This window comes from Ranitomeya imitator, chromosome 4, assembly GCF_032444005.1.
Source record: "Ranitomeya imitator isolate aRanImi1 chromosome 4, aRanImi1.pri, whole genome shotgun sequence".
NCBI classification, from domain to species: domain Eukaryota; kingdom Metazoa; phylum Chordata; class Amphibia; order Anura; family Dendrobatidae; genus Ranitomeya; species Ranitomeya imitator.
The window spans coordinates 438958000-439534715 of NC_091285.1; the positions used below are offsets into that span (position 1 = coordinate 438958000).

The window sequence follows — 576716 nt, forward strand, 5'->3', positions numbered from 1 at the left end:
TGCAAAATTGGCTGGAATTGAGATCGGACGCCATGTCGCATTTGGAGAGCCCCTGACGTGCCTTAACAGTGGAAACCCCCCACAAGTGACCCCATTTTGGAAAGAAGACCCCCTAAGGAACTTATCTAGATGTGTGGTGAGCACTTTTAACCCCCAATTGTTTCACTAAAGTTTAGAATGTAGCATTGTGAAAATTAAAAAATCATTTTTTCTTTCCACAAAATGATGTTTTAGCCCGCAATTTTTTTTTCCCAAGGGTAACAGGAGAAATTGGACCACAAATGTTATTGTCCAATTTGTCCTGAGTACGCTGATACCCCACATGTGGGGGGGAACCACCGTTTGAGTGCATGGCAGAGCTCGGAAGGGAAGGAGCGCCATTTGAAATGCAGACTTAGATGGATTGGTCTGCAGGCGTCATGTTGCATTTGCAGAGCCCCTGATGTACCTAAACAGTAGAAACCCCCCACAAGTGACCCCATATTGGAAACTAGACCCCCCAAGGAACTTATCTAGATGTGTTGTGAGAGCTTTGAACCAACAAGTGTTTCACTACAGTTTATAACGCAGAGCCGTGAAAATAAAAAATATTTTTTTTTTCCACGAAAATGATATTTTATCCCCTATGTTTTTATTTTCCCAAGGGTAACAGGACAAATTGGACCCCAAAAGTTGTTGTCCAACTTGTCCTGAGAACGCTGATATCCCATATGTTGGGGGGAACCACTGTTTGGGCACACAGGAGAACTCGGAAGGGAAGTAGCACTGTTTGACTTTTTCAAAGCAGAATTGGCTGGAATTGAGATCGGACGCCATGTCACGTTTGGAGAGCCCCTGATGTGCCTAAACAGTGGAAACCCCCAATTATAACTGAAACCCTAATCCAAACACACCCCTAACCCCAACCCTAACCCTAGCCCTAGCCCTAACCCTAGCCCTAACCCTAGCCCTAACCCTAACCCTAGCCCTAACCCTAGCCCTAATGGAAAAATGGAAATAAATACATTTTTTTACATTTTATTATTTTTCCGTAAGTAAGGGGGTGATGAAGGGGGGTTTGATTTTTATAGCGTTTTTTTGGCGGATTTTTATGATTGGCAGCCGTCACACACTAAAAGACGCTTTTTATTGCAAAAAATAGTTTTTGCATCACCACATTTTGAGAGCTATAATTTATCCATATTTTGGCCCACAGAGTCATGTGAGATCTTGTTTTTTGCAGGACGAGTTGACGTTTTTATTGGTAACATTTTCGGGCAGATGACATTTTTTGATCGCTTTTTATTCCGATTTTTGGGAGGCGGAATGAACAAAAACCAGCAATTCCTGAATTTCTTTTAGGGGGGGCGTTTATACCGTTCCACGTGTGGTAAAATGGATAAAGCAGTTTTATTCTTCAGGTCAGTACGATTACAGCGATACCTCATTTATGTAATTTTTTTTATGTTTTGGCGCTTTTACACAATAAAAACTATTTTATATAAAAAAATAATTGTTTTTGCATCGCATTATTCTGAGAGCTATAACTTTTTTATTTTTCTGCTGATGATGCTGTATGGCGGCTTTTTTTTTGCGGGATAAGATGACGTTTTCAGCGGTACCATGGTTATTTATATTCGTCGTTTTGATCGCGTGTTATTCCACTTTTTGTTCGCCTGTATGATAATAAAGCAATGTTTTTTGCTTTGTTTTTTATTTATTTTTTTTGCGGTGTTCACTGAAAAGGTTAACTAGTGGGATAGTTTTATAGAGCGGGTCGTTACGGACGCGGCGATACCAAATATGTGTACATTTATTGTTTTTTTTTAAATTTACATACATAAATGGATTTATTGGGAAATGTTTTTTTTTTTTATTTGGGGATTTTTTTTTTTTACTTTCTAACATTGTCCCAGGGTGGGACATCTCTGTATTAGATCAGATCGTTGATCTGACAGTGTGCATAGCACACTGTCAGATCAACGATCTGACAGGCAGTTTAGCTGGCTTTCCAGCGCCTGCTCTCAGCAGGCGCCGGCTAGCCAGGTCATTTCATGACCCGGAAGGAGTCCGGCGGCCATCTTGGATCCGGGGACTCCTTCCGGGTCACCGGAGCAACGCGATCTCATTGCGTTGCTCCGGTGGGAGAGCGCAGGGAGCCCCCGTCCCTGCGCGATCCCCCTCTATGCCGCTGTCACTACTGACAGCGGCATCAGAGGGGTTAAATGCCCGCGATCGGCGATAGCGCCGATCGTGGGCATTGCTGCGGGGTGTCAGCTGTCATATACAGCTGACACCCGCACCCGATCACCGCGGCGCTCAGCGCGAGACCGCGGTGATCGGTGCGCCGTACTAGTACTGCTGCTGGCACAAATGCAGTGCCGGCAGCGCAGTACTAGTACGGCGCATGGCGCGAAGGGGTTAAACACACAGGCTGATGACCGGATCATGCAGCTTTATATGAAAATCCCTATTTATTATAATTGCCAGACCTGAAATAACAAACACTTTTCACCTATTGTGTCCCCCCATTTCTTTGTAGATTGTAAGCTTGCGAGCAGGGACCTCACCCCTAATGTCACTGTTTAAATTGTCTTAACTTGTACTGAATTTATTGTCTGTACATGTCCCCGCTTATTGTAAAGTGCTGCGGAATTTGTTGGCGCTATATAAATAAAAATTATTATCATTATTATTATTATTATCATTTTTTTGGTTCGATAAACAGTTGTTTCACTTTTCTTTGCAACTTAACTACTCCATGCCTTGGGAGGACACATGGTGTTAATGGAGCACTTTGTCTCCATGAAGACTGCTCTCCAGCTGCAGCTCATTCATTAGCTCCTTTGGGTGCGGTCAGTCTGACAAATGAGATGTACTATTCAGAGTGGAGATTTATCTGACTCTGAGAGATTGCTCTCTTGCTTGCAACTGTGGGCCTGTTTGGCACCTTCAAGCATTGCTGTAGCTCTATGCATTATATTGATTGCCTCTGTGTTTCATATTGCATCATAGTGCCACTATGTGGATCGCCCCCATGGGCCGTGGGGTACTCGGTAGCGGGCCCTTCAGTTCTCATGGGGGATGTCACGGTGGCTGACCCGGTCCGTGGCCCTCGGGAGGTCCATTGTAAAAGGGGGGAAAGGTCTTTAAAGGGGAAATGTTTGTGACGCCACCTGTGATATTCGGTCAGGGTGACCGACTCTGCTTAGGGGTCCGCTGGGGTGATGTTATGGCAGCTAGATGGTATACCTTCCCACAGGTAAAGTGTGTCCCCAGGGCTTCCCAGTGTGTAGATGGTGGATGGTGTGAGGCGCAGTGAAGAACGAGGACACAAGGTCACAGTCTCTTTACCTTTTACTGAAGGCTTCAGCATCCACCGTCCAGAGCACCAGATCACAAGGCAGGCAGAGTCCGGCCGGTTTGGAGGCAAATCCAGAGTCCCCTTATCCAGGTGGAAATCAGTAGCCTTCCTCTAGCGCCTTGGTGTTGTAGTACCTTACTGCTAAGCCTCTCATAAGGTCCTCACAGATGTTGTAGATGTTATTGATGTTATGTCTCTCTCTCTGTCCCCCAGATGGATAGGACAAACCCGTATGACCGGTGGCTTGAGGCTTTTTGCAGGGACTCTATCATGCCCTGGCCTTTTGTGGGTGCCACCTTGCCTCCTGGGTATAGAAGACACAAAAGAGAATAGTAAAACCAAAAACACTCAGTTTGAAAAAATGTTGCAGTAATCCGCAAGTGCTAGTAAAAGATGTAAAAAACAGGGTATTTGGTTGATACGTTTTTTGCAAAAAATGTATACTAAGCTGCTCTACCAATCTTCACGGTATACCCTTATCAGAGCAGTCCTAACTAATGTATGCAATCCCTATCTGATGTATTTAAAAACCTGATCATCTGTATATAACCTGTGTGAACAGGGTTCAGAGAGGAAAAATCCATGTGTGCATACAGGGTAGAACAGCTTTTGTGCAGATAGCCCAAGAGGAGTGGTGGAACTCCCCAGTCTTGTAGACACAAGAGAACAATTATGGAAACAGGAACACATGGGCTACTTGCACAGTGAACAAGTCTGTATGATCATGTTCACACACCACCAAGAAACCTGAAGACACAAAAGAGAATAGTAAAACCAAAAACACTCAGTTTGAAAAAATGTTGCAGTAATCCGCAAGTGCTAGTAAAAGATGTAAAAAACAGGGTATTTGGTTGATACGTTTTTTGCAAAAAATGTATACTAAGCTGCTCTACCAATCTTCACGGTATACCCTTATCAGAGCAGTCCTAACTAATGTATGCAATCCCTATCTGATGTATTTAAAAACCTGATCATCTGTATATAACCTGTGTGAACAGGGTTCAGAGAGGAAAAATCCATGTGTGCATACAGGGTAGAACAGCTTTTGTGCAGATAGCCCAAGAGGAGTGGTGGAACTCCCCAGTCTTGTAGACACAAGAGAACAATTATGGAAACAGGAACACATGGGCTACTTGCACAGTGAACAAGTCTGTATGATCATGTTCACACACCACCAAGAAACCTGAAGACACAAAAGAGAATAGTAAAACCAAAAACACTCAGTTTGAAAAAATGTTGCAGTAATCCGCAAGTGCTAGTAAAAGATGTAAAAAACAGGGTATTTGGTTGATACGTTTTTTGCAAAAAATGTATACTAAGCTGCTCTACCAATCTTCACGGTAGAGCAGCTTAGTATACATTTTTTGCAAAAAAAGGAGTGTTTTTGGTTTTACTATTCTCTTTTGTGTCTTCAGGTTTCTTGGTGGTGTGTGAACATGATCATACAGACTTGGGCTCCTCTTGGGCTATCTGCACAAAAGCTGTTCTACCCTGTATGCACACATGGATTTTTCCTCTCTGAACCCTGTTCACACAGGTTATATACAGATGATCAGGTTTTTAAATACATCAGATAGGGATTGCATACATTAGTTAGGACTGCTCTGATAAGGGTATACCGTGAAGATTGGTAGAGCAGCTTAGTATACATTTTTTGCAAAAAACGTATCAACCAAATACCCTGTTTTTTACATCTTTTACTAGCACTTGCGGATTACTGCAACATTTTTTCAAACTGAGTGTTTTTGGTTTTACTATTCTCTTTTGTGTCTTCAGGTTTCTTGGTGGTGTGTGAACATGATCATACAGACTTGTTCACTGTGCAAGTAGCCCATGTGTTCCTGTTTCCATAATTGTTCTCTTGTGTCTACAAGACTGGGGAGTTCCACCACTCCTCTTGGGCTATCTGCACAAAAGCTGTTCTACCCTGTATGCACACATGGATTTTTCCTCTCTGAACCCTGTTCACACAGGTTATATACAGATGATCAGGTTTTTAAATACATCAGATAGGGATTGCATACATTAGTTAGGACTGCTCTGATAAGGGTATACCGTGAAGATTGGTAGAGCAGCTTAGTATACATTTTTTGCAAAAAACGTATCAACCAAATACCCTGTTTTTTACATCTTTTACTAGCACTTGCGGATTACTGCAACATTTTTTCAAACTGAGTGTTTTTGGTTTTACTATTCTCTTTTGTGTCTTCAGGTTTCTTGGTGGTGTGTGAACATGATCATACAGACTTGTTCACTGTGCAAGTAGCCCATGTGTTCCTGTCTCCTGGGTATAGAGCAGATCAGTAACTTGCAATTAGCTGTCCTGCCAGTCTCTGGAGCAAGGCATAAAGGCATGTTGCTCCCTCGGTGTTCCGGCTACCGGGATCCTGCGCCTCAGAAGGAGGCAGCCTGTGCAGGGCAGAACTCCTTCTGGTTTCCACTCCATTTGCTATGACTTCTTCACCCTCTCCACAATACAGTTCTCTGTTCGTGTCCTTTCTTAGGAACTGCCGCATGTGGGGCAGGCGCAGCTCCAGGACCCTTTGTCTGGGCCTCTGACAGGCTCCCACCCCTGTCAGGGACCAACTAACTGAGCAAAGCTCAGCTAGCATTTGCCTAACTTCCTATCCAGGCCACCAGTTTTACCTAATTGTGAAGCGTGCCCTAATAGGAGCATAGCTCCCCCTGGTGGACTGGAGTGTGAAATGTGTTGTATGTTTGTGGTACCTGGTAAAGAGATCTCTTTTACTGCCTCCAAATGTAACATCACTCCCCCCAGAGGAGAATGATATTACTGCAACGACCAGGACCCTGGGGCACTGCATATGCATTATATTGAGTGCCTTTGTGCATCATATTGCATCATAGTGCCTCTATGCATTATATTGCGTGCCTATGTGCATCATTTTGCATCATAGTGCCTCTATGCATTATATTGAGGGCCTCTGTGCATCATATTGCATCATAGTGCCTCTATGCATTATATTGCGTGCCACTGTGCATAATATTGCATCATAGTGCCTCTATGCATTATATTGCGTGCCTCTGTGCATCATATTGCATCATAATACCTCTATGCATTGCTTTGAGTGCCTCTGTGCATCATATTGAATGTCTCTGTGGGTCGTATTGCATCATAGTGCCTCTACGCATCATACTAAGTGCCTCTGTGCGTCATATTGCATCAAAGTGCCTCTATGCATCATATTGAGCGCCTCTGTGCTTCATATTGCATCATTGTGCCTCTATGCATCATATTGAATGCCTCTGAGCTTCATATTGCATCATTGTGCCTCTATGCATCATATTGAATGCCTCTGTGCATCATGTTGCATCATAGTGCCTCTATGCATCACATTGCATTATAAGTGCCTCTATGCATCATATTGAGTTCCTCTGTGCTTCATATTGTATCATAGTGCCTCTATGCTTCATATTGTATCACTAGATTGTGGCCCGATTCTAACGCATCGGGTATTCTAGAATATGCATGTCCCCGTAGTATATGGACAATGATGATTCCAGAATTCGCGGCAGACTGTGCCCGTCGCTGATTGGTCGAGGCAACCTTTAGGACATCATCGTCGCCATGGCAACCATTATGACATCTACGTCGATACTGTGCCCGTTGCTGATTGGTCGAGGCCTAGCGGCCTCGACCAATCAAACGTGGGATATCTATGTCCTTTATGACATCATCGTCGCTGTGCCCGTTGCTGATTGGTCGAGGCCTGGCGGCCTCGACCAATCAGAGACGCGGGATTTCTACGTCGATGCTGTGCCGGTCTCTGATTGGTCGAGGCCTGGCGGCCTCGACCAATCAGAGAGCCGGGATTTGCAGGACAGACAGACAGACAGACAGACAGACAGACGCAAAAACCCTTAGACAATTATATATATAGACTAGATTGTGGCCCGATTCTAACGCATCGGGTATTCTAGAATATGCATGTCCCCGTAGTATATGGACAATGATGATTCCAGAATTCGCGGCAGACTGTGCCCGTCGCTGATTGGTCGAGGCAACCTTTAGGACATCATCGTCGCCATGGCAACCATTATGACATCTACGTCGATACTGTGCCCGTTGCTGATTGGTCGAGGCCTGGCGGCCTCGACCAATCAAACGTGGGATATCTATGTCCTTTATGACATCATCGTCGCTGTGCCCGTTGCTGATTGATTGGTCGAGGCCGCCAGGCCTCGACCAGAGACGCGGGATTTCTACGTCGATGCTGTGCCGGTCTCTGATTGGTCGAGGCCTGGCGGCCTCGACCAATCAGAGAGCCGGGATTTCCAGGACAGACAGACAGACAGACAGACAGACAGACGCAAAAACCCTTAGACAATTATATATATAGATTATTGTTTAATTCACATAGTTTAGAAATTCCAAATGTCGAGAATAGGAGGGAGGCCAAATACCATCTGTTTATAAGTATGATGCATCGGGAAATGTGTGTACTTTTCAGGCTGCTTTGGTCAAACATGCCACTATTTTATTTGATATCTATTTGATATATTTATTTGATTTCTGATCAATATAGAAGTGTCAGGAGGACTGATCAATATAGAAGTGTCAGGAGGACTGATCAATATAGAAGTGTCAGGAGGACTGATCAATATTGAAGTGTCAGGAGGACTGATCAATATAGAAGTGTCAGGAGGACTGATCAATATAGAAGTGTCAGGAGGACTGATCAATATAGAGGTATCAGGAGGACTGATCAATATAGAATGTCAGGAGGACTGATCAATCTAGAGGTATCAGGAGGACTGATCAATATAGAAGTGTCAGGAGGACTGATCAATATAGAGGTATCAGGAGGACTGATCAATATAGAAGTGTCAGGAGGACTGTCAGGAGGACTGATCAATATAGAAGTGTCAGGAGGACTGATCAATATTGAAGTGTCAGGAGGACAGATCAATATAGAAGTGTCAGGAGGACTGATCAATATAGAAGTGTCAGGAGGACTGATCAATATTGAAGTGTCAGGAGGACTGATCAATATAGAAGTGTCAGGAGGACTGATCAATATTGAAGTGTCAGGAGGACTGATCAATATAGAAGTGTCAGGAGGACTGATCAATATAGAAGTGTCAGGAGGACTGATCAATATAGAAGTGTCAGGAGGACTGATCAATATTGAAGTGTCAGGAGGACTGATCAATATAGAAGTGTCAGGAGGACTGATCAATATAGAAGTGTCAGGAGGACTGATCAATATAGAAGTGTCAGGAGGACTGATCAATATAGAAGTGTCAGGAGGACTGATCAATATTGAAGTGTCAGGAGGACTGATCAATATAGAAGTGTCAGGAGGACTGTCAGGAGGACTGATCAATATAGAGGTATCAGGAGGACTGATCAATATAGAAGTGTCAGGAGGACTGATCAATATAGAAGTGTCAGGAGGACTGATCAATATAGAAGTGTCAGGAGGACTGATCAATATAGAGGTATCAGGAGGACTGATCAATATAGAAGTGTCAGGAGGACTGATCAATATAGAAGTGTCAGGAGGACTGATCAATATAGAGGTATCAGGAGGACTGATCAATATAGAAGTGTCAGGAGGACTGATCAATATAGAATGTCAGGAGGACTGATCAATATAGAGGTATCAGGAGGACTGATCAATATAGAAGTGTCAGGAGGACTGATCAATATAGAGGTATCAGGAGGACTGATCAATATAGAAGTGTCAGGAGGACTGATCAATATAGAAGTGTCAGGAGGACTGATCAATATAGAAGTGTCAGGAGGACTGATCAATATAGAAGTGTCAGGAGGACTGATCAATATTGAAGTGTCAGGAGGACTGATCAATATAGAAGTGTCAGGAGGACTGATCAATATAGAAGTGTCAGGAGGACTGATCAATATAGAGGTATCAGGAGGACTGATCAATATAGAATGTCAGGAGGACTGATCAATCTAGAGGTATCAGGAGGACTGATCAATATAGAAGTGTCAGGAGGACTGATCAATATAGAGGTATCAGGAGGACTGATCAATATAGAAGTGTCAGGAGGACTGTCAGGAGGACTGATCAATATAGAAGTGTCAGGAGGACTGATCAATATTGAAGTGTCAGGAGGACAGATCAATATAGAAGTGTCAGGAGGACTGATCAATATAGAAGTGTCAGGAGGACTGATCAATATTGAAGTGTCAGGAGGACTGATCAATATAGAAGTGTCAGGAGGACTGTCAGGAGGACTGATAAATATAGAGGTATCAGGAGGACTGATCAATATAGAAGTGTCAGGAGGACTGATCAATATAGAAGTGTCAGGAGGACTGATCAATATAGAAGTGTCAGGAGGACTGATCAATATAGAGGTATCAGGAGGACTGATCAATATAGAAGTGTCAGGAGGACTGATCAATATAGAAGTGTCAGGAGGACTGATCAATATAGAAGTGTCAGGAGGACCGATCAATATAGAAGTGTCAGGAGGACTGATCAATATAGGAGTGTCAGGAGGACTGATCAATATAGAAGTGTCAGGAGGACCGATCAATATAGACGTGTCAGGAGGACTGATCAATATAGAAGTGTCAGGAGGACTGATCAATATAGAAGTGTCAGGAGGACCGATCAATATAGAAGTGTCAGGAGGACTGATCAATATTGAAGTGTCAGGAGGACTGATCAATATAGAAGTGTCAGGAGGACTGATCAATATAGAAGTGTCAGGAGGACTGATCAATATAGAAGTGTCAGGAGGACTGATCAATATAGAGGTATCAGGAGGACTGATCAATATAGAAGTGTTAGGAGGACTGATCAATATAGAAGTGTCAGGAGGACTGATCAATATAGAAGTGTCAGGAGGACTGATCAATATAGAAGTGTCAGGAGGACTGATCAATATAGAGGTGTCAGGAGGACTGATCAATATAGAAGTGTCAGGAGGACTGATCAATATAGAAGTGTCAGGAGGACTGATCAATATAGAAGTGTCAGGAGGACTGATCAATATAGAGGTGTCAGGAGGACTGATCAATATAGAAGTGTCAGGAGGACTGATCAATATAGAAGTGTCAGGAGGACTGATCAATATAGAGGTGTCAGGAGGACTGATCAATATAGAAGTGTCAGGAGGACTGATCAATATAGAAGTGTCAGGAGGACTGATCAATATAGAAGTGTCAGGAGGACTGATCAATATAGAGGTATCAGGAGGACTGATCAATATAGAAGTGTCAGGAGGACTGATCAATACAGAAGTGTCAGGAGGACTGATCAATACAGAAGTGGCGGCCTCGACCAATCAGAGACGTGGGATTTCTACGTCGATGCTGTGCCGGTCTCTGATTGGTCGAGGCCCGTCGGCCTCGACCAATCAGAGACGCAGGATGTCTACGTCCTTTATGACATCATTGTCGCTGTGCCCGTCGCTGATTGGTCGAGGCCTGGCGGCCTCGACCAATCAGAGACGCGGGATGTCTGCGTCGATGCTGTGCCGGTCTCTGATTGGTCGAGGCCTGGCGGCCTCGACCAATCAGAGAGCCGGGATTTCCAGGACAGACAGACAGACAGACAGACGGAAAAACCCTTAGACAATTATATATATAGATTATTGTTTAATTCACATAGTTTAGAAATTCCAAATGTCGAGAATAGGAGGGAGGCCAAATACCATCTGTTTATAAGTATGATGCATCGGGAAATGTGTGTACTTTTCAGGCTGCTTTGGTCAAACATGCCACTATTTTATTTGATATCTATTTGATATATTTATTTGATTTCTGATCAATATAGAAGTGTCAGGAGGACTGATCAATATAGAAGTGTCAGGAGGACTGATCAATATAGAAGTGTCAGGAGGACTGATCAATATTGAAGTGTCAGGAGGACTGATCAATATAGAAGTGTCAGGAGGACTGATCAATATAGAAGTGTCAGGAGGACTGATCAATATAGAGGTATCAGGAGGACTGATCAATATAGAATGTCAGGAGGACTGATCAATCTAGAGGTATCAGGAGGACTGATCAATATAGAAGTGTCAGGAGGACTGATCAATATAGAGGTATCAGGAGGACTGATCAATATAGAAGTGTCAGGAGGACTGTCAGGAGGACTGATCAATATAGAAGTGTCAGGAGGACTGATCAATATTGAAGTGTCAGGAGGACAGATCAATATAGAAGTGTCAGGAGGACTGATCAATATAGAAGTGTCAGGAGGACTGATCAATATTGAAGTGTCAGGAGGACTGATCAATATAGAAGTGTCAGGAGGACTGATCAATATTGAAGTGTCAGGAGGACTGATCAATATAGAAGTGTCAGGAGGACTGATCAATATAGAAGTGTCAGGAGGACTGATCAATATAGAAGTGTCAGGAGGACTGATCAATATTGAAGTGTCAGGAGGACTGATCAATATAGAAGTGTCAGGAGGACTGATCAATATAGAAGTGTCAGGAGGACTGATCAATATAGAAGTGTCAGGAGGACTGATCAATATAGAAGTGTCAGGAGGACTGATCAATATTGAAGTGTCAGGAGGACTGATCAATATAGAAGTGTCAGGAGGACTGTCAGGAGGACTGATCAATATAGAGGTATCAGGAGGACTGATCAATATAGAAGTGTCAGGAGGACTGATCAATATAGAAGTGTCAGGAGGACTGATCAATATAGAAGTGTCAGGAGGACTGATCAATATAGAGGTATCAGGAGGACTGATCAATATAGAAGTGTCAGGAGGACTGATCAATATAGAAGTGTCAGGAGGACTGATCAATATAGAGGTATCAGGAGGACTGATCAATATAGAAGTGTCAGGAGGACTGATCAATATAGAATGTCAGGAGGACTGATCAATATAGAGGTATCAGGAGGACTGATCAATATAGAAGTGTCAGGAGGACTGATCAATATAGAGGTATCAGGAGGACTGATCAATATAGAAGTGTCAGGAGGACTGATCAATATAGAAGTGTCAGGAGGACTGATCAATATAGAAGTGTCAGGAGGACTGATCAATATAGAAGTGTCAGGAGGACTGATCAATATTGAAGTGTCAGGAGGACTGATCAATATAGAAGTGTCAGGAGGACTGATCAATATAGAAGTGTCAGGAGGACTGATCAATATAGAGGTATCAGGAGGACTGATCAATATAGAATGTCAGGAGGACTGATCAATCTAGAGGTATCAGGAGGACTGATCAATATAGAAGTGTCAGGAGGACTGATCAATATAGAGGTATCAGGAGGACTGATCAATATAGAAGTGTCAGGAGGACTGTCAGGAGGACTGATCAATATAGAAGTGTCAGGAGGACTGATCAATATTGAAGTGTCAGGAGGACAGATCAATATAGAAGTGTCAGGAGGACTGATCAATATAGAAGTGTCAGGAGGACTGATCAATATTGAAGTGTCAGGAGGACTGATCAATATAGAAGTGTCAGGAGGACTGTCAGGAGGACTGATAAATATAGAGGTATCAGGAGGACTGATCAATATAGAAGTGTCAGGAGGACTGATCAATATAGAAGTGTCAGGAGGACTGATCAATATAGAAGTGTCAGGAGGACTGATCAATATAGAGGTATCAGGAGGACTGATCAATATAGAAGTGTCAGGAGGACTGATCAATATAGAAGTGTCAGGAGGACTGATCAATATAGAAGTGTCAGGAGGACCGATCAATATAGAAGTGTCAGGAGGACTGATCAATATAGGAGTGTCAGGAGGACTGATCAATATAGAAGTGTCAGGAGGACCGATCAATATAGACGTGTCAGGAGGACTGATCAATATAGAAGTGTCAGGAGGACTGATCAATATAGAAGTGTCAGGAGGACCGATCAATATAGAAGTGTCAGGAGGACTGATCAATATTGAAGTGTCAGGAGGACTGATCAATATAGAAGTGTCAGGAGGACTGATCAATATAGAAGTGTCAGGAGGACTGATCAATATAGAAGTGTCAGGAGGACTGATCAATATAGAGGTATCAGGAGGACTGATCAATATAGAAGTGTTAGGAGGACTGATCAATATAGAAGTGTCAGGAGGACTGATCAATATAGAAGTGTCAGGAGGACTGATCAATATAGAAGTGTCAGGAGGACTGATCAATATAGAGGTGTCAGGAGGACTGATCAATATAGAAGTGTCAGGAGGACTGATCAATATAGAAGTGTCAGGAGGACTGATCAATATAGAAGTGTCAGGAGGACTGATCAATATAGAGGTGTCAGGAGGACTGATCAATATAGAAGTGTCAGGAGGACTGATCAATATAGAAGTGTCAGGAGGACTGATCAATATAGAGGTGTCAGGAGGACTGATCAATATAGAAGTGTCAGGAGGACTGATCAATATAGAAGTGTCAGGAGGACTGATCAATATAGAAGTGTCAGGAGGACTGATCAATATAGAGGTATCAGGAGGACTGATCAATATAGAAGTGTCAGGAGGACTGATCAATACAGAAGTGTCAGGAGGACTGATCAATACAGAAGTGGCGGCCTCGACCAATCAGAGACGTGGGATTTCTACGTCGATGCTGTGCCGGTCTCTGATTGGTCGAGGCCCGTCGGCCTCGACCAATCAGAGACGCAGGATGTCTACGTCCTTTATGACATCATTGTCGCTGTGCCCGTCGCTGATTGGTCGAGGCCTGGCGGCCTCGACCAATCAGAGACGCGGGATGTCTGCGTCGATGCTGTGCCGGTCTCTGATTGGTCGAGGCCTGGCGGCCTCGACCAATCAGAGAGCCGGGATTTCCAGGACAGACAGACAGACAGACAGACGGAAAAACCCTTAGACAATTATATATATAGATTATTGTTTAATTCACATAGTTTAGAAATTCCAAATGTCGAGAATAGGAGGGAGGCCAAATACCATCTGTTTATAAGTATGATGCATCGGGAAATGTGTGTACTTTTCAGGCTGCTTTGGTCAAACATGCCACTATTTTATTTGATATCTATTTGATATATTTATTTGATTTCTGATCAATATAGAAGTGTCAGGAGGACTGATCAATATAGAAGTGTCAGGAGGACTGATCAATATAGAAGTGTCAGGAGGACTGATCAATATTGAAGTGTCAGGAGGACTGATCAATATAGAAGTGTCAGGAGGACTGATCAATATAGAAGTGTCAGGAGGACTGATCAATATAGAGGTATCAGGAGGACTGATCAATATAGAATGTCAGGAGGACTGATCAATCTAGAGGTATCAGGAGGACTGATCAATATAGAAGTGTCAGGAGGACTGATCAATATAGAGGTATCAGGAGGACTGATCAATATAGAAGTGTCAGGAGGACTGTCAGGAGGACTGATCAATATAGAAGTGTCAGGAGGACTGATCAATATTGAAGTGTCAGGAGGACAGATCAATATAGAAGTGTCAGGAGGACTGATCAATATAGAAGTGTCAGGAGGACTGATCAATATTGAAGTGTCAGGAGGACTGATCAATATAGAAGTGTCAGGAGGACTGTCAGGAGGACTGATAAATATAGAGGTATCAGGAGGACTGATCAATATAGAAGTGTCAGGAGGACTGATCAATATAGAAGTGTCAGGAGGACTGATCAATATAGAAGTGTCAGGAGGACTGATCAATATAGAGGTGTCAGGAGGACTGATCAATATAGAAGTGTCAGGAGGACTGATCAATATAGAAGTGTCAGGAGGACTGATCAATATAGAGGTGTCAGGAGGACTGATCAATATAGAAGTGTCAGGAGGACTGATCAATATAGAAGTGTCAGGAGGACTGATCAATATAGAAGTGTCAGGAGGACTGATCAATATAGAGGTATCAGGAGGACTGATCAATATAGAAGTGTCAGGAGGACTGATCAATACAGAAGTGTCAGGAGGACTGATCAATACAGAAGTGGCGGCCTCGACCAATCAGAGACGTGGGATTTCTACGTCGATGCTGTGCCGGTCTCTGATTGGTCGAGGCCCGTCGGCCTCGACCAATCAGAGACGCAGGATGTCTACGTCCTTTATGACATCATCGTCGCTGTGCCCGTCGCTGATTGGTCGAGGCCTGGCGGCCTCGACCAATCAGAGACGCGGGATGTCTGCGTCGATGCTGTGCCGGTCTCTGATTGGTCGAGGCCTGGCGGCCTCGACCAATCAGAGAGCCGGGATTTCCAGGACAGACAGACAGACAGACAGACAGACAGACGGAAAAACCCTTAGACAATTATATATATAGATTATTGTTTAATTCACATAGTTTAGAAATTCCAAATGTCGAGAATAGGAGGGAGGCCAAATACCATCTGTTTATAAGTATGATGCATCGGGAAATGTGTGTACTTTTCAGGCTGCTTTGGTCAAACATGCCACTATTTTATTTGATATCTATTTGATATATTTATTTGATTTCTGATCAATATAGAAGTGTCAGGAGGACTGATCAATATAGAAGTGTCAGGAGGACTGATCAATATAGAAGTGTCAGGAGGACTGATCAATATTGAAGTGTCAGGAGGACTGATCAATATAGAAGTGTCAGGAGGACTGATCAATATAGAAGTGTCAGGAGGACTGATCAATATAGAGGTATCAGGAGGACTGATCAATATAGAATGTCAGGAGGACTGATCAATCTAGAGGTATCAGGAGGACTGATCAATATAGAAGTGTCAGGAGGACTGATCAATATAGAGGTATCAGGAGGACTGATCAATATAGAAGTGTCAGGAGGACTGTCAGGAGGACTGATCAATATAGAAGTGTCAGGAGGACTGATCAATATTGAAGTGTCAGGAGGACAGATCAATATAGAAGTGTCAGGAGGACTGATCAATATAGAAGTGTCAGGAGGACTGATCAATATTGAAGTGTCAGGAGGACTGATCAATATAGAAGTGTCAGGAGGACTGTCAGGAGGACTGATAAATATAGAGGTATCAGGAGGACTGATCAATATAGAAGTGTCAGGAGGACTGATCAATATAGAAGTGTCAGGAGGACTGATCAATATTGAAGTGTCAGGAGGACTGATCAATATAGAAGTGTCAGGAGGACTGATCAATATAGAAGTGTCAGGAGGACTGATCAATATTGAAGTGTCAGGAGGACTGATCAATATAGAAGTGTCAGGAGGACTGATCAATATAGAAGTGTCAGGAGGACTGATCAATATAGAAGTGTCAGGAGGACTGATCAATATAGAAGTGTCAGGAGGACTGATCAATATTGAAGTGTCAGGAGGACTGATCAATATAGAAGTGTCAGGAGGACTGTCAGGACGACTGATCAATATAGAGGTATCAAGAGGACTGATCAATATAGAAGTGTCAGGAGGACTGATCAATATAGAAGTGTCAGGAGGACTGATCAATATAGAAGTGTCAGGAGGACTGATCAATATAGAGGTATCAGGAGGACTGATCAATATAGAAGTGTCAGGAGGACTGATCAATATAGAAGTGTCAGGAGGACTGATCAATATAGAGGTATCAGGAGGACTGATCAATATAGAAGTGTCAGGAGGACTGATCAATATAGAATGTCAGGAGGACTGATCAATATAGAGGTATCAGGAGGACTGATCAATATAGAAGTGTCAGGAGGACTGATCAATATAGAGGTATCAGGAGGACTGATCAATATAGAAGTGTCAGGAGGACTGATCAATATAGAAGTGTCAGGAGGACTGATCAATATAGAAGTGTCAGGAGGACTGATCAATATAGAAGTGTCAGGAGGACTGATCAATATTGAAGTGTCAGGAGGACTGATCAATATAGAAGTGTCAGGAGGACTGATCAATATAGAAGTGTCAGGAGGACTGATCAATATAGAGGTATCAGGAGGACTGATCAATATAGAATGTCAGGAGGACTGATCAATCTAGAGGTATCAGGAGGACTGATCAATATAGAAGTGTCAGGAGGACTGATCAATATAGAGGTGTCAGGAGGACTGATCAATATAGAAGTGTCAGGAGGACTGTCAGGAGGACTGATCAATATAGAAGTGTCAGGAGGACTGATCAATATTGAAGTGTCAGGAGGACAGATCAATATAGAAGTGTCAGGAGGACTGATCAATATAGAAGTGTCAGGAGGACTGATCAATATTGAAGTGTCAGGAGGACTGATCAATATAGAAGTGTCAGGAGGACTGTCAGGAGGACTGATAAATATAGAGGTATCAGGAGGACTGATCAATATAGAAGTGTCAGGAGGACTGATCAATATAGAAGTGTCAGGAGGACTGATCAATATAGAAGTGTCAGGAGGACTGATCAATATAGAGGTATCAGGAGGACTGATCAATATAGAAGTGTCAGGAGGACTGATCAATATAGAAGTGTCAGGAGGACTGATCAATATAGAAGTGTCAGGAGGACCGATCAATGTAGAAGTGTCAGGAGGACTGATCAATATAGAAGTGTCAGGAGGACTGATCAATATAGAAGTGTCAGGAGGACCGATCAATATAGAAGTGTCAGGAGGACTGATCAATATTGAAGTGTCAGGAGGACTGATCAATATAGAAGTGTCAGGAGGACCGATCAATATAGAAGTGTCAGGAGGACTGATCAATATTGAAGTGTCAGGAGGACTGATCAATATAGAAGTGTCAGGAGGACTGATCAATATAGAAGTGTCAGGAGGACTGATCAATATAGAAGTGTCAGGAGGACTGATCAATATAGAGGTATCAGGAGGACTGATCAATATAGAAGTGTCAGGAGGACTGATCAATATAGAATATCAGGAGGACTGATCAATATAGAGATATCAGGAGGACTGATCAATATAGAGGTATCAGGAGGACTGATCAATATAGAAGTGTCAGGAGGACTGATCAATATAGAGGTATCAGGAGGACTGATCAATATAGAAGTGTCAGGAGGACTGATCAATATAGAAGTGTCAGGAGGACTGATCAATATAGAAGTGTCAGGAGGACTGATCAATATAGAAGTGTCAGGAGGACTGATCAATATAGAGGTGTCAGGAGGACTGATCAATATAGAAGTGTCAGGAGGACTGATCAATATAGAAGTGTCAGGAGGACTGATCAATATAGAAGTGTCAGGAGGACTGATCAATATAGAGGTATCAGGAGGACTGATCAATATAGAAGTGTCAGGAGGACTGATCAATACAGAAGTGTCAGGAGGACTGATCAATACAGAAGTGGCGGCCTCGACCAATCAGAGACGCGGGATGTCTGCGTCGATGCTGTGCCGGTCTCTGATTGGTCGAGGCCTGGCGGCCTCGACCAATCAGAGAGCCGGGATTTCCAGGACAGACAGACAGACAGACAGACGGAAAAACCCTTAGACAATTATATATATAGATAGTGCCTCTATGCATCATATTGAGTGCCTCTGTGTGTCATATTGCATCTTAGTGCCTCTGTGCATCATGTTGTATCACAGTGCTTCATATTGCATCATGGTGCCTCTGTGCATCATATGGCATCATAGTGCCTCTATGCATCATATTGCATCATAGTGCTTCACAGTGCCTCTATGCATCATATTGCATCATAGTGCTTCATAGTGCATTTATGCATTATGTTGCATCATATTGCATCGTATTGCATTGTATTGCATCATAGTGCTTCATATTGCATCTTAGTGCTTCATTGTGCTTTTTTGCTTCATATTGCATCATAGGGCTTCATAGCGCCTCTATGCATTAAAATGTGTGCTTATGCGCATCTTATTAAATCATATTGCTTCAGTGCTCCTGTGCCTCAGGGGGTATCATTAGTGTGTTGTAGTACCTCAGGCTTTTTTTTGCCTCTGACTGTGGGCCTCTGGGTTAGACTTTCTGACTTGTGTCTTGTTGCGTGGCCGCACATTGTATCATCGGCCTACCACTTCACATTTTGCCTTGGGCCCCAACTCTGGTTATAGAGTCTTCGTGTTTTTGTACCCAGATCCAACTTCTGTTGCTTCATTCTTTATAACAGGGCATAGCCAAACAAACAGCTATGCTTGAATTGGCTTAGTAAATTGGCAGTTCTTACGTTTGGAACAGATCTCTCCGGTGAGCTACTACCTTGGGTGCTAAAGTCAGGACTCTTTCATAATTAGATTTAAAATGAGACATATGTCTTTTTTTTGGTTCATCCTATAAAAGGACAAACTACTGTCCTGGGAGCAGAAAATACCATGAGGTGGAAGGAAAGAATCCGTGCCGACTCCACATATGGCAATCAGTTTAGTTGCCTTGATCAACATCCGGTAGATAGATTCTTGTCCTATAAGTCTGTTGTATTATGGTTACCAGGGACGGCATCTCTGTCTTTGGTACCTTGTGGCGAATCAGCAGCACTGTGCATGTGGCAGAGGTTCACATACTGTCTGCTCTTAAGGCTCCTAAAATAAATGAAACTGTATCCAGGACTGTTAGGCTAAGTGCACACATTGCAGAATTTCCGCATATGGGGTATTGACGTACTCAGGACAAATTGTACAACAACTTTTGGGGTCCAATTTCTCCTGTTACCCTTGGTAAAATAAAACAAATTGGAGCTGAAGTTAATTTTTTGTGAACAAAGGTAGTGTTCATTTTTTTTTAAATGTTCCAAAAATTCCTGTGAAACACATGAAGGGTTAATAAACTTCTTGAATGTGGTTTTGAGCACCTTGAGGGGTGCAGTTTTTAGAATGGTGTCACACTTGGTTATTTCCTATCATATAGACCCCTCAAAATGACTTCAAATGTGATGTGGTCCCTAAAAAAAAAATGGTGTTGTAAAAATGAGAAATTGCTGGTCAACTTTTAACCCTTATAAGTGCCTAACAAAAAAAATTTTGGTTCCAAAATTGTGCTGATGCAAAGTAGACATGTGGGAAATGTTACTTATTAAGTATTTTGTGTGACATATCTCTGTGATTTAAGGGCATAAAAATTCAAATTTGGAAAATTGCGAAATTTTCAAAATTGTCGCCAAATTTCCGTATTTTTCACAAATAAACGCAGGTAATATCAAAGAAATGTTACCACTAACATGAAGTACGATATGTCACAAGAAAACAATGTCAGAATCACTGGGATCCGTTGAAGCGTTCCAGAGTTATAACCTCATAAAGGGACAGTGGTCAGAAATTAAAAAATTGGCCCGGTCATTAACGTGCAAACCACCCTTGGGGGTAAAGGGGTTAAAACATCACTTCTTGTAGCTCTCATAAAAGCTTGTAGGGTGAGAGAAATTCAGGCATTGTTAAGCCAACCCTCGCTTCACACAAAGCTTAAAGGATAGGGTTATTCTTAAGATTGACCCGGCCTAACTTCCAAAAGTGGCATCACGGTTTCTCAGATATCAGGAGATCTCCCTCTCTTCTTTTTGTCCCAATCTCAAACATAGTGAAGAGAAAGTCTTACACACACTAGACGTGGGGAAATGCCTAATCCAGTACCTAGCAGCCACACAGGAGCGTAGGAAGCATAGGTCTCTCTTTGTGTACTTTCAGTGTCCTCAAGAGGGGCGAAAAAGCTTCTAAGGGCATGCTGACCAGATTAATAAGGGATGCCATCACCCTGGCATACTCCTTGCATGAAGCGGCCATCACGGAGAAAATTAAGAGCCCATTCATCAAGAGAGGTGGCAGTCTCCTGGGCAGAAAAAGCTGGTGCCTCAATAGAACAAATATGTAGAGTCACTACGCGATCTTCCCCCTCTACGTTCTTTAACCCCTCTGTGACCTTAGACGTACTATCCCGTCGAGGTGCCCTGGGCTTATCTGACCCTGGACGGGATAGTACGTCATAGCCGATCGGCCGCGCTCACGGGGGGAGCGCGGCCGATCGCGGCCGGGTGTCAGCTGCTTATCGCAGCTGACATCCGGCACTATGTGCCAGGAGCGGTCACGGACCGCCCCCGGCACATTAACCCCTGGCACACCGCGATCAAAGATGATCGCGATGTGCCGGCGGTGCAGGGATGTGATCGCGTTGCTGCGAGGGTCTCCTCACCTCCCTCCCTGCTCGAGCCCCGGATCCAAGATGGCCGCGGATCCGGGTCCTGCAGGGAGGGAGGTGGCTTCACAGAGCCTGCTTAGAGCAGGCACTGTGAAGGCTGCAGCGCTGCATGTCAGATCAGTGATCTGACAGAGTGCTGTGCAAACTGTCAGATCACTGATCTGTGATGTCCCCCCCTGGGACAAAGTAAAAAAGTAAAAAAAAAAATTTCCAAATGTGTAAAAAAAATAAAAAAAAATATTCCAAAATAATGAAAAAAAAAAAAAATATTATTCCCATAAATACATTTCTTCATCTAAATAAAAAAAAAACCAATAAAAGTACACATATTTAGTATCGCCGCGTCCGTAACGACCCGACCTATAAAACTGTCCCACTAGTTAACCCCTTCAGTAAACACCGTAAGAAAAAAAAAAAAAAACGAGGCAAAAAACAACGCTTTATTATCATACCGCCGAACAAAAAGTGGAATAACACGCGATCAAAAGGACAGATATAAATAACCATGGTACCGCTGAAAGCATCATATTGTCCCGCAAAAAAAGAGCCGCCATACAGCATCATCAGCAAAAAAATAAAAAAGTTATAGTCCTGAGAATAAAGCGATGCAAAAATAATTATTTTTTCTGTAAAATAGTTTTTATCGTATAAAAGCACCAAACCATAAAAAAATGATATAAATGAGGTATCGCTGTAATCGTACTGACCCGAAGAATAAAACTGATTTATCAATTTTACCAAACGCGGAACGGTATAAACGCCTCCCCCAATAGAAATTCATGAATAGCTGGCTTTTGGTCATTCTTCCTCACAAAAATCGGAATAAAAAGCGATAAAAAAATGTCACGTGCCCAAAAATGTTTTCAATAAAAACGTCAACTCGTCCCGCAAAAAACAAGACCTCACATGACTCTGTGGACCAAAATATGGAAAAATTATAGCTCTCAAAATGTGGTATTGCAAAAAATATTTTTTGCAATAAAAAGAGTCTTTCAGTGTGTGACGGCTGCCAATCATAAAAATCCGCTAAAAAACTCGCTATAAAAGTAAATCAAACCCCCCTTCATCACACCCTTAGTTAGGGAAAAATAAAAAAAAATGTATTTATTTCCATTTTCCCATTAGGGCTAGGGTTAGGGCTAGGGTTAGGGCTAGGGCTAGGGTTAGGGCTAGGGTTAGGGCTAGGGTTAGGGCTAGGGCTAGGGTTAGGGCTAGGGTTAGGGCTAGGGCTAGGGTTAGGGTTAGGGCTAGGGTTAGGGCTAGGGTTAGGGCTAGGGTTAGGGTTAGGGTTAGGGCTAGGGTTAGGGCTAGGGTTAGGGTTAGGGCTAGGGTTAGGGCTAGGGTTAGGGCTAGGGTTAGGGTTAGGGTTGGGGCTACAGTTAGGGTTGGGGCTAAAGTTAGGGTTAGGGTTTAGATTACATTTACAGTTGGGAATAGGGTTGGGATTAGGGTTAGGGGTGTGTCAGGGTTAGAGGTGTGGTTAGGGTTACCGTTGGAATTAGGGTTAGGGGTGTGTTTAGATTAGGGTTTCAGTTATAATTGGGGGGTTTCCACTGTTTCGGCACATCAGGGGCTCTCCAAACACGACATGGCGTCCGATCTCAATTCCAGCCAATTCTGCGTTGAAAAAGTAAAACAGTGCTCCTTCCCTTCCGAGCTCTCCTGTGTGCCCAAACAGGGGTTTACCCCAACATATGGGGTATCAACGTACTCAGGACAAATTGGACAACAACTTTTGTGGACCAATTTCTCCTGTTACCCTTGGGAAAATACAAAACTGGGGGCTAAAAAATAATTTTTGTGGGAAAACAAAAAGATTTTTTATTTTCACGGCTCTGCGTTATAAACTGTAGTGAAACACTTGGGGGTTCAAAGTTCTCACAACACATCTAGATAAGTTCATTGAGGGGTCTAGTTTCCAATATGGGGTCACTTGTGGGGGGTTTCTACTGTTTAGGTACATTAGGGGCTCTGCAAACGCAATGTGACGCCTGCAGACCAATCCATCTAAGTCTGCATTCCAAATGATGCTCCTTCCCTTCCGAGCCCTCCCATGCGCCCAAACGGTGGTTCCCCCCCACATATCGGGTATCAGCGTACTCAGGACAAATTGGACAACAACATTTAGGGTCCAATTTCTCCTGCTAACCTTGGAAAAATACAAAACTGGGGGCTAAAATATAATTTTTGTGGAAAAAAAAATATTTTTTATTTGCATGGCTCTGCGTTATAAACTGTAGTGAAATACTTGGGGGTTCAAAGCTCTCACAACACATCAAGATGAGTTCCTTAGGGGGTCTACTTTCCAAAATGGTGTCACTTGTGGGGGGTTTCTACTGTTTAGGTACATTAGGGGCTCTGCAAACGCAATGTGACGCCTGCAGACCATTCCATCTAAGTCTGCATTCCAAATGGCGCTCCTTCCCTTCCGAACCCTCCCATGCGCCCAAACGGTGGTTCCCCCCCACATATGGGGTATCAGCGTACTCAGGACAAATTGGACAACAACCTTTGGGGTCCAATTTCTCCTGTTACCCTAGGGAAAATACAAAACTGGGGGCTAAAAAATAATTTTTGTGGGAAAAAAATTTTGTTTTATTTTTATGGCTCTGCATTATAAACTTCTGTGAAGCCCTTGGTGGGTCAAAGTGCTCACCACACATCCAGATAAGTTCCTTAGGGGGTCTACTTTCCAAAATGGTGTCACTTGTGGGGGGTTTCAATGTTTAGGCACATCAGTGGCTCTCCAAACGCAACATGGCGTCCCATCTCAATTCCTGTCAATTTTGCATTGAAAAGTCAAACGGCGCTCCTTCCCTTCCGAGCTCTCCCATGCGCCCAAACAGTGGTTTACTGCCACATATGGGGTATTAGCGTACTCGGGACAAATTGGACAACAACTTTTGAGGTCCAATTTCTTCTCTTACCCTTGGAAAAATAAAAAATTGGGGGCAAAAATATAATTTTTGTGAAAAAATATGATTTTTTATTTTTACGGTTCTGCATTATAAACTTCTGTGAAGCACTTGGTGGGTCAAAGTGCTCACCACACCTCTAGATAAGTTCCTTAGGGGGTCTACTTTCCAAAATGGTGTCACTTGTGGGGGGTTTCAATGTTTAGGCACATCAGTGGCTCTCCAAACGCAACATGGCGTCCCATCTCAATTTCTGTCAATTTTGCATTGAAAAGTCAAACTGCGCTCCTTCCCTTCCGAGCTCTCCCATGCGCCCAAACAGTGGTTTACTGCCACATATGGGGTATCAGCGTACTCAGGACAAATTGGACAACAACTTTTGAGGTCCAATTTCTTCTCTTACCCTTGGAAAAATAAAAAATTGGGGGCAAAAATATAATTTTTGTGAAAAAATATGATTTTTTATTTTTACGGTTCTGCATTATAAACTTCTGTGAAGCACTTGGTGGGTCAAAGTGCTCACCACACATCCAGATAAGTTCCTTAGGGGGTCTACTTTCCAAAATGGTGTCACTTGTGGGGGGTTTCAATGTTTAGGCACATCAGTGGCTCTCCAAACGCAACATGGCGTCCCATCTCAATTCCTGTCAATTTTGCATTGAAAAGTCAAATAGCGCTCCTTCCCTTCCGAGCTCTCCCATGCGCCCAAACAGTGGTTTACTGCCACATATGGGGTATCAGCGTACTCAGGACAAATTGGACAACAACTTTTTGGGTCCAATTTCTCCTGTTACCCTTGGTAAAATAAAACAAATTGGAGCTGAAGTAAATTTTTTGTGTAAAAAAGTTAAATGTTCATTTTTATTTAAACATTCCAAAAATTCCTATTAAACACCTGAAGGGTTAATAAACTTCTTGAATGTGGTTTTGAGCACCTTGAGGGGTGCAGTTTTTAGAATGGTGTCACACTTGGGCATTTTCTATCATATAGACCCCTCAAAATGACTTCAAATGAGACGTGGTCCCTAAAAAAAAATGGTGTTGTAAAAATGAGAAATTGCTGGTCAACTTTTAACCCTTATAACTCCCTAACAAAAAAAAAAATTGGTTCCAAAATTATGCTGATGTAAAGGAGACATGTGGGAAATGTTACTTATTAAGTATTTTGTGTGACATATCTCTGTGATTTAATTGCATAAAAATTCAAAGTTTGAAAATTGCGAAATTTTCAAAATTTTCGCCAAATTTCCGTTTTTTTCACAAATAAACGCAGGTACTATCAAAGAAATTTTACCACTATCATGAAGTACAATATGTCACGAGAAAACAATGTCAGAATCACCAGGATCCGTTGAAGCGTTTCGGAGTTATAACCTCATAAAGGGACAGTGGTCAGAATTGTAAAAATTGGCCTGGTCATTAACGTGCAAACCACCCTTGGGGGTAAAGGGGTTAATCACTATCGGCTGAATCTAGCCTCTTCTTCAGACCTTACCTTTGGGAGTACGGTTCTGGAAGCGATGGTCCCTTTCTAATGTACACTCTCTGCAATCTCTCAGTGGTGTCGTCATGGGGGACAGAGAAAAATATAGTTACTTACCGATAACGGTATTTCTCTGAGCCCATGACGGCACCCATACATTCCCTCCCTTCACGTGTGGGTGTGCACACTTATTTTCGTTAACTTTATTGCTTATATGTAGTCATATAGTGCTTTCTGTTAAGCTTCATAGTAATGCTAAATGTTTATGTTAATAACCTGGAGGTTCTCTCGTGCTCTGCGGGAGAGAGGTATCACCCTTTTTATCTGTTGGTTTCTTGTCCTTGATGAGCGGATCCATGGGCTCAGAGAAATACCGTTTATCGGTAAGTAACTATATTTTTTTCAGTTAAGAATGTAGATTGTCTGAACTTTTGTTATCCATTGACTCTTCACAATGTATCAGTTTAAAAAAAGGTCGAACTCTAAAGTACAAAGTGTGCTTTCCATGTTTGATCCTTTTACATGGATTCTCATAAGCTTAAAAAAAAATCTTCATGGGAAGGCTTTAACCCCTTCACACCACAGTCCTTTTTCGTTTTTGCATTTGGTTTTCGCTCCCCTTCTTCCCAGAGCCATTACTTTTTATTTTTCTGTCAATATGGCAAAGTGAGGGCTTGTTTTTTGCGGGACAAGTTGTACTTTTGAACAACACCATTGGTTGTACCATGTTGTGTACTTCAAAATGGGAAAAAAATTCCAAGTACAGTGATTTTGCAAAAAAAAGTCCAATTCCGCAACTGTTTTTTGGATTTTTTTTTTACCCTTGTTCACCAAATGCTAAAACTGACCTGCCATTATGATTTTCCAGGTCATTATGAGTTCATAGATACCAAACATGTAGAGATTGTTTTTTGTTTAAATGGTGAAAAAATATCCAACATTTGTTGAAAAAAAAAAATTTTTTGTCATTTTCCGAGAACCATAGAGTCTCCATTTTTCGTGATCTGGGGCTTGGTGAGGGCTAACTTTTTGTATGCCAAGCTGACGTTTTTAATTATACCATTTTGGTGTGGATAAGACCTTTTGATCGCCCGTTATTGCATTTTAAAGCAATGTTGAGGCAACCAAAAAAAGTAATTCTGGCGTTTTTACTTTTTTTTCGCTATGCTGTTTACCGATCGGATTCTTTTTTAGCTTAATAGATCGGGCGATTCTGACTGCAGCGATACCAAATATGTGTATTTTATTTTTTTTTAATTGTTTTATTTTGAATGGGGTGATTTGGGGGGTGATTTGAACTTTTATATTTTTTTATTTTTTTTTATATTTTTAAAAACTTTTTTTTACTTTTCACTTGGATCAATAGTCTCCATGGGAGACTAGAAGCTGTGATAACCTGATCACCTATGCTACACACAGGTGATGATCAGATTGCCTGTGTGTAGCAGAAATGCTCACTTGCTATGAGTGCCACCGGGCAGTGCTCATAGCAATCTGGCTATGACAACGATAGAGATCTGCTGGAGACCTTTGGTTGTCATGCTGACCCATCAGTGACCCGCGATCAGGTCAGAGATTGACAGTGGCATTTAATGGGTTAACAGTGCACACCACTACAGGGCAAGTGGGAAGAGCCGAGCAAAGCGCCAGAATTGGCGCATCTAACAGATGATTTTAGGCAGCAGGCTGCTATTTTCAGGCTGGGGGGCCTATATCAATGGCTCCTTACCAGCCTGAGCATATCAGTCATCAGCTTTAGCAAGGCTGGTTGTCAAAAATAGGGGGACCCCACGCCGTTTTTTTAAATTATTTATTTAACTAATAAAAAAATACAGCATGGGAACCCCTCTGTTCTTGATAACCAGCCTTGCTGAAGCTGACAGCTGAGCTTTGCAGCTGTGAGTTTTGCATGTCTGGCTACAGAAAATAGAGGGGAACTCAGGCCGTTTTTTAAATTAATTCATTTTTTTACAGTGCAGGAGTGGCTGATGAATACTCACATCAGCCGCTCCTGCTGTCACTGTTATTAGAGGCAGCAGGTGTAGGCTGATGGGAGTAATAGTCCCATCAACCACTGCCTGCCGTCATTGTTATCACTTGAATATAACGCTCATCATTCTCCCCTGCTCGCGCTGATCGCTGGTAGAGCAGGGGAGAATGATGAGAGCCGTCTTCAGCACCAAGTGCCGGGGAACAGCGCTTACTGTAGCGCTTCTTCCCTGGTGCCCGTCCGTGTGGTACTGATGCGGCACATGGGCAGCACACGGTTGCCACATGTGTGCCGCAAGTATTACACACATGGACAAAGACATCCCCGGTACCAGTTTTACCGGTACTGGAAATATCAGGACATGTGAAATCGGCCTAACATTGTAAAAGAGACTTCCGGGACATGCATAGAGTGAAATGGATAGCCTGAATTGCAGTGAAGTCACTGAGAATTAAATACACATACACATTTATTTAAAAATAAATATTTGTGGGAGGGCTTCTTTAATAGTTGATTCACAAAATGGATAAGAATAGGACATGCTCTGAGACCGGAGACATAGATTTGTTTTTAAAACTGATGTGTGTATAGATCAATGAAACTGCATGGTTCATTGTGCTGTCTGAGAAGAAAGTGAACAGCACTAGGACATGTTACATGGATGTATCAATTTAGCCTAAGGGTTTGTTCATGGACTCCTTATTTTGTAAGTTAGAAATAGTTTTCAAGAAAATTTACAGCAAAAATCTATTTGTTGAGGTTTTTAGTTCTAACACAATTTTTAAGATGATTTTTAAGTGTTTTTTCCCCCACTGTGTTGTTTTTTTTTTTTTTTTGCAGTATTTTGACTTCATTGGCAAGTTTAATGTGGATTCCAAGGGTGTTCCACATCAAAAAGTGAGATATTACTTTTCCTGTGGCACATTTCTTAAAGTCTTGTAAATTAAAGAAACAAACTATATGTGCAGCAACGTAGCTTTTCCACTGAAAACAAATATGATGCTTATTTAAAGAATACGGTAATCGAAGCCATTTTTAGTGTGATTTTTGCAGAAGAATCTGATATAAAATTTATATAAAAAAACTTCTGAATATACTGTATTTGGAATTGCTTCAGCAGAACTTGTATGATTTTCTATCAATAAAATTTGATATGCATTACTGTCACAGAAACAGGTCTCTGTTTGTACTACATTATTTAGTCTGTGATCTTAATGGGAATCTGTCACCAGTAGTGATGGGTGAATCCGAACAGTAAAGTTCGGCCACCGTACCGAACACCTACTGTTCGGGCACGGACACCGAACATGGACTTCACCAGGAAGTCCGTGTTACTATTCGAGTTCAGCACCCCAAACATTGGGTGCTTGTCTACTTTTTGTTGGCAGTGTTGGCAAACACTACTTCGGATCGCCGATAAAATCATTACTGCTGGTCAGACAGCAGTGGTTCCCTTGCTATCAAATGACAGCGTGAGCCCGCAGCTGTGATCGGAGGTATAAAGTTTACCTCTGGTCACTGACATGGGTGGATGGGAGTATTCATTAGCCGGCACCTGTGCTTTAAATAAATAATTAAAAAAAAAAAAAAAACAGCGAGGATTCCCCTGTATTTTTTATAACTAGCCAGGTAGCCAGGCAAAACTGACATATGGGGACTGCAACCCTCAGCTGTCAGCTTCAGCAAGAATAGAGGAGAATATGAATAATAAAGTCATCAGCAAGCAAACGAGTCAGTGACACATTGCTGGAGTCAGGCCCTTATATTATGCTGCTCTTAGATTAGGTGGCAAAAAAACTTTTGACAGTTTTCCTGTGGTGGATATGAGGAAGGAAGAAGAAAAACATGCATAAAATATGCAAAATTTACGCTTCTAATTTTGGATCTATCATATGCTTAAAACGCTATCTGAAGCTCATTTGGAACGGAATTGTGGTTTTGTGAGGCATTAGCTTGAAAGAGTGGGTCTTAAGATGTGTCTATGCATGACAACATTTTACCCAAAACATTAGTCCAAAAGTAAGACAGCCAAGAAGTTGTAAAGTTAGACCAAAGTGTTGTATTCAGTGCATTTTCTAATTGTCTAGTCTAACTTTATACTGTCTATAAATTAGACAAGATTGATGCTTCTGACCCAGTATTTGTGTATTACATGCTCTTTCTAAATTTGAAATTTGTACATTTTTACTTTTCTCAAGAAGTCGTGAAACTAGTACAACCAATGTCTTCTGATGCTTTTAAAGTTATTGTATGAATAAAATCAACCATTTTCCACACATTTTATTTATGAAAATTTATTGAAATCCTGAAATTGTGTGTGTATATATATATATATTAAATATTTTTTTTCTTTAAATACTTTCATTTATTTTCTTTTACTTATAAAAAAAACCAAAGCAGAAACTTCTTTAAAATAAATAGGATGTTGGCAAATACACAAGTGATGTTTACAGAGAATTCTTTTTCTTTGAGAGAGAGCTACCTGCTGCTATAGTAATATTCTAACATAAACTGTTTATTACTCTTTTTTTCTTTATATCCAATACTGTTTTTTATCCCTTTTACTGCCAGAAGAGTGCACAAACTATTAGTCTTCAAGGATTTTACATAATCTAATTACACACTGAAATATGGAGTTAGAGATGCCTTTTCATGTTAATGAAAGAATATTAATATTTTGTTATGAAAACACTTAGGAATATCTCATATTCCTGTCTAAATGGTTTCTTCTATCTACCTGATTTAGCAAAAACAATGTTGCAAAATTGAGTCCAATGGCTAATCAATATCAATAGAGAAGATGCTGGCTTCATTATACTGCAGGATTTTCTTATCTGGAATGTTGAGCAGAGAGGAACCTGGCAGAGAAATACTAGAGGTAAAGAGATTTGGAAAGTAATAGGAGGAAAGTCAAGTTTGACCACAACAGAAGATTGGTATAATACAGTGTAGGGATTAAAAGGTTATTCTCAGATAAGCAGGAAAACGGCAAGGAAGGATAATGGAAATGTATCCTGATTCATGGCAAAAGTAAGGGATTTACATAAGACTGGAGATTAGGGAAAGGAGGGAAAAGAGACTGAAGAAGAACAAAACAATATTTCATCCAGCTCGAAATTCGCTAAATGTTCCACAGTAGTTAGAGAAGATCATGGAATCCAAAAAGGCTCCTTTGCTTTAATCAGAATAAATTAAAATTACAATAATCTCCTTGCTGCAGCTACAGGCTTACATAGCGCGACTTACTTCTGGCAGAGAAATGGTGAATAAAGCTGAAATCTCCCCAATTACATTTCAATGTAACAGAAAGTAATGGCTCGGACAAGTCTCAACCAGTCAGATTGCTCCCTGCATTAGGAGACCACTTGATGACGTATAGAATGTGCACACAGGAATAAAGCAAGATGCTAGCTGGATATCACACCTCTGATCTGAAACTCAGCAGCAATAAGGCACTCTCCAATACGAGTGTCTGCACTGCACAATCCGTGCCGAGGCAGTGCCTTATTGCAACAAGGAAAGCGCATATTTTGAAATTGGCATGAGGCTACAGTTATGGCATGCCCCATATCTCAGACGCGTTTTCTTAGCAGACAGTATGGGGTTCCCCAAGGTTCATTCCTGTTTTATTGACTCCATTGGGGAAGTGAAGGCACAAGGACAAAATGTTACATAATATTGCTTATGCAGGCAAGTATTAGTGTGCTTGCCTTGATGTCCCTCTAGCTAGCCACACAAACACACACACACACACACACACACACACACACACACTAGGTGCAATGAAAGGTGTATCCCAATGAATCATGTGCTTTCAAACCCATGTGACAATACTAGAGAATCATCTCTCATAGATATCTCTAAGAAATGAACTGTCTGTACCACTGGCAATGACTGAATATTACATAGAGTAAGGGACTCGAGTCATATCAGCAGCACAAAACATTTCATCAATGCAGAACACTTGATGAGAATGGTGTCCAGATAAAGCATGTGCCTTATTGCGAGGGGCAGGTAATTACCACCATTAAACGAGGACACTTGACTTTAACATCTGAAGGACTGTTTATGCCAACTAATACCTTTCAGTCACTTTAATCCTTTTTCATTGCTAAAAGATCTGCAAAACTGTTTTGATTTACATTTTTAAACCAAAGTAAAAGATCTAAAACTGGAGGAATCGGTAGATTGGTGACAGGTAGGATAGCATTCAGCAGAATATCATACATACATGTAGCAATTCTTTAGTAATCATAAAAAGGCAATTTCCATTTGCAACCTCATGGTAAATCACTGTTAGCTAATCAGTCCTATAACAGGTTGAGAACACCATATCTTTTGATCATATAGATGTTGTAATAATCTTTTGCATTGTTTGCACTATTGTTGTTATGTGCTGTACAAATGCCAAGTCATTTATAATTGGTGGCATAATTCATATTTAGCCTGCTAACTACCCTTTCACTATAGTATGCAACCTCAAAAATATTCTATGTGTCTTCTCTTGTTGGGCATTAAATGCAGATCTCTAGCAATAGAAAAGGTCATAGGTTACAAGGGAGTTTTGAGTGGAAAGGTAGGTCCTCTACACCAGCAGCACTTGCTCCAAATAAAAATTCTGCAGATCCTTCTTGAGGCAACATGGTGTGGCCTTTTAGATTTTGACTTCCTCCTCTAGGAAATAAAGTAAAGTCTGGAGTGAACTGCTGGGGAAAATGTGGTGACCCAGGTGCTGGCTGAGGCAAAGAAGGTTGAGAAACAGAAATCGGACGACCATCTTGCCTAAGTCTGTTAAGGGGTAGAGCATTGCAGTTGTTTGGATGGGACACAATGGGAACTGTCTGAGGAAGGAGAAGCGACCTGGAAGAACCACAAACCTGAGTGGTTCGGTGTGTGCCTGGACTTAATGCTAAAGGTGAACTCCCAGGAGAGTCTGATCTCTGAAGTGGAGGTGGTAACACCCATAATGGCTCTGAAGCTCCAGTTAAAGGCTGACCCGGTAATTGGGGTTTCAAGCCTAGAGATTGTCTAAAAGTGGGACTTGGGAGTTGCTGATCAGAATTTGATAGTCTTGGTTGACAAGGAGAATCTTCTTGTCCTAGAGACCACTGTGATGTGTCAAAAGCAGCAGGAGTTGAGCTGGTAGGAAGCAGCTTTTGTGTTGGACCCTTGTCAAAATATGGTACATTATATGGTGGTCTGGGACTCACACAGGCTGCTGCAGAAAAACCCGCCAGTTGATGTACATGATAAGAAGACTGCTGTGACAATGGTGCCTCAGCTCCTGATATGTGTAAAGAAATAGGTTGTCTCTGCGACTGTTGGAATTGCCGAGCTGTTACTCCTAATGCAGAATTTGGCGGTCGGAAGATGTTGGCTGGTAGCCGCTGGTGAGTTAAAGGTATAGCAACTGATGTAGTAGCAGCTGCTGCTTGTACCGGTGCCTGAACCAGAGGTGTCCATATTACAGGAGTTGGAGGAGTTGAAGCAGAGTCTGGCTCTGAAAATGTACAGCGGGGTCCCTGGGCCATCTCACGGTCATGTTGCACAATCTGCTGAATAATCTCATTTTCATGGTAGTTCAGCACCCCTGAACGGAGGTCATGCTGCACCTTATGTAGGAGAAGAGAATTCTTTTTACCTGAAATAAAGACAAAATTCTATCAATTACAGTCAACAAAATCAACACCATTGACTGTCACCAACAGCACATGAGTTCTATGTTTAAGTACTGTACAAGAGCATAACAAATGTGCTTTAACTTTGTACAATCTCACTTTTAACTCTGTACTCTGTACCCCTGTTCACAATCTCACATCTCTCAACTCAGTTAATGATTCTACAATATATTTCAATAAAAGAATGACCACTATTTGAATTGGCATTAACCTACAACCCTACAACTCTTTTTCTATAATCACTTGACTCTCTTCTCCGCTTAGTTCCACAATTTAAAAATAAACTGTCAGCTTTGTTATGCTGCCTGAACCACTGGCAGCATAAATCACAGACCAGCTCCATTATTCCAGCCATATACAGTGGGGCAAAAAAGTATTTAGTCAGTCAGCAATAGTGCAAGTTCCACCACTTAAAAAGATGAGAGGTGTCTGTAATTTACATCATAGGTAGACCTCAACTATGGGAGACAAACTGAGAAAAAAAAATCCAGAAAATCACATTGTCTGTTTTTTTATAATTTTTTTTGCATATTATGGTGGAAAATAAGTATTTGGTCAGAAACAAACAATCAAGATTTCTGGCTCTCACAGACCTGTAACTTCTTCTTTAAGAGTCTCCTCTTTCCTCCACTCATTGCCTGTAGTAATGGCACCTGTTTAAACTTGTTATCAGTATAAAAAGACACCTGTGCACACCCTCAAACAGTCTGACTCCAAACTCCACTATGGTGAAGACCAAAGAGCTGTCAAAGGACACCAGAAACAAAATTGTAGCCCTGCACCAGGCTGGGAAGACTGAATCTGCAATAGCCAACCAGCTTGGAGTGAAGAAATCAACAGTGGGAGCAATAATTAGAAAATGGAAGACATACAAGACCACTGATAATCTCCCTCAATCTGGGGCTCCACGCAAAATCCCACCCCGTGGGGTCAGAATGATCACAAGAACGGTGAGCAAAAATCCCAGAACCACGCGGGGGGACCTAGTGAATGAACTGCAGAGAGCTGGGACCAATGTAACAAGGCCTACCATAAGTAACACACTACGCCACCATGGACTCAGATCCTGCAGTGCCAGACGTGTCCCACTGCTTAAGCCAGTACATGTCCGGGCCCGTCTGAAGTTTGCTAGAGAGCATTTGAATGATCCAGAGGAGTTTTGGGAGAATGTCCTATGGTCTGATGAAACCAAACTGGAACTGTTTGGTAGAAACACAACTTGTCGTGTTTGGAGGAAAAAGAATACTGAGTTGCATCCATCAAACACCATACCTACTGTAAAGCATGGTGGTGGAAACATCATGCATTAGGGCTGTTTCTCTGCAAAGGGGCCAGGACGACTGATCCGGGTACATGAAAGAATGAATGGGGCCATGTATCGTGAGATTTTGAGTGCAAACCTCCTTCCATCAGCAAGGGCATTGAAGATGAAACGTGGCTGGGTCTTTCAACATGACAATGATCCAAAGCACACCGCCAGGGCAACGAAGGAGTGGCTTCGTAAGAAGCATTTCAAGGTCCTGGAGTGGCCTAGCCAGTCTCCAGATCTCAACCTTATAGAAAACCTTTGGAGGGAGTTGAAAGTCCGTGTTGCCAAGCGAAAAGCCAAAAACATCACTGCTCTAGAGGAGATCTGCATGGAGGAATGGGCCAACATACCAACAACAGTGTGTGGCAACCTTGTGAAGACTTACAGAAAATGTTTGACCTCTGTCATTGCCAACAAAGGATATATTACAAAGTATTGAGATGAAATTTTGTTTCTGACCAAATACTTATTTTCCACCATAATATGCAAATAAAATGTTAAAAAAACAGACAATGTGATTTTCTGGATTTTTTTTTCTCAGTTTGTCTCCCATAGTTGAGGTCTACCTATGATGTAAATTACAGACGCCTCTCATCTTTTTAAGTGGTGGAACTTGCACTATTGCTGACTGACTAAATACTTTTTTGCCCCACTGTATATTTAACTCTGACACCCTCCTGGGTTTCACAAAAAGCATACTTTAAAACGGGGTCTCATGATGATGAGACAAGCATGACTGTTTCAAGAGGCAGTTCCATGGTGACGCTTCCCTTAACTGACATCCCCTCACTATGTGGGTGTACAGGGAGATACCTTTCTCTCAAGGAGAACAAAGAGCAGAGAAGGGACCTGCCTCTTGGACTAGTCATACTAGTCTCATCATCCCTGGCTGGCATTTTAAAGTATGTTTTCTTTAAAATGCTCTTGTGTTTCAGAGTGAAACATACATGGGTAGAATAACAAAGCAGGTCTCAGATTCATGCTTGTGGAAGTGATCTAGAGAAAAATATATGTACTTTTCTTGAATAATTTAGCAGATCTCTGATTCATGCTCCCATGGTTCTTGTTGCATGAATCCCATTAAAATTATGATAGGCTTTACTTATTACTCTTCAAATCACAGCTCATCATCTTCACTCTCAACCCTATCACATCCCACATTAATTCCCAATCTTACAACTCTGCTAAGCACAGTGCTGACAATCTTACCCTCTACTAGTGCACACTTTTATTGTGAAAAAAACCTCTGAGAAAAAAACCATCAAATAGGCACAAAACTTTGCTCATGTGAAAAATAAAATCATCCATAGTAAAAATAGTAAAAATTACAACTCAAAACATCAAATTAATTCTTCACCTTCTTTACTTAAGTATGCAACCCAACCTTAAGTATTCCTTTGCCAACCTTCTCTTTGAACTTTTTAACTCTCATGTTACTCCCCCATGCAGAATTCAAGTGCCCAACAGAAATCTGCTTTCTAAAATACAACAAAGACAAAATTTATCTTCCAAACATTCACTCTTTCTTAATATTTAAATTACTAAACATGGCAGTGAACTGGTGAAAATGTTGAGCAAGGAGTGATTGATAGCAATGGTAGAGGAGTTGAATGGTTTGGTTAAAATTAGGAAATTTTGTTCATGTTGAGGGTTAGAAACCTTGAGAGGAAAAAAGAGATAGCAGATTTCATATATCCATTTCGTTAAATATGCTCAGGTATATTAATCATATGCTTAATTAATCTTACATGTTACTCATTGAGAAAAGTACTTTTGTAATTTATAATTCTTGGTTAATGCCAAATCAAAATATCAACTCACCAATTCGGTCCAAGCGGTCTAATGCTACACTTTCAAATGCCCGTCTCATCATTGGATACTCCTCCAGAACCTCATTAAAGTGGTCTACACTCAATGAGTACAGTCGGCAATATGTGTCTGCTTTTACACTTGCAGTTCTCCTTCCTCGTGTCAGCAGGCAGATTTCTGAAAAATGAATTTTAAGACATATTAGTCTTATTAAAAACAACTGTCACTAAACTGACAGGACAACATTTTTTCTAAGTTTATACAAGCGATTTTCAGCGAAAGTGGTTCAATTCTTGTTTGCCTGAGTCTACCCCAGCAGGCTCTATTTTTGCACTAGTAGATGGTGAAGCAATACTCACTGATATTTCGCTCTATGCATTTCAAATTTAATATCAGAAAATATATTGATAAAACTGCAAAAATAAAGTAAAGTATCAATTGGCCATATGTACCTTCAGCATGAATAACATTTCTGCTACTGTGATTGAGAAATGTCTGTGCATTTAAAGAAGCACTCCTCCCATCAAAGTTTTTATCCTCTTAATATATTGCAGTCATCATATTTTATGGCACTGTGTACTTGCAATTGCTCATTTTGCCTTTCTACACAGATAATGCTTATCTTTTCTCTGTTCTACAGTTGTGCTCAAACGTTTACATACCCTGGCAGAATTGTTGCTTTCTTGGCCTTTTGTCAGAGAATATGAATGATAACACCAAAACCTTTTCTCCACTGATGGTTAGTGGTTGGGTGAAGCCATTTATTGTCAAACTACTGTGTTTTCTCTGTACATAGAAACAGGATGTCTCTAATCCCGGCATGAGTCATGCCCATTTTCAACTCTTTTCTTTTGGTGATATACTGTATATCTTTGCTATTCATTTTTCCCCATAAGTCTTACAAAAAGGTTAAAAAAAATGTGGTAAATGCAGTGTTCTTCCATTTCACGTGAAATCATTTTTAAATAAGTTTTTTTTTTTAATGAACAGGAAAACATACAGTACATGCAGTATTGTTACCACTCAAATTATTACAATATGCATACATACTTACGGCTTAGAAAGCTGTAAATTGCTTTCTTGTACAAATATTCAAATAATTTTTGCATTTTTTTTAGATATTTTTCATACGCTTATTGATGGGAAAAAAATGTCACTTCTTTTTAAGACTACAAAGGACCACTAAAATTAATTTTTAAATTTGTTCACCTTTTTGTAACAATTATTTTTATATATTGGGATTTTTGACAGGGGTAGTGGGGTTACTAACAGTGATTTAGATTGGCAGCGGCATTTTTTCCCCCTGATGTTTATTATTAATTTATTTCAGACATTGTGCCTCCATAACATCATAAAAGAACTTTGGTGGGCATTAAACATTGAAAAACTTTCTTATATTATCTGATTCACTTGTAACTGGGGGTGCTAACCGTATATTAGCTCCAGTTATAGTGCAATTTTAGCATAGCTGACTCTTTCTACTAAGACTCAGCAGCTGTTGCTCTTTCTCTACATCCTTTGATCACATTATCACTGGGTCCAGAGAAGGAAGCACTGTCAGCACTTCCTATACTGTATACTGTGTATGCAGTGATAGGGAAGGCAGAGACTGTAATAAACCCTCTTCTCTAGGGTAAGTCTGGCTGTGTCTGACAGCCAGTTCCCTGTTTTCGCACAATCTCATGCAGCTTCTATACTATACAGAGCCATGTTAGGACATCACATCAGAGTTTAATGCAAACTGCTTGGATGTTTAAATTCTATAGGTGTCTGAAAGTAGTTAAGTTCTATCATTTGAGTTTAGGAAATTTGGACACTCAGTAGGTGAGTCTAAAGCGCTGACACTAAGCCTGTGAGATCTTGGGTTTAAAAAAACCCTATCAAAAGGCATGATGATACTCTTTGTCTAGGGTGAGAGAATTGACTTGTGATTGGATCTCACAGCTGTAAAACCCTATAAAAGACTGAATGTGGGATATCAAATTGAGTGTGCATATGGTCAAAGGAAGAAATTACTTCATGTGAAAATGTGAGTAAAGTGAACCTGACAGCAGTTTTGGCCGATACGAGTTACGGCCATCACCTTTCAGGGCTTATATACAGTGGGTATGGAAAGTATTCATACCCCTTTACATTTTTCACTCTTTGTTTCATTGCAGCCATTTGATAAATTCAAAAAAAGTTCATTTTTTTTCTCATTAATGCATCCCATCTAAAAAAAAATCAGAAATGTAGTAATTTTTGCAAATTTATTAAAAAAGAAAAACTGAAATATCACATGTTCATAAGTATTCTGACCCTTTACTTAGTATTGAGCAGAAGCATCCTTTTGAGCTAGTACAGCCACAAGACTTCTTGGGAATGATGCATCAAGTTTTTCACACCAGGATTTGGGGATCCTCTGTTATTCTTCCTTGCTGAACCTCTCCAGCTCCGTCAGGTTGGATGGTGAACGTTGGTGGACAGCCATTTTGCGGTCTCTCCAGAGATGCTCAATTGGTTTAGGTCAGGGCTCTCACTGGGCCAGTCAAGAATGGTCATATAGTTGTTCTGAAGCCACTCCTTTGTTATTTTAGCTGTGTGCTTAGGCTCATTGTCTTGTTGGAAGGTGAACCATCGGTTCTGAGCACTCTGGAAGAGGTTTTCATCCAGGATATCTCTGTACTTGGCTGCATTCATGTTTTCTTCAATGACAACCAGTCATCCTGTCCTTGCAGCTGAAAAACACCCCCATAGCATGATGTTGTCACCACCATGTTTCACTGTTGGAATTCTATTGGGTAGGTGATGAGCAGTGCCTGGTTTTCTCCACACATACCGCTTAGAATTATGGCAAAAATGTCTATGTTCATCTCATCAGATCAGAAAATCAAATTTCTCATAGTCGCGGAGTCCTGCATATGTTTTTTTTAGCAAACTCTGAGGGCTTTCATATGTCTTGCACCGAGGAGAGGCTTCCGTCGGGCCATTCTGCCATAAAGGCCTGACTGGTGGAGGGCTGCAGGGATAGTTGACTTTGTAGAACTTTCTCCCATCTCCCTACTGCATCTGTGGAGCTCAGCCACAGTGATCTTGGGATTCTTCTTTACCTCTCTCACCAAGGCTCTTCTCCCACGATTGCTCAGTTTGGCTGGACGGCCAGGTCTAGGAAGACTTCTGGGGGTCCCAAACTTCTCCTATTTAAGGATTATGGAGGCCACTGTGCTCTTAGGAACCTTGAGTGCTGCAGAAATTCTGTTGTCACCTTGGCCAGATCTGTGCCTTGCCAAAATTCTTTCTCTGAGCTCCTTGGCCAGTTCCTTTGACCTCGTGATTCTCATTTGGTCTGACATGCACTTCGAGATGTGAGGTCTTATATAGACAGGTGTGTGTATTTCCAAATCAAGTCCTATCAGTTTTATTAAACACAGCTGGACTCAGGGCCATATTTGGCCTTCATGCTGCCCTAGGCACTTTTCGTGTTTGCGCCCCCTACTGAGTCTGTGCACACAACATCTTTTTAATGAAGATATACTCTGTAAAACGCTTTAAAAAACGCTTATTAAACACTAAAAGAATGAACGTCTGCACTTGCTGCGCACAGATTCAGTCTTTTGAGCGTATTTTTAACACCTTCAGCTTTTCAAAGTCATCTATAGGAATATGCCCCCTAATCCCCATTCTAAAGTGTCAGCCATCCCCAAATCCCCAGCCTCCTGGCAAATTTTAGCCTGGGGGCAAGCACATATCAGTGGCCCATGAGTAGCGGCCCATCGTTAAAAAGGTTGTCCGATCTTAAAGGGAACCTGTCACCTGAATTTGGCGGGACTGGTTTTGGGTCATATGGGCGGAGTTTTTGGGTGTTTGATTCACCCTTTCCTTACCTGCTGGCTGCATGCTGGCTGCAATATTGGATTGAAGTTCATTCTCTGTCCTCCGTAGTACACACCTGCGCAAAGTAATCTTACCTTGCACAGGCGTGTACTATGGAGGACAGAGAATGAACTTCAATACAATATTTCGGCCAGCATGCAGCCAGCAGGTAAGGAAAGGGTGAATCAAACACCCGAAAACTCCGCCCATATGACCCAAAACTAGTCCCGCCAAATTCAGGTGACAGGTTCCCTTTAAGCTACAAGTCTAAAGTTACTATATGTGAATCCATGTGCACTGTGCGCTGTGAGGATTCTCTGGTGCTGGTGGTGGGAGCAGGGCAGCAGGCAGTTATGTGATTAAGTATGTGATGTGTATATTACCAGCCACATTACAACTAAACTGTGTCTGGCCTTGCTCAATACAGGTGTATTAAGTGAGGCTGAGCAAGGCTAGTTGTATGCAAATCACATACCTGCAATTACACGCTCGGCGAATCACGACAGCACTGCGAGCAATGTGGGGATTCACAAGTCTGCAGTCACAGAGTGACTTGTAAATTAAAACTGGGCAACCCCTTTAACATGTTTACCTGCGGCTGCTTCATAGCCTATCTTCCTACTACTGCAATGCTTGTCTGAGAGCTGCTCAATGAAAAACCTGACAGTACTCGGATCAGCTCAGATGAGCATTTCTATTGATCAGACAAATCACATATTATACTCATGTATTATTATTTTTAAACTGGATACACATTTTCAGATATGTAGTAAAGCAAAGTATGTTATGCTTCTCATCATTAGCTAGGATTTTTTTTTTACAATGCTCTATACTGGTCACACCTTGACCTGCCTACAGAACCTCAGATATCACATATGGAACCATATAATTTTCAGTTTTAACATAGGCGTGAAGCACATTATGGTTTGCTACATGTGTACATGATCAGAACCAGTAGTAGAATGAAGTGACAGAGCCATCAGTAGATAAATGCAGCAATAGAACCACCATCAGTAGATAAATTCAGCACCAGAACCACCAACAAGTAGATGAATGCAGCGATAGAACCACCATCAGTAGATGAATGCAGTGATAGAACCACCGACAAGTAGATGAATGCAGCGACAGAACCCCATCAGTAGATGAATGCAGCACCAGAACCACCATCAGTACATAAACTCAGTGCCAGAACAACCGACAAGTAGGTAAATGCAGGGACAGAACTCCCATCAGAAAAATGCAGCGACAGAACCACCATCAGTAGATGAATGCAGTTGCAGAACCACCATCAGTAGATGAATGCAGCTACAGAACCACCATCAGTAGATGAATGCAGCTACAGAACCACCATCAGTAGATGAATGCAATGACAGAACCACCATCAGTAGATAAATGTAGGATCAGAACCACTATCAGTAGATGAATGCAGAGTCAGAACCACCATCAGTAGATGAATGCAGGGTCAGAACCACCATCAGTAGATGAATGCAGGGTCAGAACCACCATCAGTACATGAATACAGCATTAGAACCACAGTCAGTAAATTAATACAACATTAGAACCACCGTCAGTAGATGAATGCAGCACCACGCTTATTACGGTGGTCAATTTCAGGGTTAGATCAGCCCCATGATACACTTGTATGACATGAACATGTACCTCCCAGTATGTCCTTAACAATGGTAAGGAAATACTAGGAGTTGTTGTTAACTTCATCATCAGACTGTGGACTAGAGATGAGCGGTGTTCGAGTCGAACTGTATGGCAAATTCAAATTTGAGCTGTTTTGGGCGGTGTTCGAGTCGTTCGACGAACTCAAACAATTTGCTTAAAATTCGGCTGTTTGAGTTTCTGTTCGATCACTGTTCATTCACCAAAAGCCTAACTTGATTTGCACATTAAAACTGCTTATAATTGTTAATAGACTGTTTCAGTGTATAGTGGGCGGGGGATAGATCTGTGCTGAAATGATGCCAATCTCCATTTTTTTTTCTTTCTCACATTTACAGTGGGGTGGTGCAGTCTCTCAGCCTATCAGCAGTGCACACACACAGCAATGTGCATGTGATACACACAAGAAAGGGCATGTGTCATTGGCTGTATATGTCACATGTCCTTGCCCTATAAGAACCAGCCATTTGCCCCGTCGCCACCATTTCCTCAATGCTGCAGCTTAGTGTTAGACGGCACTGCTGCTGCTGTGGGCACTAAACAGTCTAAGAGTGTTTTTTTGGAGCGAATTTTCAGAGAGATAGGTTTAGGGAGTCGGGAGGAGTCGGGACTAGTTGTAATATCAGCCCTTTTCAGGGTAGGTTACAGCAGTTCATAGCACTGTTTGCCAGGCAGGTCTGTGCCAGTGCTGTGCAAGTGTTTGTCACAGCATTTGGTGTAATCTAGCTCAGTCAATCCTTTTCGGCTAGTAGCATTGTCTGATAGTCATCTGAGTAGCCGCCTGTGAAGCTAGCTACACCGCCTGTGTATCTCAATTTTTACTGCATCTAACCCAGTTAATAGTTTTGGGCCTAGGAGCAGTGTCTGCACGTCAGCAGAGTAGCCCGCCTGTGAAACTAACTATACCGCCTGTGTATCTCTATTTTTACTGCATCTAATCCAGTTAATAGTTTAGGGCCTAGGAGCAGTGTCTGCACGTCAGAAGAGTAGCCCGCCTGTGAAACTATACCACCTGTGTATCTAAATTTTTACTGCATCTAATCCAGTTAATAGTTTTGGGCCTAGGAGCAGTGTCTGCACGTCAGCAGAGTAGCCCACCTGTGAAACTAACTATACCGCCTGTGTATCTCTATTTTTACTGCATCTAATCCAGTTAATAGTTTTGGGCCTAGGAGCAGTGTCTGCACGTCAGAATAGTAGCCCGCCTGTGAAACTATACCGCCTGTGTATCTAAATTTTTACTGCATCTAATCCAGTTAATATTTTTGGGCCTAGGAGCAGTGTCTGCACGTCAGCAGAGTAGCCCAGCCCGCCTGTGAAACTAACTACACCGCCTGTGTATCTCAATTTTTACTGCATCTAATCCAGTTAATAGTTTTGGGCCTAGTACCACAGTTTGGTCACTCAGTTCTGCTCGGTTTTCATCCATCGGTTGTTGTTTACTCCAGCCTTTCTTGATTTTAGAAGGGCATAATATGCCTATATCTGTGTCTCCTCCTCCTTTTACTCCTCCACGTCTTTTCTTTTCGCATGACTATATGTAGTTGTGACTTTTCCATGTGTTTGTTGTGTCTTCTGAGCAGTTTGTCAGCTTTTGAACACCTTTTAAGGTGTTTTCTATGTGTTTTCTATGTGTTTGTATGTGTTTGTGTTTGCCTGCCATTGGTTTCAATGGGGTTCGACGGTGTTCGTCGAACATTCGACGAGCTGAACTGAACCCGAACACTAGGGAGATGGCTCAACACCACTGTGGACCATACAGGAACCTCACTACTTATGAGATGTACTAAGCCCTTTGGAGCTAAACTTTTCGGTTGTTGGCCGGTGTCCTGCAGCCCCTGTTTTGTGTGTTTTTTAAATGTTTTTAATATTTTTGTGTGGTTTACATATAGTGTAATAAAATTAGATATATTTTTTATGGCGATCCCTGCCTAAATTCATGATGGTCTATTCTCTCCTTTTCTCACGGTCAGTGTTAGGCAGCGCTTTGGACGCAGCACATGTCTGCTCCGTCCAAAGTGCTGCCGGCTTTTGAATGTATATGATTCCTAATGGGTTCATTGAACCGTACAGAATCACCGCATCCAATATATTGTACGGGTGATATTTATCTTGCGGAGACGGAGCGTCTCCGCAAATTTAATAGACATGCTGCATTCCATAAAGACGCGCCGCAGGGAAGCCTGAGGCGTCGTTGCATGCATATTGGAGATGGGATTTCATGAAATCCCATCCACTATGCTGTAACATCTGGCCGCTGCGTGTGTACGTAGCATCCAACCCGCAGCGAGTACTGAATGTGGGAACATACCCACATACTCTCATACACACACTCTTAGGGCTCATACTCACATGCAAGAAACTCAGACGGAGTCTCGCACATCAATACCCGGCACTGCCACCGGCACTCGGATTGGAGCGTTCAGCTGCATGTATTTCTAAGAAGCTGAATGCTCCAATCCGAGTGTCGGCAGCAGTGCTGGGTATTGACATGTGAGACTTGTCCGAGTTTTTTGCATGTGAGTATGAGCCCTTACACACTCACAAACACACTCATACACAGTCATATACACACACACACTCATATATACACACACACACACATATACACACACACTCATATACACACACACAATGCCGTGCAGCTGCCCTCGTGGACTACTAACACCATGGCCCATTCCCTATACACAACAAATTATAGATCTCTAATCTTCAGCAGCTCAGCTTCTGCTCCTCATCAGAGCACTGCTCACCATTTTTCACACCGGCCACTGCATCGCCGCCTCTTCTGCCCCACTCTGCGTTGCCAGCAGCAGTGGGATGAGGTCGCAACATGATGACCTCATCACTCTGCTGCACGCTAGGCAGTGGCGCGGGAACAACCGCGATGCTCTGCTCTGTGCCGGATATCATGCATTCAAATGTATTCGCATCTCAAAGAGGTGAATACATGTGGATGCATCATGCAAGATCAGGAAGGAGTCTGACAGCCAGGCCACAAATTAAGTTTTGGTGGCCACAATCAAAAGTACAGTGCCAGTCCTTTGGTGGCCCTGAACAGCTGCCTGGGGACCGGCCCAGGGGGAAAATGCATCCCTGCCACCCGGCCCAGCCCACCACTGCCAGCCTCCCTTGTTCCCCAGTATACAACAGCTCCAGCTTCCCCTATCACCAGTATATAGCAGCACCAACCTCCCCTGTTCCCCAGTATATAACAGCTCCAGCCTCCCCTGTTCACCAGTATACAGCATCAGACTCCCCTGTCACCAGTATATAGCACCAGACTCCCCTGTCACCAGTATATAGCACCAGACTCCCCTGTTCCCCAGTATACAACAGCACCAGCCTCGAAGTGAATATGGAGGGGCGCTCCTGACTCCAACCCTCCCCCCTCCAAAAAGACAACAGATTTCATGGGTTGTCTAATGGAGGGGAGGTTAAAAAAAAGTTCTTCTCTGTCTTGGTGCCGCCCCTGCAGCCTGGCGCCCCTAGGCATGTGCCCTCCAGTGCCTAGTGGCAAATACGGCCCTGGCTGGACTCCAATGAAGGAATAGAACCATCTCAATGAGGATCACAAGGAAATGGACAACATGTGCCTTAAATATGAGTGTCTGACCAAAGGGTCTGAATACTTATGACCATGTGATATTTCAGTTTTGTTTTGTTTTTAATTAAATTTGCAAAAATTACTACATTTCTGATTTTTTTTCAGTCAAGATGGGGAGCAAAATGTACATTAATGAGAAATAAATAAACTTTTTTGTATTTACCAAATAGCAGCAATGAAACAAAGAGTGAAAACTTTAAAGGGGTCTGAATACTTTCCGTACCCACTGTACAGCATTCTGTAATGCTGTATATCTGCCCCCAACCCGACCTGCAAGAGAAGAAAAATAACTTTTATTATACTCACCTGCGGGGCGGTCCGGTCCAAGGGGTGTCACTCTTCTTTGTTCAGTGCCTCCCATCTTCTTGCTATGCCTTCCTCCTGCTTGCTTCGTGTGGATGACACATCCCTGCATCTCCACACAGTCTCCTCGGCACCATGCTCCTGCACAGGTGTACTTCTCTGCCCTGTTGAGGGCAGAGCAAAGTACTGCAGTGCGCAGGTGCCTGGGCTCTTTGACCTTTTCCAGCACCTGCGCACTGCAGTACTTTGCTATGGATGGCTGATGCAAATATTAAAGAAAGGTTAAAAGGTGGATCCAGGCATCTACCATTCAGTAAGTCTGACATCAGTAATGTGCAAAGATTTTGAGATCATTATAAGAGACCTGCAGAAATATATTGCAGAGAATGATATAATAACTAGAGGTGAGCGAACATGCTTGATGATACTTGGATATCACTCGAGTATCTGGGTGCTCAGATGTGCTCTGCCCTCAGTGACCATTAGCCGCTGCTTGAATTTAAAAATCAAATCCTTGCCCCATATGTTTGGCAGCTGTTGGCAGGGATTGCCTGTGAGTCACTGTAATGCCATCGCCCTCTTGATAGTGGCATTACTGTGATTGGCTGGCCGTATGACTTCATCAGGGGTTATAAAAGGACCCGCGCTGCTACTCTCGGCACACTGACACCATTGCACAGCTCATGGATAGTTCGTAATGGTTGGAGAAAGTGCTTCTCCAGGACTGTGTGTGCACAGTTTAATGAATCAGAGTCCTCTAGTGTTCATACTGATGCTGAACCATCATACTAACATTCCTTCTAAGGGCTAATCTTGTGCTTTGCTGATTGTATCAGTAACATTCTGCATTTAGCCTAGGGAGGGACAAAATTGACTATATTGTCATCCATAGAGTATGGCTTTGTCGTACATTTCGGTGTTATGTAACACTTCCAAAAAGCATTGAAAAATGTTTCTGCATTTAATTACTTATCCATAGAGTATTATGTGCTTTGCAGTACATTTCGGTATTATATAACACTTCAAAAAAGTGTTGACATTTTTTTGGGGATTCAGTTACTCACCCATAGAGTATTACGTGCTTTGTGGTACATTTTGGTGTTATATAACACTTCAAAAAAGTGTTGACATTTTTTTGGGGATTCAATTAGTCATCCATAGAGAATAACGTGCTTATTGGATGACAAAGATTGCAGTATCACACGACACTTCTGAAGGAGACACCGGAGGAATATCGGAGCCAGACTAAGCTGGCATGACAGCGGAGGTGGCAGGAGCCTGTGGTCCTGAACCGGCCACTTTTATGGAACCAGCAAGCCCGAACCCAAGCCGCAGCCTTCACTGCTGGGGTTCTTGCCGACTGCAAATAGGAGAGCCAGGGTCCAGAAACTAATGAGCGTACTGCAGAGCTTAGGGTGGTCAGAAGAAATAAGGAGGCAAACCAGGACCAGGGCTGGAGAAATGCTAGCGGGCTCGCTGTACGCAAGGTGCCGAGAGGTGGCCTCCCCTGGGAAGGTCATCACGTATGAACGACAGTGGAGATGGGGTCCATAGAAGAATTTGGGATCCTTCATCACATCCTGTTCAACCAACGGGCAGTAGAGACGGAACACTTGCTTTGAAGACTATTGTGATATATACTGTAGAACTTGTTTTGTGTGATATTTCAATGTTTAGAAATAAAAAACAAAATTGGCCTGCTACAGGTGTACAAATTTGGTTGTTCAAAATTTGACTGCTGTCATACATACCGTATAATCTGCTTTGTGTGAAATTTTGTTGGTTTGAAATAAAAAGCAAAATTGACCTGCTACAGGTGTACAAAGGTGGTTGTCCCAAAATTGAATATTGTCTTACATACTGCATAACTTGCTTTGTGTGAAATTTTGTTGGCTTCAAATAAAAACCAAAAATGGCCTAATCCAGGTGTACAAAATTGGTCCCTCGATTCTCGGTCCCCAGCAGCCACTAATTCTCCCGGTGTGGTGTCCCTGCCTTGTACCAGCACGTGTCCAGGAATATCACCCGTGTCCTTCCAAACATGGATACTGAGATTGTTCACATAACAAGTGATACAGTGACAAGCGCTTGTGGCCGGGGATGCTACATTTCCTTGACGACACACTGGGTGAACATAGTGAAGGCCGAAGCCGAGTTCCACCGTGGCATGGCAAAAGTGCTACAGATGCTGATGATTGTTTGCCCTACTTCTATCAGGGTTTCTACCATTCCCTACACCAGTTCCTGCCCCCCACCTTATCCTCCATCTACTATGTGGTATCTCAGTGAACGTTGTCTAGATCAGCTGGGAGCGAAGCGGCAACAGGCTCTGCTGAAGGTAATGTGTCTGGGAGACAAACCACAATCAGCCACAGAGTTATTGAAAGGAATAACAGAGCAGACAGATCTGTGCCTCCAGTCAGGCATGGTTGTGTGTGGCTATAACCTGGTGGCGGCTGTGGAGCTTGGCAAGCTCACACACCTGCCATGCTTGGCCCATGTGCTCAATTTGGTAGTTCAGCGGTTTCTGAAAATTACCCAGATATGACAGAGCATCTGGTCAAGGTATGCCGTAGTATGCAGTAGCGCATGCAAGTGCCAGATAACTGACTGGTGTGCGATATCACCTAGTGCTGGAACTCCACACTGCACATGCAGGCAAGTCTTTGTGAGCAGCAGAGGCCAGTTGTGGAATACCAGCTCCAACACGCCCGTCGGTATTCTGGTCAGCCTCCACACATAACAACTGAAGAGTGGGCATGGATGCCTGACATTTTTGCAGTTCTCCAACACTTTGAGGGCTCCACAAAGATGGTGAGCGATGATGACACAATATTCCACATAATGATCCCATTTCTGCGCCTACTTAAAAAGTTGCTGCTGACAATTAACATCTTAGTGACAGAGTCAATTTTGTACTTAACCCCTTACCGGCATCGGACGTACTATACCGTCCGATGCCGGCTCCCCTGCTTTGATGCAGGGCTCCGCGGTGAGCCCGCACCAAAGCCGGGACATGTCAGTTGTTTTGAACAGCTGACATGTGCCCGTAATAGGCGCGGGCAGAATCGCGATCTGCCCGCACCTATTAACTAGTTAAATACCGCTGTCAAACGCAGACAGCGGCATTTAACTACCGCTTCTGGCCGGGCGGCCGGAAATGACGTCATCGCCGACCCCCGTCACATGATCGGGGGTCGGCGATGCTTGTATATTGTAACCATAGAGGTCCTTGAGACCAAAAAATAAGCCCTCAACCGACCCCAGATGATGAAAAATGGAGACGCTACGAGTATCGGAAAATGGCGCAATTTTTTTTTTTTTTTTTTTTTTTTAGCAAAGTTTGGAATTTTTTTTCACCACTTAGATAAAAAATAACCTAGTCATGTTTGGTGTCTATGAACTCGTAATGACCTGGAGAATCATAATGGCAGGTCATTTTTAGCATTTAGTGAACCTAGCAAAAAAGCCAAACAAAAAACCAATGTGGGATTGCACTTTTTTTGCAATTTCACCGCACTTGGAATTTTTTTCCCGTTTTCTAGTACACGACATGCTAAAACCAATGATGTCGTTCAAAAGTACAACTCGTCCCGCAAAAAATAAGCCCTCACATGGCCAAATTGACGGAAAAATAAAAAAGTTATGGCTCTGGGAAGGAGGGGAGCGAAAAACGAACACTGAAAAACGAAAAATCCCCCGGTCATGAAGGGGTTAATAACAAAACCAATTTTTTACAATTCTGACCACTGTCATTTTATGACGTTATAACTCTGGAACGCTTCAATGGTTCCCAATGATTCTGAGAATGTTTTTTCATGACATATTGTATTTCATGTTAATGGTAAAATTTCTTCAATATTGTGTTTATTTACGAAAAAAAAAATGAAATTTGGCAAAAAATTTGAAAATTTAGCAATTTTTAAACTTTTAATTTTTGTGCCCTTAAATCAGAGAATCATATCGTACAAAATAGTTAATAAATAACATTTTCCACATGTCTACTTTACATCACAACAATTTTGGAAACATATTTTTTTTGTTAGGACGTTATAAGGGTTAAAAGTTGACCAGCGATTTCTCATTTTTCCAATAAAATTTACTAAACCATTTTTTTAGGGACCACCTCACATTTGAAGTGAGTTTGGGGGGTCAATATGACAGAAAATACCCAAAAGTGACACCATTCTAAAAACTGCACCCCTCGAGGTGCTCAAAATCACATTCAAGAAGTTTATTAACCCTTCAGGTGCTTCACGAGAACTAAAACAATGTGGAAGGAAAAAATGAACATTTTACTTTTTTTCACAAAAAATTTAATTTGGACCCAATCTTTTTTATTTTCTCAAGGGTAGCAAGAGAAAATGGACCACAAAATTTGTTGTGCAGTTTCTCCACTGTTTGGGCGCATGGCAGGGATCAGAAGGGAGGGAGCACCGTTTGACTTTTTGAACGCAAAATTGTCTGGAATCAATGGCCATGTCACGTTTGGAGACCCTCTGATGCACCTAAACAGAGGAAACCCCACAATTCTAACTCCAACCCTAACACATCCCTACCTCTGACCCTAATCCCAAGCCTAACCCTAACCCCAACTCCAACACCACCCTAACCCCAACACCCCAACCATAACCGGAACACAACCGTAACCCCAACACAACCTTATCCCCAACACCACAGCCGTAACCCCCAGACCACAGCCATAACCCCAACATCACAACCGTAACCCCAACACAACACGAACCGTAGCCCCAACCCTAACCCTAGCACCAACCCTAACCCTAGCCCCAACCTTAGCTCTAACACCAACTCTAACCCTAGCCCCAACCCTAGCCCTAATGAAAAATGGAAATAAAGCAAAAAAAAATGTTGTTATTTTTACCTAAGGGGGTGATAAAGGGAGGTTTGATTTACTATTTTTTTTTTTCATTTTAATCACTGTGATAGGGTCTATCACAGTGATCAAAATGAACCAATAGGAAGAATCTCCTATTGTTACTGGGTGCCGGCCGGCAGATCTTGACGCATGCGCCAGCCATTCTCATACCGGAAGAGACTGAGGGCTGGGGGACAATGGAGGTACTGGAGTGGGGCTCGGGGGACCCCATTTCTCTCTCCTCTGGTATGATAGATCGTACCAGAGTAGAGAGAAATAAATGGGAAATCAGACTTTTTTGTGATTGTCGTTATTCACTGTTATTTGCAACACTGGGGGATGGTAAAAACCGACCCAAATCATGTTCACCCCGGTAGCCGAGCCCCCGCAGATTTTCCGACGCTGGGGGACGCTATACCCTTATTTCTCAGCACTGTTGAAAAGCGGCACTGAAGAATAAGTACCCTTAACTGCCGCCATTAAAAGGCATATCGGCGGTAGTTAAGGGGTTAAACAAGAAGTTTTGAATGCAGACTAGGTGTAGATGGAGAAAAACATGACACGGAGATACTACCCAGCCCAGCCTCATCTCATCTACTGAAGTGGATTGGGTTACGATGAGGAGTTGAAGGCCTAGGAGGAGAAACAGGAGCAGGCAGACTAGCGCAACAGAGGCTTGTACCCACACAATCTTCATCCCGTCTTTCCTTTGTGAATGGGCTGAGGAGAGGAGGGGAATGAGGGGGAAGAGGTAGAGGATGAGAAGGAGATGGAGAATACTTTTCAAAAGAGATGGAGAATAGTCATCATGGTGTAAACAGGGAAGTGTTGACTGTAGGGACCTTGGCATATAAGGCAGATTTTATGTACTGCTGCTTTTCCTATGACTATCACGTTGCATTCATCTTGGCCAAAAAAGAGTACTGGTTGTTCCCCCTGCTAGATCCACGCTACAAGGAGAACCTTGCATCTCTCCTTCCTGATGCGGAGAGGTCTACTAAAATGGTGCTATAGTAGAAGGCCATTGTGAAAAATATGTTGAAAATAATCCCATCAGACAATGCTAGCGGAAAGGGGCAAGCTTCCTTGCCCAACCAAGGAGGGGCGAGGGAGACACACACTAAATACAGCAGAGGCAGGGGTACACTGTCAAAGGCCTGTGCTAATTTCATGACATCATCTCAACATCCAGGCCCCAATAACTGGGTATTTTTGACAAGAAGGGAAAAGTTTTTAAAGATGGTCAAGCAATACCTGGCTGATAAAACCAGTATACTCCCTAATTCCTCTGTAGCCTTCAGCTATTGGGTCTTAAAGATGGACACCTGACATGAGTTGTCCCTCTGTGCCTTGGAGGTGTTGTGCTACCCTACCGCTAGCATCTTGTCTGAGTGGGTTTTTAGTGTCGCCGGGGGTGTGTGGGTTTGGAGTGGTCATATCGGACAAGTGTTTTCACCTGTCAACAGAAAGTGTTGACAGGCTCACTCTGATAAAAATGAACAAAGCTTGGATTAGACCCAACTTTTCCACACCCTAAGATGACAGCAGCACATAAAGTGTTTTTAATCTTCAGAATTTGAATGAGGCCTACCAGTTATTGTTTTCAAGGGTCTTCAGATGATTGAATAACCCTAGTTATATTTTTTTTCCTGGCATTGCACTTTGTGCAAAGCCTTTATGAGTGTAGGAGTACATCAACTACACTTTCAAAATATTTTAATGAGGCCCACAAGTTGTTGCCATCAAGGGTCTATGGATGTCTGTATTACCCTCCTTATTTTTCATGGCTTTGCACTGTGTGCAGAGCCTTTATGAGTGTAGACGTGCCACAACTACACTTTCTTATTTCTTTTGAGGTACTATATGATGTACTACAGTGGGTGCTTTTGAGGGTCTATGGGTCTACCCTGCTTGTAATTTTTGTCAGGCTTTGACAGGCTAAGAGTGTAGAAGCACCACAACTACACTTTGTTCACAATATTTGAATAACGTACTACAGTTAGTGCCTTCAAGGGTGTATGGTTGACCCTGCTTATAATTATTGAAAGGCTTTCCACTTGTGCATAGCTTTTATTATTATTATTATTATTTATTATAGCACCATTTATTCCATTTCACTTTACATGTGAAAAGGGGTATACATAATCAAAAACAAGTACAATAATCTTAAGCAATACAACTAACAACTGGTACAGGAGGAGAGAGGACCCTGCCTGTGAGGGCTCATAATCTACAAGGGATGGGTGAGGATACAATAGGCGAGGGCAGAGCTGCTTGTGCAGCAATTTGGTGGATCAGTGGCTACTGCAGGTTGTAGGCTTGTCGGAAGAGGTAGGTCTTCAGGTTCCTTTTGAAGGTTTCCATGGTAGGCGAGAGTGATATGTTGGGGTAGAGAGTTCCAGAGTAAGGGGGATGCGTGGGAGAAAGCGTGTATGTGATTGTGGGAAGAGGAGATAAGAGGGGAGTAGTCAGGGCTGGCGTCAGCACCCGGCGCACCCGGGCAATTGCCGGCGGCCCTGAGCAGGAGGGGGGCCCATGTCCATTTTGACAAGTGTGTGACCAACTTTTTACTATTGATGCTGCTTATGCAGCATCAATATTAAAAAGATATGTTAAAAATAATAAAAAATAAAAAATCGTGCTATACTCACCTTCCGGTGGCCCCCGCAGCCTTCCCGATGCTCGTGATGCAGCCAGTGTTCCCAGTAATGCCTTGTGAAATGACCCAATGACGTAGCAGTCTCGTGAGACCGCTAAGTCATCACAGGTCATTGTCTCGCAAGGCCTTACTGGGAACGGGAGCTGCCGGGAGCATCGCTAAGGCCTGGGATGGATCCGGGGGCCGCCAGAAGGTGTGTATATAACTATTTTTTAGTTTCATTCTTTTTTTAACAGAGTTATGGTGCCCACACTGCTATATACTACGTGGCTGTGTTATATACTATGTGGGCTGTGCTATATACTAGATGGGCTCAGCTGTGCTATATAGTATGTGGGCTGTGTTTTATACTACGTGTGCTCTGTTATATACTAAGTGGCTGTGCTATATGCTATGTGGCTGTGCTATATGCTAAGTGGCTGTGCTATTTACTATGTGGGCTGTGTTATATACTATGTGGCTGTGTTATATACTACGTGGCTGTGCTATATACTACATGGGCTGTGTTATATACTATGTGGGCAGTGTTATATGCTATTTGGCTGTGCTATATACTACATGGGCTGTGTTATATGCTACGTGGCTGTGCTATATACTACGTGGCTGTGCTATACACTACGTGGCTGTGCTATATACTACGTGGGCTGTGTTATATACCATGTGGGCTGTGTTATATGCTATGAGGCTGTGCTATGTTCTACATGGTTGTGTTATATACTATGTGGCTGTGTTATATACTATGTGGGCTGTGTTATATGCTACACATTTTCCACTTTTACAAATATTCTATGTTAATTCTTTTTAATATTTACTTTAAAACGTTTTCCATAAAAAAATTGTCATATTCAATGTATGCAGTTTTTATTTGCAGCTAGTTTAGCTAACAATAAAATGCCTACTGGTAACTGAGGAAGAGGGAGTAGGTCACAAAAATTGACATATAAGGGGTTGACTTATATAAAGCCCCTCTGCTGTATGGTGTTGTAGAATCTACAATAGCTGTCACTCATGTAAGAAGTGAAATCTGGCATTGTACTATACCTATATTTCTCTGCTGTATCTGTGCATCATGAATCGTGATATGTGTTAAAGGAGGGGTCCCACTGAGACTCTTTCACCTGGGGCCCTCAAAAACCTGGAGCTGGCCCTGGGAGTAGTGAAGGAGATCTTGTGAGGATCGGAGGTTGCATGCAGGTAAGTACCGGGAGACAAGGTCACAGATGTATGGAGGAGACAGGTTGTGGATGGCTTTGTATGCCACGGTTAGGGTTTTGAACTGGAGTCTCTGAGTAAGGGGGAGCCAGTGAAGAGATTGACAGAGAGGAGAAGCCAGGGAATAGCAGGGGGACAGGTGGATTAGCCGGGCAGCAGAGTTTCGGATATATTGGAGGGCCGTGAGAGTGTTAGAAGGGAGGTCACAGAGCAGGAGGTTGCAGTAGTCAAGGCAGGAAATAATGTGGGCATGCACTAGAGTTTTTGCAGATTCTAGGTTGAAGAATGTAAGGATCCAGGAAATATTTTTGAGTTGAAGACGGCAGGAAGTGGAAAGGGCTTGGATATGTGATTTGAAGGAGAGATCAGAGTCAATGATTACCCAGAGGCAGCGAGCTTGTTGGACTGGGGAGAGTGAGCAGCCATTTGCTTTAATGGATACGTCTGTTGGGGGAGTCGAGTGAGATGGGGGAAAGATGATGAATTCTGTTTTGTCCAAGTTTTAGAAATCTAGAGGAGAAGGATGAAATAGGGGTCAGACATTCTGAGATTTTGGTTAGTAGGGATGTGATATCTGGTCCAGAGTGGTAGATCTGTGCATCATCAGCGTAGATGTGATACTCCAAGCCGTGAAATTCTACAGTATGAGCTGTCCCAAGCTGAAGGTGTAAATGGAAAAGAGCGGGGGCTCAAGACTGAACCTTGCGGGACTTCGACAGATAGGGGGTGAGGTGAGGAGATGGTGTGTGAGTGGGAGACACTGAATGTCCGGACTGTTAGGTATGATGTGATCCAAGATAGGTCCAAAGTCTGTGATGCCAAGAGATGAGAGTGTCTGTAGTAATAGGGAGAGGTCCACTGTGTCAAAGGCAGAGGACAGGTCCAGGAGGAGGTGGACAGAGTAGTTCCACTTGGCTTTGGTAGTCAGTAGGTCATTGGTGACTTTTGTTAGGGCAGTTTCAGTGGAGTGCCAAGGTTGGAAGCCAGATTGTAAGCGGTCGAAGAGGGAGCAAGAAGAGAGGTTGGAAGACAGTTCGAGGTGGACATGTTCCAGTAGTTTTGATATGGGGCAATAGCTAGATACAGAGGATGGGTCAAGCGGGTGCTTTTTGAGGATGGGTGTGATTGGGGCATGTTTGAAGCATGAGTGGAAAACACCAGTTGTAAGTGATAGGTTGAAGAGGTGGGTTAGGGTTGGGATGAAGACTGTGGTGAGGTTTGCAATGAATTGGGATGGGATCGGGTCAAGTGCACAGGTGATGAGATATGATCTCGAGAGTAGGGCGGAAAGTTGGTCTGCTGTAATGGTGGAGAAGCTGTTTTTGGAGGAGGGCTGAGTAATTAAGAGGAGGGACTCTGGAGGTCATAGGCCAAAGCTTTCTCTGATGTTATCAATCTTCTGTTTGAAGAATGAGGCAAAGTCTTCAGCTGAGATAAGTGGAAAGGGAGGAGGTACTGGGGCATGGAGGAGAGAATTGAAGGTGTTGAATAGCTGTTTAGGGTTGTGAGACAGGGAGGATATGAGAGATGAGAGGTAGGTTTGTTTTGCGGTGGTGAGTGTGGCCTTGAAAGTAGTGAGGGACTGTTTGAAGGCGATGATGTCCTCGTTGGAGTGTGATCTTTTCTATCTCCGCTCAGCAACCCTGGAAGCCCGCCTCAGTTCTTTGGTCAGACTGGTGTGCCAGGGTTGTCTGTTGATTTTGCGAGCTTTGTTATATGTGAAAGGGGCGACCGATTCAAGAGCTGCAGCTCTTGTGGTGTTATATAAAGCGACAGCGGCATCCACATTGTGTAGGGAATTTATGTCTGTAAGAGGGAGAAGGAATTCAAAGAGTGAGTGTAGATCGAGGTGTTTGAGATTTCTGTCAGGGTGTGCAAGTTTGTGGGGTGGGGATTGTGGATCTGAACAGGAAAGGGAAGACAATGTGAGTAGGTTGTGGTCTGAAAGAGGTAGTTAGAGAGGTTAGAGAGGTAGCAGTGGTGGGTAAAGATGAGGTCCATCTTTGTGAGTTGCTGCAGAAGACCATTGAGCGAGGCCGAAGGAGGAAGTGAGAGATAGCAGTTTAGTGACAGCTGAGTGGGATGTGTCAATGGGTATGTTGAAGTCATCCATGATGATAGTTGGGATGTCAGTAGAGAGGAAATGAAGCAGCCAGGTGGCAAACTGGTCAAAGAAGGTGGTGGCTGTCCCTGGGGGGTGGTAAAAATGACATCCAGTTGGAGGTTGGTGGGGGAGTCGATGCGCACAGATTGCACCTCAAAGGAAGGGAGTGTAACAGAGGGTGAAAGTGGGATGTGGGTAAAGGAGCAGTTATCTGACAGGAGAAAATCAACTCCACCGCCATGCTTGCTGCTGGGGCAGGGTGTGTGGAAAAAGTGGAATCCATCATACGAAAGTGCAACTCGAGAGGCTGTGTCAGAAGGGGTGAGCCAGGTTTCGTTTATAGCAAGGAAGGAAAGTTTGTTAGTAATGAAAAGATTATGGATGTAGGAAAATTTGTTGCAGACAGAGTGAGCGCTCCATAGAGCTCCTTTTAGTGGGACTGATGAAGCGGGGGCTGGGCGAATGGGTTTAAGGTTAGAGAGGGTACGGAAATTTGTGATAGGTTGTGGATGGGAGGTAGAAATGATTGTGGGAATGTGGTGAGGATGGCCAGGATTTGGAGAGGAGCAGAGAAAGTGATAGCAGGTGGGAGCAGGAGAGGGCATGAGAGGGCTGTCTGTGTTTGGAGACTGAGGATTGTATGTTGAGGAAAAGTTATGAGGAAGAGGTGAGATGGATCGGGAGGATGGAGGGAGAGATAACCAGTTCCTTACTTGGTGTAGGAATTAGAGGGGTTAGTAGAAAGTGAGTGATTATACGGGTGAGAGTGAAAACAAACAGAAACATTGTTTACAGTGACTATCCAGTTACCTTCAGTTCCCTTATGGTTCAATTCTGGATTAATTTCTGGAATTTATGAGTCTAATAGTACCACTACAAAACAATTTGAGCAGAATGTGCATGAGACCCTCCTTTATCTCTTATACAGGGTGTATCTGAATCCCTCTTCCATCATATTTTAGCAATTCTTGCTTCCTTCTTAAATTACATTGAAATTTCCAATGTTTTAATAAAATTTCCAATTTTGGTTTACTTAAATTATTGTTTTTTTATATGCTTTTAAAAGTTTGCCTTATATTCAAGTTATTATACAAGAAAGAATGTTTCTTAAATTTTTTTTCCTGTAAACTCCAATTTCTCGTCAATTTTAAATGTTTTATTGTCAGTCCTTAAAGTGGAGTAAAAGTGTGACATCATTGCTCTCAGCAGCGATCTGGGAGTCAGAGATACTTCCAGGGGGTTTCTCCATGCTCTTCTCCTTCCATTAAGCACTTTTTTTCATCGATTTCAACATTCTCACTGCCCCCAAGACTTCCTTGTAGGGTCTGCTAGAAAAATGCTTGGATTTTCCATTGACTCCCATTATACAAGCATCCAATCATTAGGAAATGCTCGGTTCGCGTAACGAGCATTTTAGTGCTCACGCATGTCTAATAATAACAACCAGCACGGATTCATGAAGAATAAGCCGTGTCTCACCAACATGTTGGGTTTCTATGTATGGCAATACAGGAAAGATATATATCTTGGTACCGTGTTAGCCAGTGGATAGGAAAATATTTAGAATTAAAATATTTCCTCAGGCGCAGTCTCCTGAAAAAATGTTCCATATCACTGCAGAGTTCAGTTTTATCCTGGGCCTTAGTAGGACAAAATGAGAGTCCTTTAGAAAGCAGGGTCAGCTCCACTTTGTTGGGTTTATAATCTGAGAGGTTAATGACACAGATTCTTTTGTGTCTGGAATGGAGTGGTTGTCGAGGTTGTCAGGTTTTGGCTTTGTTTTGTATCTCTTTGTATAGAGTCCTGAATTGAGGCGCAATCTGTGTAGTTTCTTTTCCTTGTTATCAATCAGAAAGGTCCGTAGTTTGTTGTAGTATTGTTGTAATTTTTGCTCTGTGCCTTCTGCAAGTGTTTTCCTCAGAGTTTCAAATTGCCCTTGGACTTTACTCTTTATGCTGTAGCAGACATGCAAAAGGTGATCCTTAATCTCTCAGAAGTCCCGTGACAAAGTTTTTGTGCATAATGGGTATTGTAGGTATGAAGATCTGGATTTGTAATCCAGAGTCCTTTGGCAATTAGATTCTGCTTTTTGCATGTAGATAGGGAAAAAATGTCGCTGTCCATTTGTGCACGTTTCTTCAGAAGTGGTTTTAGTTCCATAAATATGCGATACATTCTGGTATCCTCCATTTTGATACAGGAAAGATATATATCTTGGTACCGTGTTAGCCAGTGGATAATGGCATTTCTGCTTCACGTCACCTGTCTTATCTATGGCATTTTTGTGTGCTGTGTTGTGCATAAATATGTGATTCTTCAGAATTTCTTTTAGTCTATGCCTGATGAAGGGACCTGAGTAGTCTCGAAAGCTTGCAATTTGTTACCATCTTTTCAGGTAGCCATTAAAAGGTATAAACCACTGAGGACTCTCAATTCTAAATATTTTTATGTATGGCAAAACGATCTGGATAAGATGTCTGAGTGGGCAAACACTTGGAAAATGAGGTTCAATGTTAATAAATGTAGAGTAATGCACCAAGGACGTGGTAATCCTATAGCTGCACATACATTAAATGGGAGTATATTAGGGACTATCGAACAGGAGAAGGACTTGGGTCAGGGGCGGACATACCGCAGGTGCAGCCGATGCAACCGCATCGGGGTGTACTGCCCATAGCGGCTGCTGATCCCACTTGGAGAACAGGAACACTAGAACAGGTGCAGGCATCAGGCAGGACTGGCAGAAGAGCACGGCTGAAACTCAGATGAGTAGGCTGGCACAGCTGAGACACAGGACTGGCAGAGACACGGCAGAGAACACAGGGCTGGCAGGCATGGCAGAGAATACAGGGCTGGCAGGCACACAGGTCTGGCAGAAACAGCAAGAACACAGGACTGGTTGGTGTGGTGTATGAAAGAACAGGTAGGGACCTGTTCACACAGGAGGTGCAGGTATGGATATGTAGTATGAAGAAACAGGTAGGGACCTGTTCACACAGGAGATGCAGGTACTGAAACAAGCCAGAAGGAAAGGAGAATGAAGGAATAGGTTGGGACCTGTTCACACAGGAAGAGAAGTGCAAGGCTGCAGATAGGAGCGGAAGAGCAGCAAGAGATAGCGTAGCGAGAAAAGCTAAGCAGAGCAGAACCACAAGGAATATGGAGAGGAGCTGCAGCAAGAGATTTCTGCAGCAGCAAAGCAGAGCAGAACCGCAAGGAATGCGGAGAGGAGCTGCAGCAAGAGATTACTGCAGCAGCAAAGCAGAGCAGAGTAGAACAGAGCAGAACCGCAGATGTGCGGAGCAGAGGCAAAGCTACAAAGGTACAGATCAGGCAGAGCCGAAAGAGTGTGGAGCATAAGCAGACTGAGAACACAAGGAAAGACACAGCAAGGAAGGAAGCCACAGACAAGGAGACAGAGATAGGAATAAGTTAAGACAAGGTAATGGAACAAGACAAGGGACAAGAACAAAGACACAGGGACCTGGATATTCTGCCTACTGGAGGGTGGACAACAAGATCAAGGCAAGATCCCAGCAAAAGACCACTAGAGAGGGAGTAACACAGAGCAAGGCCTGGCAAACTCAGAAGCTAAACACAAACTGAGCTAACACATTGCACAGGCCCAGTCCACTGGGTGGAGCTGCACTAAATACTGGAGGCCTCTTGGTAATTGGTCAGGAACAGATTAGACAGGTGCATCTGATTCCTATAAGAACCAGAGAGTTCATGCGCCGCCCCCCTATACACACAGCCAGGAAGCATGCAGAGGGCAGAGGCACAGAATATGGAGTTGGCAAGAAACAGAAACCACATCATGGCTTGGAGCAGTGGGTAAGATAGTGTGAGAGATTAGAGGCCATGCCGTGATGCCAGCAGAGTTGTTACAGTACCCCCTCCTTTACGGCCTCTCTTCTTCAAGCCAACCAGAATAACTTGTATAAGAAGGATAGGAGCACACATAATCAGAGCCATCACAACATTCCTCTGGTAGAATGAGGTAGATGAGACATTAGAGAACTCAGGTTGCCCAGTCTCTTTGAGTCCAGTAAGATCAGCTTCCCACACAGAAGATACAAGGGACAGGACGTCTTTCACCTGGTTGACTGAAAGCAGGGACTTGGAAGCTTCTGATTTGACCTCAACATAAACTGATTCTTTGGAAACTGAAGACACCTTCACTGGATCCAACTTAAGCCCATCATCACAAGAAAATTGAACCTCCTCCTTTAGAGTGGTGGAAAGCAGAGATGAGAACACTTCTGTCTTGGCATCTTCACCCAATAGCCAGATGGAAACTGGGGGCATACATAGTACCCTGAAAAAACTGGACCTCCTCTTCTAGATTAGAGGATGAGTAAGTCTCTGTCTTAGTATTATCAGCAAGTAGCCACTTAGAAGCAGAAGACATACATTTAGGAAGTCCCATCAGCCAGTTACTCTGCCAAACTGGACCATTTCTTCCTCCGGATTGGTGAAGAACAGAGATGCAAGAGCTTCTGCTTCAACTTCTTCATCCACCTGCCACATGGAGTCTGAAGGCGTCTTTACAGGAAGCATCTTCTGCCCATAGTTCAGAAATTTTTTTTTAAGCGACAGGGATGTTCCTGGGAACTGGTCACTGGTATTGTCACTGGAGGTGTGCGGAGAGGGCGCCACTGCTTCCTTTTCTTCAGTGGCGTCAGCACACCATAACTTAACCAGCAGAACAGGTGGAGAAGTTGACAACACTGTAGACTGACCTTGCATTATAGGAACTAGAGACCTCAGGAGACTAGGTAGTTCAAAAGGCAGCACCATGCTGGGTCTTCGGACCGCACTGGGCAGTAGAGTAATCGGCTCAGAACGACCAATGGGCAAACTGGTCAGCAAGTGAAAAACAAATTTCTTTGAATATAATGCTCTGATTTGCAGCTGTAGTAGTCTTTTCGACACTGGACTGTTCATAAGTAGGACTCGGCATTCACCAAACACCTTCACAGGATTCTGGAGCTGTGGAACAGGAACCACACATAGGCTCCGTCTGGTTTGCAGCTTGAACACATCTGCAGGACCGAAGCTCCCATAATGTACTGGAACAGACACAGACTTTAGCAGAAAGGAGTTATTCTCACCAAGGGCAGTCTCTCCTACTGGCCCGAGGTTTTGGAGCTTTAGATCCCCTGGACAGAGGCCATCCAGATGTTCCTCACAACAGAAGCAACATTGTATGCCCTTCTTATGGCTGATTTCAGGCTGCTGCTTTGCTAGCCCACTCTCATCAACCTTCTTAGGCTTCACACGGGTAGCTGCTTTAACGAGTAGAGGAACTGGAGGATCACAGACGATCGTGGCTTGACGTGGAGGTTTCGTCACGGGTTTTGCCCGTCTGGAGCGCCTCTCAGATCTAGATGGGGAAGACTTCAGAGGAGCAGCAGGACGAGGTATGTCAAAGACTCTACGGAAGGCCACCAGGAAGGCCCCTAGGTTCATGATGATAGGATCCCCTGCTTCCCATAGGGGAGTTATCCATATTAGAGCATCTTCGGTCAGGTAGGACATGATGTAACCCACCTTGACCCGGTCAGAGGGGAAACAAAATGCATTCTGCAGGATGTAGCACAAGCACTGTTTCAGGAACCCCTGGCATTCTTCAGGATTCCCATAGAACATAGGTGGGTCAGCTGGGTCATGCTCCTCCTCATAGGCCTGAAGTTGCTTGAATAGAGCATTAGAAACTATAATTGGGTCAGAAGTCTCTTCAATCTGAACCACCCTTGGTGGAACAAATTTTTCAGGTTGCTCATACGGGCAGAGAGAAAGTTCATCATGCTCTGCGAGCGGTAGGACATGGGATACAGCTGAAGCCATGGCCTGTGAAAACTGTCACGCTCACGCTCTGACTGGTGGGCGTGAGCTTGGGAGGTTTGTGGCCCCATTGAGCCACAAACCAGACTACCCTGGAAGGGGCGTGACTATGATAGCCGCCTGGGTTTTCACTGGAGCCTCTGATGGTGAGGTCAGGCTTGTGCAGCAAGCAGCTGCCAGGTGCTACTCCAGGGTGGTGTCTGGCTGTGGCTGCTGAACCCACTTGGAGAACAGGAACACTGGGAAAGGTGCGGGCATCAGGCAGGACGGGCAGAAGAGCACGGCTGAAACTCAGATGAGTAGGCTGTCATGGCTGAGACACAGGACTGGCAGAGACACGGCAGAGAACACAAGGCTGGCAGGCATGGCAGAGAACACAGGGCTGGCAGGCACGGCAGAGAACACAGGGCTGGCAGGTACACAGGTCTGGCAGGGACAGCAAGAACACAGGACCGGATGGTGTGCTGTATGAAGGAACAGGTAGGGACCTGTTCACACAGGAGATGCAGGTATGGATATGTAGTATGAAGAACCAGGTAGGGACCTGTTCACACAGGAGATGCAGGTACGGAAACAAGCCAGAAGGAAAGGAGAATGAAGGAACAGTTTGGGACCTGTTCACACAGGAGATGCAGGTACAGAAACAAGCCAGAAGGAAAGGAGAATGAAGGAATAGGTTGGGACCTGTTCACACAGGGAGAGAAGTGCAAGGCTGCAGATAGGAGCGGAAGAGCAGCAAGAGATAGCGTAGCAAGAAAAGCTAAGCAGAGCAGAACCACAAGGAGTATGGAGAGGAGCTGCAGCAAGAGATTTCTGCAGCGGCAAAGCAGAGCAGAACCGCAAGGAATGCGGAGAGGAGCTGCAGCAAGAGATTACTTCAGCAGCAAAGCAGAGCAGAGTAGAACGGAGCCGAACCGCAGATGTGCGGAGCAGAGGCAAAGCTACAAAGGTACAGATCAGGCAGAGCCGAAAGAGTGTGGAGCATAAGCAGACTGAGAACACAAGGAAAGACACAGCAGGGAAGGAAGCCACAGACAAGGAGACAGAGATAGGAATAAGTTAAGACAAGGTAATGGAACAAGACAAGGGACAAGAACAAAGACACAGGTACCAGGATATTCTGCCTCCTGGAGGGCGGACAAAAAGATCAAGGCAAGAACACAGCGAAAGACCACTAGAGAGGGAGTAACACAGAGCAACGCCTGGCAAACTCAGAAGCTAAACACAAACTGAGCTAACACATTGCACAGGCCCAGTCCACTGGGTGGAGCTGCACTAAATACTGGAGGCCTCTTGGTAATTGGTCAGGAACAGATTAGACAGGTGCACCTGATTCCTATAAGAACCAGAGAGTTCAGGCACCGCCCCCCTATACACACAGCCAGGAAGCATGCAGAGGGCAGAGGCACAGAATATGGAGCTGGCAAGAAACAGAAACCACATCATGGCTTGGAGCAGTGGGTAAGATAGTGTGAGAGATGAGAGGCCATGCCGTGATGCCAGCAGAGTTGTTAGAGGACCCCTCTCACTCCCTCCTGTAATCATGCGAATACCCAGAGCCGTGGAAAGAAAGAGCAGCGCACAGAGTGCAGGAGTTCAAAAAGGAGGCATGTCATGCAGGGCCAATGAACGCTTTCCCCACCAGACTGAAGAGAGTGCTCACTGGCAGCCGTCTCTGTCCTCCTGCATGGCGTGTCCCAATGGTGAGTATTTACCTGTAGTCAGGGTTCCTGGGCACAGCATGCAGGGGACAACAGTGGAGGAAGAGGAGGACTTACATTGTGTCTTCTGCTCCCTCCACTTTTCTATTCCCAGCAGTATCTCCTCACAGAGAAGAGATCGGGGGAGAAGGGCTTCCTGCACAGCATAGCAGCAGCAGAGGGCTGATATAAGTCCCCATCCCCCACAGTGGGTTCTGAAGTCCTCACCAGCTGATCTGTGAACTATGAGGTCGACCTCCTCCATGGCTTAGCTGAACACCTGATATCATAGACTAGTATGTGTGTGTTTGTATATGTACATATGTGTGGGTGTGTGTACAGTATATGTGTGTATGTATATGTATGTGTATGTGCATCTGTGTAACTATGTGTGTTATGTGTAACTATGTGTGTGTATGTATGTACGTACGGTATATGTACGATGTATGTGTGATCCATTGGATTGTGGATAACTTGCTGATCACTGGGGATTCAACCACTGGACACCCCAGAGATTCTGAGAACAGGGGTCTGAAGTCTCGTCCTAGATGGAGCAGAGCTTAGCCTCTGCTCTATTCATTATCTATAGAGCTGCTCATCGCTGTGCTTCGCTATTTCCATCAGTTTCACAGATAATGAATAGAGATGATACCAAATGATACAGATACCAGACATATAATGTAGTATAATATATACATGGTCGGTCTCTACCGGTTCTAGCAGTTATCACATAGCCACGGGGATACATTTTGCACACTTGCTGTCATGTGCCAACTAGAGTGTCAGCCATGTCTGCAGTGCTCTATTCACTAACATAGCCAACACTAGTTGTCACCTAACTGCCAGTATGACTGCGCTGAAACCAGCAGAACCGAATGCTAACGGATATAAATATAATTATATTTCTGTATTACACACACATACAGTATATATCTGCATCTCAGTGAAAAAATATATATACAGTACAGACCAAAAGTTTGGACACACCTCAGGTTAAAGATTTTTCTGTATTTTCATGACTATGAAAATTGTACATTCACACTGAACGCATCAAAACTATGAATTAACACATGTGGAATTATATACTTAACAAAAAAGTGTGAAACAACTCAAAATATGTCTTACATTCTAGGTTCTTCAAAGTAGCCACCTTTTGCTTTGATGACTGCTTTGCACACTCTTGGCATTCTCTTGAGACAGCCAGCGAAGTGTGGTTCAAATCTCGCGCCAATTCGCGGCCGGACTGCGCCTGTCACTGATTGAATCAGTGAAGCCAGGGCCAGCTCCAGGTTTTTGAGGGCCCCGGGTGAAAGAGTCTCAGTGGGCCCCCCCCCTTTAACACATACCACGATTCATAATGCACAGATAGAGCAGAGAAATATAGCACAGCCACGTAGCATATAGCACAGCCCATGTAGTATATAACACAGCCCACGTAGCATATAGCACAGTCACGTAGCATATAACACAGCCCACGTATTATATAACACAGCCCACGTAGCATATAGCACAGCCACATGGCATATAACACAGCCCATGCAGTATATAACACAACCCTCATAGCATATAGCACAGCCACGTAGCATATAACACAGCCACGTAGCATATAACACAGCCACATAGTATATTGCACAGCCCATGTAGCATATAATAAAGCCCAAGTAGTATACCATTACTCCACCATTACTCCAAAGCAACATGCCCGCTGCCTTGGGGTCATCCTTGATTCTGACCTTTCATTCACCCCCTACATCCGATCATTGGCTCGCTCTTCTTACCTGCATCTCAAAAACATTTCTAGAATTCGCCCTTTTCTTACTTTCGACTCTGCAAAAACTCTTACTGTTTCACTTATTCATTCTCGTCTGGACTATTGTAACTCTCTACTAATCGGCCTCCCTCTTGCAAAACTCTCCCCGCTCCAATCTGTCCTGAATGCTGCAGCCAGGATCATATTCCTCACCAACCGTTACACCGATGCCTCTACCCTGTGCCAGTCATTACACTGGCTACCCATCCACTCCAGAATCCAGTACAAAACTACTACCCTTATCCACAAAGCACTCCATGGCTCAGCACCACCCTACATCTCCTCCCTGGTATCAGTCTACCACCCTACCCGTGCCCTCCGCTCCGCTAATGACCTCAGGTTAGCATCCTCAATAATCAGAACCTCCCACTCCCGTCTCCAAGACTTTACACGTGCTGCGCCGATTCTTTGGAATTCACTACCTAGGTTAATACGTTTAATCCCCAATCCCCACAGTTTTAAGCGTACCCTAAAAACTCATTTGTTCAGACTGGCCTACCGCCTCAATGCATTAACCTAACGATCCCTGTGTGGCCTATTTAAAAAAAAAAAAAAAGGTTCCTCGCATCATGTTCTCATACACTTTATGCAGTATTAGCCCTCTGTGTCTGTACTGCTACATACTTAGGCAGATAACTGGTTCATGCAGCTTTACATGAACACCTGAGCCTTACACTATGGCTGGTCCGAATAACTAAAGCAATTGTTATCATCCACCTCTCGTGTCTCCCCTTTTCCTCATAGTTTGTAAGCTTGCGAGCAGGGCCCTCACTCCTCCTGGTATCTGTATTGAACTATATTTCTGTTATGCTGTAATGTCTATTGTCTGTACAATTCCCGTCTATAATTTGTAAAGCGCTGCGGAATATGTTGGCGCTATATAAATAAAAATTATTATTATTATATTATTATATAGCACAGCCATGTAGCATATAGCACAGCCACGTAGTATAAGCACAGCCACGTTGTATATAACAGCCCACGTAGTATATAGCACAGCCAAGTAGTATATAGCACAGCCACATAGTATATAACACAGCCATGTAGTATATAACATAGCCACGTAGTATATAGCACAGCCACGTAGTATATTGCACAGCCACGTAGTATATAGCACAGCCCACGTAGTATATAGCACAGGCCACGCAGTATATAACACAGCCTACATAGTATATAGCACAGCCCACATAGTATATAGCACACCCCACATAGTATATAGCACAGCCCACGTAGTATATAGCACAGCCATGTAGTATATAGCACAGCCACGTAGTATATTGCACAGCCACGTAGTTTAGTATTATTTGTACTTTGAGGTTTGACTCGTACAATTTATTATAGGTATATAGCACAGCCATGTAGCATATAGCACAGCCACGTAGTATATAACAGCCCAAGTAGTACATAGCACAGCCCACATATTATATAGCACAGCCACGTAGTATATAGCACAGCCACGTAGTATATTGCACAGCCACGTAGTTTATAGCACAGCCCACGTAGTATATAACACAGCACACGTAGGGCTGTGCATAGGCAGCATCAATAGTAAAAAGTGAAGCGGTGTTTAAATCCCGCGCCAAACAAACACACTGAAGTAGACTTTAGACAATTATATATATAGATATGTGTCTGCAGCCCATTAATCTGATATGATAATATTGGCTGCATTCACTAGAAACTGTAAAATGCTGACAGTTGCTATCAAAATAATCTGTATAAGTTTCTTCAGCTTAAAAAAAATCACAGATGTCTAAAAAAAAAAAAAAATTATGGACATGGGAAAAAAAGTGCCCTATTTTTACGGACTGTCCTAGAATTTCTGGATGGCTGACCTGTTTTTGGCTCAAGAGACGCTTGTCTAATAGGAATAGTTAGGGTCCCTCCAAAAGAAAGGTATGCCTTATGATGGTTGGTGGCACACATGAAATATCAAATGTGTGTGCTAAGTTCCTTCATTTCATAGGTACAGTATATTTTATATAGCAGTAATGCAGTCCAAATTTCATAGATTTAATGTTTGTATACATCTTAGTGCCTACAGATGCTGCTGTATTCTTTTGTTTATTTCTATCTATCTTTGTAACAAATATCATATATTGCACATATGTGAGAGAAATATACACACATATGTAAATGTACTTACCACCAAAGTAGGATCCGTCAGCAAGTTTGGTCTCTTTACTGCCTTTGCTCAAGATACTGACCACACCATGCTGTATAAAGAACATCTTCTTACCAACTGTACCCTCTCGGATAAGATAATCTCCTGGCTGAAACACCTCAAAGCGTAGTTTTGTAAGCATTGAAGTCACAAAATTAGGATCAGCATTGGCAAAAAGAGGCATAGAGGCTACAAGCTTGCGGCAGTTAAAATTGATGATCTCCTATTGAAAGAGAATATAGTATGAGTCAATGAAAATATGGCAATAAATATAACAAAAAGAAACCAGCGCACTACCAATAATACTCCATCAGACCGTATTTCACTTATTCATGTATTTATTTAGTTAGTTAGTCAGTTGTTGTACTCCCCCCTGTCCCCTCATCCTATTTTGCTCCTCATTCTATGCGCATCGCTGTATATACAACTTTTTATTTCTCTACATTATGTGCAGCGCTGGATACCTCGTTCTCTCATCTTTGTCTCATGCTCCTCACTAAATCTGTAGCGCTGTATAGTCTCCACACTATGCGCGGCGCCGGATATTTCCGGCGCATGCGCATTGTGTAGTACTGGCAGAGACGTCTGCCAGTACGGGCGCTTCCGCCCTACCTATGTCACTTCCGGCCTCCTGGCGGGCCCTGCTTATCAACTGGCCGCCGGATAAGGTATTTAAACTTGCCTTGATCGCCTCCCTGCACCTTCCCCTGACGAAGCCGTCCTGTGTGACGGCGACACGCGTTGGGTTCGTTCCCTACGCTGTGCCCTGCCTCTGGCGCTTGGTCCCCTCTGTTGGACTCTCTGGCACCTTCTGGCGTATGCCTGTAGGACTTCTATCTGGCTGGACCTTGGATCTGTTTGCGCTCTCTGTTCTGGGGTAATTATACCACTATTAGGGCTACTCTGTGGTATGTCTTTACTACCACTTTACCCAGCCAATCTATACCCCCTTGACATGTTGGCAGCCAGATCTGGTACCTAACACACTTTGTCTTTTATGCCCTATTTGGATCACTATATATGGGGGCATATTTTGTTCTCGCATCAGGTGCTATTGATTGTTGTTTTTGCTCCTCCGAGGGGATCTTTATGTACTGTCTGCGCCGCTCTATCTATTAGATTGCGGGCGCGCGGCATTGTATTGTACTGTATTATCCATTTGGCTATGTAATTTGTTCACTATATGTGCCTGTACGTATTTGTATTTGTGGCGGGCCAGTGTGGGGATCATGGCATTATGCCATTTTAACTGTTTTTAATTGTGTATCAATAAAAGTTTTCCTTTTTCATTATTTATTAGTGGTGTGCGATTCATATAGAGTGGTGCTTTTTTCTTTTGTTGTTTGAATGAAAATATGGCATACTCCATGAGTAGTTCTGAAACAAAAATGAACAGGACACATTTTTGCTGGTCCTGAAAGTTAAGCTAAGGCATGTTAACATCAGAGATGAATCTAAAACTGTTGTACATACTTGAAAATGAGCTACCGCAGCATCTTAGTTGTGTACTATTAGGAACAATTTAACCCAACTATTCATGATAATACGCATTATCGCTATGATTTATTACATTGAGAAATTTTTGTTTTATAAGTAAGCAATATATTGTTATACTATATTTTTACTTGCAAAAAAAGAATTCTAGCAATATTTTTGAAGTAGGTAGAAGTATAATATCATCTCAGTAGAAGTTTTATTACATCTTTACTGCCTGACGGGTTTCTATCAGAAGTTTCCCGCTATAGGAGCACTGCACCTTTCACTTATAGGAGCACATATGGTGTCTCACATGGGGAACTGTACATGTCTCGCCTAATCTCTAATTAGGACAAGGTTAAAGGGAATCTGTCACCCCAAAATTTGCCTATAAGCTAAGGCCACCGGCATCAGGGGCTTATCTACAGCATTCTGGAATGCTGTAGATAAGCCCCAGATGTAACCTGAAAGATAAGAAAAACAAGTTATATTATACTTACCCTGCGCAGGCGTACTTTATCTACCCTGTTGAGGGCAGAGCAAAGTACCGCAGTGCGCAGGCACCGGGAAAGGTCAGAGAGGCCCAGCGCCTGCACACTGCAGTACTTTGCTCTGTTGAGGGCAGACAAACTACGCCTGCGCTGGAGCCGCGACAGGAAGCAAAGAAGAGGACATCATCGTATGAAGATGGGAGGCGCTGGATCGGATGGTGACGCCCATCGGACTTGACCGCACTAGGACCGCCCCTGGGTGAGTATAATCTAACTTGTTTTTCAAGAAGGCAAGCATGGTTGTTGGCCTCCATCTGGACTCTTTTGAGGAGGTATTGGAGGATAGGATTCAGAAGAAGTGTAGGGCTATAATGATCAATAATACACACCCACTATACGAGCTGTTCTTGCAGCAGAAGAGCACATTCAGCAGCTGTCTAATCCTACTAAGCAGCAAGAAGGAGAAATTCAGGAAATCATTTGTACCTAAAGCTATGGGGATGTATAATAATTTCCTAAGGGTGGTAGACAACAATGACTGATTGCTGGTGTATTAATGTCAATTAACAGTGACTTATATACCTGAACTACCCACATTTATTTGTTATGTAATGTTGTCATACTTGTGCAAGATTTGTGTCCTAATATTTTATGTACTGCTGTTTGTATTGCTGCTGTAATACCATAATTTCCCCCGGGATCAATAAAGTGTATCGTATTGTATTGTATGATCGTATCGTAAATAGAACTATTTGACATAAACTCCACTTGCTGTGTTTGGAGGAAGAACGATGAGTACAGCCCCTAGAACACTGTCCCACCATGAAGTATGGTGGGGAAACATTGTTTGGGGATGTTTTTCTGCAAAGGGGACTGGACGACTGCACCCCATTGAAGGGAGCATGCATATTGTCATGTATCGCAAGATATTGGCCAACAACATTCTTACCTCAGTAAGAGCATTGAAGCTAAGTCATGGCTGGGTCTTCCAGCATCAGAGTGACCCAAAACACACAGCCAGGGCACCTAAGGAGTGGCTCCATAAGAAACATTTCAAGGTCCTGGAATTGCCTAGCCAGTCTCCAGACCTGAACGCATTAGAAAATCCTTGTAGGGAGATGAAACTCAATGTTGCCCAGCGACAGACCCAAAACATGAAAGATCTTGAGAAGATCTGTATGGAGGAGTGGGCCAAAAACCCTGCTGCAGTATGTGCAACTTGGTCAAGAACTACAGGAAAGACCTGACCTCTGTAATTGCAACAAAGGTTTCTCTACCAAACATTAAGTTCTGTTTTTGTATCAAATACTCATTTCTCGCAATAAAATGCAATTTGATTATGTAAAAATCATACAATGTGATTTTCTGTTTTTTTTTAAGATTCTGTCTCTCACAGTTGAAGTTTTCCTACGAAAAAAACTACAGACCTCTCCATTCTTTCTACGTGGGAAAACTTGCAAAATCGGCATTGTATCACATACTTATTTTCCCCACTGTACAGCAGATGAAATAAGTATTGAACACATCACCAATTTTCAAAGTAAATATATCTCTAAAGGTGTCATTGACATTAAATTCTCAGCAGATATTGGTAACCACCCATCCGACCCACACAGGCAAATACATCAAACAATAGATGTCCATAAATTAAATTCTGTCTAATAATGAGAAATGGCACAGGAAAAATATTGAACATGCTTACTGAAATGTATTTAATACTTCTACAAAAGTCTTTGTTGGTGGTGACAGCTTCAAGACATCTACTGTATGGAGAAACTAGTAGATCAGGGATCATAAACATTGGGCCACTTGGGTCAAACAATTTCTTATAGCTGGTAGCCAGGTGTAGCAGAGGTGTACAAGACTCCCGACTTGGGTCAAGGGACAGAGGGGCATATTTTCCCCCAGCAGTTGCTCAATGTCTCACAAGTGGCTACTATTTTAGCGCCCGGGCCAGCAATGTGTCTTTAAAAGTGTCTCGTGCTGGCCAGGCTGTGTCACAGAAGGCTGATACACATGAGCAGCAAGTTATGCATGTGTGCTAAATGATATAAGGCAGCTTGCCTAGATATGTCTGGTTATACCCACCAGAGAGGATCTGTAAGCAACAGAGCCAGATAAAAGACAAACCATATGAAGAAATTAAACACTATTTGGCTGGCAGTGGAGCTATCATACTGCACTACTGCCCATAGAGGGATGTAGGGCCATCATATAATATATAGGAGAGCTGTGGGGGCCAAAATACATTGTACAGGGAAACTAGGGGGCTGTCATACTGTATATAAGGATGCTGATGGGCATCATACATACAGTACAGACCAAAAGTTTGGACACACCTTCTCATTTAAAGATTTTTCATGACTATGAAAATTGTACATTCACACTGAAGGCATCAAAACTATGAATTAGCACATGTAGGATTATATAATTAGCAAAAAAGTGTGAAACACCTGTAATTATGTCTTATATTCTAGGTTCTTCAAAGTAGCCACCTCTTGCTTTGATGACTGCTTTTCACGCTCTTGTCATTCTCTTGATGAGCTTCAAGAGGTAGTCACCGGGAATGGTCTTCCAACAATCTTGAAGGAGTTTTCAGAGATGCTTAGCACTTGTTGGCCCTTTTGCCTTCACTCTGCTGTCCAGCTCACCCCAAACCATCTTGATTGGGTCTGTCTGGTGACTGTGGAGGCCAGGTCATCTGGTGTAGCACCCCATCACTCTCCTTCTTGATCAAATAGCCCTTACACAGCCTGGAGGTGTGTTTGGGGTCATTGTCCTGTTGAAAAATACATGATGGTCCAACTAAACGCAAACCGGATGGAATAACATGCCGCTGCAAGATGCTGTGGTAGCCATGCTGGTTCAATATGCCTTCAATTTTGAATAAATCCCCAACAGTGTCACCAGCAAAGCACCCCCACATCATAACACCTCCCCCTCCATGCTTCACGGTGGGAACCAGGCATGTAGAGTCCATCCGTTCACCTTTTCTGCGTCGCACAAAGACACGGTGGCTGGAACCAAAGATCTCAAATTTGGACTCATTAGACCTAAGCACAGATTTCCACTGGTCTAATGTCCATTCCTTGTGTTCTTTAACCCAAACAAGTCTCTTCTGCTTGTTGCCTGTCCTTAGCAGTGGTTTCCTAGTAGCAATTTTACCATGAAGGCCTGCTGCACAAAGTCTCCTCTTAACAGTTGTTGTAGAAATGTGTCTGCTGCTAGAACTCAGCGTGGCATTGACCTGGTCTCTAATCTGAGCTGCTGTTAACCTGCGATTTCTGAGGCTGGTGACTCAGATAAACTTATCCTCAGAAGCAGAGGTGACTCATGTGAGCCAGTTTTTTTGTAGCTCTTGATGGTTTTTGCCACTGCACTTGGCGACACTTGCAAAGTTTGCCCAATTTTTCGGACTGACTGACCTTCATTTTTTAAAGTAATGATGGCCACTCATTTTTCTTTACTTAACTGCTTTTTTCTTGCCATAATACAAATTCTAACAGTTTATTCAGTAGGACTATCAGCTGTGTATCCACCAGACTTCTGCACAACACAACTGATGGTCCCAACCCCATTTATAAGGCAAGAAATCCCACTTAGTAAACCTGACAGGGTACACCTGTGAAGTGAAAACCATTCCTGGTGACTACCTCTTGAAGCTCATCAAGAGAATGCCAAGAGTTTGCAAAGCAGTCATCAAAGCAAAAGGTGGCTACTTTGAAGAACCTAGAACATAAGACATTTTCAGTTGTTTCACACTTTTTTGTTAAGAATATAATTCCACATGTGTTAATTCATAGTTTTGATGCCTTCAGTGTGAATGTACAATTTTCATAGTCATGAAAATACAGAAAAATCTTTAAATGAGAAGGTGTGTCCAAACTTTTGGTCTGTACTGTATATAGGAGCTGTGGGGACATCTTACTACAGGGTGGTATCAGATGATCCCAAAGATAAAAGTCTAAGGGGGTCAGATCGGGAGATCTTGGTGGCCATTTAACTGGCCCACAATGACCAATCCACTTTCCAGGAAACTGTTCATGCAGTAATGCTCGGACCTAACTCCCATAATGTCGTGGTGCATCATCTTGCTGGAAAAACTCAGGGATTGTGCCATCTTCAGTGCATAAAGAGGGCAGCACATCATCATGATGGTCGTCGTGGGCCAGTTGAATGGCCACCAAAGTCTCCTGATCTGACCCCCTTAGACTTTTATCTTTGGGGTCAGCTGAAAGCAATTGTCTATTCTGTGAAGATACAAGATGTGCAGCATCTGAAACAACGGATACTGGAAGCCTGTGCTTGCATTTCTTCTGTGGTGTTGCTATCAGTGTGTCAAGAGTGGGAGAAGAGGGTTGCATTGACAATCCAACACAATGGGCAGCACTTTGAACACATTTTATAAGTCATCATAAATTTGTAAATAACTCCTGAAACAATAAAGTTACATTAAAACCAAGCAGACCATTGTTTTTCTTGTGAAATTCTCAATAAGTTTGATGTGTCACATGACCCTCTTCCCATTGAAAAAAATAAAGTTGGATCCAAAATGGCCAACTTCAAAATGGCCACCATGGTCACCACCCAACTTGAAAAGTTTTCCCCCTCCCATATACTAATGTGCCACACACAGGAAGTTGATATCACCAACCATTCCCATTTTATTTAGGTGTATCGATATAAATGGCCCACCCTGTATATTGGCGGATGTGGGACCATCATGTAGTATATCAGCTGAGCAGTCAGAATGACAGACATTAAGATTGCAAACCTCACATTGATCATATGAAAGTGACCAGTAAAAAAACACATAATGTTTTTGAATTAACAAAATAATTTGTCAGATGCATGATGTTTTATAATATTGTTTCTAAATGATGTAGGCATTCTGACGCCTAAAAATGTATGTTTTTTTTTTCTTGCTGCTTGTGATCACAGTACAGTAGACATTGCAATGCAATGCCATTTACTTTTATAAGAGGTACATAAAGGGGACTTTAGCTATGTGAACACTGTCAAGGCTAAATTCGCCATGTAGCCCCAGCCTAAATTTAATAATGTGTCCAGCTCTCTAATGGGATTTTTCAAAGTGTCCCTGGATCCCATGTTAGTATTTTAGTTTGATACCGCTAATATAAATCATAACATTAGGAAGGACTAGAGAAAGCTCAAAAATTGTGAAGGAAGTGAGATTTGGACAATAGTATAGGGAAGAATTCTTTACAATTAGAGTAGTCAACCCTGTTCCTAAAAAAAGGCAGAAGTGTTCGTAGAAACTATGTTAACATTTAAGAAAGGGCTATATGTTCATCTAATAACAAATGACATTGAGGGTTATAATAAAATCTAACAACTACTGGTGCATAATTGATCAAGAAAGGTTAAACTTGATGAACCCGTATCTTTTTTCAACCAATGTGACTCTCTAACGAGTAGTGTTGAGCATTCCGATACCGCAAGTATCGGGTATCGGCCGATACTTGCGGTATCGGAATTCCGATACCGAGATCCGATATTTTTGTGATATCGGGTATCGGTATCGGAAGTGTAAAATAAAGAATTAAAATAAAAAATATTGTTATATTCACCTCTCCGGCGGCCCCTGGACATCAGCGGGAGGATCCGGCGTCCGGCACGGCTTCTTTCTTCAAAATGCGCGCCTTTAGGACCTGTGGAATGACGTCCCGGCTTCTGATTGGTCGCGTGCCGCCCATGTGACCGCCACGCGACCAATCAGAAGCCGCGACGTCATTCCTCAGCTAAAGTCCTAGAATGAGCGCCTTCTAGGACCTGAGGAATGACGTCGCGGCTTCTGATTGGTCGCGTGGCGGTCACATGGGCGGCACGCGACCAATCAGAAGCCGGGACGTCATTCCACAGGTCCTAAAGGCGCGCATTTTGAAGAAAGAAGCCGTGCCGGACGCCGGATCCTCCCGCTGATGTCCAGGGGCCGCCGGAGAGGTGAATATAACAATATTTTTTATTTTAATTCTTTATTTTACACTTTAATATGGATCCCAGGGCCTGAAGGAGAGTTTCCTCTCCTTCAGACCCTGGGATCCATGAGGATACATTCCGATACTTGATGTCCCATTGACTTGTATTGGTATCGGATATCGGTATCGGCGATATCCGATATTTTTCGGGTATCGGCCGATACTATCCGATACCGATACTTTCAAGTATCGGACGGTATCGCTCAACACTACTAACGAGCCTTTGCCACATGACTTAGGATAAAAGCAAAAAACAAAATCCTAAGACATGTGGCAAGGCTATTAGAGAGTCGATATTGACTTTTAGGATTGCTACTGCCAAAAGGTGGCACTAAAGTTCTAGTCCTCCTCCTCTCTGAAGAGAATTTTCAAACAAAATAAAAAAATTGAATTTGCCAGTTCTGACACAATCATCTGGATTTGTTCTAATAGGTCTAATAATATAAAATAATGGAGATGAACGTTAGTCATAGCTCACTGCTGTAGTATTTTTCAGGTCCAGCAGAAGGATGACAAAGTCTAAGAATATGGTAATAAGTCTCTTAAGTTCACAACTCTTTTATTTACACCACATTCGTCACTGAAAACTTTTGTGTAAATGTTCCATCATACAGAATTCTAATACGTCATATGTATTAACATATCTTACCTCTCTCAGAGGTTCACTCAACTCGCCAAGAATACTTTCTTCGTCAAACATTTTTCCTTGATAGCGATGTTCGTAGTAGTCGTGGATCCGCTGACGCATATCTGCAGGGAGCTTGTGAAACGACATGTACTGTTCTACTTGTTTGTACTGAAAATAAAGGGAGAATTCATATATTGAGCAGACAAGATCGGAGATGCCATGTTTAACAAATTTCATCAGTAATATCTGAATATATGCAAAGGCACAGCATGATGGTGTTATTCCAATGAGTGGCTCTTACTTATTGTAGGTAGCTGCTCATGAAAACAAGAAGAGAAGAAAACACCATTTTCAGAAATATGTTAAGAAGATATTAGGTTACAGGTTGAACTTTGTGGACTTGTGTCTTCTTTCAACCTTAAAACGATAAGATATCATCAACATTATCCATTCATTGCCTTTAAAACATATCTAGGTAAGAATAGGTAGTTGTTTCCAGCTTCTGGTAAAAAACCTGACTTTATTTGAAAACTTCATTAAAACATTTGGATGTGACCACAAAAATAACCACAAAAGTAACTACGCATTTCAGACACACATGTCTTTTGCTCAAGCTCAAATGACAAAGAAAAAAGGACTCTGGTCAGAGTCGATTTCCATGCTTCGGATGCATTACAGCCATGTCGGTTGAGATGATTACATTTCTTTTATGTTTTCTGCTGCTTTAAAACATCATGTGTACTGTTCCCTTGCAAAATAACGAACCAATCAAGATATATATATATATATATATATATATATAATTACATGTCCACGTAGTATATTGCCCAGCCCACGTAGTATATTGCCCAGCCACGTACTATATTGCCCAGCTACGTAGTATATTGCCCAGTGACGTAGTATATTGCCCAGCCACGTAGTATATTGCCCAGTCACGTACTATATTGCCCAGTCACGTAGTATATTGCCCAGTCACGTAGTATATTGCCCAGTCACGTAGTATATTGCCCAGTCACGTAGTATATTGCCCAGCCACGTAGTATATTGCCCAGTCACGTAGTATATTGCCCAGTCGTAGTATATTGCCCAGTCACGTATTATACTGCCCAGCCACGTAGTATATTGCCCAGTCACGTAGTATATTGCCCAGTCACGTAGTATATTGCCCAGTCACGTAGTATATTGCCCAGTCACGTAGTATATTGGCCAGTCACGTAGTATATTGCCCAGCCACGTGGTATATTGCCCAGCCACGTATGTAACAGGTTAAAAAAGACTTAAAATAAAAAATAAACATATACTCGCTTTCCGAGGGCCCCTTGTAGTCCTTGCACCTGTGTGCAGTGCACGCAGCAGCTTCCGGTCCCAAGGTTGGTCGTTCTCGCATAGCATCCTTGGCACCAGAACCTGCCGCTTGCACTGCCGAGAAAAGGGCGCGACGTCGGAGGGTGAGAATAAAGTTTTTTTTTATTATTATTATTTGTATCAATAGATATTTTTACTATTGATGCTGCATACGCAGCATCAATAGTAAAAAGTTGGTCACACAGGGTTAATAGCTGCGTTAATGGAGTGCGTTACACCGTGGTCCATTAACGCTGGCATTAACCCTGTGTGAGGGCTGACTGGAGGGGAGTATGGAGCGGGCACTGACTGCGGGGAGGAAGGAGCCACGACCAATCAGCGACTTGGATTTCCATGACAGACAGAGGCCGCGACCAATGAATATCTGTGACAGACAGAAGGACAGACAGAAAGATGGATGTGATCCTTAGACAATTATATAGTAGATATATACAGTATATACATTATATATATATATACTGTATATACACACAGTAAATATATATACTGTATATGCACACAGATTTGGACAAAATTGTTTCTTACTGTTAAAGTAAGAAAAATTGTAAAGTAATGTGAATTGTGGTCAAACAGAAAAATAATTTAAATAAACCTAGTGAAAATGGCCTGGATGAAAACGATGGAGCCCTTAAATTGATATTTTGAAGCACAACCTTTTGAGGCAATAACTGCAAACAAACAATTTCTGTAATTCTCAATGAGACTTTTGCACCTGTTCACAGGTATTTAGGCCGGCTCCTCGTGAGTAAACTGCTCCAGCTGTCTCAAATTTGAAGGATGCCTTCTCCAGAATACAGGTTTCAGCTCCTTCCTTAGATGCTGACTAGGCTTTAGATCAGGGCTCATAGAAAGCCACTTAAGAATAGTTTAATGCTTTGATCTTAGCCATTATTGAATGTGTGATACTCCAGGGTCCTGGTTGTCACATTGGCATTGCTTTCCTCACGGGGAGAGTGATGTCACGCTTGGAAGCAATGAAAGATTCCTTTTGACGGGTAATCAGCACATACAACACCATTCTGACTCCGGGCCAGAAGGGGGAGCTCTACACCCAACTTCAGGGGAGCTGCTCTCTCTGATCGGGAGGAGGAGTTAGTTACTAGACAGTTGCTAGGCAGTTAGGAAGATTTAGATAGTTGGTGCCAGACAGCAGACTGGAGCAGTCTGATGCAGAAGGACGGGTGAGAGGACGTACAGCCTAAGGTGCTGTAGCTCCTATATAGCGAGATACAGAAGGAAGAACATACTTTAGAGAATGTGCCGGAGAGTGAAGCACAGGAGTGTGATAACAAGGGAGAATAGCTGGGACTGGAATACATCCCTGATTGACCGAGGTTGTGTCATACTCTAGGTGGCACAGCAGAAAGCGGTAGGACAGCTAATCTACACGTAACCTGTCCGCCCTAACACCCTGGACACACAGTGACACATAGAGCCCGGGTCATGATACGGATCCTGTAAAAAGGCTTGAGTCACTTATCATACGGGTTTTTGTCCCACTTCAACAAAGGACAGCGAGAACTGAGAGGTCCGTGCTACAAAGCCATAGGCAGTAACATAGTAACATAGTAACATAGTTAGTAAGGCCGAAAAAAGACATTTGTCCATCCAGTCCAGCCTATATTCCATCATAATAAATCCCCAGATCTACGTCCTTCTACAGAACCTAATAATTGTATGATACAATATTGTTCTGCTCCAGGAAGACATCCAGGCCTCTCTTGAACCCCTCGACTGAGTTCGCCATCACCACCTCCTCAGGCAAGCAATTCCAGATTCTCACTGCCCTAACAGTAAAGAATCCTCTTCTATGTTGGTGGAAAAACCTTCTCTCCTCCAGACGCAAAGAATGCCCCCTTGTGCCCGTCACCTTCCTTGGTATAAACAGATCCTCAGCGAGATATTTGTATTGTCCCCTTATATACTTATACATGGTTATTAGATCGCCCCTCAGTCGTCTTTTTTCTAGACTAAATAATCCTAATTTCGCTAATCTATCTGGGTATTGTAGTTCTCCCATCCCCTTTATTAATTTTGTTGCCCTCCTTTGTACTCTCTCTAGTTCCATTATATCCTTCCTGAGCACCGGTGCCCAAAACTGGACACAGTACTCCATGTGCGGTCTAACTAGGGATTTGTACAGAGGCAGTATAATGCTCTCATCATGTGTATCCAGACCTCTTTTAATGCACCCCATGATCCTGTTTGCCTTGGCAGCTGCTGCCTGGCACTGGCTGCTCCAGGTAAGTTTATCATTAACTAGGATCCCCAAGTCCTTCTCCCTGTCAGATTTACCCAGTGGTTTCCCATTCAGTGTGTAATGGTGATATTGATTCCTTCTTCCCATGTGTATAACCTTACATTTATCATTGTTAAACCTCATCTGCCACCTTTCAGCCCAAGTTTCCAACTTATCCAGATCCATCTGTAGCAGAATACTATCTTCTCTTGTATTAACTGCTTTACATAGTTTTGTATCATCTGCAAATATCGATATTTTACTGTGTAAACCTTCTACCAGATCATTAATGAATATGTTGAAGAGAACAGGTCCCAATACTGACCCCTGCGGTACCCCACTGGTCACAGCAACCCAGAGACTATACCATTTATAACCACCCTTTGCTTTCTATCACTAAGCCAGTTACTAACCCATTTACACACAATTTCCCCCAGACCAAGCATTCTCATTTTGTGTACCAACCTCTTGTGCGGCACGGTATCAAACGCTTTGGAAAAATCGAGATATACCACGTCCAATGACTCACCGTGGTCCAGCCTATAGCTTACCTCTTCATAAAAACTGATTAGATTGGTTTGACAGGAGCGATTTCTCATAAACCCATGCTGATATGGAGTTAAACAGTTATTCTCATTGAGATAATCCAGAATAACATCCCTCAGAAACCCTTCAAATATTTTACCAACAATAGAGGTTAGACTTACTGGCCTATAATTTCCAGGTTGACTTTTAGAGCCCTTTTTGAATATTGGCACCACATTTGCTATGCGCCAGTCCTTCGGAACAGACCCTGTCGCTATAGAGTCCCTAAAAATAAGAAATAATGGTTTATCTATTACATTACTTAGTTCTCTTAGTACTCGTGGGTGTATGCCATCCGGACCCGGAGATTTATCTATTTTAATCTTATTTAGCCGGTTCCGCACCTCTTCTTGGGTTAGATTGGTGACCCTTAATATAGGGGTGTTATAGTCCAGTAAGGGACTATAACAACTCAGCGCTAAAAGGATGGCTTTTAACTCCACCTGATAAAGCTGGACTCTGAACTCGCTTCCAAGCTGGCCAGACCCTGCCTGTACCTGTGATCTGGTGCCCCAGACTGTGGCTGCCTGCTACCATCAGTAAACCAGGTAAAAAGACTGCACAACTGTGTCCTTCGTTCTTTACTGCACCACTCACCATCCTCCATCTATTCATTGGGAGCCCTGGGGACCAACTTCACCCATGAGAAGTTACACCATCCGGCTGCCATAACATCACCCCAGAGGACCCCTTTAAGCAGCGTCGGTCACCACTAACCGAATACCACAGGTGGCTTCACAAACTTTCTTTTTTCAAAAACCCCTTTAAAGACCTTTCCTTTAACATGGGCGCCCAGGGCCACGGACCACCGTGACACATCCCTTTAAGTAACACATCCCTTTAAGTACCAGACCCGGTACCGAGTACCCCACGGCCCTGGCGGGCGACACAAATGTGTTTAGCTGTGTGTTTTAGGCCATTATCCTGTTAGTGGACCCATGATCTGTGGCTCTGATCAAGTCTTCTCACACTGGGCAGCACATTTTGCTCCAGAATGCCTTGATAGTTTTGATATTTCAATGCACTCTGCAAAGATTCAAGACACTGTGCCAGATGCAGCAAAGCGGCCCCAAAACACAACCAAGCCTCCTCCATGTTTCACAGTAGGTACAAAGTTATTTTTCTTGTATGCTTCATTTTTGTGTCTGTGAACATAGAGCTGTTGTGACTTGCGAAGAAGCTCCAGTTTTGTCTCATCTGTCCAAAGGACATTCTTCAGAAGCTTTGTGGCTGATCAATATGCAATTTGGCAAATTCCAGTTTCACTTTTTTATGATTTGCTTTCAACAATGGTTTCCTCCTTGGTTGTCTTCCATGAAGCCTACTTTGGCGAAAACACTGAAGGATAGTGCGATCTGAAATTGATGTACCTTAACCTTGGAGTTCACCTTTAATCTCTTTGAAAGTTGTTCTGGGTTCTTTGGTTACCATTTGTATTTCATTAATTTTCCTCTTGCACCACATCCAGGGAGGTTGGCTACAGTCCCATAGACCTTAAAGGGAGCCTGTCATAGGGTTTGTCCCATATGAGATATGATCATCACCTTTCAGCCCTGATATACAACATTCTAATATGCTGTATACATGCCCGCAATCCGGGCTGCAACAAAAGAAAAATACCTTTTATTATAATCACCTGTGGGGCAGTCCGGTCCGATGAGTGTCGTTGGTCTTGGTCCGGGGCCTCTTTTCTTCTTTTGATGTCGTCCTCCTTCTGTACTTTATATGGATGATACATCCTACATCATCGACACAGTGTTCTCTGGCATCGTGCTCCTGCACAGGCATACTTCACTGCTCTGATAAGGGCAGAGCAAAATACTGCAGTGCGCATGCGCTGTGAAGGGTCAAAGAGTCCCGACACATGCGCACTGGATCACTTTATTCTGCCCTAATCAGAGCAGAGAAGTACACTTGTGTAGGAATGTGACGTCAGGAGGCAGTGTGTGGATGACGTAGGAAGCGTCATCCACACGAAGCACAGAAGGATGACGGCATCAAAAAAATAAGGGAGGCGACTAAGACAAGTGTTTTTCTTTTGCTGCAGGCCTTATCAGGGCATACATACAGCATATTAGAATTCTGTATATGAGGGCTGAAAGGTGGTGGCTGTATCTCATATGTGACAAATATGGCGACAGGTTCACTTTAAACTTCTGAATAATATGTGCAACTGTAGTAACAAGAACATCAAACTGTTTGGAGATGAGCTTATAGCCTTTACCTTTAGAGAATGTGCCCACGATCAGGAATAGTGTGTTGGACTCAGCATATTTTCTATGCATCCAAAAAAAAAGCTGCGTTCTACATACGCACTTGTCTTTAACCTCATCTAATGACGGTCTATTCAGAGAAAGTATGCAGAGGGGACTAGCGTGACCAGTACAGAAATTAACATGCTGCGGCTCAGAAACCCACACCGCAGGTCAGTTTACGCAGCTTTAAAAAAAGAAAGAAGCACAGTGGACATGGGATTTCTAGAAACCCTATCCACTGTGCTTGTATTTTAGAAGACAGCGTTTTGGATGCAGTGAAAATAGGCTGTGTCCAAAATGCTACTATTCCTGAATGTGGGCATGCAGCCTTAAATTGTTTGTCTATAATTTTCGTTCTCGTTTCCTGAGACAACTCTCTACTTAACTTTTTTTGGTCCATGTTTAGTGTGGTACACACCATGATACCAAAGAGCACAATGACTACTTTTCACCGTTTAAAGAGTCAGACTGATTATAAGTTTGTAGACACATGTGATACTAATTTTAGGACACACCTTAGTTTTAACATGATCCCACAATCAAATTATTTTAAAACTCTTCTAGGGGCACCCTCATTTTTCGTCCAGGCGACTTTCTTTATTACTTATTTTTCATTTTTCTATTGAACCACAATTCAAAAGCAATGTCTGATTTCCATGTCTGATATATATATATATATATATATATATATATATATATATATATATATTGATCAAAACACAAGTTAAATGTGCAGGAATATCAGATTTACACACCATCTACCCTTCACTATGAAGCACTATCAAGTCACATGACATGTTAAATAATAGCTAAAATAAAGCAAAGAAAGCTAGAAATTAGCGACTGGTTAGTAGAATATGCCGCAATGTCAATTTGAAAGCGGTGCATAAAACTGTAAACTGTGTCATGTTTTCCAGTAGACACAAAATAATTATGGTGTGTGCGGTCTGCATGCATGTATGCCTTGACAGGTATGTAGCTGAGAGGGTTGTCCAGAGGTGCTGGAAAGTGTATAAGATGCTAAAGAAAATAAGTCAGAACGAAATATCTCCACAGGGTAAAAGAATTACTAGCTATGCCACTGGTGTAGAGAGGTTGTAGAATACTAGACTAGGCAGAACTGGTGAGTGGGGACAATATGTTATGTGGAGCTACATACATCGCTATGCTGTGTCACACTATGATGCGGGGAATGTGCTTGCTATTCAGATATGCAATGGAGCTTCTGCTAGATAAGTAGATTCCAGAAATTTTACAGAACATGTTGCCCTATTTTTCCCACAAAATGACTGACCACATTACAAGTCAATGTTTTACCCATTTGATGGCAGTTGATGGATCTGTCTCTGGTAAGAACTCCATTTATTTGATCCCAATGCGGAACAGAGCTCATAATCCTAATATGCGGCCAGCCTAACATAGATATTATTTTATGTGACATTTCTCTGTGGTATATATATATATATATATGTTCTGTTTTAATGGCTATCTGCATAATCACAGGCTATATAGTAATGTGGGAGGTTATATACTCACAGAGAAATCATGAGAGTGCAGTTCTTACAAGCCTTCTCTAGGTGGTAGTATGTGATTTTTTTTAAATTTCCTTACAGCTGACTCTAACTAGTGCATCAATTCCCAGATCCTGTGCATTTATGTATTTCTGAATCTGCCTAGGTGGATTTGCCTCTATTTCATGCCATCTTTATTAGCACCTCTCCCAGCCATGTTTGGGGAAGAACTCAGTAGTCAGTCGGGTGCCACACATTCCTGCCACTTTTTTTGGTGCTGTATTCATGAATTGATGGTGGACCTGGTGTATTCATGTGGTGATAATAGTTCTGGTGATGGATTCATGCACTGATGATGGTCCTGGTGGTGTAATCATGTACTCATGAACAGGTACGGACTGGGGCTGAAATTCAGCCCTGGCATTTGAAATTACACAGGGCCATGTTGTCCCCTTCCCGATGAACCAGATGGGATATATTACTAACTAGCTGTACTAGCCGGCTTCGCCCAGGTTAATAACTGCTCCGCTGAGCCTCTGCTTCTGCATTTCCCATGAAGAAGAGTTGAAGAAATTGAGGTTCTTCTCCTTGTAATGGAAGCAGTGAGCCATTGAGTGGTAAACCTGTCCTTGAACTTTAAATGTCGGCATAAATCCTGTTGTAAATATTTATTTTGTTGCACCAAATGATGTCATTTGGAAGCAGGAGTTGTACTTCCTGATGTTGTCCAAGAAATGCTTTGATATTGTACTGGTACCTGTCATCAGAGACTTTAGGGGATCTGGTGGTGACAGGAGAGATGGAAGTTTTATCTTGCCATTTGCACAGCATAAACCTGGCGGTTCATCTTTCCATTTCAGGGCACTGCAGTACATGCAGACCACATCAATTTTTCCTATCTGAACTTTAGGATTATCCTGATAGTTTATGTCTGACTGGTAACAAAAGGCAGCATGTTTCAAATCTCCAACCATTTCCTGTGACCTGGTGGAAGAAATAGCCATTCTCTTAGTGGCAAGTCGGCCTTCTCTCTGCTGAGATGACTTATTGGCCCTTGAGGAAGCAGCTCTTCTCTTATCTGCAAGCCTCGCTTCCCTCTCCTCAGAAAGTTCATTGGCCCTTGAGGAAGCAGCTCTTGTTCTCTTGTCTGCAAGTCTCGCTTCCCTCTGCTCAGAAAGTTCATTGGCTCTTGAGGAAGCAGCTGCTGTTCTCATGTGTGTCAGTCTTTTTTCTCGGTCTTCACATTTTTCATTGGCCCGTAATGCAGCTTTTCTTTTTGCATTAGCTGACATTCGTGCATTGGAATTCCTTTTCTTATGAGGCATTATTGTGATAAAAATAGTCTGTAACTGGCAGTTTCTATATCCTCTCACATAGAGGTAGTGTGACTGACATCAGCCTTTCCACCAACACACCCTAACTGACATGCTATTACCTCACACAAGCTTTGTTATACTGAGAATGTCCTTTGTTGCCTATATTAACCAATCAGAACTCAGATTAATTAGCTGTAGCAAAATAGAAGCTGAGTTGTTATTGGTTGCTATTGGCAGCCTGATAAATCCCCAGCCAACAGGAAGCCCTCCCCCTGGCAGTATATACAGTCATGGCCAAAAGTATTGACACCCCTGCAATTCTGTCAGATAATACTCATTTTCTTCCTGAACATGATTGCAAACACAAATTATTTGGTATTATTATCTTCATTTAATTTGTCTTAAATGAAAAAAACACAAAAAGAATTGTCCTAAAGCCAAATTGGATATAATTCCACACCAAACATAAAAAAAGGGGGTGGGCAAAAGTATTAGCACTGTTCGTAAAATCATGTGATGCTTCTCTAATTTGTGTAATTAACAGCACCTGTTACTTACCTGTGGCACCTAACAGGTGTTGGCAATAACTAAATCACACTTGCAGCCAGTTGACATGGATTAAAGTTGACTCAACCTCTGTCCTGTGTCCTTGTGTGTACCACATTGAGCATGGAGAAAAGAAAGAAGACCAAAGAACTGTCTGAGGACTTGAGAAACCAAATTGTGAGGAAGCATGAGCAATCTCAAGGCTACAAGTCCATCTCCAAAGACCTGAATGTTCCTGTGTCTACCGTGCAAAGTGTCATCAAGAAGTTTAAAGCCCATGGCACTGTGGCTAACCTCCCTAGATGTGGAGGGAAAAGAAAAATTGACAAGAGATTTCAACGCAAGATTGTGTGGATGTTGGATAAAGAACCTCGACTAACATCCAAACAAGTTCAAGCTGCCCTGCAGTCTGAGGGTACAACAGTGTCAACCCGTATTATCTGTCGGTGTCTGAATGAAAAGGGACTGTATAGTAGGAGACCCAGGAAGACCCCACTTCTTACCCCGAGACATAAAAAAGCCAGGCTGGAGTTTGCCAAAACTTACCTGAAAAAGCCTAAAACGTTTTGGAAGAATGTTCTATGGTCAAATGAGACAAAAGTAGAGCTTTTTGGGCAAAGGCATCAATATAGAGTTTACAGGAGAAAAAAAGAGACATTCAAAGAAAAGAACACGGTCCCTACAGGTAAACATGGCGGAGGTTCTCTGATGTTTTGGGGTTGCTTTGCTGCCTGTGGCACTGGACTGCTGGACCGTGTGAATGGCATTATGAAGTCTGAAGACTGCCAACAAATTTTGCAGCATAATGTAGGGCCCAGTGTGAGAAAGCTGGGTCTCCCTCAGAGGTCATGGGTCTTCCAGCAGGACAATGACTCAAAACACACTTCAAAAAGCACTAGAAAATAGTTTGAGAGAAAGCACTGGAGACTTTTAAGGTGGCCAGCAATGAGTCCAGACCTGAATCCCATAGAACACCTCTGGAGAGATCTAAAAATGGCAGTTTGGAGAAGGTACCCTTCAAATATCAGGGACCTGGAGCAGTTTGCCAAAGAAGAATGGTCTAAAATTCCAGCAGAGCATTGTAAGAAACTCATTTATGGTTACCTGAAGTGGTTGGTCGCAGTTATTTTGGCTAAAGGTTGTGCAACCAAGTATTAGGCTGAGAGTGCCAATACTTTTGTCTGGCCCATTTTTGGAGTTTTGTGTGAAATTATCAATGGTTTGCTTTTTGCTTCATTCTCTTTTGTGTTTTTTCATTTAATTAAGACAAATTAAATGAAGATAATAATACCAAATAATTTGTGTTTGCAATCATTTTCAGGAAGAAAATGAGTATTATCTGACAGAATTGCAGGGGTGTCAATACTTTTGACCATGACTGTATTAGCTCACACATACACATAATAGACAGATCATGTGACTGACAGCTGCCATATTTCCTATAAGGTACATTTGTTGCTCTTGTAGTTTGTCTGCTTATTAATCAGATTTTTATTTTTGAAGGATAATACCAGACTTGTGTGTGTTTTGGGGCGAGTTTCATGTGTCAAGTTGTGTGTGTTGAGTTGCGTGTGGTGACTTTTGTGAGATGAGTTTTGGGTGGCGACATGCGCGTAGCAACTTTTTGTGTGTGGAGTTGCATGTGACAGGTTAGTGTAGCAAGTTGTGTACAGCAAGTTTTGCGCATGGCAAGTTTTGCGCGTGGCGAGTTTTATGTGTGGTGCGTTTTGAGTATGTGCAAGTTTTGTGTGAGGCAACTTTTGCGTGTGTTGAACTGTTGTACATGTGGCAATTTTTAGCGTGTGCAAGTTTTGCGTGTGGCGAGTTTTCTATGAGGTGAGTTTTTACACGTGTGGTGAGTTTTGCGTGAGCCTAGTTTTTCATGTGGCGAATTTTGCGCGTGGTGAGTTATGAGTGGTGACTTTTGTATTTCAACTTTTATGTTGCGAGGTTGGTGTATGCGTGGTGAAATGTGTGCTTAGGGTGGTATATGTGTTCAAGCACATGTAGTGTGTGGCACATTTTGTGTGTGTGTTCATATCCCTGTGTGTGGTGAGTATCCCATGTCAGAGCCCCACCTTAGCAACTGTACGGTATATACTCTTTGGCGCCATCGCTCTCATTCTTTAAGTCCCCCTTGTTGACATCTGGCAGCTGTCAATTTGCCTCCAACACTTTTCACACGGGGTTAAAATTTCGCCTCACAACATAGCCTATGACGTTCTCGGGGTCCATACGTGTGACTGTGCAAAATATTGTGGTTGTAGCTGCGACGGTGCAGATGCCAATCCTGGACATACATACATACATACACACATTCAGCTTTATATATTAGATACTAGCTGAAGAGCCCGGCGTTGCCTGGGCATAGTAAATATCTGTGGTTAGTTATAGCACGTCACTTCTCTTATTTTCCCATCACGCCTCTCATTTTCCCCCTCACATCTCTCATTTTCTCCCTCACACCTCTCATTTTCTCCCTCACACCTCTCATTCCCCCCCTAACACTTGTCATTTCGACCTCACATCTGTCATTTTCCGATCACTACACTATTTTCCCTCACTCCTCTCATTTTGCACTCACACCTTTTCATTTTCACCTCACACCTCTCATTTTCACCTCAGTATATACATGTTTGTCATCTCCCTTATATATAGCATACACCTGTATGTCATCTCCTGTATATAGTATATACCTGTATGTCATCTCCCCTGTATATAGTATATACCTGCTGTGTGTCATCTCCCCTGTATATAGTATATACCTGTATGTCATCTCCTCCTATATATAGTATATACCTGTATGTCATCTCCTCCTATATATAGTATATACCTGTATGTCATCTCCTCCTATATAAAGTATATACCTGTATGTCATCTCCTTCTATATATAGTATATACCTGTATGTCATCTCCTCCTGTATATAGTATATACCTGTGTGTCATCTCCCCTGTATATAGTATATATCTGTGTGTCATCTCCTCCTGTATATAGTATATACCTGTATGTCATCTTCTATATATAGCATATACCTGTATGTCATCTCCTCCTGTATATAGTATATACCTGTAGGTAATCTGCTCCTGTATATAGTATATACCTGTGTGTCATCTCCTCCTGTATTTAGTATATACCTGTATGTCATCTCCTCCTGTATATAGTATGTACCTGTATGTCATCTCCTCCTCTATATAGTATATACCTGTGTGTTATCTCTCCTGTATATAGTATATATCTGTGTGTCATCTCCCCTGTATATAGTATATACCTGTGTGATCTCCTGTATTAGACCTCGTTAACACGTTATTTGCTTAGTATTTTTACCTCAGTATTTGTAAGATAAATTGGCAGCCTGATAAATCCCCAGCCAACAGGAAGCCCTCCCCCTGGCAGTATATATTAGCTCACACATACACAGGTCATGTGACTGACAGCTGCTGTATTTCCTATATGGTACATTTGTTGCTCTTGTAGTTTGTCTGCTTATTAATCAGATTTTTATTTTTGAAGGCTAATACCAGACTTGTGTGTGTTTTAGGGCGAGTTTCGTTTGTCAAGTTGTGTGTGTTGAGTTGTGTGTGGCGACATGCATGTAGTGACTTTTGTGAGATGAGTTTTGTGTGGCAACATGCGTGTAGCAACTTTTTGTGTGTCGAGTTGCATGTAACAGGTTAGTGTAGCAAGTTGTGTGCAGCAAGTTTTGCGCATGGCGAGTTTTGCGCGTGGTGAGTTTTATGTCTGGTGCCTTTTGAGTATGTGCAAGTTTTGTGTGAGGCAACTTTTGCATGTGTTGCAAATTTTGTGCATGTGGCAATTTTTCCGCGTGTGCAAGTTTTGCGTGTGGCGAGTTTTCCATGAGGTGAGTTTTGCACTTGTGGCGAGTTTTGCGTGAGCCTAGTTTTTGCATGTGGCGAGTTTTGCGCGTGGCGAGTTTTGAGCGGCGACTTTTGTGTTTCGACTTTTATGTGGCGAGGTTGGTGTATGTGTGGTGAAATGTGTGCTGAGAGTGGTATATGTGTTCAAGCACGTGGTAGTGTGTGGCGCATTTTGTGTGTGTGTTCATATCCCCATATGTGGTGAGTATCTCATGTCGGGGCCCCACCTTAGCAACTGATCGGTATATACTCTTTTGCGCCATCGCTCTCATTCTTTAAGTCCCCCTTGTTCACTTCTGGCAGCTGTCAATTTGCCTCCAACACTTTTCCTTTCACTTTTCCCCATTATGTAGATAGGGGAAAAATAGTTTGGTGAATTGGAAAGCGCGGAGTTAAAATTTCACCTCACAACATAGCCTATGACGCTCTCAGGGTCCAGATGTGTGACTGTGCAAAATTTTGTGGCTGTAGCTGCGATGCCTCCAACACTTTTCATTTCACTTTTTCCCCATTATGTAGATAGGGGCAAAATTGTTTGGTGAATTGGAAAGCTCGGGGTTAAAATTTCACCTCACAACGTAGCCTGTGACGCTCTCAGGGTCCAGACGTGTGACTGTGCAAAATTTTGTTTCTGTAGCTGCGACGCCTCCAACACTTTTCCTTTCACTTTTTTTCCCATTATGTAGATAGGGGCAAAATTGTTTGGTGAATTGGAAAGCGCAGGGTTAAAATTTCACCTCACAACGTATCCTATGACGCTCTCAGGGTCCAGACGTGTGACTGTGCAATATTTTGTTGCTGTAGCTGCGACGCTTCCAACACTTTTCCTATTCACTTTTTTCCCCATTATGTAGATAGGGGCAATATTGTTTGGTGAATTGGAACGCGCGGGGTTAAAATTTCACCTCACAACGTAGCCTATGACGCTCTCAGGGTCCAGACGTGTGACTGTGCAAAATTTTGTGGCTGTAGCTGCGACGGTGCAGATGCCAATCCCGGACATACACACACACATACACACACACACACACACACACACATTCAGCTTTATATAGTAGATTACCCTGGATGGAGGAAAGGAAGATTTACTACAAGACCAATATTTCTAATGATACCCGTGGCCTGCTGGGGTAAGTGACGGAGTCAACGACCTGGTGGTCCGTCACAACTCTTAACAGTTTGGGTGTCTTGAGAACACTGATTGTGTTAGTAACATAGCAGACAAGGCAGCCCACAACCAGACAGGCCCTTCTGGCATTTGCCAGATTTGCCAGATGGCCAGTCCGGCCCTGCTCATGAAGGTTCTTGTGTTGTAATCATGCACTGATGGTTCTGGTCATTTATTCATGTGATGATGTGGTTTTGGTGCTGTATCCATGGTGGTTCTGGTGCTTTGCTCATGCACTAATGGTAGTTCTGTACTCATCTACTGATGATGGTTATGGTGATGTACTAATAGACTGATGGTGGTTCTGGTGACGTATTTCTGTACCAATGACAGTTCTAATGATATATTCCTGTACTGTTATTGCTTGTGATAGCAATAAGTAGTAGCAATCCATAACTTGTAAGATAACGTACTACAGTGCCTTGCGAAAGTATTCAGCCCCCTGGAACTTTTCAACCTTTTCCCACATATCATGCTTCAAACAAAAAGATACCAAATGTACATTTTTGGTGAAGAATCAACAACAAGTGGAACACAATTGTGAAGTTGAACCAAATTTATTGGTTATTTTACATTTTTGTGGAAATTCAAAAACTGAAAAGTGGGGCATGCAATATTATTCGGTCCCTTTACTTTCAATGCAGCAAACTCACTCCAGAAGTTCATTGTGGATCTCTGAATGATCCAATGTTGTCCTAAATGCCTAATGATGATAAATATAATCCACCTGTGTGTAATTAAGTCTCCGTATAAATGCACCTGCTCTGTGATAGTCTCAGGGTTCTGTTTGAAGCACAGAGAGCATCATGTAGACCAAGGAACACAACAGGCAGGTCCATGATACTGTTGTGGAGAAGTTTAAAGCTGGACTTGGATACAAAATGATTTCCAAAACTTTAAACATCCCAAGGAGCACTGTGCAAGCGATCATACTGAAAAGGAAAGCGTATCATACCACTGCTAATTTACCAAGACCCGGCCGTCCCTCTAAACTTTCATCTCAAACAAGGAGAAGACTGATCTGAGATGCAGCCAAGAGGCCCATGATCACTCTGGATGAACTTCAGAGATCTACAGCTGAGGTGGGGCAGTCTGTCCATAGGACAACAATCAGTCGTACAGTGCACAAATCTGGCCTTTATGGAAGTGTGGCAAGAAGAAAGCCATTTCCATCCATAAAAAGTGTTGTTTAAAGTTTGCAGCAAGCCACCTGGGAGACACACCAAACATGTGGAAGAAGGTGCTCTGGTCAGATGAAACCAAAATTGAACTTTTTGGCAACAATGCCAAACGATATGTTTGGCGTAAAGGCAACACAGCTCATCACCCTGAACACACCATCCCCACTGTCAAACATGGTGGTGGCAGCATCATGGTTTGGGCCTGCTTTTCTTCAGCAGGGACAGGGAAGATGGTTAAAATTGATGGGAAGATGGATGGAGCCAAATACAGGACCATTCTTGAAGAAAACCTGTTGGAGTCTGCAAAAGACCTGAGACTGGGATGGAGATTTGTCTTCCAACAAGACAATGATCCCAAACATAAAGCAAAATATACAATGGAATGGATCACAAATAAAGGTATCCAGGTGGCCAAGTCATAGTCCAGACCTCAATCCAATTGAGAATCTGTTTGCCAAGGAAGAATGGGCAAGAATTTCAGTCTCTCGATGTACAAAACTGATAGAGACATACCCCAAGCGACTTGCAGCTGTAATCACAGCTAAAGGTGGCGCAACAAAGTATTAAGTTAAAGGGGCCGAATAATATTGCACACCCCACTTTTCAGTTTTTGAATTTCCACAAAAATGTAAAATAACCAATAGATTTCATTCAACTTCACAATTGTGTTCCACTTGTTGTTGATTCTTCACCAAAAATTTACATTTGGTATCTTTATGTTTGAAGCATGATATGTGGGAAAAGGTTGAAAAGTTCCAGGGGGCCGAATACTTTTGCAAGGCACTGTATGTAACTAAGTTAATAAAGTATTGTGCCACCTTACAATTAAGGATTACTACATCCATATTTATGTTAGAAGCATTAAATCTTTTTATCTGAAGGTTCCGTCACTGCCGTTTTGGCTTTCCTGTGCCACAGGCTAGGCTTCATAAGAGACCATGATATCTCCTACATACTGCAAAACTGTAGTATTGCACTATATAGCATAAACAATCAGAAGATTGCAGTTTTAAGTAAACTAAAGAATAAACGTTTTTAAGAATATAAAAAATTGATCCTCCATCCGCCCTTGACCCCTGTTAAAAATAAAGAAATAAAATATGATGATATCACCATATCCAGTTAATCCTATCAAGACTATCAAAATATAAAATTAACCCCTACTGTAAAGAGAAAACTAAATGAAAACACCGCAATTGTATTTTTTTGTCATCTCACCTCCCTTAAAAAGTGATCAAAGCATAATGTACTCCAGATTAGTGTTAACAAAAAGTTCAGCTCACCATGTGAAAAAAGGCTGTTGCTGGCGAGATGGCCACACATGTTAAGTTCTCTACATTCATTTGTATGGAAGTTTTGAAAATTGCCATGTAAGTTTGCTTAGCAATTTTTTGGAACTCAAGAGAGAAACTAATAGACAGACACATGTGCAGCCATCTCTACAGTCATGAGCAACATGAGGAGGGTACATCATACATTCATGACATATTCTGTGGATATACAATAAATATACAATATCGGAATACCTGTTGAAATAATGTCAACTTTTATACATCATTCAGTCATGATTTTCATGGAACAAAAGTGGTCCAATGTTTTAAATTGTTTTGGATCCCTTTTGCATTGGTGTTTTTTGGGTGTTTCAATTTTTAATCAGTGATATTTTTGCATGCAAGAAAAAAAAATGCAAAATTTCTCCTGCCCATTGCAAAGTTAAAAATGGACAACACATGGATGGCATCCGTGTGCTGTCCATAATTTTCATGGATTCATAGACTTGCATTGTGGGTCTAATCTGCAACTTAGATGAAAAAAGAAATGTTTTATTTTTGTGGACCGCGGTGACCACAAAAAAATAGGACATGTGAACAACACTAAAATGGCTACATGTTCTATTTACGAAAAATACAAATAGAATATGTAAGTGAAAAACAGACATTCATTTGTGTACAACTTTTGACTTAAAAGAAGAAATGGAAGGGAATGTAAAAGTCCTTCTATTATTGTGTCTCTTCCTTTTGAATTATTTCTGCCTTTGAGTCCAAAAACTTTATAAAACAACTGCAGTGTAATTCTAACCTTAAGCTTAGTTCACAACTGAGTTGGTGCCTCTTTTACAGCCTCTGTTGGAAATGCAGGGCAAATCACTGCAGAATGCTAAAATATTCTGTTTGTTGGAAGGACAGACACCATAACAGTAGCTTGATTATTTTAGTTAATTAGGTATGATGTGCTATGTTGGTGCCCATAATGCAATGGATCAAGTATTGCCTTAACTATTATTGTTTCGTTGCTATGATGGAGAAGAACAGAGGAAATAACCATCACATCTTTAGGCTGTTCGCACACTAACTCCCTAAGTACAAGAGGCATTTTTAAAGAGGTTGTCCACTACTTTAGCACTGATGACTTATCTTTAATATAGGTCATCAATGTCAGGTTAGTCAGGATCCGACACCCCCCCCCCCCCCCCGCCGATAAGCTGTTTTCAGTGATGGCTGGAAATACTTGTGGAGCTGCTCTATCTTCTGTTAGAAACCGCTGAAGGGTGCTACACATCCACCTCCTGTTGATTTGAATAGGAGGAGGATGTGCAGTACCCTGCCTCGGCTACTGTCAGAAGACTGCCAGCTCCGCAAGTGAGTACTTCCGGCCGGCCGCTGCTGCTATCAATGACAGCTGTTCGATGGTGGGTTTTGGGTGTGGGTAACTGACAGGGCCTACAGGGATAGAAGGGACAGCTGTCGCGGAGTGGGGGCGCCGTGTCGAACTTAGGGTGCCAACCTCCACTGTCAGGAAGGTACAGCGTGTGCAGGATTTTACTAGGGTCATATTAGGTCTGTGTACCATTATCTTTAATCTGGCATTTTCTGGATTAGTAGCCTTGCACCAATACCCGTTTTCAGTTTGGTGATGGTAATTTACGTATTTGTCTAGTGTTGATCATTTGGTCTTTTTAAATATTTATGAATAAAAAATATTGTTAGGGTTTTTTGTTTTCTTGTGGTTTAGTTTATGTGTTATTAGCACCGTGTGATTATTATAATTGCATTTGAAATATATACTGTGGTGCACCCTGCCCTTTGTTGTTTAGCCATACCTCTTGAACTTATAGGCACCATGTGACTGTGCTGTATTTTAAAGGAAACCTGTCACCATGTTTCCTGGATCTTTTCTGCTACCACCACTTTCAGTATTACTTAATTACGATCCTAACAATCTGTTCCTCACAGACCTGCAAGTTGGCATACCTGCAGAAATTAACTTTACATATTGATCTCTCACTAGTAATTAATGCCAAGCAATCCAATGGGCAACTACAGACCAACACTGGCATTCACTGTGAGCCTGCTAACACAGCCTCTATGTCTTTGATTGGTGGGATGACTTCTTTAGTAATCAAAGGCATGGAGGTTGTATTAGCAGGCTTACGACGGTTTCTAAAATTAGTCTGAACTTGCTCATCAGACTTTTTGGCGCTTATTACCAGAGACAGATTTATGTCATAAAGTTCATTTCTGCAGGTATGCCATGTTATACGGCTTTAAGGAATGGATCATTTGTATCCTGATTAAGTGACTCAGAAGGTGGTGGCAGAAGTTTAGATCTGGAAAAACTGGTGACAGGCTCCATTTAAATCAGTACCACCACACTGCGAGCCTAAAAAAGCTTTAGGTGGTCAACAAAATGACATTATTATGATAAAGCAAATCTAGGCTGCTAGCTTAAGTGATAATTGCTGTATGTCTTAAATAATTTCTATACAAATGTTTTATAAGTTATACCTATTACTCATACACAACATTTCAGTTTCCACATAGGAAAGTTTTATTTTATAAGTTATACCTATTACTCATACACAACATTTCAGTTTCCACATAGGGTAGCAGACATGTTGAGTACATTAATGTGCAGTATTTAAAGTACATATTGTTTCAGATTGCTTCAGTGTTATTCAGCCATTTTTAACTTAAAAGTTGTAAAATAATATGATACATACTATACAAAAGTTCATTTTAATGCATTAAGTAATCATCATCAATGAGACTATTAAGGTAAATGCAGCTCATATTAAACCATAATTCAGAACCACTTTAATGTAGGAATTAAGAACTACCGAATTTAAAAAGTGTAATAATTTAAAGAGTCTACGTACCTTTTCCTGATATTGGCGACGTGACGAATCTAGGGATTGGATAAGTGCTGTAGCATGACCAATGAACATGGCATAGCAAGTGGCACCAACAATCATGCTCAGCATAGTAAGCCAGACATCGGACATGCCCACTGGTGCTTGTTGCCCATACCCGATGCACAACATGTGACTCATGGCTTTGAAAAGAGCATAAGAATATTGCTTTCCCCAAGAGGCATTCTGTAACAGAGAGAAAAGCGAAATATTTTCCACTTGTAACATCACAAACTAAACAGAATTGGTGGCTCAAACATCCATTATTTTAAGATAAAAGAAGTAATTTATCATATTGCTATTGTCAAGTAGTGCAAGACCTCACACATAGACATTATTTCAGTGTCTTATAGCAAATGGAGTAATGTAACCTATCAAAAAAATGGGAAGCATACAGGTCCTTCTCAAAAAATTAGCATATAGTGTTAAATTTCATTATTTACCATAATGTAATGATTACAATTAAACTTTCATATATTATAGATTCATTATCCACCAACTGAAATTTGTCAGGTCTTTTATTGTTTTAATACTGATGATTTTGGCATACAACTCCTGATAACCCAAAAAACCTGTCTCAATAAATTAGCATATCAAGAAAAGGTTCTCTAAATGACCTATTACCCTAATCTTCTGAATCAACTAATTAACTCTAAACACATGCAAAAGATACCTGAGGCTTTTATAAACTCCCTGCCTGGTTCATTACTCAAAACCCCCATCATGGGTAAGACTAGCGACCTGACAGATGTCAAGAAGGCCATCATTGACACCCTCAAGCAAGAGGGTAAGACCCAGAAAGAAATTTCTCAACAAATAGGCTGTTCCCAGAGTGCTGTATCAAGGCACCTCAATGGTAAGTCTGTTGGAAGGAAACAATGTGGCAGAAAACGCTGTACAACGAGAAGAGGAGACCGGACCCTGAGGAAGATTGTGGAGAAGGACCGATTCCAGACCTTGGGGAACCTGAGGAAGCAGTGGACTGAGTCTGGTGTGGAAACATCCAGAGCCACCGTGCACAGGCGTGTGCAGGAAATGGGCTACAGGTGCTGCATTCCCCAGGTAAAGCCACTTTTGAACCATAAACAGCGGCAGAGGCGCCTGACCTGGGCTACAGAGAAGCAGCACTGGACTGTTGCTAAGTGGTCCCAAGTACTTTTTTCTGATGAAAGCAAATTTTGCATGTCATTCGGAAATCAAGGTGCCAGAGTCTGGAGGAAGACTGGGGAGAAGGAAATGCCAAAATGCCTGAAGTCCAGTGTCAAGTACCCACAGTCAGTGATGGTGTGGGGTGCCATGTCAGCTGCTGGTGTTGGTCCACTGTGTTTCATCAAGGGCAGGGTCAATGCAGCTAGCTATCAGGAGATTTTGGAGCACTTCATGCTTCCATCGGCTGAAATGCTTTATGGAGATGAAGATTTCATTTTTCAGCACGACCTGGCACCTGCTCACAGTGCCAAAACCACTGGTAAATGGTTTACTGACCATGGTATTACTGTGCTCAATTGGCCTGCCAACTCTCCTGACCTGAACCCCATAGAGAATCTGTGGGATATTGTGAAGAGAAAGTTGAGAGACGCAAGACCCAACACTCTGGATGAGCTTAAGGCCGCTATTGAAGCATCCTGGGCCTCCATAACATCTCAGCAGTGTCACAGGCTGATTGCCTCCATGCCACGCCGCATTGAAGCAGTCATTTCTGCCAAAGGATTCCCGACCAAGTATTGAGTGCATAACTGAACATTATTATTTGATGGTTTTTTTGTTTGTTATTAACCCCTTAATCCCATATGACGTACTATCCCGTCCAGGTGACCTGGGACTTAATTCCCATGGACGGGATAGTACGTCATATGCGATCGGCCGCGCTCACGGGGGGAGCGCGGCCGATCGCGGCCGGGTGTCAGCTGCCTATCGCAGCTGACATCCGGCACTATGTGCCAGGAGCGGTCACGGACCGCTCCCGGCACATTAACCCCCGGCACACCGCGATCAAAGATGATCGCGGTGTGCCGGCGGTGCAGGGAAGCATCGCGCAGGGAGGGGGCTCCCTGCGGGCTTCCCTGAGACGATCGGTACACGGTGATGTGCTCACCGTGTACCGAGCGTCTTCTCCCTGCAGTCCCCGGATCCAAAATGGCCGCCGGGCTGCATCCGGGTCCTGCAGGGAGCACTTCCGGGTCAGGATCAGGCTGCAGCTGCAGCTCTAATCCTGCCCGGCTGTATGTTAGATCACCGATCTAACAGAGTGCTGTGCACACTGTCAGATCGGTGATCTGTGATGTCCCCCCCTGGGACAAAGTGAAAAAGTAAAAAAAAAAATTTCCACACTTGTAAAAAAAAAAATAAAAAAAAAATTCCTAAATAAAGCAGAAAAAAAAAAATATTATTCCCATAAATACATTTCTTTACATAAAAAAAAACAAAAAAACAATAAAAGTACACATATTTAGTATCGCCGCGTCCGTAACGACCCGACCTATAAAACTGGCCCACTAGTTAACCCCTTCAGTGAACACCGTAAGAAAAAAAAAAAAAAAACGAGCCAAAAAACAACGCTTTATTATCATAACGCTGAACAAAGAGTGGAATAACACGCGATCAAAAAGACGGATATAAATAACCATGTTACCTCTGAAAACGTCATCTTGTCCCGCAAAAAACGAGCCGCCATATAGCATCATAACCAAAAAAATAAAAAAGTTATAGTCCTCTGAATAAAGCGATGCCAAAATAATTATTTTTTCTATAAAATAGCTTTTATCGTATAAAAGCGCCAAAACATAAAAAAAATGATATAAATGAGGTGTCGCTGTAATCGTACTGACCCGAAGAATAAAACTGCTTCATCAATTTTACCAAACGCGGAACGGTATAAACGCCTCCCCCAAAAGAAATTCATGAATAGCTGGTTTTTGGTCATTCTGCCTCACAAAAAAATCGGAATAAAAAGCGATCAAAAACTGTCACGTGTCCGAAAATGTAACCGATAAAAACGTCAACTCGTCCCGCAAAAAACAAGACCTCACATGACTCTGTGGACCAAAATATGGAAAAATTATAGGTCTCAAAATGTGGAGACGCAAAAACTTTTTTGCTATAAAAAGCATCTTTTAGTGTGTGACGGCTGCCAATCATAAAAATCCGCTAAAAAACTCGCTATAAAAGTAAATCAAACCCCCCTTCATCACCCCCTTAGTTAGGCTAGGTTCACATTGCGTTAATGGGTTAACGCTAACGGACAGCGTTGCACGGCGAAAATGTCACAATTAACGCCGTGCAACGGGTCCGTTAGCACAACCATTGACAGCAATGTGATTTTCGGGTGTAGCGCATCGCTAGAGCGTGCCATTTTCGGCTCGCGCTAGCAAGGTGCCATTCTTTTGTGGCGCGCCTCAGACGCTGCTTGCAGCGTCCGCGGCGCGCCCGAGGTCCGATCCCCGATCTTCCAGAGCGGGGACGTTAACGCGACCACTAAACACGACACCTAAAAAGACATTGTGTTAGCGCAATCCGCTAGTGCTAAACGGATTTCCCTAACGCAATGTGAACCTAGCCTTAGGGAAAAATAATAAAATTAAAAAAAATGTATTTATTTCCATTTTCCGGTTAGGGTTAGGGTTAGGGTTAGGGCTAGGGTTGGGGCTAGGGTTAGGGTTTGGATTACATTTACGGTTGGGATTAGGGTTGGGATTAGAATTAGGGGTGTGTCTGGGTTAGGTGTGTGGTTAGGGTTACAGTTGGGATTAGGGTTAGTGGTGCGTTTGGATTAGGGTTTCATTTATAATTGGGGGGTTTCCACTGTTTAGACACATCAGGGGCTCTCCAAACGCGACATGGCGTCCGATCTCAATTCCAGCCAATTCTGCATTGAAAAAGTAAAACAGTGCTCCTTCACTTCCGAGCTCTCCCGTGCGCCCAAACAGGGGTTTACCCCAACATATGGGGTATCAGCGTACTCGAGACAAATTGGACAACAACTTTTTGGGTCCAAGTTCTCTTGTTATCCTTGGGAAAATAAAAATTTGGGGGGCTAAAAATCATTTTTGTGGGAAAAAAAAGGATTTTTATTTTCACGGCTCTGCGTTGTAAACTGTAGTGAAACACTTGGGGGTTCAAAGTTTTCACAACACATCTAGATAAGTTCCATGGGAGGTCTAGTTTCCAATATGGGGTCACTTGTGGGTGGTTTCTACTGTTTGGGTACATCAGGGGCTCTGCAAATGCAACGTGACGCCTGCAGACCAATCCATCTAAGTCTGCATTCCAAATGGCGCTCCTTCCCTTCCGAGCTCTGCCATGAGCCCAAACAGTGGTTCCCCCCCACATATGGGGTATCAGCGTACTCAGGACAAATTGAACAACAACTTTTGGGGTCCAATTTATTCTGTTACCCTTGTAAAAATACAAAGCTGGGGGCTAAAAAATCATTTTTGTGAAAAAAAAAAGAATTTTTATTTTCACGGGTCTGCGTTATAAACTGTAGTGAAACACTTAGGGGTTCAAAGTTCTCACAACACATCTAGATAAGTTCCATGGGAGGTCTAGTTTCTAATATGGGGTCACTTGTGGGGGGTTTGTACTGTTTGGGTACATCAGGGGCTCTGCAAATGCAACGTGACTCCTGCAGACCAATCCATCTAAGTCTGCATTCCAAATGGCGCTCCTTCCCTTCCGAGCTCTGCCATGCGCCCAAACAGTGGTTCCCCCCCACATATGGGGTATCAGCGTACTCAGGACAAATTGGACAACAACTTTTGGGGTCCAATTTATTATGTTACCCTTGTGAAAATACAAAACTGGGGGCTAAAAAATTTTTGCGAAAAAAAAATAAATTTATTTTAACAGCTCTGCGTTATAAACTGTAGTGAAACACTTGGGGGTTCAAAGCTCTCAAAACACATCTAGATAAGTTCCTTAGAGGGTCTAGTTTCCAAAATGGTGTCACTTGTGGGGGTTTTTAATGTTTAGGCACATCAGGGGCTCTCCAAACCAACATGGCGTCCCATCTTAATTCCAGTCAATTTTGCATTGAAAAGTCAAATGGCGCTCCTTCCCTTCCGAGCTCTGCTATGCACCCAAAAAGTGGTTTACCCCCACATATGGGGTATCGTCGCACTCAGGACAAATTGCACAACAATTTTTGTGGTCTAATTTCTTCTCTTACCCTTGGGAAAATAAAAAATTGGTGGCGAAAAGATTATTTTTGTGAAAAAATATGATTTTTTATTTTTACGGCTCTGCATTATAAACTTCTGTGAAGCACTTGTTGGGTCAAAGTGCTCACCACACCTCTAGATAAGTTCCTTAAGGGGTCTACTTTCCAAAATGGTGTCACTTGTGGGGATTTCAATGTTTAGGCACATCAGGGGCTCTCCAAACGCAACATGGCATCCCATCTCAATTCCAGTCAATTTTGCATTGAAAAGTAAAATGGCGCTCCTTCCCTTCCGAGCTCTGCCATACGCCCAAACAATGGTTTACACCCATATACGGGGTATCAGCGTACTCAGGACAAATTGGCCAACAATTTTTGAGGTTCAATTTCTTCTCTTACTCTTGGGAAAATAAAAAATTGGGGGCGAAAAGATCATTTTTGTGAAAAAATATGATTTTTTATTTTTACGGCTCTGCATTATAAACTTCTGTGAAGCAATTGGTGGGTCAAAGTGGTCACCACACATCTAGATAAGTTCCTTAGGGTGTCTACTTTCCAAAATGGTGTCACTTGTGGGGGGTTTCAATGTTTAGGCACATCAGTGGCTCTCCAAACGCAACATGGTGTCCCATCTCAATTCCTGTCAATTTTGCATTTAAAAGTCAAATGGCGCTCCTTCCCTTCCGAGCTCTGCCATGCGCCCAAACAGTGGTTTACCCCCACATATGGGGTATCAGCGTACTCAGTACAGATTGTACAACAATGTTTGGCATCCATTTTATCCTGTTACCCTTGGTAAAATAAAACAAATTGGAGCTGAAATAAATTTTGTGTGAAAAAAAGTTAAATATTCATTTTTATTTAAACATTCCAAAAATTCCTGTGAAACCCCTGAAGGGTTAATAAACTTCTTGAATGTGGTTTTGAGCACCTTGAGGGGTGCAGTTTTTAGAATGGTGTCACACTTGGGTATTTTCTATCATATAGACCCCTCAAAATGACATCAAATGAGATGTGGTCCCTAAAAAAAAATGGTGTTGTAAAAATGAGAAATTGCTGGTCAACTTTGAACCCTTATAACTCCCTAACAAAAAAAAATTTTGGTTCCAAAATTGTGCTGATGTAAAGGAGACATGTGGGAAATGTTACTTATTAAGTATTTTGCGTGACATATCTCTGTGATTTAAGGGCATAAAAATTTAAAGTTGGAAAATTGCGAAATTTTCAAAATTTTCGCCAAATTTCCGTTTTTTTCACAAATAAACGCAAGTTATATCGAATAAATGTTACTACTAAAATGAAGTACAATATGTCACGAGAAAACAATGTCAGAATCGCCAAGATCCGTTGAAGCGTTCCAGAGTTATAACCTCATAAAGGGACAGTGGTCAGAATTGTAAAAATTGGCCCGGTCATTAACGTGCAAACCACCCTCGGGGCTTAAGGGGTTAAAAAACACTTTTATTTGATTGGATGGGTGAAATATGCTAATTTATTGAGACAGGTTTTTTGGGTTATCAGGAGTTGTATGCCAAAATCATCAGTATTAAAACAATAAAAGACCTGACAAATTTCAGTTGGTGGATAATGAATCTATAATATATGAAAGTTTAATTGTAATCATTACATTATGGTAAATAATGAAATTTAACACTATATGCTAATTTTTTGAGAAGGACCTGTATACCAAAATAAAAGGATAAATTTTATTATTAAAGTACGGTACATAGATACAATACATAACAATAGAAATAGGTAGTGACATAGTTGCAAAACTAACCACCTACAAATGAATGCTCAGAAAATATTGGCTAGTGCTAAATAGTCCACCACAATTTAACAAAAATAACTGACACAGTGTCTGACCAAATAAATCATTTACAAAGAGTACCACTAACAAGTATGAATAACCCTTATAAATAAGGGTAGGCAGTAAGCCTTACTCACAGTACCACTTTAAGTATAAGGCAAATACAAATATGTTGTGCAACAAGGAGATTTTATTGTTTGCTGATCAATATAGCAGCAAAATTTTACAAAGTGTATACAATGAAAAAATGCACAAAATATGGGCTAAAAAGTGTCATGTATGATTTGTGGTAGGCAAACTGCCTTACCATATAGAGAGTAAATATATAGCAGCCAAGAAATCAATAAAGTGCAAAGTGCTGTTAATTGCTAACAAATGCAGCAGCCAAGATAAATATCTAACTGTGCAAAAGATGTACAACAGCAAGTGCTGAGATGGTGGAACTAACCTTATGAGCAGACTGTAGGCGGCACAGTTGGACCCCAACGCACGTTTCGTGTTAGCTTTATCTCAGGGGAAGTCTGTCCTAACACTGACAAGTGGCCCTTATATACCTCATGGTTTAATCAGTCTGCTCATAAGGTTAGTGCCATCATCTTAGCACTTGCTGTTGTACATCCTTTGCACAGTTAGATATTTATCTTGGCTGCTGCATTTGTTAGAAATTACCAGCACTTTGCACTTTATTGATTTCTTGGCTGCTATATATATACTCTCTATATCAGGGGTGTCAAACTGCAATCCTCGAGGGCCGCAAACCATGCGTGTTTTAAAGATTTCCTTAGCTTTGCACAAGGTGCTGTAATCATTATGTGTGTAGGTGATTAAATTATCACCTGTGCAGTACAAGGAAATCCTGAAAACATGACCTGTTTGCAGCCCTTGAGGATTGCAGTTTGACACCTCTGCTCTATATGGTAAGGCAGTTTGCCTACCACAAATCATACATGACACTTTTTGCCCATATTTTGTGCATTTTTTTTTTATTGTATACACTTTGTAAAATTTTGCTGCTATATGTTAGGGGTCGAGTTACCGCCTCTGCACAGGTGGAATCTCGAGCCATCTCAGCTGCGGTTTCCCATTCTTCTCCTGCCGCAGTGGAGCCTGCTCAGTGGAGGCATCGGTCCCAGCGTCTTGCTCAGTCTGACACTGTGCAAAGGGTTATTGCTGCCTTTCCAGGCTCAGCCATTGTAGCCAGTACTGGTCAGCGGCGAGCAGACGTCTTTGGGACTAAGTCCTACTTTGGAGGGTAAGATCTCTCATTGGAGATCAAGGGTCACATGCTCAGGTACTGCAGCAACTCCCATTGGTCATCTAGGAAGGTCCTGAAGTTGCTCAAGTTCTGTGGCAGCCTCCCATTGGTTCTTCTGGGAAGGTCCTGTAATTGCTGCAGCTATAAAAGGTTCGCATGACTGCACGGCCATGCGCTAGTATCAATCTAAGTTATGTGCTTTGCGCCAGTGTGGTTATGTGAGAATGTATTCAGGGACCCGGCTGAAATAAGCCCCTAGAATACCGACACCTTTGGTGAGGAGATTGTGTGTTTGCATGACCACTGACTGCTATCAGTTCGGCAGTTAGCTTGTGCTCCTGTGAGTCTAACAGGGCGCAGTGCTTTCCTTTCACGGCGACTCTGTGAAGTAACAGAGCTAGCTTATACCGCCAAATAGTGCCACCATTCACTAGCAGCAGGTTCCTTCTGCACGGTGGACCCCGGGCTGCGAACGCACAAATAATAAACATCTATATTTACTTGGTGTGTTCCGGTAGCCCTAACACTATATTGATCAGCAAACCATAAAATCTCCTTGTTGCACAACATATTTGTATTTGCCTTATACTTAAATTGGTACTGTGAGTAAGGCTTACTGCCTACCCTTATTTATGCAAATACTTGTTAGTGATACTCTTTGTAAATGATTTATTTGGTCAGACACTGTCAGTTATTTTTGTTAAATTGTGGTGGACTATTTAGCACTAGCCAATATTTTCTGAGCATTCATTTGTAGGTGGTTAGTTTTGCAACTATGTCCCTACCTAGTTCTATTTTTATGTATTTTATCTATGTACTTTAATAATAAAAATTATCCTTTTATTTTGGTATATGGTTCCCATTTTTTGATAGGTTATATTAAGGTTGGAAGTGCCAATACATCTAGGCCATTTTCTTCTTTTTGGTTTATTCAAATGGAGTAATGGCCTAAACAAAAAAAATTACAATTTTGTGCACAATATGCATTGATCCCATTTTGATCATATTTGCTATAAATATCTTATTTTGGTGTATAGACTTTTTAAAGTTGATGTATAGTACAATATGTATTTTACCCCAAAAGGTAGACAAAGAAAAGTGGAGGTTCAAGGTGCAAGGTGTACCTATATATTACATATGTTATTGAATAGGTGATAAAACCAAACTACTTTTTAGTCCAAATATATATTTAAACCAAGAAGGGCAGGTGAAGATTATAGACAGAGGGGGACATTTATCACTGTATTTATGCAGCTTTCTGGTGTAAAAACATAGCAAATTATTGCACACACCACACTTATGGCATAATTTGCAACTTTTTAAATTTTCACCCACTGCTCATAGCAATTTTCTAAAGAGTGGTCAGCACTTTCTAAAAGAGGGTGGCATCTCACACACGGCCCAAAACATGTACTTTAATTTACTACACAAAGTGCACGTCGGTCCGTGGTTGATGTACACTTGCTTTTTAAGTGCACATACAGCTAGTTAAACATCAGACTTATTAAAGGGCATGTGTATCTTAATAAATCTTGCCTACTTTGAACTAGCAAGCTTATTATTAAAACGAGCTTAAAGCATGTTAGTCTTAATAAACATCCCATAGAGTTCCTGTATTTGCACTTACTGTTCAGAAGCATAATACTCATGCAGAATCTCACAGCCTGACTGTTTTAGTGAGTGCACAACATGGAGAAGGCTGAATACAACACCACCCTTTTTTCTTGAAAGTTCCTCATAGATGGTACAATTTAGCTTTGCTTAGATCTGCTCATGCTGTTCTTGTTTGTTTGCCTGTCTCAGGTTATACATGTGGGCATTATGTGCTTTATTATCCCACCTTTCTCTTTTTCCCCTCACTTTCCCTTATTTTTCCCTACAGTCCATCCTTTTTTTTTATTTTTTGCCATTCCCATACTTGCCAAAATTTACAAAATAAAACTCTAGATTAAGACCCGCCAACCCCAAACTCCTATGATCGCTCAGCTATACTCTTAAAATGCCCAGGTGTGCCTCCAAAAATGACCACGTTTGGATGTACTTTCTTGCTTTCCGAAAACCCCAAACCCCTTGTGGTCCAGTTTTCAGGACTGGTCTCGGAAGGCGCATGACAGTGAGGTCAGCTGCTGGCCTCTGCACTGGCAATAGAAGGGAACACCACACGTCTTAGGGACAGAGAAAGGTAAGGTAAATCACATTTTTTTAAATGTGTTGGAAAAGAGCAGCAGGAAGAGACCATTACTACTGGATGGGGTTCAGGATGTGGGTCATTGTTGCAGGAAGGGGCCCAGGATATGGGACATTATTAATGGAAGGGGCTCGTGATGGGGGACATTATTAATGGAAGCGGCCCAGAATGTGGGACATTATTACTGGAAAAGACACATGATGGGGTACATTGTTACAGGAAGGGGCCCAGGATGGGGGACATTATTAAAGGATGGGGGATAATATTACATGGGGTAAACACATATGTCTTTATAGGATCTAGAACACTACAAGGGCCCATCTGTTCAACATGCAGGTGGAGGTGCAGGTCCAAATTTTGCATCGGGGCCTATCAAACTCTAGTTATGCCATTGCTTACGATTGAAAATGTACCTTCTTATACTGAGGTTTCATATATGTTCATTATATAGAGATGCCTCTTTGACAAGGTACCTGTGAAAAAGTGGATACTCATGCACTCTTTTCTTTGTGTTTGCGTTACAAAAATCATATTACATACAGTTGTACTCAAAAGTTTACATACCCCGGCAGAATTTTTGCTTTCTTGGCCTTTTTTCAGAGAATATGAATGATAACACCAAAACTCATGGATAGTGGTTGGGTGAAGCCATTTATTGTCAAACTACTGTGGTTCTCTTTTTAAATCATAATGACAACCCAAAACATCCAAATGACCCTGATCAAAAGTTCACATACCCCATTTCTTAATAACGTGTATTGCCTCCTCTAACATCAATGACAGCTTGAAGTCCTTTGTGGTAGTTGTGGATGAGGTTCTTTATTTTTTCAGATGGTAAAGCTGCTCACTCTTCTTGGCAAAAAAGTCTCCAGTTCCTGTAAATTCCTGGGTTGTCTAGCATGAACTGCACACTTGAGATCTCCCCAGAGTGGCCGAATGATATTGAGGTCAGGAGACTGAGATGGCCACTCCAGAACCTTCACTTTGTTCTGCTGAAGCCAATGACAGGTCGACTTGGCCTTGTGTTTTGGATCATTGTCATGTTAAAATATCCAAGTACGTCCCATGCGCAGCTTTTGGGCTGATGAGTGCAAATTTGCCTCCAGTATTTACTGATAACATGCTGCATTCATCTTTCCTTCAACTTTGACCAAGTTTCCAGTGCCTTTGTAGCTCACACATCCCCAAAACATCAATGATCTACCTCTGTGCTTTACAGTAGGAATGCTGTGCCTTTCATCATAGGCCTTGTTGACCTCTCTCCAAATGTAACGTTTAGGGTATGTGCACAACGTAGGAAAAGAGATGCAGAATTTTCTGCACAAAATCCGCATCTCCTGGCAGAATCTGCAGGCGCGGATTTGCCGCGGTTTTTATGCGGATTTTGTGCGGTTTGTATGCGGAATTGATGCAGATTTTCTGCGGATTTTCAGCGGTTTTTGGCCACTGTGGAATTTTAACATGGAGGAGTGCAGAAACACTGCAGATCCGTACAAAAAAAGTGACATGCACTTCTTTGAAATCCGCAGCAATTCCGCACTGATTTTTCTGCACCATCTGCACAGCTTTTTTTTTTCCATAGAATAACATTATACTGTACATCACAGTGCAGATCTGCAGCGTTTCTGCGCGGTAAAATCCGCTGCGGATCCACAGCAAATCTGCATCGTGTGCACATAGCCTTATGGTTGTGGCCAAAAAGTTACATTTTGGTTTCATCACACCAAATGACCTTGTTTCAGAAGTTTTGATGCTTTTCTCTGTGCTGTTTTGTGTAATGTAGGCAAGATACTTTGTGGAATTTGCACAGTAATGGCTTTCTTCTGGCGACTCTACCATGCAGCCCATTTTTCTTCAAGAGCCTTCTTATTGTGCATCTTGAAACAGCCACACTGCTAGTTTTCAAAGAGTTCTGTATTTCAGCTGATGCTATTTGTAGGTTTTTCTTTGCATCCCAAACAATTTTCCTGGCAGTTGTGGATGACATTTTGTTGGTCTATCTGACTGTGGTTTTGATTTTACAGAGCCCCTGATTTTCCATTTGTTAATCACAGTTTGAATGCTGCTGACTGGCATTATCAATTCCTTGGATATCTTTTTGTATCCCTTTCCTGTTTTATACAGTTCAACACTTCAACTATATTTTCCTGTAGATTCGCTGGCAATTCTCTTGCTCTGCCCATGACTCACAATCCAGAAATGTCAGTGGCTGGATTAAAGATGCAAGCATCTGTCTGGATCCCAGAAACTCACTCAGCTTTTATGCACAAACACTGATTACAAGCAAACAGGTCACAGGTGAGGATGTTACCTTTAGTAGCCATTCAAACCGATTTGTGTCAACTTCTGTGCATGTTATCAGGCCAAAATCACCAGGGTGTGTGAACCTTTGATCAGGGTCATTTGGATGTTTTGGGTAGTCATTATGATTTAAAAAGAGAAAACAGAGTAGTTTGACAATAAATGGCTTCACCAAACTTTTGAGCACAACTGTATATATACTGTATATATACAGAGTATATACATATATATACACACACGTATATATGTATGCACACATACATATATATATGTATACACTGCTCAAAAAAATAAAGGGAACACTAAAATCCTAGATATCACTGAATAAAATATTCCAGTTGTAAATCTTTATTCATTATATAGTGGAATGTGTTGAGAAAAATAAAATCTAAAAATGATCAACGTAAATCTCAACTAATATCACAAAGAGGTCTGGAGTTGGAATGATGCTCAAAATCAAAGTAGATAATGAAGCTACAGGCTGATCCAGCTTCAGTGGAAATGCCTCAAGACAAGGAAATGATGCTCAGTAGTGTGTGTGGCCTCCACATGCCTGTACGATCTCCCTACAATGTTTGGGCATGCTCCTGATTAGGCGGCGGATGGTCTCCTCAGGGATCTCCTCCCAGTCCTGGACTAAAGCATCGCCAACTCCAGGACAGTCTGTGGTGCTTCGTGACATTGGTGGATGGTGCAAAACATGATGTCCCAGATGTGTTCAATCGGATTCAGGTCTGGGGAATAGGCGGGCCAGTCCATAGCTTCAATGCCTTCATCTTGCAGGAACTGCTGACACACTCCAGCCACATGAGGTCTGGCATTGTCCTGCATTAGGAGGAACCCAGGGCCAATTGCACCGGCATATTGTCTCACAAGGGGTCTGAGGATCTCATCTCGGTACCTAATGGCAGTCAGGCTACCTCTGGCGAGCACATTGAGGGCTGTGCGGTCCTCCAAAGAAATGCCACCACACACCATTAGTGACCCACTGCCAAACCGGTCATGCTGAAGGATGTTGCAGGCAGCAGATCGCTCTCTACGGCATCTCCAGACTCTGTCATGTCTGTCACATGTGCTCAGTGTGAACCTGCTTTCATCTGTGAAGAGCACAGGGCACCAGTGGCAAATTTGCCAATCCTGGTGTTCTGTGGCAAATGCCAAGCGTCCTGCACGGTGCTGGGCTGTGAGCACAACCCCCATCTGTGGACGTCGGGCACTCAGATTATCCTCATGGAGTCGGTTTCTAACCATTTGTGCAGACACATGCACATTTGTGGCCTGCTGGAGGTCATTTTGCAGGGATCTAGCTGTGCTCCTCTTTTTCCTCCTTGAACAAAGGCTGACGTAGCGGTCCTGCAGCTACGTTGTTGCCCTCCTATGGCCCCCTCCATGTCTTCTGGTGTACTGGCCTGTCTCCTAGTAGTGCCTCCAGCCTCTGGACACTACGCTGACAGACACAGCAAACCTTCTTGCCAGAGCTCGCATAGATGAGCTGCACTACCTGAGCCACTTGTGTGGGTTGTAGAGTCCGTCTCATGCTACCACGAGTGTGAAAGCACAACCAACATTCAAAAGTGACCAAAACATCAGCCAGAAGCATTGGCACTGAGATGTGGTCTGTGGTCCCCAACTGCAGAACCGCTCCTTTATTGAGTGTGTCTTGATAATTGCCAATAATTTCCATCTGCTGTTGGAGCGCCCCCAGACGCAGGGCCGCGGGGTACGGTCCAGGGTTGTCACGGTGGCTAGACCCGGTCCGTGACCCTGCTAAAAAAGTGATAGTGCGTGGTGCAGAACGAGAGGAATAACAAGGAAACAGGGTTGCAGTCTCTTTACCTTTTACTGAAGGCTTCGGGATCCACAATCCAGAGCACTGCTAACAGGGCTGGCTGAAACCGGCCGGTCCGAAGGCACATCCAGAGTTCCCTTTGCAGGTGGAAATCAGTGTCTACCTTCTAGCGCCTGTGTGTTGTAGTCCTTCCCTGCTGAGCACCACGGGATAGTCCTTACAACTGTCGTATCCGTTCTTTCTCTTCTCTCCGTCCCCCAGTATGATATGACTAGGACGCACCCGTATGAGAGGTAGGCCTGGAGTTATTCTGGGACCCTAAAGATGCCCCTCTCCCACGATTGCCTCCTATGTCTGTTCAGGTGATTTAGGTCAGACAGCCAACCTATAATTAACTGTCCTGCCGCTGTTTGAAGTAATGCGTAGAGTCTGTCACTTCCTCGGAAGGATGTTGCCACGGTCTTGAGGGCACGACTCCTTCTGGTTCTATCTCCTTCGTACTCTGATCCCGTTTCTCACTGCTCCACAATATACTTTGCTTCGTGCCCTTTCTTAAGATGCCGCCGCAAGGTAGTGCAGGTGTGGCTCTGTAACAATCGGTCCTTTCTGCTAGGCCCCTGTCAGGAACCCACTTCTGACAGGTCCTCCCTGGAGCTCTCCCAGGCTACTTTCTGACCTAACTTCCTATCCAACCCCCAGTTTTACCAGAGTGTGAGGAGTGGCCTAATACATAGTGCCTTTTGCTCCCCCTGGTGGCCGGAGTGTGAAGTGTAATGTGTGACTGTGATACCTGGTCAGGTGAACTCCTTTAGTGCAATTAGACATAACATCACTCCCCTTAGTGGCAGAGCGACATTACTGCAACAACCAGGACTCTGGGGTGCTGCACTGTCTCTTCCATTTGCACAACAGCATGTGAATTTGATTGTCAAACAGTGTTGCTTCCTAAGTGGACAGTTTGATTTCACAATAGTTTGATTTACTTGGAGTTATATTCTGTTGTTCCCTTTATTTTTTTGAGCAGTGTATATATACAATAAAAAATAAATAGTGAAAAGAATTGTTCTTATTAGATGGAACAGATAAACTCAATAAAACATTATTAAGTATTAATATTTATTACTACTGCTATTCACAAATACCATATTACTTAGTATAACCAAGTTGGAGCAAATTACTGATGTTAATCATATCTTTTCATTTCAGGTCACAGATTTACAATTATAGGATATGCATAGTATATGTTTATGGATACATTTAATTAGCCTCTAATTGGAGGTCTGCTTCATTGAGTTGATGGTACCACTATTATATAGTGAATTATATGAAAAGGTAGGGCATGGCACACTAGACATAAACCACTGTATTAACTGTATTATGTTCATTGTGACATTTCAATGTTAAAAGGCTGGATAACGCATTTAAAGGGACTCTGTCAGCACAGAATGAGTGTTCAAACCAAGAACAGGCGCTTGGTGCATCCACCTTCCCATCTGCTTGTTTTCCCGCTATCTACACCCTTCTCTGGCTCTATGAAGCTAAAGCTGTCCATCAAAGAAGAGGGGTGGAGATAAAGGAAAACATGCAAGTGGGAAGGAATTTTTTTCCCCAATGTGGAGCGTACTCTTTGCCGAATGGGTTTTTTTTTACCTTCCTCTGGATCAACATGTTAGGGCATGTTAGGTTAGGCTATGGGTTGAACTAGATGGACTTTAAGTCTTCCTTCAACCTTAATAACTATGTTACTATGTTACAATGTTACTATGATTGGCCCCGTCATGAAGCACCAAGAGGCAGAACTTTTGTTTGAACAGTCATTCTGTGCTACAGAATCCCTTTAATGAACCATACACAGTGTAAAGGGTTCCCAAACTGTGACTGACTTCCTGAAATCTAAGGGTATGTTCACTAGTGAATTTTTTGCAGGATTATTTCAGTGTTTTTTATTGTGTGGGGGGAAAAAAGCACAGCATTTTATAGCACCAGAAAAGTAAATTAGATTTCTAAAATCTCATTGACATGCTGTCTTTTTTCCTTGCATTTTTTGAGCTGGGTTAGACTTTTTTCAAATCCGCCACGTGTCAATTTTTTCAGTATTTTTGCAGCATATCACCCAGTTAAATAAATGGAAAAAAAAGCAAAAAAACCCTGCAAAAAACGCATGTGAAAGTGCTTAAAAAAGTATAAAAATGTGCATTTTTTACTCTCTCCACTGTGGTTTTTGGTGGAAAAAAAAATCCACAGCAAAACTGCTGCATGTGAACATACCCTAAATGAGCTACTTCCAGTTTTAGAAACAGAAGACAGGAGAAGTGTGAAGGTAAGCCATTCAGGCTTGCCTAACAAAGTCATTGATAAATTACTACACATAAAGATTACTTTACAGAAAGGAGAACATCACCTTTACATGACATTGGTATTGTCGACTACCCCCCTTATTAAGTGCCTTCCCAAGGGATCACCGACCCCTTTTCCTCCCAACCTCCGAATAACGACATGAGTCTCAAGTTGGATATAATTGGCCACAGCGGCCTTTATTATTACAAACAAAACATATAACCATAAACAGCTGGGAAGGGGTCCTTGAAGCTAAAATCTGGTGTCACCCATAGTATGAACAAGTGGACAAGAGACCAACCGTAGATTACTCTCAGCCGTTACCCCACAGGCTCGAGAGCACCAAAATACCCCGAAGGGTTACCATTGTCCACTTCCAACTTAGGAATCTGGCCAACCATTACCACGATTCCCCCAGATCACCAGAACCGCAACCAAAACTTAAACCAACTGGAGAGTCCGTATCCCGACGGACCCCCCAGGCCAATTTAGCACCAACTCCAAGGACCCCTCCTCCCGCCTACAGCCACTATGACCCGAAAGATAAAGACAAACCACCCGTGAACACAACAAAAAGGGGAGGGCGGGCGGGACTGCTCCAGATTCTGTAGAGCGGGAAGTGAACCGCTCCACCCCCCGCTCCCATCATCCCCTTCTCCACCACTACCCCTCCCCCTGGAACGAACGACACGCCCCCACCACTTGTCGCCTGCTCCAAACCCCCTGTCATGGCGGCTTCCACCTACGCCGCCCGGGGGGGGAGGGGCGGGCGGCTCGCTCCAGCCTGTCTTGACATTGGTATTGTCGACTACCCCCCTTATTAAGTGCCTTCCCAAGGGATCACCGACCCCTTTTCCTCCCAACCTCCGAATAACGACATGAGTCTCAAGTTGGATATAATTGGCCACAGCGGCCTTTATTATTACAAACAAAACATATAACCATAAACAGCTGGGAAGGGGTCCTTGAAGCTAAAATCTGGTGTCACCCATAGTATGAACAAGTGGACAAGAGACCAACCGTAGATTACTCTCAGCCGTTACCCCACAGGCTCGAGAGCACCAAAATACCCCGAAGGGTTACCATTGTCCACTTCCAACTTAGGAATCTGGCCCACCATTACCACGATTCCCCCAGATCACCAGACCCGCAACCAAAACTTAAACCAACTGGAGAGTCCGTATCCCGACGGACCCCCCAGGCCAATTTAGCACCAACTCCAAGGACCCCTCCCCCCGCCACCATGAGGATACTTGACCCCCTCAAGTAACCGAAACCCCACCAACCTTAACCGCTATGGCCCGCTCAATTCCCGACTGCAACCCCAAAGCCCACAAATCTATGCCTACCGCGTTTAGATGGACCCCGTCTCCCAAAAGAAATTGGTCACCACCGCGCTCCAACTCAAAATGGCGCACGGCCATTCCTCCGTTTCGCACAACAAAACCCGACACGGCCCGGTTCACCTTAATCCGGGCTCTATTTATCTTCTCCACCGACCTGGCGTGCCTCCAAGATGTACGAGGAACAATCTCGGACCACACGATCGACATCTCCCGAAACGAAACCCATAGCCGGAGCATGTCGTGTTTTATGTCCCGTATCAACTCTCGACAAGGACGAATTCCAAGGTCGTTTCCCCCAACGTGCAGAACCAAAATGTCAGGAGGCCTATCCAGACGAATGCCATTGTGTACCTCCTCCAGGACTCTGTTCCAACTTAAACCCCGAAACCCCAACCACCTGATGACGGCCACGTCCCTGGAAAACCCGAGCTGTCTTCCATCCTGCCTGACGTCGGCCCGTCTCGCGCCCCAGTACACATATGAGTGGCCGACGATCCACACCAACAACGAGGATGGACCTGAAAAACATAAACAACTTAGACAAAAGCCCACACACGCAAAATATCAACCGTTCTCAGATGTTCAAGGCCTCACATAACTCCGATAGCGGCCGGATTCCCACCGCCCAATTCTTTGCACCACCTCCGGAGCCAACCCGTTTCGTGCCGCCTCGGTGGCAGCCCCAATCCTGAAAGAATGGGAGGCGAACCTGGCCGCATCTACCCCGATGGCCTTTAAACACTGCCGAAAAACCGCTACAAACTGATATTTGGACAGGAAAGACCCATCCTCGTGACACAACAAAGGCCCATCACCCCGCGGATGCAACCTAACAAAAACCTGCCAGCAACGAATAGGACACATAACAGAACCAGGAACTGCGCCCAAAACAACCTTTTTACCCCGCCCCATCTGATCTGTCTTAGACTTCCGAATCCAGAACTGCATTGACCCATCGGAAACAAAAACGTCCACCGCCCACAGGCCCCCTTGACGAACCGTAGTGGGCGACACCAGTTCCCCAATCCTCAACTCTCCGTAAAAGGCCAAGGAAAAAGCTAAGCGAAATAGCGCAACCTCGAAACTGGAAACGCATACGTCACTCAAACGTGCCCCCAACCGCTCCAACATTTCAAAGGACACCGGGCGCCTACAATCTCCTCGGCTGCCTGATCTTCTCAGCCCCTTCGCAGCCTGCTTCACCAGAAAGGACTTTGTCATGTCCTGAAAACCCCGAAGCCTGAAACCAAAGGCTAAAGCCGCAATCGTCCTATCCACCTTCGCTGCCGACCATCCCTGATCCGCCCCATGTCTCAACCACAGCAACAATGCCCCCACCTGATCAAAACCCGTACTCCCGACACCACAAGTCGCCAGCCAACTCTCCCAACTGTTCCATACCGCCTGATAAACCGACCACGTACTCGGGGCTAAAGACGCTTGGATTAAAGGCTCTGCAGCCCGGACACCACGTTCCAAAGTTCCGCCGGGCATTCCAGGCCTGTCTCCTCGGCATCCGGCGCCAGCGACCGGAAACGCTCCCACTGGAAACGAGACAAAGAATCGGCAACACAATTATTAACACCAGGCACATGCGAAGCTGTGAAATAAGCATTCAGGTGTAAACAAGACAAAACCAACTGCCGAAGCACTCTGATCACCGGGGGAGACGCCGTCGTCAAACTGTTAATGGCGCACACCACAGCCATATTATCACAGTTAAAGCGCACCCTTTTGTTCCGAAATTCGTCGCCCCAGATCCGCACCGCCACCAAAATCGGAAAAGTTTCCAACAACGTGATGTTCCGCACCAAACCTGTTTCAACCCAGGCTTCTGGCCACCTGGCCGCACACCAACGGCCCCCAAAAAAAGGCCCCAAAACCAATACCGCCTGAAGCGTCAGTGAACAAGTCTAAATCAGCATTGCCCACTGCCTCCTCCATCATCAATGAACGCCCGTTGTAACAGGACAAAAAACGGTCCCAAACCTCCAAGTCAGCCTTGTGCTCAGCTGACAAATGCACAAAATGATGCGGGGCGGTGACCCCGGCCGTAGCACTGGCCAATCTACGTGAAAAAATTCTCCCCATGGGAATAATTCGACACGCAAAATTCAACTTCCCCAAGAGCGACTGCACCTCACGCAGTGGCAATTTTTTCACACGCCTAGCTCGCGCCACCTCGTCCCTCAAACCCAAAACCTTGTCCACCGGCAACCTAAACTCCCACTTCTCAGAATCGATGACAATGCCCAAAAAAGACAAGCTCGTACACGGGCCCTCCGTCTTGCCCGGTGCCAACGGGACCCCGAAGCGCTCCGCCACCCAAACAACTGTCCTTAACAGGACCTCACAACATTGAGACTGCCCAGGGCCTATACACAAGAAGTCATCCAAATAATGAATTACTGAGTCTAAACCGGACACATCCCGCACCGCCCACTCCAGAAAGGAACTGAAAGCCTCGAAATAAGCACACGACAGTGAACAGCCCATCGGCAAACATCGATCAACGTAGAACGCACCGTCCCAATAACAGCCTAACAACCTCACGCTATCGGGATGAACGGGCAACAAACGAAAGGCCGACTCAATATCAGTCTTGGCCAACAACGCTCCCTTGCCGCAAATGCGCACCCACCTGGCTGCTTCATCAAATGAAGTATAAACCACCGAACAAAGCTCCGGATCAATCCCATCGTTAACCGACCTCCCCTTCGGGTATGACAAATGCTGAATGAGCCGGAACTTATTCGGCTCTTTCTTGGGCACAACGCCCAGGGGTGACACAACCAAATCCTCCAAAGGGGGGGTAAGAAAAGGACCAGACATCCTCCCCAACGCCACCTCTTTGCCCAACTTTACAGACACCACCGAAGCGTGCAACCCGGCCGATTTCAGGTTCTTCAGCATCGGTGGTATCGCAAAACCCGGAGCCGGTATAGAAAAACCAACATCAAACCCAGCCCGGAGCAACTCTGCCCCCTCCCTATCGGGATACCTATTTAGATAGGGGGCCATCGCGTCCAACCTCACCGGAGTCGCCCCCTTTGGGATTACCCTCAGGCTTCCCTTTCTTCTTAAAACATTTGGAGGCTCCGTGGGAGGCACCATTGCAGTGCGAGCACAAATGCTTGAACTTGCAAGTCGCCCCGAACTTACATTGGCCCTCGTTGAACTGCCAACACACGCCATGCTTCTGACTTCCGGATTGACCCGCCTGACCCCCGGCTCCCGCAGAGGAACCCTGTTCAAAGCCTTGGCCGGAAGTTCCGGCCCCCCCTTGAAAGGATTGACCAAACTTCGTCGGCGCCATTACGCGTAACCACAAACCGATGTCCTTCTGATCCCATCTGATCGCTGGACGAACCGCCTTCCGCTGCCGGAACTGCTCATCATACCTTGACCATGCTTGACCACCATAAACCCTATGCGCCTCCCCTATGGAATCCATATAACAAAACAAGGCTGAGCAATTCTCGGGAGCCTTTTCGCCAATAACACTTGCCAAAATCACAAATGCCTGAAGCCAGTTCACAAACGTCTGAGGAATAAGTCGCCAACGCCGCTTCTCCTCATCCTCCTTCTTACTATCCTCTTTTTTATTCTTGTCCAAGTTAAATTTCTCCAGTGGTAACAGTGAAAATATCTCCACGTACTCATCTTTCCAAATCTTCTCGCGCACTTCCTTCTTCAAATGCGCCCCCAACGGCCCTTCAAAGCACACATACACCTCACCACGTGCCTTATCATCCAGCCGAATACCCCCTTCCTTCTCCTTCTCTGTCTGTACTGACACCGAGACCGGCTCGGCCGACCTACCCTGGTCACCTGAACCGCTGCCCAACAACGTTAACCCTGAATCGGACGATCCGACCCAAGCTGACAAAGGGGACGGCCCTGCCCTACCACTGTTCAACCGTGACAACAACTCCCGCACCCCCGACAACAACTCACCCATTCCTTCCCGACTCGTATCCCCACGCACTGCGACTCCCTCGCCGCGCTCCACACACCCCCCAACCCGATCAACCGCAGTCATAATCGGCGTCGACAACGCCGGGGACAAACAAAACATAGAATGGTTCTCACCAGGCTGCAGGGGAGCTGCAGTCCCCCCAGCCGCAGACGTCGTCGCCGTCCCGCCGTCTCTTGCCTGCGAAGCCGTCTGTGCGTCCACCCGGACGTGGACCTCGCTCCTCACCGATCCAGCTGCTCCGCCCCCAGCAGAGGGGACCGAGCCGACTCCGTCACTCCAGGAGGCCGCCAGGAATCCGTCGGGCCCAGACCCGGACCCGCTGACCACAGCGCTGCCACCTGCCGCCATCCCATAGAGTGGTGCGGGCCCGATCGCAGGTGCATGGGGGGAATGGCGTGCCCCGGCTGAGTCTGGCAGCCCCGCCGAGTCTGGGGCGCCGCTTGCAACTAGGATGCTCCCCCGCTGTCTCGTGGCGCCGCCGGAACCAGGCCGCCCGGGGCAGGCGTAACCGCCGCGGCCCGCCGTGCCCATACCACGTCCAGCAGCCGCTCTGGCGCGCGTGGGACCAGACCCCCCAGTGGATGAGGGAGAGGGCCCAACTGCCGCCGCAGGCCCCAGCGCAGCAGGTGGATTCCTCCCGGACCGCGGCCTGCTGGGGCGCTTACACGCAGGCGCGCGGCCCGGAGGGTCCCGAGAGGGGCTCCTGCGCCATCGCTGGGGAGTCGGGGCAGCATCGGGGGATAGCCGCTGAGGAGGGCGCACGCGCCTGGACCGCCGCTCGCCAGGCCCAGCCGCTGAGGGATCAGCGCCGCTGCCGCCGCCACCGCTGGAACCGCTCAATACCCCTGCTACCTGTGCCTCCAGCCAGCCGGGCGGCTGCGACGCCCGCAACTGCGAAAGCACTCTTTCTATGGCCGCCATTGCAGGAGGAACGGATGCTCCCTCCTGCTCCAGATTCTGTAGAGCGGGAAGTGAACCGCTCCACCCCCCGCTCCCATCATCCCCTTCTCCACCACTACCCCTCCCCCTGGAACGAACGACACGCCCCCACCACTTGTCGCCTGCTCCAAACCCCCTGCCATGGCGGCTTCCACCTACGCCGCCCGGGGGGGGGAGGGGCGGGCGGCTCGCTCCAGCCTGTCTGACTAATACTATGCAACTTCGTAATGCCTTTTGGTTCCTACCTTGAAAGATCAAGAGAAAGTAAAAATTGACCACAGTATCCTAAGGACAAACCTGCCTCTGGATATATCACATCAGCAGATGTTATTGCAGGTCATTGTGGATACTTATGATTTTTAGGTCCAGATGAATATACCAAAGATACTAACAAGTGTCTATGTAACACACTTTGGTCTCCATGAGCTTTTTAAGAAGAAGATAAGATAATTTTAACGTTTCGTGCAGAATATATTAACATTTTCACGCATTTATGGTACTTTCCTGGCTCAACAAAACACATCCACTTTTGTGCATAAATTTGTGATTCCAATCACATCTGTTCATGTAGAGATATAGTCCAATGTATTGCTATTTGACACCACTTTTGTTTTATTATTACAGTTTTCTAATTTTGGTTATAGACATTACCACAATGAATTTTAAACAAAACAATTCAGATGCAGTTGAAGTTCAGACTTTCAGCTTTCATTTGAGGGTATCCACATTAAAATTGGATGAAGGGTTTAGGAGTTTCAGCTCCTTAACATGTGCCACCCTGTTTTTAAAGGGACCAAAAGGAATTGGACAGATTAAATAATTTTAAATAAAATGTTCATTTCTAGTACTTGGTTGAAAACCCTTTAATGGCAATGACTGCCATGGACATGGACATCACCAGACGCTGTGTTTCCTCCTTTTTGATGCTCTGCCAGGCCTTTACTGTGGTGGTTTTCAGTTGCTGTTTGTGGGCCTTTCTGTCTGAAGTTTAGTCGTTAACAAGTGAAATGCATGCTCAATTGGGTTGAGATCAGGTGACTGACTTGGCCATTCAAGAATATTCCACTTCTTTGCTTTAATAAACTCCTGGGTTGCTTTGGCTTTATGTTTTGGGTCATTGTCCATCTGTAGTATGAAATGATGACCAATCAGTTTGGCTGGATCTGAGCACACAGTATGGCTCTGAATACCTCAGAATTCATTCGGCTGCTTCAGTCCTGTGTCACATCATCAATAAACACTAGTGACCCAGTGCCACTGGCATCCATGCCCATGCCATCACACTGCCTCCGCCGTGTTTTACAGATGAGGTGGTATGCGTCGTATCATGAGCTGTACCACTCCTTCGCCATACTTTTCTCTTTCCATCATTCTGGTAGAGGTTGATCTTGGTTTCATCTGTCCAAAGAATGTTCTTCCAGAACTGTGCTGGCTTTTTTAGATATTTTTCTCTAGTCACCTTCCACGACGGCATATGGAGGTTGTCTCTTTGCCCTAATGGGGAACAGGAAACACAGAGAGGTTTAAAAGGACCTCCCACCTCCCACCTGCCAGTGTCTTTCCTGTTCCCCATGGGACAGGGAGAGGTCTCCATGTGCTGTAGTGGCCGGCGACTGCAGTACCTTGTACAGGCTTTGCCTGTTTAAGCTGGGCAGCTGATGGTCGCGTTCTGCCTCCTCCTTTGCTGCTCCCGTCGTCCTGCTTGCAGGTGCCTCGGGACCCCCTCCCGGCCTTCCCGCACCCCCACGAGGGCAAAGCAGGCCTGGGATCCCTCGCCGGGTTCCTCCTTGAGCTTCCCGGCGTTCTCCCCCCTCCATTAGGTCGGTTTTTCATATCATCTGGAAGCCGGTACTTCTGGGTTCGCCGGCCGGCGTGTCGGGCTGATGGCGTCCCCGCACATGGATCCTGGAGGGGGAGGGGAAACTTTTTGATTGCTGGAGGCAGGTGCGGACGGCGTTCTTAAACCCTGCTGAACCACCACTGAGGTAAGGCTATTTCCCCAGTATGGATGGTTCTTTGTGCCCTGCGTCTGCGGAGCCCAGCGCTACCCCTGCTACAGTGAGTGTTTGCAGGGATAGGATCCGGGAGGTAGTACCTTTAGGGGTTTAGTTGTCCTCACTCCTCTCTCCCTTTCTGTTTCAGGGAGAAAAGTCTGCCCCTAGAGCCGCTAATAAAAAGAAGTGCCCAGTCTGTTCTGCTAAATTCCCTCTTAACTGGGATAAAAAGCTCTGCCAGCCATGTACTGACAGGATTGTTAAAACCAAGCAACCATCTCTGTTGGATGAAATTCGCTCCCTTGTGAAACAGGAGGTGCAATCTTCATTAGCAGCTTTTACTCCTCCACCTCCGCCACCGCCACCACATTCTCCAGCTAAAAAGAGAAAAATTCAGGTCGTTGAATCTGATTCTGATTCAGACCTCTCTCATACTTCATCTGTGGGCTGGGAAGATCCAGTATCGCCTAAAGCTGAGGTCAGGAAATACCTCTTTTCCTCAGATTACATTGAGTATCTAGTATCTGCTGTCCGTAATACTATGGGCCTAGAAGAGGAACCTGAACCTCAGTCCATACAGGATCAGATGTTTGGTGGGCTCAGATCGGAGAAGAGAGGGGGGTTCCCAGTGCATGCTAACATTGTTAGTATGATTGATCAGGAATGGGAACAGCCTGAGAAACGCCTCAGTACCCCTTCAGAAATGAAGCAAGATTTTCCCTAGAAGGTGAAATTATCAAATTGGACATTCCAAAGGTAGATGTGCAGGTGGCTAGAGTCGCCAAAAGAACAGCACTCCCTTTTGAGGATTCTTCGCAATTAAAGGATCCTATGGACAGGAAGATTGAAAGTCTCCTAAAAAATTTTTGGGAAGCTTCTACATCTGTCCTTAAGGCTAACGTCGCTTCTACTTGTGTTGCCAGGGCCCTCTCCTGCTGGCTAGAAAAATTAGAGTCTCACATATCTCAAGGTACCTCAAGAGGCAAGATATTAGATTCACTTCCTATTCTGCATAAAGCTACTGGGTTTCTGGCTGACGCTTCTCTAGAATCTGTTCCAGAGTGGCCGCCAGATCTCTGGTGCTTTCCAACTCTGCCAGAAGAGCCCTCTGGCTTAAAGTATGGAGCGGTGATATCACCTCTAAAGCCAAGTTGTGTGCCATACCCTTTAAGGGAGATTATGTGTTCGGTCCGGCCTTAGATGACATCCTTGACAAGGCTACCGACAAGAAAAAGGCACTCCCGGAGCAAAAACAACCTAGGAAATGTTTTTTTCGTGCCCCACAGTCTCAGCCCTCTCAAGCGAGAGGTAAAGGCAAAACCGGCAGGTGGAGTTACGCAAAGGGTAGAGGGAAAAATATTTTTGTCCCACAGCAGCAGCAGCAGTTCCAACAGGACAAACAATGACTCCAACCCGGTGGGGGGAAGACTCTCAAAATATGTGGGTCAGTGGGAAAATATCACCAGTTCCCACTGGGTCCTCAATGTTATCAAGGAGGGCCTATTGATAGAGTTAATTTCTCCCCCCCCTCAGGGTCTAAAAATTACTACCCTTCCGACATCAAGAGATCACAGTTTGTTGACATTGGGTCTCAGAGATCTTGTGAAATCAAATGTGATCTCCCCAGTTCCACAATCGGAACAGGGAAAAGGACATTATTCACGGCTGTTTTTGGTACCCAAACCCTCAGGGGACGTCCGAATTCTTATAAACCTAAAAGGTCTAAATCAACATGTGAAATATCGCAAGTTCAAGATGGAGTCTGTAAAATTTGCAATTCCTCTGATAGCACATCACTCCTTTATGGCAACCATCGACCTAAAGGACGCATATTTTCACATTCCTATCCACCCGAGACACAGAAAATATCTCAGGTTTGCGATACAGGGGAGTCATCGTGTGAAGCACTATCAGTTTGGAATCCTTCCATTCGGCATTTCCTCAGCACCGAGGGTGTTCTCAAAAATCATGGCAGAGGCGGTGTCATTTATCCAGAAACAAGGTGTCTGTATAGTGCCCTATCTGGACGATCTCCTGATAGTAGCTCCCACCGAGAAGACCCTGATGTCCCATGTGTCAACCACTTTGGAGATATTGAAGTCTCTGGGTTGGGTTCCAAATATGAAAAAATCTCAGCTTCAACCCTCAAAAACCAGGAGGTTCTTGGGTGTGGTTCTGGACTCCTTTCTCCCAGACGATCACAGGCTACCATTAGTAGCAAAAATCAGAAGATTCAAAGAGATGAGATTTCCTACTCTTCGAGAAGGAATGTCTCTCTTAGGCTCCATGACAGCCTGCATACAATCGGTGGCTTTGGCTCAAGCTCACTCAAGAATTCTCCAAACCCACATTCTGGACAAGTGGGATGGTCGACCTGGCACTCTAACAAAAAGGATCCACACACCCGGGTGAGTGAAAGCATCCTTAACATGGTGGATGAATTCCAGAAACCTCCTAAAGGGCGTGAGCTGGATTCAGCTTCCACTAACCACGATCAAGACAGATGCCAGCAAGAGGGGCTGGGGAGCCATAATAAACCATGTTCCTTACCAAGGTCTTTGGAACCGGTCGATCAGCGAGAAATCGTCACATTTCAGAGAGCTCAAAGCTGTGGAAGAGGCCCTGTTAGCAGCAAGCTGTCAGATTTCTGGTCAACATGTCCAGATTTATTCAGACAATATGACCACGGTGGCTCACATCAAACATCAGGGCAGTACAAAATTCCTCAGTTTGAAAAAGATCTCTGCTCGAATTTTTTATTGGGCCGAAAAACACTTACTGTTCCTGATGGCAGTTCACCTAAAGGGGGCTGCAAATATTCAGGCAGATTACCTGAGTCGCCAGGATGAATGGAGCCTGGATCTTCAAACATTCAATATGCTAGTACAAAAGTGGGGTCTTCCAGATGTCGACCTCTTTGCCTCTCACCAGAATGCAAAAGTCGAAACATTTTTCTCCTTGAACCCAAGAGGCAATCCCAGAGGAGTGGATGCCCTAGTCCAAGATTGGCATTTCCAGCTAGCCTACACATTTCCACCAATCCCAATTCTTGCAAAAGTTCTATGGAAGATATGGATAGAAGGGACTCCGACTATCCTGATAGCTCCTTTTTGGCCCAAAAGAAGTTGGTTCAACTTGATCATCCAACTACAAGTGGATGGGCCGGTAATGCTACCACTAAAAGACAATCTCCTCTCTCAGGGTCCCATTCTCCACGCAGACCCTCAGAAATGGAACTTAGCGGCGTGGTTACTGAAGCCCAGGTCTTGAAAGCAAAAGGGTTATCGGACCGTGTCATAGCTACTCTACAAAAATCGAGAAAGCCAGTAACCAACGCCATCGACAACAAAATCTGGAAAAAGTTTTCGTCGTTTTGTCTACCTAACCTTCCAGACCCTCTCAAGCCAAATATACCTAATATATTAGATTTTTTACAAAAAGTCTTGGCGATGGGTCTTAGACCCAGTACTCTCAAAGTCCAGGTCTCTGCGCTTAGCTCTTTTTTTGATCAGGATCCAGCAGGTCATCGCTGGATCAAAAGGTTTTTAACATCAGCAACTAGGATGAATCCTAGAAAACAGATCATAGTTCCCCCATGGGATCTCAATGTGGTGCTCCAAGGTCTTACAGGCCCGCCTTTTGAACCTTTGTCCTCCTGCTCTCCTCAAAATCTTGCCTATAAAACTGTGTTTTTAGTAGCCATAACTTCGGCTAGAAGAGTGGGTGAACTGCAGGCCTTATCTATAAGAGAGCCATATCTTCTAGTGAGAGATGATTCAATAGTACTTCGTCTGGATCCTTCCTTTCTTCCGAAGGTAGTCTCTGAATTTCATTGTTCCCAAGAGATTGTTCTACCGACCTTTTGCCATAAACCTGCAAACTTGGAAGAAAGAAGATTCAACACTCTGGATGTCCGACGTATTCTGCTGCAATACTTAGATCAGACCCGTGCTCTCAGAATCGATCATAACCTCTTTGTCCATCTCTCAGGGCAAAAGAAGGGGAAAAAAGTAGCTAAAAGTACCATTGCTACATGGATCAAAAAAGCCATAACGGAAGCTTACCTTGCTCAAAACAAAATACCTCCAGTAGGGATCAAGGCCCATTCAACAAGATCTACGTCAGTTTCTTGAGCAGAAAGAGCAGGTGCATCTCCGGAGCAGATCTGCAGGGCAGCAACGTGGTCTTCACTCCATACCTTCTCTAAGCATTATAGATTAGATGTATTGTCCAATAAGGACTTAGTCTTCGGCCGTAAAGTTCTCCAGGCCGTTGTCCCTCCCTAGTGCCAAATTAGTTGGTATTCCTCCATATGCCGTCGTGGAAGGTGACTAGAGAAAATAGAATTATTCTTACCGTTAATTCGGTTTCTAGGAACCTTCCACGACGGCACTAATTTCCCACCCGATATATATTCCTGGACTAGTTCTGGGATTCAGAAGGTAAACCGGTGCTATGGTCTCAGTTGTAAGTCACTGGCAGGTGGGAGGTCCTTTTAAACCTCTCTGTGTTTCCTGTTCCCCATTAGGGCAAAGAGACAACCTCCATATGCCGTCGTGGAAGGTTCCTAGATACCGAATTAACAGTAAGAATAATTCTATTTTTAGTCTTTTTATTCTTGATGCTTATGATTAGGGTTGAGCGAAACGGATTGGACAAATTCAAAAATCCCCGACTTTCGGCAGAGTCGGGTTTCATGAAACCCGATCCGATCCTAGTGTGGGATCGGCCATGAGGTCGGCGATCTGCGCACAAAAGTCGCATTTCATATGACGCTTTCAGCGCCATTTTTCAGCCAATGAAGGAGGACACAGAGTGTGGGCAGCGTGATGACATAGGTCTCGGTCCCCACCATCTTAGAGAAGGGTATGACAGTGTTTGGCTTGCTTTCTGCGGCGTAACAGAGGCTATAAAGTGGCGTGCACGCCGACCGCCATCTTACTTCTGCCGATCTTAGCATAGGGAGAGGTTGCTGCAGCTTCATCAGAAGAAGGGATATAGTTAGGGAGGGAAGATTATCCCCCAAACTGCTTGTGCTGTAGCGATTTCCACTGTCCAACACCACCATTTTTTTTGCAGGGACAGTGGAGTCTATATTTTTGTGCATCAGCTCTGTAGCTTATTATGCTGCCTTATAAGGCTCCCTGATAGCTGCATTGCTGTTTGCAGGCTGCTGTGCAAACCAACTGCTTTTTTTAAAAGCAAAAATCCTGTTGCTCCTTTCTGCACAGTTACCTTGTTTATTTGTCCACTTTTGTGTGCAGCAGTCCTTCTTATTGCTGCCATACTTGTCCTGAGATCATTGTAGGGAGATTGAAATTGTACTACAGTCCTTGTATTTTTTCATATATCTTCCAGCCACTTTCTGCCACTTACATTGTGTTGTTTTATACACTGGGCCTGAGTTTTGGTTCAGTCTTCCCCCCAAAAAAGTGAGATTCAAATTCTCAGAAAGTGGATATACTTCAGTCCTGTTAGTTTGTTGTATATCAGCCAGCCACTTTCTGCCACTTACTGTACATTGTGTTGTTTTATGCACTGGGCCTGAGATTTGGTTCAGTCTCCCCCCAAAAAAGTGAGATTCAAATTCTCACAAAGTGGATATACTTCAGTCCTGTTAGTTTGTCGTATATCAGCCAGCCACTTTTTGCCACTTACATTGTGTTGTTTTATGCACAGGGCCTGAGTTTTGGTTCAGTCTCCCAAAAAAAGGGAGATTTAAATTCTCAACAAGTTTATATACACCTTCTACCTTGTTTTACAGTACCATAAAACGGTTGCTATTTTGGTGGAAGAGCCCGTGGGCGGTGGTTGCCAGCTGGTACTGATGGTGATGGTGGTGCATCTGGGGGTAGTGGCAAAAGCACAATAGCACCTAAGGCTGGAGGTCAAATTTTTTTGCCCCACCTTCCCCTGCTGACACATAGCTTGCCTGAAAAATGTCTTGCTTTTGGCCTCCTCTTACTGACTTCTCCAATTCCTCCATTTGCAGCTGAGGAATGTCCACCATAGGCCATTTTTATACCTCCCTAAATGGGCTGACTCCCCTCCACATGGCCGTGGTCACCACCTGGCGTAAGCACCCGTGCGAGTGCCGTTTGCCTGGACAGGTGGGTGGGCCCACTCTTGGGCGAAGGCACTGGCACAGGGTCCCTCATAGTACAATGAAGTGTCTCTGACGGTGGTGGTACACAACCAACGTCAGACACACCGTCATAATGTGAGGGGCCCTGTGCCAGTACCGCCGCCCACGAGAGAGTGTTCCCCCCAGCTCGAACAGTGCTCTACCACTTGCAATACTTACCTCTCCCTGCTCCACCACTGTGTAGTCTGTGCTGTTAAATCCTTCAATGGCACTGCCAATACAAATTTGTTGAAATGATAGATGATAATTAAAATATACAGGGGCCCTGGCCTACATTTAGACCAGTTAATACTTTGCGCCTACTACCACTGTCTGCTACTCAGCAGAGGAGCCCACCCCTGTACCTAGCTATGCCACCTGTTTATTTATGAACAATTTTTTGGCAGACATTTAGCCCACTTTATTATTTGGGCCTACTAACTGTGTCTGCCACTCATTACAGTTTTCTTCCACTGAACAAAGCAATGCCGCCTGTTTAGTCCTGTTACCAATTTTGAACTGCATTTAGCCTACTTTATTATTTGGGCCTACTAACTGTGTCTGCCACTCATTCCAGTTTTCCTCCACTTAACAAAGCAATGCCGCCTGTTTAGTCTTGTTACCAAATTTAAACTGCATTTAGCCTACTTTATTATTTGCACCTATATCTGTGTTTCCTCCTCATCCTGCCCATTGCCCAGCCACTGCTAGATGAGTCTGCTGGTACATTGACCCAGACCACTACATTCCCCTTGCACTCTACACAGCCAGAATCTGACCCTTCTGAAAGTCAGGTTCCCTTTCCCGCATACTATACCACCTTACACGGGGACAAAGAGGAAGGTGCAGATGAAAGTGCAGGTTCCTTCATCAGGTTCGGGGGGCATACGTCACTGGCACAGGGCCCCTCATAGTACGCAAAAGTGTCTCTGCCAGTGGGAGGCGCCACCCGCCATCAAACACACCGCCGTACTATGAGGGGCCCTGTGCCAGTGCCAACGAGTGGGCCCCCCTGCTTGCTCAGGATCACAGCAATTGCAAAGTTGAAATACTTACCTCTCCCTGCTCCACCGCCGTGACGTATTCCGCATTTCCTGGGCCCACGAAAATCTTCAGCCAGCCCTACCCCCCCACAACTTTAGCCAAATGACCCCCAGTTTTCAATGCCTAACTGTTATTATAAAGTAAATTAAGATTAACAAGCTTAAGTAATAAGAATTGATGTTTTTGGCATTAAAATGGGCACTGTAGGTGTTTTACTGTCCTCCACTCACTGCCGACTTTGATTCCCCATTGACTTGCATTGGGTTTCATGTTTCAGTCGGCCCCTGACTTTTCGCAATAATCAGCTGATTTCACCCAACCCGTCGGGTTTCGCGAAACCCGACTCGATCCGAAAAAAGTAAAAGTCTCTCAACTCTACTTATGAGTGGCTTGCACCGTGCAGTGAACCCTCTGTATTTACTTTCATGCAGTCTTCTCTTTATGGCAGGTTTGGATATTGATACGCCTACCTCCTGGAGAGTATTGTTCACTTGGTTAGCTGTTTGTTGTGAATTCTGTTATCGAACTCCCTCCTGTGGTCATGAATGGTACTTCGGCGAGTTCTGTCCATGGACTCCCTCTGGTGGCTGTGAGTGGAGCTGCTGCTTCTGAGGTTCCTTCCACAGGTGACGTAGTTTATTCTTTGGCTGGCTGCTCTATTTAACTCCACTCAGATCGTTACTCCATGCCAGCTGTCAATGTTCTTGTACTGGTTCAGTTCGCTCTTGGATCTTTCTGGTGACCTGTTTACTCCAGCAGAAGCTAAGTCCCTGCTAGTTAATTATTTGTTCATTGTTTTCTTGTCCAGCTTGCTATCATGATTTTGCCTTGCTAGCTGGAAGCTCTGGGATGCAGAGTGGCACCTCCGCACCGTGAGTCGGTGCGGAGGTCTTTTTGCACACTCTGCGTGGTCTTTTTGTAGTTTTTTGTGCTGACCGCAAAGATACCTTTCCTATCCTCAGTCTGTTTAGTAAGTCTGGCCTCCCTTTGCTGAAACCTGTTTCATTTCTGTGTTTGTGACTTTCATCTTAACTCACAGTCAATATATGTGGGGGGCTGTCTTTTCCTTTGGGGAATTTCTCTGAGGCAAGGTAGGCTTTATTTTCTATCTCTAGGGCTAGTTAGCTCTTAGGCTGTGAAGAGGCAGAGTTAGGTACGCTCCACGGCTATTTCTAGTTGTGTGATAGGATTAGGGGTTGCGGTCAGCAGAGCTCCCACTTTCCAGAGCTTGTCCTGTGTGAGTTTAACCATCAGGTCGTTCTGGGTGCTCCTAACCACCAGGTCCATAACAGCTGTTGTGAAGGGGTTTCTCTTCACCATGGAGATTATTCTGCGATCATCCACCACTGTTGTCTTCCGTGGGCGCCCAGGTCTTTTTGCATTGATGAGTTCACCAGTGCTTTCTTTCTTTCTCAGGATGTACCAAAGTGTAGATTTTGCCACTCCTAATATTGTAGCAATTTCTCGGATGGGTTTTTTCTGTTTTCGCAGCTTAAGGATGGCTTGTTTCACCTGCATGGAGAGCTCCTTTGACCACATGTTTACTTCACAGCAAAACCTTCCAAATGCAAGCACCACACCTCAAATCAACTCCAGGCCTTTATCTGCTTAATTCAGAATGACATAACGAAGGGATTGCCCACTCCTGTCCATGAAATAGATTTGGAGTCAATTCTCCAATTACTTTTGGTCCCTTTAAAAACAGGGTGGCACATGTTAAGGAGCTGAAACTCCTAAACCCTTCATCCAATTTTAATGCGGATACCCTCAAATGAAAGCTGAAAGTCTACACTTCAACTGCATCTGAATTGTTTTGTTTAAAATTCATTGTGGTAATGTCTATAACCAAAATTAGAAAAATGTTGTCTCTGTCCAAATACATATGGACTTAACTGTAACTATAAGCATGTATTGCATGTTGAGAATCTATATTTCAACCCATTTCCATTACGCAGAAAAAAGTCCCTTTATTTCCTATTCTTCAGTGCTGACTCTAGCATTAACTAAATGATATTTATCATACGGTAATTTCGTTCATAAGGTGGTTATAACAGTCAGCTGAATGATCATAAGACTGACAACTTTTCCTACAAACTCTCTATACAGCAGCATGATCGGCTTGGTCAAGAATTCATGTGTTCTCAGTGGGGATAAAAAATTAAACTGGAAAAACATATGTATTGTCAGATTGCTTCTCTTGACCACAGATTCCCTTTCATAGGCTGAAGTCCCAAGAAAAGACAACATAGAAATCCAGCATTCAAGAAGTTCCTAATAAAATGTTCAAAATGGATTAAGATCCACATACGAAATATGCATCATTGGCCTACTGTCACACTTTAGACTAAAGGTACCTTCACACTGAGCAACTTTACAACGAGAACGACAACGATCCGTGATGTTGCAGCGTCCTGGATAGCGATCTCGTTGTGTTTGACACGCAGCAGCGATCAGGATCCCGCTGTGACATCGCTGGTGGTAGCTAGAAATCCAGAACTTTATTTGGTCGTCAGGTCGGCGTGATTCGTCATGTTTGACAGCAAAAGCAACGATGCCAGCAATGTTTCTACATGGAGCTAACAACCAGCGAGAACGATAAGTACATCACTGGATCGCTCCTGCATCGTTCTGGTGTTGCCGTGTTTGACGTCTCTACAGCGACCTAAACAGTGACGCTGCAGCGATCGGCTCGTTGTCTATATCGCTGCAGCGTTGCTGAGTGTGACGGTACCTTTAGATCCTTCCTCAGTGATGGTTTGTATGGCAGACAGAGCTAATCACCTTTTAAAGCTACTCACAGAGATCCTTTATTTGGATGTTAATCTGCTTGGAATAAAATTTAACATTTTATTAGGATCTACCTGGATGCTAGATTTTTTGTTTGGAATAAAACTGATGCCAAGCTCCCCTAACAGTTTTTTTATTTGTCATAAGATCTGCTGTCGGTGTGCATCCGGGCACAGGGCGGTAGCCATGGGCGAGGTACTCATCTCTTCTGCCCCGGCAGGTTACATGAAGGTGGGCAGGGCCGGCTCCAGGTTTTTGAGGGCCCCGAGCGAAAGAGTCTCAGTGGGCCCCCCCCCTTTAACACATAGCACGATTCATGATTGCATATAAACACAGCCATGTAGTATATAACACAGCCACGTAGTATATAGCACAGCCACATAGCATTTAACACAGCCATGTAGTATATAACAGCCCACGTAGCATATAACACAGCCACGTAGTATATAGCACAGCCCATATAGTATATAGCACAGCCACATAGTATATAACACGGCCCACGTAGTTTATAGAACAGCCATCTAGTATATAGCACAGCCCACGTAGCATATAACAGCCCACGTAGTATATAACACGGCCCACGTAGTAGATTCAAGATTCAAGATTCAAAGAAGCTTTATTGGCAGGACCAAATACACATCAGTTTTGCCAAAGCAAGTGTATAGAGGCAATAGGGATAGGGATTGTGGGGATGTTGGGTAGGAGCTGTGGGGGAGGTGGATGGGGCAGATCCAGGTTGGGGGCTATAGTCCATGGCATAGGGGAGGTAGATGGGGCAGATCCAGGTTGGGGGCTATAGTCCATGGCATAGGGGAGGTGGATGGGGCAGGTTCAGGTTGGGGGCTATAGTCCATGGCATAGGGGAGGTGGATGGGGCAGGTCCATTGTGGGGGCTATAGTCCATGGCATAGGGGAGGTGGATGGGGCAGGTCCAGGTTGGGGGCTATAGTCCATGGCATCATAGTTCTCTTTCTCGCAGTCTATGACATTCGCTCACATACCGCGCTGCTATCTCCACTGCTCTCTCTTCTTCTCCCAGCAAGATATATGTTTTCTCTTCCTCCTTCATGGTGATGAAGTCTGGGAAGAGATGTGAGAGTCTCCTGAAGTGAGTGTCCCTCACTGCTGAGTATTTGGAGCAGTGTAGCAGGAAGTGGGTTTCGTCCTCTATGGCCTCCTGATCACAGTGTTGACACAGTCTTTCCTCCCTGGGCTTGTAGCTCTGCCTGTGTCGGCCACATTCGATGGCCAGACTGTGGGCACTGAGTCTATATCGGCTCAGGATCTGGCGGTCTCTGGGGTCCGGGAGTTTCTCCAGATATGGGGCCAGTCTGTAATCTCTCTGTAGGCTCCGGTACATGGTCAGTTTCTGTGAGCTGATGATATCATTCTTCCAGTCACTGACATACCTCTCCTGGCCTTCATCTGCCATCTTCCTAATTCCGGCTTTTGTCAGGTTGTTGTGATTGGTGTTCTGCTCCGGTTGGGTTTGGCTGGGCTGTTCCGGGGGTTCTGGTTTTTCTGTTTCACCTTCATGTATCAGGGCTTTATGGTGATGGGAGCTTGGATTGCTCCTATGCAGGTGAGCCCAGAATGACAGCGCCCTCTTTAGAACTGTCAGGTGTAGAGGGAATCTGCCCAGCTCGGCCCGACAAGCACTGTTGGAGGTGCTCCGATGGACCTGGAGAAGGTGCTTGCAGAATTCCAGGTGGAATATTTCTGTTGGACTGGAGTCCCACTTTGACCAGTCTGGGTAGGTGTGAGGACCCCAGACTTCGCTGCCATACAGGAGGATTGGGGCGATGATGGAGTCGAAGATTTTTAGCCAGACCCTCACTGGTGGCTTCAGATGGTAGAGTGTCCTTCGGATGGCATAGAAGGTTTTGCAGGCCTTGTCTTTCAGGGTCTCTATGGCTTGTTTGAAGTTCCCTGACCGGTGAATCTCTAGGCCCAGGTAGGTATATTTGTCCGTTCCTGTGAGGTCGCAGTTGTTGAGGATAAATGATGGGTGTTGGTCTGTTCTTCTCTTTCTCCTCTGGAACACCATGGTGTTGGTTTTCTTTAGGTTGACCGGTAGGGCCCAGGTGGAGCTGAATTTCTCTAGGATTTTCAGGTTGTCCTGGAGGCCTTTCTCAGTTGGTGACAGCAGCAGCAGCAGGTCATCTGCATACAGCAGGAATTTCACCTGGGCGTCGTGGAGGGTGAGACCTGGTGCTGAGGAGGATTCCAGGGCGGTAGCCAGCTCGTTGATGTAGATGTTGAAGAGCGTTGGGCTTAGGCTGCAGCCTTGTCTTACTCCGCGGCTCTGCTGGAAAAAAGCCGTTCTTTTGCCGCTCACACTCACGCTGCAGCTGTTCTCGGTGTAGGGGCTTTTGATGACATCGTAGGTCTTTCCTCCTATTCCACTCTCCAGCAGTTTCAGGAATAAGCCCGGGTGCCACACTGAATCAAAGGCCTTTTTAAAGTCCACAAAGCAGGCGTATATCTTCCCATTCTTTGTATTGTAGACGTGTCTCTGAATGAGGCTGTGCAGAGTATAGATGTGGTTAGTGGTGCGGTGGTTCGGCATGAACCCTGCTTGGCTCTTGCTGAGGACGTTGTGCTCGGTGAGGAAGGTGAGGATCCTCTTGTTCAGGATACTGTTGAACAGTTTTCCCAGGTTGCTGCTGACGCATATGCCTCTGTAGTTGGCTGGGTCATACCTGTCCCCACTCTTGTGGATGGGTGTGATGAGGCCTTGGTTCCAGGTACGAGGGAAGTAGCCGGCACTCAGTACAATATTGAAGAGTTTAACCATTGCAGCCTGTATTTCTGGTGGGCTGTACTTCAGCATTTCTCGTAGGATTCCATCTAGGCCACCGGCTTTTCTACATCTTATGGAGGAGAGTCTCTCGGTTACTTCCTGTAGTGTTATAGGTGTATCCACCGGGTTTTGGAAGTTTTTGATTTTTTCCTCCATTGCTTTTAGTTTCGCCATTATGTTTTCCTGTTCTTGGCTTAGTCCTTCCTTTGGAATGTCTTTATAGAGGTCTCTGAAGTATTGGAGCCAGAGGTTGCCATTTTGGATATGGTTGTTGTTTTTCTTGTCTTTGGTGCCCATGTGGTTCCATAGTTCCCAGAAGGAGTTGTCTTGGAGGGCGTCTTGGAGTTGATTGAGCTTGGTAGAGATGTAACTCTGCTTCTTCCTCCTGAGGATGGTTTTGTACTGCTTTTGTATGGAGTCATAGGCTTCCCTCAGACCCAGGTGGTTGGGGTCTCTGTGTTTCTTGTTGGAGGCTGTTCTCAGGGTCTTCCGTACAGCTTTACATTCTCTGTCAAACCAGCCATTGACCTGTGTTTCTTTTGGTCTCTTGTAGTCGACTTTTTTAAGGTCGGACAGTCTGGCCGTTGCGTAGAATATATTGTTGAGGTCCTTTGCTGCTTGGTTCACTCCCTCTGGGTTTGGCATGTACTCAAGGTTGTAGAAGTGGTGGAGCATCCGCTGTATTTCAGGTCTGCTGGAAGCTTCTTTATATCTTAGTGCCGACATTTTGGACCAATTTTAGGATGGAGGCCGGGTGAAGAGGCCGCTCTGCTGTGGCTTCTGAGTAGATGGTTTCTCTGTAGATTTCATGTACAGAAGAAGTTGGCTGTGGTCTGACAGGTGCGTTTGTGGGGTGACTATGAAGGCGCTGACATCTGCCAGGTTCAGGTCTGTAATGGCGTAATCAACTACACTCCTCCCTACATGGGAGTTTAGTGTATACCTTCCTAAGGAGTCACCCTTGCTTCGTCCATTAAGGATATGAAGTCCTAAACTTTTACATACGTTCAGGAGCTTTCTGCCACTTTTGTTGACTGTACTGTCATAGCTGTTTCTCTCAGTGTGTACAGGGTCTTGGCCGTCATTCTCTGCTCCAAGTATGTAGATGTTTCCATCCGTGGTCAGGAAGTCTCTCTCTCTCCCTGTTCTTGCATTGAGGTCTCCAAAGATGAGAACTTTGCCCAGGGCCTGATAATGGGCGGCTTCTCTTTGTAAGATTTCGAAGCAGTCTGGATTGAAGTAGGGGGACTCTGGCGGTGGTATATAGGTGGCACAGAGGTGGACATCAGACTGACAGGTGAGGATGGAGCTGCTGATTCTGATCCATATGTGGCTGTCTCCTTTCTTCACCGGCTTGATGTACTGGTGGAGCTCCTCTTTATACCAGATCGCTACTCCTCCTGAGCCCCGGCCCTGTTTGATGTTTTTATTTTTCTGGGCATGGACCAAGAATTCCTTGTATCCAATAGGCACCAGGGATTCGTTTTCGGCTCTGGTCCATGTTTCCAGGAGGATCTGAATGTCTATATTTTTCATACTTTGTATAAAATCAGGGTCCTTTGTTTTAGATCCAAAGGTTGAGGCGTTGAGACCCTGGATATTCCAGCTGCTGATTGTAAGTGAAGACATTCTTCACTTACATTCGTAGTATATAGAACAGCCATGTAGTATATAGAGACACTTGCCCCATATAGTGCTGCACAAACGTTATGGCCCCATAGATGCTCCATACAGACACTTCCCCCATATAGTGCTGCACAAACGTTGTGGACCCATACAGACACTTGCCCCATATAGTGCTGCACAAACGTTATGGCCCCATACAGACACTTGCCCCATATAGTGCTGCACAAACGTTATTGCCCCATGAGATGCTCCATACAGACACTTGCCCCATTTGCTGTTGCTGCGATAAAAAAAAAAAAAATCACATACTCACCTCTCGTCGCTCAGGCCCCGGCATTTTCAATATTCACCTGTCCTCGTTCCAGCCACTGCTCCATCTTCTTAAGCATCTTCTGCACTGATGCTCAGGCAGAGGACACGCACTAACCACGTCACCGCGCCCTCTGACCTCAACTTCAGTGCAGAAGACGGAGCGGCGCCCAGAACGAGGAGCAGGTGAATATCATGCAGCGCTGCGCTCCCCTCCCCGTTATACTCACCTGCTCCTGGCGCTGTGCAGTCCCTGCTTCGCGGCGCTAGCAGCTTCTTGCTGTATTGAGCAGTCACCGTTACCGCTCATTACAGTAATGGGAGGTGGAGCCGCATATTCATTACTGTAATGAGTGGTACCATGTGACCGCTCAGTACAGGAAGAAGCTGGGGAGCCGGGGACCTGCAGGGACTGCGCCAGCCGCCAGGAGTAGCTGAGTATAATTAGACAGCCCACGCCGCTCCCCCTCCCCTGCCGAGTCAGCTCCGTGATGTGCCGCTAGCTGAGGGCCCCTGGGGGAGCGGTGGTCCTAGGCACTGGCAGCTGCCTACCCTTATCGCCGGCCTTGAATGGGCCCCCCTGTCTCGCCAGGGCCCCGGCACTTGCCCGCATACGCCGGGTGCTGACGCCGGCCCTGAAGGAGGGGGTCCTGGCTGGGTGTGTGGACTTGTGCTTTGAGGCACTACCCTGGTGCAGGCTGCATATAACTGATGATGCTGGTTTGCCAGGACCAGATGTTAACCAGTTCATGAAAGGAGACCATCAGTTCTTAACAACAAACAAACGTTTACTAAACAGCTATTGTGTGGAAACTATGTACACAGGATATCGAGTACACAACTTCTCGCAGGTTTCTTTATTAATACAGAGCATCTCAATACACAGTCGCATCACATAGTCCCAGCCCCTATGGTCTCATTTCCTTCACCACTACCCAGCTTAACACCATAGTACATTCTGTGAAAGTCATTTTATTTTCCCGCTGTTTCACATCTGAAAATTTTCGTAGCGGAGAGGGATTGCCAATATAGCCAAACTCAGCTTAAAGCTCTCTGATGCTTAGGGAACTCCTTCCTGGGACAGTCACTTTGTCTAATGTTCTATTTCATCCTGGCCCATTACCTTTAAGAGTTTTAAGCTACTTGGGGCGTTGCTGCTTGGTGTACCTTCTCTGGACCCTTCTCACTTTGTCATTCTGCTCTCTGGTCAGTCTGTAAAGGCCCCTTCACGTTAAGCGACGCTGCAGCGATACCGACAACGATCCGGATCGCTGCAGCGTCGCTGTTTGGTCGCTGGAGAGCTGTCACACAGACAGCTCTCCAGCGACCAACGATCCCGAAGTCCCCGGGTAACCAGGGTAAACATCGGGTTACTAAGCGCAGGCCCGCGCTTAGTAACCCGATGTTTACCCTGGTTACCAGCGTAAAAGTAAAAAAAACAAACACTACATACTTACCTACCGCTGTCTGTCCCCGGCGCTCTGCTTCTCTGCACTCCTTCTGTACTGGCTGTGAGCACAGCGGCCGGAAAGCAGAGTGGTGACGTCACCGCTCTGCTTTCCGGCTGACCGACGCTCACAGCCAGTACAGGAGGAGTGCAGAGCACAGCGTCGGGGACAGACAGCGGTAGGTAAGTATGTAGTGTTTGTTTTTTTTTACTTTTACGCTGGTAACCAGGGTAAACATCGGGTTACTAAGCGCGGCCCTGCGCTTAGTTACCCGATGTTTACCCTGGTTACCAGTGAAGACATCGCTGGATCGGTGTCACACACGCCGATCCAGCGATGTCCACGGGAGATCCAGCGACGAAATAAAGTTCTGGACTTTGTTCAGCGACCAACGATCTCCCAGCAGGGGCCTGATCGTTGGTCGCTGTCACACATAACGATTTCCTTAACGATATCGTTGCTACGTCACAAAAAGCAACGATATCGTTAACGATATCGTTATGTGTGAAGGTACCTTAACTCTCTGTCTCGGTCTGTTCCTCCGGATCATGCTATCTCTATCCCAATCTCATTTCTCTCTTGCCACAGAACACCCACTGCATGCGGCCTTGCTGAGCACTCAGATCAAATGCCCTACCTGAGTCACTACCAAAAAGTCCTCTCTGATCCTGCTACATAGACAATCCCTCTCTGGGCTAGTCTTAACACTTAACTCTATTTTACCCTACTCACAGTTTGTCAGCTTCCTAACAGTACAGTGAAAAACATTACAATACTCCACATCACAATCCACATTACAGATCACCATCACTATAACCCATGACATTATACACACTACAATTTACAATATACACAGCACTGATGTCTTCATGAGGGAACAGGGCAAAATGTCCATCTACTTACAGGTGGAATGTTGGTGCATCCCAATCTTTACAAGCTACTTTAAAGGATTATTCTCAAGTTGCGACTTAAGTAACTAAGAGCTTGCAGTTTTATTATGGTCTCCTCACTTTCTGGTCTCTGGCAGGGCGGGCTCTCCTTCTTGAGTGACAGTTCTGGTGAGTAGCTTAACTGTTATGTTAAAAAACGTATAAGGCCAGGGTCCCACAAGTTTATGTTCTCTTGTGTGAGAGAATTGGGACACTTATGCAAATGACACTCTGCTCAAACTCTGTCAGAATTTTAAGCCAACTGTCAGTACACTGTGCCCAGATTCTCTCGCATGTCTTGTAGACTTGTATGGGTGCGTGCAATCCGATTCCCGGATGCACTTGCATCATGCTGCGGTTGTTTTCTCATGTCGAATCGGCACGAGAAAATAATTGCAGATCTACACTACCCCACAGCATACCATTGGTCTGAGTGCAATCTGATTTTTAATCAGATTGCACTCACCCGATTTATATGCTTGTGTTAGCGAATGCTAAAGCTGCAGATAGTAGGGGCTTGTAATTTTTTGGCAAAATTTATAACATCATCTTGTAACGAGCTGATAGGGAGGCAGGCAGATCATCACAATACAGATATTAATGGGCTGGATAGATGTACAACTGTACACTAGGGCAGCACGGTGGCTCAGTGGATAGCACTGCAGCCTTGCAGCGCTGGGGTCCTGGGTTCTAATCCCACCCAGGGCAACATCTGCAATGAGTTTGTATGTTCTCTCCGTGTTTGCGTGGGTTTCCTCCGGGCACTCCGGTTTCCTCCCACATTCCAAAGACATACTGATTGGGGACAGTGATGATAATGCGTGCAAAACTGTAAAGCGCTGCAGAATATCTTAGCGCTAAATAAAGATTATAATTATTATTATTACACTATGAAAAATAAAAGCTCTCACTGCAGAATGACAGCAGATAGAAAAAGCAAGTTAGTAGAAAATTTACCGTACTTATTTTCATGCTGTTTAACTATCTAAAGCAATTTAGTAACTTGAGAATACCCCTTTTAGTCTGGTGTGAATTGTACTGACTTTCACATCTCATGCAGCACTTACAGTAAAATAACAGTTGGTGCTAAGTATTATTCACATTGTGTAATACACCATATATACTTGTGTAAAAGCAGAGTTTTTCAGCACATTTTTTTGTGCTGAAAATGCCCTCCCCTCGGCCTATACACGAGTCATTGTCCTATAGGATGGTGGGGGAGGGGAGCAGCAGAGCAACGGGTCACAGGAGGCAGGAGCTGGCTGCTGCAGCGAAAGCCTGTGCCCGCTGTTAAAGAGAAATGAATATTCACTGCACTGGCAATGAATATTAATTTCTCTTATAGGGAGTACAGTGTCTGCCACATCCACTGGCTTCCAGCAGCAGCCGGGCTAGCAGGGGTGCCTGCTCATTAAGGTAATGAATATTCACCTGCACTCCCATAGGCAAGGAGAGAGGTGAATATTCATTACCTTAATGAGCGGGGACACGTGATCACTTGGCCGCAGGAGCTGCTGTAACCGGACAAGATGCTGCAAGTGTGCGCAGTGAAGGTAAGTAGGATGTTTGTTTTTTTATGCTTTTCTCATGGGGGCCCATGCATACCAGGAGAGGGATGAGGAGCCATGCAGACAAGAATGGGGATAAGGAGCCATGCATACAAAGATGGGGATAAGGAGCCATGCATACAAAGATGGGGATAAGGAGCCATGCATACAAAGATGGGGATAATGAGCCATGCAGACAAGGATGGGGATGAGGAGCAATGCATACCAGGATAGGATTGAGGGGACAATGCATACCAGGCTTATACTCGAGTCAATAAGTTTTCCTAGTTTTTTTGTGGCAAAATTATGTGCCTCGGCTTATACAACCCCTGGCAAAAATTATGGCATCACCGGCCTTGGAGGATGTTCATTCAGTTGTTTAATTTTGTAGAAAAAAACAGATCATAGACATGGCTAAAAATTAAAGTCATTTCAAATGGCAACTTTCTGGCTTTAAGAAACACTAAAAGAAATCAAGAACAAAACATGTGGTAGTCAGTAATGGTTCCTTTTTTTAAACCGAATATAGGGGAAAAATTATGGAATCACTCAATTCTGAGGAAAAAAATATGGAATCATGAAAAATAAACAAAAAAACACACTCCAAAACATCACTAGTATTTTGTTGCACCACCACTGGCTTTTATAACAGCTTGCAGTCTCTAAGGCATGGACTTAATGAGTGTTAAACAGTACTCTTCATCAATCTGGCTCCAACTTTCTCTGATTGCTGTTGCCAGATCAGCTTTGCAGGTTAGAGCCTTGTCATGGACCATTTTCTTCAACTTCCACCAAAGATTTTCAATTGGATTGAGATCCGAACTATTTGCAGGCCATGACATTGACCTTATGTATCTTTTTATAATAATAATAATAATAATAATTTTTATTTATATAGCGCCAACATATTCCGCAGCGCTTTACAAATTATAGAGGGGACTTGTACATACAATAGACATTACAGCATACCAGAAATACAGTTCAAAACAGATACCAAGAGGAGTGAGGGCCCTGCTCGCAAGCTTACAAACTATGAGGAAAAGGGGAGACACAAGAGGTGGATGGTAACAATTGCTATAGTTATTCGGACCAGCCATAGTGTAAGGCTCGGGTGTTCATGTAAAGCTGCATGAACCAGTTAACTGCCTAAGTATGCAGCAGTACAGACACAGAGGGCTATTACCTGCATAAAGTGAATGAGAACATAGTGCGAGGAATCTGTTTTTTTTTTTTGTTTGTTTTGTTTTTTTTTAAATAGGCCACACAGGGATCGTTAGGTTAATGCATTGAGGCGGTAGGCCAGTCTGAACAAATGAGTTTTTAGGGCACGCTTAAAACTGTGGGGATTGGGAATTAATCGTATTAACCTAGGTAGTGCATTCCAAAGAATCGGCGCAGCACGTGTAAAGTCTTGGAGACGGGAGTGGGAGGTTCTGATTATTGAGGATGCTAACCTGAGGTCATCAGCGGAGCGGAGGGCACGGGAAGGGTGGTAGACTGAGACCAGAGAGGAGATGTAGGGTGGTGCTGAGCCATGGAGCGCTTTGTGGATGAGGGTAGTAGTTTTGTACTGGATTCTGGAGTGGATGGGTAGCCAGTGTAATGACTGGCACAAGGTAGAGGCATTGGTGTAACGGTTGGTGAGGAATATGATCCTGGCAGCAGCATTCAGGACAGATTGGAGCGGGGAAAGTTTGGTAAGAGGGAGGCCGATTAGTAGAGAGTTACAATAGTCCAGACGAGAATGAATAAGTGAAACAGTAAGAGTTTTTGCAGAGTCGAAAGTAAGAAAAGGGCGAATTCTAGAAATGTTTTTGAGATGCAGGTAAGAAGAGCGAGCCAGTGATCGGATGTGGGGGGTGAATGAAAGGTCAGAATCAAGGATGACCCCAAGGCAGCGGGCATGTTGCTTTGGAGTAATGGTGGAACCGCACACGGAGATGGCAATGTCAGGCAAAGGTAGGTTAGTAGAGGGAGAGAACACGAGGAGTTCAGTTTTTGACAGGTTTAGTTTCATGGAATGTTTTCACAGTTTTATGGCAGGATGCATTATCATCTTGAAAAATGATTTCATCATCCCCAAACATCCTTTCAATTGATGGGATAAGAAAAGTGTCCAAAATATCAACATAAACTTGTGCATTTATTGCAGATGTAATGACATCCATCTCCTCAGTGCCTTTACCTGACATGCAGCCCAATATCATCAATGACTGTGGAAATTTGCATGTTCTCTTCAGGCAGTCATTTTTATAAATCTCATTGGTATTGCACGAAACAAAAGTTCCAGCATCATCAACTTATCCAATGCAGATTCGTGATTCATCACTGAATATGACTTTCATCCAGTCATCCACAGTCCATGATTACTTTTCCTTAGCCCATTGTAACCTTGTTTTTTTCTGTTTAGGTGTTAATGATGGCTTTCGTTTAGCTCTTCTGTATGCAAATCCCATTTCCTTTAGGCGGTTTCTTACAGTTCGGTCACAGACATTGGCTCCAGTTTCCACCCATTCGTTCCTCATTTGTTTTGTTGTGCATTTCCTGTTTTGGAGACATATTGCTTTAAGTTTCTGGTCTTGACCATTTGACTTCTTCCTTCTACCAGTATGTTTGCCTTTCACAACCTACCCATGTTATTTGTATTTGGTCCAGATTTTAGACACAGCTGATTGTGAACAACCAAGATCTTTTGCAACATTGCGTGGTGATTTACCCTCTTTTAAGAGTTTGATAACCTCTCCTTTGTTTCAGTTGACATCTCTCGTGTTGGAGCCATGATTCATGTCAGACTACTTGGTGCATCAGCTCTCCAAGGTGTGATCACTCCTTTTTAGATGCAGACTAACGAACAGATCTAATTTGATACAGGTGTTATTTATGGGTATGAATATTTACAGGGTAATTCCATAATTTTTTTCCTCAGAATTGAGTGATTCCATAATTTTTCCCCTATGCTTGGTTGATTTCTTTTAGTGTTTCTTAAAGCCAGAAAGTTGCCATTTGAAATGACTTTAGTTTTGTGCCATGTCTGTGATCTGCTTTTTCTCTACAAAATTAAACAACTGAATCAACATCCTCCAAGGCCGGTGATTCTATAATTTTTGTCAGGGGTTGTACTCGGGTCGGCTAATACACGAGTCTATACGGTATATATAGTGCATGCATTTTTCTGACCATAGTACCATATTGCAGTGATGCTATTTTAGCCTTAATAAAAAAAGTAGCAATAAAGATATGCAATGCTTCTTAATAGGAATTTCGGTATTTCGAGGGCTGCAATAAAACTTACAAACCTTGCCTGTGGCTACAATGTAATTTCACATTTTATAATGCTTGCTGCTGCTGCTTCCTTTGTTTGCAAGCAAGACTCAGCTCACTCATTCCAATTTCAGAAAAACTCAGTTCCTAGGCACATTTTGCTTTAATTACCATTTATTTACCCTCATTGGATCTAATGATGAATCTCCGTCACTGCTCCCGATGTCTGTTATTTTCAGCAGCGCTGAAGTCACGGTGACTGTGCAGCCAATCAGGGAGCTCAGAGGCTATGAGTGGCTTGTGCTGTCTACTGAGGCAGAACGTCTGAGCTCAATTATTAACTGTTGAGCTGTCGATAAAACGTCAACACTGCAGACAATAACAGAACCCGGGAACAGCAGTGGAGAATTAGCTATGGGCCTGAGGAAGGTGAGTAAAGCGAGTGCAATCATGGTCAAATGTGGCACCCTTGAAACGTTACGAGAAAATGAAGCATTTCTCCCAGAAAATTATTGCAATTACACGTGTTTTGTTATACACATGTTTATTCCCTTTGTGTGTATTGGAACAACACAAAACAGAGAAAAAAAGACAAATTGGACATAATTTCACAAAAAAACAAACAAAATGGAGCTGATAAAATTGTTAGTACCCTCAGCTTAATATTTGGTTGCACATCTTTTAGAATAAATAACTGCAATCAATTCATAGAATCATAGAATGGCAGAGTTGGAACGGACCTCCTGGGTCATCTGGTCCAACCCTCTGCTCAAAGCAGTATTCACCAAATCATCCCAGACAGATGTCTGTCCAGCCTCTGTTTGAAAACTTCCATGGAAGGAGAACTCACCAGCTTTCATGGCAGCCTGTTACACTCATTGATCACCCTAACTGTCAAAAAGTTTTTTCTAATATCTAATCTGTGGCTCCTCCCAATCAGTTGCTTCCTATAACCATCAATAAGCTTCTTACACCTCTCAATTGTAATGTTGAATCACTCTGCTTGTGCAAACTGCTTCAGGTCTCGCATATTTGAAGGGTGCCTACTCCCAACAGCACATGTAAAATCTCTCCACAGGTGTTCAATGGGAGTTAGATCTGAACTCATTGCTGGCCACTTCAGAACTCCCCAGCGATTTGTTTCCATCCATTTCTGGGTGCTCCTGGAAGTATGTTTGGGGTCATTGTCCTGCTACAAGACCCATGACCTTGGATGCAAACCCAGATTTCTGATACTGGGCACTACATTGCGACCCAAAATCCTATGATAATCTTCAGATTTCATGGTGCCTTACACACAGTCAAGACAACCACAGCTAGAGGCAGCAGAGCAACCTCAAAACATCTTTGAACCTACACCATATATGACTATAGGTACTGTGTTCTTTTCTTTGTAGGCCTCATTCCATTTTCGTTGAATAGTAGAATAATGTGCTTTACCAAAAAGCTGTGTCTTGGTCTCATCTGTCCACAAGACACTTTCCCAGAAAGATTTTGGCTTACTCAAGAACATTTTGGCAAACTGCAGTGTAGCATTTTTACGTCTCTTTGTCAGCATTGGAGTCATCCTGGGTCACCTGCCATAGCGATTCATTTCATTCAAATGTTGACAGATAGTTCGAACTGAAACTGATGCAACCTGAGCATGCAGGACAGCTTGAATTTCTTGGGAACTTAATTGAGGCTGCTTATCCACAATCCGGACAGTCCTGCATTGCAACCTTTCATCAATTTTTCTCTGTCGTCCACATCCAGGGAGATTAGCTACAGTGCCATTGGTTGTAAATTTTTTCATTATGTGGCATATTGTGGACAAAGGAACATCAAGATCTCTGGAGATGGACTTGTAACCTTGAAAATGTTGATATTTGTCAACAATTTGTTTCAACAATGCTCAGTGTGGCACACACAGACACACAATGCAAAGATTGAGTCAAATTATTTCTTTTTTTATTTGGTTTCAGATGTGATTTTCATACTGCACACCCCTGTTACTTGCCACATGTGAATTTGAACAAGCATCACATGCTTGAAACAAAGCACTAACAATTTGAGGATTTTGTGTGAAATTATGCCCAATTTGCCATTGTTTCAGTGTTTTTTGTGTTGTTCCAATACACACAAAGGAAATAAACATGTGTATAACAAAACACGTGTAATTGCAATAATTTCTGGAATAATTTCAAGGGTGCAAACACTTTCGGCCATGACTATAGGGGCTGGAACCAGGATGAGGAGTAAAGCACAGTTTGTTTTGTGCCTTGGGACAGGTTTTTTGAAACAGTAAAAAAATTATTTTAACAGAACTCACTTCCTCTCCTGAATCTGTCAATTGCAAGTTTATGATCAGCCATCACATTTAAACCACCTGCTTTTACTGTGTAAGTGTTGGCTATGTTATGTTTGAATGGTATTCAATGTAAAGAGATAATTTCACAGTTTGCTAATATTTAAATTTAAGCAAACATACCACATTTATTTTAGTATACATAGTGGGTAGAACTACTGTATGTTAGCTTATATTTGTAGTCTTCCATATATGCAAGACTTCTGCCTCTACGCTGCAGATAGTTCTTAATGACATTGGCTGCTTGCTTGGGGTCATTGTTCTGCTGCAGAATAAATCTGGATCTAATCAAATGCCTCCCTGATGGTATTGCATAATGGATAATTATCTGCCTGTATTTCTCAGCATTGAGAATACCATTAATTTTAACTAAATTCCTAACTCTGTTTGCTGAAATGCAACCCCAAGCTTGAAATGAACTAGGGCTACCACCAGGATCACAGGGCCCCACATCGGCAAAATTATCAGGCCCTCTTGTGACTCTGCCCAAGCCCCACCCCAGCTCTGCCTCCACCCCTCAATCTTTCCACTGTTTCACAGCCCACTCTTGGAAAAACTTCACTTCTGCACAATGTACTCACCAATCACACATTAACAGTTTTTGCCTCACACAAATGAAGCCCTTACACAGCTACATAGAAAAACGTGTGTATAATGTCACCGGTGATCACTGTATTATCTGTACATTGACACTATATACAGAGCTCCTGTGTATAATTGCACTTAGTATTAGTATTTTTTTTATTAATGATTAGTATTGTAGTATTTGCTCACTATATGGTAGTAATATGTGGTCTGGTCATGGTGTAATTGTATTTGTTCTTTGTATGTGGTATTATTTGGTCACTATGTGGTGGTAATATGTGATCTGGTCATGCTGTGTTGGCATTTGTCCCTTGCATGTGGTATTATTAGTTATTTTAAAAAATGTATGTGTTAGGGGTCGAGTTCCCGCTTCTGCACAGGGGGAATCTCGAGCCACCTCCGCTGCGGTCTCCCATTCTTATCCGGCCGCAGTGGAGTCTGCTCAGCAAGGACGTCGGTCCCAGCGTCTTGCTCATTCTCACTCTGTTCTGAGAGTTACTGCTGCTTCTCCAGTCTCTGCCATTAAAGTCAGTGCTGGTCAGCAGCGAGCGGACTTCTCTGGGACTAAGTCCTTGTCTGCACGTACTGAGCATGCCCAGGGTAAGATCTCCCGTTGGAGATCGAGGGTCATGTGCTCAGGCTCTGCAGCACATTCCATTGGTCCTCTTGGCAGGTCTTGGAAGGGCAAAGGTGCTGTGGCCACTTCCTGTGCTGCAGCTATATAAACTGCGCATGACCGCACGGCCATGCGCTAGTATTGTCTTACAATTGCTAATGTGTGTATGTTGTGAGTGCAAGTCGTCCTTGGATACCCCTACCCTATTGAATGACTGTTCGCGGAAGGTGTATGGCTGCTACCTAGCGCCCGACTTATCCTACAGCACTAGTCACACATTATAGCGTCCAGTTGCTGTGACCGCCAGTACGGCGCCGTGCACTTCCTCTGTGCTTTCCTTACCCACGCCTGGGTGGTTAGTGGCGTTCGTCAGTGCGGCACTGCATGCACTCTTGTGCCTTAATATTGCTCTTTAGTTTCCTTACACACCCAGTTGCGGTGTTGTGCCAGCAAGGGTCTAATCGGACTTCAATTCCTGTTGGGGTTGAGTTCGCTGACTACTTGCTCGCGCTTTAGGTGCGGTACCGCGGTCCTGTGCCTTAACAAGATTGCTTCTTTCACGCTGGGTGAGGTTAACCCACGCGTGTATACTTTAGTGTACCGCCATATAGTCTGCTAATTGCTAGCAGCAGGTTTTCACCTGCACGGTGGACCCCGGACTGCGAACGCATCTATACCATCTGTCTTGGTGCGTTCCGCCATTCCTAACAGAATACTAGTGCCAGGGTCTGGCTAGTAAAATGGCGGATGACCAGCGTTTACAGCGGTACATCCAGCAGCTGGAGGGAAGGTTGGAGGCTCTTGAGCGTTCAACCTCAGCTGTGGATGTTACTGCTGTCGCTGTTCAGGCTGCAAGTGTGGCTGCAGCTACCTTGTCCACTGCCGCCCCTGTACCGACGCTATCTCGCCTCCCGCTACCAGAGAAATTTTCTGGTGACAGTAAGTCCTGTAGGGGTTTCGTGAGTCAGTGCTCAATACATCTCGAGCTTCTGGCTTCTCGTTTCCCTACAGAGCGGGCTAAGGTGGGCTTTATAATTTCCTTATTGTCGGACAGGGCGTTGCAGTGGGCTACGCCGCTGTGGGAGCGTGGCGATCATGTGGTGCAGAGTGCTCCGTTATTCCTGAGCACTCTGAAACAGGTCTTTCTAGGACCTCGTGTCACCCATGACACGGCGCTCCAACTGTTGGCACTGACTCAGGGCTCGTCCTTGGTCAGCCTTTTTGCCGTCCATTTCCGCACTCTAGCATCTGAGCTGGAGTGGTCGGATAAAGCCCTTATCCCTATATTTTGGAGGGGGCTGGCTGACCACGTTAAGGATGCTCTGGCCACTAGGGAGATTCCCGCCACACTGGAAGAGTTAATAACAGTATCTACTCGCATTGACCTCCGTTTTCACGAGCGGAGGTTAGAGCGAGCCCAGTGTAGGCAGAGGTTTCGGCTGGCTCCCACCTTCGCCAAACCTTTGGAATCTCCAGTCCAGGCTCCTGAGTTCCTGGAACCTAAGGTGGTGTCACGAGCGGGATCTAAGTCCCAGACCGCTCGTGCACTCCAGGGTTGCCATGTATGCCAACAGTCAGGATATCTTGCCACCAGATGTCATCAGCGGTCGAGGAAACGTCAGCGTCTAGTGGTAGTAGGTGGAGGTGCACTAGACACTGCGATGTTTGCCTCCACATTGTCCTTTAAGGGGACAATTACCTTTGGCTCATCTTCCCACTCGGTAGACCTCTGCGTGGATTCTGGGGCGGAGGGCAATTTTATGTCTTCTGCTTTCGCCCAAAGTCACGCAATACCCCTGGTTATGCTATCTCAACCAGTAACGGTACGAGTGGTGAATGGGTCGACACTCCCCGCACAGATAACACATCAGACCATCCCTGTTACTCTGTCCATGTCGCCATCCCATCAGGAGATTATTTCTCTGCTCATCATTCCTGAGGGTATTGATGAGGTCCTGTTGGGGATACCTTGGCTACGGTACCACTCTCCTCACATCGAGTGGTCCTCAGGCAGAATTCTGGGATGGGGTGAATCATGTGGGGGTAGGTGTCACCGAGAGTGCGTTCAGGTTGCTACTACTGAGGTACCCTCAGATCTCTCCTCTCTCCCCAAGCAATATTGGTCTTATGCAGACGTATTCTCCAAAAAGGCAGCGGAGACTCTTCCGCCCCATCGCCCCTATGACTGTCCTATTGATCTCTTGCCTGGTGCTGAGCCTCCCCGGGGTCGAGTCTATCCATTATCTCTCCCGGAAACGGAGGCAATGTCTCAGTACATACAAGAGAATCTGGCAAGAGGGTTCATCAGGAAGTCAGAGTCACCTGCTGGGGCAGGGTTCTTCTTCGTGCAGAAGAAGAATGGAGAACTACGTCCATGCATAGACTACAGGGGTCTTAATGCTATCACAGTTAAGAACAAGTACCCTTTGCCGTTGATATCTGAGCTTTTCGATAGGCTTCGGGGAGCTAGAGTGTTTACTAAACTAGATCTGCGGGGTGCTTATAACCTGATTCGCATCCGTGAGGGGGACGAGTGGAAAACGGCATTTAACACCAGAGATGGGCACTATGAGTATCTGGTGATGCCCTTCGGGCTCTGTAATGCACCTGCCATTTTTCAAGACTTTGTCAACGACATCTTCCGGGATATGCTTTCCACCTCGGTTGTAGTCTATCTGGATGATATTCTCATATTTTCTCCAGATATTGACTCCCACCGGAGAGATGTTGTCAGAGTCTTCGACCTCCTACGGACAAACTCTCTTTACGCAAAGTTGGAGAAGTGTGTGTTTGAGCAGGAGTCCTTACCTTTCCTGGGCTATATCATCTCCGCCCAGGGATTGGCTATGGATCCTGCCAAACTACAGGCTGTGATGGACTGGCAAGAGCCCCATTCTCTTAAAGCGGTGCAGCGCTTTATGGGGTTCATAAACTATTACCGCCAGTTCATTCCCCACTTCTCAACTCTGGTAGCTCCCTTGGTAGCCCTCACCAAGAAGGGAGCGAATCCCAAATTGTGGTCGGAAGAGGTCTCCAAGGCCTTCACTTCTATTAAGTCCCACTTTGCTAGCGCTCCCATCTTACATCGTCCCGATGTGGATAAGCCATTCCTACTGGAGGTGGATGCCTCGTCCGTTGGTGCTGGAGCAGTCCTCTACCAAAAGGATGCTCAAGGTCGGAAGCATCCATGCTTCTTCTTCTCCAAGACCTTCACGCCAGCGGAGAGGAACTACTCCATCGGGGACAGGGAGTTGCTAGCAATGAAGTTGGCCTTTTCGGAGTGGAGACACCTTCTGGAAGGTGCGCGGTTTCCCTTCCAAGTTTACACGGACCACAAAAATTTGGTCTATTTGCAGACAGCTCAGCGGCTAAATTCTCGCCAGGCCAGATGGTCCCTGTTCTTCTCCCGGTTCCACTTTTCCCTTCATTATCTCGCCGGGGAGAAGAATATCCGTGCTGACGCTCTCTCTCGCTCCCTTATGTCAACTGAGGAGGAGGAAGAGGAGCCTCGGCTTATTGTCCCTTCCGAGAGCCTGAGAACCGTGGCGCCGGTTTCGCTAGAGTCTGTGCCTCCGGGCAAGACTTTTGTGCCCATTAATTTGCGACCGGAGGTTCTCTCTTGGGCTCATTCGTCCAGGGTGGGTGGACACTTTGGGACAAAGAGGACATCTGAGCTACTGGCGAGGACGTACTGGTGGCCGCATATGGTCCGGGATGTCAGGGATTATGTTCTGGCGTGTGTCTCCTGCGCCAAAAATAAATCTCCGCGTCAAAGGCCAGCTGGTTTGCTCTATCCCTTGCCGGTGGCAGATAGGCCCTGGGAGATGGTCGGGATGGACTTTGTTGTGGGTTTGCCCAAGTCTCGCTGCTGTACCATCATTTGGGTCATCACCGATCATTTCTCAAAAATGGTGCATTTGGTGCCACTGCCGCGGTTACCTTCTGCACGGGCCTTGGCAGCGTTGTTCATTAGACATATCTTCCGCCTACATGGTTTGCCAGACAAAATTGTCAGTGACCGGGGTCCCCAGTTTGCGTCTCGGTTCTGGAGAGAGCTCTGTCGTCTTCTCAGTATTGAATTGAATCTCTCTTCTGCTTATCATCCCGAGACGAATGGGTTGGTAGAGAGGGCCAACCAGACCTTGGTCACATACCTGCGACATTTTGTTTCAGCCAGGCAGGATGACTGGGCATCCTTGCTATCATGGGCAGAGTTTGCACTGAACAACGCCGTAGCCGACTCCACTGGACAAACCCCATTCCTCCTCAACTATGGTCAGCATCCACGGGTACCTGTGCCTATGCCCGTGTCTTCCGCCGACTCCAGGGTGGCAGACTGGGCTGTGGAGGCACGGGATATTTGGGACCGCACTCAGGATGCCATTCGGGCCTCTAAGGAGAGAATGAGGTCCTCCGCTGATGCTCATCGGCGCCCCGCTCCGACCTTTGCTCCTGGCGACTTGGTGTGGCTCTCCGCCCGTAACATCAGGCTGCGAGTTGAGTCCACTAAATTTGCTCCTCGCTACTTGGGTCCATTCAAGGTCCTCGAGCAGGTTAATCCTGTTGTCTATCGTTTGGCCCTTCCGCCACGCCTGGGTATCACCGACACCTTTCATGTGTCCCTCTTGAAACCCGTGTATATGTCCCGGCTTTCCGAGTCATCTGCTGGGACATCGGGTTCGTCTACGGACGATTATGAGGTGAACGCTATTTTGGGGTGCAAGGTGGGGCGTGGTAAAAATTTTATTTGGTGAACTGGAAGGGTTATGGCCCGGAGGACAGGTCCTGGGAGCCTGTTGAGCACATTCGGGCTCCGCAGCTCATTGCTGCCTTCGAACGTAGCGAGGCCCAAGGAGGGGGGGTAATGTTAGGGGTCGAGTTCCCGCTTCTGCACAGGGGGAATCTCGAGCCACCTCCACTGCGGTCTCCCATTCTTGTCCAGCCGCAGTGGAGCCTGCTCAGCAAGGATGTCGGTCCCAGCGTCTTGCTCATTCTCACTCTGTTCTGAGAGTTACTGCTGCTTCTCCAGTCTCTGCCATTAAAGTCAGTGCTGGTCAGCAGCGAGCGGACTTCTCTGGGACTAAGTCCTTGTCTGCACGTACTGAGCATGCCCAGGGTAAGATCTCCCGTTGGAGATCGAGGGTCATGTGCTCAGGCTCTGCAGCACATTCCATTGGTCCTCTTGGCAGGTCTTGGAAGGGCAAAGGTGCTGTGGCCACTTCCTGTGCTGCAGCTATATAAACTGCGCATGACCGCACGGCCATGCGCTAGTATTGTCTTACAATTGCTAATGTGTGTATGTTGTGAGTGCAAGTCGTCCTTGGATACCCCTACCCTATTGAATGACTGTTCGCGGAAGGTGTATGGCTGCTACCTAGCGCCCGACTTATCCTACAGCACTAGTCACACATTATAGCGTCCAGTTGCTGTGACCGCCAGTACGGCGCCGTGCACTTCCTCTGTGCTTTCCTTACCCACGCCTGGATGGTTAGTGGCGTTCGTCAGTGCGGCACTGCATGCACTCTTGTGCCTTAATATTGCTCTTTAGTTTCCTTACACACCCAGTTGCGGTGTTGTGCCAGCAAGGGTCTAATCGGACTTCAATTCCTGTTGGGGTTGAGTTCGCTGACTACTTGCTCGCGCTTTAGGTGCGGTACCGCGGTCCTGTGCCTTAACAGGATTGCTTCTTTCACGCTGGGTGAGGTTAACCCACGCGTGTATACTTTAGTGTACCGCCATATAGTCTGCTAATTGCTAGCAGCAGGTTTTCACCTGCACGGTGGACCCCAGACTGCGAACGCATCTATACCATCTGTCTTGGTGCGTTCCGCCAGTCCTAACAGTATGTGACACATTCACTTAAAGAAAAATAAATAAAAAATATACCTAAGGCCATGTTCACACTATGCGGTTTTTACTGCGGAACCGCGGCGATTTTGCCGCTGCGGGTCCGCAGCTGTTTTCCATGCAGGGTACAGTACAATGTTACCCTATGGAAAACAGAAACCGCAGTGCACATGATGCGGAAAATACCGAAATAAACCGCGCAGAATTACTGCGGAAAAAAAGAAGGACCATGTCACTTCTTTGTGCAGAATTGCAGCGATTCTGCACCCATAGAAATGCATTGATCCGCTTACTTCCCGCATGGAGCTGTGCCCACCATGCGGGAAGTAAGCGGATAATGTGCGGGTTATACCCGGGGTGGAGGAGAGGAGATTCTCCTCCAGGCCCCGGGAACCATATTTGTATTAAAAAAAAAGAATTAAAATAAAAAATCATGTATACTCACCCTCGGAAGTCTCAGCGATGCACGCGGCCGTCCGGTCTCAGGTTTGCTATGCGACCAGGACCTTCGGTGACGTCGCGGTCACATGACCGTGACGTCACCGAAGGTCCTGGTTGCACAGCATCTTTGGAACCGGACCGCCGCCTGCAGCGCCCAGGAGATCGGGACGTCAGAGGGTGAGTATATCATGATTTTATTATTTTTAACACTACTATTGATGCTGCATATTGCTGCATATGCAGCATCAATAGTAGGGGTAAATCCCGCAGCGGAACCCGTGGCGGAACCCGCAGGACAAACCGCGATAAATCTGCAGGGATAACCGCAGCGGGTTTGCCCTGCAGATTTATCAAATCCGCTGCGGGAAAACCCGCGGGACAAAAAGGAACGTGTGAATGTGGCCTAAGAGTATTGGGTATTCTAAGAAATTTTTAATAGGTTAGTGTACAGTAGGGCCCTGCCAAAAGAGTCTACCTTGTCGTGGTGGCGGTTTAAAAAATCTTTTGGCCAAAACAAAAGCTGCTGGTGTTAGAGGTCGAGTTCCTGCCTCTGCACAGGGGGAATCTCTAGCCATCTCCGCTGCGGTCTCCCATTTTTCTCCTGCCGCAGTGGAGCCTGCTCAGCGGAGGCGTCGGTCCCAGCGTCATGCTCAGTCTGACACTGTGCGAAGGGTTACTGCTGTCCTTCCAGCTTCTGCCATTGTAGCCAGTACTGGTCAGCAGCGAGCAGACATCTTTGGGACTAAGTCCTACTTTTCCCCTTCTGAGCATGCCCAGGGTAAGATCTCTCATTAGAGATCAAGGGTCACATGCTCAGGTACTGCAGCTATTCCCATTGGTCCTTTTTAGGAAGGTCCTGTAGTTGCTGCAGCTATATAAGGTGCGCATGACCGCACAGCCATGCGCTAGTATCTTTCTGAGTTATGTGCTTTGCGCCAGTCTGGTCATGTGAGATTGTATTCAGGGACCCGGCTGAAATAAGCCCCTAGAATACCGGCACCTCCGGTGAGGAGATTGTGTGTTTGTGTGTATTCAGGGACCTGGCTGAAATAAGCCCTTAGAATACTGGCACCTCCGGTGAGGAGATTGTGTGCATGCATGACCACTGACTACTCTCTGTTGGGCAGTTAGCCTGTGCTCCTGTGAAGTCTAACAGGGCGCAGTGCTTTCCTTTCACGGCTACTCTGTGAAGTAACAGAGCTAGTCTATACCGCCAAATAGTGCCACCATTTACTAGCTGCAGGTTCTCCTGCACGGTGGACCCCGGGCTGCGAATGCATCAATAATAATAAACATCTATATTTACTCGGTGCGTTCCGCTAGCCCTAACAGCTGGTATGTATGTTATATGGTGTTATATGGGAACTGTTAATGTGTGATTGGTGAGGACATGGTGCAGAAGTGAAGTTTTTCCAAGAGTGGGCGTTGGGACTGTGGAAAGTTCGAGGGGTGGAAGCAGAGCTGGGGTGCAGGTGGAGCAGGGGTTGAGCCTGGGTGGAGTCTCACAGGGGCCCACAAATTTTGCCAGTATGGGGCCCTGAAATTCTTGGTGGCAGCCCTATTTCTGTGTCTCACAAAGACATGGTGGTTTGTACCACAAATATAAAATGTTGACTCATAAGACACTACATAACTCCACTGATCTGATTCCTTGTGTAGCTTGACCCAATCAAGTCTCTTCTTCTTGTTTGCGGTCCTCATAAGTGGCTTCTTTGTGGCATTTCGATCATAAAGGCCTCATTCTCGCTGTCTCCTCTGGACAGTTGAACCTGAAATGTGATGTGTCTGCTATTTAATGTCTGGAAACATTATTTATGAGGGCTGTTTTCTGAGGTGCAGCTAATTTGCGGTTTCTTTTCCTAGAGCAGTCCTCATGGGAGCCAGTTTCATCATAACAATTGATGGTTTCACGACTACCCTGTAGGATGCTTTCATGTTCTAGCATTTTTACAGATGGACTACACTTCATGTGTTAATGTAATTATGGACTGTTTTTTTCTCAATACTTAGTTGAGTGATTCTTACTATATTCTGGCTTGGAACAGTTCTGTAATAGGGTTCAGAACTATATGGAGCTTTGTACCAACACTACCTCTGTAAAACACACTTAATGATTGCAAACACTTTCTAAAGGCCAGATATTTCACAAAAGAGCTCTTCACAAAGCATATGTGTTGACTGGAAGCCATTCTAGGTGACTACCTGATGAAGCTGCTCAAAAAGGTTGTCCACTACTTTAACATTAATGCCCTATCCATAGGATAAGGCATCTTTGTCTGATCGTCCAGGGTCCGGCCCTCAGCACCCCTGCCGATCAGCTGTTATCGGTGCCGGTGGTGGCCGGAAAAACTTACTTGCAGAGCTTGACCGTCTACTTGCAGTGGCCGGGGCATGTTACTGCACATCCGCCTAATATTGAATTGAATAGGAGTCGGATGTGTAGTACCCCGCAGCGGCCATTACAAGTAGATGACCAGGCTTCGCAGGTAAGTAGTTCTGGCTGACACCGATAACAGCTGATCGGCGGGGGTGCCGAGTGCCGGACCCAGGCCAATCATGGTAAAAGTAGTGGACAACCTCTTAAAAACTATTTGCGAAAACGACTGGGGGAGATATTTGTAGGAACCTAAGGTATAACACATACTTCACATATTCTGATTTGTCTCAAACATGTTTCTTTACTCCCTGCTTTCAAATGTGGTCCTTCACGGTTTTGCTGCTTCATTCTTAGGCTGTGTGCCCATGTTTCGTTTTTTATGCGTTTCTGCCGTGTTTTTTTCCGCAGCGGAAACGCTAAAAAATGCTTAAAAAACGCATTCCCATGCAATCCTATGGGATTCCGCAGTTGCTGTGCCCATGCAGTGGATTTTCCCGCTGCGGAATAGCATAGCGGTAAAATCTGCAGCATGTTCATTATTTTTGCGGAATCGTGGTGATTCTGCAGCCATAGGATTGCATTGAAACGCTCACTTTACGTATGTGGCTATGCCCACTATGCGTAAAGTGAGCACTTCATGTGCGGATAGTTCAAGTGTCTGGAGGAGAGGAGACTCTCCTTCAGGCCCTCTGTACAATATCCCTGTAAAAAAAAGAATTAAAATAAAAAATAGGCATATACTTACCTTCTGATGGCCCCTGGCACGCACTGGCTTCCGTTCCCAGGGATGCACTGTGCGAATCACCTGGGATGACGTCGGGGTCACGCGACTGTGATGTCACAAAGCATCCCTGGGAACGGAACGTACCGGGAGTGCTGCTGAGGAGATTGGGGGCCATTGGAAGGTGAGAATAATCATATTTTTTATTATTTTTAATATTCTATCTTTTAGTATTGATGCTGCATAGGCAGCATCAATAGTAAAAAGTTGCTCACACTTGTCAAGCACTATGCTTGACAAGTGTGACTAACCTGTCAATCACTTTTCCAAGCGATGCTTCAAATTGCTTTATGCAAGCATTCTGCATGCTAAAAACACTTGCAAAGCGCTTGTGTTTTGCGGGAAAACGCATGCGAATTCTGCACGCGTTTTACACGCGGCAGGGAGTTGCGGAAATGCTGCGGATATTTCCGCAGCATTTCTGCAACGAGGTGGCACATAGCGTAAATTTGAAATGTCTTCATTTCAATAAGAACAAGGAAAACCACTGCATGAACAGGTGAGAAAAACTATTGCTAAGTACACAATAAATACATTTATATGTATGTATATATATATATATATAGCATATTTAACTATACTTATCTATACTTATTATGCTTTCACTGTTTGCTTTTCTATGTTTGAAAAATTCCTTTTTGACACATACTTCTGCTTCTAGCTCTAAAGCCATCACACTGCACAGTATAGTAGAAATAGTACTTGACAAGTTCCTAAAAAGACGGCAAATATTCTATGACTGCCATCTGGTTACATGTCAAAATCTGATCAAACGCTTACAACTTTTCATGTGAAGTGGTTACCACTACATCTCTATTTTGAAATTAAGCTTTGAGGCCGATCAATGTTTTTCTATTTCTCTTTTTAGCAATTTACCAAGGAAACATATTTTGTTACTCCTTGATCACTGAAGCCTGCAGCAAATAATGGCACATTTGTCTACAGTAAGACAGTGAATGTTTCTAGAGAAGTGAAAGATTCACACAGATAATACAATTAATTTGGCAGGACTTTTGAAAGAACCTTGGAGACACTGTCAGTCTGAATTGAAGACATCTGAAATGGAAATGAGAATTTCCTGCAAACTTCAAAAATTACCCAGAATGCACTGTGCTTAAAATGTGTTTTGTGACATAAATACAGTCCAGCACTTCAGTTTGTGTGAATGAAGATTGTTTTTATGTCATGGAATATCAGAACAGTATCAGAAGCCCTTACTCACCATACTCCATAAACCCTCTATACTCAAAAGTACTTGCACAGCTCCTTTTCTGCAGGTTTCTTTGGAGTTTATTACACTGCAATGAACACTTTAAGGGTATGTTTCCACGGTCAGTAAACGCTGCGGGTTTGACGCTGCTTTCATCCGCATATATAGCATATATAGCAGAAAATACCCAAAGGTGACAACATTCTAAAAACTGCACCCCCCAAGGTGCTCAAAACCACATAACCACATAAGTTTATTAACCCTTCAGGTGCTTCACAGGAATTTGTGGAATGTGGGTTAAAAAAAAGAACATTTAACTTTTTCTTCACAAAAATTTTCCTTTGACCCACATTTTTTTTATTTTCACAAGGGTAACAGAAAAAAAAGGATGACAAAATTTGTTGCTCAATTTCTCCTGAGCATGGCCAATAACCCATATGTGGGGGAAAACCACTGTTTGGGTTCACGGCAGAGTTCAGAAAGGAAAGAGCACCATTTGAGTTTTTGAATACAAAATTTGCTGGAACAATTAGCTAACACCATGCCGTGTTTAGACAACTGCTTGATGTGCCTAAACAGAGAAAAAACAAACAAAAGTGACACCATTTTGGAAATTAGACCCATGAAAGAACTTATTTAGATGCATGATGAGCACATTGAACCCTCAGGTGCTACACAGAAGTTTATAACATTGAGCCTTGAAACTAAAAAAAAAATCACATTTTTCCCACAAAAATGTTATATTAGCCCCAATTTTTTTATTTTCATAAGGGTAACGGGAGAAATTGCATCACACAAATTGTTGTGCAAGTTCTCCAAAGTACACTGATACCCCATATGTCGGAAAAAGCACATTGCAAAGCTCAGAAGCGAAGAAGTGCTATATTGCAGTTCATATTTTGCCGGAATGGTTTGAGGGTGCCAAGTCACATAGGCAGAGCCCCTGAGGCACCAGAACAACAGAAACCCCCATTTGTGAACCCATTTTACAAACTACACCCCCAATGAATTCATTTAGGGGTGCAGTGATAATATTGACACCACATGTGCCTCACAGAATTTTATACCATTGAGTGGTCAAGAAAGAATAAATTACATTTTTGCCACTAAAATGTTGTTTTAGCCCTAAGTTTTCAATTTTTCTAAAGGTTAATGGGAGAGCTAACAACTAATTCATCTAGAGGTGCAGTGATCATGTTGACACCATGGGTGTGACACAGAATTTTATACCACTACGTAGTGAAGAAAACTAATTACATTTTTACCACCAAAATGTTGTTTTAGCACCAGCTCACACAAGAAGTGGGTAAAAATGGCACCATAATTTGTCCCACAATTTCTACTGAACATTGAAATACCCCATATGTGGCTGTACAGTATGACAGAGTGCTATTTGCCTCCTAGAGCCCAAATTTTCCTAAAATAGTTTGCAGACTCCACATACAAAGCTCCTAAGTGAATGACGAGCAGAATCCCTCCCTCAAGTGACCCCATTTTGGAAATTATACTACTTTGGGAATTTATCTACAGGTGTAGTGATGATTTTGACTCCATGGATGTTTTCCAGAATCAAGCAGCAGTGGATGTTGCTGAGTGAAAATTGCAAATTGCAGTTGTAGTGATCAGTATGCCGTAGTGACCAATACCTTATAGTACGATATGCCCAGGTCATGCTTCTGGGGACACCCTATATTTACGTTAACATATGATGGACCTGAGTGGGTACTTGCTTTTTTGTGGATCACTTTGAAGCTTTTGTAAGGGAACATTTGACATAACATTTGGGATCACATTTATCTGGTGCTCTACGCTGAGCACTTACTGCAAGGTTTCCATCTAAATCTCTGAGTGTTAGGTGTCAAGTTCCCGCCTCTGCACAGGGGGAATCTCGAACCATCTCTGCTGCGGTCTCCCATTCTTCTCCAGCCGCAGTGGAGTCTTCTCAGCGGAGACGTCGGTCCCAGCGTCTTGCTCAGTCTCACTCTGTGCATAGGGTTGTTGCTGCTTTTCCAGCTTCTGCCATTGAAGCCAGTGCTGGGCAGCGGCGAGCAGACGCTTCTGAGACTAAGTCCTACTTTGCACACACTGAACATGCCCAGGGCAAGATCTCTCAGTGGAGATCTAGGGTCACATGCTCAGGTACTGCAGCGACTTCCATTGGTCCTTCTCATGGAAGGTCCTGTAGGTACTAGGACTAAGTTCTGCTTTGCACACTGAGCATGCCCAGGGCAAGATCTCTCCGTGGAGATCTAGGGTCACATGCTCAGGTACTGCAGCAATTCCATTGGTTCTTCTTTGAAAGGTCCTATACATGCTGCAGTTATTTAAGGCTCGCATGGCCGCACGGCCATGAGCTAGTGTACATTTGTAAACGTGTGTGTGTTGTGAGTGAAAGTCGCTCTTTAAATAACCCTCCCTATTGGATGACTGTTTGCGGAAGGTGTATGATTGCTATCTAGCGCCCAACTTATCCAACAGCACATTACACACTAATACAGCATCTAGTTGCTGTGTCCGCCAGTGTGGCGCCGTGCGCTTTCACAGCACTTTCCTGACCCAAGCCTGGGTGGTTAGTGGCGTCCGCCAGTGCGGCACCGCACGCACTCTCGTGCATTCCTTTGTTATTATTTTGGTTACGCTGACACCCCAGTTGCGGTGTCGACCGCAAGTAGTCTACACAGACTCAGATCCCAAGTCTTAGGACTTAGCTCGGAGACTCCTTGCTTGTGCTCTTGTGTGCGGTACTGCGGCCCTGTGACTTAAAAGGGTTTGCTTCCTTCACACAGGGTGAAGTTAACCCGTGTGTATTCACATTGTACCGCCATATAGTCCGTCATTACTTGGCAGCAGGTTCCATCTCTGAACGGTGGACCCCGGGCTGCAAACGCACCTTATTCTACCTATCTTATTATTTGGTGCGTTCCGCTAGCCCTAACACTGAGTGATGTATTTCAGATGAAACCCCTTAGGGATCCATTAAATATAATAAAGCAGCAGAGTTACTCTGGACTCAGTCTGGCCTCTGTTCAGCTATGTCCTTTTCCGAAATGCCCAAAACTGTGGCTGACTACACTTTCATGCATGTCTAAAAAGACGGACACCAAGGGTTCCATCTAAATCACGTATTTCAAAGATTTACATGGAAACCTCGGTGTAAGCACTCAGCGTAGATAAATGTGTACTGAGCCATAGTGCAATCTTTGGGAGGCAGAATTAACAAAACAACAGCAGGGAAAGAATTGATTTTATTTATTTTTTACACCATTCTTCGTGCTGCATAAATAATTAGACAAATTTATTCTTTGGGTCGGTGCGATTACAGCGATATCAGATTTATTTGCAAAAATAAGCCTTTAATAAAATAATAAAGGTATTAATTAGCAACATCACAATAATCACAAATGTCTATATATTTATATGTTGCCGAATAACGGATCCAATAGTTACCCAGTCGTACAAAACTAAGTACAGAGGGGATGTGGAAACCACAGAAGACGACCAAAAGATGGGTGAATTGCAAATACTCGTAATCTTTATTAACACAGTACAAAATTTTCCAAATATAAAACTAGAAACACTGGACAGAAATGGTACACGGTGACACAAAGGTGGCGATACACACAGCAAAACGCCACTATACGAAAAGACGTGCAGACCGGAAGACATAGAGCTACCATAGCAGGGCACACATATATAGCTAGATGATACCATTAAAGAGGCAGGGTAAAAATGTGACTTGTGCTAAATACACTATGAGCACTAACTCTGCTCTGACATGCCAGCATAAATATATAATTATAAGTAAACCACTATAGGGTATCCTTGCTAGACATCAGAACAGTAGAGACCGCAGTGTATACACACCTTTGAGACAGCACCACTAAATCTGTGCATGAAAGCAAAGGCTGACCCATATGTGTGTCACCCTCCCCCAAGGCCACATACGACCATATAACTATTCATAAGGCGGCCCGATAGGTAGGACGGGCTAACCGCCGCAAGTGCGGCTAAACATTACCTGTCAGGAGGGGAGCGCTAAACGGTAGCAGAGGTCCGGTGCCGCACGTGAGCCATAGTGCAATCTTTGGGAGGCAGAATTAACAAAACAACAGCAGGGAAAGAATTGATTTTATTCATTTTTTACACCATTCTTCGTGCTGCATAAATAATTAGACAAATTTATTCTTTGGGTCGGTGCGATTACAGCGATATCAGATTTATTTGCAAAAATAAGCCTTTGCATTGCCAAATTTTGGGTGCTATAATTTTTCCATATTTCGTTTGACAGAGTCATGTGGGGGCTTCTTTTTTGTGGGATGAGTTAACATTTTTATTGGTACCATTTTCGGGCACATGATATTTTTTAATTGCTTTCTATTCTGACTTTTGGGAGGCAAAATAAACAAAAACATCAATTCAGAAATTGTTTTTTTTTTCTTTTTCTATGCTGTTCCACGTGTGATAAAATTGATAAGGAAACTTTATTCTTTGGGTCAGTGCAATTACAGTGATACCATATTTATATAGTTTTTTTTATGTTTTGGCGCTTATTTTTGCATCGCTTTATTCTGAGAGTTACAGGTGCTTCTCAAAAAATTATAATATCATCAAAAAGTTAATTTATTTCAGTTCTTCAATACAAAAAGTGAAACTCATACATTATATAGAGTTATTACAAACAGAGTAATCTATTTCAAGTATTTATTTCTGTTAATGTTGATGATTATGGCTTACAGCCAATGAAAACCCAAAAGTCATTATCTCAGTAAATTAGAGTAATTAACAAAAAAACACCTGCAAAGGCTTTCTAAGAATTTAAAATGTCCCTTAGTCTGTTTCAGTAGGCTCCACAATCATGGGGAAGTTTGCTGACTTGACAGAAGGCAGTCATTGACACACTCCACATGGACAGTAAGCCACAAAAGGTTGTTGCTAAAGAAGCTGGCTGGGCACAGTGCTGTATCAAAGCATTTTAATGGAAAGTTGAGTGGAAGGAAAAAGTGTGGTAGAAAAAGGTGCACAAGCAACCGGGATAACCGCAGCCTTGAAGAGATTGTTAAGAAAAGGTCATTCAAAAATTTGGGGGAGATTCACAAGGAGTGGACTGCTGCTGGAGTCATTGCTTGAGAAGCCACCACACACAGACATATCCAGGGCTTGGGCTACAAGTGTTGCATTCCTTGTGTCTTACTTGGGCCAAGGAGAAAAGAACTGGACTGTTTGTCACTGGTCCAAGGTGTTGTTTCAGATGAAAGTAAATTTTGCATTTCATTTGGAAATCAAGGTCCCAGAGTCTGAAGCAAAAGTGGAGAGGCACACAATCCAAGCTGCTTGAGGTCTAGTGTGAAGTTTCCACAATCAGTTATGGTTTGGGGAGCCATGTCATCTGCTGGTGTAGGTCCACTGTGTTTTATCAAGACCAAAGTCAGCACAGCCATCTACCAGGAAATATTAGAGCACTTCATGCTTCTCTCTGCAGACAAACTTTTTGGAAATGGAAATTTCATTCTTCAGCAAGACTTTGCACCTGTCCACGCTGCCAAAAGTACCAATACCTGGTTTAAAAACAACAGTATCACTGTGCTTGATTGGCCAGCAAACTCACCTGACTTTAGCCCTATAGAGAATCTATGGGGTATTGTCAAGAGGAAGATGAGACACCAGACCCAAAAATGCAGAAGAGCTGAAGGCTTCTATCAAAGCAACCTGGGCTTCCATAACACCTCAGCAGTGCCACAGGCTGATTGCCTCCATGCCACACAGCATTGATGCAGTAATTGATGCAAAAGGTGCCCCGACCAAGGATTGAGTGCATTTATTGAACATACATTCCAGTAGGTCAACATTTTTGAAGGTGGTGTTTTAAAGTATTCTAATTTACTGAGGCAATGACTTTTGGGTTTTCATTGGCTGTAAGCCATAATCATTAACATTAATAGAAATAAACACTTGACATAGATCACTCTGTTTGTAATGGTTCTATATAATATATGAGTTTGACTTTTTGTATTGAAGAACTGAAATAAATTAACTTTTTGATGATATTTTAATTTTGTGTGAAGCACCTGTATATGGCTTGTTTCTGGTGCCATGTTTATATTTGTCTTTTTGATCGCGTTTTATTCCACTTTTTGCTTGGCGGTATGATAAAACAATGTTCTTCGCTAGTTTTTTATTTATTTATTTACGGTGTTCACTAAAGGGGTTAATTAGTTGGACAGTTTTATAGGTCGGATTGTTCCAGACACGGCGATACCAAATATGTGTACTTTTATGTGTGCTTTTATTGTTTTTGTTTTTTTTACAGAAAAATATTTATTTATGGGTGCAATACATTTTTATTTTATTATTTTTATTTATTGTTTTACTTTGTTCCACTATGGGACTTTCATTTTTTGCACTAAGGCCGGGATCACACATGCGAGAAACACGTCCGTGTCTCGCATGTGAAATCCAAGCTCTGGCACCGGCACTTCGGAGCGGAGCATGCAGCTCCATGTGTTGCTATGCGGCCGCACGCTCCGCTCCACAGTGCCGGGGCCAGAGCTTGGATTTCACATGCGAGACACGGACGTGTTTCTCGCATGTGTGATCCTGGCCTAACAGGCAAACTTGCTTCACCATGCTCTGAGCATCTTAGTCTGAGTGTGGGAGTTAGCAGGAGTTACCCGAAGTACCCCCCCCCCCCCCACAACACACACACACCTTGCAGATAATGTCCTTGGTGGGACTGGAACCCAGGATCCCAACGCTGCATTGCTTCCACTGTATAGACTAATTCTGGCTGTATGTAACTGTCACTTGAGGGAGCTCAGACGCTTATTACATCGTGTATAATGGAAAGTTCTATACATTGGCGCATTAGATTTATAATTAACTCCTTGCGGTTGCAGCCAGTTTTTGCCTTTGTGATGGTATCACTTAATTTTCTGTTTTTCAATCCTTCTAAGAGCTATATCTATTTTATTTCATCCATTAATGACCACCGATACTCATTAAAGCTGCGGTCATTAAGGGTACTTAGTACCTAATTGCTGTTTTAAAATGGCGACGGTGGAATACGGGAATAGTGCCGTTGATAAGCTGTGGTTCCCGCAGGTGTCAGCTGTACATAATTGCTGGTATTGTTCATTCTGTGTCTGAAAAATCTGAATAAAAAGCGATCAAAAAATATTATGTACCCCAAAAATGGTACCAAAAAAATTTGCAACTCGTAACCGCAAACAATTAGACCTCATACAGCTCAGTTCGCCAAAAAATTATAAAGTTACAGCTCTCAGAATATGACGAAAAAAACCTACTTTCTATTAGAAAAAAAGCATTTTTACTGTGTGATAGCAGCAAAACCTGATAAAAAAATATATATGGTATTGCTATAATTGCACCAACCTGAAGAATAAATCCGCCTTATCCCTGATACTGCACGGTGAACAGCTCAAAAACAAAACTAAGAACTATTCTTGTACTGCTGTAGATTTGTTCATTCTACCTCCCAAAAATCAGAATAAGGCTGGGCTCACATTTATCCTGTGCTCTCCGCTGAACGTTCACATAGGGTTTCCGTGTAACTTCCCCAAAACGGAACCACTCACTTATGAGGCATATAGAGACACTTTGGATTGGTCTGTGTTCTGGATGTGTCCTATCATTTTAGGCATCTTTTTAGTGCACAGGTGTGGGCAACCACGGATCTGTGCACGCCTATAAAGATGGATACCACCGCAGCAGATGCCAAATGGAGTAGGAAGTGTCTCCATCTGCCTCATTATGGTGTGTGGTTTTGTTGGGGGTTTCATCTGAATCACATGTTTGTGGGACTTAGGCTACTTTCACACATCAGCTTTTACCAGTCAGGCTCAATCTGGCAAATTTAGCAAAAAACGGATCTGTCGCAAATTGTGAAAAACTGATGCGACGGATCCATTTTTTTTGCCGGATCCGACGATTCGGAACCTCCGGCTATTTTAGATCCTGGGGAGGAGAGAGAGACCAGAATGGAAAACGCTAATCTGAGCATGCTCAGTTCAAAAACAGGAATCCGTCGCTGAATTCCATCTTTTGACGGATCCGGCACCATAGGCTTCCATTATAGCAAATGCCGTCACTGTCCGTTTTTTCGACGGATACAAAAAACGTTACTATGTCCATTTTCTCTGGCTGCCAGAGAAACAATTTTCAACGGATCTGGCGAAAAATGGATGAAACGTGAGGCCATCCGTCGCTAATACAAGTCTTTGAGAAATAAACGGATCCGGCGGCAACTTTTGCTTGATCCGTTTTATTTTTAAATTCGCTGGATTGTGCCTGACTGCAAAAAAATGATGTGTGAAAGCAGCCTTAGGCCGGTTTCACATTCACGTTTCCCTGATGTGCAGAGGGCTGTGGACTTCCTCCGTGAAGCCCCGCCCTCTGCCACACCTCCGCTTGTAGCTCCGCCTACATCTGCATGCGGTCCGCATGCGGCCCGCGTACCTATATTTAACATTAGGTACGCAGGTTGTGCGGCTGTATGCGGATGGTGCCGCATGCGTTGTTTTGACGATGCGGCGACCAGCAGAGACGCAACCACGTAGCATTTTTTTTTTCCACATCATCAAAATGACGCATGCGGCACCATCCGCATACAGCCGCACGACCTGCGTACCTAATGTTAAATATAGGTACGCAGGCCGCATGCGGGCCGCATGCAGATGTAGGCGGAGCTACAAGCGGAGGTGCGGCGGAGGCTGGGGCTTCACGGAGTAAGTCCGCAGCCCTCCGCACATCAGGGAAACGCTAGTGTGAAACTAGCCTTACATGGAAACACAGACATAAGTGCTCAGCGTAGAACACAAGAATGTGATCTCAGCCTTATTCTGGAAACGAACGAAGAATATAATGTACCCCAAAATGTTAATAATAAAATCTCTTATTTATACTGCACAAAACCAGCCCCCACTCAAGACCATCATCTGTCATTAGAAATATAGGAGTTTCCAACATTACTGGTAGAGCAAAGACACTGGGAAAGAGACTTGGCTCTCACCCCCTCAAATAAAATCCAGTGAATTCTGTGCTCTCAAATCCAAATGCCCCCCTCCTTCTGTGCCCCACTGTGCCTAAACCACAGTAAGCGGCCACATGTTTGGCATTATTATAATGGAGAGCACTTAATTTACGGGTGTGTGCATAGCCAGAAACACAAGCTAGGCACAATGTATGGGGACACTACAATATATGGGGTCTTTCCACTGTATGGGCACACAATGTATGGGTACCAGACTGGTAGATTTGCAATTCTCCAGAAAAAAATCCTGACTTAGATATTACAAAATAGTCACTGCACACGTAGATTAATTTTTTGGGAGGTGAAGTTTCTACAATGGGGTCACTTTTGGGGGTTTTCTGCTGTTTTGGCACCTTTGGGACTCCTCAAATGTTGCTGGTAAGTTATTCTTCAAAATCTGTGCTCCAAAAGCCATATAGCGCTCCTTCTTTCTCAGCCCTGACACGTGGCCTAACAGTAATTTATGACATCATAGGGGGCAGCACCGCATTTGGGAGAAATTGCACAATACATTGTGGGGTCTAGTCTATTAGCCCTTGTGTACCTGACAAATTTGCAGCAAATACAAAAATTATATTTTCACCACTAAAATGTCAAATTTTCACATCTCAATGTTATAAAATTCTGTGAGGCACCTATGGGTTCAAAACACTCTCTAAAAATGAACTTTGTTTAGGCACATCAGGGCCTCTCCAAATGCGACATGGCAGGGCCGGCTCCAAGTTTTCGAGGGCCCCGGGCGAAAGAGTCTCAGTGGGCCCCCCCCCTTTAACACATACCCCGATTTATGATGCACAGATACGGCAGAGAAATGTATAGTACAATGCCAGATTTCACTTCTTACATGAGTGACAGCTATTGTAAATTCTGCAGTGTATATATACAGGAGTGGTACTGTGCAGTGTATATATACAGGGGGAGAGGTGCTGTGCAGTGTATATATACAGGAGGAAAGGTGCTGTGCAGTGTATATATAGGACAGGAGGAAAGGTGCAGTGTATATATACAGGAGAGTTGCTGTGCAGTGTATATATACAGGAGGAAAGGTACTGTGCAGTGTATATATACAGGGGGGAGGTGCTGTGCAGTGTATATATAGAGGAGGAGTGGTACTGTGCAGTGTATATATACAGGAGGAGCGGTACTGTGCAGTGTATATATATAGGGGGAGAGGTGCTGTGCAGTGTCGTGAGCAGGACGTTGTTGTATCAGAAAATCTTTTCTGTTTTGAGTTTTTCTATGAAAAAAAGACTTTCTACATAAACAACGTTGTTTGGTTTTGCGGCCCCGACAGATCTGTGCTACAAAGTAACAGGCGGCTCGGGCATTAATGAGGGACCTGATGCTGAATCCTTTCCACAAACCCTAATGACCCAATTAGTGCCCCGTCATTAGAAGCTCATTAAACGCCTCCCTGTCCCGAGCAGTCATGTACAGTATGGGGGGATCCTGCAGCCCACCCCCTGACTGCTCCATACCATACACTGCCCTCTGTCGCGCTCACTATTATCCTGTGCATTTCTCCGTCATCATTACCCCATGTTACACTTGTCACCCACCACTACAGAGTAGCAGGGCAGCCAATGTCACAGGTCACCCCCTCCCGGACCCTAATGGCAGCAGGAAATGTCTTCTCCTCTATTGGGTTGGAACCTGATTTAATCAAGGAATAATGTGGATTTGTTGCCGGTGGCTGCAGGGGAAGGGTTAAGTGATGCCATGTCCTTGGTGGGAGCAGTGGCAGCTGCTGGGACCTGGACAGACACAACCAATGTTGCTGTGACTGCACAGTGTGATGTGGAGGAGAGAAGCTGAGACTCCGGAGCAGAAATCACCCACATGCCAGCACTGGGCAGAGTCCCTCCAGTCACCAGCCTGGGGCCACGGGGCCCCAACGTACAGCCCACAGCTCAGTTTTATCCATGACAGCAGCTCCCCTTCCTCCTTGGCATCTGGTTAACCCCATTTATGCGGGTCGGATTGTTATCTTTAAGGTTCAGCAATAACCTTCATACAGATGGGAAGGGGTTAAGCTTCTTCCTATCCCACTGGTGCAGGTTCGGTGTGGCATGCATGTATTCTGGGGTTCTGGGTGAGCTGGGCAGCTGCAGGTTGCAGGCTGCACCCCACCAGCTGCTCCTCCAGACATCACCCACATTTTTAGGCAGCAGAGACAGCAGCAGCAGACTGAGCCACAAGTCCAACTGCAACCACTGCTGGATACCTTTGCACTCACTCAGGGACAGGCACTGGTTGGAGCTCCTCCGGAATCTGCCTGGTAAGTGTTCAGCAGCACTGCAGCCAGCCAGGGGCCAGAGCAGAGCAGGATAATGTGCTCTCTCCGCCCACAAACAATGTCACACTGGCTGCCTTCTCTTAACCCCTATGTGTGCCTGCCTGGCTGCACTGACTGAGTGAGAAGATGCTTGTGTCAGAGCTGGCACATAGGGGTTAAGAGAACGCAGCCAGCAGTGACTTTGTGGGCGGAGAGACCATGTTCTCCTGCTCTGCTCTCCCAGCTGTATCTATGACAGCGTGAGTGGGCCCCCCTCTCTCTCAAAGGCCCCGGCATTTGCCCAGGTGCGCCGGGTGCTGACGCCGACCCTGCGACATGGCATCTGCTCTCGATTCCAGCCATTTTTGCGTTCAAAAAGTCAAATTGTGCTTCTTACCTTCTGAGACCTGCCGTGCACTCAAATAGTAGTATTCCTCCACATATGGGGTATCAGCGTACTCAGGAAAAATTGCATAACAAATTTTGGGTGCCATTTTCTCCCATTATGCTTGTGAAAATAAAAAACTTGGTGCTAAAAGTACATTTTTGTGGGTACAATTACATTTTTGTAATTTTAAATGTAGTTTTCTTTTCTGTGAAGCACCTGGGGGTTCAAAGTGCTCACCACACATCTAGATACATTCTGAGACCTACCGTGTGCCCAAACAGTGGGTTTCCCCCAAATATAGGGTATTGGCATGCTCAGGAGAAACTGCACAACAAATTTTAGGGTCCTTATTCTCCTGTTACCCTTGTGAAAATTTCAAATTTAGAGTTAAAGTAAAATTTTTGCGAAAAAAAAGTCAAATGTTCATTTTTTTCCTTCCATATTGTTTTAGTACCTGTGAAGCACTGGAAGGGTTAATAAACTTCTTACATGTCGTTTTGAGTACTTTGAGGGGTGCAAGTTTTAGAATGGTGTCACTTTTCTGTCATATAGGGCTCCCACTTTACTTTAATATGTGTTTTATGCTTTCCTCTCTCTGGACTGGTCATGCGGGGGATAACCCCCTCTGCCTCAGTTTGGAGCTGGTTGAGCTTTTTCAGTCCTCTGCAGTCTGCTAGCCAGCATCATGCTTCCAGGCTAGAGTGTTATGAGCTGGTGGTTTAGGAGCAACATGGGACGAGCTCTGAAGGAAGTGGTACCTGTACTGACCGCAGTCCCTAAGCTCAACACAACACTAGAAGTAGCCGTGGGATGCTCCTGACACTCCCTAGGCACCTCGTCACAGCCTGAGAACTAACTACCCCTAAAGATAGAAAAAGGAAAACTATCTTGCCTCAGAGAAAATCCCCAAAGGATAGATAGCCCCCCACAAGTAATGACTGTGAGTGGAGAGGGAAAAGACATACACAGAATGAAACCAGGATGTAGCATAGGAGGCCAGTGTAGCTAGATAGATAGGACAGGATGGAATACTGTGCGGTCAGTATAAAACACTACAAAAAAAATCCACACAGAGTTTACAAAAATCCCCACACCTGACTAAAGGTATGGAGGGTAAATCTGCTTCCCAGAGCTTCCAGCTTCACTGAATTAATCCATACTGACAAGCTGGACAAAACATAGAAAGCACAGAACGGATAAGTCCACAACCTGTGGACAGAAAAGAGAAAGCAAGGACTTAACTTTGCTGAACTGGTCAGGATAACAGGGAAATCCAAAAGAGATGTGAATCCAACCAGGAACCATTGACAAGTGGCACTGGCTGAAGGAAAGAGCCAGGCAAAAATAGCCGAGCAGAAAGACAATCAGTGGAAACAGCTGCAGACTGCTAAATCCAAGGAGCAGCCATACCACTTAAAACCACCGGAGGGAGCCCAAGAGCAGAACTCACAAAAGTGCCACTTACAACCACCGGAGGGAGCCCAAGAGCAGAATTCACAACACTAGAGCAGCTGACCCATATACCCTGGTGATCCTTCTGCCTCTGACTTCCCGTATTTGTGTGAGACCCGTTCCCTATCCCTGACTTAGTGTTCGTCTGGCTATTCTCCTTACAATGTATGACTCGACCTGATCTCTGAACCCTGCCTCTTGCTTTCCGTCTCTGATACCTCGTTCCTTGACCGGCTTTGACTTCTGGCTTGTAACCCAACTTCATCTTACATCTCACATTTTGGATACCGTGCTCCCATTTGGCTCTGACTTTTGGCTTGGCTCTGACTTCGTGCATTGCTGTTACCTCTGGTACTTCTGCTCCTGACAGTTTCTGATTCTGCTCGTCTGACCACTCTTTTGTTACATGTGACATCTGTGTGGCTGCTCAGTGTTGCTAGGCTGTTAGTGTGCAACCTCCCTTCCCTCACCAGCACCCTGGTGGAGGTTGCGCTAAACTGCACTGCAGCTGCTTCACGCCCAGGAATTGTGGCTGGTGCTTGTCTGCCAGCTTAGTGGATTACCTCCAGGTCCAGCAAACAGGTATGAAGAGCACATCTCAAAATGGTGAATTTTGTGAGTAGCCCTGCATAGAAGAGCAGATCTGGTCTTAGGGGTTCAGAGAAAATTTAAGTATGGTATGCTGGAGACAGGAGGATTGTACCTTAAAGAAAACAGTAAGACCGCACCCTATAATCACATCGTCTCTATGGACATAAGGGCGCACGTCCTCACCAGGGGGTCCATCCCAGATAAAAAGTCCAAATCCAAAACTGAAGAAAGGGACAGCGCCACACCGGATAGTGAAAAAGCAGCTCACATTTTATTCTGCCTCCTGCGGCAACGTTTCGGTCCGAAGATAAAGGTCTTTGGACCGAAACGTTGCCGCAGGAGGCAGAATAAAATGTGAGCTGCTTTTTCACTATCCGGTGTGGCGCTGCCCCTTTCTTCAGTTTTGGATTAGGATGATACTACCTGTCAGAGGAGGTGCTTGAAGCTGGATGTGACAGTGTGTTGTGAGTGTTTGATGGGAGAATCCTGAATGGGGCTATTGTGGGAAACCCTTGATCTTGGTATCCTCCTTTGGGGTAATTTCCGCGGAAAAGCTTTGGTTATACCTGTAATGGTGGCTTTGGTTGCCAGTACTGTAAGGCTATGTGCACATGTAAGAAAAGAGGTGCAGAATTTTCTGCACAAAATCCGCAGCTCCTGGCAGAATCCGCAGCCGCGGTTTTTATGCAGATTTTGTGCGGTTTTTATGCAGAATTGCTGCGGATTTTCTGCAGTTTTTGCCACTGCGGATTTTTAACATGGAGGGGTGCAGATCAGCACAAAAGAAGTGACATGCACTTCTTTGAAATCCGCAGCAATTCCGCACTGATTTTTCTGCACCATCTGCACAGCTTTTTTTTCCATAGAATAATATTATACCGTACATCACAGTGCGGATCTGCAGCGCTTCTGCGCGGAAAAATCCGCTGCGGATCCGCAGCAAATCCGCATCGTGTGCACATACCCTAAGGGGGTGGGAGCTGGTTGTGGCTCACAACTCTTTCTCGGAGCTGTATGTGGCTCACGTCCCTCTATCAGAGCTGAATGTAGCTCTTAAGGTCAGAAAGGTTGGGGACCACTGATCTAAAGGGTAAAAGGCCAATATCACTGTTACCTGTAATCTCAGCAATTGTGGCCAGGTGTCAGCTATATCTTACAGATGACACCTATTGTAGATTACATAGGTCCAGCTTTTGAACCTGGTATGTGGGATTTCTATAAAAAAAAATCATCTGCAATCTGGGAGAATAGTTAATTAGGATTGACACTGAATTATTTCTGTAGAATACACAAAATGTATTAGTAGAATACAACATTATATATACATTAAGGGCATTTGATTTTTATCAAGAAATAAAGAATTGTAGAAAATAAATTGTTTTCTGATGTACTTATGTGATGATTTGAATGGGTTTTAAGTATTGTTGCCACTTGCCAGTGAAGATAAGCTAAATATGTGGTCATATCAATTTGTTCCAAATCTATAGTCTAAAGCTGCCTATGAAAGTTGAATACATTTCAAAGAACCCTGGAAATTTCCGCAATCTAATGTGTAGGAAGGCCTTCCTTTATTCTCCCAGCAGTCAATTTAGACAGAGATGCATTGTTGGATGCTTCCAAAGATAAGGATCCGTCAGAACTATATTTCATTGTATAAGCATGAACGTTTGGTTGCTTTGCGCTGGAGCCCAATACATGAAGGGTGCTGGGACAAGTAGGAGAAGATGGACTGATAGCCTCATAAGGTCATTCTGTGACAGATTGCTCACTGGAAATAGATCCAGTGCTTACAAACAGGAGTACACTGTAGCATAGCAAGTCAAGGAATGTACAGATTTTTTTTTTTGCAGAGTTGGGTGAGACTCACTTTATTATTTATACTGATTTTTTTTCACATTTTCCTATATTTTATCTTTTTCTAATTAGCATTAGTTGGAAAATAATATTAAAAAAATATATAAGGCTGCCGTCACACTAGCAGTATTTGGTCAGTATTTTACATCAGTATTTGTAAGCCAAAACCAGGAGTGGAACAAACAGAGGAAAAGTATAATAGAAACATATGCACCACTTCTGTATTTATCACCCACTCCTGGTTTTGGCTTACCAATACTGATGTGAAATACTGACCAAATACTGCTAGTGTGACGGCAGCCTAATTGTAAGCAGAATAATATATCCATCTCCCTTAATGAGAAACAATTGTCATTCTAACTACTGGCTACTTTCTTTTTTGGGGGGCTACTAGTGCAGGATTTGCAACATTATAGTATATCCTAGAAATGTTTTAAAAGCCCCATGCTTATCATCATTAAAGGGAACCTGTCACCCCCCAGGGCGTTTTTAAGTAAAAGCGCAACCTTCAGCAACACTAAGGCTGCGTTCTGTGAAAGTGGCTCTTATGTTTAGCATCCCTAGGAATGCTGAAATAATGACTTTTATAAATTTGGCGCCATACCTCTATTGAGTCCAGGGGGGGGGGTATGTTTTCTCCCTGACTCAAGCGCCTCGCAGCCGTCCATCATCCCACTGTGTGCTGCCTCCTCTGTGCTGATGTCACCGACGCCTTCATGTAGCCGAGGCCCCAGATCCCACCCAGCAGTGTGTTATGATGTATTCACACCGCAGGGCTGAGAATCTGGCGCCTGAGCAGTGGAGCGGGCCACAGTGCTCCACTGAAGATAGTGCCGAAGTCTCGTGAGATTTGTGAAGTCTATGCTGCTAAATAAAATGTGTTCATACAGAAGGAAATCTGCTCCTATGATTTTGTTCCAAAACTAAACATTGTAATGATAGTGATTACTGACATCAGAGGTAAATATACTGTGGAAAATGTACATTTCTATATGATCCATTACATATTTCATAGATAAAAATGCAGGTCAGAATGTGGCAGCTTTAATATCAGAATAATTTTGAAGGAAACTACGAATCACAAAAAAAAATACATTAAAGGGTTATTTTCAAAGCAACATTTTATTCCTCATATGTGTTATAGGGGACAATTTGTTGACCGCTAGGTGTCAGACTGCTGTAACCCAATGATCCCAAGTTTTGGACTCTAAATCCCTGTCTTGAATGGAGTGGACATGCTTTCCATATATTCCATTCACTGGCAATGGGACTCCTGGAAACAGCAGAGTACAGCAATTGGATATTTCTGGCAGTCCCATTGTCAATCAATGAAGTGGAGTCCAAACATGTACACTTCCACTCCATTCAAGACAGAGATGAAGAGCCCCATTCTCAGGATTGCCGATGTCCCAGTAGGTGGATCCCAAGTAGTGATGAGTGAATATACTCGTTACTAGAGATTTCTCGAGCACGCTCGGGTGACCTCCGAGTATTTTTTAGTGCTCGGAGATTTAGTTTCATCGCCGCAGCTGAATGATTTTCTGTTAGCCAGCATAAGTACTTGTGGGGGTTGCCTGGTTGCTAGGGAATCCCCACATGTTATCAAGCTGGCTAAGAGATGTAAATCATTTAGCTGAGGTGAGGAAAACTAAATCTCCAAGCACTAAAAAATACTCGGAGGTCACCCGAGCGTGCTCGGGAAATCTCAAGTAACGATTATATTCGCTCATCACTAATCCCAAGCAATCAGCAAGTTACCCCCTATTCGCAGGGGATAACCCTATAAAGTACCAAAACACCACCTGATAGCTGCTCATTATACTCACCTGCATGTGGTTCAAAGAAACCCAGCAATTATCAGGAAATTCCTGCAACATGGGTACCAAAAACTGCAAGCAGCCATCCCAGTGGCAAAGAAGTAACATCATGCCAATTAAATTTACAATGCGAACCACAGCACTTGCCAGGTCATATGTCATGTGGAAAATCTAAAGAGTAAAATATAAGAGTTAGAAACATGGATAATAAGATAATCATAAGCATAGTGATGAAGGTGGAAATGACAATTGTCATGTACATAAATTAAAGAGAATTTAAGGGGCGATATCTTTAATTAATGCTGTGCAACTATGCAAAAGCAATGGAAACACTGAAAATCGTAAAGCTAAATTTGGTCACCTAAAAGGCAGTATTTTAACAGTACAATTTAGTATTTCTTAAAAAAAAAACTATAACACCAAAGTATTATTTTAGGATACATTCCCTAAAGCCTACATTGTAGCAAAACAAAATTGAAAAAAAATATAGGAATACTTGAACCTACTTCCTCCCACTGGTGAATGTAGCGGATAAGCCTGGAAAGTCTCAGGAGTCTAAGCAAGCTGAGCACTTTAGTGAAGCGCACAATTCGTAAGGCTCTGGCAGTCTTATAAACCTCTGAGTCAATTCGTGTTTCAACAATAAGAAAAATGTAGTCCACAGGAATGGAGGATACAAAGTCCACTAGAAACCAACTTTTTAGATAACGAATCTTGATACGCTGTGGTTCTAGGATAATTTCAGTATTGTCCTCTACTACAATCCCTGTGCGAAAGTTCAACACCAGATCCACAAGGAAGAAAGTGTCCGAGACAACATTAAACACAATCCAAGCAGGTGTGTTCTCCTCCTTAAAGAAAGTGATACCAACTGGAATGATAATCAGATTCCCCACCATCAACAGTAACATTGTTAAGTCCCAGTAAAACCTGTAAAGAAAAGAGCATAGTATTACAGATCAAGTATTGTAATGACAAATTAAAATATGTGTGCATGTCATCCAGTTTATAACCACGTTTCCTTGTTCATTCTCATGAGAGCTGTGGTAGACACAGAGGATCATCCTTTGTATTGCTTTCCAGTGTGTCCTTCACTTTCAAGACAAAAACATAATAGAAGGACAAGCTGGTTTAAAAGGGTGAAAGCAACAAATCATTAATCACCGAAGAAAAGTGAAATCAGAGCATCAGGAGTTATAGTGAGGTCAATAGTTATATACGGTAATTCTCTTTATGCTTTTACAATACTGAGGAGTTCTTTTAACATGAAAAGGTAGGGTTTTGATACTTATAAGAATGACATCTTTAGATAGACGCAAAGACATTATAGTGACTTTCAAGGTTCATCCCCACTAAGGTTCATTTGACTAGCATATATGCATCAATTACTTAATGACCGTCTTTTTCTTACTAATGATTTAGCATTCCGTATCTTTCTATCTTTGATATAAGTGAAATAATCTCTCCCTGTAGTGTCAGAGCTGCAGGAGGCAGGACAGAGCAGCATCCTTAACCAATCATGAGGCAGGAGGTGTGTCTCAGACTACATCACACACCCTGTAGGAATTGTTTGAAAGTAGTAGTTTCAAGAATAACTTAATTGAGCTGAGCCAAATAATAGGCAAGGAGCAGCCACTGAGAAAAATCAACTACTAAAAAGCATCAACTACTGATACAATAAAAAATAGAATTCTGAAAATACATCATGATAAAAATTATGTAAAATACATACAGAGGGGAAAAGACCATACACAAAGGGAATTTCCCAGTGAAACGTATGGAGTGTGGGTATAATAAAATTACAATGTTAATAATTTCCCTAAGCGACATTATAGATCTGTATAGAGATATAGCAACTAGGTCAATAAATATTCATAAAGAAAAAGGGAGATCCAAATGGATTTGTATGCTATAAATTATCATTAGCAGGGAATAACACAGAGTGGAAACACCTCAGGACTCCCACAATTTTTGAGTTCTAGCGTGTTTCTACTTTGTGCTATTCCCTGCTTATAGTAAGTCTATTATTTTATATTTACTGAGGTTCTTTCATTTTTTATATGTATATTTATTGTCCTAGTTACTATATCTGTATACAGCTCTATAATTTTGCTTAGGGAAATTAAGATTGTAATTTTATTATACCCACTCTTTATATGTTTCACTGTGAAATTTCCTTTTTGTATGTTTTTCCCCTCTGTATGTATTTTAAATTATTTCTATCATGATATATTAATAAAATTATGTTTTATTATTGGATAACATTTTTAAATTGTGTTTATTCACACTTAATAATAGAACATTGTAGTTATACAGTGAATGTTCACATATCTATTGCTTGTTGCAATAATTTCTTTTGGTGATGCATTTAACTATTGATAGAAACTTACCTATCATTTTCAGCTCACAATGTCATTCCCTGTCACCTACAAAACTCGTGAGGTCCGCATAAAGACACTGCCACCACCATGTTTCACTGTAGGTACTATGCATTTAGAAAAATGAATTTAGAAAAATGCTTGGTGCCTATAGTGAAATATGGTGGTGGAAGCGTCCTTATGTGGGTGCTACATTTCATTGATTAATTGCTGGTATCATGAATTCACATATGCAGTTGTCTTTATTGAAAGAGAAGTTGCTACTAGTGATTAGCGAGTGTGCTCGTTACTCAATATTTCCGAGCATGCTCTTGGCGTTCTCGTGTTTTATGTTTGTGTTCCCGCAGCTGCATGATTTGCAGCTGTGGGAATACAAACATAAAACACGAGCATGCCCAAGATACTCGGAGAACACCTGAGCATGCTTGGAAATCTTGAGTAACAAGCACACTCGCTCATCACTAGTTGCTATCATTACTATCTGCCCTTGGTAGATGTGCACTTTTCCGACATGATAATAATCCAAAATACACAACTATTACATTTTTGAAGAAGAACAGGGTGAACATGAAAAAATGGCCAAATATATCTCCTGAGCTGAACCCAACCGAAACACATATGAGGAATTTTGAAGAGACAAGTTGAGTATCACTCTACATCCAATATTCTAGCTCTTAAAGATGTACATTTTGAAGAATGGAAAAAAGATAGATGTTGCAATATGTCACCAACTTTCCATGACTAGAAGACTTGGTGCTGTCCATAAAAGTCAAGTAGCTCGTACAAAATGTAGAAGTTTTTGATGTGAGGTGTATTCATTTTTGCATCAACTAATGTGAGTAAAACTGAACATTTTGTAATTAAAGTTATATTATTACCTTTACTTTCATGGTATGGGTTAAATAAATGATCTATGAAACTCAGTTTGCCCAAAATATGAGAACTTGTTCTTTTGTTCAGTGAGATAGTGATTAAAATCTTACTGTTCCATGGGGTGTACTCATTTATGCTGTGTGCTGAATATATAAAAGATTCCAATAAAATAAATCATGCTTTTCCAATATGAGGACTGAAGAATATATACAAAGCAGAATCCAGAGTACATGTGACATGCTGAGAATTAGAGTTATGTGTTGGCATTTTTTCTTTATCGAGCCAAAACAGTGTTTTTTCATACAAGGCTACAGATCACGATGTAGCATTCACAATCAGTTCAGATTTACATAAAAACACAGCTAATAAAGAAAGAATGAAAGGAGGATAATCAATTCCCAAGAAATATGGCGACTGGTGATGTAAGATAACCTTGCTTTCTTTAATTAAGACATTTTAATTAAGAGTGGAGCTTGGGTGTAGACAGATTTTTGTATGTGTGAATGATGAAATTTGGGACTATTGTTTATACAGCATGAAAACAGTTTTCTTGGCATGACACAACCTGTCTTTTTAGCACTATACTCAATGGCATCACAGGTCATGTGCTCCCATCTGGTCTTTGCTTCTGCAGATAATATGCCTAGACATAGAAATTTAATTTTCCAACTATTAATGATGTGATAATTTTTGAGGAACACTGTGTATTTAATCCAATAAATACCAGAGACTGGTTTACTAAATCAATAAACCTCAAAAAGTATTGTATGCCTAGATCAGTGGCACTTCCATAAATTCATGGATCAAAATAAAGAATGAGAAGCTATATGCCATAAAATCACAAAAGCTTTATTGATACAATATTAGAACGGAGTACAGTGTGCCATTCATGTAATGAATCCTAAAAAAAAAACAAAACTACTCAAAGGCCAAAAAGGGGGTAAATGTTTAAATATACCGTAAATGTGGAGCAATAAAAGGCTTCCAAAACCACAATGTGATATGTGTCTAGGCCATTAGAGTTAGTTCAGGAAGGACATTACACCCATGATATGCATCTCATTTTTAAAGGATCAAGAACCAGCTAATCCCCTATCCCCAAGAGCAGGATGCCATAAGTAAAATGTATAGATGCATAAATGCAATATGTGCAGCCATATCCCACTGGCAAAAAGAAATAAATATGAGGGAGATTATAAGAAGTTGAAGGGAGAAAGACCCCAATGTTGCTCGAATGTAGGCACTGTACCTTTAAATGGCCACGGAACCCCGACGCGCGTTTCACGTTAAGCTTTTTCCAAAGGAGTGTGCGTGTTTAATAGCTCTTTTGCAGTGTATTTATATGGTGCTCATTACATTGGTGGAAGCGTTCTGAAGCCGGCGGTTCTCTGTGGTCAGCCAGGAGGATCATCTTGCTCCCGCATCACCTCCTGGAACCAACCACTTCCTGTACTGTCCTGCACCAGAGGTCCACTATGCACTACAGCCCTGAGCAGTGCTGAAACTCCTTCTTGGGATGGATCTTTCTTCTGCTACTCTGACACACTATACCACCACCGACAAGACAAGACAAGACAAGTAAGTCTTTTATTAACATAGATACTTCTCTCTTTCCCTTTCGCTCTATATCGACAGAGCAGATAGGGATTTTACAGTATAACTTCTGCTCAGCTGCAGTTTTTGGGTCTTTGAATTTGCGGCACACTATACCACCAACGCCTGTATACCAATATTAATTTATTGAACCAGGTATTTTAACAGCCACATCAGTGCCCATATATTCAGCCCTCAACCCAGTCCCATATTCTTTAGCGCGATGATTATTTTCACGTAACCTATGAATGGCACACTACCTTGACCCTCTGTACTCTTTTTATGGCTGTTTTTTGCATTTGTTGTCCCCATATTCACCTTTTGTGATTTTATGGCATATGGTTTACTAAATCATTGGACACAAGGGACTTAAATCCACAAAACACATGTATGAAATTCAGAGGCAAAATATACATTATTCTAGATCTGCCATTGGTGTAATTTATTGTCTTTAAAGAGAACCTCTCAGCATGATTTTATAATGTAAAGATTTGGCTGTAATGGTGCTGTAACACAGATTAAATTGATATCTTTGGTGAATTCTTCTTTATTCACCATATGAAGTTTTCTGCTAATTAGATTTCGGTGCACAGAGGCTGGAGTGTGCACTAGGTCCTCTCCTCTCTGCCTGTGATTCCAAAACCCCTCCGCCTGTCTCCCGTCTTTAAATGACAGGCATCTTCTAAGATTTCAGAGTAGGCATGTCATCCAAAGACCGGATGCAGGCGGAGGGGCTGTGGAATCACAGACGGAGAGGACCCAGTGCACAGTCATTCCTCAGTGCACTGTGGGACCAGAGTTATTTTATTTGTTACCACCATTACTATTTTCTTACTTTGAGAAGCATCAACCCTAATTTGGAAGTACTTGTAACACACAACAATAATTACTAAGGTACCACACCATCAAATTGACCTTTGTTATACTTCTATTAAAGATGTACTTATTTTTGCAAAGCCGCCTAGATGCCTAGATGACAATGTCTTCTAGCTGATCATATGACTCTCTTATAAGTGATGTAATACTGCATTAAACACATTCACTTGTGTTCTTGATCTTAGTCTCCTGAATTGTGTCTGATTAGTATCTAAAACATTATCAGACAGACGGTGACTATGATAATTCATATGCCTTTCATGATTTGCGTTCATCAATTAGCCTTTAAGATTTGTTTGTCCGATAAGGCACATCTCGGACTGTTTGTATGTCTGGTTTGAAAAGAATCTTACTCTATTATTCCAAACTCTATCAGAATAAAGCTGATTGAAAGAAGGAAGCATATGTTATTTTTCTTATTAAATTTCAAATAACTGATTCTACAAAGCAGAGTGCAAGACAACAGGACTCATTGGCTAGTAAGGTCATGATTAGCCCTTTTGACTTTCTGTTACAGATAGAGATCTCAGTTGCAGCCTTAAGCCAGGGTGACACAAGTGTTGATTCTCTTATGTGAGAGAATCTGATCGAATATGTAAATGACTCTTGGATCAAAGTCTGATCAGAGTTTGAGTCGAGTATCAGTTTACTGTGATCCAATTCTCTTGCATGAACTTCATTTCTCCATCTTCTCTATTCCCTTTGTTGGCGTAAATCAGATGGCAATCAGATTATTTCCAAGTGCAATTGATGTTTTACATGCACCTATAGACTTAAATGGGTCAGCGTGCTCCGATTTGCGGAGCCACTGGCAGCTTTTTATCATGCTGATTCGGCATAAGAAAAAAAATAGCAGATCTGCCCTGTCCCATAGTATAACATTGGTCCTAGAGTTATCCAATAAAACATCGGAGAGCCCTTGTCCAAGTTATAAGCTCGTGTGAGGGAGCCTTCATACTTTCATTGGGTAATGATGTCTTCGCTGACTTGTGTAATCAATAAAATGTGCGAGGTTATGTGATAGTTAATGTGCTCAAAATTGATGACATGGGAAGTGCTAAACCTTTCTTTATAGGTTAGTTAAATCTTCAAAAAAATATTTAATATACTCTTAATATTAAAAGATAAGTTACTGCACAGTAGCTTATTGCCTTAAAGCCGAACTCTGTGTTAACATCTGTATTTACCTGTTCTCCCATATTGGTTTTCTGCATCAATATATTGAGGCTGGCCATAAAGCTGGGAAAAGACTGTTGCTAGCATATGTTTCCTAAATACCAATTTCTTAGTACAACCACTGATTATTCTGTCTCTGATTATTCGAGTATCTGACAGTACCGTTTTTTTCACATCTGATATTAAACAGCTAAGGAAAATGATTAAGGGTAAGGTCCTACAGACATGTCAGGTTGCGGCTCATGACTGATGTGGTTTTGTGATTGATTAACCAGCAATCAGTCTGATTTTGCAAGGAAATCAGTTGTTCCACCGCACAATCAAGTAATTGTTCTCAAAGTAATTTGCAAACTGCACTATGGCCACTCTATTTGGCCCAAATGTCCATTGGAAGATTCTCGTGAACGAGTGCACCCAGGAATTCACGTTTCACAATAAATGTGCAGTTTAAATACGCTGCCGATCACCTAACAAACACGTAAAATGCTTGTCTGTGAGGTGAAATGATCAGTTGGTTTGTTAATCCAAGAAGGGATTAGCACTGCTCGAAATCACATTTTTATTTTCTGGACCCGATGATTTGGCATATCGATCTTCATAAAAATCTGTATTCCGTGAAGACTTTCCCATTACTGAGATAGGAGATTGCAGTTGCTATGGATACAACTCTATGTAGACTGGATGAGGGAGGGTCTAGAGAAGTAGCTCCTCCCTCCTCCTGCCTGCGTCTGATGAGATTCTATGTTGACGGGATGAGGGCGGAGCTAGACACAGACAGAGCTCCACCCTCCTCCCGGCTGCTACCAATGAGATTCTATGTAGATGGGATGAGGGAGGAGCTAGAGACAAAGCTCCTCCTTCCTCCTACATAGAATCAATTGATTAAACACAAAAGTGACACCCCAGTATTACAGAAAATCTCCGTCATTTATAAAAAAGTATTCAAATTATACTAAAATAGCAAGAGGTCACCATATGTGCATGCAGTATAGTGAAACCACTAGAAGAGACTAAAAATATATTCAACCAAGAAACAAACTATATAGCATAGCAATTTGCACATGCTCACATTTGCTTTATTCTGCTAAGAGGTCCTGGTCAGTTTTGGTTTCTTTCTAGAAGACTATTGGAGGTGGTGACCGTGAGGGGTGTACGAGGGTTAGTCTGTGCCCCACTCACCCTGCCCATGTTTCCCTATGTTCCTGTAAAAGCTGATATACTTCATGTGTCTTATAATGCTATTATAATGTGTAATTTATAGATATATTCCTGTATTGTGTATATGTAGGGAAAGTGTGGGATATAGTTTTAGCCCAATAGGGGGGGGGACACAATAGGAATTAGATAGACCAATAGGATCTAGTTAGTTAGGAGGGGCCAACTTAAGTAGTTTGGGAAGCTTCCTGGGTTCAGGCAGTAGGGGCTGGGAGTCCAGACAGGGCAACATTCAAGTGGAAGAGCCCAGTTGTCCAGGGCCTATGGGCTGACAGTCACACGATGGAAGAGGAATACAGGGTAGCATCAAAATGGTAGCAGCTCATTTCACAAGAACTACCTTAAACGTCTGGAGTGAAACGGACAGGGAACTCCTGAAGCAAGTTAGTCTGGCCAGCTGTGGTACCGAAGGTGACGGTACGACCCTGTGATATTCCTGGAGAGGTGAGGGACAGTATAGAGAACGGAATGTTGACGTTCTGCAAGGAACCTTGTGCTGTTTCTGTGACTGAACTGGATGAACTGAGTAAAGTTGTTTTGTTGAAACTGGATTTGGACTCTGCCTGTCATTACGTGGTGCTTAAAAAAGGAGCCCCAGCAGACCGAGATGGACCCTGATGTACAAGTAAGTGGACCATCAACAGCAACACAGAAGGGACAATGTGTTTATGTGACGGAGGGCCAGGGTGTGACAGAGCACCCACCGTTAGCCACGACTACCCCCCTGGCCTCCGTTACAGTGTCTGCCACCATAATTGGCTGAACACCGCTCCCATCCATCTAAGGGTATGAACACACAGCATCTTTTTCAGGCGGTTTCCACCTGAAAAAGCGATAAAAGAATGTTTTAAAGTATGAACATAATTCACAGCAATGTCAAAATGATTTATTTTGCGCATGTTCCATCTTTTAGAGCTTCTTTGAACTGCTTTAAGCTTCGAAAGCTACGAATAACCTAAAAGTTGTAACAATCATTCTGTTTGGAAGCCGCTCACTATTTATTGTTTAAAATAACACAAAAAGATGCCGGCGGCCACTCAAACAACTGAAGTGAAGCTGGGAAAGACGCCTTTGGAAAAAGACCACGGGTGTTTTCATGAAGCATTTTTGCTTTGATATACTGGATGGATCCACTGGTGTCTTAAAGATGTCATGTACATATACCATAAGGCTGTACCTGTCCTTTAAATTTATATGCTTTTTGGCCCAGGAGAGGTACGTCAGATAAAAACAGATTAGGGTGCCATCAAAAAAAGGTGCGCCTTGCTGTGGCTGATGGGAACACAAACATTGGCCAATCTGTGCACGGAGTACCTCAATTCTACCAGAATATCCTTTTTGGCAATAATGTTTCCATTTCACATATTTAATATTTGCATATATGTTGACGCACATAGTGTGCTGCTGTATGCTTTGGTCTATAAAAATAGATGCAAAACTTAATTCCTATTGAAATCTTCAATCCAATATATAAAAAGGATATGAGATTGTTTAATTTGCTATCTTCTTCTTCAATCTTGCACCCCAGCCCCACGTTCACAGAGTCTTAATCACATTTGTCATTGTGACTTCCCCTTGGAGCTGACTCACAGCTGTTAGCTCCTATCCAGAGATTCATTGCCTTACAATAACGCTACGGATACAAGGTACATTGATACATCTTACTATGAAAAAATGATCAGGGTGGAAACGTCAAGCACAGATGTGTGAAAGCTAAGCATGACAATGTGTGAACCACAGCTGTAGCTATCCCATTGGTAACCAATGGGTTAAAGAGCAATACTGAACTACCTCCAGCCGCTGGGGAGGGGAAGCTTTATAAGATAGAGCTGTTGGGGGATGGGAACTATGAAGAAGATTGGGAGCTGTGGATGAGGATTTTCAGAGGGGCTTGAAGGTGCGTTGTGTAACAAGAGGTTACAGCTGAATGATATTTATAGATCTATCACACAGCATTGGAGAAAATGTGCAGTAGCGCCAGCTCATTTCACTAGAGATCATGCAGGTAAACACGTCAACTTACATATTTCAGTTTTTATAGGAATATGTTCAACTTTTGATATCTGTATAACAATACAGGTTGCAAATCATCCATTTATGTATTTTTGCATGTACTATTGTAGAAAAAAAAGCACAGACAGTACAAAACAAAGACATCCCTTTCCTCTGTAAATTCAGCACTATGGACAGCTCTCCTGTCTGCATTGAGTACACTTGTATCCCTAATAACTGTCCCATTCCCATATATTCTCTCAAACACTATGCAGCATTTTTTTTTTCATCTCTTTGGGGATCCAGTCATTTAGGAGAGACCACTGGATATGCAGTCAAAGCAATTCATACAAGGATGGCAAACGTCACGTCTCATAGCCGTTTCCGCAATGAGATGTGCATGGCAGAGCCCAGCCGTTACCCTCCCTCTGCGTTTCAGCTGCCACAATGATGAGATGAGAAATACTTGTGGCTGTCAATAATGTGTAGGACTTGGCTTTGATTTTGTGTCAGCATCGTATATTGACCAGCACTGACCAATTATTAGCATGCTTTTCAGCAGAGCTTAATAAAAATACATCAATACTATGAATGCATTGTTTGCACAGTTACCGATTATATCAATCCATCAGGTACTGATAATGGTCATACATCCATTTGTAGCATTTTATATGTTCATCTTTAATTATTGATTTTTCTCATATAAAATATCTGAATTATTTCACACGGAGAGTAATATCAAAAACTATATGCACTTATCATGCAATTATATCATACAGTATATATATACTGTATATATATATATATATATATATATATATATATACGGCATTATATATATATATATATATATATGTATATATATATATATATATATCAGCAACACAATGTAGGGAGGGCTTAAATGGATTCCATCATTGAAATTTACTATTATTTTTATTGTTATCAGCATACATATACATATATGTGCAATCCTGCAGTCGTAGCATTTATATATATGCTGTAATATACATACAGTGCAGGGTTAAGAAGCCTGCACAGAAAAAAGACAATTCACAGGGACTTTTATGCCGCATGTGTCTTCTCTATCTTTTCATTGCCAATGCTAAATGAATGATGTGTATACAATACAGACAGTGAACGTGACGAATCCCATGATTACCAGTATGCCAGATGCTAGACCACACACAGCCCTAATACTGACAAGTACATGACAATTAGTGATGAGAGAAAGTGCTCGGATTAGGTGCTTATGTGGTAACTGAGTATCTTTGGTGTGCTTGAAAAATATGTTCGAATCCCCACGTCTGCATGTCTCGCGGCTGTTCGACAGCCGTAACACATGCAAGGATTACCTGTTTATTAGGCATTCCCTGCATATGTTGCGGCTGTCGAACAGCCGCGAGACATGAAGGTGTAGGGACTCAAACATATTTTTCAAGCACACTGAAGACACTTGGTTATAACACCTTATCCGAGCACATTCACTAATCACTAATCACAATTTATCACAGCTCAGATTCTGCACCTATATCCTGACAGAATCTGTACCTATATCCTGACAGAATCTGCAATTGCTTATTCAATATATGTGAATAAGGATATTTAATACCCCTTTCACATGCTCTGGAAAAATCAGCAAGTTATATGCCATATTCAAGTCCTTTTAGTCTTAGAATGTGCTTGTTTAACGAATATATAGAGAATTGCTATATATTTCCTAGTCACAAAAAGCAGAATATACTTTAACATTTAGCCCCTTCACGACATCCGCCTTATATGTACGGCGCTGCGGGAGGTTTGTTCCCGCAAACTACCATACATGTATGGTGTGATGATCGTATGAGTTCACTCCGAGTGCAATCAGCACTAGAGATGGGCGAACTCATGGATTTTCAGGTCCAGCGGGTTTGGCCAAACAGTTAAAAAAAAGTTCGGGTTCGGGTACCAAAACAGTACCCAGACCCAATTCACTTGTATGACACTGCAGCAAACACTGCTTCTAATCAAATTACAGTGTGAGTCCGCAGCTAAGATCAGAGGTAAAAAGTTTTCCTCCAGTGACTGGCGTAGGCTGATGGGAGTACTACGCCTGCTGCTGCCACTAACAACGAGAGCAGGCATCGGCTGATGGGTGTACTCATCAGCCGGTGATTCTGCTCTAAATAAATAATTTTTAAAAATGGTGTGGGTTCCCCTGAATGTTTGATAACCAGCCAGGCAAAACTCAAAGCTGATGGCTGCAACCCTCAGCTGTCAGCGTTATCAAGGCTGGTTATCAATAATACAGGGGTTCCCATGCTGTATTTTAAAATTATTTAAATAAGTAATTAAAAAAACGGCGTGGGGTCCCCCCCGTTTTTGACAACTAGCCAAGCTAAAGCAGACAGCTGGGGGTTAGTATTCTCAGGCTAGTAAGGGGCCATGGATATTGCCCCCCAGTCTTTGTCCAGCTCTTCCCACTTACCATGGTGACATCAAGCCCACAGATTAGTAATGAAGAGGGGTCAACAAGACGCCTATCCATTATTAATCCTGTAGTTGTATGGTAAATAAATTCACCATCCAGATGATTGGGTTCCCCAGACATGGATTATGGCGTGGGACAGAACGATGAACAGGTGAGGGATATGGTTGTCTTTTTATTTTTGTTTTATTACAGGAGATGAGGGCGTCAATGGAATGGGCGTTAGGGGAGTATAACTGTGTTTGTTATTTTTAAATAAAAATGAAAAAGTGCATTTTGTTTTTTTTCACATAAAAGTCTTTATTCTGGCTGTGTTTATTTACAATACAACTATAAGATTAGTAATGGATAAGTGTCTTATAGACGCCTCTCCATTACTAAGCCATGTGCTTGTTTTCACCGGACAATACAAATGTGACATCAACCCCACAAGTATGAACCTACACTTGCCACTGCTACAGGACAAGTGGGAAGAGCTAGGTAAAGTGCCTTTTCTGGGCAGCTGCGGGCTGCTATTTTTAGGGTGGGCCAATATCCATGGCCCCTTACCAGCCTGAGAATACAAGCCCCCAGCTGTCTGCTTTAGCAAGGCTGATTGTCAAGGGGGGTAGGGACCCTCTATTCTTTTTTTTTTAACCAATACATTTTTATTGAGAAATTGCATGTTAAACCACACATCAGTGAACTTCGGGAAAAGGAGGGGGAGAAAGGGAGAGGAGGGCAATCGGAGAGGGAGGGGGGATGAGGGGAAAAATCCAGTGCAAAATACATGAAGACCACAACATAATCAGTACAAAATACACAGTTACAGTGTCCAGTACAGCAAAAAAAGGAAGTTAAAGAAACATACGTTTTAAATGAGGGCAAGAGCAGACTGGGAGATGAATGCGGACGACACCCAGGGGTCCCACCATGAGAGGACCCTAGTTTTCCTCGACAAACCCTGGGCCATAATAACCTCATAGCAGAAGTGTAAGTCGATTTTGGCAATCAGTTCGGCTCTGGAATGGAGATCCGAGGACTTCCAATGTTTCGCAATACATTGTCTGGCGGCAACTAGGACATTAGAGACTATGGGCCGGAGAGGGGAGATCGATGAGGGAAATGCCCAAGACAGCGAGCTGACCACTCAGCGCCAGGGGGAGATGAGTCAGATCAGTAATCAATGCCCCCACCTCACTCCAAAAGGCCTGAATCTGCGGGCACGACCACCAAACATGGGAGGAGGACCCCAAGGCGCCACACCCCTTCCAACAAAGAGGGGAGGAAGACGGGGAAAACTTTGCCAAGCGGACGGGGGTAATGTACCAATGTAGCTGTATCTTTTTCACCTGTTCCAAGTGGCCAATGCATGAGGAGAATTTAGAGGGATGTATCATTGCAAACTGCCAATCCTCCAGGGAGGCCTCAAAGCCCAGCGAGGACTCCCAGGAAGTCATAAATTGAAATTTGTCAGTGGAACCATAGGATATGAGGGCTTTGTAGATAATGGAGATGCCATGGGGCAATATAGTGGCTGGTCTGAAGAACCTATGAGCCGGGTCCTCTGTTAAAGGCGGGGGCGCCCCGAACGACCGACGTAACCTGAGAAAGCTACGGAGCTGAAGATATTGGAAAAAGTCAGTGATATTTAGGGAGAATCTCCCTGAGAGGTCCTCAAATGACAGAAGACCGTCTGAGCCAAATAGGTGCGCCACCCGGAGCACCCCACGACTTCTCCAGGAGGAAAGAGAAATGTGCCCGATAGCATACTCCAAAGCCTGCAAAGAGACATAATCATACATGAACCCCAAATGGGAGGAGCTAAGCAGCGCCCAGAGTTTAGCAGCATTCCTGATAGAGCGGAGACAAGGGCCCACAAGAGGAACCCGAAGCAGCTGAAGTTCTAAGAGTAATTTAAGCGAGTTTTGGGGGGCAAAGTGAGACTCAATAAGGAACCAGGGCAAGCATGAGTTCCCCATCCACCATATTTTAAGGGGCTCAAGGATCGCCGCCCTATAGTAAGACTGCACCGCAGGGGCGCCCAGCCTGCCCACAGAGTACGGTAGGGACATAATCCAACGCCTGACCCTGTGTGGCTTCTTGTTAACCGATCTATAAGCGATTGAAAAGCTGAAATAAACTTCGAGGGGATAAAAAGGGGGAGGCAACGGAAGAGATACATAATTTTAGGTAGGAACAGCATTTTAGTAGTTTGTATGCGGGCCATCCATGAGAGCGTCGCATTCGATAAATGATCCATGCCCTTCCTGACCTCCGCAAGAGTTTCCTCACAATTTGCGCGAACTATATTGTCTAACCTAGTTATCCTGATACCTAGGTACGTGAAGCCCAGGGGAGCCCAAATGAACGCGTATTGTGATTGAATTTGGATCTGGAGGGGAACCGGGAGAAAAAGGGGAAAGATTGTGGATTTAGTCAAATTAAGTTTGTAGTATGAAACCACCGAGAACTCAGTTAAAATGGAGGTGATCGCGTTCAACGAGGTTAAAGGAGAGGTGCAGGTCAGTACCACATCGTCGGCATAGAGACCAATTTTGTGTTCAGTTCCCCCCACCACAATTCCCTTTATGTCCGCACTTTGCCTGACCATTGCAGTCAAGGGCTCCATGACCAGAGCAAAGATGATAGGGGAGAGGGGGCAGCCCTGACGCGTACCGTTCCGAATGGGAAATGTCCGAGACCCAAAACCCGCCGATCGAACTGACGCACAGGGGTTGGAATATAATGCCATGACCGCTCTACCAATTTGCCCGGTGAGCCCAAATTTCTCCAGTGTGAGTTCAATATATCCCCAGTGCACCCTGTCGAATGCTTTTTCGGCATCAAGCGACAGAAATACACTGGGGAGGCCACCCCTCTCCACCACATCCAAAAGATCTATCAGGCGCCTGGTGCCATCCCTGGTCTGTCTGCCAGGAACAAACCCCACTTGGTCTGGGTGAATGAGGCTAGGGAGAACCGAGAATAATCTGTTGGCCCAGATTTTTGCATAAATCTTAACGTCGCAGTTTAAGAGTGCTATCGGGTGGAAGTTCCCCGGAGATGTTGGGGGTTTCCCTTGTTTGGGGAGAGTCGCTATGGAAGCCTCCAACCCCTCAGCCCTAATACTGCCTGTCGACAACCAATTATTAAAAAGGCGCAAAAGATAAGGGGAGAGGACAGGAAAGAACTGGGCATAGTAAAGAAAAGAAAAGCCATCTGGCCCAGGGGAGGAACCTTTATTGGCCTCTCTGACAATCTGCGAGAGCTCAGACTCGACAATGGGGGAGTTTAGGAAAGAGAGCTGCTCCGAAGTGACCGAAGGGAGATTAGCCTTCTCCAAGAATGCCAAAATTGACTCCCGCGAAGGCTGGGGAATCCCTGGGTCAGACCCGAGGTCATAGAGAGAGGAATAATAAGATGCAAACTCCTCAGCAATATGAATAGGGTTGCACACCTGGGAACCGTCAGGCCTGAGCAAGAATGGGATCTTGGATTGAGCCTCTCTCTTCCTAACACGTCTAGCCAGAACAGCACCCGCTCGGTCCCCCATTGTATAAAATTTAGCTCTAGTTTTCCTCAGAGTCTTCTCAGCTTTATGGAGGAGCAGGCTGCGGACATGCATGCGAGCTGTGGAGAGATCAGAGAAAAGCGCTGGTGTAGGGGATAGTTTGTAAGCAGTCTCGAGATGAGTTAATTCATCTAGGGCAGATTGCAGAGCTGCATTATACTTCCTTTTGGCCGTTGCCGCCATCTTAATGAGACAACCCCTAATTACCGCCTTGTGGGCAAACCAAAGGGTGTCGTCACATATGTCAGGAGTATCATTGGAGGCAAAAAATTCCCGCAAGGCCTCCTCTATACCCTGGGAGTTGGATTGGTCAGCAAGGAGATGGGCGTTGAGACGCCAGTGTGTGGGAGGCCTGATAGCCAAGGGGTCTTTTAGAGTAAGGGACACCGGGGCATGATCCGACCAGGTGATACTGCCTATATCTGCTGAGATGCAATGAGGAAGAGCCACGTCATTCACCAGCACAAAATCAATCCTGCTGTAGGAACCGTGCCTGGGAGACAAGAACGTGTAGTCTTTCTCGCCGCAATGCAGATATCTCCAGATATCATGTAGGTTGAAAGAGTTAGTTAAAGGACCTGCTTCGCATCTTGACAGGGAGGAGGCAGAGCAGTCCAGATCTCTAGACATTGGAGCATTGAAATCACCAGCAATCAGTTTGTGACCGTGTTGGATGTCGTGTAGAATTTTGAAAACCCCCTCCAGAAACCTGAGCTGCCCTACATTAGGGGCGTAGATCGAGGCAATGGTGTAGGGTGCATTGTTAATCAGGCATAGAACCACAATGAACCTACCCAGCGGATCCGCTATAGAGCGAACCAGCTGAAAGGAGTTGGCCCTGCTAAAGAAAATGGCTACTCCCGCCTTTTTTGACGGTCCATTAGCAAAAATTGGTGCGGGTATAAACCTGAGTGCATTCTGGGATTATCACATTCCAGCAGGTGTATTTCCTGAAGACACAAAATATCATGGTGGGATTTGCCCAACTGACGCCACACAACAGACCTCTTGCCCGAAGAGTTGAGACCATTAACATTAATTGAATACAATGAAATACTCATGATGAGGTCATGTAAACAGTTTTGCAATCATCTGGACACCGATAACCTGTGTATGAGAATAAAAGACATGTGGCCAGTAAACTAGAGCATACATGTGGGAAGACCGGAAGAAGGGAAGAAAAAGAAGGGAGGGCACAAACAAGACATACGACAAATAACAAATAAACCAGTGGACCGAGGTCCATTCAGGGATACCCTGAGTCCAAAAGGTGAGAATCAGAAAAACAGTTCACCTACGGGGCAAACAAATGCTGCGGATACACTCGAAAGAGGGACCAGCGGAGCTTAAAAACAAGAAAAAGGAAAACAAAGTAAATCCGTGCGGGAAAATAGCCAGGAACCATAGATGCAGTGGGCTCAAGCCACCTCCCAGTCCGGTGTAATGCGGGCCCTGAGACCTCCGCCACCTCCAGGCCTAGAAAGGGTCCCCGAGACCGGAGAGTCAGGAGTTGAGAGTCCCCATTTGGAGAGAGCGGTAGCTGCGTGAGACGGAGTCAGGCAGGTGGTGATCGATCCATCTTTGCGGATGAGGAGCTTGGTAGGAAACCCCCAGCGGTACTGGATGCCTTTCTCTCTGAGGATAGTAGTATAGGGGGCAAAGGCCCTCCGAAGGGCCAAAGTACCCGGGGAGAGATCTGGAAAAACAGAGATGCGTGCAAATCTTTCAGGGAGGGCTGGACTCTTCCTTAGAGCCTGGAGAAAATCTTCCTTCATTTCGTAGAAGTGTATGCGTGCCAGCACGTCTCTTGGGACGGAGAGGCCCAGGCCATACGGTTTAGGGATCCTGTGCACACGGTCAATTATGATATCCTTTGGAGCAAACTGAGGGAGAGCTGCAGCCATAAAGTCCTGCAAAAATAGCTTCAAATCCCCTGCAAGGACAGATTCCTCAATGCCTCTGAGTTTAACGTTATTTCTCCTGGACCTATCTTCCAGGTCCACGGCTTTAGAGTGGATTTTAGTGGCCAGGGTTTGCAGGGTCTCATGAGCGTCCCAGAGTTCGTTATGGGAAGAGACCAGCTCCGCCATCTTGCGTTCCAGGCGGTCAGTGCGATTACCCAGCTCCACCACCTCCCCTCTTAGTTCAGTCAGCATAGTGCGCATATCCTCTTGGATGGAGGTTCTGAGGTCTCCAAGTAGGCCCTTGAGGAGAGCAGCAGTCACCGGACCGTCAGCTGAATCCGATGCCGCAGCGCCTGAGTGCGACGCTGCTCCGCCTGAATGTAACGCTGCTCTGCCTGAATGCGACGCTGCACCACTTGATTGCGACGCTTGAGCGTTGCGTTGCGAACAGCGGGAAGGCCTGGGGGAGGTCGGCGCCATCTTGGATTTCGGCGGAGGCTGTGGGGTGGCCGCAAAAAAATCAGGAATTCTCCTGGAGGGATCACGGGCGCCCGCTTTAGATTTACCCATACACTCACCACCGCACCGGGAACCGGTACCGATATCGCGGAGGTGAACGAGAACGCTGAGGAGGTAGATATGGGCCGCTTTAAGGTTCCTGGCTGCGGAGCTCCCGCTCTGTGCGACCTACTCCATCGGCAGTCAGGCCACGCCCCCCGGGACCCTCTATTCTTGATAACCAAACATGCTGAAGCTGACAGCTGAGGGTTGCAGCCCCCAGCTGTCAGTTTTGCCTGACTGGTTATCAAAAGTACAGGGGAACCCAAGCCTTTTTTTTTAAAATTATTTATTTATAATGCAGGCGGCAGCTGATGAAAACTCTCATCAGCTGCCGCCTGCTCTCACTGTTATTAGCGGAAGAAGGCGTAGGCTGATGGGAGCAGTAGTCCCATCAGCCGACGCCAGTGACTGGAGGAAAAACTTTTTACCTCTGATCACAGCTGCGGTCTCACACTGTCATTTGACAGTGTGGGAACTGCGCCTGTCTGACCAGCAATAATGATTTTATCACCGATCAGAAGCAGTGCTTGCAGTGTTGTTATGCACATGATAGCACAAGAAAAACCCAGTGTTCAGGGGGCCGAACTCGAACAGTAACATGGACTTCCTGTGGTGCCCGAACAGTAGGTGTTCGATACAGACACCAAACTTTGCTGTTCGGGTTTACCCATCTCTGGACAGCACTATATGAGAGCTGACACCCTGGGGCAATGCCCACAATCAGTGACAATGACAACGATCAGCATAGCAGAGGGAGCGCTTCAGCTCAGATCAGCACAACGTGACTGCAATCGCATTGTGCTGATGATCTCCAGGCTGAAAGATGACCACGGTTTCACCCAGATATGGTGGCCTGTAAGCGCCTGCTCACAGGATAAGCTGACAAGCCTCCTCCCTGTCTGCGATGCACTGAGCTAATGCCCTGCAATGCAAAAGCACTGCAGAGTATTACATCAGTGATCAAGGCAGGGAAAGTTAATGTCCCATCCTGAAACAAAGTGAAAAATAAAATTTTTTAAAAAAAATTGTAAAAATATTTAAAAAAAAATAAATAAATAAAGAAAAATAAAGAAAGATGATTTAGTGAATCCTGCTTTGAGCAGAGGGTTGGACCAGATGACCCAGGAGGTCCCTTCCAACTCTACCATTCTATGATTCTAAAATATATTAATGCAATAAATACATAAATTTATGTAAAAATAAAAATTAACAAATAAAGTACACATATTTGGTATCGCCGAGTTCCGGAATGACCTGACCTATAAAACTATTTCACTAGTTAACCCTTTCAGTGAGCAAAAAAAAGTGGCAACAAATGATGCTTTTTCAGCCTACCGCCGAACAAAAAGTGGAATAAAACTCAATCAAAAAGTTGAATGTAGAAAATAATAAGCCCTCATGTGACTGTCAGCATACAGAAAAATTATAGCTCTCAAAATATGGAGATGCGAAAACTTTGTTTTGCAAAAAAATGTGTCTCTTAGTGTTTGACAGCAGCCAACCAGAAAAAATTATATAAATCTGGTAACACGGTAATTGCACTGACCTGAAGAACAAAGTCATCTAATCACTTATTCCGCACGCAAAAAAAAAAAATAAAACCAATTCTTGTCCTGCTGTTGATTTGTTAATTTTGCCTCCCAAAGATTACAGTTAGGCTCGGCACACATTTATCCTATGCTTATGTTGAGCGCTTACACTGAGGTTTCTGTGTAAATCTCTGAAATACGTCATTCAGACAGAAACCGCGGTGAAAGATTTCTTAAAATGAGGCAGGTGTAGACACTGTGGATGCAGTCTGGCCTATGATTCGGAGGTGTCCATCTTTCTAAGCGTGCATAAAATCACGGTCAACCACAGTTTTGCGCACGTCTGAAAAAAAGGACACCACTGAACAGAGGTCACACAGATTCCAGAGTAACTCTGCTGCCTCATTATAGTGAATAGATCCCTCGGGGGTTTTATTTGAATCATGTAATTTACAGATGTAGATGGAGCCCCCCATGTAAATGCTCAGTGTACAGCACAGGATAAATTTGATCCCAAATGTTATGTAAAATGTTCCCAATAAAAGCTTCAGTTGTGGGGGGTTTCCACTATTTAGACACATCAGGGGCTCTGCAAACACAACATGGTGTCTACTATCTATTTCAGCCAATTTTGCGCTCCAAAAGTTAAATGGTTCTCCTTCCCTCCTGAGCCCTGCTGTGTGCCCAAACGGTAGTTTTCCACCACATGTGGGGTATCGGCATACTAAAGCAAATATTTTGTGGGGAAAAAGTTAAATTTTCATTTTTTCCTTCTAAATTACTTTAATTCCTGTTAAGAACTTAATTAAAGGGTTAATACATTTCTTGAATGTGGTTTTTAAAATGGTATCACTTTTGGGTATATTCTGTTATACAAACCCCTCAAAGACACTTCAAATGTGATGAGGTTCTTAAAAGGACAGTTTTGTAAATTTTGTTGAAAAATGAGAAATAGTTGATAAAATTTTAACCCTTCTAGCTTCCTAAAAAATAAATTATGTTTAAAAAATGATGCTGATGTATAGTAGACATGTGAGAAATGTTATTTATAAATTATTTTGTGCAGCATGACTAACTGATTTAAAGATATAAAAATTGAAGGTTTAAAAATTGCAAAATTTTCAAAATCTTCGCCAAAATTCCAATATTTTCACAAATAAACGCAAACATTTTTTACCTAAATTTAGCACTAACATAAAGTGCATTGTGTCATGAAAAAAAACAATCTCACAATCCCTGGAATTTGTTGAAGTGTTCCATAGTTATTACCCACACAAAGTGACACTGGTTAGAATGGTAAAAGATGGCCTGGTCAGGAAGGTGAAATCAAGCTTCAGGGCGAAGGAGTTATAGGAAACCTACCATGTGATTCATGCTACCTAAACCTGAACACCTGAACCTTAGGTGGCATGAGTCTGAGAACAGCTCCTGCATTGCAAACGTATGGTTTTCAGAGAAAAATATTGTTGAAAGTGCAGCTGGGGACAAAATGTCTTGTCCAAAAGGTAGGTTCCCACCTCCTTCTCTTCGTCCTCTCCTCCGGACTGGTAGTGTACAGTATAACATAGCATAGGGTAAGACATAGGTTAGGGCTTAAGACACTAGAAAGGTAGGATAGGATAGTGACTGTAGTTAGTTAAGTGACATTAAGGTAAGGATAGAGTTAATGTTCAGAACTGGCCCATAGTGGAAGGGGCTTAGTATTAGGGAAAGAGACCACTTCATGAAAATAGGAAGATAGGGACAAGTTCGAGATCACGTAGGAAGTGTCTGTGAACAGTGCTTCCATTGTGGGTGAACTGCAGCAAAGGAGACTAATGTGTCACGAGAAACCCTGTGTCACGCACAGTGTAGGACAGACTAAGTGCAACACAAAGGGATAAGGGAAATGGAACCAAACACTAGGGAATTGAGTAGTGATGAGTGAATATACTCTGTACTCGAGATTTCCCGAGCACGCTCGGGTGTCCGAGTATTTGTAAGTACTCAGAGAATTAGTTTTCAGTGCCGAAGCTGAATGATTTACATCTGTTAACCAACATAAGTGCATGTGAGGATTCCCTCAAACAGGCAGCCCCCATATGTACTTATGGTGGCTAGTAGCTGTAAATCATTCAGCTGCGGCACTGAAAACTAATTCTCCGAGTACTTACAAATACTTGGAGGACACCCAAGCGTGCTCGGGAAATCTCGAGTACCGAGTATATTCGCTCATCACTAGAATTGAGTAGTGGAGACTAGGGTTGAGCGACCTTGACCTTTTTAGAGTCGAGCCGTGTTTCGCGAAACCCGACTATCTTAGAAGTCGAGTCGAGTGGAATCGGCTGATTATCGCGAAAAGTCGGGTATCGCCCGAAACACGAAACCCAATGCAAGTCAATGGGGGAGCATAGTCGGCAGTGAGTGGAGGCCAGGAAAACACCTACACTGCCCATTTTAATGGCAAAAACATCCATTCTTGTTAAAGAAGCTTGTCAATCGTAATTTACCTTATAATAATTGGAAGGCATTTGAAATTGGGGGTCATTTGGCTAAAGTTGTGGGGGGTAGGGCTGGTTCAAGTAATTAGTGGGCCCAGTAAATCTGGACCACGTCACGGCAGTGGAGCAGGGAGAGGTAAGTATTTAAACTTTGCAAGTGCTGTGATCCTGAGCAAGCAGGGGGGGCCCACTCGTTGGCATTGGCACTGGCACAGGGCCCCTCAAAGTACAGCGGTGTGTTTGCACGGCGGGGGCGCCTCCCACCGGCAGCAACACTTTTGCGTACTATGAGAGGCCCTGTGCCAGTGACGTCGCCAACTAGTATTCCTCCCCCCACCTGATGAAGGAACCTGCACTTTCATCTGCACCTTCCTCTTTGTCCCCGTGTAAGGTGGTATGGTATGCGGGAAGAGGAACCTGACTTTCAGCAGGGTCACAATCTTGCTGTGTAGCGTGCACGGGGAATTTTGCGTTATGGGTCAATGTACCAGCAGACTCATCTATCACTGGCTGGGCAATGGGCAGGATGAGGAGGAAACACAGATATAGGCCCAAAGAATAAAGTGGGCTAAATGCAGTTCAAAATTGGTAACACAGGACTAACCAGGGGGCATTGCAGTGGAGGACAACTGGAATGAGAGGCTGACACAGAGAGTAGGCCCAAATCAGTAAGTAGTCGACATGCAGTTCAAAATTGGCAACCGTAGTAAACAGGCGGCACAGCTTTGTTCAGTGGAGGAGAACAGCAAGGAGTGGCAGACACCTATAGTAGGCCCCAACCCAACTAGTAGGCCAAATGCAGTCTAACATTAACAACTACTTAACGAGAGCCTGAAAATGGAATTTCAGGACAGGAAACCAGGAGAACAGCAAGGAGTGGCAGACACCGATAGTAGGCCCCAAACCAACTAGTACGCCAAATTCAGTTGTTCCGTTTAACCACAATTTAATGAGAGCCTGAAGATAGAAGCTCAGGAAAGGCAACCTGGAGAACACCTTGGAGTGTAACACACCATCTCTCTACACCCCATACCCAATTTGTAGGCCTAATGCAGCGTAGTTTCCAACAACTACTAAACGAGAGCCGGAAGATCGAAGCTCAGGAAAGGCAACCTGGAGAACACCTTGGAGTGGAACACACCATCTCTCTACACCCCATACCCAATTTGTAGGCCTAATGCAGTGTAGTTTCCAACAACTACTAAACGAGAGCATGAAGATCGAAGCATTGGCGAGGAAACCTGGGGAACACCTTGGAGTGGAACACACCATCTCTCTACACCCCATACCCAATTTGTAGGCCTAATGCAGTGTAGTTTCCAACAACTACTAAACGAGAGCATGAAGATCGAAGCATTGGCGAGGAAACCTGGGGAACACCTTGGAGTGGAACACACCATCTCTCTACACCCCATACCCAATTTGTAGGCCTAATGCAGTGTAGTTTCCAAGAACTACTAAACGAGAGCCGGAAGATCGAAGCTCAGGAAAGGCAACCTGGAGAACACCTTGGAGTGGAACACACCATCTCTCTACACCCCATACCCAATTTGTAGGCCTAATGCAGTGTAGTTTCCAAGAACTACTAAAGGAGAGCCGGAAGATCGGAGCTCAGGAAAGGTAACCTGGAGAACACCTTGGAGTGGAACACACCATCTCTCTACACCCCATACCCAATTTGTAGGCCTAATGCAGCGTAGTTTCCAACAACTACTAAACGAGAGCCGGAAGATCGAAGCTCAGGAAAGGCAACCTGGAGAACACCTTGGAGTGGAACACACCATCTCTCTACACCCCATACCCAATTTGTAGGCCTAATGCAGTGTAGTTTCCAAGAACTACTAAACGAGAGCCGGAAGATCGAAGCTCAGGAAAGGCAACCTGGAGAACACCTTGGAGTGGAACACACCATCTCTCTACACCCCATACCCATTTGTAGGCCTAATGCAGTGTAGTTTCCAACAACTACTAAACGAGAGCATGAAGATCGAAGCATTGGCGAGGAAACCTGGGGAACACCTTGGAGTGGAACACACCATCTCTCTACACCCCATACCCAATTTGTAGGCCTAATGCAGCGTAGTTTCCAACAACTACTAAACGAGAGCCGGAAGATCGAAGCTCAGGAAAGGCAACCTGGAGAACACCTTGGAGTGGAACACACCATCTCTCTACACCCCATACCCAATTTGTAGGCCTAATGCAGTGTAGTTTCCAAGAACTACTAAACGAGAGCCGGAAGATCGAAGCTCAGGAAAGGCAACCTGGAGAACACCTTGGAGTGGAACACACCATCTCTCTACACCCCATACCCAATTTGTAGGCCTAATGCAGTGTAGTTTCCAATAACTACTATACGAGAGCCGGAAGATCGGAGCTCAGGAAAGGTAACCTGGAGAACACCTTGGAGTGGAACACACCATCTCTCTACACCCCATACCCAATTTGTAGGCCTAATGCAGTGTAGTTTCCAACAACTACTAAACGAGAGCATTAAGATCGAAGCAATGGCGAGGAAACCTGGGGCACACCTTGGGGAGGCAGACACCGTTAGTAGGCCCTACCAAAGTTGTACCCCCAATGCAGTTTTAAAATTCCTAGAGGCTGAAAACAAGACTATTGACGCTCAGCTTTTTTCAAAGGAACACAGCTGAATTGAGTGGCGCAGACAGACACAGGTAGTAGGACTTAACCCAAAAATGTGGCTCACTGCAGCTTAAAAAAGTTACAGGGGTACACAAGCAGCAGTGCTCTGGGCAGTGGAGGACAATTTCAATAGTGGACCGCAGACAGACTTTGTACGCCTACTATTAAAAAAAGGATGCTCTATGCAATTAAAAATAGGTTCCAGGGGTCCACGGGCAGCAGTGGTGTGGTCAGTGGACGAGTATTGGAAGGAGGGACCGCAGACAGGCGTAGTAGGCCTAACATAACAAAATTAGGCTGTAGACACTGTAAAATTGGTTCCAGGGGTACACGGGCAGCAGTGGTGTGGTCAGCGGAGGAAAATTGGAATTAGGGACTGCAGACAGACTTTGTATGCTGTCCCCTGTGGACCTTGCATCCAACACATTAACCCAGTGCGCCGTAATGGACACGTAACTTTTTGTGGACATGCCTTCTGGTCAATGCGTCTCTTGTCAGGTGCACCTTTCTACTGTTTGATTGCCTGAGTGCTATGACAATGCAGACTTTTTCATGCCGGTGGAGGGCTGGGATGGCTTTTCTCGCAAAAGAAATGTCGACTGGGTAGCTTGAACCGTTGCACAGCGTAGTTCATCTGGGCTTTCTAAATATAAAACAAAGAAAAAAAAGGAGGCTACATGCACTTTCAGCTGGGTTCCAGGGGTACACGGCCAGCATTGGTCTGGTCAGTGGAGAACTATTGGAAGGAGTGACCGCAAACAGGCATCGAAGGCCTAACATAATAACACATTGCTGTTGGCAATTTTAAATTGGTTCCAGGGGAACACGGGCAGCAGTGGCCTGGTCAGTGTAGTAGTAGTAGAAAGAACGGACCGCAGACAGGCATCGAAGGCCTAAAATAAAAAAATTGGGCTGGCTGTAGGCAATTTTAAATTGGTTCCAGGGGTACACGGGCAGCAGTGGTGTGGTCAGTGGAGGCATATTGTAAGGAGTGACCGCAGACAGGCATCGAAGGCCTAAAATAATAACACATGGCTGTAAGCAATTTTAAATTGGTTCCAGGGGTACACGGGCAGCAGTGGTGTGGTCAGTGGAGGCCTAGTGGAAGGAGTGACCGCAGACAGGCATCGAAGGCCTAAAATAATAACACATGGCTGTAGGCAATTTTAAATTGGTTCCAGGGGTACACGGGCAGCAGTGGTGTGGTCAGTGGAGGCCTAGTGGAAGGAGTGACCGCAGACAGGCATCGAAGGCCTAAAATAATAACACATGGCTGTAGGCAATTTTAAATTGGTTCCAGGGGTACACGGGCAGCAGTGGTGTGGTCAGTGGAGGCCTAGTGGAAGGAGTGACCGCAGACAGGCATCGAAGGCCTAAAGTAAAAAAATTGGGCTGGCTGTAGGCAATTTTAAATTGGTTCCAGGGGTACACGGGCAGCAGTGGTGTGGTCAGTGGAGGCCTAGTGGAAGGAGTGACCGCAGACAGGCATCGAAGGCCTAAAATAATAACACATGGCTGTAGGCAATTTTAAATTGGTTCCAGGGGTACACGGGCAGCAGTGGCCTGGTCAGTGTAGTAGTAGTAGAAAGAACGGACCGCAGACAGGCATCGAAGGCCTAAAATAAAAAAATTGGGCTGGCTGTAGGCAATTTTAAATTGGTTACAGGGGTACACGGGCAGCAGTGGTGTGGTGTGGTCAGTGGAGGCCTAGTGGAAGGAGTGACCGCAGACAGGCATCGAAGGCCTAAAGTAAAAAAATTGGGCTGGCTGTAGGCAATTTTAAATTGGTTCCAGGGGTACACGGGCAGCAGTGGTGTGGTCAGTGGAGGCCTAGTGGAAGGAGTGACCGCAGACAGGCATCGAAGGCCTAAAATAATAACACATGGCTGTAGGCAATTTTAAATTGGTTCCAGGGGTACACGGGCAGCAGTGGCCTGGTCAGTGTAGTAGTAGTAGAAAGAACGGACCGCAGACAGGCATCGAAGGCCTAAAATAAAAAAATTGGGCTGGCTGTAGGCAATTTTAAATTGGTTACAGGGGTACACGGGCAGCAGTGGTGTGGTGTGGTCAGTGGAGGCCTAGTGGAAGGAGTGACCGCAGACAGGCATCGAAGGCCTAAAGTAAAAAAATTGGGCTGGCTGTAGGCAATTTTAAATTGGTTCCAGGGGTACACAGGCAGCAGTGGTGTGGTCAGTGGAGGCATAGTGGAAGGAGTGACCGCAGACAGGCTTCGAAGGCCTAACATAACAAAAATGTCAATACAATGGTATTGTCAGTGGCAGGCATTGAAGGATGTCAGCGCATAGACTAAACATTGGTGGAGCTGTGAGATAATTTTGCAAGTGGTAGAGCACTGTTTGAGCTGGGGGAGGGGGAACTGTCTTGTGGCCGGCGGTACAGGCCCAGGGCCCCTCATATTACAACGGTGTGTCTGACGTTGGGTGCGCACCACCACCGCCAGAGACACTTTATTGTACTAGGAGGGACCCAGTGGCAGTGCCGTCGACCAAAAGCGGGCACACCCACCTCTTCAGACAAACAGCACTCTCACGGGTGCTGTCGCCAAGTGTCGATACCACGGCCCCGTGTGGGGAGTTTGGCCATTTAGTGAGGTGTAAACATGTCGTATGCTGGACAATCAGGTGCAGAAAATTACGAGATTGGAAAAGGCATTCAGAATAGTCCACAGGCAAGACCTTTTCATAGGAAAGCTAGGTGTCAGCCGGGCAAGGTGGGGCAAAAGATTTCGAAATCCAGTTGTGGTTCATTTTAATGAAGGTTAGATCATCTACATTTTGGGTAGCCAGACGAGTCCTTTTTTCTGTTAGTATTGAACCTGCAGCACTGAATACTCTTTCTGATAGGACACTAGCTGCCGGGCAAGCAAGCTCCTGCAATGCATATTCTGCCAATTCTGGCCAGGTGTCTAATTTTGATGCCCAGTAATCAAATGGGAATGACGGTTGAGGGAGAACATCGATAAGGGATGAAAAATAGTTTGTAACCATACTGGACAAATGTTGTCTCCTGTCACTTTGAATTGATGCTGCAGTACCTGTCCTGTCTGCGGTCATAGCAAAATCACTCCACAACCTGGTCAGAAAACCCCTCTGGCCAACGCCACTTCTGATTTCTGCCCCTCTAACTCCTCTGGTCTGCTGGCCCCTACAGCTCGTGTGAGAACGATCACGGGCGCTGTGTGCAGGGAATGCCAGAAGCAAACGGTCAACAAGAGTTGATTGTTTGGTTGCTAATATTAGTTCCAAGTTCTCATGTGGCATTATATTTTGCAATTTGCCTTTATAGCGAGGATCAAGGAGGCAGGCCAACCAGTAATCGTCATCATTCATCATTTTAGTTATGCGTGTGTCCCTTTTGAGGATACGTAAGGCATAATCCGCCATGTAGGCCAAAGTTCCAGTTCCCAAATCTGCGGTTGTGCTTGGTTGAGGGGCAGTTTCAGGCAAATCCACGTCACTTGTGTCCCTCCAAAAACCAGAACCCGGCCTTGCCGCGCCACCAATTTCCAGTGGCCCCGGAAAAGCTTCCTCATTAAAAATATAATCATCCCCATCATCCTCCTCGTCCTCCTCCTCCTCTTCGCCCACTAACTCGTCCTGTACACTGCCCTGGCCAGACAATGGCTGACTGTCATCAAGGCTTTCCTCTTCCTCAGCTGCAGACGCCTGATCCTTTATGTGCGTCAAACTTTGCATCAGCAGACGCATTAGGGGGATGCTCATGCTTATTATGGCGTTGTCTGCACTAACCAGCTGTGTGCATTCCTCAAAACACTGAAGGACTTGACACATGTCTTGAATCTTCGACCACTGCACACCTGACAACTCCATGTCTGCCATCCTACTGCCTGCCCGTGTATGTGTATCCTCCCACAAAAACATAACAGCCCGCCTCTGTTCGCACAGTCTCTGAAGCATGTGCAGTGTTGAGTTCCACCTTGTTGCAACGTCTATGATTAGGCGATGCTGGGGAAGGTTCAAAGAACGCTGATAGGTCTGCATACGGCTGGAGTGTACGGGCGAACGGCGGATATGTGAGCAAAGTCCACGCACTTTGAGGAGCAGGTCGGATAACCCCGGATAACTTTTCAGGAAGCACTGCACCACCAGGTTTAAGGTGTGAGCCAGGCAAGGAATGTGTTTCAGTTGGGAAAGGGAGATGGCAGCCATGAAATTCCTTCCGTTATCACTCACTACCTTGCCTGCTTCAAGATCTACAGTGCCCAGCCACGACTGCGTTTCTTTCTGCAAGAACTCGGACAGAACTTCCGCGGTGTGTCTGTTGTCGCCCAAACACTTCATAGCCAATACAGCCTGCTGACGTTTGCCAGTAGCTGCCCCATAATGGGAGACCTGGTGTGCAACAGTGGCAGCTGCGGATGGAGTGGTTGTGCGACTGCGGTCTGTGGACGAGCTCTCGCTTCTGCAGGAGGACGAAGAGGAGGAGGAGGGGGTGCGAACGGCTACAGCCAACTGTTTCCTAGACCGTGGGCTAGGCAGAACTGTCCCAAACTTGCTGTCCCCTGTGGACCCTGCATCCACAACATTCACCCAGTGTGCCGTGATGGACACGTAACGTCCCTGGCCATGCCTACTGGTCCATGCATCTGTTGTCAGGTGCACCTTTGTGCTCACAGATTGCCTGAGTGCATGGACGATGCGCTCTTTAACATGCTGGTGGAGGGCTGGGATGGCTTTTCTGGAAAAAAAGTGTCGACTGGGTAGCTCGTAGCGTGGTACAGCGTAGTCCATCAGGGCTTTGAAAGCTTCGCTTTCAACTAACCGGTAGGGCATCATCTCTAACGAGATTAGTCTAGCTATGGGGGCATTCAAACCCTGTGTACGCGGATGCGAGGCTAAGTACTTCCTTTTTCTAACCATAGTCTCATGTAGGGTGAGCTGGACTGGAGAGCTGGAGATCGTGGAACTAGCGGGGGTGCCGGTGGACATGGCAGACTGAGAGACGGTGGGAGATGGTATTGTTGCCGCCGGTGCCCTAGATGCAGTGTTTCCTACTACGAAACTGGTGATTCCCTGACCCTGACTGCTTTGGCCTGGCAAAGAAACCTGCACAGATACTGCAGGTGGTGCGGAAAATGGTGGCCCTACACTGCCGGAAGGGATGTTGCGTTGCTGACTAGCTTCATTGGCCGAGGGTGCTACAACCTTAAGGGACGTTTGGTAGTTAGTCCAGGCTTGCAAATGCATGGTGGTTAAATGTCTATGCATGCAACTTGTATTGAGACTTTTCAGATTCTGTCCTCTGCTTAAGGTAGTTGAACATTTTTGACAGATGACTTTGCGCTGATCAATTGGATGTTGTTTAAAAAAATGCCAGACTGCACTCTTTCTAGCATCGGATACCTTTTCAGGCATTGCAGACTGAGCTTTAACCGGATGGCCACGCTGTCCTCCAACAGGTTTTGGCTTTGCCACGCGTTTTGAGCAAGATACGGGCCCGGCAGATGGAACCTGTTGCGATGTTGATGCCTGCTGCGGCCCCTCCTCCTCCGCTTCAGAACTGCTGCCGCCTGCACCCTGTTCCCCCAATGGCTGCCAATCGGGGTCAAGAACTGGGTCATCTATTACCTCTTCTTGTAGCTCATGTGCAACTTCGTCTGTGTCACCGTGTCGGTCGGTGGTATAGCGTTCGTGATGGGGCAACATAGTCTCATCAGGGTCTGATTCTTGATCATTACTGTGCGAGGGCAATGTTGTGGTCTGAGTCAAAGGACCAGCATAGTAGTCTGGCTGTGGCTGTGCATCAGTGCACTCCATGTCAGATTCAACTTGTAATGGGCATGGACTGTTAACTGCTTCACTTTCTAAGCCAGGGACGGTATGTGTAAAGAGCTCCATGGAGTAACCCGTTGTGTCGCCTGCTGCATTCTTCTCTGTTGTTGTTTTTGCTGAAGAGGACAAGGAAGCGACTTGTCCCTGACCGTGAACATCCACTAACGATGCGCTGCTTTGACATTTACCAGTTTCACGAGAGGAGGCAAAAGGTTTTTCCACCAACATAGAAGAGGATTCTTTACTGTTAGGGCAGTGAGAATCTGGAATTGCTTGCCTGAGGAGGTGGTGATGGCGAACTCAGTCGAGGGGTTCAAGAGAGGCCTGGATGTCTTCCTGGAGCAGAACAATATTGTATCATACAATTAGGTTCTGTAGAAGGATGTAGATCTGGGGATTTATTATGATGGAATATAGGCTGAACTGGATGGACAAATGTCTTTTTTCGGCCTTACTAACTATGTTACTATGTTAAAAGAGCTAGAGGCTGAGTCAGCAAGATAAGCCAAAACTTGCTCTTGCTGCTCCGGCTTTAAAAGCGGTTTTCCTACTCCCAGAAAAGGGAGCGTTCGAGGCCTTGTGTAGCCAGACGACGAACCTGGCTCCACAGCTCCAGACTTAGGTGCAATATTTTTTTTCCCACGACCAGCTGATGCTTCACCACTACCACTACCCTCATTACCAGCTGACAATGAACGCCCCCGGCCACGACCTCTTCCACCAGACTTCCTCATTGTTTTAAAAACGTAAACAAACTAACGGTATTTGTTGCTGTCACACAACTTACACGGTGAGCTATAACTTCAGTATGATTTAGCTACCCCTTTACAGGTGAGTGAGACCACAACGAAAATCAGGCACAATGTTACACACTCTGTTGTTGGTGGCAACAAATGAGAGAGATGCCACACACGCAGGACTGTCACTGAAGCACAAATGTAAATATTAATCTCCCACTGATTTGTTTTTTTTTTTTTTTTCAGGGAGACTTTAGGAAAAAAAAATAATAGAATAAAATGATTTTTTCAGGAAGAATTTAGAAACCAAATAAAATAAAATGATTTTTTCAGGGAGAATTTAGAAAACAAATAGAACAAAAAAAGGCTTTCTATGGCCCACTGAGTGAGAGATGACGCACACAGGAGTCAGGAGTGGCACACAAGCCCAGAGGCCAATATTTATCTCCCACTGATTGATGTAGTGATTTTTTCAGGTAGATTTTGGAACCCAAATCAAGCTAAAAAAATAATAGGCTTTCTATGGCCCACAATTGGAGAGAGAGAGAGAGATGGCACACCCAGGAGTCAAGACTAGCACACAAGCAGAAAGGGCAATATTAATCTCCCACTGATTTGTTTTTTTTTTTTTTCAGGGAGACTTTAGGAAAAAAAAATAATAGAATAAAATGATTTTTTCAGGAAGAATTTAGAAACCAAATAAAATAAAATGATTTTTTCAGGGAGAATTTAGAAAACAAATAAAACAAAAAAAGGCTTTCTATGGCCCACTGAGTGAGAGATGACGCACACAGGAGTCAGGAGTGGCACACAAGCCCAGAGGCCAATATTTATCTCCCACTGATTGATGTAGTGATTTTTTCAGGGAGATTTTGGAACCCAAATCAAGCTAAAAAAATAATAGGCTTTCTATGGCCCACAATTGGAGAGAGAGAGAGAGATGGCACACCCAGGAGTCAAGACTGGCACACAAGCAGAAAGGGCAATATTAATCTCCCACTGATTTGTTTTTTGTTTTTTTTTCAGGGAGACTTTAGGAAAAAAAAATAATAGAATAAAATGATTTTTTCAGGAAGAATTTATAAACCCAATAAAAAAAATAATAAATAGGCTTTCTATGGCCCACTATCTGAGAGAGAGAGATGGCACGCTTAGGACTGGCACACAAGCCCAAAGGCCAATATTAATCTCCCACTGATTGATTTATTGATTTTTTCAGGTTGAATTTAGAACCCAAATAAAGCAAAAAAAAAAAAAAAAATGGGCTTTCTATGGCCCACTGAGTGAGTGATGATGCACACAGGAGTCAGGAGTGGCACACAAGCCCTGAGGCCAATATTTTTCTCCCACTGATTGATGTAGTGATTTTTTCAGGTAGATTTTATAACCCAAATCAAGCAAAAAAATAAATAGGCTTTCTATGGCCCACTGACTGAGAGATGGCACACACAGGAGTCAAGAGTGGCACACAAGCCCTGAGGCCAATATTTTTCTCCCACTGATTGATGTAGTGATTTTTTCAGGTAGATTTTATAACCCAAATCAAGCAAAAAAATAAATAGGCTTTCTATGGCCCACTGAGTGAGAGATGGCACACACAGGGATGGCACTCTAGCAGAAATGTCAATCTTAATCTCCCACAAAAAAAAAAAAAACAGGGAGTGTCCAACAATTACTATCTCCCTGCAGTAATCTCAGCCAGGTATGGCAGGCAGCAATAAGGGGTGGACTGATGCACAAATTAAATAAAAAGTGTGGACAAACAAAAAAGATAGCTGTGCAGAAAGGAAGGAACAAGAGGATTTGTGCTTTGAAAAAAGCAGTTGGTTTGCACAGCGGCGTACACACAGCAATGCAGCTATCAGGGAGCCTTCTAGGGCAGCCCAATGAGCTACAGCGCTGAGGGAAAAAAAAAAAATGTAGCTTCCACTGTCCCTGCACACCGAAGGTGGTGTTGGGCAGTGGAAATCGCTACAGCACAAGCGGTTTGGTGGTTAATGGACCCTGCCTAACGCTATCCCTGCTTCTGACGAAGCGGCAGCAACCTCTCCCTAAGCTCAGATCAGCAGCAGTAACATGGCGGTCGGCGGGAACGCCCCTTTATAGCCCCTGTGACGCCGCAGACAGCAAGCCAATCACTTCAATGCCCTTCTCTAAGATGGTGGGGACCAGGACCTATGTCATCACGCTGCCCACACTCTGCATTTACCTTCATTGGCTGAGAAATGGCGCTTTTCGCGTCATTAAAACGCGACTTTGGCGCGAAAGTCGCGTACCGCATGGCCGACCCCGCACAGGGGTCGGACCGGGTTTCATGAAACCAGACTTTGCCAAAAGTCGGCGACTTTTGAAAATGAACGACCCGTTTCGCTCAACCCTAGTGGAGACCAATAGATAGATCTAACGTCACCCTGTCTGTCCTACCATCTCTATATAGATTCCGCACCTATCTTCGAGCAGGATACTTAGTCTCTGTGTGACCCTGGCTATAAGCCCTTCACCGGTAAGGAACAGGATGAATGCTAGTTAGTGATGAGCGAATATACTCGGTACTCGAGATTTCCCAAGCATGCTCGAGTGTCCTCCGAGAATTTGTAAGTACTCGGAGATTTAGTTTTCTTCGCTGCAGCTGAATAATTTACTTCTGTTAGCCAGCATAAGACATGTGGGGGTTGCCTGGTTGCTAGGGAATCCCCACATGTACTTGTGTTGGCTAAGAGATGTAAATCATTCAGCTGCGGCACTGAAAACTAAATCTCCAAGTGCATACAAATACTCGGAGGACACCCGAGCGTGCTCGGGAAATCTCGAGTACCCAGTATATTCGCTCATCACTAATGCTAGTCAATCCCACTAACACTAAAGACAGTAAGGATAAATTAAATCAAGGGGATACTTAGCTTGTGTAGACTCAGAGAGAGTCCAACTCTCCAAGAGGACCCTAGCAGACTGCTGCAGCTCTAAGTGTCAACAGAGAAGTGCAAACAGGAAATAACACCTGCACCTCCCAGCAGGAAGTAGGGAGTTATAAACACCCAGGTCCAGGTGTGGTCATTAGCACCGGAGGAGGTGGCCACTAGTCTGCTAAGCAAACAACCAAGACTTTCTGTAGACAGATGCAGTGCAGCGGTCTGCAGCTTCTAACAAATCCGTGACACCCTGAGCTTGCTAAAAAAAATCCAAAAAAATGAATGACACGCACTCTGTTGTAATAATAAGGTGCAGGCTGAACCTGGACTAAGACCAGAGGTCAAACGGGTGAGAGAAGCAGCCGCACTTAAAAAAAGGGATTTTATGCTTCAGTTTGCAAGTAAAAAATGATTTTAAGTTTATTGAACATTCACCACAGGAAAATATCACTACAATGAAGTGCCAAGGTAAGGTAACGTTTCTACCCTGTTCCCTGGCCTTTATCAAACCTCACTTGGGAAATAGAAAAAATAGCCAGGGTTGACCCAAGTATATTGAAGACAGAAGTCCCAGCTGGGGCTTGAGGTATCTGGAATAATGGTGCCGTCTGTGGTCTGATGAAACAGACGAAGTAGGACGAAACAGTGTGCTTCACAGGTACAGAGTACACTACAGTGGAAGGATACTGTGTGCGTGAAAATGCTTTACACTGTGAATGAAACATCCATAAGACTTTGCACCTGCTACATAACCCTGTAGATAACCCTTGCCATGCTAACATTCAGTAAAGACTGTGTTTTAGAACCGAAGTCTCCTTTATTAAACATTGAAACCTATGGTCCTGGCCAGCCAACACCACCAGCTACAGGCAGCCTGCACTGGCGCAAGGCCCTCACAGCACCAACACCCAGACAGGACCCACTCTTTCATGTAGCGCACCAGGGCATGACAGTAGAAGACGAGTGCCTCTTCCGCGGTTACCTTCCTGCGCCAAGTTGCACATGAAAGAGCTGATCTGTACCAACTAGAACGTTAACATGATGTTAGTAATATTAACAATATAATATCACTGGTATGATTTCCATATTCCTGAGTACTATGTAATAAATTGCATTAAACATCAGCCTCCTCCTTCTGTTTTAAGTGTTTTAAAATGTCAATGTCTTTAATGTATTGAATTAATAAACTGATATTCACAGTTTATTTGTATGGCTATGTTTATTTTTTAGGTAGCTAACTTTGTAGTTAAACTATTTCACAGTACTATCCTGATCATGGCATTTGAGGCATATATTGTAGGTGATCACTCGCTGAGTGTTTATAGTGAGAGACCTGTCAGTATAGCTCAGTATGGAGGGCTTTGGGGATAATTGTCAATTCTAATCAGTATCTATGTCTTGGTATAGTAAAGATGATTTTGTGCTGGGCTGGCGTTATCTTAATTAGAAGCAATATAAGAGAAAATGGTTATATACTAGGACAACAGTTTAGCAGACTTTATTTTACAGGAAATTCTGTAATGAAGACCAACCATTATTTATTCAATATTTTTCATGTGCTAGATTGACCTCGTAACCACAAAGTGTTAAACCACCATAGCTTAGAGTCATCAGGGATAGATTAAACTACAGGATTGCAAAGTAATCTAAAATATCACTAGGGGAAGGCTCAATATTTCATATCAAGGGAAAAACATCTCTAGAGAACACGAGGTTAATTGTGGACAGTGATTTATGTTTTCATCACATAATTATAACAGGCATAGGATGTATGTAAATACTTTGTTATAAAAAACATTGATTTTAGTTTGTAATGAGATGTATTGCATTTAACTCAGTTACTGAGCTCAGTTACTACAGAATGTGGGAATACTGTATGCTAAGACTAGATGGTTACTGTGTTAACTGGGTAGCTAATTATTGAGAACTAGATGGCAGCCCGATTCTAAAGAATCGGGAGTCCAGAATCCATATATACTTTATTTATTCAAATGTAAGAATAATACAATTAATAAATAATAGTAATTACGAACAAAAAATGGCTGCACTCACCAGCTCTTGACAATTCTTGTTAGCTCTGTGTCATTAGTATCCTTACTATTAGAGCTCATGTTGGCTAAGCTAAACAGCTTTAAGCGTGGTGGTGGCAAACAACAGGTTAATAAGAGGCAGTGTCAGGTAGTAGGAAAATAGCCAGTTAATAATAGGCAATAGTTCTTTGCAGGAATGCAGATATTAATAAATAGGCAGTTTATATTGCAGAGAAATTGCTGGGCAATAATGGACAATGTCCTTATGTGGCAAATAATAGAGCAATATACCCAATGTGGCAAAGAAGAGGTTAATAAACGGCAGTCTCTCAGTATAACAGTCAGTGAATAATAGGCAGTATATGGAGAAAACACCAAACAAAAGTTAAAAATTGGTGTGAAAATGTCACTGAACCACTTCACAACTAAATATATATAGTTTTGGTAAATGGTATTATCATTTTTTTGACGAAATTCGGCAGGAGCTTGAAGAGCAACGTCACTGGGCCCGCCTCCACGCAGTAGAAACTTGCTGTGAGGTAAAAATTCAAAAATCACACCAAAATGGCGGGCGGAGTGTGTCACAGTACGGCACGTTTCTGATTGGTCGCTCGCAGCAGGCGGCAACCAATCAGACACTGGACACTGTTGACGTCACTTATCTCCGGACATTAGCTCCGGACATTAGCTCCGGACATTAGCTCCGGACATTATCTCCGCACATTAGCTCCGGACATTAGCTCCGGACATTAGCTCCGGACAAAGCCACGGAAGTTGGCACAAATTGCAGGAAGTAGTATTCTAGGCAATTAATCTCCGGACATTAGCTCCGGACATTAGCTCCGGACATTAGCTCCGGACAAAGCCACGGAAGTTGGCACAAATTGCAGGAAGTAGTATTCTAGGCAATTATATATTAGATAGATTGTAACCAACGAATGACGAGGAGGAAAACGTCTACCTTAACTCTGATGAAATTGCGATGAGGAAATGTTGGGAACAGGTGACTGGTCAATTGATGACAACATAATATGTCTGGTTTAATGTTGTGTTTCATTCTTTTTGGAAATGATACCCAAGAGGATTTGGCAATATAGAATGAATAGCATGCCAACCAATCATTCGTCTGATCCTGGTGGCGGCATGTTCGCAATGGTGTTCCGCTGGTGGTGCTGCGCAAGAGGCTGTGTACAGCGTACACAGTGTGTGTGTGTGTGGTGCTTATGGCATATACAGTGTGTTTGTGTGTGTGTGTGGTGCGTATGGCATATACAGTGTGTGTGTGTGTGTGTCGTGTGACGGTGTTCCGCTGGAGGTACTGCACAAGAGGCTGCGTACAGTGTACACAGTGTGTGTGTGTGTGTGTGGTACTTATGGCATATACAGTGTGTTTGTGTGTGTGTGTGTGGTGCGTACGACATATACAGTGTGTGTGTGTGTGTCGTGCGACGGTGTTCTGCTGGAGGTACTGCGCAAGAGGCTGATACCCCCAGCAGTTTCCATACTGAGACACCCATCACTTGGGTGTCCCAATATGGCGGTCGATGAACTTCCGCCGCTTGGAATTCTGGGATCCAGACACATCTGGACAGAACAGGATGTGAAGACATTACAAGGTAATGATTATTATTATTAAATCAATAAACAAGTGTTTAAAAATCATGTGTACTCCAAAAGTTGAGGGGGAAAGGCCCTAGTGAAAATAATTAAAGTGCAACAGTGTCACTGCTGTATGGAGTTTCTGCTGCTCATCTTGACACTGTTGCACCTTATTTTCACTAGGGCCTTTTCCCCCTCAACTTTTGGAGTACACATGATTTTTAAACACTTGTTTATTGATTTAATAGTAATAATCATTATTTTCTCAAACATTTTTTTTCACTAAAACTTTGGAGGTACCTTAAATACTTTTACTAGGAGTCCACATATCCTAATCAATTATGGTCCAGTGTATCGTTCTCCTTTGATCTTTGGGTCCACCATTTACAATATTGATTTTATATTCGCAATTATTATTTTCTACACTTTTAATTTTGCATATTTTGTCCTGATACGTGCACATGTTTTACTACAGTATAACTGTTGCTACCATTTTTTAAATAAAGGCAAATATTTTATCTGTATATTATTGTCTGGACTTTCATGGTTTTCCATAATTTTTGATGGTTGGTTGTTTTCCCTATTTTTTTGTTCAGTTGCTTTTATGAATGTGCAAAGAGTAACATGTAATGTGAACAGGAGTTGAAATTCATTTTAATTTTTTTTACATTTTTTTCTTCCTTCATTTTTCTTTTTCATCGATATTGTTTATTTGTATAGTTTTTCTTTTTCTCTTTTTCTCTTCATCTGTGGTGTAAGCTCATGGGAAATTATAATTATATAATTATTGCAATTATTTGAACTGGTATGTTCAGTACTGTATATCAAGGCAAATGCTATACACCAATAATTTCAAGCGTATTACAGGGCCTAATGGGGCTAAGCTCTCAAGGTCTGGAACAATCAGTGAATTCACATCCCCCTAAATCATTACTGTAGCTGGAGACAAAGAGGAAAATGAGATTATTAAGTGTTCAAGAAGGGTGGCAGCATAAATTGATAATAAAGTAAGTAAAATCCTGACATGTACTAGAACATATCTAACAAAGTGGTTACAAGATAGTTACAGAGTCTCCAACGACAAGGATGTAACTACTAGTACAGCAGATACACCAGTAGCCTCACGCCACCTGTTTGGTTTTTTTTTTTTTAGGCCAAGGCCTTATCACTGGAAGTCAAACAGTATAATCGGTTAGATAGTCAGGTATCTTGTAGCAGCAGAGCTAAAAGTGTGGAAATCACTTTTGAAAAAAACAGAGTTGAGACTTCAGACAAGCACCGTCATGTATTAGAGTAAAATATCAAGACAGCCCTTTGGAACAGAAGAGCTGAGATGGCAGCCGGGCTCTTTGGAACAGTAGCATTGAGTAGACAGATAGGTACCTTGATTCAGTGGAACAAAAGTTGCAGACATGTTGGAACAGCAGAGCTGAGATAACATAAATACACCTCCATTGAGCAAAGCCGAATGTGCCTACAACACACTGGAACAGCAGAGCATAAATAGCAGAGAGACATATTTATGTAGCAAAGTCGAATGTGCAGAGCTTTGGAATAGCAGGGCTGAAAAGGCAGTCAGGCATCTTTATACAGAAGAGCCAAATTTGTGGACAGCACCCAACAGCTAAACTGAGACTACAGACCAGTACCTTGATGCCGTTGAGCCAAGTGTTTGTCAGGTGGCACAATAGTGTAATTGTAGCAGAGCCCAACCAGCACAACTGGATTAGTCAAGTGGGTACTGGGAATGCAAATGGTTACATTGTGTACTACTTCTTGAATTCCTGGTGCCATGCAGCCTAAAGGGTACTTCACACTTAGCGAGGTCGCTAGCGAGATTGCTGCTGAGTCACAAGTTTTGTGACGCAACAGCGACCTCAGTAGTGATCTCGCTATGTTTGACACGTAGCAGCGACCAGGCCCCTGCTGTGAGATCGCTGGTCGTGTCGGAATGGCCTGGACCTTTTTTTGATCGTTGAGGTCCCGCTGGGTAGCACACATCGCTGTGTTTGACACCTTACCAACGACCTCGTTGACGACTCAGACACCGACACATAGGCGTGCATTTGCATTGCCTTTTCCGCACCCCTCCGCTCCGATTGGTGGTCGCTACTGTGTTCTGATTGGCGGTCATGCCTTCAACAGAAGGCGACATAGTAGCACTTCCATCCTTTGTTCCTGACTGCGTGGTGGTTTGCAGATCGTTGTAGAGTTCTCCGGCCTGCGACTCCTCTTCGATTTATCTATTCTTCAACGGTTTTTCTGACACCTATATTTTGTGCACGGTAGGTATCGTTTGGGGTCTCAAATGCGTTTTCATTTTTCCTTAATTTATTTGGCAAGGCCGCCACCAATCAGAACGCAGTAGCGACCACCAATCGGAACTGAATGGGCGCGGAAAAGGCAACGAAATGCACGCCTGTGTGACTACAACGTCACACAGGACGTCCCTCATCGAGGTCTGAATCGTCATAATAGCTGCCATGTGACAGGGTCACAGCGACCAACGACATCGTTGTACAGGTCGCTACAGGTCGCCGCATCGCTGCTGGTCGTTAGGAAGATCTCACTGTTTGACATCTCACCAGCGACCACATAGCGACGCAGCAACCAATCAGAACGCAGTAGCGACCACCAATCGGAACTGAATGGGCGCGGAAAAGGCAACGAAATGCACGCCTGTGTGACTACAACGTCACACAGGACGTCCCTCATCGAGGTCTGAATCGTCATAATAGCTGCCATGTGACAGGGTCACAGCGACCAACGACATCGTTGTACAGGTCGCTACAGGTCGCCGCATCGCTGCTGGTCGTTAGGAAGATCTCACTGTTTGACATCTCACCAGCGACCACATAGCGACGCAGCAACGATCCCTGACAGGTCGTATCGTTGTCGGGATCGCTTTAGCGTCGCTAAGTGTGACAGAGCCTTAAGCCAACCTTAAAAGTTCTGAGAGCATGACATCAGAAGTGTGCACCAGGCACGCTCGGACTCCTGTATGGGCAGTACTTGGCATAATTCACTTGATTCACTCTTTACAGAAAAAAGCAGCATCTCATCTTTCATTAACCAAACTACCCAGTTTATTATTATATAGAGATATAAAGTAGGTAAATTTGTGAACAAAGGTAGTATAATATTTGCATGCAGGAGAAAAATGCCCCCCCCCCAAAGTCAATGTTACTGGTGGGCCCATGTCACCCCAGTCCGACACTGGCACCAGGTTACAATCTTGATGTGCACTACTACAGAGGATTGTAAGGTAGCGTCAGGGTGGTAGTCGTGGCTGAGGTAAAAGTCTCTTGCACACCCTGACCTCCCGTCACATATAAATCACAGGTCTCCGTTCCGATACCTGTCACATTCTCCACCTCCCTCTCAGGGCTTTCTGCACTGCACATACTCTTCAGATGATGAAGAATAAACAGAGTCACAATCCAGTTCAACGCTTGAACTATTAGCTCGCTTCCAGGACGGACCGTGCTCTCTGGTCTCTCAGCATCATCTCTGCTCAGTCCTGCTCCAGTAGGGGAACGTCTAAACAGTTTCGCCCAGGTCTTGAGAACATCCACCCACATAACAAGCCGCCACATTCTGAGTGACCTGCCCGTACTGCTTAGTCTTCTTCTGGCAACTGCAGACCCACTTATTCTGCAGTGTCAGCACTTCTCCAGTGTAACTCCCTGATGAGGCCCTGACCCAGAACACTGTATTACTGGGCTCTTATCTTCAACGTTACAGAGCTAACTGCCCTGTCAGGGCGCTCCTGCCCAACTGATTCAAATTCCAGATGTTTCCCAGGTAAACGGCCATTAGCTCCTCCCACTTACCTATTTACAAGCTGAGTATCACTCCACCCCTATCTAGTGGGCCAACTAGGGTACTACGCATTCCCTAATAAATATTAGAAACAATACAATATTTAAAAGCATAAATAAACATTAAATATATATGACATCTTTCATGGGTTTAGTCAACCCCCTTACAGGGTAGAAGGATTCCCTGCCGCATAAGGAGGAAGCATATATAGCATGACAGATGAGTGACATTAGGTTTAGGTAGGGTTGTACAGTAGATGGTGGAAACACAAGTCAATTTTTCAAAGATTAATTTTAAGAAACAGGTAAGACCGTGTGGCAGATAAGTTCATAAAGCAGACAGTGTAGTAGTTATAGTTCATAAAGGGGACCATGTGGTGGTTTTAATTCATAAGGGGGGCATTGTGAAGGCAATATATATTATAGGAGAGAACAGTGTGGCAGTTATATTTCACAACGGGTACAGTTTGGAGGTAATAGTTCATGAGGACGGACAGCATGCCAATTATGGCTCATAAGTGCAGACAGTGTCTCAGCTACAACTCATAAGTACAGATGGTGTGGCAGCTAAAGCTCATAAGTGGGGACAGTTTTCCTGTTATGTGTTAATAAGAAGGGATGATGTGGTGGTTCCAGTTTATAAGCAATGTACGGTGGGGTTATTGCAGTTCATAAATTGGGATGGTGTGGGGGCAATACACCATAAGAGTGAATGTGTAGGTGTTACTCTTTGTACACAGTGAGAAACTATTATTTTTCAGAGGCACAGCGTGGTCAGATATTTTTTTTTAGGGGACACTAAAATGACACAGTTATTTTTAAGAGCACCGTGTTTGGATGTGCTGAAGAAGGCTAAAAAAGAGGGAAGTCTGAAAGATGAGCTGTGGATGTGAAAAGCCATAATGGCATCTGGACCAGTTGGAGATGAAAGTGAAATAAGACTCCTGTCAGATAAAATAACACCTTTAAGGTACCTAGATGTAAATGTTTATTACTACTACATTATCAGTACTGTGTGTTATTTGTGTTATAGGAAAATGTGCCTTTCATTTTGCTTACAACTTTTATTTTATGGATGAGAGGCATGTAGCTGAGTATTTATTTTATGAGTGAGAGGCATGTAACTGGGTATGGTCTCTAGAAAGTGGTGTGTTCTGAAAAGGGAGGTGGTTTACATCACACAAACATGAAACTTGCTAAAAATTTGACTCGTACCCCTGCCGACCCATGAGATTCGTAACTCAGACTTGGTAAGGTCACAGTGAGGGTCCAAAACAGTCTAGTCTATCAAAATTATCAAACTAGAATATTAATTAACCTATACATTAAATGTCGTAAGTTTGTATCAATAAAAATTTCACAAAGTTCCATGGATTAATAAATAAAAATGTTTCACGTTTCAAAAATTAACATCACAAACCCAGTTTTTATATCTTTCTTTCTTTATTTTTTAATCCATGCAGGTTTAAACCGTAATTGCACTGACTTGGAGAATCATGTTGACAAGTCACTTTTACCATACAAGGAATATCGTAAAAGCAAAACCCATATAACAGAGATGGAGTTCCAGTTATTCACTGCAGGTTTATATTGCACTGCATGGAGGGGCGCCATGTCAATTGTTGCCACAGGCAGCTGGAAAGTTAAAATCGGCCTTGGATTTGAATACTCTTTTTACAAAAAACAAAACAAAAAACAAGCGATACATTCCTTTTAACCTGCACGTGGCTTGCATAAAGACAAAACTCAGTTTACATAACTTTTTACTGACATTCAATATTAATCCTCTATATTTTCTTCACTTAGAAGGGCAAAATGAAAGCTGTACGAGGAACATGACTCATAAGAAGCAGAAAGGTATAGAACTTAAATAACAAACAGAAGACAAGGTAGTCATTTTTCTCTTTTCCAGTCTGGCAGCTAGGAACAAGAAGCTGGCAGGTCATTTCTTTCCATGGAGTGGAAGAGATAGCAGGAGATCAGTGAAACATTTATTTCTGTGTTCACGGAAGGCAAAAACAGGTCTGGCAAGTAAATCAGGCAAAGGTAATAGGACCTTGCTCCAATTATCTAAAGCATGATTCAAACCAACAATCAATGTAAGAACTCCAGTAAGCAGCCCATTGGGTAAGATGTTCCGTTCTGCAACGCTAGATAGATTGCTGCTTTCTCTGCAACATGAGACAATTTGTGTGAAAAACTCTAAGGGTCAAATTCACTAACGTTTTATACACCAGTCTTAATCCAGGGTCCATTGCAGAAAAATGTGTCAAATTCATTAATGTGGAGCAAATTCTGCTGTCCATGCACTCGAGTCAGTAATACTCTACAGATGTGGACTGGAATATACTTCTGCTATAATTGATGCCAATTTTATGGTGTAAATTATCATGAATCTGTTGGGTCATGCTGGGCCATACCCCTTCTAAATAATCCACGTTCCTTCCCAAAATTTGAATGAACTGGTGTAAAAAATCCCAAAAAGTCATTTTGCACATTAATGCATTGAGTAAAAATTGTGACTGTTCTGCACCAGTTTCTGGCCAAAGGTGTTGATGAATCGGCCGCTAAATCTCTTTAAGATAAGTAATGCAATATTAATCTGGTGATGGTGATGGATGTTTGCACATATCCATGTTGAACTGTAACATGTATGCACATCCATTGCACATAGATAGATACACATACAGTCCCTGACAGAAGTTATGTCGCTTATTCATGTTATGTAAATAAAAGCTTACCTGACGTTAATTTCATTCATTGGTTGTATAAATTATTCTTTTGAAAGCTGAAACCCTCCGAAATGTGGTTTATGTTAAGAAAATAAATTGGCATCAAAACAGAAATATTGATCAGTTAATGAACACAGAATGGTCAGATTTTGGCAAGACAAAAGTTTTGTCGCCTGGTCATATAATGCACTCAATCCTAGTTTACATCCTCACCTGTGCTCAGTAAATGATCGGTTAATTAGTGTGTGTATAAAAAGAAACCCAGCACCCCAGACCTTCACTTGAACTGCAACTTGAGCTCTGACAACATGCCAAAAAATCCACCCTGCAACCAAAGCCTGGATTATCAAGAGGCTGAAGACCACATCCACTGCAGAGGTGGCTGGCACCTTTAATATGTCTTAACGTCAAGTACAAAGAATTAAAAAAAGATTTAAAGAAATTGGAGATGTGTTTGACAAGCACAGGTCCAGCATACCCTGCAAGACAACTGCTCAGGAGGAACGTTTGTTGGTTAGAAAATCCAAAGCAAGCCCCTCTTCCACTGCAGCAGAGCTCCAGTAGGCCTGGTCACCTCAAGTCCCTGTGTCAACTAGAACAGTTTGTAGGATTATCTCTCGAAATGGCCTCCATGGTCGAAACAGTGCCCAGAAGCTAGCACTAAACAAAAGGCAAATAAAAAACCGTGTGGCATTTGCAAAGTCCCACAGCCTGCTAAACAGATGGATGCTGGAAAAGTGGCAGAAGGTGGATTTCTCTGATGAATCTTCAGTAGAATTACACCACAGCCGCCGCAACAACTGCAAGGAGACCTACTGGAGCCTGTATGGATCCAAAATACACTCAGAAAACAGTTAAATTTGGTGGTGGAAAGATCAAGGTCTGGGGTTACATTCAGTATAGGGTTGTGCAAAACATTTGCAAGGTGGCAGGCAATATCAATAGCCTAAAATATCAAGAAGTATTACCCACCTCTTATATTCCAAATCATAAAAGGAGTCACATTCTGCAGCAGGATGGTGCTCCATCTCATACATCCATCTCTACAACAAAGTTCCTCCAGGCAAAAAAGATCAAGGTGCCCAAGGACTGGCCAGCCCAGTCACCAGACATGAACATCATTGAGCATGTTTGGGGTAGGATGAAAGAGGAAGCTTGGAAGACAAAACCAAAGAATGTAGATGAACTCTGGGAGGAGTGTAAGACTGCATTCTGTGCTATTCCTGATGACCTCATTAATAAATTGTATGAATCATTGTTGAACCGCATGGATGCAGTCATTCAAGCTCATGGAAGTCACACAAAATATTAAATATGACTCTAATAGCATCGCAACTTCATTCACCAATGTTATTCAACATATATTTGTATTTTAAGTTAATTATTTGTTTGAATATCACATTACTTTCTGAGGGCGACAAAACTTTTGTCTTGTCAAAATCTGACCATTCTGTGTCCATTAACTGATCAATATTTCTGCATTGATGCCAACTTATTTTCTTAACCTAAACCACATTTTGGAGGCTTTCAACTTTCAAAAGATTAATTTATACAACCAATGGATGAATGTAACGTCAGGTTATAAGCTTTTATTTACATAACATGGATAAGCGACAAAACTTTTCTAAATAAAAGGCCACGAAAAAGGACAAAAAATAATTTCAACACATTCACTCCCTGGAATTTAGAAACATCTGTAAATGATGGTCATATTTATACAGAGGCAAAGTGAAACAAATCTACAGATTAACGGATTAGAGCAGATGATCAGATTTATCTAAGTAAATACACCAGTGACTGAAAAAAAGCTGAGCCTCACATAACCATTGAGGTTTAGTCACTTTATTACATGTACTAAGGAGTATCAGAATGGCTTTTAAAATGGTACATAGCGAGTTAAATAAAGACACACACACAAAATCAGTGTTAGGCCGGGGTCACACTTGCGAGAAACTCACATGAGTTTCGCACCTCAATACCTGGCACTGCCACCGTCACTTGGGACCAGAGCGTTCAGCTGTATAGAAATACATGTAGCCACATACTCCGGTCCCAAATGCTGGGTATTGAGGTGCGAGACTTGTGCGAGTTTCTCACAAGTGTGACCCCGGCCTTAAACACAATATCTGTTTAATTTTTAAAAAATTGAAAAAAAATTGCGCGGGCTTTTGCGTTGAATTTTCCCACGCAGCTGTGCCGCAAGTAACAGTATGAACTATAGTGTAATCACAGTGGCGGAGGGATACAGTGCGGAAGGGTACCTTCCGTCATTGTATCCTTAAACCCCTGGAGGGCGGTCGCATCTGCTGATGTGACAGCTCTCCACGGTAGTTCGTCGTGGGACACTCGTTATTACATGGATTACTGCGGATCAGGGAGTATATTGTTGGTTTATTATTTTTATATTTCTTACAGGTGATCGATGGCTTCGGGGACTAGGTGATTGGTGAGTATGTACTCTATGTTGTATTTTCTGTATGTCTATATGTGTGTACTGTATGTTGTATGTACTGTATGTACTGTATATGTGTTATATTTTTTTTACACTTGAACACAGTAGCCGGATGATGGGACTATACTGTCCCATCATTCGGCTACCTGTCACTGTAGCAGGCATAGCCTGATGGGACTAGTAGTCCCATCGTATGATGCCTGCCTACATACCGACCCGCACACACACAGCCCCGCACACACCCACGCACACCCACATAGACACACACAGCCCCGCAGACCCTTGCAAAGCCCCACGATCCCCGCACAGCTCCGCACACAGACACACACACAGCCCTGCAGACACCCGCAGATCCCCACACAGCTCCGTAGACCCCCGCACACAGACACACACAGCCCCGCAGACACCCGCATATCCCCGCACAGATCTGCAGACCCCTGCACACAGACACACACAGCCCCGCAGACCACCGCAGACCCACACAAACAACCACACATAGACACACACATCTTCTCCACACACACAATCTCCGCCCACACACATAGACTCCACCCACACACTCTTCTTCCTCTTGATCTGCAGCGTTTCTCGCACCCAACTTCGCAGCAAAACCACAGATCCTGTGGTTTTGCTGCAAATTTGACTGAATCCGGTGTGGTGGAAGCGTGGCACGCACCTAGTGTTACATCCGGTAAGATGGAGGCGTGGAAAGCACGCTGCGTCCCACCACTGAATATGCACAGGAAGTGACGCGGCAGCCTCGCGTGCAGAAATATATCCAAACTGAGGCTTGGAACGCATAAAATTGTTAGTCACCTACTGGAAGTGTAACCAACAATATGATATGCATTACACAGATGTGTATCACACATATCTATCCCTGGGAAAGGTATGCATGGCTTAATAGCGTAAAAATTAACATCTCACATCCTGAAGTTAATACATTAAAGGGACACTGTCACCTGAATTTGGAGGGAACAATCTTCAGCCATGGAGGCGTGTACTATGGAGGACAGAGAATGAACTTCAATCCAATATTGCAGCCAGCATGCAGCCAGCGGGTAAGGAAAGGGTGAATCAAAAACCCAAAAACCCCGCCTCCATGGCTGAAGATTGTTCCCTCCAAATTCAGGTGACAGTGTCCCTTTAAAGAGTGCAAGTAGACTCAGGGAAAATTATAAAGAGGTTAATCAATGTATTAAAAAGGACAGTGAAAGGACAGTAGCAACATAGGAGCTACTACTGACACAATATCGTCTTAAATACAATGTCTCCTCATAATGAACAGATCATATAGTCAGAACGATATAGTAGTCAACAAAAATATATGACAAATCAAATTACTGTATTAGTCCAAAGGACAAATCTACATGGCAAAAAAAGTTTCCAGGACCCCCCAAAAAAACGATTTAGATGAAGCTAGTGAAGGATAACTAGTCATTGTGACCTAGTGGGCTCATGGACTCAAGCCAATAAATCGATCTTGTTTCACATTGGATAATTTTTATATCACCAGTCTCCTTGTCTCAATGATGATGGAACCATCTCTATAAGACAGAATGATATAGAGCCCTAATCACCCCCATGTACTGAATTGACATGGCATACAAGTGATGTATCCCTGCCATGTCTAATGTCCCCAAGGTGTTACCCAATATGTATGTGCAATTCTCGTTTGGTTTTACCAACGTAAGCCTAGGCACAAACACACGTGCAGAGATACACCACCCCCATGGTCTTACAGTTGGCAAATTGTCTCATATAGTATTTTCTGTATGACACTGTGCTCCTGAATGAGTCTAAAGGTTGTATGTACCTACAGATGGAACAATGTCCACATCTGAAGGTCCCAAGTGACCTATTCACCAACCAAGTGCTTTCCTTTTTGGGTGGAACAAAGTGACTATGGATAACACTGTTCTTAATTGACTTTCCCTTTCTATAGGTCACCGACGGATTAGGGGAGATGAAATCACATACTGTACAGGTCCTTCTCAAAAAATTAGCATATAGTGTTAAATTTCATTATTTACCATAATGTAATGATTACAATTAAACTTTCATATATTATAGATTCATTATCCACCAACTGAAATTTGTCAGGTCTTTTATTGTTTTAATACTGATGATTTTGGCATACAACTCCTGATAACCCAAAAAACCTGTCTCAATAAATTAGCATATCAAGAAAAGGTTCTCTAAACGACCTATTACCCTAATCTTCTGAATCAACTAATTAACTCTAAACACATGCAAAAGATACCTGAGGCATTTATAAACTCCCTGCCTGGTTCATTACTCAAAACCCCCATCATGGGTAAGACTAGCGACCTGACAGATGTCAAGAAGGCCATCATTGACACCCTCAAGAAAGAGGGTAAGACCCAGAAAGAAATTTCTCAACAAATAGGCTGTTCCCAGAGTGCTGTATCAAGGCACCTCAATGGTAAGTCTGTTGGAAGGAAACAATGTGGCAGAAAACGCTGTACAACGAGAAGAGGAGACCGGACCCTGAGGAAGATTGTGGAGAAGGACCGATTCCAGACCTTGGGGAACCTGAGGAAGCAGTGGACTGAGTCTGGTGTGGAAACATCCAGAGCCACCGTGCACAGGCGTGTGCAGGAAATGGGCTACAGGTGCCGCATTCCCCAGGTAAAGCCACTTTTGAACCATAAACAGCGGCAGAGGCGCCTGACCTGGGCTACAGAGAAGCAGCACTGGACTGTTGCTAAGTGGTCACAAGTACTTTTTTCTGATGAAAGCAAATTTTGCATGTCATTCGGAAATCAAGGTGCCAGAGTCTGGAGGAAGACTGGGGAGAAGGAAATGCCAAAATGCCTGAAGTCCAGTGTCAAGTACCGACAGTCAGTGATGGTGTGGGGTGCCATGTCAGCTGCTGGTGTTGGTCCACTGTGTTTCATCAAGGGCAGGGTCAATGCAGCTAGCTATCAGGAGATTTTGGAGCACTTCATGCTTCCATCGGCTGAAATGCTTTATGGAGATGAAGATTTCATTTTTCAGCACGACCTGGCACCTGCTCACAGTGCCAAAACCACTGGTAAATGGTTTACTGATCATGGTATTACTGTGCTCAATTGGCCTGCCAACTCTCCTGACCTGAACCCCATAGAGAATCTGTGGGATATTGTGAAGAGAAAGTTGAGAGACGCAAGACCCAACACTCTGGATGAGCTTAAGGCCGCTATTGAAACATCCTGGGCCTCCATAACATCTCAGCAGTGTCACAGGCTGATTGCCTCCATGCCACGCCGCATTGAAGCAGTCATTTCTGCCAAAGGATTCCCGACCAAGTATTGAGTGCATAACTGAACATTATTATTTGATGGTTTTTTTGTTTGTTATTAAAAACACTTTAATTTGATTGGATGGGTGAAATATGCTAATTTATTGAGACAGGTTTTTTGGGTTATCAGGAGTTGTATGCCAAAATCATCAGTATTAAAACAATAAAAGACCTGACAAATTTCAGTTGGTGGATAATGAATCTATAATATATGAAAGTTTAATTGTAATCATTACATTATGGTAAATAATGAAATTTAACACTATATGCTAATTTTTTGAGAAGGACCTGTATATCCTGATCTGATTTAAGGATCTGCCAATATTTTTAAGGATATAGAGTACCTTTTTAGACTGTTCATCAAAAGTGCCAATCAATCGTGTGATAGGATGAGAGTCAGTTCTAAGTTTAGGAATTAAGAGTGAAGTTCTACAGGCATTATAGGCAAAATCACATGAGGAGTTGGTAATCACAAGCAGAGTTGGAGACATCTTCTGGGTATCCTCTGACCATAAATCTATGTTTAAGATTCAATGATTTCTTCCTAAAGTCACTTAATGATGAGCAATTCTTTTGTAGTCTTAAGAATTGTCCCTTCGGAATACCTCTCTTCAGCGGAAAAAATTGATGCTCTCTCACCTCAAAAGGCTATTTGTAGCCTTGGGTTTTCGATAAATCGTGGTGTTTAAAGAGCCATCACTCTGTCTGGAGATGGAGACATCAAGGAAGCTGATACAATTACACCCTATTTCATAGGTAAATAGCATGTCCTCCAAGTTTGTATTGAGGTTCTGCATAAAATCAATGAATAATCCAATGTCTCCCCTCCAGAGGACGAGGTTGTCATTGATATAGCGGCCCAAGAAGATAATCCTGGGGCTCCATGTGCCATCCTTACCCCTAAATGCAAAGGTGTCCTCCCACAAGCCCAGGATCAAATTAGCATATGTGGGGGCACAGGGGCTTCCCATAGCTGTGCCCCTGAGCTGGTGTTAATATTTTCTGCGGAAGAGGAAGTAATTCCGCTGTAAAACAAATCCAAGGAGTTCAAGTATCATTCCTAAGTACTTCATATGAGGACCTATCAGATAGATTCGCAAGACACATACCCACATATTTAGTGGTGTCCATTATCACGACATTCCCGCTTTTGTCCAAAGGCTTGATGACAATCAAATTGTTATCCTTTAGGTCATCAAGTGCCCTCCTCTCAGCAACAGACAGATTAGGATGAGTAGTATCAGACATGGGATCTATATTGTTTATATCTTTTGTAACTAGATTTTGGAATATCTCAATGCTTCCAAACTCGTTCGTTGGCACATTTGTGTGCTTTGTTGCTTCAAGTCAGAAAAAGGGCCTTCTCCAATTGTCCTACTTCCTTCCTCCGCCAACTCTGTGAGTAACGCAAGGTCGGCTAAGTTTTTACAAGGGATCCCCAAGTGCTGACATTTGTTTAAATCATTCTTTTGAAAGAATCTCCTACATTTAAATTTCCTTATAAACAGGTTGAGGTCCTTTATCCAGAAAAAAGGATCAAACCTTGTTGTAGGGACAAAAGTAAGGCCTGTCCTTAACGTTTGTTTCTCCATTGTAGTCAGTTTATATGTAGAGAGATTAACAATTTGATTACTTTGTGTAGATGCCCTATTAGGTCCTATTATTTATGTTTATTGTTTGGAGGGGCAGTCCGATTCGGCAAATGGTATTGAGGTCCATCTCGATCCTCTAAAAAAGAGGAATGGTCACCCGACCCAAATGAAGATTGATGCCCTCTTTCTGAGACATCTCCTCTGATTCCCCCTTTTTCCCCAACCTCTAGACTTCGGATATTGTCTTGAAAAGAAGCCCCTCAGTGTAGAATCTATATCAGACGAGTATATAGCAGAAGATGGTACTTCTGTGATAGGCATTGGAGTAACCTGCAGAGAAGGATACACCCGCTTTTCTTTAAACTCAGAGCAGTCTTTTATAAATCGTTTATGCTTTCTATCTTTTATTTCCAGACGGAATCTCTCCACTGCAACTTTAAGAGTTTCTTCTCTACTCATAAAGTCTGGGTCAGCCTTAAATTTTAAGACGTTCTCAATCAGTTCCATGAGTTTAGATTATGTGTTTTTAAGGATTTTCTTCTCTTCTCTGCATAAGTCTTAAAAATGAAGAGATTGACTCTTCCTCCCACCTTGCTAAGAGTGTTGAGAATCTGCACCTAGGAGCTGGTATAATATGTATTCTACGTCCACGTGGGATAATTTTATGTTTAATATAGTTGTCAAACGATTGGACTTCCCACCAAGATTTTGTGTTATTTTTTATAGGCACCTAGAAGGTCTGTGAAGAGAGATTTAAGTGTTGGGGCAGTCAGAGAATTGCTACTACTGTCAGTGTCAGAGAACACTTCCCTAGCATCATCCAACCATCTCTTTGTGTCTAATGGTCCTGAAAGGAAACCAGCCATCACAGTTCTTGAAGCAAAACCAAATAACAAAATGGGTAAGGGTCCCAGATAACAAACAAATCACCATACAAAAACAAGCACCGCTAAAATATAACTTTTATTTAAGCAAAGCTAAAATCATGCTCCAAATTTAAGATAAGTAAAATCACTAGGATACATATTATTGTCTTTTTTCTTTTTCTTCTTTTTCATGATTGTGACCCACTCCCTATTTTTGATTGATTTTACTTATCTTAAATTTAGACCATGATTTTAGCTTTGCTTAAATAAAAGTTATATTTTAGGGGTCCTTGTTTTTGTATGGTGATTTGCTAGTATCAGTAGATATCAATGTGATGAAGAAGATAGCAGGGTCCACCCCGGGGCGCCAAACAGAGCCCATGGCAAAATGTATGTCAATTAGTCTAGGATCAAGTTAATTAAGGATACCAAGGGGTTATCAGTAGAGTAGTAAGGTCAAGAGCCATTTCGGAATTTCGGAGAACAATCAGTAATAAATGCACCAGGAGTGAAGAAACTTTCCGCCCCTAAGGCCACCAAACCTTGCCCCACAATTGGTCTGTTGAATGGCCACAGCTATTGGCTGGTCAGCATAACCTAATCATTATATAAACACACAAATTAAAGTAAATGACTAGACGATGCAATCACACCGTCAAGGAGAAGGGCCAATTATTTAACTTAAAGAATGATGAAAAGGGAAGGGAACCCAACACTAGCTAGTGATTACCGTACATACTCGAGTATAAGCTGACCCGAGTATAAGCCGAGACCCCTTATTTTGCCACAAAAAACTCTGAAAACTTATTGACTCAAGTATAAGCCCAGGGTGGGAAATGCAGCAGCTACTGGTAAATTTCAAAAATAAAAATAGATACCAATAAAAGTAAAATTGATTAAGACATCGGTAGGTTAAGTGTTTTTGAATATCAATATTGAATCAGGAGCCCCTTATAATGCTCAATACAGTTCATGATGGGCCCCATAAGATGCTCCATACAAAATACGCCCCATATAATGCTGAATAAAGTTCATGATGGGCCCCATAAGATGCTCCATATTAAAATATGCCCCATATAATGCTGCATAAAAGGTTAATGATGGCCCCATAAGATGCTCCATAGAATATTATGCCCCATATAATGCTGCACAAACGTTGATGGCGCCATAAGATGCTCCATAGATTATGCCCCATATAATGCTGCACAAAGGTTGATAGCCCCATAAGGTGCTCGTTAGAATATTATGCCCCATATAATGCTGCACAAAGGTTGATGGCCCCATAAGATGCTCCATAGCATATTATGCCCCGTATGCTGCTGCGATAAAAAAATAAAAAAATGACATACTCACCCCTCGTTGCTCAGGCCCCCGGCACTTGCGATATTCACCTGTCCCTTTTCCACTGCCGCACACGCCACTGGGTCTTCTGGCTCTCTGCAGTGACTGTTCAGGCAGAGAGCGCGCACTAACCACGTCATCGCGCCCTCTGACCTGAATATCACAGCCAGAGGACACGGAAGACAAAGCCTGGCGGTGGAACAGGGACAGGTGAATATCGCAGTGCTCACCCTCCCCCATCATACTCACCCCCTACTGACGCGGTCCCTGCTTCTCCGATGCAATGGTCTCTGGAGCCGGCAGCTTGTTCCTGTGTTCAGCGGTCCCATGGTGCTGCTCATTAAAGTAATGAATATGCGCTCCATCCCTATGGAAGTGGAGTTGTGTCCATATTCATTGCTTTAATGAGCGGTACCATGTGACCGATGAACACAGGAACAAGCTGCCGGCGTCAGAGACAATCTGAGAAGCAGGGACCGTATTGGGAGCAGGTGAGTATGATGTGACAGCCGCCACTCCTGCTGCTCCCCCTCCTCCCACCGACCCCCTGGGACAATTACTCGAGTACAAGCCGAGAGGGGCACTTTTAGCCTTAAAAAATGGGCTGAAAATCTCGGCTTATACTCGAGTATATACAGAACATCATAACCGCCTTTTGTGCTTTCAGCAATACCCACTGAGTTGGGACTCCCACATGCAAGGGACATAGCGACTCCTGGAATGATTGATTTCTAAAAAGATCACTATATTTAGCATTCAGCATTATTTAAGGTCAAATTGTTACATTTGATATTCTTAGATGCAAATATCCAATGTTTGAAAGAGCAACAAAACTCAATCTTTTTCTCTTGTACTCCCTATAATGTTCTATACATATTACGCTGTGTATAAAATGCTGCAATAGATTAATCTTCCTTTGGAGAAACTAAACACAGAAAACAACAAAGATATGAAGTAAAGAGGACGCCTGACACACCAATGGTCACAGCAATTATATGACCTAGAGCACAGTAACATATCTTAAAGGAAATGCCTCATATTTTCTTAGAATCTTCCCCAGGCTATAATGAAGGCACACACTTCCAATATTGTCTCTTAAGGGTATGTTTCCATGCTCAGGATGGCCGGCGGTTTCGTCGGAGCGGCAAACCAGCTCTGCGGTAAGCTCCACCCCCTTTCTGGGACGCGATGATGCCGGATGTGTTCATTGCACACATCCGGGATCATCGCACCCCACCATAGGGCCCTGTGCTATACCTTGCGTCGCCGCAGCGTCGCCGCAAGGTATACGGACATGCTGCGATCTTAAAAGACGTGCCGCATGTCCGGAGTCGCAGGGCCGCCGCGTGCGTGTTACCACGCATAGTGGAGATGGGATTTCATTAAATCCCCTCCACTATGCTGTAACATCTGGACGCTGCGTGTTTGACGCTGCGTGGAAACATACCCTTACAGTCATGGCCAAAAGTTTTGAATCTGACACAAATTTTGTTTTTCACAAAGTTTTCTGCCTCAGTTTTAATAGTAGAATTTTGCATTAAAGGGGTAATCCCATCTCCAAGATCATTTTCCAATATGTAGTAAGTGTAATTATAAAATTAGCAAATACTTCCAATCAGAAATGTAGTATAGTTCTTCTGATTCACTTTGTGGCTTACCCCATGTGCAAGGCATTGGGTGTCCAAAGTTACAACCACTCATATAGTAACAGCTAGTTAGCCATTAGAGGTCATAAACACGTATATCTAAGTTATTGCAATGCCTGCAAATGGGGTAAGTGACATAGCAAATCAGAAGAACTATACAAATTCCTAATTGGAGGTATTTTCTAATATTATTACTATTGGATAGGATCTTGGAGATGGGCATACCCCTTTAACGCTACAGTGTTACGAATATTGTTCAGATGAACTGCAAACAATTGCAAAGTCATTCCTTGCCATGAAAATGACCTTAATCACAAAAACTTCACTTCATTCAAACAAGGTGGTTAAATAGTTGTGAAGGAAACATCATTTTGGCCCAGTACAAGGACACAGTTCACATCACAGTGTCAGAACAGACTGAAGGCAGGACTTACATGTGACACAGGGTCAGCCAAGAGTCACTGTAAAATTACAAGATTACTGTGTGACTCCCAAACAAATTTGATGTTTCCATTGGAAGGCACATATAATCCAATGTATGTGTATTGCTTGTAGTACAATCTAAAACATTGTCAGAATTTTGATTACAAATGCCATATCATTTGTCCAACTAATGCTCTGTCCATATCCATTAGGAAACTCTGACTCTATAGAAACATACCAATGCTTCATTATTCCGTCCATGACAGAAACATGAAACCTAACAGACCCCTTTATAGTCTGTGGGGTCCATTGATCTATGTTGATGTTAATGATATGAAGGATCCCAGACTTCTGCTGTATTCAATCTTCTGCTGATGTGACGGTTCAGAACAACTCATTTTAATATCAGGGTTACACAGCCATTCTACAGTAATAAGGATTTCCAAAGTAACTACATCAGTCTCTTCAGGTCTAAGAGATCTATTTAATAATGTATAAAGTTTGTGCTGTAATATATTATGACAAATTCACTTTTACTATTAACGTTGATCATAACCCAAGAGCATTTTTAGCAAACAAAAAAAAAAGCAAAAAATGCTGAGCGAAACCACTATAATAATCGACTTTTTGTTTCTTACAATAAAAAGGTGAAGAATCTCTCAGTAGTATTTGGCAGCAACATCAGCAGATATTCGGACTGCACATGTTACAAGCAAGCAGTTTAGAATACGCTGCGTCTGTAAAACAATTAGTGCACAATGAGCACTAAAGCAGGAAATAAATTCATGACATTTGCAAATGCTGACTTTCTCTTTTTAAATCCCTGACAACTCACCTGTGAAACACAATTTCACAATGTCTGAATATGAAAGATTATAAGAAATATAGTACGGTACTACAGAAATCCATCAGCTCCCTTGATATCAGCTCAAACAGGAGAAGAATATGTTATCTAGCAGGAGAAATAAAATGCTAATTCCCTGGCTATTATTCTTATAAGTAGAAAAATATTCTCTGACAACCCATACTAAACATTCATTTAGTTTTTTTGTCATGACTTTAGCCTAGAGCGTAGGACAAATAGTCAATTAGCTTTTATTCACAAACTGTGAATGAAAAATCTTACAGATACAGAGAGGAATAGCCTCCAGCTAATCTGATCTCCGTCACGCCAATCTGACAAATCCATCTTGGCAATGGACACAAGTTGCAAAAGTTGGATTGCAATTTTCTCTAAATGAAAAATTTTATGAGTACCGTAAGTTACATAAGGATGGTTTCACACTCAGCCACTTTTTCAGTGTTCTGAGCCAAAGCTAGAAGTGAACGCAAAAAAAGTGTAAATCCACAAAAACTGGACATTCCTCCTGAGCGCAATGTGTAAATTAGACACCAGGAAAAGCTCCAGATGTCAACATTAAAGGGGTTATCCACTACTTATATATTGATGGCCTTTCAATTGGATAAGTCATCAATATCAAATGAGCCATTTCAGCTATGTCGAAAGCCAGGCCAATAATCAGGCCAGTACTGCAACCAACTGATCAGGGGGACCACACTGATCTGATACTGATAACGATTAGTGATGAGCGAGTGTACTCGTTGCTCGGGTTTTCCCCCCCGAGCACGCTCGGGTGACCTCGGAGTATTTATGACTGCTCGGAGGTTTAGTTTTCATAACGGCAGCTGAATGATTTACAGCTACTACCCTGCTTGATTACATGTGGGGATTCCCTAGCAACCAGGCAACCCCCACATGTACTCAGCCTAGGTAGTAGCTGTAAATCATTCAGCTGCCGCGCGTTGAAAACAAAATCTCTGAGCAATCATAAATACTCGGAGGTCACCTGAGCGTGCTCGGGAAAACCTGATCAATGAGTACACTCGCTCATCTACTATATAATTGTCTAAGGGTCACTTCCGTCTGTCTGTCCTTCTGTCACGGTTATTCATTCGCTGATTGGTCTCACCAGCTGCCTGTCATGGCTGCCCGGACTAATCAGCGACGGGCACAGTCCGGAAGAAAATAGCCGCTCCTTACTCCCCGCAGTCAGTGCCTGTTGCCCGCATACTCCCCTCCGGTCACCGCTAACATAGGGTTAATGCCGGCGGTAACGGACCGCGTTATGCTGCGGGTAACGCACTCCGTTACCACCGCTATTAACCCTGTGTGTCCCCAACTTTTTACTATTGACGCTGCCTATGCGGCATCAATAGTAAAAATGTAATGTTAAAAGTAATCAAAAAAAATAAATCTGCTATACTCACCCTTCATAGTCCACTGAGCCGCTCCTGCCGGCCGCCATCTTCCGCTGCAGTTTCCGGTGGCAAAGATGGTATGGCAGAAGGACCTGCCATGACGTAACGGTCATGTGACCGTGACGTCATCATAGGCCCTGCGCGACAAGGACCTGCCATGACGTCACGATCATGTGACCGCGACGTCATGACAGGCCCTGCGCGCCTGCGCTAGAAAGACCTGCCACAGGTCACAGGTCCTGCGCCCATACCAACGCTGGGACCGGAAGCTGCCATGGACTACAAGGGGCCTTCGGAAAGGTGAGTATATGTTTATTTTTTATTATTTCACCTGTGACAATCCTGGCTTGGCAATATACTACGTGGCTGGGCAATATACTATGTGGCTCTGTGCTGTATACTACTTCGCTGTGCAATATACTTCATGGCTCTGTGCTGTATACTACGTCACTGGGCAATATACTATGGTACTGGGCAATATACTACGTAACTGGGCAATATACTGTGTGGCTGCGCAATATACTACGTGACTGGGCAATATACTGCGTAACTGGCCAATATACTATGTGGCTGCACAATATACTACGTCACTAGGCAATATACTACGTAACTGGGCAACATACCACGTAACTGGCCAATATACTACGTGGCTGAGCAAAATACTACGTCACTGGGCAATATACTACGTGGCTGGGCAATATACTACGTGGCTGGGCAATATACTACATGGCTGGGCAATATACTGTACTACGTGACTGGGCAATATACTATGTGACTGGGCAATATACTACGTGTTTGGGCAATATACTATGTGGCTGGGCAATATACTACGTGGCTGGGCAATATACTATGTCGCTGTGCAATATACTACGTGGTTGGGCAATATACTATGTGGCTGGGCAATATACTACGTGGCTGGGCAATATACTATGTGACCGGGCAATAAACTACGTGGTTGGGCAATATACTATGTGGCTGGGCAATATACTACGTGGTTGGGCAATATACTATGTGGCTGGGCAATATACTACGTGGCTGGGCAATATACTACGTGACTGGGCAATATACTACGTGACTGGGCAATATACTATGTGGTTGGGCAATATACTACGTGGCTGTACAATATACTACGTCACTGGGCAATATACTACGTGGACATGCATATTCTAGAATACCCGATGCGTTAGAATCGGGCCACCATCTAGTCACTCATAACGATCATTCACTGTGGTGAATTATGGCTATTCTGAATGGTCTCCAGTTATAGGTTGTATACCCCAAGGTTCAGTGTTGGGTCTGCTAATATTCAACTTACCGTATGTATTAATGATATAGAAAACTGAATTAATTGTGTTGTTTCTATTTTTGCAGATGGCATCAACTATTTAGCTTTGACTTTGACAAACAGTGTTTGGGCATCCACGTGGCCGTTGAGGTTCAATGCTGAGAAATGTAAAGTTATGCACATGGGCGCTAATAATATGTAGATATCATATGCTCTAGGGCGAGAAAACTAGGAGAGTCATTTATAGAGAAGGATCAGGGTATACTGCTGGATCACAAACTAAACATTAGCACGCAATGTCAATCAGCGGCTTATAAAGTCAGCAGGATATTCTGATGTAATAGAAGAGGTGTGAACCCGTGGGACAGAGATCAGATGTATTATTGCCACCTTACATAGAATTAGTGAGACCTCATCTGCAATGTGCAGTTCAGTTCTGGGCCCCAGTTCACAGAAATGATGTCCAGGAACTAGAAAAGTTCCAAAGAAAAGCCACTAGACAGACAAAGGATATAGAGGATCTTTGTAATTTAAAAGAATTAAATTAATTTAATCTTGAGAAGATAAGTCGTACGAGAGGTATACTTAACTTGTACAAGTACAAGAATAGCACACACAAAAAGTCTGGTCAAAAGTTGTTTCATGTAAAACCCCTCAATAGAAAAGGGGGCACTCCCTGTTTTTGGAGAAAGAAAGGTTCAATCTCGAGAGCAGACAAGGCTTTTACCTTAAGAACTATTATTATAATCTCTGGAATAGTCTACCTCTAGAGCTGATCACAACAGGGACCATTGATGGTTTCAAAAAGGGCTTGGATGCTTTTTTTAGAATAAAATAATAAATAATTATGTAAATGTGTACAGTTCCTATCTGTTTGTTTGGTCCAGTGGGTCAACAATTTGTATCGGGAGGGAAAGATTAGCTCTTTTGGTAGCGGACTAGATGCATTATAGTTGTACATACACCCCATTGCCTTTTAACCGTTCCCATCCCTCTTTTGAACTTGATGGAAATATGTATTTTTTCATTCATATTAACTATGTAAGTATGACTAAGTAGTGGAGAACCTGTTTAACCCCTTCATGACCTTGGGATTTTTCATTTTTCCGTGTTCGTTTTTCACTCCTCTCCTTCCCAGAGCCATAACTTTTTTATTTTTCCGTCAATTTGGTCATGTGAGGGCTTATTTTTTGCTGGACGAGTTGTACTTTTGAACGACATCATTGGTTTTAGCATGTCATGTACTAGAAAACGGGAAAAAAATTCCAAGTGCGGTGAAATTGCAAAAAAAGTGCAATTCTACACTTGTTTTCTGTTTGGCTTTTTTGCTAGGTTCACTGAATGCTAAAACTGACCTACCATTGTGATTCTCCAGGTCAGTACGAGTTCATAGACACCTAACATGACTAGGTTATTTTTTACCTAAGTGGTGAAAAAAAATTCTAAACTTTGCTTAAAAAAAAAATTGCGCCATTTTCCTATACTTGTAGCGTCTCCATTTTTCATGATCTGGGGTCAGTTGAGGGCTTATTTTTTGCGTGCCGAGATGACGTTTTTAATGATAGCATTTTGGTGCAGATACGTTCTTTTGATCGCCCGTTATTGCATTTTAATGCAATGTCGTGGCGACCAAAAAAACGTAATTCTGGCGTTTCGCATTTTTTTCTCGCTACGCCGTTTAGTGATCAGGTTAATGCTTTTTTTTAATTGATAGATCGGGCGATTCTGAGCGCGGCGATACCAAATATGTGTAGATTTGATATTTTTTTTATTCATTTTGATTGGGGCGAAAGGAGGGTGATTTAAACTTTTATATCTTTTTTATTTTTTTCACTTTTTTTTAAACTTTTTTTTTTTACTTGTGCCATGCTTCAATAGCCTCCATGGGAGGCTAGAAGCTGGCATAGCACGATCGGCTCTGCTACATAGCAGCGATCTGCTGATCGCTGCTATGTAGCTGAAAATCAGGTGTGCTGTGAGCGCCGACCACAAGGTGGCGCTCACAGCTGCCGGGGATCAGTAACCATAGAGGTCTCAAGGACCTCTATGGTTACAATTCTGAAGCATCGCCGACCCCCGATCATGTGACGGGGGTCGGCGATGCGATCATTTCCGGCCGCCCGGCCGGAAGTGGTAGTTAAATGCCGCTGTCTACGTTTGACAGCGGCATTTAACTAGTTAATAGGTGCGGGCAGATCGCGATTCTGCCCGCGCCTATTACGGGCACATGTCAGCTGTTCAAAACAGCTGACATGTCCCGGCTTTGATGCGGGCTCACCGCGGAGCCCTGCATCAAAGCAGGGGATCTGACCTCGGACGTACTATCCCGTCCAAGGTCAGATAGGGGTTAAACAAAATCATAAGTCGTTACCCAGTCAAAAAGTGTAATTTTAGCTTCCATCAGACCAGTATGCATCTGCATCTTTTTTTTTTTTTTTAACAGATGGCACTTTTTTATTTAGAAGGCTATCATAAAGTATATACTAGATACATTTGAAAGATGGCTCATGATTCTGTGCATTCAGAGCCTTACATTGCTTACTTGGGACTGTTTTTTTAGCATTTTTTGATGCAAAGCTGGGACAGTTTTTCTCAAAATATCAAGAAAAATTGTTCCAAATTAGCATGAACATTGTTTGCAAGCTCCTTGGTGGCCCAATGCAAGCTGCTGTTCTATATACAAGAATTATATTAGCTCACAAAGTGAACATTTATGCAGCATTTCTATTTGCTTTTTCACACTTTTTTTATCCTGCAGTTTCAGAAAATCTTAGCAATATTACAACAATAAGTAAATAACCATTTCAGACGTTTCAGTTGCATAGATTATTCATTGTTCATTTTGCTGCTATGTTAAAATATCACAGCACCAAAACTGCAATGCAGTGCAGTGTGTAAACGACACATTTAACCCATTCATCACCCCCAGCCTGTTTTCACCTTCCTGACCAGGCCAAATTTTACAATTCTGACCAGTATCACTTTATGAGGTAATAACTCTGGAACACTTCAACGTATCACAGTGATTCTGAGAATGTTTATTTTTTTGTGACACATTATACTTTATGGTAACAGTAAATTTAGGTTGTATTTTCTTGTTTATTTGTGAAAATATTGTAATTCTGATGAAAATTTTCAAACTTTTAATTTAACCCCTTAACCCCCAAGGGTGGTTTGCACGTTAATGACCGGGCCAATTTTTACAATTCTGACCACTGTCTCTTTATGAGGTTATAACTCTGGAACACTTCAACAGATCCTGATGATTCTGACACTGTTTTCTCATGACATATTGTTCTTAATGATAGTGGTAAAATTTCTTTGATATTACCTGCATTTATTTGTGATAAAAACGGAAATTTGGCGAAAATTTTGAAAATGTAGCAATTTTCCAACTTTGAATTTTTAAGCCGTTAAATCACAGAGATATGTAACACAAAATTCTTAATAAGTAACATTTCCCACATGCCTACTTTGCATCAGCCCAATTTTGGAACCAACTTTTTTTTTGTTAGGGAGTTATAAGGGTTAAAAGTTGACCAGCAAATTCTCATTTTTACAACACCATTTTTTTTAGGGGCCACATCACATTTGAAGTCATTTTGAGGGGTCTATATGATAGAAAATAACCAAGTGTGACACCATTCTAAAAACTGCACCCCTCATGGTGCTCGAAACCACATTCAAGAAGTTTATTAACCCTTCAGGTGTTTCACAGGAATTTTTGGAATGTTTAAATAAAAATGAACATTTAACTTTTTTTCACAAAAAATTTATTCAGCTCCAATTTGTTTTATTTTACCAAGGGTAACAGGAGAAAATGGACCCCAAAAGTTGTTGTACAATTTGTCCTGAGTACGCCGATACCCCATATGTGGGGGTAAACCACTGTTTGGGCGCATGGCAGAGCTCGGAAGGGAAGCAGCGCCGTTTGACTTTTCAATGCAAAATTGACAGGAATTGATATGGGATGCCATGTTGCATTTGGAGAGTCCCTGATGTGCCTAAACATTTAAACCCCCAATAAGTGACACCATTTTGGAAAGTAGACCCCCTAAGGAACTTATCTAGATGTGTGGTGAGCACTTTGACCCACCAAGTGCGTCACAAAAATTTATAATGCAGAGCCGTAAAAATAAAAAATCATATTTTTTTCACAAAAATGATCTTTTCACCCCAATTTTTTATTTTCCCAGGGGTAAAAGAAGAAATTGGACCCCAAAAGTTGTTGTGCAATTTGTCTTGAGTACGCTGATACCTGATATGTGGGGGCAAACCACTGTTTGGGCCCATGGCAGAGCTCGGAAGGGAAGAAGCGCCGTTTTACTTTTCAATGCAAAATTGACTGGAATTGAGGTGGGACACCATGTCGCGTTTGGAGAGCCCCTGATGTGTCTAAACATTGAAACCCCCCACAAGTGACACCATTTTGGAAAGTAGACCCCCTAAGGAACTTATCTAGATGTGTTGTGAGAGCTTTGAACCCCCAAGTGTTTCACTGCAGTTTATAACGCAGAGCCATGAACATAAAAATTATTTTTCTTTCCACAAAAATATTTTTTAGCCCTTAGTTTTGTATTTTCCCAAGGGTAACAGGAGAAATTGAACCCCAAAAGTTGTTGTCCAATTTGTCCTGAGTACGCTGATACCCCATATGTGGGGGGAACCACCGTTTGGGCGCATGGCAGAGCTCGGAAGGGAAGGGGCACCTTTTGGAATGCAGACTTAGATGGACTGGTCTGCAGGCGTCACATTGCATTTGCAGAGCCCCTGATGTACCTAAACAGTAGAAACTTGTGGGGGACAAGTGACCCTATATTGGAAGCTAGAACCCCCCAAGGAACTTATCTAGATGTGTTGTGAAAACTTTGAACCCCCAAATGTTTCACTACAGTTTATAACACAGAGCCGTGAAAATAAAAAAATAATTTTTTTTCCCACAAAAATGGTTTTTTAGCCCCCCCAAATTTTTATTTTCCCAAGGGTGACAAGAGAAATTGGGCCCCGAAAGTTGTTGTTCAATTTGTCCTGAGTACGCTGATACCCCATATGTTAGTGTAAACCCCTGCTTGGGCGCACGGGAGAGCTCGGAAGGGAAGGAGCACTATCTTACTTTTTCAACGCTGAATTGTCTGGAATTGAGATCGGACGCCATGTCGCGTTTGGAGAGCCCATTATGTGCCTAAACAGTGGAAGCCCCCAATTCTAGCTGAATCCCTAACCCAAACACACCCCTAACCCTAATCCCAACTCTACCCATAACCCTAACTACATCCCTAACCCGAACATGCCCCTAACCCCAACCACACCCCTAACCCCAACACTCCCCCAACCCCAACAGACCCCTAACCCTAATCCCAACCCTAACCACACCGCTAACTCCAACACACCCCTAACCCTAATCCCAACCATAACCCTAACCACACCCCTAACCCTAATCCCAACCATAAATGTAATCCAAACCCTAATCTTAACTTTAGCCCCAACCCTAACCCTAACTTTAGCCCCAACCCTAACCTTAGCTTTAGCCCCAACCCTAACTGTAGCCCTAACCCCAACCCTAGCCCCAACCCTAACCCTAGCCCTAACCCGAGCCTCAACCCTAACCCTAGCCCCAACCCTAACCCTAGCCCCAACCCTAACCCTAGCCCTAACCCTTGCCCCAACCCTAACCCTAGCCCTAACCCTATCCCCAACTCTAACCCTAACCCTAGCCCCAACCGTAACCCTAATGTGAAAATGGAAATAAATACATTTTTTTATTTTGTTATTTTTCCCTAACTAAGGGGGTGATGAAGGGGGGTTTGATTTACTTTTTTAGCAGTTTTTTTTAGCGGATCGGCAGCCGTCACACACTAAAAGACTTTTTTTATTGCAAAAAATAGTTTTTGCGTCTCCACATTTTGAGAGATATAATTTTTCCATATTTTGGTCCACAGAGTCATGTGAGGTCTTGATTTTTGCGGGACGAGTTGACGTTTTTACTGGTACCATTTTCTGGCATGTGACATTTTTTGATTGCTTTTTATTCTGATTTTTATGAGGCAGAATTACCAAAAACCAGCTATTCATGAATTTCTTTTTGGGGGGTGCGTTTATACCGTTCCACGTTTGCTAAAATTGATAAAGCAGTTTTATTCTTCGGGTCAGTACGATTACAGCGATACCTCATTTATATCATTTTTATAGGACCAGGAAGCAGCCCAGTGGCCATATTAAATCCGGGGCCTGCAGGGAGGAGGAGGTAGGAGACCCTCGGAGCAACACGATCACATCGTGTTGCTCCTAGGGTCTCAGGGAAGCACGCAGGGAGCCCCCTCCCTGCGCGATGCTTCCCTATACCGCCGGGGGTTAATGTGCCGGGAGCTGTCAGCTGACATATTCCACAGCGCTTTACAGTTTGACACACATTATCATCACTGTCCCCGATGGGGCTCACAATCTAGAATCCCTATCAGTATGTCTTTGGAATGTGGGAGGAAACCGGAGTGCCCGGAGGAAACCCACGCAAACACGGAGAGAACATACAAACTCTTTGCAGATGTTGTCCTGGGTGGGATTAGAACCCAGGACCCCAGCGCTGCAAGGCTGCTGTGCTAACCACTGCGCCACCGTGCTGCCCCGCATATGACGTACTATCCCATCACTGGGAAAGTCCCAGGACACCTCGTCGGGATGGTACGTCATATGGGATAAAGGAGTTAATGCCCTTAAGTCAGATAGTTATATCACACAAAATAGTTAATAATGTTTACCACATGTCTACTTTAGATCAGCGTCATTTTTTAAACAACTTTTTGTCGAGACTTTGAGAGGTCTATATGACATAAAATACCCAAAAGTCACGCAATTTTATCCCTAAAAGTGCTCAAAGTCAAATTAAAGAAGTTTAATAACCCTTTAGGTGCTTCATAGGAATTAAAGCAACATGGAAAAAAGTGACAATTTTAGTTTTCCTACAAAATTGTTGCTTTAGCCCCATATTTGGCATTTTCACAAGGGTAACAGGATAAAATTGACTATACAGTTCTCTTTGCAATTTCTCTTGAGTATGCCGGTATCCCATATGTGGTGGAAAACTACTGTTTGGGCACATAGCAGGGCTCGGAATGGAAGGAACACTATTTGACTTTTGGAGTGCAAAATTGGCTGAAATCGATAGAGTATGCCATGGCGAGTTTTGCAGAGCTCTAAAGTGCCTAAATAGTAGTAACCCCTCAAAAGTAACTCCTATTTGGAAACTACACCCTTTAAGGAATTTATGTAGAGTTGCGGTGAGCACCTTGGACGCACAGGTGCTTCGCAGAATTTTATAATGTTGAGCCATGAAAATGAAAAAATACATTTTTCCCATAAAAATGTTATTCTTGCCCCACAATTTCCATTTTCACAAGGGTAAAAGAATAAAATGAACCATACAATTTGTGGTGCAATTTCTCCTGAGTACACCGATATCTAATATATCGTGTAAAACATAATTGAGTTACACAATTACTCCTTAAGTATGTCAATACCCCATATGTGGTCAAAAACTAGTTTTGAGGTACAATGCAAAGTTCAGAAGGGAAAAAGTGTTATATTGGAAATTGGATGTTGCTGGAATGGTTTGAGGGTGCCATGTCACATTGGCAGAGCCCTTCAGATGCCAGAACAGCGAAAGCCCCCATAAGTGACATTTTACAAACTAAATTCCCCCATGAACTCATCTAGGGGTGCAGTGAGCATGTTGACACCACATGTGCCGCACAGAATTTTATACCATTGGTTGGTGAAGAAAGAATCATTACCAAAATTTGTCACACAATTTCTGGCGAACCTCTATATGAGACTCAGGAGGGACAGAGTGCAATTTGACTCGTGGACCACAAATGTTTCCATAATAGTTTGTGGACTCCATATACAGAGTCCCTAAGTGCTAGAAGAGCAGAATCCCCAATCAAGTGGCCCCATTTTGGAAATTATACCTCTTTTATTCCTTTGGGAATTTATGTACAAGTGTAGTGATGATTTGACTTCATGGGTGTTTTCCAGAAACAAGCAGCAGTGGATTTTGCTGAGTGAAAATTGCAAATCTGCCATTGTAGTGCCCGTACGTTGTAGTGCCCAGTAGATTGTAGTGCCTAGTATATTGTAATGCCCAGCTTATGCTTCTGGAGATATGCACCCATAAAGTAAAGCATGCTCTAATATCTACTAAAATGCAAAACATGTGGACGCTAAATGAGGTTTAAGGACATTGGGGCTCAGAAGGGAGGTCAGCATTTGGATTTGCGAGTGCAGAATTAGCTGAATTTCATTTGGAAGGAGCCATTTCACCTTTTTAGTGCCTTTTCTGTGCCACTGGTAATGTGGAAGTCCCCTATATTTCCATTTACAGCTGACGGACCTGCGATTTATTTGAAGTTTTTACTTGGAACTTTTTACATAACATTTTGGATCACATTTATCTCGGCTCTATGCTGAGCACTTACATAGGTGTTTCCATCTAAATCACTGAATGACGATTCCAATCAAATGCCAGACACTATAATGAGGCAGGAGGCAGTAGAGCTACTATGGACTTCATCTGGCCTCTGTTCTGCAGTGTCCTTTTTAGAAGAGCACAAAACTGTGGCTGCTCAAGGTTTTAGGTATGCTTAAAAAAACACACTGCTGGATTATAGGCCAGAAAGCGTCCACAGTGCCTCCATCGGCCTCATTATAGGAAATCTTCAGCAGGAGGCGTCTGAATCATGTAATTCAGAAATTTACACTGAAACCCTGGCAAAGCGCTCAGTGCAGAGCTCAGCATAGATGTGAGCTGAGCCTTATTGCGATCTTTGTGTGGCAGAATAAGCAAATCAACAGCAGGTCAAGTGATTAGATTACTTTTTTTCTTCGGGTCGGTGCGATTACGGCGATGCCAGATTTACCGTATATATTTTCTTTATGTTTGGCTGCTGTCACTCACTAAAAGATGCTTTTTTTTGCAAAAAAATGTTTTTGAATGGCCATATTATGAGAGCTATTATTTTCCTATATTTCTGCTGTTTTGAACAACTGACTGTTAGGTGTCGAGTTCCCGCCTCTGCACAGGGTGAATCTCGAACCATCTCGGCTGCGGTCTTCCATTCTTCTCCAGCCGCAGTGGAGCCTGCTCAGCGGAGACGTTGGTCCCAGCATCTCGCTCAGTCTGACTCTGTGCAAAGGGTTACTGCTGCCTTTCCAGCTTCTGCCATTGTAGCCAGTACTGGGCAGCAGCGAGCAGACGTTTTTGAGACTAAGTCCTGCTTTTCCCCTTCTGAGCATGCCCAGGGTAAGAACTCTCGTTGGAGATCAAGGGTCACATGCTTAAATACTGCAGCTAATCCCATTGGTCCTCTAGGAAGGTCCTGATGGTGCTCAACTTCTGTGGCAGCCTCCCTTTGGTCCTTCTGGGAAGGTCCTGTACTTGCTGCAGCTATAAAAGGTTCGCATGACCACATGGCTATGCGCTAGTATCAATTCAGGTCATGTGCTTTGCGCCAGCGTCTGGCTCAAGCTGATACTGTGCGACTGGTTACTGCTGCCCTTCCAGGCTCTGCCTTTGTAGCCAGCACTGATCAGCAGCGAGCAGGTCTTTCTGGGACTAAGTCCTGCTTTTCCCATGCTGAGCATGCCCACGGGACGACCTCCCATTGGAGGTTGGGGGTCACATGCTCAGGTCCTGTTGTGGCTCCTATTGGACCATCTGGAAGGTCCCGTAGCACTGCCGCTATAAAAGGTTCGCACGGCCGCTCGGCCATGCGCTAGTGTATACTTGAAAACGTGTGTGTGCAGATGTGTGAAAGTCACTCATTAATCATCCCCCTTCCTAGTGTTGTTGACTGCTCCGTATGGTGGATGCTTGCTATCTAGCACCCGACAGTGCTATCTGCACCTAACACATGATACAGTGTCTTATTGCTGTGACCGCCAGTAACTGACCCAAGTCTGGGTGGATAGTGGCGTCCGCCAGAGTGGCACTGCACGCACTCTTGTGCATTAAATTATTATTTCTGTTAAACTCTGACACCCCAGTAGTGGTGTCGAGCGCAAGAGGTCTAGAGGAACTCTTTCTCTGTGTCTTGGGATAGAGTTCTGTGACTCCTTGCTTGCGCTCTTTGTGCAATACTGCAGCCCTGTGATGCAACAGGGTTCGCTTCCTTCATACCGGGTGAAGCAAACCCGTGTGCGCATCCACATTATACCGCCATATAGTCCGTCATTACTCAGCAGCAGGTTCCATCTCTGCAGGGTGGACCCTGGGCTGAGAACGCACCTTATACCATCTTCCTAATTATTTGGTGCGCTCCGCTAGCCCCAACACTGACATGGCCCCTAACAGCCGTGGGTGGAATTGTGATCCACCCGCTGCTGTTAAGCTGTTAAATGTCGCTGTCAATCTCTGACAGCGGCATGTCACATGACCGCAAGTTGGCATGACAACTCGTGGGCCAGAAAGAGACCCTTGTGGTTGTCATTGCCAGATTGCTATGAGCGCTGCCCAGCGGTCGGCGCTTATAGCAAGTGAGCATTTCTGCTGCACACTTTGATCATCACCTGTGTGTAGCAGAGGTGATCATACAACTGCAGCTTCTAATCTCCCATGGAGACTATTGAAGCATGCAAAAAGGAAAAAAAATGTTTTTAAAAATATGAAAAAAAAATAAAATTAAAGTTCAAATCACCCCCATTTGCCCCATTCAAAATAAAACTATTTAAAAAAACAAAAAACACATATTTGATATTGCCACCTTCAGAATCGCCTGATTAATCAAGCTATAAAAAGAATTAATCCGATCAGTAAATGGCGTAGCGAAAAAAGAAGTCAAAATGCCCAAAATACGTTTATTGATCACCACAACATTGCATTAAAATGCAATAACAGGTGATCAAAAAGATCTTATCCATACCAAAATGGTATCACTATAAAATTCAGCTTGGCGCACAAAAAATAAGCCCTCACCCAATCCCAGATCACTAAAAATGGAGACATTACGGGTCTCAGAAAATGATGCCATTTTTTTTTTTGTAAACTTTGGATTTTTTTTCACCATCTTAAGAACAAACAACCTATACATGTTTGGTATCAACAAACTCATACTGACCTGGAAAATCATAATGGCAATTCAGTTTTAGCATTTGGTGAACATGGTAAAAAAAAAAAAAAAAAAAACCTGTTGTGGAATTGCACTTTTTTTGCAATTTCACCGCACTTAAATTTTTTTCCCATTTCCGAGTACATGATATGGTAAAACCAATGGTGTTGTTCAAAAGTACAACTCATCCGGCAAAAAACAAGCCCTAACATGGCCATATTGACAGAAAAATATAAAGTTATGGCTCTGTAAAGAAGGGGAGCGAAAAACAGAAACGCAAAAACAGAAAAGTGTTGCGGCGTGAACGGGTTAATGTAAAACACGGTTGTCAAACTGAACTAGTAAAATAAGTGTTAAATAAACTCAGACAGTTAAAAACTCATAGTTAAATATCTACTTTTCTTTCAATTCAACAAAATTCAACTGCCATCCCAAAAATGATGTTTTAAGAAATGCAAAATAGTTACACATGCAAATGTGACATGGCATACGCTTTCGATTCCAGCCAATTTTGCATTCAAAAAGTCAAACTGTGCTCCCTCCCTTCCTAGCCCTTACCTGCGCCCAAACAGAGGATTTCCTCCACATATGTGGTATGGGCGTACTCAGGAGAAATTGCACAACAAATTTTCTCTTGTTACCTTTGTGAAAATAAAACAGTTTGGGTCTAAAGTAAATTTTTTGCGAAAAAAGTTAAATATTCATTGTTTCCTTCCATATTGCTTCAATTCTAGTAAAGCACCTGAAGGGTTAATAGACTTCTTGAGTGTGGTTTTGAACACCATGAAGGGTGCAGTAGTAAGAATGGTGTCACTTTTGGGTATTTTTTGTCATATAGGCCCCTCAAAGTCACTTTAAATGTGATGTGTTCCCTAAAAAAATGGTTTTGTAAATTTTGTTCGAGAAATGAGAAATCGCTGGTCAACTTTTAACCCTTCTAACTTCCTAACAAAACAAATATGTTTCTAAAATTGTGCTGATGTAAAGTAGACATGTGGAAAATTTTATGAACTATTTTGAGTGACATAACTCTGATTTATGGGCACAAAAATTAAAAATTTGAAAATTGCAAAATATTCTACATGTTTGCCAAATTTCCATTTTTTTTTTTATAAATAAGTGCGTCATATCGAAGAAATTTTACCACTATCATGAAGTACAATATGTCATGAAAAAAAAAAAATCTCCGAATCAGTGGGATCCGTTGAAGCGTTGTAGAGTTATAACCACATAAAGTGACAGTGGTCAGAAATGTAAAATTTGGCTTGGTCATTAATGTCAAAATTGGCTCATCGGTTAACTTATGATTAAGAAATCATAGAACAAACGAGGCACTCACCGATCCTGTAGTCAGTAGTTTCTTTATTTAAGCATGTAGAAAAAACATCTTCACGGCTCGGGGGAACAAGGCAGTGAGGGGAGTGTGCAGGAAGAGACGACGGCCGTTTCGCACTTGAAACAGCGCTTCTACGGGCCATCTTAACTTATGATTAAAGCCAGATTCAATGAAAAAATAAACAAGCTGAAGTACTACTACTAAAAAATAAATTCATTTTGCAGGTCAGTGAGGTAGTAAACTACAGCCTCTCTTGCAAAATGTCAGGATCTGTATGTAGTCTGTAAGTGACTGTAGATATTTATCGCTTTCATCACCTGAGCTGACAAATTATGAGGTAAGTATAATCATTATTGTCAACACACTTGCTTTTCCATTTTTTGGGCTATGCCTATGGTCATATCTGGTAAACTAACCCCTAAACTTTAATAATTAAAAAAAACTGTAAGGGTATTAGCTATAATATGTTGGCGCTATAGAAATAAAATTAATATTATTACAATATGAGGTGCAGCAAGATTTTTTTTCACATGACACACACTGGTGAGTTTACAATTCAAGTACCCTAATCAAGGTAATTTTAGCAAGATCATGCAGATCTCTTGTGCATAACACAAAGGAAATTGAATATTTGGATAAAGGGGATTCATAATATAGTAGTCGTTTTTTGTGGAAACTCATTACATACTGAATCTTGCTTTTTGTTGATCTTATTGTAGGAGTTACATATTATGATGGGATCACACATTCCTGTGCAAAATAGGGGTTAACAGTTTCTGATAATGAAGGTTCCTTATCCTCTGTAATGATCTGACAAGGATACAGCACAACACAGAATCACTAACACAACCAAAAATATCCTTACAATGCATAATCTTATCAGCCAGAGGCAGAGGGATCTGCAGCAGGGACACAGGAAACGCACACGCAGATCCTGCTATGTTGCACGTGAATCTCAACTTCAAGACTACATCTGCCCTTTTTCCTTACTGTCTTCCTTTGTGAATCTATAAACTTGAAAATGAAAAAAGATGAAGCTGTCTAACACAATAGAGTCTATAGATTATTAATGACTTCAATTAAAAAGAAAAGTATGAAAATTTGAAAATTGTAAAATCTATATAAAATCTACATTTAAGAAGGTAAATGAATTCAGTTTTGACTGATCATGTAGCGACAATTTAATTACCTTTACCTATTTTCTGTATCTATATGGACAAATGGTTATTCCTAGAGATGATCAAATCTTTTTATACTCAAATTTGTCATGTTTGCAAAAATTTTTCCAAAAATTTGATTTGCCGCATATCACAATATTGGAAAGCCTCCAACTGCCCTGAACAGACATGATTAACATTCTTAGGTCTCCTCTATCAAACCCCTTCTTTCATGCTTTTTAACATAGCCATAGTAATAACAAAGTGACCTCACCATAGAAACACATGGTAACCCAGTAGAAATCATTTAATAATACAAGGCATGAGCTTTAACATTTACAACAGTGAAAAATGATCCTTCCTAGTAATTTGTGAACTGGCAGACTATTCTGTACAGAACATTGCCTCATACTGTAAGTGTCGTTGTTAGAGTTAACATCATCTTACTGTGACTGAGATGATTGATGTGTCGTATACTCCATAGTGTTGTCCGCTTCCTTCCACCTAATACACATACCAGAGATAAAGGAGTTTAATTGTGCCCTGCATTTGGTAGTACCACTGCCTGGACTGGAGCCACTGGTGGTGCTACTGCTAGCGGCTCCCACATTCTTAGCCGTGGTATGAGCTTTTTGCTTTTACACTACCACATCCATTGACAATGACACTTTTTCATTCACCATACACTATACTTAACTTTTGAAAATCTTTTCAACCCCAATTATTCAACCCTTGCCACAAACTATGAAACAAGAAATACTAGGTAGGCAAGTACACGAACAGAAAGGAAAATATGGCAGCATGCCACAGTATGTGTGACTTTTACGGTTATCAAACTGAACTAGTAAAATAAGTGTTAAAAAAAAAAACCTCAGACATGCACAGTTAAATATCAACTTTTCTTTCAATTCAACAAAATTCAACTACCATCCCAAAAATGACATCTTAAGAAATGCAAAATAGTTACACATCCAAAAAGTCAGCACCATGAACAAGGTATAAAACAGATGTAGAAAAAAAATTGTTGGCCACACATACACTTAGTGAGGTAGAAAGTCATAGTTCATATTTAGATTTTGGGGAATTTTCTTTTGTATTTAACCTCTTCACAACCTTGCGATTTTAAGTTCTCCTGATCTCCTATGAACGCCGGCCACAGGTTGGCTTTCACAGGAGCATCATAATGACAGACACAGGGGACATCAGCAGACCTCCAGCTGTCATGATAACCCATCGGCGCACAGAAAACACGCCTCAAGCGTGAGATGCCGCATTCTCCAGCAGGCACGTGTTAAAGGTCAGAGATTGACAGTGGGATCTAATAGTGTAACAACCATGGGCGGAGCTCCGTTTCATCCGTGACTGTTAAAGGCACATGTTGGCTGATGAAAACAGTGCAGGGAAAGATGCATGCGAGCCTGTATCAAAGGCAGAGACACAACATATTTAAATGTGCGTCATATGATGTGAAGGGGTTAATTCAAGCTAGCTATAATACTATATACCTCAAGATTAATAAAGAAAAATATATAAAATCCAATAGTAAGGTCACAACGATGGGACGGATTTAAGGTGTGTACACCAGTTTACTGTTGTAAAACATCTTTAAATGTTGCAAAATTTTGTTCAAAGTTGCAAGTTTTGACATTTTTATACCAGTCCTAGACAGATTAGCCCAAATAGGCAAAGTCTAGACAGGATTGGGAATGGCCAACTGATCTAAATAGTCAAAATTTACCCCACTTTAGTGCTGTTAATTTCACCAGAAATGTAATCCAGTCACTGACTGGTATAACATTCAAAGCAGTGGTGCCTAATTCATTAAAAGGAACTTATCCTCAGGTTTGTCCCATATGGAATAAGACACCACCAATTAGCCATCATATACAGCATTCTAACATGCTGTATATAAGTACCCAGTTCGACCTGCAAGACAAGAAAAACACTTTTTATTGTACTCACCTATGGGGTCGTTGGGTCCAATGAGCATCGCTGGTCTTGGTCCAATGCCTCCCTTCTTCTTGCAATGCCATCCTCCTCTGCTTAGTGTGGATGATGTATCCTACGTCATCCACACAGTGTCCTGGGCATTGCGCTCCTGTGCAGACGTACTTCCCTGCCCTGTCGAGAGCAGAGCAAACTATTGCAGTGTGCATGCGCTAGGAAAGGTCAAAGAGACAAGGGGCATGCTCACTGCAGTACTTTGCTCTGCCCTCATCAGGGCAGAGAAGTACGCCTGTGCAGGAGTGCAATGCCGGGGACAGTGTGTGGAAGACATAGGACATGTCATCCACATGAAGCACAGAAGGTGGACGGCATCGCAAGAAGAAGGAGGGCACCGGACCAAGACCAGCAACATCCATCGGAACCGACTGCCCCATAGGTGAGTATAATAAAAGGTGTTTTTCTTTTGTTGCATCCTGAATTGTGGGCTTATATACAGCATATTAGAATACTGTGTGTCATGGTTGAAAAGAACAGGTCTTATATGGGACAAACCTGATGAAAGGTTCCCTTTAAGTGATGTGTACCTCTTTATGCATTGGGTGCACCTTACTCCAACGGGACTGTTCATTAAGACTGGCATATAAAATGCCAGTCTTTGTGAATCGGGCCCTATGTATATTGATTGTACATAGATTAAAAAATGCAGTAGCTATTAATTTCCTGTAGTAATTGCTCTACTTTCTCCTTAAACTGTAAATTTAAGGTAGAATTAAATAAAAAAAAATTAAGTTCTATCACTGGTGCTGCAGTATGCAAAATTCAGATAATATTACCGTACTTTATTTAGTTGTTCCTTTCTAGCCAAAAATTCATTAAATCTTTCTCAGCTGAGTCATGTGATCTCATGGTGATCCCACGGGAATTAAATGGCTTTATGTTCTCTGAAAGAGGTACCTATCTTAGTCACCAAAATTGCCTGTATAATGAAACTAAATTAACTGCTCCACTGACATTCTTTACAGGGAAGAGAGAGCAGAATCTCCTATCACAGATACCGATGATGATCAGGCAGATGGTATCAGGCAGTTATAATGAAGAAGATGAAAGCTCAGGTTCCATAACTGTACTTAGCTAGCGTAGATGTTTCTGGCTCTAGCTGGTCATTTGATGCTGCACATCATGAGATTTATAGCAGAGCACAAAGGAATAAAATGCAGGATGAAATCTGGAATCTAGATGGAGACTGAATGGAAGAAAATAGAGCACCAAACTGCATGGGAGTAAGAATCTGATATTCAACGGAAGTTCAGTGTGATAGAGGATGCAGCGATAAAAAACAATCACTGGACATTTTCTTTAAAATAATTAGCAATGCATTATCGGAAATGAAAGCACAAAAGAATTTTTGAAAGAAAATTATATGCTTATTCAAGAACATCTTATAGATTACAGCCATCACATCATTTTGGTTTTAAATAAAGTAATATTGAAATCCAGATATATTAGTGCTAGCATGAGAAAATAATCAACTCACCAAGTAAATTTTCTTTTTACATAGCCTCCAAGTATTCAATGCAATGCAATACACTAGTATGGATCTGAAGCCTTGTTGACCCTCATGTTTCCAGAACATGAAATATGTCAGAACTATAGTTCAGGCTGATATACAGACAAAGCAGCGAGAGAGAGGAATAACTGACAAAAATGTTGAGTCTACAGGACAACTCCCCATTGGATACAGTAATAGCAGTAAAAACCAGTTGTAATCCAACATTTGTAACCCATTGATTTGTTACCCAGGGAGCCCTGCAAAGCTTTGTTTTCCTGCTGGAAAATTGAGCACTTGCACTGCAGGTCCCTTGGTCAAGTCTGCAGATCTCTGTGGTTTTGCTGGTTTTAATAGGAATCACTGCTATCCACTTATTTATTTCACAGTCACAGCAGTACAATATCGCAAACAGGGACACCATTCAACATTCCCTGGTGGCTGGTAGTTATTATATTTTCTTGGAGTCCTTATGTGGGGATGTTAGTGTTGTCCAAGTAGAGGCTAGAAGTGCTGACACAGCACTCATTATATGATGTGTAGACCTTGGGATTGGCTTTGTAAGCCCTTATGTAAGGAAATGCATATATTGATGTACTGTAGCTTAAGGATTATTACAGGACTGACTGGGCGGTGTGTTCATGGAAGCCAGTGCACCATTAAGCAAATCTATGACACTTTCTTGAAAATCCAAAACTGAGAAATATTAATACAGGGGTTACATAAAAAGAAGATAAAAGAACTGTTAAGTCAAATATCCATTTGTCTGACTATAGTTTTGGTTATCCAGGAAGGCAATTATCGTATATTCATGTATAAATAGTATTCACAAATGTAACCGTTCCAAATCAACCTTATATTATCTTTTTTTTTTTTTTTTTAGAAAAAGTGGTGTAAAAGACAGCAACATGCCCTCTACAAGATAAGCACAAATGTCATCTGTAAAAACATGTTTGGCTGTGAATGGAGAGAGTAGAACATGTGCTCAGCCACATCGTAAGGCTATGTGCACACGTTGCGGATTAGGCTTAGGAATTTCTGGTGCGGATTCTGGTGCGGATTCTGCTTCTCCTGGCAGAAAACGCACCTGCGGATTTGCTGCGTTTTTTGTGCGGTTCCGCAGCGGTTTTTGTGCGTTTTTGCTGCGGTTTTCTTGCGGATTTGCTGCGTTTTTTTACCCCTGCGGATTTCTATAATGGAATGGGTACAAAAACGCTGCAGATTCACAAAAAGAAATGACATGCTACTTCTTTTAAACCGCAGCGTTTCCGCAGCGGATTTTCCGCAAAGTGTGCACGGCATTTTTTTGTCTCATTGATTTACATTGTACTGTAAATCAATTGCGGATCTGCAGCGTTTCTGCACTGCAAAAAATGCTGCGGATCTGCAGAGAATCCGCAACGTGTGCACATACCCTAATACAACCTGCGCTGGCATACTTCACTCTGTCCTACTAAAGGCAGAGCAATGTACTGTAATGCGCATGCGCAGAGAGAGGTCAGAGAGAATCGATGATGATGGGGAGGTAATGCGCATTACAGTTCTTTGCTCTGCCCTCAGTAGGACAGAGCGATGGACACCTGCAGACGAACGGGATTTAGGGTGCTGTGTGGATGACATAGGACACATCGTGCACATGAAGCTGGAAGAGAAGAAGCACCAAAGGAAGAACAATGGCGCCCATTGGATCAGACCACACAGTATGGGGCTGTAAAAAAAGTTAATATTTGTACTTTGCAGTGAAGATTTGGGACTAATGTACATGTTACTAGAATAGTGTGAAGAGGCCTTAAAAGCTTTTACCATACTTTATATTGAGAAAACTTGGTCACTGGTTCCCTTTAAATTGCCAAAACCATTACAAAAATTACCGTATATACTCGAGTATAAGCCGACCCGAGTATAAGCCGACCGCCCTAATTTTGCCACAAAAAACTGGGAAAACTTAATGACTCGAGTATAAGCCTAGGGTGGAAAATGCAGCAGCTACCGGTGAATTTCAAAAATAAAAATAGATGCTCCATACCGTTCATTATGGCCCCATAGCTGTGCCATATAGTGCTCTGCACCGTTCATTATTGCCCCATAGCTGTGCCATATAGTGCTCTGCACAGTTCATTATTGCCCCATAGCTGTGCCACATAGTGCTCTACACCGTCCATTTTTGCCCCATAGATGCTCCATATAAAGCTGTGCCATTGCTGCTGCTGCTGCTGCTGCAATAATAAAAAAATAAAAAAATGCCATACTCACCTCTCTTGCTTGCAGCTCCCGGCGTCTCGTCCCGGCGTCTCTCCGCACTGACTGATCAGGCAGAGGGCGCCGCGCACACTATATGCGTCATCGCGCCCTCTGACCTGAACAGTCAGTGCAAGAGGACGCGAAAACAGAGCGGCGCCCGGCGTGTGGAACGCGGACAAGTGAATGTAAAATACTCACCTTGTCCCGGCGCTCCTGACGCTGCCCCTGCCTGTCACACTGTCTTCGGGTGCTGCAGCTCTTCCTGTCAGCGGTCACTGGCACCGCTCAGAGGAATGAATATGCGGCTCCACCCCTATGGGAGTGGAGTCCATATTCATTTCTCTAATGAGCGGTCCCACGTGACCGCTGAACAGGGGAAGAGCTGCGGCACCCGAAGACAGTGTGACTGCAGGGACAGCGCCAGGAGCCCCGGAAGCAGGTAAGTATGCCTCAGCACCCTCTCCCCCTCACCCACCGACCCTGCCACCCACCGTGACTCGAGTATAAGCCGAGAGGGGCACTTTCAGCCCAAAAATTATACTCGAGTATATACGGTAGATAGAAAGAATTTGTGAATGTTTGAGATGATCATTCACATTACTCATTCACATTCATCTTTACCTATAGCAATTTATGGCAGTCTGTAGTCAGAAGCATGTTGACTAACTGCAGATATAATATTCATTTGGCAGTCTAAATTCCAAGGGGAAGAACAGGGGAAATAACAACTAATTCCAGAAAAAACAGAGACTCATTTGTAGACAAGAATATAGAACTGGGTACTGATTGGCTAAATGAGATGCCATAGAAGCAGCTTAGGAGGAAAATTGGCTCTCTCATGAGAGTCAATATACCCCTAAACCTTATAGGCAAACTCAAACATCTGCTATCACAGCCACATCATGATGAGCAAAAACATTTGATCATTAATACCAGATCTTAAGAAAGAAGGAGGGGTGCTTCCAGCACATACATCCAGTTACTGGATGGACGTGCTGGAAATACCCCTCCTTCTGTCTCACTTGAATTTACCAGCAGGTACGGCACCCACCTGCTATATTCAATTGCACCAGCTTATGATATATGTCTCAGCGTGTCACGCTCCAACTTTTCCCTCTCCCCCTCTCTCCCACAGACAATACCAGATCTTGCTTTTCACGGCTTGTAACGTGCCCACAGGGAAGTGGGTTACTCGGTACCGGGTCCGGTAAAAAGGGATGTCACGGTGGCTGCGACCTGGTCCGTTGCCCTTGGCATCAACGTTAAAGGGGGTTAAATGTTCAAAGTTTGTCGTGACGCCACCTGTGGAGTTCGGTCAATAGGGGGGACCGATGCTGCATTAGAGGAGTCCCCTGGGGGATGTTGCGACAGCACAGATGTTACACTTCCCACATGTGAAGCGGGGTCCCTAGGAGTCCTATGGTGTGTGGCTAAGATGATATGTGCCAGTGAATAAATAGAGGAGACAAGTTGTAAGTCTTTACCTGGTTTACTGCAGGTTGCTGGCCACCGTCCAGGGTACCAGGCACAGGTGATGGTGGTCCGGCCGGCTCAGAGGCAAGTGAGAGATCTCCTGTACCAGCTGCACCAGTAGAGGTCTGTGAGCCTTTCCAACTAGCGCCTTTCAAGGTGAGGACCCTGCTGCCTGAAGCTTCCTACAGGGTCCTCCAGTTTCCCCCTGTCTTGGGACAGGTACCTGCACGATGGGCAGCTTGAGTTTTTTTACAGGGACTCTATCATGCCCCGGGCTCCTCAGGTGCTGCTGCGTCTCAGGCGTGGTGCGGGCAGGTAACGTGTAGTGTTGTGCCCTCCAGTTCTGCTCTGTGTCCTAGAGTCCCAAAAAAGCCTCAGGCTCCCGGTTCCCGGCTACTGCGCTTCAGCTCTGAGGGTGCCCTGCCACAGTTCTCCTCTGAGCTCTGTTCCTCTCCTGTGCTCCTTCCATTCCAGCTACTCCACATTCAACCCCTCAGGTCTTCCTCCTTCCAGAGGCTGCAGCTCCCTCATGGCTGCCAGGCCTCTCTGTCTGCTCTCAGTTCCAGACTTCCTTCTACTTCAGTGTCTCTCAACAACTAACTAGCTCCTCCTCCAGATCAGGATCTTTATACAGGGAAGCTCCCCTGAGTCCGAGTATTGAGCTTCCCCTCCTGGCCTGGATTCAGAATGTGCTGCATGTGTGTGCCTTACCTGGCGAAGAGAACTCCTTTGCCTCTAAGCATGACATCACCTTCCCCGAAGGAAAAGCAACATCACTGCAGCAACCGGTAACCTGGGGTGCTGCACTTGCACAATACAGCTGTTGGCCTAGCCATGTCCACATACTGTCCCAGAATAAAAGAGAACTGCAGTAACATGTGAAATCTTTACAACGCCATTTGGTTCTAGAATTCAGAATAGTGGCATACCTATATTAATGGTAGACTACACAGCCACTATGGGGCCTGTGAGTCTGAGGGCCCAGTATCAGCGTCGGCACCACCTGCCCAGTGTCAAACTTTCATCTGTATCTGCAGACTTGATGCAGATACAGTTGAAATCAATGACTGAACAGGGAGCTGTCAGCTCCTTCTTCCATCATTCTCGTTGTGCATCTCAGCTCTGATGTCTCAGCGCAACAGGCTCGATGATGTAATTACATCGCACCTGCTGTGCAGAGCTTCAAAACATACGTTGTGGAGACCAAATCAGTGGGAGAAAGAGGAGATATATTGCAGTTTTATTTTTGTTAAAAGTACGCTGTGAGGCCATTATACTGTTTGGAGGGCTATGTGGGAACCATTATACTGTTTGGAAGACTCTGTGGGTGCCATTAAACTGTTTTCAGGGCTCTATGAGGGCCTTTATACTGTTTTCAAGGCTATGTGGTGGCCAGTATACAGTTTGGAGGGCTATATTGGGGCAAATATACTGTTTGCGGAGCCATGTGGACGCCATTATACTGTTTGCAGGGCTATGATTAGGGCCATTATACTGTTTGCAAGGTGATGTTTGGAGCCATTATACTGATTTTAGGGCTATGATATGGGCCATTAAACTGTGTTTAGGCTTTGCATACTCCACTATACTGTTTCCAGGGCTGTGTTGGGGGCCATTATACTATTTGCAGGGCTATATGGGCGCCATTATAATGCTTTCAAGACTATGTTACGGCCGTTATACTGTTTGGAGGGCTAACTAGTTCAATGCCATTGTCAATTTCTGACAGCGGCATTTAGCTCGCACTTCCCGGAAGCGCATCACTAATCCCGCCCATTGGCACCCTTGTCACATGATCGCAGGCCGATGGGTTGGCATGACAACCGGGGGTCTGCAGGAGACCCCTGTGCTTGTCATTGCTGATCTGCTATGGGCGCCGGCCTGTGGCTGGCGTTCATAGCAGATGATGATTTCTGCAGTTTTAAAAAGTTTTGAGGTTTTAAAAAATATAAACATTCAAATCACTCTTTTGCCCCATTCAAAATAAAACAATAGAAAAAAATAAAAAATACACATATTTGGTATCGCTACGTTCATAATTTCCTGATCTATCAAGATATAAAAGTAATTAATCTGATTGGTAAATGGCAAAGGGAGAAAAAAAATCAAAAAGCCAGTATTACAGATTTTTGGCTGCCACAGCATTGCAATAAAAAAGCAACAATAGGTGATCAAAACATTGTATCTATGTGAAAATGGTATCAATAAAAATGTCAGCTTGGCGCACAAAAAATAAGCCCTCACCCGGCCCCAGATCCCGAAAAATGGAGACGATACAAGTGTATGGGTCTCCAAAAAATGGCAAATTTTTATACAAATTTTATTTTTACGAATTTTCTTTCACCACATAAATGAAAAAGAACCTACCGCATATTCTCGACTATAAACCAGAATTTTCAGACCATTTTTAGGCTGAAAGTGCCATTTTTTTTTCATTGTAGCAGCAGCATATTGGGCATAATCTATGGAGCATTTTATGGGGCCATCAACCATTGTGCAGCAGCATATGGGGCATAATCTATGGAACATCTTATGGGGCCATCAACCTTGGTTCAGCATTATATGGGGAATAATCTAGGGAGCATCTTATGTGGCCATCAACCTTTGTGCAGCATTATATGGGGCATAATCTATGGAGCATCTTATGGAGCCATCAACCTTTGTCCAGCAGCATATAAGCAATAATCTATGGAGCATCTTATGGGGCCATCCTTTGTGCAGCATTATATGGGGCATAATATTCTATGGAGCATCTTAAGGGGCCATCGGTAACTTTTTTCCCATCATTATATTGAGCATATTTTAATATAGAGCATCTTATGGGGCCCATCATGAACTTTATAGAGCATTATATGGGGCGTATTTTGTATGGAGCATCTTATGGGGCCCATCATGAACTGTATATGGAGCATTATATGGGGCTTCTGATTCAATATGGATATTCAAAAAAACTTAACCTACTGATGTCTCAATCAATTTTACTTTTATTAGAATTTATTTTAATTTTTGAAATTTACCAGTAGCTGCTGCATTTCCCACCCTAGGCTTATACTCGAGCCAATAAGTTTTCCCAGTTTTTTGTGGCAAAATTATGGGTCTCGGCTTATACTCGGGTCGGCTTATACTCGAATATACACGGTATATATGTTTGGTATGTGCAAACTCATAATTACTTGGAGAATAATAATGGCAGGTCAATTTTAGCATTTAGTGAACATGGTAAAAAAATAATAATAATAAACCATTGTGGAATTGCACTTTTTTTGCAATTTCACTACACTTTTTTACCCTTTTCCAGTACACAATCAGAAATGCCAGATATATCAAGATATAATTAATCTGATTGGTAAACGGTGTAACGAGAAAAAAAATGAAAAAGCCAGTATTACAGATTTTTGGTCGCCGCAGCATTGCAACAAAAAGCAACAATAGGTGATCAAAACATTGTATCTATGTGAAATAGCAATAAAATGGTATCAATAAAAATGTCAGCATTATATGGGGCATAATCTATGGAGCATCTTATGGGGCCATCAACCTTTGTGCAGCAGCATATGGGCATAATCTATGGAGCATCTTATGGGGCCATCAACCTTTGTGCAGCATTATATGGGGCATAATATTCTATGGAGCATCTTAGGGGCCATCAGTAACCTTTTCTCCTAGTACCGTTATCGCTTCCTTGTGCTGTATACCCAGCAATGCAGACAGTCCAGATGTTTATCATCTATGGTTAAGTCTTCTCTCTGACTTCAGTATCATTTGAAAGTTCAATTTCTGACCTTTAGGCTACATTTACTAATCAAAGTCTGTTTCTACATCCATATAAGAATAAAAAGGACTATTTTTCTTATGTTCCAGCTGTTTTGCCTCCATTTTGCATCTGTGTTGCATCCGTTATTTTCATTTAAAAAAACCTGAAGCAGGTAGACAGTTTCACATTTTTTATCCATTGGCCCTTAAAAATGGATCAGTGAAAACGAATGAAACACAGATAGAATACTGAAGAATAGAGATGAGCGGTGTTCGAGTCGAACTGTTTGCCAATTTCAAATTTGAGCTGTTTTTGGGCGGTGTTCTAGTCGTTCAACGAACCCGAACAATTTGCTTAAAATTCGGCTGTTCGAGTTTCTGTTCGATAACTGTTCGTTCACCAAAAGCCTAGCTTGATTTGCACATTAAAACTTTTTATCATTGTAAATAGACTGTTTCAGTGTATAGTGGGCGGGGGGGGGGGGGGAATGGGTGGCATGGGATAGATCTGTGCAGAAATAACGCTGATCTCCTTTTTTTTTTCTTTCCCGCATTTACAGTGGGGCGGTGCAGTCTCTCAGCCTATCAGCAGTGCACACACACACACACAGCAATGTGCATGTGATGCACACAAGCAAGGGCATGTGTCATTGGCTGTGTATGTCACATGTCCTTGCCCTGTAAGAACCAGCCATTTGCCCCGTCGCCACCATTTCCTCACTGCTGCAGCATAGTGTTAGACGGCACCGCTGCTGCTGTGGGCGCTATACAGACTAAGAGTGTTTTTTTGGAGCAAATTGTCAGAGAGATAGGTTTAGGGAGTTGGGAGGAGTCGGGACTAGTTGTAATATCAGCCCTTTTCAGGGTAGGTAACAGCAATTCATAGCACTGTTTGCCAGGCAGGTCTGTGCCAGTGCTGTGCAAGTGTTTGTCACAGCATTTGGTGTAATCTGGCTCAGCCAATACTTTTGGGCTAGTAGCAATGTCTGATAATCATCTGAGTAGCCCGCCTGTGAAGCTAGCTACACCGCCTGTGTATCTCAATTTTTACTGCATCTAACCCAGTTAATAGTTTTGGTCCTACGAGCAGTGTCTGCACGTCAGCAGAGTAGCCCGCCCGTGAAACAAACTATACTGCCTGTGTATCTCAATTTTCACTGCATCTAATCCAGTTAATAGTTTAGGGCCTAGGAGCAGTGTCTGCACGTCAGCAGAGTAGCCCGCCTGTGAAACAAACTATACCGCCTGTGTATCTCAATTTTCACTGCATCTAATCCAGTTAATAGTTTTGGTCCTACGAGCAGTGTCTGCACGTCAGCAGAGTAGTCCACCTGTGAAACAAACTACACCACCTGTGTATCTCTATTTTCACTGCTTCTAATCCAGTTAATAGTTTTGGGCCAAGGAGCAGTGTCTGCACGTCAGCAGAGTAGCCCACCTGCGAAACTAACTATACCGCCTGTGTATCTCAATTTTCACTGCATCTAATCCAGTTATTAGTTTTGGACCTAGGGAGCAGTCTCTGCACGTCAGAAGAGTAGCCCACCTGCGAAACTAAATACACCGCATGTGTATCTCTATTTTCACTGCATCTAATCCAGTTAACAGTTTTGGGCCTAGGAGCAGTGTGTTAGGGCTTTTGGAACGCACCGAGTAAATAGAGATGTTTATTATAAATGGTGCGTTTGCAACCCGGGGTCCACAGTGCAGGAGGAACCTGCTGCTAGCGAATGGTGGCACTGTTTGGCGCTATAGACTAGCTCTTTTACCTCACAGAGTAGTCGTGAAAGGAATGCACTGCGCCCTGTTAGCCTCACAGGAGCACCAGCTTACTGCCAAGCTGATAGCAGTCAGTGGTTATGCAACACGCAATCTCCTCACCGGAGAAGCCGGTATTCTAGGGGCTGATTTCAGCCAGGTCCCTGAACACACTCATACAATCTCCTCACCGGAGGTGCCAGTATTCTACGGGCTTATTTCAGCCTGGTCCCTGAATAGATTTTCACATAACCACACTGGCGCAAAGCACATAACTTAGATTTGATACTAGCGCATGGCCGTGTGGCCATGCGGACCTTATATAGCTGCAACACGTACAGGACCTTCCTAGAAGGACCAATGAGAGACTGCCACAGAGCCTGAGGAACTTCAGGACCTTCCTGGAGAACCAATGGGTCTTGCTGCAGTATCTAAGCATGTGACCCTCAATCTCCAATGAAAGATCTTACCCTGGGCATGCTCAGAAGGGAAAAAGCAGGACTTAGTCCCAAAAGCGTCTGCTCGCCGCTGCCCAACACTGGCTTCAATGGCAGAAGCTGGAAAAGCAGCAGTAACCCTTTGCACAGTGTCAGACTGAGCGAGATGCTGGGACTGACGTCTCCGCTGAGCAGGCTCCACTGCAGCAGGAGAATGGGAGGCCGCAGCGGAGATGGCCCAAGATTCCCCCTGTGCAGAGGCGGGAACTCGACCCCTAACATTACCCCCCCTCCTAGGGCCCCCTCCTTGGACCTCGCTACGCTCGAAGGCAGCAATGAGCTGCGGAGCCTGAATGTGCTCAGCAGGCTCCCAGGACCTGTCCTCAGGACCATAACCCTTCCAGTCCTCCAAATAAAATTTTTTGCCGCGTACCACCTTGCACCCCAAAATAGCGTTCACCTCGTAATTGTCCGTAGACGAACTTGATGTCCCAGCAGATGACTCGGAAAACCGGGACATGTATACAGGTTTCAAGAGGGACACATGAAAGGTGTCGGTGATACCCAGGCGTGGCGGAAGGGCTAAATGATAGACCACAGGGTTAACCTGTTCGAGGACCTTGAAAGGACCTAAGCAGCGAGGTGCAAACTTAGTGGACTCAACTCGCAGCCTGACATTACAGGCGGAGAGCCACACCAAGTCGCCAGGAGCAAAGGTCGGAGCGGGGCGCCGATGTGCATCGGCGGAGGACCTCATTCTCTCCTTGGAGGCCCGAATGGCATCCTGAGTGCGGTCCCAAATATCCCGTGCTTCCACAACCCAGTCTGCCACCCTGGAGTCGGCGGAAGACACGGGCATAGGCACAGGTACCCGCGGATGCTGACCATAGTTAAGGAGGAATGGGGTTTGTCCAGTGGAGTCAGCTACGGCGTTGTTCAGCGTAAACTCTGCCCACGATAGCAAGGATGCCCAGTAATCCTGCCTGGCTGAGACAAAATGTCGCAGATATGTGACCAAGGTCTGGTTGGCCCTCTCTATCAACCCATTCATCTCGGGATGATATGCGGAATAGATATTTAACTCAATAATGAGAAGACGACAAAGCTCTCTCCAGAACCGAGACGCAAACTGAGGACCCCAGTCACTGACAATTTTGTCCGGCATACAGTGTAGGCGGAAGATGTGTTTTATGAACAACACTGCCAAGGCCCGTGCAGAAGGTAACCGTGGAAGCGGCACCAAATGCACCATTTTAGAAAAATGATCGGTGATAACCCAAATGATGGCACAGCCACGAGACTTGGGCAAACCCACCACAAAGTCCATCCCGACCATCTCCCAGTGCCTGTCTGCCACCGGCAAGGGATAGAGTAACCCAGCTGGCCGTTGTTGAGGAGACTTAGTTTTGGCACAGGAGACACACGCCTGAATATAATCTCGGACATCACGGACCATATGTGGCCACCAGTACGTCCTCGCCAGCAGCTCAGATGTCCTCTTTGTCCCAAAGTGTCCACCCACCCTGTATGAATGAGCCCAAGAGAACCTCCGGTCGCAAATTAATGGGTACAAAAGTCTTGCCTGGAGGCACAGACTCTAGCAAAACCGGAGCTATGGTTCTCAGGCTCTCAGAAGGGACAATAAGCCGAGGCTCCCCTTCCTCCTCCTCAGATGACACAACAGAGCGAGAGAGGGCGTCAGCACGAATGTCCTTCTCCCCAGCGAGATAATGGAGGGTGAAGTGGAACTGGGAGAAGAACAAGGACCATCTGGCATGACGAGAATTTAGCCGCTGGGCTGTTTGCAAATATAACAAATTTTTGTGGTCCGTGAAGACTTGAAAGGGAAAACAAGCCCCCCCCAAGAGATGTCTCCACTCCGAGAAAGCCAACTTCATCGCTAGCAACTCCCTGTCCCCGATGGAATAATTCCTCTCCGCTGGTGTGAAGGTCTTGGAGAAGAAGAAGCAAGGATGCTTCCGACCTTGAGCATCCTTTTGGAAGATGACTGCTCCTGCACCAACGGATGAGGCATCCACCTCCATTATAAACGGCTTATCAACATCGGGACGATGTAGGATGGGAGCGCTAGCAAGATGAGACTTAATAGAAGAGAAGGCCCTGGAGATCTCTTCAGACCACAATTTGGGATTTGCTCCCTTCTTGGTGAGGGCTACCAAGGGAGCTACCAAAGTTGAGAAGTGGGGAATGAACTGGCGGTAATAATTAATGAACCCCATAAAGCGCTGCACTGCTTTAAGAGAATGGGGTTCTTGCCAGTCCATTACAGCCTGTAGTTTGGCAGGATCCATAGCCAATCCCTGGGCGGAGATGATATAGCCCAGGAAAGGTAAAGACTCCTGCTCAAACATACACTTCTCCAACTTTGCATAGAGAGAATTTGCCCGTAACAGGTCGAAGACTCTGCCAACATCTCTCCGGTGGGAGTCAATATCTGGAGAGAAGATGAGAATATCATCCAGATAGACTACGACCGAGGTGGAGAGCATATCCCAGAAGATGTCATTGACAAAGTCTTGGAAAACAGCTGGGGCATTACAGAGCCCGAAGGGCATCAAAAGATACTCATAGTGCCCATCCCTGGTATTAAACGCCGTCTTCCATTTGTCCCCATCACGGATGCGAATCAGGTTATAAGCACCCCGCAGATCTAATTTGGTAAATACCCATGCTCCCTGTAGCCTATCAAAGAGCTCAGAAATCAGGGGCAACGGGTACTTATTCTTAATGGTGATGGTGTTAAGACCCCTGTAATCTATGCAAGGACGTAATTCTCCGTTCTTCTTCTGCACAAAGAAGAATCCCGCCCCTGCAGGTGACACTGACTTCCTAATGAACCCTCTTGCCAAATTTTCCTGGATGTATTGGGACATAGCCTCTGTCTCCGGGAGAGAGAGGGGATAGACCCTTCCCCGAGGAGATTCTGCTCCAGGCAAGAGATCAATAGGACAGTCATAGGGGCGGTGAGGCGGAAGGGTCTTCAAAGCTTTTTGGAGAAGACGTCTGCATAGGACCAATAGCATTTGGGAAGGGAAGAAAGATCTGCGGGTATCTCGATGGTGGAAACCTGAACGCACTCTCTCACACATCAGCCCTTACATGAATCACTCCAACCCAATATACTCCCAGAGGTCCACTCAATATGTGGGGAGTGAAAACGGAGCCAGGGTATTCCCAGCAGAATCTCGTCCATTCCCTCGGGATGGACAAGAAGGGAAATAATCTCCTTGTGGGAAGGGGACATGGATAATGTGAAAGGGACAGTCTGGTGTGTGATCTGAGATGGAAGTGTCGGCCCATTCACTACTCTAACAGTCACCGGTTTGGCGAGCATCAGCAGAGGTATTGCATGGTGCAGAGCAAAAGCCGAGGACATGAAATTCCCCTCTGCTCCTGAATCCACACAAAGCTTGATTGTTAGAGAGTAAGAGCCTAATATGATTGTCCCTTTCAAGGACAGCTTGGAGGAAAATGCCGCTGTGTTTAGTGAACCTCCTCCATTGGTTACTAGACGCGATCGTTTACCTGACCGCCGTGGACATTTATTGGCATAATGTCCTTCTTGTTGGCAATTTCTGCAAACCACGGGTACTCAAGCGGTCTGAGACTTAGGTCCTACTCGAGAAACCTCCATGGCCTCATGGGAGTCGGACGCCTGAACGGAAGATTCTAGAGGTCTGGCAAAGGTGGGAGCCAGCCAAAACCTCTGCCTACACTGGGCCCACTCCAACCTTCGCTCGTTAAAACGGAGGGTAGATATAGAAATAAGCTCCTCCAGTGTGGCGGGAATCTCCCTGGTGGCCAAGGCGTCCTTCACATGGTCTGCCAGTCCTCTCCAGAACACCGGAATAAGGACTTTATCCGGCCATTCCAGCTCAGAGACCAAAGTCCGGAATTGGACGGCGAACTGGCTGACCATGGACGAACCCTGTGTTTTTGCCAACAATTGGAGCGCGATATCGTGGGTGACACGAGGTCCCAAAAAGACCTGTTTCAGAGCATCCAGGAAGAGAGGAGCACTCTGCACCACACGATCATTGCGCTCCCATAGCGGCGTTACCCACGCCAACGCCCTGCCCAACAAAAGGAATAAAATAAATCCCACTTTCGCCCGTTCCGTAGGAAAACGTGTAGCCAGAAGTTCAAGATGTATGGAGCACTGACTCACGAATCCCCGACATAACTTACTGTCACCAGCAAACTTGTCTGTAAGAGGGAGATGGGATAAAGTCGGAGCAGGGGTGGCAGAGGACAAACTGGCTGCAGCTACACTTGCAGTCTGAACAGCGACTGCGGTAACATCCACAGCTGAGGTTGTGTGCTCGAGAGCTGCCAACCTACCCTCCAGCTGCTGGATGTACCGCTGTAAACGCTGATCGTCCGCCATTTACTAGCCAGACCCAGTGTTAGGCCTAGCGGAAGGCACCGAGTAATGAGTAGGTAGCTACAAGGTGCGTTCGCAGCCCGGGGTCCACCGTGCAGAGATATCTGCTGCTAAGTAATGGCGGACGGACTCTGAGCTCACACGTGAGTTAGGCTTCACCCCATGTGAACTGGTAGCGAACTCTGTTGCCTCAAAGAGTCGCGCTGTACACAATAACTAATACCCTAACTAGGCTAATTACCCCCACTGACGCTAGCTGCCTGCCTGAGTGTACAGTCCCAATGCTAACAGCTTTACACCACATAAGAACTGAGTGGTATAGTATCCACTGGCATAAGCCAAAACACATTTGAGACTAGCGCATGGCCGTACGGCCATGCGAGCCTTATATAGCTGCAGCAAGAAAAAGACCTTCCAAGAAGGACCAATGAGAGACTGCCATACCTGAGCATGTGACCCTAAATCTCCACTGAGAGATCTTGCCCTGGGCATGCTCAGTGTGTGCAAAGCAGGACTTAGATCTAGCACTTAAAGGACCTTCCAAGAAGGACCAATGACCTTAGCTGCAGTATCTGATCATGTGACCCTCAATCTCCACTGAGAGATCTTACTCTGGGCATGCTCAGAACGTGAAAAGCAGGACTTAGTCCCAGAAGCGTCTGCTCGCCGCTGCCCAGTACTGACTTCAATGGCAGAAGCAGGAAATGCAGCAGTAACTCTTAGCACAGAGTCAGACTGAGCGAGACGCTGGGATCGCCGTCTCCGCTGAGCAGGCTCCACTGCGGCAGGAGAAGAATGGGAGACCGCAGCGGAGATGGCCCGAGATTCCCCCTGTGCAGAGGCAGGAACTCGACCCCTAACACCCTGGCGCTAGTATTCTGTTAGGGCTAGCGGAACGCACCGATTAAATAGAAATGTTTATTATAAATGGTGCGTTCGCAGCCGGGGGCCCACCATGCAGGAGGAACCTGCTGCTAGCGAATGGCAGCACTATTTGGCGGTATAGAGTAGCTCTGTTACCTCACAGAGTAGCCGTGAAAGAAAAGCCCTGCGCCCTGTTAGCCTCACAGGAGCACAAGCTTACTGCCAAGCTGATAGCAGTCAGTAGTTATGCAACACGCAATCTGCTCACCGGGGAAGCCGAAAAAAAGGGCTCTAAAAGTGAACCTGGAAATTATAGGCCAGTAAGTCTAACCTCTATTGTTGGTAAAATATTTGAAGGGTTTCTGAGGGATGTTATTCTGGATTATCTCAATGAGAATAACTGTTTAACTCCATATCAGCATGGGTTTATGAGAAATCGCTCCTGTCAAACCAATCTAATCAGTTTTTATGAAGAGGTAAGCTATAGGCTGGACCACGGTGAGTCATTGGACATGGTATATCTCGATTTTTCCAAAGCGTTTGATACCGTGCCGCACAAGAGGTTGGTACACAAAATGAGAATGCTTGGTCTGGGGGAAAATGTGTGTAAATGGGTTAGTAACTGGCTTAGTGATAGAAAGCAGAGGGTGGTTATAAATGGTATAGCCTCTAACTGGGTCGCTGTGACCAGTGGGGTACCGCAGGGGTCAGTATTGGGACCTGTTCTCTTCAACATATTCATTAATGATCTGGTAGAAGGTTTACACAGTAAAATATCGATATTTGCAGATGATACAAAACTATGTAAAGCAGTTAATACAAGAGAAGATAGTATTCTGCTACAGATGGATCTGGATAAGTTGGAAACTTGGGCTGAAAGGTGGCAGATGAGGTTTAACAATGATAAATGTAAGGTTATACACATGGGAAGAGGGAATCAATATCACCATTACACACTGAACGGGAAACCACTGGGTAAATCTGACAGGGAGAAGGACTTGGGGATCCTAGTTAATGATAAACTTACCTGGAGCAGCCAGTGCCAGGCAGCAGCTGCCAAGGCAAACAGGATCATGGGGTGCATTAAAAGAGGTCTGGATACACATGATGAGAGCATTATACTGCCTCTGTACAAATCCCTAGTTAGACCGCACATGGAGTACTGTGTCCAGTTTTGGGCACCGGTGCTCAGGAAGGATATAATGGAACTAGAGAGAGTACAAAGGAGGGCAACAAAATTAATAAAGGGGATGGGAGAACTACAATACCCAGATAGATTAGCGAAATTAGGATTATTTAGTCTAGAAAAAAGACGACTGAGGGGCGATCTAATAACCATGTATAAGTATATAAGGGGACAATACAAATATCTCGCTGAGGATCTGTTTATACCAAGGAAGGTGACGGGCACAAGGGGGCATTCTTTGCGTCTGGAGGAGAGAAGGTTTTTCCACCAACATAGAAGAGGATTCTTTACTGTTAGGGCAGTGAGAATCTGGAATTGCTTGCCTGAGGAGGTGGTGATGGCGAACTCAGTCGAGGGGTTCAAGAGAGGCCTGGATGTCTTCCTGGAGCAGAACAATATTGTATCATACAATTATTAGGTTCTGTAGAAGGACGTAGATCTGGGTATTTATTATGATGGAATATAGGCTGAACTGGATGGACAAATGTCTTTTTTCGGCCTTACTAACTATGTTACTATGTTACTATGTTACTATGATATTCTAGGGGCTTATTTCAGCCGGGTACCTGAACACACTCATACAATCTCCTCACCAGAGGTGCCGTTATTCTCGGGACTTATTTCAGCCGGGTCCCTGAATACATTTTCACATAACCAAACTGGCGCAAAGCACATAACTTAGATTTGATACTAGCGCATGACCGTGCGGCCATGCGGACCTTATATAGCTGCAGCACGTACAGGACCTTCCTAGAAGGACCAATGAGAGACTGCCACAGAGCCTGAGAAACTTCAGGACCTTCCTGGAGAACCAATGGGTCTTGCTGCAGTATCTAAGCATGTGACCCTCAATCTCCAATGAGAGATCTTACCCTGGGTATGCTCAGAAGGGGAAAAGCAGGACTTAGTCCCAAAAGCATCTGCTTGTCGCTGCCCAACACTGGCTTCAATGGCAGAAGCTGGAAAAGCAGCAGTAACCCTTTGCACAGAGGGAGACTGAGCGAGACGCTGGGACCGACATCTCCGCTGTGCAGGCTCCACTGTGGCAGGAGAAGAATGGGAGACCGCAACGGAGATGGCCCGAGATTCCCCGTGTGCAGAGGCGGGAACTCGACCCCTAACATTGTGTCTGCACGTCAGCAGAGTAGCCCGCCTGTGAAACAAACTATACCGCCTGTGTGTCTCAATTTTCACTGCATCTAATCCAGTTATTAGTTTTGGGCCTAGGAGCAGTGTCTACACATCAGCAGAGTAGCTCACCTGTGAAACTTAATACACCGCCTGTGTATCTCTATTTTCACTGCATCTAATCCAGTTAATAGTTTTGGGCCTAGGAGCAGTGTCTACACATCAGCAGAGTAGCCTACCTGTGAAACTTACTACACCGCCTGTGAATCTCTATTTTCACTGCATCTAATCCAGTTAATAGTTTTGGGCCTAGTACCACAGTTTGGCCACTCAGTTCTGCTTGGTTTTCATCCATCGGTTGTTGTGCCAACAACTACAGATACAGAGTTGCCAATTAGTTAAGCACTAAAATGAGTGGCAAAAGGCCTGCTGCTGGTGGAAAGGGGAATAGGCGTGTTGGAAAGGGAAAAAAAGGTAGTGTCCGTGGGGTAGGTGGTAAAGCAACAGTAACATCTGCAGAAGAAAGACCATCTTTTAGCCAAAGTAAGATGTCTACTTCTTTTCGTTGACAATCTGATATGATCCCTTTCTTACGACCATCGCTACAAGCATTGCCAAAAATTCCAGATGAGGCACAAAAACAGCGGGTGTATGAATGGATATCAAGTGCTCGTTCAAGTGGGCTCTCCTCCATGTCATCTTCAACATCACAAGTACTCCAATCCTCAGAGTTGTCACCCGAATCGCACTTGCTTGCTCACAGCTCCCAAGTCTCCAGCTGCCCATCTGAGCATGGGGTAACACACATGGTTGAGTCTGTAGAGCTGTTTACGCATACTATAGCCTGGGAATCAGAGGTCTGCACAAGAGCTTCTGTGAATCCAGTTGAGGAAATGATCTGCACTGATGCCCAGAATCTTTGTGAGTCAGATCCAGGCCCAGATGAAGAAGGTTCTGAGCATAATGTAGACCCTCATTACCAAACTGTAACTCCTGTTGGTGGAGACAATGAGGAAGATGATGATGAGACTGAGATACCTGATTGGAACAAAAACTTGACACTTGACTTTTCGGTCGGGGCAGGAAGAGGTTGGCTCTGAGGACGATGGGTGTGAGAACACACAGGATGATGATGACGAGGTTGTAGACCCCACTTACTGTCAACCCCCAGTCCGCCAGTCCATGAGGTCAGCAGAGGAGGTGGAGGAGGATGCTAGTGACGAGTCTGCCTTCCTGGACAGAGACGGAGTACTGGAAGCACGTCAACAACAGGTCGCACAGGGGCGTGGCCTGAGAGTCCATGTGAGCGGACGTGCGGCTGTGAGCTCCCGCCGCTGTACATACCAAAATCCTGCAGAGCCGCTGCTGTTTGGTCCCTGTGGGGGCTTATCGGTGCGGGGAGACTTGCAAAGCCCGGTGGCGCTGAGCGGTAGCGCTTAAACCGGCGAAAATGACAAGGAGACGGCAGAAGGACGCGGGAGCCGGGGATGCAGGCGCAATCCAAGATGGCGCCGACACGAGGGAGAAGGCAGACAAGGAGAACGCCGCATGCAGAAAGCGCATGGAGGTGGCGGCAAAGCTCCAGCAGTTTGCGAGAGCGGAGGCCGCAGAGGAGGGAGCCGGAGCTGATACCGAAGAGGAGGAGGAGGAGGAGAGCCCAGCAGGAGAACATGAGGTACAACAGGGGAGAAAGGAGAGTAAAATGGTGGTGGCAGAAGGGGGACCCGAGGAAATGGCGCCAGAAGCTGAGCCTACCCTAAGAGACGTTTTTGCGCTAGTTTCTTCATGTAAACAGTCTCTGACCTTACAGATACAGGAGGTTAAGGGAGACACAGCCCAGATAAATGCAGCCATGCAGAAGATTGACAAACATGTGGGGGAGGTAGAGGAGAGAGTGAGCACTGCAGAAGACCATATAGTACAGCTGCAAAAAGCAGAGAAAAAGTTCACTCAAGCAATAGCTGAATTGGCGGCAAAAAATGAGGACCTTGAGAACAGGTCCAGAAGAAACAATATTCGCATAGTGGGCATCCCTGAAAAAGCTGAAGGGAGGAATCCAACGGAATATATTGAAAAATGGCTTTTAGAGACATTTGGAGATACGGCGCTAACAAAAGTGTTCGCGGTAGAAAGAGCGCATAAGGTCCCACCGAAACCACCTGTCCCTGGAGCGAATCCCCGTACCATGCTCGCCAAAATTCTAAACTATAGAGACAGAGACATTATCCTGAGGAAGGCCAGAGACATGACGGATCTGACAGTTGAAGGCCAAAAGATTGCTATCTACCCGGACTATTCTACTCTGGTGCAGAGACAACGGATGATGTTCACGGGTATCAAGAGACGGCTGAGGGAGTTGGGAGTGCAGTATTCCATGATGTTTCCAGCAAGACTGAGGGTGGTGGCGTTTGATAAAATTTATTTTTTTCAGAAGCTGGAGGAAGCTACCCAGTGGATTGACATTAATGCTAAAAAGCTTAAAGGAAAAGGAGACTGAAACTGTGGGAAGAGTCTGATTTTGGTTACTTATTTGTCAGGGGGCATAGAGTCATGTGATTGACAAACCAAGGGGTACAGGTGGCGAAGAAGGGAGCTGGATTATATTCAGTTAAAGTTAATGGGATGGTGTAATCGTTGTTGGGAAGGAGGGAGGAAGGGTAAGCGGCATACTTTAAGTGTATGTAGGTTTCTTGCGTGTGTAAATAATTCTATGTTTAAAATCTGTTGAGATATGTTATTTATCAAAATGTCTGAAATCCTGTTATGTACAGTGGTGGGAGGTGGGTTGGGAAGGTAATGCCAAACGGAGTGTTCGCTATGGGCGATGATGCCCCACTCTTGGAGAGAGGTGGAATGGTTAGATGTGAGGGGGGATGGGTGGGAGGGGGAGTTGGGAGGGGGGGGGAGGGTAGTTAGACAGCTTGTGCTCAAAAATGATGATACTTTTAGTAAAGATGAGTCAAGTGATGGGGACCCGTTTTAAAATTTTGAGCTGGAATGTGAGAGGCCTAGGGGAGAAATCCAGACGTGCAGCGTGTTTGCAATATGCAAGAGACCAACGGGCCTCAATGATATGCTTGCTGGAGACATATTTGGTAAGGGAGAAGGTGGATGTTCTGAATAGACGGTGGATTCAGAAGGGTTATCATTCTACCTTCTCCACGTATGCAAGAGGAGTCTCAATCTTGGTTCCAGCGGGAGTTCAGTATGAGGAGGCGAAGGTATATGTGGATGTGGAGGGACAGTATGTACTAATTCGGTGTATATTGTATGGAGTGATGCTGTGTGTTGCCGCGATGTATATTCCGCCTCCCTACTCTAGCAGGAAAATCAGAGAAGTAATGGAGCGTATGGAAAGATGGGGACCGACACCGTTAATAATTATCGGAGATCTAAACAACATCTGTGATGACTACTGGGACAAAAATAAAAATACTCAGAATAGGTCGGAGGGACACATAACAACATTTGGCACCTATATACAGGAGATAGGTATGATTGATCTTTGGAGGGTTAGAGATGTTGGAGAGAGAGGGTACTTATGTTATTCACCAGCACATACCACACTCTCTAGGATTGATATGGCTTTGGGTAACAGGATTTTTGACACACTGGTTGGGGAGGTGAGATACCTGCCAAGGGCCTTGTCGGACCATAGTCCAATTGAAGTAGAGGTTAGATTGGAGGGGGCACGGTCGACAAGTGGGAGAGAATGGAAGATTCATCCCAATTGGTTACAGAGTATTGAGTTGGAAAGTATAGGACGGGAGGTGGCGGAATTCTTTCTCTTAAATGATGGAAGCACTGATGCTCTTACAATCTGGGATGCAATGAAGGCGTATCTGAGGGGACTACTGTTTAGGGACATTAGTAGGTGTAAGCGGAGGACGAGAGAGGCAGAAAAAGCGGCAGTTGAGGAGTTGAAGGAAGCAGAAGATGGGATGGCCACACTGGGAACCCCTGAGGCAGAGAAAAGGATGAAAAGCGCACAAAATCATTTGGAAAAGATTCTGTTAGGCAAAGCTGAGAGGAAGCGGGATTTCCAAAGGGTATTGTTTTATCAGGAGGGAGAAACAGTGGGACATATGCTGTCGGTAGTGGCTGCTGCTCAGAGAGGTTCTTCATATATACACTCTTTGGAATCTGCAAGTGGAGGTAGAATTACGGAAATGCCTGAAATCTTGAGGGCCTTCGCGGACTTCTATGCAGATTTGTATTCCTCTCGGATTGGTGATTCGGTCGAGGACACTCTGACTTTCTTGGAAGGTCTGGATCTGCCGAAACTGAATGAGGCAGATAGGGAGAGCCTTGAGGCCCCTATCACTGAGGAGGAGTTGAGTCGGGCATTGATGTCCATGGCTAATGGGAAGGCGCCTGGGGTCGATGGGCTACCCGCTGAGATCTATAAAGGGTTGGCAGAAGTGTTGATTCCTAGATTAAAAATGGTACTGGAGGAAGCTAGGTCCTGTGGGTGTTTGCCAGCCTCTATGAGAGAGGCCATAATAGTGGTTATTCCAAAGAAGGATAAGGACTTGGGGAAACCGGAGTCGTACCGCCCAATTTCTTTACTAACAATTGATGTCAAGCTTTTGGCCAAGGTGTTGGCTCTCCGACTCTCTAGTGTTATTGCGAGTCTGGTGCATTCGGACCAATCTGGCTTTATGCCTGACAGATCCACGGCAATCAATTTGCGCAGGTTGTATGTAAATTTGCAGGTAGAGTCTGATAACGGTGGTCGTAGAGTGATTGTATCGCTGGATGCACATAAGGCGTTTGACAGTGTCGAATGGGGATACCTCTGGCAGGTGCTGGAATGTATGGGGTTCGGTCCGCAGTTTGTGGCCTGGATACAGCTGTTGTATTCATCACCGTCGGCTAGAATTAGAGTGAACGGGGAGCTGTCTCGACCTATAGGGCTGGCTAGGGGTACTAGGCAGGGATGCCCGCTCTCACCCCTCCTGTTCGCGCTGGCTGTAGAACCTCTTGCCGCTAAGATTCGGCAGTCTGATAGGGTCCCTGGGTTTAGGTATGGGAAAATAGAGGAAAAAATAGCGCTATACACGGATGATGTTTTGCTGTTCCTGGCGGATCCAGACGATTCACTAAGAGGGGCCATTGAAATTGTTGAGAGATTTGGTGCTGTGTCAGGATTGACAATTAATTGGGATAAGTCGGTTCTTTTTAGGGTGGATGACGTAGGTGAGAATGTAAGTGAGGATGTTGGTGATGAAAGGCTACAGGTGGTTTCCAAATTTAAATACCTTGGAATATATGTCTCGGTGCCAATTGCGGAGTACCTACAAAGAAATTTGGCTCCTGTTATGGGGATACTCAAGGCGAAGGTAGATGCCTGGAATAAATTACATCTATCGGTCGTCGGTAGAGTAAACCTTATTAAAATGGTCCTGATGCCTAAAATCCTATATGTTTTACATAACGCACCAATTTCGATCCCTAGGGGGAAGTTCAGGCAGATTAATGCCTTCTTTAGAAGTTTGATATGGGGTAGACAATATCCACGTATTAGCCTGGAGACGCTTCAGCGACCCAAGGAGGATGGTGGTTTGGCTTTGCCCAACCCGGAAATATACTTCCTTGCGGCCCAGAGCCAGCATTTGAAGGGCTGGGCGCGAGGGGCGTCATCCATTGCAGTACAACATCTAATGGAAGAGGTGACGGACCGACGACCGATGGTCAGGTGTTTGGAGGATGGCTCTTTGGGCGCTTTGGGGAAAGTATACCCAACCCTGTTCCTGATTCGAAAATTATGGAATAGACTAAGGCAGATTCGTGGGGTTACAGGGTTGACTAAATTCACACCGATATGGTCTAATAACAATTTAAAGGAATTTGAGGCTTTGGGAGGACTGATGGAATGGCAGAATAAGGGAATTTGTTTTGTTCACCAGATAACTCAGCAGCAAGCATTGAAGTCCTTTTCTCAATTGCAGGAAGAATTTGGGCTGTGATCCACAGGGATATATCAGTATGCGCAGATGAGGCATGCCTTTAGAGCTCAGAAGAAGAAGGTGGATTTCAGAATTCAGGATGATATTGTGTTGGAGTATGTGTGTGGTGACGGGACTACAAGGGGAGTTATTTCCACTCTGTATAAGGACCTAATGCACACGTTTTTACTAGATTTCCCTATAAAGGCGAGAGCTAAGTGGGAGAGGGACGTAGGACCGATGGAAAATGAAACCTGGGAATCGGTGATGGAGTGGATTCCGCAACTATCCTTGAGTGAACCATATAGACTCTCGCAGTTATATATTCTGCATAGAGTATATAAATCTCCGGAAGTGCTATACAGAGCGGGATTGCGTGCCAATTCTGAGTGTCCGAGGTGTGCGAGTGAGAATGCTGGAATATATCACATGATGTGGACGTGTCCTAGGCTGGCTGCTTTTTGGGTGGTGGTTTTGAGCCGGGTTGAAGTAGCATATAAGTGTAGAGTTCTTAGAAACCCGATGGTATGCGTGCTGGGATATGTGGAAGAAATTGGAGTTGATAATACTTGGAAGGTTGCAATTGCTAGGCTACTCTACATGGCAAGGAAAGTGATAGCACGAAATTGGATTAATGTGGAACCACCTACGAGAAGGGAATTTCTCCAATATGTTCAAAATGGTTTAAAATTGGAAAAGGGGGTGTACAAAAAAAGGGGGAAAATAGATATGTATAATAAGATGTGGTCTCCTTGGCTTGAATTGGAATGAGGAGTATAGACGTCGAGTTTCTTAAGATCTGGATTAGGATAAACTACACAAGGCAGATAATGCCTCAGTGGGGTATAGATTGGGAATGAGCTGTCTTAGGGGGGTGGGGGATAGTTGGGGTAATGTTGGGGTGTATTGAAATAAGAAAACGTGCATGTGATATAATGCAATGTAAATGACATCCGGATGTTCTTTATTTTGTTAATAAAAATTTATTTAAATAAACAACAGGTCGCACGGGCTCTAAGCCGTGCATAGCCTGGGCGTTTTTTGATATTGCAAAGGATGACCCAACTCATGTTGTCTGTAAGATTTGTCAACAAAATCTCAGTAGAGGCCAAAAAAATCACTAGCTTGAGCACTTCCTACATGAACCATCACATGGATATGAGTTGCAGTGGGAAGCTCACTGTGCTACAATGCGGCCTAGTAGTCAACCACCGTCTGCCCCATCAAGTGCATCCGCATCCTCTTCATCCTCTGTGACTGTGGGGACAGCAGTCGCACATGGTTTTGGATGCAGACCTTACACCTCTTTACCCGCAACAGCCAGTGTGATTGGCAGGTTGTCAGGACATTTGCAAGTGGAAACAACTGCTGGTGCTGAGTGCTCTCCGACATCGACACTAAATTATGATCAAGGCAACATAACATCTCCACCTGCACCTTCCTCACAGATCAGCAGTTTGCCGGGGACACCCTACTCAACTCCGTCTAAGCACGGCAGCCAGCCCTCAGTCCCTCAGATGTGGACAAGTAAAAGACCATTTCCTCCTAGCCATGTCAAAGCTAAGAGGTTGAATTTCTCCATCTGCAAGCTGTTGGCTACAGAAATGCTGCCTTTCCGCCTGGTGGACACAGAGGATTTTTGAGACCTTATGTCCGTCGCAGTGCCCCAGTATCAGATGCCCAGTCGCCACTACTTCTCAAAGAAAGCTGTGCCTGCGCTACACCAGCATGTCACACACAACATCACCGCTTCCTTGAGAAACTCTGTGTGTGACAGGGTGCATTTTACCACAGACACTTGGACGAGTAGACATGGACAGGGGCGTTACATGTCGGTGACTGGGCACTGGGTAACTACAGCGACATCAGGAGAAGCAGCTGCTGTCCAAGTCATGTTGCTCGTCGATCCTCTGTATCTAGAAGTTCCTCCACTGCTTCTGCCTCCTCAACCTCCTCTTGGTCCTCCACCTGCACCCAAAGCCTGTCTGGTAATGCCACCCGCGTTGTAACTGCGCAGAAGGAATACTGCACAACTCCTCACTATGCTGTCACCAGGGCTCAATGGCATCAGGCAATGTTTACATTGAAATGTCTGGGAAATGTGAGTCACACAGCTGAGGAGTTGTGGTCAGCTCTGGAGACCGAGTTCCATCAATGGTTGTCTCCACTCAACCTGCAGCCAGGGAAGGCTTTGTGCGACAATGCTGCAAACCTGGGTGCGGCCCTTCACCGGGGCAATGTCACACACGTGCCTTGTATGGCTCACGTATTGAACCTGGTTGTCCAGCAATTTTTATCCCACTATCCTGGACTAGATGGGCTTCTGCAGAGGGCACAGTCGCTGTGTGCTCACTTCCGTCGTTCGCATCCCGCAGCTCAATGACTTACATCTCTACAGAAGTCGCTGGGCCTGCCAGTTCACCGGCTGAAATGTGATGTGCCCACACGGTGGAATTCAACTCTGCACATGTTGCAGCGACTGTGGCAGCACCGATGAGCCCTGGTGCAATACATTATGACGTATAGCCTGGGCCGATATCAAGAGGTGGGGCAAATCACGCTGCAGGAGTGGTCTCAGATCAGGGACCTATGCACCCTTCTGCACAGTTTTGAAATAGCAACGAAGATGTTTAGCGCTGATGATGCCATTATCAGCATGACCATTCCGGTGATTTACATGCTGGAGCACACCTTACACAGTGTTCGGAGTCAGGTGGTGGAACAAGAGGAGGAGGAGTCGTATGCGGAAGGGATCATATCTCCAAGGTCAAGAAGGTTGGCTACACCAAGGCGGCTGGCATTGGAGGCTGGGGGAGAGGGATTACCGAGGGCGCATGGTAGCAGCCAAACTGTTGAGGAAGGTGCAGGAGGCGAGGAAGAAGTGGAGGATGAACTGGCGTTGGGCATGGAAGACTCATCAGATGAGGGAGACCTTGATCAAATTTCTTTTGTGCGAGGTTGGAGGGATAGGGCAGAGGAAGGAAGCATGATTCTCACCTCGCCGTCACCAAGACAACAAGGACTTGGTCCTCCTGGATGCACAAGACACATAAGTGCTTTCTTGCTGCATTACCTGTAACATGACCCTCGGATTGTCAGAATCTGACGTAATGCCGACTACTGGGTTGCCACACTCTTAGATCCCCGAAACAAAAGCAAAATTGGCGAAATAATTCCTGCCATAGAAAAGCATTCACGCATGCAGGAGTATCAGCAAAGACTGTTACAGAATCTAACATCTGCTTTTCCACAAAACACCAGTGGTGCACGTAGTGAATCTCTGAGTTCTAACTTGCCAACCGTGGGACTATCGAGTCATCACTCAAACCGTAACAGTAACATCGTATCTGGTGGCAACAGCAATTTTTTCCAGTTGTTTCAAGATTTTTTTAGACTATCCTTTGCAAGGCCACAGGAGACAAGAAGTCTGACGCACTGCCAACGCCTAATGAGGATGGTACAAGAGTATCTCCAAGTTAACGTCGATGCCATGACTGTGGAACTGAACCCTTGCTCATTTTGGGCTTCCAATCTTGAAAAATGGCCTGAGCTCGCCAATTCACGCCTTGGAGATCTTGTCGTGCCCCGTAGCCAGCGTTCTCTCTGAATGTGTGTTCAGCGCTGCTGGTGGTGTGCTGACAGATAAGCGCACGCGGCTGTCCAGTGACAATGTAGACAGACTAACGTTCATCAAGATGAACAAATCCTGGATCCGCAAGGACTTTTCTACCCCTGTGTCATCTTGGGGGACTAAAAGCTTGATGATTTTTGAAAATCACCTCACCAACCATTTTAAAAAAACTCTGGCAAAATTGATGCCACTTAAGTGGTGTCTGTGGCCGAATTTTTGGAAAAAATGGAGACTCTTTTATTTAGTCCCCTTGCTGAGTTTTACATGATGTTGCCATCGTCAATTCCAGGTGGGTGGGGTCATCTGCAGAGTTGTTTACTCATACCATGGCCTGGGATTCAAAGGTCTGCTCCAAAGCTTCAGCGTCTGCTAGTCAGCAGAGTAGCCCAGCCACCCACCGCCTGTTTACCTAAGTACTATTTTTAACGGCATCTAGCCCAGGAAATCCTTTTGGGCCTAGTAGAATTTGGTGCTACTCAGCAGCGTACTTTACCCATGAAGCAAGCTACACTGCCTGTTTGCCTAACTACTGTTTTGTAATGGCATCTAGCCCAGAAAATCCTTTAGGGCCTAGTAGAATTTAGTGCTACTCAGCAGCGTACTTTTCCCATGAAGCAAGCTACACCGCCTGTTTACCTAACTACTATTTTGTAACGGCATCTAACCCAGGAAATCCTTTTGGGCCTAGTAGAATTTAGTGCTACTCAGCAGAGTACCCCACCCATGAAGTAAGCTACACCGCCTGTTGATCTAATAGTAATTACTAATTTTTACCTGCATCTAGCCCAGGAAATCCTTTTGGGCCTGGTAGAATTTAGTGATACTCAGCAGCGTACCCCACCCATGAAGCAAGCTACACTGCCTGTTTACCTAAGTACTGTTTTTTAACGGCATCTGGCCCAGGAAATCCTTTTGGGCCTAGTAGAATTTGGTGCTACTCAGCAGCGTACCCCACCCATGAAGCAAGCTTCACCGCCTGTTTACCCAAGTACTATTTTTTAACGGCATCTAGCCCAGGAAATCCTTTTGGGCCTAGTAGAATTTAGTGATACTCAGCAGCGTACCCCACCCATGAAGCAAGCTACACCGCCTGTTTACCTAAGTACTGTTTTTTAACGGCATCTGGCCCAGGAAATCCTTTTGGGCCTAGTAGAATTTGGTGCTACTCAGCAGCGTACCCCACCCATGAAGCAAGCTTCACCGCCTGTTTACCTAAGAAATATTTTTAACGGCATTTGGCCAAGAAATCCTTTCGGGCCTAGTAGCAATTTCTGCTACTCAGCAGAGTACCCCACCCATGAAGCAAGCTACACCACCTTCTTTCTTTCTCAATCTAACCCCTCGGCTCAGGGGTGTCCACTCTCTCTCCAGTTCTCTCCTTCTCACAGGTGGACTACCACGTGTTTTCACACTGTGGCGAATCTTTTGTGCCCAGGCATAAGAAGTCGTCGAGGTAATGGATAATATGTGCCGCCTTACAAACGTCCATGACAACACCTTCAAGGAAGCAACTAAACACCTCCAAATAGTGAGCAGGATATGGAGCACCCCATGGGCAAACAGCGATCTATGTAGTATGCTCCTTCACAGAAGCAGCCCAATGGGAGGACACTATTCGGAGGCACAGGTAGTAACCGGAACGCCCCCTCAATGTCTGTTTTGGCCATTAGGGTGCCCCTTACCAACTTCTTGACACTCCTGATTGCCTCGTCAAAGGAGGTACAATACATAGTACTGTACTTGGTTCCGCGTCGATTTTGTCGTTTACTGACCTGCCCCTTGGATATCACAAATGGTGGATTAGTCTGAATGTATTGGGTTCATTTTTGGGCACACCTCCCAATGGGGGTACCACTACGTCTTCTAAGGAAAGTGTTCTCAATGGACCCGCCGCCATTCTACCTAAAGACATTTCTTTTTTTATTTGTCAAGACGTCTGGGTGTTGGTAGAGTGAGTTTAGATTTTTACTCCAGCCTTTCTTGATTTTAGAAGGGCATGACATGCCTATATCTGTGTCTCCCCCTCCTTTTGCTCCTCCACCTCTTTTCTTTTCGCATGACTATATGTAGTTGTGACTTTTCCATGTGTTTGTTGTGTCTTCTGAGCAGTTTGTCAGCTTTTCGACACCTTTTAAGGTGTTTTCTATGTGTTTTCCATGTGTTTGTATGTGTTTGTGTTTGCCTGCCATTGGTTTAAATGGGGTTCGACGTGTTCGTCGAACGTTCGATGAACATTTTGTCGAACACATCCCTGTTCGACAAACCAAACCGAACCCGAACACTAGGGAGGTGGCTCAACACTACTGAAGAACAAAGAATGTCTCCTCTTTTCTTCATTGTTGAATAAATTCCTATAGATTTTAATGGCCAAGAATTGGCAAAACAGCAAAACAGATAAGGACATGCTCTGAGTCTCATGGATTGAATACACAGACCCGTTTTTAAAACTGATGTCTGCATGGAACACTGGAAAAAAATGGACAGCTCAAGGACGTATATAACAATTGTGTAAATGCAGCCTAAGTGTGATATCAAAAGTTAAGCCCTACGGTAATATCTATTCTACCCATGGAAAGAGTTTAAAGTAATGACTTGTAAGAAAAGGGTTAAATATCATGTATCATAACACTCTTCACAAGACATAAACATGAAACCACACATACTCTTTTACATTGCTTGAAGGAAGTCTGCCCTTTCTCAAATTTGATTTAACTAATTGGTTCAATCTTGATGTAATATAATTATAAATAAGCTGCATAGCTGGCAGAGATACTCCATTATATCTCTTCTTTAAAACCACTTCACTCATTAATTCTCCATCCAGTGCTTTAGAGTTTAAAGACATAAATGTAGTGTACATATCTCCTATTACAGATCCTCAGTGCATCTATTCTGTAACATGCACCAGATAGATATAATGATAGTTGTGTGATATATAAAAAATATTAGATAGCCAAAAGTGCAGATCAACTTTAAAGGAAAAATACTGTATATAGTTATAGATGCTAAGCAAATAGGTTACATAAGAAATGTCTAAATGTACAGTATTGTTAATGTTTTAGGCAAATATGGAAAGAATGCTGTTACCGTACACTACCGTTGAAAAGTTTAGGGTCACTTAGAAGTTTACTTATTTTTGAAAGCAAAGCACAGTTTTTTCCAATGAAGCTAACATTAAATGATTCAGAAATACACTCTATAAATTGTTAATGTGGTAAATGACTATTCTTGCTGCAAACGTCTGGTTTGTAATGCAGTATCTTCATAGGTGTATAGAGGCCCATTTCCAACAACTATCACTCCAGTGTTCTTATGGTACTTTGTGTTTGCTAACTGTGTAAGAAGGCTAATGGATGGTTAGAATACCCTTGAAAACCATTGTGCAAGTATGTTAGCATAGCTGAAAACAGTTTGGCTGATTAGAGAACCTATAAACCTGACCTTCCTTTGAGCTAGTTGAGAATCTGGAGCATTACATTTGTTGGTTCCATTAAACTCTCAAAATGGACAGAAAAAAGAACTTTCATGTGAAACTCGACAGTCTATTCTTGTATTCTTGTTGAAATGAAGGCTATTCCATGTGAGAAATTGCCAAGAAACTGAAGATTTCCTACAATGGTGTGTACTACTCCCTTCAGAGGAGAGCACAAACAGGCTCTAGCCAGAGTAGAAAGAGAAGTGGGAGGCCCCACTGCACAACTGAGCAACAAGACAAGTACATTAGTACATTCTGCCGTTTGAGAAATCGATGCCTCCCAGGTCCTCAACTGGCAGCTTTATTAAATAATACACGCAAAACACCAGTGTCAACGCCTACAGTGAAGAGGCGACTCGGGGATGCTGGCCTTCAGGGCAGAGTGGCAAAGAAAAAGCCATATCTGAGACTGGCTAATAATTGGAAAAGATTAATATGGGCAAAAGAACACAGACATTGGACAGAAGAAGATTGGAAAAATGTGTTTTGAACAGACAAATCCAAGTTTGAGGTGCTTGGATCACACAGAAGAACCTTTGTGAGACGCAGAACAACTGAAAATATGCTGGAAGAGTGCCTGACGCCACCTGTCAAGCATGGTGGAGGTAATGTGATGGTCTGGGGTTGCTTTGGTGCTGGTAAAGTGGGAGATTTGTACAAGGTAAAAGGGATTTTGAATAAGGAAGGCTATCACTCCATTTTGCAATGCCATACCATACCCTGTGGACAGCACTTGATTGGAGCCAATTTCATCCTACAACAGGACAATGACCCAAAGCACACCTCCAAAATTATGCAAGAAATATTTAGGGAAGAAGCAGGCAGCTGGTATTCTATCTGTAATGGAGTGGCCAGCGCAGTCACCAGATCTCAATCTCATTGAGCTGTTGTGGGAGCAGCTTGACCGTATGGTACGCAAAAAGTGCCCATAAAGCCAAACCAACTTGTGGGAGGGGTTTCTGGATGCATGGGGTGAAATTTCTCCAGATTACCTCAGCAAATTAACTGCTAGAATGGCAAAGGTCTGCAATGCTGTCATTGCTGCAAAGGGAGCATTCTTTTACGAAAGCAAAGTTTGAAGGAGAAAATTATTATTTCAAATAAAAATCTTTTTTTCGAACCTTGTCAATGTCTGGACTAGATTTTCAATTAATTTGGCAACTCATTAGATTAATAAAAGCATGAGTTTTCATGGAAAACACAAGATTTTCTGAGTGACCATAAACTTTTGAATGGTAGTGTATATACTCGAGTATAAGCCGACCCGAGTATAACCCAAGGCAACTAATTTTGCCACGGAAAACTGGGTAAGCTTATTGACTCAAGTGTAAGCCGGGTATGTATTGTCCCCTCATCCCTGTCCTGCTATGCGTGGCTCTCCCAGTCGCTGTCCTGGTATGTGGCTCCCCCGTCCTGTCCTGGTATGTGGCTCCCCTGTCCTGATATGTGGCTTCCTCATTTTGTCCTGGTATGTGTGGCTCTCCCATCTTGTCCTGGTATGTGGCTCCCTGTTGTGAAATCTGTGGCAGAGCTCCCTCCTGTGGTCACAAGTGGTACTTCGGCTGATTCTCTCTGTGAGCTTCCATTGGTGGAGGAGAGTGGTACTGCGGCTTCTGAGTTTCCTTCCTCAGGTGATGTGGTGAAGTCGTTAGGTGCTGCTCTATTTAACTCCACCTAGTGCTTTGATCCTGGCCTCCAGTCAATGTTCTAGTATTGGACCTGTTTCCTCCTGGATCGTTCCTGTGGCCTGCTGCTCTGCATAGCTAAGTTCTGCTTTGCTATTTTGTTTGCTGTTTTTTCTGTCCAGCTTGCTTATTTTGTTTTTTCTTGCTTGCTGGAAGCTCTGGGACGCAGAGGGTGTACCTCCGTGCCGTTAGTTCGGTACGGAGGGTCTTTTTGCCCCCTTTGCGTGGTTGTTTGTAGGGTTTTGTGTTGACCGCAAAGTTACCTTTCCTATCCTCGCTCTGTTCAGAAAGTCGGGCCTCACTTTGCTAGGTCTATTTCATCTCTACGTTTGTCTTTTCATCTTAACTCACAGTCATTATATGTGGGGGCTGCCTTTTCCTTTGGGGTATTTCTCTGAGGCAAGGTAGGCTTGTTTTCTGTCTTCGGGCTGGCTAGTTTCTCAGGCTGTGCCGAGTTGCATAGGGAGCGTTAGGCGCAATCCACGGCTGCCTCTAGTGTGGTTGGAGAGGATTAGGGATTGCGGTCAGCAGAGTTCCCACGTCTCAGAGCTCGTTCTATGTTTTTGGGTTATTGTCAGGTCACTGTAAGTGCTCTGACTTCTATGTCCATTGTGGTACTGAATTACCAGATCATAACAGTACTGGAGGCCTAAAGTACTAATGATTCCCAATAGAGGGGAAAAAAGAAGTTCTGAGACCATTTTTTTTTCTTTGCACTGTGTTTTGCCTTTTTTTTCCCCTAGACATTTGGGTGGTTCAGGACACAGGTGTGGACATGGACATTCAGGGTCTGTGCTCTTCAATGGATAATCTCGTTATAAATGTACAAAAGATTCAAGATTTGGTGGTTCAGAATCCTATGTTAGAACCAAGAATTCCTATTCCTGATTTGTTTTATGGTGATAGAGCCAAGTTTGTGAATTTCAAAAATAATTGCAAACTGTTTCTGGCCTTGAAACCTCGCTCCTCTGGTGACCCAGTTCAACAATTGAAAATTATTATTTCTTTTTTGCGTGGCGACCCTCAAGACTGGGCATTTTCCCTTGCGCCAGGAGATCCTGCATTAAGTAATATTGATGCGTTTTTCCTGGCGCTCGGATTGCTGTACGATGAACCTAATTCAGTGGATCAGGCAGAGAAAAATTTGCTGGCTCTGTGTCAGGGTCAGGATGAGATAGAGGTATATTGTCAGAAATTTAGAAAGTGGTCCGTACTCACTCAATGGAATGAAGGTGCGCTCGCAGCTATTTTCAGAAAGGGTCTCTCTGAAGCCCTTAAGGATGTCATGGTGGGATTTCCTATGCCTGCTGGTCTGAATGAGTCTATGTCTTTGGCCATTCAGATCGGTCGACGCTTGCGTGAGCGTAAATCTGTGCACCATTTGGCGGTATTATCTGAGCATAAACCTGAGCCTATGCAGTGCGATAGGACTTTGACCAGAGTTGAACGGCAAGAACACAGACGTCTGAATGGGCTGTGTTTCTACTGTGGTGATTCCACTCATGCTATCTCTGATTGTCCTAAGCGCACTAAGCGGTTCGCTAGGTCTGTCACCATTGGTACGGTACAGTCAAAATTTCTTTTGTCCGTTACCTTGATCTGCTCTTTGTCATCTTATTCTGTCATGGCATTTGTGGATTCAGGCGCTGCCCTGAATTTGATGGACTTGGAGTATGCTAGGCGTTGTGGGTTTTTCTTGGAGCCCTTGCAGTGTCCTATTCCATTGAGAGGAATTGATGCTACGCCTTTGGCCAAGAATAAGCCTCAGTACTGGACCCAGCTGACCATGTGCATGGCTCCTGCACATCAGGAGGTTATTCGCTTTCTGGTGTTGCATAATTTGCGTGATGTGGTCGTGTTGGGGTTGCCATGGCTACAAGTCCATAATCCAGTATTAGATTGGAAATCCATCTCTGTGTCCAGCTGGGGTTGTCAGGGGGTACATGGTGATGTCCCTTTTCTGTCTATTTTGTCATCCACCTCTTCTGAGGTTCCAGAGTTCTTGTCTGATTACCGGGATGTATTTGATGAGCCTAAGTCCGATACCCTACCTCCGCATAGGGATTGTGATTGTGCTATCGATTTGATTCCTGGTAGTAAATTCCCAAAGGGTCAACTGTTTAATTTATCTGTGCCTGAGCACGCCGCTATGCGGAGTTACGTGAAGGAGTCCTTGGAGAAGGGGCATATTCGCCCGTCATCGTCGCCATTGGGAGCTGGGTTCTTTTTTGTGGCAAAGAAGGATGGTTCGCTGAGACCTTGTATAGATTACTGCCTTCTTAATAAGATCACGGTTAAACTTCAGTACCCCTTGCCATTGTTATCTGATTTGTTTGCTCGGATTAAGGGGGCTAGTTGGTTCACCAAGATAGATCTTCGTGGTGCGTATAATCTTGTGCGTATTAAGCGAGGCGATGAATGGAAAACTGCATTTAATACGCCCGAGGGCCATTTTGAGTATCTAGTAATGCCATTCGGACTTGCCAATGCTCCATCAGTGTTTCAGTCCTTTATGCATGACGTCTTCCGAGAGTACCTGGATAAATTCCTGATTGTGTACTTGGATGACATTTTGATCTTCTCGGATGATTGGGAGTCTCATGTGAAGCAGGTCAGAACGGTGTTTCAGGTCCTGCGTTCTAATTCTTTGTATGTGAAGGGATCAAAGTGTCTCTTTGGGGTTCAGAAGGTTTCATTTTTGAGGTTCATCTTTTCCCCTTCTACTATCGAGATGGACCCTGTTAAGGTCCAAGCCATCCATGATTGGACTCAGCCGACATCTCTGAAAAGTCTGCAAAAGTTCCTGGGCTTTGCTAATTTTTATCGTCGCTTCATCTGCAATTTTTCTAGTATTGCTAAACCATTGACCGATTTGACCAAGAAGGGTGCTGATGTGGTCAATTGGTCTTCTGATGCTGTGGAAGCTTTTCAAGAGTTGAAGCGTCGTTTTTCTTCTGCCCCTGTGTTGTGTCAACCAGATGTTTCGCTTCCATTCCAGGTCGAGGTTGATGCTTCTGAGATTGGAGCAGGGGCTGTTTTGTCGCAGAGAAGTTCTGATGGCTCGGTGGTGAAACCATGCGCCTTCTTTTCCAGGAAGTTTTCGCCTGCTGAGCGAAATTATGATGTTGGCAATCGAGAGTTGCTGGCCATGAAGTGGGCATTCGAGGAGTGGCGTCATTGGCTTGAAGGAGCTAAGCATCGCGTGGTGGTCTTGACTGATCATAAGAACTTGACTTATCTCGAGTCTGCCAAGCGGTTGAATCCTAGACAGGCTCGTTGATCGCTGGTTTTTGCCCGTTTTGACTTTGTGATTTCGTACCTTCCGGGCTCTAAAAATGTGAAGGTGCATGCTCTGTCTAGGAGTTTTGTGCCTGACTCTCCGGGTTTATCTGAGCCGGCGGGTATTCTCAAAGAGGGAGTAATTGTGTCTGCCATCTCCCCTGATTTGCGGCGGGTGCTGCAAAAATTTCAGGCTAATAAACCTGATCGTTGCCCAGCGGAGAAACTGTTTGTAACTGATAGGTGGATGAATAAAGTTATCTCTGAGGTTCATTGTTCGGTGTTGGCTGGTCATCCTGGAATCTTTGGTACCAGAGAGTTAGTGGCTAGATCCTTTTGGTGGCCATCTCTGTCGCGGGATGTGCGTTCTTTTGTGCAGTCCTGTGGGATTTGTGCTCGGGCTAAGCCCTGCTGTTCTCGTGCCAGTGGGTTGCTTTTGCCCTTGCCGGTCCCGAAGAGGCCTTGGACACATATCTCTATGGATTTTATTTCAGATCTTCCCGTCTCTCAAAAGATGTCAGTCATTTGGGTGGTTTGTGATCGCTTCTCTAAGATGGTCCATTTGGTACCCTTGTCTAAATTACCTTCCTCCTCTGATTTGGTGCCATTGTTCTTCCAGCATGTGGTTCGTTTACATGGCATTCCAGAGAATATCGTTTCTGACAGAGGTTCCCAGTTTGTTTCGAGGTTTTGGCGAGCCTTTTGTGCTAGGATGGGCATTGATTTGTCTTTTTCCTCGGCTTTCCATCCTCAGACTAATGGCCAGACCGAACGAACCAATCAGACCTTGGAAACATATCTGAGATGCTTTGTTTCTGCTGATCAGGATGACTGGGTGTCCTTTTTGCCTTTGGCTGAGTTCGCCCTTAATAATCGGGCCAGCTCGGCTACCTTGGTTTCGCCGTTTTTCTGCAACTCTGGGTTCCATCCTTGTTTCTCTTCAGGGCAGGTTGAGTCTTCGGACTGTCCTGGTGTGGATACTGTGGTGGACAGTTTGCAGCAGATTTGGACTCATGTAGTGGACAATTTGACCTTGTCGCAGGAGAAGGCTCAACGTTTCGTTAATCGCAGACGCTGTGTGGGTCCCTGACTTCGTGTTGGGGATCTGGTTTGGTTATCTTCTCGTCATATTCCTATGAAGGTTTCCTCTCCTAAGTTTAAACCTCGTTTCATTGGTCCGTATAAGATTTCTGAGGTTCTTAATCCTGTGTCTTTTCGTCTGACCCTTCCAGATTCTTTTTCCATTCATAACGTATTCCATAGGTCATTGTTGCGGAGATACGTGGCACCTATGGTTCCATCTGTTGATCCTCCTGCCCCGGTTTTGGTGGAGGGGGAGTTGGAGTATATTGTGGAGAAGATTTTGGATTCTCGTGTTTCAAGACGGAAACTCCAGTATCTGGTTAAGTGGAAGGGTTATGCTCAGGAAGATAATTCCTGGGTCTTTGCCTCTGATGTCCATGCTCCCGATCTTGTTCGTGCCTTTCATATGGCTCATCCTGGTCGTCCTGGGGGCTCTGGTGAGGGTTTGGTGACCCCTCCTCAAGGAGGGGGGGAACTGTTGTGAATTCTGTGGCAGAGATCCCTCCTGTGGTCACAAGTGGTACTTCGGCTGATTCTCTCTGTGAGCTTCCGTTGGTGGAGGAGAGTGGTACTGCGGCTTCTGAGTTTCCTTCCTCAGGTGATGTGGTGAAGTCGTTAGGTGCTGCTCTATTTAACTCCACCTAGTGCTTTGATCCTGGCCTCCAGTCAATGTTCTAGTATTGGACCTGTTTCCTCCTGGATCGTTCCTGTGGCCTGCTGCTCTGCATAGCTAAGTTCTGCTTTGCTATTTTGTTTGCTGTTTTTTTCTGTCCAGCTTGCTTATTTTGTTTTTTCTTGCTTGCTGGAAGCTCTGGGACGCAGAGGGTGTACCTCCGTGCCGTTAGTTCGGTACGGAGGGTCTTTTTGCCCCCTTTGCGTGGTTGTTTGTAGGGTTTTGTGTTGACCGCAAAGTTACCTTTCCTATCCTCGCTCTGTTCAGAAAGTCGGGCCTCACTTTGCTAGGTCTATTTCATCTCTACGTTTGTCTTTTCATCTTAACTCACAGTCATTATATGTGGGGGCTGCCTTTTCCTTTGGGGTATTTCTCTGAGGCAAGGTAGGCTTGTTTTCTGTCTTCGGGCTGGCTAGTTTCTCAGGCTGTGCCGAGTTGCATAGGGAGCGTTAGGCGCAATCCACGGCTGCCTCTAGTGTGGTTGGAGAGGATTAGGGATTGCGGTCAGCAGAGTTCCCACGTCTCAGAGCTCGTTCTATGTTTTTGGGTTATTGTCAGGTCACTGTAAGTGCTCTGACTTCTATGTCCATTGTGGTACTGAATTACCAGATCATAACAGCTCCCCTGTTTTGTCCTGGTATGTGTGGCTCCCCCGTCCTGTCCTGCTATGTGTGGCTCCTGCCCGTCCTGTCCTGGTATGTTGTATGCATGGCTCCCCCCGGTCCTGCATGGCTCACCCTTGTCCCATCGTTGTATGCATGGCTCATTTTCCCCACCCATCCTACTCACCCTCCTCGCACCCTCGCTGCATCTCCGTTTTCCCAGCATGGCAGCTCTCCTGTGCTGAGCCGTCACGTGGTATCGCTCATTAAGTCTCGGCTTATACACGAGTATATACGGTAAGTAAGAATGCTTTAAAAAATAGAAATGTTATATGTTATATTGAACCTGTCATCAGGATCAAATCTCCTAAGAAGTTTATATGGGCATGTAGGTCTTAGAAAGCTGAATAAAATAAAAATAAAACATTTTCATTAATATGCAAATGAGCCTTTAAGATCTACGGACCAGACATGGATTGTGATGACACCAATGGTGTCACTGGTGCTGCCTAGGGGGTGCTATCAGGGGGCAAAGGAATGAACAAAGGGAGTGCAGGAACAAGGCATGCTGTGTGCAAGGACCTGACACTAAGCAGTGAGCACAAGACCTGGTGCTGAGCAGTCACGTGACCAGGGGGCGGAGTCACCACATGTGAGTGCAGGGAAAGTAACTGAGTGCACGAAGTGCAAGGCACAGACAGCAAAACATGGTCAAGAAAAGCTGAGGGCCAAAAGCCAGAACAGAGCGTAGTACCTAGGGATAAGACAAAGTGTAAATGGAGACAAGCCAAGGGGTCAGATAACGGGAAAGGACAGAGCAGTACAAAGCAGGATACAGAGGCAAGTCAGGGGACAAACCGAGTCATACACAGCAAACACACAAGCACAGAGGAACAACGTTTACAGACGAGTAACCTGGGTCAGCAACCACAAACCGAGAATACAGAAGTATCACCGACACCAAATCCAGGAACTGCCAACATTAAATAGCCGCCCCAGAACCAAAGAGAGGCAAACTAAAATTAACCCTGACCTGACCAGGATGGAGGCAGAACCATCCTGTCCATAGTCATGACACAGATCTATCTCCTGAGCATATTTTAAATGAAAGGGATCGTTAGCTGTGTGAGACATGTAATGATTGACAGTCTGCTTTCTTGACATATATGTCTGACACTGGCAATGCCCCCTTTCATTTAAAATAAGCTCTAGAGGAAGATTCTTGATAAGATCAGTGCCTGGCCCGTAGATCTTAACAGGTCATTTACATGTTAAGAAAAAATTAGGATTTCTCTGGAATAAGACATCAGATCACAGATATCAAGTTAGTCACCCATTTATGTGAAATGACCATGTGCTGCCAGAATTTTTATCAGACAGCACATGGACCCATAGAGTTTCAAAGATCCATTCACACATCCATGAAAATCATGGATTCAAGAATGAGATTCGTAATACTCAGAGCATGTACCATTCTTATCTGGTTTTGAGATTCAAAATAGGACTTACTCAACAGGTTTGTATGCTGTCCAAGAAAAAATCAGGAAGCACACTGACATTTCACAAATGTATCAATGTAAAGTTATGTATGTATAGCACCATCCCTTAGTATATAGTGTACTCATTTATTATGTATATCACAGTCCAATAATACACTTTCGTATTATGCATTGTGCCATCCCTTAGTATATAGTGTAAATTCTTGTCAAGTATAGCACATTCCCTTATTGAATAGTTTCCACTCTTGTTGTGTACAATGCTATCCCTTGTTATATAGCATCCTCTCTTGTTAGTTACAGTGTCATCATTTAATATGTAGCATCCTTTCCAGTTAAAGGGAACCTGTCACCTGAATTTGGCGGGACTGGTTTTGGGTCATATGGGCGGAGTTTTTGGGTGTTTGATTCACCCTTTCCTTACCCGCTGGCTGCATCCTGGCTGCAATATTGGATTGAAGTTCATTCTCTGTCCTCCATAGTACACGCCTGCACAAGGCAAGATTGCTTTGCGCAGGCGTGTACTATGGAGGACAGAGAATGAACTTCAATCCAATATTGCAGCCAGCATGCAGCCAACGGGTAAGGAAAGGGTGAATCAAACACCCAAAAACTCCGCCCATATGACCCAAAACCAGTCCCGCCAAATTCAGGTGACAGAGTCCTTTTAAGTATGGCATGGTTATGTATGGCATGTCTTGTAATATAGTATATATAGACTGTATATATGTTTTCACGAATATTTGAGCCCGTGGATCCATTATATGACCATTTTGCAAGCCGGCGAGAAAATCTCACCATACGGAAGTCATATGGATATCGCATGGATGCTTACATGTGAGAAAATCGCATCCTCGCACTGCACACGGCTGACATACGGATCACTGTTCAGGACACATTTCTGTGATTCTCATCCGTGTAAAACGGAACGATTTTTTTATACGTTGTATGTGACTCCGGCCTAAAGAAGATCCCCCAACATTAAACATAATGGTATTTTACTTTTTTTACTTACTGATCAGAAGGGGTCTGATTGTCAGGGCCTTGCAAAAGAACAGGGGCAGCAGCATTTTTCCCCTCCACAGCAGCACTGCCATCTATCTGAAGTGTAGGGAAGTGCAACACCGCCCTATGTATGCGAACGGAGAAGCTCCCTTGTACAGCAGTGCCACTTTGACAGTAAAAATTATGGAGAATTGATCCCATAACTGAGCATATTTACACCATTGTATAATAATTGGGAATATCTCTTTAAAAAGGAAAAAGTAATATCTGCAGATTATTTTACCTTTTTTTCCCTACGGTTGGATTTTTTTTTTTTTTAATTTTTGCAAGGTTGTTTCCACCAATCTCTCCCATCGGGAAACAATGTACAGTCTGAGCTATGTCAACGCTGCAGTTTTTTACTTGGAACCAGAGATGACTCCAGGTCACCAATAAGCTGCAAACTTAGAAGGAGGATAGACTTTTCAATGACTGTCCAATAATACGGAAAATCTGATGGTTCAGAACCTGTCTGTCCCTTTTAGGCTGCATTCATTTATATCTTCAGTTTTAAAGCTGAAGTCTTAAACAGGCAAGGAGTTTGGCAAGCTGGAAAGCCCCCAAGGCAAAGGTTAGGATTTGTTTGTAGTATTGTGCTTTGGGGTAGTGTTGTGCCACCTGCAGGTCATTTTTCCTTACTGCAGTTTTATGAAAATGAATATTTAAAATGTATTTTGTGATCACATCGTGGGTGTGTGATTTGTTTGGCTATTTTCTTGCTGAAGGGGGCAAGTTTACCTTTCAACTGGTGTATCATTTGTGTGTATGGGTGCAGTATGAACAGAGATACAAAGGAATCACCGAAAAAGAGTGTTTTGAAATAATATAGAAGGATAGAATTATAATCTTCTTCCCTGAAGAATAAATTGTAATCCAGCGTCATTTATTATCCACCTTTGTTTATTGAGTTAACTAACTCAGACAAGAGTTTATACACTGATGTAATGATGGAAAATGAGATTGATTTACTAGTTGTCTAGAGTTTGAAATTAAACAGACTATAAAACCCATTCTGACAGGTTTTCCTCTACATCGGTTGCGGAAATGCTTGAAAATAAAAATGAAATCTCTTTCTTTAGTCAGACTATCATAATTCCTAAACCCCTCTCCTTTTATGGCGACAAAGCTACAGATTATATAAATAGTGTGTGCGTGTATGTGTGTGCAGATACAGTCATGGACAAAAATTTTGAGAATGAGACAAATATTAATTTTTCCAAAGTCTACTGCTTCATTTTTTCTAATGACAATTTGCATATACTCTTGAATGTCAGAGTGATCAGCTTAACAGCAATTACTGTACTTGCAAAGTCAATATTTGCCCAGAAAATGAACTTTAGTTTCAACATGTTTTTATTTTTTCTTTTAAAGAAAAACCAAGAAAATTTCACAACAAAATCCCACGCAGGGGAATATGCATAAGTGTAATCAAATTCTAACATAGCCTTGAAAGCATTTAAACAACACAATTAAACACGCAGACAAAGACAAGTGGTTGAAGAAGACAAGAGGAATGGGGGGGGGGGATAAGAGATCCATTACTGCATCAAAGTATCATCAATCGTCAGGTACAAAGGGCGAGTCCAAGGAAATCTATCTGACATTAAGTTGGCCTCATAGTGATAGTGATAAGACTTGGTCAAGATTATTGCTAGAGTTCCTTTCAATCCTTTCGATCCACGGCCTCCATACTTGATAGTAGGGCTCCCATGAGTCTTCTCTTGTAGCTTGTATTCTTTCACATAGCATGATGGTGTTCATTTTGTCTATTACCGAGGAAAGAGATAGGGTAGATGTTTTCCATTTCGTTGCAATGTGTAGCTTAGTGGCGAGGAACAGCTGATTGACTAAATTATGGAGTTTGTTGGAGAAGCCCCGGTATCTGGCCCCTAGTAGGAACACCGTTGCTTCTAACTGAATCATCCCACCATAAAGCTCCTCTACAATAGATTTAATCCTTAACCAAAGGGCGGAAACAACCGGACAATCCCACCACGTGTGCTTCAAATCGCCCAGGGCTCCACATCCCCTGAAACACCGATCCGATAAATTTGGGTAGATGGCATGTAATTTGCTCAGTACCAAATATGTCCTATGTAGGAGCTTGATGGATGTTTCAACTAAAGAGGTTTGGAGACTACCCTTAGAGAGAGAGCAGAAACATTTTTGCCACTCTAATGGGGACATTATCTTATTAAAGTCTCTTTCCCATTGAATCATATATTTAAGTTTCACATCCTCTGATATTGCATTCAGAGTTGAGTATATTAAAGAGATAGCTCCCTTGCCCAGTGGGTCATTCAAACATATTTGCTCATAACCTGATGGGCGGTGGGTGACACCATGTCCTAAAATTTGTTCAGCAAAATGAAAGATTTGGATGATCCGCAATATTTCAAAGTTTGGTGGGGAGTACTTTTGGATGAATTCTTGTTTGGTGAGTAGAATGTTAAATGGCGAAGTTAGATGTTTAAGGGTAATTAGACCCCTAGATATCCACCAATGGAAAGGGCGAGGCTCCAACCCTGGTGGAAAAGCTGGATTATGAAAAATATGCGTCATTAAGGAAGTTTTGGATTGTAGGGAATGTTTAAATCTTTCCTTCCTCCATAGCATCAGGGAATGTGCTGTGAATGGAGCTGAAGTATGGAGCCCTTTCGGAAGTCTCTGCAACGACCACATGAGGCCTGGTAGGGTGAATGGGGTCAGGAGATGAGATTCGAGATTCACCCATCTGGGTGTGTAATGTTTGTCAGCGTTGGCACTTATTAGCTGAGCTATTTGGGCCGCTCTATAGTATAAAGTGAAGTTGGGTAGAGACAAACCTCCTCGTCGTCTATTAATAAACATGGTTTTTAGTCTTATTCTAGGTCTTTTCCCCTGCCATATAAATTTAGAGATCGTGTTATGGATATCTAGTAACGTTTTGGAAGGTAGGGGAATGGGCAAAGAGCGGAAAATATACAGAAATCGTGGTAAAGATACCATCTTAATGGCGTGTAGTCTACCTAACCAGGATAAGGACATAGATGACCATCTGGCAAGGTCTGATTTGAGATTTCTAATTAAGGGGGCATAGTTCCATTTAAATAGAGTCGATCTATGGGAGGTTAGATTGATGCCGAGATAGGTTAAGTACTGCTCATTTCTGGTAAACTTAAATTGTGCTGTTATGTTGTTTTGTATTTCCCTGGGGGTATTAATGAACAGGGCTTCAGATTTGTCGACATTAATCTTGAGGCCAGAAACCAGTTCAAATTCATGGAGGGCAACGAAAAGGTTTGGGAGTGTAATAGTGGGATTGACTATGGATAAAAGTAGGTCATCCGCAAAAAGGCTAGCCTTGTATTGATCATCTTTGATTATAGGTCCATTAATGTTGGGGTTGGTTCTAATAGCTTCTGCCAGGGGTTCCATGGCTAGGGCAAATAGGGCTGGGGATAGCGGGCATCCCTGTCTGGTACCATGTTGTATGTTAATAGGGGTAGGCTGGTTTGCGGGTAGTTTCAGATAGGCCGTGGGGTGATCATACAAAAGTTTAAGACAGGAGGTAATACCACTCGGGAAACCAAACTTAGCGAGGACTTCGAACAAGTATGACCATGACACTGAGTCAAAGGCCTTCTCTATATCGAGTGCTAGCAAGAGCAAAGATTGCTTGGAGTGATTAGCCGAGTGTATTAAATTAAGGTTTCTCCTGATATTGTCAGGGCCCTGTCTCTTGGGGATGAACCCTACCTGGTCCCGGTGGATTAGAATGGGCAGTATTTTATTCAGTCTGGCCGTGATTATGGATGTGAAGATTTTTAAATCTATGTTTAGCAATGAAATAGGCCTATAGTTTTTAGGGTAAAGGTGATCCTTCTTCGGTTTTGGGATTACAGTTACATGAGCGGTGTAAAATTCAGGAGGCATTTGAGCTCCGTTTAGGAGAGCATTACAAAAGCTCTGTATGTGAGGTATGAGTAGGCTGTCAAATTTTTTGTAGTACAGTGCCGTAAGCCCATCAGGCCCGGGAGCTTTGTTTTTTTTAAAATTTTTAATCGTGGCTTTTATTTCATCGGAGTTGATTGGTACTTGGAGATGTGTTATGTCTGAGTCCGGGACTTTAGGTAGTGTCAGATCTTTGAGGAAGCTCTGGATGCGAGTCGGGGAGGGGGGCTGCGGGAGGGAGTAAAGGTTTTGATAGTATTGCTGGAACATTTTATATATTACATCTGGGTGGGCAGTGACACGGCCTGTAGGATCTTTAATGGCTGGGATATTATTCAGAAGCTCTCTACTCCTAAGTTTACGGGCCAACATGCTGCTTGGTTTGTTAGCATATTTGTGAAAAGTAGATTTAGTCCAAGTCAGAGCCTTTTCTGATCTATTTGTTAAAATGGTATTGAGATGTAATTTAGTTTCACGGATTTTCTTGATTAGATAAAGTGAAGAGAGGTTTTGGTTTGCTTGTTCTAATTTTGAGAGTTTATTTTCTAATTGCAATTGTAGTTCAGACCTTTGCTTTTTCTTGTTAGAAGCAATTTTGATCAGGGTCCCTGTTATAAATTTTTTGTGTGCCATCCACACAGTTCCCGGGGACACGTCTGTGGTATTGTTAGTTTGGAAATATAGGTTTAGTTCATCCTTTATAGTAGATAGGACCGTTGGATCTGTTAGTAGGGACTCGTTCAGTCTCCACCTGAACAGCCTAGAAGTGGTAATGTCAAAGTTAAAAGCAGAAAGGGCGGCATCATGGTCTGACCAAGATGATACTATATGTCGGGAGTATAAGACCGAGGGGAGTGTTTTGGAAGAGGTGAGGTGGAAGTCAATTCTGGAGTAGGACTTTTGTGCGGGGGAGAAATATGAGTATCCCCTCTGAGGGCCATTTAGCTCTCGCCAGATATCTGCCAAACAATTTACTTTCAGCATTTGTAGGATTTTTTTCCTGTCTGTTTTTGATATGTCTGTTCGATTCAGTGAGCTGCTGTCAAGTGACGGGTTTAAAGTGAGATTGAAGTCGCCACACCATATGAGGTGATGATATGAGAGTGAAGCTAATTTGGATAAGATTAGACGTATGACCCGAGTCTGAGTGGCAGTTGGCAGGTAGCTATTAACAATGCATATATTTAGACCCTGCAAGGTCCCCATCAGGATAATGAATCTGCCCTCAGGATCTGAATACGTGTTAGTGGGTTTGAATGGGAGGCTGTTTTTAATTAGAATAGCCACGCCCCTCGTTTTGCGGTCCCAGGTGGAAAGGAAGAATTTCGAATAATGTGTATCCAGGAATTTAGGGTGGGAAGAGTTGGAAAAATGGGTTTCCTGAAGGCAGATTACGTCTGGGTTGTGCTTCTGATAGTCGAGGAAGGCCTTTTTACGTTTTAAGGGCGAGTTGAAGCCCCGCACATTATGGGAGAGCACTCTACACATGTTTAATTAAGTGGACACTGCTAATTAGAGGCAAGCCATCGCCCTCCACCCGACCTCGGCCCATAAATTCACCATCACAGCAATAATCTCTCTGTGGAAACGAAAGGGAAGAGACAAACAAGGGGAAGACGTCGACACAAAACAAAACAAACGTTTTCCAAAGGGCATTGAGCCCACAAGATGCGGCGATCTGGGGTCCCATATTAGGAAGGACACCAAGATTCGCTGAGGTTGGGCAGCATGTTGCGACCCCGAGGACCTCAACCCTTGAATCATGTAAGGTTGACTTTACAGTAGGGGGGAGGGGGGAGAGAAGGAGGGAGAGAGGGGGGGAGAAGAAGAGAGGGGGGAGGAAAAAGGGGGGGATAGGCGGGAGGGAATAGGGATAAAAGTGCTTGATAATGCAATAGTAAACAGTTCAACTGTAAATAGACCGAGCGTTAACTGGTAGGTAGATAACCTAGTTTCAGAGCTGGCTAGAACCAACAACTGGTCCCACAACAGAACCTAAGGACACAGAAAGCATTTTGAGGATGCCAAGTCCTGGGTTTTGCGAGTCAGGTGACTTGGGTGTTTTGGCTTCTTGTTCTGGGAGTGTTCCTCCATTCCCTTTCAGGCCTGAGTTTTCTCTGCGGGATCGAGGATGTCTCTAAGGATATTGTGATACCAGCCTTAATTAGGGCCTGAGTTCCTTCCTCTAGGGACCGGCAGGTATAGAGTTGGGATTTGAATGTGAAAATAAGGGCAAATGGGAAGCCCCATCTGTATTTGACCTGTGCTTCTTGTAGAGAGGTCGTAATTGACCTGAGGGCCCTTCTCCTGGCCAGTGTGGTAGGTGCAATGTCTGCATAAATGTGCACTGAGTCTGGCAGGCCGGGTAAGATAGGATGGTTTCTAGCCGCCAGCAAGATCTGATCACGGGTCTCCTCATAATGCATCTTTAGTATTACATCTCTGGGCATATCATTAGACCGTGGCCTGCCCAGTGCCCTGTGTATTCTTGTAATATGGAGAAGGGACGGGTCCAGGTCAGGTAGAAGGGCTGTGAAGAGGGCTGCTGCTGTATCTTTAAGGGCAACAACATGTTCAGGGAGTCCTCTAATTCGTATGTTGCTCCTTCTGGATCTGTTCTCATAGTCCCCACATCTTAATTCTAGCTCAGTAATGCGGTCTGTATGTAATTTGAGAATCCCCTGATCCTCCTCTAGCGCATCTGAGACGGCCTCCATTTTTTCCTCCAGGTTGTTTGTGCGCTGCGCTAAATCTTGTAACTGGGACGAGATACTCTGCATAGCGGTGGTGAGTTCCTCTCTAAAGGTTTCCTGCAGGGATCTTGTGAGGGCTGCTGTTGAAATCATCGCTTCAGAATGTGGGAGAATGTCATCTCGCTCTGCGCTTCCATCGCCATGAGTTACAGAGGCTGGTGGAGGATTAGTTGCCGTAGCTATTTTGGAAGGGGTGCCGCTCATAAGGAGATCTGAAATAGTGCGGCCCGCCGGCTGTGCCGCGTTTCCCTTTTTCGGCATTACAGATAGCCCCACTCTCAAAGATGTGCTGTCCCCGGGGAGGGAAGGGAACTAATTACTGTGCTCCGGTCGCTGGAAAGGGTTAAATGGGGTCCGACGGGTGGCAGAGCTCAGCACAGCATGTCTGTCATTGCTGGACCCCGCACATGCGCCCCGTCAATAAAGTTTTATCCCCTAACTCACTTTACTTAGTTGCGGGATGAGTTATGTGAGTTATATGGAGGGGATGGTAGTGCAGTCTGATAGTTATTGTTGCAGGGCTTAATGTTATCAGCCCCAATTATAACGCTGCAGCCTGCTGCTTTCTGCTGCTAAAAAGCCTCGGGGCCTATTCGGTTTGTGACCAAATTACCGGTGTCTCTGGGGGGGGGAGATTTTCACCACCCCTGTCTGTAGTCATGAGATTATTGATCACAGGGACCTTTCCTTCCTGGGCCTGTTCACCCCTGCAGAGGGGGGTGCCTGGCCTCCTATTACTGAGATGTGGGGAACGGAGTGTGGGAGCGCCGGGGTTAACAGACACCAGCGCGGCAGTCTCGCGGCTGTAGGGTGATTACCGAGTGCTGGTCCCGGGACCCCTTACCTCCGGCGCCTCTGTTCTGGTCTGCAGCACCGAAGCGGCGTTCTGGCAGACCCGCGCGCCTTCTGGGATCTTCTCCTCCACGGATGTCTTCTCTGATCAGCCGCACCGCCGCGCCAGGCTCCAGCGCAGGCAGGGAGGCCCTTTGCTCTCGCGCCGGGGTGCTGTGGAGGAGGGGGAGGGAGCGCCTACTGTTGCCCCCGATCTCTCCACGTCCCGGCAGCTTCGGAGCAATGAGGGTCCAGCGGGGCTTCCCGCTCCGCTCTCCCCTGTCATCTCGGTGTGGATCGCAAGATGGCGCCGGCCAGGCAATGGCGCCAAAACTTCCCGGACTCCCTCCGCTCACATACAGCTGCCCGGTGCTTCTTTCTGCCCCGCAACTGGCTCAGTGCGACTCCGGCTGTGTGGGGACGCTGGGGAAGTCTTTAATCTCGTCTATAGGGGTTATAAATGTGGTCTTTTGCAGGCTGATAGTGGGAGCCACAGCGAGCTGCGTCTTCTCTGTTTGGGATCCAGGCCACGCCCCCCAGAAAATGAACTTTAACCCCCAAAACACATTTCAACATCATTGCAGTCCTGCCTTAAAAGGAGCAGCTAACATCGTTTTAGTGATTGATCCATTAACACAGGTATGGGTGTTGATGAGGACAGGGCTGGCGATCAATCAGTCATGATTAAGTAAGAATGACATCACTGGACACTTTAAAAGGAGGCTGGTGCTTGGTATCATTGTTTCTCTTCAGTTAACCATGGTTATCTCTAAAGAAACATGTGCAGCCATCATTGCACTGCACAAAAATGGCCTAACAGGGAAGAGTATCGCAGCTACAAAGATTGCACCTCAGTCAACAATCTATCGCATCATCAAGAACTTCAAGGAGAGAGCTTCCATTGTTGTCAAAAAGGCTCCAGGGCACCCAAGAAAGACCAGCAAGCGCCAGGACCGTATCTTAAAACTGTTTCAGCTGCGGGATCGGACTACCAGCAGTGCCGAGATTGCTCAGGAATGGCAGCAGGCTGGTGTGAGTGCTTCTGCACACACTGTGAGGCAGAGACTCTTTGAGCAAGGCCTGGTTTCAAGGAGGGCAGCAAAGAAGCCACTTCTCTCCAGAAAAAAACATCAGGGACCGACTGATATTCTGCAAAAGGTACAGGGAGTGGACTGCTGAGGACTGGAGCAGAGTCATTTTCTCTGATGAATCCCCTTTTCGATTGTTTGGGACATCTGGAAAACAGCTTATTCGGAGAAGAAGAGGTGAGCGCTACCACCAGCCTTGTCTCATGCCAACTGTAAAGCATCCTGAAACCATTCATGTGTGGGGTTGCTTCTCAGCCAAGGGAATCGGCTCACTCACAGTCTTGCCTAAAAACACAGCCATGAATGTTGTGAATTCTGTTTTCGAACTCCCTCCTGTGGTCATGAATGGTACTTCAGCGAGTTCTGTCCATGGACTCCCTCTGGTGGCTGTGAGTGGAGCTGCTGCTTCTGAGGTTCCTTCCACAGGTGACGTAGTTTATTCGTTGGCTGGCTGTTCTATTTAACTCCACTCAGATCGTTACTCCATGCCAGCTGTCAATGTTCTTGTACTGGTTCAGTTTGCTCCTGGATCTTTCTGGTGACCTGTCTACTCCAGCAGAAGCTAAGTTCCTGCTAGTTATTTATTTGTTCATTGTTTCCTTGTCCAGTTGGCTATCATGATTTTGTCTTGCTAGCTGGAAGCTCTGGGATGCAGAGTGGCACCTCCACACCGTGAGTCGGTGCGGAGGTCTTTTTGCACACTCTGCGTGGTCTTTTGTAGTTTTTTGTGCTGACCGCAAAGATACCTTTCCTATCCTCAGTCTGTTTAGTAAGTCTGGCCTCCCGTTGCTGAAACCTGTTTTATTTCTGTGTTGGTGACTTCATCTTAACTCACAGTCAATATATGTGGGGGGCTGCCTTTTCCTTTGGGGAATTTCTCTGAGGCAAGGTAGGCTTTATTTTCTATCTTTAGAGCTAGTTAGCTCTTAGGCTGTGAAGAGGCGTCTAGGTCGTGTTAGGTACGCTCCACGGCTATTTCTAGTTGTGTGATAGGATTAGGGGTTGCGGTCAGCAGAGTTCCCACTTCCCGGAGCTTGTCCTGTGTGAGTTTAACCATCAGGTCGTTCCGGGTGCTCCTAACCACCAGGTCCATAACACATGAATAAAGAATGGTACAAGAATGTCCTCCAAGAGCAACTTCTCCCAACCGTCCAAGAGCAGTTTGGCGCCCAACAATGCCTTTTCCAGCATGATGGAGAACCTTGCCATAAAGCAAAGGTGATAACTAAATGGCTCATGGAACAAAACATAAAGATTTTGGGTCCATGGCCTGGAAACTCCCCAGATCTTAATCCCATTGAGAACTTGTGGTCAATCATCAAGAGACGGGTGGACAAACAAAAACCATCAAATTCTGGCAAAATGCAAGCATTGATTATGCAAGAATGGACTGCTATCAGTCAGGATTTGGTCCAGAAGTTGATTGAGAGCATGCCAGGGAGAATTGCAGAGGTCTTGAAGAAGAAGGGTCAACACTGCAAATATTGACTTGCTGCATTAACTCATTCTGTCAATATAACCTATTGGTACTCATAATATGATTGCAATTATATTTCTGTATGTGATATAAACATCAGACAAACACTAATAAAAACCAGAGGGCAGCAGATCATGTGAAAATATAATTTTGGTGTCATTCTCAAAAATTTTGGCCATGACTGTACATAAAACAGGTTCCTCAATATTTATGTATAGCACCATCCCTTACTTTGTAGCATCCTCTTTTGGTATGTACAGTACCGTCCTTTGTTAAGTAGCGACCTCTCTTGTTATATATAGCACTTACCCCTTACAAAGTTTATTCTCTCGTTATGTATAGCGCCCTCTCTTTGTTATATAGCATTTTCTCATTATTTATAGTGCTCTCTCTTTAATACATAGACTTCTCCCTTATTGGACATAAAATAAAATGAGTAATGGAATATGAGAAAGCTTCTTTTTAATAGAGGAGGCTGATAGGCATGTCTTCTGGTTAGATGCTGCTCCATCAGCAGTTATATGTTATATTATATCAAACAAGAAAGGACTTTATGTAATAAAGAGAGGGTGTTCTGTATAGCAAAAATAACAAGAGAATACATATTTAAAGGTTGCTGCTATATACAGTACAGACCAAAAGTTTGGACACACCTTCTCATTTAAAGATTTTTCTGTATTTTCAAGACTATGAAAATTGTACATTCACAATAAAGGCATCAAAACTATGAATTAACACATGTGGAATAATATACGTAACAAAAAAGTGTGAAACAACTGAAATTATGTCTTATATTCTAGGTTCTTCAAAGTAGCCACCTTTTGGTTTGATGACTGCTTTGCACACTAAGAAATGAAGGTCAGTCAGTCCGAAAAATTGGGAAAACTTTGAAAGTGTCCCCAAGTGCAGTGGCAAAAACCATCAAGCGCTGCAAAGAAACTGGCTTACATGAGGATGGCCCTAGGAAAGGAAGACCAAGAGTCACCTCTGCTTCTGAGGATAAGTTTATCTGAGTCACCAGCCTCAGAAATCGCAGGTTAACAGCAGCTCAGATTAAAGACCAGATCAATGCCACACAGAGTTCTAACAGCAGACACATCTCTACAACTGTTAAGAGGAGACTTTGTGCACCAGGCCTTCATGGTAAAATAGCTGCTAGGAAACCACTGCTAAGGACAGGCAACAAGCAGAAGAGACTTGTTTGGGCTTAAGAACACAAGGAATGGACATTAGACCAGTGGAAATCTGTGCTTTGTTCTGATAAGTCCAAATTTGAGATCTTTGGTTCCAACCACCGTGTCTTTGTGGGCGCAGAAAAGGTGAACGGATGGACTCTACATGCCTGGTTCCCATCGTGAAGCATGGAGGAGGAGGTGTGATAGTGTGGGGGTGCTTTGCTGGTGACACTGTTGGGGATTTTTTAAAAATTGAAGGCATACTGAAACAGCATGGCTACCACAGCATCTTGCAGCAGTATGCTATTCCATCCGGTTTGCGTTTAGTTGGACCATCATTTATTTTTCAACAGGACAATGACCCTAAACACACCTCCAGGCTGTGTAAGGGCTATTTGACCAAGAAGGAGAGTGATGGGGTGCTATGCCTGATGACCTAGCCTCCACGGTCACCAGACCTGAACCCAATCAAGATGGTTTGGGGTGAGCTGGACCGCAGAGTGAAGGCAAAAGGGCCAACAAGTGCTAAGCATCTCTGGGAACTCCTTCAACATTGTTGGAAGACCATTCCCAGTGACTATCTCTTGAAGCTCATCAAGAGAATGCCAAGAGTGTGCAAAGCAGTCATCAAAGCAAAAGGTGGCTACTTTGAAGAACCTAGAATATAAGACATAATTTCAGTTGTTCCACACTTTTTTTGTTAAGTATATAATTCCACATGTGTTAATTCATAGTTTTCATGCCTCCAGTGAATGTACAATTTTCATAGCCATGAAAATACAGAAAAATCTTTAAATGAGAAGGTGTGTCCAAACTTTTGGTCTGTACTGTATCCATCCTGGCCCCTCCATATAGCCATCCTGGCCCCTTGTGCTGCCCCATATATCACCCTGGCCCCTTGTGCTGCCCCCCATATATCCTTTGTGGCCCCTCTATATATCCATCCTGGGCTCTTAAGCTTTCCTTCCCCCCATATATCCATCCTGGCCCCTTGTCCTGCCCCCCCCCCCACATATCTATCCTGCTGTCCCCATATATCCATCCTGGTCCCTTGTATTGCTCCCCATATATCCACCCTGGCCCTTTGTGCTGCCCCCCATATATTCATCCAGGAACTGTATAAGGCCACGGTCACACATTCAGTATTTGGTCCGTTCATATATCCATCACGGTCCCTCCATGTATCCATCCTAGCCCCTCCATATAACCATCCTGGCCCCTTCATATATCCATCGTAGCTCCCCATTAATCCATCCTGGCCCTTCCATATATCCATCCTGGCTCCTCCATATATCCATCCTGGCCTCCAATATATCCATCCTTGCCCCTCCATATATCCATCCTGGCCCCCAATATATCTATCCTACCCCCCCAATATATCCATCCTACTCTTGTGAGTTCTGTTTTTGGGCTCCCTCTGGTGGTTACTGATGGTACTGGGTGACTTGTGTTCGCTGTGGTCTCTGGTGTCCACCTGTTCCATCAGGTTATGGGAGTTTCCTATTTAACCTGGCTTTCTTGTCATTTCCTCGCCGGCTATCAATGTAATCAGTGTGTCTTTTTACCTCTGCTACCTGCGTCTGTAATCTTCAGGACAAGCTAAGTTTTGATTTTCCTGTTCCACGTTTTGCTTAATTTTTGTCTTAGTCCAGCTTGCAGATATGTGATTCCTTGCTGCTGGTTGCTCTAGTGGGCTGAAATTACTCCTCATGTTCCATGAGTTGGAACATGAGTTCAAGTAATTTCAGGATGGTTTTTTTGAAGGGTTTTTCACTGACCGCGCAGTTCACTTTTGTATCCTCTGCTATCTAGCTTTAGCGGGCCTCATTTTTGCTGATTCTGTTTTCATAACTACGTATGTGCTTTCCTCTCATTTCACCGTTATTACATGTGGGGGGCTGCTATTTCTGTGGGGGATTTCTCTGGAGGCAAGTGAGGTCTGTGTTTCTTCTAATAGGGGAGTCTCATGTTCAGCAGGTCAGGAAGGTGTTTCAGGTCCTGCGGGCCAATTCTTTGTTTGTAAAAGGTTCTAAATGTCTCTTTGGAGTCCAGAAGATTTCTTTTTTGGGGTATATTTTTTCCCCTTCTACTATTGAGATGGATCCCATCAAGGTTCAGGCTATTTGTGACTGGACGCAGCCTACATCTCTTAAGAGTCTACAGAAGTTCTTGGGCTTTGCTAATTTTTATCGTCGCTTCATAACTAATTTTTCTAGTGTTGTTAAGCCTTTGACGGATTTGACTAAGAAGGGTGCTGATGTTGCTGATTGGTCTCCTGCGGCTGTGGAGGCCTTTCAGGAACTTAAGCGCCGGTTTTCTTCTGCTCCTATGTTGCGTCAGCCAGATACGTCGCTTCCTTTTCAGGTTGAGGTTGATGCTTCCGAGATCGGAGCGGGGGCGGTTTTGTCACAGAGAAGCTCCGATGGCTCAGTGATGAAGCCATGTGCGTTCTTTTCTAGAAAATTTTCGCCCGCTGAACGGAATTATGATGTTGGTAATCGGGAGCTTTTGGCCATGAAGTGGGCATTTGAGGAGTGGCGTCATTGGCTTGAGGGTGCTAGACATCGTGTGGTGGTCTTGACTGATCACAAAAATCTGATGTACCTTGAGTCTGCCAAGCGTTTGAATCCTAGACAGGCTCGTTGGTCACTGTTTTTCTCCCGTTTCAATTTTGTGGTTTCATACCTGCCAGGTTCAAAGAATGTGAAGGCGGATGCTCTTTCTAGAAGTTTTGTGCCTGACTCCCCTGGAAATTCTGAGCCCACTGGTATCCTTAGGGATGGGGTGATTTTGTCGGCTGTCTCCCCAGACTTGCGACGTGCTTTGCAGGAGTTTCAGGCGGATAAACCTGATCGTTGTCCGCCGGAAAGACTGTTTGTTCCGGATAATTGGACCAGTAGAGTCATCTCCGAGGTCCATTCTTCTGTGTTGGCAGGTCATCCTGGAATATTTGGTACTAGAGACTTGGTGGCCAGGTCTTTTTGGTGGCCTTCCCTGTCGAGGGATGTGCGTTCTTTCGTGCAGTCTTGTGGAGTTTGCGCTCGGGCTAAGCCTTGCTGTTCTCGGGCCAGTGGATTGTTGTCACCTTTGCCTATCCCGAAGAGGCCTTGGACGCACATTTCCATGGACTTTATTTCGGATCTCCCTGTCTCTCAAAAAATGTCCGTCATCTGGGTTGTGTGTGACCGCTTTTCTAAGATGGTTCATCTGGTACCCTTGCCTAAGTTACCTTCCTCCTCTGAGTTGGTCCCTCTGTTTTTTCAAAACGTGGTCCGTTTGCCTGGCATTCCGGAGAACATCGTTTCTGACAGGGGATCCCAGTTTGTGTCTAGATTTTGGCGGACGTTCTGTGCTAAGATGGGCATTGATTTGTCCATTTCGTCTGCATTCCATCCTCAGATGAATGGCCAGACGGAACGAACTAATCAGACTTTAGAAACTTATTTAAGGTGTTTTGTTTCTGCTGATCAAGATGACTGGGTTACCTTTTTGCCGCTTGCCGAGTTTGCCCTTAATAATCGGGCTAGTTCTGCTACCTTGGTTTCTCCTTTCTTTTGTAATTCGGGGTTTCATCCTCGTTTTTCCTCTGGTCAGGTGGAGCCTTCTGATTGTCCTGGAGTGGACATGGTGGTGGATAGGTTGCATCAGATTTGGAGTCATGTGGTGGACAATTTGAAGTTGTCCCAGGAGAGGGCTCAGCAGTTTGCTAATCGCCGTCGCCGCGTGGGTCCTCGACTTCTTGTTGGGGACTTGGTGTGGTTGTCTTCTCGTTTTGTTCCTATGAAGGTCTCTTCTCCTAAGTTCAAGCCTCGGTTCATCGGTCCCTATAGGATCTTGGAAATTCTTAACCCTGTGTCGTTTCGTTTGGATCTCCCGGCATCGTTTGCTATTCATAATGTGTTCCATCGGTCGTTGTTGCGGAAGTATGAGGTACCTGTTGTTCCTTCGCTTGAGCCTCCTGCTCCGGTGCTGGTGGAGGGTGAATTGGAGTATGTTGTGGAGAAGATCTTGGATTCTCGTGTTTCCAGACGGAAACTCCAGTATTTGGTCAAGTGGAAGGGTTATGGTCAGGAGGATAATTCTTGGGTGGTTGCCTCTGATGTTCATGCTGCCGATTTGGTCCGTGCATTTCATAGGGCTCATCCTGGTCGCCCTGGTGTTGTTCCTGTGAGGGTTCGGTGACCCCTCCTCAAGGGGGGGGTACTGTTGTGAGTTCTGTTTTTGGGCTCCCTCTGGTGGTTACTGATGGTACTGGGTGACTTGTGTTCTCTGCGGTCTCTGGTGTCCACCTGTTCCATCAGGTTATGGGAGTTTCCTATTTAACCTGGCTTTCTTGTCATTTCCTCACCGGCTATCAATGTAATCAGTGTGTCTTTTTCCATATATTCATCCAGGAACTGTATAAGGCCACGGTCACACATTCAGTATTTGGTCCGTTCATATATCCATCACGGTCCCTCCATGTATCCATCCTAGCCCCTCCATATAACCATCCTGGCCCCTTCATATATCCATCGTAGCTCCCCATTAATCCATCCTGGCCCTTCCATATATCCATCCTGGCTCCTCCATATATCCATCCTGGCCTCCAATATATCCATCCTTGCCCCTCCATATATCCATCCTGGCCCCCAATATATCTATCCTACCCCCCCAATATATCCATCCTACTCTTGTGAGTTCTGTTTTTGGGCTCCCTCTGGTGGTTACTGATGGTACTGGGTGACTTGTGTTCGCTGTGGTCTCTGGTGTCCACCTGTTCCATCAGGTTATGGGAGTTTCCTATTTAACCTGGCTTTCTTGTCATTTCCTCGCCGGCTATCAATGTAATCAGTGTGTCTTTTTACCTCTGCTACCTGCGTCTGTAATCTTCAGGACAAGCTAAGTTTTGATTTTCCTGTTCCACGTTTTGCTTAATTTTAGTCCAGTCTTAGTCCAGCTTGCAGATATGTGATTCCTTGCTGCTGGTTGCTCTAGTGGGCTGAAATTACTCCTCATGTTCCATGAGTTGGAACATGAGTTCAAGTAATTTCAGGATGGTTTTTTTGAAGGGTTTTTCACTGACCGCGCAGTTCACTTTTGTATCCTCTGCTATCTAGCTTTAGCGGGCCTCATTTTTGCTGATTCTGTTTTCATAACTACGTATGTGCTTTCCTCTCATTTCACCGTTATTACATGTGGGGGGCTGCTATTTCTGTGGGGGATTTCTCTGGAGGCAAGTGAGGTCTGTGTTTCTTCTAATAGGGGAATTTAATCCTTCGGCTGGCGCGAGACGTCTAGGAATCATCGTAGGCACGTTCCCCGGCTACTGCTAGTTGTGTGTTTAGGTTCAGGCTCGCGGTCAGCTCAGGTTCCATCACCCTAGAGCTTGTTTTGTTTTTGTGCTTGTCCTTTTGTGATTCCCTGCCATTGGGATCATGACATCCTACCCCTCCATATATCCGTCCTGGTCCCTTATATATCCATCCTGCCCCTCCATATATCCCTCCTGGCTCCCCCCAATATATCCATCCTGGCTTCCCCCATATATCCATCCTGGCTCCCTCATATGTCCATCCTGACCCCTCATATATCCAACCAGGTTCCCCCATATATACGGTACATCTTGCCTCCTCCATATATCCATCCTGCCCCTCCATATAGCTATCCTGGTCCCTTGTGCTGCCCCCATATATCCGTCTTGGCCCCTTTTGCTGCCCCCCATATATCCATTGAGGCCCCTCTATATATGCATCCTGGCCTCCTATGCTGTTCTCCCCCATATATCCATCCTGGCCCCTTGTCCTGCCCCATATATCATCCTGCCCTCCCCCATATATCCATCCTGGTCCCTTGTATTGCCCCCCATATACCCACCCAGGCCCTTTGTGCTACCTGTTATGCAAGGCAATTCAGTACTACAATGGACATAGCGGTCAGAGCACATACAGTGATCTGACAATAACCCAAAATCATAGAACGAGCTCTGAGACGTGGGAACTCTGCAGACCGCAATCCCTAATCCTCTCCAAACAACACTAGGGGCAGCCGTGGATTGCGCCTAACTCTGCCTATGCAACTCGGCACAGCCTGAGAAACTAACTAGCCTGAAGATAGAAAATAAGCCTACCTTGCCTCAGAGAAATACCCCAAAGGAAAAGGCAGCCCCCCACATATAATGACTGTGAGTTAAGATGAAAAGACAAACGTAGAGATGAAATAGATTCAGCAAAGTGAGGCCCGACTTTCTTAACAGATCGAGGATAGAAAAGGTAACTTTGCGGTCTACACAAAACCCTAAAGAAAACCACGCAAAGGGGGCAAAAAGACCTTCCGTACCGAACTAACGGCACGGAGGTACACCCTTTGCGCCCCAGAGCTTCCAGCAACAAATTAGACAAGCTGGACAGAAAAAATAGCAAACAAATAGCAAAGAAGAACTTAGCTATGCAGAGCAGCAGGCCACAGGAATGATCCAGGGAAAAGCAAGTCCAACACTGGAACATTGACAGGAAGCCAGGATCAAAGCATTAGGTGGAGTTAAGTAGAGAAGCACCTAACGACCTCACCAGATCACCTGAGGGAGGAAACTCAGAAGCCGCAGTACCACTTCCCTCCACCAACAGAAGCTCACAGAGAGAATCAGCCGAAGTACCACTTGTGACCACAGGAGGGAGCTCTGCCACAGAATTCACAACAGTATCCCCCCCTTGAGGAGGGGTCACCGAACCCTCACCAGAGCCCCCAGGCCGACCAGGATGAGCCACATGAAAGGCACGAACAAGATCGGGAGCATGGACATCAGAGGCAAAAACCCAGGAATTATCTTCCTGAGCATAACCCTTCCATTTAACCAGATACTGGAGTTTCCGTCTAGAAACACGAGAATCCAAAATCTTCTCCACAATATACTCCAATTCCCCCTCCACCAAAACCGGGGCAGGAGGATCAACAGATGGAACCATAGGTGCCACGTATCTCCGCAACAATGACCTATGGAATATGTTATATATGGAAAAAGAATCTGGAAGGGTCAGACGAAACAACACAGGATTAAAAACCTCAGAAATCCTATACGGACCAATGAAACGAGGTTTAAACTTAGGAGAGGAAACCTTCATAGGAACATGACGAGAAGACAACCAAACCAGATCCCCAACACGAAGTCGGGGACCCACACGGCGTCTGCGATTAGCGAAACGTTGAGCCTTCTCCTGGGACAAGGTCAAATTGTCCACCACATGAGTCCAAATCTGCTGCAACCTGTCCACCACAGTAACCACACCAGGACAGTCCGAAGACTCAACCTGTCCTGAAGAGAAACGAGGATTGAACCCAGAATTGCAGAAAAATGGCAAAACCAAGGTAGCCGAGCTGGCCCGATTATTAAGGGCGAACTCAGCCAAAGGCAAAAAGGACACCCAGTCATCCTGATCGGCAGAAACAAAGCATCTCAGATATGTTTCCAAGGTCTGATTGGTTCGTTCGCTCTGGCCATTAGTCTGAGGATGGAAAGCCGAGGAAAAAGACAAGTCAATGCCCATGCTACCACAAAAGGCTCGCCAAAACCTTGAAACAAACTGGGAACCTCTGTCAGAAACGATATTCTCTGGAATGCCATGTAAACGAACCACATGCTGGAAGAACAATGGCACCAAATCAGAGGCGGAAGGCAATTTAGACAAGGGTACCAGATGGACCATCTTAGAAAAGCGATCACAGACCACCCAAATGACTGACATCTTTTGAGAAACGGGAAGATCAGAAATAAAATCCATAGAGATATGTGTCCAAGGCCTCTTCGGGACCGGCAAGGGCAAAAGCAACCCACTGGCACGAGAACAGCAGGGCTTAGCCCGAGCACAAATCCCACAGGACTGCACAAAAACACGCACATCCCGCGACAGAGACGGCCACCAAAAGGATCTAGCCACCAACTCTCAGGTACCAAAGATTCTAGGATGACCAGCCAACACCGAACAATGAACCTCAGAGATAACTTTATTGGTCCACCTATCAGGGACAAACAGTCTCTCCGCTGGACAACGATCAGGTTTATTAGCCTGAAATTTTCGCAGCACCCGCCGCAAATCAGGGGAGATGGCAGACACAATTACTCCTTCCTTGAGGATACCCGCCGGCTCAGACAAACCCGGAGAGTCGGGCACAAAACTCCTAGACAGAGCATCCGCCTTCACATTTTTAGAGCCCGGAAGGTACGAAATCACAAAGTCAAAACGGGCAAAAAACAGCGACCAACGAGCCTGTCTAGGATTCAACCGCTTAGCAGACTCAAGATAAGTCAAGTTCTTATGATCAGTCAATACCACCACACGATGCTTAGCTCCTTCAAGCCAATGACGCCACTCCTCGAATGCCCACTTCATGACCAGCAACTCTCGGTTGCCCACATCATAATTTCGCTCAGCAGGCGAAAACTTCCTGGAAAAAAAAGCGCATGGTTTCATCACTGAGCAATCAGAACCTCTCTGCGACAAAACAGCCCCTGCTCCAATCTCAGAAGCATCAACCTCGACCTGGAACGGAAGAGAAACATCTGGTTGACACAACACAGGGGCAGAAGAAAAACGACGCTTCAAGTCTTGAAAAGCTTCCACAGCAGCAGAAGACCAATTGACCAAATCAGCACCCTTCTTGGTCAAATCGGTCAATGGTTTGGCAATACTAGAAAAATTGCAGATGAAGCGACGATAAAAATTAGCAAAGCCTAGGAACTTTTGCAGACTTTTCAGAGATGTCAGCTGAGTCCAATCATGGATGGCTTGGACCTTAACAGGATCCATCTCGATACTAGAAGGGGAAAAGATGAACCCCAAAAATGAAACCTTCTGCATACCAAAGAGACACTTTGATCCCTTCACAAACAAAGAATTAGCACGCAGGACCTGAAAAACTGTTCTGACCTGCTTCACATGAGACTCCCAATCATCCGAGAAGATTAAAATGTCATCCAAGTACACAATCAGGAATTTATCCAGGTACTCTCGGAAGATGTCATGCATAAAGGACTGAAACACTGATGGAGCATTGGCAAGTCCGAATGGCATCACTAGATACTCAAAATGACCCTCGGGCGTATTAAATGCAGTTTTCCATTCATCTCCTCGCCTGATTCGCACCAGATTATACGCACCACGAAGATCTATCTTGGTGAACCAACTAGCCCCCTTAATCCGAGCAAACAAATCAGATAACAATGGCAAGGGGTACTGAAATTTAACCGTGATCTTATTTAGAAGGCGGTAATCTATACAAGGTCTCAGCGAACCATCCTTCTTGGCTACAAAAAAGAAACCTGCTCCTAATCGTGACGATGACGGGCGAATATGCCCCTTCTCCAGGGATTCCTTCACATAACTGCGCATAGCGGCGTGCTCAGGCACGGATAAATTAAACAGTCGACCTTTTGGGAATTTACTACCAGGAATCAAATTGATAGCACAATCACAATCCCTATGCGGAGGTAGGGCATCGGACTTGGGCTCATCAAATACATCCCGGTAATCAGACAAGAACTCTGGAACCTCAGAAGGGGTGGATGACGTAATTGACAGAAATGGAACATCACCATGTACCCCCTGACAACCCCAGCTGGACACCGACATGGATTTCCAATCTAATACTGGATTATGGGCTTGTAGCCATGGCAACCCCAACACGACCACATCATGCAGATTATGCAACACCAGAAAGCGAATAACCTCCTGATGTGCAGGAGCCATGCACATGGTCAGCTGGGTCCAGTATTGAGGCTTATTCTTGGCCAAAGGCGTGGCATCAATTCCTCTCAATGGAATAGGACACTGCAAGGGCTCTAAGAGAAACCCACAACGCTTAGCATACTCTAAGTCCATCAAATTCAGGGCAGCGCCTGAATCCACAAATGCCATGACAGAATACGATGACAAAGAGCAGATCAAGGTAACGGACAGAAGAAATTTTGACTGTACCGTACCAATGGTGGCAGACCTAGCGAACCGCTTAGTGCGCTTAGGACAATCAGAGATAGCATGAGTGGAATCACCACAGTAGAAACACAGCCCATTCAGACGTCTGTGTTCTTGCCGTTTAACTCTGGTCAAAGTCCTATCGCACTGCATAGGCTCAGGTTTAAGCTCAGGTAATACTGCCAAATAGTGCACAGATTTACGCTCACGCAAGCGTCGACCGATCTGAATGGCCAAAGACATAAACATTCAAACCAGCAGGCATAGGAAATCCCACCATGACATCCTTAAGGGCTTCAGAGAGACCCTTTCTGAACATAGCTGCCAGCGCAGATTCATTCCATTGAGTGAGCACGGACCACTTTCTAAATTTCTGACAATATACCTCTATCTCATCCTGACCCTGACAAAGAGCCAGCAAATTTTTCTCTGCCTGATCCACTGAATTAGGTTCATCGTACAGCAATCCGAGCGCCAGGAAAAACGCATCGATATTACTCAATGCAGGATCTCCTGGCGCAAGAGAAAATGCCCAGTCCTGAGGGTCGCTGCGCAAAAAAGAAATAACAATCAAAACCTGTTGAACTGGATCACCAGAGGAGCGAGGTTTCAAGGCCAGAAATAATTTACAATTATTTTTGAAACTCAGAAACTTAGTTCTATCTCCAAAAAACAAATCAGGAATAGGAATTCTTGGTTCCAACATAGCTTTCTGATCAATAGTGTCTTGAATCTTTTGTACTCTTGCCGAGAGCTGATCCACAAATGAAGACAGACTTCTAATGTCCATCGCTACACCTGTGTACTGAACCACCCAAATGTCTAGGGGAAAAAAAAGGCAAAACACAGTGCAAAGAAAAAAAAATGGTCTCAGAACTTCTTTTTTCCCTCTATTGAGAATCATTAGTACTTGTGGCTTCCTGTACTGTTATGCAAGGCAATTCAGTACTACAATGGACATAGCGGTCAGAGCACATACAGTGATCTGACAATAACCCAAAATCATAGAACGAGCTCTGAGACGTGGGAACTCTGCAGACCGCAATCCCTAATCCTCTCCAAACAACACTAGAGGCAGCCGTGGATTGCGCCTAACTCTGCCTATGCAACTCGGCACAGCCTGAGAAACTAACTAGCCTCAAGATAGAAAATAAGCCTACCTTGCCTCAGAGAAATACCCCAAAGGAAAAGGCAGCCCCCCACATATAATGACTGTGAGTTAAGATGAAAAGACAAACGTAGAGATGAAATAGATTCAGCAAAGTGAGGCCCGACTTTCTTAACAGATCGAGGATAGAAAAGGTAACTTTGCGGTCTACACAAAACCCTAAAGAAAACCACGCAAAGGGGGCAAAAAGACCCTCCGTACCGAACTAACGGCACGGAGGTACACCCTTTGCGTCCCAGAGCTTCCAGCAACAAATTAGACAAACTGGACAGAAAAAATAGCAAACAAATTGCAAAGAAGAACTTAGCTATGCAGAGCAGCAGGCCACAGGAATGATCCAGGGAAAAGCAAGTCCAACACTGGAACATTGACAGGAAGCCAGGATCAAAGCATTAGGTGGAGTTAAGTAGAGAAGCACCTAACGACCTCACCAGATCACCTGAGGGAGGAAACTCAGAAGCCGCAGTACCACTTCCCTCCACCAACAGAAGCTCACAGAGAGAATCAGCCGAAGTACCACTTGTGACCACAGGAGGGAGCTCTGCCACAGAATTCACAACAGCTACCCTCCATATATCCATCCTGGCCCCCTACACCTTGCATATATACATCCTGCCCCCACATATTTCCACCCTGGTCCCTTGTCCACCACCCATCTATCCATCCTTGCACCTTTTCTTGCCCCTCCCCAATATACCCATCATGGCCCCTTGTTCTGCCCCCTCACATATATGCATCCTGGCCTTTGTTTTCCCAATTGGGACTGACCTTCATTTCTTAAAGTAATGATGGCCACTCGTTTTTATTTACTTAGCTGCTTTTTTCTTGCCATACTACAAATTCTAACAGTCTATTCAGTAGGACTATCAGTTGTGTATCCACCAGACTTCTGCACAACACAACTGATGGTCCCAGCCCCATTTATAAGGCAAGAAATCCCACTTATTAAACCTGACAGGGCACAACTGTGAAGTGAAAACCATTCCTGGTGACTACCTCTTGAAGCTCATCAAGAGAATGCCAAGAGTGTGCAAAGCAGTCATCAAAGCAAAAGGTGGCTACTTTGAAGAACCTAGAATATAATACATAATTTCAGTTGTTTCACACTTTTTTGTTAAGTATATAATTCCACATGTGTTAATTCATAGTTTTGATGCCTTCAGTGTGAATATACAATTTTCATAGTCATGAAAATATAGAACAATCTTTAAATAAGAAGGTGTGTCCAAACTTTTGGTCTGTACTGTATATGGAAGGGCTAGGATGAATATATGGAGGAGGCAGGATGGATATATGGGGGAGCCAGGATGGATATATGTGTGGGGGGTAAGGTTGGATATATGGGGGAGCCAGGATGAATATATTGGGGAGCCAGGATGGATATATGGGGGAGAGCCAGGAGGAATATATAGAGAATCATGATGGATATATTAGGGGCCAGGATTGATATATGGAGGGGTAGGATGAATATATTGGGGGTAGGATGGATATATTGGGGGCCAGGATAGATATATGGAGGGTCCAGGATGGATATATGGAAGAGCCAGGATGGATATATTGGGGGCCAGGTGGATATATGGGGTAGCTAGGATGGATATATGGAGGGGCCATGATGGATATATGGAGGGGCCAGGATGGATTTATTTGGGGGCCAGGATGGATATATGGAGGGACCATAATGGACATATGGAGGGACCAGAATGGATACATGGACGGACCAAATACTGAATGTGTGACCGTGGCCTTATACAGTTCCTGGCTGGAAGAAGTGATGGCGGTCTGTGCTGGATGAAAAAGAAAAGTGAAGATGAAGGACTTCAACTACAGATGTCACTGATGACTCAGTGTATTACATGTACATGCACACTATACACTATATACTGTGTAAATAGCTCCTGTGTATAATGTCACCAGTGATCACTGTATTACCTGTACACTATACACTATATACAGAGCTCTTGACATGAAGAGCCAATGAACTCAGTTCAACTCTTTGACATCAGAGCGAGTGCAGTGGGAAAATTTCTAATGGCACATGCGCTGACGTCAGTTAGGTGAAGTGAATTAGTTGGCAGTGAACTCCCAGGATCTTTCTGATGGCACAATGAGCGTGACAACTTTCTCAAGCTTGCGGTGACATCAGTCAGGTCATACGCGACACTGAAGAGCGGTAGCACACACTGCTCAGTGTCTGCTGTATGGCAGGCTGTATAGTCGCATCATGCAACAGTGCAGCCTGCCATCCAGATGTTGCAGAGTTAGACCCGTCGCTGGACAAATGGATTATTATCTTCTCAGCGGTGAAAAATGGTTGTTTATTATTTTAATTCTCTTATAGGGGACAAGGGCTTTACTGGAATGGGTGATGAAGTGAGTATGATTTAATTGGGATTGTTTAAAGGAGTCTTTGTCATTCTTTCAATTAAAGGACTTTATTCTGGTTGTGTGTTTTTACACAATTTGACTATGGGGTTAGTAATGGGGGTGTCTAATAGATGCCTCTCCATTACTAACCTCTGGGCTTGATGTCACCTGACAATACAAAGGTGACATCAACCCCCCTGACTATCACCCCACTTTCCACCGCACCAGGGCAAGTAGGAAGTGTGAGGCTACGTGCCAGAATTGGTGCATATTATAGCCTTTTCTGGGGTGACTGGGAGCTGATGTTTATAGCTTAGGGGGCAATATCCATGGCCCCTTCCTAGGCTATTAATATCAGTCCATAGCTGTCTGCCTAGCCTTTGCTGGTTATTAATTATAGGAAGACCCTATGTCAATTTAATGACCAGTAAAGGCTAAGTATACAGCTGTGAGATATTAATAGTCTGGGAACCTCCATCCCAGGCTGTAAACATCTACATTTTTTTCACCACTGCAGAAAAGTGCTGGGTAAAAAGTAAGATTTGATGCTAGGTGTGAACTTGACTTTCCAGTTATCTGGAAAAATAGAAAAACATTTCATGTCAAACATCATTGTATCTGACAGGAAAATCAATAAATAAGTCAAAATAAAACAAAATCACATTTACATGATAGTTTTACACACAGCTTAACAGATTTCCTCCACCAGTGTTACACACGTTGAACATCATTACAGAATGCTGATTGAGCCATACTGAATATTCATTATCTGCCAGGTTCCACTGATATATCTCTTGAAATGGTAAAAGAACATGAAAAGCAGACTAGCATTTCTGGTTTGAGATTTTTTTCAATATACAGAACACTCTGATCATGCCTTTTCTTTGCATACTTACTATAGGCTTTTCCATAAAACTTGAAAAACATAAAAATATCATGTTTGAAAATGTAACAGTACTGTCAACAAACTTTGAATAAATCAATATTACAGACGATTATAAGACACTTTGTAATATTTATTTTCTGAGAAATCACTTTCTTCAGCACTTATCAGACACTTTTTCCCCTCTCCCCTACCTCCTGAACGCACCCTCCACTGTGAAAAGGCAGCTCAAGTCTGTCTTGATCAGGGCAGATGGGCTGCATGTGTCATGTGACGGAGCCCATTATCCTCTATGGAAAGGAGACAGGGAAGGTGGAATGAGCAGCAAGGAAGTAAACAGGGAGACAGAAATCCATTGTGCAGAGATCTGTAACAAGTGTTTTACAGCTGAGGTCTGCTGTATAATGTCCTCCATGTTACTACAGTTTGTGTGAGCTAAAAAGTGAATGAAGATTGGGGATTCCCCTCTCTGTGCTGTGCTGTCTATGGGAGAAATTACTGCAGCTTGTCTCCTCCCCACAGCAAACAGTGGAGTACAAATTACAGATGGAGCATGCAAACTGGTGAGAATGCAGGATACAAGTAACATAATAGCCAGATATAGTGTTATTCCTCATATACACACACAGCCAGGCTTGGACTAGCTCACAGGAGAACAGGAGAATCATCCAGTGGGCCCCTGTGCGCCATAACACTCTTATATCAGCAGTACTCGGCACAATGTACTTGAATCATTATGTACAGACAAAGGCAGCATCTTATTCATTTAACAATTTACACAATTCATTGTTATATGCATTTGTGATTGAGGAAGATGTTACATTTGCATGTAGCTGAAAAGTGGGGCCTGGAGTTAGTTACTGGTGGGTCCTTTGTCATCCGAGTCCGACACACAGGACACCTATCTATATATATAATTGTCTAAGGGGTACTTCCGTCTGATTGTCTATAACGGAAATCCATCGTCGCTGATTAGTCATGGCCGGCCGCAAATTCATCCTTCCCTACTCCCTTCCAGTCAGTGCCCCCTCCCTACTCCCCTAACGCAGTAACGCAGTAACGCATAACGCAGTGTAACGCAGTCCGTTAACGCTGCTATTAACCCTGTGTGACCAACTTTTTACTATTGACGCTGCCTATGCAGCATCAATAGTAAAAAGATCTAATGTTAAAAATAATTAAAAAAATTAAAAAATCATTATATTCTCACCTTCCGGTGCTTTTCCCGCTCCTCGCGTCGCTGCGGTCCCAAGAATGCATTGCGGCGATGCCTGGACATGATGTAGCAGTCTCGCGAGATGATGATGTAGCGGTCTGCGTGGCCTGTTATATACTATGCCTCTGTGCTATATACTACGTGGGCTGTGCTATATACTACGTGGCTGTGCATTATACTACGTGGCTGTGTAATATAATGCATGGGCTGTGTTATATACTGCGTGGCCTGTGTTATATACTACGTCTCTGAGCTATACACTATGTGGGCTGTGCTATTTACTATGTGGCTGTGCAATATACTACGTGGCTGTGTTATATACTGCATGGGCTGTATTATATACTGCGTGGCCTGTGTTATTTACTACGTCTCTGCTATATACTACATGGGCTGTGTTATATACTATGTGAGCTGTGTTATATACTACGTGGCTGTGCTATATAGTACGTTGCTATGCAATATAGTACGTGGCTGGGCAGTATACTACGTGGCTGTGCTATATACTACGTTGCTCTGTTATATACTACGTGGCCTGTGTTATATACTACGTGGGCTGTGCTATATACTACGTGGGCTGTGCTATATAATGCTATACATATTCTAGAATACCCGATGCATTAGAATCGGGCCACCATCTAGTTATTAATAGTTGCTTGAAAGCACAGTTATGCTGTGTTTACACAATGCTTTTACTTCAGTTTTTTTGCAGTCAAAACCTGCTCTCTTGGCAGTAAAAATGCATTCAAAATGCCAGTTTTTCTGTGTTCTCATTGCATTTCCATTGCTTTTGCTGCATCTCTTTTTGGGTGCGGATTACGTGTGCTTTTTTTATAGTACCTGTTTAATAAAGTGAGTTGTATTCACCAAAAACACTTAAAAATCGCAAGACACAGCTGTTTTTTCCACTTTTCATTGCTTCCTGTTAGTGAAAAATACTGCAAAAATACTGAAAGTAAGTTTTTAAATTCAGTCAGCAAAAAACAAGCATGTGAATGAGATTTCTGAAATCTCATCACTTTTGCTGGTACTTTAAAAAACGACTCTTAATTTGCGCAAAAAAAAAGGTGCATGTGAACAAAATTTGAATCTTTAACCCCTTAAGCCCCAAGGGTGGTTTGCACGTTAATGACAGGGACAATTTTTACAATTCTGACCACTGTCCCTTTATGAGGTTATAACTCACGAACGCTTCAACAGATCCTGATGATTCTAACATTGTTTTCTCGTGACATATTGTACTTCATGATAGTGGTAAAATTTCTTCGATAAGACTTGCGATTATTTGTGAAAAAAAAACGGAAATTTGGCGAAAATTTTGCAATTTTCCAACTTTGAACTTTTATGTCCTTAAATCACAGAGATATGTCACACAAAATACTTAATAAGTAACATTTCCAACATGTCTACTTCACATCAGCACAATTTTGGAACCAAATTGTTTTTTGTTAGGGAGTTAAAAGGGTTAAAAGTTGACCAGCAATTTCTCATTTTTATAACACCATTTTTTTTAGGCACCACATCTCATTTGAAGTCATTTTGAGGGGTCTATATGATAGAAAATAACCAAGTGTGACACCATTCTAAAAACTGCACCCCTCAAGGTGCTCAAAACCATATTCAAGAAGTTTATTAACCCTTCAGGTGTTTCACAGGAATTTTTGGAATGTTTAAATAAAAATGAACATTTAACTTTTTTTTCACACAAAATTTACTTCAGCTACAATTTGTTTTATTTTACCAAGGGTACCAGAAGAAAATGGACCCCAAAAGTTGTTGTACATTTTTTCCTGAGTGCGCCGATACCCCATATGTGGAGGTAAACCACTGTTTGGGCGCATGGCAGAGCTCGCAAGGGAAGGAGCGCTATTTGACTTTTCAATGCAAAATTGACTGGAATTGAGATGGGACGCCATGTTGCGTTTGGAGAGCCCCTGATGTGCCTAAACATTGAAACCCCCCAACAAGTGACCCCATATTGGAAACTAGACCCCCAATGGAACTTATCTAGATGTGTTGTGAGAACTTTGAACCCCCAAGTGTTTCACTACAGTTTATAACGCAGAGCCGTGAAAATGAAAAATCATTTTTTCCCACAAAAATGTTTTTTTAGCCCCCCAGATTTTTATTTTCCCAAGGGTAACAAGAGAAATTGGACCACAAAAGATGTTGTCCAAATTGTCCTGAGTATTTTGATACCCCATATGTTGGGGTAAACTCGTTTGGGCACACGGGAGAGCTTGGAAGGGAAGGAGCACTGTTTTACTTTTTCAACGCAGAATTGGCTGGAATTGAGATTGGATGCCATGTCGCATTTGGAGAGCCTCTGATGTGCCTAAACAGTGGAAACCCGCAATTCTAAGTGAAACCCTAACCCTAGCCCTAGCTCCAGCCCTAACCCTAGCCCTAACCTTAACCCTAGCCCCAGCCCTAACCCTAGCCCTAACCCTAGCCTTAACCCTACCCCTAACCCTAACCCCACCCCTAACCCTAGCCCTAACCCTAGCCATAATTCTAACCCTAGCCCTAATGTCAAAATGGAAATAAATACATTTTTTTAATTTTATTATTTTTCCCTAAGGGGGTGATGAAGGGGGGTTTGATTTACTATTTATAGCATTTTTTAGCGGATTTTTATGATTGGCAGCCGTCACACACTAAAAGACGTTTTCATTGCAAAAAAATTTTTTGGCGCCTCCACATTTTGAGAGCTATAATTTTTCCATATTTTGAGTCATTTGAGGTCTTGTTTTTTGCGGGACGAGTTGACGTTTTTATTGGTAACATTTTCGGGCATGTGACATTTTTTGATCGCTTTTTATTCCGATTTTTGTGAGGCAGAATGACCAAAAACCAGCTATTTATGAAATTCTTTTGGGGGGGCGTTTATACCGTTTCACGTTTGGTAAATTTGATAAAGCAGTTTTATTCTTCGGGTCAGTACGATTACAGTGATACCTCATTTATATCTTTTTTTATGTTTTGGCGCTTTTATACGATAAAAACTATTTTATAGAAAAAATAATTATTTTTGCATCGCTTTATTCTGAGGACTATGACTTTTTTCTTTTTTTGCTGATGATGCTGTATGGCGGCTCATTTTTTGCGGGACAAGATGACGTTTTCAGCGGTACCATGGTTATTTATATACGTCTTTTTGATCGCGTGTTATTCCACTTTTTGTTCGGTGGTATGATAATAAAGCGTTTTTTTGCCTCGGTTTTTTATTACCGAGTTCACTGAAGGGGTTAACTAGTGGGAGTTTTATAGGTGGGGTCATTACGTACGCGGCGATACTAAATATGTGTACTTTTATTGTTTTTGTATTATTTAGAAAAAGAAATGTATTTATGGGAACAATATTTTTTTTTCTTTATTTAGGATTTTTTTTTTTTTTTTACACATGTGAATATTTTTTTTTTACTTTATAACATTGCCCGGGGGGGAAATCATGTTAAAGGGTAAGATCGCTGATTTGACACTTTTGCAGGGCACTGTGTCAGATAAGTAATCTGACATGCAGGGCTGCAGGATAAGGCTAGGTTCCCATTGCGTTAATGGGACGCGCTAATGGACAGCGTTGCACGGCGAAATTAAAGTCGTGCAATGCATCCGTTAGCGCACCCATTAACAGCAATGGGGATGCGCATTACTAGCGCGTGCCATTTTCGGCACGCGCTAGCGATGTGCCGGTGTTTTGTGGCGCGCCACGGACACTGCTTGCATCGTCCGTTCCCAGCTCTCGCAGATCTCCGGGAGGGGACGTTTAACGTGACCCCTTTACAACACATTGCGTTAGCGCAATCCGCTAGCGCTAGGCGCTAAATGGATTGCACTAACGCAATCTGAACCTAGCCTTACCAGCGCTTGATCTGAGCAGGCGCTGGCAAGCCACCTCCCTGCAGGACCCGGATGTAGCCCCGTGGCCATTTTCAATCCGGGGCCTGCAGGGAGGAGACGCTCGGTACAAGGTGAGCACATCGCATTGTACCGAGGGTCTCAGGAAAGCATGCAGGGAGCCCCATCCCTGCGCGATGCTTCCCTGTACCGCCGGAACGCTGCGATCATATTTGATCGCAGTGTTCCAGGGATTAATGTGCCAGGAGCAGTCCGTGACCCACTGCAACTATATCCAATCTTTACTTCTCAAGCCTCTTTCTGAAGACCAGTGCTAAAAAGGCTCTGAATAGCGCCAACAAACTTAGAACGTAGAAGCAATTAGCTGAGCAGTTTGACAAGCTCACACTGGCAGATCACAGAATATTAAAGTTGGAAGGGACCTCCTGGGTCATCTGGTCCAACCCCCTGCTCAAAGCAGGATTCAACAAATCATCCCAGACAGATGTCTGTCCAGCCTCTGTTTGAAGACTTCCATTCAAGGAGAACTCACCACCTCTGGTGGCAGCCAGTTCCACTCATTGATCACCCTAACTGTCAAAAAGTTTTTTCTAATATCTAGTCTGTGACTCCTCCCATTCAGTTTCATCCCATTGCTTCTAGTCCTTCCTTATAAAACGAGAATAAAGATGATCCCTCTACAATGTGACTGTCCTTGAGAAATTTGTAGACAGATATTAAGTCTCCTCTTAGTCTCCTTTTTTGCAAGCTAAACATTCCCAAATCCTGTAAATGTTCCTCATAGGACATGGTTTACAGACCACTCACCACTCTTGTCGCTCTTCTCTGAACACATTCTGGTCGCTCTTCTTCGAACTTTCTCCAGTTTGTTGATGTCTTTTTCAAAATGTGGTGCCCAAAACTGGACACAGTATTTCAGATGAGGTCTTCCCAAAGAGGAGTAGAGGGCAATAATGATAGTGATAGGCAAAGTTCACACAAGGGTTTAAAAAATAAAAATCATTCGATTTTGACCCAGAAAGATTTTTCATCTGTTTTGTCATCCGTATGCCATTCTTTTGGCAATCGTTCTTTTACATTGTCAGTGAATACAATTTAACAGTTTCCTATGTTAAGGCCTGTTTCATATGTCAGTGCCTCCGATACGTGTAGTGACAGTTTTCTCACGTACCGGAGACACTGACACAGTAGACCCATTAAAATGAATGGGCCTATGCACATATCAGCATGTTTTCATGAACCGTGTGTCCGTATGCAAAACACAGACATGTCCGTTTTTATCCAGACACATGGTCTGCAAAAAGTGTCACACACGTGCACACGTAGAACAGTGTATACTGTCCTCCGTGTGCAGAGACAGCCGCTGGGAAAGCAGCGCTACTGTAAGCCGCTGCTCCCCTGCGTGTGGTGCTGAAGCTGGCTTTCATCAATTGTACCTTGCTCTGCCGGCGAGCAGCACGAGGAGACAATGAATTAAAGAAAAAAACGGCGTGGGGTCCCCCCTGTACTTTACAACCAACCCGGCAAAACTCACAGGTGCGGGCTGCTATTCTCAGGCTGGTAAGGGGCCATGGATATGGGACCTCCCCAGCCTAAAAAAAACAGCCCCCAGCTGCCTAGAAACGGCACATCTATTAGATGCTCCAATTCTGGAGCTTTGCCTGGTTCTTCCCACTGCCCTGTTGCGGTGGCATATGGGGTAATGAGGGGTTAATGTCATCTTCCTATTGTAAGGTGACATTAAGCCGGCTCGGTAATGGAGAGGTGTCAATAAGACACCTAGCCATTACTAATCCTACAGTTGTTAAAGGGTTAATAAAACACACACAATAAGAAAAAAGTCTTTTAATGAAATAAAACAATACACACACTTTTTCCATCTTTATTCTTCTACCATTCCAAGCGAAGCATTCTCCTGTAATAAATCATAAAATAAAAAAACAGCAATATACCCATACCTGTCCTCCATACAGTCAAGTCCCACGCAGTAATCCATATCTGGGGGCATTTACATTTTACAACGGGGAGTACTGACAATGCAACCGCTCACAGCATGAAACGACTGAGGAATGAAATTATTGGAGCGGAGCTTCGGTGACTAGTGGTCAAGACACCGAAGCTGGGCCCCCTGGCGGCATGAACTCAAATGAACTCTTCAGTGTGGGACATATTGTACTTCATAATAGTGGCAACCTGTCTTTGATATGACTTGTGTTTATTTGTTAAAATATCAGAAATTTTACAAAAATGTTGAAAATTTCGCAATTTTAAAACTTTTAATTTTTATACCCTTAAATTGGAGAGTCATGTCACACAAAATAGTTAATAAATAACATTTCTTCCTACATTATATCAGCACAATTTTTGAAATATAATGTTTATTATTATGAACTTATAAGGGTTAAAAGTTGACCAGCTATTTCTCATTTTTACAACAAAATTTGCAAAACCATTTTTTTTAGGAACCATCTCACATTTGAAGTGACTTTGATGGGCCTATATGACAGAAAATACCCAAAATGACACCATTCTAAAAAGTGCAGCCCCTCAAGGTACTCAAAACTACATTCATGAAGTTTATTAACCCTTCAGGTGCTTCACAGGAATTAATGGAATGTGGAAGGAAAAATAAGCATTTAATTTTCTGTCACAAAATTCTTTCTTTAGACCTAATTTTTTTACTTTTGCAAGGGCAAAAGAAGAAAATGGACCATATAATTTGTGTGCAATTTCTCCTGAGCATGCCGATACCCCATATATGGGGGAAACCACTGTTTGGGCACACGGCAGGTCTTGAAGGGAAGGAGAGCCATTTCATTTTTTGAATGTAAAATTTGCTGGCATAATTATCAGATGCCATGTCATGTTTGGAGAGCCCCTGATGTGACTAAACAGTGGAAATCCCCAAAAGTTACCCCATTTTGGAAACTAGACCCCTTAGGGAACTTATCTACATGTGTATTGAGCACCTTGAACCCACAGGTGCTTCACAGAAGTTTATAACGTAAAGCATTGGAAATTTAAAAAAAAAAACAACACATTTTTCCCTAATAAATATTTTTTAGCTCCATATTTAGCATTTTCATAAGGGTAACAGGATAAATTGTTCAATACAATTTGATGTGAAATTTCTCCTGAGTATGCTGATACCCCATATGTGGTGAATACCACTGTTTTGGCGCACAGCAGGGCTTGGAAGCGAAGGAGCAATGTAAAATTTGCTTGAATAATTAGCAGATGCTATGCTGCATTTGGAGAGCCCCTGATGTGCCTAAACAGTGGAAATCTCCAACAAGTGACACAATTTTGGAAACTAGACCTCTTATGGAACTTATCTAGATATGTTTTGACCACCTTGAATGCACAAGTGCTTCACAGAAGTTTATAATATAGAGCAGTGGAAATAAAAAAATCGAATTTTTCCCAAATAAATCTTTTTTAGCTCCAAATTTTCATAGGGGTAACAGGAGAAATTGCTCCATACAATTTGTTGTGCGATTTCTGCAGAGCACACCAATGCCCAACATGTGGAGAAAAACCTCTGTTTAGGTGCACGGCAGGGCTTGGAAGGGAAGGTGTTATGGACCTGGTGGTTAGGAGCAACCGGAATGACCTGATGGGTAAACTAACACAGGACAAGCTCTGGGAAGTGGGAGCTCTGCTGACCGCAACCCCTAATCCTATCACACACACTAGAAATAGCCGTGGAGCGTACCTAACTCTGCCTAGACGCCTCTTCAGAGCCTAAGAGCTAACTACCCCTAGAGATAGGAAATAAAGCCTACCTTGCCTCAGAGAAATTCCCCAAAGAAAAAGGCAGCCCCCCACAAATATTGACTGTGAGTTAAGATGAAAGTCACAAACACAGGAATGAAACAAGTTTCAGCAAAGGGAGGCCAGACTTACTAAACAGACTGAGGATAGAAAAGGTAACTTTGCGGTCAGCACAAAAAACTACAAAAAGACCACGCAGAGTGTGCAAAAAGACCCCCGCACCGACTCACGGTGCGGAGGTGCCACTCTGCATCCCAGAGCTTCCAGCTAGCAAGGCAAAATCATAATAGCAAGCTGGACAAGAAAACAAAGAACAACAAATAAACTAGCAGGGACTTAGCTTCTGCTGGAGTAGACAGGTCACCAGAAAGATCCAAGAGCGAACTGAACCAGTACTAGAACATTGACAGCTGGCATGGAGTAACGATCTGAGTGGAGTTAAATAGAGCAGCCAGCCAAAGAATAAACTAGGTCACCTGTGGAAGGAACCTCAAAACCAGGAGCTCCACTCACAGCCACCAGAGGGAGTCCATGGACAGAACTCGCCGAAGTACCATTCATGACCACAGGAGGGAGTTCGATAACAGAATTCACAACAGTACCCCCCCTTGAGGAAGGGTCACCGAACCCTCACCAGAGCCCCAGGCCGATCAGGACGAGCCAAATGAAAGGCACGAACCAGATCGGCAGCATGAACATCAGAGACAACAACCCAGGAATTATCTTCCTGACCATAACCCTTCCACTTGACCAGGTACTGGAGTTTCCGTCTCGAAATACGAGAATCTAAAATCTTCTCCACCACATACTCCAACTCCCCCTCGACCAACACCGGGGCAGGAGGGTCAACGGAGGGAACCATAGGCGCCACGTATCTCCGCAATAACGACCTATGAAACACATTATGGATGGCAAAAGAAGCTGGAAGGGCCAAACGAAATGACACAGGATTGAGAACTTCAGAAATCTTATAAGGCCCAATGAAACGAGGCTTAAACTTAGGAGAGGAAACCTTCATAGGAACATAACGAGACGACAACCAAACCAAATCCCCAACACGAAGTCGGGGACCAACACAGCGACGGCGGTTAGCGAAACGTTGAGCCCAAATTTGCTGCAATCTGTCCACCACAGAATCCACACCAGGACAGTCCGAAGGCTCAACCTGCCCTGAAGAAAAACGAGGATGGAAACCAGAATTACAGAAAAAAGGCGAAACCAAAGTAGCCGAGCTGGCCCGATTATTAAGGGCGAACTCAGCCAAAGGCAAGAAGGACACCCAATCATCCTGATCAGCAGAAACAAAGCATCTCAGATATGTCTCAAAAGTCTGATTGGTTCGTTCGGTTTGGCCATTTGTCTGAGGATGGAAAGCCAAAGAAAAAGACAAATCAATGCCTATCTTAGCACTTAAGGACCGCCAAAACCTCGAAACAAACTTTGAACCTCTGTCCGAGACGATGTTCTCCGGAATGCCATGCAAACGAACCACATGCTGGAAAAACAATGGCACCAAATCAGAGGAGGAAGGCAATTTAGACAAGGGTACCAAATGGACCATCTTAGAGAAGCGATCACAAACCACCCAGATGACCGACATCCTTTGATAGACAGGGAGATCTGAAATAAAATCCATGGAAATATGCGTCCAGGGCCTCTTCGGGACCGGCAAGGGCAAAAGCAACCCACTGGCACGAGAACAGCAGGGCTTAGCCCGAGCACAAGTCCCACAGGACTGCACAAAAGAGCGCACATCCCGTGACAAGGAAGGCCACCAAAAGGATCTAGCCACCAAATCTCTAGTACCAAAGATTCCAGGATGACCAGCTAACACCGAACAATGAACCTCAGAGATAACTCTACTAGTCCATCTATCAGGGACAAACAATTTCTCCACTGGACAACGGTCAGGTCTATCTGTGACTCCCCTTCTTGAAGAAGCACTCACGCGAAACGCGCGTCAAGGGGTCAGCAGGAGGACCTAGGACACTTGTCACTATGGGTGAGTGATGGCATCCGATGTAGATGTGTGGGGAGTGTGGGGATCTCGTAATGAAGGTAGCATCCGTAGATGTTCATACGTAGAGCCTGGATGTTAGACCCATGTAGATCGTATCTCTCCCCCCTCCTCACTAGACTCATATGTTGTATCATTGGTCCATAGGGTCTGCTGTGCTAGTAGGTTCCCTATATATAATTTTTGCTCTTTATTGTATTTTGCCCTTTGATTGGGCTGCCTTTGTATATTTTAAATATATCAATAAAATAATTGTTTTATTTTTGCAATCGGTTGGTGCTTTTTGTACTCCATGTTCTCTAGTTTTTTATATGCTTTAGGAGTAGTACACCTATGATATTTTGGTTTCATCTATGTACTTACGGAGAGAGCAGGGCTTTTGCCCCTCTCAGTCTGGATATGTTGCTAGATTTGTTGTGATTTTGGTTCTAAGGTCAGGTCTATCAGCCTGAAATTTCTGCAGCACCCGCCACAAATCAGGGAAGATGGCAGACAAAATTATCCCCTCTTTGAGAATACCAGCCGGCTTAGGAACACCCGGAGAGTCAGGCACAAAACGCCTTGAAAGGGCATCAGCCTTCACATTCTTAGAGCCCGGAAGGTATGAAACCACAAAATCGAAATGGGAGAAAAACAGCGACCATCGAGCCTGTCTAGGATTCAACCGTTTGGCAGACTCGAGATAAGTCAAATTCTTGTGATCCGTCAAGACCACCACGCGATGCTTGGCTCCTTCAAGCCAATGTCGCCACTCCTCGAATGCCCACTTCATAACCAACAACTCTCTATTGCCAACATCATAATTGCGCTCAGAAGGCGAGAACTTTCTAGAAAAGAAAGCACATGGTTTCATCACCGAGCCATCAGAACTTCTTTGAGACAAAACAGCCCCTGCTCCAATCTCAGAAGCATCAACCTCGACCTGAAACGGGAGCGAAACATCTGGCTGGCACAACACAGGGGCAGAAGAAAAACAACGCTTCAACTCCTGAAAAGCCTCAACGGCCGCAGAGGACCAATTGACCACATCAGCACCTTTCTTGGTCAAATCAGTCAACGGTTTAACAACACTAGAAAAATTAGCGATGAAGCGACGGTAAAAATTAGCAAAGCCCAGGAACTTCTGCAGGCTCTTCACAGATGTAGGCTGAGTCCAATCATAAATGGCCTGAACCTTAACAGGGTCCATCTCGATAGTAGAAGGGGAAAAAATGAACCCCAAAAATGAAACCTTCTGAACTCCAAAGAGACACTTAGACCCCTTCACAAACAAGGAATTCGCACGAAGGACCTGGAACACCATTCTGACCTGCCTCACATGAGACTCCCAATCATCCGAAAAGACCAAAATATCATCCAAATATACAATCATAAATCTATCCAGGTACTTTCGGAAGATGTCATGCATAAAGGACTGAAACACAGATGGAGCATTAGAAAGCCCGAATGGCATCACCAGGTACTCAAAATGGCCCTCGGGCGTATTAAATGCTGTTTTCCATTCATCGCCCTGTTTAATACGCACAAGATTATACGCCCCTCGAAGATCTATCTTGGTGAACCAACTAGCCCCCTTAATCCGAGCAAACAAATCAGACAGTAGCGGCAAAGGGTACTGAAATTTGACCGTGATCTTATTAAGAAGGCGGTAATCAATACAAGGTCTCAAAGAACCATCCTTCTTGGCCACAAAAAAGAACCCTGCTCCCAACGGTGATGATGACGGGCGAATATGCCCTTTCTCCAAGGACTCCTTTATATAACTCCGCATAGCGGCGTGTTCTGGCACAGATAAATTGAACAGTCGGCCCTTAGGAAACTTACTACCAGGAATCAAATTAATAGCACAATCGCAATCCCTATGAGGAGGTAGGGCACTGGATTTGGGCTCATCAAATACATCCCGGTAATCCGACAAAAACTCAGGGACTTCAGAAGGAGTGGAAGACGAAATTGACAGCAATGGAACATCACCATGTACCCCTTGACAACCCCAGCTGGACACAGACATTGATTTCCAATCCAACACTGGATTATGGACCTGTAGCCAAGGCAACCCCAAAACAACCGCATCATGCAGATTATGCAACACCAAAAAGCGAATATCCTCCTGATGTGCAGGAGCCATGCACATGGTCAATTGAGTCCAGTACTGAGGCTTATTCTTGGCCAAAGGCGTAGCATCAATTCCTCTCAATGGAATAGGATACTGCAAGGGCTCCAAGAAAAAACCACAGCGCCTGGCAAACGCTAAGTCCATCAAATTCAGGGCAGCGCCTGAATCCACAAATGCCATAACAGAATAGGATGACAAAGAGCAAATCAGAGTAACGGACAAAAGAAATTTAGACTGTACCGTACCAATGGTGGCAGACCTAGCGAACCGCTTAGTGCGCTTAGGACAATTGGAGATAGCATGAGTGGAGTCACCACAGTAAAAACACAGCCCATTCTGACATCTCTGTTCTTGCCGTTTAGCTCTGGTCAAAGTCCTATCACATTGCATAGGCTCAGGCCTCTGCTCAGAGAATACTGCCAAATGGTGCACAGCTTTGCGCTCACGCAAGCGCCGATTGATCTGAATGGCCAAGGACATAGACTCATTCAGACCAGCAGGCGTGGGAAATCCCACCATAACATCCTTAAGGGCTTCAGAAAGACCCTTTCTGAAAATTGCCGCCAGGGCACACTCATTCCACTGAGTAAGCAAAGACCACTTTCTAAACTTCTGACAATATACCTCCGCTTCATCCTGACCCTGACACAAAGCCAGCAAGATTTTCTCTGCCTGATCCACTGAATTTGGTTCATCATAAAGCAATCCAAGCGCCAGAAAAAATGCATCTACATCACGCAATGCAGGATCTCCTGGCGCAAGGGAAAATGCCCAGTCTTGAGGGTCGCCACGCAACAAAGAAATAATGATTTTAACTTGCCGAACGGGGTCACCAGAGGAGCGGGGTTTCAAAGCAAGAAACAGTTTACAATTATCTTTGAAATTCAGGAATTTCGATCTATCCCCAGAAAACAAATCAGGAATTGGAATTCTAGGCTCTAACATCGGATTCTGAACTACAAAATCTTGAATGCTTTGTACCCTTGCAGTGAGATGATCCACAGAAGAGGACAGACCTTGAATGTCCATATCTACACCTGTGTCCTGAACCACCCAGAGGTTAAGGGGAAAAGAAAGACAAAACACACTGCAGAGAAAAAAAAATGGTCTCAGAACTTCTCTTATCCCTCTATTGAGATGCATTAACACTTTGGGCCAGCTGTACTGTTATGGACCTGGTGGTTAGGAGCACCCGGAATGACCTGATGGGTAAACTAACACAGGACAAGCTCTGGGAAGTGGGAGCTCTGCTGACCGCAACCCCTAATCCTATCACACACACTAGAAATAGCCGTGGAGCGTACCTAACTCTGCCTAGACGCCTCTTCAGAGCCTAAGAGCTAACTACCCCTAGAGATAGGAAATAAAGCCTACCTTGCCTCAGAGAAATTCCCCAAAGAAAAAGGCAGCCCCCCACAAATATTGACTGTGAGTTAAGATGAAAGTCACAAACACAGGAATGAAACAAGTTTCAGCAAAGGGAGGCCAGACTTACTAATCAGACTGAGGATAGAAAAGGTAACTTTGCGGTCAGCACAAAACACTACAAAAAGACCACGCAGAGTGTGCAAAAAGACCCCCGCACCGACTCACGGTGCGGAGGTGCCACTCTGCATCCCAGAGCTTCCAGCTAGCAAGGCAAAATCATAATAGCAAGCTGGACAAGAAAACAAAGAACAACAAATAAACTAGCAGGGACTTAGCTTCTGCTGGAGTAGACAGGTCACCAGAAAGATCCAAGAGCGAACTGAACCAGTACTAGAACATTGACAGCTGGCATGGAGTAACGATCTGAGTGGAGTTAAATAGAGCAGCCAGCCAAAGAATAAACTAGATCACCTGTGGAAGGAACCTCAAAACCAGCAGCTCCACTCACAGCCACCAGAGGGAGTCCATGGACAGAACTCGCCGAAGTACCATTCATGACCACAGGAGGGAGTTCGATAACAGAATTCACAACAGGAAGGATCGCCATTTGACTTTTTGAATGCGAAATTTGCTGGAATAATTGGCGGATGCCATGTCGCATTTGGAGAGCTCCTGATGTGCATAAACAGTGGAAACCCTCCACAAGTGACCCCATTTCAGAAACTAGACCCCTTTATGAAGTTATCTAGATGTATATTAAGCATCTTGAACAACCAGGTGCTTCACAGAAGTTTATAACGGTAAGCCACGAAAAAAAAACACATTTTTCGCCCAAAAATCTTTTTTAGCTCCAAATTTTGTATTTTCACAAGGGTAACAGGAGAATTTGGACCCCAAAATTTCTTGTGCAATTTCTCCTGAGTTAGCCGATACCCCATAAGTGGTCGAGAACTACTTTTGAGGCACAGTGCAAAGCTCAGAAGGGAAGTAGCGCCATATTACAGTGCAGATTTTGCTGCACTTGTTTGAGAGCGCTATGTTACATTGGCAGAGCCCCTGAGGTGCCAGAACAGCAGAACACCACCATTACCCTATTTTACAAACTACACCTCTCAATAAATTCATATAGAGGTTCGGTCATCTTTTCGACACCATAGGTGTGTCACAGACTTTTATATCATTAGGCAGTGAGGAAAAAATAGTTTAGATTTTTATCACCAAGAGTGTGTTAACCCTGCGAAATGGGTAAAAATGGCACCAAAATTTGTCCCACAATTTCTGCTAAATATAGAAATACCCAATATGTGGATGTTGCAGAGTGAAAACTGAAAACTACGCTTGTAGTGACCAGTACGCTGTAGTGACCAGTACGTTGCAGTCACCAGTATATTATGCCTAGCTCATGCTTCTGGAGTCACGTACCTGTAAATTAGGCGGGCTCTCATCACTTCAGAAATGCCAAACATGTGGGCGCTAAATGTGGCTAACGCACGCTGGGGATCAGGAGGGAAGGGGCATTTGGATTTGGGAACGGAGAATTTGCTGAATTTCTTTTGGGGAGCGAGGAGCCATTTAGCTTTTCCAGAGCCTTTGTGCAACCAGTAATGTGAAAGCCCACTATAATTCTGCTAACAGATGGCAGACCTGAGTGAGGGCTTGCTCTTTTTGTGGATTGAGTTCAAGCTTTTATTGGAACATTTTACATAACGTATGGGATCACATTAATCCGGCACTCTACGCTGAACATTTACTTTGTGGTTTTCGTCTAAATCTCTGAGTAAACATGACAGATGAAACCCCCGAGGGATCAATTCACTATGAGGCAGCAGAGTTACTCTGGACTCCGTCTGACCTCTGTTCAGCGGTGTCCTTTTCAGAAGTGCATAAAGCTGTGGTCGACGGCACTTTTATGGAATCTTAAAACAACGGACACCGCTGGATCACAGGTCCTATGGAATCCACAGTGCCTCCATCTGCCTCATTAGAGGGAATCTTCCATTGGAGGTTCTGTCTGAATCATGTATTTCAGAGATTTACACGGAAACCTCGGTGTAAGTGCTCAGCGCAGTGCACAGGATAAATGTGCGTCGAGCCTGTGAACTTTGAGTGGCAGAAAGGAAAAATTAAAAGCATCTGAAGAATTGGTTTTATTTTTTACGCCGTTCCTTGTGTGGTATAAGTGATTAGGCGACTTTATTCTTTGGGTCGGTGCAATTACAGCAATACCAGAGTTATATCGTGTTTTTATGTGTGGCTGCTGTCAAACACTTTGCCACTCTTTCTTTTCCCTGAGGAAGCCACACTATAAGGTAGACATACGCATGGAGCCATCCTCTTTACCATCATGCTGGTAGCAGATTGTCATATTGCCTCCATACTAACATGAGGCTCTTTTTGCCTTTAAGCTGTTCTTTCCTTTAACCGTTCTAACCTTCAGCAAGGTTACTTATATTTTCTCTGCATGTCTTCATTTAGCTGGTTTTTGAATTGGTATTTTCTTCATATTATTTATTATACTTTCTTTAAGATTTTTACTAAGCCAAGTCTCATGCAGTTTCATTTAAGCAGGTTTAGATAGGAATTAATAGGCTCAATTTCATTTTTAATTTGACGTATAATACTCTCTTTTTTGAGAACTTTTTGTTTGTTCCATACTTGCTTCATACGTTAATGGATTGAGGTCACCAGCTGGCAATTGTATCACGCTTATACATTTTGTTATATAACAACATAAGGTTTAACATGTATGCACATAACTTATATTTATTTAACCTGCAGCTAGCACATTTGAGGAGGTCAGTTACTGGTCCCTATACAGAACTTTAGTGGTTTTTTGTATGGCCATTTTGTGGCTTTTTAAAATTGTTTTTAATATATACCATATGTTGTTCTGTTTTGTGTTTTTCATTAATACATTTATTAATTGTATTTTTGTGCATATTATATATGGGTGATCTTGACAATTATGTACACACTGCTTTTCCTATTTTCCTCAACACTAAAAGATGCCTTTTATTGCGAAAACTAGTTTTTGCATCACAAAAGACAGCTATTATTTTTTTCATATTTCGGCAAACAGAGTCATGTGATGGCTTGTTTTTTTGCGGGACGAGCTGACATTTTTTTTGGTACCATTTTCAATCACATGACATTTTTTAATCGCCTTCTATTCTGATTTTTGGGAGACAGAATGAACAAAAACCAGCAATTCAAAAATTGCTTTTTTTTATACCTTTCCGCATGTGGTAAAATTGGTAAAGTAGTTTTATTTTTTTGGGTCAGTACGATTACAGTAATACTTCATTTATATCTTTTTTATGTTTTGACGCTTTTACACAATAAAAAAAATGTTCTAGAAAAAATATTTATTTTTGCATCGCTTAATTCTGAGACCTATAACTTTTTTTATTTTTCTGCTGATGGAACTGTATGGCTTGTTTTTTGCAGGACAAGATCATGTTTTCAGCGGTACCATTTTTATTTACATTCGTCTTTTTGATTGCGTTTTATTGCACTTTTTGTTCGGCGGTATTACTGTATGATAAAGCATTGTTTTTTGCCTCGCTTTTTATTTATTTTTTACAGTGTTCAGTGAAGGGGTTAACTAGTGGAACAGTTTTATAGAGTGGGTCATTACGGACGCGGCAATACTAAATATGTGCATTTTTTATTGTTTATTTTTTTATTTACATAAATAAATGTATTTATTGGACAAATATTTGTTTCTTTTTTTGTTCTTCATTTGGGGATTTATAATATTTTTTTAAAAACTTTTCTACATACCCAGGATGGGACATTACAGCATGGCATCGTAGTTTATTCTTTTTGTGAGGTAAAATATTTCCCATCCTGTTTTTAAATAACGCTTTACTTCAAAGAAAGGATCAGCTATGAACACACGCTGTCCTGCCTGCATATTTTTTCTCCCCACTCCACGCACGCCCAGGGCCACCATCAGGGCATTACAGCCGTGACTGGCGTATGGGGCCCGGTGAGCAGAGGGGGCCTGCATCGGGCCCCGTCTCATCTGCTCACCGGGCTCCCCCTGCAGGCGCTGCGGTACACTATTGACGTGCGGGCCCGCGTGGAGCCTGGAGGGAGCTTCGCCCGGCGCAGGAGCATGGCCAGGTAAGAACTCGTGTTTTTTTTTTCTTTGAGAGCGGCGATCCAGGGTGGCCCGGGGGGCAGAATGCTGGACACACAGGGGCAGAATGCTGGACACACAGGGGCAGAATGCTGGACACAGTGGGGCAGAATGCTGGACACACAGGGGCAGAAATGCTGGACACAGTGGGGCAGAATGCTGGATACAGTGGGGCAGAATGCTGGACACACAGGCGCAGAATGCTGGACACAGTGGGGCAGAATGCTAGACACACAGTGGGGCAGAATGCTGGGCACACAGTGAGGCAGAATGCTGGACACACAGTGGGGCAGAATGCTGGACACACAGTGGGGCAGAATGCTGGACACACAGTGGGGCAGAATGCTGGACACAGTGGGGCAGAATGCTGGACACACAGTGGGGCAGAATGCTGGACACACAGAGGGGCAGAATGCTGGACACAGTGGGGCAGAATGCTGGACACACAGTGGGGCAGAATGCTGGACACACAGTGGGGCAGAATGCTGGACAAACAGAGGGGCAGAATGCTGGACACACAGTGGGGCAGAATGCTGGACACACAGTGGGGCAGAATGCTGGACACCCAGAGGGGCAGAATGCTGGACACACAGTGGGGCAGAATGCTGGGCACACAGTGGGGCAGAATGCTGGGCACACAGTGGGGCAGAATGCTGGGCACACAGTGGGGCAGAATGCTGGGCACACATTGGGGCAGAATGCTGGGCACACAGTGGGGCAGAATGCTGGGCACACAGTGGGGGAGAATGCTGGACACACAGTGGGGCAGAATGCTTGACACACAGTGGGGCAGAATGCTGGACACACAGTGGGGCAGAATGCTGGACACACAGTGGGGCAGAATGCTGGACACACAGTGGGGCAGAATGCTGGACACACAGTGGGGTAGAATGCTGGACACAGTGACAGGGACAGAATGCTGGACACAGTGACAGGGGCAGTATGCTGGACACAGGGGCAGACTGTGAGACCCGGGGGCAGAATGCTGGACATTGGGGCAGAATGCTGGACACAGTGGGGCAGAATGCTGGACACAGTGGGGCAGAATGCTGGACACAGTGGGGCAGAATGCTGGACATTGGGGCAGAATGCTGGACACAGTGGGGCAGAATGCTGGACACAGTGGGGCAGAATGCTGGACACAGTGACAGGGGCAGAATGCTGCATACAGTGACAGGGGCAGAATGCTGGACACAGGGGCAGACTGTGAGACCCGGGGGCAGAATGCTGGACATTGGGGCAGAATGCTGGACATTGGGGCAGAATGCGAGACACGGGGCAGAATAGAGATACGGGGCATGATTGGAGACACGGGGCAGGAGTAAAGACATGGGGGCATGACTGGAGACAGATGGGGAGGATTGGAGACAGATGGGGCAGAATGGAGACACAGGGGGCATAATTGGAGACAAGTGGCAGGATTGCAGACACGGGGGCATGGTTGGAGACATAGGGGGCAGAATGGAGACATGGGGCATGATTGGAGACACTGGGGGGCAGAATTGGAGACAGATCTTGCAGGATCATAGGGCAGGATGGATATAATGGAGACAGATGGGGCCAGATGGAGAAATCACATGGGGCGATCATATGGGGCAGGATGGGGAGATCATACGAGGCAGAATGGATACTCATGAGGGCAGGATGGGAGAACGTATGGCTGACGCCAGGAATGAGACACACGGTGGCCAGGATGGGGAATATTATTACCATAGGGGCTAATTTAGGGATATTATTACTGCAGTGATGTATTTATTTTATTTTTTGAGTATATTGTTTTAAATGAGGGGGCGGTCCTGTTACTGTATAGAGTGATACTATGTTGCCTCTTTTTCTTCATGTGGTGTAATGTAGAAGTTGTGAAAAATTAAGTAATGTATTCTACAAGCGGAGCTCGAGATAACTGTGTTATTTCCTGCAGAGACGAGCCCTGGCTGGATGAAATGATGGCGGTCTGTGCTGGATAAAAGATGAAGGACTTCACCTAGAGACGTCACTGGTGAGTCAGTGTGTTACCTATACACTGACACTATACACTGCTCCTGTGTATAATTTCAATAGTGATCACTGTATTATCTGTACACAGACACTGCATGCTAAGTACAGATCTCCTGTGTATAATGGCAATTATGGTGATAGTATGGTGCTTTTTTTTTTAATTACTGATCAGAATTGTAGCATTCAGTCACTATGTGGTGGCAGTATGTGGTCTGGACATGGTGTTGCGGTATTTGTTCCTTGTATGTGATATTATTCGATCACTGTGGTGGTAATATGTCATCTGGTCATGGTGCAGCAGTATGTTAGGGGTCGAGTTCTTGCCTCTGCACAGGGGGAATCTCGGGCCATCTCCGCTGCGGTCTCCCATTCTTCTCCTGCCGCAGTGGAGCTTGCTCAGCAGAGCCGTCGATCCCAGCTTCTCACTCAGTCTGACTCTGTGCTTAGAGTTACTGCTGTGTTTCCTGCTTCTCCCATTGAAGTCAGTGCTGGGCAGCGGCGAGCGGACGTTTCTGGGGCTAAATCCTGCTTTTTACATTCTGAGCATGCCCAGAGTAAGATCTCTCAGTGGAGATCGAGGGTCACATGATCAGATACTGCAGCTAAGGTCCTTGTAGCTGCTTGGACTAAATCCTGCTTTGCACTCTGAGCATGCCCAGGGCGAGATCTCTCAGTGGAGATCCAGGGTCACATGCTCAGGTGCTGCAGCACTCCATTGGTCCTTCTTTGGAAGGTCCTAAACATGCTGCAGCTATTTAAGCCTCGCATGGCCGCACGGCCATGCGCTAGTATTGTCTTGTAAATATGTGTGTGTGTTGTGAGTGAAAGTCGCTCTTTAAATAACCCTCCCTATTGAATGTCTGTTCGCGGAAGGTGTATGTTTGCTATCTAGCGTCCGACTTATCCAACAGCACGAAACACACATTACAGCTACCAGTTGCTGTGTCCGCCAGTACGGCGCCGTGCGCTTGCTCTGTGCTTTCCTGACTCAAGCCTGGGTGGTTAGTGGCGTCCATCAGTGCGGCACCGCACGCACTCTTGTGCCTTTATATTACTATTTATGTTCCTCTGACACACCCAGTTGCGGTGTTGTGCCAGCAAGTGTCTAATCGGACTTCAATCCTGTGTAGGGGTTGAGTCCGCTGACTTCTTGCTCGCGCTTTATGTGCGGTACTGCGGTCCTGTGACGCAACAAGATCGCTTCCTTCACGCAGGGTGAAGTTAACCCATGTGTGTATACTTAGTACCGCCATATAGTCCGTCTTACTAGCAGCAGGGTCTTTTACCTGCACGGTGGACCTCGGACGGCGAACGCACCTAATACCATTACACCTTATACTTGGTGCGTTCCGCCAGTCCTAACATAATACTAGCGCCAAGGTCTGGCTAGTAATGACGGACGATCAGCGTTTACAGCGGTACATCCAGCAGCTGGAGGGAAGGTTGGCGGCTCTTGAGCATTCAACCTCAGCTGTGGATGTTACTGCTGTCGCTGTTCAGGCTGCAAGTGTGGCTGCAGCTACCTTGTCCACTGCCGCCCCTGTACCGACGCTATCTCGCCTCCCGCTACCAGAGAAATTTTCTGGTGACAGTAAGTCCTGTAGGGGTTTCGTGAGTCAGTGCTCAATACATCTCGAGCTTCTGGCCTCTCATTTCCATACAGAGCGGGATAAGGTGGGCTTTATCGTATCTTTATTGTCGGACAGGGCGTAGCAGTGGGCTACGCCGCTGTGGGAGCGTGGCGATCATGTGGTGCAGAGTGCTCCGTTATTCCTGAGCACTCTGAAACAGGTCTTTTTAGGACCTCGTGTCACCCATGATACGGCGCTCCAACTGTTGGCATTGACTCAGGGCTCGTCCTTGGTCAGCCAGTTTGCCGTCCACTTCCGCACGCTAGCATCTGAGCTAGAGTGGTCGGATAAGGCCCTTATTCCTATATTTTGGAGGGGGCTGGCTGACCACGTTAAGGACGCCCTGGCCACTAGGGAGATTCCCGCCACACTGGAGGAATTAATAACAGTATCCACTCGTATTGACCTCCGTTTTCACGAGCGGAGGTTAGAGCGAGCCCAGTGTAGGCAGAGATTTCGGCTGGCTCCCACCTTCGCCAAACCTTTGGAATCTCCAGTCCAGGCTCCTGAGTCCCATGAGCCTATGGTAGTGTCACGAGCGGGATCTAAGTCCCGGACCGCTCGTGCACTCCAGGTTTGTCATGTTTGCCAACAGTCAGGACATCTTGCCACCAGATGTCTCCAGCGGTCGAGGAAACGTCAGCGTCTAGTGGTAGTAGGTGGAGGTGCACTAGACACAGCGACGTTTGCTTCCAAATTATCCTTTAAGGGGACAATAACATTAGGCTCATCCTCCCACTCGGTAGACCTCTGCGTGGATTCTGGGGCGGAGGGCAATTTTATGTCTTCTGCCTTCGCCCAACGTCACGCAATACCCCTGGTTATGCTACCTCAACCAGTAACGGTACGAGTGGTGAATGGGTCGACACTGCCCGCACAGATAACACATCAGACCATCCCTTTTACTCTGTCCATGTCACCATCCCATCAGGAGATTATATCTCTGCTCATCATTCCTGAGGGGATTGATGAGGTCCTGTTGGGGATACCTTGGTTACGGTACCACTCTCCTCACATCGAGAGGTCCTCAGGCAGAATTCTGGGATGGGGTGAATCATGTGGGGGTAGGTGTCACCGAGAGTGCGTTCAGGTTGCTACTACAGAGGTACCCGCAGATCTATCCTCTCTCCCCAAGCAATATTGGTCGTATGCAGACATGTTCTCCAAAAAGGCGGCGGAGACCCTTCCGCCCCATCGCCCCTATGACTGTCCTATTGATCTCTTGCCTGGTGCTGAGCCTCCCCGGGGTCGAGTCTATCCATTATCTCTCCCGGAGACGGAGGCAATGTCTCAGTACATTCAAGAGAATCTGGCAAGAGGGTTCATCAGGAAGTCAGTGTCACCTGCTGGGGAAGGGTTCTTTTTCGTGCAGAAGAAGAATGGGGAACTACGTCCATGCATAGACTACAGGGGTCTTAACGCTATCACCGTTAAGAACAAGTATCCTTTGCCCTTGATATCTGAGCTTTTCGATAGGCTTCGGGGAGCAAGGGTGTTTACCAAACTAGATCTGCAGGGTGCTTACAACCTGATTCGCATCCGTGAGGGGGACGAATGGAAAACGGCGTTTAACACCAGAGATGGGCACTATGAGTGTCTGGTGATGCCCTTCGGGCTCTGTAATGCCCCAGCCGTTTTCCAAGACTTTGTCAACGACATCTTCCGGGATATGCTTTCCACCTCGGTTGTAGTCTATCTGGATGATATTCTCATCTTTTCTCCAGATATTGACTCCCACCGGAGAGATGTTGGCAGAGTCTTCGACCTCCTACGGGCAAACTCTTTATATGCAAAGTTGGAGAAGTGTATGTTTGAGCAGGAGTCTTTACCGTTCCTGGGCTATATCATCTCCGCCCAGGGATTGGCTATGGATCCTGCCAAACTACAGGCTGTGATGGACTGGCAAGAGCCCCATTCTCTTAAGGCGGTGCAGCGCTTTATGGGGTTCATTAATTATTACCGCCAGTTCATTCCCCACTTCTCAACTCTGGTAGCTCCCTTGGTAGCCCTCACCAAGAAAGGAGCAAATCCCAAAGTGTGGTCTGAAGAGGTCTCCAGGGCCTTTTCTTCTACTAAGTCTCATTTTGCGAGCGCTCCCATCCTACATCGTCCCGATGTCGATAAGCCGTTTATAATGGAGGTGGATGCCTCTTCCGTTGGTGCTGGAGCAGTCCTCTTCCAAAAGGATGCTCAAGGTCGGAAGCATCCGTGCTTCTTCTTCTCCAAGACCTTCACACCAGCGGAGAGGAATTATTCCATCGGGGACAGGGAGTTGCTAGCGATGAAATTGGCTTTCTCAGAGTGGAGACATCTCTTGGAGGGGGCTCGTTTTCCCTTTCAAGTTTTCACAGACCACAAAAATTTGCTATATTTGCAAACAGCCCAGCGGCTAAATTCTCGCCAGGCCAAATGGTCCTTATTCTTCTCCCGACTCCACTTCACCCTCCATTATCTCGCTGGGGAGAAGAACATTCGAGTTGATGCCCTTTCTCGCTCTGTTGTGTCATCTGAGGAGGAGGAAGGAGAGCCTCGGCTTATTGTTCCTTCTGAGAGCTTGAGAACCGTGGCTCCGGTGTCGCTTGAGTCTGTGCCTCCGGGCAAGACTTTTGTGCCTATAAATTTGCGACCGGAGGTTCTCTCTTGGGCTCATTCCTCCAGGGTGGGTGGACACTTTGGGACAAAAAGGACATCTGAGCTGCTGGCGAGGACGTACTGGTGGCCGCATATGCTCCGAGATGTCAGAGATTACGTTCTGGCGTGTGTCTCATGCGCCAAAAATAAGTCTCCTCGACAACGGCCGTCTGGGTTACTCTATCCCTTGCCGGTGGCAGACAGGCCCTGGAAGATGGTCGGGATGGACTTTGTAGTGGGTTTGCCCAAGTCTCGCGGTTGTACCGTCATTTGGGTTATTACCGATCATTTCTCGAAAATCGTGCATTTGGTGCCGCTCCCACGGTTACCTTCTGCACGGGCCTTGGCAGCGTTGTTCATAAGACACATCTTCCGCCTACACGGCATGCCAGACAAAATTGTCAGTGACCGGGGTCCCCAGTTTGCGTCTCGGTTCTGGAGAGAGCTTTGTCGTCTTCTCAGCATTGAGTTAAATCTCTCTTCCGCATATCATCCCGAGACGAATGGGTTGGTAGAGAGGGCCAATCAGACTCTGGTCACATATCTACAACATTTTGTTTCTGCCAGGCAGGATGACTGGGCATCTTTATTACCATGGGCAGAGTTCGCCCTTAATAACGCTGTAGCCGACTCCACTGGTCAGACACCTTTCCTCCTTAATTACGGTCAGCATCCGCGGGTTCCTGTGCCTATGCCTGTGTCCTCTGCTGACTCCAGGGTGGCAGACTGGGCAGTGGAGGCACGGGACATTTGGGACCGCACTCAGGATGCCATTCGGGCCTCAAAGGAGAGAATGAGGTCCTCCGCCGATGCACATCGGCGCCCTGCCCCGACCTTTGCTCCTGGCGATTTAGTGTGGCTCTCCGCCCGTAACATCAGGCTGCATGTAGAGTCCACTAAGTTTGCACCTCGCTACTTGGGTCCCTTCAAGGTCCTCGAACAGGTTAATCCTGTGGTCTACCGTCTGGCCCTTCCTCCACGCCTTGGTATCACCGACACCTTTCATGTGTCCCTCCTTAAGCCCGTATACATGTCCCGGTTTTCTGAGTCATCTGCCGGGACATCGGGTTCGTCTACGGATGATTACGAGGTGAACGCTATTTTGGGTTACAAGGTGGTACGTGGTAAAAAATTCTATTTGGTGGATTGGAAGCGTTATGGCCCTGAGGACAGGTCCTGGGAGCCTGCTGAGCACATTCGGGCTCCGCAGCTCATTGCTGCCTTTGAACGTAGCGAGGCCCAAGGAGGGGGGGCCCTAGGAGGGGGGTAATGTTAGGGGTCGAGTTCCTGCCTCTGCACAGGGGGAATCTCGGGCCATCTCCGCTGCGGTCTCCCATTCTTCTCCTGCCGCAGTGGAGCTTGCTCAGCAGAGCCGTCGATCCCAGCGTCTCGCTCAGTCTGACTCTGTGCTTAGAGTTACTGCTGCGTTTCCTGCTTCTCCCATCGAAGTCAGTGCTGGGCAGCGGCGAGCGGACGTTTCTGGGGCTAAGTCCTGCTTTTTACATTCTGAGCATGCCCAGAGTAAGATCTCTCAGTGGAGATTGAGGGTCACATGATCAGATACTGCAGCTAAGGTCCTTGTACCTGCTAGGACTAAATCCTGCTTTGCACTCTGAGCATGCCCAGGGCGAGATCTCTCAGTGGAGATCCAGGGTCACATGCTCAGGTGCTGCAGCACTCCATTGGTCCTTCTTTGGAAGGTCCTAAACATGCTGCAGCTATTTAAGCCTCGCATGGCCGCACGGCCATGCGCTAGTATTGTCTTGTAAATATGTGTGTGTGTTGTGAGTGAAAGTCGCTCTTTAAATAACCCTCCCTATTGAATGTCTGTTCGCGGAAGGTGTATGTTTGCTATCTAGCGCCCGACTTATCCAACAGCACGAAACACACATTACAGCTACCAGTTGCTGTGTCCGCCAGTACGGCGCCGTGCGCTTGCTCTGCGCTTTCCTGACCCAAGCCTGGGTGGTTAGTGGCGTCCGTCAGTGCGGCACCGCACGCACTCTTGTGCCTTTATATTACTATTTATGTTCCTCTGACACACCCAGTTGCGGTGTTGTGCCAGCAAGTGTCTAATCGGACTTCAATCCTGTGTAGGGGTTGAGTCCGCTGACTTCTTGCTCGCGCTTTATGTGCGGTACTGCGGTCCTGTGACGCAACAGGATCGCTTCCTTCACGCAGGGTGAAGTTAACCCACGTGTGTATACTTAGCACCGCCATATAGTCCGTCTTACTATCAGCAGGGTCTTTTACCTGCACGGTGGACCTCGGACGGCGAACGCACCTAATACCATTACACCTTATACTTGGTGCGTTCCGCCAGTCCTAACACGGTATTTGTTCCTTGTATGTGATATTATTGGTCATTTTAAAAATTGAAAAATAAATAAAAATATACCTAAATTGTATTGCATATTTTAACAAATATTTAATAGGTTACAGTAGAGTAGGGCCCGGCCAAAAGTGTCTACTGTGTTATGGTGGCGGCTTAAAAAATCTTTTGGCCAAAATAAAAGCTGCCGATTATATGTGTGATCTGGTGATGGGAACTGTTAATGTGTGATAGGTGAGAAGTGGAGTTTTTCCAAGAGAGAGCGGTGGGACTGTGGACAGTTCGAGGGGTAGAGGTGGGGCTGGGGTGGAGCCTGGGCGGAGTCTCAAGGGGGCCCCGAAAATTTTGCCAGTATGGGGCCCTGAAATGTCTAGTGGCAGCCCTGCGCACGCCCAGGAGATGTGGTATGATCAGACCATGTTCCTGTATGGTCAGATAGTCATTACACAGGACACAGCAGTAGCCTCAGCACAGGAACAATTTATTTAAACAAATTCAATTGTGGAAGTTGTTATTATCCAAAGATTTATTGATTAAAATAAACTTTTCTTTGTGGGAAAATTCCTTTAACTTCATCTGTTTTTGTGTTACAGTGGAGTTATCTTTTAGCTATTTTATGTGTTTAACCAGCTGTGCGGCACAGGTAATATAAGTAATTGGAGATGTAACACAGATGGTAACAGCATCAAATGACATTAAACTTAACTATGTAACACAACAGAAGTTTATAATGCTCAGACATGCTTCATGTATTATAAATTAAATAAAACAGCTGCCAGACAACACCTACTAGACCATACGAAACAGTGATCTGCACTCACCTACCACCACTGTTGGCTTAGTCATCATAGCGTAAATTCCTCCTCATAAAGGCCTCTTGAGCAGTATTTCAACTGCAAGGAAGATGAGTAAATATGACTAGAGAAGCTGTACTCACTGAGTGATAACTCCACTCTTTATCCTTTTGACTGTCATATCTTCCACCTGCAGCAAGCCCTTGGGGAATACTCACTGCCTAGTGTGACCTGTCTACCATGGCAGCACATTTATAGTGCAAGAAGGGGCGCTGTGATGTAGGGATGTGGACAATCTTACCCTGTTCCTACCCCTGAAGGCAACAGATGCACAGTGTGAATGCCGTTGTTGTCACAAGTGTGTCACGCCAACCTGGGATAACTGAATAGAAGATCACTGCGTATTGTGAATCACAGATGTTCCATTTAGCCTGTGTATTTAGATCCCATATTAAATGATTTTGGTTTCCTTTGGTGCTGAAGAGGTAAATGTCCCTTTCTATGCTGGTTAGAAACACGCAGCTCCAACCCAGCTGCTACTGATATGGTGGTTAATTCTTCATTAGTGATGAGCGAGTGTACTCGTTTCTCAGGTTTTCCCGAGCACGCTCAGGTGATCTCCGAGTATTTGTGAGTGCTCGGAGAATTAGTTTTCGTTGCCTCAGCTGCATGATTTACAGCTGATAGACAGCTTGAATACATGTGGGGATTCCCTAGCAACCAGGCAACCCCCACATGTACTTAGGCTGGCTAGCAGCTGTAAATCATGCATCTGAGTCAACAAAAACTAAATCTCTGAGCACTTACAAATACTTGGAGACCACCCGAGTGTGCTCGGGAAAACCCGAGCAGCGAGTACACTCGCTCATCACTATTTTTTATATAAAACCTGGTGTGGCGACACAGCATTTATTCTTAATTATCCAGCCATATTATTCCAGTAGGCCCAGAGACATGAGCAAGAGTTCATGTGAGAATGAATGTTGACTCTTATTTTCATTGAATTAATGTTCAATGGCTGCCATTTCTTGACTGGCTGCTGATTAGCTATTGTATCTGTCCTAGTATTGCATTCCTAGTAGCAGGCGGATGAAAGCACCCACTAACCACCCGTGTCTTCACACCTTGCCAGACCTGCTCTCTCCTGCCAGTGAAAGCTCTGCTTCCTTGCTCTTAGGAGACGTTGTGCTGATTTAGAGTTCGTTGTTGCTATTGGAGATTCGTCTTCCTGTGCTGTGTGCTGAAGCTAAGTAGTTGAAGTTTGGAGTTCGTTGTTGCTATTGGAGATTCGTCTTCCTGTGCTGTGTGCTGAAGCTAAGTAGTTGAAGTTTGGAGTTGTGGTTTCCTGTAGGCTGCTGTTGTACGTGTGGTTATCTCCTGTTCCCTTTTCCCATTTAATTTATTCCTCCCTGTCCCTATCCTCCTCACTATTGTTGGTTAGTGTTTTTGTATGATAGAAGTTTTCTGTTATCCCTGTTTTGTCTTTGTGTCTGGTTTACCTTTCATTTCTGTCTCATGCCTCATGAGGTGTTGGAGGGGACAGATTAGGGTTTTTATAGGAGCATAATAAGGTAGGAGACTCAGGTTTCTTTACCTTTAAGAGTAAACCCGGGACAGGGATAGTTATGGTCCTAGCTCCAGGGACAGTTTGAGGCCCCTCTTCCTTACTGAAGACTGTCACATTTTCACCGGCCCAAAACATTTTGTATCTTGGTATGGATTCCATTGTAGTCCTTGCCAAACAATTGCAGGGCCTGTCACTTGGAGTGTCAGACCTGCAATCAGTGTCAAGCTGAACTGAGAATCTGAGGTGGCCCTCCTGGATAGGTTTTCTGGGGGATGGGATAAATTTATGGTGTTCCGTGAAGCCTACAAGCTGTATTTTCATCCTTGTTCATCTGGATGTGAGGAGCAATGGGTTGTGATTGTTATTTCTCTCCTTCAAGGAGATCCTCAAACCTAGGCCTTTTCACTTCTGGTGGACTCACTGTCTTTCCCGTCGGTTGATTTTTTTTGAGGCTCTAGGTCTCGTGTATAATGATATGGACTGTGTCTCCCTTGCTGAGTCTAAGCTACGTAAGCTCCAGCAGGAAAACCGTCTGGCAAAGGAATTCTGCTCAGAGTTCCATAGATGAGCCACTGACACCCGGTGGAACAGTCCTGCTCTTAGGAGTCAATTTTGTCAGGGCCTGTTTGAAAGACTAAAAGACGCACTAGCACTTTACAAGACTCCTGAGTCGTTTGAGGCTGCCATCACTCTGGCCATACACATTAATAGACACTTCAGGGCTAGAACTGTTGTGACTCCAGTCTCCATGGTCTTCCCTAAAACTGAGATTCTCCTTGTGTGCTCTGAAGAACCAATGCAATTAGCAGGGGCCTCCCCTTGGTATGAGTCTCTTATGGTTTGCCGCAAAATGGGGTTGTGTTTTTTCTGTGGCCAAAAGGGGTCTGTCTTTCTTTACCTAAAGCACCAAAAGCCGTTAGAAAATTTCTTACCCTAAGTTTGTGTGGAGGATAACAACCTGGGAGTATATATCTCCTCCACATGTGTATCTTAGTTTTTCTTACCTGCATAAGTGGTATGAAAACTGAGAAAATGTCCATCCTCTTGGATCGTAGGGTGGGAGCCAATATGGTAGATGGTCTGTCGCACGGGACCTTGGTCTTTCCTGTAGTACTCTGGTGAAGCCTGTCCCCATACTTGCACTTGACTCTGCGCCTCTCGGTCAGGGAAATTTACCCAAATAGTGCATGGTGTGAACATGCGCATAGGGGCTCTTTAGAGGGTGCTCCTTTCTTGTTATATCTTGGAAAGTCTCCCTACTCCTATTGTGCTGGGTTTTGCCTAGTTGACTAAACATTATCCGGTCATTGAATAGCAGACCAGAGAGCTTATTAAGTGGAGTGATTTTTGCAAAAATAATTGCCTTGGTGCTACTATCTCTAGTGTCTCCATTAAAATCACTCCATCTTGCCTGTCCGATTTTGAGGCATTGTTCTCTGAAAAGACCCCATTTTGGAACCTTGACTGTCATGATCCCAATGGCAGGGGATCACAAAAAGGAAAAGCACAGATACAAACAAGCTCTAGGGCAATGGAACCTGAGCTGACCGCGACCCTGAACCTAACACACAAATAAAAGTAGCCGGGGAACGTCCCTACGATGATCCTAGACGTCTCGCTCCAGCCGAAGATCTAACTTCCCCTATCAGAAGAAACACAGACCTCTCTTGCCTCCAGAGAAATACCCCACAGCAAATAGCAGCCCCCCACATATAATGACGGTGAAATGAGAGGAAAGCACATACGTAGTATGAAAACAGTTTCAGCAAAATGAGGCCCGCTAAAGCTAGATAGCAGAGGATACAAAAGTGAACTGCGCGGTCAGCGAAAAACCCTTCAAAAAAACCATCCTGAAATTACTTGAACTCATGTGCCAACTCATGGTACATGAAAAGCAATTTCAGCCCACTAGAGCAACCAGCAGCAGAGAATCACATATCTGCAGGCTGGACTAAAAACCAAATTAAGCAAAACACAAAACAGGAAAATCCAAACTTAGCTTGTCCAGAAGGTTCTAGGAGCAGGGAGCAGAGGTAACAAGACACACTGGATACATTGATAACCGGCGAGGAAATGCCAGCAAAGCCAGGTTAAATAGGAAACTCCCATATGCTGATGGAACAGGTGGAACCCAGAAACCCAGGAAAGACAAGTCACCCAGTACCATCAGTAACCACCAGAGGGAGCCCAAAAACAGAACTCACAACAGTACCCCCCCCTTGAGGAGGGGTCACCGAACCCTCACGAGAACCACCAGGGCGACCAGGATGAGCCCTATGAAAAGCGCGAACCAAATCATCAGCATGAACATCCGAGGCAACCACCCAAGAATTATCCTCCTGACCATAACCCTTCCACTTGACCAAATACTGGAAACACGAGAATCCAAGATCTTCTCCACAACATACTCCAATTCTCCCTCCACCAGCACTGGAGCAGGAGGCTCAAGAGAAGGAACAACAGGTACCTCATACTTCCGCAACAACGACCGATGAAACACATTATGAATAGCAAACGATGCCGGGAGATCCAAACGAAACGACACAGGGTTAAGAATTTCCAAGATCCTATAGGGACCGATGAACCGAGGCTTGAACTTAGGAGAAGAGACCTTCATAGGAACAAAACGAGAAGACAACCACACCAAGTCACCAACAAGAAGTCGAGGACCCACGCGGCGACGGCGATTAGCAAACTGCTGAGCCTTCTCCTGGGACAACTTCAAATTGTCCACCACATGACTCCAAATCCGATGCAACCTATCCACCACCATGTCCACTCCAGGACAATCAGAAGGTTCCACCTGACCAGAGGAAAAACGAGGATGAAACCCCGAATTACAAAAGAAAGGAGAAACCAAGGTAGCAGAACTAGCCCGATTATTAAGCGCAAACTAGGCCAGCGGCAAAAAGGTAACCCAGTCATCCTGATCAGCATAAACAAAACACCTTAAATAAGTTTCCAAGGTCTGATTAGTTCGTTCAGTCTGGCCATTCGTCTGAGGATGGAATGCAGACGAAAAGGACAAATCAATGCCCATCTTAGCACAGAAAATCCGCCAAAATCTAGACACAAACTGGGATCCCCTGTCAGAAACGATGTTCTCAGGAATCCCATGCAAACGAACCACATTCTGAAAAAACAGAGGGACCAACTCAGAGGAGGAAGGCAACTTAGGCAAGGGTACCAGATGAACCATTTTAGAAAAGCGATCACACACAACCCAGATGACGGACATTTTTTGAGAGACAGGGAGATCCGAAATAAAGTCCATGGAAATGTGCGTCCAAGGCCTCTTCGGGATAGGCAAAGGTGACAACAATCCACTGGCCCGAGAACAGCAAGGCTTAGCCCGAGCACAAACCTCACAAGACTGCACAAAAGAACGCACATCCCTCGACAAGGAAGGCCACCAAAAAGACCTGGCCACCAAGTCTCTAGTACCAAATATTCCAGGATGACCTGCCAACGCAGAAGAATGGACCTCGGAGATGACTCTACTGGTCCAATTATCCGGAACAAACAGTCTCTCAGGCGGACAACGATCAGGTTTAGCCACCTGAAACTCCTGCAAAGCACGTCGCAAGTCTGGGGAGACAGCAGACAAAATCACCCCATCCCTAAGGATACCAGAGGGCTCAGAATTTCCAAGGGAGTCAGGCACAAAACTCCTAGAAAGAGCATCCGCCTTCACATTCTTTGAACCTGGCAGGTATGAAACCACAAAATTGAAACGAGAGAAAAACAGTGACCAACGAGCCTGTCTAGGATTCAGACGCCTGGCAGACTCAAGGTAAATCAAATTTTTGTGATCAGTCAAGACCACCACACGATGTCTAGCACCCTCTAGCCAATGACGCCACTCCTCAAATGCCCACTTCATGGCCAAAAGTTCCCGATTACCAACATCATAATTCCGCTCAGCCGGCGAAAACTTTCTAGAAAAAAACGCGCATGGCTTCATCACTGAGCCATCGGAGCTTCTCTGTGACAAAACCGCCCCCGCTCCAATCTCGGAAGCATCAACCTCAACCTGAAAAGGGAGCGAAACATCTGGCGGATGCAACACAGGAGCAGAAGAAAACCGGCGCTTAAGTTCCTGAAAGGCCTCCACAGCCGCAGGAGACCAATTAGCAACATCAGCACCCTTCTTAGTCAAATCCGTCAAAGGCTTAACAACACTAGAAAAATTAGTTATAAAACGACGATAGAAATTAGCAAAGCCCAAGAACTTCTGTAGACTCTTAAGAGATGTAGGCTGCGTCCAGTCACAAATAGCCTGAACCTTGACGGGATCCATCTCAATAGTAGAAGGGGAAAAAATATACCCCAAGAAAGAAATCTTCTGGACTCCAAAGAGACACTTTGAGCCTTTTACAAACAAGGAATTGGCCCGCAGGACCTGAAACACCTTCCTGACCTGCTGAACATGAGACTCCCAGTCATCAGAAAAAACCAAAATATCATCCAAATACACAATCATAAATTTATCCAGATATTCACGGAAAATATCGTGCATAAAGGACTGGAAGACTGAAGGAGCATTAGAAAGTCCAAAAGGCATTACCAAATACTCAAAATGGCCCTCAGGCGTATTAAATGCGGTTTTCCACTCATCACCTTGCTTTATTCGTATAAGATTATACGCACCCCGAAGATCAATCTTAGTGAACCATTTAGCCCCCTTAATGCGAGCAAACAAATCAGTCAACAATGGCAAAGGATACTGATATTTTACGGTAATCTTATTCAAAAGACGATAATCTATACAAGGCCTCAAGGAACCATCTTTCTTGGCCACGAAAAAAAAACCTGCTCCCAAAGGGGACAAAGATGGACGGATATGTCCCTTTTCCAAGGACTCCTTAACATAATCCCGCATAGCAGTATGCTCTGGCACTGACAGATTGAACAAACGACCTTTAGGAAATTTACTGCCCGGAATTAAATTTATAGCACAATCGCAATCCCTGTGAGGAGGAAGCGAACTGAGCTTAGGCTCCTCAAAAACATCCCGATAGTCAGACAAAAACACAGGAATCTCAGAAGGAGTAGATGAAGCGATAGAAATTGGAGGTGCATCATCATGAACCCCCTGACAACCCCAGCTTAACACAGACACTGATTTCCAGTCAAGGACTGGATTATGAGTTTGTAACCATGGCAGACCAAGTACTAGAACATCATGCAAATTATACAGTACCAGGAAGCGAATCACCTCCTGATGAACGGGAGTCATACGCATGGTCACTTGTGTCCAGTACTGAGGTTTATTCATAGCCAAAGGTGTAGAGTCAATTCCCTTCAAAGGAATAGGGACTTCCAGAGGCTCCAGACTAAACCCACAGCGATTGGCAAATGACCAATCCATAAGACTCAGGGCAGCGCCTGAATCCACATAGGCATCGACGGAAATGGATGATAATGAACAAATCAGAGTCACAGACAGAATGAACTTAGACTGTAAAGTACTAATGGCAACAGACTTATCAACCTTTTTTGTGCGTTTAGAGCATGCTGATATAACATGAGCTGAATCACCACAATAAAAGCACAACCCTTTTTTCCGCCTATACTTTTGCCGTTCACTTCTGGACTGAATTCTATCACATTGCATTATCTCAGGTGACAGTTCAGACAACACCGCCAAATGATGCACAGGTTTGCGTTCCCGTAAACGCCGATCAATCTGAACAGCCATAGTCATAGACTCATTCAGACCAGCAGGCGCAGGGAACCCCACCATAACATCTTTAATGGCCTCAGAAAGGCCATCTCTAAACTTTGCAGCCAGAGCGCACTCATTCCACTGAGTAAGTACCGACCACTTCCGAAATTTTTGACAATAAATTTCTGCTTCATCTTGCCCCTGAGAGAGGGCCAACAAAGCTTTTTCAGCCTGAATCTCTTGGTTAGGTTCCTCATAGAGCAAACCCAATGCCAGAAAAAACACATCTGCATTAAGCAACGCAGGGTCCCCTGGTGCCAATGCAAATGCCCAATCCTGAGGGTCACCCCGCAGGAAAGATATAATTATCTTGACTTGCTGAGCAGGGTCTCCAGAGGAGCGAGATTTCAAAGAAAGAAACAACTTGCAATTGTTCCTAAAATTCAGAAAACAAGATCTATCTCCAGAAAAAAACTCTGGGACAGGAATTCTAGGTTCAGACATAGGAGCATGTACAACAAAATCCTGTATATTTTGAACCTTAGTGGCAAGATTATTCAGGCTGGAAGCCAAACTCTGGACGTCCATGATAAACAGCTGAGATCAGAGCAATTCAAAGATTAAGAGGAGGAGGAAGTAGCCAGGCTGCAATAAGGCTAGGCAGCAAACTCTGAGGGGAAAAAAAAAAAAACTTCCTCAGACTACTTATCCTCCTACTTCAGCCAATACAATTAACACTTTGTTGGCCGGTTATACTGTCATGATCCCAATGGCAGGGGATCACAAAAAGGACAAGCACAGATACAAACAAGCTCTAGGGCGATGGAACCTGAGCTGACCGCGACCCTGAACCTAACACACAAATAAAAGTAGCCAGGGAACGTGCCTACGATGATCCTAGACGTCTCGCTCCAGCCGAAGATCTAACTTCCCCTATCAGAAGAAACACAGACCTCTCTTGCCTCCAGAGAAATACCCCACAGCAAATAGCAGCCCCCCACATATAATGACGGTGAAATGAGAGGAAAGCACATACGTAGTATGAAAACAGTTTCAGCAAAATGAGGCCCGCTAAAGCTAGATAGCAGAGGATACAAAAGTGAACTGCGCGGTCAGCGAAAAACCCTTCAAAAAAACCATCCTGAAATTACTTGAACTCATGTGCCAACTCATGGTACATGAAAAGCAATTTCAGCCCACTAGAGCAACCAGCAGCAGAGAATCACATATCTGCAGGCTGGACTAAAAACCAAATTAAGCAAAATACAAAACAGGAAAATCCAAACTTAGCTTGTCCAGAAGGTTCTAGGAGCAGGGAGCAGAGGTAACAAGACACACTGGATACATTGATAACCGGCGAGGAAATGCCAGCAAAGCCAGGTTAAATAGGAAACTCCCATATGCTGATGGAACAGGTGGAACCCAGAAACCCAGGAAAGACAAGTCACCCAGTACCATCAGTAACCACCAGAGGGAGCCCAAAAACAGAACTCACAACACTTGACCCCATAGGGAACTTATTTATATCTGTCATTTGCCTTGAAAACCCAGGTGCTTCACAGAAGTTTATAACATTGAGATGTGAAAATAAAAAATCACATTTTACCCACAAAAAATTTACTTTTAGCACCATTTTTTTTATTTTCACAAGGCTAGCAGGAGAAAATGGAACCAAAAATTTGTTTTGAAATCTCTCGTGAGTACGGCAATACCCCATATGTGGAGGAAAACTACTGTTTGGGTGCATGGCAGGGCTTGGAAAGGAAGGAGTGACGTTTTGGAACACAGATTTGATGGAATGGTCTGCGGACATCATGTCACGTTTGGAGAGCCCTTGATGTGCCTAAAAAGTGAAAAAAAAACACAAGTGACCCCATTTTGTAAACTACACCCCTCAAGGATTTTATCCAGGGGTATAGTGAGCATTTTGAACCCACAGGTACTACACAGAATTTGTTAACATTAGGTCATCATATTGAAAAATTTCTTTTTTTAAATGAAAATGTTTTAGCCCCAAATTTGTAATTTTCACAATGGATAATAGGAGAAAACGGACCCCATAATTTATTGCGCAATTTGTCTCGAATGCTACTATTCCCCATATGTGGTCAAAAACTTCTGCTTGGGCACATGGCAGGGATATGAAAGGAAAGACTGTTATTAGACTGGAATAGATTGTGAATATTATGTCGCATTTGAAGAGCCTCGACATGTGAAAACAGCAGAAACCCCCAAGTGTCCCCATTTTGGAAACTAGACCACTCAAGAAATTCATCTAGGGGGTAGTGAGTATTTTGAACCCATAGAGGTGCTTCACAGAATTTAATGACATTGAGACGTGGAAATATATTTTAGTGGTAAAAATGTTATTTTTGTATTCGCTGCAAATTTGTCAGATTGAATATGGTTAATAGGTGAAACTAGACCCCACAATTTCTAGCGCAATTTTTCCTGAACTCGGTGCTGCCCCATATGTTGTCAGAAATTACTGTTAGTCCACACTTCGGGGCTGAGAATGAAGGAGTCCTACTTGGATTTTGAGCACAGATTTTGCTAGAATAGTTTGTGGGCGACATTTGCGGAGCTCCGAAGGTGCTAGAACAGCAGAAAAACCCCAAAAGTGACCCCACTGTAGAAACTGGACCTCTTAATTAATTCATATAAGGCTGCAAATGACCACTTTGTAACATCTACCCTGTGCTTTATTCTTGAGAATTGCAAATCTGCCAGTCTAGTACCCAAACATAAGTATAGCTCCATATTTTGCCCAGCTTGTGCTCCTGGCAATACGCACTTGTAAATTAAGTGCCTTCTCTCCATTACAATATGGCCTCTTATTTTGGTTTAGGCACAGCAGGGCTCAGGAACGGGGGCATTTGAATTTCTGAAAGCAGAATTCACTGGATTTTATTTGACACGGCGGGAGCCATGTAACTTTTCCAGAGTCTTGGTTCTACCGGTAATGTGGGACCCCTTATAGATCCAGTGACAGATGACGGACCTGAGTGAGGGTGTTTTGTGTGGGATAAATTAGGGGTTTTATTGGTAACATTTTGGGGTACATAATATTAATCAATCGCTTCCAGAATAAGCACTGAGCACTTATGTGGGGGTTTCCATGTAAATCCCACAAAAATGCAATTCAAATGAAAGGAGGATAAATGTGCCCCGAGCCTTAGGCTAGGTTCACATTGCGTTAATGGCAATGCGCTGACGGGATCCGTTACATAGCGGCACTAACGCTATGTAACGGATGCGTTAGAACACCCATTAACTGCCATTATGTAGTGCATCGCTAACGCATGTCATAATCGGCATGCGTTAGCGATGTGCCGTCATTCTGTGACGGACCCTCGGACGCAGTCTGCAGCGTTTTCGGGTCCGTCACTGCTAGCACAGATAGAGGATCGGCACTTGCGTTAACTCAGTCCGTTTAACGTATGTATTGAATGGACTGCACTAACGCAATGTGAACCTAGCCTTATTCTGATTTTTGTGGAATGAACAAATCAACCGCAGTACAAGAATAATTCTTGTTTTTATTTTTACATTGTTGATGAGCTGATTTATTCTTCGTGTCTGTGTGATTACGGCGATACCTGGTTTACGGTATATAGGTTTTTTTTTAGTTATTGCTGCTATCACACAATAAAAATGCTTTTTTTTATAAAAAGTTGGGTTTTCCTGTCACCATATTCGGAGAGCTGTAACTTTTTTTATTCTTTGACGAACAGAGCTGTATAAGGGCTTATTTTTTCTGGGATCAGTTGCAGATTTTTTTGTACCATTTTATGGTACATAATATATTATCTCTTTTTATTCAAATTTTTCAGACACAGGATGAACAAAAAACAGCAATTCAGTTATTGTTTTTATTTAATTTTTTTTTGCACCGTTCACCGTGTGGTAAAACTGATAAGACAGATTTGTTTGGGTTTACAGGAATACCAGATTTATATAGTTTTTTTATGATTTGCTATTTTTACACACTAAAAACAGTATTTTAGCAACATTAATTTGTTTTTGCATCGTCCTATTCTGAGAACTGTAACGTTTTTATTTTTTTGCTTGTTTTTTGCAGGACGGTTTGGCGTTTTGATTTATGTAAAATTTAACTTTGATCACTGGTTTCATATACTTCAGTACTCATGTACAGCATTGCATGAGAGCAGTCAGTGTCTCACTGACATTCACTGAATCATTGCGGCTTATTGCTGGTTCTCACAGACCTCAGGGTACCATGTTAACCATTGGGACCCGCAATTCTCATCGCGGGTGTACGATGGTTACTAAAGGGGTCTTGTGACCCCCTTGTAACAACATAAATTCCACTGTCGTGATTGACAGTGGCATTTAAGTTAAACGGCCCTGATTGGATGCAAAACGGGTAGGGTCTGATACTGCAGGGTGTCAGCTGTCATGTACAGCTAACACCCCAGGAATCGACGCTACTCTCTTATTCCTCAGCACTGTTAAAAAGTGGCGATGAGGAATAAGGCCCCTTAACCCCTTTCTGACATCGGACGTACTATCCCGTCGAGGTGGGGTGGGCCCCCATGACCACGGACGGGATAGTACGTCCAGCGCGATCGGCCGATCGCGGCCGGGTGTCAGCTGTTTATCGCAGCTGACATCCGGCACTATGTGCCAGGAGCGGTCACGGACCGCTCCCTGCACATTAACCCCTGGCACACCGCGATCAAAGATGATCGCGATGTGCAGGCGGTATAGGGAAGCTTCCCGCAGGGAGGGGGCTCCCTGCGGGCTTCCATGAGCCCCCCGCAGCAACACGATGTGATCGCGTTGCTGCGAGGGTCTTACCTCCCTCCCTGCTTGTATCAGGCCCGGATCCAAGATGGCCACGGATCCGGGTCCTATAGGGAGGGAGGTGGCTTCACAGAGCCTGCTCAGAGCAGGCACTGTGAAGCAGCCTGCACTGCTCTCAGATCAGTGATCTGACAGAGTGCTGTGCACACTGTCAGATCACTGATCTGTGATGTCCCCCCCTGGGACAATGTAAAAAAGTTTAAAAAAAAATTTCAAAATGTGTAAAAAAAATATATACAGGTCATTCTCAAAAAATTAGCATATAGTGTTAAATTTCATTATTTACCATAATGTAATGATTACAATTAAACTTTCATATATTATAGATTCATTATCCACCAACTGAAATTTGTCAGGTCTTTTATTGTTTTAATACTGATGATTTTGGCATACAACTCCTGATAACCCAAAAAACCTGTCTCAATAAATTAGCATATCAAGAAAAGGTTCTCTAAACGACCTATTACCCTAATCTTCTGAATCAACTAATTAACTCTAAACACATGCAAAAGATACCTGAGGCTTTTATAAACTCCCTGCCTGGTTCATTACTCAAAACCCCCATCATGGGTAAGACTAGCGACCTGACAGATGTCAAGAAGGCCATCATTGACACCCTCAAGCAAGAGGGTAAGACCCAGAAAGAAATTTCTCAACAAATAGGCTGTTCCCAGAGTGCTGTATCAAGGCACCTCAATGGTAAGTCTGTTGGAAGGAAACAATGTGGCAGAAAACGCTGTACAACGAGAAGAGGAGACCGGACCCTGAGGAAGATTGTGGAGAAGGACCGATTCCAGACCTTGGGGAACCTGAGGAAGCAGTGGACTGAGTCTGGTGTGGAAACATCCAGAGCCACCGTGCACAGGCGTGTGCAGGAAATGGGCTACAGAGAAGCAGCACTGGACTGTTGCTAAGTGGTCCCAAGTACTTTTTTCTGATGAAAGCAAATTTTGCATGTCATTCGGAAATCAAGGTGCCAGAGTCTGGAGGAAGACTGGGGAGAAGGAAATGCAAAAATGCCTGAAGTCCAGTGTCAAGTACCCACAGTCAGTGATGGTGTGGGGTGCCATGTCAGCTGCTGGTGTTGGTCCACTGTGTTTCATCAAGGGCAGGGTCAATGCAGCTAGCTATCAGAAGATTTTGGAGCACTTCATGCTTCCATCGGCTGAAATGCTTTATGAGATGAAGATTTCATTTTTCAGCACGACCTGGCACCTGCTCACAGTGCCAAAACCACTGGTAAATGGTTTACTGACCATGGTATTACTGTGCTCAATTGGCCTGCCAACTCTCCTGACCTGAACCCCATAGAGAATCTGTGGGATATTGTGAAGAGAAAGTTGAGAGACGCAAGACCCAACACTCTGGATGAGCTTAAGGCCGCTATTGAAGCATCCTGGGCCTCCATAACATCTCAGCAGTGTCACAGGCTGATTGCCTCCATGCCACGCCGCATTGAAGCAGTCATTTCTGCCAAAGGATTCCCGACCAAGTATTGAGTGCATAACTGAACATTATTATTTGTTGGTTTTTTTGTTTGTTATTAAAAAACACTTTTATTTGATTGGATGGGTGAAATATGCTAATTTATTGAGACAGGTTTTTTGGGTTATCAGGAGTTGTATGCCAAAATCATCAGTATTAAAACAATAAAAGACCTGACAAATTTCAGTTGGTGGATAATGAATCTATAATATATGAAAGTTTAATTGTAATCATTACATTATGGTAAATAATGAAATTTAACACTATATGCTAATTTTTTGAGAAGGACCTGTATATATATTCCTAAATAATGAAAAAAATATATATATATATTATTCCCCGAAATACATTTCTTTATCTAAATAAAAAAAACAAACAATAAAAGTACACATATTTAGTATCGCCGCGTCCGTAACGGCCCGACCTATAAAACTGTCCCACTAGTTAAGCCCTTCAGTAAACACTGTAAGAAAAAAAAAAAAAAACGAGGCAAAAAACAACGCTTTATTATCATACCGCCGAACAAAAAGTGGAATAACACGCGATCAAAAAGACAGATATAAATAACCATGATACCGCTGAAAGCGTCATCTTGTCCCGCAAAAAACGAGCCGCCATACAGCATCACCAGCAAAAAAAAAAAAAGTTATAGTCCTGAGAATAAAGCGATGCAAAAATAATTATTTTTTCTATAAAATAGTTTTTATCGTATAAAAGCGCCAAAACATAAAAAAATGATATAAATGAGGTATCGCTGTAATCGTACTGACCCGAAGAATAAAACTGATTTATCAATTTTACCAAACGCGTAACGGTATAAACGCCTCCCCCAAAAGAAATTCATGAATAGCTGGTTTTTGGTCATTCTGCCTCACAAAAATCGGAATAAAAAGCGATCAAAAAATGTAACATGCCCGAAAATGTTACCAATAAAAACATCAACTCGTCCTGCAAAAAACAAGACCTCACTTGACTCTGTGAACCAAAATATGGAAAAATTATAGCTCTCAAAATGTGGTAACGCGAAAAATATTTTTTGCAATAAAAAGCGTCTTTCTGTGTGACGGCTGCCAATCATAAAAATCCGCTAAAAAACCCGCTATAAAAGTGAATCAAACCCCCTTCATCACCCCCTTAGTTAGGGAAAAATAAAAAAAATGTATTTATTTCCATTTTTCCATTAGGGCTAGGGCTAGGGTTAGGGTTTGGGCTAGGGTTAGGGCTAGGGTTAGGGTTAGGGCTAGGGTTAGGGCTAGGGCTAGGGTTAGGGCTAGGGTTAGGGTTAGGGCTAGGGTTAGGGCTAGGGTTAAGGCTACAGTTAGGGTTGGGGCTAAAGTTATGGTTAGGGTTTAGATTACATTTACAGTTGGGAATAGGGTTGGGATTAGGGTTAGGGGTGTGTCGGGGTTAGAGGTGTGGTTAGGGTTACTGTTGGGATTAGGGTTAGGGGTGTGTTTGGATTAGGGTTTCAGTTATAATTGGGGGGTTTCCACTGTTTAGGCACATCAGGGGCTCTCCAAACGCGACATGGCGTCCGATATCAATTCCAGCCAATTCTGCGTTGAAAAAGTAAAACAGTGCTTCTTCCCTTCCGAGCTCTCCCGTGTGCCCAAACAGGGGTTTACCCCAACATATGGGGTATCAGTGTACTCAGGACAAATAGGACAACAACTTTTGGGGTCCAATTTCTCCTGTTACCCTTCGGAAAATACAAAACTGGGGGCTAAAAAATAATTTTTGTGGGAAAAAAAAAAGATTTTTTATTTTCACGGCTCTGCGTTATAAACTGTAGTGAAACACTTGGGGGTTCAAAGTTCTCACAACACATCTAGATAAGTTCCATGGGGGGTCTAGTTTCCAATATGGGGTCACTTGTGGGGGATTTCTACTGTTTAGGTACATTAGGGGTTCTGCAAACACAATGTGACGCCTGTAGACCATTCCATCTAAGTCTGCATTCCAAATGGCACTCCTTCCCTTCCGAGCCCTCCCATGCGCCCAAACGGTGGTTCCCCCCAACATATGGGGTATCAGCGTACTCAGGACAAATTGGAGAACAACTTTTGGGGTCAAATTTCTCCTCTTATCCTCGGGAAAATACAAAACTGGGGGCTAAAAAATAATTTTGGGGGGAAAGATTTTTTTTTTCAATTTTCACGGCTCTGCGTTACAAACTGTAGTGAAACACTTGGGGGTTCAAAGCTCTCACAACACATCTAGATGAGTTCCTTAGGGGGTGTAGTTTCCAAAATGGTGTCACTTGTGGGGGGTTTCTACTGTCTCAGTACATTAGGGGCTCTGCAAATGCAATGTGACACCTGCAGACCATTACATCTAAGCCTGCATTCCAAATGGAGCTCCTTCCCTTCCGAGCCCTCCCATGCGCCCAAACAGTGGTTCCCCTCCACATATGGGGTATCAGCGCACTCAGGACAAATTGGACAACAAATTTTGGGGTCCAATTTCTCCTGTTACCCTCGAGAAAATACAAAACTGGGGGTAAAAAAATAATTTTTGTGGGAAAAAATTTTTGTTTTATTTTTACAGCTCTGCATTATAAACTTCTGTGAAGCACTTGGTAGGTCAAAGTGCTCACCACACCTCTAGATAAGTTCCTTAGGGGGTCTACTTTCCAAAATGGTGTCACTTGTGGGGGGTTTCAATGTTTAGGCACATCAGTGGCTCTCCAAACGCAACATGGCGTCCCATCTCAATTCCTGTCAATTTTGCATTGAAAAGTCAAACGGCGCTCCTTCCCTTCCGAGCTCTCCCATCCGCCCGAACAGTGGTTTACCCCCACATATGGGGTATCAGCGTACTCAGGACAAATTGTACAACAACTTTTTTGGTCCAATTTCTTCTCTCACCCTTGGGAAAATAAAAAATTGGGGGCGGAAAGTTAATTTTTGTGAAAAAATATGATTTTTTATTTTTACGGTTCTACATTATAAACTTCTGTGAAGCACTTGGTGGGTCAAAGTGCTCACCACACCTCTAGATAAGTTCCTTAGGGGGTCTACTTTCCAAAATGGTGTCACTTGTGGGGGGTTTCAATGTTTAGGCACATCAGGGGCTCTCCAAACGAAACATGGCGTCCCATCTCAATTCCAGTCAATTTTGCATTGAAAAGTCAAATGGCGCTCCTTCGCTTCCGAGCTCTGCCATGCGCCCAAACAGTGGTTTACCCCCACATGTGGGGTATTGTCGTACTCAGGACAAATTGTACAACAATGTTTGTGGTCTATTTTCTCCTGTTACCCTTGGTAAAATTAAACAAATTGGAGCTGAATTAAATTTTTTGTGAAAAAAAGTTAAATGTTCATTTTTATTTAAACATTCAAAAAATTCCTGTGAAGCACCAGAAGGGTTAATAAACTTCTTGAATATGGTTTGGAGCACCTTGAGGGGTGCCGTTTTTAGAATGGTGTCACACTTGGGTATTTTCTATCATAGACCCCTCAAAATGACTTCAAATGAGATGTGGTCCCTAAAAAAAATGGTGTTGTAGAAATGAGAAATTGCTGGTCAACTTTTAACCCTTATAACTCCCTAACAAAAAAAAATTTGGGTTCCAAAATTGTGCTGATGTAAAGTAGACATGTGGGAAATGTTACTTATTAAGTATTTTGTGTGACATATCTCTGTGATTTAATTGCATAAAAATTCAAAGTTGGAAAATTGCGAAATTTTCATAATTTTCGCCAAATTTCCGTTTTTTTCACAAATAAACGCAGGTACTATCAAAGAATTTTTACCATTGTCATGAAGTACAATATGTCACGAGAAAACATTGTCAGAATCACTGGGATCCGTTGAAGCGTTCCAGAGTTATAACCTCACAAAGGGACAGTGGTCAGAATTGTAAAAATTGGCCCGGTCATTAACGTGCAAACCACCCTTGGGGGTAAAGGGGTTAATGACCACCGTTAAATCGGCGGTCATTAAGGGGTTTAACTGCCTAAACTTTTATATATGTAACCTAGTCTGTGTTTCAATCATACAAGTCAAGTACAGCTTAAATTTATAGATAATTACAAATCAACTTTTATTTGATATGCAAATGAGGTCGCTTTGGTCACACCCTTTGCAAATTAAATGCCATTTTGGGATTAATTGACTCCGTTTAATTTATACATAGTTTAAAGGCACTTGTATAGATACATACAGTGGGGCAAAAAAGTATTTAGTCAGTCAGCAATAGTGCAAGTTCCACCACTTAAAAAGATGAGAGGCGTCTGTAATTTACATTATAGGTAGACCTCAACTATGGGAGACAAACTGAGAAAAAAAAATCCAGGAAATCACATTGTCTGTTTTTTTAACATTTTTTTTGCATATTATGGTGGAAAATAAGTATTTGGTCAGAAACAAACAATCAAGATTTCTGGCTCTCACAGATCTGTAACTTCTTCTTTAAGAGTCTCCTCTTTCCTCCACTCATTACCTGTAGTAATGGCACCTGTTTAAACTTGTTATCAGTATAAAAAGACACCTGTGCATACCCTCAAACAGTCTGACTCCAAACTCCACTATGGTGAAGACCAAAGAGCTGTCAAAGGACACCAGAAACAAAATTGTAGCCCTGCACCAGGCTGGGAAGACTGAATCTGCAATAGCCAACCAGCTTGGAGTGAAGAAATCAACAGTGGGAGCAATAATTAGAAAATGGAAGACATACAAGACCACTGATAATCTCCCTCGATCTGGGGCTCCACGCAAAATCCCACCCCGTGGGGTCAGAATGATCACAAGAACGGTGAGCAAAAATCCCAGAACCACGCGGGGGACCTAGTGAATGAACTGCAGCGAGCTGGGACCAATGTAACAAGGCCTACCATAAGTAACACACTACGCCACCATGGACTCAGATCCTGCAGTGCCAGACGTGTCCCACTGCTTAAGCCAGTACATGTCTGGGCCCGTCTGAAGTTTGCTAGAGAGCATTTGGATGATCCAGAGGAGTTTTGGGAGAATGTCCTATGGTCTGATGAAACCAAACTGGAACTGTTTGGTAGAAACACAACTTGTCGTGTTTGGAGGAAAAAGAATACTGAGTTGCATCCATCAAACACCATACCTACTGTAAAGCATGGTGGTGGAAACATCATGCTTTTGGGCTGTTTCTCTGCAAAGGGGCCAGGACGACTGATCCGGGTACATGAAAGAATGAATGGGGCCATGTATCGTGAGATTTTGAGTGCAAACCTCCTTCCATCAGCAAGAGCATTGAAGATGAAACGTGGCTGGGTCTTTCAACATGACAATGATCCAAAGCACACCGCCAGGGCAACGAAGGAGTGGCTTCGTTAGAAGCATTTCAAGGTCCTGGAGTGGCCTAGCCAGTCTCCAGATCTCAACCCTATAGAAAACCTTTGGAGGGAGTTGAAAGTCCGTGTTGCCAAGCGAAAAGCCAAAAACATCACTGCTCTAGAGGAGATCTGCATGGAGGAATGGGCCAACATACCAACAACAGTGTGTGGCAACCTTGTGAAGACTTACAGAAAACGTTTGACCTCTGTCATTGCCAACAAAGGATAAATTACAAAGTATTGAGATGAAATTTTGTTTCTGACCAAATACTTATTTTCCACCATAATATGCAAATATAATGTTAAAAAAACAGACAATGTGATTTTCTGGATTTTTTTTTCTCAGTTTGTCTCCCATAGTTGAGGTCTACCTATGATGTAAATTACAGACGCCTCTCATCTTTTTAAGTGGTGGAACTTGCACTATTGCTGACTGACTAAATACTTTTTTGCCCCACTGTATGTCATTAAATTATAATGTTTCAACTTCAACTTTTAGGACGTGTACTAAAAATAAAAAGTTCTTTACTAAATCATTTGTTCAATTTATACATTTTTGAACTTGGGTGCAATTAATTACACCTTTTTGGAAATATAGTCCTCAAACTATGAAATTCTTAATATGAATCCATTCTGTCTTGATAAACACAATAATTGAATAAATTAACTATAAATCAGTAACCAGATGGTATAAAGTCCCCAAACTCTTACACAGAATGAACTATATTCTTTCTACACTGTGATGGAAATGTGTTATAGAATGAGAAGATTTCACCCATATCTGGCTAAATTGTTCATTAACTGGATCATTTCGATCAAGATTCAACCAATTCTCAATTGCATATATCAAACAAAAAGAAAATACATAGATTCATTAAATTTGACAAACATACCAAGACCTGGAAATTTTTAGAAGCCAAGATTTTAGAGTACTTATTAGAAAATAATTTTATTTGTCCTTGCTGTTTTGAAACAACTTTACATAATCTAATGTAGGATGTACAATTCCCATGAATGATGCTTCCCTTCGTATTGTGATGTGATGTGAGTTCCTTTTCTCAACTTTATTGTGCATTATCGTTTTTATATTTCCATTTTGCAACTTAGTTTGGAAGAAACATAATGTAATTTGTTCATATACATTCAGAACATTATTTCTCTTTGCCTTAAGTCAGAAAAAAAGAATATTAACCCCTTCTTGACCCAGCCTATTTTGACCTTAATGACCTGGCCATTTTTTGCAATTCTGACCAGTGTCCCATTATGAGGTAATAACTCAAGAACGCTTCAACTGATCCTAGCAATTCTGAGATTGTTTTTTTCGTGACATATTGGGCTTCATGTTAGTGATAAATTTAGGTCGATAACTTTTGCGTTTATTTTGCAATTTTCAAATTTTTTATTTTTATTCTGTTAAACCAGAGTTATGTGACACAAAATAGTTAATAAATAACATTTCCCACATGTCTACTTTACATCAGCATAATTTTGGAAACAAAATTTTTTTTTGCTAGGAAGTTATAAGGGTTAAAATTTGACCAGCGATTTCTCATTTTTACAACAAAATTTACAAAACCATTTTTTTAGGGACCACCTCACATTTGAAATCACTTTGAAGGGTCTATATGGCTGAAAATACCCAAAAGTGAAACCATTCTAAAAACTGCACCCCTCAAGGTGGTCAAAACCACATTCAAGAAGTTTATTAACCCTTTAGGTGCTTCACAGCAGCAGAAGCAACATGGAAGGAAAAAATTAACATTTAACTTTTTAGTCACAAAAATGAACTTTTAGCAACAATTTTTTTCCCAAGGGTAAAAAGATAAACTGGACCCCGAAAGTTATTGTACAATTTATCCTGAGTACACCGATACCCCATATGTGGGGGGGGGAATCACTATTTGGGCGTACAAAAGGGCTCGGAAGGGAAGGAGTGCCATTTTACTTTTTGAATGAAAAATTGGCTCCAATCTTTAGCAGACACCATATCGCGTTTGGAGAGCCCCTGTGTGCCTAAAGATTGGAGCTCCCCTACAAGTGACCCCATTTTGGAAACTAGACCCCCCAAGGAACTTATCTGGATGCATAGTGAGCACTTTCAACCCACAGGTGCTTCACAAATTGATCTGTAAAAATGAAAAAGTACTTTTTTTTCACAAAAAAAATCTTTTAGCCTCATATTTTTTGCTTTCACATGGGTAACAGGATAAAATTGATCCTAAAATTTGTTGGGCAATTTCTCCTGAGTACCCCAATACCTCATATGTGGGGGTAAACCACTGTTTGGGCACACGGCAAGGCTCGGAAGGTAAGGAGCGCCATTTGACTTTTTGAATGAAAAATTAGCTCCAATTGTTAGCGGACACCATGTCGTGTTTGGAGAGCCCCTGTGTGCCTAAACATTGGAGCTCCCCCACAAGTGACCCCATTTTGGAAACTAGACCCCCCAAGGAACTTATCTAGATGCATAGTGAGCACTTTCAACTCCAAGTGCTTCACAAATTTATCCGTAAAAATGAAAAAGTACTTTTTTTCACAAAAAAAATTCCTTTAGCCTCAATTTTTTCATTTTCTCATGGGCTACAGGATAAAATGGATCATAAAATGTGTCGGGCAATTTTTCCTGAGTACACCGATACCTCACATGTGGGGGTAAACCACTGTTTGGGCACACGGCAAGGCTCGGAAGGGAAGGAGCGCCATTTGACTTTTTGAATGAAAAATTAGCTCCAATTGTTAGCGGACACCATGTCGTGTTTGGAGAGCCCCTGTGTGCCTAAACATTGGAGCTCCCCCACAAGTGACCCCATTTTGGAAACTAGACCCCCCAAGGAACTTATCTAGATGCATAGTGAGCACTTTCAACTCCAAGTGCTTCACAAATTTATCCGTAAAAATGAAAAAGTACTTTTTTTCACAAAAAAAATTCCTTTAGCCTCAATTTTTTCATTTTCTCATGGGCTACAGGATAAAATGGATCATAAAATGTGTCGGGCAATTTTTCCTGAGTACACCGATACCTCACATGTGGGGGTAAACCACTGTTTGGGCACACGGCAAGGCTCGGAAGGGAAGGAGCGCCATTTGACTTTTTGAATGAAAAATTAGCTCCAATCGTTAGCGGTCACCATCTTCGCGTTTTTCCTCAAAAATTATTTTTTAGCCCACAATTTTTTATTTTTACAACGGTAACAGGAGAAATTGGACCCCAAAAGTTGTTGTCCAATTTATCCCGAGTACGCTGATGCCCCATATGTGGGGGTAACCCACTGTTTGGGCGCACGGCAGAGCTCAGAAGGGAGGGAGCACCATTTGACTTTTTGAGCGCAAAATTGGCTGTCGTGTTTGGAGACCCCCTGATGTAACTAAACAGTGGAAACCCCCCAATTCTAGCTCCAACCCTAACCTCAACACACCCCTAACCCTAATCCCAACCCGATCCATAATCCTAATCACTAACCCTAACGATAATCACAACCCTTACCCCAAAGCAACCCTAATGTCAACCCTAACCATAACCCTAATCAAAACCCTAAATCCAACACACCCCTAATCCTAATCTCAACCCTAACCTCAAACCTAACCCTAATCCCAATACACCCCTAATCACAACCCTAACCTTAACCCTAATCCCAAACGTAACCCTAATCCCAAGCGTAACCCTAATGCCAACCCTAACCCTAATACCAACCCTAATCCAAACCCTAACCCTAATCCCAACTCTAACCTTAACTTTAGCCCCAACCCTAACCCTAGCCCTAAGGCTACTTTCACACTTGCGTCGTTTGGCATCCGTCGCAATCCGTCGTTTTGGACAAAAAACGGATCCTCCAAATGTGCCCGCAGGATGCGTTTTTTTGCCCATAGACTTGTATTGCCGACAGATCGTGACGGATGGCCACACGTCGCGTCCGTCGTGCACTGGATCAGTTGTGTTTTGGCGGACCGTCGGCACAAAAAACGTTCAATGTAATGTTTTTTTGTACGTCGCGTCCGCCATTTCTGACCGCACATGCGTGGCCGTAACTCCGCCCCCTCCTCCCCAGGACATAGATTGGGCAGCGGATGTGTTGAAAAACTACATCTGCTGCCCACGTTGTGCACAATTTTCACAACGTGCGTCGGTATGTCGGGCCGACGCATTGCAACGGCCCCGTACCGACGTAAGTGTGAAAGAACCCTAACCCTAAATTTAGCCCCAACCCTAACCCTAAATTTAGCCCCAACCCTAACCTTAGCCCTAACTCTAACCCTAGCCCTAACCCTAGCCCTAACCCTAGCCCTAACCCTAGCCCTAACCCTAACCCTAGCCCTAACCCTAACCCTAACCCTAGCCCTAACCCTAACCCTAGCCCTAACCCTAACCCTAGCCCTAACCCTAACCCTAGCCCTAACCCTAACCCTAGCCCTAACCCTATCACCTAACCCTAACCCTAGCCCTAACCCTAGCCCTAACCCTAGCCCTAACCCTAATTTTAGCCCCAACTGCTGTTCTCCTGCTGGCCGGCAGATGGAGACAGATGGCGGGCGCACTGCGCCTGCGCCCGCCATTTTCTTTTGCCGGCGGCCAGGAGGAACAGCAGGAGGACCCAGGGACACAGGTGAGTATGATAGGGTCCCCGAATCCCCCTATTTCTCTGTCCTCTGATGTGCGATCACATCAGAGGACAGAGAATTACACTTTGATTTTTTTTTTTTTGCGGTCGCCGGTAAACAGTTAATTACCGGCGATCGCAAAACAGGGGTCGGTAAAACCGACCCCGATCATGTTCTTTGGGGTCTCGGCTACCCCCGACAGCCAAGACCCCAAAGATTCCCCCGGTGCCGGCCGGCGGGCGCACTGCGCATGCGCCCGCCATTTTGAAGATGGCGGCGCCCACCGGGAGCCACGAGGAGCATCGGGGGAGATAGGTGAGTATCGGGGGGCTATCTGGGACCCCCATTCTCTGTCCTCTGATGTGCGAGACCCCAGAGAAAATCCGACTCTGGGGGGCGCTATTCTCTTTTTCCACAGTGCCGTTAATTAACGGCGCTGTGCTTTAAGTACCCTTAGCGGCCGCCGTTAAAAGGCGTATCGGCGGTCGCTAAGGGGTTAAAAGGGTTGTCCACTACCTGGACAACTCCTTCTTGATTGAAATGTTTGACCCCAATAAAATAAAAAAGGCCTATACTCACCTCCTGTGCTGGCGCACTTGCGTTTCTGGAGCTCAAATTCTCACAAAGTGGATATACTTCAGTCCTGTTAGTTTGTCGTATATCAGCCAGCCACTTTGTCACTTACATTGTGTTGTTTTATGCACAGAGCCTGAGTTTTGGTTCAGTCTCCCCCCAAAAAAGTGAGATTCAAATTCTCAGAAAGTGGATATACTTCAGTCCTGTTAGTTTGTCGTATATCAGCCAGCCACTTTCTACCACTTACATTGTGTTGTTTTATACACTGGGCCTGAGTTTTGGTTCAGTCTCCCCAAAAAAAGGGAGATTTAAATTCTCAACAAGTTTATATACACCTTCTACCTTGTTTTAGAGTACCATATATAACGGTTGTTATTTTGGTTAGATTTTCCAAAAAATGAGGAAGTCTGTTGGAAGTGCCCATGGGCGGTGGTTGCTGGTACTGATGGTGGTGGTGGTGCATCTGGTGGTAGTGGCAAAAGCACAATAGCACCTAAGGCTGGAGGTGTTGAGCCAGCGTCATCGTCTAGCTACACAAGGCCTCGAAGGCTCCCTTATCTGGGAGTAGGAAAACAGCTTTTCAAGCCGGAGCAGCAGGAAAAAGTTTTAGCTTTCCTTGCTGACTCAGCCTCTAGCTCTTTCGCCTCCTCTTCAGAAAGTTCCAAATATAAAAGCAGCGAGTCGTCAGTGGATGCTCCCGTCAGGAACAAGACGTTTCCTTGTGTCCTTCACCCAAACCAAAAGTGAAGGATGTGTCAGGCGACACTACAGGTTACTCCATGGAGCTCTTTACACATACCGTGCCTAGGTTAGAAAGGGAAATTGTTAACTGCCCATTACAAGATGAATCGGACATGGAGTGCACTGATGCACAGCCACAGCTAGATTATTATTCTGTTCCATTGACTCAGATCACTACATTGCCCTCACAGTGTACTGAGCCAGAATCTGACCCTGCTGACACTATGGTGACCCGTCCCGAACGCTATAGCACCTTACACCGGGACACAGAGGAAGGTGCACATGACATTGAAGAGGAGGTGATAGATGGCCCAGTTGTTGACCCAGAATGGCAGCCATTGGGGGAAGAGAGTGCCGCTGCCAGTAGCTCAGAAGAAGGAGGAGGATGATCCACAGCAGCCATCTACATCGCAACAGCTGTCATCTGGCAGGCCCATATCAGGCCAAAAACATTTGTCAAAAACAAAAACAGTTTTAGGACAGCATGGACATCCAGTGAAAGTAGCACAGTGTGCAATGCCTGAAAAGGTATTCCATAGTTGGAAGAGTGTAGTGTGGCAATTTTTTAACCAAGATCCGAATGATCAGTCAAAAGTTATCTGTAAGAAATGCTCAAAGACCTTTAGCAGAGGGAAGAATCTTCAAAATTTAAATACAATGTGCATGCTTAGACATTTAACCAGCATGCACTTGCAAGCCTGGACTAACTAACAAACGTCCCGTACCGTTGGTGCACCAGCTCAGAATGAAGGTAGTCAGCAACGCTACATTGCTTTCCTCACTGTAAGGCCACCAGTTAGGACACCACCAGCAGCAAATGTGGAGGTATCGTCACAAGGCCAAAGCAGTCAGGGAATCACAAGGTTATTGGTAGGAAACACTGTATGTAGGCCAACATCAAGAATACCATCACCAACCCTCTCTCAATCCGCCATGTCCACCACCACCACCGCTAGTTCCACCATATGCAGCTCTCCAGTCCAGCTCACCCTACAAGAGACTCTCGTTAGGAAAAAAAAGTACTCATCCTCTCATCCGTGTAAACAGGGTTTGAATGCCCACATTGCTGTACTAGTCTCATTAGAGATGATGCCCTACTGGTTGGTTGAAAGCAAAGCTTTCAAAGACCTGATGGCCTACGCAGTACCATATTATAACCTACCCAGTGTTAGGTCTCGAATTCCCGCTTCTGCACAGGGGGAATCTCGAGCCATCTCCGCTGCGGTCCCCCATTCTTATCCAGCCGCAGTGGAGTCTGCTCAGCAGGGACGTCGGTCCCAGCGTCTTGCTCAGTCTCACTCTGTACAGAGAGTTACTGCTGCTTCTTCAGCTTCTGCCATTAAACCCAGTGCTGGTCAGCAGCGAGCGGACTTCTCTGGGACTAAGTCCTTGTCTGCACACACTGAGCATGCCCAGGGCAAGATCTCCCGTTGGAGATCGAGGGTCATGTGCTCAGGCTCTGCAGCACATTCCATTGGTCCTCTTGGCAGGTCTTGGAAGGGCAAAGTTTCCGTGGCCACTTCCTGTGCTGCAACTATATAAACTGCGCATGACCGCACGGCCATGCGCTAGTGTACAATTGAATACGTGTGCTTGTTGTGAGTGCAAGTCGTTCATTAAATACCCCTACCCTATTGTATGACTGTTCGCGTATGGAGTATGGCTGCTATCTAGCGCCCGACAAATCACTCAACGTGTCACACACGTATCAGCATCTATTGCTGTGACCGCCAGTGCGGCGCCACGCGCCAGTAGTGCACTTCCTGACCCACGTCTGGGTGCTTAGTGGTGCCTGGCAGCACAGCACAGTTCGCACTTCGGTGCTTTAATTATAAGTGTTGCCTTTACACACCCAGTTGAGGTGTTGTGCCAGCAAGGGTCTAATCGGACTTCAATCCTAGTTGGGGTTAAGTCCGCTGACTGCTTGCTCGCCTTCTATGTGCGGTACCGCGATCCTGTGACGCAACAGGATCGCTTCCTTCACGTTGGGTGAGGTTTAACCCACGTGTGTATTCTTATGAGTACCGCCATATAGTCCGTCATTACTTAGCAGCAGGTTCCATCTCTGCACGGTGGACCCCGGGCTGCGAATGCACCATACACTATCAGTCTTATTATTTGGTGCGTTCCGCTAGCCCTAACACCCAGTCAGCACTTCTTTGTGAGAAAAGCCATCCCAGCCCTCCATCAGCATGTCAAAGACCGCATTGTCCATGCACTGAGGCAATCAGTCAGTAGAAAGGTGCACCTCACAACAGATGCATGGACCAGTAGGCATGGCCAGGGACGTTACGTGTCCATCACGGTGCACTGGATTAATGTGGTGGATGCAGGGTCCACAGGGGACAGCCATAGTGGGACAGTTCAGCCTAGCCCACGGTCTAGGAAACAGTTGGCTGTAGGCGTTCGCCACCCCTCCTCCTCCTCTTCCAGAAGCAAAAGATCGTCCACAGAGCACATTCGCACGACCACTCCATCCGCAGCTGCCAGTGTTGCACACGAGGTGTCCCATTATCGATCAGCTAGTGGTAAGCGTCAGTAGGCTGTGTTACAAATGAAGTTTTTGGGCGACAACAGACACACCGCAGAGGTACTGGCCGAGTACTTGCAGCAACAAACTCAGTCATGGCTGGGCAGTGTACATCTTGAGGCAGGCAAGGTAGTCAGTGATAACGGAAGGAATTTTATGGCTGCCATAGCCCTTTCAGAACTGAAACACATACCTTGCCTGGCTCACACCTTGAACCTGGTGGTGCAGTGCTTCCTCAAAAATTATCCGGAGTTACCAGCCCTGCTCCTGAAGGTGCATACACTCCAGCCGTATGCTGAACCATCAGCGATCGCTGAATCTTCCCCAGCATCGCCTAATAATCGACGTTGCAAGAAGGTGGAACTCCACACTGCACATGGTTCAGAGGCTGTGCGAACAGAGGCGTGCTGTAATTAATTTGTGGGAGGATACACATACACGGGCAGGCACTTGGATGGCAGACATGGATTTGTCTGGTGTACAGTGGTCGAGCTACAAGACCTCTGTCAAGTCCTTCATTGTTTTGAGGAATGCACATGGCTGGTAAGTGTAGACGACGCCATCAAAAGCATGAGCATCCCACTAATGCGTCTGCTGATGCAAAGTTTGACGCACATTAAGCAGCTGGCGTCTGCAGCCGAGGAGGGAAGCCTTGATGACAGTCAGCCACTGTCTGCTCAGGGAACTCTCCTGGATGAGGTGGCGGATGAAGAGGAGGATGATGGGGATGAATATATATGGGAGGAGGATGCTTCTCAGGGGGCAATAGAAACTGGTGGCGTTGCAAGGTCAGGTACAGGGTTTTTGCGGGACACAACTGATGTTGATTTGCAAGAAAGTGATCCTCAACCCAGCACAAGCAGTGAATTGACACCTGGAACATTGGCCCACATGGCTGAGTATGCCTTGCGTATCCTAAAAAGGGACCCCCGCATTATCAAAATGATGACCGATGATGATTACTGGTTGGCCTGCCTCCTGGATCCACGATATAAAGGAAAATTACAAAATATCATGCCACATGAGAACCTTGAGAAAATATTGGCTACCAAACAAGCAACTCTTGTAGACCGTTTGGTTCAGGCATTCCCAGCATACAGCGGCGGTGATGGTTCTCACACAAGCCGTAGGGGGCAACATGGCAGAGGTGTTAGAGGTACACAAATCCGAAGTGGCGTTGAACAGAGGGGTTTTATGACCAGTTTGTGGAGTGATTTCGCAATGACCGCTGACACGACAGGTACTGCTGCATTATTTCAAAGTGAAAGGAGACAGCATTTGTCCAGTATGGTTATGAACTACTTTTCCTCCCTTATCGATGTTCTCCCTCACTGGTCATTCCCCTTTGATTACTGGGCATCTAAAATAGACACCTGGCCAGAATTGGCAGAATATGCATTACAGGAGCTTGCTTGCCCTGCTGCTAATGTGCTATCAGAAAGAGTCTTCAGTGCTGCTGGTTCAATACTGACCGAAAAAAGGACACGTCTGGCTACCCAGAATGTTGATGATCTAAACTTCATTAAAATGAACCAATCATGGATTTCAAATTATTTTGCCCCATCTTCCCCTGCTGACACGTAGCTTGCCGGAAAAATGTTTTGCTTTTGGCCTCCTCTTACTGACTTCTCCAATTCCTCCATTTTCAGCTGCTGAATGTCCACCATAGGCCATTTTTATACCTCCCTAAATGGGCTGACTCCCCCCACAGGGCCGTGGTCACCACCTGGCGCAAGCACCCGTGCAAGTGCCGTTTGCCTGGACAGGTGGGTGTGACCACTCTTGGGCGACGGCACTGGCACAGGGTCCCTCATAGTACAATGAAGTGTCTCTGACGGTGGTGGTGCACAACCAACGTCAGACACACCGTCATAATATGAGGGTCCGTGTGTTAGGGGTCGAGTTCCCGCTTCTGCACAGGGGGAATCTCGAGCCACGTCCGCTGCGGTCTCCCATTCTTGTCCAGCCGCAGTGGAGTCTGCTCAGCAAGGACGTCGGTCCCAGCATCTTGCTCATTCTCACTCTGTTCTGAGAGTTACTGCTGCTTCTCCAGTCTCTGCCATTAAAGTCAGTGCTGGTCAGCAGCGAGCGGACTTCTCTGGGACTAAGTCCTTGTCTGCACGTACTGAGCATGCCCAGGGTAAGATCTCCCGTTGGAGATCGAGGGTCATGTGCTCAGGCTCTGCAGCACATTCCATTGGTCCTCTTGGCAGGTCTTGGAAGGGCAAAGGTGCTGTGGCCACTTCCTGTGCTGCAGCTATATAAACTGCGCATGACCGCACAGCCATGCGCTAGTATTGTCTTACAATTGCTAATGTGTGTATGTTGTGAGTGCAAGTCGTCCTTGGATACCCCTACCCTATTGAATGACTGTTCGCGGAAGGTGTATGGCTGCTACCTAGCGCCCGACTTATCCTACAGCACTAGTCACACATTATAGCGTCCAGTTGCTGTGACCGCCAGTACGGCGCCGTGCACTTCCTCTGTGCTTTCCTTACCCAAGCCTGGGTGGTTAGTGGCGTTCGTCAGTGCGGCACTGCATGCACTCTTGTGCCTTAATATTGCTCTTCAGTTTCCTTACACACCCAGTTGCGGCCAGCAAGGGTCTAATCGGACTTCAATTCCTGTTGGGGTTGAGTTCGCTGACTACTTGCTCGCGCTTTAGGTGCGGTACCGCGGTCCTGTGCCTTAACAGGATTGCTTCTTTCACGCTGGGTGAGGTTAACCCACGCGTGTATACTTTAGTGTACCGCCATATAGTCTGCTAATTGCTAGCAGCAGGTTTTCACCTGCACGGTGGACCCCGGACTGCGAACGCATCTATACCATCTGTCTTAGTGCGTTCCGCCAGTCCTAACACCGTGTGCCAGTACCGCCGCCCATGAGAGAGTGTTCCCCCCAGCTCGAACAGTGCTCTACCACTTGCAATACTTACCTCTCCCTGCTCCACCACTGTGTAGTCTGTGCTGTTAAATCCTTCAATGGCACTGCCAATACAAATTTGTTGAAATGATAGATGATAGTTAAAATATACAGGGGCCCTGGCCTCCATTCAGACCAGTTAATACTTTGCGCCTACTACCACTGTCTGCTACTCAACAGAGGAGCCCACCCCTGTACCTAGCTATGCCACCTGTTTAGTCCTGTTACCAATTTTGAACTGTATTTAGCCTACTTTATTATTTGGGCCTACTAACTGTGTCTGCCACTCATTACAGTTGTCCTCCACTGAACAAAGCAATGCCGCCTGTTTAGTCCTGTTACCAATTTTGAACTGCATTTAGCCTACTTTATTATTTGGGCCTACTAACTGTGTCTGCCACTCATTACAGTTGTCCTCCACTGAACAAAGCAATGCCGCCTGTTTAGTCCTGTTACCAATTTTGAACTGCATTTAGCCTACTTTATTATTTGGGCCTACTAACTGTGTCTGCCACTCATTACAGTTGTCCTCCACTGAACAAAGCAATGCCCCCCATTTAGTCCTGTTACCAATTTTGAACTGCATTTAGCCTACTTTAGTATTTGGGCCTACTAACTGTGTCTGCCACTCATTACAGTTGTCCTCCACTGAACAAAGCGATGCCATCTGTTTAGTCCTGTTACCAATTTTGAACTGCATTCAGCCTACTTTATTATTTGGGCCTACTAACTGTGTCTGCCACTCATTACAGTTGTCCTCCACTGAACAAAGCAATGCTGCCCATTTAGTCCTGTTATCAAGTTTGAACTGCATTTAGCCTACTTTAGTATTTGGGCCTACTAACTGTGTCTGCCACTCACTACAGTTGTCCTCCACTGAACAAAGCAATGCTGCCCGTTTACTCCTGTTTCCAATTTTGAACTGCACTTAGCCTACTTTAGTATTTGGGCCTACTAGCTGTGTCTGCCACTCATTACAGTTGTCCTCCACTGAACAAAGCAATGTCGCCCGTTTAGTCCTGTTACCAATTTTGAACTGCATTTAGCCTACTTTAGTATTTGGGCCTCCTAACTGTGTTTGCCACTCATTACAGTTGTCCTCCACTGAACAAAGCAATGCTGCCTGTTTGGTCCTGTTACCAATTTTGAACTGCATTTAGCCTACTTTATTATTTGGGCCTATATCTGTGTTTCCTCCTCATCCTGCCCATTGTCCAGCCACTGCTAGATGAGTCTGCTGGTACATTGACCCAGACCACTACATTCCCCTTGCACTATACACAGCCAGAATCTGACCCTGCTGAAAGTCAGGTTCCCCTTCCCGCATACTATACCACCTTACACGGGGAAAAGAGGAAGGTGCAGATGAAAGTGCAGGTTCCTTCATCAGGTGGGGGGGCATACTCGTTGGCGACGTCACTGGCACAGGGCCCCTCATAGTACACAAAAGTGTCTCTGCCAGTGGAAGGCACCACCCGCTGTCAAACACACTACCGTACTATGAGGGGCCCTGTGCCAGTGCCAATGAGTGGGCCCCCTGCTTGCTCAGGATCACAGCACTTGCAAAGTTGAAATACTTACCTCTCCCATGCTCCACCGCCGTGACGTATTCCACGTTTCCTGGGCCCACGAAAATCTTGAGCCAGCCCAACCCCCCCAAAACTTTAGCCAAATGACCCTCAGTTTTCAATGCCTAAAGGTTACACTAAACGACTTACCAACGATCACGACCAGCGATACGACCTGGCCATGATCGTTGGTAAGTCGTTGTGTGTGTCACACAGACAGCTCTCTCCAGCGACCAACGATTAGGGGAAAGACTTCGGCATCGTTGAAACTGTCTTCAACGATGCCGAAGTCCCCGGGTAACCAGGGTAAACATTGGGTTACTAAGTGCAGGGCCGCGCTTAGTAACCCGATATTTATCCTGGTTACCATTGTAAAAGTAAAAAAAAAAAAAAACACGACGTATTCACATTCCGATGTCTGTCACGTCCCCCGCCGTCAGCTTCCCGCACTGACTGTGTCAGCGCCGGCCGTAAAGCAGAGCACAGCGGTGACGTCACCACTGTGCTCTGCTTTACGGCTGGCGCTGACAGTCAGTGCAGGGAAGCTGATGGCGGGGGACTGTTTTTTTTTTTACTTTTACAATGGTAACCAGGGTAAATATAGGGTTACTAAGCGCGGCCCTGCGCTTAGTAACCCGATATTTACCCTGGTTACAAGTGAACACATCGCTGGATTGGCGTCACACACGCCGATCCAGCGATGACAGCGGGTGATCAGCAACCAAAAAAGGTCCTGATCATTCGCCAACGACCCACGATCTCCCAGCAGGGGCCTGATCGTTGGTCACTGTCACACATAACGAGATAGTTAGCGGGATCGTTGCTATGTCACAGAAAGCGTGACGTTGCAACGATATCGTTAACGAAATCGTTATGTGTGAAGGTACCTTAACTATTATTATAAAGTAAATTAAGATTGACAAGCTTAAGTAGTAAGAATTGATGTTTTTGGCATTAAAATGGGCACTGTAGGTGTTTTCCTGTCCTCCACTCACTGCCGACTTTGATTTCCCATTGACTTGCATTGGGTTTAGTGTTTACCTCCTGACCCTGATTTTACTCCTGACCCGACTTTTGACAAAGTCGGGTTTCGCGAAACCCAATTCGATCCGAAAAAAGTAAAAGTCGCTCAACTCTAGTTGATACCTTTTAATAGCTAACTAAAAAGATGGTAACAAATTGCAGTTTTGGAGACTACTCAGTTCTCTTCATCAGGCATAGAATAACACAATCTGAATAATCACATATTTAATAATAATAATAATAATAATAATAATAATAATTTTTATTTATATAGCGCCAACAAATTCCGCAGCACTTTACAATTAAGCGGGGATATGTACAGACAATAAATTCAGTACAAGTTAAGACAATTTAAACAGTGACATTAGGGGTGAGGTCCCTGCTCGCAAGCTTACAATCTACAAGGAAATGGGGGGACACAATAGGTGAAAAGTGCTTGTTATTTCAGGTCTGGCAATTATAATAAATAGGGATTTTCATATAAAGCTGCATGATCCGGTCATCAGCCCGTGTGTTTAAGTGCAATAGTCAAGTATCAAGTGCAGTTATCGTGTGCATGGAGGGTGTGGAGACAGATGAATAGTAGGGTGCAGATTCACATGCAGATAATATTTAGAACAGGACAAAGTTAGTTTACTGAGGAGTTGATGTATTTATTTATATTTGTGTATATTTATGTATATTTATGCACAAGAGGACACAGGAATAATGCAATAGGTAAGACAAGTGATATTAATAGGTAACTTCAAATTTCAGAGAGACAGTTCCTTCTGGGAGTATAAACTTATGACAACCTTTGACAAACTCAGTGCAGGAATGAATGTGTCACGTGGATTTATGTCTTTCTATATCAACTAATGAATGTGGTCCTCAGACCATTTGGGGATATCACAATCATGGACCAAACGTTAGTCACAGGACAATAAAACTTTCACACTCTGCGAACTGTTCCAATATTTACGCCACAACTGTTTTCTCCCCGTCCCACATCTATAGTTCTGCTTCACGTCACTTGTCTTATCTATTTCATTATACCTGTGTCCTCTTGTGCATAAATATGTGATTCTTCAGATTTTGTGTTATTCTATGCCTGATGAAGAGACCTGAGTAGTCTTGAAAGCTCGCAATTTGTTACCATCTTATCAGTTAGCCATTAAAAGGTATCAACCACTGAAAACTCTCAAATTTTAACCCCTTTCTGCCATTAGACGTCCTATTCGGGCCATGTGGGGTGGGCCCTACTTCCCAAGGACGGAATAGTACGTCATAGGCGATCGGCCGCGCTCACGGGGGGAGCGCGGCCGATCACGGCCGGGTGTCAGCTGCTTATCGCAGCTGACATCCGGCACTATGTGCCAGGAGCGGTCACGGACCGCCCCCGGCACATTAACCCCCGGCACACCGCGATCAAACATGATCGCGATGTGCCGGCGGTGCAGGGAAGCATCGCGCAGGGAGGGGGCTCCCTGCGGGCTTCCCTGAGACCCCCGCAGCAACGCGATGTGATCGCGTTGCTCCGGGGGTCTCCTACCTTCCTCCCTGCAGAAAGTCCCGGATCCAAGATGGCCGCGGATCCGGGTCCTGCAGGGAGGGAGGTGCCTTACCAAGTGCCTGCTCAGAGCAGGCACGGTAACGCTGCAGCGCTCTGAGACAGATCGGTGATCTGTCAGAGTGCTGTGCAAACTGGCAGATCACCGATCTGTATTGTCCCCCCCTGGGACAAAGTAAAAAAGTTAAAAAAAAATTTTTACAAGTGTGTAAAAAAAAAAAAAAAATCCTAAATAATGAAAAAAAAATAAAAATATTATTCCCATAAATATATTTCTTTATCTAAATAAAAAAAAAGAAAACAATAAAAGTACACATATTTAGTATCGCCGCGTCCGTAACGACCCGACCTATAAAACTGTCCCACTAGTTAACCCCTTCAGTAAACACCGTAAGAAAAAAAAAAAACGAGACAAAAAACAACGCTTTGTTATCATACCGCCGAACATAAAGTGGAATAACACGCGATCAAAAAGACAGATATAAATAACCATGGTACCGCTGAAAGCATCATCTTGTCCCGCAAAAAACGAGCCGCCATACAGCAACATCAGCAAAAAAATAAAAAAGTTATAGTCCTCAGAATAAAGCGATGCAAAAATAATTATTTTTTCTATAAAATAGTTTTTATCGTATAAAAGCGCCAAAACATAAAAAAAATGATATAAATGAGGTGTCGCTGTAATCGTACTGACCCAAAGAATAAAACTGCTTTATCAATTTTACCAAACGCGGAACGGTATAAACGCCTCCCCCAAAAGAAATTCATGAATAGCTGGTTTTTGGTAATTCTGCATCACAAAAATCGGAATAAAAAGCGATCAAAAAATGTAACGTGCCCGAAAATGTTACCAATAAAAACGTCAACTCGTCCCACAAAAAACAAGACCTCACATGATTCTGTGGACTCAAATATGGAAAAATTATAGCTCTCAAAATGTGGTAATGCAAAAAATATTTTTTGCAATAAAAAGCGTCTTTCAGTGTGTGAGGGCTGCCAATCATAAAAATCCGCTAAAAAACCCGCTATAAAAGTAAATCAAACCCCCCTTCATCACCCCCTTAGTTAGGGAAAAATAAAAAAAATTAAAAAAATGTATTTATTTCCATTTTCCCATTAGGGTTAGGGCTAGGGTTAGGGCTAGGGTAAGGGCTAGGGCTAGGGTTAGGGTTAGGGCTAGGGCTAGTGTTAGGGCTAGGGTTAGGGTTAGGGCTAGGGTTAGGGCTAGGGTTAGGGTTAGGGCTAGGGCTAGGGTTAGGGCTAGGGTTAGGGTTAGGGCTAGGGTTAGGGCTAGGGTTAGGGTTAGGGCTAGGGTTAGGGCTAGGGTTAAGGCTACAGTTAGGGTTAAGGCTACAGTTGGGGTTGGGGCTAAAGTTAGGGTTAGGGTTGGGGTTTGGATTACATTTGCGGTTGGGAATAGGGTTGGGATTAGGGTTAGGGGTGTGTCTGGGTTAGAGGTGTGGTTAGGGTTACCGTTGAAATTAGGGTTAGGGGTGTGTTTGGATTAGGGTTTCAGTTATAATTGGGGGGTTTCCACTGTATAGACACATCAGGGGCTCTCCAAACGCGACATGGCGTCCGATCTCAATTCCAGCCAATTCTGCGTTGAAAAAGTAAAACAGTGCTCCTTCCCTTCCGAGCTCTCCCGTGTGTCCAAACAGGAGTTTACCCCAACATATGGGGTATCAGCGTACTCAGGACAAATTGGACAACAACTTTTGGGGTCCAATTTCTCCTGTTACCCTTGGGAAAATACAAAACTGGGGGCTAAAAAATAATTTTTGTGAGAAAAAAAAGATTTTTTATTTTCACGGCTCTGCGTTAGAAACTGTAGTGAAACATTTGGGGCTCAAAGTTCTCACAACACATCTAGATAAGTTCCTTGGTGGGTCTAGTTTCCAATATGGGGTCACTTGTGGGGGGTTTCTACTGTTTAGGTACATTAGGGGCTCTGCAAACGCAATGTGACCCCTGCAGACCATTCCATCTAAGTCTGTATTCCAAATGGCGCTCCTTCCCTTCCGAGCCCTCCCATGCGCCCAAACGGTGGTTCCCCCCCACATATAGGGTATCAGCGCACTCAGGACAAATTGCACAACAACTTTTGGGGTCCAATTTCTCCTGTTACCCTTTGGAAAATACAAAACTGGGGGCTAAAAAATAATTTTGGGGGGAATTTTTTTTTTTTTTCACGGCTCTGCGTTAGAAACTGTAGTGAAACATTTGGGGCTCAAAGTTCTCACAACACATCTAGATAAGTTCCTTGGTGGGTCTAGTTTCCAATATGGGGTCACTTGTGGGAGGTTTCTACTGTTTAGGTACATTAGGGGCTCTGCAAACGCAATGTGACCCCTGCAGACCATTCCATCTAAGTCTGTATTCCAAATGGCGCTCCTTCCCTTCCGAGCCCTCCCATGCGCCCAAACGGTGGTTCCCCCCCACATATAGGGTATCAGCGCACTCAGGACAAATTGCACAACAACTTTTGGGGTCCAATTTCTCCTGTTACCCTTTGGAAAATACAAAACTGGGGACTAAAAAATAATTTTTGTGGGAAAAAATGTTTGTTTTATTTTTACGGCTCTGCATTATAAACTTCTGTGAAGCTCTTGGTGGGTCAAAGTGCTCACCACACATCTAGATAAGTTCCTTAGGGGGTCTACTTTCCAAAATGGTGTCACTTGTGGGGGGTTTCAATGTTTAGGCATATCAGTGGCTCTCCAAACGCAACATGGCGTCTCATCTCAATTCCTGTGAATTTTGCATTGAAAAGTCAAACGGCGCTCCTTCCCTTCCGAGCTCTCCCATGCGCCCAAACAGTGGTTTACCCCCACATATGGGGTATCAGCGTACTCAGGACAAATTGTACAACAACTTTTTGGTTCCAATTTCTTCTCTTACCATTGGGAAAATAAAAAATTGGGGGCGAAATGATAATTTTTGTGAAAAAAAATGATTTTTTATTTTTACGGTTCTGCATTATAAACTTCTGTGAAGCACTTGGTGGGTCAAAGTGCTCACCACACCTCTAGATAAGTTCCTTAGGGGGTCTACTTTCCAAAATGGTGTCACTTGTGGGGGGTTTCAATGTTTAGGCACATCAGTGGCTCTTCAAACGCAACAAGGCGTCCCATCTCAATTCCTGCCAATTTTGCATTGAAAGGTCAAACAGCGCTCCTTCCCTTCCGAGCTCTCCCATGCGCCCAAACAGTGGTTTACCCCCACATATGGGGTATCAGAATACTCAGGACAAATTGTACAACAACTTTTTGGTTCCAATTTCTTCTCTTACCATTGGGAAAATAAAAAATTGGGGGCAACAAATATTTTTTGTGAAAAAAAAATGATTTTTTATTTTTACGGTTCTGCATTATAAACTTCTGTGAAGCACTTGGTGGGTCAAAGTGCTCACCACACCTCTAGATAAGTTCCTTAGGGGGTCTACTTTCCAAAATGGTGTCACTTGTGGGGGGTTTCAATGTTTAGGCACATCAGTGGCTCTCCAAACGCAACATGGCGTCTCATCTCAATTCCAGTCAATTTTGCATTAAAAGGTCAAATGGCGCTCCTTCGCTTCCAAGCTCTGTCATGCGCCCAAACAGTGGTTTACCTCCACTTATGGGGTATCGGCGTACTCAGGACAAATTGTACAACAAGATTTGGGGTCCATTTTCTCCTGTAACCCTTGGTAAAATAAAACAAATTGGAGCTGAAGTAAATTTTTTGTGAAAAAAAGTTAAATGTTAATTTTTATTTAAACATTCCAAAAATTCCTGTGAAACACCTGAAGGGTTAATAAAGTTCTTGAATGTGGTTTTGAGAACCTTGAGGGGTGCAGTTTTTAGAATGGTGTCACACTTGGGTATTTTCTATCATATAGACCCCTCAAAATGACTTCAAATGAGATGTGGTCCCTAAAATAAAATGGTGTTGTAAAAATGAGAAATTGCTGGTCAACTTTTAACCCTTATAACTCCCTAACAAAAAAAATTTTGGTTCCAAAATTGTGCTGATGTAAAGTAGACATGTGGGAAATGTTACTTATTAAGTATTTTGTGTGACATATCTCTGTAATTTAATTGCATAACAATTCAAAGTTGGAAAATTGCGAAATTTTCTAAATTTTCGCCATATTTCCGTTTTTTTTCACAAATAAACGCAGGTAATATCAAAGAAATTTTACCACTGTCATGACGTACAATATGTCACAAGAAAACAATGTCAGAATCACCGGGATCCGTTGAAGCGTTCCAGAGTTATAACCTCATAAAGGGACAGTGGTCAGAATTGTAAAAATTGGCCCGGTCCATAACGTGCAAACCACCCTTGGGGGTAAAGGGGTTAATATTTTTCTATCTTATAACTAGCACGGTACAAAGATATATATTTTTCCTGTATAGTCTGAAGTGAAATAAATGTACATACAATGAACAACATTGATGTGAACTAAAATATAATACAGGTATTGAGTCATTCATAATAAACTAGGGTCATGAATTACAGGCTGTGAGAGAAACTGTTCATGTATATGTAATACACTGTAGCTTACAGGATTTACGCATCAGCCCTTTTAGAACTGCAATACGGATATTGCTTCATAAAAGCAGAGCTGTCCCTTCACTAGATTTCATAATACAAACTGTATGAATTACGTATAATAGGAAAGTATAATAGAAACACATCAACCACTTCTGCATTTTTAACCAGTTTCTGATTTTGGCTTACAAATACTGATGGAAAATACTAACCATATACTGAATGTGTGAACATGACTTTAAGTCTATCATCTCAAAAGAACTTACACCAGAATGTCTGTCTGCCTCTCACTCCTCCCTCCTCTGCCTCCTTCTCATCTCTATAAAATCTTATAAGCACCAACTGTTACCTGCTATCTCATTAATATGCATATTCACTGAATATAGATGTTACCCCTGAAAGAGATCTATCTTTCTCATAAAGAAAGATTAATCCAAGAGGAAAAAGAGTCAGGTTTATCTGATACAATATATTATAAAGTTGATTATTTTCAAGTGTACAATTGAGTGGTGAAATAAAACTTATAGTGATGGTTCCACTTTAACCCCATAGTGACCCTAATATGACTTGAAACTTTCCTGAAATATAAGTGAATTGCATTCCAGTCGGGTAAAAATGCAGCAGCTGTCAATTGTACACTTTAGCTAACACCCTGTTGCATCACTCACGATCAGAGTTAGTACAACCATGATTTTTTAACTCCGTAGATGCTGCTATCAATAGTGACTACGGATTCTAGATGGTTACTAGAGTGTGGGGGGCTTCCTCTTTAACCCCATCGGCACCCTGAGATCATGATTGGGTGATACTGATGTTGCCTTTGCAAATCACTGCCAAATAATGCCTTAGACTTAGAGGCTGCCAGCTATAGAGAATAGTGATGAGTGAACGTGAAGTGGCCGGGTCGGGAGCTACAGCGCAAGCTCTAACTATGGGCACTCCTGAGAACCCAGCCAGTGATAATGCTAAACTCCTTACTAACTGCCTGGCCAGGAACGCCATAGTGGCCATAACTATGGATACCTGAGTGACTGTGATACCCTGCACATGGGGTAAGCAATACAACTAAGAATATACAGAATATCAAATTGGAGGTAATTAATAATATGATTAACATTACACCTATTACATATTGAAAAAGGGTATTTGAGATGGGAATACCCCTTTAATGTTTTTTTGTGTAGTATGACTATCTGGATTAAAGGGATAATCATTCAATTTTTTAAAACTGCAAATTTTTTGACATTTTTGTAAAATTTCTGATACTTTTAGAAACAAATGAAAAACATATTGACCTAAATTTCCCCTTCATATAAAATATAATGTGCCACAAAAAAAAAAAAACAATCTCAGAATCACTAGGATATTTTGAAATTCTTTTATATGCATTGGCCTTGCTCTCTTGTCCAGAAATATTCCAGTTATTGACGCATAAAAAATCTGGCATGGTTCAGGACTGCTGTCATGATGTTCCCTCATATGTTTAATTAGCATAGTAGATGTTTCTCTATTATATAAGGACACCTGTTACCGCAACTTTTGCAAACTTGTTTTTTTGCTGATATGAAAAATTTATTTACAATACAAACAGTCATGGCAGTAACTCGCATGCCCTCTCAGCGCCTTCCTGCTCACCATTGTCACCGCGCGGCTTCCATTTGGCCTTAGAGAAGCGTGGTCGATCTCTACTGTGTCCTGCAGAGATTACATTCCCCGGTCTATCCCATGTCGGCTGGTCCTATATTAGGCAGCTCTACCTTCCACTCTGTGCCTGAACGGTGGTTCCTAGTTAGTTAACTCTGCTAGTGTCCAGTTTGTGCTCATGTGTTTGTTTCTCCTGTCGTTTACCTGGCTTGTATACTCGTCCTGCCTGACTTCTCCGATCCTGACTTCAGCTACATTTTCTGATATTGGGGTGCTTGCTCCAATCTTGGACGGTCTGACCTCATTTGTCTTCACCCTACTGTACCTCACACTCGTGCCTCTGACCCCCCCGGTCAGCTGCTGCAGTCCTGGAGACAACCCTGGAGTGGTACCTGGTGTCTACCGGGAGCCCAACCTATCCTCACCACCAAAAGCTCAAGTACAAACCTGGCAGACAACTAGCTACACCCCTCCAGGGTAAGCCAAGCCCATGGTGCAGTGGGTCCACATGCACTGGCATTACATTCATTCTCTAGTGTTACATTACGTTCGGGCCACAGACCCTGCTGACAAATTGGGATGCAGTGACCCCAAGTCTCTAGTACAAGTCTTGTTTAAAGAAGTACGTTCTCAATGGGAGTGTCAAGACCAGCGAATGCAGTTGATTAATGTAATGGCAACTCTGCTACAGGATTTTTCCACTTTAGTGTCCACCCTGTTTCGCGCTTCAACTGCATCAGGTCCATCTTTCTCAGCATCAACATCGTCTCCAGGGGAGCCACCTGGAGTTCCAGAGTCTGATGGAGCAGCTAAGCTTCAGCTTCCACTTCTGTTCTGCTTTGATAGAGACCGAAAGGAGAGCAGTGGCTTTAATAACCAGTGCCAGATCAACTTCACTCTCAACACTCATCTTTTTCCTTTGGACCAGACCAACATTGCATTCTTGGTCTCTTTGCTGTCCGGATGAGCCCTAGCCAGGGCGAATCCCATTTGGGAGCATGAAGGTCCCGAGAATCTTGATGCTAGGAGATTCTTGGAGATGTTCTTGGCAGGAACCTGGCTGCACCTCATCTCATCCCTAACCGACTAAGACGGGGCACAGATACCATGGTAGAGTATGCCTTATGATACCAAACCCTTGTGGTGGAACTGTCGTTGAATAAAAATTCTCTGGTCACAACCTTCTGATAGAGCCTGTCTGGATGCATTAAGGATGAGTTGGCAGGGAGAGATCTACCATCCTCTCTGGATGCCCTTATACACCTTGCTACAAGGATTGATCACCATTTCCATGAGGAAGATTTAGAGCAGGCTAAAGAATCAGCTTTTTTTTAGGAACCTCCCAAGTAGGTTCCAAGCTTTCAGTATCCTTTGCTGCCACAGGCACCACCTCCTGCTATAGAGTCAATGCAGGTAAGGTCAAGCTCTCTGTACAAGAGCAACAGCAAATGTATAATGACAACGTATGCATGTATTGTAGAAGAGAGGGATAGTATAAAAATAATAATTTTAATATAGCGCCAATATATTTCGCAGTACTTTACATTTTAAAGGGGACTTGTACAGACAATAGACATTACAGCATAACAATGAACACATAGATCAAAACAGCATGTTCATCAGTGCCCAATGAGTCCTGAAATCCTCCAGCGTCTTGGGACAGTCGGAGAGATAACCTTGGATGGGAAAGTTAGCTCTCCATAACTGTTGACTCACATTATCTTGATTTGGGGAAAGAAGTCTCTTTCCACAGCAGCCCATTTACACTCCACAACAGTTGCCAACCTCATCCATCCCGATCAGGTTTGTTAGCTTCAGTTTCCTACGCAATAGCTGGTTCGTTCCCTGGTTGTTGCCTCCATTGAAGGACAACTCCTGGCAGAGCCTATTTGTAATGTCACACTGCCTGTCACCCTGTAAATGGGAACCCAGCACTCAGAAATAAACTAATTTTATGCGCTACCTAGCTCTGTAAACTTGGTTCTTCTAGGTTTTCCATTGTTTTGTCTACATATGCTGGTTACTAACTGGTGCTTCAATGGGGATCATTGTGATCTACCGCCTGCCTTGCCAAGGTTTACAAACGCCAGTTACTAACTCGTCCACCGGTCAGGTGCTTCAATGGGGATCATCGTGTTATACCACCTGCCTGGCCAATGTTGTACCGAAGTTCCCACCTTCCATTCCTACAGTCCTGCCTTCCTGCCTGAGACTCATAACCTGGCTAAGGTTGTTGAAGCAGCTCCTGTTCCTGTAGGTGACGTCTCACTGGATAAGACCTTGGCTTGTACTAGGAGAAGGAGAATCCTGTCCTGGGGACATAAATCCAAGCTGGCCATGGGTGTTTGAGAGGTTGTGGCTGCCTGTCCACAGGATACTAGTGTTAGTGAGTCCTATAGGAGCAAACCTGCTGAAAATATCTGCACCACTACCATTCCTGAGACATCTACTTAGAAGTCTGGACTAAAAAGGGAACGAGGTGGGACTGTCTCGGCTGTAACTCTAATCCACGGCCCACGGCACAGTGGGTCCACATCCACTGGAATTACATTTGCCCTCCAGCGTTACACTTTGTTTTGCTGTAGCCAATGACAGGTCGATCTGACCTTGTTTTAGATCGTTGTCATGTTGGAATGTCCAAGTACGTCATATGCGCAACTTCTGGGCTGATGAGTGCAAATTTGCCTCCAGTATTTGCTAATAACGTGCTGCATTCATCTTTCCTTCAACTGAACAAGTTTCCTGTGCCTTTGTAGCTCACACATTCCCAAAACAACAGTGATTCACCTCTGTGCTTTACAGTAGGAATGGTATTCCTTTCATCATAGGCCTTGTTGACTTCTCTCCAAATGCAACATTTATGGTTGTGGCTAAAAAGTAAAATTTTGGTATCATCACTCCAAATTACCTTGTTCCAGATGTTTTGAGTCTTGTTTCTGTGCTGTTTTGTGTATTGTAGGTGAGATATTTTGTGGAATTTGCACAGTAATGGCTTTCTTCTGGCGACTCGACCATGCAGCCCATTTTTCTTCAAGTGCCTCCTTATGGTGCATCTTGAAACAGTCACACTGCTAGTTTTCAGAGTGTCCTGTATTTCAGCTGATGTTATTTGTAGATTTTCCTTTGCATCCCAAACAATTTTCCTAGCAGTTGTGGACAATATTTTTGTTGGTCTACCTGACCGTAATTTTGTTTTTACAGAGCCCCTGATTTTCCGTTTGTTAATCATAGTTTGAACGCTGCTGCCTGGCATTATCAATTCCTTGGATATCTTTTTGTATCCCTTTCCTGTTTTCTACAGTTCAACTACCTTTTTTCATAGATGTGTTGACAATTCTTTTGCTTTCCCCATGACTCACAATCTAGAAACGTCAGTGGCTGGATGAAAGATGTGAGAGTCTGTCTGGATCCCAGAAACTCACTCAGCTTTTATGCACACACACTGATTACAAGCAAACAGGTCACAGGTGAGGATGTTACCTTTAGTAGCCATTCAAACAAATTTGTGTCAACTTCTTTGCATGTTATCATGCAAAAATCATCAGGGTATGTGAATTTTTGATCAGGGTCATTTGAATATTTTGGGTTGTCATTATGATTTAAAAAGAGAAAACACAGTAGTTTGACAATAAATGGCTTTACCCAACCACTAACCATGAGTGGTAAAAAAGTTTTTGTGTTATTTATATTCTCTGAAAAAAGGCCAAGAAAGCAAAATTCTTTCAGGGTTTATAAACTGTTGAGCACAGCTGTATATGGTGGTAAACTGAATTCTTAGACATGTTGAAATCACTGAAATCAAGAATTGGGAATTGACAACCATGGGTTACTGTAAATCCATGGCTATAAATTCATTGTTGTACTATAATAGTCTCCCGATGCATGTTAAGAGGTCATTACCACATGGGAAATTTGTATGTCTTATGAAAAATCTTACTAATGATGTATCTTTTCAGGTACAAGCTGGGGATTAATGTAACTGTTTAATATCTAGAGGTTACCCTAAATAAGTATGGGGGACTACAGCTGGATGCTTCACAGAGAATATCTGCATTCCTTCAATAATAGAAAAGGTATCAAGAAAAGCTTTGAAGAGAAAAGGAAAAGGCGCAAGAATTAATTTCCAATAATGTTGCAGAATGCTGAATTTTATATATAATATGGTGTACACTTTTGGCTACAATAAAGATTTTTCTTGTTCATCTTGCTTGTACTTAATTTCACACGTGTTTTGTGCATAATCCATGCGTGATGGTTAAAAAAAAACTTTTTAATCAGGGTATAATAAAATATAAGAATCAGTCATTGGATTTGAAAAAAATTTCACAAACCCAAATTTTGCATACCTTTGCAATTAATAGACAATATCTTTCAAAGAGCCAATGAGAAAGATAGACAAGGACACTTGACCCATACTATTAAAAAAAGAAAAAACAGGATAAGAAATTCACGCTGTTCTGTAAGCATAGCCCATTGAGTGAAATTATATGTTCCTCTATTAGAGGGAATTGGCACATTACACAGAGCGATATTGATCTTCCTGAAGTAGTGAGCAGGCAACCAATAATTTATTTTCGGTGATGTCAGAACCTTAGTGATATATTTCTTAGGATGTTTTTTGTCCACTACACAGAACACTGCATGGTAAAGTACATGTGAGTCCTGAGAATTATAAATGTGGGCATTCTTAATGAATAGAGCCTATAAGGCTATATGCACACATTGCAGATTTTGATGCGTTTCCACAGCGGAATTACATAAAATCCGCAGTGTAGTACAGTAACAATGATAGTGTTAGGTGTCGAGTTCTCGCCGCTGCACAGAGGGAATCTCAAACCACCTCTGCTGCGGTCCCCCATTCTTCTCCAGCAACGGTGGAGTCTGCTCAGCGGAGACGTTGGTCCCAGCGTCTGGCTAGGGCAGATACTCTGCGCTTGGTTACTTCTGCTCTTCCAGGCTTGGCCATTGTAGCCAGTACTGGTCAGCGGCGAGCAGACGTCTCTGGGACTAAGTCCTGCTTTTCCCCTTCTGAGCATGCCCAAGGGAGGACCTCTCATTGGAGGTCGGGGGTCACATGCTCAGGTCCTGTAGCAGCTCCCATTGGTCCTCTAAGAAGGTCCTGAAGTTGCTGCAGCTATAAAAGGTTTGCATGGCCGCACGGTCATGCGCTAGTATCATGTGTTTTGTGCTTGTCGCCAGTAATACTCTGCCACTCAGGCTACACGCGGAGAGTGTCCGTTATCCATGGGAAATTACATAGGCAGGCAGCTAACGTCAGTGGGGCAATTAGTCGCTTGGCTTAGCATCTGGATCCTTCATGTGTGCGGTTAGCACAGAAGAGTTCCAGAGCAAGCACAACCCTAGTTAGGGTTTTAGTCCCACTAATTATTTCATGACTCTGTGAAGTAACAGGGTTCGTGCTGATACTGACCGAGTGACGGCGCTTGCATCTAATCTGACATTGTACCGCAATATAGGGCCGCCATTTCTCTAGCAGCAGGCTTCTCTCCTGCACGGTGGACCCCGGGCTGTGAACGCACCTATAACAACTCATATATTTACTCGGTGCGTTCCGCCAGCCATAAGAGAATACTAGCGCCAGGGTCTGGCTAGTAAATGGCGGATGATCAGAGTCTACAACGGTACATCCAGCAGCTTTAGGGTAGATTGGCGGCTCTTGAATGCACAACCTCGGCCATCGATGTCACCGCAGTCGCTGTACAGGCTGCTAGCGTAGCTGCAGCCAGTTGGTCCTCTGCCCCCCCTGCTCCAACTTTATCCCGACTCCCGCTACCAGACAAGTTTGCTGGTGACAGTAAGCTATGTCGGAGATTCGTGAGTCAGTGCACCATACATCTAGAGCTCTTGGCTGCATGTTTTCCTACGGAACGGGCTAAAGAGGGATTTATCATATCCCTTCTGTTGGGCAGGGTGTTGGAATGGGCAATGCCGCTGTGGGAGTGTGATGATCATGTGATACAGAGTGCTCCTCGCTTCCTGGACTCTCTGAAACAGGTCTTTTTGGGACCTTGTGTCACCCATGATATGGCGCTCCAACTGCTGGCATTAACACAGGGCTCGTCCATGGTCAGTCAACTTCCGGACTGTGAAGTAACAGGGTTCGTTCTAATACTGACCAAGTGACGGAACTCGCGTCTAATCGGACATTGTACCGCCATATAGGGCCGCCATTTCTCTAGCAGCAGGCTTCTCTCCTGCACAGTAGACCCCGAGCTGCGAACGCAAATATAACAACTCATATATTTACTCAGTGCGTTCCGCCAGCCGTAACAGATAGTCAATGGGAATTTGAGATTTGCTGTATACATGCTGTGGAAAAATCCGAGCGGATTCTCTGCCATTTTTTTCCGCAGCATGTAAATTCTTTGTGCGGAAATGCAGCGTTTCTGCACCCTTTGACTATACATTGAGTAAGGCAAATCTGCACATTAAAAAACACATGACAATCCACAGCAAATCCACAAGTAATCCGCATCAATTCCACGTTAAATCCGCAAGCATTTTGGCCTGCGTTTTCTGCCAAGAGATGCAGATTCTATGTGAAAAATTTCGAAGGCCAATCAGCAACGTGTGCACAAACCCTAATATTTTTCCTAGGAGATTGAAAAATAAATTGGAGGTGCTAGTACTGCTGAATCTCAATGACTGTGGATTTGATGGCGTTTTTTGGTTTATAGATATTTGATTAAATCCTGTTTGCAATGTGCTTTCCCTGTCTTTGTTTATTCATGTTTTTCTAGTTTACTATTGAATTAAGTTTAGTGATTAAGAAGTGTGCATATAAGGGGAGGAGAACAATAGAACCCCAACATGATGACAATGCGTGACCTCACATGAGACAGCCATAGGCTTTTATTTCTTTTCATCCTCTGACAGTTCCTTGAAAAAGTATTTATATCCAAAGAGCTTTTCCACTTTTTTTAATGTTATGCCCACAAACTTAGCTTTATTTTATTGGGATTTTATGTGATTATACCAAGACAAAATAGCAAGTATTTGTGAAGCGTAAAGGAAATAATATATGGTTTTCTATTTGTTTTTAAAATATAAATCTGAAAATTGTGACATGTATTTGTAGTCAGTCCCCTGTAGTCTGATATCCCTAAATAAAAACCTGAATGACCAATTGCCTCCAGAAGTCACATCATTCGTAAATTGAGTCCTCCTGTGTGTAATTTATTCTCAGCATAACAACAGTAGTTTTGTTAAGGGCTCAGAAGTTTGTTTGAGAACATTAGGTATGAAAAAGCATTGTGAAAAACCAAACATACCAGAGAGGTCAGGGATAACATTGTAGAGAAGTGTAAAGCAGGGTTAGGTTAAAAAAAAAATAGTTTAAGCTCTGAACATCTCACGGAGTTTTTCATTCCATCATCCAAAAATGGAATTAGTATGGCACAACTGCAAACCTACCAAGACTTTCCCAACCACCTAAATTAATATCCCAAGGAAGGAGAGAACTAATGAGAGAGGCAGCCAAGGGGCCCATTGTCACTCTGGAGGAGCTGCAAAGATCCACAGCTCAGTTGGAAGAATCTGTCCACAGGGCAATTATTAGTCATATACTCCACAAATCTGGCCTTTATGGAAGAGTGTCAAGAAGAAAGACATTTTTGAAAGCAAACCATAAGAAGTCCTGTTTGCACTTTGCATAAAGCCATGTAGGGAACACAGCTAACATGTGGAAGAAGATGCTCTGGTGATATGAGACCAAAATAGAACTTTTTGGGCTAAATGCAAAATGCTATGTGTGGTGGAACACTAACACTGCACATCACCATGAAAATACCATTCCCACAAACATGGTGGTGGCAGCATCATGCAGTGGGCATGCATTTCTTCAGCAGAGACAGGGATACTGGTCAGAGTTGATAGGAAGATGGATAGAGCTAAATACAGGGCAATCCTGGAGGAAAACCTGTTAAAGGCTGCAAAAGACTTGAGACTAGAGAGGGGGTTCATTTTCCAGCAGGACAACGACCCTAAACATACTGTCATAGCTACAATGGAATGGTTGTAGATCAAAGCATATTTATGTATGTGAAAGGTCCAGTCATGTTCCATTTAGTATCTGTGGCAAGACTTAAAAATTGCTGGTCACAGATGCTCTCCATCCAATTTTACTGAGTTAGGGCTCTTTCACATGTCCGTGTCTCTGGTACGTGTGGTGACAGTGTTCACATGTACCAGAGACACTGACATACGTAGACACATTGAAATCTATGTTGCTGTGCACATGTCCATGTGTTTCCAGGGACAGTGTGTCTGTGTGACCCACACATAGACATGTCCATTTTTTACCGGCAGCACGGGCGGCAAAACGTCCCACACGTGCACACGAATGACACACTGGGATGTCATCCATGTGACATGTCCCGGCGCCTGAGAAGAAGCGGTACTGTAAGCGCTGTTCCCCAGCAATGGGTGCTGAAGACAGCTCTCATCATTCTTCACTGGTTGGGGCAAGGGTTAGGGTTGGGATAAAGTTAGGGATGGGCTAAAGTTAAGGTTGGGCTAGGGTTAGGGTTGTGGTTGGGATTACGGTTAGGGTTGGGATTAGGGGTGTGTTAGGGTTAGGTTTGTGGTTAGGGTTATGGTTTTAGGGTTGGGATTAGGGTTAAGGGTGTATTGGGGTTGTGGTTAGGGTTATGGCTGGAATTAGGGTTATGGGTGTGTTGGGGTTTGGGTTGGAGCTAGAATTGCGGGGGTTCCACTGTTTAGGTACTTTAGGGAGTCTCCAAACGTGACATGGTGCCACCATTGATAAGAGCCAATTTTGCATCCAAAAATTCAAACGGTGCTCCCTCCCGACCAAACAGTGGCTCTGCCCCACATACGGGGTAATGGCGTACTCAGGAGAAATTTCACAACAAATTTTGAGGTCCATTTTTTCCTGATATCCTTGTGAAAATAAAAAAATTGGTTCATAAGTAAATTTTTTGTGAAAAAAGTAAAATGTAAATTTTTCCTTCCAAATTGCTTTAGTTCTCATGAAGCAATTGAAGGGTTAATAAACTTCTTGAATGTGGTTTTGCGCACCTTGAGGGGTGTAGTTTTGAGAATGGTGTCACTTTTGGGTGTTTTCTGTTATATTGACACCCCAAATACACTTGAAATGTGAGGTGGTCCCTAAAAAATGGTTTTGTAAATTTAGTTTGAAAAATGAGAAATCGCTGATCAACTTTTAACCCTTATAACGTCCTAATAAAAAAAATTAGGTTTCCAAAATTGTGCTGATGTAAAGTTGACATGTGGTAAATGTTATTTATTAACTACTAGATGGTGCCCCGATTCTAACGCATCGGGTATTCTAGAATATGCATGTCCACGTAGTATATAGCACAGCCCATGTAGTATATTGCCCAGCCACGTAGTATATTGCCCAGCCACGTAGTATATTGCCCAGCCACGTAGTATATTGCCCAGTCACATAGTATATTGCCCAGCCATGTACTATATTGCCCAGCTTGCCCAGTCACATAGTATATTGCCCAGCCACGTAGTATATTGCCCTGCCACGTAGTTCACGTAGTATATTGCCCAGTCACATAGTATATTGCCCAGCTACGTAGTATATTGCCCAGCTTGCCCAGTCACATAGTATATTGGCCAGCCACATAGTATATTGCCCAGCCACGTAGTATACAGCACAGAGCCATATAGCATATTGCCCAGCCACGTAGTATACAGCACAGAGCCACGTAGTATACAGCACAGAGTCAAGTAGTATACAGCACAGAGCCACGTAGTATACAGCACAGAGCCACGTAGTATACAGCACAGAGTCACATAGTATACAGTACAGAGCCACATAGTATATTGCCCAACCACATAGTATACAGCACAGAGTCACGTAGTATACAGCACAGAGTCACCTAGTATACAGCACAGAGCCACGTAGTATACAGCACAGAGCCAAGTAGTATACTGCTCAGTCACGTAGTATACAGCACAGAGCCACGTAGTATACAGCACAGAGCCATGTAGTATAAAGCACAGAGCCACGTAGTATACAGCACAGAGCCACGTAGTATACTGCCCAGTCACGTAGCATACAGCACAGAGTCACGTAGTATATTGCCCAGCGACGCAGTATACATCACAGAGTCACGTAGTATACAGCACAGTCACGTAGTATACAGCACAGAGCCACGTAGTATACAGCAGAGTCACGTAGTATACAGCACAGACCAACGTAGTATATTGCACAGCGACGTAGTATACAGCACAGAGCCACGTATTATAAAGCACAGAGCCATGTAGTATACAGCACAGAGCCACGTAGTATACAGCACAGAGCCACGTAGTATACAGCACAGAGCCACGTAGTATACTGCCCAGTCGCGTAGTATACAGCACAGTCACGTAGTATATTGGCCAGTCACGTAGTATGCACCATATCCCTGTTAAAAAAAAAAAAAGAAATAAAATAAAAAATAGTTACATACTCACCTCCTGGAGCCTCCGGATCGAAGCGGCTGGTTCCCGATGCTTGTCGCGCGCTCTGGTCTAAAGATTGTATTGCGGTCTCGCGAGATGATGACGTAGCAGTCTCGCGAAACTGTACGTCATCATCTCGCGAGACCGCAATGCATGCAGTGGTCACCGGGGCGTCGCACGGAGCGGGAAAGGCCGGTTCCTGATCCAGGGGGCCACCGGAGGGTGAGTATGTAACTATTTTTTATTTTTTTTATTATTTTTAACATTAGATATTTTTAATATTCATGCTGCATAGGCAGCATGAATAGTAAAAAGGTGGTCACACAGGGTTAATAGCAGCGTTAACCGAGTGAATTACACCGTGTTCAACGCTGCCATTAACCCTGTGTGAGCGCTGACCGGAGGGGAGTATGCGGACGCCAGGCACTGACTGCGGGGAGGAAGGAGTGGCCATTTTCTTCCGGACTGTGGCCATCGCTGATTGGTCGCGGCAGCCATGACAGGCAGCTGCCGAGACCAATCAGCGAATGAATAACCGTGACAGAAAGAAAGAAGGACAGACAGAAGTGGCCCTTAGACAATTATATAGTAGATTTTGTGTGACACCACTCTCTGATTTAAGTATAAGTTAAACAAGAGAAAGATATGCATACCAATGGGACCCACTTTTCAAAAAATAACTTCATTTGTGCAAATAGAAACACAACAGGGCAAGACACACATTTAAAAACATTTAAAAACCAGAATTCAAGCAAAACGGCTGATAGGCCACATGCAACCCTCCAGACAAACGGAACAAATACCATCCAGCACCCAATAATACAGAAATAATCACAACAAAGCACATGTGCTAGAACAGTGTCTGCTACCAGCTATCCCTTATAGGTAATAAGCATATTACCAAAAATTGAATACAGTTGCCGCAACGTAGGTATATTTACCAGATAAAGCAATGCGAACGCCAAGGCCACAGAGTTGTAGAAGATATTACCAAAGCGCCTAAAAGTGAAATACACACTATGTTCCAAGATCCTACGGATTCAAAAGGAGCCAGGCAGAGATGCGACAATCAACAATAAGTTGCTAGTGCTGGGGGGGTAAGGGAAGATTGAAACCCCATGCGTATTGACGCTATGAAAGCGTCTTCATCAGGGGTAGTGTAAGGTGAGTAGTCCCGCCCTGCGTATTTATAGCTAAATAATGAAATGAAATAGTTACCATATGTGAGGAAACAACGGCGTGTGGTCTCCTCCTGGCGTGCATAGACAAGCATCTACGGCCGGTTCAATAGGTACACCCTGTCGCATCTGCGCAGTAGGTCGCTCACACTAGAGGTGCGGTGGCCCTATAGAGATCTAGCTTGTGACACACGCTGTACAGCCCCCCTGAAGAAGCATACGCGAAACGCGCGTAGGGACTGGCGCTGCCACATACACACCACGACTGACATGGGTGAGGTCCAGTCCTATATGTTGGTATAGACTTGCACTTTTTGATGGGTCCTTAGTGGGACAACTAATGTGTAACTACTTATAGTACACTTTCTCTAGTGAACCTGTGACCTCAAGTCGTAGATTATAGGTGTGGCGTGTGGCTTTTGTTACCTATATCCGTGATTCACATAGTAACTCTATTATGATTGAAAGTTTTGTATTATCAAATCATCTGAGTATTTTAAATATATGATGTTACTTAATAAATGTTATAACTTTTATATACATAAAATATATAAAAATGGCAGATTTGTGACTCCTTTTTTTCAGATTATATATATACTGCTTGGGAGTTTGTTCTGTCCGCTTGAGGACTTATATGTGGCTTTGTTCTAATTAATTAAATATACCGGTACCTACGTTGCGGCAACTGTATTCAATTTTTGGTAATATGCTTATTACCTATAAGGGATAGCTGGTAGCAGACAGGTATTTGTCACTGTTCTCGCACATTTGCTTTGTTGTGATTATTTCTGTATTATTGGGTGCTGGATGGTATTTGTTCCGTTTGTCTGGAGGGTTCCATGTGGCCTATTAGCCATTTTGCTTGAATTCTGGCTTTTAAATGTTTTTAAATGTGTGTTTTGCCCTGTTGTGTGGCTATTTGCACAAATAAAGTTATTTTTTGAAAAGTGGATCCCATGTATGCATATCTTTCTCTTGTTTAACTTATAGTTGTGTCCTTTATATGCATATGGTTGATCCCTGAGTGACATCTTTTCTTGTGGTGCCCGCTAGTCTTCTTGTAACTCTCTGATTTAAGGGTACAAAAATCAAAAGTATGAAAATTGCTAAATTTTTTAAAATATTGCCAAATTTAAGTTATTTTCATGAATAAACGCAAATTATATAGAATAAATTATACCAATATCATGAAGTACAATATGTCATGAAAAAACAAACTCAGAATCAGTGGGATACATTGAAGCGTTCTAGAGCTACAGCACAGACCAAAAGTTTGGACACACCTCATTTAAAGATTTTTCTGTATTTTCATGACTATGGAAATTGTAAATTCACACTGAAGGCATCAAAACTATGAATTAACACATGTGGAATTATATACTTAACAAAAAAGTGTGAAACAACTGAAATTATGTCTTATATTCTAGGTTCTTCAAAGTAGCCACCTTTTGCTTTGATGACTGCTTTGCACACTCTTGGCATTCTCTTGATGAGCTTCAAGAGGTAGTCACCGGAAATGGTTTTCACTTCACAGGTGTGCCCTGTCAGGTTTAATAAGTGGGATTTTTTGCCTTATAAATGGGGTTGGGACCACCAGTTGTGTTAAGCAGAAGTCTGGTGGATACACTTCAAAAAAACCTGAAGACCTACCTCTTCCGGCAAGCCTACAACCTGCAGTAACCACCGATCGACCAAACCACTACACGACCAGCTCTATCCTCACCTAGTGTATTCTCACCCATCGTTGTAGATTGTGAGCCCTCACGGGCAGGGTCCTCTCTCCTTCTGTATCAGCTGTGACTTGTATTGTTCAAGATTATTGAACTTGTTTTTATTATGTATACCCCTCCTCACATGTAAAGCGCCATGGAATAAATGGGGCTATAATAATAAATAATAATAATAATAATACACAGCTGATAGTCCTACTGAATAGACTGTTAAAATTTGTATTATGGCAAGAAAAAAGCAGCTAAGTAAAGAAAAATGAGTGACCATCATTGTTAGGTCTAGCGGAACGCACCAAATAATAAGACAGATAGTGTATGGTGCGTTCGCAGCCCGGGGTCCACCGTGCAGAGATGGAACCTGCTGCTAAGTAATGACGGACTATATGGCGGTACTCATAAGTATACACACGTGGGTTAAACTTCACCCAGCGTGAAGGAAGCGATCCTGTTGCGTCACAGGATCGCGGTACCGCACATAGAAGGCGAGCAAGTAGTCAGCGAACTCAACTCCAACTAGGATTGAAGTCCGATTAGACCCTTGCTGGCACAACACCGCAACTGGGTGTGTAAGGAAGCTGAATAACAATATTAGGGCACAAGAGTGCATGCGGTGCCGCACTGACGAACGCCACTAACCACCCAGGCTTGGGTAAGGAAAGCACAGAGGAAGTGCACGGCGCCGTACTGGCGGTCACAGCAACTGGACGCTGTAACGTCTGATTAGTGCTGTAGGATAAGTCGGGCGCTAGATAGCAACCATACACCTTCCGCGAACAGACATTCAATAGGGAAGGGGTATCCAAGGACGACTTGCACTCACAACAAACACACGTAAGCAAATGTACACTAGCGCATGGCCGTGCGGTCATGCGCAGTTTATATAGTTGCAGCACAGGAAGTGGCTACAGAAACTTTGCCCTTCCAAGACCTGCCAAGAGGACCAATGGAATGTGCTGCAGAGCCTGAGCACATGACCCTCGATCTCCAACGGGAGATCTTGCCCTGGGCATGCTCAGTGTGTGCAGACAAGGACTTAGTCCCAGAGAAGTCCGCTCGCTGCTGACCAGCACTGGCTTTAATGGCAGAAGCTGAAGAAGCAGCAGTAACTCTCTGTACAGAGTGAGACTGAGCAAGACGCTGGGACCGACGTCCCTGCTGAGCAGACTCCACTGCGGCTGGATCAGAATGGGAGACCGCAGCGGAGATGGCTCGAGATTCTCCCTGTGCAGAAGCGGGAACTCGAGACCTAACATTACCCCCCCTCCTAGGGCCCCCCCCTCCTTGGGCCTCGCTACGCTCGAAGGCAGCAATGAGCTGTGGGGCCCGAATGTTTTCAGCAGGCTCCCATGACCTGTCCTCTGGGCCATAACCCTTCCAATCCACCAGATAGAACTTTTTGCCGTGTACCACCTTGCACCCCAAAATAGCGTTCACCTCATAATCGTCCGTAGACGAACCCGATGTCCCGGCAGATGACTCGGAAAACCGGGACATGTATACGGGTTTCAAGAGGGACACATGAAGGTGTCGGTGATACCCAAGCGTGGAGGAAGAGCCAAACGGTAGACCACAGGATTAACCTGTTCGAGAACCTTGAAGGGACCCAAGTAGCGAGGAGCAAACTTAGTGGACTCAACTCGCAGCCTGATGTTACGGGCAGAGAGCCACACCAAGTCGCCAGGAGCAAAGGTCGGAGCGGGGCGCCGATGAACATTGGCGGAGGACCTCATTCTCTCCTTGGAGGCCCGAATGGCATCCTGCGTGCGGTCCCAAATGTCCCGTGCCTCCACAGCCCAGTCTGCCACCCTGGAGTCAGCAGAAGACACAGGCATGGGCACAGGAACATGCGGATGCTGGCCGTAATTTAGGAGGAATGGAGTCTGACCGGTGGAGTTGGCTACGGCATTGTTAAGTGCAAACTCTGCCCACGGTAGCAAGGATGCCCAGTCATCCTGCCTGGCAGAAACAAAATGTCGTAAATATGTGACCAAGGTCTGGTTGGCCCTCTCTACCAACCCATTCGTCTCGGGATGATATGCCGAAGAGAGATTCAACTCAATACTGAGTAGACGACAAAGCTCTCTCCAGAATCGAGACGCAAACTGGGGACCCCGGTCACTAACAATTTTGTCTGGCATACCGTGTAGGCGAAAGATATGCTTGACGAACAAGACAGCCAATGCCCGTGCAGAAGGTAGCCGTGGAAGAGGCACCAAGTGCACCATTTTGGAAAAATGGTCGGTGATCACCCAGATAATGGTGCAGTTACGAGACTTGGGTAAGCCCACCACAAAGTCCATCCCGACCATCTCCCAGGGCCTGTCCGCCACCGGCAGAGGAAAAAGCAAACCAGCTAGCCGTTGCCGAGGAGTCTTGTTCTTGGCGCAAGAGACACACGCCCGAACATACTCTGCGACATCACGAGCCATATGCGGCCACCAGTACGTCCTCGCCAGTAACTCAGATGTCCTTTTGGTACCAAAATGTCCACCCACCCTGGACGAGTGTGCCCAAGAGAGAACCTCCAGTCACAAATTGGATGGAACAAAAGTCTTGCCCGGGGGCACAGACTCTAGCGAAACCGGGGCCACAGTTCTCAAGCTCTCGGTGGGGACAATAAGCCGAGGCTCCTCCTCCTCCTCCGCAGATGACACAACGGAGCGAGAGAGAGCGTCGGCCCGAATGTTCTTCTCCCCAGAAAGAAAATGGAGGGTGAAATGAAACCGGGAGAAGAATAAGGACCATCTGGCCTGGCGAGAATTCAACCGCTGGGCTGTCTGCAGGTACACCAAATTTTTATGGTCTGTGAAGACTTGGAAGGGAAAACGTGCTCCCTCCAAGAGATGTCTCCACTCCGAGAAAGCCAACTTCATGGCTAGCAACTCCCTGTCCCCGATGGAATAATTCCTCTCTGCTGGTGAGAAGGTCTTGGAGAAAAAGAAGCAAGGATGCTTCCGACCTTGAGCATCCTTTTGGAAGAGGACTGCTCCAGCACCAACAGAAGAGGCATCCACCTCCATGATAAATGGCTTATCAACATCGGGGCGATGTAGGATGGGAGCGCTAGCGAAGTGTGACTTTATAGAGTTAAAGGCCTTGGAGACCTCCTCAGACCACAATTTGGGATTCGCCCCCTTCTTGGTGAGGGCAACCAAGGGAGCTACCAAAGTTGAGAAGTGCGGAATGAACTGGCGATAATAATTAATGAACCCCATAAAGCGCTGCACCGCTTTAAGAGAATGGGGTTCCTGCCAGTCCATCACAGCCTGTAGTTTGGCAGGATCCATAGCCAATCCCTGGGCAGAGATGATGTAGCCTAGGAAAGGTAGGGACTCCTGCTCAAACATACACTTCTCCAACTTGGCATAGAGGGAGTTTGCCCGTAGGAGGTCGAAGACTTTGCAAACATCTCTCCGGTGGGAGTCAATATCTGGAGAGTAGATGAGAATATCATCCAGATAGACTACGACCGAGGTGGAAAGCATATCCCGGAAGATATCGTTCACAAAGTCTTGGAAAACGGCTGGGGCATTACAGAGCCCGAAGGGCATCACCAGATATTCATAGTGCCCATCCCTGGTGTTAAAAGCCGTCTTCCATTCGTCCCCCTCACAGATGCGAATCAGGTTGTAAGCACCCCGCAGATCTAACATAGTAACATAGTAACATAGTAACATAGTTAGTAAGGCCGAAAAAAGACATTTGTCCATCCAGTTCAGCCTATATTCCATCATAATAAATCCCCAGATCTACGTCCTTCTACACAACCTAATTGTATGATACAATATTGTTCTGCTCCAGGAAGACATCCAGGCCTCTCTTGAATCCCTCGACTGAGTTCGCCATCACCACCTCCTCAGGCAAGCAATTCCAGATTCTCACTGCCCTAACAGTAAAGAATCCTCTTCTATGTTGGTGGAAAAACCTTCTCTCCTCCAGACGCAAAGAATGCCCCCTTGTGCCCGTCACCTTCCTTGGTATAAACAGATCCTCAGCGAGATATTTGTATTGTCCCCTTATATACTTATACATGGTTATTAGATCGCCCCTCAGTCGTCTTTTTTCTAGACTAAATAATCCTAATTTCGCTAATCTATCTGGGTATTGTAGTTCTCCCATCCCCTTTATTAATTTTGTTGCCCTCCTTTGTACTCTCTCTAGTTCCATTATATCCTTCCTGAGCACCGGTGCCCAAAACTGGACACAGTACTCCATGTGCGGTCTAACTAGGGATTTGTACAGAGGCAGTATAATGCTCTCATCATGTGTATCCAGACCTCTTTTAATGCACCCCATGATCCTGTTTGCCTTGGCAGCTGCTGCCTGGCACTGGCTGCTCCAGGTAAGTTTATCATTAACTAGGATCCCCAAGTCCTTCTCCCTGTCAGATTTACCCAGTGGTTTCCCGTTCAGTGTGTAATGGTGATATTGATTCCTTCTTCCCATGTATATAACCTTACATTTATCATTGTTAAACCTCATCTGCCACCTTTCAGCCCAAGTTTCCAACTTATCCAGATCCATCTGTAGCAGAATACTATCTTCTCTTGTATTAACTGCTTTACATAGTTTTGTATCATCTGCAAATATCGATATTTTACTGTGTAAACCTTCTACCAGATCATTAATGAATATGTTGAAGAGAACAGGTCCAAATACTGACCCCTGCGGTACCCCACTGGTCACAGCGACCCAGTTAGAGACTATACCATTTATAACCACCCTCTGCTTTCTATCACTAAGCCAGTTACTAACCCATTTACACACATTTTCCCCCAGACCAAGCATTCTCATTTTGTGTACCAACCTCTTGTGCGGCACGGTATCAAACGCTTTGGAAAAATCGAGTTTAGTAAATACCCTTGCTCCCCGAAGCCTATCGAAGAGCTCAGATATCAAGGGCAAAGGATACTTATTTTTAACGGTGATAGCGTTAAGACCCCTGTAGTCTATGCATGGACGCAATTCCCCATTCTTCTTCTGCACGAAGAAGAACCCTGCCCCAGCAGGTGACACTGACTTCCTAATGAATCCTCTTGCCAGATTTTCCTGGATGTACTGTGACATTGCCTCCGTCTCCGGGAGAGATAGCGGATAGACTCGACCCCGGGGAGGCTCAGCACCAGGCAGGAGATCAATAGGACAGTCATACGGGCGATGGGGCGGAAGGATCTCCGCCGCCTTTTTGGAGAACACGTCTGCATAAGACCAATACTGCTTGGGGAGAGAGGAAAGATCTGCGGGTACCTCTGTAGTAGCAACCTGAACGCACTCCCTCTGACACCTACCCCCACAAGATTCACCCCATCCCAGGATTCTGCCAGAGGACCACTCGATATGAGGAGAGTGGTACCGTAGCCAAGGTATTCCCAACAGGACCTCATCAATTCCCTCTGGAATGACGAGCAGAGATATAATCTCCTGATGAGATGGCGACATGGACAGAGTAAAAGGGATGGTCTGGTGTGTTATCTGTGAGGGCAGTGTCGACCCATTCACCACTCGTACCGTTACTGGTTGAGCTAGCATAACCAGGGGTATTGCGTGACGTTGGGCGAAGGCAGAAGACATAAAATTGCCCTCCGCCCCAGAATCCACGCAGAGCTCTACCGAGTGGGAGAATGAGCCTATAGTAATTGTCCCTTTAAAGGACAATTTAGAGGCAAACGTCGCCGTGTCTAGTGTACCTCCACCTACTACCACTAGACGCTGACGTTTCCTCGACCGCTGAGAACATCTGGTGGCTAGATGTCCTGACTGCTGGCAAACATGACAGACCTTGAGTGCACAAGCGGTCCGAGACTTAGATCCCGCTTGTGACACTTCCCTGGCCTCATGTGACTCAGGAACCAGGACCGGAGATTCCAGAGGTTTGGTGAAGGTAGGAGCCAGCCGAAACCTCTGCCTACACTGGGCTCGCTCTAACCTCCGCTCGTTAAAACGGAGGTCAATTCGAGTGGAGACAGTTATTAACTCCTCCAGTGTGGCAGGAATCTCCCTAGTGGCCAGTGCGTCCTTAACGTGGTCAGCCAGGCCCCTCCAAAATATGGGGATAAGAGCTTTATCCGACCAATCCAGCTCAGAAGCTAAGGTGCGGAATTGGACGGCAAAATGACTGACCAAGGACTCACCCTGAGTTAATGCCAGCAGTTGGAGCGCAGTATCATGGGTGACTTGAGGTCCTAAAAAGACCTGTTTCAGAGTGCTCAGAAACAGCGGAGCACTCTGCACCACATGATCACCACGCTCCCACAGCGGCGTAGCCCATTCCAACGCCCTGTCCGACAAGAGAGACACTATAAATCCCACCTTAGCCCGCTCTGTGGGAAAACGTGCAGCCAGGAGCTCGAGGTGAATAGAGCACTGACTCACAAATCCCCTACAAAACTTGCTATCACCAGAAAATTTTTCTGGCAGCGGGAGGCGAGAAAATGTCGGAGCAGGGGTGGCAATGGACAGGGTTACTGCAGCCACGCTAGCAGCCTGTACAGCAACTGCGGTAACATCCACAGCTGAGGTTGCGCTCTCAAGAGCCGCCAACCTACCCTCCAGCTGCTGGATATACCGCAAGGATTGCTGTTTGTCCGTCATTACTAGCCAGACCCTGGCGCTAGTGTAATGTTAGGGCTAGCGGAACGCACCAAATAATAAGACAGATAGTGTATGGTGCGTTCGCAGCCCGGGGTCCACCGTGCAGAGATGGAACCTGCTGCTAAGTAATGACGGACTATATGGCGGTACTCATAAGTATACACACGTGGGTTAAACTTCACCCAGCGTGAAGGAAGCGATCCTGTTGCGTCACAGGATCACGGTACCGCACATAGAAGGCGAGCAAGTAGTCAGCGAACTCAACCCCAACTAGGATTGAAGTCCGATTAGACCCTTGCTGGCACAACACCGCAACTGGGTGTGTAAGGAAGCTGAATAACAATATTAGGGCACAAGAGTGCATGCGGTGCCGCACTGACGAACGCCACTAACCACCCAGGCTTGGGAAAGGAAAGCACAGAGGAAGTGCACGGCGCCGTACTGGCGGTCACAGCAACTGGACGCTGTAACGTGTGATTAGTGCTGTAGGATAAGTCGGGTGCTAGATAGCAACCATACACCTTCCGTGAACAGACATTCAATAGGGAAGGGGTATCCAAGGACGACTTGCACTCACAACAAACACACGTAAGCAAATGTACACTAGCGCATGGCCGTGCGGTCATGCGCAGTTTATATAGTTGCAGCACAGGAAGTGGCCACAGAAACTTTGCCCTTCCAAGACCTGCCAAGAGGACCAATGGAATGTGCTGCAGAGCCTGAGCACATGACCCTCGATCTCCAACGGGAGATCTTGCCCTGGGCATGCTCAGTGTGTGCAGACAAGGACTTAGTCCCAGAGAAGTCCGCTCGCTGCTGACCAGCACTGGCTTTAATGACAGAAGCTGAAGAAGCAGCAGTAACTCTCTGTACAGAGTGAGACTGAGCAAGACGCTGGGACCGACGTCCCTGCTGAGCAGACTCCACTGCGGCTGGATAAGAATGGGAGACCGCAGCGGAGATGGCTCGAGATTCCCCCTGTGCAGAAGCGGGAACTCGAGACCTAACAATCATTACTTTAAGAAATGAAGGTCAGTCAGTCCGAAAAATTGGGAAAACTTTGAAAGTGTCCCCAAGTGCAGTGGCAAAAACCATCAAGCGCTACAAATAAACTGGCTCGCATGAGGACCGCCCCAGGAAAGGAAGACCAAGAGTCACCTCGGCTTCTGAGGATAAGTTTATCCAAGTCACCAGCCTCAGAAATCACAGGTTAACAGCAGCTCAGATTAGAGACCAGGTCAATGCCACACACAGTTCTAGCAGCAGACACATCTCTACAACAACTGTTAAGAGGAGACTTTGTGCAGCAGGCCTTCATGTTAAAATATCTGCTAGGAAAACACTGCTAAGGACAGGCAACAAGCAGAAGAGACTTGTTTGGGCTAAAGAACACAAGGAATGGACATTAGACCAGAGGAAATCTGTGCTTTGGTCTGATGAGTCCAAATTTAAGATCTTTGGTTCCAACCACCGTGTCTTTGTGCGACGCAGAAAAAGTGAACGGATGGACTCTAGATGCCTGGTTCCCACCGTGAAGCATGGAGGAGGAGGTGTGATGGTGTGGGGGTGCTTTGCTGGTGACACTGTTGGGGATTTATTCAAAATTGAAGGCATATTAAACCAGCATGGCTACCACAGCATCTTGCAGCGGCATGTTATTCCATCCGGTTTGCGTTTAGCTGGACCATCTTTTATTTTTCAACAGGACAATGACCCCAAACACACCTCCAGGCTGTGTAAGGGCTATTTGACCAAGAAAGAGAGTGATGGGGTGCTATGCCAGATGACATGGCCTCCACAGTCACCAGACCTGAACCCAATCGAGATGGTTTGGGGTGAGCTGGACCGCAGAGTGAAGGCAAAAGGGCCAACAAGTGCTAAGCATCTCTGGGAACTCCTTCAAGATTGTTGGAAGACCATTTCCTGTGACTACCTCTTGAAGCTCATCAAGAGAATGCCAAGAGTGTGCAAAGCAGTCATCAAAGCAAAAGGTGGCTACTTTGAAGAATCTAGAAAATAAGACATATTTCAGTTGTTTCACACTTTTTTGTTCCACATGTGTTAATTCATAGTTTTGATACCTTAAGTGTGAATTTACAATTTTCATAGTCATGAAAATACAGAAAAATCTTTTAATGAGAAGGTGTGTACAAACTTTTGATCTGTACTGTATAACTTCATAAAGTGACAGTGGTCAGAATTGTAAAAATTGGCTTGGTCATTTACCCCTTAAGCCCCAAGGGTGGTTTGCACGTTAATGACCGGGCCAATTTTTACAATTCTGACCACTGTCCCATTATGAGGTTATAACTCTGGAACGCTTCAACGGATCCTGATGATTCTGACAATGTTTTCTCGTGAAGTATTGTACTTGTTGATATTGGTAAAAGTTCTTCGATAAGACTTGCGCTTATTTGTGAAAAAAAAATGGAAATTTGGCGAAAATTTTGAAAATTTTACAATTTTCTAACTTTGAATTTTTATGACCTTAAATCACAAAGATATGTCACACAAAATACTTAATGAGTAGCATTTCCCACATGTCTACTTTACAACAGCACAATTTTGGAACCAAAATTTTTTTGTTAGGGAATTATAAGGGTTAAAAGTTCACCAGCAATTCATCATTTTTGCAACACCATTTTTTTTAGGGACAACATCTCATTTGAAGTCATTTTGAGGGGTCTACAGGTCCTTCTCAAAAAATTAGCATATAGTGTTAAATTTCATTATTTACCATAATGTAATGATTACAATTAAACTTTCATATATTATAGATTCATTATCCACCAACTGAAATTTGTCAGGTCTTTTATTGTTTTAATACTGATGATTTTGGCATACAACTCCTGATAACCCAAAAAACCTGTCTCAATAAATTAGCATATTTCACACATCCAATCAAATAAAAGTGTTTTTTAATAACAAACAAAAAAACCATCAAATAATAATGTTCAGTTATGCACTCAATACTTGGTCGGGAATCCTTTGGCAGAAATGACTGCTTCAATGCGGCGTGGCATGGAGGCAATCAGCCTGTGACACTGCTGAGATGTTATGGAGGCCCAGGATGCTTCAATAGCGGCCTTAAGCTCATCCAGAGTGTTGGGTCTTGCATCTCTCAACTTTCTCTTCACAATATCCCACAGATTCTCTATGGGGTTCAGGTCAGGAGAGTTGGCAGGCCAATTGAGCACAGTAATACCATGGTCAGTAAACCATTTACCAGTGGTTTTGGCACTGTGAGCAGGTGCCAGGTCGTGCTGAAAAATGAAATCTTCATCTCCATAAAGCATTTCAGCCGATGGAAGCATGAAGTGCTCCAAAATCTCCTGATAGCTAGCTGCATTGACCCTGCCCTTGATGAAACACAGTGGACCAACACCAGCAGCTGACATGGCACCCCACACCATCACTGACTGTGGGTACTTGACACTGGACTTCAGGCATTTTGGCATTTCCTTCTCCCCAGTCTTCCTCCAGACTCTGGCACCTTGATTTCCGAATGACATGCAAAATTTGCTTTCATCAGAAAAAAGTACTTGGGACCACTTAGCAACAGTCCAGTGCTGCTTCTCTGTAGCCCAGGTCAGGCGCCTCTGCCACTGTTTATGGTTCAAAAGTGGCTTTACCTGGGGAATGCGGCACCTGTAGCCCATTTCCTGCACACGCCTGTGCACGGTGGCTCTGGATGTTTCCACACCAGACTCAGTCCACTGCTTCCTCAGGTTCCCCAAGGTCTGGAATCGGTCCTTCTCCACAATCTTCCTCAGGGTCCGGTCTCCTCTTCTCGTTGTACAGCGTTTTCTGCCACATTGTTTCCTTCCAACAGACTTACCATTGAGGTGCCTTGATACAGCACTCTGGGAACAGCCTATTTGTTGAGAAATTTCTTTCTGGGTCTTACCCTCTTGCTTGAGGGTGTCAATGATGGCCTTCTTGACATCTGTCAGGTCGCTAGTCTTACCCATGATGGGGGTTTTGAGTAATGAACCAGGCAGGGAGTTTATAAAAGCCTCAGGTATCTTTTGCATGTGTTTAGAGTTAATTAGTTGATTCAGAAGATTAGGGTAATAGGTCATTTAGAGAACCTTTTCTTGATATGCTAATTTATTGAGACAGGTTTTTTGGGTTATCAGGAGTTGTATGCCAAAATCATCAGTATTAAAACAATAAAAGACCTGACAAATTTCAGTTGGTGGATAATGAATCTATAATATATGAAAGTTTAATTGTAATCATTACATTATGGTAAATAATGAAGTGTAACACTATATGCTAATTTTTTGAGAAGGACCTGTATATGATAGAAAATAACCAAGTGTGACACCATTCTAAAAACTGCACCCCTCAATGTGCTCAAAACCACATTCAAGAAGTTTATTAACACTTCAGTTGTGTCACAGAAATTTTTGGAATGTTTAAATAAAAATGAACATTTAATTTTTTTTCACACAAAATTTAATTCAGCTCCAATTTGATTTATTTTACCAAGGGTAACAGGAGAAAATGGACCACAAATATTGTTGTACAATTTGTCCTGAGTACGCCGATACCCCATATATGGGGGTAAACCACTGTTTGGGCGCATGGCAGAGCTCGGAAGGGAAGGAGCACTATTTGACTTTTCAATGCAAAATTGACTGGAATTGAGATGGGATGCCATGTTGAGTTTGGAGAGCCCCTGATGTGCCTAAACATTGAAACCCCCACACGTGACACCATTTTGGAAAGTAGACCCCCTAAGGAACTTATCTAGATGTATGGTGAGCACTTTGACCCACCAAGTGCTTCACAGAAGTTTATAATGCAGAGCCGTAAAAATAAAAAATCATATTTATTCACAAAAATGATCTTTTCGCCTCCAATTTTTTATTTTCCCAAGGGTAAGAGAAGAAATTGGATCCCAAAAGTTGTTGTGCAATTTGTCCTGAGTACGCTGATACCTCATATGTGGGGGTAAACCACTGTTTGGGCGCATGGCAGAGCTCGGAAGGGAAGGAGTGCTGTTTGACTTTTGAATGCAAAAATAACTGGAATTGAGATGGGACGCTATATTGCGTTTGGAGAGCCACTGATGTGCCTAAACATTGAAACCACCCCAAAAGTGACACTATTTTGGAAAGTAGACCACCTGAGGAAGCTATCTAGATGTGTTGTGAGAGCTTTGAACCCCCAAGTGTTTCACTACAGTTTATAACGTGGAGCTGTGAAAATAAAAATTATTTTTTTTCCCACAAAAATTATTTTTTAGCCCCTAGTTTTGTATTTTCCCAAGGGTAACAGGAGAAATTGGTCCACAAAAAGTTGTTGTCCAATTTGTCCTGAGTACACTGATACCCCATATGTGGGGGAACTACTGTTTGGGCGCATGGCAGAGCTCTGAAGGGAAAGAGCGCCATTTGGAATGCAGACTTAGATGGATTGGTCTGCAGGCGTCACGTTGCATTTGCAGAGCCCCTGATGTACCTAAACAGTAGAAACCCCCCTCAAGTGACCCCATACTGGAACCTAGACCCCCCAAGGAACTTATCTAGATGTGTTGTGAGAACTTTGAACCTCCAAGTATTTCACTACAGTTTATAACGCAGAGCTGTGAAAATAAAAAATCATTTTTTTCCTACAAAACTGATTTTTTAGCCCCCCAATTTTTTATTTTCCCAAGACTAACAAGAGAAATTGAACCCCACAAGTTGTTGTACAATTTGTCCTGAGTACGCTGATACCCCATATGTTGGGGTAAACCCCTGTTTGGGAGCACGGGAGAGCTCGGAAGGGAAGGAACATTGTTTTACTTTTTCAACGCAGAATTGGCTGGAATTGAGATTGAACGTTGTGTCGCATTTGGAGAGCCCTGATGTGTCTAAACAGTGGAAACCCCCAATTCTAACTGAAACCCTATCCCAAACACACCTCTAACCCTAATCCCAACCACACCCCTAACCCCAACTCCAACACACCCCTAACCCTAATCCCAACCATAACCCTAACCACACCCCTTACCCTAACACACCCTTAACCCTAATCCCAACCGTAAATATAATCCAAACCCTAACCCTAGCCCCAACCCTAGCGGTAAAATGGAAATTAATACATTTTTTTCATTTTTTTATTTTCCCCTAACTAAGGGGGTGATGAAGGGGGTTTGATTTACTTTTCTAGCGGGTTTTTTAGTGGATTTTATGACTGGCAGCCGTCACACACTAAAAGATGCTTTTTATTGCAAAAAATCAGTCATGTGAGGTCTTGTTTTTTGCGGGATGAGTTGATGTTTTTATTGGTGACATTTTCGGGCACGTGACATTTTTATTCCGATTTTTGTGAGGCAGTATGACCAAAAAACAGCTATTCATGAATTTCTTTTTGGGGGGGCGTTTTTACCGTTCCGAGTTTGGTAAAGTGGATAAAGCAGTTTTATTCTTCGGGTCAGTATGATTACAGCGATACCTCATTTATATCTTTTTTTATGTTTTGGCGCTTTTATACGATAAAAACTATTTTATAGAAAAAATAATTATTTTTGCATCGCTTTATTCTGAGGACTATAACTTTTTTATTTTTTCACTGATGATGCTGTATGGCGGCTTTTTTTTGCGGGACAAGATTACGTTTTCAGCGGTACCATGGTTATTTATATCCGTCTTTTTGATCTCGTGCTATTCCACTTTTTGTTTGGCGGTATGATAATAAGCGTTGTTTTTTGCCTCTTTTTTTTTGTTACGTTGTTCACTGAAGGGGTTAACTAGTGGGACAGTTTTATAGGTCGGGTCCTTACTAATATGTGTACTTTTATTTATTTTTTTATTTAGACAAATAAATGTATTTATGGGAGCAATATATATATATTATTTCTTTATTTAGGAATGCATTTTTTTTTACACAACTAAATATTTTTTTTTTTACCTCATAACATTGCTGCGGGGGGGGAGAGGGGGGGAAGGGGGGCATCATGTTATAAGGTCAGATCGCTGATCTGACACTTTGCAGAGCAATGTGTCAGATCAGCGATCTGACATGCAGGGCTCCTGGCTTACCAGCGCCTGCTCTGAGCAGGCGCTTGGTAAGCCACCTCCCTGCAGGCCCCGGATGCAGCCCCGTGGCCATTTTGGATCCGTGGCCTACAGGGAGAAGAAGGTAGGAGACCCTCGGAGCAACGCAATCAGTTCCTGCCCACAGCAGATGCAGACATGTAGGTACGGACTGGGGCTGAAATTCTGCCCGTCCCCAAGCACCAGATGGGATATATTACTAATATTTCCTTGGATGGAGGAAAGGAAGATTTTCTAAAGACCAATATTTCTATTGATACCCGTGACCTGCTGGGGTAAGTGATGGAGTAAGTGACTTTGTGCTTTATCACAATTCTTAACAGGATGGGTGTCTTGAAAACACTGATTCTTTTAACAACATTGCAGACAAGGCAGCCCATGGCCAGACAGGCCCTTCTGGCATTTGCCAGAATTGCTAAATGGCCAGTCCAGCCCTGCAGACATGCGTGCCCCGGCCCCGCGTCAAGTGTACAGTAAAACCAAAGAAGTCTATTATGGCTCTGTACTACTCCAAGGTTTACTGAGACACTGAGCTGTAATATGGTGGTGTGACCTGAGATGAGCAAACATTATACAGCATATCAGATGATTATAAAGAAATATGGATGGGATCTAAAAGTAAGGCTATGCTGCTGGCTTTATCTCTTAAAATTCTACAATTCTTAGTTGTATTTTTGCAGTTCATAGATTTAACATTCAGATCAGATTTCAAAAAGTGTTTTTAGTAGTTAGTCAAAAAGGGGATATCAATATTCAGAACACTGATATATAATATGTGCACATCTAAGAAAGATAAACCATTTCATTAAGTGGCATCTGCTGCAAACGTGAAGAAAATGTAGTGATATTATTTTAGCTCCTGAAATCAATAAAGAAGGAAAGAGATTACTGTGAGTTTGAACAAGTCATGATTAAAACTTAAGTAGATTTTATTCTTATGGAAGTTTAAGACATAGAGTAATTATTATGGCAGTAAATTAGGTCAGTTATGAAATATTCTTGCATAAACTGCTTTATTCATGTATGTATTACAGGATGTTTTTGTACAGACCATTGTGGAACTACAGATCTCTTGTAGAGCATTCATAGAAGGGACCCATATTGCACACAGCGCATCTGATATGACGTTAAGGCACATAGTTTTTTCACCAAGATCAAGGTATGGAAAAAAATAATGGTGTGCCATATTAAAGGGGTACATCTAATGCATGTAAGTTTCATAAAACAAACCCAATGGAGCCAAGTGTGCCATAATAGAAGGTACAACACTGCATGAGCACTTGAGGCCTTCATACACCTTAGATAACTGTCGACTAAACGCTCGGCCAATAGCTCCCCTGAAAATCACACAGTAACCTACACCGAGTGTCAGGTTGGCGCTGTTATACTGATTAAAATGATACCTTGCGGTATAAAGAAGAAAAGAGCCGGCACTCACCGATCGTCCGGAACAGGTACCTCTATTGAAGTGCGGTTAAAACATCTTCACGGCCGGGGTCAATTGACCCGTAGAAGCGCACACTAGGCGCGAAACGGCCGTCGTCATACTTGCCGCTCTCCTTGTTTAGCACCCCCGGCCGTGAAGATGTTTTAACCGCACTTCAATAGAGGTACCTGTTCCGGACGATCGATGATTGCCGGCTCTTTTCTTCTTTATACTGCATTGACTGTCTGCTGTTTCAGCCAAGGCACCCGTGATCAGAAGTCTGAACCTCCATTGCAGGTGAGCAGTTCACACTGTGTTTGAGAGCGGTGGTGCCGTCCAGCTGTCTCTACATTTTGTGAAAATGATACCTTGGTTGATGAAATCCGATAGCTGCTACTACGCAGACATGGGCGGTGCCATCTTGGAGGAGGAAATTTATTTTTCTTCAGCAAGATGGTGCCTTTAACCCTTTAACCCAGTGGTGGATCCAAAAAAAGGGAAAAGTATAAAGGGAACACCTCTCTGTTGAATCCACACCTGTGTTTAACAAATAAAGATCAATAACTGCATGTGCTATTTCAGCCTGAGGCTTTCTTCATTTTTTTTAATGATTATTAAGTATGAACATTTTGTTACTATTACATTTTTTTCCATACATTTTTAAACATACAAAAAAACACTTGTAGAAGAAATGCAAAAATATCTTAACAATAGAAGGGGGGTTCACAATGCTCAGTACAGTAGGTGTAAATTCTAAAGCATTTGTGTGCTGTACATGTTTTCCATGGACCCGTAGACTTGTATTGGCCCTTGCTCTCAGTGATAACAGAAAAAAATGGATAGGTCTCCTTGTGTTTTCACAGACACATGGTCCATGAAAAAACACGGACATATGAATAGCATCTTAGATTATGAAGGGTATGTGTTGCATCCATGAAATTATTAGGGAGATATGTGTCACTACGATTAATGGCATCAGAGATGTAAAACCCAGAGTAATTTCCTCCAGTACCCTATGTGTTGTGAAGTTTAAGCTAAGTTCCGTAATGGGTTGGTTTTTATGTGGACATCCATTCCATAGAGTGGGTGGGAGGGTGCCCAACATATCTCCACCTGCAGAGCAGTCACATGGGGGAAGAGTCACATGGTCTGGGACTTAAATGGTTTGGCTCCTGAGGCAGCTGTGGTCTTCAAGACTGGAGAGATTCTCCAGTAGTTTGTGTCTTGTGGAGGAAAAACTGAATCTGTGTTGCTCCAGAGCAGAATGTTGCCCGCAATGCATGGACTCTTCATTTTGTTTTCTTTGTTGTTTTACTGTTTTTGCACAAAGGGCTGTTTACTTTCCCCTTCTTGTTGGTTTATGCTGCCATATAATAAACCAACTGAAGAATTAGAGACAGTGTTCCTGTTTTCTACCTCCATGTACCGCCAAGTGAGTTGAACTACCACGCCCTGAATATAGTGATGTATTGCTTACTGGATTGCATGCGGTAATTTTGATAAAATCACTGTTTTCTCCCTCTAAGCCCGGGATCACACATACGCGAGATATGGCCGAGTCTCGCAGGTGAAATCCGTCCTCTGGCGCCGACACTTGGGAGCGGAGCGTGCAGCTCCATGTGTTGCTGTGCGGCTGCACGCTCCGCTCCAGAGTGCTGGCGCCAGAGGAGGGATTTCACCTGCGAGACTCGGCCATATCTCGCGTATGTGTGATCCCGGCCTAATTCATAAACTGTGGCTATCTCCACACTCCTGGAATTTGGGTATTTGGAAAAAGCGGTCTTTTAATGGTGAGTGATATATGGATACCAAATACGGACAGATTTGTTTACACTATGTGTCAGTATTTTTGCACAATACAAATTTCTTTTGTGGAATAAGGGCAATTTTTGTGTTGCTACATTCCAAGAGCCAAATTTTTTTTTTTTATTTACTATCTGTAACGTGGCATAGGGCAATAGTCGTGGGCAAGTTACTTGTCTCTTACGCTCTGGCATGTTACATGAAAGTGGGGGTCCTGGCTGGGTGTATGGACTTGTGCTGGGTGGGGGCACTACGACTGTGTGGGCTGCATGTTGCTGGTTTGCCAGTACCAGGTATTGAACAGTTCATTGAGGGAGACCACCAGTCAAAAATAATTTTTACTGAACAGGAGCTTGTTAGGGAACATATACAAGAGATAGCAAGTAAACAGTCTTAGGCCCCATTCACACATCCTGATATTTCAGTACTTAAAAAAAACAGTACAGATGAGGTCCGTGTCTGTGTGCCATTAATGTGCCACCATAAGCGTGGCATATGTATGTCCATGTGTATGGGAGTGTCATCCTTGTGCACCATCAATGTGACAACTACAAGAATACAATGAAAAATACAAATGACAGATGTTTAGGTGTTATATGTGGAAAGATAAAGTAGATAGACATATGTTAGTGAGATATATATAATCAGTGCTATGCACGTGCACTTTTCTGTACTTGCATTTAATAAATACATTTAAAAAATAGTGTGGGGTCCCCCTTATTTTTATGAACCAGCTGAGGGAAATCAGACAGCTTGTGGCTGATGTTATTATTCTGGAAAGGATCCAATATCCATAAAGGTTCCCAGACTATGAATACCAGTTCACAGCTGTATGTGCAACTTTAACTGGTTATTAAAAAGGGGGGACCCCTCCCAAAAATGACAAGGTGTCTATTTTTTAATAACCAGCAAAGGTTAAGCAGTCAGCTGCAATCTGATCTTAATAGGCTGGGAAGGTGCCATGGATATTTTCCCCCTCCCAGGCTAATAACAAAAGCCCTCTCCCACCCCAGAAATGGCTCTTCCAGCTTGACCTGGTACGTTGGCAAACGAGGCAATGGTTTTGGAGTTGGTGTCAGCTTTGTAATGTCCGTTGACATCAAGCCCAGGGATTTGTAAAGGAGAGGCGTCTGTCAGACATCCCCATTACTTATCTTGTAGTCAAAAGTAATGAACACACACACAAAGAAAAGTCCTTTAATTGTAAAATGCAATCCTGACCCTCTTTATGAATTTATTTCCATACAATAAATTAACTATCCAAAGTGGATCGACTTAAATCCGTCACTGCAGCTATGTTCTCATTCTACTCACATTGTGTTATGGCTGCTGTGGTGAGCGGTCATGTTACTGATGTCACCACTGCATCCGGATGTAGCGGAGTCGAGAATCATCAAGGGACATGGGATGCAATTACGGCGGACCCCTTTGGATTACTTTTATTTTTATGGTAATAAATGGGTAAATGAGGGTAATTGTCAAAGAGTGATTTTTGCAATTAAAGGACTTTTCTCTGTGAGCGTGTTTATTACCCATATATTACCCCGATTGCCAACGCACCATGGCTTCGGGATGAGCTGGGTAAAGTGCCAGAATTGGAGAATCTAATGTGATGTGCCAAATCTGGAGCAGCTGCTGGCTTCTATTTCTCATTAATTGGGGTTCATTCTTTCATTGTGGTTCGTCCTGATGAAGAAGCATGATTACCTCGAAACATGTTGACAAATATAACTGCATCCATACCGCATCTGGTTTCCTATTGTATGTTGGATTTTTGGCAGTTTTACATCCACCTTCATCTCCAAGTTTGCTGGCTTTTATTTATTGGCTTGGGATGAGCCAATAATCATGGACTGACCCAGCTTAATAATAGAAGCCACAGCTGTCCGCTTTATCTGTGCTGGTTTTAAAATATAAGGGGTATCCAAGTCATTTGTTTTAGTCAATTATTCATTTAATGTGCTAAACACAAACTATCATCAGCATCGTCTGGTCTCGCTGATCGCAGGGAGACCAGGCGAGGAAGATGACAATTGTAGTTAGCGCGATTCCCAGGCGGCGGATGCTGACAAACACTGTAATCAGCATCACCTGATCTCACTGATCGCAGGGAGACCAAGTGATGATAATGAGAATTGTATTCAGCATCCGGCACCTGGGAACAGTGGTTTTCCAAGCCCCTGGTACATCACACAAACAACACATGGATATCATCTGTGTGTCATCAGTGTGCATGTGTGCGGGACGTATTGCGGACCGTGCTGCTGGAAAAAAGCGGACATGTCTGTGTTTTGCACATGGACACATGGTCCAAGTTAGCACACTGACATATGCGCAGACCCATAGATTTCAGTGGGTCTATGTATGAAAGTGTCTCCAGTATGTGTGAAAACTGTCACCGCACGTACCGGAAACACTGACTTATGAAGTGGGCCTTTTGAACGTTTCCTATACAACTCAAAGCATTTTCCTTTGCTTCACTATTATTTGCTATTGTTCTCTCTACTTGTCCTATGTCTCGACTGTTTCTCACTACTTCACCCAGCTCGAAGTTGCCATCTTGTTTAGCAAGAGTCTTTTTCTCAACTTGCAGTTGCGCAACTTCTCACCCCTTAGCGAAGCTATGCTGCCAGTATGGTTAGTACTTATCTTCTCTAGTGCTGATGCTCTGGAACTCCCGCCCGCTACAATGAATTTGTCTCACGTACTCAGTCCTGTCTAGGTCCATTACCTTCAAGAATTATAAACTCTGGGCCTTTCTGCTAGGCGTCATCTCCCAGGACCTGTCTCTGGTACATCACTCTTTCTCTTAGTCACTTCTGCTCCGGATCTCACTATCTCTTCCTTTCAGTCTCCTTCCACTTTGGGAAACCCCAGAATGTGGCACTACTCACAATGGACCTTAGGTCCTTTCTCTATGCAATCCAGGCCCTATCTGTCTCACTTTTCCCTCATCTTAGCACCTCAGATTCTGGGCTACTCCTAAACATTAAGGCCGGAGTCACACTTGCGAGTGCAATGCAAGAAACTGGCGCGAGTCTCTCGCATCAATACCTGGCACTGCCGCTAGGCACTCGGGATCGGAGTGTGCAGTTGCATGTATTTCTATGCAGCTGAACGCTCCGGTCCGAACCGCCGGCAGCAGTGCCAGGTATTGATGCAAGAGACTCGTGCGAGCTTCTCGCATTGCACACGCAAGCGTGACACTTGCCTAACTATCATTATCCCAACTGTCAAACTGCACATACTGTCAGCATTGCTAACACCTTTAACTGCTCTACAGATTATAAAGGGAGGTGCGAAAAGCCGGTAGTAAATGACAAAGTATGCAAAAGACGAAAGAAAAAGCACTACCGTATTGCCTGCACACACACCACACAAATATATGAAAAAATAGCAACTTTATTTGGTACACCACAACAAAAACATAAAAGATAAGTAAAATAATACAGGCACCCTACTCCTAGATCCCCCACCATATATAAGATTAATAAGATGCCAAATAAAGAGAAGAAAAATTATAAACGCACATGCAAAATAGATAATTATAATGCACAAAAAAGCATATACAAACTTTCCAATGCACCCAAGACAATGAAAAAATGTACTAATGAGGTGGAAAAATCCCTAGATAATCCTGAATATATTTAAAGCAGGAAATATCCTTCAGCCATACAGAAAAAAAGGTACCAACATAAAGACAACCCAATAAGTCAGCATAAGCCAAGCCCAAGTCATAGCTGCTATACATGCAAAGAGGTATATACCATATCTATAGCCCAAAGAAAGGGCCAAAGCATGTGTATAGTAATGTAAAAGCTAGACAAGGCTAAATATAAGCAAACCTAAGTGATAATGTGGATCGGAAGGTTGCAGGGTAAAAAAATATACCCAGATGTTGGAAGAGACTTGCCAGGGTCACATAGAGCATCCAACCCAGAGGGAGACAAAAGAGATGGAAACCAGTGGGGCGCCACTAAAACGACCCAATGCGTATCGCCGTAACCTGTACGGCTTCATCAGGGAATATTTTCGTCTGGGTATATTTCTTATAAATAATATTGCTTACAAATAATGTAAAATATTGACCAAATACTGAACGTTTGAATGTGACCTCACACAGTGAATTTTAATGGTCTTCAATCAGTGCTTATAGCCCAAAACTGGCAGTAAAAGCCTGGCAATCTGGACTTTGCATCACATGAAGCGGTGTCCCTTTTTGAAGTGCCACTGTAAGGTCACATTCACAAATTCAGTATTTGATCAGCATTTTCCATCGGTATTTGTAAGCCAAAAGCCGGAGTGGAACAATCAGATGAAAAGTTTAATACCGGCGTCACACTTAACGTATTAAAAATCGATCCAATTCTCTCGGCCGAGAGTCGCACAAGAGTTCTCTGTATGGACATCCGTGTGTAATCCATTTACAATGTGATGATGCGATTTCTTCACATCCATGTATCCGTATGACATCCGTATGCAATCTGTATGCAATGCAATTTTAACATGAGCTTTTACATCCAGCAGTTCTCTGTCATTAACACATTGTTTTAAAACTAAACATTCTTCAATACACACATATATATATATACAGTTAAGTCCATATATATTTGGACAGAGGTAACATTTTTCTAATTTGGTTATAGACATTACCACAATTAATTTTAAACAAAACAATTCAGATGCAGTTGAAGTTCAGACTTTCAGCTTTCATTTGAGGGTATCCACATTAAAATTGGATGAAGGGTTTAGGAGTTTCAGCTCCTTAACATGTGCCACCCTGTTTTTAAAGGGACCAAAAGTAATTGGACAGATTAAATAACTTTAAATAAAATGCTCATTTCTAGTACTTGGTTGAAAACCCTTTGTTGGCAATGACTGCCTGAAGTCTTGAACTCACCAGACGCTGTGTTTCCTCCTTTTTGATGCTCTGCCAGGCCTTCACTGCGGTGGTTTTCAGTTGCTGTTTGTTTGTGGGCCTTTCTGTCTGAAGTTTAGTCTTTAACAAGTGAAATGCATGCTCAATTGGGTTGAGATCAGGTGACTGACTTGGCCATTCAAGAATATTCCACTTCTTTGCTTTAATAAACTCCTGGGTTGCTTTGGCTTTATGTTTTGGGTCATTGTCCATCTGTAGTATGAAACGACGACCAGTTTGGCTGCATTTGGCTGGATCTGAGCACACAGTATGGCTCTGAATACCTCAGAATTCATTCTGCTGCTTCTGTCCTGTGCCACATCATCAATAAACACTAGAGACCCAGTGCCACTGGCAGCCATGCATGCCCAAGCCATCACACTGCCTCCGCCGTGTTTTACAGATGATGTGGTATGCTTTGGCTCATGAGCTGTACCATGCCTTTGCCATACTTTTCTCTTTCCATCATTCTGGTAGAGGTTGATCTTGGTTTCATCTGTCCAAAGAATATTCTTCCAGAACTGTGCTGGCTTTTTTAGATGTTTCTTAGCAAAGTCCAGTCTAGCCTTTTTATTCTTGATGCTTATGAGTGGCTTGCACCGTGCAGTGAACCCTCTGTATTTACTTTCATGCAGTCTTCTCTTTATGGTAGATTTGGATATTGATATGCCTACCTCCTGGAGAGTGTTGTTCACTTGGTTGGCTGTTGTGAAGGGGTTTCTCTTCACATGGAGATTATTCTGCGATCATCCACCACTGTTGTCTTCCGTAGGCGCCCAGGTCTTTTTGCATTGATGAGTTCACCAGTGTTTTCTTCCTTTCTAAGGATGAAACAAATTGTAGATTTTGCCACTCCTAATATTGTAGCAATTTCTCGGATGGGTTTTTTCTGTTTTCACAGCTTAAGGATGGCTTGTTTCACCTGCATTGAGAGCTCCTTTGACGGCATGTTTATTCACAGCAAAACCTTCCAAATGCAAGCACCACACCTCAAATCTTTTCCAGGCCTTTTATCTGCTTGATTGAGAATGACGTAACAAAGGGATTGCCCACACCTGTCCATGAAATAGCCTTGGAGTCAATTGTCCAACTACTTTCGGTCCCTTTAAAAACAGGGTGGCACATGTTAAGGAGCTGAAACTCCTAAACCCTTCATCCAATTTTAATTTGGATACCCTCAAATGAAAGCTAAAAGTCTCATATATATATATATATATATATATATATATGTATATATATATATAACACACTACCGTTCAAAGGTTTAGAGTCAGTTAGAAATTTCCTTATTTTTGAAAGAAAAGCACAGTTTTTCCAATGAAGCTAATATGAAATAATTCAGAAATACACTCTACACATTGTTAATGTTGTAAATGACTATTCTAGCTGCAAATGTCTGGTTTGTAATGCAATATCTTCAGAGGTGTATAGAGGCCCATTTCCAACAACCATCACTCCAGTGCTCTTATGGTACATTGCGTTTGCTAACTGTGTAAGAAGGCTAATGGATGGATAGAATACCCTTGAAAACCCTTGTGCATGTATGTTAGCACAGCTGAAAACAGTTTGGCTGATTAGAGAATCTAGATTCCTTGATAGGGCGTTGATCCAGGGAACTAGTCTGATTGTCGAATGTGGAGTCGGGAAGGAATTTTTTTCCCCAATGTGGAGCTTACTCTTTGCCACATGGGTTTTTTTTTGCCTTCTTCTGGATCAACATTATTAGGGCATGTTAGGTTAGGCTATGGGTTGAACTAGATGGACTTAAAATCTTCCTGCAACCTTAATAACTATGTTACTATGTTACTATGTATAAACCTGACCTTCCTTTGAGCTAGTTGAGAATCTGGAGCATTACATTTGTTGGTTCCATTAAACTCTCAAAATGGCTTGAAAAAAGAACTTTCATGCAAAACTTGACAGTCTATTTTTGTCCTTAGAAATGAAGGCTATTCCATGGGAGAAATGGCCAAGAAACTGAACATTTCCTACAATGGTGTGTACTACTCCCTTCAGAGGAGAGCACAAACAGGCTCTAACCAGAGTAGAAAGAGAAGTGGAAGGCCCCACTGCATAACTGAGCAACAAGACAAGTACATTAGAGTTTGAAGTTTGAGAAATCGATGCCTCACAGGTCCTCAACTGGCTGCTTCATTAAATAGTACACACAAAACGCCAGTGTCAATGTCTACAGTGAAGAGGCGACTCTGGGATGCTGGCCTTCAGGGCAGAGTGGAAAGAAAAAAACATATCTGAGACTGGCTAATAAAAGGAAAAGATTAATATGGTCGAAAGAACACAGACAATGGACAGAGGAAGATTGGAAAAAAGTGTTATGGACACACAAATCCAAGTTTGAGGTGTTTGGATCACACAGAATAACATTTGTGAGACACAGAACAACTGAAAAGATGCCAGAAGAGTGTCTGACGCCATCTGTCAATGTGGAGGTAATAAAGAAAAAAAACACAAGGCGCCCCCAATGTGTCTCACTATATTTGAAAGAATACAATCCTTTGCGGGAAATGTGCTCACCTATTTCAGTTGTGAACCAAAGGTCACAACTCCCATGAAGGCATAACCGTAGCAGCAGGTCTCCACAAAAATCCAAAAGGATATTGAGGGTAGTAGTCTTGGGCGAACTGAAGATCGCGCTCACGAGGTAGATTTTAGGTTTTTTATTGAAGCCTACGCGTTTCAAGAGCTTTCTTACTCTCTTCTTCAGGGCATCTGGAGTGGAGGTAATGTGATGGTCTGGGGTTGCTTTGGTGCTGGTAAAGTGGGAGATTTGTACAAGGTAAAAGGGATTTTGAATAAGGAAGGCTATCACTCCATTTTGCAACGCCATACCATACCCTGTGGACAGCACTTGATTGGAGCCAATTTCATCCTACAACAGGACAATGACCCAAAGCACACCTCCAAAATTATGCAAGAACTATTTAGAGAAGAAGCAGGCAGCTGGTATTCTATCTGTAATGGAGTGGCCAGCGCAGTCACCAGATCTCAACCCCATTGAGCTGTTGTGGGAGCAGCTTGACTGTATGGTACGCAAAAAGTGCCCTTCAAGCCAAACCAACTTGTGGGAGGGGCTTCTGGAAGCATGGGGTGACATTTTTCCAGATTACCTCAGCAAATTAACTGCTAGAATGCCAAAGATCTGAAGTGCTGTAATTGCTGCAAAGGGAGCATTCTTTGACGAAAGCAAAGTTTGAAGGAGAAAATTATTGTTTCAAATAAAAATCTTTTTTTCGAACCTTGTCAATGTCTGGACTAGATTTTCAATTCATTTAGCAACTCATTTGAGTAAAAAAAGTATGACTTTTCATGGAAAACAATTGTCTGGGTGACCCTAAACGTTTGAATGGTAGTGTATATTAGACAGATAGATAGATTAGATACCGTATATACTCGAGTATAAGCCGAGATTTTCAGCCCAAATTTTTGGGCTGAAAGTGCCCCTCTCGGCTTATACTTGAGTCACGGTCGGCGGTGGGGTCGGCGGGTGAGGGGGACAGAAGGCTGAGGCATACTTACCTAGTCACGGCGATCCTGGCGCTGTCCCTGTAGTCCCACGGTCTTCGGGTGCCGCAGTTCTTCCCCTGTTCAGCGGTCACGTGGGACCGCTCATTAGAGAAATGAATATGGACTCCACTCCCATAAGGGTGGAGCCGCATATTCATTTCTCTAATGAGCGGTAACGGTGACCGCTGATAGAGGAAGAGGCTGCGGCACCCGGAGACCAGCTGTCTGGGAGAAGGAGCGGGACGCCGGGAGCAGGTAACTATCGCATATTCACCTGACCCCGTTCCACACGCCGGGCGCCGCTCCATCTTCCCGGCGTCTCTCCGCTCTCACTGTGCAGGTCAGAGAGCGCGATGACGCATATAGTGTGCGCAGCGCCCTCTGCCTGAACAGTCAGTGCGCAGAGACGCCGGGACCAGATGCTGAGGAGCTGCAAGCAAGAAAGGTGAGTATGTGTTTTTTTTATTGCAGCAGCCGCAGCATTATACCGGTAGCACAGCTTTCTATGGCACATCTATGGGGCAATAATGAACTGTGCAGAGCACTATATGGCACAGCTTTATGTGGCACAGCTTTCTATATGGGGCAATAATGAACCGTGCAGAGCACTATATGGCACAGTTTTATATGGCACAGCTTTCTATGGGGCAATAATGAACGGCGCAGAGCACTACAGGTCCTTCTCAAAAAATTAGCATATAGTGTTAAATTTCATTATTTACCATAATGTAATGATTACAATTAAACTTTCATATATTATAGATTCATTATCCACCAACTGAAATTTGTCAGGTCTTTTATTGTTTTAATACTGATGATTTTGGCATACAACTCCTGATAACCCAAAAAATCTGTCTCAATAAATTAGCATATTTCACCCATCCGATCAAATAAAAGTGTTTTTTAATAACAAACAAAAAAACCATCAAATAATAATGTTCAGTTATGCACTCAATACTTGGTCGGGAATCCTTTGGCAGAAATGACTGCTTCAATGCGGCGTGGCATGGAGGCAATCAGCCTGTGACACTGCTGAGATGTTATGGAGGCCCAGGATGCTTCAATAGCGGCCTTAAGCTCATCCAGAGTGTTGGGTCTTGCGTCTCTCAACTTTCTCTTCACAATATCCCACAGATTCTCTATGGGGTTCAGGTCAGGAGAGTTGGCAGGCCAATTGAGCACAGTAATACCATGGTCAGTAAACCATTTACCAGTGGTTTTGGCACTGTGAGCAGGTGCCAGGTCGTGCTGAAAAATGAAATCTTCATCTCCATAAAGCATTTCAGCCGATGGAAGCATGAAGTGCTCCAAAATCTCCTGATAGCTAGCTGCATTGACCCTGCCCTTGATGAAACACAGTGGACCAACACCAGCAGCTGACATGGCACCCCACACCATCACTGACTGTGGGTACTTGACACTGGACTTCAGGCATTTTGGCATTTCCTTCTCCCCAGTCTTCCTCCAGACTCTGGCACCTTGATTTCCGAATGACATGCAAAATTTGCTTTCATCAGAAAAAAGTACTTGGGACCACTTAGCAACAGTCCAGTGCTGCTTCTCTGTAGCCCAGGTCAGGCGCCTCTGCCGCTGTTTATGGTTCAAAAGTGGCTTTACCTGGGGAATGCGGCACCTGTAGCCCATTTCCTGCACACGCCTGTGCACGGTGGCTCTGGATGTTTCCACACCAGACTCAGTCCACTGCTTCCTCAGGTTCCCCAAGGTCTGGAATCGGTCCTTCTCCACAATCTTCCTCAGGGTCCGGTCTCCTCTTCTCGTTGTATAGCGTTTTCTGCCACATTGTTTCCTTCCAACAGACTTACCATTGAGGTGCCTTGATACAGCACTCTGGGAACAGCCTATTTGTTGAGAAATTTCTTTCTGGGTCTTACCCTCTTGCTTGAGGGTGTCAATGATGGCCTTCTTGACATCTGTCAGGTCGCTAGTCTTACCCATGATGGGGGTTTTGAGTAATGAACCAGGCAGGGAGTTTATAAAAGCCTCAGGTATCTTTTGCATGTGTTTAGAGTTAATTAGTTGATTCAGAAGATTAGGGTAATAGGTCGTTTAGAGAACCTTTTCTTGATATGCTAATTTATTGAGACAGGTTTTTTGGGTTATCAGGAGTTGTATGCCAAAATCATCAGTATTAAAACAATAAAAGACCTGACAAATTTCAGTTGGTGGATAATGAATCTATAATATATGAAAGTTTAATTGTAATCATTACATTATGGTAAATAATGAAATTTAACACTATATGCTATTTTTTTGAGAAGGACCTGTATATGGCACAGCTTTATATGGCACAGCTTTCTATATGGGGCAATAATGAACAGTGCAGAGCACTATATGGCACAGTTTTATATAGCACAGCTTTCTATGGGGCAATAATGAACGGTGCAGAGCACTATATGGCACAGCTTTCTATTGCACATCTATGAGGCAATAATGAACGGTGCAGAGCACTATATGGCACAGTTTTATATGGCACAGCTTTCTATGGGGCAATAATGAACAGTGCAGAGCACTATATGGCAGAGCTTTATATGGAGCATCTATGGGGCAATAATGAACAATATGGAGCATTATATGTGGCACAGCTTTATACAGAGCATCTATGGGGCAATAATGAACGGTATGCAGCATTATATGTGGAACAGTTTTATATGGAGCATCTTATGGGGCAATAATGAACGGTATGGAGCATCTATTTTTATTTTTGAAATTCACCGGTAGCTGCTGCATTTCCTACCCTAGGCTTATACTCGAGTCAAGTTTTCCCAGTTTTTGTGGCAAAAGTAGGCGGGTCGGCTTATACTCGGGTCGGCTTATACTCGAGTATATACGGTAGATTAAAAGCTGGCAAATTATCTGCCACGTACAGTATAATCACAGAGTGACAGGTTAGAATAGAATAGAAATATACACGTAGAATATATATATATATATATATATATATATATACACACACACGTCAGTAACACACACACGTATGCTGTATATGTATTTATATTGCACAGAAATATATGCACCAGTGGTTTTCAGCCGGAACAGTCACATCATTCACCGTCCTGGTTCAAAACTGTATATCCCCCAGATATGGATTACTGCGTGGCACACAACGAAGGACAGGTATGGGTATATTGTTGGTTTATTATTTTACTTTTATTACAGGAGATCGAGGGTGTCGAGGAATTAGGTGTGGCAGTAAGTATGGTTTAATTTAGAACATTAAAGGAGGCGGTGTCTTTATTTCAATTAAAGGATGTTTTACTGGATGTCTGCGTTTTCTTAACAATTTGACTATAGGGTTAGTAATGGGGTCGTCTTATTGACACCTCTCTATTACTAACCTTGGTGCTTAATGTCACAAAGGTGACATCAACCCCCACAACTATTACCCCACTTGCAACCACTACAGGGCAAGTTGGAAGAGCAAGGCCCAAGTGCCAGTATTGGTGCATCTTAGAGATTCGCCTTTTCTGCGGCGGCTGAGTGCTGATATTTTTCGCTGGGGGGGGGCAATATCTGTGGCCCCTTCCTAGGCTTTTAATATCAGCCAGCAGATGTCTGCATAGCCTTTGCTGGCTACTAATTATGGGGGGACCCCCGTCATTTTTTGGTAAGTCTCCCATTTTAATGGCCAGTAAAGGCTAAGTATACAGCTGTGAGCTGATATTAGAAGCTCACAGGCTATAAACATTTGCCCCAGTCGCTGGCTTTCCCTCTGCTGGTTGTGAAAATTGCACGGGAGCCCACGTCCTTTTTTTCCATAAAATAATCTTTTATTAATTAAATACATGTCCAGTAATTTGCACACACACTGTACTAATTGTATTTGTCACTGTCATCTATATATCTACCTATTCTATATGTATTTACCGTATGTAGTCCATCTCTTCTGTACTGTTGGTTCCTACAGTGATTTCACAGAAGCTGTCAGATAAAATACCATATATACTCAAGTACAAGCCAAAATTTTCAGCCCATTTTTTAGGCTAAAAATGCCTTTCTCATCTTATACTCGAGTCATTGTCCCAGGGGGTCAGCGCAGGAGGGGGACTGGCAGGAGGTACCATGTGACTGCAGTGCCCCAGAGACCTGGTCGTTGCGGTATAGCGCTCTGCCGCTAAGGGGAGCAGCGGTACGTCTGATGGCACTAAGGAGTTCTCCTTACCAGGTATCACTAGAACACATTACACTTCACACTCCGGCCACTAGGGGGAGAAAAAGGCTTTATTTATTGGGCCACTCCTCACACTGGTAAGACTGGGGGCTGGGGAGGAAGTTAGTCAGAAGCTGACTGGGTTGGAACCAGGCAACATCCCGTGGCAGGGGGTGTTGCAGGGAGAAGGCACAGGGGGGCCCCTGTCGGGCGTGGGAACCTGGCAGGTGCCTAGCGAACAGAACAGAACGTAACGGAACCGCGCCTGCACATCCTGCGGCGGTATCCTAAGAAAGAGACACGAAGGGAAGGATATTGTGGAAACGTGTAAACGAGATCAAGCACAAAGGAGAGCCAGTAAGAATCGTGCCGTGAGAGAGAGAGGCAACATCTTACTGAGGCGCATAGTCGGTGGCCGGAACACTGTAGGAGTAACTGACTTCAGGCCTTACTTCAAACTCCGCTGGACAGTTAGTCATAGGCTGGCTGTCTACCTTACTATACCTACGAAGACATAGGGGGCAACATTGGGAGAGGGGCGTCTCTAGGATCCTGGAAGACCTCCAAACCTTCCCGTCATACGGGTGGCGTCCTAGCCAAAACATACCTGGGGGACATTAGAAACTAGTAACATCTGGAACCAAAGAACGAGAGAGAGAGCTGTAGAGAACGAACGAACGAGAACAGCAGTTGTGAGGACTATTCCGAATGCTCAGCAGGATAGGACTACAACACACAGGCGCTATTGGTAGGCAACGATTTCCATCTGCGAGGGAAACTCTGGATGTGCCCATCGGACCGGCCGGTCTCTGAGAGCCCTGTTAAACGTACTCTGGAATGAGGATCCTGAAGCCTTCAGTAAAGAGGTAAAGAGACTGCAACCTTGTGTCCTCATTATTGACTGCACCTCACACCATTACCATCCACCTTACTGGGAAGCCCTGGGGATATACTTCACCTGTGGGAAGGTATACCATCCGGCTGCCATTCCATCACCCCAGTGGACCCCATAGCAGCGTCGGTCACCCTGACCGAATACCACAGGTGGCGTCACGAACTCCTGACAGACTGTTCCACTATTTTCATTGGACGCCCCTTAGCAGGGTCGCAGACCGGGTCTAGCCACCGTGACAGCCTCAGAACCGAACCAGAGAGGCCCGATACCGAAACGCGTGGCCCTGTGTCTGGGGGCGCTCCAACTTGGCGTCACGAACAGGATCGTACTTAAGCCTGAAAAATTGGGTCATGTGTGCCTTGGAACTGTGATTGAAACGTGTTGGACTGTGATTTATTGCAAAGACTGTGTACTGCAGTTGCCGTGAGATTCCCGCAAAACCGCCGCCATTGTAGCGCCACGAGGAGCGCAAGCGAAGAAGAAGGGCGTGGAAGTGGGTGTGAGTGAGCTGGAGAGCGCGAAAGATATTGGCCGCCCAATCTAAGTATTGCTGTATCCTGAGGGCGGGTCCGTCAGCGGCTGAGGTCCGACTTCTCATCTTCTATGGTGGGCGGAGACCAAAGAAACGAAACTATGACTCAGACGGAATGGAGCTGGAGAGCCGAGGAGGCTTGTGGAGAAAGATGGCCCAGTCTAGATCCCCATCACCGGAGGATTATACCGGCATGCCGCCGCTGGAGAAGGTCGAGGCCTGGGAGCTGTCCGCGGAGCCCCCGCTGCCTGCACCCGACCAGGTGACCGCCCCTGAGGAATGGCGCGAAGCTGCCGGATCCCCCACCTACGAGCGAGCTCGGTACCCTGGCCGATTGGGAGTCGGTGTTCCGCCGACGCATGACCCGACCACCAGTGCGGGTGGTGGAGTCCCGGAGTCCGCATCATTCAACCCAGAAACGCGTGAGTGGGACATGGGCTCCTTCCCCTGGGGGGATTATCGGAAGCATCTCATCGCTGAACATGCCAGGGACATGGAGCTGCTGGATGGGTCGTTGCCGAAATGGGGAGTGGTGATCGTTTACCAGCCCCAGGGAGGAAAAGGCTTTGTCCAAGAGATCGGATCGACAACCAGCGTTCATATCTCCAGGGAGGTGGTGGAGGCTGGCCTGCGGGGCGACAGTAAGGGTTCCGTCCTGCTGCCGGGGGATGCAGTAAGCTGTTGTGATAGGCAATTCAGTATCACAATGGACATAGCGGTCAGAGCACATACAGTGATCTGACAATAACCCAAAATAATAGAACGAGCTCTGAGACGTGGGAACTCTGCAGACCGCAAACCCTAATCCTCTCCAAACAACACTAGAGGCAGCCGTGGATTGCGCCTAACTCTGCCTATGCAACTCGGCACAGCCTGAGAAACTAACTAGCCTGAAGATAGAAAATAAGCCTACCTTGCCTCAGAGAAATACCCCAAAGGAAAAGGCAGCCCCCCACATATAATGACTGTGAGTTAAGATGAAAAGACAAACGTAGGGATGAAATAGATTCAGCAAAGTGAGGCCCGACTTTCTTAACAGAGCGAGGATAGGAAAGATAACTTTGCGGTCTACACAAAACCCTAAAGAAAACCACGCAAAGGGGGCAAAAAGACCCTCCGTACCGAACTAACGGCACGGAGGTACACCCTTTGCATCCCAGAGCTTCCAGCAAAACAATTAGACAAGCTGGACAGAAAAAATAGCAAACAAATAGCAAAGAAGAACTTAGCTATGCAGAGCAGCAGGCCACAGGAATGATCCAGGGAAAAACAAGTCCAACACTGGAACATTGACAGGAAGCATGGATCAAAGCATTAGGTGGAGTTAAGTAGAGAAGCACCTAACGACCTCACCAGATCACCTGAGGGAGGAAACTCAGAAGCCGCAGTACCACTTTCCTCCACAAACGGAAGCTCCCAGTGAGAATCAGCCGAAGTACCACTTGTGACCACAGGAGGGAGCTCTGCCACAGAATTCACAACAGTAAGCTACCGCAGATACCAGAAGGGCCACGGTTGGTGGGCTCGGGATATCCAGCGCTGTACCTCCGTCCTGGTTGCTGCCAAGTCCCTGGAGGAAGAACTGGCTGAAGCAGCGACAGCCACTGCTGCTGTGCCTCGGATCGTTCACTGGACTCCCGCGCTGCCGGAAATAGGCCGGTATTTGAGGCTTCCCAGACCCCCGAGGTCTGCCTGCCCGGTTAGGCCCTGGCAGAGGCCACCAGAGAAGAAATAAACCTCGGAGAACCGAATATGTATATAGTTAACTGTTTCTTGCTGTTGCTGCTACTTTAAACCCGTCCAGGGTTAACTCCTAGGGATCCCTTTGTTCACCCGGGATCCCTAATGTTTTCTATTGTTTTTTCTACTGTTGCACAAAGTTCATCATTGTTTGAAAGCCTGCCGGATCATGGACGGTGAATGATTCAAAACTGTTTTGTATATAGTTTGCACCTTCTTAAAGATGCTCCCTACTGGTTTTACAAGCGAGAGAAGACTTTGCGAAGATGATGCTTCCAGATATGACGCAGAAGGTCTTGCTTTCGGTGGACTGGCAGACAGAGAGAGAATCTGCACTAGAGACTTGGGTCCCTCTTAAAGGGAATGATTACATGATGACTCTAATAAAAGTTGAACGTTAATAATGTTAAAATTTAGAAAGTTTGATAATGTTAATAAAGATTGAGGACAGGAAAGCTTGAAGTGAACCCGTAGGGGTTAGAGAGAGAGTCCTCCTGAGAGATGTAGAAAGATGGTCGGCACAATGGCAGTAGGCTCAGCCAAGGAGCTAGGCGGTCCTGCATTGGTGAAGTTGGAACGGAAAGAAAAGTTGAGTTATATAGCATTTTATGGTAGGCCTTTAGTGGGTTCAGCGTGTACGCCCTTAAAGGAAAAGTTAACTTATTGTTCAGAGTTTGCACTTAGTAGAATACCCGGCTGGGTACTGAGAGTTATTTATAGTCAGAAATGTTATTTAAAAATATTTAATCTTGTTTTTGTTTGCAACATTCAAGTGTCCTCACCTCCCATAAAGGGAAGCACCTTTTCTATTTTACTTGTTCTAAGCATTCCAAAAATTTGTATGTCTTTTGCTGTATTATATTGTTGTTCTTCTTCCCAGTCCAGGAGTACTGGATTTAACCGGGGGGGAGTGCAGCGCCCCAGAGACCTGGTCGTTGCGGTATAGCGCTCTGCCGCTAAGGGGAGCAGCGGTACGTCTGATGGCACTAAGGAGTTCTCCTGACCAGGTATCACTAGAACACATTACACTTCACACTCCGGCCACTAGGGGGAGAAAAAGGCTTTATTTATTGGGCCACTCCTCACACTGGTAAGACTGGGGGCTGGGGAGGAAGTTAGTCAGAAGCTGACTGGGTTGGAACCAGGCAACATCCCGTGGCAGGGGGTGTTGCAGGGAGAAGGCACAGGGGGGCCCCTGTCGTGCGTGGGAACCTGGCAGGTGCCTAGCGAACAGAACAGAACGTAACGGAACCACGCCTGCACACCCTGCGGCGGTACCCTAAGAAAGAGACACGAAGGGAAGGATATTGTGGAAACGTGTAAACGAGATCAAGCACAAAGGAGAGCCAGTAAGAGTCGTGCCGTGAGAGAGAGAGGCAACATCTTACTGAGGCGCGTAGTCGGTGGCCGGAACATCGTAGGAGTAACTGACTTCAGGCCTTACTTCAAACTCCGCTGGACAGTTAGTCATAGGCTGGCTGTCTACCTTACTACACCTATGAAGACATAGGGGGCAACATTGGGAGAGGGGCGTCTCTAGGGTCCCGGAAGACCTCCAAGCCTTCCCATCATACGGGTGGCGTCCTAGCCAAAACATACCTGGGGGACGTTAGAAACTAGTAACATCTGGAACCAAAGAACGAGAGAGAGAGCTGTAGAGAACGAACGAATGAGAACAGCAGTTGTGAGGACTATTTCGAATGCTCAGCAGGATAGGACTACAACACACAGGTGCTATTGGTAGGCAACGATTTCCATCTGCGAGGGAAACTCTGGATATGCCCACCGGACCGGCCGGTCTCTGAGAGCCCTGTTAAACGTACTCTGGATTGAGGATCCTGAAGCCTTCAGTAAAGAGGTAAAGAGACTGCAACCTTGTGTCCTCGTTATTGACTGCACCTCACACCATTACCATCCACCTTACTAGGAAGCCCTGGGGATATACTTCACCAGTGGGAAGGTATACCATCCGGCTGCCATTCCATCACCCCAGCGGACCCCATAGCAGCGTCGGTCACCCTGACCGAATACCACAGGTGGCGTCACGAACTCCTGACAGACTGTTCCACTATTTTCATTGGACGCCCCTTAGCAGGGTCGCGGACCGGGTCTAGCCACCGTGACAGCCTCAGAACCGAACCAGAGAGGCCCGGTACCGAAACGCGTGGCCCTGTGTCTGGGGGTGCTCCAAGACCGCTACACAAAGGAACAAGCTGCCGGCCGCGCACTGGAGACCATCGGAGAAGAGTATGATGGGGAGGGTGAGCAATGCAATATTCACGTCCCGTTCCACCACTGCGCTGTGCCTTCCAATTCCTCTGGCTGTGACATTCAGGTCAGAGGACGCGATGACGTGAATAGTGCGCGCCCTCTGCCTGAACAGTCACTGCAGAGACCCAAAAGACACAGCGGCGCGCGGCAGTGGAACGGGGACAGGTGAATATCGCAAGTGCTGGTGTCCTGAGCCAGCGGCGACTCCAGCACCTGGCCCCCATAGCGCACCGGTGTCCCCACCTGCTCAGGCCCCCGGCACTCAGCGCCCAGCGATGAGAGGTGAGTATGTCTTTTTTTTTTAAATCTCAGCAGCAGCATACAAGGCATGTTATTATATGGAGCATCTTATGGGGCCATCAACCTTTGTGCAGCATTATATGGGGCAAGTGTCTGTATGGGGCCATATTCAACGTTTGTGTAGCACTATATGGGGCAAGTGTCTGTATGATGCCATAACGTTTGTGCAGCACTATATGGGGCAAGTGTCTGTATGGGGCCATAATGTTTGTGCAGCACTATATGGGGCAAGTGTCTGTATGGGGCCATAACGTTTGTGCAGCACTATATGGGGCAAGTGTCTGTATGGGGCCATAACGTTTGTGCAGCACTATATGGGGCAAGCGTCTATATGGAACATCTTATGGGGCCATAATCAACGTTTGTGCAGCACTATATGGGGCAAATGTCTGTATGGAGTATCTTATGGGGCCATAACGTTTGTGCAGCACTATATGGGGCAAATATCTCTATGGAGCATCTTATGGGGCCATAATCAACATTTGTGCAGCATTATATTGGGCAAATGTGTCTATGGAGCATCTTATGGGGACATTATTAACCTTTATGCAGGATTATATGGGGCATATTTTAATATGGAGCATCTTATGGGGCCATCAAACTTTATGGAGCATTATATGGGGCTCCTGATTCAATATGGACATTCAAAAACACTTAACCTACTGATGTCTCAAATAATTTTACTTTTATTGGTATCTATTTTTACTTTTGACATTTACCGATAGCTGCTGCATTTCCCACCCTAGGCTTATGGATCGCCCCCAGACACAGGGCCACGGGTTACTCGGTACCGGTCCACTGCTGGCTCAGTTCTGGGGTTGTCACGGTGGCTGGACCCGGTCCGTGACCCTGCTAAGGGGCGTCCAATAAAAGGTGATAGGAGTCTGTCAAGGTTTCGTGACGCCACCTGTGGTGTTCGGTCAGGATGACCGACGCTGCTTGGGGTCCGCTGGGGTGATGGAATGGCAGCTAGATGATATACCTTCCCACAGGTGAAGTATGTCCCCAGGGCTTCCCAGTGATGTAGATGGCAATGGTGTGAGGTGCAGACAATAACGAGGACACAAGGTTGCAGTCTCTTTACCTCTTTACTGAAGACTTCAGGATCCGCAATCCAGAGCACGTTTAACAGGGCTTTCTGAGACCGGCCGGTCCAATGGGCACATCCAGAGTTCCCTTTGCAGGTGGAAATCAGTGCCTACCACTAGCGCTTGTGTGTTGTAGTGCTACCCTGCTGAGCATTCGGAATAGTCCTCACAACTTCTGTTCTCGTTCGTTCGTTCTTTCTAATTCTCTCTCTCTTGTTCCAGATGTTACTAATTTCTCGTCCCCCAAGTATGTTATGGCTAGGACGCACCCGTATGACGGGAAGGCTCGGAGCTCTTCCGGGACCCTAGAGACGCCCCTCTCCACGCGTTGCCCCCTATGTCTTCGTAGGAAATTTAAGGTAGACAGTCAACCTATAATTAACTGTCCTGCGGAGCTCGAAGTAAGGCCTAGAGTCAGTTACTTCCACGGTGTTCCGGCCACCGGCTACGCGCCTCAGTAGGATGTTGCCTCGGTCTCACGGCACGACTCCTACTGGCTCTCCTTTGTGCTTGATCTCGTTTCTCACTGTTCCACAATACCCTTCGCTTCGTGTCTCTTTCTTAGGATACCGCCGCAAGGTAGTGCAGGCGCGGTTCCGTAATGTTCTGCTCTGTTCGCTAGGTACCTGCCAGGTTCCCACGCCCGACAGGGACCCCCCTGTGTCTTCTCCCTGCAACACCCCCTGCCACAGGATGTTGCCTGAATCCAACCCATTCAGCTTCTGACTAACTTCCTATCAAACCCCTAGTTTTACCAGTGTGAGGAGTGGCCGGAGTGTGAAGTGTTATGTGTGCTGGTGATACCTGGTCAGTAGAATTCCTTCAGTGCCATCAGACGTACCATCACTCCCCTTAGCAGCAGAGTGTCATACTGCAACGACCAGATCTCTGGGGCGCTGCACTTATACTCGAGTCATTACGTTTTCCCAGTTTTTTGTGGCAAAATTACGAGGGTCGGCTTATACTCGGGACAGCTTATACTCGAGTATATGCGGTAGCTTTCTCTGGTATAAAACATCAGATTGCAGATATCAAGGTGTCAATTCTTTTAACTTTAACTTTCTATGGGTTGCATGTCCATGTATACAGCTTTAGAGTTTTGATCCTTCTGACAGATGACCTTTGAGGATTCATAAACACAAAAGTGCATTTAGACTTTTTATATACACATTTCATCTGATTCAGTATTACAGAAACATTTCACCATGTTATGAGTACATGGATCTTATCTTTTCCATGCAGATTTGAAGAAGTTTAAAATTTGCAACATGTTAAATCTTTCAGCATTTTTTGCAGCATTTTTCACCCATTCTAATAAAAGGGAAAAAATGCATAAAAAACTAGAGGATTTTTATGCAGCAATTTTCCTGCCAAGAGAAATGTTTTTGGCTTAGAAATGTTTGCAGCAAATACATAATGTGGACACATATCCTTAGGGTTGGTTTCACACATCTGCATTTTTGCAGTACAAGTAGGCTGTCAAGTTCCAGACAGGTTCTCTGTATTTGTAAGCCAAAACCGGGAGTGGGTGAGAAATGCATAAGTGCAGTGGCGTAGGAAGAGGGGTGCGGGGGGGGCGGGCCGCCCCGGGCGGCACAATGTGGGGGCGGCTATCAGCGCAGCTGCGCGCACTCATTCTCTGCTCCTTCCTCCCAGCATTATGAGGACTGGAGCAGAGCGCTGGCAGTGCGCGCGGCCGTGCAGAGTTGCTGGCTGCAGTGTAGCAGGGGCACACAGTCACACACGCTGTGACTCACCCCCGCACCTGCAGTCAGCAGCAGAAGCTCCGATCCCGCCCCTCCAGCAGCGTCACAGCTCTCACAGTGTGAAGAGCCATGGAGGGGCGGGGCTAAATGTCGGGGGCGGAGCCACGGACAAGCAGGAAGAAGAGGCAGAAGGAAATATGAAAATCAGAGCGGGAGACAGAAAAGATGTGAGAACAGAGACAGAAAACAACAGAGAGGCAAGACACAGGTGAGAAGTATATATGTATGTATATATATATATATATATATATATATATATATTACATCATTGTCTAAGGGTCACATTTCCGTCTTTCTGTCTGTCTGTCTTTCTTTCTTTCACGGATATTCATTGGTCGCGGCCTCTGTCTGTCGTCGCTGATTGGTCTCGGCAGCTGCCTGTCATGGCTGCCGCGACCAATCAGCGACGGGCACAGTCCGATTAGTCCCTCCGCTGCAGTCAGTGCCCGGCGCCTGCTCTATACTCCCCACAATCAGCGCCCGCTCCATAATCCCCTCCAGTCACCACTCACACAGGGTTAATAGCAGCGGTAACGGGCCGCGGTGTAACGCACTCCGTTACCGCTGCTATTAACCCTGTGTGTCCCCAACTATTTACTATTGATGCTGCCTATGCAGCATCAATAGTAAAAATATGTCATGTTAAAAATAATAAAAAAATGAAAAAACCTGCTATACTCACCCTCCATCGCCTTTCCCGCTCCTCGCAACGCTCCAGTGCCCGCTCCATGCAAGCGGCAGCTTCCGGTGCCAAGGATGGTATGTGAGAAGGACCTGCCATGACGTCACGGTCATGTGACCGCAACGTCATCACAGGTCCTGCGCTCATACCAACCCTGGGACTGGAAGCTGCCTCGTGCGATACAGGGCCAGAATTCATCGGAGGGTGAGTATATGTTTATTTTTTATTTTAAGTCTGTATACTACGTGGCTCTGTGCTGTATACTCCATCACTGGGCAATATACTACGTGGCTGGGCAATATACTATGTGACTGGGCAATATACTACGTGGCTGGGCAATATACTACGTGGCTGGGCAATATACTACGTGGCTGGGCAATATGCTACGTGGGCTGTGCAATATACTACATGGCTGTGTTATATACTACGTGGCTGTGTTATATACTACGTGGCTGTGCTATACACTATGTGGGCTGTGCTATATACTGCGTGGGCTGTGTTATACACTACGTGGCTGTGCTATACACTATGTGGGCTGTGCTATATACTGCGTGGGCTGTGTTATACACTACGTGGCTGTGCTATATGCTACGTGGGCTGTGTTATATGCTATGTGGCTATGCTATATTTCTCTGCTGTATCTGCATCATGAATCATGCTATGTGTTAAAGGGGGGGCCCACTGAGACTCTTTCGCCCGGGGCCCTCTAAAACCGCGGCCGGCGCTGCAGCTGTTTAACGCTATTGACGTGCGGGCCCGCGCCCGTATGTCAATAGTTAACAACAGCCACCAGCCATTTGGAGGCTGGCAGCTGAAGTCGGCCGCAGTGCACACGTCGACGGCTTCTGACGTCATTGTCAGTCGCCGGCGAGTGCACGCTTCAGCTGCGTGGAGAGAGCAGGAGCGCGGTCAGGTAAGCAGAACTTGTTTTTTTTTTTTGCAGACCCTATCATGTGTGTTGCCCTATTTTTGGTAACCTTTGTGTGTATTGAGCCGAGGTAGGGGGGGGGGGGGGGCGCCAAACTCGGGAGCAGCCCCGGGCGGCAAAAGCTCTAGCTACGCCCCTGCATAAGTGGTGACATGTTTATATCATAATTTTCCTAGAATTGTTCCATTCCTGATCTTGACCTACAAATACAGAGGTAAAAAACTCACCAAATGCTACAAAGACTGGCCTGAACTTGACAGCATCATACAAATGCATGAAACTGTCATGCTCAAGTCGATAGAGCCGACGGCCGGCCCTGCATTGTGGTCTGATCTCAGTCTGATTTATACAGCCGTATGACTATGCCTTAATGGTGTTAAATCCAAGCACGAAATAGTGGTTCATCAGGTTATTATCTGGTAATCCAATGGCAATCTGCTTAAAAAATGAACATATTGAGAATTTGCATTTTAGATTTTTGCTTTACACAATTATGCAAAAAAAAAAAACACGTGCCCAACCTACTGTTATTGTTAATCAACTGGATGAAAATTGAATGGGAATTATTGCATATGTATTTATATTACCAGCCTAGACTGTTACTCGTAGCAGCCCACACAGACAGAACCTATTCATAGAATTGCTCACATAATTATGAATGAACGATTGAAGGCATATTTCAGACAAATGGAACTTAAATGCACTCAAGAAATTTGCTCGTGTAAAATCTTCATTGAGAAAAAAAAAATTGACCAGTACAGACCAAAAGTTTGGACACACCTTCTCATTTAAAGATTTTTCTGCATTTTCATGACTAGTAAAATTGTACATTGGCACTGAAGGCATCAAAACTATGAATTAACACATGTGGAATTATATACTTAACAAAAAAGTGTGAAACAACTGAAATTGTGTTTTATATTTTAGGTTCTTCAAAGTAGCCACCTTTTGCTTTGATGACTGCTTTGCGCACTCTTGGCATTGTCTTGATAAGCTTCAAGACGTAGTTTCAGTGTGAATGAAAATACAGAACAATCTTTAAATGAGAAGGTGTGTCCAAAGTACGAAAAATACAACAAATGCATACAATAATTGGCTACTACAAAACAGAAAACATGCCTGAAACTCGCAGAAAATCATTCTGACATTCTCTCTTATGAACAATTTTCACTTTTTTAGGCTTTTTTTCTCTGTGACTGCAACTCCACATTTACAAAAAATTATATTTTTTTCTATAAATCAAGCATACAAAGAAATTCTGTAGAATAGCTTGTTTAATAAACAATTCCTCTCTCTTAAACAGTCATTTTCATTTTAACAAACTTTTATATAAATCAGAAGTACAAGAAATTGTTTTTATTTAACTGTGCTTGTATTTGTTTTTTGCAGATATTGGGTTAATCTGCAGGTTAATAGCGTTCTGCGAGGCACTGGGAATAAATGAATTTTATTCCTCCCAGTACTATCTCGGTTTTAGTCACGGGTGTGGTGCCAGCGCAGGTTCAGTTTCTGCTCAGTGTGTAGAGAGTGGCGGCTGTAACTGCGTCCCCGACACTAACTGACAGCAGCTCAGCATTAGGGCCGGCTTTCAGTCATTGCCTGGAGTGCAGTTACATAAGAATGAATGGAAAGCCAGTGTGCATAATTGTCCACAAGGAGCTCTTCAGAGCTCTTCAGAGCCCATATTCTCGTGATTGTTGGGGGTCCCAGAGATCAGACCACGAGTAATTGGGAAGTTATCGCCCTATCCCATAGATAAAGTACAACTTGATAAAACACCTTAAAATTCATGCTTATTAAAAAGTATATATATATATATATATATATATATATATATAAATATCTACTATATAATTGTCTAAGGGTCACTTCTGTCTTTCTGTCTGTCTGTGTGTCACAGATATTCATTGGTCGTGGCCTCTGTCTGTCATGGAAATCCAAGTCGCTGATTGGTCGTGGCAAAACAGCCACGACCAATCAGCGACCGGCACAGTCCGGCGGAAAAATGGCTGCTCCTTCCTCCCCGCAGTTAGTGCCCGCTCCATACTCCCCTCCAGTCAGCCCTCACACAGGGTTAATGCCAGCGTTAATGGACCGCGGTGTGACGCACTCCATTAACGCAGCTATTAACCCTGTGTGACCAACTTTTTACTATTGATGGTGCGTATGCAGCATCAATAGTAAAAAAATCTAATGTGACCGCGACGTCATCACAGGTCCTGCACTCATACCAACCCTGGGACCGGAGCTGCCGCGTGCACCGCACACAAGCACCATGACTACAAGGGGCCTTTGGATGGTGAGCATATGTTTATTTTTTATTTTAAGTCTTTTCTAACCTGTTACATACGTGGCTGGGCAATATACTATGTGGCTGGGCAATATACTACGTGACTGGGCAATATACTATGTGACTGGGCAATATACTACGTGACTGGCCAATATACTACGTGACTGGCCAATATACTACGTGACTGGCCAATATACTACATGTCTGTGCTGTATACTACGTGGCTCTGTGCTGTATACTACGTAGCTGGGCAATATACTACGTGACTGGGCAATATACTACGTGACTGGGCAATATACTACGTGACTGGGCAATATACTACGTGACTGGGCAATATACTACGTGGCTCTGTGCTGTATACTACGTAGCTGGGCAATATACTACGTGACTGGGCAATATACTACGTGACTGGGCAATATACTACGTAGCTGGGCAATATACTACGTAGCTGGGCAATATAGTACATGACTGGGCAATATACTACGTGGCTGGGCAATATACTATGTGGCTGGGCAATATACTACGTGGGTGGGCAATATACTACGTGGGTGGGCAATATACTACGTGGGTGGGCAATATACTACGTGGCTGGGTAATATACTACGTGGGCTGTGCAATATACTACGTGGGCTGTGCAATATACTACGTGGACATGCATATTCTAGAATACCCGATGCGTTAGAATCGGGCCACCATCTAGTATATATATACACCTACAATCAGAAAATGTGAACAGTTTAAAAAACAGAATATGTATCACTGTCTGGATATAATTAATATTAAAAATAATAAGAAAGAAAATACATCACCGTTAAGAAGAAAACAACGACTGGTTCACACTATATTACTACATAGGCCTTTTTTTCATATTTGTATTTTTGGCACATTTACATTTTATTTCAGTACAGTTAACGGGATTCTCCAATTTAAGAAAACCCATATCCCCATCCGCATTTTGTTTAAAAAAACAACACCTTACTTTATTAACCCTCCCCTGGTCCAGAGCCATGATTCAGCCACTGCTCACAGTGTTTATTATTGCCTGCAGCCAATATCTGCGGCTCAGATAGATCTGATGAGCTCAGTTGTTGGCTGCAGTGCGGTCAACATGATGTGACATCAGCATTGTAGACAGTAACAGCCTCAGAGCAAAAGTGGAGAGTCAATGTTAGACCTGAGGATGGTGAGTAAAGTTTTAGTTTGTTTTAATAAACACAAACTGCAGCCATGGGAGTGGGATTTACCAAAACTGGAAAAGCCCTCTAAGGAAATCTGGCAGTTCTCAGCAACAGCTACATTTAAACAATGGCATCATCTCCTTGCTAATATATGATAGTTGTGGAATAAATTGCTACAGACTAATGTGTGACAGAACCTAACCATTGTACGTGGATGGCTGCACAAGAAGATTACATTTTGTCTGTGCTTGTCACAATGTGAAGAAAGGGCTGCTGCTGTATTACATGGAGAGTAGTGTTACATCTGCAGCAGCTGATATGGAACTCCCTACAGCTCAATGTTACTGTGAGGATAGATAATTGGACGGTCCATGCAGAACCACTGACCATCTGACAAGTAACACCATTGATCCATATATGTTGTTTTTCTACCACCGTTTGCTCTGTCTTGTATATTCTTTTCCCAATTTATCAATGGAACTTGAAGGGAATCTGTTATCACGTCTATGCTGGCATCTCTCATGGAAGCATGAAGTAGTGGCAGACATGTTGATTTCAGCTGACTTGTCACCAGTATATAGTTTTTCTGACAATTACATTTTATCCATTGTAACACTGTATATACATGGAGAACTAGGATTCTGATGTATTCATAAGCTCTCCCTGGCCTCCCGCCACTGACTGACAGCTTTCTCCCTAATACCGAGCATAAGGAGAAAGCTGTCAATCAGCAGTGGGGAGGGGGGAGAACTAATGCTCATGAATGTGCCAGAATCCTAGGTCTTAGCACTTGTATCGTGCTGCTACAGATTACAAAATGACACTATAGTGACACATAGCCGACACACCACTGAAATCAGCATATACGTCGCCCCGTCATGCTGCATTAGGGGAGGACAGCCTACACCTGGTCACAGATATGTTCTGCTTTCCATATCGCCATACATATAACGTATATAATGCTGAATAATGGCTAGCCTCATTCACAACAGCCATTGCATTGAGATTTCGAGCTTGCATTACAAGTCAGTGTCACTATCAACAAACACAATATACCTACGGTATATAATGTCTCAAAGTCAAAGATAATACGCTAAACATACACTACTAGTTTAGTGTTTTTTTTTCAATTATAAGTGCAAAATATGACCTTTCATCATAATTTGTGTTGATATATTCATAGGAATGGCCAGATGCGGACATGTAGCTTGTGGAGCTGCAGAAGGGCCCAGAGGGGGAAAGACCCTTCATAATAAACCTTTCATAAGGAATAACTTTAGGTAGATTATGGACCTGGGAAGCTTACAGGTCCTTTTGAGTGGTTAGTGGTTATGGGGCTTAATGATCAGAGGTGGAGCTTCACAACCACATCACTGAGCTTGTTGAAGGTCAGCACTGAATGTGGTTAACATTTATACTAGCGTCAATGACTCTTTGCTGGCATTTTTATAATGTGGATAGTGCATATGTTGTGAATGGTTGTGCTCATTGGTGTGTATGTGTGTGTCCAATGTAGATCCTGTGCTACTCTGATATGTGCAATGTTTTGGTGTGACACGTTGGTCGTGTTCACTTTGGTTGTGTAATTTGCATGTGTGACCTTTGTGATGTGAGCGCTGTTCTTGTATGTCATCTGACATGTGCTTTGTCCATATGTGTTGTGTACGCTGTTCTTGTATGATGTCTGACGTGTGCTTTGTCCATTTGTGATGTGTGCGCTGCTCTTGTATGATGTCAAACACGTGTTTTGTCCATATGTGATGTGTTGCTGTTCTTGTATGATGTCTGACATGTGCTTTGTCCATTTGTGATGTGTGCGCTGCTCTTGTATGATGTCAAACACTTGTTTTGTCCATATGTGATGTGTCGCTGTTCTTGTATAATGTCTGACGTGTGCTTTGTCCATATGTGTTGTGTCGCTGTTCTTGTATGGTGTCTGACGTGTGCTTTGTCCATATGTGATGTGTGCGCTGCTCTTGTATGACGTCAAACACGTGTTTTGTCCATATGTGATGTGTGCGCTGCTCTTGTATGACGTCAAACACGTGTTTTGTCCATATGTGTTGTGTCGCAGTTCTTGTATGGCGTCTGACGTGTGCTTCGTCCATGTGTGTTGTGTCGCTGTTCTTGTATGACATCAAACACGTGTTTTGTCCAGATGTGATGTGTACGCTGCTCTTGTATGACGTCAAACACGTGTTTTGTCCATATGTGATGTGTCGCTTTTCTTGTATGACGTCTAATATGTGTTTTGTCCATATGTGATGTGTCGCTGTTCTTGTATGGCGTCTGACGTGTGTTTTGTCCATATGTGTTGTGTACGCTGCTCTTCTATGACGTCTAACACGTGTTTTGTCCATATATGATGTGTGTGCTGTTCTTGTATAATGTCTGATGTGTGCTTTGTCCATATGTGTTGTGTCACTGTTCTTGTATGGCGACTGACATGAGCTTTGCCCATGTGTGTTGTGTGCACAGTTCTTTTATGACGTCTGATGTGTGCTTTGTCTATATGTGATGTGTGCGCTGTTCTTGTATGACATGTGCTGTGTTCATGAAGATGTGTGCACTATACTGTGTCGTGATCCCAACAGCAATTTTTATGTTTGAATGTTATGTTAACAAATGACAAAAAAAATTGCTTTTGACCGGCAGACGAAATGTTCATGGAAATGTTACTTTGACTTCTCATCAGCCTCTGAAAACGTGACTTTAGAACTGGGTACATGGGTGGAAGACACATTTCATCAACATTTTTAAAGAAGATACCATTTTTGGTTACACTGTTACCGACAGTAGTAAAGTCCAAAAAATTATAATATATATGCAGTTTAAAAAAAATGATTCTTGCTGCTTGAACAAGGGACAGCCAAACAAGACTGAGACTTCAATTATACAAACACTGTAGAGCTTCACAGAAAACATAGTTTTAGGGTATTTTCAGGTGGGGGAACCTGGCAAGGTTTCTAAGAGGAAGACACTTCAGGAAATATCAGCATTTTTTTCCCTGAAGCGTCTTTTCTTTTTCGTCGCTTTTGCCTATAGGCAATTTTTTACCCCATCTTATTGCTTTGTATTGTAAAGTATAGAGCGCCTTCTGTGCAAAAGATGCCTAAAGACTGGTAAGCTCACTTCTAACTCTTTGGCATCTTTGGAAGCATGAAGCAGTTAAAAGGCAATCAAAACACTGAACATATGCACAGCAAGTCTTTTTACATAGAGATGCATACATTCATACTTTCAATTTTTATGGGTGATTTTTCGATGAGTTTCAGAGCAGACTCACCTGAAAAAAAAGTGTGCACATTCCCTAAAAAAAGCCAAGAGAGGCGTTAAAGGACTACTCCATTATTTGTTTTAATTTCACCTCCAGAGTAGTATCACTGATGCACCTTCCATGTCCATAAAAAAAGACTTACCAACTTCTATCTTCATCTGCTATCTGTGCCGCTGTGCTCGATTTCTGCTAGTTTTGACCTGCTGGATTGCTCCAGAGATGATATCTGGGCGAACTGGAAGTCACTTTTAGACCTGCGTCACACTATCATAGAATACGGATGAGTCCTATGCATATTTTTTCTCAGGCATATTCGACGTATGTGTAAAATCACAGCATGCTGCGATTGTACGTGCATATCGTCCGAAACTCGACAATGCAAGCCCATGGGTGCGAGAAAAACTCGGACGCCACACGGACCATCCATCTTGCTTACGACAAATATGCTCACATTTTCCTCATTTCTGCCCATTGAGCAATTTAATTCAATAGAGAAAATCAGTGAGAAATGTATAACCATACGCATGTCATAAGGATACATGAGTGTGAGAAAATCACATCATTGCATTGCAAATGCATTACACACGGATGACCATATGGAGAACACTCGTGCGACTCTCGGCAGGGAGACTCGGACCGATTTTCCATATGTTTAGTGTGACACTGGCCTTATTGTAAGTCTATAAGAGCCAGAACAAGACTCTCATAGAGGTACACTGAGAGCTGGTGACCATTAGCTTTGACTTCTGGTCAGCTAGGAGCTGTGGTCACAAGATGGCAGAAAGAGATGGAAAGAGCAGTAGATAGCGGCTGGTACAGACATTAGTGATACTACTCCAGCGGTGAAACAAAAAAAAACATCCAAGTGATGTTTAAGTGGGTGGCTCCATATTGGCTTCTCATCTCCAGGAAAAACCAAGAAATTACAAAAAAAGACCTAAAAAGTAATCTTTAATTATAATAACTAATATATTGAACTAGAAACCACACATACCAAACAACCAATGGCAGGGAACCCACAAATAGGATCAGATAGTCATCGAGTACAAATAATTGGATATAGATAATAGCTAATAAGGAAAAGGCTAGGGAAGATAGACGTGCCTCACCCTAATGGAATCCCTTCCTTGCAGCGGAGGTTGGCACCCTGGGATTCGATATGGCGCCCCTGCTCAACGTAGACTTACCCTAAGGACCCTAAGAGGTATCCCTACCACAGTCACCACCCAAAACACACCACAAAAAAAACAAAATAAACATGTGTGCTGTTGCTGCTAATAACTGTTAATACAAATGACGTTAGTCTAAATTGAGCGGGGGCGCCATATTGTATCCCAGGATGCCAACCTCCGCTGCAAGGAAGGGATTCCATTAGGGTGAGGCACGTCTATCTTCCCTAGCCTTTTCCTTATTATCTATTATCTATATCCAATTATGTGTACTCGACGACTATCTGATCCTATTTGTGGGATCCCTGCCATTGGTTGTTTTGTATTATTATTATTATTTATTATTATAGCGCCATTTATTCCATGGCGCTTTACATGTGAGGAGGGGTATACATAATAAAAACAAGTCCAATAATCTTGAACAATACAAGTCACAACTGGTACAGGAGGAGAGAGGACCCTGCCCGCGAGGGCTCACAATCTACAAGGAATGGGTGGTTTCTAGTTCAATATTTTAATTATTATCATTAAAGAGTACTTTTTTAGGTCTTTTTTGTAATTTCTTGGTTTTTCCTATTTATATTAGACCTAGGCCATCTTTTTCTTTTTTTCTTCTCATCACCAGACTTGGCTTGGTAGATATGCATTTTACTAATTGCGTATAGATAGAGACCTCTCAATTAAGCAAGGTCAAGCAAGGTAAAGTCATGGCTAGCAGCCCTCTTGGCTCTTTTTCCTGTTCCCTTCTCATGTTTAAAAGTTTTATTTTTTTTTGTCTCTAAAACGCTGGAATGCATTTACAGCTTTTGAGTTAGGAGGTATAAAAAGGATAGACCGAGAAGTAATGTGTAGGGATGTTCACACATGGCAGATTTCTGTTGAAGAAATCCATCCCATACATCTAAATGGTGTTTGTAAATTGTAAATATCATTCAGATGTATGGAAATCATTTCTGCTCCAAAGATTTCTGCAACAGGTTTGCACAACAAGGATGAATTCACACTCTGCAGATTTTGTTGCAGACAAAGGAATAGGATGGATATTCAGTTGCAGAAAGGCTTGCATCAAAATCTTCAGTGTGTCAATCCACTCTAAAGCGGAATACTGTACGACACATCCAAGTTACTTCAGTCATGTTCTGACCTTATTCTTCACATAAATGCCTATTTTAAAGAGTTTTCTGGTGTAGGAAAACCCTTCTTCTCGGGCTTCAGATTTTATTTTTTTACAACAAACTGACCTTTACCTACCCTCCGTGGGTCCAGCGCCGAGTCTCCGCTGCTGCTCCCAGTGTTGGTTAATGGTTTGCAGCGCTGACGTCACACTGACAGTGCTATGGCCAGTAATGAGCTCAGCGGCTCTGCCCAAATTGACGGCACAAACTGCTGAGCTTACTGATTGGCTGCCGCCAAAGCAGCGGCGGAGACTCAGCGCTGGACTTGGAAGGGAAAGTAAAGGGGTTTTCCAAAACTGGAAAACCCCTTTAAGGATCAAAGTAATAAAGTTTTGTTTCAACAAACATTTTGATCAGCCATTTTGAACAGAATGACAATGTTAAGAAACAAATATGGAAGAAATAGTAAGAAAAAAAGAATAAGAAAACATAATGTACACATTCTTCCTAATGTATTAGCTCTGCTCATTGCCACTAGTGATGTGAACCACTTTTATGTGTTAAAGACAATGTCAGATACAAGGTATCAAGGCCTTGAACTAAAAGTGTGTAGGTGTCATGACAAGGCAGCTAGCTTTTCTATTATCTATTTATGTGACAAGTGCGGAATGAATGAATTACTTATTGATGGCATCTTAATACAAGGAACCAAAACAGCAATCTTCCAAGCTATTGAATTTCTCGTTAAGTTCAGTACAAAGGGAAAACTATAAATATATTTCTATTTACTAGAGAAACATTTATTATTATGAGGTTGTGAATTGTACTTCATAAATCTACCCGTCCTTCAGTTCTGCCACAACATCCCCTCTACTCCCCTCCTTCCATTGAGAAGAAATGGATTGTAATAAATATTTCCGGCACTTCGCCCCCATCCCTGGTGTGAATACACAGATGAATGTATATAAGGTCTATTTGAAGACTTTTTATGAGATGGAAGAATGTACAGCGAGTATAAACACTGCTTTAACTGTGTCCTGATCATCACTTCATATAGTGGCTCAGTGTGGAGATATGAAGCTTGCACGCTGTCTTCTTACCACCATACTAGGCCCAGGCTGTAAAATGTTCTTCTAATTTGTGAGATTTAATAAAGCATCCTCACATCTTTACCTTCAATCAACAGTTTTCCATGCTACAGATCACCACATCCATAAGGAGGTTCTCTCCTTCTACAAGCTTGTACAATGTAGCTATTTTTTTCAGAAGAGTGACTCCTTCAAGGTTACAGAGAGACAAAGCTCATGATCACCCATTTCATAGGTGAAACATAAGGTTTCCTTTCACCAAGTGTGTAACTCCCTACATAACAAAAAGCACCATTACATGCTGTATAGATGCCAAAAAGAAGTGACTGATGGATTTATAGGGATAATAGATGTAGTGATAATCATACCATGCTCATCATCGCACACTCCTTGTGTCAAACTGAGTAGGCCGGATTCATTGCATTACCTGAAGTCGCTATAGGGGTGAATAATCCAAAATCCTGCAGACTTTACTCGATCTTGCTCCCTTTCTACTGCCTTCTGACTGCCAAACATCCGCAAGGAGAATTTGTTCACCCCAGGCTGTAAAAGCGCCCCAAACTGTCTGTGCATGAAACTACTCTGCTCCTCGTCCCCTGCAGATAAAGTCTGTTCTCTAGGGTCAACCTTTACAGAACTGCTGTGCTGGTCAGTGCTCCCAGGCTGGGACACTGCTGCAGGGGAAGGGCCTACACCTGAGTCTCCTGGAGCGTCCATGGTGGGGGACTTCTCCTCAGTAGGACTGAGGTCTCCCTCTGAGATAAGCCTGCGTCCTTCGCTGGGGTCTGAATCATGCAGGTGCCGGCCACAGCTGGCAATGGAGGAGAGGCTACCTGTAAATCTCCTGCAGTCTCCATTGCTACTGGTTCTTTGGGATTTGCCTACTTCAGTTTCCATAACTAGATGAGCTTCCTTTGCTCCAGGTCGAGGGTCAAGGACCTTAAGTGCTGAGGGTGAAGGTAATGGTTTGAGCTTGATGCTTTTCTTCCAGGTGTCCCTCTCTTCACCTTCTTCTTCATCCATGATTGAGGCTTTGGATCCAATCTGCTGCGGGAGACTGTACAGACGCTTCCTCATAGAGGGGTGCAGTCTGTCCATTGTCTGCCAGGATACTCCCCCCCTGAAGGCTTCTCTGGAATTAGCCCCTCTTTGCCAATGTTGGGGGCATGTCAGCAGCACCTCTTGCACCTGCAGGCACACGTTGACCAGGAGATCTGGGTCTCAGAAGCATCAGCAGCATCCTGACATAGGTGGAGGTGCCCGATGGAGCCTGTGGTCCATGTTTGCCTGTCTCTGTTCAGATCCCAAGCAGTGAGATAGATGATGAGGACTTTGCAGGAGGGTATGAAATGCAACAGACGGGCAGAACAGTTCAGTCAGCAGCCGGCCAGGGGAGGGACTGGACAAGGGCTGCCCAGAAGAACAAAAGGAGCAAATCATAATAAAAAGAGAAAAAGAGAATTCCCTCCCTCTTTTCCTCCCTCCCTGTCTCCTTGACTCTGGCTGCTGCCCATACTAAGCAGACGGTGAGAAGCTGCAGCATCAGAGGCTGCTGACATCAGACTGATCACTTATTCCTCACGCAGCCCCTGCTACTGGCAATATTCATGAAGCTATCTGATCTATTGTGTTGCCATAGAAGCGTGGACTGCACACAAGGTAGATCTCCTTGAGTCCTATGTCCAGGGGTTTAACACTTTTAAGGCAGGGTGCTGTGACCCCCCCATTGACAGTAAAGGAGAGGTCAGATGTGCACAGTGGTCCAAGCCTAACCCTAGAACGTGATGGCTTCATTCAGCTGGAGCCTATGAATACTTGGGAGCAAATTAGAATTAGTGCAACATGGAATGTGTAGAAATAAACAGATGGCTTACCACAATATTTGTGAGTAAGCAGAAAAAGTGTCAGTCTCATACTTTCCTGCACCCCATAAACCTTGGACCAGATGTACAGCTTCTGCAGCTTCTGAGAGCACAACAGTCTAGTTCTCCTCCTGAAGAAACAACAAGAAATACAAATATTTTGGAATAGAATGTGTTAATGTAATGATTCTAGCATAAGCTGCCAGGTTTATTTTCTTAATGATCAGAACAGCTTTGTGTTTGTAAGCATATTGTATTTCCATAAATGACATGTTCTGTGAGACGACTGTATTTTCTGGGAATTTACTACTATTCTGAAGAAATAAGAAAACCACTTTTACTTTACTCTTTTGCTGCTGAAGACGCTCCTTTACCAGCTTGCTTTAACACATTTCTATATTTAAATATCCTATTCTTCCTGACTCCTGACAACTTTTAATGCACGCACGTATCTCAAATAATCCAGACAGATGTCAATAATGTACAGCTGGCCGTATACTAATAGGCTGTGTTTCTACAGTCACTCGTCATGTAGAAAAGATCCTGATATGAATAAGGTTTAAGTTTGCTGTAACAAAAGACAACATTTATTTGAGGAAGTTGCAGTGAAGTTTATACACTCGTTAATAGTGATGGGTGAGCACTAAAATGCTCTGGTGCCCGTTGCTGGGGTTGAGCAAATTGGAATGCTCGGTTGCTCGACCCGAGCAACAAGCCCAATGTAAGTCTATGGGAAACTCGAGCATTTTACGCCAGCCCCCCGGCAGTCTGCAGAGGGACTAGAAATTGTGGAAATCGATGGGAACAGTGATCAAATGATATGGGAACAGCATGGGGAAGACCCCTGGAAGCATTTCTGACTCCCAGGTCACTGCTGTGTCAGAGTCTTACGCCACTTTTACAGATTCACAATAAAACATACAAAAACGAAACCAAAATGGATTTTCCTGGGAAAAATGTTAAGGAACATCCTTTCCAGGCTAATGACTTGTATATCAGGCAAATAAATAATCAAAAACAAAAATGCTCCTCCACACCTTGGGCTATGTTCACACGTAGCGTTTTTGATGCGTTTTTGAACCTTAGCATTGCTTTCAACCAAGGCAAATGCATTCACTAGGAAATGTCATTGTCACATTTTACAACCTTATCCGACCATGTGGTGTGTGACATATCAGACACATCCTGTTTCAATTATGAAGGAGGTACTCTGAAAATCATAAAGCCTATTTTTATAGGGCCATCAGGCGGCCTTTGCTATTCTTAAAGGGCCAGCAGTCGGCCCTCACTATTCTTAGAAAGCCATCAGCCGACTATGCTTTGTTGTTCCCATTATTAAACAGTGGGTCTCCTATATTGTTATTGTGTATGCAATGAGTGGCAGGGCTGCCAAAACTTTGGATGCACCCCAATACCCCTTTGAATAGACGTACAGGAGGGCCTCCTAAAAACAATGTTCCAAAAAGATATGATGGTGTAGTGATTTAGCAAGCTAACATGTTGACTAATACCTAAAATTAATTTTAACCCCTATCTGACCTCGGACGGGATAGTACGTCCGAGGTCAGATCCCCTGCTTTGATGCAGGGCTCCGCGGTGAGCCCGCATCAAAGCCGGGACATGTCAGCTGTTTTGAACAGCTGACATGTGCCCGCAATAGGTGCGGGCAGAATCGCGATCTGCCCGCACCTATTAACAAGTTAAATGCCGCTGTCAATCGCAGACAGCGGCATTTAACCACCGCATCCGGCCGGGCGGCCGGAAATGACGTCATCGCCGACCCCCGTCACATGATCGGGGGTCGGCGATGTGTCTCCATTGTAACCATAGAGGTCCTTGAGACCTCTATGGTTACTGATGACCGGTGGCTGTGAGCGCCACCCTGTGGTCGGCGCTCACAGCACACCTCCATTTCTGCTACATAGCAGCGATCAGCAGATCGCTGCTATGTAGCGGAGCCGATCGCGTTGTGCCTGCTTCTAGCCTCCCTCTAGTAGTCAACAACTGTCCTCTTCTGCTCACAAATCCTTTCCAACATCTGCAGTGTAGAGTTTCAACATGTGGGACATCACACACCAGTCGTGAGCCGGAAGCTGCAAATGCTGCTGAAGCACGGCAAGGGCGGTGGAAGCTGTAGCTGACTTTCTAAAATGAGTACACAGGCGGTGTACTTTGACAAACAGATTCGGCAGCTTCGGGTAGGTTTTGAGAAACCGTGAACCACAAGTTTAAGCACATGGGCCAGGTATGGTACGTGTGTAAGCTCGCCTCGCCTCAGAGCCACCACCAGGCTCCGGCCATTGTCACACATGACCATGCCTGGCTGTAGGTTCAGTGGTGTCAGCCAGAGATCTACTTGCTCATTCAACACTGTCCACAACTCTTCAGCATTGTGCGGTTTATCACCTAAGCATAATAGCTTCATATATCATATTAGCAGTCATGAAATGGGGGAACTTAGTGGTGTGGCCTGTGAGGCATTGGCTGCGTATTTGTGCTTGCGTTCCAAAGACTGGGGTATGGACAACTGTACGCTGCGCTGGGACAAGGATGTGGACATGCTTGATGATGGTGCTAGTTGAGTGTATGCAATGACAGGTGCAGGGCAGGAGGCATCTTCGCATGCACTATGAACAGGGGATTGTCTTGCACGTACAACTGTGGAAGAAGCAGTGGTGTCACCTGCAGATACTGTTCCTGGACCCTGGGGTTCGGCCCACAAAGTCGGGTGCTTTGCCGCCATGTGCCTCATCATGCTGGTGGTGGTCAGGCTGGTAGTTTTGCTACCTCTGCTGATGGTGGCGTGGCAGGTGGTACAAATGGCCTTTTTGGGGTTATCAGCAGAGTCTTTAAAAAGCAACCAGACTCAGGAAGACCTAACAGTTGGACTGGCAACTTCTGTTGTATTGGTGTTACGGGTGAACGGTTGCCTGCCTTCTGTCTGTGGCCACCACAGTGCTTCTTCCTGCCTGTTGGGGTGCTACACCTCCCTCCCTCTGTGTGCTGCTGTCCTTGCTCTTCCAGGTTGGGTCAGTGACTATATCATCCACCACCTCGTCTTCCACTTCCGCACCCTGGTCCTCCTCCTTACTTTCTGGCAATTGTGTCTAATCATCCACCTCTTGTGACACTTTCCCACCGTTGCCTTTATGTGACCATGACTGCTCAAATATTTGGGAATCGCTACATGCGATCTCCTCTTGCCCCACTTCAGGGGATAGGGCTAGAGGCCCGAATCTATAAATGGAAAAGTGAACAGCTCTTCAGAGTATCCAAGTGTGGCATCAGTTGTCTCCAGGCACTTGGCATGGTGGGAGGAAGGAGGATCAGGATGAGGAATATGCGGTCCAGACTCATGGCTACTGAGACTCGACCAGTGGAAGACAGGGTGGTGGCAGCAAAGTGACTGGAAGCATTATCCACTATCCAACCAACAACCTTTTGACACTGCTCTGGGTTTAATAGTGGTGGGCTGCTGTGGTCCCCTAGCAATTGGGACAGGAAGGTCGGGCGAGAAGATGTGGGTGTTTGTTGTGGCACAATTTCAGCTTGCCCACGACCTCGACCTCTGCATGCACCATCACCATCACATCCAGTTACGTGTCCCTTGACATGCGCCTTGCCTATTTTAAATGGAGGACAATATTTTCCACGCTCACTACAAATGGCTGAATTTGGAGAGAACTTATATGTGATCCGTGTGATGGATAAACCCCAGTTTAAAATATCTGGCCTGTAGGTAACTTTTTTTCAGCAAACTGGTGTCAATAACTTGGCTAAGACACATCAAAAACATTTAAATGGAGGCCTGAAATGGCACAATTTTGAGCACACTGATATGTGACCCGTGTGATGGACAAACCCCAGTTTAATATATCTGGCTTGTAGGTAACTATTTTTTTTTCAGCAAACTGGTGTCAATAACTTGGGAAATACACTGCAAACAATATTTAAATAGAGGCCTGAAATGGCACAATTTTGAGTGCACTGATGTGATCCGTGGATCCGTGTGACAGACAAACACCAGTTTAAAATATCTGGCCTGTAGGTAACAATTTTTTTTCCAGCAAACAAGTGTCAATAACTTGGGTAAGACACTGCAAAAAATATTTAAATGGAGGCCTGAAATGGCACAATTTTGACTGCACTGATGTGATCCGTGGATCCGTGTGACGGACAAACACCAGTTTAAAATATCTGGCCTGTAGGTAACTATTTTTTTTCAGCAAACTGGGTCAATAATTTGGCTAAGACACAGCAGAAGAATTTAAATGGAGGCCTGAAATGACACAATTTTGAGCGCACTCTTATGCGAACCGTGTGATGGACAAACCCCATTTTAAAATATCTGACCTGTAGGTAACTATTTTTTTTCCAGCAAACTGGTGTCAATAACTTGGATATGACACTGCAAAAAAATTTAAATGGAGGCCTGAAATGGCACAATTTTGAGTGCACTGATATGTGATCTGTGTGACGGACAAACCCCAGTTTAAAATATCTGGCCTGTAAGTAACTATTGTAGTGCTGTTCTAACTGAATGTATTGGGGGAAACTCACTTGGCAGCAGGATTAAGGCACACAGTAAAGATTTTTCCACTTAACCAGTCCAAGCGTTTTTATGCCATCATAAACCACTGTAGGCCATGTTTACACATCACAGACTTAACTTACAGTCCACTCTCAACTGCGGTTGAGTGCGCACGGTTCATTAACTGTCTTTTGTGAGTGCACACAGTCTCCCATGCTCTGGGTTACCTGCTTGGCAGCGTTGCAGGCTTCACAGGCTGGCATCACATGGGTCCTGACTTCCAGGGAAGTTGCCTTCCTGGGATCAGCGACCTGCACTTTGGCTTGCTTGACAAGCTCACATCCGTCAATTCTAGACCCACAGAAGGACGGTAGCTTCCCCCAACACAGATAGGAGTCCTGCACTCTGCAGGCATACACTTCCAAGGAAGCTGCCTTACTGGGATCACTGACCCATACCATAATAATAATAATAATAATATAATAATAATTTTTATTTATATAGCGCCAACATATTCCGCAGCGCTTTACAAATTATAGAGGGGACTTGTACATACAATAGACATTACAGCATAACAGAAATACAGTTCAAAACAGATACCAAGAGGAGTGAGGGCCCTGCTCGTAAGCTTACAAACTATGAGGAAAAGGGGAGACACGAGAGGTGGATGGTAACAATTGCTATAGTTATTCGGACCAGCCATAGTGTAAGGCTTGGGTGTTCATGTAAAGCTGCATGAACCAGTTAATTAATTTTTTTTTTTTTTAATATAGGCCACACAGGGATCGTTAGGTTAATGCATTGAGGCGGTAGGCCAGTCTGAACAAATGAGTTTTTAGGGCACGCTTAAAACTGTGGGGATTGGGGATTAATCGTATTATCCTAGGTAGTGCATTCCAAAGAATCGGCGCAGCACGTGTAAAGTCTTGGAGACGGGAGTGGGAGGTTCTGATTATTGAGGATGCTAACCTGAGGTCATCAGCGGAGCGGAGGGCACGGGTAGGGTGGTAGACTGAGACCAGAGAGGAGATGTAGGGTGGTGCTGAGCCATGGAGTGCTTTGTGGATGAGGGTAGTAGTTTTGTACTGGATTCTTGAGTGGATGGGTAACCAGTGTAATGACTGGCACAAGGTAGAGGCATCGGTGTAACGGTTGGTGAGGAATATGATCCTGGCAGCAGCATTCAGGACAGATTGGAGCGGGGAGAGTTTGGTAAGAGGGAGGCCGATTAGTAGAGAGTTACAATAGTCCAGACGAGAATGAATAAGTGAAACAGTAAGAGTTTTTGCAGAGTCGAAAGTAAGAAAAGGGCGAATTCTAGAAATGTTTTTGAGATGCAGGTAAGAAGAGCGAGCCAGTGATCGGATGTGGGGGGTGAATGAAAGGTCAGAATCAAGGATGACCCCAAGGCAGCGGGCATGTTGCTTTGGAGTAATGGTGGAACCGCAAACGGAGATGGCAATGTCAGGCAAAGGTAGGTTAGTAGAGGGAGAAAACACGAGGAGTTCAGTTTTTGACAGGTTTAGTTTCAGATAGAGGGATGACATGATGCTAGAGACAGCGGTAAGACAATCACTGGTGTTTTCTAATAAGGCAGGCGTGAGATCAGGAGAAGAAGTGTATAGTTGGGTGTCGTCAGCATAGAGATGGTACTGGAAGCCAAATCTACTGATTGTTTGTCCAATAGGGGCAGTATACAAAGAGAAGAGGAGGGGGCCTAGGACTGATCCTTGAGGAACCCCAACAGTAAGGGGAAGGTGAGAGGAGGAGGAACCAGCGAAACATACAGTGAAGGATCGGTCAGAGAGATAGGAGGAGAACCAGGAGAGAACGGTGTCCTTGAGGCCGATGGAGCGGAGCATAGTGAGGAGGAGCTGATGATCCACAGTATCAAATGCTGCAGAGAGATCCAAGAGAATTAGCATGGAGTAGTGACCATTAGATTTAGCTGTTAGTAGGTCATTAGAGACTTTAGTGAGGGCAGTTTCAGTAGAGTGTAAAGAGCGGAAACCAGATTGAAGAGGGTCGAGAAGAGAGTTATCTGAGAGATAGCGGGTAAGACGGGAGTGGACCAGGCGTTCGAGGAGTTTAGAGATGAAGGGAAGATTAGAGACAGGTCTATAATTAGCGGCACAGTTTTGGTCGAGGGATGGTTTTTTAAGTAATGGATGTATGATGGCATGCTTAAATGAGGAGGGAAAAATACCGGAAGTGAGGGAAAGGTTGAATATTTTTGTTAGGTGAGAGGTGACAGCCGGGGAAAGGGACTGGAGGAAATGTGACGGAATGGGGTCACTGGTGCAAGTGGTCGGGCGAGAAGATGCAAGGAGCCTGCTTACTTCTTCTTCTGTAACTGGTTCAAAGTCAGAGAGTGAACTAGATGCAGTGGGGGAGGGAGGACAGTGCATGGTATGAAGAGATTGGGAGATGATTTCCTGTCGAATATGGTCAATTTTTTCTTTGAAGTAATTGGCCAGATTGTCAGCACGGAGATCCGTGGTTGGGGCCTGCGCTCTTGGGTTGAGTAGGGACTGGAACGTGTCAAAGAGACGTTTAGGGTTATTGGACAGGGAGGTGATGAGGGTGTTGAAGTAGGTTTGTTTGGAGAGGTGAAGGGCAGAATTGTATGTCTTTAGCATGAACTTATAATGGATGAAATCTTCGGGTAGATTAGATTTTCTCCACAGACGTTCTGCGCACCTGGAGCACCGCTGCAGGAAACGTGTTTGCAGCGTGTGCCACGGTTGTTGCCGTCTGTGCCGAGTTGTTTTATGTATAGGAGGAGCAGCTTCGTCCAGGGCACTTTGCAGGGTTTCATTGTAATGCTTCAGAGCAGAATCAGGACATGAGATGGAGGAGATTGGGGCCAATGAGGACTGCAAGTTCTTCATAAGTTCCTGGGTGTTAATGGCCTGTATGTTTCTATAAGTGTGGAAAGTGGGGGTGACCTGAGCGGGATGGCAGTTCTTGATAGAGAATGAAAGAAGGTGGTGGTCAGAGAGTGGGAGAGGGGAGTTTGTGAAATCATCCACTGAGCAAAGCCGGGAGAAGACCAAGTCAAGGGAGTTTCCATCTTCATGTGTTGGCGAGTTAGTATGCTGCGAGAGGCCGAAAGAGGAGGTTAGAGCCAAAAGGTGAGAAGCAGATGGGGAGAGGGGAGAGGCAATAGGGATGTTGAAATCACCCATGATAAGGGTGGGGGTGTCACAGGAAAGAAAGTGTGGAAGCCAGGTGGCAAAGTGATCCAGGAACTGATGAGAGGGGCCGGGAGGACGATACACCACCACCACTCGCATGGAGAAGGGGACGTAGAGTCTGACCACATGGACCTCAAAGGAAGGGAAGACAAGTGAGGGTACTTGGGGGATAACTTGGAAAGTACATTTTGGTGAAAGGAGCAGACCAACGCCTCCACCTGCTCTGTTGTCCGATCTTGGGGTATGAGAAAAGTGTAGTGCACCATATGAAAGAGCAGCAGCAGCGGTGGTGTCTGACTGCTGGATCCAGGTTTCAGTAAGAGCCAGGAGATTAAGAGAATTAGAAAGGAAGAAGTCATGGATGAAGGAGAGTTTATTACACACAGAGCGAGAATTCCAAAGGGCACAATTCAAAGAGACAGAAGGCATGCAGGGAATATTAATAAGGTTAGAGGGGTTTCTGGGTGTAGCAATTGGGAGGTTTGTCTGGCTATAACATGGGGGGCCGGGGTTTGGAGAGATGTCTCCAGCAACTAGGAGGAGGAGGATCGAAAGAGTGAGCAGATGGTTAAGTGATTTGTGAGAGCGTCTCTTGTGTTGGATGGTGGGACTGAATGGATCTGCGCTGCTAAGCAATGTGAACAGAGCATGAGTGCTATACATAGGAGAGGCAAGGACAGAGGGGCCGATATGGATGGAGTGTAGAGAGTTAATGCAAGGGCGGTGAATGTGAGTGAATGCAGCAGCCAGGATATAGAATATGCAAATAAATATGGTGAGTATTTGTGTTGTTTCAAGTGAATAGGGAATAGATTTAGATTGTCTTACCTGTCTCCTGCCCTGTCTAACTGCCATGTTATAACTGCCGAGTACTTAGAAAAAAAAGTACTTTGAATAAAAATACACGAATAACAGTGCACAAATGCACCCCTGCATGAATGCTTCCCCAAGCTAAGTCTACATTTATAGAAGGCTAGCCCTTAGATCTTCCTATTTTTTTTTTTTTTTTTGTGTTAAAGCTCGTTAGCAATCAATCAAACTCAGTTGAGACAACAGGACACAATAAATGTAGTGATCAGATAAACAAATGTCCAGGTCTACATGGATCATAGACCACTTTGAAACAGTTATGTGATCTCGCTGAGTAAGGACATGCAAAGTCAGATTAAATATCTATAAACACAAAAAATGCATAATAGGATGACTAACATATATAGATATATGCAGGATTCAATGCCGAAGATGGAATGACTCAGATACCATTCAAGCTGCTTGCTGTCAGGGACTGGAGCAATAGACATGCAGGATATTTCAGCTCAGAGAATGAATGATATGTTTACCATTCAAGCTGCTTGCTGTCAGGGACTGGAGCAATAGACATGCAGGATATTTCAGCTCAGAGAATGAATGATCTGTTTACCATTCAAGCTGCTTGCTGTCAGGGACTGGAGCAATAGACATGCAGGATATTTCAGCTCAGAGAATGAATGATCTGTTTACCATTCAAGCTGCTTGCTGTCAGGGACTGGAGCAATAGACATGCAGGATATTTCAGCTCAGAGAATGAATGATCTGTTTACCATTCAAGCTGCTTGCTGTCAGGGACTGGAGCAATAGACATGCAGGATATTTCAGCTCAGAGAATGAATGATCTGTTTACCATTCAAGCTGCTTGCTGTCAGGGACTGGAGCAATAGACATGCAGGATATTTCAGCTCAGAGAATGAATGATCTGTTTACCATTCAAGCTGCTTGCTGTCAGGGACTGGAGCAATAGACATGCAGGATATTTCAGCTCAGAGAATGAATGATCTGTTTACATATATAGATATATGCAGGATTCAATGCCGAAGATGGAATGACTCAGATACCATTCAAGCTGCTTGCTGTCAGGGACTGGAGCAATAGACATGCAGGATATTTCAGCTCAGAGAATGAATGATCTGTTTACCATTCAAGCTGCTTGCTGTCAGGGACTGGAGCAATAGACATGCAGGATATTTCAGCTCAGAGAATGAATGATCTGTTTACCATTCAAGCTGCTTGCTGTCAGGGACTGGAGCAATAGACATGCAGGATATTTCAGCTCATGTCTTGCTCAACAAATGTCTTGCTCAACAAGCTCACTCTGTCAGTTCCAGACCCACAGAAGGGCGATAGCTTCCCCCAACGCAGATAGCTGTCACGGACTCTACAGGCACATGCCTCTTCCATGTGCCTTTCAGGAAACCTGTACACTTTCAGGACCTTCCAACACAGAGACCATGTGACCAACCCACAGTCTCATTATAACGTATGAGACACACCCATTGATGGGAGTTGTGTGGTTAGCCAGACCAGCCCAGCTCTCTGACTAACACTGCAAGCCCAGCCCCTTATACACTAAACAAGGCTCATGGAACTACAAATCCGAGAGAAACATTCCAGGCTTACAACGCAGAGGACCTCCTCCTCTGCGACACATATCGGCCATTCATAATAATGCCGGTCAATGTATCACACTATTTTTTTCAGAAAACTGGTGTAAATAACTTGGGTAAAACACTGCAAAAAATGTAAATGGAGACCTGAAATGGCACAGTTTTGAGTGCACTGATATGTGATCCGTGTGACGGACAAACCCCAGTTTAAAATATCTGGCTGTCTTTTCAGCAAACTGGTGTCAATAAATTGGCTAAGACACAGCAAAAAAATTTAAATGGAGGCCTGAAATGGCACAAGTTTGAGCACACTGATATGTGATCCGTGTGACAGACAAACCCCAGTTTAAAATATCTGGCTTGTAGGTAACTATTTTTCTTTTCAGCAAACTGGTGTCAATAACTTGGGTAAGACACTGCAAAAATATTTAAATTGAGACATGAAATGGCACAATTTTGAGTGCACTGATATGTGATCTGTGTGACGGACAAACCCAAGTTTAAAATAGCTGCATTTTTAGCGCTGTAATATGGAAAGGATCTGGCTGTATTCTGCAGTGCCAACAAGAAAATGGAGCAGAAAAACGGTGTTCTCTGGATTGATTTTTTAATAATCAGGATTAAAATCCCCCAAAATTATTCTGGGCTCCTGATACCTGGGGCTATGTCTAGAAATATCTGTATTAGGCAGCAGCAGCAGCAGACAGAACTGGAATGGACCCTCTTGCTATATGCACTGAATTCTACCACATACACTGCCTGCCTGCCTAGCACTGATATACATGCAGCTTTATTAGTCCTCAGAAGGACTGTTAGTTGAGATGGATATGTGTATTATATGTAGTATACCCTCACTAAGGGACGTTAGTCGAAACGCGTCGGAAGAACGCTGCCATGTGTGCATAATACTGTAAGAAATTATACTTATTTACAAGTGGTGTACCATAGGATACAACCCTTTCCTTTTTTTAAAAAAAAAAATGAAGAAATAAATTTAGTGATTTTACTACATTCCTGCTGGATTCATAGATTTTTCTGTGGACTGAGTGCTCAACTTTTCCGTGCAGGAACAGGTGTGGAATAGCCGATATTCAGGTGAGCTGACTATCTTTTGTTTTTTTGTAAAGCAAACAAATCTCTCCTAGCTCAGCAGCAACTCTCCCTACGCTGCTTGATTCCGGAGCAGACTGGGACGAGCATGGCGGCGCCAGGTCTGATATAGACCTGATGACGCTGTGCGGACAACGAATCACTGTAATGCCACAACCAACAAGGCTGCGGCATTACAGTATGTGGCAGACAATCCCTGCATGTTCATTGGCTCTCTAAAGAGCAACAAACATGCAGGGCGGGGACCCGAGCTCCCGCCGAGCAAACCCATAAATGCTCAGAGCGCTCCGAGCATCTCGAGCAGTGAGATGCTCGGGCGAGCACCAAGTAGTGGCGAGCATGCTCGCTCATCATTAATAACAAAAGGACGTACCGCAAGTTACAAGCTGATCTAACATCAGTTATTAAAGCAAAATTTTCTCACTTAGGCTACGTTCACATTAGCGTTTTGCGTGTTTGCGTCGGGCGACGCAGCGGCGACGCATGCGTCATGCGCCCCTATATTTAACATGGGGGACGCATGGACATGCGTTGTGCTGCGTTGTGCGACGCATGCATTTTTTTGCCGCAAGCGTTGGGCACAGAAAACGCAACAAGTTGCATTTTTCTTGCGTCCAAATTTCGGCAAAAAACGACGCAGTGTTTTTGCGCGCGTTTTGGTGCGTTTTTATTTGCGTTGTGCGTTGCGTCGCCGACGCAGCAGCGCACAACGCAAATGTGAACGTAGCCTTATTAGATGAAGAACTATCATTGATTATATTGAAGAAACAACAAAATTGACATTTTCTGGTAAATACAAATCTTGTGATATTGAATGCTTTCCTTTCCCCAAAACGCATAAAGGAACTTTTCCCCCTTCTTTCTGCACTATTGTGGTGAGTAGATGAAAGCCATCAGATGCATCATTATAAAAGAAAAGTAGCCATTGGACACAGAAGGATTCCTCTTAAAATGGTACAAAGCAACTTCAAGACATGTAATATGGCAAAAAGGAGAACAAAGGAGTTATATGCTTAAAAGTAACAATTTATCTTTACATATAATATAGAGTGTAAGATAATACATAACATTCCTAAAGGTGAAAGGACAGTACATAAGTAACCTAGTAGTGCAAGCACAATGTTCAAGGTGAATAGACACCTATAGTCGCATGAAAAGTAGTCCACATATAATAGAATATAATAGAAGCAATGGTCAGGAGTAAACATGCAAACATATAGTCATGACTAAAAGTGTTGGCACTCTTGAAAATGAAGTATTTTCCAAGATAATTATTGCAATTACACATGTTTTGTTATACATATGTTTACTTCCTTTGTATGTACTGGAACAGCACAAAAACTGAGAAAAAAGGCAAATTGGACATACTTTCACACAAACCCCCAAAATGGGCAGGACAAAATTGTTGACACCTTCAATTTAATAGTTTGTTACATACCCTTTAGAATAAATAACTGCAATTGATCTTTTCCTATAACAAGCTTCTTATACCTCTCATCTGGAATTTCGGACCAGCTTTCTTTTTGCAAACTTCTCCAGGTCTTTCATATTTGAAGGATGCCTTTTTCCAACAACAATTTTAACATCTCTCCACAGGACTCATTGCTGACCACTTCAGAACTCTCCAGTGCTTTGTTTCCATCCTTTTCTGGGTGCATCTTTAACCCCTTTCTGACATCGGACGGGATAGTACGTCCGAGGTCAGATCCCCCGGCTCCGGCGGTGAGCCCGCATCAAAGCCGGACATGTCAGTTGTTTTGAACAGCTGACATGTGCCCGAAATAGCGGTGGGTGAAGTCACGATTCACCCGCTGCTATTAACTAGTTAAATGCCGCTGTCAAACGCTGACAGCGGCATTTAACCGGCGCGCATCGCTGTCACATGATCGGGGGTCAGCGATGCATCAGAAGGGTAACCATAGAGGTCCTAGAGACCTCTATGGTTACTGATCCCAGCTAGCTGTGAGCGCCACCCTGTGGTCGGCGCTCATAGCAAGCCTGTTATTAAGCTACATAGCAGCGATCTGATGATCGCTGCTATGTAGCAGAGGCGATAGAGTGGTGCCAGCTTCAAGCCTCCCATGGAGGCTATTGAAGCATGGCAAAATTTAAGTGAAAAAAAATTAAAAAATATAGAAGTTAAAAAAATAAAACCTACAGATATTTGGTATCGCCACATTCAGAATCGCCCAATCTATCAAAAAAAAAAAGGATTAACCTGATCGCTAAACAGCGTAGCGAGAAAAAAATTTGAAACGCCAGAATTACTTTTTTTGGTTGCCCTGACATTGCATTAAAATGCAATAACGGGCGATCAAAAGAACATATCTGCACCAAAATGGTATCACTAAAAACGCCAGTTCGGCACGCAACAAATAAGCCATCAACAGACCCCAGATCATGAAAAATGGAGACGCTACGGGTATCGGAAAATGGCGCAATTTTCTTTTTTTTTAGCACAGTTTGGAATTTTTTTTCACCACTTAGATAAAAAATAACCTAGATATGTTAGGTGTCTATGAACTCTTAATGACCTGGAGAATCATAATGGCAGGTCATTTTTAGCATTTAGTCAACCTAGTAAAAAAGCCAAACAAAAAAACAAGTGTGGGATTGCACTTTTTTTGCAATTTCACCGCATTTGGAATTTTTTTCCTGTTTCTAGTACACGACATGCTAAAACCAATGATGTCGTTCAAAAGTACAACTTGTTTTGCAAAAAATAAGCCCTCACATGGCCAAATTGACAGAAAAATAAAATAGTTATGGCTCTGGGAAGGAGGGAAGCAGAAAACGAACACGGAAAAATGGAAAATCCCAAGGTCATGAAGGGGTTAAGTATGCTTGGGTCAGTGTCCTTCTGGAAAACACAAAACCAAGGAAGAAAACTCAGTTTTCTGACACTTAGAATTATATTTTGAACCAAAATCCTTTGGTAAGCTTCAGATTTCATGATATTACGTCAAGGCACTCTATGCCAAAAGCAGCAAAACAACCCTAAAACATCTTTGAACCACCACCATATTTGACTGTAGATACTGTATTATTTTCATTGTATACCTCATTCCATTTTTGGTTAACAATAGAATGATGTGTTTCACCAAAAAGCTCCATCTTGGTCTCATCAGTCTACAAGATGCTTTCCCAGAAGGATTTTGGCTTACTCACATACATTTTGAGATACTGCAGTTTAGCTTCTTCTGGTCTCTGTCAGCAGAGAGGACCTCTGGAGTCTAATTCCATAGCGTTTCATTTCATTCAAAGGTCAACGGATAGTTCGCACTGAAACTGATGCACCCTGAACCTGCAAGACTGCTTGAATTTCTTTGAAACTTGATTGGGGCTGCTTATCCGCCATCCAGACTATCCTGCGCTGCAACTTTTCACAAATTGTTCTCTGCCATCCACGTCCAGGGAGATTAGCTACAGTGCCATGGGTTGTGAACTTCTTGATTATGTTGTGCACTGTACTGTAGACAAAGGAACATCAAGACCTCTAGTGATGGACTTGTACCATTGAGATTGTTGATTCACACAAAGTTGGAAACAATTATCCACAATTTTGGAAACAAATTCATTTGGTCCATTTTAGGGGATTTTGTGGAAATTATGTCCAATTTGATTTGCCTTTTCTCTGTTTTTTTGTGTTCCTCCAATACACACTAAGGAAATAAGTATGTAAACAACAAAACATGTGTAATTGCAATAATTTTTTAGGAGAAATATTTCATTCCATAGAACTAATTAAAGGGTGCCAACATTTTCGGCCATGACTGTGTATTTATGTCAGTCGCCTTGTCTTCACACTCTGAGCCCACATCTTTCCCCAGACTTAATGGCTGATTTAATCAGCCATCTAGTGCCTCTTAATATCGGAGATCCACCCACGGCAGTTAACCAGTTAAATGCCACTGTCAATTACTGACAGCGGCATTCAACTTGCGCAGACAGGAAGTATGTTATTGATTCAGCCCATCGAGTAGGGGTCTGCAGAAGACCCCCGTGCCTGTCATCACAATCCTCTTGTCAAAGCCGACCTGACTGCACAGATAAAGGGAAAGAAAAGGTGGACATTTCCTACACCCTCATTCCTGCACCCCAACGTCCACCATCCCTCATGAACTGGAGTGGGGCCCCAGGGCTACCAGAACAGTTTATGAGGGATGGTGGACGTTGGGGTGCAGGAATGAGGGTGCAGGAAATGATTGGAGGACACAAGGACTGTAGTTTATTTACCTTTAATTGCAGGTGCAGTCGGGGGCACTGATGACAGGTGATCATGTAGGTCCAGGCAGCCTGGAAGCATTTTAGGATCCACCTAGCCAGGTGGATTTGGAGGCCTTCCCTCTGCGCTGCTCCCTAGGTCCTTGATGCCTTAAGCTCTCCACAAGTTCCTATTGCTGTCTGTCCATGAAATAGAACATTCGCTGCATGGCAGGCTGCTTGAGCCTGTTCCAGGTGTCACTCCCTGGTGGTGAATCCAGGCTCTAGTATGTGGCTGTGCCTCACGGTGTCAGCTGGGGCCAGGAGACTTGCAATCTCCTGCCTTCTGGTTTTAGTTGCTGGGCCTGCAGTTCTCACACATCTACGGACTCCGCTGTCCGGTCTTTGGTGCTCAGTCCTGGGGTGAGCTCAGTCGCAGCTCCAAGCCTCGGGTTCTCCTCACTTGCCTCCTCTTCTTTCCTCTCAGACTCACACACTAAGACTAACTAACTAACCCCGCCTCCAGCCAGAACTTATGTGGAAGCTCCCCTAAAACAGATATTAGAGCTCCCCCTTCTGGTCTGAAATCTGGAAAGGTGTTGCATGCTCATGTACCCTCCTTGCTTCCAGGCATGACATCACTCCCTGTGAGGGAGGCAATGCCACTGTGGCAACTGGACACATGAGGTGCCACACATTAACTGTGTGTGTCTTCTCACTTGTATATCACTTTACGTTTTTCCTCTCTTTAAACTCTCCAGTCCTTGGGTGAGAACGACCACTTTATCTCTAGATGCTGCTAATGTTGCTAGTTTCCAAGCACATTTTTGTGACTACTGCATTATGTTCTGTTAAATGAAGTCATCCTCCACATACCTTGTGGGTGAGACCTCAGCACTGACATGCTTAGTTCTCCAAGGCCCCACTTGGTTTGTCTCTTCAGTCGGGCCTATTGGGGACTCCTCTTGCAGGATCAGCCTCTGATCTATTTTCTGGATCAGCCTGGAGTGGTAGTGTTTTTTCCCTTGGCACTGCAGGTACCACCCACCATTCATCTTTATTATCCACAAGCCTCCTGGCTACAGCATTCCTCTGCTCTTTTGGGGTTTCTGTCATTCTCTCCACTTCAGACACACATGGATGGAGCATGTAGCAGTGTAGCACTCTTTCTGGTGCCTATTCTTCACCCTCAGGTCGAACCTCATACACCAGATTCTCGGGGTGAACTCTCCTGATTACTTGGTTGGGAGTCTGTAATCCAACTATCCCCTGGGGTGCTTTGCTAGTATCTGCACTCGATCTCCAGGTTGTAATAGCGCCTCCTGCACTGGGGTCACGTCGGGATGGCCTAATTCCTGGAATTTTTGTTCAACAAGCCGCTTCAGTGTCTGCAATCGATGCCGGTGTTCTCACACCCAGGTGAACATATTCATCTTGGTGCAATCTTCCTCTGGGTCAAGTTCCAGTTTTGTTATTTTGCAACTGCTACGGCCAAAAAGCAGTGTGTAAGGTGTGTACCCAGTTGTGGCATGAGCTCAGTTGTTGTATACCCACACTAATTCCAGAAAAACTTCAGGTTACCTCATCTTCCGATCTTCTTCCAACATCTCCATTTCCCTTAGGGTGATAGGACATTGTCCTGGACTTCTCGATGTCATAGAGTGGGCGCAGTACTTCCATGACTCTCCCCTGGAATCATGCACCTTGACCCAGAATGGATCCTCTTCAGGCACCCATTTACCCAGATTAACTCTCAACAGATGGTACGGGTAACTGACTGAGCTGTCTCATCAGGGTTATGACTGCAAACTTCGTGAAGTGGTCCATCATCACAGGCAATATTCATAACCTTTATGAGATGAGCCAATCATAAGGTTCCCACTGTTCTGGAGGCTTTGCCAATTAACACTGCTGACACTTCCAACAAACTTCTTCTCTCACCCGTATTTCTCGCCAATACACGAGCCGTTGCAGTCATTGGAAGGTCCTCTCCGTTCCGATGTGCGCACGCCTCTATTGGGCATCCCTTGCGACACTCGGCACAATTCGTTCTGGAATTACAACTTGCCACATAGCCCTGAACTCTCTGGGTAATGGTATCCATTTGTATAGCAGGCCATCCTTCATACAGAATCACTCCCATTGTCATAGCATCTGTAAGGCACTGATAGACGAGGCTACCCTTTCTTCTCTGTTGAGCTTCTGTTCTAGGGTCACTCACTTCCGTAAATTCAATAGCTCTGTATCTGACTGTAGCAGCTGTACCCATTCATCTCAAGGGCATCCCAACACTCAATTTGGTAGGTATTCTTCTGATTCTTGAGAGGCTATGAAAGCTGTCACAAAGCATCGGAAATCTGGGGTCTCATCACTCTCCAACTTTTCGTCCATATCATGGGCCGGTCGCTCATGGATCACTATGGATAGCACGTCTGCATGGGTGTTTACAGCCTTCTCCTAATAGGCTATCTTGTACCTTTACATGGAAATTCTCGCAATGAACCATTGTTCCAATGCTCCCAGTTTTGCATTTTATAAGTGGGCAAGTGGGTTGTTGTCAGTCCACACATTAACTTCAGACCTCAACAGTTATTATATCTAATATCATATAAACTATCCTAAAATTATAAATCTTTATTAATTGAACCTATACGTTGGTTCACACCACAGAACGGACAAAAATAACAACACAAAAAATACTGTGCTCGAAAACAAACACTCAGTTTAAAAATGGGGTATACTGTGTATCCCTAGTGAGCACTACACTCACAACCTGCCTGGCTGTGGGGGTTGGCACCCTACAGGGATATGTTATGGCACCCCCACTCCGCGGCGGCTGTCCCTGGATGTCCTGATGTACCCTATGATAACCACGGGACACCCACTACCCACAGCCTAGGACCCACTGCAGGCTAAACAAAGATACTCCTGCACTAAAGGAATACATAGAAGCGTCGCGTTTCGTTGCAGATGTATCCCAGTACCACCTTGCTATCATGTAACATAGTAACATAGTAACATAGTTAGTAAGGCCGAAAAAAGACATTTGTCCATCCAGTTCAGCCTATATTCCATCATAATAAATACCCAGATCTACGTCCTTCTACAGAACCCAATAATTGCACGATACAACACTGTTCTGCTCCAGGAAGACATCCAGGCCTCTCTTGAACCCCTCGACTGAGTTCGCCATCACCACCTCCTCAGGCAAGCAATTCCAGATTCTCACTGCCCTAACAGTAAAGAATCCTCTTCTATGTTGGTGGAAAAACCTTCTCTCCTCCAGACGCAAAGAATGCCCCCTTGTGCCCGTCACCTTCCTTGGTATAAACAGATCCTCAGCGAGATATTTGTATTGTCCCCTTATATACTTATACATGGTTATTAGATCGCCCCTCAGTCGTCTTTTTTCTAGACTAAATAATCCTAATTTCGCTAATCTATCTGGGTATTGTAGTTCTCCCATCCCCTTTATTAATTTTGTTGCCCTCCTTTGTACTCTCTCTAGTTCCATTATATCCTTCCTGAGCACCGGTGCCCAAAACTGGACACAGTACTCCATGTGCGGTCTAACTAGGGATTTGTACAGAGGCAGTATAATGCTCTCATCATGTGTATCCAGACCTCTTTTAATGCACCCCATGATCCTGTTTGCCTTGGCAGCTGCTGCCTGGCACTGGCTGCTCCAGGTAAGTTTATCATTAACTAGGATCCCCAAGTCCTTCTCCCTGTCAGATTTACCCAGTGGTTTCCCGTTCAGTGTGTAATGGTGATATTGATTCCCTCTTCCCATGTGTATAACCTTACATTTATCATTGTTAAACCTCATCTGCCACCTTTCAGCCCAAGTTTCCAACTTATCCAGATCCATCTGTAGCAGAATACTATCTTCTCTTGTATTAACTGCTTTACATAGTTTTGTATCATCTGCAAATATCGATATTTTACTGTGTAAACCTTCTACCAGATCATTAATGAATATGTTGAAGAGAACAGGTCCCAATACTGACCCCTGCGGTACCCCACTGGTCACAGCGACCCAGTTAGAGACTATACCATTTATAACCACCCTCTGCTTTCTATCACTAAGCCAGTTACTAACCCATTTACACACATTTTCCCCCAGACCAAGCATTCTCATTTTGTGTACCAACCTCTTGTGCGGCACGGTATCAAACGCTTTGGAAAAATCGAGATATACCACGTCCAATGACTCACCGTGGTCCAGTCTATAGCTTACCTCTTCATAAAAACTGATTAGATTGGTTTGACAGGAGCGATTTCTCATAAACCCATGCTGATATGGAGTTAAACAGTTATTCTCATTGAGATAATCCAGAATAACATCCCTCAGAAACCCTTCAAATATTTTACCAACAATAGAGGTTAGACTTACTGGCCTATAATTTCCAGGTTCACTTTTAGAGCCCTTTTTGAATATTGGCACCACATTTGCTATGCGCCAGTCCTGCGGAACAGACCCTGTCGCTATAGAGTCACTAAAAATAAGAAATAATGGTTTATCTATAACATTACTTAGTTCTCTTAGTACTCGTGGGTGTATGCCATCCGGACCCGGAGATTTATCTATTTTAATCTTATTTAGCCGGTTTCGCACCTCTTCTTGGGTTAGATTGGTGACCCTTAATATAGGGTTTTCATTGTTTCTTGGGATTTCACCTAGCATTTCATTTTCCACCGTGAATACCGTGGAGAAGAAGGTGTTTAATATGTTAGCTTTTTCCTCGTCATCTACAACCATTCTTTCCTCACTATTTTTTAAGGGGCCTACATTTTCAGTTTTTATTCTTTTACTATTGATATAGTTGAAGAACAGTTTGGGATTAGTTTTACTCTCCTTAGCAATGTGCTTCTCTGTTTCCTTTTTGGCAGCTTTAATTAGTTTTTTAGATAAAGTATTTTTCTCCCTATAGTTTTTTAGAGCTTCAATGGTGCCATCCTGCTTTAGTAGTGCAAATGCTTTCTTTTTACTGTTAATTGCCTGTCTTACTTCTTTGTTTAGCCACATTGGGTTTTTCCTATTTCTAGTCCTTTTATTCCCACAAGGTATAAACCGCTTACACTGCCTATTTAGGATGTTCTTAAACATTTCCCATTTATTATCTGTATTCTCATTTCTGAGGATATTGTCCCAGTCTACCAGATTAAGGGCATCTCTAAGCTGTTCAAACTTTGCCTTCCTAAAGTTCAATGTTTTTGTGACTCCCTGACAAGTCCCCCTAGTGAAAGACAGGTGAAACTGCACAATATTGTGGTCGCTATTTCCTAAATGCCCAACCACCTGCAGATTTGTTATTCTGTCAGGTCTATTAGATAGTATTAGGTCTAAAAGTGCTGCTCCTCTGGTTGGATTCTGCACCAATTGTGAAAGATAATTTTTCTTGGTTATTAGCAGAAACCTGTTGCCTTTATGGGTTTCACAGGTTTCTGTTTCCCAGTTAATATCCGGGTAGTTAAAGTCCCCCATAACCAGGACCTCATTATGGGTTGCAGCTTCATCTATCTGCTTTAGAAGTAGACTTTCCATGCTTTCTGTTATATTTGGGGGTTTGTAACAGACCCCAATGAGAATTTTGTTACCATTTTTCCCTCCATGAATTTCAACCCATATGGACTCGACATCCTCATTCCCTTCGCTAATATCCTCCCTTAAAGTGGACTTTAGACAAGACTTTACATAGAGACAAACCCCTCCTCCTCTCCGATTTTTACGATCCTTTCTAAACAGACTGTAACCCTGTAAGTTAACTGCCCAGTCATAGCTTTCATCTAACCATGTCTCGGTTATTCCCACTATGTCAAAGTTACCTGTAGATATTTCTGCTTCTAGTTCTTCCATCTTGTTTGTCAGGCTTCTGGCGTTTGCGAGCATGCAGTTTAGAGGATTTTGTTTTGTTCCAATCTCCTCACTGTGGATTGTTTTAGAAATGTTCTTACCTCCCTTCTGAGTATGTTTTCCTGGGTCGTCTTTGTTCGAGTCTAATGTTTTTCTTCCCGTCCCCTCTTCTTCTAGTTTAACGCCCTCCTGATGAGTGTAGCGAGTCTTCTGGCGAATGTGTGTTTCCCAGGTTTGTTGAGGTGTAGTCCGTCTCTGGCGAGGAGTCCATCATACCAGTAATTCACACCGTGGTCCAGGAATCCAAATCCTTGTTGTCTGCACCATCGTCTTAGCCAGTTGTTTGCATCAAGGATCCTGTTCCATCTCCTGGTGCCATGCCCGTCTACTGGAAGGATAGAAGAAAAAACTACCTGTGCATCCAGTTCCTTTACTTTCTTCCCCAACTCTTCAAAGTCCTTGCAGATTGTCGGTAGGTCCTTCCTTGCCGTGTCATTGGTGCCAACATGTATCAGAAGAAATGGGTGGACGTCCTTGGAGCTGAAGAGCTTTGGTATCCTATCGGTCACATCCTTGATCATCGCACCTGGAAGGCAGCATACTTCTCTTGCAGTTATGTCCGGTCTGCAGATGGCTGCTTCGGTGCCTCTCAGTAGTGAGTCTCCCACCACCACCACTCTTCGTTGCTTCTTGGCTGTACTTTTTGCTGTCACTTGTTGCTGTGTGCCCTTTTCTTTTTTGCTTGCTGGTATTGCTTCATTCTTAGGTGTGCCATCTTCATCCTCTACAAAGATTTGATATCGGTTCTTCAGTTGTGTGGTTGGTGATTTCTCCATGGTCTTCTTGCTTCTTTTGGTCACATGCTTCCACTCATCTGCTTTTGGAGGTTCTCTGACACTTTTTGCACCTTCTGTGACCAGTAGAGATGCTTCTGTTCTGTCTAGAAAGTCTTCATTCTCTTTGATGAGTTTCAAAGTTGCTATTCTTTCTTCCAGACCCCGCACCTTTTCTTCTAAAAGGGCCACTAGTCTACACTTCTGACAGGTGAAATTGGATTCTTCTTCTGGTCGATCTGTGAACATGTAGCACATGCTGCAGCTCACCATGTAGGTTGTCACATCTGCCATGTTGCTCCTAGATCCTGCTGACTTGCTGTGTGTTTTCCTTCTTGTGTAATCTACTCAGCCAAGCTCTCTTGCAATAATGTCCTACAGGCAAAAATTCGGTGATGCTTTCCAAGCAGCTGGTCCCGGCTGTACCCAACGATCTTCTAGCTTAGGGAGACTTCGCTTCTCCCAGAAGGCACCTGGAATATGCAAATTAGCCTCCTGAAGCTTGAATCCCTGGTTTGGTGATGCTTTCGAAGCAGCTGGTCCCGGCTGTACCCAACGATCTTCTAGCTTAGGGAGACTTCGCTTCTCCCAGAAGGCACCTGGAATATGCAAATTAGCCTCCTGAAGCTTGAATCCCTGGTTTGGTGATGCTTTCGAAGCAGCTGGTCCCGGCTGTACCCAACGATCTTCTAGCTTAGGGAGACTTCGCTTCTCCCAGAAGGCACCTGGAATATGCAAATTAGCCTCCTGAAGCTTGAATCCCTGGTTTGGTGATGCTTTCGAAGCAGCTGGTCCCGGCTGTACCCAACGATCTTCTAGCTTAGGGAGACTTCGCTTCTCCCAGAAGGCACCTGGAATATGCAAATTAGCCTCCTGAAGCTTGAATCCCTGGTTTGGTGATGCTTTCGAAGCAGCTGGTCCCGGCTGTACCCAACGATCTTCTAGCTTAGGGAGACTTCGCTTCTCCCAGAAGGCACCTGGAATATGCAAATTAGCCTCCTGAAGCTTGAATCCCTGGTTTGGTGATGCTTTCGCAGCAGCTGGTCCCGGCTGTACCCAACGATCTTCTAGCTTAGGGAGACTTCGCTTCTCCCAGAAGGCACCTGGAATATGCAAATTAGCCTCCTGAAGCTTGAATCCCTGGTTTGGTGATGCTTTCGAAGCAGCTGGTCCCGGCTGTACCCAACGATCTTCTAGCTTAGGGAGACTTCGCTTCTCCCAGAAGGCACCTGGAATATGCAAATTAGCCTCCTGAAGCTTGAATCCCTGGTTTGGTGATGCTTTCGAAGCAGCTGGTCCCGGCTGTACCCAACGATCTTCTAGCTTAGGGAGACTTCGCTTCTCCCAGAAGGCACCTGGAATATGCAAATTAGCCTCCTGAAGCTTGAATCCCTGGTTTGGTGATGCTTTCGAAGCAGCTGGTCCCGGCTGTACCCAACGATCTTCTAGCTTAGGGAGACTTCGCTTCTCCCAGAAGGCACCTGGAATATGCAAATTAGCCTCCTGAAGCTTGAATCCCTGGTTTGGTGATGCTTTCGAAGCAGCTGGTCCCGGCTGTACCCAACGATCTTCTAGCTTAGGGAGACTTCGCTTCTCCCAGAAGGCACCTGGAATATGCAAATTAGCCTCCTGAAGCTTGAATCCCTGGTTTGGTGATGCTTTCGAAGCAGCTGGTCCCGGCTGTACCCAACGATCTTCTAGCTTAGGGAGACTTCGCTTCTCCCAGAAGGCACCTGGAATATGCAAATTAGCCTCCTGAAGCTTGAATCCCTGGTTTGGTGATGCTTTCGAAGCAGCTGGTCCCGGCTGTACCCAACGATCTTCTAGCTTAGGGAGACTTCGCTTCTCCCAGAAGGCACCTGGAATATGCAAATTAGCCTCCTGAAGCTTGAATCCCTGGTTTGGTGATGCTTTCGAAGCAGCTGGTCCCGGCTGTACCCAACGATCTTCTAGCTTAGGGAGACTTCGCTTCTCCCAGAAGGCACCTGGAATATGCAAATTAGCCTCCTGAAGCTTGAATCCCTGGTTTGGTGATGCTTTCGAAGCAGCTGGTCCCGGCTGTACCCAACGATCTTCTAGCTTAGGGAGACTTCGCTTCTCCCAGAAGGCACCTGGAATATGCAAATTAGCCTCCTGAAGCTTGAATCCCTGGTTTGGTGATGCTTTCGAAGCAGCTGGTCCCGGCTGTACCCAACGATCTTCTAGCTTAGGGAGACTTCGCTTCTCCCAGAAGGCACCTGGAATATGCAAATTAGCCTCCTGAAGCTTGAATCCCTGGTTTGGTGATGCTTTCGAAGCAGCTGGTCCCGGCTGTACCCAACGATCTTCTAGCTTAGGGAGACTTCGCTTCTCCCAGAAGGCACCTGGAATATGCAAATTAGCCTCCTGAAGCTTGAATCCCTGGTTTAGCTTGAATCCCTGGTTTTGAATCCCTATCGGTGTAGAACTCTGCATCTTTAATCTCCAGATTCATCCCATCTGAGATAAGCATGGCCAAATCCACTGCGAGGACAGCAGCACAGAGTTCCAATCTGGGTATCGTGTGTTCACGGATTGGCGCCAGTTTAGTACGGCTCATCACAAACCCGATATGGCATTGTTCATTCTCATCAATGGTTTTGAGGTACCCTACTGCTGCGATTGCTTTGACTGATGCATCACAGAAGATACAACGTCTTTGTGTTTTGACTTCTGTGGATGGCACAGGAATATACGGTTGTTTCACACGAAGGTCAGTCAAGGCTTCGAGAGACTTCCTCCACTCTGCCCACAGGTCAACATTTTCTGCCAGAAGTGGATCGTCCCAATCAGATGTGTCTTGGGTGAAGTCCCTTAGCATCATTTTTCCTTGGATGGTTACCGGAGCTACAAATCCCAGGGGGTCGTATAGACCAGGGGTGTCAAACTGCATTCCTCGAGGGCTGCAAACAGGTCATGTTTTCAGGATTTCCTTGTACTGCACAGGTGATAATTTAATCACCTACACACATAATGATTGCAGCACCTTGTGCAATGCTAAGGAAATCTTGAAAACAAGCATGGTTTGCGGCCCTCGAGGAATGCAGTTTGACACCCCTGGTATAGACTATTCATGAAAGAAATTACTCCTCTGCGCGTGAAGGGCTTCTCATCCTTGCAGATCTGAAAGGTGAAGGCATCCGTCTTCTGATCCCAAAGCAATCCAAGGCTCCTTTGCATGGGAAGGGAGTCAATGCTTAGGTCTAAGTCTTTTAGATCGCTGGACTAGTCTTCAGAGGGAAATGTTTCCATCAACTCTCGGCTGCTGGAGGAAATCTTGTGTAACCTTAGGTTAGACTGAGCGAGCATTTCTTGAGCCTTTTTAGTACACTAATTGCAGCCTCATTTGTTGGTGTGGACTTCAAACAGTCATCTACGTTGAAGTCCTTTTCTACAAAGGAGCTGAAGTCTGACCCATACTCTTCTTTGCCATCTTTGGCAGAATGTCGGAGGCTGTAGATAGCGACTGCGGGGAAAGGGCTGTTCCCGAAGATGTGTAGTCTCATCCGGTACTCTGCAATGACTTTGCCCGGGTCATTGCTCAGCTGAAGACTTTGCCTCATTTTTCAAGCAGAAAATTGATAACATCAGAGACAGTTTTGGCCAACAACCCCCAGAGCCCTTTCTCCCGACTTCCCAGCCCTCCACCTCCAAAACCAACTTCTCCACCATTACAGAAGATCAACTTTCCACTCTTAAGATCGCATCTGTGCACTTGACCCGCTCCCATCCCACTTCATCCCAAACCTCACCAGTCTTCATCCCAACCCTAAACCATATCTTCAACCTATCACTAACAACTGGTGTTTTCCCCTCAAGCTTTAAACATGCCTCCATCACACCTATCCTCAAAAAGCCTTCTCTTGACCCATCCTCTGTATCTAGCTATATCACTTCTCCCGTATGCTTCCAAACTACTGGAACAACACGTCTATCTTGAACTGTCCTCCCATCTCTCTTCTTGCTCCCTCTTTGACCACTTACAATCTGGCTTCCAGTCACACCATTCCACTGAAACTGCCCTAACTAAGGTCACCAATGACCTTTTAAGCGCCAATAGCAAGCGACACTACTCTGTCCTCCTCCTCCTCGATCTGTCGGCTGCCTTTGACACAGTGGACCATTCTCTATTATTAGAGACCCTCTTATCCCTTGGCATCACAGACTTGGCCCTATCCTGGATCTCATCATACCTAACAGACCGGACATTCAGCGTCTCCCACTCACACACCACCTCCTCACCTCGCCCACTATCTGTCGGAGTCCCACAAGGTTCAGTCCTAGGGCCCCTGCTCTTCTCCATTTACACCTTTGGCCTGGGACAGCTCATAGAATCTCATGGCTTTCAGTATCACCTCTATGCTGATGACACACAGATCTACATCTCTTGACCAGATATCACCTCCCTACTAACCAGAATCCCTCAATGTCTGTCCACTATTTCATCCTTCTTCTCCGCTAGATTTCTTAAACTTAACATGGACAAAACAGAATTCATCACCTTTCCCCCATCTCACTCGACCCCCCCCCAACGAACCTATCCATTACAGTAAATGGCTGCCCACTCTCCCCAGTCCCACAAGCTCGCTGCCTCGGGGTAATCCTTGACGCTGATCTCTCCTTCAAACCACATATCCAAGCCCTTTCCACTTTCTGCCGACTTCAACTCAAAAATATTTCACGAATCCGTACATTCCTCAACCAAGATTCTGCAAAAACCCTAGTGCATGCCCTCATCATCTCTCGCCTTGACTACTGCAACCTCCTGCTCTGTGGCCTCCCCTATAACACTCTCGCACCCCTCCATTCTATTCTAAACTCTGCTGCCCGACTAATCCACCTGTCCCCCTGCTATTCCCCGGCCTCTCCCCTCTGTCAATCCCTTCACTGGCTCCCCATTGCCCAGAGACTCCAGTACAAAACCCTAACCATGACGTATAAAGCCATCCACAATCTGTCTCCTCCATACATCTGTGACCTCGTCTCCCAGTACTTGCCTACACGCAACCAAAGATCCACACAAGATCTCCTTCTCTACTGCCCTCTTATCTCCTCTTCCCATAATCGTATACAAGATTTCTCTCACATATCACCCCTACTCTGGAACCCTCTACCGCAACACATCAGACTCTCGCCCATCGAAACCTTCAAAAAGAGCCTGAAGACCCACCTCTTCCAACAAGCCTATAACCTGCAGTAACCACCAATCGACCAAACCGCTGCATGACCAGCTCTATCCTCACCTACTGTATTCTCACCCATCTTTTGTAGATTGTGAGCCTTCGCGGCCAGGGTCCTCTCTCCTCCTGTACCAGTTATGACTTGTATTGTTTAAGATTATTGTACTTGTTTTCATTATGTATACTCCTCCTCACATGTAAAGCGCCATGGAATAAATGGCGCTATAACAATAAATAATAACAATAATTGTCGCAGTACCAGAAGAACCTCAAGTAGTTTCTGTGTTCCTCCTTGATGAGAAAACAGTGGAACATTTGTTGTATATCAGCCATAAATCCTACCATATCTCTGCGGAAACAGAGTTGTACTTCTATAAGTCTATTATTGAGGTCTGGGCCCGACAGTAGGACATCATTCAATGAGACGTCTTCATATTTGGCGCTTGAGTCGAATACCACTCTTATTTGCTCTGGCTTCATACGATGGTACACTCCAAAGATGAGCAAGTACCAACACTGCTCTGAGTGCCAAAGTGCAGGTGCAATCTTTGCGTGGTTGTTCTGGAATATCTTCCCCATGAAGGTAAAAAAATGTTCCTTCGTCTCAGGTAACTTCAGAAACTTGTGTCTGAGGGAGATTAATCGGTTGTAGACCAGTTCCCTGTTGTTGGGTAGGCGTCTTCTCTGAGGTCAAAATGGTAATGGTGCCACCCAACTGTTTGACTTGTCCTTGACAATTTGACTATCCATGATGTCCAAGAACATCCTGTCTTCTATAAACATCGCTACCTTGTCATCTTCCTTAGTCCTGTGGAAGACTGTACATTCTATGTGGCCTTGTTCACATTCACAGTCATGGTCTTCATTGGTAAGAACTGGGAAAGGGCAAGGTAGGGAAGTGCTGTTTGGTAATTCCTTTACTAGAAGACTATTGTGACATGGCTGCAAGAGAGACGGATGTCTATTTTCTAGTGTGCTGGTAAGCATACTGTTGACTGAGGCTGGCTTGTGTGCTCCTCCTAGACATACGTCTCCTATAATGACCCATCCAAGGTCAAGCCTCTGTGCGTATGGAGCATTCCGGGAGCTGTTGATATATTCTCTAGTCTTGTGGGCTGGTAGTATATCTCTTCCCAGGAGTAAAGCTATTGGGGCTTCTGGGTCCAACTCAAGTATCAGGTGGGCTATATGCTTCAGGTGGGGGTGATGTGTTGCCACCTCCGTTGAAGGTATCTCAGACCTGTTGTTGGGAATCTGGTTGCACTCCAGGATGGTCAGTAGTGATAGGCAGGTCTGGCCATCTATGGACTCCGCCTTGAATCCAGTTGCTTTCCTCCCCACCATCTCAACGGTACCTGAACACGTCCTCAAGGAGTAGGGAGAACCGGAACCTACAATGCAGAAGTTGTCAAAGAAGATGGCCTTGGCTAGAGACCTGTTACTTTGGTCATACAGGATTGCATATATCTTGAATGCTTTGTCCCTGCGGCCTGCTGGGTAGACTCGGACAAGGCAGATTTTTTAACAGGATCTTCCTCCTGTGAGTCCCTTACAGATCTCCGTACATTGAGAGGTGACCACAGGGGTGTCTTTCATCACTGTTCTTTTGCTTTCCATCATGCTCCTCTGCTTGCGACAATGCTCGTGGAGGTGGTCCAGGGTTCAAGGTTGTGTTGTGATCCGTGCTGCTGCATTCTGCACATTTCACTCTAGCTTCACAGTTCCTTGCGAGATGAGAGGTTGTGGCACAGCACTTGAAGCAGATGTTGTGTTCCTTGAGGAACTCTTTGCGATCCTCCAGAGACTTCACCCTGAAGGCTCTGCATTTCAGTAGAGGATGTGGTTTCCTGTGTAGAGGACACTGCTTACTGACATCTTGAGGTCTGTTCTCTTCTGGAGAGGGCTTACTTGTATTGTGAGGAGGACCTGTGAAAACAATATTAGTTTTGTGGACTACCACAGGTGTCTTACTGGGTTTGATACTGGGGGCAGTGGAACATGACAGAGTGAAGTCAAAACTAGGGTCATTTCTGATCCTAGCTTGTTGGGTGACAAATTCCACAAATACAGTGAAAGGATGGAATGGTACATTATGAGTTTGCTTATACCGTGAACCATGTGTAACCCACTTTTCTTGTAAGTTGTAAGGGAGTTTCTGTACTATCAGATTGACACCCCTAGCAGTGTCTAAGGCAACGTTCACATTAGCGTTTCCCGACGCTGCGTCGGGAAGCGAGGCAACGCATGCGTCATGCGCCCCTATATTTAACATGGGGGGCGCATGGACATGCGATGTGCTGCGTTGTGCGACGCATGCGTTTTTTTTGCCGCAAGCGTCGGGCGCGGAAAATGCAACAAGTTGCATTTTTCTTGCGTCCAAATTTCGGCAAAAAAGGACGCATGCGTCGCAAAACGCAGCGTTTTTGCATGCATTTTTATTTGCGTTGTGCGTTGCGTCGCCGACACAGCGGCGCACAACGCAAATCTGAACGTAGCCTAAGAATGCCAATACGGGCAAGTGACCTTCCTTCTGGGCAACCAGTAACTCTATCAATAAATCACTCAATTCTATAAGCTACTGATAACCTTTAGGCCCTATCCTAGGGAAATCATCAATTCTTTTGTATAAAGCATTCTCTATGACTTCTATGGACCCATAGCTTTCATCAAGTCTTTCCCACACTTTACGTAGACCTATGTGTGGATACTTTATATTAATGTCTCTTAGTCTTTTGGCATGCTCGACTAACTCACTTCCGAGCCAATTTACCAGGAGATCTAATTCCTCACTACTAGAAAGGTCCAGTCCCTGAATGGTGTTCTGGAATGAGGCACGCCATGATCTATAGTTTTCGGCTTTAGCAGTGAACTTTATAATTCCTTTAGTAACCAGGCGGGCAAGGAACTTTGCAAAGTCCATGGTGGCTTGGTCAGTGCTGGTACGAGCCGGTGTGTTATAGTCATTAGATACAGTTGAAATCACCTAGGAACAATATAAAACTATAAAAGATTTAAAAAAAATATAAGATTAATATATATTAATAGTAGTGATTTCCCTAGGTGTTAAAACAAGAAAGAAAAGTGGAAACCACTCATGACCAGAAACAAACCCAAACACCAGTATTATGGATGCACCAGGGAGACCAAACTGGATTATAAAATAATATCTTTATTAACTAATAGTAGCAATACAGAAAAAAATAATTTTTAAAATAAAACAGACTGTTGTGCGAATCAGGACAATATATATAATAAAAGTAAACCCATAAACACAATTCATATAAGTGCCACCAATGGGCATGTTCAAGGTAATGATTCCCCTTTAAGGAATATAGGCAATTCCCTGAAATTCTTGTGTCATTGTGCCAGAAAAAAGTTTTTAAAAATATATATATAACAAATATAAAAAATAAAAAATATACAAAAACAATATATAAACAATGTAAATAGCAATGGGTGGAGATCACACACAAAAAAGCCGTGCAAAATTGCAGCAAGTAATATAAAGTGCTTAAGTGTGGAAATAGATTCAGGGAGGAATCCTCACATGTGCATAGGGAAATCCCTGAGAACTGTGTGAAATCCCTGAGAGCTGTGCAAAGCTGCAGAATCACAAAGTGCAATGTGCTGAAAAAGTGAGTCAGGAAAAAAAAAAATTTCAGGGGAAGATACTATTAGAGCATTACCTTAGGGTGCCTCACTGTCCTGTAAACGCACACACATGCGCGTTTCGGAAATCACTTCCTTCGTCTAATGTGTGATGTACCACCATACCTGTGAGACGCTCCTGGCTTCGGATAGTCTGCGTAGTACCTTTCCGGTGAAGGTGTCTCTTTAAGGCGGGATGGGAGCTGTGGCTGACATCTCTATGCTGGGCTTCCTCTTGTCTATAGTAGTGAAGTTCGGGGTTGGATCGCTGGTAATCAGCATAGGCTGATCGATGTAGGGTCAGGGTTGTCATCCATGCCAGAATGTTGATGGATGTACTCTGCGATGCACTGCGCAGGATCTTGCTGCTCTAGATGTGTTCCGAGAACATTGTTGCTCTCATCATCAAGGATCCACCATAGCTTCCAAGTACTCTGCCTTAGCCATTGCAGCTGCTGTCTCTTTGTCTGCTGCAAGTCTTTCTAGAGACGCTCGCAGACGCGCTCCCTCCTCTTCTTTCTCTGCCTGCAAACGTGCGGTTTCGGCTTGCAGGCGTGCAGTTTCTGCTTCATTTTCTGCTGGTCTCATCTTTAGATGCATCTCTTGTTCGGCGAAAGAGGACCTCGCTTTGGCTGCTTCGGCTTCGGACGAGCAACAGCAGCAAGCTATTTTATTGAAGACTTGTTAAAGCCTGCTTGTGACCTCGTTTTGAGTGAGGATATATCACGTCGAGACATTGTGCGCTTACCTGCGTATCACTGAGTATTTGTACGGGCGAGCTTCCGCTTGGTGGGAATGGCGTAGCACTTCTTGGCGGGCTTCAGTATCATTCTGCGGCTGTATGGCGGCTGATGTGATACCCGTATGCGGAGCAGTGTGGGTGTAAGCGGTCCCGTACAGTCTGATCAACTACAGCCTGCGACCAGCTATCAGTTTCACTGAAGACAGCTAATCTGTTCTTACTGAGGCCTGGACTCTTGTTCCTTGCGGCTGTGTGGCGGCTGCTGCAATACCCGTATGCGGTGTAGTCTGGGTGGTAGCGGTCCCATACAGTCTGTGTTCTGCCTTCCTCCACGTATGATGCTGTGTGGATTTTAGCATACAGCTAACCCTCATCCACTTTCCAGTAAACAGACTGTATGGATTCTTAAGTCTATATTTATTGAACTGTCAAACAGTGGACGATAATGTGTAATAACTACAAAGGGAATCAACAGTGTATCAGTACTGGCAGATAACAGAAACAAAAGCATGATACAGAGTGAAATTATACCAGTAACTCACATTACAGAGGCTGCACAGTAACATTACAACACAGGAATGCAGTTATAATATCTATCTAAGGCAAATACATGCTGCAACACTGTTCTGCTCTATACAGAAATGCAATCTATATGTAAGCAGTGCAAAGGCATTATAATAAAGTGCAGGATACATTGCACAATATACCCAACTACTACACAGTACATTGCACGGTGGCTGCATATACAGATTCTTACATAACACATGTAAGTACATTTGTGCCTCACCAGAATCCGCTTATCAAAAGCAATGATCTGCAGGAAGAGAGAACCAGGAACACGTGTGTAAAACTTAAGGTCCGGGGGAAAATGGCTACTATTGCTCGGGAAACCAGGGGGCCGGTTCTAGTCAAAACACAGGGCTTAACCCTGCTGTTCTGTTGGTCAAAAATGACCGACTTTGAACTTCAATATTCTTTAAAATATTCAAGATGCGGCTCTGAAACCCGTGGCCAACCGACCCATCCTCATTTAAGTCAATCAACCACAAGTTTCAGAACCGCATCTTGAACACCCCAAAAAATACCAAAGTTCAAAATAGGTCTCCCCAGACCGAACAGAACAGCAGGGTTAAAGCAAAATGCTCCTGAATACAGAAACAGGATAAATGTGTACCTAATGACCTCTAATGGTGACAACTGGTACCACATTGTGAATAAACTTGCTGCACATTAATGGGCAGAACAGGCACCATGTCAAACTTAGGGTGCCAACCTCCGTGGCAAGGTAGGGTAAGGTAGGGATAGTTTACCTCCCCACCCTTAGAGAATCTTTACTACTAAGGATATGACTGTACTGTTTATTATGTCCCTCTGATCCTGATATATGGGTAATTTTACCTTTAACTAATAAAAGTTACATTTTACGGGTTACTTTTCTTTTTGATTATAAAATCTATATCTTATATCTATATCTATCTTATATCTATAGCTTATATCTATATCTATCTTAAATCTGCTTCTTTTTAGATTTGGTTTACATTGAGATATCAGATGCCTTTTTAATATCTTCTCACAACATGGTCTATATTCTCTGGTTTATGTCTGGACTCTATTACATTTTTCTATACATTTCTCTGTTTGGTATTCTTCATACAAAAATTTACAATTTCTCAGTTACCACAAGTCAAGGACATACATCAAGTACCCTGCTGCTTGCAGAGTCAGCTGTGTTGCACAAACTATTAGCACTGCAGGAGGTTGGACAGGCAGAGAAGACTCTAGCTGCAGCCACCAGCGGAAGAAAGGATTGAGTGTTGATTCTGTGCTGTTGCTCTCCTAAGTCATCACAATAAAGATATATTCACACATCCATATGATACATCCATGTGCAGAGGTTGGCAAAAGTCTAGAAATTCCAGGATAGTTGTAGCGCCTGTATCTCTGCCTGCAATCCCTTCCCTGCAGAGATACCAGCGTACTCACCGCCGAGGCTCCCATCATGCTCCTTCCGGGTCTGCTGCTGCCCGGGGTGTGTGCACTCCTAGCAAGTCTCCAGGCACTCTGCTTAGAGTGCGTGTGTGCACACTTCCTCTTTCTTAAAGGGGGCCATGAGCATTCCTCTAAAGTGTCCCCAGCCAATAGCTGAGGTCACTTAGTAAAGCACCTACTCCAACATGGAGGTGCCTGTGCAATGTTGTGAGTTGGTTCCTAACACGCTTGTCAGTTCTCAGGCCCCAGTACTTGTACTTGAATGCCAACACCAATTGTTTTAGGACTCCCTTGGTTGAAAAAAACAACACAGTCATAGAATGGTGGTCAAGAGAAGTGGTCAGCTGGGATCAGTCTTGTGAGGGCTGCTGCCTGGGGGCAACTGTCATTGCCGTCTTTCTACCACCTACCCCTTCTTCTCCAGTGGGGGCAGAAGAGGTGCTGCCAGGGAGTAGGGGCAAGACTCAACCCTCACCACATGCTAACCCTGAGTGTCATAGTCCCCTTAGGAGGAGGGGTCAGGGGAGGGTGGTGGTACCCTCTGAGCTTGGTGGGGGTGTGAGTGTGGTGACACAGGGGGACGTCTCTGTTGTCAATTCCTCAAAGAATTCACCATCTTGGGGTAGACTTATGCGTGAAAATAAACTTTCAGGTCCGGACCTGTGTGTGAATGAGTAGGTATGGGTGTCCACCAAAAACATCAGGTGGAAGTGTGCTACTGGGACCTGGAGTTCCAGGGTGATTGGGCCATATCGAGTGTCGACCATTATCAGCCCGGGGACTTTTCAGTTGGAGTTACCCCCAGTTATGCATGTACACAACTCATTCTCCAGGTCGGCGCTCTGGAGATTTGTGGCGCCTCCGGAGCCTACGTTGTTGGCATTTTCATCAGGCCGCATTTGGAATATACCTGAGAGTCAGGTGACTGCTGAAGTGAACTCTGGTGGATCGAGGAATCCTCACAGTAGGTTGTTATCTGGTGAGGTCCGGTGTTGAGTGTCCAGAGGCCCCTCATTGAAAGGGGGGTACTGTCATGATCCATATTTGGATCTGTGGCAGATCTGGTTTTCCTTTGATTAAAACCTTTTTTCCTTTCTGGTCATCAGGGATTAATGCAGATTTCCCCATCGGTGGCTGCTGGTGTTATTGCATTGCATTGCATGGCTACTGTGTCAGCTGATGTTGGTGGTAACCACTCCCACCATCCTTCTTAAGGTCGCCTGATGCATCAGCTGACTGTTGGTTATACAGGTCCTTCTGGAGATTAACCAAGCAGGTGGAAGGAGTTTTCTGAGTGCAGTTATTCTTCTGCTAAGTATTCATACCTGGTGCATTACTCTGCTGTACTGTGCATTGCAGCTGAGAAAGCTAAGTGTTTGCTTATGCCTTGCTTGTCTAAACTTTCCCTTTGTGTTTTATTAGGGCTGTGGTGGGACCAGTGCTCTCACTAGCCAATTCCCTACCCAGGGACAGTGGCAGGGTGAGCGAGGGCTAAGGTATCCTGCTCAGCGACAGGTTGAAAGAACCTGTATAGGGCCATCAGGAAGATTAGGGCACATCCTTAGGGAACGAGGAAATGGATACCTCCTGCACTGACCTATCACAGGGCCCACTGTTGTTAAAGTGTACCCTTGTGAGTTCCGCCGTTTTGTGATGGACCACCCGTTGGGTCGTGTCACGCTTAGACAGTCACTTTGTAACAGTCAAACAGTGCTCCTTTCCGAGCTCTGCCATGAGCCCAAACAGTGGATTACCTGCACATATCGGGTATCAGCGTAGTCTGGACAAATTGCACAACAACTCTTGGGGTCCGTCCACTTTCTCCTGTTACCCTTGGGAAAAGAAAAAAATTTGGGTGAAAATATCATTTTTGTGAAAAAAATATGATTTTTTATTTTTACGGCTCTACATTATAAACTTCTGTGAAGCACTTAGGGATTCAAAGTGCTCACCAGACATCTAGATAAATTCCTTAAGGGGTCTACTTTCGAAAATGGTGTAACTTGTGGGGAGTCTCCATTGTTTAGGCACATCGGGGGCTCTCCAAACGCGACATGGCGTCCTATCTCAATTCCAGCCAATTTTGCATTGAAAAGTCAAATGGCGCTCCTTCCCTTCCAAGCTCTGTCATGCGCCCAAACAGTGGTTTACCCCCAAATATGGGGTATCAGCGTACTCAGGACAAATTGTACAACATTTGGGGTCCAATTTCTCCTATTACCCTTGGTAAAATGAAACAAATTGGATCTCAAATAATTAAAAAAAAAAAAAAAAGTTTAATGTTCAATTTTTTTTGTTAAACATTCCAAAAATTCCTGTGAAGCACCTGAAGGGTTAATAAACTTCTTAAGGCCGGTTTCACATGTCAGTGGCTCCGGTACGGTACGTGAGGTGACAGTTTCCTCACGTACCGGAGACACTGACTCCCGTAGACACATTAAAATCAATGTGTCTCTGCACATGTCAGCGTGTTTTCACGGACCGTGTGTCCGTTTTGAAAACACGGATACATGTCAGTGTTCGTGGGAACGCACGTATTACATGGACCCATTAAAGTCAATGGGTCCGTGTAAAACACGTACCGCACACGGATGTTGTCCGTGTGCAGTCCGTGTGCCATGCAGGAGACAGCGCTACTATAAGCGCTGTCCCCCCGCGTGGTGCTGAAGCCGCTAATCATTTCTTCTCTCCAGCATCGTTCGCTGGAGAGAAGATATGAAAACTCTTTTTTTTTGTGTTTAAAAAAAAGATTCCTGTCCCCAACCCCCTCCCACCCCCTGTGCGCCCCCCGCTGTTAATAAAATACTTACCCGGCTCCATCGCTGGCGCTGCTTCCTGTCCTCGCCGCAGCTTCTCCTGTATGAGCGGTCACTTGGTGCCGCCCATTACAGTGATGAATATGCGGCTCCACTCCTATGGGATATATATTCATCACTGTAATAGGCGGCACCACGTGACCGCTCATACAGGAGAAGCTGGGGCGAGAGAAGGAAGCAGCGCCAGCGAGGGAGCCGGGTAAGTATTTTATTAACAGCGGAGGGGCGCACAGGGGGTGGGAGGGGTTGGGGACAGGAATCTTTTTTTTAAACACAAAAAAAAAAGTTTTCATATCTTCTCTCCAGTGAACGATGCTGGAGAGAAGAAATGATTAGCGGCTTCAGCACCAGATGCAGGGGACAGAGCTTAACTCTAGCGCTGTCTCCTGCACGGTGCGTGTGGCCCTCAGTCGGCACACGGGCAGCACATGGATGCCGCACATGTGCCACACTGATGTGCCACATAAACGCACGGACACACGGACACGGATAATTCCGGTACCGGAATTATCTGGACGTGGAATTATCTGGACGTGCGAGACTGGCCTAAATGTGGTTTTGAGCACCTTGAGTGGTGCAGTTTTTAACCCCTTCCCGACCCATGACGCCACATAGGCGTCATGAAAGTCGGTGCCAATCCGACCCATGACGCCTATGTGGCGTCATGGAAAGATCGTGTCCCTGCAGATCCGGTGAAAGGGTTAACTCCAATTTCACGCGATCTGCAGGGACAGGGGGAGTAGTAGTACAGCCCCCCGTGGCTACGATCGCTCTGATTGGCTGTTGAAAGTCAAACTGCCAATCAGAGCGATTTGTAATATTTCACCTATTAAAACTGGTGAAATATTACAATCCAGCCATGGCAGATGCTGCAATATCATCGGCCATGGCTGGAAACACTAATCTGACCCCCCCCCCCGCCGATCGCCCCCCCATTCCACCGATCATTCCTGTACACTGCTCCGCTCCCCTCCGTCCTCCTGTCCGCTCCCCCCCGTGCTCTTGTCCACTTCCCCGTGCTTCAATCCCACCCCCCGTGCTCCAACCCACCCCCTATGCTCCGATCCACCCCCCGTGCTCCAATCCACCCCCCGCGCTCCGATCCACCCCCCATGCTCCGATCCACTTACTGAGCCTCCTGGGGTCCGTCCGTCTTCTTCATGGGCGCCACCATCTTCCAAAATGGCGGGCGCATACGCAGTGCGCCCGCCGAATCTGCCGGCCGGCAGATTCGTTCCAATGTGCATTTTGATCACTGTGATAAAAACCTATCACAGTGATCAAAATAAAAAAAAAATAGTAAATGACCCCCCCCCCCCTTTGTCACCCCCATAGGTAGGGACAATAATAAAATAAAGAAATTTTTTTTTTCCACTAAAGTTGGGGTTAGAACTAGGTTTAGGGTTAGGGTTAGGGTTTCGGTATGTGCACACGTATTCTGGTCCTCTGCGGATTTTTCCGCAGCGGATTTGATAAATACGCAGTGCTAAACTGCTGCGGATTTATGGCGGATTTACCGCGGTTTTTCTGCGCATTTCACTGCGGTTTCACAACTGCGATTTTCTATTGGAGCAGTTGTAAAACCGCTGCGGAATCCGCAGAAAGAAGTGGCATGCTGCGGAATGTAAACCGCTGCGTTTCCGTGCAGTTTTTCTGCAGCATGTGTACAGCGATTTTTGTTTCCCATATGTTTACATTGAACTGTAAACTCATGGGAAACTGCTGCGGATCCGCAGCGTTTTCCGCAGCGTGTGCACATACCTTTAGAATTAGGCTATGTGCGGATTTGGCTGCGGATCCGCAGTGGATTGGCCGCTGCGGATTCGCAGCAGTGTTCCATCAGGTTTACAGTACCATGTAAACCTACGGAAAACCAAATCCGCTGTGCCCATGGTGCGGAAAATACCGCGCGGAAACGCTGCGTTGTATTTTCTGCAGCATGTCAATTGTTTGTGCGGATTCCGCAGGTGAAATCCGCACAAAAGACACTGGAAATCCGCGGTAAATCCGCAGGTAAAACGCAGTGCCTTTTACCCGCGGATTTTTAAAAAATGGTGCTGAAAAATCTCACACGAATCCGCAACGTGGGCACATAGCCTTAGGGTTAGGGTTGGAATTAGGGTTGTGGTTAGGGTTGGGATTAGGGTTAGGGGTGTGTTGGGGTTAGGGCTGTGGTTAGGGGTGTGTTGGGGTTAGGGTTGTGATTATGGTTATGGCTACAGTTGGGATTAGGGTTAGGGGTGTGTTGCGGTTAGTGTTGGAGGTAGAATTGAGGGGTTTCCACTGTTTAGGCACATCAGGGGTTTCCAAACGCAACATGGCGCCACCATTGATTCCAGCCAATCTTGTATTCAAAAAGTCAAATGGTGCTCCCTCACTTCCGAGCCCCGACGTGTGCTCAAACAGTGGTTTACCCCCACATATGGGGTACCAGCATACTCCGGACAAACTGCGCAACAATTTCTGGGGTCCAATTTCTCCTGTTACCCTTGTGAAAATAAAAAATTGCTTGCTAAAACATCATTTTTGAGGAAAGAAAAATTATTTTTTATTTTCACGGCTCTGCGTTGTAAACGTCTGTGAAGCACTTGGGGGTTCAAAGTGTTCACCACATATCTAGATAAGTTCCTTGGGGGGTCTAGTTTCCAAAATGGGGTCACTTGTGGGGGGTTTCTACTGTTTAGGCACACCAGGGGCTCTGCAAATGCAACGTGACGCCCACAGACCATTCCATCAAAGTCTGCATTTCAAAAGTCACTACTTCCCTTCTGAGCCCCGACATGTGGCCAAACAGTGGTTTACCCCCACACATGGGGTATCAGCGTACTCAGGAGAAACTGGACAACAACTTTTCGGGTCCAATTTCTCCTGTAACCTTTGGGAAAATAAAAAATTCTGGGCTAAAAAATTATTTTTGAGGAAAGAAAACATATTAATTATTTTCACGGCTCAGCGTTATAAACTTCTGTGAAGCACTTGGGGGTTCAAAATGCTCACCACATATCTAGATAAGTTCCTTTCGGGGTCTAGTTTCCAAAATGGGGTCACTTGTTGGGGGGTTTCTACTATTTAGGCACATCAGGGTCTCTGCAAACGCAACGTGACGCCCGCAGAGCATTCCATCAAAGTCTGCATTTCAAGACGTCACTACTTCACTTCCGAGCCCCGGCATGTGCCCAAACAGTGGTTTACCCCCACATATGGGGTATCAGCGTACTCAGGAGAAACTGGACAACAACTTTTGGGGTCAAATTTCTCCTGTTACTCTTGGGAAAATAAAAAATTGCGGGCTAAAAAATCATTTTTGAGAAAAGAAAAATTATTTTTTATTTTCATGGCTCTGCGTTATAAACTTCTGTGAAGCTCCTGGGGGTTTAAAGTGCTCAATATGCATCTATCTAGATAAGTTCCTTGGGGGGTCCAGTTTCCAAAATGGGGTCACTTGTGGGGGAGCTCCAATTTTTAGGCACATGGGGGTTCTCCAAACGTGACATGGTGTCCGCTAAAGAGTGGAGCCAATTTTTCATTCAAAAAGTCAAATGGCGCTCCTTCCCTTCCAAGCCCTGCCGTGCGTCCAAACAGTGGTTTACCCCCACATATGAGGTATCAGCGTACTCAGGACAAATTGGACAACAACTTTCGTGGTTCAGTTTCTCCTTTTACCATTGGGAAAATAAAAAAATTGTTGCTAAAAGATCATTTTTGTGACTAAAAAGTTAAATGTTCAATTTTTCCTTCCATGTTGCTTCTGCTGCTGTGAAGCACCTGAAGGGTTAATAAACTTCTTGAATGTGGTTTTGAGCACCTTGAGGGGTGCAGTTTTTAGAATGGTGTCACTTTTGGGTATTTTCAGCCATATGGATCCCTCAAAGTGACTTCAAATGTGAGGTGGTCCCTAAAAAAAATGGTTTTGTAAATTTCGTTGTAAAAATGAGAAATCGCTGGTCAAATTTTAACCCTTATAACTTCCTAGCAAAAAAAATTTTGTTTCCAAAATTGTGCTGACCCGCTGGCTGCATGCTGGCCGCAGTATTGGATTGAAGTTCATTCTATGTCCTCCGTAGTACACGCCTGCGCAAGGCAAGATTGCCTTGCGCAGGCATGTACTACGGAAGACACAGCATGAACTTCAACCCAATATTGCGGCCAGCATGCAGCCAGCGGGTAAGGAAAGGGTGAATCAAACACCCGAAAAGCCCACCCATATGACCGCAAACCTGTCCCGCCAAATTCAGGTGACAGGTTCCCTTCAATTTCTCTGTAGCGTCACCACCTAGAAAATGAAGCATTACATTTAGTTTAGTGTGCACTGAAAAATCAATAGGCTAGCTGTATAATACATAGTCCTTCAGTGTGAGAGATGTTCTTCATAGCTGCTGCTACTCAGTGGGAGCCCTCACTCTATTAATTGAGAAATAATCATGTTACCACATTGATCACTTGGCATATTAAAATTGTAGTTAAAACATAATAACATGACACACAGACAATGTCACCAAAACAACAGATAGGAAAAAATCTGAGGGAAAAAATAACCAATCATCTATATATGCACATAGTGTTAAAAGACACAAAGGATAAATATCAAGCACCTGACACATAAATACAAACATAATAAATTATATCATTTATGTATTTATCTTTCTCAATATACGGTTGTAACTGGTGTCAATGTTTTCATACATTACAATAAGAAAGCTGATTATTATCAAAGACAGGCACTATTTTAGGGAGTTTTTCAATTTGTAAGCTATGGCAGCAGCATGCATATTTATCAGCAGTACTTCCCCCGCACCCAAACAGCTCCCATTTCTCTGCCAAGTTTCTAATTACACTTTTTCCTTGTCAAGATTTTGTGTGCCATTTCTAATTAAAACGATTCCAAAGGGATCAAAGAAAGTGATTGGGAAAAAAAGGTGACACTGTTTTCAAATGGGTCTGTTACTTTCTAGAAACTCAGCAAATGTCTATTGCTGCCCTTAGAGTAAAGGTGTTACATCACAAAAAAACCTGTATCACCGATCTATAGTATCCATATACATAATTGTCTAAGGGGTACTTCCGTCTGTCCTTCTGTCACGGTTATTCGTTCGCTGATTGGTCTCGGCAGCTACCTGTCATGGCAGCTGCGACCAATCAGCGACGGGCACAGGCCGATTAGTCCCTCCCCTACTCCCCTGCACTCATTGCCCGGCGTCCGCTCCGTAATCCACTCCACTCACCGCTCACACAGGGTTAATGGCAGCGGTAACGGCCCGCGGTGTAACGCACTCCGTTGCCGCTGCTATTAACCCTGTGTGTCCCCAACTATTTACTATTGATGCTGCCTAGGCAGCATCAATAGTAAAAATATGTCATGTTAAAAATAATTTAAAAAAAACAAAAAACCTGCTATACTCACCCTCCGCCGCCTTTCTCGCTCCTCGCCAAGCTACCGGGACCGCTCCATTGCAAGCGGCAACTTCTGTTCCCATCCCAGGGCTGGTGTGCGACAAGGACCTGCCGTGACGTCATCATAGGTCCTGCTCACACCAGCCCTGGGACCGCAAGCTACCGCTTGCAATGGAGCGATCCAGGGAGCGTGGCGGGAAAAGCGGCGGATGGTGAGTATAGCAGGACTTCAACGGGCTATAGGTGAGTATATGTTTATTTATTTTTTTAAGGCTCTATACTACGTGGCTCTGTGCTGGACAATATACTACGTGACTGGGCAATATACTACGTGGCTCTGCTATATACTATGTGGCTGGGCAATATACTACGTGACTGGCCAATATACTACGTAGCTGGCCAATATACTACGTGACTGGGCAATATACTACGTGACTGGGCAATATACTACGTGGTTGGGCAATATACTACGTGGCTGGGCAATATACTACGTGGCTGGGCAATATACTACGTGGCTGGGCAATATACTACGTGGCTGGGCAATATACTACGTGGCTGGGCAATATACTACGTGGCTGGGCAATATACTATGTCGCTGGGCAATATACTACGTGGCTGGGCAATATACTACGTGTCTGGGCAATATACTACATGACTGGGCAATATACTACGTGTCTGGGCAATATACTACGTCACTGGGCAATATACTACATCGCTGGGCAATATACTACGTGACTGGGCAATATACTATGTGTCTGGGCAATATACTACGTCGCTGGGCAATATACTACGTGGCTGGGCAATATACTACGTGACTGGGCAATATACTATGTCGCTGGCCAATATTCTACGTGGTTCGGCAATATACTATGTGGCTGGGCAATATACTACATGGTTGGGCAATATACTACGTCGCTGGGCAATATACTACGTGTCTGTGCTGTATACTACGTGGCCGGGCAATATACTACGTGACTGGGCAATATACTACGTGTCTGGGCAATATACTACGTCGCTGGGCAATATACTGCGTGACTGGGCAATATACTACGTGACTGGGCAATATACTACATCGCTGGGCAATATACTACGTGGCTGGGCAATATACTACGTGGCTGGGCAATATACTACGTCGCTGGGCAATATACTACATGGTTGGGCAATATACTACGTGGCTGGGCAATATACTATGTCGCTGGGTAATATACTACGTGGCTGGGCAATATACTACGTCGCTGTGCAATATACTACGTGGACATGCATATTCTAGAATACCCGATGCGTTAGAATCGGGCCACCATCTAGTAGGAAATAAATGTGTGAAACTGGGGGGGTGGTCTACTGCTTAGTACACTATGGCTGGAGTCACAAGAGCATTGGTTCTCTCTGAGAGTATAGGATCAAGTATGTTGATGACACTCCAGTGTCACCTTAGTGTGATCTGATTCTCTAGGATTTGAGACTTGTAGCACAGGTGAGGACTAGGTGGAGAATGTAATTTCTTCATCTTCTCCATTGTTTGAGTGGATGTCGGACTCCACTCCGATGGCATCCGAGTGCAGCCCTATGTTTTACACGCATGCAAAAACTTGAGTGGGTGTGTTATCTGATTTGTAGAGCAACTCTCAGAATGCTGAAATGTTTTTCGCATGCCAGAATGCAAGCACTGACCAGCACTGCCCCATAAAACATTGGTCTGATTGCTATCTCATAAAACATATAGCACTCATTCGAGTCATATGCCCGTGCGAGGCAGCCCTAAATGGAAGTCTCCAACCCTTATTCCATAGTAGTTTGATAGGACCAATGGCCGTATACACACAATACTGCTGTATTCATTATTTATGGAACTGATAGAAACAGACTAAGGCCGGTGTCAACTTGCGAGTGCAATGCGAGAAATTTGCGTGAGTCTCTCACATCAATAAGCGGGCACTGCCGCCGGCACTCGGGATCAGAGTGTGCGACTGCATGTATTTCTATGCAGCTGAATGCTCCGGTCCCGAGTGCCGGCGGCAGTGCCAGGTATTGATGCCAGAGACACGTCGAGTTTCTCGCATTGCACTCGCAAGAGTGACACCGGCCTAACACAGATGAACTTTGTGCCATAGAGGACCGTCAGAGTGCATTCTCAATCGTAGCTCCATCCAAATTCATTCTTGCAGCAGCAATTGGTAGAATTTTAAGTGGTTATGCTTCCACCAATCTAGTATTTATCATCTAATCAGTGGATAGGTTACAAACGCTTTTGAGAGGAATTTACAGTAGGTAGTTGACATGATCTTGTTTAGAAGCATTGGCCTGAAATATGTAAATATTATAGATGGAGTTATACCATTTTCACATGCATGATCACCGCTCCATTCAAACTTCTCCATAATGGAGGCTCAATCCTAGTAATTTGTGGAAGTCCCATTGAAGGGGTCCCAGGAATCATATGCAAGGATGTGACAAAGACTATTGTGTTCCTGCCCCTGAAGACAAAAACAGGTGGTCTTTGAAAGGATAGGGCCAGACGTGACAGCTTCCTCACACGCATCATCAGAATGGACTGCTCCTGGAAGCTGAGTAGGGAAGTTTTTTCAGGAGATTCTGAGTTCGGCTCATCGAAGGCCACCAGGAAGGCCTACTGGTGTGAGGTGATAGGATCCACTTTCTCTCATAGGGAAATGAGCAATGCCAGGGCATCTCCAGATAGATAGGACATTAGGAATCCCACCTTCGACCCACCTGAAGAAAATTGCTGGCTCAAAACTTCAAAGTTCTGCATGCACTGCCCCAGGAACCAACTTCACTACTTCGGATCCCCATAGCACCGAGGCAGATCAGACAGGACAGGTTCCATTATGGGAGCACAAGTTTGAGGGTGTCCAGAAGTCAGGGCTTCCAAACGGGCATCCACTGTCATCAGATGATTCAAAAATTTTTCCTGGGTCTCTTACTGGTTGTGCAGCTGCTGGCACAGCTCTAAGCACAGAGAGGACTGAGGATCAGCAGGGCTCATGGCCAAGAAAACTGTTGCAGCCATGACTGGGCCAAGCAGGGTGTTACGTCCAGCCATGGCGCACATGTATTTGTGTACCCACTGTACCACAGGACTGGGTCTACCTAGGAAGGGGCGTAACTAAGCGGCTACCTTGGTGTTCATTGGAGCCTGTAGTGGTGAGGTCAGGCATGTGCTGCAAGTTGCCACCCGCTACTGCAGCTGCTGACCCCAGGGATCAGAAATGCTGACACTAATTTAGGGCTTAGTTCAGACAAGCCGGTCTAGGATTCCTGAGCAGGGTTAGACCACTCATGGACCAGGGGGACACCTGAAGAAGGCAAAAAAGAGCAGAAACACGCGTTGGGGAGGACGCCATCCAGGAGCTTGGGACCCATACACGGATTGTGAGTGAACATTTATACTGGTATCCAATCCTTCCTCCTTCACTATTATCTCCTATTATCCTCACCACAGCATTATTTTTTGTCACTTTGTGATCAGGTATCACACTTAAATGTTTTTTACGTGTTTATTAATGATGGTTCTGTGAGACACTTGTTATTTCACATTGCATATATATGTTTTTGCTGGTTGATTATATTTTTGGGGGGATTTTATATTCACTTTATTTATGCTGTTTTATAATTGATTGTTTACCTAGTGTGACATGATGGTCTGATATCTTATTGTTCACTCACATTACTGAGTGTGATCCCTCAATATTTTTCCACAATTTTAATTTAATTATACTTACCTCCTCGATATACGTCCCTGTTTTCTTATGAATACAATATTTTCATACCATGTAGACTAAGGCACTGTGACCCAAAAACTATATCTTCACTGGTCTTCTTTTCCCTAAAAATTGTTGTTTTTATTTGAAATTTTATATTAAATAAAAATTATTTTATACTGGACTTATGGTCGGTTTTGTGGTTCCTCTTTGTTTTTTGACACAGCTTTAAGCACAGAGAGGACTGAGGATCAGCAGGGCTCATGGCCGAGAAAACTGTTGCAGCCATGGCTGGGCCAAACAGGTTGTTACATCCAGCCATGGCGCACATGTATTTGTGTATCCACTGTACCACAGGACTGGGTCTACTTAGGAAGGGGCGTAACTAAGCAGCTACCTTGGTGTTCATTGGAGCCTGTAGTGGTGAGGTCAGGCATGTGCTGCAAGTTGCCACCCGCTACTGCAGCTGCTGACCCCAGGGATCAGGAATGCTGACACTAATTTAGGGCTTAGTTGAGACAAGCCGGTCTAGGATTCCTGATCAGGGTTAGGCCACTCATGGACCGGGGAATAGAGTTTTATGCCTGGCCACATCGAAACCAGGGGACTTCGGGATCAGGTCTGGCTGTGCCGAGACCAGGGAACAATGTTCAGGAACTGGCCACTCTGGGATCAGGGGACAGGTACTGGCCACTATGGGACCAGGGGACAAGGATGCAGGACTAGCAACACCGGAACCAGGGAACTACAGACACAGTACTGGCCACACCAGGACCAGGGGATGGCGTTCAGACTATGGCCACACCGGAACCACAGGACCTCACAAAGCACTAGCAGTACACCTTGCCAATGATTCACTACATTGCTTGGCGCCTCCTTAGGGAAGAGTGAGTCTTTGATACAAGATTCCTCCCAGCTATTGACTGGGAGCCATCTTGCAGGTGTACTACTTATGCTAAATGCCTCTCAGCAACAGACTGAAAGCATTTAGCAGAATGCATGCACTGCCCCTTTAAGAACAGGCAAGCACAGGCAGGTGCCTACTAAGCTCCCACACATTGAAAGCAGGAAGTAGCAGGAGAAACATGCTGGGAGATAACATCATGGGGCTGTGGTGTGAGTAAGCAGGCATCTCTGCATAGAGGAGAAATGGGACACCATGCAGGGGCACTGGCATAAGAGTTACACATGCACTGCACCCTTTATCAATTTTCTCTGCCAACAACGTCCAAGGATGTTAGTGTTAGGGCTCATACTCACTTGCGCGAGACTCAGCGCTGCTGCCACAACTCAGATCAGAGCGTGTGGCCGCATACTGTAGGAATACATAAAGCCGCACGCTCCGCTGTGCCAGGTATTGCCGCGTGAGACTCATCCGAGTCTCGCGCAAGTGAGTATGAGCCCTTAGAATCTGTTTAGTTTGTGACTATCCACCATTTTCTTGTGGTGTTCTGGCTACTGGTCTTTTTCCTCTGGTGCTGGGTTGGTCTTGGGTCAGGTGTTTGTATCACTCTTTATTAACCAGCACCTGCCTCCCAGTCCTTGCTGGACAACAGTGTTAATCTGCTTGAGTTCTAGCTAGGTGCTTTGCTTTGTCTTCTGTGTGTATAATTTGTGCAGTTCTGGAACCTCTGGTTCTGCTAGTCTAGCATTTGTTTTCAGTTGGATTCTGCAACTTTCTCTGTGCCTTCTGTTAGGAGGTGACCCGTTTTTGTACCCAGTCCTTATATCTTTCAGTGATCACCTTCCCCCTATCTATGGGTCTTCGCTTGAGATTAACCTAGGATCGTTGGTGGGTCTATTCGCTAGGAATGGGTCGCCCACTCCATCGTATGGTATACGCCTAGTCATAGTGCAGGGTCAGTTTTCCCCTTCTACCCTAGTACTGTGTTGCAGTTCTGTAACAATTTGTCCAGCCAGAAAAAAAAAAAAAAACTCCCGGATTTCTGCAGTATGAACAGTGTTCAAGATCTTGCTCAATGTTTTCAAGGGTTAACTTTGGAAGTTGCCAGCTTACAACAGCAAGTGAATAATTGCCCTGGAATGTGCTCTGAAGAACCTAAGGTGGGTTTGCCTCAATGTTTTTTCTGGTAAACGACAGGAATTTTTTTTCGTTTAAAAATGCTTGTTTACTTAATTTTCGGCTTAGACCCAGGTTTTCAGGGGCTGAATTACAGCGTGTAGGGATTATGTCATTATTGCGAGGTGAGCCGCAAGTTTGGGCATTTTCATTGCGTCCGGATGACCCTTGTTTGATGTCAGAAGAAGCGTTTGTTTCTGCTATGGGGGTATTATATGATGATCCTGATCGGGTCACTACAGCTGAGGCAGAACTCAGATGGCTGAAACAGGGTTCCAGCGGCGCTGAGAGAAATTGTACCCAGTTCAGACAATGGTCTGCAGAAGTCAGCTGGAATGATCCAGCACTCAGGAGTCAGTTTTTAGCAGGTTTGAATGATAGGGTTAAAGATTTACTCATTGCATATCCTGCAGCTGCTACGCTTGAGGCTGCTATGCAGTTACCTATCTGGGTGGATAGAAGATTGAGAGACAGAATAAGGAGAAATTTTCAATTTTGCTGCATCCAGCCTCTCAGGAGGGTCCCGTTGACTGTGGGGAACCAATGCAACTTGGGGCAATGTCCTCTCGTTTCCAGGAAAGGGAAAGAAAGTTCTCTGAGGAGCTATGCCTTTATTGTGGTAAGGCCGGAGTCACACATGCCAGAAACACGTCCGTGTCTTGCATGTGAAAACCAAGCTCTGGCGCCGGCACTCCAGAGCGGAGAGTGCGGCCGCATAGCAACACATGCAGCCGCACGCTCCGCTCCCAAGTGCCGGCGCCAAAGCTTGGTTTTCACATGCGAGACCAAAGCTTGGTTTTCACATGCGAGACACGGACGTGTTTCTCGCATGTGTGACTCCAGCCTAAGCCTGACTATTTCATTACGCAATGTGAAGAACGCATAAGCAAGGAAAAAAAGGGGTGACAAAAAAGGTCAATCTTTGATAGTATCAGGGTATATGTACACGTTCAGGTTTTTTCACATTTTTTTCACGATAAAAGCGCTATTAAATTGCATTAAAAAACGCAGACATCTGCATCCTATCATTTAGAAAGCATTCTGCAACTTTTGTGCACATAATGCGTTTTTTTTCTGCGAAAACGCATCGCGGTAAAAAAAAGCAGCATGTTCTTTAACCCCTTTACCCCCAAGGGTGGTTTGCACGTTAATGACCGGGCCAATTTTTACAATTCTGACCACTGTCCCTTTATGAGGTTATAACTCTGGAACGCTTCAACGGATACCAGTGATTCTGACATTGTTTTCCCGTGACAAATTGTACTTCATGACAATGGTAAAAATTCTTTGATAGTACCTGCGTTTATTTGTGAAAAAAACGGAAATTTGGCGAAATTTATGAAAATTTCGCAAATTTCCAAATTTGAATAGTTATGCAATTAAATCACAGAGACATGTCACACAAAATACTTAATAAGTAACATTTCCCACATGTCTACTTTACATCAGCACAATTTTGGAACCAAAATATTTTTTTGTTAGGGAGTTATAAGGGTGAAAAGTTGACCAGCAATTTCTCATTTCTACAACACCATTTTTTTTTTTTTAGGGACCACATCTCATTTGAAGTCATTTTGAGGGGTCTATATGATAGAAAATACCCAAGTGTGACACCATTCTAAAAACTACACCCTCAAGGTGCTCAAAACCATATTCAAGAAGTTTATTAACCCTTCTGGTGCTTCACAGGAATTTTTGGAATGTTTAAATAAAAATGAACATTTAACTTTTTTTCACAAAAAATTTAATTCAGCTCCAATTTGTTTTATTTTACCAAGGGTAACAGGAGAAAATGGACCGCAAACATTGTTGTACAATTTGTCCTGAGTACGCCAATACCCCACATGTGGGGGTAAACCACTGTTTGGGCGCATGGCAGAGTTCGGAAGCGAAGGAGCGCCATTTGACTTTTCAATGCAAAATTGACTGGAATTGAGATGGGACGCCATGTTTCGTTTGGAGAGCCCCTGATGTGCCTAAACATTGAAACCCCCCACAAGTGACACCATTTTGGAAAGTAGACCCCCTAAGGAACTTATCTGGATGTGTGGTGAGCACTTTGACCCACCAAGGGCTTCACAGAAGTTTATAATGCAGAACCGTAAAAATAAAAAATCATTTTTTCACAAAAATTATCTTTTCGCCCCCAATTTTTTATTTTCCCAAGGGTAAGAGAAGAAATTGGACCCCAAAAGTTGTTGCACAATTTGTCCTGAGTACGCTGATACCCCATATGTGGGGGTAAACCACTGTTTGGGCAGATGGGAGAGCTCAGAAGGGAAGGAGCGCCGTTTGACTTTTCAATACAAAATTTACAGGAATTGAGATGGGACGCCATGTTGCGTTTGGAGAGCCACTGATGTGCCTAAACATTGAAACCCCCCACAAGTGACACCATTTTGGAAAGTAGACCCCCTAAGGAACTTATCTAGAGGTGTGGTGAGCACTTTTACCCACCAAGTGCTTCACAGAAGTTTATAATGCAGAACCGTAAAAATAAAAAATCATTTTTTCACAAAAATTATCTTTTCGCCCCCAATTTTTTATTTTCCCAAGGGTAAAAGAAGAAATTGAACCCCAGAAGTTGTTGTCCAATTTGTCCTGAGTACGCTGATACCCCATATGTTGGGGGGAACCACCATTTGGGCGCATGGGAGGGCTCGGAAGGGAAGGAGTGCCATTTGGAATGCAGACTTAGATGGAATGGTCTGCAGGCGTCACATTGCGTTTGCAGAAACCCTAATGTACCTAAATAGTAGAAACCCCCCACAAGTGACCCAATATTGGAAACTAGACCCCCCAGGGAACTTATCTAGATGTGTTGTGAGAACTTTGAACCCCCAAGTGTTTCACTACAGTTTATAACGCAGAGCCGTGAAAATAAAAAATCTTTTTTTTTTCCCACAAAAATTATTTTTTAGCCCCCAGTTTTGTATTTTCCCAAGGGTAACAGGAGAAATTGGACCCCAAAAGTTGTTGTCCTATTTGTCCTGAGTACGCTGATACCCCATATGTTGGGGTAAACCCCTGTTTGGGCACACGGGAGAGCTCGGAAGGGAAGAAGCACTGTTTTACTTTTTCAACGCAGAATTGGCTGGAATTGAGATCGGACGCCATGTCGCGTTTGGAGAGCCCCTGATGTGCCTAAACAGTGGAAACCCCCCAATTATAACTGAAACCCTAATCCAAACACACCCCTAACCCTAATTCCAACGGTAACCCTAACCACACCTCTAACCCTGACACACCCCTAACCCTAATCCCAACCCTATTCCCAACTGTAAATGTAATCTAAACCCTAACTGTAACTTTAGCCCCAACCCTAACCCTCACTTTAGCCCCAACCCAAACTGTAGCCCTAGCCCTAACCCTAGCCCTAACCCTAGCCCTAGCCCTAATGGGAAAATGGAAATAAATAAATTTTTTTAATTTTTCCCTAACTAAGGGGGTGATGAAGGGGGGTTTGATTTACTTTTATAGTGGGGTTTTTAGCGGATTTTTATGATTGGCAGCCGTCACACACTCAAAGACGCTTTTTTTGCAAAAAATATTTTTTGCGTTACCACATTTTGAGAGCTATAATTTTTCCATATTTTGGTCCACAGAGTCATGTGAGGTCTTGTTTTTGCGGGACGAGTTGACGTTTTTATTGGTAATATTTTCGGGCACGTGACATTTTTTGATCGCTTTTTATTCCGATTTTTGTGAGGCAGAATGACCAAAAACCAGCTATTCATGAATTTCTTTTGGGGGAGGCGTTTATACCCTTCCGCGTTTGGTTAAATTGATAAAGCAGTTTTATTCTTCGGGTCAGTACGATTACAGCGACACCTCATTTATATCATTTTTTTATGTTTTGGCGCTTTTATACGATAAACTATTTTATAGAAAAAATAATTGTTTTGGCATCGCTTTATTCTCAGGACTATAACTTTTTTATGTTTTTGCTGATGATGCTGTATGGCGGCTCGTTTTTTTGCGGGACAAGATGACGTTTTCAGCGGTACCATGGTTATTTATATCTGTCTTTTTGATCGCGTGTTATTCCACTTTTTGTTCGGCGGTATGATAATAAAGCGTTGTTTTTTGCCTCGTTTTTTTTTTTCTTACGGTGATTACTGAAGGGGTTAACTAGTGGGCCAGTTTTATAGGTCGGGCCGTTACGGACGCGGTGATACTAAATATATGTACTTTTATTGTTTTTTTTTTTTATTTAGATAAAGAAATGTATTTATGGGAATAATATATCTATATTTTTTTTCATTATTTAGGAATATTTTTTTTTATATTTTTTTACACATTTGGAAATGTTTTTTTTTTACTTTGTCCCGGGGGGACATCACAGATCGGTGATCTGACAGTTTGCACAGCACTCTGTCAGATCACCGATCTGACTTACAGTGCTGCAGGCTTCACAGTGCCTGCTCTGAGCAGGCTTTGTGAAGCCACCTCCCTCCCTGCAGGACCCGGATGCCGCGGCCATCTTGGATCCGGGTCTGGAGCAGGCAGGGAGGGAGGTAAGACCCTTGCAGCAACGCGATCACTTCGCGTTGCTGCGGGGGGCTCAGGGAAGCCCGCAGGAAGCCCCCTCCGTGCGCGATGCTTCCCGGCACCGCCGGCACATCGCGATCATGTTTGATCGCGGTGTGCCGGGGGTTAATGTGTCGGGGGCGGTCCGTGACCGCTCTTGGCACATAGTGCCGGATGTCAGCTGCAATAGGCAGCTGACACCCGGCCGCGATCGGCCGCGCTCCCCCCGTGAGCGCCGCCGATCGCGCTGGACGTACTATCCCGTCGGTGGTCATAGGGGCCCACTCCACCTCGACGGGATAGTACGTCCGATGTCAGAAAGGGGTTAATTTTGCGGAATTTTTCTCGTTTTTCCTGCTATTTAATGCATTGGGAAAAAATTCAAAAAACGCACAAAAAACGCATCAAACATATAAAAAAGCGAAACAAAAAAGCAAAAAAAGCATGGGGATTTCTGGCAGAAATGTCTGGTTTTTGTCAGGAAATTTCTGCATGAAATTCCTGACGTGTGCACATACCCTCAGGGTTCTGTTTGAAGCACAGAGAGCATCATGAAGACCAAGGAACACAACAGGCAGGTCCGTGATACTGTTGTTGAGAAGTTTAAAGCTGGATTTGGATACAAAATGATTTCCAAAACTTTAAACATCCCAAGGAGCACTGTGCAAATGATCATATTAAAATGGAAGGAGTTTCATACCACTGCAAATCTACCAAGACCCGGCCGTCCCTCTAAACTTTAATCTCCAACAAGAAAAAGACTGATCAGAGATGCAGCCAAGAGGCCCATGATCACTCTGGATGAACTGCAGAGATCTGAGGTGGGACAGTCAGTCCATAGGACAACAATCTGTCGTACACTGCACAAATCTGGCCTTTATGGAAGAGTGGCAAGAAGAAAACCATAAGATATCCATAAAAAGTGTTATTTTAAAGTTTGCAACAAGCCACCTGGGAGACACGCCAAACATGTGGAATAAGGTGCTCTGGTCAGATGAAACCAAAATCGAACTTTTTGGCAGCAATGCCAAATGATATGTTTGGCATAAAGGCAACACAGCTCATCACGCTGAACACACCGTCCCCACTTTCAAACATGGTAGAGGCAGCATCACAGTTTGGGCCTGTTTTTCTTCAGCAGGGACAGGGAAGATGGTTAAAATTGATGGGAAGATGGATGGAGCCAAGTACAGGACCATTCTTGAAGAAAACCTGTTGCAGTCTGCAAAAGACCTGAGACTGGGATGGAGATTTGTCTTCCAACAAGACAATGATCCCAAACAAAGCAAAATCTACATTGGAATGGTTCACAAATAAACGTATCCAGGTGTTAGAATGGCCAAGTCAAAGTCCAGACCTCAATCCAATCGAGAATCTGTGGAAAGAGCTGAAAAGTGCTGTTCATAAACGATCTCCATCAAACCTCACTGAGCTCGAGCTGTTTGCCAATGAAGAGTGGGCAACAATTTCATTCTCTCAATGTACAAAACTGAAAGACATACCCCAAGTGACTCGCAGCTGTAATCGCAGCAAAAGGTGATGCAACAAAGTATTAAGTTAACCCCTTAATGACCACCGATACGCCTTTTAATGGCGGCAGTTAAGGGTACTTAAACCACAGCGCCGTTAATGGCGCTGTGGAAAAAGTGAATAGCGCCCCCAGAGTCGGATTTTCTCTGGGGTCTCGGTTGCCGGGGGTAGCCAAGACCCCAGAGAACATGATTCCGGTTTTTTTTTACCGACCCCTGGGGTGCGATCGCTGGTAATTAACCGTTTACCGGCGATCGCAAAAAAATGTGATCGCACATCAGAGGACAGAGAAATCGGGTCCCCGATAGCCCCCCGATACTCACCTGTCTCTCCCGCTGCTCCTCGCGGCTCCCGAAGGGCGCCGCCATCTTTTTCCGGCAAAAAAATGGCGGGCGCATGCGCAGTGCACCCGCCGCCCAGCATCGGGAGGATCTTTGGGGTCTCGGCTGCCAGGGGTAGCAGAGATCCCAAAGAACATAATCGGGGTCAGTTTTTACCGACCCCTGTTTTGCGATCGCCGGTAATTAACTGTTTACCGGCGGTTGCAAAAAAAAAAAGCGATGTGTAATTCTCTGTCCCCTGATGTGATCACACATCAGAGGACAGAGAAATATGGAGATTCGGGGACCCTATTATACTTACCGGTGTCCCTAGGTCCTCTTGCATCCTCTCCTGCCCGCCGGCTTCTTCATCTGGAAAGAAAATGGCGGGCGCATGCGCAGTGCGCCCACCATCTGTCGCCATCTGCCGGCCGACAGGAGAGGGCAGTTGGAGCTAAAATTAGGGTTAGGGTTGGTGTTATGATCTGGTGGTTTAGGAGCAACATGGGACGAGCTCTGAAGGAAGTGGTACCTGTACTGACCGCAGTCCCTAAGCTCAACACAACACTAGAAGTAGCCGTGGGATGCTCCTAACACTCCCTAGGCACCTTGTCACAGCCTGAGAACTAACTACCCCTAAAGATAGAAACAGGAAAACTATCTTGCCTCAGAGAAAATCCCCAAAGGATAGATAGTCCCCCACAAGTAATGACTGTGAGTGGAGAGGGAAAAGACATACACAGAATGAAACCAGGATGAGCACAGGAGGCCAGTCTAGCTAGATAGATAGGACAGGATGGAATACTGTGCGGTCAGTATAAAACACTACAAAAAATCCACACAGTTTACAAAAATCTCCACACCTGACTAAAGGTGTGGAGGGTAAATCTGCTTCCCAGAGCTTCCAGCATAACTGAATTAATTCATACTGACAAGCTGGACAAACATAGAAAGCACAGAACGGATAAGTCCACAACCTGTGCACAGAAAAGAGCAAGCAAGGACTTAGCTTTGCTGAACTGGTCAGGATAACAGGGAAATCCAAAGAGATGTGAATCCAACCAGGAACCATTGACAAGTGGCACAAGCTGAAGGAAAGAGCCAGGCTAAATAGCCGAGCAGAATAGACAATCAGTGGAAGCAGCTGCTGACAGCTAAATCCAAAGAGCAGCCATTCCACTTAAAACCACCGGAGGGAGCCCAAGAGCAGAACTCACAAAAGTGCCACTTACAACCACCGGAGGGAGCCCAAGAGCGGAATTCACAACAGGTTGGGGCAAAATTTAGGGTGAGGGTTAGGGTTAGAGCTAGGGTTAGGCTTCTTTCACACTTGCGTCGATGCGGGGCCGTCGCAATGCGTCGGCCCGACGTACCGATGCACGTTGTGAAAATTGTGCACAACGTGGGCAGCGGATGCAGTTTTTCAACGCATCCGCTGCACAGTCTATGTCCTGGGGAGGAGGGGGCAGAGTTACGGCCACGCATGCGTGGAAATGGCGAACGCGATGTACAAAAAAAAGATTACATTGAACTTTTTTTTTGTGACGACGGTCCGCCAAAACACAACGGATCCAGTGCATGACGGACGCGACGTGTGGACATCCGTCGGCAATACAAGTCTATGGGCAAAAAAGGCATCCTGCGGGCACATTTGTAGAATCCGTTTTATGTCCAAAACGAAGGATTGTAACGGATGCCACGCGACGCAAGTGTGAAAGTAGCCATAGGGTTGGGGCTAAAGTTAGGGCTAGGGTTAGGGTTGGGATAAATTTAAGGTTAGGTTTAGGGATAAAGCTAGGGTTAGGGCTAGGGTTGGGGCTAAAATTAGGGTTAGGGTTCGGGCTAAAGTTAGGGTCAGGGGTAGGGTTAGGGTTGGGGCTAAAGTTAGGGTTAGGGCTAGGGTTAGGGTTGGGGCTAAAGTTAGGGCTAGGGTTGGAGCTAAAGTTAGGGCTAGGGTTGCGGCTAAAGTTAGGGTTAGAGTTGGGATTAGGATTAGGGTTGGTATTAGGGTTAGGGTTGGCATTAGGGTTACGTTTGGGAATAGGGTTAGGTTTGGGATTAGGGTTAAGATTAGGGTTAGGGGTGTACTGGGAATAGGGTTAGGTTTGAGGTTAGGGTTGAGGTGTGTTGGATTTAGGGTTTTGATTAGGGTTATGGTTAGGGTTGACATTAGGGTTGTTTTGGGGTTGGGGTTGTGATTATCGTTAGGGTTGTGATTAGGATTATGGATCGGGTTGGGATTAGGGTTAGGGGTGTATTGAGATTAGGGTTAGGTTTGAGGTTAGGGTTGAGATTAGGGTTAGGGGTGTGTTGGATTTAGGGTTTTGATTAGGGTTATGGTTAGGGTTGACATTAGGGTTGTTTTGGGGTTAGGGTTGTGATTATCATTAGGGTTGTGATTAGGATTATGGATCGGGTTGGGATTAGGGTTAGGGGTGTGTTGGGGTTAGGGTTGGAGTTAGAATTGGGGGGTTTCCACTGTTTAGATACATCAGGTGGTCTCCAAACACGACAGCCAATTTTGCGCTCAAAGTCAAATGGTGCTCCCTCCCTTCTGACCTCTGCCGTGCGCCCAAACAGTGGTTTACCCCCAAATATGGGGCATCAATGTACTCGGGATACATTGGACAACAACTTTTGGTGTCCAATTTGTCCTGTTACCCTTGCGAAAATAAAAATTTGAGGGCTAAAAAAATCTTTTTAGTGGAAAAAAAATATTTTTTATTTTTCACGACTCTGCATTCTAAACTTCTGTGAAGCACTTGGGCATTCAAAGTTCTCACCACACATCTAGAAAAGTTCCTGGGGGGGTCTAGTTTCCAAAATGGGGTCACTTGTGGGGGGTTTCTACTGTTTAGGTACATCAGGGGCTCTGCAAACGTAACATAACGCCCGCAGACCATTCTATCAAAGTCTGCATTCCAAAACGGCGCTCCTTCCCTTCCAAGCTCTGCCGTGCACCCAGACAGTGGTTTACCCCCACATATGGGGTACCACATACTCAGGACAAATTGGACAACTTTTGGGGTCCAATTTCTCTTGTTACCCTTGTGAAAATAAAAACTTGGGCTAAAAAAATATTTTTTGTGGAAAAAAAAATATTTTTTATTTTCACGACTCTGCATTATAAACTTCTGTGAAGCACTTTGGCATTCAAAGTTCTCACCACACATCTAGATAAGTTCCAAGGGGGTCTAGTTTCAAAAATGGGGTCATTTGTGGGGGGTTTCTACTGTTTAGGCACCTCAGGGGCTCTCCAAACGCGACATGGCATCCGATCTCAATTCCAGCCATTTCTACATTGAAAAAGTAAAACGGCACTCCTTCTCTTCCAAGCTCTGTGGTGCGCCCAAACAGTGGTTTACCCCCACATATGGGGTATCGGCATGTTCAGGAGAAATTACATAACAAAATTTATGGTTACATTTCTGTCTTTACACATGTGAAAATAAAAAAAATGGTTCTGAATTAAAATGTTTGCAAAAAAAAAGTTAAATGTTCATTTTTTCCTTCCACATTGTTTCAGTTCCTGTGAAGCACGTAAAGGGTTAATAAACTTCTTGAATGTGGTTTTGAGCACCTTGAGGGGTGCAGTTTTTAGAATGGAGTCACACTTGGTTATTTTCTATCATAGACCCCTCAAAATGACTTCAAATGTGATGTGGTCCCTAAAAAAAATGGTGTTGTAAAAATGAGAAATTGCTGGTCAACTTTTAAAGGGAACCTGTCACCTGAATTTGGCGGGACTGGTTTTGGGTCATATGGGCGGAGTTTTCGGGTGTTTGATTCACCCTTTCTTTACCCGCTGGCTGCATGCTGGCTGCAATATTGGATTGAAGTTCATTCTCTGTCCTCCGTAGTACATGCCTGCACAAGGCAAGATTGCTTTGCGCAGGCGTGTACTATGGAGGACAGAGAATGAACTTCAATCCAATATTGCAGCCAACATGCAGCCAGCGGGTAAAGAAAGGGTGAATCAAACACCCGAAAACTCCGCCCATATGACCCAAAACCAGTCCCGCCAAATTCAGGTGACAGAGTCCCTTTAACCCTTATAACTCCCTAACAAAAAAAAATTTTGTTTCCAAAATTGTGCTGATATAAAGTAGACATGTGGGAAATGTTATTTTTTAACTATTTTTGTGACATATCTCTCTGATTTAAGGGCATAAAAATACAAAGTTTGAAAATTGCAAAATTTTAAAAATTTTCGCCATATTTCCGTTTTTTTCATAAATAATCGCAAGTAATATCGAAAAAAATTTTACCACTAACATGAAGTACAATATGTCACGAAAAAAAAATTCTCAGAATTAGCAAGGTCCGTTAAAGCCTTCCAGAGTCATAACCTCATAAAGTGACAGTGGTCAGAATTGTAAAAATTGGCTCGGTCATGAAGTACCAAATTGGCTCTGTCACTAAGGGGTTAAAGGGGCCGAATTATATTGCACGTCCCACTTTTCAGTTTTTGAATTTCCATAAAAATGTAAAATAACCAATAAATTTCATTCAACTTCACAATTGTGCTCCACTTGTTGTTCATTCTTCACCAAAAATTTACATTTGGTATCTTTGTTTGAAGCATGATATGCGGGAAAAGGTTGAAAAGTTCCAGGAGGTCGAATACTTTCGCAAAGCATTGTATCTCTCTGATTTAAGGGCATAAAAATTCAAAGTTTGAAAATTTCAAAATTTTAAAAATTTTCACCATATTTCCTTTTTTTCATAAATAAACGCAAGTAATATCAAAGAAATTTTACCCCCAACATGAAGTACAATTTCGTGAATAAACAAACTCAGAATTAGTGGCATCCGTTAAAGCTTTCCAGAGTTATAACCTCATAAATTGACAGTGGTCAGAATTGTAAAAATTGGCTCTGTCATTAAGCTGCAAATTGGCTCCGTCACTAAGGGGTTAATATCACAACTATGTGACATCAATGCAGGTCCTGCCACAGAGCAGAGCACACTGTCACTGCTGCAGCAGTCATTCATCTTGCTGTGCATCGTCACCAAGGTCAGCTCCAGGTTTTCGAGGGTTCCTGGCAAAAAAGTCTCAGTGGGCCCCTTTAACACACATACCATGATTCATGATGCACATATAAGAAATATATGTAATATAATGTCAAAGATTTCACTTCTTACATTACAAGAGTGATATCTATTGTAAATTTTACAATAGCTCAGAAATCGGCAATTCCTCACAGCACACCGTGTGATTGAAGACTTATCAATATAGACCGGACAGTATAGACCTACATACAGTATTATGGGCACTATATAGTCCTCCAAACAGAATTATAGGTACCACATAGTCCTCCATACAGTACTATGGACATCACATAGTCCTCTATACAGTATGATGGGCATCCCATAGTCCTCCGTTCAGAATTATGCAAATCACATAGTCCTCCATACAGAACAATGGACTCCATAAATTGTTCTATACAGTATAATGTGCCCCATATAATGCGCCATAAAGTATAGTGGGCCCCATATAATGCTCCATCTATAATATAACGCTGGGAGCGTCACTCTGTCCGAAGCCTTTATAGACTGCGCAGGCGCAAGCGCCGGCGCAGTCTGGGCCTCACAGAGTGACGCTCCCGGGAGATCGCGGTGTGCGTTCACACTGAACGCACACCGCGATCTCCAACAGAGAAGCAGGGACCGCCAGGAGGGTGAGTATCGCCTATATTCACCTGTCCTGCGTTCCATCGCTGAGCGACGCCATCTTCCCGGTCTTCGGCCTGTAACCTTCAGTTCAGAGGGCGCGATGACGCGCTTAATGCGCGCCGGCGCCGCCCTCTGACTGAACAGTCACAGCCAGGAGACCGGGAAGATGGCGGCGCTCAGCGATGGAACGCAGGACAGGTGAATATAGTAAGTGCTGGGGGGCCTGAGCTGGCGGCGATACCGGCACCTGACCCCCACAGCGTGCCGGTGTCCCCGCCTGCTCAGGCCCCCCAGCACTCGGCGCCGAGCGGGTCAGAGGCAGTATGGGGACGCAGGATGGAGCAGCACATAAGGATGGGGACGCAGGATGGAGCAGCATATAAGGATGGGGACGCAGGATGGAGCAGCACATAAGGATGGGGGCGCAGGATGGAGCAGCACATAAGGATGGGGACGCAGGATGGAGCAGCACATAAGGATGGGGACGCAGGATGGAGCAGCACATAAGGATGGGGACGCAGGATGGAGCACCACATAAGGATGGGGACGCAGGATGGAGCAGCACATAAGGATGGGGACGCAGGATGGAGCAGCACATAAGGATGGGGACGCAGGATGGAGCAGCACATAAGGATGGGGACGCAGGATGGAGCAGCACATAAGGATGGGGACGCAGGATGGAGCAGCACATAAGGATGGGGACGCAGGATGGAGCAGCACATAAGGATGGGGACGCAGGATGGAGCAGCACATGGAAGGATGGGTGTTATGTTTGCTAATGACAGGTGTTATGAAGGCAATCCAGAAACAGTGTGCTTAGCGATCAGAGCGCACACAGTGATCTGACAAATACCCAAAAATACAAGAACGAGCTCTGAGACGTGGAAACTCTGTAGACTGCACACCTGATCCTATCCTAAACACAACTAAAAGCGGCTGTGGATTGCGCCTAACAACTACCTAGGCAACTCAGCACAGCCTAAGAAACTAGCTAGCCTGAAGATAGAAAAATAGGCCTGACTTGCCCCAGAGAAATTCCCCAAAGGAAAAGGCAGTCCCCCACATATAATGACTGTGAGTAAGATGAAAAGACAAAACGTAGGGATGAAATAGATTCAGCAAAGTGGGGCCCGATATTCTAGGACAGAGCGAGGACAGTAAAGCGAACTTTGCAGTCTACAAAAAACCCTAAAGCAAAACCACGCAAAGGGGGCAAAAAAAAACCACCGTGCCGAACTAACGGCACGGCGGTACACCCTTTGCGTCTCAGAGCTTCCAGCAAAACAAAAGACAAGCTGGACAGAAAAAAAGCAACAAAAAAGCAAAAGGCACTTAGCTATACAGAGCAGCAGGTCACAGGAACAATCAGGAGAAGCTCAGATCCAACACTGAAACATTGACAAGGAGCAAGGATAGCAGCATCAGGCGGAGTTAAGTAATGAAGCAGTTAACGAGCTCACCAGAACACCTGAGGGAGGAAGCTCAGAAGCTGCAGTACCACTTGTGACCACAGGAGTGAATTCAGCCACAGAATTCACAACAGTACCCCCCCCTTGAGGAGGGGTCACCGAACCCTCACCAGAGCCCCCAGGCCGACCAGGATGAGCCGCATGAAAGGCACGAACAAGATCGGAAGCATGAACATCAGAGGCAAAAACCCAGGAATTATCTTCCTGAGCATAACCCTTCCATTTAACCAGATACTGGAGTTTCCGTCTAGAAACACGAGAATCCAAAATCTTCTCCACAATATACTCCAATTCCCCCTCCACCAAAACCGGGGCAGGAGGCTCAACAGATGGAACCATAGGTGCCACGTATCTCCGCAACAACGACCTATGGAATACAGTATGTATGGAAAAGGAGTCTGGGAGGGTCAAACGAAAAGACACAGGATTGAGAACCTCAGAAATCCTATACGGACCAATAAAACGAGGTTTAAATTTAGGAGAGGAAACCTTCATAGGAATATGACGAGAAGATAACCAAACCAGATCCCCAACAGGAAGTCGGGGACCCACACGGCGTCTGCGATTAGCGAAAAGTTGAGCTTTCTCCTGGGACAAGATCAAATTGTCCACTACCTGAGTCCAGATCTGCTGCAACCTATCCACCACAGAATCCACACCAGGACAGTCCGAAGACTCAACCTGTCCTGAAGAGAAACGAGGATGGAACCCAGAATTGCAAAAAAATGGAGAAACCAAGGTAGCCGAGCTGGCCCGATTATTAAGGGCGAACTCAGCCAACGGCAAAAAGGACACCCAATCATCCTGGTCTGCAGAAACAAAACATCTCAGATATGTTTCCAAGGTCTGATTGGTTCGTTCGGTCTGGCCATTAGTCTGAGGATGGAAAGCCGAGGAAAAGGATAGGTCAATGCCCATCCTACCACAAAAGGCTCGCCAAAACCTCGAAACAAACTGGGAACCTCTGTCAGAAACAATATTCTCAGGAATGCCATGCAACCGAACCACATGCTGAAAGAACAAAGGTACCAAATCAGAGGAGGAAGGCAATTTAGCCAAGGGCACCAGCTGGACCATTTTAGAAAAGCGATCACAGACCACCCAAATGACTGACATCTTTTGAGAAACGGGAAGGTCAGAAATGAAATCCATCGAAATATGTGTCCAAGGCCTCTTTGGGACCGGCAAGGGCAAAAGCAACCCACTGGCACGAGAACAGCAGGGCTTAGCCCTAGCACAAATCCCACAGGACTGCACAAAAGTACGTACATCCCGTGACAGAGATGGCCACCAGAAGGATCTAGCCACTAACTCTCTGGTACCAAAGATTCCAGGATGACCAGCCAACACCGAACAATGAAGTTCAGAGATAAGTTTATTAGTCCACCTATCAGGGACGAACAGTTTCTCTGCTGGACAACGATCAGGTTTATTCGCCTGAAATTTTTGCAGCACCCGCCGCAAATCAGGGGAGATGGCAGACACAATGACTCCTTCCTTGAGGATACCCGCTGGCTCAGATAAACCCGGAGAGTCGGGCACAAAACTCCTAGACAGAGCATCCGCCTTCACATTTTTAGAGCCCGGAAGGTACGAAATCACAAAGTCGAAGCGGGCAAAAAATAACGACCAACGGGCCTGTCTAGGATTCAAGCGCTTGGCAGACTCGAGATAAGTCAAGTTCTTATGATCAGTCAATACCACCACGCGATGCTTAGCTCCTTCAAGCCAATGACGCCACTCCTCGAATGCCCACTTCATGGCCAGCAACTCTCGATTGCCCACATCATAATTACGCTCAGCGGGCGAAAACTTCCTGGAAAAGAAAGCACATGGTTTCATCACTGAGCAATCAGAACCTCTCTGTGACAAAACCGCCCCTGCTCCAATCTCAGAAGCATCAACCTCGACCTGGAACGGAAGAGAAACATCTGGCTGACACAACACAGGGGCAGAACAAAAACGACGCTTCAACTCCTGAAAAGCTTCCACAGCAGCAGAAGACCAATTAACCAAATCAGCACCCTTCTTGGTCAAATCGGTCAATGGTTTGGCAATGCTAGAAAAATTACAGATGAAGCGACGATAAAAATTAGCAAAGCCCAGGAACTTTTGCAGACTTTTCAGAGATGTCGGCTGAATCCAATCCTGGATGGCTTGGACCTTAACTGGATCCATCTCGATAGTAGAAGGGGTAAAGATGAACCCCAAAAATGAAACTTTCTGCACACCGAAGAGACACTTTGATCCCTTCACAAACAAAGAGTTAGCACGCAGGACCTGAAAAACCATTCTGACCTGCTTCACATGAGACTCCCAATCATCTGAGAAGATCAAAATGTCATCCAAGTAAACAATCAGGAATTTATCCAGATACTCACGGAAGATGTCATGCATAAAAGACTGAAACACAGATGGAGCATTGGCAAGTCCGAACGGCATCACTAGATACTCAAAATGACCCTCGGGCGTATTGAATGCCGTTTTCCATTCATCTCCTTGCCTGATTCTCACCAGATTATACGCACCACGAAGATCTATCTTAGTGAACCAACTAGCCCCCTTAATCCGAGCAAACAAGTCAGATAACAATGGCAAGGGATACTGAAATTTAACAGTGATCTTATTAAGAAGGCGGTAATCAATACACGGTCTCAGCGAACCATCCTTCTTGGCTACAAAGAAGAACCCTGCTCCCAGTGGTGATGACGATGGGCGAATATGTCCCTTCTCCAGGGATTCCTTCACATAACTGCGCATAGCGGCGTGTTCGGGCACGGATAAATTAAATAATCGACCTTTAGGGAATTTACTACCAGGAATCAAATTGATAGCACAATCACAATCCCTATGCGGAGGTAGAGCATCGGACTTGGGCTCTTCAAATACATCCTGATAATCAGACAAGAACTCTGGGACCTCAGAAGGGGTGGATGACGAAATCGACAAAAATGGAACATCACCATGTACCCCCTGACAACCCCAGCTGGATACCGACATGGAATTCCAATCCAATACTGGATTATGGGTTTGTAGCCATGGCAACCCCAACACGACCACATCATGCAGATTATGCAACACCAGAAAGCGAATAACTTCCTGATGTGCAGGAGCCATGCACATGGTCAGCTGGGCCCAGTATTGAGGTTTATTCTTGGCCAAAGGTGTAGCATCAATTCCTCTCAATGGAATAGGACACCGCAAAGGCTCCAAGAAAAACCCACAACGTTTAGCATAATCCAAATCCATCAGATTCAGGGCAGCGCCTGAATCCACAAACGCCATGACAGAAAACGACGACAAAGAGCATATCAAGGTAATGGACAGAAGGAATTTGGACTGTACAGTACCAATGACGGCAGACCTAGCGGACCGCTTAGTGCGCTTGGGACAATCAGAAATAGCATGAGTGGAATCACCACAGTAGAAACACAGACCATTCAGACGTCTGTATTCCTGCCGTTCAACTCTAGTCATAGTCCTATCGCACTGCATAGGCTCAGGTTTAACCTCAGGCAGTACCGCCAAATGGTGCACAGATTTACGCTCGCGCAAGCGTCGACCGATCTGAATGGCAAAAGACAAAGACTCATTCAAACCAGCAGGCATAGGAAATCCCACCATGACATCCTTAAGAGCCTCAGAGAGACCCTTTCTGAACAAAGCTGCCAGCGCAGATTCATTCCACTGAGTGAGTACTGACCATTTCCTAAATTTCTGACAATATACTTCTATATCATCCTGACCCTGGCACAAAGCCAGCAAATTTTTCTCAGCCTGATCCACTGAATTAGGCTCATCGTACAGCAATCCGAGCGCCAGGAAAAACGCATCGACACTACTCAATGCAGGGTCTCCTGGCGCAAGAGAAAATGCCCAGTCTTGAGGGTCGCCGCGCAAAAAAAGAAATAATAATCAAAACCTGTTGAATAGGATTACCAGAAGAATGAGGTTTCAAGGCCAGAAATAGCTTACAATTATTTTTGAAACTTAGAAACTTAGTTCTATCTCCAAAAAACAAATCAGGAATAGGAATTCTTGGTTCTAACATAGATTTCTGATCAATAGTATCTTGAATTTTTTGTACATTTATAACGAGATTATCCATTGAAGAGCACAGACCCTGAATATCCATGTCCACACCTGTGTCCAGAATCACCCAAATGTCTAGGGGAAAAAAAAAAAAGTGAACACAGAGCAGAAAAAAAAAAAAAAATGATGTCAGAACTTTTTCTTTCCCTCTATTGAGAATCATTAGTTTGGCTCCTTGTACTGTTATGTTTGCTAATGACAGGTGTTATGAAGGCAATCCAGAAACACAGTGTGCTTAGCGATCAGAGCGCACACAGTGATCTGACAAATACCCAAAAATACAAGAACGAGCTCTGAGACGTGGAAACTCTGTAGACTGCACACCTGATCCTATCCTAAACACAACTAAAAGCGGCTGTGGATTGCGCCTAACAACTACCTAGGCAACTCGGCACAGCCTAAGAAACTAGCTAGCCTGAAGATAGAAAAATAGGCCTGACTTGCCCCAGAGAAATTCCCCAAAGGAAAAGGCAGCCCCCCACATATAATGACTGTGAGTAAGATGAAAAGACAAAACGTAGGGATGAAATAGATTCAGCAAACTGGGGCCCGATATTCTAGGACAGAGCGAGGACAGTAAAGCGAACTTTGCAGTCTACAAAAAACCCTAAAGCAAAACCACGCAAAGGGGGCAAAAAAAACCCACCGTGCCGAACTAACGGCACGGCGGTACACCCTTTGCGTCTCAGAGCTTCCAGCAAAACAAAAGACAAGCTGGACAGAAAAAAAGCAACAAAAAAGCAAAAGGCACTTAGCTATACAGAGCAGCAGGTCACAGGAACAATCAGGAGAAGCTCAGATCCAACACTGAAACATTGACAAGGAGCAAGGATAGCAGCATCAGGCGGAGTTAAGTAATGAAGCAGATAACGAGCTCACCAGAACACCTGAGGGAGGAAGCTCAGAAGCTGCAGTACCACTTGTGACCACAGGAGTGAATTCAGCCACAGAATTCACAACAGCAGCCCTCCATAGGCAGACCGTAGTATAAGGCAGCCTCCATAAAACAAATACTCACCTCTCTTCTTCCTGGATCCTTCGCTGCTCCGAGCGCCTGCTGTCAGTGTCAGCCCATTATACTATATGGAGCATTATATGGTGCTCATTATAGTGTATGGAGCATTAAATGGGCCCATTATACTGTATGCACCAATATATGGGGACCATTATACTGTATGGGACATTAGATAGAGGCCATTATATACTGCATGGAGCACTACTTGGGGCTCATTATACTATACTAGATTGTGGCCCGATTCTAACGCATCAGGTATTCTAGAATATTCATGTCCCCGTAGTATATATGGACAATGATGATTCCAGAATTCGCGGCAGACTGTGTCCGTCGCTGATTGATCGAGGCAACCTTTATGACATCATCGTCGCCATGGCAACCATTATGACATCATCGTCGCTGTGCCCGTTGCAAAGGGTGTACCGCCGTGCCGTTAGTTCGGCACGGTGGGTTTTTTTTGCCCCCTTTGCGTGGTTTTGCTTTAGGGTTTTTTGTAGACTGCAAAGTTCGCTTTACTGTCCTCGCTCTGTCCTAGAATATCGGGCCCCACTTTGCTGAATCTATTTCATCCCTACGTTTTGTCTTTTCATCTTACTCACAGTCATTATATGTGGGGGGCTGCCTTTTCCTTTGGGGAATTTCTCTGGGGCAAGTCAGGCCTATTTTTCTATCTTCAGGCTAGCTAGTTTTTTAGGCTGTGCCGAGTTGCCTAGGTAGTTGTTAGGCGCAATCCACAGCCGCTTTTAGTTGTGTTTAGGATAGGATCAGGTGTGCAGTCTACAGAGTTTCCACGTCTCAGAGCTCGTTCTTGTATTTTTGGGTATTTGTCAGATCACTGTGTGCGCTCTGATCGCTAAGCACACTGTGTTTCTGGATTGCCTTCATAACACCTGTCATTAGCAAACATAACAGTACAAGGAGCCCGACTAATGATTCTCAATAGAGGGAAAGAAAAAGTTCTGACATCATTTTTTTTTTTTTTCGCTCTGTGTTCACTTTTTTTTTTTCCCCTAGACATTTGGGTGATTCTGGACACAGGTGTGGACATGGATATTCAGGGTCTGTGCTCTTCAATGGATAATCTCGTTATAAATGTACAAAAAATTCAAGATACTATTGATCAGAAATCTATGTTAGAACCAAGAATTCCTATTCCTGATTTGTTTTTTGGAGATAGAACTAAGTTTCTAAGTTTCAAAAATAATTGTAAGCTATTTCTGGCCTTGAAACCTCATTCTTCTGGTAATCCTATTCAACAGGTTTTGATTATTATTTCTTTTTTGCGCGGCGACCCTCAAGACTGGGCATTTTCTCTTGCGCCAGGAGACCCTGCATTGAGTAGTGTCGATGCGTTTTTCCTGGCGCTCGGATTGCTGTACGATGAGCCTAATTCAGTGGATCAGGCTGAGAAAAATTTGCTGGCTTTGTGCCAGGGTCAGGATGATATAGAAGTATATTGTCAGAAATTTAGGAAATGGTCAGTACTCACTCAGTGGAATGAATCTGCGCTGGCAGCTTTGTTCAGAAAGGGTCTCTCTGAGGCTCTTAAGGATGTCATGGTGGGATTTCCTATGCCTGCTGGTTTGAATGAGTCTTTGTCTTTGGCCATTCAGATCGGTCGACGCTTGCGCGAGCGTAAATCTGTGCACCATTTGGCGGTACTGCCTGAGGTTAAACCTGAGCCTATGCAGTGCGATAGGACTATGACTAGAGTTGAACGGCAGGAATACAGACGTCTGAATGGTCTGTGTTTCTACTGTGGTGATTCCACTCATGCTATTTCTGATTGTCCTAAGCGCACTAAGCGGTCCGCTAGGTCTGCCGTCATTGGTACTGTACAGTCCAAATTCCTTCTGTCCATTACCTTGATATGCTCTTTGTCGTCGTTTTCTGTCATGGCGTTTGTGGATTCGGGCGCTGCCCTGAATCTGATGGATTTGGATTATGCTAAACGTTGTGGGTTTTTCTTGGAGCCTTTGCGGTGTCCTATTCCATTGAGAGGAATTGATGCTACACCTTTGGCCAAGAATAAACCTCAATACTGGGCCCAGCTGACCATGTGCATGGCTCCTGCACATCAGGAAGTTATTCGCTTTCTGGTGTTGCATAATCTGCATGATGTGGTCGTGTTGGGGTTGCCATGGCTACAAACCCATAATCCAGTATTGGATTGGAATTCCATGTCGGTATCCAGCTGGGGTTGTCAGGGGGTACATGGTGATGTTCCATTTTTGTCGATTTCGTCATCCACCCCTTCTGAGGTCCCAGAGTTCTTGTCTGATTATCAGGATGTATTTGAAGAGCCCAAGTCCGATGCTCTACCTCCGCATAGGGATTGTGATTGTGCTATCAATTTGATTCCTGGTAGTAAATTCCCTAAAGGTCGATTATTTAATTTATCCGTGCCCGAACACGCCGCTATGCGCAGTTATGTGAAGGAATCCCTGGAGAAGGGACATATTCGCCCATCGTCATCACCACTGGGAGCAGGGTTCTTCTTTGTAGCCAAGAAGGATGGTTCGCTGAGACCGTGTATTGATTACCGCCTTCTTAATAAGATCACTGTTAAATTTCAGTATCCCTTGCCATTGTTATCTGACTTGTTTGCTCGGATTAAGGGGGCTAGTTGGTTCACTAAGATAGATCTTCGTGGTGCGTATAATCTGGTGAGAATCAGGCAAGGAGATGAATGGAAAACTGCATTCAATACGCCCGAGGGTCATTTTGAGTATCTAGTGATGCCGTTCGGACTTGCCAATGCTCCATCTGTGTTTCAGTCTTTTATGCATGACATCTTCCGTGAGTATCTGGATAAATTCCTGATTGTTTACTTGGATGACATTTTGATCTTCTCAGATGATTGGGAGTCTCATGTGAAGCAGGTCAGAATGGTTTTTCAGGTCCTGCGTGCTAACTCTTTGTTTGTGAAGGGATCAAAGTGTCTCTTCGGTGTGCAGAAAGTTTCATTTTTAGGGTTCATCTTTACCCCTTCTACTATTGAGATGGATCCAGTTAAGGTCCAAGCCATCCAGGATTGGATTCAGCCGACATCTCTGAAATGTCTGCAAAAGTTCCTGGGCTTTGCTAATTTTTATCGTCGCTTCATCTGTAATTTTTCTAGCATTGCCAAACCATTGACCGATTTGACCAAGAAGGGTGCTGATTTGGTTAATTGGTCTTCTGCTGCTGTGGAAGCTTTTCAGGAGTTGAAGCGTCGTTTTTGTTCTGCCCCTGTGTTGTGTCAGCCAGATGTTTCTCTTCCGTTCCAGGTCGAGGTTGATGCTTCTGAGATTGGAGCAGGGGCGGTTTTGTCACAGAGAGGTTCTGATTGCTCAGTGATGAAACCATGTGCTTTCTTTTCCAGGAAGTTTTCGCCCGCTGAGCGTAATTATGATGTGGGCAATCGAGAGTTGCTGGCCATGAAGTGGGCATTCGAGGAGTGGCGTCATTGGCTTGAAGGAGCTAAGCATCGCGTGGTGGTATTGACTGATCATAAGAACTTGACTTATCTCGAGTCTGCCAAGCGCTTGAATCCTAGACAGGCCCGTTGGTCGTTATTTTTTGCCCGCTTCGACTTTGTGATTTCGTACCTTCCGGGCTCTAAAAATGTGAAGGCGGATGCTCTGTCTAGGAGTTTTGTGCCCGACTCTCCGGGTTTATCTGAGCCAGCGGGTATCCTCAAGGAAGGAGTCATTGTGTCTGCCATCTCCCCTGATTTGCGGCGGGTGCTGCAAAAATTTCAGGCGAATAAACCTGATCGTTGTCCAGCAGAGAAACTGTTCGTCCCTGATAGGTGGACTAATAAACTTATCTCTGAACTTCATTGTTCGGTGTTGGCTGGTCATCCTGGAATCTTTGGTACCAGAGAGTTAGTGGCTAGATCCTTCTGGTGGCCATCTCTGTCACGGGATGTACGTACTTTTGTGCAGTCCTGTGGGATTTGTGCTAGGGCTAAGCCCTGCTGTTCTCGTGCCAGTGGGTTGCTTTTGCCCTTGCCGGTCCCAAAGAGGCCTTGGACACATATTTCGATGGATTTCATTTCTGACCTTCCCGTTTCTCAAAAGATGTCAGTCATTTGGGTGGTCTGTGATCGCTTTTCTAAAATGGTCCATCTGGTGCCCTTGGCTAAATTGCCTTCCTCCTCTGATTTGGTACCTTTGTTCTTTCAGCATGTGGTTCGGTTGCATGGCATTCCTGAGAATATTGTTTCTGACAGAGGTTCCCAGTTTGTTTCGAGGTTTTGGCGAGCCTTTTGTGGTAGGATGGGCATTGACCTATCCTTTTCCTCGGCTTTCCATCCTCAGACTAATGGCCAGACCGAACGAACCAATCAGACCTTGGAAACATATCTGAGATGTTTTGTTTCTGCAGACCAGGATGATTGGGTGTCCTTTTTGCCGTTGGCTGAGTTCGCCCTTAATAATCGGGCCAGCTCGGCTACCTTGGTTTCTCCATTTTTTTGCAATTCTGGGTTCCATCCTCGTTTCTCTTCAGGACAGGTTGAGTCTTCGGACTGTCCTGGTGTGGATTCTGTGGTGGATAGGTTGCAGCAGATCTGGACTCAGGTAGTGGACAATTTGATCTTGTCCCAGGAGAAAGCTCAACTTTTCGCTAATCGCAGATGCCGTGTGGGTCCCCGACTTCGTGTTGGGGATCTGGTTTGGTTATCTTCTCGTCATATTCCTATGAAGGTTTCCTCTCCTAAATTTAAACCTCGTTTTATTGGTCCGTATAGGATTTCTGAGGTTCTCAATCCTGTGTCTTTTCGTTTGACCCTCCCAGACTCCTTTTCCATACATAATGTATTCCATAGGTCGTTGTTGCGGAGATACGTGGCACCTATGGTTCCATCTGTTGAGCCTCCTGCCCCGGTTTTGGTGGAGGGGGAATTGGAGTATATTGTGGAGAAGATTTTGGATTCTCGTGTTTCTAGACGGAAACTCCAGTATCTGGTTAAATGGAAGGGTTATGCTCAGGAAGATAATTCCTGGGTTTTTGCCTCTGATGTTCATGCTTCCGATCTTGTTCGTGCCTTTCATGCGGCTCATCCTGGTCGGCCTGGGGGCTCTGGTGAGGGTTCGGTGACCCCTCCTCAAGGGGGGGTACTGTTGTGAATTCTGTGGCTGAATTCACTCCTGTGGTCACAAGTGGTACTGCAGCTTCTGAGCTTCCTCCCTCAGGTGTTCTGGTGAGCTCGTTAACTGCTTCATTACTTAACTCCGCCTGATGCTGCTATCCTTGCTCCTTGTCAATGTTTCAGTGTTGGATCTGAGCTTCTCCTGATTGTTCCTGTGACCTGCTGCTCTGTATAGCTAAGTGCCTTTTGCTTTTTTGTTGCTTTTTTTCTGTCCAGCTTGTCTTTTGTTTTGCTGGAAGCTCTGAGACGCAAAGGGTGTACCGCCGTGCCGTTAGTTCGGCACGGTGGGTTTTTTTTGCCCCCTTTGCGTGGTTTTGCTTTAGGGTTTTTTGTAGACTGCAAAGTTCGCTTTACTGTCCTCGCTCTGTCCTAGAATATCGGGCCCCAGTTTGCTGAATCTATTTCATCCCTACGTTTTGTCTTTTCATCTTACTCACAGTCATTATATGTGGGGGGCTGCCTTTTCCTTTGGGGAATTTCTCTGGGGCAAGTCAGGCCTATTTTTCTATCTTCAGGCTAGCTAGTTTTTTAGGCTGTGCCAAGTTGCCTAGGTAGTTGTTAGGCACAATCCACAGCCGCTTTTAGTTGTGTTTAGGATAGGATCAGGTGTGCAGTCTACAGAGTTTCCATGTCTCAGAGCTCGTTCTTGTATTTTTGGGTATTTGTCAGATCACTGTGTGCGCTCTGATCGCTAAGCACACTGTGTTTCTGGATTGCCTTCATAACACCTGTCATTAGCAAACATAACAGGCTGCCTTATACTACAGAGTCAGCCTATGGGGAGCTGCCTTATACTACACAGTCTGCCTAGGGGGGTGCTTCCTTACACTGCAGATTCTGCCTATGGGGGACTGCCTTATACTACAGAGTTGGCCTATGGGGGTGCTGTCTTATGCTACAGAGTCTGCCTATGGGGGACTGCCTTATACTGCCGAGTCTGCCTATGGGGGTACTGCCTTATACTGCAGAGTCTGCCTAAGGGGGTGCTGCATTATACTATAGAGTCTGCCTATGGGGGGGGCTGCCTTACACTACAGATTCTGCCTATGGGGGACCGCCGTATACTACAGAGTCTGCCTAAAGTGGTGCTGTCTTATGCTACAGAGTCTGCCTATGGGAGACTGCCTTATATTACAGTCTGCCTAAGGGGGTGCTGCCTTATACTGCAGAGTCTGCCTAAGGGGGTGCTGCCTTATACTATAGAGTCTGCCTATGGGGGCTGCCTTCTGCTGTAGAGTCTGCCTATGGGGGCTGCATTATACAATATAGAGTAGGCCTATGGGGAGCGCATTATACTATATGAAGGCCTATGGGGAGGGAGTGCATTATAATATAGTGAGGACTATCTAGGGGCCATCATACAGTGTGGAGATTAGTGAGGGGGTCATCATACATTGTTGGAGCCATCAAACAGTTTGCGTGCTACTAAGGGGTCAGTATGCTGTGTGGGTGGTACTATACAGTGAGGGGGCATTATACTGTGTATAAGAGCGCATCATAGTGTGTATAGGGGAGCTGCACAGGGGGAGACTCCGGACATTATTAAAGGGAACCTGTCACCCCCAAAATCGAAGGTGAGCTAAGCCCGCCGGTACGGGGGCTTATCTACAGCATTCTGTAATGCTGTAGATAAGCCCCCGATGTATCCAGAAAGATGACAAAAAGGTTATATTATACTCACCCAGGGGCGGTTCCGCTGCAGTTTTGGTCCGATGGGTGTCGCGGTCCGGTCCAGGGCCTCCCATCTTCTTACGATGACGTCCTCTTCTTGTCTTCACACTGCGGCTCCGGCGCAGGCGTACGTTGTCTGCCCTGTTGACGACAGAGCAAAGTACTGCGCAGGCGCCGGGAAAGGTCCGAGAGGCCCTGCGCACTGCTGTACTTTCAGGATACATCGGGGGCTTATCTACAGCATTACAGAATGCTGTAGATAAGCCCTTGATGCCGGTGGGCTTAGCTCACGTTCGATTTTGGGGGGTGACAGGTTCCCTTTAAATGTAACGTGGGCATTTATTGTTATAGGGGAGCTCAGGTTACTGTGACTATCAAAGGGGCACATAGAGGGCATTATTACTTTCTAGGGGGGCAAAATATGGGCTCTGCTTTCTAGGGCACTTGCACCCGGCATTATTATAATATAGAGGGTTGCTTTAGAATTTAGAAGGCACAGAGAACCACACAGCAGGTGCAGTAATAGGGACACATACGGCAGCAGCGGCTCAGTATTGGGGTATCAGGTGCAGTAATAGGGCACATACAGCAGCAGTGGCCCAGTATTGGGATATCAGCAGGATGAGATGTTCAGGTTGGGAATAGACGGTGATGGGGCTGGAATATGAGAAGTAAAATATGTCTTTGTTGTAATCTCTGCAGCCGAGTCGTGGCTGGAATTAGTTGTTGTATCGGTCTGGGCCAGATGGAAAAGACTGGAAAAGTGAACGATTGCATCAGAAAGAACGTCAGCTGTATGTCATTTTCTGTAACTGTGCTGTGATCACTTACAGTTGTGGCCAAAAGTATTGACATCCCTGCAATTATGTCAGCTAATACTCAGTTTCTTCCTGAAAATGATTGCAAACACATTCTTTGTTATTATTATCTTCATTTAATTTGTCTTAAATGAAAAAACACAAAAAGAATTGTCCTAAAGCCAAATTGGATATAATTATTCCACACCAAACATAAAAAAGGGGTGGACAAAAGTATTGGCACTGTTCGAAAAATCATGTGATGCTTCTCTAATTTGTGTAATTAACAGCACCTGTAACTTACCTGTGGCACCTAACAGGTGTTGGCAATAACTAAATCACACTTGCAGCCAGTTGACATGGATTAAAGTTGACTCAACCTCTGTCCTGTGTCCTTGTGTGTACCACATTGAGCATGGAGAAAATAAAGAAGACCAAAGAACTGTCTGAGGACTTGAGAAACCAAATTGTGAGGAAGCATGAGCAATCTCAAGGCTACAAGTCCATCTCCAAAGACCTGAATGTTACTGTGTCTACCATGCGCAGTGTCATCAAGAAGTTTAAAGCCCATGGCACTGTGGCTAACCTCCCTAGATGTGGACGGAAAAGAAAAATTGACAAGATATTTCAACGCAAGATTGTGCGGATATTGGATAAAGAACCTCGACTAACATCCAAACAAGTTAAAGCTGCCATGCAGTCCGAGGGTACAACAGTGTCAACCCGTAGGGGTTAGAGCGTCCTCTGAGAACCATAGAAAGATGGTTGATTGCGACAATGGCAGTAGGCCCAGACAAGGAGCTAGGCGGTCCTGCATTTGTGAAGTTAGAAAAATAAAGAAACAGTTGAGTTTGCATTATAGTACTTTATAGTAAGCCTTTAGTGGGTTCAGCCTATACGCCCTTAAAGGAGAAGTTAAAGGGAAGGTGCCATCAAAAAAAATTTTTTTTTCAGAAATTGTAAAAATGTAAAGAATTAATGATTAAATTTTCTTAAAAAATATTATCATTTGTTTATAATTTAGTAAAATATGAAAAATAATTTGAAAAGTTTTGGAATTTCCACTTTTAAACACTAGGGGGAGCAGCTGCTGAAATTTCAGAAAAACCTAGTGTACAACTAGCTCACATTACTGCACTGCAGTAATTATGGGCGGAGTCTGCTGACGTGTGTGATGTCTCCTCTCCTCCCCTTCTGGGTGGTTGCTAAGGGATTAGAGAGGATGATATTCAGGAACCCAGTGAGCAGCCATTTTGTTGGTGACTGCAGAGTATGGCTGCCGTCACACTAGCAGTATTTGGTCAGTATTTTACCTCAGTATTTGTAAGCCAAAACCAGGAGTGGAACAATTAGAGGAAAAGTATAATAGAAACATATGCACCACTTCTGCATTTATCACCCACTCCTGGTTTTAGCTACAAATACTGAGGTAAAATACTGACCAAATACTGAGCGTGGACGGCAGCCTTAGGCTACTTTCACACTAGCGTTGTTGGCTGTACGTTGCAATGCGTCGTTCAGGAGAAAAAACACATCCTGCAAAGTTGTCTGCGGGATGCGTTTTTTCCCCATAGACTAACATTATCGACGTATTGCCACACGTCGCAACTGTCGTGCGACGGTTGCGTCATGTTTTGGTGGACCGCCGCCACAAAAAAGTTACATGTAACGTTTGTTTGTGCATCGAGTCCGCCATTTTCGACCGCGCATGCACGGCAGAAACTCCGCCCCATCCTCCCCAGACCTTACAATGGGGCAGCAGAAGCGTCGTAAGACTGCTTCTGCTGCCCACGTCAGACATTTCTTTCACAGCATACGTCGGTACATCGGCCCGACACACTGCGACGGGCCCGTACCGACGCTAGTGTGAAAGCAGCCTTATACTGACAAGTAGACGGTCACCGAGGATGGCAGGCAGCAAGGATTCTGGGAGATATGTGGTGGAGGGAGCAGGGTGACAGCAGCACAGAGTATTTCAGGAGAGCAGTGTGCTGGTCTATAGGGGCCCCCTGTTTGGTGCGCGGAGCAGCCAGGGATTGTACATAGAGCGCTGTCTTTTATACACATGGATGGACCGTCTGCTTCACAGAAATCCAGGAAACATTTCTGCGGATTGATGGCCTGGTCTGATCCAGACATTGCATACAGACCCCATTCCCCTCCTCAGATCCTGTCTTCTCCATCCTGTCCTGGCAATATGTGAAAGCGAGGTGACAGGCGCAGTCGGGGTGACGCTGGTAAGGAAATGTAGCCATATAGTAACGATAAAAATGAGACCCCTCTCTTCAGCTACCTCACCAGCCTTCCCCTGACTACACCTAACTGGAGGTCATGATGTCCCCTCTATTACCCCAGACCCGCGTGCAGGTGCTCAGCCAGAACCACCATAGAATGGGTCCGCTTTCTGAAGATAATACTGCCATAGTGTTCTCACATAATACCGCCATATAGATCACACATAATACCACCAGTGTTCTCACATACCGCCATATAGATCACATAATACCACCAGTGTTCTCACATACCGCCATATAGATCACACATAATACTGCCAGTGTTCTCACATAATACCGCCATATAGATCACACATAATACTGCCATAGTGTTCTCACATAATACCGTCATATAGATCACACAATACCACCAGTGTTCTCACATACCGCCATATAGTTCACACATAATACCACCAGTGTTCTCACCGCCATATAGATCACACATAATACTGCCAGTGTTCTCACATAATACCGCCATATAGATCACACATAATACTGCCATAGTGTTCTCACATAATACCGCCATATAGATCACACAATCCACCAGTGTTCTCACATACCGCCATATAGATCACACATAATACCACCAGTGTTCACATACCGCCATATAGATCACACATAATACTGCCAGTGTTTTCACAATACCGCCATATAGATCACACACAATACCACCATATAATTCTCACAATACTGATCAAGCATAATACCACCATACAGATCACATAATACCGTCATATAGATCTCACGTAATGCCATAATACAGCATGACGCCCGCAGCTCCTGTTATCGCACGCATTGAGTTGTGTGTGCAATGGGGAAAGATATGCAGGGGGGAGAGGAGTGCATAGGAGAGGATTAGATACACGGTTCACCAGACAGTATCACACAAGAGAGGATTAGATACACGGCTCAGCATAATATCACACAGTATAGGATTAGATACACGGCTCAGCAGACAGTATCACACAGGAGAGGATTAGATACACGGCTCAGCAGACAGTATCACACAGGAGAGGATTAGATACACGGCTCAGCAGACAGTATCACACAGGAGAGGATTAGATACACGGCTCAGCATAATATCACACAGGAGAGGATTAGATACACGGCTCAGCATAATATCACACAGGAGAGGATTAGATACACGGCTCAGCAGACAGTATCACACAGGAGAGGATTAGATACACGGCTCAGCATAATATCACACAGGAGAGGATTAGATACACGGCTCAGCATAATATCACACAGGAGAGGATTAGATACACGGCTCAGCAGACAGTATCACACAGAAGATTAGATACACGGCTCAGCATAATATCACACAGTAGAGGATTAGATGCATGGCTCAGCAGACAGTATCACACAGGAGAGGATTAGGTGCATGGCTCAGCATAGTATCACACATGAGAGGATTAGATACAGGTGCCAGCAGACAGTATTACACAGGAGAGGATTAGATACATGGCTCAGCACAGTATAGTGAGAGATGCACGGTCTGATGTCCTGTGAGGAGCTGCAGTGAGAGGTCGTGCAGCACAGAGCCTCCCCCATCCCCCTCTGTTACCTCTCTGCAGCTCCTGATAGAGGACATCAGACGGCAGCACTCCTTCACCCTCTCTAGGGATTACAGCCACATACCAGGCAGCAGAGGACAGGGAACAGCCGCTGACAGTGTGAGGGGAGACAGATGGAGCTGCCCCTCCAACAGCACAGCTCAGTCACAGTGGAGCTCACAGGTACACTCCACTGTAGGCTGAAGCAAGATGGCGCCGATCTCCTGCCTCTGCTGTGATGTGAAGACAGCCCAGGGGGCGTGGCCACATCACAGCACAATGATAGCTATGGGGTTGGCTCCCGACTGCAGCCTCCTATGTCCAGGGCTGCCGTATTTTGCACAGTGTAAGTGTCGTGCTGGGACTCTTACACTGCTGCAAAGCAAAATGGCGGCGCCCAGTGGCTGCAAAAATAATTAATAATAAAAAATATATTAAAGTTAAAAAAAATAATTTTGTATTAAAAATAATTGTTTATATAAACAATTATTTTTAATACAAAAACAAAATTGCGACACTTTCCCTTTAAATTATTGTTCAGAATTTGCACTTCTTCCCAGTCCAGGAGTACTGGATGTAACCGGGGGGGGGGGGGGGGGAGTGCAGCGCCCCAGAGACCTGGTCGTTGCAGTAATGTCGCTCTGCCACTAAGGGGAGTGATGGTACGTCCGATGGCACTAAAGGAGTTCATCTGACCAGGTATCACAAGCAAACATTACACTTCACATTCTGGAAACTAGGGGGAGCAAAAGGTTCTATTTATTAGGCCACTCCTCACACTGGTAAAACTAGGGGTTGGATAGGAAGTTAGTGAGAAGCTGACTGGGTTTTTCCCAGGCAACATCCCATGGCAGGGGGTGTTGTGGGGGAGACTTCAGGGGAGTCCCTGTCAGGCGTGGGAACCTGGCAGAGACTTAGCGATAAGGACAGATCGTTACAGAGCCGCGCCTGCACTACCTTGCGGGGGCATCTAAAGAAATGACACGAAGCGGAGGATATTGTGGACAGTGAGAAACAAGATCAAGCACAAAGGAGAGCCAGTAGGAGTCGTGCCCCAAGAACGGCAACATCCTACTGAGGCGCGTAACCGGTGACCGGAACACCGAGGAAGTAACTGACTTTATACCTTACTTCAAATACCGCAGGACAGTTAATTATAGGTTGGCTGTCTACCTTACATCACCTAAGCAAACATAGGGGGCAACCGTGGAGAGGGGCGTCTCTAGGGTCCCAGAATAGCTTTGAGCCTTCCCGTCAAACGGGTGCGTCCTAGCCATAACAAACTTGGGGGACGGAGAATAGAAAGAACTAGAAAGAACGAGAACAGAAGTTGTGAGGACTATCCCGAATGCTCAGCAGGGAAGAACTACAACACACAGGCGCTAGTGGTAGGCACTGATTTCCACCTGCAAAGGGAACTCTGGATGTGCCTTCGGACCGGCCGGTCTCAGACAGCCCTGTTAACAGTGCTCTGGATTGCGGATCCCGAAGCCTTCAGTAAAAGGTAAAGAGACTGCAACCCTGTGTCCTCGTTATTGACTGCACCTCACACCATCGCCACCTACACCACTGGGAAGCCCTGGGGACATACTTCACCTGTGGGAAGGTATACCATCTAGCTGCCAGTACATTACCCCAGGGGACCCCAAGCAGCGCCGGTCACCCTGACCGAATACCACAGGTGGCGTCACGAAGCCTTAGCTTACTTTTATCATCTCTTTTATTGGACGCCCCTTAGCAGGGTCACGGACCGGGTCCAGCCACCGTGATATCCCCAGAACTGAGCCAGAGAGGACCGGTACTGAGTAATCCGTGGCCCTGCGTCTGGGGGCACTCCACAAGTCTTGGGAGCGCCCGTTTTGGCTTTTGGAAAAGGCATGCTCCTAATGGGTGCCAAAGTGGAGGCTACAGGCAATGCAGTCTTCCCCCTCCCTCTCCCCCTTTGGGCCGTTCGGGGAATCTGTTCCTCAGAGCTGCTCCCACCACCTTCCTGTACCTCACGCCATGATGGGTCAAGGACCTCATCATCTACTCTGCCCTCTTCCAACAACTGCTTCTCCTGGGTAGTCTCGGCAGCACAGTATGCGTCAGAAAGTGGCACCTGAGTCTCATCATCAGATGCATACTGAGGAGTGCTGACCATAGGCACTGGCCCACCTGCCTGTTCAGATTCAGAGAGACAAAGCTGTTGGGCATCACTGCATACTGCCTCTTCCATTTCTCGAATGCTGCTTGGCTGGCCCCCTTTTTCCAAGCCAAGAGATTCAGAGAATAGAAGTAGAGATGGCTCCTGTCCTGGGCTCTCTGACTGCCTGGGCAATTTGGCAGGTTGTGAAGAGACAGATGGGTGCTCTTCAGTGCTCTGTGCCTGAGAGGATGTGGCACTAATTGAAGTCGATGCGTTAGCTGCCATCCATCCGACAACGGCTTTAATTTGTTCTTCCCGCAGCAGCGGGGTACGGCGAGCTCCTACAAAGCTGCACATGAAGGACTATTCCCTGCTAAAACTGGGGGATGATGAGTCACCGGTGCCCGCAGCAGGCACAAAATCCCCACGTCCTCTCCCTGCTCCACGCCCACGACCACGTGCCTTACTCCCTGCCTCCTTCATCCTGGTAGACTGATAAAGATAGGCAGAAAAGTACTAAGGGCTGAGTGTGCTTATTCCTGAACAGCTGCTAACAGGTATAAAAAATACTAATTTTATAAAGTGTGGACTAGACTTTAATATGAGCTAATGTGGCCTACACAACTGTAAAGTGGAGTGTTTGGTGAACTTTAATAACTTTTTGTTTTTTTGCGCACAACAGACTACTGCGTGAGCTGAAGTTACACAGAGACCTTGCAGACAGCCGTGAACGGCGCTGCAAGGCCTAAAAAAGCTCCTCTATGTACTCCTATATAGTGTTTTTCCACAATCTAGCAGGATACGGATGGAAACCCACTAATAGGATAAATCAGGGCAAAATGTGCAGCAGGCAGCACTAATTGAAAAAAAGGACAATGGAACAGTATGAGGCAGTGACGCACACTGAGCTGACTACAACCGGCTGTGGCTGCAGAACAGACTACAGACTGAGCTGCACACACACACACACACACACACACACACACACACCTTGCAGACAGCCGTGAACAGCGCTGCAAGGCAAAAACAAGGTTCTCATACTGCGGTTGCTATATTTGTGTGACATATTTCTCTGTTTTAACGGCAAAAAAATTAAAAGTTTGAAAATGTTAACATTTTCTAAATTTTTGCCACATTTCCATTTTTTTACACAAATAAACGCAAGTTATATTGAAGAAATTTTATCACCAGCGTGAAGTACAATATGTCACGAGAAAACATTCTCAGAATTGCCAAGATCCGTTGAAGCGTTACCTCATAAATGTACAGTGGTCAGAATTGTAAAAATTGTCCTGGTCATTAACATGCAAACAACCCTCTGGGGTAAAGGGGTTAAAGAAGCACTTCCATAAAATTTTTTATCCTCTTTAGGCCACGACATACATTGAGTTGTATTTGGTCAGTATTTCACAACAGTATTTGTAAGCCAAAACAAGAAGTAGGTCAAAAATGCAGACGTGGTGACGTGTTTCTATTATACTTTTCCTCTGATTGTTGCACTCCTGGTTTTGGCTTACAAATATAGATATAAAATACTGCCCAAATATTGAATGTGTGAATGTGGCCTAAAGGGTATATCCGGCACTTTATGAAAAACAAAAAATGTGCCTAAGCACTAACAGGCAGATATTTTCTACTTACCTGCCTGATTTGCCTGGCATCTTTCTACCCCAGCACAGAGCAGTCACAGCCCGCTCCTGACGAAGATTCAGCTGCCTCTGCTGACTAGCGATGAGCGAACGTGCTTGGATAATGTGTTATTTGAGCATGCTTGGGTGTTATCCAAGCATGTCCAAAATACTTGGATAATATTTTTGAGACCCTGCGGTTGCATGTTTTGCGGCGATAGACAACACATGCCAAACAAACAGGCAATCCCTACATGTGTTGCGGTTGTCCTCCTTTGTAAAACAGGCAGCCGCAGGGTCTCAAAAATATTATCTGAGCACACCCAAGATACTCAGATAACACCAGAGCATGCCCTGATAACACATTAGCAATTACCTGCCAGTTAGTGCTTAAAGGGAACCTGTCACCCCGTTTTTTCAGATTGAGCTATAAATACTGTTAAATAGGGCCTGCGCTGTGCGTTACTATAGTGTATGTAGTGTACCCTGATTCCCCACCTATGCTGAGAAATACATTACCAAAGTCGCCGTTTTCGCCTGTCAATCAGGCTGGTCAGGTCGGGTGGGCGTGTTCACAGCGCTCTTTTCTTCCCCAGCTTTCCGTTGGTGGCGTAGTGGTGTGCGCATGTCCAAGGTCCGAATTCCCTGCGCCCACGTGAAGACACAGCGCGCGATCTGCGCTGTCATCCCTTTCATCGGTGGCGGCGGCCATCTTCCTGGGGCCGCGCGTGCGCAGATGGAGTGCTCTGCTGCACGGGGCTTCAGGAAAATGGCCGCGGGATGCCGCGCGTGCGCACAAGAGATCGCGGCGGCCATTTTCCAAAAGCCGAGATGCAAACTCACGTGGGCGCAGGGAATTCGGACCTTGGACATGCGCACACCACTACGCCACCAACGGAAAGCTGGGGAAGAAAAGAGCATTGTGAACACGCCCACCCGACCTGACCAGCCTGATTGACAGGCGAAAACGGCGACTTTGGTAATGTATTTCTCAGCATAGGTGGGGAATCAGGGTACACTACATACACTATAGTAACGCACAGCGCAAGCCCTATTTAACAGTATTTATAGCTCAATCTGAAAAAACGGGGTGACAGGTTCCCTTTAAGCACATTTTGTGTTTTTCAGAAAGTCCCGGATGTATTAAATTTGTTTGGTGATCTGAAACATTTAAATGTGACAAGCATGCAAAATAGGAAATTAGGAAGGGGGAAACACTTCTTCCACACTGCTATAGGGGTACTGTCCCCCAATTCTCTGCTAATGTCCCCCATCCTGGTAGATATGATCCCCATACTGGTATAAAAAGCCCCCATCCTGGTATACAGTTGGAAATAGATAAAATGATGGATGGATTATGGATATAGATATAATCCTGTACTTTTCTCTATTACTGTGTTTATGATCCCCGTTTAATAGTAATCTACATGTTGTGAGTGCCTTCTGTGCCACCACTTGCCCTTGTGCTGTTAAAATTAAGGCATTTTTAGCCTATATTTATTTTGTTGTCCTGCTATGTTGAATATATGTTATAACCACATCTCGGTTGGTTGTACTGGTTGGGGTTCGTATCATTTTTCGAGTGTTTTTCACCTTTGTCAATATTGAAACTGGCAAGGATCTACAGTCTATATAACTAAAGGTACCGTTACACTAAACGACTTACCAACGATCACGACCAGCGATACAACCTGGCCGTGATCGTTGGTAAGTCGTTGTGTGGTCGCTGGGGAGCTGTCACACAGACAGCTCTCTCCAGCGACCAACGATCAGGGGAACGACTTCGGCATCGTTAAAACTGTCTTCAACGATGCCGAAGTCCCCCTGCAGCACCCGGGTATCCAGGGTAAACATCGGGTTACTAAGTGCAGGGCCGCGCTTAGTAACCCGATATTTACCCTGGTTACCATTGTAAAAGTAAAACAAAAAAAAACAGTATATACTCACATTCCGATGTCTGTCACGTCCCCCGCCGTCAGCTTCCCGCACTGGCTTTGTCAGCGCCGGCCGTAAAGCAGAGCACAGCGGTGACGTCACCACCTGTGCTCTGCTTTACGGCCGGCGCTGACAGTCAGTGCAGGGAAGCTGACGGCGGGGGATGTGACATACATCGGAATGTGAGTATGTACTGTTTTTTTTTAACTTTTACAATGGTAACCAGGGTAAATATCGGGTTACTAAGCGCGGCCCTGCGCTTAGTAACCCAATATTTACCCTGGTTACAAGTGAACCATCGGCGTCAAACACGCCGATCCAGCGATGACAGCGGGTGATCAGCGACCAAAAAAAGGTCCTGATCATTCCCAACGACCAACGATCTCCCAGCAGGGGCCTGATCGTTGGTCACTGTCACACATAAGGAGATCGTTAGCGAGATCGTTGCTACGTCACCAAAAGCGTGACGTTGCAACGATATCGTTAACGAAATCGTTATGTGTGAAGGTACCTTAATACACACAATATTGAGAATATTTCAGGTGTGTCCTTGATCCTTGTACATATATGTCTAATTGACTTTGTCAGGCAGGTCCTATTTAAATGATTTCTTAATTGAGAACAGCTGTGGCAGTAATTAGGTCTAGGTGTGATTAGGGAATTTTAACCCAGCTTCCCAAAGATGTGATAAACCATAGTTAATTTATGTTTTGTGTTTACTTGTTATCTTTGTCTAATATTTAATTTTGTTTGCTGATCTGAAACATTTAAGTGTGACAAACATGCAAAAGAATAAGAAACCAGGAAGGGGGCAAACACATTTTCACACATCTGTATATAGCCCCCCATCCTGGTATATATTATTATTATTATTTATTTATATAGCACCATTAATTCCATGGTGCTGTACATGAGAAAGGGGTTACATACAGGATATATATGGCTCCCCTTCCCGGTTTATATGCCCCCCATCCTTATATATTTGGCCCCTTCCTGGATGGAATGTATGGACCCCCCATCTTCGTATATATGACCCTCCATCCTCGTATATATGGCCCCCCATCCTGGTATATATGGTCCCATCCTGGCTGGCATGTATGGACTCCCCATCTTGGTATATATGGCCTTCCATTCTGGTATATATATGGCTCACATTCAGGTATATATGGCCACCATCATGCCGCACACATAAGAAAAAAACAATTCTACTCACCTTCCTTCCATTCCCTCACAGCGTGGCGTCCTGTCCTGATGCTGACAGCTGACTTTGGTGTGTAAGCAGCGCGTGATGTCACTACATGAACCACACACTAACATCAGCTGATGCAATATTCATTGCTCCCCACAACCAGGATTATGGGGGTGGGGAGCAGTGAATATTAATTTCCCATAATAGCAGACACACGTGATCGCCCAGTCACTGCAGGAAGCCGGCAGCTGCAGATAACACGTGTGCCCACTGTTAAGGAAAATGAATAATTTCTGCTCTCAACTCCAATAGTTTGTCACCTCTCAGCACAAGCTACAGTGCAGAAAGGGGCTGGATTATGGGCATGGGGAGGAGTGAATATTCATTCCCTTTAATAGGGGGCACACGTGTTAGCCCCAGCACCTACTCCTGCCTCCTGTGACTTAAAATTTGTCTGGAGTAGATTGTGAATGCCATGCTACATTTGCAGAGCCCCTGACATGCCAAAACAAGAGAAACCCTCCAAAAGTGACTACATTTTGGAAAGTAGACCCATCAAGGAATTCATCTAGGAGTGTACTGTGCATTTTTAACCCCTATCTGACCTCGGACGGGATAGTACGTCCGAGGTCAGATCCCCTGCTTTGATGCAGGGCTCCGCGGTGAGCCCTGCATCAAAGCCGGGACATGTCAGCTGTTTTGAACAGCTGACATGTGCCCGTAATCGGCGCGGGCAGAATCGCGATCTGCCCGCACCTATTAACTAGTTAAATGCCGCTGTCAAACGCAGACAGCGGCATTTAACTACCGCTTCCGGCCGGGCGGCCGGAAATGACGTCATCGCCGACCCGGTCACATGATCGGGGGTCGGCGATGCGTCAGGATGGTAACCATAGAGGTACTAGAGACCTCTATGGTTACTTATCACCGGTGGCTGTGAGCGCCACCCTGTGGTCGGCGCTCACAGCACACCTGCAATTCTCCTACATAGCAGCGAACAGCAGAGGCGATCGAGTTGTGCCTGCTTCTAGCCTCCCATGGAGGCTATTGAAGCATGGCAAAAGTAAAAAAAAAAAAGTTTAAAAAAAGTGAAAAAAATAAAAAAAAATATAAAAGATTAAATCACCCCCCTTTCGCCCCAATCAAAATAAATCAATAAAAAAAAATCAAATCTACACATATTTGGTATCGCCGCGCTCAGAATCGCCCGATCTATCAATTATAAAAAAGCATTAACCTGATCGCTAAACGGCGTAGCGAGAAAAAAATTAGAAACGCCAGAATTACGTTTTTTTAGGTCGCCGCGACATTGCATTAAAATGCAATAAGGGGCGATCAAAAGAACGTATCTGCACCAAAATGCTATCATTAACCCCTTTCTGACATTAGACGTACTATCCTGTCGAGGTGGGGTGGGCCCGTATGACCACCGACGGGATAGTACGTCATATGCGATCAGCAGCGCTCACGGGGGGAGCGCCGCTGATCGCGGCCGGGTGTCAGCTGCTTATCGCAGCATACATTCGGCACTATGTGCCAGGAGCGGTCACGGACCGCCCCGGCACATTAACCCCCGGCACACCGCGATCAAAGATGATCGCGATGTGCCGGCGGTACAGGGAAGCATCGCGCAGGGAGGGGGCTCCCTGTGGGCTTCCCTGAGCCCCCCGCAGCAACGCGATGTGATCGTGTTGCTGCGAGGGTCTTACCTCCCTCCCTGCCTGCTCCAGGCCCGGATCCAAGATGGCCACGGATTCGGAGGGAGGTGGCTTCACAGAGCCTGCTCAGAGCAGGCACTGTGAAGCCTGCAGCACTGTAAGTCAGATCAGTGATCTGACAGAGTGCTATGCAAACTGTCAGATCATTGATCTGTGATGCCCCCCCTGGGGCAAAGTAAAAAAGTAAAAAAAAAAAATTCCAAATGTGTAAAAAAAATATATATATATATATTCCTAAATAATGAAAAAAAAATAAAAATATTATTCTTATAAATACATTTCTTCATCTAAAAAAAAAAAAAAAAAACAATAAAAGTGCACATATTTAGTATTACCGCGTCCGTAAAGACCCGACCTATAATACTGGCCCACTAGTTAACCCCTTCAGTAAACACCGTAAGAAGAAAATAAAAAAAACGAGGCAAAAAACAATGCTTTATTATCATACCGCCGAACAAAAAGTGGAATAACACGCAATCAGAAAGACAGATATAAATAACCATGGTACCACTGAAAACGTCATCTTGTCCCGCAAAAAACGAGCCACCATACAGCATCATCAGCAAAAAAATAAAAAAGTTATAGTCCTGAGAATAAAGCGATGCAAAAATAATTATTTTTTCTGTAAAATAGTTTTTATCGTATAAAAGCGCCAAAACATAAAAAAATAATATAAATGAGGTGTCGCTGTAATCGTACTGACCCGAAGAATAAAACTGCTTTATCAATTTTACCAAACGCGGAACGGTATAAACGCCTCCCCCAAAAGAAATTCATGAATAGCTGGTTTTTAGTCATTCTTCCTCACAAAAATCGGAATAAAAAGCGATCAAAAAATGTCACGTGCCCGAAAATGTTGCCAATAAAAACGTCAACTCATCCTGCAAAAAGCAAGACCTCACATGACTCTGTGGACCAAAATATGGAAAAATTATAGCTCTCAAAATGTGGTAACGCAAAAAATATTTTTTGCAATAAAAAGCGTCTTTCAGTGTGTGACGGCTGCTAATCATAAAAATCCGCTAAAAAACCCGCTATAAAAATAAATCAAACCCCCCTTCATCATCCCCTTAGGGAAAAATTAAAAAAATGTATTTATTTCCATTTTCCCATTAGGGCTAGGGTTAGGGCTAGGGTTAGGGCTAGGGTTAGAGCTGGGGTTAGGGTTAGGGCTAGGGTTAAGGTTAGGGTTGGGGCTACAGTTAGGGTTGGGGCTAAAGTTCGGGTTAGGGTTTAGATTACATTTACAATTGGGAATAGGGTTGGGATTAGGGTTAGGGGTGTGTCAGGGTTAGAGGTGTGGTTAGGGTTACCGTTGGAATTAGGGTTAGGGGTGTTTTGGTTTAGGGTTTCAGTTATAATTGGGGGGTTTCCACTGTTTAGACACATCAGGGGCTCTCCAAACGCGACATGGCGTCCGATCTCAATTCCAGCCAATTCTGCGTTGAAAAAGTAAAACAGTGCTCCTTCCCTTCCGAGCTCTCCCGTGTGCCCAAACAGGGGTTTACCCCAACATATGGGGTATCAGCGGACTCAGGACAAATAGGACAACAACTTTTAGGGTCCAATTTCTCCTGTTACCCTTGGGAAAATACAAAACTGGGGGCTAAAAAATAATTTTGGGGGGAAAGTTTTTTATTTTTTATTTTCACGGCTCTGCGTTATAAACTGTAGTGAAACACTTGGGGGTTCAAAGCTCTAACAAAACATCTAGATGAGTTCCTTAGGGTGTCTAGTTTACAAAATGGTGTCACTTGTGGGGGGTTTCTACTGTTTAGGTACATTAGGGTTTCTGCAAACGCAATGTGACACCTGCAGACCATTCCATCTAAGTCTGCATTCCAAATGGATTTCCTTCCCTTCCGAGCCCTCCCATGCGCCCAAACAGTGGTTCCCCCCCACTTATGGGGTATCAGCGCACTCAGGACAAATTGGACAACAAATTTTGGGGTCCAATTTCTCCTGTTACCCTCGGGAAAATACAAGAGTGGGGGCTAAAAAATAATTTTTGTGGGAAAAAATTTTTGTTTTATTTTTACGGCTCTGCATTATAAACTTCTGTAAAGCCCTTGGTGGGTCAAAGCGCTCACCACACATCTAGATAAGTTCCTTAGGGGGTCTACTTTCCAAAATGGTGTCACTTGTGGGGGGTTTCTACTGTTTAGGTACATTAGGGGCTCTGCAAACGCAATGTGACACCTGCAGACCATTCCATTTAAGTCTGCATTCCAAATGGCGCTCCTTCCCTTCCGAGCCCTCCCATGCGCCCAAACAGTGGTTCCCCCCACATATTGTGTATATTTGCACTCAGGACAAATTGGGCAACAAATTTTGGGGTCCAATTTCTCCTGTTACCCTCGGGAAAATACAAAACTGGGGGCTAAAAAAATAATTTTTGTGGGAAAAAAAATTTGTTTAATTTTTATGGCTCTGCATTATAAACTTCTGTGAAGCCCTTGGTGGGTCAAAGCGCTCAAAACACATCTAGATAAGTTCCTTAGGGGGTCTACTTTCCAAAATGGTGTCACTTGTGGGGGGTTTCAATGTTTAGGCACATCAGTGGCTCTCTAAACGCAACATGGCGTCCCATCTCAATTCCTGTCAATTTTGCATTGAAAAGTCAAACGGCGCTCCTTCCCTTCCGAGCTCTCCCATGCGCCCAAACAGTGGTTTACCCCCACATATGGGGTATCAGCGTACTCAGGACAAATTGTACAACAACTTTAGGGGTCCAATTTCTTCTCTTACCCATGGGAAAATAAAAAATTGGGGGCGAAAAGATAATTTTTGTGAAAAAATATGATTTTTTATTTTTACGGTTCTACATTATAAACTTCTGTGAAGCACTTGGTGGGTCAAAGTGCTCACCACACCTCTAGATAAGTTCCTTAGGGGGTCTACTTTCCAAAATGGTGTCATTTGTGGGGGGTTTCAATGTTTAGGCACATCAGGGGCTCTCCAAACGCAACATGGTGTCCCATCTCAATTCCAGTCAATTTTGCATTGAAAAGTCAAATGGCGCTCTTTCGCTTCCGAGCTCTGTCACGCGCCCAAACAGTGGTTTACCCCCACATATGGGGTATCTGTGTACTCAGGACAAATTGTACAACAACTGTTGGGGTCCATTTTCTCCTGTTACCCTTGGTAAAATAAAACAAATTGGAGCTGAAGTAAAGTTTTTGTGAAAAAAGGTTAAATGTTAATTTTTATTTAAACATTCCAAAAATTCCTGTGAAGCACCAGAAGGGTTAATAAACTTCTTGAATGTGGTTTTGAGCACCATGAGGGGTGCAGTTTTTAGAATGGTGTCACACTTGGGTATTTTCTATCATATAGACCCCTCAAAATGACTTCAAATGAGATGTGGTCCCTAAAAAAAAATGTTGTTGTAAAAATGAGAAATTGCTGGTCAACTTTTAACCCTTATAACTCCCTAACAAAAAAAAAATTGGTTCCAAAACTGTGCTGATGTAAAGTAGACATGTGAGAAATGTTACTTATTAAGTATTTTGTGTGACATATCTCTGTGATTTAATTGCATAAAAATTCAAAGTTGGAAAATTGCGAAACTTTCATAATTTTCGCCAAATTTCCGTTTTTTTCACAAATAAACGCAGGTACTATCAAAGAATTTTTACCACTATCATGAAGTACAATATGTCACGAGAAAACAGTGTCAGAATTACTGGGATCCATTGAAGCATTACAGAATTATAACCTCATAAAGGGACAGTGGTCAGAATTGTAAAAATTGGCCCGGTCATTAACGTGCAAACCACCCTTGGGGGTAAAGGGGTTAAAAACGCCAGCTTGGCATGCAAAAAATAAGCCCTCAACCGACCCCAGATCACGAAAAATGGAGACGCTACGAGTATCGGAAAATGGCGCAATTATTTTTTTTTTTAGCAAAGTTTGGAATTTTTTTTCACCACTTAGATAAAAAACAACCTAGTCATGTTAGGTGTCTATGAACTCGTACTGACCTGGAGAATCATAATGGTAGGTCAGTTTTAGCATTTAGTGAACCTAGCAAAAAAGCCAAACAAAAAACAAGTGTGGGATTGCACTTTTTTTGCAATTTCACCGCACTTGGAATTTTTTTCCCGTTTTCTAGTACACGACATGCTAAAACCAATGATGTCGTTCAAAAGTACAACTCATCCCGCAAAAAATAAGCCCTCACATGGCCAAATTGATGGAAAAATAAAAAAGTTATGGCTCTAGGAAGGAGGGGAGTGAAAAACGAACACGGAAAAACGAAAAATCCCAAGGTCATGAAGGGGTTAACCTATAGGTAATTCACAAAACATTATAACGTTTAGATGTGGAAACAAAAAATTACATTTTTTACACTAAAATACTGTTTTAGCACCAAATTTATAATTTACACTAGGGGTAATGGGACAAAATGGACCCAATAATTTTTATGTAATTTTTACCGAATGTGACAGTACTCCATATGTGGATGTACAATACATTTTGAGATCATGGCGGGGATCGGATGGGAGGGATTGCTACTAGGCTTTTAGAATGTAGATTTCATTCGAATAGATTGTGGGTGCCACCAGCTGAGCCCCTGAGGTGCCAGATCAGCAGAAACCGCCACATCTGACCCTATGTTGGAAAGTTCACTGCTTAATAATAATATAATAATAATTATTTTATTTATGTAGCGCCAACATATTCCGCAGTGCTTAAGGAATTTATCTAAGGGTGTAGTGAGTATTTTGAATCCACAGGTGCTTCACAGAATTTTAAAATGTAATCGTAAAACTGGAAAGACAAAAATGGCGCAAATAGGGTCTTATCTGATAACCAGTCGGTATAAAAAAATGATAGGTACGCTCTCCTGATGAGGTTGTGACACAACTCTTATAGAAGCAGGTAAAGGCTGCTGCCGAACCACTAAGATACGATGCAATAAATGAGGAATATGGTTATTCAGAGTCTTCACTGTCCAAGATTCCATGGTAAGCTGAAGCGTGAATGCAGTTTATTAAGGCAACAAACACGTTTCAAGGTTTTCAAACCTCTTCATCAGGGCTAATCGTAATCCTAGGACTGGCCCCGCACCTCTTCTGACCTGAGACTGACAGATATATTTCTATGCAGCTGTCAGGGTCAGGTCAGATGAGATGCTGGGCCAATCCAAGGATTGAGATGAGATACTCGCACGAGATATATGGCTGTCTGCGACCTAAGATGGGTTGTCTAATAGTTTTAGCTTGCCACTCCCCCAGATAAACATTTCCATGGGTTTTATTCCCTAAGATTTTTCTGAATGCACATTATGTTGCAAGTCACATGATGCCTTTTCATGGTTGATTGTTCTTACTGTGATGTCCTATATGATTAATCCTCCGTCCTGGTGCTGGAATGTTATGATTTGCCCCAAAGACATGACTCTTGTCACCGTGTGGGTGGGTTTTGTCCGCTTGCATCCTTAGTTATAATCCTGCGCGCTGCAAATATGTTCTCTCTGCTTTACAGATGTTCACATTCAAGCATGAGCACACACATCTTCACAGCCACTGAGCCAGTGTAATGGTGCTTGTCACCATACTCTTGAGATCTCAGAGCGTGTCTGCAGTCTTATCCTGGGAGTGTATATGCACTGCAATTTTTAACATGATTTTTGAGCATAGGGGCTTTTTTTTTTTTTTAAACTGATTTGTAACCATATCGAGAATAATAATAATAATTTTATTTCTGTAGTGGTAACATATTCTGCAGAACTTTACATTTTAGAGGGGACTTGTACAGTCAATAAAGACATTACAGAATAACGTTGCTTCTTTATTCTACAATAGAAAACAGCACCATGTGCACTGCAAGTGTGTATACCATTAAAATTAAAAGGAAGCAGGGGTGTAACTCTCATAGCGCCAGACTACACAGCTGCTATGGGGCTAGTGAGTTGGGGGGATGCTGTTGCCAATTGGAACTTCCACACTCTGCTGCTGGTCCTTTCTGGATTCTCTGGATGCATATGCTATTGAATATACCGTATTTTCTGGCGTATAAGACGACTGGGTGTATAAGACGACCCCCAACTTTTCCATATAAAATATGGAATTTGGGATATGCCCGCCGTATAAGACGGGGGTCATTTTATACACCCAGTCATCTTATACGGCGTGTGGTTCCCAGGGTCTGGAGGAGAGGAGACTCTCCTTCAGGCCCTGGGATCCATATTCATGTTAAAAATAAAGAATAAAAATAAAAAACATGGATATACTCACCCTCGGACGGGCCCTGGATTACAGCGCTGCTAGCGTCTCCCTCTGTTCCTTAGAATGCGGTGAGTGAAGGACCTTCGATGACGTCGCGGTCACATGAACGGTCAGGTGACCGGTCACCTGACCGCTCATGTGACCGCGACGTCACTGAAGGTCCTTCACTCACCGCATTCTAAGGAACAGAGGGAGACACTAGCAGCGCTGTGATCCAGGGCCCTCCAGACCCCGGGAACCACACGCCGAAATGCAGGATCGCTCCCTGCACACGCCGTACCCGGCGTATAAGACAACCCCCGACTTTTGGGACAATTTTTAGGGGTCAAAAAGTCGTCTTATACGCCGGGAAATACGGTAATGGTGAAATAGGGAGCTGTTAGTTCCCTCTTCCACTATTCAGCCTGTGCGTCTTACACTCAGTGCAACAGGAGCAATGGCATCACTAGATCACCCCATAGAATGTAAGTCCGCAAGGACAGGGTCCTCTCCCCTCTGTACCAGTCTGTCACTGTAAATTTGTTTATTGTAAACGATATCTATAACTCTATATGTAACCCCTTTCTCATGTACAGCACCATGGAATTAATGGTGCTTTATAAATAAATAATAATAAATAAATACATAAATCAAGCCTGCTGTTGAGAGCCTCAGTTCAGTGGCGGCATTAGGGGCAGGCAGACTAGGCAGCTGACTAGGCCCCCGCTCTCCCAGGGACTCCCAACCAGTGGCATACCGCGAATGGAGGCACACCACGCGGCACAGATGCCGATACATTTGATAGCAATAATGGAGGAGAAAGCCTCAGATGAGCCTGGTTCAGCGAGGAAATGAGGAGGAGAGGTATTATTTTTATAATACTATATTAATGCATTATACCATATGACTGGGCTACATCATATTCTATGGGGGGTTGTATTATACTATGAGGTGGGGGCTGCATTATTTTTATGGGGGGCCTGCATTATACTGGAAGAGGGGGTTAAATTATATTCTATGGGGGCTGCATTATATACTATGAGGAGGCTACATTATATTCTGTGGAGGTACTGCATTATACTATATGGGGGGCTGCATTACATTCTATGGGGGGCTGCATTATACTATAAGGGGCTACATTATATTCTTTAGGGGGCTGCATTATACTCTGTGGGGTGGCTGCATTATACTCTCAGGGGGCTCCATTACCTGTATGGATGCATTATACTATATGTCGGAGGTCTGCATTATATTCTATGGGGGCTTCATTATACTCTGAGGGTGCTACAGTACATTCTATGGGGGGCTGCTTTATACTATAAGGGGGATTAAATTATATTCTATGGGGGACTGCATTTTATTCTATGAGGGGCCTACATTACATTCTATGGGGGTACTGCATTATACTATATGGGGGGGCTACATTAAACTATCAGGGGGCTGCATTATATTCTGTGAGGTAGCAGCATTATACTCTATGGGGTGGCTGTATTATACTCTATGGAGGGTTGCATTATATTCTGAGGGGTGCTGTATTATAATTTATTGGGCTATGGACAGTGCATTATACTATATGGGACCTGCACTATACTGTATCAAGGACTATGGGGAATGCATTATACTTTATGAAGAACTATGGGGTGCATTATACTATGGGCAGTGCATTGTACTAGATGAAGGACTATGGGGGTGCATTATATTATATGGAGGCTATGAGGAGTGTATAATACTATATGGAAGACTGAGAAGTGTACATCCCCCTACTCTGGAATTCTCTACCACAACATATCAGACTCTCGCCTACCATCGAAACCTTCAAAAAGAACCTGAAGACCCACCTCTTCCGACAAGCCTACAACCTGCAGTAACCACCGATCGACCAAACCGCTGCACGGCCAGCTCTACCCTACCTACTGTATCCTCCCCCATCCCTTGTAGATTGTGAGCCCTCGCGGGCAGGGTCCTCTCTCCTCCTGTACCAGTTGTGACTTGTATTGTTCAAGATTATTGTACTTGTTTATTATGTATACCCCTCCTCACATGTAAAGCGCCATGGAATAAATGGCGCTATAATAATAATAATAATAATAATAATAAAGTGTATTATACTATATGGAGGGCTGAGAAGTGTATTAATATATGGAGGCCTATGAGGAGTGTATTATACTACAAGGAGGACTATGAGTAGTGCAAAATACTATATGGAGGAATATGAGGCACATATTATATGGAGGACTATGGGGTGTGCATTATACAATATGGAGGTCTGTGGTGCACATTATACTATATGGAGGACTATGGGGCATGCATTATACAATATGGAGGTCTGTGGTGCACATTATACTATATGGAGGACTATGGGGTGCATTATACAGGTCCTTCTCAAAAAATTAGCATATAGTGTTAAATTTCATTATTTACCATAATGTAATGATTACAATTAAACTTTCATATATTATAGATTCATTATCCACCAACTGAAATTTGTCAGGTCTTTTATTGTTTTAATACTGATGATTTTGGCATACAACTCCTGATAACCCAAAAAACCTGTCTCAATAAATTAGCATATCAAGAAAAGGTTCTCTAAACGACCTATTACCCTAATCTTCTGAATGAACTAATTAACTCTAAACACATGCAAAAGATACCTGAGGCTTTTATAAACTCCCTGCCTGGTTCATTACTCAAAACCCCCATCATGGGTAAGACTAGCGACCTGACAGATGTCAAGAAGGCCATCATTGACACCCTCAAGCAAGAGGGTAAGACCCAGAAAGAAATTTCTCAACAAATAGGCTGTTCCCAGAGTGCTGTATCAAGGCACCTCAATGGTAAGTCTGTTGGAAGGAAACAATGTGGCAGAAAACGCTGTACAACGAGAAGAGGAGACCGGACCCTGAGGAAGATTGTGGAGAAGGACCGATTCCAGACCTTGGGGAACCTGAGGAAGCAGTGGACTGAGTCTGGTGTGGAAACATCCAGAGCCACCGTGCACAGGCGTGTGCAGGAAATGGGCTACAGGTGCCGCATTCCCCAGGTAAAGCCACTTTTGAACCATAAACAGCGGCAGAGGCGCCTGACCTGGGCTACAGAGAAGCAGCACTGGACTGTTGCTAAGTGGTCCCAAGTACTTTTTTCTGATGAAAGCAAATTTTGCATGTCATTCGGAAATCAAGGTGCCAGAGTCTGGAGGAAGACTGGGGAGAAGGAAATGCCAAAATGCCTGAAGTCCAGTGTCAAGTACCCACAGTCAGTGATGGTGTGGGGTGCCATGTCAGCTGCTGGTGTTGGTCCACTGTGTTTCATCAAGGGCAGGGTCAATGCAGCTAGCTATCAGGAGATTTTGGAGCACTTCATGCTTCCATCGGCTGAAATGCTTTATGGAGATGAAGATTTCATTTTTCAGCACGACCTGGCACCTGCTCACAGTGCCAAAACCACTGGTAAATGGTTTACTGACCATGGTATTACTGTGCTCAATTGGCCTGCCAACTCTCCTGACCTGAACCCCATAGAGAATCTGTGGGATATTGTGAAGAGAAAGTTGAGAGACGCAAGACCCAACACTCTGGATGAGCTTAAGGCCGCTATTGAAGCATCCTGGGCCTCCATAACATCTCAGCAGTGTCACAGGCTGATTGCCTCCATGCCACGCCGCATTGAAGCAGTCATTTCTGCCAAAGGATTCCCGACCAAGTATTGAGTGCATAACTGAACATTATTATTTGATGGTTTTTTTGTTTGTTATTAAAAAACACTTTTATTTGATTGGATGGGTGAAATATGCTAATTTATTGAGACAGGTTTTTTGGGTTATCAGGAGTTGTATGCCAAAATCATCAGTATTAAAACAATAAAAGACCTGACAAATTTCAGTTGGTGGATAATGAATCTATAATATATGAAAGTTTAATTGTAATCATTACATTATGGTAAATAATTAAATTTAACACTATATGCTAATTTTTTGAGAAGGACCTGTACTATGTGGAGGACTATGGAGAGTGTATTATACTATATGGAGGACTGTGGGTGCATTATACTATGTGGAGGACTTTGGAAAGAGTACTATACTATATGAAGGACTATGGGAAGTGTATTATACTATATGGAGGACTATGGGGCAGATTATACTATATGGAGGACTATGGTGTGTGCATTATACAATATTGAGGACTGTGGTGCATATTATTTTATATTTAGAACGGGGGGTCCAATATACTATGTGGAGGACTATGGGGTGCATTATACTAAACAAGCAAATTGCTGCCTATTCATCAAGTGATTGGATTGTTTACAAAAATCATTTTTCTCAGCAGCACATCGTCCATAGAAAACTGCAGATATGCTGCTAACAGGATACTGAACGTACGGAGACAGATTGATCTATTAGTAATTGTTCTGTCCCAATCCTTGTTCCTCAGCCGGTGTAAAGAGAATGGAAAATAAAGGTTGAACGACTTGAATATTGTTGATCACACTCGTTTAGTGACCTGAGCTCAGCGCATGTACAGTTGTGCTCAAAAGTTTACATACCCCAGCAGAATTTTTGCTTTCTTGGCCTTTTTTTCAGAGAATATGAATGATAACACAAAAACTTTTTCTCCACTCATGGCTAGTGGTTGTTATTGTCAAACTACTGTGTTTTCTCTTTTTAAATCATAATGACAACCCAAAACATCCAAATGACCCTGATCAAAAGTTCACATACCCCATTTATTAATACTGTGTATTGCCCCCTCTAACATCAATGACAGCTTGTAGTCATTTATGGTAGTTGTGGATGAGGTTCTTTATTTTCTCAGATGGTAAAGTTGCCCACTCTTCTTGGCAAAAAGCCTCCAGTTCCTGTAAATTCCTGGACTGTCTAGCATGACCTGTGCTTTTGAGATCTCCCCAGAGGGGCTCAATAATAGTGAGGTAAGGAAACTGAGATGACTACTCTAGAACCTTCACTTTGTTCTGCTGTAGCCAATGACAGGTCAACTTGGCCTTGTGTTTTGGATCGTTGTCATGTTGGAACATCCAAGTACATCCCATGCGCAGCTTACGGGCTGATGATTGCAAATTTGCCTCCAGTATTTGCTGATAACGTGCTGCATTCAATTTCTTTCAACTTTGACCAAGTTTCTTGTGCCTTGGTAGCTCACACATCCCCAAAACATCAGCGATCCACCTCTGTACTTTACAGTAGGAAGTGTGTTCCTTACATCATTCTAGATTGTGAGCCCCATCAGGGACAGTGATGATAATGTGTGCAAAACTGTAAAGCGCTGCGGAATATGTTAGCGCTATATAAAAATAAAATATTATTATTATTATTACATCATAGGCTTTGTTGACCTCTCTCCAAATGTAACATTTATGGTTGTGGCCAAAAGTTCAATTTTGGTCTCATCACTCCAAATTACCTTGTTCCAGAAGTTTTGAGGCTTGTCTCTGTGCTGTTTTGCGTATTGTAGGTGAGATACTTTGTGGCATTTGCGCAGTAATGGCTTTCTTCTGGTGACTCGACCATGCAGCCTTTTTTTCTTCAAGTGCCTCCTTGTGCATTCTGAAACAGCCACACCGCTAGTTTTCAGAGAGTCCTGTATTTCAGCTGATGTTATTTGTGAGTTTTTCTTTGCATCCCGAACAATTTTCCTGGCAGTTGTGAACAAATTTTGTTACTCTACCTGACCATGCTTTTGTTTTTACAGAGCCCCTGATTTTCCATTTGTTAATCACAGTTTGAAAGCTGCTGACTGGCATTATCAATTCATTGGATATCTCATCGCGTCCTGTTTTCTACAGTTCAACTACTTTTTCCCATAGATCCGTTGACAATTCTTTTGCTTTCTCCATGACTCACAATCCAGAAACGTCAGTGGCTGGATGAAAGATGCAAGAGTCTGTCTGGATCCCAGAAACTCATTCAGCTTTTATGCACACACACACTGATTACAAGGAAACAGGTCAGAGGTGAGGATGTTACCTTTAGTAGCCATTCAAACCCATTTGTGTCAACTTCTTTGCATGTTATCAGGCCAATATCACCAGAGTATGTGAACTTTTAATCAGGGTCATTTGGATGTTTTGGGTTGTCATTATGATTTAAAAAGAGAAAACAGTAGTTTGATAATAAATGTCTTCACCCAACCACTAACCATGAGTGGAGAAATGTTTTGGTGTTATCAATCATATTCTCTAAAAAAAGGAAAAAGTAAGCAAAAATTCTGCAGAGTACGTAAAGTTTTGAGAACAACTGTAAGTGCAATCAAAGTGCTACTGTGCAATATGTTAGCATTTGGGGCCCCTTGTAAAAGTTTTGCCCAGAGCCCCATTTTGCCTAAAACCGGCCCTGCCTCAGTTCACATGCTTTATAGACCAGAGCAGCAAGCCAGGGAAGTAGAGGCAAGGTGAACATTTTTTTAATATACTGTATATATACAATACAGACCAAAACTTTGGACACACCTTCTCATTTAAAGATTTTTCTGTATTTTCATGACTATGAAAATTGTACATTCACCCTGAAGGCATCAAAACTATGAATTAACACATGGAATTATATATTTAACAAAAAAGTGTGAAACAACTCAAAATATGTCTTATATTCTAGGTTCTTCAAAGTAGCCACTTTTTGCTTTGATGACTGCTTTGCACACTCTTGGCATTCTCTTGATGAGCTTCAAGAGGTAGTCACCGGGAATGGTTTTCAATTCACAGGTGTGCCCTGTCAGGTTTAATAAGTGGGATTTCTTGCCTTATAAATGGGGTTGGGACCATCAGTTGTGTTGTGCTGAAGTCTGGTGGATACACAGCTGATAGTCCTACTGAATAGACTGTTAGAATTTGTATTATGGCAAGAAAAAAGCAGCTAAGTAAAGAAAAATGAGTGGCCACCATTACTTTAAGAAATGAAGGTCAGTCAGTCTGAAAAATTGGGCAAAACTTTGAAAGTGTCTCCAAGTGCAGTGGCAAAAACCATCAAGCGCTACAAAGAAACTGGCTCACATGAGAACCGCCCCAGGAAGGGTAGACCAAGAGTCACCTCTGCTTCTGAGGAGAAGTTTATCCGAGTCACCAGCCTCAGAAATCGCAGGTTAACAGCAGCTCAGATTAGAGACCAGGTCAATGCCACACAGAGTTTTAGCACCAGACACATCTCTACAACAACTGTTAAGAAGAGACTTTGTGCAGAAGGCCTTCATGGTAAAATAGCTGCTAGGAAACCACTGCTAAGGACAGGAAACAAGCAGAAGAGACTTGTTTGGGCTAAAGAAATCTGTGATTTGGTCTGATGAGTCCAAATTTGAGATCTTTGGTTCCAACCACCGTGTGGGACGCAGAAAAGGTGAACAGATGGACTCCACATGCCTGGTTCCCACCATGAAGCATAGGAGGAGGTGGTTTGGGGGTGCTCTGCTGGTGACACTGTTGGGGATTTATTCAAAATTAAAGGCATACTGAACCAGCGTGGCTACCACAGCATCTTGCAGCGGCATGCTATGCCATCCGGTTGGTGTTTAGTTGGACCATCATTTATTTTTCAACAGGACAATGACCCCAAACACCTCCAGGCTGTATAAGAGCTATTTAACCAAGAAAGAGAGCTCAACACAACACTAGAAGTAGCCGTGGGATGCTCCTAACTCTCCCTAGGCACCTCGTCACAGCCTAAGAGCTAACTACCCCTAAAGATAGAAACAGGAAAGCTATCTTGCCTCAGAGAAAATTCCCACAGGATAGATTAGCCCCCACAAATAATGACTGTGAGAGGAGAGGGAAAAAGACATACACAGAATGAAACCAGGATGAGCACAGGAGGCCAGTCTAGCTTGATAGAAAGGACAGGATGGAATACTGTGCGGTCAGTATAAAACACTACAAAAAGTCCACACAGAGTTTACAAAAATCTCCACACCTAACTAAAGGTGTGGAGGGTAAATCTGTTTCACAGAGCTTCCAGCAACACAGAATTAATCCATACTGATAAGCTGGACAAACACTGAATGCACAGAACGGATAAGTCCACAATCTGTGGACAGAAAAGAGCAAGCAAGGACTTAGCTTTGCTGAACTGGTCAGGATAACAGGGAAATCCAAAGAGATGTGAATCCAACCAGGAACCATTTACAAGTGGCACTGGCTGAAGGAAAGAGCCAGGCATAAATAGCCGAGCAGAAAAGACAATCAGTGGAAGCAGCTGCTGACAGCTAAATCCAAGGAGCAGCCATACCACTTGAAACCACAAGAGGGAGCCCAAGAGCAGAACTCACAAAAGTGCCACTTACAACCACCGGAGGGAGCCCAAGAGCGGAATTCACAACAGGGTGAGCTGGACCACAGAGTGAAGGCAAAAGGGCCAACAAGTGCTAAGCATCTCTGGGAACTCCTTCAAGATTGTTGGAAGACCATTCCCGGTGACTACCTCTTGAAGCTCATCCAGAGAATGCTAAGAGAATGCAAAGCAGTCATGAAAGCAAAATGTGGCTGTTACAGAACCCCCAGCACCAAGAATATGTTATGCAGTATATATTAGGTATAATAGGTTCCATGTGAAATGCATCAGTCCACAGGCTGTGCCCCTGGGCAGAGAGGACAAGATATTCTCCTGCTGACCTCCCCCACCTTTGTAATTCCCACAGTAAATATCAGCAAGCTCCGGCCCCCTGCGGCTATTGTAATGTATGTCTGGCCTGCTTTTTCTATTGGCCTGCCCTGTGTATCTGTGTTATATATTCTGTGTGTGATGAATAAAGTGGGTTCTTTTAGACTGGAAATACGTGGAGTAGCAGTCAGCTTTTATATGCTCTCACGTAATCAAGGAATCGCAGCCAGCGTCCTTCATTCAGAATCCAGCAAAAACAGAGTGGACCTCCTGAAACACGAGGGTGGTACTGAAAGAGGTACCCCAGCTTGGTAGACCCCGTTACAGTGGCTACTTTAAAGAACCTAGAATATAAGATACAATTTCAGTTGTTTCACACTTTTTTGTTAAGTATATAGTTCCACATGTGTTAATTCATAGTTTTAATGCCTTCAGTGTGAATGTACTATTTTCATAGTCATGAAAATACAGAAAAATCTTTAAATGAGAAGATGTCCAAACTTTTGGTCTGTACTTTATATATTTTTTCAGTCATTACTTATGTTGGCCATTATACTCTAAGGGGGGCTGAGGAGAAATTATACTGTATGGTGGCATCATACTATGGGAGCGCATTATACTGTATGGCGGGGCTGTGTGAGCCATCATATTGAGAGAGGGTTGTATGAAGTCATCATTAGAGATGAGCGGTGTTCGAATCGAACTGTTAGCCAATTTCAAATTCGAGCTGTTTTGGGCGGTGTTTCGAGTCATTCGACGAACCCGAACAATTTTCTTAAAATTTGGCTGTTCGAGTGTTAGGTGTCGAGTTCCAACCTCTGCACAGGGGGAATCTCGAACCATCTCTGCTGCGGTCTCCCATTCTTCTCCAGCTGCAGTGGAGTCTGCTCAGCGGAGACGTCGGTCCCAGCGTCTTGCTCAGTCTCACTCTGTGCATAGGGTTGCTGCTGCTTTTCCAGCTTCTGCCATTGAAGCCAGTGCTGGGCAGCGGCGAGCAGACGCTTCTGAGACTAAGTCCTACTTTGCACACACTAAGCATGCCCAGGGCAAGATCTCTCAGTGGAGATCTAGGGTCACATGCTCAGGTACTGCAGCGACTTCCATTGGTCCTTCTTTGAAAGGTCCTATACGTGCTGCAGCTATTTAAGGCTCGCATGGCCCCACGGCCATGCGCTACTGTACATTTGTAAACGTGCGTGTGTTGTGAGTGAAAGTCGCTCTTTAAATAATCCTCCCTATTGGATGACTGTTCGCGGAAGGTGTATGATTGCTATCTAGCGCCCGACTTATCCAACAGCACGTTACACACTAATACAGCGTCTAGTTGCTGTGTCCGCCAGTGCGGCGCCGTGCGCTTTCACAGCGCTTTCCTGACCCAAGCCTGGGTGGTTAGTGGCGTCCGCCAGTGCGGCACTGCACGCACTCTTGTGCATTCCTTTGTTATTATTTTGTATAAATCAAGTTTATTGAAGCAAATAAACAATACAAACAGTGGAACGGTGCTGAAACGTAGTTAGTAAACTCAATAAGGTACAACCCATAGTTCATACAGGAAGAGAAAGTCTCAGCGAATTCCAGATGCTATTGGCAAATGCCAATGATAACACTTTCAAATTAGCAATAATAACTTTCATTGTTGAAACATATAAACAACAGTGAAGGCAATCAAGCATTACTAGCTATATTTAGTTGTTTATTTTAGTAGAGAATGTCACTAGGTAGAAGAAGTAGGTAGAAATAGAAAAAGTTAAAGAGAGGGAAAGAGGAGAGAAAAAAAAAGGGAGGGGAAAGTGGGTGAAGATAGGAGGGTACGATAAGTATGGGGAATGCGACACCCCCCCCCAGGCTGACCCTAGGCCCCATATAGCGGTGAGAAGATCAATGTATCACCAGCACTGGCTTTAAGCCATGACAGCAGGCTAGAGGATAGGGGCAACATCCATTTTGCGAGCGCATCCATAGCGGCTCTTTGTTATTATTTTGGTTACGCTGACACCGCAGTTGCGGTAGGACTGAGCTCGGAGACTCCTTGCTTGTGCTCTTGTGTGCGGTACCGCGGCCCTGTGACGTAACAGGGTTCGCTTCCTTCACACAGGGTGAAGTTAACCCATGTGTATTCACATTGTACCGCCATATAGTCCGTCATTACTTGGCAGCAGGTTCCATCTCTGCACGGTGGACCCTGGGCTGCAAACGCACCTTATTCTACCTATCTTATTATTTGGTGCGTTCCGCTAGCCGTAACATCAAGTTTCTGTTAGATAACTGTCCGGTCACCAAAAGCCTAGCTTGATTTGCACATTAAAACTGTTTATCATTGTTAACAGACTGTTTCAGTGTATAGTGGGCGGGGGATAGATCTGTGCTGAAATAACGCCGATCTCCATTTTTTTTTTCTTTCACGCATTTACAGTGGGGCGGTGCAGTCTCTCAGCCTATCAGCAGTGCGCACACACACAGCAATGTACATGTGATGCACACAAGCAAGGGCATGTGTCATTGGCTGTGTATGTCACATGTCCTTGCCCTATAAGAACCAGCCATTTGCCCCGTTGCCACCATTTCCTCACTGCTGCAGCTTAGTGTTAGACGGCACCGCTGCTGCTGTGGGCGCTATACAGACTAAGAGTGATTTTTTGGAGCGAATTGTCAGAGAGATAGGTTTAGGGAGTCGGAAGTAGTCGGGACTAGTTGTAATATCAGCCCTTTTCAGGGTAGGTTATAGCAGTTCATAGCACTGTTTGCCAGGCAGGTCTGTGCCAGTGCTGTGCAAGTGTTTGTCACAGCATTTGGTGTAATCTAGCTCAGCCAATCCTTTTGGGCTAGTAGCATTGTCTGATAGTCATCTGAGTAGCCCGCCTGTGAAGCTAGCCACACCGCCTGTGTATCTCAATTTGTACTGCATCTAACCCAGTTAATAGTTTAGGGCCTAGGAGCAGTGTCTGCACGTCAGCAGAGTAGCCCGCCTGTGAAACTAACTACACCGCCTGTGTATCTGTATTTTCACTGCATCTAATCCAGTTAATAGTTTAGGGCCTAGGACCAGTGTCTGCACGTCAGCAGAGTAGCCCACCTGTGAAACTAACTACACCGCCTGTGTATCTAAATTTTTACTGCATCTAATCCAGTCAGTAGTTTTGGGACTAGTGCCACAGTTTGGCCACTCAGTTCTGCTCGGTTTTCATCCATCGGTTGTTGTGCCAACAACTACAGATACAGAATTGCCAATTAGTTAAGCACTAAAATGAGTGGCAAAAGGCCTGCTGCTGGTGGAAAGGGGAATAGGCGTGTTGGAAAGGGAAAAAAAGGTTGTGTCCGTGGGGTAGGTGGTAAAGCAACAGTAACATCTGCAGAAGAAAGACCATCTTCCAGCCAAAGTAAGATGTCTACTTCTTTTCGTGGACAATCTGATATGATCCCTTTCTCACGACCATCACTTCAAGCATCGCCAAAAATTCCAGATGAGGCACAAAAACAGCAGGTGCTTGAACGGATATCAAGTGCTCGTTCAAGTGGGCTCTCCTCCATGTCAACTTCAACATCACAACTACTCCAGTCCTCAGAGTTGTCACCCCAATCGCACTTGCTTCCTCACAGCTCCCAAGTCTCCAGCTGCCCATCTGAGCATGGGGTAACACACATGGTTGAGTCTGTAGAGCTGTTTACGCATACTATAGCCTGGGAATCAGAGGTCTGCTCCAGAGCTTCTGTGAATCCAAATGAGGAAATGATCTGAACTGATGCCCAGAATCTTTGAGTCGGTTCCAGGCTCAGATGAAGAAGGATTTGTGATATGGCCATGTGATATGTATGAGAGGGAGGCCTTACGGCAATAGGACTGCTCTATTATGGGTATACCTTGGCGATTGGTGGAGCAGCTTAATATACATTTTTTAAAAAAAAAAACGTATTAACTAAATACCCTGTATTTTTTCCATTTTTGACTAGCACTTGCTCATTTACTGTGACTTCTTTACGACAGAGTATTTTTGACCTCGCTGTGCTCTTTTTGTGTCTTCAGGTTTCTTGGTGGTGTGAACAGGTTTCTACAGACTTGTTCACTATGCAGGTAGCCCATGTGTTTTTTGGTTCTATTATTGTCAAACAGTGCTATAGAAGATTGGAGACAAATCCATTTGTGGCGTTTAAATTGGAATTAGACTCTATGTTACAAAGAGCTCGTGATCAAGGGTTAATTACAAATAGAATGTTGGAGGGCCTTACTACCCAATTTCCAGTGGTCCCAACATTCTATTTGACACCAAAAGTTCATAAAGACATGAACAATCCACCAGGTTGCCCCATTGTTTCGGGTATTGGTGGACTTAACAAACAGGCATGTAGGTTCATTGACTTCTATCTACAACGTTGTGTGGAGACTTTACCATCCTTCATCAAGAACACAGCAGATATCTTAACTCGACTTAATAATATACAATTGGAAGAAGATATGTTCCTGGTCACTTGTGATGTTGAGTCACTCTACATATCGAGATGTCACGACCATGGGATCACGGCATCAAGATTCTTTTTACGTATGACAGATCTGGATGATGAATTTGTACAATTCATCATTGATCTCTTACAGTTCACATTGACACATAATTTTTTTACTTTTAAAGATAGATTTTTCCTACAGCTCCAGGGAACTGCGATGGGGGCGACTTGTGCGCCCTCATACGCAAATCTGTTCCTGGGGCTGTGGGAGAAATCGTATATAATTTGGAAAGTTTTTCAGCCATGATCTCATGGTCCAGATATATTGATGATGTATTGTTTATATGGCAGGGTGACGAGACATCACTGAACTCATTTATGAGCCAATTAAACAATAACCAACAAAATATTCGGCTAACATACAAATATAGTAGGGAAAAGGTCGAGTTCCTTGTTGTATTGATTGAGGTAGATGGAAGTCAATTTATCACTACAGATGTCTTTCGGAAAGCTACGGCAACCAATTCACTCCTACATGCCACTTCGGGACATCACCCACAAACAATTGGAGCGATTCCGGTGGGGCAGTTCCTACGGATGAAACGCATATGCTCAGACAATACCAAGTTTTGTAATCAGGCCAAAATTCTGACTAACAATCTGCAACAAAGAGGCTATAATCACAAGTCCATAAGGAAGGGTTATAGAAGAGCTTTAGCCACTCCTAGAAGGGAATTACTTATTCAAAAGAACAAAAGATCACAAAAAGGTGAACAACCTGTCACACAATTACAACTTTTAACTCGAGATGGACAGATATCATGGATATTCTGAGGAAATATTGGCCTATTCTGTATGCAGACGAGGACCTATGTGGGTTTTTACTACCTAATCCTTCTGTCACATAGAGACGCTCAAAAAACCTTAAGGACATGTTGACACGCAGCCACTATGTGGCACCCCGTATTTCGCCTTTTTCTGACAGAGCGAGCCCAAGATGGGGTAGCTTCCAATGTGGCAACTGTTCCGCATGCCAATGTATGGAGAGGGCGTTTTCATTTGACAATAGTAACGCAACTCGTACTTACAAGATTACACACCATATATCGTGCACAACGGACATGGTTATTTATTATGCATATTGTCCGTGCAAACTTATCTACATAGGTATGACCACCCGACAACTTAAGGTTAGGGTCCTGGAGCATATAAAGGACATCAAGAATGCAGGTTCAGTCCTAGATACTACAATGCTTAAAACCATTCCTAAACATTTCAGAAGCCATCACGGCAGTAACTCCAAATGGCTGAAGGTCAGAGGGATAGACAGGGTGCAATTAGGCATACGAGGAGGAGACTATAAAAGAGAACTTCTTAAAAAAGAGGCTAGATGGATTGTCTGCCTCAATACAGTCACCCCCAATGACCTTAACGAATCTTTGAGCTTCAAATCCTTTTTATACTAGCGCGAATTTTAATTTGTTTGAATTTTATGTACTTTTAATCGTGTTTGTTTAGTTTTGTGTATATGTTGTCCTATTATTTTTTCAGCCTCTCCATATATTATATGAGTTGGGTCTTATGTATGGAAAAAAATTTTTTGGGAGTATAATACTTATATTCATTTCAGTAGAACTGTCACCCCCGATTACGGATACGAGAACTTGACGACCTTGATACCCCGATAGAAAATAATCTTAAGAAAATGCATACGATATAGAGATGGGTTCGCCTTAACATCTCCTGTTGGGACAGACTGAATAACCCTATATCAAGTTTGAACAACCTATGTTACCTGCCAATGTGGATTTCCTGCTATATGGACTATTACAAGCGGTGGTGATTCATTCTGTGCAATTCTGGGGATAATTATATATGTTATGGAACAAAAATCATGCTATTATGTGCATTCTGTTAACATATGGGGATTGTGTTGGGTTAATCATATTATATGCAATGTATCCAGAATGTATAGTGTATCCGTTATGATAAGTTATAATGCATTTTTTTTGGGGGGGATGTATAACTACACTACCTTGTGGGTGTGACGGCTCTCATACTTAAATAGACCCTGAGCTGGTTACATCTTTCCGGCCATCTCCCCTGGCAATCTGCTTATATACTTACATCGTCATATCAGAGTTAGAGGCTGGTGCGCGCACCGCGCATGCGCTGCCTCTCGGTGAGGTGGGCGGCAGCTCTGTATGGTGTAGCGTCGGCATGGTTACGGATCCGGTCATGTGACCGGATCACGTGCCCATGTGACGCGCTCCTTGAGCGCCGCCCTCCTTCCCACGATGCAACATGGCGGATGCGCACCACTTACAGCTGACACTGAGGTATGTTATCATAAGTGCTGTATAAATAGCCGGACAAACACGCTACCCATTAACCTCCTGACGAAACTGCGGGGGCAGTGAAACGCGCGTCGAGGTGCACTACGGGACCACCATCCAGGCTGCACCATGACTGCAGGTATACGAGGAGCTTCTTATGGTGTTCTTTACCGCTATATTGGATAACTATTTAGGAGGCACTGCTATCATTTTATTACCAATTGTCATCTTTGGTTGTATCTTAGGGTGAGCATCTCCTAGGGACTTTGGTATTATTTAATACATGTGTTACATGATTGACAGTTGTTACTATTACCCACACTTGCCTATCATGGATATTGATATCTTTTGATGCATTATACTATTTATGGGTTCCAGGTAATTAACAGGTATTTGATGTGTTGTGATATTTATTAATAACACTATGTAGTCCTCAGTAGATATGACTTTATCTTTCTGTTAATTCGCTCTACCCCCAGTCGTGGTGCTTCATATTATGGGTGTTTATTTGGCCCCATCGGCCATATGATACACAGCCGATCCTATTCCTCCCCTAGGTATAGGGTATTGTCATGTTATTGTTTTTGTATTTAATAGTTTTTTGTCAATTGATGTTTATGTATTTGATACATGGTTATTTAATAAATTTATATATTTGTAACATATTTATACCTTCTTTTGCTCTCTATTGGTTTATATGTTTATAGCTGAAGGGATCACTTTGTGATCATATGTTGGGCTTTTCACTTGTAGACCAGATGAAGAAGGTTCTGAGCATAATGTAGACCCTCATTCCCAAACTGTAAGGCCATGTTCACACAGTGCGTTTTTTACTGCGGAACCGCCGCGATTTTGCCGCTGCGGCTCCGCAGCTGTTTTCCATGCAGGGTACAGTACACTGTACCCTATGGAAAACAGGAACCACTGTGCACATGATGCGGGAATCGGGAAAAAAAGCCGCGCTGAATAGCCGCGGTAAAAAAGAAGTACCATGTCACTTCTTTTTGCAAAACTGCAGCGGTTCTGCACCCATTGACCTCCATTGTGAGGTCAAACCCGCAGTAAAACTCGCAGATGAAAAATATATCTGCGGGTTTTACTGCGGTTTGTGGTGCAGAACCGCTGCAGTGTGGCTGCCCCCCGTGCCCCAATCCCACCCCCCCATGCTCCGATGCCACCCCCCCGTGCTCCGACGCCCCCCCCGTGCCCTCATCTCCCCCCCTTATACTTACCCGGCCTCCCGGTGTCCGTCCGGCCGTCTTCTCCCTGGGCGCCGCTATCTTCCAAAATGGCGGGCGCATGCGCAGTGCTCCCGCCGAATCTGCCAGCCGGCAGATTCGTTCCAAAGTGCATTTTGATCACTGAGATAGGTTATATCTCAGTGATCAAAATAAAAAAAATAGTAAATGACCCCCCCCCCCCCCTTTGTCACCCCCATAGGTAGGGACAATAAAAAAATAAAGAATATTTTTTTTTTCCACTAAGGTTAGAATAGGGTTAGGGTTAGGGGTAGGGTTAGGGGTAGGGTTAGGGTATTTTCAGCCATTTTAACCCTAAAAAAACTCCCTAGAAAACACACAGACTCTGCATAGAAAACTGCATAAAAAAAGCACTAAAAAACGCATAAAAAAACGCACCAAAAACGCACCAAAAAAAGGACCTGCATTTTCTGCCAAGAGCTGCGGTTTTTAGTGCAGAAAAAAAAGGATGGAAATCAGGAACGTGTGAACATAGCCTAACTCCTGTTGGTGGAGACAATGTGGAAGATGATGATGAGACTGAGATACCTGATTGGAACGAAAACTTGACTTTTCGGTCGGGGCAGGAAGAGGTTGGCTCTGAGGACAGGTGAGAGAACACACAAGATGATGATGACAAGGTTGTAGACCCCACTGTCAACCCCCAGTCCGCCAGTCCATGAGGTCAGCAGAGGAGGTGGAGGAGGATGCTAGTGACGAGTCTGATGACGAGGTAACGGTGCGCCTTCCTGGACAGAGACAGAGTACTGGAACTACGTCAACAACTGCATCCTCAACCCCAACTGTGCCTCAGACCAGAAGTCGTGGTGGCTCTTCAGGTCACACGGGCTCTAAGCCTTGCATAGCTTGGGCATTTTTTGACATTGCAAAGGATGACCCAACTCATGTTGTCTGTAAGATTTGTCAACAAAATCTCAGTACAGGCCAAAAAATCATTAGCTTGAGTACTTCATGCATGAACCGTCACATGGATATGAGGCATAAGTTGCAGTGGGAAGTTCACTGTGCTACAATCCGGCCTAGTGGGCCGGGTCAACCACCGTCTGCCCCATTAAGTGCATCCGCATCCTCTTCATCCTCTGTGACTGTGGGGACAGCGGTCGCACATGGTGTTGGACTCAGACCTTACACCTTTTTACCCGCAACAGCCAGTGTGATTGGCAGGTCATCAGGACATTTGCAAGTGGAAACACCTGCTGTTGTTAAGCGCTCTCCGACATCGACACCCCCTTTTGATCAAGGCAACATAACATCTCCGCCTGCACCTTCCTCACAGACCAGCAGTTTGCCGGGGACACCCTACTCAACTCCGTCTAAGCACGGCAGCCAGCCCTCAGTCCCTCAGATGTGGACAAGTAAAAGACCATTTCCTCCTAGCCATGACAAAGCTAAGAGGTTGAATTTCTCCATCTGCAAGCTGTTGGCTAGAGAAATGCTGCCCTTCTACCTAGTGGACACAGAGGATTTTCGAGACCTTATGTCCGTTGCAGTTACTTCTCAAAGAAAGCTGTGCCTGCGCTACACCAGCATGTCGCACACAACATCACCGCTTCCTTGAGAAACTCTGTGTGTGACAGGGTGCATTTCACCACAGACACTTGGACGAGTAGACATGGACATGGGCATTATATGTCGGTGACTGGGCACTGGGTAACTACGGCAACATCAGGAGAAGGGGCTGCTGTCCAAGTCTTGCCATCCCCACGAGTTGCTGGTCGATCCTCTGTATCTAGAAGTTCCTCCACTGCTTCTGCCTCCTCAACCTCCTCTCGGTCCTCCACCTGCACCCAAAGCCTGTCTGGTAATGCCACCTGCATTGTAACTGTGCAGAAGGAATCCTGCACACCTCCTCACTATGCTGTCACCAGGGCTCAACGGCATCAGGCAGTGTTTACATTGAAATGTCTGGGAAATGTGAGTCACACAGCTGAGGAGTTGTGGTCAGCTCTGGAGACCGAGTTCCATCAATGGTTGTCTCCACTCAACCTGCAGCCAGGGAAGGCTGTGTGCGACAATGCCGCAAACCTGGGTGCGGCCCTACGCCGGGGCAATGTCACACACGTGCCTTGTATGGCTCACGTTTTGAACCTGGTTGTCCAGCAATTTTTATCCCACTATCCTGGACTAGATGGGCTTCTGCAGAGGGCATGGTTGCTGTGTGCTCACTTCTGCCGTTCGCATCCCGCAGCTCGACGACTTGCATCTCTACAAAAGTCGTTGGGCCTGCCAGTTCACCGGCTGAAATGCGATGTGCCCACACAGTGGAATTCAACTCTGCACATGTTGCAGCGACTTTGGCAGCACCGACGAGCCCTGTTGCAATACGTTATGACGTATAGCCTGGGCCAACGAGATCAAGAGGTGGGGCAAATCACGCTGCAGCAGTGGTCTCAGATCAGAGACCTATGCACCCTTCTGCACAGTTTTGAAATAGCAACGAAGATGTTTAGTGCTGACGATGCCATTATCAGCATGACCATTCCAGTGATTTACATGCTGGAGCACACCTTACACAGTGTTCGGAGTCAGGTGGTGGAACAAGAGGAGGAGGAGGAGGAGGAACAGGAGGAGTCGTATGTGGAAGGGATCATATCTCCAAGGTCAAGAAGGTTGGCAGCACCAAGGCGGCTGGCATTGGAGGCTGGGGGAGAAGGATTACCGAGGGCGCATGGTAGCAGCCAAACTGTTGAGGAAGGTGCAGGAGGCGAGGAAGAGGAGGACAAACTGGCACTGGGCATGGAAGACTCATCAGACAAGGGAGACCTTGACCAAATTTCTGTTGTGCGAGGTTGGGGGGAGAGGGCAGACGAAGGAAGCATGATTCTCACCTCGCCAACACCAAGACAACAAGGACTTGTTCCTCCTAGATGCGCAAGACACATGAGTGCCTTCTTGCTGCACTACCTGCAACATGATTGTCAGAATCTGAAGTGAGGCTATGTGCACACGTCAGGTTTTTTGTGCAAAATTTTCCTGAGATTTTCCTGAGGAGAAATTGGCACCACTCCCAGGAAAACCGCATGCGTTTTTTGTGCGTTTTTTGTGCGTTTTTTATGCGTTTTTTTACATGCGTTTTTTTACATGCGTTTTTTATGTGTTTTTTACAGCAGATAAAATTGGTTGAAAAAAAAAAAACCCATGAGTTCATTTCCTGGTCCAACCCCTCTTCACCATTTAGCTTCCTTGTTGAATTCAAGATGCCGCACCATCGTCTAACTCCAGAACAGAACTGCCTACTGTTGCATACGGCACTACTTTTGCTGCACCACTACAGCGAGCTGGTAAGAAAATGTCATTAGATGTGAACACTTTCCGTATTAGGCTGGGTTCACAATGTGTACAGCAGCCCGTTCAACACATACGTTCACGGTCTGCTGCAACGTAAGTGCTGACTTTGGCACATCACTAACGCAGATGGAGCATCTGCTAGCTACATCTGCGCTAGCAGTGACAGACACGGAAACGCTGCAGTCAGAGTCTAGAGGTCCGACCGTCACTCAAATGACGGCACATGGCTAGTGATGTCAGACATAGGAGTCAATGGTGGCGCTAGCGGACTACGTTTCACCGCATTATGCAGCGGTGTTACGAAGTCCGTCAAAACGGACTGGGGGAACGCAATGTGAACCCAGCCTTGCCAGCTGTATAACATGTGTTGTACAGTTCCATGTAATAACACATACTATATTCTCCCATAGGAGCAATCGCGGAGAAGAAGGGATAGCAGACGGCAAAAAAGGATGTGGGTTCATCCCATCATTCATGAACGGGAGGAAAAGGGACACTTCCATGTTCTTTATCGTGATTTAAGGAGGTAAGATATAGTGAGAAATGGTATATTGACAGCTGTGTTTCTTTGTACCTTTTTTTGATATATACAACATACATTATGTGTGTGTTTAAAATTAAAGTTTTATGTTCCTTTTTATTTTCAGCTTTCCAGATAAATTTTCTCAGTTTTGCCGTCTTTCCATTGAGGCATTTGATCGTCTTCTAATTCTTCTTGGTCCACACCTCACTTACGAAGATACGGTCATGCGAAGAGCGATCTCTGCAGAAGAAAGGCTGCTCATCACCTTGCGGTAAGGCCTTGCTGCTAGTGCACCCCTAAATGCTGCCACAAATGCTGCCTGTTTAATCCGTAATGCTGCCGCTATGCTGCGAGTGCCCCCATAATGCTGCCAGTTTCCCTCATAATGCTACCGCAATGCTGCGAGTGCACCGGTTCCCTCATAATGCTGCCGCTATGCTGCGAGTGCACCGTTTCCCTCATAATGCTTCCCCAATGCTGCGAGTGCACCGTTTACCTCATAATGCTGCCCCAATGCTGCGAGTGTACCCTGTTTCCCTCATAATGCTGCTGCAATGCTGCCTGTGTCCCCATAACGCTAGTGGCCATGATGTGGATGTTTTATCTTGCAACACAATTTGTGTTGGTAGGTTTTCTAAATTTTTTTTTTTCTTTCTTCAGGTTTTTAGCCACAGGAGAGAGCTACACATCCCTGCACCTCCAATTTAGGGTTGGCAAATCGACCATCTCGCAAATTGTACGGTGCACATGTACCGTCATCTGGCAGAAGTTGCGGCCCATCGTGATGCCTTGCCCAACCGAGGAGACTTGGCTGCAGGTTGCAGCAGGCTTTCAAACTGTGGCCAATTTCCCCAACTGCGTAGGTGCTGTTGATGGCAAACATGTGAGAGTGCTAAAGCCACCAAGATCAGGATCACGCTTCTTTAATTATAAGAAGTATTTTTCAGTGGTCTTGATGGCGGTGGCTGACGCACATTACAAGTTTGTTGCCATCGACGTTGGTGCCTATGGTAGTACTGGGGATTCTCGGGTGTTGCAATCATCACAGATTGGACTTCAAATTCTTCGAGATGGCGGCACGCTCCCAGCCCCTAGACCTTTGCCAGGTTCCACACATCCAGTACCCTTTGTGATGGTATCGGATGAGGCATTTCCCTTGAAGCCCCACCTGCTGCGCCCATACCCACGAAGAGCACTGGATGACCGGCGGAGGATTTTTAATTATAGGCTGAGCCGTGCACGAAGATATGTGGAATGTACCTTCGGGATCATGTGTAGTCGGTGGAGGATCTTTCACACTGCCATCCAGTTAGATCCGGAGACCGTGGACACTGTGATAAAGGCATGCTGTGTGCTCCACAACTATGCTCGGGAATACAGCACTGAGGTAGTTGAGGAATTACAGGTGTCAGAATTAGATGCAGTGGACAACTTTGGTCAAGGAAGGCAATGTAACACGGGTGTGCGTGTGAGAGAAACCTTTGCAGACTACTTCATGAGTCCTGAAGGTGCCGTGCACTGGCAATACTCTTGTGCCGGTGTTGAGCTGCCTGAACTGCAGAGAATATCTGATGCCTAAACAGAATCAAGGCCCAAGACTGGACGTGAGATATAACAGCACAGAACATATGACGGCTGAACCCTATCCACTAATGAACCAGTCTGTACGGCACAGATGCTAACACCTGTGAAAATGTGAGGCGTAATCCCTATCAATCGTCGCCAAATCCCTATCTACCAAGGCCCCTTTTTAATTAATCTAATTGTAAACATTGCTAATAAATAAAAAATATTATTTAAACAATAATCGTTTCCATGTTGTTATTGTTTACCGTTGCTTAATCAGATCCCATTTCCGAGCTTCTTATTTTTATGATAATAAGAAATCTGAGTAGTTAAAATAATTTTTTTTAATAAAGTAAAAGAAAAATTAATTACATTAACCCCTCTGTGACCTTAGACGTACTATCCCGTCGAGGTGCCCTGGGCTTATCTGACCCTGGACGGGATAGTACGTCATAGCCGATCGGCCGCGCTCACGGGGGGAGCGCGGCCGATCGCGGCCGGGTGTCAGCTGCTTATCGCAGCTGACATCCGGCACTATGTGCCAGGAGCGGTCACGGACCGCCCCCGGCACATTAACCCCTGGCACACCGCGATCAAAGATGATCGCGATGTGCCGGCGGTGCAGGGAAGCACCGCGCAGGGAGGGGGCTCCCTGCGGGCTTCCCTGAGCCCCCCGCAGCAACGCGATGTGATCGCGTTGCTGCGAGGGTCTCCTCACCTCCCTCCCTGCTCGAGCCCCGGATCCAAGATGGCCGCGGATCCGGGTCCTGCAGGGAGGGAGGTGGCTTCACAGAGCCTGCTCAGAGCAGGCACTGTGAAGGCTGCAGCGCTGCATGTCAGATCAGTGATCTGACAGAGTGCTGTTCAAACTGTCAGATCACTGATCTGTGATGTCCCCCCCTGGGACAAAGTAAAAAAGTAAAAAAAAAATTTTCCAAATGTGTAAAAAAAATAAAAAAAAATATTCCAAAATAATGAAAAAAAAAAAAAAATATTATTCCCATAAATACATTTCTTCATCTAAATAAAAAAAAAAAACCAATAAAAGTACACATATTTAGTATCGCCGCGTCCGTAACGACCCGACCTATAAAACTGTCCCACTAGTTAACCCCTTCAGTAAACACCGTAAGAAAAAAAAAAAAAAACGAGGCAAAAAACAACGCTTTATTATCATACCGCCGAACAAAAAGTGGAATAACACGCGATCAAAAGGACAGATATAAATAACCATGGTACCGCTGAAAGCGTCATATTGTCCCGCAAAAAAAGAGCCGCCATACAGCATCATCAGCGAAAAAATAAAAAAGTTATAGTCCTGAGAATAAAGCGATGCAAAAATAATTATTTTTTCTGTAAAATAGTTTTTATCGTATAAAAGCACCAAACCATAAAAAAATGATATAAATGAGGTATCGCTGTAATCGTACTGACCCGAAGAATAAAACTGATTTATCAATTTTACCAAACGCGGAACGGTATAAACGCCTCCCCCAATAGAAATTCATGAATAGCTGGCTTTTGGTCATTCTTCCTCACAAAAATCGGAATAAAAAGCGATAAAAAAATGTCACGTGCCCAAAAATGTTTTCAATAAAAACGTCAACTCGTCCCGCAAAAAACAAGACCTCACATGACTCTGTGGACCACAATATGGAAAAATTATAGCTCTCAAAATGTGGTATTGCAAAAAATATTTTTTGCAATAAAAAGGGTCTTTCAGTGTGTGACGGCTGCCAATCATAAAAATCCGCTAAAAAACTCGCTATAACAGTAAATCAAACCCCCCTTCATCACCCCCTTAGTTAGGGAAAAATAAAAAAAAATGTATTTATTTCCATTTTCCCATTAGGGCTAGGGTTAGGGCTAGGGTTAGGGCTAGGGTTAGGGCTAGGGTTAGGGTTAGGGTTAGGGCTAGGGTTAGGGTTAGGGCTAGGGCTAGGGTTAGGGTTAGGGCTAGGGTTAGGGCTAGGGTTAGGGCTAGGGTTAGGGTTAGGGCTAGGGTTAGGGCTAGGGTTAGGGTTAGGGTTGGGGCTACAGTTAGGGTTGGGGCTAAAGTTAGGGTTAGGGTTTAGATTACATTTACAGTTGGGAATAGGGTTGGGATTAGGGTTAGGGGTGTATCAGGGTTAGAGGTGTGGTTAGGGTTACCGTTGGAATTAGGGTTAGGGGTGTGTTTAGATTAGGGTTTCAGTTATAATTGGGGGGTTTCCACTGTTTCGGCACATCAGGGGCTCTCCAAACATGACATGGCGTCCGATCTCAATTCCAGCCAATTCTGCGTTGAAAAAGTAAAACAGTGCTCCTTCCCTTCCGAGCTCTCCTGTGTGCCCAAACAGGGGTTTACCCCAACATATGGGGTATCAGCGTGCTCAGGACAAATTGGACAACAACTTTTGTGGACCAATTTCTCCTGTTACCCTTGGGAAAATACAAAACTGGGGGCTAAAAAATAATTTTTGTGGGAAAACAAAAAGATTTTTTATTTTCACGGCTCTGCGTTATAAACTGTAGTGAAACACTTGGGGGTTCAAAGTTCTCACAACACATCTAGATAAGTTCATTGAGGGGTCTAGTTTCCAATATGGGGTCACTTGTGGGGGGTTTCTACTGTTTAGGTACATTAGGGGCTCTGCAAACGCAATGTGACGCCTGCAGACCAATCCATCTAAGTCTGCATTCCAAATGATGCTCCTTCCCTTCCGAGCCCTCCCATGCGCCCAAACGGTGGTTCCCCCCCACATATCGGGTATCAGCGTACTCAGGACAAATTGGACAACAACATTTAGGGTCCAATTTCTCCTGCTAACCTTGGAAAAATACAAAACTGGGGGCTAAAATATAATTTTTGTGGAAAAAAAAATATTTTTTATTTGCATGGCTCTGCGTTATAAACTGTAGTGAAATACAAACAAAGAAGTAAGACAGGCAATTAACAGTAAAAAGAAAGCATTTGCACTACTAAAGCAGGATGGCACCATTGAAGCTCTAAAAAACTATAGGGAGAAAAATACTTTATCTAAAAAACTAATTAAAGCTGCCAAAAAGGAAACAGAGAAGCACATTGCTAAGGAGAGTAAAACTAATCCCAAACTGTTCTTCAACTATATCAATAGTAAAAGAATAAAAACTGAAAATGTAGGCCCCTTAAAAAATAGTGAGGAAAGAATGGTTGTAGATGACGAGGAAAAAGCTAACATATTAAACACCTTCTTCTCCACGGTATTCACGGTGGAAAATGAAATGCTAGGTGAAATCCCAAGAAACAATGAAAACCCTATATTAAGGGTCACCAATCTAACCCAAGAAGAGGTGCGAAACCGGCTAAATAAGATTAAAATAGATAAATCTCCGGGTCCGGATGGCATACACCCACGAGTACTAAGAGAACTAAGTAATGTAATAGATAAACCATTATTTCTTATTTTTAGTGACTCTATAGCGACAGGGTCTGTTCCGCAGGACTGGCGCATAGCAAATGTGGTGCCAATATTCAAAAAGGGCTCTAAAAGTGAACCTGGAAATTATAGGCCAGTAAGTCTAACCTCTATTGTTGGTAAAATATTTGAAGGGTTTCTGAGGGATGTTATTCTGGATTATCTCAATGAGAATAACTGTTTAACTCCATATCAGCATGGGTTTATGAGAAATCGCTCCTGTCAAACCAATCTAATCAGTTTTTATGAAGAGGTAAGCTATAGACTGGACCACGGTGAGTCATTGGACGTGGTATATCTCGATTTTTCCAAAGCGTTTGATACCGTGCCGCACAAGAGGTTGGTACACAAAATGAGAATGCTTGGTCTGGGGGAAAATGTGTGTAAATGGGTTAGTAACTGGCTTAGTGATAGAAAGCAGAGGGTGGTTATAAATGGTATAGTCTCTAACTGGGTCGCTGTGACCAGTGGGGTACCGCAGGGGTCAGTATTGGGACCTGTTCTCTTCAACATATTCATTAATGATCTGGTAGAAGGTTTACACAGTAAAATATCGATATTTGCAGATGATACAAAACTATGTAAAGCAGTTAATACAAGAGAAGATAGTATTCTGCTACAGATGGATCTGGATAAGTTGGAAACTTGGGCTGAAAGGTGGCAGATGAGGTTTAACAATGATAAATGTAAGGTTATACACATGGGAAGAGGGAATCAATATCACCATTACACACTGAACGGGAAACCACTGGGTAAATCTGACAGGGAGAAGGACTTGGGGATCCTAGTTAATGATAAACTTACCTGGAGCAGCCAGTGCCAGGCAGCAGCTGCCAAGGCAAACAGGATCATGGGGTGCATTAAAAGAGGTCTGGATACACATGATGAGAGCATTATACTGCCTCTGTACAAATCCCTAGTTAGACCGCACATGGAGTACTGTGTCCAGTTTTGGGCACCGGTGCTCAGGAAGGATATAATGGAACTAGAGAGAGTACAAAGGAGGGCAACAAAATTAATAAAGGGGATGGGAGAACTACAATGCCCAGATAGATTAGCGAAATTAGGATTATTTAGTCTAGAAAAAAGACGACTGAGGGGCGATCTAATAACCATGTATAAGTATATAAGGGGACAATACAAATATCTCGCTGAGGATCTGTTTATACCAAGGAAGGTGACGGGCACAAGGGGGCATTCTTTGCGTCTGGAGGAGAGAAGGTTTTTCCACCAACATAGAAGAGGATTCTTTACTGTTAGGGCAGTGAGAATCTGGAATTGCTTGCCTGAGGAGGTGGTGATGGCGAACTCAGTCGAGGGGTTCAAGAGAGGCCTGGATGTCTTCCTGGAGCAGAACAATATTGTATCATACAATTATTAGGTTCTGTAGAAGGACGTAGATCTGGGTATTTATTATGATGGAATATAGGCTGAACTGGATGGACAAATGTCTTTTTTCGGCCTTACTAACTATGTTACTATGTTACTATGTATGTTACTTGGGGGTTCAAAGCTCTCACAACACATCAAGATGAGTTCCTTAGGGGGTCTACTTTCCAAAATGGTGTCACTTGTGGGGGGTTTCTACTGTTTAGGTACATTAGGGGCTCTGCAAACGCAATGTGACGCCTGCAGACCATTCCATCTAAGTCTGCATTCCAAATGGCGCTCCTTCCCTTCCGAACCCTCCCATGCGCCCAAACGGTGGTTCCCCCCCACATATGGGGTATCAGCGTACTCAGGACAAATTGGACAACAACTTTTGGGGTCCAATTTCTCCTGTTACCCTAGGGAAAATACAAAACTGGGGGCTAAAAAATAATTTTTGTGGGAAAAAAATTTTGTTTTATTTTTATGGCTCTGCATTATAAACTTCTGTGAAGCCCTTGGTGGGTCAAAGTGCTCACCACACATCCAGATAAGTTCCTTAGGGGGTCTACTTTCCAAAATGGTGTCACTTGTGGGGGGTTTCAATGTTTAGGCACATCAGTGGCTCTCCAAACGCAACATGGCGTCCCATCTCAATTCCTGTCAATTTTGCATTGAAAAGTCACACGGCGCTCCTTCCCTTCCGAGCTCTCCCATGCGCCCAAACAGTGGTTTACTGCCACATATGGGGTATCAGCGTACTCGGGACAAATTGGACAACAACTTTTGAGGTCCAATTTCTTCTCTTACCCTTGGAAAAATAAAAAATTGGGGGCAAAAATATAATTTTTGTGAAAAAATATGATTTTTTATTTTTACGGTTCTGCATTATAAACTTCTGTGAAGCACTTGGTGGGTCAAAGTGCTCACCACACCTCTAGATAAGTTCCTTAGGGGGTCTACTTTCCAAAATGGTGTCACTTGTGGGGGGTTTCAATGTTTAGGCACATCAGTGGCTCTCCAAACGCAACATGGCGTCCCATCTCAATTTCTGTCAATTTTGCATTGAAAAGTCAAACTGCGCTCCTTCCCTTCCGAGCTCTCCCATGCGCCCAAACAGTGGTTTACTGCCACATATGGGGTATCAGCGTACTCAGGACAAATTGGACAACAACTTTTGAGGTCCAATTTCTTCTCTTACCCTTGGAAAAATAAAAAATTGGGGGCAAAAATATAATTTTTGTGAAAAAATATGATTTTTTATTTTTACGGTTCTGCATTATAAACTTCTGTGAAGCACTTGGTGGGTCAAAGTGCTCACCACACATCCAGATAAGTTCCTTAGGGGGTCTACTTTCCAAAATGGTGTCACTTGTGGGGGGTTTCAATGTTTAGGCACATCAGTGGCTCTCCAAACGCAACATGGCGTCCCATCTCAATTCCTGTCAATTTTGCATTGAAAAGTCAAATAGCGCTCCTTCCCTTCCGAGCTCTCCCATGCGCCCAAACAGTGGTTTACTGCCACATATGGGGTATCAGCGTACTCAGGACAAATTGGACAACAACTTTTTGGGTCCAATTTCTCCTGTTACCCTTGGTAAAATAAAACAAATTGGAGCTGAAGTAAATTTTTTGTGTAAAAAAGTTAAATGTTCATTTTTATTTAAACATTCCAAAAATTCCTATTAAACACCTGAAGGGTTAATAAACTTCTTGAATGTGGTTTTGAGCACCTTGAGGGGTGCAGTTTTTAGAATGGTGTCACACTTGGGCATTTTCTATCATATAGACCCCTCAAAATGACTTCAAATGAGACGTGGTCCCTAAAAAAAAATGGTGTTGTAAAAATGAGAAATTGCTGGTCAACTTTTAACCCTTATAACTCCCTAACAAAAAAAAAAATTGGTTCCAAAATTATGCTGATGTAAAGGAGACATGTGGGAAATGTTACTTATTAAGTATTTTGTGTGACATATCTCTGTGATTTAATTGCATAAAAATTCAAAGTTTGAAAATTGCGAAATTTTCAAAATTTTCGCCAAATTTCCGTTTTTTTCACAAATAAACGCAGGTACTATCAAAGAAATTTTACCACTATCATGAAGTACAATATGTCACGAGAAAACAGTGTCAGAATCACCAGGATCCGTTGAAGCGTTTCGGAGTTATAACCTCATAAAGGGACAGTGGTCAGAATTGTAAAAATTGGCCTGGTCATTAACGTGCAAACCACCCTTGGGGGTAAAGGGGTTAAAGAAACTTTTTTTAATGTATATGAACTTACATTTTATAACAAAACTTAAAGGGAACCTGTCACCCCAAAAATCACGGGTGAGGTAAGCCCACTTCTGTAATGCTGTAGATAAGCCCCCGATGTTATCAGAAAAAGGAGAAAAAGACGTTATGTTATACTCAACCACAGGCGGTCTCGCTGCTGGTCAGGCCAGATTGGCGTCTCCGGTCCACTGCGGCGCCTCCTATCTTCTTTCCATGACTTCCTCTTCTGATTTTCAGCAACGGCTCCAGCACAGGTGTACTTTGCTCGGCCCTGTTGAGGGCAGAGGATAGTACTGCAGTGCGCAGGTGCCGTGCCTCTGACCTTTCCGGCGCCTGCGCACTGCAGTACTATCCTCTGCCCTCAACAGGGCAGAGCAAAGTACGACTGCGCCGGAGCTGTGGCTGAAGATCAGAAGAGGACTTCATGGAAAGAAGATAGGAGGCGCCGCAGTGGACCGGAGACGCCAATCTGACCTGACCAGCAGCGAGACCGCCTGTGGTTGAGTATAACATAACGTCTTTTTCTCCTTTTTCTGATAACATCGGGGGCTTATCTACAGCATTACAGAATGCTGTAGATAAGCCCCTGATGACGGTGGGCTTACCTCACCCGCGATTTTCGTGGTGACAGGTTCCCTTTAAAGAACTTTTGTAAGATTTGGTCATGAACTCAACGGTTTAACATTCAATACACTCCCGTCTCTACTGAAATAGGATGAGATATCAAAACTCAAAATTGATGGTATTCCGGTTGGTAGCCCATATCATTAAATAAGTCAGGTTGGGAGTAGACACTGCTATTGGGCATACTGGAACGATGGCCAGTTGAACTAGGTACAGGTGTATGGCCACTGTACGCATCTACTTGATTGGCCCTGTATGTTGCCGCCTGTCCGTAACGCTGCGATGCAGCAGCTGGTGGTGGTGGTGGTGGTGGAGGCATAATGGGGTTGCTGAAAACGTTGAAAATACCCGTCATTACTTGTGGAGCAGGGGGTAGGGTTGGTGTGTCATCAATTGCCATTAACAGACAATTGACAGCTGTAACGAACATTTGCTGCTTGTCCCGTGGCAGTGTTCTAACACGGTCTGCCAAAAATGACCCAAATTTGTCATGCTCATCTTGCTTTGAAGAATTATCAAGAAGATTGAGCGTTTTACTCGTTAATTGTTCTATAATTTGACCTTGTTTGGTCTTCTTTTGCACCGGTCTTTTCACTGCCACGGGACGGACAGAAGCAGCCCCCCTCCCCATGTGCCTCGACACACCGCCACCAGAGTTTGCACCAGCGTCAGAGGAAGTAGAAGTTGTGGTATTTGCTGCAACGTCATGTTCTCCAAGGGAATCACTTATTTCGGGTGACCTTCCGGACAAAGACATGTTCCCCGGAGATTCTTGGCTGTTCATTATGCTGTCTTCTACTTCCTCTCCAATACTGTCCACCGTGGTGTCACCATCGGTAAGGTCCGGAGGTGTTTGGGCAGAGATGTTGCTTTCTGTTCTGCAGACCCAAAAATAATACAAAGGTTACAAAAATACAAATCCTTACGTCAAGCAACACTATTTCTTTATATTATCTACCTCCTCAAACTCCGGCTTCCCAATATGAACTTCAGCTGGTCTCCATAGGGCACCCTCTTCCTTGGCGGCGAGCTGCCACTCGGAGTCTTGAGTGATTTAAGATATCTGTCTGTGACAGACCGCCATCTCGTCTTCACATCGCCCACTGCAAATTTAAAATTTTTAAATAAAACATTACAAATCCATTCTTCTTCCTTTTTTTAAAAAAAGGAAATAAATTTATACTTACAAATCTGTGTTTGCTGCTGTGTTGGGAGATTCGGCCACTCTGGAAAGAGAGCGGTTACTATTTTGGGCCAGGCATCACGTTTTGCCCCCTTGTACTTTTCACTTGACCGGTCCCAGACCTCAGGGTGTTGTTCAATCTTCATAAAAAAGGACAACAAGTAAAAAAAATTGAAATTAATTGTGGCCAACAATAAATACACGGTTATGTACATTTGCATATTTTAGATATAGTAGCATACATCGCAGCAACATAACATAGTGACCAGCCACGTAGTATATTGCACAGGCACTTAGTATATTGGCCAGCCATGAAGTATATTGCCCATCCACGTACTATATATTACCCATCAACGTAGTATATTCCACGTAGTATATTGCCCTACGTTGATGGCCAATATACTACGTGAATGGGCAATATACTACGTGAATGGGCAATATACTACGTGGATGGGCAATATACTACGTGAATGGGCAATATACTACGTGGAATATACTACGTTGATGGCCAATATACTACGTGAATGGGCAATATACTACGTGGATGGGCAATATACTACGTGGAATATACTACGTGGATGGCCAATATACTACGTGAATGGCCAATATACTACGTGGATGGGCAATATACTACGTGAATGGGCAATATACTACGTGGATGGGCAATATACTACGTGGAATATACTACGTGGATGGCCAATATACTACGTGAATGGCCAATATACTACGTGGATGGGCAATATACTACGTGGATGGGCAATATACTACGTGGATGGGCAATATACTACGTGGATGGGCAATATACTACGTGGAATATACTACGTGGATGGCCAATATACTACGTGAATGGGCAATATACTACGTGGAATATACTACGTGGATGGCCAATATACTACGTGAATGGGCAATATACTATGTGGATGGGCAATATACTACGTGGAATATACTACGTTGATGGCCAATATACTACGTGAATGGCCAATATACTACGTGAATGGGTAATATACTACGTGAATGGGCAATATACTACGTGGATGGGCAATATACAAAATATAGTATATTGCCCATCCATTTTGTATATTGCCCAGCCACGTAGTATATTGCCCAGCCACATAGTATATTGCCCAT

General features: G+C 44.4%; 3 protein-coding genes across 3 annotated transcripts; 1 reads left to right on the forward strand and 2 right to left on the reverse strand.

The window, feature by feature from the left end:
- Window positions 1-29982: 29982 nt before the first annotated feature.
- On the reverse strand, window positions 29983-451649 carry HCN4 (hyperpolarization activated cyclic nucleotide gated potassium channel 4). The gene is made up of 8 exons (XM_069765634.1): window positions 450653-451649; window positions 176230-176653; window positions 175733-175894; window positions 97090-97308; window positions 76913-77059; window positions 68280-68520; window positions 36505-36669; window positions 29983-33337 (listed from the first exon to the last, which is right to left on the reverse strand). The coding sequence occupies exons 1-8, from the start codon at window positions 451321-451323 to the stop codon at window positions 32241-32243; spliced, it is 3126 nt and encodes a 1041-aa protein (XP_069621735.1). The 5' UTR covers window positions 451324-451649; the 3' UTR covers window positions 29983-32240.
- A 112830-nt stretch (window positions 451650-564479) lies between these two features.
- LOC138674181 (uncharacterized) lies at window positions 564480-566940 on the forward strand. The gene is made up of 4 exons (XM_069762091.1): window positions 564480-564603; window positions 565021-565136; window positions 565258-565404; window positions 565794-566940. Exons 1-4 carry the CDS (start codon window positions 564520-564522, stop codon window positions 566710-566712), a joined length of 1266 nt encoding a protein of 421 aa, XP_069618192.1. The 5' UTR covers window positions 564480-564519; the 3' UTR covers window positions 566713-566940.
- Window positions 566941-574413: 7473 nt separating this feature from the next.
- Window positions 574414-575787, reverse strand: LOC138674182 (uncharacterized). Its single transcript, XM_069762092.1, has 3 exons — window positions 575593-575787; window positions 575364-575508; window positions 574414-575283 (listed from the first exon to the last, which is right to left on the reverse strand). The coding sequence occupies exons 1-3, from the start codon at window positions 575732-575734 to the stop codon at window positions 574512-574514; spliced, it is 1059 nt and encodes a 352-aa protein (XP_069618193.1). The 5' UTR covers window positions 575735-575787; the 3' UTR covers window positions 574414-574511.
- Between the last annotated feature and the right edge of the window lie 929 nt (window positions 575788-576716).

What these genes read in the sequence shown, in the direction of transcription:
- LOC138674181 (XM_069762091.1), top strand. Translation starts at nt 564,520, where the DNA reads ATGCCGCACCATCGTCTAACTCCAGAACAGAACTGCCTACTGTTGCAT. An exon ending in TGCACCACTACAGCGAGCTG is followed by an intron (nt 564,604 to 565,020) that starts GTAAGAAAATGT and finishes ATTCTCCCATAG; the next exon opens with GAGCAATCGCGGAGAAGAAG. An exon ending in AGGCTGCTCATCACCTTGCG is followed by an intron (nt 565,405 to 565,793) that starts GTAAGGCCTTGC and finishes TTCTTTCTTCAG; the next exon opens with GTTTTTAGCCACAGGAGAGA.
- HCN4 (XM_069765634.1), bottom strand. Translation starts at nt 451,323, where the DNA reads ATGGACAGACTGCACCCCTCTATGAGGAAGCGTCTGTACAGTCTCCCG. An exon ending in CACCCCTATAGCGACTTCAG is followed by an intron (nt 176,654 to 450,652) that starts GTAATGCAATGA and finishes TTTTCTTTACAG; the next exon opens with GTTTTACTGGGACTTAACAA. An exon ending in TGACGGATCCTACTTTGGTG is followed by an intron (nt 36,670 to 68,279) that starts GTAAGTACATTT and finishes TTCATTTTTCAG; the next exon opens with AAATCTGCCTGCTGACACGA.
- LOC138674182 (XM_069762092.1), bottom strand. Translation starts at nt 575,734, where the DNA reads ATGAAGATTGAACAACACCCTGAGGTCTGGGACCGGTCAAGTGAAAAG. An exon ending in ACAGCAGCAAACACAGATTT is followed by an intron (nt 575,509 to 575,592) that starts GTAAGTATAAAT and finishes TTAAATTTGCAG; the next exon opens with TGGGCGATGTGAAGACGAGA. An exon ending in GGAAGCCGGAGTTTGAGGAG is followed by an intron (nt 575,284 to 575,363) that starts GTAGATAATATA and finishes TTGGGTCTGCAG; the next exon opens with AACAGAAAGCAACATCTCTG.